The sequence below is a fragment of the Falco cherrug genome, chromosome 4, assembly GCF_023634085.1.
Source record: "Falco cherrug isolate bFalChe1 chromosome 4, bFalChe1.pri, whole genome shotgun sequence".
Taxonomy (NCBI): domain Eukaryota; kingdom Metazoa; phylum Chordata; class Aves; order Falconiformes; family Falconidae; genus Falco; species Falco cherrug.
In genome coordinates, this window is record NC_073700.1 from 8,209,322 (window position 1) to 8,761,135 (window position 551,814).

General features: G+C 39.6%; 10 protein-coding genes and 2 long non-coding RNA genes across 33 annotated transcripts; 5 read left to right on the forward strand and 7 right to left on the reverse strand.

Annotated features, from left to right (window-relative positions):
• Nucleotides 1–3,521: 3,521 nt before the first annotated feature.
• On the reverse strand, nucleotides 3,522–8,740 carry EMC3 (ER membrane protein complex subunit 3). Its single transcript, XM_055707555.1, has 8 exons — nucleotides 8,492–8,740; nucleotides 8,232–8,289; nucleotides 7,551–7,644; nucleotides 6,752–6,856; nucleotides 6,218–6,299; nucleotides 5,987–6,066; nucleotides 5,315–5,397; nucleotides 3,522–3,759 (listed from the first exon to the last, which is right to left on the reverse strand). Exons 1-8 carry the CDS (start codon nucleotides 8,644–8,646, stop codon nucleotides 3,631–3,633), a joined length of 786 nt encoding a protein of 261 aa, XP_055563530.1. The 5' UTR covers nucleotides 8,647–8,740; the 3' UTR covers nucleotides 3,522–3,630.
• A 97-nt stretch (nucleotides 8,741–8,837) lies between these two features.
• FANCD2 (FA complementation group D2) lies at nucleotides 8,838–62,270 on the forward strand. 7 transcript variants are annotated; one of them, XM_055707534.1, is made up of 44 exons: nucleotides 8,838–8,955; nucleotides 9,666–9,768; nucleotides 10,532–10,666; nucleotides 11,246–11,313; nucleotides 12,228–12,331; nucleotides 12,876–12,939; nucleotides 13,856–13,908; nucleotides 16,361–16,439; nucleotides 17,189–17,313; nucleotides 17,804–17,891; nucleotides 18,840–18,944; nucleotides 20,139–20,239; nucleotides 20,730–20,838; nucleotides 21,582–21,617; nucleotides 21,997–22,140; nucleotides 23,230–23,364; nucleotides 24,792–24,923; nucleotides 26,899–27,006; nucleotides 30,164–30,273; nucleotides 31,722–31,782; nucleotides 32,481–32,624; nucleotides 33,990–34,063; nucleotides 34,152–34,292; nucleotides 35,455–35,555; nucleotides 35,860–35,975; nucleotides 37,376–37,484; nucleotides 39,316–39,414; nucleotides 42,151–42,260; nucleotides 43,761–43,907; nucleotides 45,041–45,157; nucleotides 46,019–46,147; nucleotides 46,343–46,458; nucleotides 48,009–48,122; nucleotides 48,661–48,788; nucleotides 50,820–50,919; nucleotides 53,322–53,444; nucleotides 54,273–54,366; nucleotides 54,920–54,991; nucleotides 56,533–56,574; nucleotides 57,203–57,277; nucleotides 58,399–58,473; nucleotides 61,394–61,540; nucleotides 62,025–62,102; nucleotides 62,184–62,270. In XM_055707534.1, the coding sequence occupies exons 2-44, from the start codon at nucleotides 9,690–9,692 to the stop codon at nucleotides 62,250–62,252; spliced, it is 4,356 nt and encodes a 1,451-aa protein (XP_055563509.1). In that variant the 5' UTR covers nucleotides 8,838–8,955; nucleotides 9,666–9,689; the 3' UTR covers nucleotides 62,253–62,270. The 7 variants fall into 7 exon arrangements, with proteins under 7 accessions (XP_055563509.1, XP_055563510.1, XP_055563512.1 ...); XM_055707535.1 differs by having other exon boundaries at nucleotides 56,536–56,574; XM_055707537.1 differs by having other exon boundaries at nucleotides 32,499–32,624.
• Nucleotides 62,271–62,327: 57 nt separating this feature from the next.
• On the forward strand, nucleotides 62,328–64,863 carry BRK1 (BRICK1 subunit of SCAR/WAVE actin nucleating complex). The gene is made up of 3 exons (XM_055707556.1): nucleotides 62,328–62,500; nucleotides 62,584–62,666; nucleotides 62,752–64,863. The coding sequence occupies exons 1-3, from the start codon at nucleotides 62,383–62,385 to the stop codon at nucleotides 62,776–62,778; spliced, it is 228 nt and encodes a 75-aa protein (XP_055563531.1). The 5' UTR covers nucleotides 62,328–62,382; the 3' UTR covers nucleotides 62,779–64,863.
• A 10,322-nt stretch (nucleotides 64,864–75,185) lies between these two features.
• TMEM40 (transmembrane protein 40) lies at nucleotides 75,186–90,126 on the forward strand. Its single transcript, XM_055707554.1, has 13 exons — nucleotides 75,186–75,828; nucleotides 79,940–79,996; nucleotides 80,785–80,924; nucleotides 81,509–81,662; nucleotides 83,118–83,225; nucleotides 84,460–84,513; nucleotides 85,305–85,340; nucleotides 86,741–86,773; nucleotides 88,152–88,217; nucleotides 88,497–88,568; nucleotides 88,651–88,725; nucleotides 89,468–89,530; nucleotides 89,938–90,126. The coding sequence occupies exons 2-13, from the start codon at nucleotides 79,948–79,950 to the stop codon at nucleotides 89,955–89,957; spliced, it is 870 nt and encodes a 289-aa protein (XP_055563529.1). The 5' UTR covers nucleotides 75,186–75,828; nucleotides 79,940–79,947; the 3' UTR covers nucleotides 89,958–90,126.
• Nucleotides 90,127–92,435: 2,309 nt separating this feature from the next.
• Nucleotides 92,436–120,658, reverse strand: TKT (transketolase). The gene is made up of 14 exons (XM_055707553.1): nucleotides 120,367–120,658; nucleotides 115,208–115,325; nucleotides 113,550–113,663; nucleotides 112,779–112,876; nucleotides 110,916–111,107; nucleotides 109,975–110,093; nucleotides 108,049–108,242; nucleotides 107,289–107,453; nucleotides 105,866–106,022; nucleotides 99,372–99,502; nucleotides 97,936–98,019; nucleotides 97,663–97,756; nucleotides 95,869–95,991; nucleotides 92,436–92,741 (listed from the first exon to the last, which is right to left on the reverse strand). The coding sequence occupies exons 1-14, from the start codon at nucleotides 120,471–120,473 to the stop codon at nucleotides 92,554–92,556; spliced, it is 1,884 nt and encodes a 627-aa protein (XP_055563528.1). The 5' UTR covers nucleotides 120,474–120,658; the 3' UTR covers nucleotides 92,436–92,553.
• Nucleotides 120,659–129,477: 8,819 nt separating this feature from the next.
• Nucleotides 129,478–167,227, reverse strand: DCP1A (decapping mRNA 1A). Of its 2 annotated transcripts, none has more exons than XM_055708559.1 (10): nucleotides 167,010–167,227; nucleotides 165,950–165,990; nucleotides 164,086–164,213; nucleotides 154,351–154,417; nucleotides 148,670–148,808; nucleotides 144,325–144,444; nucleotides 139,531–140,295; nucleotides 137,002–137,067; nucleotides 135,189–135,366; nucleotides 129,478–133,597 (listed from the first exon to the last, which is right to left on the reverse strand). In XM_055708559.1, the coding sequence occupies exons 1-10, from the start codon at nucleotides 167,142–167,144 to the stop codon at nucleotides 133,566–133,568; spliced, it is 1,671 nt and encodes a 556-aa protein (XP_055564534.1). In that variant the 5' UTR covers nucleotides 167,145–167,227; the 3' UTR covers nucleotides 129,478–133,565. The 2 variants fall into 2 exon arrangements, with proteins under 2 accessions (XP_055564534.1, XP_055564533.1); XM_055708558.1 differs by having other exon boundaries at nucleotides 135,148–135,366; nucleotides 167,010–167,224.
• Nucleotides 167,228–173,136: 5,909 nt separating this feature from the next.
• Nucleotides 173,137–408,573, forward strand: CACNA1D (calcium voltage-gated channel subunit alpha1 D). Of its 10 annotated transcripts, none has more exons than XM_055710188.1 (49): nucleotides 173,137–173,246; nucleotides 213,887–214,205; nucleotides 216,653–216,758; nucleotides 279,655–279,794; nucleotides 283,612–283,754; nucleotides 285,170–285,322; nucleotides 286,282–286,478; nucleotides 299,083–299,186; nucleotides 311,211–311,380; nucleotides 320,303–320,390; nucleotides 321,124–321,150; nucleotides 327,787–327,947; nucleotides 328,542–328,767; nucleotides 328,913–329,120; nucleotides 331,007–331,127; nucleotides 332,175–332,289; nucleotides 333,015–333,084; nucleotides 333,714–333,783; nucleotides 334,441–334,585; nucleotides 336,378–336,507; nucleotides 339,305–339,364; nucleotides 343,697–343,803; nucleotides 344,914–345,001; nucleotides 345,525–345,632; nucleotides 345,801–345,853; nucleotides 346,117–346,263; nucleotides 346,965–347,166; nucleotides 348,385–348,543; nucleotides 349,822–349,932; nucleotides 355,418–355,501; nucleotides 355,831–355,914; nucleotides 366,357–366,395; nucleotides 366,812–366,940; nucleotides 367,695–367,760; nucleotides 369,515–369,606; nucleotides 370,915–371,074; nucleotides 372,340–372,467; nucleotides 372,565–372,661; nucleotides 374,259–374,361; nucleotides 375,467–375,568; nucleotides 381,217–381,347; nucleotides 394,606–394,722; nucleotides 396,204–396,571; nucleotides 396,886–396,912; nucleotides 397,746–397,895; nucleotides 400,161–400,324; nucleotides 404,183–404,304; nucleotides 405,046–405,366; nucleotides 406,353–408,573. In XM_055710188.1, exons 2-49 carry the CDS (start codon nucleotides 214,033–214,035, stop codon nucleotides 406,644–406,646), a joined length of 6,360 nt encoding a protein of 2,119 aa, XP_055566163.1. In that variant the 5' UTR covers nucleotides 173,137–173,246; nucleotides 213,887–214,032; the 3' UTR covers nucleotides 406,647–408,573. The 10 variants fall into 10 exon arrangements, with proteins under 10 accessions (XP_055566163.1, XP_055566156.1, XP_055566155.1 ...); XM_055710181.1 differs by lacking the exon at nucleotides 173,137–173,246 and adding an exon at nucleotides 211,346–211,750; XM_055710180.1 differs by lacking the exons at nucleotides 173,137–173,246; nucleotides 299,083–299,186 and adding exons at nucleotides 211,346–211,750; nucleotides 299,681–299,784.
• Nucleotides 394,423–397,806, reverse strand: LOC129736067 (uncharacterized). The gene is made up of 3 exons (XR_008732244.1): nucleotides 397,744–397,806; nucleotides 395,749–395,930; nucleotides 394,423–394,541 (listed from the first exon to the last, which is right to left on the reverse strand). It is a non-coding gene; the product is annotated as an uncharacterized LOC129736067 (long non-coding RNA).
• Nucleotides 408,574–411,891: 3,318 nt separating the features above from the next.
• CHDH (choline dehydrogenase) lies at nucleotides 411,892–431,498 on the reverse strand. 2 transcript variants are annotated; one of them, XM_055710193.1, is made up of 8 exons: nucleotides 431,480–431,498; nucleotides 425,172–425,978; nucleotides 421,442–421,593; nucleotides 417,157–417,286; nucleotides 416,346–416,480; nucleotides 415,038–415,180; nucleotides 414,106–414,208; nucleotides 411,892–413,535 (listed from the first exon to the last, which is right to left on the reverse strand). In XM_055710193.1, the coding sequence occupies exons 2-8, from the start codon at nucleotides 425,923–425,925 to the stop codon at nucleotides 413,117–413,119; spliced, it is 1,836 nt and encodes a 611-aa protein (XP_055566168.1). In that variant the 5' UTR covers nucleotides 425,926–425,978; nucleotides 431,480–431,498; the 3' UTR covers nucleotides 411,892–413,116. The 2 variants fall into 2 exon arrangements, with proteins under 2 accessions (XP_055566168.1, XP_005432553.2); XM_005432496.3 differs by lacking the exon at nucleotides 431,480–431,498 and adding an exon at nucleotides 430,721–430,907.
• Nucleotides 431,096–465,995, forward strand: LOC114015771 (uncharacterized). 4 transcript variants are annotated; one of them, XR_008732241.1, is made up of 5 exons: nucleotides 431,096–431,238; nucleotides 443,107–443,213; nucleotides 460,836–460,954; nucleotides 462,080–465,176; nucleotides 465,705–465,995. It is a non-coding gene; the product is annotated as an uncharacterized LOC114015771 (long non-coding RNA). The 4 variants fall into 4 exon arrangements; XR_008732240.1 differs by having other exon boundaries at nucleotides 462,080–465,995; XR_008732242.1 differs by lacking the exon at nucleotides 431,096–431,238 and adding an exon at nucleotides 431,430–431,529 and having other exon boundaries at nucleotides 462,080–465,995.
• On the reverse strand, nucleotides 445,525–454,415 carry ACTR8 (actin related protein 8). Of its 2 annotated transcripts, XM_055710191.1 has the most exons (13): nucleotides 454,258–454,415; nucleotides 453,924–454,094; nucleotides 452,976–453,086; nucleotides 452,602–452,706; nucleotides 451,780–451,953; nucleotides 451,113–451,206; nucleotides 449,807–449,939; nucleotides 449,323–449,476; nucleotides 448,689–448,784; nucleotides 447,961–448,101; nucleotides 447,321–447,585; nucleotides 446,850–447,013; nucleotides 445,525–446,218 (listed from the first exon to the last, which is right to left on the reverse strand). In XM_055710191.1, the coding sequence occupies exons 1-13, from the start codon at nucleotides 454,378–454,380 to the stop codon at nucleotides 446,075–446,077; spliced, it is 1,875 nt and encodes a 624-aa protein (XP_055566166.1). In that variant the 5' UTR covers nucleotides 454,381–454,415; the 3' UTR covers nucleotides 445,525–446,074. The 2 variants fall into 2 exon arrangements, with proteins under 2 accessions (XP_055566166.1, XP_055566167.1); XM_055710192.1 differs by lacking the exon at nucleotides 453,924–454,094 and having other exon boundaries at nucleotides 454,258–454,406.
• On the reverse strand, nucleotides 457,078–459,248 carry SELENOK (selenoprotein K). Its single transcript, XM_055710194.1, has 4 exons — nucleotides 459,094–459,248; nucleotides 458,593–458,683; nucleotides 457,786–457,866; nucleotides 457,078–457,174 (listed from the first exon to the last, which is right to left on the reverse strand). Exons 1-4 carry the CDS (start codon nucleotides 459,158–459,160, stop codon nucleotides 457,078–457,080), a joined length of 336 nt encoding a protein of 111 aa, XP_055566169.1. The 5' UTR covers nucleotides 459,161–459,248.
• Nucleotides 465,996–551,814: the final 85,819 nt, after the last annotated feature.

The window sequence follows — 551,814 nt, forward strand, 5'->3', positions numbered from 1 at the left end:
CTGTGTCCCCATTGCTGTCACCTCTAAGGATGACAGCCCAATGCAATGGATTGTGTGAATTTTCATCCTTTTCTCTTACAACTTTTGGGTTTTTTGGACATGTTCTTGCAGCCTTTCTCCTCCTCCCTTGAGCACTGCCCTGTAGATCCCCCACCCCATCAATCTTCTGTGAGGCTGCAGGTGTGACGGTCCTGTTTGAGGTCTCTTCGCCTTAGCTGTTCAATAGTTCTGCTTCCTCCTTTTGGTGCAACTGACAAATGCTCTTCCCTCTGTCCTCTTTTACTGTCTGTGTAAGCTGGACTTTAGTCCTTCAATTTTCTTGAGTGAGGACTCCTGTGGGCACTAGATCAGGTCAGCCCTCAGTGGAAAACCGGTCTTCCGTGTGAAAAATAAGAAAAAATCTAGAGCCTTAGTCTATGCTTTTTAGGGAAAGATCTAGCTCAAGGTGGTGAACCAAACAGGAGGGGTTTTCAGACCAAAAAGCTAAGACAAGCTACTGCGTTTTTTCCCCCCAAAATGCGTGCTTGCAGCCCCTTGGTCTTCTGTGCACAGTCCCTGTGGCTTCATTGCTGGCCAGTCATCCACTGACCTCCAAATATGCCAGTTCAGCTCCTCCGCAGCTCTTGGCCACAAGCCCCAGAGGAAACTGTTGTGTGCCCGTCCCTGCACTTCTGCTGTGCTGCAGCTGAGCAAAAGCCCGGCCAGCGACTTGATCGCTTCTGCTCTGGGCAGTGGGAAGGGAGGATGGCACCGTGCAGCCCCTTAGCCAGGGCATGGGAAAGGCGATAGAGAGGATTAGAGAGGGCTGCCTCTAGCTGGCACAGTAGTGCTGTGATCCTCTGCTGCAGAGTTTTGCTTTTAAAGCATTGAAATTTGAATTTTGAGGTCAGAATTGCTTATTTGCTTCTGCTGTGCTGGTTTTGGGGCTGTTTGGGATTTTTACAACTCTTAATACTGTATTTCTGTTTTTTCCCTCATTACTGAGGGGAGCATCCAAAAAGCATTTTTTAAGCTGTAGCACTGCACTGAATTACTCTGATCAGCATTTTTATTTTTTTTGTTCATTTTTACCTTGAAAGAAAATCATGTGGGCATTCCAAAATAGGGACAAGAGGAAGGAGAGGGGAGCAAAAGACCTTTTAAAAAGAAAATCAATCTGAAATACCCTTTGTTCTCCTCCTCGCCTCCCCACCCGTGCTGACACTGAGAAACACATCAGTGGGGCTAAATCTCCGATGCTCAGATGCTGAACAGACTGTTGTACTGCAGAAAAAGTGGCCCAGCTCTTACTTTCTCTGCCTCTGAGCTGATGGGCTTCGGCTGGTGTGTGTGTGCTGTAATACAGAGCTGTTTTTTAGACTAGCACTTTGTAAGTGGCTGGCTCTATTGTACAAACAGGAAAATTAAAGTGTGGTTTGCACTGAAACTGGGTTTTGTTGTGTTTTCGGCTTTTGTTTTATGACCTGAGGCTGCTGATGGCGGGATACCTGGTGCTCCAGGAGTCTCTCCCTGCTCTGCCATTGGGGATTTGGGAGAAAAGCAGCTGTTGCCTGCACCATGCTCTGCTTCGGAGAGTTTGTGCTCCCTCCAGGGTTGCCTTTTCTCACCTGGGGCACTGGTACCTGGTGCTGTAGCAAAGCCTGTCCTTGCCTTTCTGTGGCACTGGGCAGAGACAGCTGTGGCTTCCTCATTCCTCTTCCCCAGTGGATCAGGGGTGGTCCTGGCTGCCTTCTGTCAGTTTTTTCCAGGGGTATCCGGGCTGCCTGTGGCTGTACCACTGAGATAGTTGTCCTGTGGTCACTGCAATTTCCTCCTCAAGGCAACCTGAGCACATATACGAGACCAGGCTGGAAAAGTTAAGGCTGAGGCAGTTAAGCGCAAGAGGCTTGTGTGCATTTGGCGTTGGTGTGTGCACAGGGAGTCTGGGGGATTGTCAAAATCTTGCAGGTCAAGGCGGGCTGTGAAGCCCCAGTAAGAAGGTTTGAAGTCTTCACGTTGCAATAATAGCAGAGGGGCCTGATCTTAGCTGGAGCCTCAGAGAGGGTTAGAGGAGCCTTAATGTAGATCAGCAGGGGGTGAGCTTCGCTATGAAATGCTGACCTCCAAAGCCTGGCATGAAACATCGCAGGCAGAAGGGAAAGCAAAGTGGCAGCTTTCTTATGGGGAGGTGTTTGGGTATTCCCATCAGCGTGTGGGCTTGCAGGAAGGGCTTATGCAAGAACTCCAAGGGTAAGAAGCGAAACTCCCCACTGCACAAGGCAGGGGAAAATGACCTGAAACACAAGCTGTGTCAGTGAAGCACCGTTAATAGCCTTCAGGAAAGAGGTCTCTGAGGCAGACAAGAACATCTCTGAGCTAAGGCTCCTGTTCAGAGGGGAGATGATTTTGGTAAGAACAGAAAACAGGCTGCGTCTCAGTCCTGGCTCAGCTCCTGCTTTGAAGAGGGTGTGCAATTTCACCCCAAGAAAAAGGGTCCAGAATAAAGAAAACAACAGCCACAAAGTGTGGAAGAGCTTCTGTTTAAGAAGCGTTTCCCCAGGTTAGGACTCTGCTCCCTGGGGAAGACATCTGAGGAGCTCCTGCAGAAGGACAAACCAGGAGCAATTGCTCCCTGTTCTCTACAGGGTGAGAAGATGCTCAGGCAGGTGGCTTAAAACAGGGTATTTATTTTCAGTAAATAACTGAGTGGGGACTACAGGGAGCAGCCAGGCACCCTTGCTAGGTGTACATCCTGCTGCTAGTGGGGCAGGCAGGAGGGGTCTGGGGGCAATCTGAGGTGCTTATAAATGGACTTGGGTAGGATTAAATTAACCGGGAAACAGCGCGTGTGTTTGCTACCTCTGCATGGAAATGCCACCTCTGGCTCCCTGCTGCCCAAAGACCTCTGAGGAGCTGCTCTGCCCAGGAACGGCAGCAGCAAAGAGGGGGCCAGAAGGTGCCCCCATGACCCCTGGTGCATCCAGCAGTGGGTTGACCAGGGCAGAAGCGAGCAGATGGCATTTCGCAGCGCTGGGGAGCCTTGGTGCAGGCTTGGATACAAGAAGGCGGCGAGCTGTCCCGTGCTTTGCTATGGGCAAGTGGTGAGTATCTCCCTCTTGCTTTTGCTTCTCAGAAAGTTTCAAGCCCAAATTATTCTAACAGGAAAAAAAATAATAAAAAGAGGAAGGACAACCACTGCTTTCAGAAACAGAATCCTCATGCTGCTTTGAAGATGTGATAGATACGTTGTTGCTGTCAGTTTTGAACTACTAATGGAATGATGTTGTCTTAATTTTTCAAAAGCAAAGGATAAGAAATGGGCACTATTTGTACTTTTTTGGTCTCATGAAGTTTTAAGTTGCTTAACTCAAGCAAGCTTTCTCTGTGTGTACTACAACTATAATTTTTGAGGTCTTTTCTCCAGCATATGTTTCCTTTGAAGAGAAACACAACTCCAGCTAGAGACCCCTACCGAGAGCCTTCGGCTCAAATACAACATACTCAGTCCTGGGGCTCGAATCAAAGATAAAAAACTGCAGCTCTGAACATGGCGTTTTTCTTTTATTCTCAACCTTGCTAAAATACATTATATAGTTTTAAGTAACTTTTCAAATTACTTTTACAAGAAGAGACAAAAGCTTATTCTCAAATTCAGAAGATGGAGGTCTGAAGTTCTTCCTTAAACATGCCTTCAAAATGGAGGTCTTTTGCCATGAGCTCTTCTTCTACATCTTCTAAGGCCCACTGATGATCAGTCAATTCTAAAGCTTCCCATTCCGTCTGCATTGACAATACACAGAGGCAGAGAAAGGAGAGCAACACACTGTTAAAGTAGTTCGACAAGAGCTATCTGTAGTGCTTACCTTCAAAACTGCAACAAAAAACCACGTTCCATTAAGAATGGGGCAGTCCTGTCAACTCTCTGAAATTGGGTGGTGTACACTTGGGCATTAGATAGTTGGTCAATACTGGTACATCACAGAAATTAGAAAAACTACATCACGTACTTATTTGAAAGCCATCCAACTTTCTGGAGTAGTCCATTTCTTCTGAAACAGCTGTCTACAGAAACACAGCCAGTTCTGTTCTGGGGGGTCATGTGTGTCCTGGTTAGTTAATTTTTTTGGTTCGGAGACATTTAATAAAAACAGTTACAGGCCAAAAAGTTTGCTACTGATCACTGACTTGATATGCCTCATTAGACTGTTCTCCAACCAACAGGCTCCTTGGAGCTGCAGTTTATTAATTCATTAAGCCAGGCATTCATAGCAGTATGAGAAATATCTCCCTTGCTGCTCGTTTTCCACCACCTATGAACACAGTATCTCCTCCTCTTAGCCCTTTAAGCATTGCTCCAGTCAGCATTGTGGAATAAGCTGCATACAGTGTGCAAAACCATGTCATGTGATGCCCAGCAAGAGATTTTTACTTCTTGGCCAGAACGCTTCTCCTGCAATATGGGCTTGTTTTCTTTGTTGCTGCTGGGTTTAGGTCCCTACAGGGCTGAACAGCAAAATTGCTCTGGCTCACCAGTACCGGAAAGAAAGCGGAGGGGTGCAAGCCAGGAGAGTGCATGGTACTGGCTGAAACAGCACCTCAGTGCCAGGTTTGTGACGGAACAGTCCCTGCTGGAGCAGAGCTGCAGGCTGCAGCATCCTGCTTCCCTGGCTGAGCCTCTGGCGGGGTGATGTGGGTTGTTTTAATCAGGAATGTTATTCAATACAAGAAACTGCAGAAGCAGACCATCCTGGCTTCCCAGGTGGCAGGCTGTGTGTGGATAAATCTCTACTACAGTAAGTAAAAACAGAAAACAGGACCTTCCCTTCACTCATAAACTAGGGCTGTGAAAGGTAGAATGAGTGTAGTAGGCGCCTACAGAGACTGCTTAGGACAAGTTCAAAACATAGTCAAATCCTGGTAGATTTTCTGTTGAGTTAACTTGCTTATTGGTTTGTTGGGGTTTTTTTACCCAAGTTCCATCATGTGCCTGCAGGACTTGTACTCAGCTGCACTAGTAACAACTTTTTGGGAGCCAGCTTCTGCTTGGAACTAGATCTCAAGGGAAAGAAAAAAAATCTTCCTCTGCAAGAGCAGAAGATGGCACGTGATTTCAGCTTTTGTATCAGGAATGACTAACTAATCAGGCTTACCTCAGGGTATGAGCGCTCTGCCAGACCCAGGGCAACTTTCATACCCTTCATCAGTTGTCAGCTCTAATTTTAGGAACAGGAATCCAGAGCAATTCCCTTACTTGACACAGGGAGAGGCCAAGTTTACACAGAGCCTAAGATCCTGTAAGTTTACAGCAAACAGGAGTGCAGTGGGAATACTGTACCTTAAATGCTTTGTTAGTGTCTGCTGGCATGGCCATTGCTGCTCCTGTCATTTGTTCTTGCATCACCCTGGACTGATCTGCAGCTACAAGAGAAATGAGGGGTTGATTTTTGTGTCATTTAAACAGCACTTCCCAGAGCACAGTGCCACCAAGCTGGTTTCTACCTATAGACTAGAACGCTGCAGAAACACCCAGAATGCAATACTAATGTGCCAGAAAGTTCTGACAAGACATCTTGTTCCCAAGCCCTACATCTTAGCTAAGTTTACATAAATATGTGACAAATTGAGAAGAGTAGTCTTCTACATTCCAGTACCCCCAAAAACAGTACCTGTCCTGCATCTAGCATTAAGAAACCTTTGCAGCTTTCCTTAAAATGACACTTGCTAGAAGTAAAAGCCAACCTGAGAGCAAAATTTCTGTACAACAATTTGACGGGAAGGAAAGTTAATTACCATGGAAGTTTACTAGCAGTTGGCCAGTGGCTGGTACAGGTTTGGATTTTTGCTGCAGGTGATGTCAAACCTGGCCAGTGGAGAGTAATCTCGCAGAAGCGAGAGAGGCTTTCAAGAGCTCTTTGGCTCGAAATTTAGAAATCCTTCCCTAGCCTCCCTCAGAAGTCATCCCATGGAAGAAGCAGCCAGCTCTTTCACAGAAATGATGATGTCTTACCATTATCTTGGCCCAGGATGAGAGTATAAATGCTTCTGAGTCCAAACACATTCAAGAAGTACCAGGAAGCAGAGCTCACCCTGATAAATCAGAACAAGCATGGTTGATTTCAGTTCAAAGCTGGCTCATGATCTCATTTCAGAATCACGCACAGACCATTCAAGGGTTATTAACACATTCAAAATTTTCCAAGTGAGTATTTGACCTCTGTTGCTGAGGATACAGGCTTACCAGGATGCATCTAAAGTGAGCAGTTCAATTCCCTGCTGCAGCATTGGTTTAAAACGCAGCGTCAGAGGAAATGGGACCTTTGCTGCAGGATAAAAAAAAAAAAAAAAAGAAAAAAGCCTAGCTTCACAAAGTGACACTACGTAATCGCAAAGCAAATGGCAAAGTGAGTAGATAGTTCTATTCCACAGTAACCAACTCCCTGGACGAGTTCAGAGGAAAATCCGCTGTGTCAACCTGAAATTTAGGCAGTTTTAATAAATTTAAATATTGGTTTTGCCACTACAATTGTTCCCAAATACACAAGCTATTTTCTTTGTGACTGTGGCTGGTACTGTGAAAACAGTTTTCCCTTCTTTGCTATGGAGCAAGCAAATCAATGCAGTTCACGTAGTGAATAGTGGCAGTGCCACAAGCCAAATTCATGCTGCTTCTAATCAACTGGTTTCAAGTAGAGCAGCAAATCTCTGATGCAGCCCAGACCCTTAAGGTCATCGTCACAAACACGGCCAGACCCACGTTATTCCAGACACTTACTTGTGACAAATCCTGAAAATGTCATGTTGATCCAACCACCGATGAGGATCATAGGCAGAACGTTGGTTACATTCCCTTTCATCATATCTGTCAACATGGTAGGATCTGCAAATGATAGATTTGATGTAAAGTAGCAGTATATCACAATAAAGGGAAACAAGACATTACTTCACCAGTATCAGCTATTTTAATTAAGAAACTGCATGAGAGATAAGTCCTATCCTATTACCTAGCCCTTATCTATTTTCCGCTGTTGTAAAATACTTTGCAAAATGAGAGGAGCAGCCAGTGTGGCAGTGGCTGCTTTGTCTGTTTACAGACTGCTGTGTCTGACCTATTTCTTTGCTTCCCCTGTTTGACCCCATCCCTTGCTCCAGACTGCTGAACTTGCTTGACCCCTCTGTGAGCTGATGTAGCTAGAAAAGGGACAATGAACTATCCAGCTAATTTGCTGCTGAGGACTTTGGTTGTGTTAATATGTTAAATCAGTTTAGAGAAGGTCCTGCAGGAGCTGGTGCAAAAAAGTGAGAGCAGGAGTTCCCATTTCTGGCAACACTTGTGGTTGTGGTCTTGAGAGATGCTGCAGGCAGCTGGAGGTTGAAGTTATGCGAGATGAAGTGACCTAAGTGTTGCTACCAAATAGAGGGATCTTGCTCCTCCCCTCCTCCCCAATACCCAGCTGCACAGTCCCACCCCCTCCCTCACATTCACTGAACTCTTGGCGAGTTGATTCACCTTCCTACCTTGGCAGAAAATTACAGGTTTTCTGCCTGGCTATGAATATGGTACTTTAACATACCTGTCATGGGTGAAGGAGGCACTACCTTTCTTTTCGTTTTCTTAAAAAATCCATCCTCTGGGTTATTAAAAAAATATTTCCGGGTCAGGAAAGACTGAAAACAAAAAAAAGCCAATGCCAACACCATAAGAAATGAAAGGACAGAAGCATTACTTCTTGCTCAAACACGCAGTCATCTTACGAGCTTTCACGACACGTCCTTCTTTCTTGGCGAGGTATTTCCCCGCCTGTATGCTCTAAAGCTCCTCGCTTTTCTGTTTCCCTGGGTTCAGAGTGCCGCCTCTCCAGCTTTCTAAATTTCTTAAAATAATTCTAAGAATTCTCTGAAGAAGAAGCCAGGCTTGCTGGTTCAGTACTGATACCGGTCCATTGGACATTTTCATTCCCCCAGCTGACTTCTGGATTTTGCAATTACATATTTAGCAGCAGCTGAGCCAATATGAGCGACTGATTTTTAGCTCAGCAAACATTACAGCTGACATTGTACGACCACGCCGTTATCCCAAGTTTTTTTTAAAGCTTTGGGACCCCGTGGGCCACTAGTGTGGTATCAGATACAGCCGCCCAGCATCCGAGAGCATCTCTACCCACGGCGCTCCGCTAATACAGCTTCTCGCTTCGTGCTTCTTTCCGAGTTACCCTCTTCGTAAAGCATAAAACCATTCGCGCAGGCCCGTGTACCTGTTTTGGAATGTATTTTCCATTTTCCCGAAGGACTCTGCTCCGAATCAGGACTTGGCTGGAAAAGAGACATGTGGCGTTAGCGGCACGGCCGCAGGCGGGAGCGGGCCTGCCGCTGCCCTTCCCGGCCGGCGGGCGGCAGCCGGGCCGGGGGAACCGCGGGGAAGGCGGATGCGAGGCGGCGCCAGGTCCTCCGCGGCTGAGGGGGCCCGGGCTCGGGCGGGGCCCGGGCCGAGGCGGGCCCCGGCGGCGGCCCTGACCTGTCGGACACCTGCTCCTGCGTGAGCCTCTTGTCGCTCTGGAGGAGGATGGAGACGTAGTGCCGGATCATGCCCACGAAGAAGGTGATGAAGACGATGGGCAGCACCACCCACAGGCGGATGTTGGAGTCCAGCAGCAGCTCGGGCTCGCTCATCGTGGCGGCGCCGCTCCCGGACCCGGACCCGGACCCGGCTCCGGCCGCCCCCGGGCCGCCCCCAGGCCCCGGCTCCGCTTCCGCTTCCGGGCCCGGCCCTTCCGCCCGCCGCCGGAAGGGCAGGGCCGCGCGCCACTGGCGGGAAGCTCGAGCGCGAGCGGCGGCTGCGTCGTGTCGCGTCCTGGCGGGCGGCTCCGACCGGGGGGTGGCGGCTCCCGTAGCGCGGCTCCGGCGGGGCCCCGGCGGCCGGGTCTGCCCTGCCCTGCCTGGGGACACCGACGGCCCCGCGCCGCTCCGCGCCTTGCTGAGGTGCGGGGAGGGCAGGGAAGGGGAGGTGGGGTGCGGGAACGGGATTGCAGGCGGCTGCCGCGGGAGTCGGGGCGCTCGGGGATACGCGCAGTAAGGCGAGGGCTGCCGGGGGTGAGCGCCCTGCTTCGCCCCGTCCGTCTGCGCCTCGGGCCAGGGAAGGCTGGTGGAGGTTCCTCGCAACTTTCTTTGCTTTCAGTTGTTGCGCTCTCACGTTTTATGTGAATAATTTTAGTAGCCTTTGCCAAAGAACTGGAATTTAGCATGAGATGATCAGGCATCTTAATGACTTTTAAAGTGAGCCGAGATGTATTTTTTCTTTTTAATCTCTGCCACCCACCAAAAGCGGACAAGTCGGGTGGTGGTTTGTGCTGACAGAACTTGACCTTGTCCTGGGTTAGGAGCGTGAACGGGGTCAGCTAACACCGGTGCCTGAATGAAGAGCTAAGCCTTGCTTTATGAGGAACTGAATTTTAGAAAAAAGTGATGTTACACTATTTAAATATGACAAGCTCTAAAATTCCAACCTGTACAGCAGAAAAATGTGGCGTGATACTGGTTAACCAGCCAATCTGCCCTTCTTTGAGCAATTTCAGTTTCTGGAGCATTCCCCTTCACTATTCACTAATACATTCCAAACTTGCTTACAAAAACCCATCCGAATTAGAGTCATGTCTCCTTTGCTCACTTGTCTTTTTCCTGCATTTTAATAGGATAAAACCAAAGGTTTTGTTACCATGGTTTCAAAAAGGAAATTGTCAAAAGCTGATGCTTCTGGAGAGAGCCACAACACAGACTTGCCACGTAGGTGCTCAGGTATACTCTTACAGGGGAATGGGGACTTCTTGATAGAGGCAACATCTCCCAAGCAGGGGGAAGGCCAAAATGACAGTTTTGATAATGCTGATTGTTAATGACACTGTCGATCTTGGAACACTTTTTTTTTTTAATCACAATAAAACCGCTAAAAGCAATGCCATATCTTTTCTCAGTCCCTCCGTTCTCATACCTTTGATCAGTGTTTACCATCTTGACCTTTGCTGTCTTTAGAGTCTGCAGATGAATCACATTTGATCAAAAGTGATATCTATGAATCAAACCAAAATAACCTCTCTTCATAGCTGGAGGGAAGATAATTATTTTTGCTTTAGCCAATGAGCGGATACCTAAGAGACAGGTCTGGTGGGGGAACCTATATTAAATTTGTGCTTTTCAGACCAGAGGAAAGTATGTGCTTTAGCATTGCTCATAATCTGTTAGTGGAGGTGTCTCCCGCAGGAGTAAGCCACTGAAGGTGTATCTTAACTGTCTTTGGTTACGGATCATTAAAAGGGGTGAGCAGGAAATGTGCCTTCCTGGTGTCATGCTGCAAGGATAACTGCTTTATAGGATCTGATTGGCGTCTGAGTTGGCTAATGACTGCTATCAGATGTCAGCATGGTTTGTTGGTCTGGTCCTGTAAGTGTATTCCTGTGTTTCTCTAATTTCTTACTAGAAGGTTAATTTGAATTAGTTGTTTATGTGAAGGATGCTTGCTATTTTTATTGTATATTTGATGTAGCATGTTTTGTTTTCTCAGAGACAAAGAGGTTGCGGATTTCTGATAAAGAAAATGCCTTTGCCCATGGTGGAGTGGAGAATGAGGGAATCTTTGAAGAGCTTCTTAGGACATCAGGAATTGTACTGAAAGCTGGGGAGGGACAAAATGAAATAGGTATGAGTTTAACACTTGTGCTCTCTGCTTGTATCTGAAAACATGCAAAGATGACTGGTACAAAGTGAAGATGCATTTATCTTGCGGTCTAAAAATGCTTGAGCCAGGTTTTTCCAAAGTTCAAGCAAACCTTCATCTGGCCTCTTATTTGTTATAGACCTTTTGAATTGCACAGTGCCAGCTGAATTAAGTGTATCACCTAAACTCATTATACCAGCTTTTTGGATATATACCTGTTAAGTCAAAAGACTTCTGAAAGGTTATTGGAGATACATGGAATAAGATTGGACTGCATCTGTTATTACAGTATCAAGTGACAGAGGCAGGAGCTCTGAAACGGGAAAACAAACATGTCATAGTTGCCTTTCACTATTAGGCCTTTCTAGTGCTTTTAGCTACTCTCAGCCCAGACTGGAGAAAGCACAAGTGGTGATACCACTCAGGCTTTTGCTAACTGGACTTCTCAATAGAGCAAGTGCAGAAGTATTGGTGGATGGGCTTGAGAACTCGTACTTAGTGTAGCTGCTGTATGGATAAAATGTGTCTGGTCCTTTATTTTCTTTTAAACTTTCTCCTTAGCTGTAGATCAAATGGCTTTCCAGAAGAAGCTCTGCCTGGCCCTGGAGAAGCACCCCACTTACCCAGGTGTAAGTAATGGAGTATGCTTTGGCAGGAGCCAGCTTTAAAAGTGTTTGCTGTGTAGCAAAAGATGGAAATGCATTGCCTGTCCCTGCTAGTCCCATACAAAAGTATATAACACAGTAGCTTATCATGGATTTCTGTGGTCCAGTTTTGCCAGTTCTCTCAGTGTTGCTATTCCAACCTCTTGGTCCCATTGTCCTTCTATGTATACCAAGTCCTTCTATGTATACTAAGAGACAGTGCTACGTCTGTCTCTTCTCAGCTGTTATGTCTGAAGAGTCAGAAAAAGATGACCAGCCTGTGCCTCTGTTGAACCAGCCTTGGGGTGCATGCTCCAAGACTGGTTTCTCACAATTCCAAGCAGAAGTTCTGCACTTCCACTGCCATGTCCTGTCAAAGTAATTAGTTGGCTATATTACTCAATAGACAAAGACCCTTAAGGGAGAAAAATCACTTGCTTAACGTTCTAGTGGAAGCTGTGTTGGCTGTGTTTTGTGTTGGCTGGGGGCTGGCAGCATTAAAACTGCCACAATGTGGTGCTCCTCTCCAGTCAACAAGGCCAGGAGGAAAGTCCTGAGGCTGGTGATTTGACTGCAGATGTTTTTTGGGTGCAGCTCTCGTTGCATTAAATATTATTGTCTCAGCTGAACAGGAAGAAAGGCAAAGCCCTTGTAAATCAAAGTAAAATGTGAGACTGTTGCTTTAGAGTTACTTTGTACAACAACCAGCGTTTCCTTTTGGAAATGGTTTTGAATAGAGTTTGTTTATTATCAGGCATTCCTTCCATCATGATTTCTGTCCGTCTGCAGTTCTCTGGCTAGCTCTTCCCTGTTCTTGTCATCTGCTTACAAAGTGTCCTGAAAGACACCAGTTGATCGGGGCGCCTTTTTGGGAAGTGGATAACATCTCCGCTTTGCAGGTTGTGAAGCAATTCATCAGTGGCTTGGAATCTCACATCAAGGACAGGAACCAGTTCAAGAACTGTCTCTTGCCGTGCACTCCTGTACGGACAGAGGGGTCAAGGTCAGGTAAAATGTATTTTATCCTCCCCTTCAGTCAGAGCCAGTCTCTAGTTTAGTTAAATGTCACATAACATGGAGCAGAGTGGAGGGAAAGGCCATACCTTCAGCTGATGCATAACAAGACTTGTTTGTTATGCTGAAGTGGTTGGTGTAATATATTGCTGTTTAACAGCAGTAAGTTTAAAGTGGTACATCCAGGAATTTACTAGCTGCCTGTGGTATGTGTTGGGCTCTTGGCATTTAATGGCAAGAACCAAATACTGGGGAAAAAATATTTGATAAGACTGGTCAAGATCAACTGTTTTGAGAATTTTTCCGGGAGATACAACGTAATCACAGAGACTTCTGCATTTCCAGTTCACACCTAGTCTTGTAGAGTAAGCTCGTTCAGAGCTGAAGGGCAGTTTTAAGATTTTGTGCATCTGTGGTTACCATAAGTTGTTGTAAGTGGATTTAAAAAAAAAAAACAAACAAGAAATGGAAAGAGTTACAGCCTGTTCTAACACGTTTTTATTACAACTGTGGTGTAATCTTTCATCTTGCAGGACTCTGGTGCACTCATATTGTGAAAGCCTCATAAAACTGCTTCTCGGAATTAAGATCTTACAGGTGTGGACACCTTAGTTGCTCTGTACAGTGATGTTGATTTATTTAGGGATCCTTTTGCTTGCAGAACTAGAGGATTAATAGAACTGGTTGTGAGGCAGATGAGAGTGCATCTGAAATGTGTCCAATTTGTTGTTTCTGTAGGGACACAAAGATGCTCACAGCCTGGAGCTCATGGCATAGAGGAAGAGACAGAGGGAACTGGGTTTGATCACTTTTAAGAAGAGAAGATTTGGGGAGATTTTGTAGTCTTAAAATACCTAGTTGCATGGTGTAGAGAAAACAGAGCCAGACTCTTCTCAAAGGTGAACAGGGGCAGGATGAGACATGACAGCTCAGGTCACCCACAGGAAATTCTGATAGGATAGAACCTCTTCCACTGTGGACAATGTTTTCTTTAAGTGCTAGAACAGGTATGCTAGAGAGGTGATTGAAACTCCATTACTGGAGGAAATTGAATCTTGGAAGTGTTTAAAAATCTGTCAAGATGCTTGGGCCAGGATTAAAGTGGGGAAGAATTAGACCTGCAAAGGGAATGGCAAAAGCATGTGGGCGCTGTTTTCAAACTTACCTAAAGTTGATGCTTTAGATTCCTGTGCGGTGAAAAGCAACTCAGCCAGTCTGAGACAGAGAGCTTTGTTTGGCCCAGAGGAATTGTACATCCTGCCTATATGCTCTGATTTTATTAGATTTTGTGGATAGCTTATGCCCCTCTTGGCATTTGTGGGTTTCAGGCTGTATGCCACCTTTCTGGCATTAGGCAAGAGATTTCTTATACAGGAGATATTTTTGTTTGTCCTTTTGAGTATTTTATTATCTATGCATATTTCATCTTTTGTGAAAGATCAGTTTTGGTGGCAGTGCCACAGCACAAGCCATAAATAATCATCCTAACACTGTCTTTTTGCCTTTCTTCTAGCCTGCTGTCGTAACACTGTTGTTGGAAAAGATCCCTGAATTCTTTTTTGACATGTGAGTATAGAACATCTTCTCTCTGCCCTGAAATGAAATTTCTTCTTTTGGACAATCACCAGCTGTTTGACTTTAACTGTTACTTCAGATTTACCTGAATGGATTTTTGCACTGATGTTTTTTTCTTCATACGTGTGTAAAACTATCTGTGAGGTACCATGACTTTAAACTTTTGGATGCATAAAGCAGAAGAGATGTAGACATACCTCATGACTGATAATGCTTTTCGTAGCTAGTGGCACAAGCTTGGGAAGTTCAAGTTTCAGCAGAGGGACTACAGAGTGTCTCATTATTTAAAAAAAGATGGCAGAGTTTTAGGAGGCTACTAGATGCAAACAGTGTTCAAACAAGATAAACAAAAAGGATTGGTTGGTTTTTGAATATAGGACATCGTAGCAGAGTGAGAGATCTTGAAGTGCAACACAGGCAAGACTTGAACACTTAAGCTCTTTTTCCATTGCCTTGATGCTTGTTACAGTCAGTGGAGCAGGTCAAGCGACAGAAAGAAGCTGAGGCTGTCCCTGATACAGTATTTGTTTCAGTGCTGAATATCAAGCAGAATACAAATGCTGTACAGGGTTGAGTCTGAGAAATTGTCTCAGACTGAAATGTTGTTAGGGGTGTGCTTAACACAAAGAAGTCACAAGGACTGAATTGTTTTCACCCAAGAATTCTAAAAGATCTTGGATGTAAAAGTGATAAGCTGTTAATTGTGCTGTGAACCCTTTAGGAAGTCTTAAAAATGGATGATGTTACACTTGTCTCCTATGAAGTTGTAACAAGACTTTTTTTATGTATTAATGACCAGTTAAAAATTGTGGGGAGGTGAAAAAAAGAACTAAGTGGTCCATTTTGCAGTAAAAGGAGCAAGGTCCCACGAAGATCTGGGTTGTTCAGCATGTTTGTAAGTGAAAAGGGAATTGTAAAGTAAGGTAACAATTTATGGTAACAATTTCCAGCATATTCTAATCTAAACCTAATTGTGAAGAACAATAGAGGTTTTTTCTGCGACTGCCTGCTGGTTTTTGGTTTGTTTAATTATGGGACAAGAAACGACATTCATTATGGCTAGTCTGTAACCATAGCTGTACTGACTGACCAATTTCTCCCCTGTTGTAAAAGCATGGACGTATCAGACCTCTGCAGGTTTAGTCATTGTCTGGACAGAGGACGTTCAATTTATTGACTCGCTGTAGGAGGGGTGGGGGGAGCTTGGTTTATCCATGTGATTTGGCAACAGCCAGCTTATTAATACGTATGTGCTCACAGACCAGCGTGACCAGAAGTTACAGAAGAGGGGGGACATCTTAGACAGTACAGCTCCATAAACCTTGTTTTCTTAGAAAATTAGACTAAAAATAATCCTGATTATTTAAACACAATGACAAACTCAGTGTTTTGTTTGAGGAAAGGTATCTTGTGTGGGTGCTTCTTTTTGTTTCTTATTTTTAGTATCAGTTCCATGCTTAGCAGTAGACAAAGCAGCCAACAGAATATCAGGGAAGGAACTGGGAGCAAAATGGATAATATCATGTCACTGTAACTACATGGTACAATCACATTTTGAATGTTGCATGCGCTTCTGGTCAGGCTGTCACAAAAATATAGTAGAACAATTTTTATGGAAGAGGGGAAGAATATTTTAAATGAAATAGAATTCTGTCTGCCTTCAAAGGAGGTGACTGGCAGAGCGACAATAGATGTCTATAACAGCAAGAAAGATTTAGAGAAGGTAATTGAGGAAGCTTTAACCGTTGTTTCTAACTATGCAAGGCAGCAAACGAAAAACCCCAGAAGTACTTTTTCAGATTATGCTTAATTACCCTGTCAAATTCAGTGTTGGAGAATGTAGAGGTTAGAAGTTACACAGAGTTGTGGGTTTATTTGTTTGGGTTTCTGTTGTTTTTTTTTTCTAAAGCCTTAGGGATATTAATGGAGTATAGATGTACTGCTGGATAGCAGACATGGAGTGGGTACCGGCTTCTGCCTTGGAGATTTGATAAACTGCTTATTGTTGGAAACTGAATAGAAACTGACAAGAGTGCTCTGTGAATGCCCTGTTACCCAAAACTTGCCCCAAAGCATCTGACTACAGTTGAGGACAGGGATACTGGGCTCAAAGGAGATTTAGGCTAAGCTAGTCTAGTCACTCTTAAGGTAGGTAGCACAGGAGATCTGAAGTGTCATGTATGTTTTGCTTTTTGTACCATAACTTAGGATGTTGTTCTTGGTGGTATATTGAAACAGGCTGATAGTAACCCTGCTTTGTTTGCGTAGCAAGTAGGTTTCTTCCTAGATGCTGCTAAAATCTGTAAGGGTGTTAATGATATTTTCATAATATGGCTTTGATAGTTGGTTACTTTGAATTGCATCTCGTGGTCTCGCTGAACAGCAGCGAAGCTTTTGAGTCTGTCTGTCTGACTGATCTGTGTTTCGCTTTCTGCTGTTTTAGCGTGGGCACCTTTGGAACAAATTTTCCCCGGCTCATTGTCAATCAATTTAAATGGCTTGATGGGCTTCTTGACAGCCAGGTGGGTACTGATGGTGCAGTCACATGTATGCTTTTTCCAGTCAACTTCTGGAATGCCTCTCAGGTGGGATGAGATCAATTATTATGCTCATGAGAACTGATCTTGTCTTCATATTCACATGCTGAAGGACAGACTTAATTCTCTCTGGTTTATTACGATTGCTTTCAGTGACTTCTGAACATCCCCTTCTACTGTTTTTCTTCCCTTGCTCGAAGTCTTCTTTTTCATACATTTGTATCTACGTATGTATTCATTCACATGGGTGATCCCATGTTAAAGCTGTTGTTGGCAGGAAGTTATAATCCCCTCCTGTTAAATTTTAACAAGAGATACTACGTACTTGCAAGCATCTGGGGATGAAATCTCTGTTCCTGCTTTGGTGGTTCTTTTCCTTCTTTCACTAAGCCAGTCAGTCTCTGTGGGTTACTTTGTACTGGAGGGCTGTTACTAGAGGGTCTCAGAATTAACTAAATCACGATGTTACACTAAACACTGAGAAGCTTGCTGTTGTGTTCCCCAGTTTTCTTTGTTCACCAAGATAGTTATATCCTATCCTACCGGTAAAATACCATTGTTCCATAAAAGTCTGTGCTATGATTCATGATTTCAACAGGAAGTTAAGGGACAGTTGGCATAAATCCAGACAGATGACTTACTGAGTGACCTTACATGTGTAATATTGCCATGCTAATGAACTGCTTGCTCACAGTGAGACTCACACATCTTACAAGTGTTCCTCTTGTCTGCAGGATCTTGTCAAGAAGTTAATACAGATGGTTAGTGTCTCTCCAGTTCCAATCCAGCATGATATTATCACCAGTTTACCTGAGATCCTGGAGGATTCCCAGCAAAGTGAGGTTGCCAGAGAGCTTAGGTACAGATGATTCTGTTGGGGTTTTTGATTGGTGGCTTTTTTCACCCTTGCACTTAGCAGGAAAGGACATCATGCATTGATGCAGGTTGCACCAGGACTGACAAATAGTGGGACAACAGTCTGTTTCTGTTAACAGTAACATTCAGCGGCAGCTAGCACTTGCTTAGGACATTTCATTTGTGCTGTTACGCTCTTGGAGAGGTCTGAATGCTCCAAAAGTGCTTTTATCTAACAAATTGTTAAACGTTTGACTACCTGGAGACAGCACAGGTAGAATCTAGTTAAGTACATACTCATTACTTTTGCTGCATCAGTCTGTGATCAGTCACTTGGATATTACTATAGACAGCTAATCTAGGGATATGTTGTTGGAAGTTTCAGGGATTTTTTTGCAGTGACCACGAAAACTGCTGGAATCATACAATTTACTAAAGATCCATTCATGGTTCTGTTAAGAGGTTCTCTTATTTTTTTTTTTCTTCTGTATCAGCTGCTTACTAAAACAGGGCAGACGTCTAACAGTTCCAATCTTGGATGCGCTTTCTCGTCTGGATCTTGATGCAGGCCTTCTGGCTGAGGTAAGAGCTTTTACTGAGCAGCTGAGCAGAGCCTAGCCCCTGCTGAGCCACATGAAAGCTACAGCTGTTGGTCATTCGAAGTATTTTGCTAAATCTGACTCTTATAGGCCTTCAAAAGTCCTTAGCTCGCCAAAATTGAAAAGGATTTGGAGAAGCTAAAACTGTTTCTGGAAACATGCATGAGGGGTTCAGTGAGGAGCAGAGAGAACTTTTCTGGCTGTTACAGTATGCATTCAGAAATTTCAAACCAGCTGTTCTAGCAAATGCAAAAGCACTTTGTTGTGCTGCAGTAAATTTTTACTGTCTGTCTTAAACCTGCTTATTGTCACAATTTCTGTTTTGGAAGTATAGTGACCAGACTAGACTGCTATATTCTAAGTAAAAGCAGACTGGTGATTAAGTAAATGCATAATCATAGTTTTTCTCTGCAGAATGCTGATGAAGGAGAAGAGCCTTATGCCTTATGTCTTCTGGACATGCTGGATTGTTGCACTTCTTGCAGTTAGGCTTCTTATGGATAGAATAAAATGGGTTCATTTTAGTTCATGAACGATTTTGTGTAGTCCAGGCTACACTGTGCTTTTCCCTTTTGAAAGCCAGTTAAAAAATGATGGAACCGAGCTCTTCACAGCAATGCCAACTGAAATGATAAGGAGTGACAGCCACAAATTACAGCCTAGGAGGTTCAGGTTGGACATTTTGCAAAAATGAGTTAGGGTCTGCAGCACTGACATAAATTATCAGAGAGGTGGCGGGGCTTGGGGGTTTCCTCCATCCTTGGATATCTTCAAGACTCAGCAAAGCCAAGGCGAGTCTGATCTAATACTGACAATATTCTTGTTCTGAGCAGAAGTCTGGACTATAATCCTCCAAAGATTCCTTCCCACTTACTTAACTCTTTCTGTGAACTGTAGTCTTGCAGCTGATCCAGTATTGCTTCCTCCTCAGGTGCGGCAGTCTGCCATGACCATTGTGCCTTCTGTAAAACTGGAAGATTTGCCTGTAGTAGTAAAATTCATCCTCCATAATGTCAAGGCAGCAGACGCAGTAGAGGTACAGTATTTTTTGCTATACTAAAACCCAAGAAGTTGTCTAATCCAGTGTGTGTTTTAACAGAGAGCAATTGCTTTACACAAATGTTTTCAAGTGAAATTTCTAATATTGCCAAGAATCAAAGCACATGTAGTATATCTGTCCTTTGACATGGATTTAGTTATGCCTTCAGGCCTGAGAATTGAAACCTCCTCATTTCTGCTGGCTATTGTAGATTTTTCTCATTTGTTTTTAGAATATCTTTTTTTTTTTTTTTGGTGTAAACATCTTAAAGAACTGAAAGCAGTCGAATTGTCTTGAGCTAAACCCTTAGACTTAAAAGCTGTAGTTAGGTGGCAACTTTATGCCTCTGAATTTTATCTAAGAATCATGTGTTGTACATACCTTTTAAGGGCTTTAAGTTCCAGAAGTGTCCAACAGGCATGGGACTGCAACTTGGTAATTCTCTTCTTGTTTTCTCCACTGAGACTGAGTTCATATTTTGGAAAGATTCTTGCAAGGGTAATTCTGTTTGAGGACTGTTTTCATTCTGAGATGTAAGGTTCTTCACATCTTCCACACAATGTTTGAATTTGCTTTATCTAAGAAAAAATACTCAAAATACTTTTGAAATGAACCAGATTGTATTTTGTCAAGCCAGCCTTACTGAACTATTGAACATCGGGGTTTTTTCATACTTTGAGGAAGCCTCAGTGTAAGACATGAGGATTGTGATCTGCCCAAATCTTTCTGGGAGACCACTGTGAAAACAGCCTGCCTGTTACAGGCAAGCCGGTCTGCTGATATACTGCGATTTGGCAGTAGTCAGATTGGTAAACTCACATGCCCCAGAATTCTTGTGACTGTCATATATCTTGCTCAGCTGCTAAACAGGATAAAACTAGCTCACATCAGCATACAGCAGATACAGGTGGGAATTTCACTGAGTAACTCTTAAGAAATCCTTTCATGCTTTCTGCATGCATCTGCGATGTCATGACTTGACAGGTGAAGAGCAGTGTGTTGCTGGTTCATTTCCTAAGTTTTTTTTTAAAAAAGTTTGATCATAGTTAAATGCTTATGAATCTTTAAAAATACATGAGTTTTTGATTTGTAATTTTAGGATTATTCTGGGAGATTGTGTTTTCTTTTCCTCAGCTTTTTCTGTTCCTCCCTTGTGTCATAGTGATTTGTACAAGGATTTGTATTTTACAGGTGATTTCTGATCTTCGTAAGAACTTGGATCTGTCATCATGTGTTCTGCCTCTGCAGATCCTAGGTTCCCAGAAGAAGCTTAAAAGCCAAGTCCAGGCCAGGTACTTGAACAGATTTACATGATTCTTCAAGGGTAAGATGGGACAAGGGAATTTCAGCTTTTCTTTATCTGGTCTCTCTAGCACACAGTTGCATACATGAGCCTAATTTATCCTGCATGAAGGTGCAGACACCTTTGTTCCTTCCTGCTTGGTGTTAATATAATGTATTTGTCCATCCTTGCCCAGATGGCTTCCCCTGTCACATGTATAGTTCCTTTTGAGCCATCTGCATCCATGGCTACATGGGGGTAAGCAACTTCATTTATAATAATGTTGCTGCCAGTTCATCTCTTTTTAAGTTCCCTCCAGTACATTTTTGATTGATTCTGCAACCTTTGCTTCCACTCTCTTCTGAAACTCCCTATCCTTGCCAGAGCATTCCCTCTAGAGAACGGCTGCTTTCAGGAACTGCTGTGACTGCTAGGCTGCCTTGTTCCTTTTACTACAGCATTTACAATGACTGAGTCTCCTCCTTTCTGATCATTTGCAGTTCTTCCATGAGCCAAGTAACCACCAGCCAGAATTGTGTGAAGCTACTTTTTGATGTGATCAAGTTAGCTGTGAGATTTCAGAAAGATGTCTCTGAGTCATGGATTAAGGTAAGCTACATGCTTCAGTCCTTGTTTCCTTATTTAATTGGACTCCTAGGTTGAGCCTGAGCCTTTCTTGTAATCAACAGTGACATTGAGACAACTGTTAGCCTGTCGTTTTACCAGTACAGATTTCATTCTGTGTTCCAGATTAGCAGTGCTTTGTCAGAGTCTTTCTTCTTCAGTTACCAATTGCACAGTACTTGCTAGTGCCCACTGGCTCCTCTGTACAGTCCCCAGATCTTGAAGTGCAGGATAAACCTGGCTCTGCATGTTTTCGAGAGTGTTTTGGAAAAAATAGTCTTAGATTTCTTTTCCCATCTGCAAGAGAGCAAAAATGTATGCCTATATATTGAGACTGAGCTGTATGAAGCCTTAAGGTACTTGAAAATGTCCAGCTAGAAATCAGTATTGGCTGGTTTGGGGCTAAATTTATCTTTAAATTGTATTTCAGTGAAAACCATGAGACTGTTTCTTGTTTTCAGCCTTTCATTGCTCAGTACCTTATTTCCTTTTTCAAGCCTGATGTTATTTGAGAACATCCTTGTCAAATTTTCATGCTGTCTTTTTGAGCGCCTTCTGGGTTCCCTGCCGTTTGCAAGATGTAGTTTGCTGGCTTTGATAGCTGTCCTGTCATAAAGGAGAGAAATCTGTGAGCAATATTTCTTTTGGTGTCTACATTTTTTTGATTTGGTTTTGGCATATGGCATTGTACTCTAGCATAACAGCTTTCTTGGTGTTTTTGCTCTTAGGCTATTGAGAACAGCACGTCTGTATCTGACCATAAGGTAATACTTCTGACTCTGCGCTTGTCTCTGGGAGTGTCGTCTTCTGCTGGTGTTCTCAAGGGCTTTCTTCATGGTTGTAGATGAAGAGATTTTTCTAGCCGGAGCAGAAACTGCCAGTGATGTTGCATGGGTGTTTCTTTTGGTATTTGACTGGTTCCTAGTATAATGGCCATCCATTTTCTTTGTAACTCTTGGTGCATCCCTTCTAAATGTCAAGGGACAGAGTTATCCTGCTTTAATTCTGTCCTGTTGGACTAAGAAGGTTTTTCTACAGTTGTGGCTGTTGGGGCTTTTTGAGCTTTTGATTTCAAAGTGTGTAGTTGCCTGGATTGTTTAATGTATTGTCAGAATAATGACTGGTGGTTATTTCCTCTAAAAGGTTCTGGATCTGATAGTTTTGCTGCTAATCCATTCTACAAACACAAAGAACAGGAAGCAAACTGAGAAAGTACTGAAGAGTAAAATCCAACTGGGCTGCATGCCAGAACAGCTGATGCAGAATGCCTTCCAGAATCATTCAGTGGTCAGTACTGATTCTGCTTTGGGAATCCCTTTTCTGTTATCTCTCCAAGATCTTGTCAGATGATGATTTAGCCCTGTGCTGCATTACACATACTGTTCCAGTTATGTACATCTACTTCTGTTTTTTGATTTTTGGTTCCAGCTCAGTGTCCCAAGGCACGTGTCCTCTGTTGTGTCACATGGGGTTTTTTTAGACATGAGCTTTCCTCAGAATTAAATGGGCTTTATTTTGGTGCAGAGCCTCTCAGCTGAAGGGATGTGGTCTAGCCCAAGATCTCCATCCACTGTGTTCAGGCATGCTGTGGTCTCCCACAGTATTATTAAAAGTTCCTATGTTTACATGCACCATTTTTCAAGTGCAGTGTTTTCTAGGTCTAAATATATGTGTTGGGCATTATGTTTGGAATGTAATGTAAATTACCATTCACTATGAGAAAGCTGAAAAGATCCATGAAAAATTACATAGTGCTGCTTGTTAGAGTTAGAGGGCAGATAAACGCAGAGTTATAAATTTTAAATTAATTGAACTATAATAATGCTTTAAGTAGGCACATTTTATTCTGAGTATAAGTGGGTTTAATTCAGTTTTAGTTTAACTCCCTTTCAGAGTAAGTTAAGCTAAATTAGGCCACTTTCCATGTGAATAAGAGCTTGTTGTTCAAAGGTGCTCTGTGTGATTAAGTTAACTTGAAAAGTTAACTTTCTGAGTATCTTGAGGTAGCAGAGTCCTGTTAAAGTAAGGCCAACAGTGTGTCTGTCTTTGGGCTTGTATTTAGTGGTACATTGCTGTAATGTAACTTTCCTGGTGTCACCTATAAGAGTCATGCTGCTCTAAGCTCTGCAGCTTTGCAGGTTGGCTTCTTAACCAGACTGTAAATCCTTTGTGTGAAGACTGAAGAAACCCATTCTGGTGTGCCTTACCTGTTCTTGTTGCCCATTTGTGCAAGAGAGGACAGTCAGGAGGCAGAAAAGCACCTAGTAAACTAGACAAAGCTTTCAAGATGAGCTGTACTGCACACTTTATTTAGAGAGCTGGGTGTGTTGAAAAGAAGCAGCAATAATCTCCTCTTTTGTGATGTCTGTATTTCAGGTTATCAAAGAATTCTTCCCTTCAATCCTAGCACTTGCTCAGACGTTTCTGCACTCTGCACACCCAGCCGTAGTCTCCTTTGGCAGCTGCATGTACAAACAAGCTTTTGCAGCCTTTGACTCTTACTGCCAGCAGGTATAGTGTGATGGGTGGCATCTGTTTTGTGTTTGCACTGTGTTCTAGAATGTATGTCGTGATCCTTTCAGGGGAGAGGATTTCAGGCAGTTGGATGCCTTTGGAGAGAGGTCTGTGCTGTAGAGTAGGCCAAGCAGAAGACTGGAGCAATCACAGCAAGGCTCTGGTAGCAAATGATTTAAGCACAGAGGCTGCTGGGAGGAGCAGGGAGCAAACAGGCAGACCTCGGAAGTGACAGAACAAGAAGTACTCATGGAGCAGAGGGGACTGCTGGATTTGCTGCAATTCAGAAAGCAAACACCTTGACTCAGATCTAGCCAGGAAGTCAGGACTGGCCCCCACCGTCACAAAGGAGATTTGTTCTTCAATCCATATTCCTGTTCTGTCTTATCTAGTCGCTTAGAACATCCTCTGTTTTAAAAAGCCATTGTTATAGTTTGAATTTTCCCTTTCTTTGGATAATTTATTATGGTGGAAAAGTTTACACGGATTTCCCTTGGAGCTTTGACCGACTTGAACTCTTGCTGCATATTCTGAAGTAATAACAACAGACTAGACTTTCAGCTCTGAGTAGGAGTTTCTGCAGACACGCTGACCTCGGGAGATTTGAGGATTGAAGGCAGCTCTGCACAAGCTTTTGAATGTATTTGCACTTTTTTGGGGCACAGTATGTTTATGATTAAGACTGTTTACAGCGTTGAATCTGTATTACTTACTACAGCAAACTTAACAAACAGACAAAAAAGCAACTGAGAAAAAGCTGAGATACGAAGGCATATGATGTCATCTGCAACAAGCTAGTGAATCTAGCAATACTTTGAGATGTTAAGAATTTCAAAAGAGGATGGCTGTATTAGCAATTAGGAAGGACCCAGAGCTCAGACAGTGGATGGGATGGAGAGAGATCCCTGTCCAGAATTTGTCTGAACTAAGGCCATAAAGATAATTCTGAAACAAAAATGTCAGTTTTGAACTGTTGTTGATAAAGATCGTGAAGACACTGGAAGTGCTGAAGTTAGACGCAAAGTCTTCCCAGCTATGGTGCAGTGTTCTGTGCACCTAAGAAAACAGGACTGTGTGCCTAAGAAAACAGAATAGATTTTTATTGTTTTATGTGTTGACAGCAAAGAGCAGAAACTGCAGTAGTGTTAGCAAGCAGGCAGGAAAAATTTGGTGAAGAACAGCTTTATGGAATCATGGGAGCTTTTAGATCTGAATAAAATTGAGGCTCAAGGAGAAAGTCAATATTGTGGATATCTGGAATTAAAGAACAAACTGAGAAGGAATTTAGAATAATATGGTTAATAAAATGGTTGAGTTTTGGGGTGATTATTTGTACTTGATCAACATATTCCCTGTGAGCTGAACAGGGCAGATATTTTTCCTTTGGTATTTCACAATGGTTTCTCTGGGGGCTTCTTCCTTAGGAGGTTGTGACTGCTTTGGTGACTCATGTGTGCAGTGGAAATGAGACAGAACTGGACATTTCTCTGGATGTGCTCACTGATCTAGTGATGCTGCACACATCCCTGCTGATGCGCTATGCCACCTTTGTGAAGGTATGTATATTTCTGGGGGCATGTTGTATTTCAGGTCCCTTATACCACTTTGCCTCAGATCCAGAATGGTCAGTACTTTTCAGAAACAGAGGTGTTGGAACAGCTTGTAACTGTAAAGCTATCTGTCTTGAGAAATGCAGTGGTCGGAAGTGAAAAGGATCAGCTATGAAAACATGAGCTGTAAGACAGACTATGTGTTTTTTTTGACAGGGGAAGTTGAGATAGAGAGAAAAAAAAAAGTTACCCTTCCCTGTAGCCAGAGAATGCTTGAATTGCAGGTATGGAATGACACCTACAATGGAAGGGAAGTGCTGTCTATTAACGTCAGCTATTTCAAATGCTTGGCAAAAGCCTGCCCCCTTTGTGAACTGCCTGTTCTTACCACGTTGGAAGAGTGACAGTAGAGTATTTGAATCCTAAAACAAAACTGGCAGGGATGGGGGAGGAGACTTCTGTCCTAAAATTTAAAAGAAGAAAGTACTCAATGGGGAGAAAAAAAAAATTTTTTTGGAAGCAGGTCCAGCTGCCTGCTTCGAAAAGTAGTAAAAGTGGAGACTGAGGGAAGAGCAAAGCAGCAAGGCAAGCCTGTAACAATACTTTCCTTGAACGCTCTCCAATCTGTGGTGATTTGTAGCCTAAGGACACCCTGTATTTTAAGAGCCCTTGAAGAGTACGGGTATTCCCCCTACCCTCTGTTTTTTGGTGTCTCCTTGGTGTCAGTGATTCTGTAGTCTTAAGTACACACTGTGGGAAAGCTATATACAATTTGCTGTTTGTCTGATTGATTGTTACATGCAATTTACTTGCTTAAAATATGCTAAAGATGTTAAGATCTGCCACAAGAATTTGCAATGCAATCTGTCACACATTTGATGGGTATAACGAAGAAAACAGGACTCACTTCCCTCCTGGCAGAGGGAAGATGTGATAAGGACTCAGTGCTGAAAGTAGTCCTCAAAAGAGACAACCTAGAACCCCTACTCAAAATTAAATGTGTTGTCAGAAGTGCAGTGGGGAGTACTTGCTCACAGCAGCCCACTAAGACCTGCTGACCTTCCTCCGACCTTGTCTGCATGTTCTTGTGCTGGCAGATCACTTAGAGATTATGGTTTCTATGGGATGATCGTTGATGCATTACCAAAGCTTGTATGTGAAGCAAGTTAATCAATGCTCTGGCCACCCCTCAGGGTCTGGCAGTATACAGTGTTTGACGTGCATCTCAGGAGTGTTACCTGTAAAAAGATCTGCAGATGCCTGGCATACCTGATGCTGTGCTGGAGCCTCTCCAGCACAGAGATAACATGAAGATCTTAGCACAAATCATCTCCCGAGACAGCTATTTTTTAACCTTAAAACTGGGTGGATTTTCTTTAGGGTTGCAAAAATGGTTATCTAATCATGTCAAACTTGATGCTTCATTCCAATTCCTGCTTGAAGTTGGCCAATAGTAGGAGAAAAATACTGGAAGCAACAGTGGTAGGGAAGTTAGTGTGGCTCCGGGAAACAGCTGGATTGTTTTTCACCGAAGCACTGGAAGATGAAATATCCTGAGGATGCCAGCCAGCACAGAAAATTCAACCCCTAGATTGTTAACATCTTGACTGTTACAGGGCTTGGAATGGAAATATTAGTGAAAATCCCATAACATTCATTTTGTCAAATACTTTGAATCCTGTGACCTAACCTGTGATAGGACATAAACAGCTGTCACTAAATATAATTGGAGCACTTCCAAAATGCTTACAGTAGCCAGATTTTTCTTTCCATTCAGCCTCTGATAAAATTAACTGCCATAATTAAGGTCAGAGCTATAGTTGTGCATTTATGATTATTTAATTTGAATGTAACTTTTTCCTGCATGTACAAAAAAGATGAAGTTAATTGTCTTCCCTGTGGCTGACAAGTGATGTATTTTTGGGAATATGGAAAGGGATTCTTGATACATCTGAGCTAGTTTATGGCTTCTGTCTTGCAGACCATTTTAGACTCTACACAGAAACTGAATCCATGCCAGATCCGGAAGCTTTTCTACATTCTCAGCATGCTGGCATTCAGCCAGAGGCAAGAAGGAAGCTATATTCAGGTAAGCAGAGACACAACAGAAAGGAGTTCAGGCTGTGCCTTGGTCCTTTTTGCTAGGTTAACTTCCAGAGTTTGTGTGGTGCAAATAATGGCCTCATCTATGAACAGTGATTGATGTCAGGCTGTCCTTCAGTTTAAAATTCTCTTCTCCTTAAGTGGCTGCAAGCCATCTTGTGGCTCCAGGCTTTCCACCCGGTATAGCAAGGGCTTATCACAGTGACTGCATACCTTACATCTTCTCCAGAAAGGTCCTCTTGTCTTGCATGTCTAAGAAAGGTGGAGCTGTTAGAAATGTGGTGCCCAATGGCAGTCCCTAATCTAACCTCCCAGTTGAAGGGGGACTGTCAACAACATAATATCAGATTTACTGTGGCTTTGTCTAGCTAAGCCTTGAAAACTTGCAAAAGTGTAAATTCAGCAGCCTCTTTGTCGAGCTTTGTTTCTCCATCACTTGGAAGCATTCAGAAAGTATAATTCAACTTCTTCACCAATAACATTCATCTCTGTTCAGCTGCTTAATGTTTGTACATGAGACAACACACTCAAGTTAGAGGAATTGAACTGCACAGAACAGAGGACTCTGCTGTGAAGTGGTAGGCTTCACACCTTTTGTGCCTCTAGTTTAAACATGAGAAGCTATCGAACCTGGTCTGTCTATATTAATTTTATGCGGGATACCTTTTGTGACTCGGTTGCAGCATAATAGTGGCGTTATCAGATACCTTTGTCTGGATTTCTGACCAGTGATCAGATAAAGAAATATCTCAGACATTTATTTCACAGTGGAGATGTCTGGGTTTAAAATTTCCTGTTCATAAAGCTCAGCTCTTAGAAATTAGGACTATTTGCTAATAGACTAATTAGACTTTGAGTCTCTACATAGTTTCTAGTAGTGGTTATGTTTGCACATGCTAGCTGGAGACTATAAAGGAAAACTGCTTTCCCACTGTTACTGATTGGTCTGTGGCATGTAAAACAGCATGTCTGTAGTCATTTCAGGTCTTCTCACTCACCCTGTGAAGATGAAGCTCTTCACTGCCAAAATTTCTGGCTGCACAGCAGTTTTAGCTCCTTTCTGAACTACTTTCCTCAGTGATTTCCCTGCCTCCCACCCCAAGTCTTTCTTACATGCAACTTGTGAAAATTGCCTTGGCAACACACAGGGTGACTTTGCACCCCTGAAGGACTAACCATCAGGAAGAAGTGTTCTGCCTGTCACCCTCATAAATTGCAAAAAGAAGAGGAGGAGTGTAAGCTCTAGAATTTATTCTGAGCTGAGAGTTTGTAACTGTGGGGAACCAAGGTTGGCAGTTTGACTTTCTGCAGTGATAGCAAAGACTGCAGGGGTAGATCACCAAATAAATCAGTATCCAGGGAACCAACTTCCTCTTTGACTTCTCTTAACTGGACTTAAAAAATTGATGCCTCTTGGATACGAGAATCTCTACAGGCAGATTAGGCATTTGTCCTTGCATTGCACAGGTCATTCCAGAAGCATCTTGCCTAGTGAAGGTCAAGAAAAGGTAGTATAACCGTGTACTTGTCCTTTGCTACCAGTTTGATCTTGTTGGCACTGGTAGTTTGTGTAGCATAACTCAAGCCTTCATCTCCTCTGTCTCAAGACCTCTCTCTGGTCAGGGCTTGTGCTTTCATGCAGCTTCAATCCCTGAGGATCTCTGTATGGTTCAACCACCTCTTTTGCAGGACCAGTAGGGAGAGTTAATAAGAATCAATGTAACCAGGGCTGTTTTGATTCTGTGATGTTTTTCAGTGACCTGCAAGATCTTTGCTGCTTTTATGAAGCTGCTTTTGAGTTCTCACACATGCCCTGTTGCAGTCTGAGAATGCTGCTCCTCATAACAGGGATGCTGCTCTTCTGCCATGGTCGCTGCTTAAACTAGCCATAGGACTGTTGCTAACTGGCTAAAATAAGCGTGTTTTCTGCTTAGTGCATTCATTGTTCCATCCCTGCTTTGAAATGAATTGCTTTCTGATACCTACTTTTAGATATCAGGAAGTTGAGCTGTCCCTTAGCTTTGGTCAGGAACCTCTTGGCAGCCCTTTGCCGTGATTGTCTGCTCAGCTAAGTTTTCTGTCTTTTTTTCGCCTACAATTTATTAGTTTAAGGGATCGAGCAGAACATATTCCTTTCTCAGAGACACTGTTCTGGACAGCTTGGTGATTGCCCTGTTCTAGCTTTGGCTGTCATGTTTTAGATGTGACACTCTGGTCAGCTTGTTTTAGATGTGACACTCTGGTCAGCTGTTCCATCCTCAAAATGGCAGCTTTCTTAATTGGCATTCCTCTTGTCAGCAAGTGCAGGTGCAGCTTGGAGTCCTGTGGCTGATTTGCTCCACACTCTTCTGTGCTTTGCCTTTGATTTCTTCAGCAAGTATTAGACTTCTCATCCAGAAGACTGGTCTCCCAACTTCCCTGAAGCGTCGTGCTTCTGTGACTGAGTATGCTTATGCTGTCAGTGTCTGGAGACCTCCTAGTCTACCACTAGTGGTCCAGACTTTCAGAAGTCTACAGAACTGTGCCCATTTTGGGGCAGTGCAGCTGATGAGCTGCTGACACAGCTGTGAAGTAGAGCATGCTGCATTGAGACCTGCTGTGGGCTTACAGAGCTGCTGCAAAGAAACCTTTATAATTGTGCAGGGCATGCATGCCCACACCCGGGGGACGAGGGGGACAGCGTGAGAAATGTCTTAATCCCAGGTGTCTGGTATGGTGTTACCTACAGCTCTCTTTGGACCTTCACCAAAAACTGCTCCATCCCTCAACCTCTGAAGTTGACAGTGTTTTAGGGGGTAGCTCTGCAGCTGCTGTTTGTAGGTGAAGAGCTCCAAGACCACCTGCTATTTTTTTTAATATATTGGTCTATTAATTATAGGTGAAACCTGGACCAACTACATGTTCTGTATAGTAATTAGAGCAAAGTCAAAGCCGGTCACTTTTAATGCTGTTTGCAGCCTTACCTGGAGTTGTATTTTCGTAACAAAGGAAATTGCAGAATGTGCACGCCTTCTGCAAAGCTGTAATCCCAATAAGCTGTCCCCCTGCAGCCTTTGGAGGTGACATTAAGTGAAGACGCCAATAGAACTGTGAGTGATGCGCACAAGTACCTTTGTGATAACATGTTCTGTGTCTCTTTTTAGGATGATATGCACATGGTGATCAGGAAATGGCTCTCCAGTACAGTTCCCAACCACAAACAGATGGGGGTTATTGGTGCTGTTACCATGATAGGCAGCGTGGCATTAAAAAGGTGAGAGAAAATGTAGCAAAGACGAATTTAATATGCTTTTGGTTCAGACCAAACCTGGAGTAGAACAAAGAAAGGGGGGCACTGCCTTTGAGCCCATGCACATCTTGGTCAAATTCAAGAACTTAAAACTCTTTTTCTGCAGGCTGCAGTGTTTGGTGTTACAACCTGTTTAATACTGCTTGCCTGCTGCTGCTCTCAAAGGCATCCCAAATTTCTTGTTAACGCCTATTCATGGATGCTTTGACTAGCATCAGCAGCGCTTACTGCTCAGAAAAAAATTTGAACACTGGGGTGGACTGACTGCAGATCAGCTTCCGACACTAGGCCTTATGTGCCCCGTGTTTGAATACAGGGAAATCTAAAAGAGAAGTAAGCAGAAAAGTCGTTATGGCTGTGCTGGGCATTGGCAAGACAATTTTCAGTGTACTATATAAATGATTTATAAACAGCAGCCATAAATCAGGCAAACTCCTGATAAGAGCTGTGGCAAAGATTAAAGCACTTGGAAAATAAAGATTTGACTGATGTAGGGAAGCATTAGTTAGCTTGCTGATTTTGCACTTCTTAATAAAATGCTTTTGCTGTTTATCACATGAAGAGAAAAGCCCATCTTGGCTCCGGGCTGTAAGTCAGTGGACTGCATTGTGGTTGCTCCCATAGCACAGACTTGCTTTAGGCACTGGTTCAAGTCTAAGCAGGGTATGCTAATATATAGTTATATCAAGAGGAGATTTGGAAAATTCTAGCATAAGAATTACAGGGGGAGAAAAACACCCTCAAGAGCCTTTGGGGTCATCTGTGCATCAAGGCACCTTTGGTGGCAGAGAGTTAGCAGGGTAAAGTGCACACAGATGATCCCAGCAGGTGGAGCATGTTCCGTGCCTTGCAAAAAGAAGTAAATCCCCAGGGAATTTGTTTGACCTGTAGAGAAATTCCTTCCCATTCAAGTCTGACCCAAATGCATGGGGAAAATCTGTCTGCTGGCACTTGAGAAGTATCTTTGCATCATGGATCATTGTATATCTTACTGGCATCTTGTCTGGTTTCTTCAGAAAAAGATTGAAGGAGACAGACTTGAAAGCCAAATTATCAGAGGAAAAAGTACCTTTCTGAACCCTGCAAGTAAGCAGCAGGAATTTTGAGTAGCTGTCCTAATGTACAACTACAGATATTATGATTATGATAAGGTGAGGCTCTGTGGCTTTGGAAGAGTGGATGACTAGAGGGCTTAGGTTTCAACAGGTTAGAAAAAGCGTATCCCTGAAGAAGACATTGAGTCTTGTCCTGAAGGTCCCAAACGTCAGCAGGTCTTTTCCTAATAGTGTTCCAAACCTCATCTTTCTCATGTATAATTCTCCAATTTCTGGAGAGAGAACCTTCTGTGTATGATGGGTTTTGCCACCTCTTAAGTGTTGTGCCACAAAAGCAAGGCTATCAATCGCTTTCAGAACTGAAGGAGGCGGCAGTTCATTGGAGAGACCAGAGCTGAACAGCGAGCGTGATGGGCAGGTGAGTGCCAAGAATGGGGCAGTGTGGGAGAGAGGGAGGACATGGTCAGCAAGGAGGTGTAACTGGCAACACAGTCTTAACTGAAGTAGTATGTGTGTCTTGGAGTTATCTTTACTGAGCCTGGGATTCTTGTACATTAACCGCAGAGCCAAAGATCTATTGAAAATGGTTCTGGAGAAACAAAGTTCTGTATAAAGATAGCACCTGCTGGTCTTGCCTGCTGCTAGTCCAGGACAAGCAGTACTGCAACCATCTAGTGAAAGTCTTCTATCCAGATGTTATTTCAAACACAAAGGAAAGAAACAGAGCGATCTGATTCACTGAGCCAAAGGCAGCCTTCACCTTCCTCTCAGCTTGGCAGCAGTGCCTTTCAGGCCACCTAGAGAAAGTGCTTCTGCTGTAGAGGGCTGGCCTAGCCTGGGCAGTTTTCCTTAATTCCTGTTGAAGAACCTTCTTCTAGGCTAGCGCTCTATTTAAGGGTGGTCTTGGGCAGACTTTTTTTGTGTTATTTCATCATGGAGCTGGGCCAGGACCTTAAAAGACCCATGTTCCTCATAGAACTGGGTCTTTGCAAGAGCAGTCACTGTGGGCTGTTACCCTAGAGGTGAAGCTTTGGGTATGCCTCAGAGCAAATTAGTGTAAAAGGGACTCAAGGTGGAAGCTTGAGTTGGATCTGTTTACCTTACCTGTTCCTGTAGATTTTGCTCTCGTTTCAGCTTTCTACTTTGCTGGACCTTGTGGGCTTCTGCTGTGAGCAAACACCAGAGGTCTTGGCTCTCTACTATGATGAATTTGCCAGTTTGATTGAGAAGCAGAAGGGGAATTTGGACTTGAAGCTCCTGGTATGTTGCAGTGTAGTTTGAATTTAATCACTTAAGTGAATTCTTCAGAAACATGTTTGGTTGTTGGCAGGACAGAGTTGATGTGAGGTTTTCAGTCTAGTTTGAGAACAATTTTTCTTTTCTTTCTTTTTTTCTTTTGTTTTGTTTTTTTCCCCCTAGTCATGCTTCAGGTCCTGTAAGAGATTGATCATATACAAAATCCTCTTTCAGCCCTCTCGGCTTTCTTTGATTGCGGCAGATTCCTCATCGTGCTTTAACAACTTTCTTTATGTGAACTTTTACATGACAACAGGGAAATCTTTTAAAGAAAATTAAATGACATTTCAGAGCATGCTTTTAAGATGCATAGAAAAAAGTAGAATCTGAAAGAACTTTAAACTTAGTGTTGAATTTGGCTTCTGGTCAGACTATTAAGGCTATCTGGTGCCTAAGGACTTGGAAGAGCCACAGTCATTTATAGTAGTAAATAAATAAACAAACAAATGGTATTTATGGTAATAAGAAGAGGTTTGTGAAGGCCACTGGACAGCTTTTTCTACTTGCTGGGAGCTCTTTTTGCCTGTGGGCTGTGCCAGCCAGGAGGATAGCGAGCCATCTTGGGGCCCAGGAGAGCATTGGAGGCATTTGTGGAATTGATCACTCCTTGTGGCACAAGTGCTCTTCCCACCTGCTGGTTACAGAGCAGAGGAGGGAAGGTGACTAAGGAGCTGTGAAGTGCTGGCAGACACTCCAGACAGCTCTGTGCCTAGTGCTAGAAATGCCAGTCTCCCGAGGTCCAGCTGAGTGCTCCAAGGAGAAAAAGCAGAGGAAGGAGAATTTCTCCTTTTTCCTTGCAAGACTGAAATGTAAAAGCAAGCTAAGGTTCTTCCCGCAAATTTTGTGCAGATTTTTGGGGGTCTTTTCATTGTTTGTCCAAATGCTGTCACCTCAGTTACTTTATTTCTCCCTTAATTGTTTCTAACAATGTAAAGCATGTGAAGTATGTGGCACACGTTGTGTGAAATAAAAACTTTGCCAACACTTTGTAGCCATTTCATTCTGATTATCAGCTCTTAGAACAGAGAATCTCCCATGGCTCCTTTCCTCTTCCAGCCAGCTGCTCTACCTCTCTGCATCACTGTGGAACTTTTAGACGAGCACACACCCAAAGAGCAGGGAAGAAATTGGTTGTGCATGCTTAGCAATGCTTCCTGGCTTTGTCTCTAAAGGCAGGTCTTGGCCCTCCTTGCAGGGAATGGGCTTCATTGCTGTGACTGTTCCAGGATAATTTTTCTTGGCTTTATCTTCTGCTTTTTTGCACTGCTGCTGTTGAAACTTTCTTCACTGAGCCCCTTTGCTGAGCAGGTTTTTTTCCTTCCTTTATAGGAGGAGTTTGGGAAGAATTTGGTGGAGGATTTTCCTAGTGACTTTGTGGTTGATCTGAGCCCCACGGTGGATGGGTAGGCTAATCACAGGCTAAGTATTAGTAATGTTTCTGTCCCTGAGAACTGAGTTTGTCAGTAAGAGCTTGTCTGTCTGTCCTTGCAGTTCGTTCTTGTTCCCAGTGAAGTCCTTATATAATCTGGATGAAGATGAAAGTCAGGGAGCAATTGCTATTAACCTCTTACCATTGGTGTCGCAGAGTGAGCTTGGCAGGGTCACCGGTGGAAAGAGTAGCCAAAGTAAAAGGTAACTTTCACACTTAACTGTAGGATGACTGTGAAGGTAAAGGAATTGTTTCCATTTGGTGCGCTTCACTGCTGTCAGTCCTGCCTGCCAAAGTGCCTCATAAGGAGCTGGTCAGAGAATTTACCAGTTTCCAGTGTTCTTTTCCTTCTCTTGCTGTTAGACATACCCGGACAGGTCTAGAGGCATTAGCTGGTTGGGACCTGGTGGTCTGTTTTGGCTCAGGCTGTTTAGCTGATCTTGGGTAAATCATGCTGCATCTGCCTTGTTTCCCATCTGTCATATGAAAATCGTAGCTCTTTCTTCCAGTGTTGTGGTAATATTGAATGCCATATTGAGATAGATAGGCAGCTTTGAGGTGGCAAAATTCATATTTTGAGCAATGATTCTCAAATAGAGAGTCACTAAGGACTTAGTGTGTGTGTGAACAGTACACAATTTTTCTCACCTTCAGTTGTACTTGGACAACACAGACTGTGCAACAGAGCTAAACCTCAAACATGCTGCTGCAAGTGAAATTTGACTGAGAAATAATGGCTTTGTCTTTGGAAAATGGAACAGGAAACATGTAAGAAATAAAAAAGTCTGATTAAACAGTAAGGCATCAAAGTTACAAAGAATAAAAAGCTTTTTTTTAACTGGCACCTTCATATCCTGTGTAATTTATTGTCATAAGCTCTTGTTGATATTTTAGTTGTGCCTAAAAAAAAAGACATGATCGCTATAGAGTAAAATTCATTGTAACTACTTTACATGCATCTATAGAAAAATGTTTATTTTCCTCACTCAGAATGTGAGCAGTGGAATGCTACAAAACATTCAGGGAGGTTTCTTCACTGCTTGCAGTGGTGTTTTGCATGATTTCTTATAATTCCTTCTGAATTATTCAACTTTGATTTATACAAGAAATAAATCTTATCACATTTTTCTTCATTATGGCCATTTTTCTGCCCTTATATGCTTTTCCAGAAAACTAGTGCTCACCTATTTATTTAACCATAATGGTACATTTCTGCTCTGTGTCACTGGGACTTACAAGAAGCAAAAGAGAAAGCAGAGGCAGCATGGCATGGGGAGGACATAAGACATGATGGAAAAGTGGTGGGCATTCTGGAGGTATATAAACCATAGGACCCACTCAATTTAATTTTTCCCCTCCCTCCAGGGTAGTGTCACCGATGTGTCTGTCACCCTGTTTCCGATTGCTGAGGCTCTACACTGGAGAGCAAAACAGTGGAAGCCTGGAGGAGATTGATGCCTTGTTAGGTATGGGAAATGAACATTTTTTTTAGTCTGGCTGCCTTGTTCCTATTCCAGATCTGTGAAGGCTTCCTGCAGTTGTTGGAAGAATTGTGCAGTTTGTGAAGGAGGCTGAGGTGCTCTGTAGCCCACAAAGTAGAAGGGAGGCAGGGGAGACAGTTGCCTTGTCTGGGGATGGACTGACTGACAGGGCTTACTCCAAATAGCCATTGGAACTGATAAAGGCTTTGCTAAGAGACTTCGTCCGTGCAAAGACCAAAGGATGGGTAGCAAACACAGTCCAACATGTTCTCTTCCTGTTCTGTCCCAGGTTGCCCCCTGTACCTAACTGACCTGGAGGTTGAAGGGAAGCTGGAGACTCTATCCACGCAGGAACGGGAATTTCTATGCTCACTCCTGTTCTATGCTCTCAACTGGTTTCGTGAGGTGAGTAAAGCCTTGTCTGCAGGTTCTGGAGTGGCACTGAGGAGAAGCACTTACAAACACTAACCTTAGGCTTCAGGGGTGCAATTGTTGAAGGAGAGTCTTGCTGCTTAGAAACCTTCTCCAGTAGGGTCCTGGTGATCTCTCTCCATGTTCTTCTCTTCATTATCATTTATCCATTATACTGCTGTTAGCAGCAACTCTGCTTTCTTGGTCAGAGATTTTAAGGACTGCCTTGCTGATACGAGTTTTCCACCTCCTGCTCAGCTGTACTTTATACACACTGGCACATTTTGGTGTACAAAAATGGTTTTGCTGTTGCAGCGAGGATGCTGGGAACCCCAAATATGTGTCTAAAAACTGTGAGGTAATATGTGTCTAAACTAGGAAGGGAGCATCAGAAAGAAAGGTCAGTCTCACCGTGCTGGAGAGCAGGGGAGTCAAGGGCATTGATTGCTGCCTTCTGCTTGGCATGTCCGAGGCTCTGCCTGCAGCACTGTGCCCAGGCTGGGGCTCCCATTGTCATTCTGGGTGAGTCCAGTGGAAGCCACCAGCCTGATGAGGGGCTGGGGAACATGGTGTACGAGGGGAGGCTGGGAGAGCAGAGGTTGTTCAGCCTGGAGAGGGAAGGGCAGAGCGGAGGGGATATTGTGGTCTTCCACTATGGTCTTCTGTTACCTAACAGAAAGATTGTGTTTCCAAATCCAGAGAAGCTGTGGGATTGCTTTTCTTGGAGATGCTCAGTGCTCCACTAGAAAAGGCTTTAAGCAACCTGTTTAGTTGATACTGCTTTGAGCAGGGTGTTGGACTAGAGGCTTCCACAGGTCCCTTGCAAACTTGGTTGTGATTGTTCATTTGTTGTGTACCTCTGTGAGCTTACAGAAGGGTTAAATACAGTGCCTTCAAGCAGATTTGGACCATCTATTTGCTAACTGATGGTCAGTGGGAATGTTCCCTGCTGGGGTTATTCTGATAACATGAGCTATGTCAGAGTTGGTGCAATCCAGCTCCAGAGCTGGGAGTTGGTGTAATTCCACATCCCCAGTCCTCCTTGTTTCTGCTTTTCTCCCAGGACTGTGTCTCTTCTGACAGACCTGGGAAGTGCCAAGGAGTCTCCAGAACCATAAGCAGCACAGAACCTGACAATGTGCTGTCTGCTAACTTTTCTTCTTCAGTTAATATCTGATCTGTAGGTGTTGCTGTTGCTTTGTAAATTGCACCAATGATGTCCACGTTCTCATGGGCTTCTGAAGAACTTTGTTCATGCAGTCTGGATGTGGTCACACAGGCTACTTGTGCTGTGTTGTGTGCTTATTCAGGACTTGAGAATGTTATTCAGAAAAGAAGTCGTAGTAAAGTGGGTACAAATCTCAATAAGTCAGTGATTTGTTTTGTATTTCTAGGTCGTAAATGCCTTCTGCCAGCAACAGGATGCTGAGATGAAGGGGAAGGTTTTGACTCGATTACAGAACATCACAGAACTGCAGAATGTGCTGGGAAAATGCTTGGCAGGTGAGCATGAATCATTTGTACATTCTGGGCCTGTGCCAGCTGTGAAGCGAAAGGGATTGGCTTAAACATCAATGGAGGAGGTATATATAACATATACTGCGTTTTTACAGTGGCCTAAGAGTGCATGCACAGACAGCTATTGTTTTCTATTTGTCCGAGTCCAAACTGCCCTTCTCAGTCACCTCCTTGGGGACATCTCTTTGGCAGATTCTGTCAAGTCTGCCTGGGAACAGAGTATGGTGGATACTGGAGTAAACCAGCCCTTATCCTAAGGAAACGGTGTGTTTCTCCAGTATTCCGGTTGTAAGAAGCTGTTAAGGAATGTTGTAAGAATCGACTGCCTCCAGCTGCTCTAGGTCCATGAATTCCCCCTGCTGAGCTGCTGGAGCCCAGCATGGGTCTCTGTCCCAGGGCAGTGGACACAGCGACACAGACTGCCCCAGACAAGGTGCTGCCTTCAACAGCACCTACGTGTAGGACTCGCGTAAAACATAAGTACAGACAGCCAAGATCCCATCCTGCTTTTTAGCTGGTTAAGACTGAAGTTTGCTAGTGAAGGCACACAAACAACGCTCTAGAGTCACAAGCACGTGAACACTCAAAGAAGCCACAAGTACTGGCACAGCCCCTTTGCTCAATAGCCTGCCCAGATCCCAGGTCCTCTAATCTGCTCCACGGGTACCCTACTCACTGTCTATTCCAGCTTGCTGCTTGCTAGGAGACACGTACACTCACACGCTTATCTCACAGGTGCAGGCTCCACAGGCAAAGTCTGAGACTTGTAGAGGTTCTCCCAAGACCTATGGCACCTTTAACTACTGACACGGAGACCCTCTTGTTTACTCCAGCAGCTGACACCCCAGGCCCAGGGTGGTCCAGCTCTAGTTGCTAGCCCAGTATTTAGTCACACAGGTCTCACTGGTGTTGGCCTTTAGTCCTTGGAGCGTGTGCGTGCGCATGCACACACAGAGGTTAGTGAGACTACACTGAAATGTAGTTAAGAAAAGAGTTAATAAGGAGATGGGACAGACTGCAGTGATCAGGCACAGGGTTCAGTCAGACAAGCGTACTGATTGGACAGTTCTACTGACCTGCAATACTTTACTCATGGCCAGTCCTTTTTACACTATTTCTGCCCATTCCCCTCTTTGTTCCTCCCCACCCCACTTCCCTGCACATTCCTACATTAGTTTGCGTAGTTCTACCCTTGCCCCCATCAGATACCCCAAATCCTCAAGTTCCTTTCTTTCCTCCCAATTTATCAGTTACAAAGTCCAGGTGTCCATTCTCAAAGCTGTGCCTGGAGTTTAATGGCCCATTGGTTAGAAACTGGAGACTTCTGATCATTGACGTTGTCTCCATTGGTTTGTGTCTGTCCTTGTTCGTGGCTTCACCCTTTACTTATATCCTTTTACATTGAAAAGGTCTTTGATAAGACAAATGTGACGAAGAATACACTGTCACCTTCCACCTACCCTTACACACCAAAATAAAGTGCAGCCTCAGCCCCTTTCTGCTGCTCCAGGAGCACTACAAGGCCAGCGCAGAAAGGGCTTAGGTGTGCTAGAACAGTCCTTTAAAGCTTCACCAACACAGACAGATGTCCAAGGACAGCTGAGCACTTGTTACTCTCCCTTGCTGGGGGATTGCAAAGAGCTGTCATTCCAGTGCAGTGTGGACATACAATAAGGCTAAATTCACCTAAACATACAAGCAAAGGGACGTTCACCAGGATCGTGAAACATATGGTACTTCTAGATAATGCATCTTGCCTGTATTTTGTCATCCAGGAGCTGAACTAACCCAGTTTCTACATTTTTGGCTCTTTCAGCAACCCCTGGCTATGTCCCACCACCAGCTACTTTTGATTCTGAAGCCCGGGAGGCTGTGCCATCCATTAATGCTGCTGGCCCAGGAAGAAAAAGGAATGGTAAAGAAAGTTTAAAACATTTAAGCAGACAGATGTGATGTGGGGTTTGACTGGCATATTGCGCTGCAGCCATGGCACTTGCGTGTGCATAAAGCACAGAATTCCTGGCAAGGTCTATCTAGTTTGAAATCTTATCCAACCAACTCCTGTTGCACCTGAAGTACAAGTAAAAATATTCTACTCCAAGCAGGCATTGGATAGTCTGTCTCCATGGGTGTGCTGATGCTTAGCATTTAACAGTGAAAATCCAGGGATTTCATTTACTGTTTTTACCTGTCAAAACTATCTTCTGCAGCAGTAAGTTGTTCTGCCTTTGATGGATTTGTGCAATTGCCTGGTACTGAATCTGTGGCTTGAGCTGCCTTGCAAATTCCTGACCTCTAGGCTGTACCTAACTGATGTCTTAGGAACCTTGTCATGACTGCTGCACACGGAAATGCTTCCTTCATCCTTTCCCACTGCTAGCTCCCACAGAGAAGAAACAGAACTTGCCTTTTAGTTTTTCAGGCTGAAGTAGATTTACTTTGTTATCTCTGCCTCTACTTCTTTTTCTAGTTTAGATTAACATTTCCTGGGAACATGACTGCCTTCGAGCCAAACGGGACAAAAATTGACATTCCATTCAATGAGAACAACTGGAGGAGGCCACAGATTAGAGAGCCCTTTTCTCCTGTGCCAGACCCATTCTGCAGGGACTGGACCTGTCACGTGAGAGTGATAAAGGCGGAAGGAAAGCTATGACTGTGTTCTGCAGACAAGAGGAGGATCCATCGCTTTAGATACTTTATTTTGAAGGAGCAGAAGTGCTCAGTGTAGTAAGCGTAGCCCAGATGAAGATTCCTGAGCTTAGCTTGTCTTGCCTACAAAAAAATCAGTGAGTGCTGTGACCATAGTTCGCAGCCTTGAGAACACACGGTTTTGATGCTGAACTTGCTCCTCCTTTGAGCGTGCAGCATCTTGTAGCTGAGCTAAATTAAATAGTTTACTGCTAACAAAGAGGGGAAGCCTTCATTCTCCCACTCACATCTGTACTCTTTTAAGTTGCCTGATTTCTTGCCCCATGTTATTACGTGGTAGTTATTTTGGCTATTTACTTTTTGCTGGGTTAGTTTTTTTGCTGTTTTAACAAGTTGACTGCTTAACCAGTGGTCAGTCTTCCTGAGTCAGTGCAAGGCAAGTTTCAGGTGTGTGTGGCTGGGAACATGAGAAAAAGGTAGGAGGAGGAACAGGACTACCCCTGAGCAATTAGATCAGCTCAAGCACTGTCATAAAATCTAGCCTAAGACTATTCCTCAAAGGAAAGGGAACAAGGAGCTCCTCAGGAGAGACATAACATACCAAATTCACTTTCCAGTCTGACTCAGAGGGTTTATTTATTATGACATGGAAGACCTCCTCCTGCCTGACTCTGTTCTTCCAAAGATAATGCAGTGAAAGATGCAGCTTCATTGGTACTGTCTCACTTCATCTATGGCTGGGCCCTGGAAAGGATCACAGAGAAACAAAAGCAGAAGTCTCTGATGCTCATCAGCATAGCAGTTATAAAATGGCAGATGAAATTGTATGCCAAATGTTGCACTTGTTGGGGATTTCCCCGAGCATTCCCTTCTCCAGGTTGTTTATGAAGTTGAATAAAACTAGTTCCTGGAGGTTTAAATGGCTGATTCCATCTGAAAAGTCCACGTTAAGTATTACCCTTTGCTGCTTCTCCTATAGCAAGCTGTCAGTCCAAGAAAGCACTATTCCACTTCAGTTCCTTAATAGTTTCTGGTGTAAAACCTTTTCACAGTCTTTTTGGAAATATAAATCTCTTCTGGCTAATAGGTCCCTTTTATTCCAGCGATACCAACATGCTGGCAGGCTGGTGATGCAAGGTTTTCCTTTGCAGAAGCCCTGCTGGCTTCTCCCCAACAGACTGTATGTCCATATGCTCAGTGATCTTATTTTTCTATCGTAGACAGCTCTGCCATTTTCCTAGTGATGGAGGATAGACTCACCAGTCTTTAATTCTCTGGACTCTTATTCGTTCCCTTTTTATTAAGAGGAATTATGTTCACAAGCTATTGGCCCTCTGGCACCGTGGCCAGCAGTTCTGAAATGTTGTATCTGAATTCTGCTGGGGACCTTTTGTGAATGTCACCTGGCCTTGGTGGCCTGTTAGCTGTCTGTTTGGTCTAATACATCATGTGCAGTTACTTGAAATCAATGTAGTTTCTTTGATCTCTCTGCTAGGTAGCGTGTCAAGTATGAGAATTTCCCTACCATTGTCAGCAGTGAAGACTCTTGCAAGGCATTCATTGAGTTACTCTGCTGTTGGCTTGGCATCCCTAGAAGTCCTTTCTGTAGTTGTGTCTTACCTTCCTTTTCCAGGTCCTCTTCCTTTCTCAATACTGTGTCTGAGGAGGAAACATTGCATTTTGGTTCAAGAATTTTTTAAGATGACGTCCCACTCATTTTTGCAATCACTTCATAATGTTTAAACTACAGCAAGAACAGTGACGCTCACTTTAATTCCTTACTGTGATTTTATAAAAGAGAAGCTGGTTGTGGGGGAGCCCCAAATGCATTTGACTCTTTTGGACTGTGATCCTGGCTATGGATGGCACACAACCTGTGCATGCTCCATGCTTTCTTAGGACTGATCAAAGTACAGCCTGTGCCATTTCCCTGGCTGCAAATGCTGTCTATTGTTAAGTGCAGTGCAGCCTTTTTTCTGAAGTTGCTTTTATCTTTAAGGAAAGAAAAAAAAGACTGATGGCAGCAAAGCCGGCTCTGCAGATCGTTCTCCAGCAGATGACAGTTCTGAGGGAAATCAACCTGATGCTGAACTCTCTGAGCTGGAGAAGGTAGGTGTATAACCCTGAGGACTTGCAGGAAAGACAGACTATGGAAGATGGTATAGAAGCATAAACAAAAGCTTTGAGAGAGGGATTGTTAATTTCAACTTAATAGAAAGTGGTTCAGTTCTGCTTTCTGACACCTGGCTCCCACCTGAAATCTCAAAATTGCTGGACAGGCCAGCCACTCTCCAGAAGGCACTGTGGCTCAGGGCAGTGTGAATGTGCAGGATTATCAATAATACTATTAGTTACTCTCTGGTTAAGACTATGGAAAGTTTCTATCTTAAGCCAGTGTCTCATCTCAAATTACTGCAATAACATGCCATTCCTACACTCAGGTCAGAAATTGTGAGATGTATCTGGAAAATACAAACCTTAGTAAGGATCATGTATCTCCCACTGATTCTACTCTGCTTCAATCACGGGTGCTCATTTTGCAATTTTCCTTGAGGTATTTAATCAATGTGTTGTGTTCATGGTAAGGCCTGTTTAAAATTATCCATTTTCATCACATGCTAAGAACCATTTCCCAAACCTATAACTAATGAATTATTGGGTTTTATTTCTTGTTCATCTGAATAACCTCTTATGGTATTGTCATCATGCCTGGAACGCAAGATGTGTGGTAGCTGAAAGAGAAATCAGGGAAGTGTGCCTAAGCTTTGGTCTCAGCATCCTGGGGGCTGGGATCTCATAAGCATCCCACAAGGCTTCACTTCTGCCACTGCTGCTAATAAATGTTATTCAGAGTCCATTTTATCCATTTTAGCCAGGCAAATATGATTTTACTTCCCTGCTATTGTACAGATCTGATAACTGAGTCAGATACGGTAGCAAAGTCACTGAAGTTACAGAGAATAATCAAAGTCTCTGATGGTTCTGGGAAGGAATGTATCTAATATTTTTAACTAGTTTACTATTACACATACATACATACATATATATATATATATAAATAAACTAATTACCTAGAGTACCGGCTCCAGACTAAGCCTTAGATACTGTGCCACGCCTGGGACAGCAGAATACAGAAATCCTGTTGTGAGCCGTGTGTAACATACACCAGCTCCCACAACAAGATAGTGTGGAGTGAATCTCTAAGAACTGAGATTGTCAATCACAGGCAGCAGAGCATCCCATAGTTTGCCATCCTGGTATTTATCAAAGGTAAAAACATCTGCTGTCATCTTTCATGGTGCTTATGGTGCAATTCCAGAATGGGTTTCACAATGGCCACTGATTCACAGAAAGGAGATAGCAAAGCTTATTCCAGTTTCCCAAGTATTTTTTTTTTCTAGAAAATTATTAGTGACTTGTACGGTCCAAAATGAAAATGCTTCTGATTCTATGTGCTTGTCTCTCTGCTAGCTACCATGAGTTATTCTTAGTCTTTTTTTCAACCTGACACAAGATTTAGAAATCTGCATGAAAGAAATAGCTTTATTTGAGTTAGAAAGTCTTATAGTCTTGCAGGTTGCAACCTTAATTCTGCCATTTACTTTTTAGACTGCTGCTGAGAGAGAGGCAGGAAATCCTCTGGCATGGCTGCAGAGCTATCGACCATACTTCCGGGAGTTAGACCTTGAAGTGTTTACTGTACTCCACTGTGGGCTGCTGACAAAGTCTGTCTTGGATGCAGAGATGCATACAGAGGTGAATAGAACAGCATAAAACCATATGGATAAGGCTTTGTGTAGCTACCTCCCTCAGAGGTCTTGGCCCTTTCTGTTCCATTAAAATGGACAGAAGATTGATGTTAAGATATGTTGGTCTGGGGCTGTGAGCTAGGTGCCAAGAGAGAATTTGCCCTGAAAGACACCAAAGTACTTCAAGGCACTGAGATAAGAGGACTTTCCTGAGAACAGCAGAGGTGTAGTGTAACAATGTTAAAACCAAATATAAACGTTGCATAAAAGGAACAAAGATACAGCATAACATGTTTAGACCTAATGGAAAGAAAGGGGCTTTCGTATTGAATACTGCTGAGCCCTAGGATGTTAAATACACTAAAAGGTGGCTTGCCTTTTAGAAAGAACCTGTGACATTTAACTAAAGCCCATGTTGCAAAAAGGCAAGTGTCTCCAGGCATCAGCAGATCAGAAACTCAGCACAAGTGTGGGACTGGTGTCATGGATCTGCCTGCAGTGGGCAGGGACCTGTTCATCATCTGGGATTTTATATAAAACTACATTGCTATGGATGTGGAAAGCAGAAGTGTTTAATTTCGTTACACTCTTTGTAGACAGGCTGTGTCGATCTGGAGTCTGATTTTGTTAGGCTACAGTAAGATTCATAAAATGTGAAAAGGCCATGGCAGGCTGGAGTACAGCCTGGCCTGCTCCAAGGACAGCTGTGTGTGCAGGTCACAGGCCAACTGGAAGATTGTTTGACAAGTCTCTTGGGCTATGTGGTGTTATTTTAAATTACTTTGACTATTGCTCAGCTGGTGAATTTTGTGATTCTTTGGGCTTAAACCTGTCTTTATCCTTAGAGGCTTATTTTCAATGTCGGTGTATATAAATCGGTTCTCTCTCAGTAGTAAAGCGTTACTGACATTGCCTCAGCTATGTTCAGAGCACCAGGTTTTCTTCATGCTTTGAGTAACCAGAACCAGTGCCCCATACCTGCAATGGGGGAGGCATAAAACCCTAACATCTACTAAATAGGTCCCTGGCTGAGGTTAACTAAGCCGGGAGTCGTAACTGGAAATGGAGGGGGGCGAACATGGGCTTCAAGGCACTACAGTTATGTCTGGGACCTGGGATTCAGCATTCTTGTAATTGTAGGCTTGTGAAGTTGTGCAGCTGGGGCCTGCTGAACTCTGCCTCCTTCTGGATGACCTGTGCTGGAAGCTGGAACACGTGCTGACCCCGGGCTCCACCAGGAGAGTGCCCTTTCCAAAGGCAAGTACAGCAGCAGCCAGTGGGTCTAGACCTGGGCTGAGGCATCAGTGGTCTCCAGGCCTTTCCCGAGAGAAATGTTTTTCAGAATTATTTTCACCTAACAGTTAAATGGAAGTCTGACTGTGTGTCAGAGCAGCACTTGCTCTTTCAAAAGTCTTCTGTACCACTTCCCTCGCTGAAGTGTTTGCAGCATCTGGCTCTCTACATGTCTCAGGGAAGGGTATATAACTGAGGGAAAGCCTTGTAGCCTCAAAACTCAAGTGACCGTTTTCCCAGCCCTCCCTGGGGAGATTGGCTCTGCTGTTCAAGAAGCAGCTCAGGTTAGGCAGACCAGGTAGCTGCTGCATCCAACAGAAGTTATCGCATCTGTGTTTCTGCTTTTTCTGCAGTCCTTAGAAGAACACCCTGAGCGCAGTGACTCCTTGCATTTCTGTCTGATGCCTTCAGGAGGAAAATAAACGTGTGGCTCGTTGCATTAAACTATGAGAAATACACTACAACCTGATGGACTTTATCATATTCTGAGTTCTTTCTTGTCTTTTGAACTTAAATCCTATGTGCAGAGACTGCCTTCTTTTAGAGTAAAATATTGGACTCCATGATCTTAAAGGTCTTTTCCAACCTAAATTATTCTATGATTCCATAAAAGAGCTGCGCGTCACATCAGTTTTATTCTTTTCATTGAATGTCATCCACTTGTTGGTGCTGGTTGTTCAGCAGAAGCCAATTTTCTTACTCTGTGGCCCTTCCTGACAGAGTGTATGACTTCAGGAATTGCACTGCTCAGAAGTCTAAGAGGTGATACTTGATGTGAAGTTATTCTCGAGTAAGGCTGACCTTAATCTTTCGCATTTGCTGCAGGAAAGAAGCTACAAGGATATTGGCTTTTCCCACCTGTGTCAGAGATCCCCCAAGGAAGTTGCTATGTGTGTAGTCAAGCTACTAAAGCCATTGTGTAATCACATGGAGAACATGCACAACTACTTCCAGGTCAGCGGGCAGCAATTCTTACTCAAAAAACTGTTGAGTTTTGTCACCTCTAAAGGTATTTTTACTTTTGTTTGTGGGGAAGAGAGTCGCTTTGTTTTCTTCACGTTTTTCAATGTGGAATTTACAGAAATGAATTCTTGTGCCATTGTCTTTCCCTGGAATAGCATCTAATGCATTATTTGTTCTGTATTAAAGGCAGTTACACAAAATCGGGATGTGGGAGATGAACCAGGAGTTAACATCCAGGAGCACCAGCTGATGTCCTTTTGTTACCAACAGCTGTTACTAACTTTTCGCTCCCTATTTGCTTGGTGAGTTTAAACAAAGAAGTACTTGGTCACCTAAATGAGCAAAGTCCATTTATTGCTTCCCCTTCTTGCTTCTTTTCTTTAAAGTGTTTCTACTTAGCAAATGGCCTGCCAGCATGCAGAACAACACACTGCAGTGGCTGGAGACTTTTAAGGGCTTTATAGTTATGTCAAGCTTCATTGCCTGATCCTGAGTTGAACTAAAACTGTAGGTGATGCACTGAACTGGATAGAATTCAGTGTGCTTTTGGAGCAAGGCAAGCATAAGTGGCATGCTGGCACGCCTCGTTGTGCAGCTCCCATTCTGCCTAGGGATCTTGGAGTTTCTTACCCAGTAAGTCCCCTCATCCTTTGCTAAGTTGTCACTGCCTGAATCCCGAGCAATGAATTTCTTTTGCCGATGGGAAAGGAGGAGTGTGTACTTCATTAAAGGAAAGCCTGTGCTGCTGATGTGCTCAGACTGGATTCAGAAATGTCAAACAACAATGCTTGCGCCGCGTGGATTTGACCTCTGCATCTGCTAATATAATCCAGGATTGCACCATAGAAGTTTTTTCTGAACACTAATTTAGATCTGTGTGTGGAAAGCGTTTTATCTTTGTTGTACTTCAAACACAGTAGTAACTGTGCAAAAAGTGTTTGAGGTCTGAGGTTTGCCTCTCCCATTGGCCACTACTGGATCCTCAGGGACCCTGATCCACTTCTGACTATTCCCAGATTTGTCATTTTCTCATCAGTCAGTATGAATGTTGGTTGTTCCTGAGTCTGTCTATATTGTAAACCAAAGAACCTCATCTGCTTTGTAACCACAGGCAGCTCAAGATCAGTTTTGCTGTTCGGTTTGGATAGACTCTAACATAATTCTGTTTTGCTTGGGTCAGGCAGCTGTATATTGGGGTGAGCTGTCCAGCCACTTTAGTCCAACAACTAAAGTACAACTCTTTTCACATATGTTTAGTCAAGCCCTCTTATGCTACCAATAGTTAATTAACTTGCGTGTTAAAGGTGCACTTGAGCGTTACCATTATCAAGTTCACGTGTTCAGTCTAGAATGTGGATACATTTGAGGATTTCCAGAATGCCTGCCCTCACTGAATGATTTCGCAGACACTGGTAGTGCAAAGAATTGATGAAGATCTCTAGTTTACCTCCCTGTTAGGTTCCTTCCTACCTGTTGTTCAAGAGGTTACCAGCCACCATCACTGCACTTGCACAGCAACTGTCATTACACATCCTCTTCTTTTCAGGTCTGCATAGCATGGTTGTAGTGTATATGGACCTCCACTTATGTGAAATGGCCTGTCCCCACCAAGCAAGATGTACAGTCTGACTGAAAAGTTAATAATTGCGTGTGCACAAGGTTTTCCATTCCCATTTAGTTTTCAGGTTTTTGTGTGCCCTTGTAACATTCATATTGCGGGGGTCTTCTTGCATATCCAACCTCTTTATTTTTCTTGTTGCAAAAAATATGCCCAGATATGCTTTTGCATCTGATACCTCTCTTCCTTCTAGTCTGATGATGAACTGGATTTATCTTTTTTCCCTCCCTTCAGGAATGGCTTTTCTCGGCAGGAAAATACTGACTTGCTAAGGTCAGCTCTCCAGGTCCTTGCAGACAGGCTAAAGCCAGGAGAGACAGAGTTTCTTCTTCTTGAGGAGCTGATAAGGTAGAATCAGTATTTCCCAAGCTCTGAAAGGGATGAATTTCTAGCCATTTCCCCTGTTTTTCGTGGGCATTATGGGTTAATGTGTGTTTGGGAGCTCTCACGGAGACCACGCTAGCTTCAAACAGAGCTTTGTATTTAATTGAACAGCAGATCAGTCAAACCTAATGAAAAGGAGCTACTGGATTAAAAAATATGCATTAATCTATGGATCTCATTTGCTTGTATGCTATTTGAGATGAGAAGATGAGTAGGATTCACAGAAGGAATTAATATGTTTCAGGTGGTTAAAATGCTTAGAGGAATACTAGGCAAAAGCAGTATATAAAGACGTTGCTGGACTTAGAGTAACTGGGGCTTGAGAAAACTTTCTCAGTGACTGTATTTTTATCTACTAGTGGTTGACTACCCCTTCTTCAGAAGGGCACTGTCACAGGCAAAATAGTAGGCTAGGATCTAATACTTCCTTTTTATTGATGTGTTTCTAGGCGATTTCCCTGTCCTCATTGTTTTTACCTTTTCCCTTTCCTGTCATCCCCAGTGAGAGTTTTCACTACCTACTGAATTTCCAGCAGAGTGTTCCCAGCTTCTACTGTGCATTCATTCTCACTCAGCTCCTGATTGCTATTGCTGAGAAACCAATGGCTGGCTGGAAGAAAGAGAAAATGGGTAATGTGTGAAGAACCTCTAATTTCAGATCAGTCTTTGTGCTGTCCTTTGCCTGTAAATCTTGGGTTCTATCTCAGGAGTGCATCTTTTGAGGGAGAGATTTCCTTTGGTATCCTAGTAATCTGACTGGGTAAACAGTCCTAGCTGTTAATAAAAGGAACAGCAGTAAATATATTGGAACCTCTTTGCTGTTTTGCTGTGCCTCAGTCACATGCAGGAAGGCAGACTCCAGCTCTCTTAGCTGGTGTTTTTAAAAACAAAGCCTCACAGCTTTTAAGAGTTCTAAGAACAAGCCTGATATCAAATGGTTAATAAAATTGAATGTATTGTTAGTAGTTTAATTCTAAAACAATTAGAACAAATGGGTAGTTAATATTTAATTCCGGCTACAAGCATTTTTGTATGTCCTGTTCAGTGCTTTGTCAAGCGGTAGCAAATCCTTTTGTTTAAAAGAACTTCAAGGTTACAAGCAAAAAGGAATTTCAAAAGAAAACACTCCCACAGGATAAGATGAGCTGACTGGAGGCTCACCGTACAAAATGAGCTCAATAAAACTAGGGGAAAGATAATTTTGAACTCATCAGAAAGTCAGCAAAACTAGAGGAGAGGTAATTCCAGCAGAGGGAGATCGCAACCATGAAACCCTCTGACTCCAAAGAAAGTAAGAACTGAGCCTGGGAGCTAATTAACATAAGATGTGATAAAATTACTTAACCAATAGGGAACTGAATACTAAATAATGAAGGAATGTTGTAATAACTTGTAACTAATGAAGACTGACTTCTTTGTTTGCTAAAATGTATAAATAGTGTAAAGTTTTCTCAGTCGGAGAGCTAGTTTTTGTGGATTACCACCTAGCTCCCTACTTTGCACAAACTAGAATAACAGAAAGGAGTACCTTGACTTGGTGTGTGAACTGGTGCCGTGCAGGGAGTAATGGACCTGCTTACGGGACAACAAGGCTGCTGTTCAATTTTGGTACTAGTTAAATCACTGATTATGGAGGTGATCATAGACTGAATCCCATGTAGCTTCCTAGTGCAAGTACAGATGTCTGTGACAGCTCATTTCCAAAAACTATGGAAATGAACTGCAAATATGGCTGTTACTTCAGGGCAGAGAGAGGGAAACCTATATATTCTTAACCCCATGCAACAGGCATTTTCAATTAAGAGAGCTCTTCTCATGCATTAGGACCCATTCTGTAAGAGGAACAGCATTCAAGCAGATAAGGCGTAGACACTCTTGCAGGGAATATACAGGCAAACTAGTTGGTTTCCAGTTTGTCACACACTGGAATAAAGACTCCAGAAGGTCACCTCTCAGCCTTATCTTGTACTAAGACACCTCTAGAATTTGTCCTTCTGAGATCCCCATAGCCAGTCAGGATTTTAAGTTCCCTACTTCTAGATTATTTTGCTGTTTAAACAGTCCCACGTTGGGAGAATTGCCTTCTGAGTGTGGCTGGGGCAAAAAATTTAACTAATAATTTCCTAGTTTTAAACATTTCTGCAAGAGACAAGTAGGTTTGTTAGCAGTTTTAAGAAACTGGTAAAATATAAACTTGCCTGTTCACATTTTTTATTATTATAGCACTGTGGCCAAAAAGTCAAGTCACTTGTTATTGGAATTTCATTTCTAGAAATGCATGCCCTATGGGTTGCATATTGCCTAATTAAAAACAGACAGTGGGCACACTGTAGAAGCTACTGAACAAATAAGGCTTAACATAAGTTTGTCAGGGAGAAATGGCCAGAGATGGATCACTGTTCTGCTGTGAACAGGTATTCATCCTGTTCAGCCCATCTAGAAGCACACTGGATGTGTGCATGTATTTGTTGTCACGATGCATGTTCTTGTGGCCTTACTGCTTTTTAGGACAAACGTATTTCTGACTTACTAAAGTTCAGGCATGTGGAGAGGTAGCAATGTTGTGATCTTCAAAAAACCCATTTGGACAAACTGCCTTTATATGAAAGAAGGAATTTTCTCGGTTTCTTCCTTCAGTAAGTTATCCCTTGTCTTTTACAGCTTCACTAGCAAAGCAGTTCCTCTGCCAGTCGTGGGTGAAGCCCAGTGGAGACAGAGAGAAGGGCAGCCAGTTCAACAGTGCACTGCATACTCTGCTCTGGTAAGGCTCAAGCCATTGTCTCCAGCATGCGGAGACACTCGTGTTCTAATAATTACTGTCGCTGCGGAGGAATGACCCCTTTCAGTCATAACCCTCGTACTTACACAGTTTGGCCTAAAGCACTGTTTCTACAGCATTGAACGTGAGTGATAGGAAGAATTCTGTTAGCCATTGGCCATAGAAGCATGTTTGGACCTCATATTTGCTAGACCATAGCCTGTCAGTATACATCAACACATCTATACACATATGTGTGTGTACATACACATATAACTGTGGATATGGACCAAAGTGTCTGGTGGTTGTGTTTTGGGTTTTTTTTCATTAAACTGAAAGCAAATCAGCTCTCACTAAAGGAGAGCAGGACTGAATATTAGGTGAAATGCAGTCACAGAATCACAGGATGGTTAAGGTTGGAAGGGACCTCTGGAGGTCACCTTGTTCCAATGCTCCTGCTCTGGCAGGTGGCCTAGAGCAGGTTGCCTGGGACCATGCTGGGCACAACCCTCTAAGCTTGGCTGTTCAGCCAGTTTTCAATCCATCTCCCTGTCTGCTTATCCAGCCCCTACTTCAGCAGCTGCTCTGTGAGGATCTTACAGGAAACAGTGTTGAAAGCCTTACAAGTCAAGGTAGACAATATCCACTACTCTCCCCTCATCTACAAGCCAGTAGTTTCATTGAAGCTTACCAGGCTGCTCGGACTTGACTTCCCCTTGGTGAATCCATGCTGACTACTCCCAACCACCTTTTTGTTCTTCAGGTTCCTGGAGATGGTTTCCAGGTTAGTTGTTCTACCGCCTTCCCAATGATCAAGGTGTGGCTGACTGGCCTGTAGTTCCCTGGGTCATTTCTCCTGCCCTTCCTGAAGACAGGAGTGATGTTTGCTTTCCTCCAGCCCCCAGACACCTTTCCCAATCACCATGATCATTCAAAGATAACTGAGACTTCCCTCACAATGACATCAGCCACCTCCCTCAGCACTCAGGGCCTATGGACTTAGGTATGTCCTGTTTGCTGAGCTGTTTTCTAACCTGATCCTCTTCCACAAAGTCTTCCTTGCTCCAAACTTACCCTGCTCTGAGGCATGGGATTTCTGGAGGCCAGTTTTGCTAGTAAAGACTGAAGTGATGAAGGTGTTCAGTCCCTTAACCTTTTCCTCAGCCTTTTCCATGTCCTGTGTCTTTGGGCCCCTGCCCCGTTCACCAGTGAACCCACACTTTCCCTAGTCTTCTCTTTGCTACTCATGTAGAAAAAGAAACCCTTCTTGCTGCCCTTGACACCCCTCCCCACATTCAAGAGATTCAACTCCCCGAGGACTTTGGCTTTCCTAACCACATCTCTGCAAGTCTGGACAGTCTCTATATTCCTCTCAGGTTACCCATCTCTGCTGCCACCTTCTGTATACTCCCTTTGTGTGTTTTGCTAGGAACTGCATCTTCATCCATGCAGGCCTCCTGGCATTTTTGTTTGACTTCCTGCTCTTTGGGTTGGGCTGTTCTTGAGGTTGGACGAGGTAATCCTTAAATATCAACCAGCTTTCTTGGACCTTCCCTGTGGGCCCCTGCCCCATGGCAAGAAGATCCATGAAGAGGCCAAAGTCTGCCCTCCTTAAGTCCAGGGTTATGATCTTGCTGTTTATCCTGCCTTCTCCTCTCAAGATCCTGAGCTCCATCATCTCATGGTCACTGCAGCCAAGGCTGCCTTCAACCTTCCCATGCCCAAAGAGACCTTCCTTGTTTTTAGTTGTGAGGTCCAGCAGAGCACCTTTCCTCATCAGCTCCTCTATCACTTCTCTCAGGAAGTTGCCATTGATGCTCTCCAGGAACCTCCTGGATTGCTTACGCCCTCCAGTGTTGTCCTTCCAGCAGGTATCATGATGATTGGTCCCCCATGAGGACCAGGGCCTGCAAACATGGGGTACTTCCAGCTGTCTGTAGAAGGCTTCATTTACTTGTTGTTCCTGATCCAGATGGCCTATAGCAGACACCTGCTACGATGTCATGCTGTGATGTCACCCATACTGGTTGGCTCTTTCATCCTTACCCATAAGCTCTCAGTTGGCTTATCACCCATCCTCAGGCAGAGCTCCATGCATGCCAGCTGTTCTCTCACATAAAAGGGCAACTCCGGCTCCTCTTCTTCCCAGCCTGTCCTTCCTAAATACAAGAATGAGGAAATATTAAATCCAGGTATGTTTCAGGTCATGGTAGCTTTTAATGACGTTACTGTGACAGTTCTAAGTATTGCTTTGGATTTCCTAATCATAATCCTATGACTGCCTTTGGCATAAGAATGAGCTTGACAGTTCTAGGCCACATGTTGCAGGTAGGGCAGTGTTTCAAGAACTTGATGTGTTACTCTGCATAACATTTTCTGATGAGCTAAGCTGGTTTTGGATTTAGTGTCTACCTGGAGCATGCAGATAACATCTTGAAAGCTATAGAAGAAATCTCCAGTGTTGGTGTTCCTGAACTGATCAACTCTGCCAAAGATGGATGTTCTTCTACTTATCCTACACTAAGCAGGTAATTATATCAATAGAAACTTTGAATTTCATGAGATGCATAATGGCAATTTCTGCTTTTTAGTATTCAATTTTCTTATTTTGTGGCCTATGGTTTCATGTTAGTACTGCTGTGGACTGCTCTGGGCATTGGTAAACACTTTTTTGGAAGTACACAACGGGTTAGTAAATGGCTAGCTTTACGTCAGGGTGGAATGTCCTTGTGCATTAACACGATGTTGAGTTTATTATTTATAAGCCATTTTAATTGGAGAACAAACTGCTGTCCATCGTCAGGTATGTTACCTCTTTCTGTGCTGCTGTGGTGGTATAAAGCGCTCCAAAAGTCAGCCTCGGAGGCCTGGGGTGGCTGTAGGCAGTCCTGGCTGGTATGCAGTGTGCAAAAGCACACTTAGGGCGTTTCTGCTCCTAGCACAGGAGTTTTGGAGGCATGGATTCAAGATGTTGCTGCTGCTACCAAGGGAATTTGGAAGAACGGTTTATGCAGGGATGGCCAAAGTTTCTGCACTTTGGAACTACCAAAATCGTCCTGAAAGCTGCAAACCTTTCACTGTGCATCCCCAGAGCTACAAAGAAGTTGGTGGTGTCTTATGTGTGGTTCATACTGGGGAAGTGGCAGTGACTTCCCAGGATTCTCCATCTGTCTGAGCGATGGGGCTGGGCTATACATGCTTGTGAGTCCTAGGGTCGATCTCCTGTGATTTCCTGTTGAGAAAGATGCCCAGCAGGGTAACCTTCAAGCTGTCCACATTGTTCTGGGGACAAGAAGCAAGAAGCCTATCTGGATGCTCAGAGTCAGCTTTTAGTTTTACTCTCACTTTCTCCACAGGCAGACGTTCCCGGTTTTTTTCAGAGTAATGATGGCTCAGCTAGAGAGTTCAGTGAAAAGCATCCCAGCTGGGAAACCATCAGACTCAAGTGAGGTAGGAAAATAGATGCACTGGACTCTGAGGGGAGGAAGACATAAGTTAAACTGTACAGTACAGTAAAGATGTATAAATTGGAAAGGAAATCTACTTCTGAACTTTGTATAGGAAATGCAGTCAGACAGCTTCATTCATCAGCTAATACTGCTATACATATATGTGTATGGTAACGTATAAGTGGCATCCTTTTTTTCGTGTTTGTACCATAACAAAAATCCAGTAAATCTAGCAGAAACTATAACCAGAAAATGGGTAGTAATTGGCAAAATGCTAAGCTGTGCAGTTGGCCTGCACACCTGTGTGGGAGCACAAAATTATTTTGCAATCAAGAGCTGCTCTGAGAGCAAGGAACGGTGTTAACTCTTAGCGTTTTAAGCCATGCGGGCACTGATCAGGCTGGAATTGCCATTAAGTGGTTTGCTGTGATAAATCTGCCTGTGGGGAAGTTTTGTTCCAAACAATTCTTTGGGTACAGCAAACACTGAGAGAGCATCCAGCAAGGTGAGAGGAGATAAACCATCCTGAGTTATTGTCCCCTTGCATCCGTTAGGTGCAACTGGAGAAGCTGCTGCAGTGGAACATTGCTGTGCGGAATTTCCATATCCTCATTAACTTGGTTAAGGTGAGGTTCTGGTGGTTTTTCTGGCTTTACCTTCAGATTCCCAGCAAAGCCCAGTGTACCCACGTTCATGAGCATAAGGGAAAAACATGAAGTATGGCTGGCTGGTGGAACAACCTGGAGGTGGTAAATAAAGCCAGTTATGACCTGTGTGCAAGGGCTTCCATTTACCTTTCACTTCAATACTACTTAATGCTTAGAGCCTGCACATCTTAATAATGTAGTTCCCTCACAAATAATAAGTCTTCACAAAGACAGGATGACGTTAGCAAGTGCAGAAAAAAGGACTGAATGAACACCCTAGTTTCCTGGTGCAGTGTTTTGTGTCTGACAGAGTCCACTGCCAGCTGTGGAAGAAAACAGATGGGAGAAACCCTTCAGATAGATCTGGAATAACGTCTGACAGAAGGAAATGTTCTGATGTACTTAGCTGAAGGCAGGCAATCCAAGAAGCCTTGGATTTCTGTCTGTAGCTTGCATTCAGAGCTTATCTGATAGCCCTCAGATTTACTTACTCTTTATGGTAACATACCGTCTTCCTTTGAATCCTGCTGACAATTCATGTCATCCTGTGGTGATGAACTCCAGAGGCCAGCCCCACTGGATGAGATATTCACTTTCTTCAGTTTTTGGAGCTGGTACATTCAGTGTCACCGATTGTAGTGATGTTTTGGGCAAAAGGCAAGAGGTACAGCTGCATTTTTCTCTTTGCTTAGGTTGATCATTACTGTTTGCTTTTGTCATATCTGAAGTAATGATCAGTAAGTTCAGCTTTTTCAAGTTCAGCTTATGAACTCTGGTGACTCGAGCTGGATTCTTCTATACAGCAGCATTCACTGGAGCCCTACCTGTGCTCCAGGCACCTTTTGAGAGCATAAAGGGTAGAGCTGGACCAGCTAGTTCTGTTTTGCAGTCTATAGCAGCACGAGGTTACCGTCACAGCTCTCACTCAAATCTGTGTGCTATGCTAGTTAAAACATTCAGTAATTAGTTATAGAATTGGTCACTGGCAAAAATATGTACACAAATGTCTATCAGAAGAAAGCCTTCAAGACAGCTGAGACTATCTGTTCCATTTCTTTTTTTGCTGTTGGATCACAGCTGTGTGTCACCTGTGCAGTGACACCTTGTGTCTTTTGACAGCTGGCACCATTAACGTAGTAGTTTCATTATTTCCTCCAAAATATATTATTTTGCACATCTCAGTTTTGCTTCATCCATTATGTGGTTACTTGCCTATCAGCTGGACTTGGGTCTCAGGTCCCAAACTATTAAGAACTTCAGACTCATTGAGATAATTCTGTGCCATCTGCAAAAGCTGCATCTTAGATCACCAGATAGCCATCCTGCCAAGTACTTCCACCTGACAGCCACTATATTTCACACGCTGATGTGGTGTTCTCTGTTGAAATATGAAAATGGATGTTGCCTTAGAACAGATTTCATGCTTTAATGAAGGGCTGGTTTTAATTGGCTGCTGTTCTCACATTATTTCCTTTAGACTTGTGGATTGATCTGGCTCTCTTTTTTTCCTCTTGCCCAAGCAGGTGTTTGACAGCAGGCCTGTACTCGGCATTTGCCTGAAGGTAAGCAAGAATTCAAAATAATTGAAGAGAGCAGTGTAAGTACCAGTTTTCTTGGATCGCTGCCTCCAGCAGAGTAGAGTGTTTACTGAATTCTCTGGAAGAAGCAGATACTGTTTCTCATACTTTTGACTGTCTTCGACTAATCGTATGGTTCGACCACAACAAACTTGCTGCAGTTGGCATTACTGATTTTAGACCCTTTCCCCTCTCTCCTTTTCCATGGTACTCCAAATGAGATGAAACATCACAGCAGACAGGCCTCCCTTGGAGCCCGGAAAGATTATATGTCCCTCTGCAACTCTGTCTTTTCTGGCTAGGATTCATATATATGTGCAGTGATTCTAACGTTTTGTGTTTAGTTCAGTTTTATTCCCAATTTGCTAGTAAATAAAACCAGGGATGTGTACAGTGATGAGACCTTGCTCTTCTAGCCGCTTTGCAGTGATTAAAGTGGGACCCTTTACTCATCCTGTATATTCCACTACAGCCTTCACATGAATTTGGTGACTATTGAGAACAGTCGCTAGGTTATTCTCGAAAGAATTATCGTTATCTTATCTGACTTTGTGATGCTTCTTTGAAAAGGAATTTAAATCTGCCTTCTGATATATTTATCATTCTTTTATAGTACGGCCGTCTCTTTGTAGAAGCGTTTCTGAAGCTTGCCATGCCTCTCCTGGACTACAGCTTTAAAAAGCACAGGGTAAGCCTTTTGGAGACAGAACTGTCTGGAATCAGTTGGGAAGCATGACTGATGCTTGTTAGAAGGAGATTCCTGTCTCTGGTCACACATTGGCATGACACTTCATCACAAACACACATAATGTCTCCAGCTGCGCTCTGCCCTGTTTACTTGCCTGTCCCATGTGCTCTCAGCAAACAGATCGCTCGTTTCCCAACTTGCCATCACTCTTGTGGTTAGATGGCTTCACTGTTAGCAAAGGAAGCCCTTTCAACCTCCATCTCCTTTGAAAGTTATTACCGCAAAGGTGTCACTCATAGAGTAGGAAGCTCATGTGAGCAGTCAGATTGCTGACAGCTTGTGGTCCAGATGGACAGTGACATTGGTGCCTTTGCAATAATTCATGGAGCTTTGAGCAGGACAACACACATGAGTGCAGATGGACAGGCCAACCTTGCTGTGCTATATGACAAGCAAGAACAGTTCACTTATTCCCCCTGCTTCGTTGTGAGGCAATCCAGCTTTGCCAGTGAGACTCATGCTTTGGCTTAGTCTTCACAACTTGTTTCTCTAATAGAGAACTCGTTTCTACTGCAAATGTAAGATCTGCTCTCACGGATGTTTGAGGGAATGAGGTTGTCAGATATCTAGTCGTTGCCACTGGACAATAGAAAGTGCTATGTAATTTGCTCAATAGAGAGGACTGATACCCAGAGTTCATGCTGGATGCATTTCAAATACCAGGTCTAGCAGTATGTTTTACGCTTTTCCTCGATTCAGGAGGTTTCCTCTATTCCTCTATTTATACTTTTCCCCCTAGTTCAGAAGGTTATACTCAAGGCCAGGTGTGACAAGATTGTCTTGCTTTTAATCGTGCCACTTCCACTGATAATCATTAAACTGATTCAAAGTCAGTTTCAGTTCAGAGTGCTTGGCCTTGTGACATGTGGTTATGCTTTACCAGTAACTTTACAAGTTACTTAGATGCACAGTGCAAGTCTCCTATGGCTTAATCCTGTTTGTCTGATGTTTCCTGCATATGTGCATCATAACTCTATCCCATAGCCCTTTGAAAGGACTGCTAAGACTAATACTGTTTCCTTATGGAAAAATCCTTTGATTTGCTGGTCTACTTATTGCAGGATGATGTGCAGAGTTTGCTGAAAAACTTGCAGCTGAGTACCAGACAACTTCATCACATGTGTGGTCATTCCAAGGTAAGATAAGTTCTAATTGCAGCACAAACTCCTGTCCTAAGAATGATTTATTTCCCTTCCACTCCTTTTCTAGGGCATAGGCAGGTTCTACCTGCAGGCTTCCAGCAGTGTCTGTACAAGCAAAAACTCTGAGAGGAGGAGAAATAGCCTTGGTTAATGGCCCAGAGTTGAAATCTTTGATCTGGAATTGGCTTATTTGGATGTCAGATCAGGTTAGCATACCTGGTTTTTTAGGACAGAGGTTTATTGAACATCTTTGGTTGTTGGCATCTGTAAGAGGGTGTTTCTGAGGACACAAGCTAAGACCTTGGAGACCTCTTGCATAAGGTGCAGATGCCAGACTGATGATACGGGAGAGAAGTTTTGGCAAAGATCAGCAGCCTTGCAAGTGAGAAGAATCAGCAACAGGAGGCAGACAAGGGGAAAACCTTACTCAAAGTGCTCTTGCGGTGCCTTTTTGGTATTATGTTGATAGGGAAGAGGCTAAAGAGAGGGAGGAAGGTGGTAACGTGCAACCAGTCTGCCAGTCTCTCTGTAGCAGACTTAGGTCAGGAAGGAAGGAAGGAGAGGATTAACGCTGCTTACAGCCTGGGGAGCCAGTGCTTGTTGTAAGAGAGTCACATGGAAGAAGACGGAAAGAACTTCATGTGTGCTGCTTTGTTCCTGACTCCTAAGAGGTTCAAGAACACCTGTCTGAGAAGGGAGCTTTGCCAAAGTAGTTGAAGGGAGAAAGCCAGCTGTTAGCATGGCTCCCTAAGCTGGATTTGCTACCAGTTTAGTCCAGAGTTGGGATCAGGACATAAAAGTCTAGCTAGAGATCAGAAGATGCCATTGCTGCTATCAGCATAGGAGAGAATTGGAAGTTGGCACAAACCCTGGAGGTGCTAAAAAGTCCTTCTCGTGTTTGAAATTGAAATCCTCGTGCGCTTTAAAGTCACAATTCACCTTGTAAATGGGATAACATCACTGCAGCTTGTGATGTCTTGTTTGTCTTTGCACTTGACTAGTATTTTCAAGTGCTGTGTCCCATGGTCCCTATTAGAGCCTGTAACTGCTATTAGCCAACACCTGTGTTTTACCACTGCTCTTGTATCTGTTGCAGTCTGGTTAGGTCTCTGTGCCAAATCATTTTTGCAAGAATGAGAAGGCAGCAGGTGAATCTAGGCAAATAAATGTATACGATGAATGCTCCATACCTGTTTGGAGTTGACAACAATTGTTAAATCAGTCTTGATTTTACTTTAATATAAAACTGACGTACCATGCAGTATTACCTAAGATTTGCTACTCTCCCTCAATATAAGTGTCTTTAAAGAGCATCATGCAGCAGACGATAGTGATCAGCTTTGCCTATAATTTCCTAAGTATTTGTCATTTACTCTTTCACACCAAGCCTCTCTTCTGTTTACATATCTAATGCTGGACATAAGGGCGGTTTCTGGAGACCTTTGCAAATGTCACAGTACTTAGTTGAGTCCAAATTGCCTGCAGACAGTTGGGCAGGTTCCAAGACCCAGGGAGTACTGTGATTGTTGACTGTGTCATTAGTGAGGTTTCCCTGATTTGGTTCTGGTTCATGCTGATAATTGCTGGGTCCTGCCTGTTACATGGGCTAGAGAACAGATTGCTGTTAGTATTCAGTTCCCTGTTCCCCTGTCCCTCTTCCCAGGTATGCTGAACTCTTCCAAGAAATGAAGCTGATTTGATTTCAGAGTATAGCTAATGAGAGCATCTTAATGAAAGAAGGTTATAAAGTATCCTCATGAAAGAGGAAAATACTTACGCACAGAATAATTGTTTATGGCTCTTGGCAGGTTTTCTGGTTTAGCAATGACTCTGTTCTGTACAGCAGATCCAAGCCTAGCAGGAAGAGATGCTTACCTTGAGCTAAATCTCATATAATACCTGGCATAGCTGCCCTTCCTCAGTTGGTTTTTGCTTACAGCAACTCCATCTGTTCCCTCCTGTCCCAGTTCACCAAAAGCCATTGCTGATTTGTCTGGACAAGTAGCTTTGAAGTTTATAGTGCAGACACATTCCATGTAGCTAGTGTAAAGGAATTGCATCAGACACTGAGCAAGAAAGGATTGTCATTGCAGTGGCTTCTTCAATACCTTTCTCATTCTTTCTTCTCCGTGCTTGGTAATTCAGCAATTTCCTGGCATGAAACTCCCTGCAGCATTCATTCACAGGTTGTGGCTATCAGCAAGTGGGCGTCTCCCTTCCTAGGTAGGTAGCTTGGCATTCTGGCCACTTGTAGCATTGCTTTTTGCTTTGGACTGGAATGGTGTGATTATCCATTGCTGACCTCTACAGACAACTCCGCTTTTTCACCAGCACTAGCTTGTAGGTGAGTCAGACTTACTCAGACATTATCAGCTGCACACACCACCAGCACCAGCAGCAATGCAGCTTCCAGAAAGTCCTGTGCGAGCAGGCTGCGTGGCTGCCATGAGCAAGATGGCAGCAGCGCAAGATCTGTGTGTGAAGAGCTGCGTCATATTCTTGGAGAACAGAGCAAGTGACACTAGTCTGTTGCTGAGATGAAGGAGCAAAGGAAAAGCAGATTCTCAAAATCATTTCCCAGGGGTCAGCAGAATTCATGTGACTTGAGGAGTTACTAGCCTCTCTCTACTGTTCACAGGAAAAGATGAGGCTCCTGCTTTTATCCAGAGTAGATATGGCTGTTTGGATTGTTGCAAGGGATCATTTTGCTGCCTTAGACAAAATGCTTATCTGAATATCACTTTTTTTAACAAAAGCTGCAAGAGAATTTGGCCATGAAATGACATAATCTGGGCAAGCTTTGTGGGAATCGTGTCCCATCCCTCCCACCTGTGTAGCCAATGGCTTTTTAAATAGCCAGAGTGCTCAGGCAAGAACCTGTCTATGTTGTCGTGTTGTCTTGTTTCATATTTAGATTCACCAGGACATTGGACTGACCAACCACGTGCCTCTGCTGAAGAAGTCACTGGAGCAATTTGTGTACCGAGTGAAGGCGATGCTGGCGTTCAACCACTGCCAGGAGGCCTTCTGGGTGGGCATCCTTAAAAACCGGGATCTTCAGGTGAGTATCGCTGTCCTGCCTGGGGCAATTAAAATCTGGGCAAGATGAGCATCGTCCTTTCCAGGACAACTGTAACCGCCCCGGTGCGCGAGTAGAGCTAAAAGGCCGGATTCAATATGCCTGTATTGCAGTGACGTCCAGTGCAGCAGAGCGCTTCATTTCAGGGTTAAGGGCCTGTGGCTCCGAGGGCTTCCTTGCAGCGAGGCTCTCTCCCCAGCCTCGGCTTTTATTGTTTGTAACGGGCTGGGGGCTGGGCGCAGGGGCAAGGTGGCCCGAGCACCCCTTCACGCGCTCTCTGTGTGTGGCTTTAGCAGAAGCCAGGTCCGGCCGTTTTCTTCGCCTGCTGTTAGCAGTAGGCCAGTTAAAACCTGCCTTGTACCCAAAAGCTCTCCGAGATGGGCAGGACGCGCTGCTTCCTGGCGTTCTGCCCCAGCCGCTCTGCCCGCTCCGCGTACACTCAGCGCCGCTCTCGCGTTCGGCTCAGGGAGAAGAAATCCTGTCCCAGGCCTCCGAGGGGCGGCACTCGGGGGAGGAGGAGGACTCCGCAGACAGCGCTGCCGAGGTACCCGCCGGGCGGGGGCGGGGCGGGGGGAGCCCCGGCTGGGGCGGGGGGAGCCCTGCCCTGACGGCCGCGTCCCCGCAGGAGCCGAGCGGCAGCGGCGCGGACGGCAGCGGCGCGGGCAGCAGCGAGGAGGACGCGGCGGCGCCCTGAGGGGCCGGGCGGCGGCGGCGGCGGGAGGGGCCTGAGGCGGCGGCGGGCCGGCCCCGCCCCGCAGCGCGCGGAGGGGGCGTGGCCACGCGCAGGCGCGGTGCGCGCCGGGGCGGCGGCGGCGGGGGCGGCCATGTCGGTGCAGGAAGACCCGGTGCAGCGGGAGATCCACCAGGACTGGGCCAATCGCGAGTACATCGAGGTGATCACCAGCTCCATCAAGAAGATCGCGGACTTCCTCAATTCCTTCGGTGAGGGCGGCGGGGGAGGCGGGGGGGCGTTAGCGGCGGGCCGGGGCGGCGGGCCGCGGTCTCTCACTGCCGCCTCCCCGCAGACATGTCGTGCCGGTCGCGGCTGGCCACGCTGAACGAGAAGCTGACGGCGCTGGAGCGCAGGATCGAGTACATCGAGGCCCGGGTGAGCAGCGGGGCGGCGGCGGCGGGGGGCGGGCGGGGGCGGGCCCGGGGCCGGCCCTGCCTGAGGCCTTTCCTCTTCCCGGCAGGTCACCAAGGGCGAGACGCTGACGTAGGCCAGGGCCGGCCCCGGGCCCCGCCGCCCCGCCGGAGCACCGCCGCCCCGCACCCTGCTCGGGGCCTGCCGCCGCCGCCGCCGCCACCGCCGCCTCTGCTTGTGTTGCCAATAAACCGCTGTGCTCCTGCCCTGCTTGCTCTCTGCCTGCCTGCCTGGGGCTGCGCCGCGGGATGCCCGGCTCCCCGCCACCGGCTTGGATGTCAGAGCCTGCCCTTCCACCCGCCTGAGCCGCAGCGGCCGGGCCCTCGCTCCTCCCCACACATGGGGGTTATGATGGGAGGGGGCGCACTCCAGGGGCTGCAGGCCTGGCTGCTGTCGGCACCGGGAGGCACCTGACCAGCCTTCAAGGTGCTTTGTGCTCCTGCTGGGGTCACAGCAGAAAATCCGATGATCCCGATGGTTTGGAGGGTGTCTCAGCCTTCACGTGTGCATGCTGTCCGGGCTACGTGGGGACAGCAGGCTCGCCTGATGTGGTGCACCTGCCACAGGAGGGTGCCCTTTGCTGGCACCTGGGAAGAGGTGCTTATCCTCCTCTCTGGGGAGGCAAGGAGAAGGCAGTCTCTCTTCCCTTCTCACCCCTCCTCCATCTCAGTGGGCATCTAGAGCCGCAGACTCACTGCTCATATTTAGTGTTTGTTGGGGAGTCCATGGAGCTCGTGTCAGTAAAGGTCTTGCTTCCCAGCAGGCTTTAAATGACTTTGTATGTTACTCTTAACTGAAAGCTCTCTTTTTTTCACGATGGCAGCGTAACGTCTGCAGTGTTTGTTGGGCACCTGGGTAACCTGATGTTCTTCTTTATATTTTTGAGGCTGGCTGGTTGGTCCTCAGCGTAGGTCCTCAAAGCTCACAGTTTTGTTCTCCATAAAAAGCTCTGTGTTTTCCATTGTTTGAATAAGTGTTCCTCCAGCCTTTCCCTCAGCTCACCTAGCCAGTTATGCTTTACTGTCGGGTTGGACTGCACATCTGGGAGGCTTGGCTGCTGCTGGCGTATAGTCTCAGCAGAAATAAGTGCTGTAGCAACCTTGCAGAACTTAGAGTGGAGCAGCCAGGGATCATTGTACTTTTGCTCAGGGACGATATTAAATTATGAGAAATAGTGCTGGTGTACAAGATTGGTAGGTAGAGGGAAAGCACCTATCTCTACTCGGAGAAAGTTGCTCTGTGGCCCAGGAATGTCAAAAGTACACCCATAGCCCATACACTGCTTATTCTGGGTGTGCTAGAATGGAGTCCTGACATCTCCATCCTTGGAGATAACTCGGTACTTGTCTGGACAAGGCCCTGAACAACTTGGTCTGACTTTGAAGTTAGCCCTGCTTTGGGGGGGAGTGGGGCTGAGGTAGAGACCACCAGAAGTCCCAGCCTAAATTATCCTAAGGTTCTTCACCCAAAGACTGAATGGGAGGCAGAGGGTACCACAGACATGTTTGTGACTGGGGCTGTACCAGGCTGACCTATTCACTTGAGATCATTTCCTTGATCCCGTTCCCAGCTAGCAGTGTGGTGTGCCTCTTCTGATCCCTTCTTGGATCTCCTCACACACCGTTACAACAGTTACCCATTTGCCCTCTGTCTCCAGGGTTTCTTACAGGAGCAGGTGTTGCCCCACAGTCTGTGTGGCCAAAGCAGTTTCAGTGTAGGAATCTGTCTTCTGGAGGGTACCGCTCCTCCCGGCACACGTGCTGGCACAGAGCTTGGGCACTGTGGGATCAGCCTGTCTGGTTCATCTCCCAGCAGGGATGCCAGGTAGCTCGCTCCGGTACGGAGTTCTGCCCTTTGTGTTTCCCTTTCAGGAAGTCTCAGTAGTTCCCTAGGCTCTGTAGTACTAGGCTCTCTGGTTTGGGTGCCGCCGATCCAGGATAAACCACACCACCATCTCTGGGAGGTGGAGAAACCTTCTGGTCCTCAGGCTGATGCTGCTTCTTCCAGCAGTGCTGTGGTCTGCAGCCCTGTGGTAGATGGATCTTTGATATTTTTGATTGTTTTAAAAGACTGAGGAATTCTGCTTGCCTTTTTTTGTTGTACTGTGTCTTTTTAAGAATATGATGCCCCAGGAACCCACATTAAACTTTTCTGGAGTGGATTTGTGTATTCTAAATCAGGAGACTGATATAAATGCCGCGTTAGCAGTGCTGTTCCACCCCCCACCCCCCCCCCACCCCCCGCACATTTAATGTAGCAGGAGATGACAATGTACTGAGTTATGCATTCCCCTTGTCCCGGGAGAGCTGGGTGCTCAGGCACCCTTGCAGCTCTGAGATCTTTTGGTGATCTGAGACCTGTTCCCAGAGCCTGAGCTAGAAAGCAAGCTGTTTGAGGCCTCCTATGAAGGTGCCAGAATGGAGCAGATTCATTAGAGCCTGAATCACATCTGTAGGTTGAAAAAGGTTTGCCCTCACAAGTGGTAAACGGTGGCCTTTTACTGCTCCCTGCCTGCTGGACACAGCCAGGCCTCATGGAGTGGCCAGAGCAATTTTGCAGTTGCCATGTAACAGTTCCAAGGTTTGGGAATGAGTGGTAGTACTGAGTTTTGATCTCGGGCGGGAGGCGAGGTGGTAACTGTATTGGCATCTCTATTTTTCTGGTGTCAGCATGAGAAAGAGAGAGCTTGAATTCAAGCTTTGCGTACCCCATAAAGGTGGTCGTGTCTTGTCCAAAGCACATGTTTTAAGATGAATGGATTGGACTACTCAAATAATTCTAGCTTCTAGTAAATAACCTTTGGGCTCTCTAGGTGCCTACTACTTGCAGAGCCTTGACTTTAGGAAACTGCTTTAAAGTCGAATCTGCCTTCATCCCCTTTATGTTGCAGGTGATTGAACGTGATAATAAATTAGTGACCCGAGGTGATGCTGAGAGAGGAATGTGTCAGGACACAGCTGAGTTACTGAGAGCTGTGCTTTGTCTCTAATAACTTTGCAAAGCTGGAATCTTCCTTAAAGATCCCAGAAGATGGTGTCTGTTTGCATCCTGGTGCCAAGGCATGGACAGCAGTGGAAGTCACCTGAGTAGTTGTCTCACCAAGAGAAGGCCGGCCCTGCCTGCCTGTCGTGGCCTGCTGCTCACACCAGGTCAGCGAGCTGGGAAAGCCACAGGGCTTTGAACGGTCTCCAGATTCACTGAGATTTTTGCGTCCAATTTCAAAAAAGCTGCTTAGTAGTGTTGCTCTGAACCCTGCAGAGCATGGGGACCGGGGACCTGGGACTTGTTCCTAGTGCACGTAGAAGCTTTAGGGTGGATATGCTGGCAGCTTTCCTGTCCCCTCACCATCCCTCTCCCCCCCGCGGTCTGCCACAGCCGTGTGTGTTTTCACTGCATCACAGAAACATGAAGCCAGTATTTGATGGAGCTGCTTTTTGAGGAGGGGAGGATTCTTGATGGGTATATCCTGGAACAAAAGTTGAAGAATAATATCCTGAGGAAACAATGGATAGATCAAACTCGGAGTCCTACTGACTTCCAGGATCACACCTGCGGCAGATTTGTAGGTACGCCTTAGCGGGGGGGTGCACTGTGCTGCCCTCGGGGCAGGTTTGTCAGCGCCTCTGAGCTGCTGGCCCAGCCCTGCTGTGTAGCTGGCCCTGTGTTGCCCCCTCTGTCAATAGGTAACCCCCCGTCTCGTGCCTCGTTACCCCACAGGCTTTTCTGCTTCCTGGCTTTGCCATCTCCCAGCAGGGCTGTTGCTGAGAAAGCGGTGGGAGGCCAGGTCGTGGCTTGCCTCGCTTGGCAGGGTTACGAAAGGGGTTCTAGGACCAAACCCATTCCATAGAAAGGATTAAATGTTGAAATCCTTGGTGTTGCCTGTTTGCTCGAATGTACTGAGGAAAGGGACTGTATCAAGAGGGAGTGTCGGCTGGAGCAGGGAACGTCGCCTCGGGCTCCCTGTGCTTCTTGGGAAGTGTGTGCTTTCCCCTTCCTGCAGCTCTGCCTCCCCCAGGCTGCTTCCGGCCCTACTGAATGGAGGTGGGAGGGGACCCCAGGAAACTGGGAGGACGAGGAAGAGGAGAAGTGGTGATTTTCATCAGATTTTGTTGCAGGTTGCTCCTGGAAGGTGGTCAGGGTGGTGGGTGGGGAGAGTGCCCTTATCCCCCATGCCAGTCCCCTGCGCTTGCTGCAGAGCTCATGTACCCAGCCAGGCCAATGACTGGGTGCAGTCACTGTTCCCCACTGCTCTAGCAGCCGGCAGCCCCTTCCCCAGCTTCCTGGCACCCCAAGCCTTCCCTTTGCTCCTTTGCAGCCATTTGGGAGCAGGGCAAATATTTTTGTGTTAATAATGATGGGATTGCACTAGTGGCATGAGTAGAGATGTGATGAAACACATATTCTTCAGATTTACCATCAGGAATGTAATAAACTGAACAGAAATTGGCACATTTCTGGTCAGGATTTGGAAAATGTTCTCACCACGCTGTTACCTTCAGTATCTGCAACGATCGTGAGGTTCCCCCTCAGTAGGAGGCTTTGCTTTTAGATATAGATGATGGGTTGATTCCCAAAGTGCTTTCCCCCAGTTTTCCCTGTGGGAGCCCTCCTTGCCTTGGCTCGGGAACGGAGCTGGGCCCAGAGCAGCAGAGCTCCCCCAGGGATGGGACACAGGGCCTGTCCTGTGCAGCATTATGTCAGCTGTGGCTGGTTAAGGCCCCGGGGGGTGTGTGTGTGTGTGGCCTTGCTGTGACCAATACATGGTTCTTGAACTGCCCCTCTGGGACAAGCTGGGGCCAGGCCACAGAGGCACGCAGGAGGCTGTCATTGCTTGTGGTGATGCTCAGGACTGCCCCATCATCTCCTCCCAGCCCCTCTCCTGCCCTGGGCGGGCTGTGGCCAGGCCCTGAGGGTGTTACAGTACCATTTGCTTCTGCCTGTATTTCCCGCACCCTGGCTCAGGGTGTAGTAGGTGCGTGGCTGGGACTGATTTTCAGTCTTTGATTTTTGCCTCCTCCAAGGAGTATGAGAAGGCCAAAGCGCTGGCTGCACTGTGGGAAAGGGAGTCTTTGCAGGGTGAGGCGTCTCATCTGGAAAGTGCAGGAGCAGCCAGTGAGACAGGAGAAAATGGTGTTGAGGGAGAGGGGAGAGGAAAAGGGGCCAGGTCCACCTTGCTCCAGCTGGAGCTCGGTCATTAGCTTGAGGTCCGGGAATATCATCAGGTACCGCAGGACCAAATACTGCCTGTCCCTTATGGACTTGTGCTTTGTGCTGGGGACCCACTATCCATCCTACTGATGGCGGCAGGGAAGGTGCATGGCCCTGGCCTTCGGTAGCCAGCCTGCAGCCCCCCTGCAGAAAACTGCTGCTTTAGCTAAACTGGAAGGACCAGTAGCCATTGCCCCAGGGGCTGGACAACTCCCTCCCTCCTGCAGAGCCACATCCCTCAGAGGTGATTTGTGAACCTGTATGCTTCTGACCCATAATAAAGGGGGGCTGCCATTAATGAGGGAGCATTAATGTGAGCCTAAGCCATTAAGGGGGGAATCCTGCACTTGTCTCAAGACTGAAATTGCTCAGTCTTCAGCCTCATGAGCTGTTGGTAAGTAACAGCACCTGATGAGGTCAGTAATTCTCCAGAGAGCAATACACCCTGGCCTACACCTTCAGCGATGTAGACTGCTCAAACAGAAGAATCAGGCAAAAGCCAAGGGCATGTGCCCAGGCACCTCTCCCATCCCCTGCCAGCCCCTTGGTTTTCTTTCAGTAACTGGCAAGAAAAGTGATTCTCAGGTCGCTGACTGGTGCAGGGGCAGGCCAAGACAGCTGCACCACGGGAGCGCTCCTTTGGTCTCAGGTTGTTGGGCTGTCTGCTTCTCACTGCTTCCAAAACCCCTTGGCTGTGGTTTCCTGTTGTTCTAGGAAGCTGTGAGCTCCTCGCTGCCCCTGTGACTGCCCAGAGAACAGGTCACTGCTGTGGGCTCAGCCCTGGATGGGACCGTGTCCCAGCCCTCGGACAGAGCTGCCCGATGGGACATGCTCCAGCGGCTCTGTGTGAGTGCCCCAGAGCTGTCGCCGTGCAGCTTCATCCTGGCCCTGAAGTCACAGCAGGGCTGGGAGGTCACACGGCCCCATGGTGCCACACCAGCCGTCTGAACTGACGGTGCAGCTCCTGGCCCTGACAGCAGCAGCACAGTGCCAGGGTGGGAGGCTGTGGCCCCCACCTCCTGTTGCCACCTCCTCCTGGTGGCCCTGCGTGCCAGCACTTCCTTCCCTCCAGTACTTCAGCAAGAGCTTCCTGGGTGTGAGAGCTCTGCTGAGCTCAGGGGCCGTATGCTGGTCCATCCACTCCTCCAGGGTGTTGCACATGGCCTGGAGAGAATCTGGAGAGCTGCACAGAGGCAGGAGGAGGGCAGCGGGCCCCTCTGCTGCTCGTGGAATCGGTGGCGTAGGGCACAGGTACGGGAGAGCACGCAGGGGCAGCTTGCATTGCTCTTAGGTGCCACCCTGGGCTTTGCCCGCAGGCGGGGAGCCCTAGGCTAGACGGGCCTTTGGTTTGAGGTGATTCTCTTGAGAGAACAGCAGAACTGGAACCTGGTTCCGCGCCCCCCCCCCCCCCCGTTTGTCGTGCACTTGATAGCGTTCGGGTGACCTAACTTGGACAGCCGAGGACTCAGCTGGTGTGGTGGTGCCTGCACACGCGGCGGTGGTGCCTGCACACATCTTCCTGTGAGGCAGTGCTCTTCCCCCCGACAGACAGACAAAGGAATGGGAAGCTTTGCACCCTTGGAGGGCCTCAGAGCGCGCGGGAGGGGTGAAACAACTGTGCTGAATGTAGGCGTCTGCCTTGTAGGTGTCTAATGTCAAGTTACACGAATCCTGGGCATTGTATAATCATGTCTTGGCTTCTGTTTCACTAGGAATTAAAAAAGAAATGCAAATGAAAGGAAATAAATGCACGCACACAGCGCAAGCTCTCTTCAGGCGCAAACACCCCAGCAGCCCCCATTGCTTCATTAGCCACGTGGACCTGCACTTAGAGCTCCAGTGATGGGATGTTCCTGAGACTACAGCTGCCCGGGCCTCTCAAGCGTTTCCCCACTTGAAAAGTAGGAGAGCATTATCAAAACTGGTGGCTTGTCAGTGGCAAGCCTCCAGATGCAGGGTCATCGGATGCACGGCGAGGCAGCTGGCTGGTGCCTCGCTGCCTGGTAGTGCAGCGGAGCGTGGCTCAGGTTTCCTTAGCTCCCCTCTGTTGTTTGCTAAAGCTCAGCTACAAAAGCTGTACATATGAAAAGACTTTTAAAGTATTCCACACCAGCGCGTGCGAGACATTTCACAGCCAACCCAGAAGTGCTGTATCGGTACCAGCTCTGTATTTAGTGGTGACTGCCGGAACTGGATTGGAAGAGCTCAGCTCTCCTCCTCTACCCAACCGACGATAGTGCCGTCCGCCCCTCAGCTAGGAGAAACTCTACAAGGTGTGGATCACTGCGTCTCGGTGCCCATGTCTCAGTGGGAACAAGGATTACACACCAGCAGTCTGTGAGTGTCTTTGAACCGTGTTTAATTTGTGCTCTGCTGGGGAAAACAAAGAGATAAATAGTCCGTGAATCTGCTTTGCTGCAGCAGTTACTCCTTTCCTGTACGATCACACACAAATCCTTCCGTGCCTCCATCCAGAATCCCAGCCGCACCCCAAGCTCCCAAACCAGGCCACTTTTCTTTTAGAGACTGGGCAGGGAAAGAAACAGCTCCCGTGGCAAGTGCCAGAGCCAGGTCCACTTTCCCTCCTTTCCGAACTAGAGTTTGCATTTCAGACAAATGCTTCAAGTATGAAAGAAAAAGACTCTAATGTAAGAGCAGCTGCCTTAGTCAGCTGGGGGGGGTGAGCTGCGGGGCTGTGCTGCGACAGCCAGGTTAGCGCTGCCACCTTCACATCTCTGGCCTTTAAGAGAGACGTACCGTTTAGGCTTCTGTGTTTCTGTGCTAAGAAACTCAACGCGTTTCCACGAGAAACCTGAGCTGTGAAACAACGTTTTTGCTTTGCCCTGCAGTAGTCTGAAGCGTCCTTCAGTTCCGCTTTCCTTCCCGCTGTGTACAGAAAGCCAGAGCTGCACGCCTATAGCGCAGCGGCCAGAGCCCGCCGTGCCTGGGAAGGGCTCGTCCTGCCCTGCCGCGGGCTGGGACACCCTGCGCCTGCGGAGACCTGCGGAGCTGAGCATCAGCAGAACCGAGTACAACTGGGAAGGGGTATGGAGGGCAGCGTGGGAGCAAGACTGCTGGCAAGGGCCTCCTGCAGCCTGTCCCCGTGGGCAGGGCCAGGACCACAGGATGGCAGCCTTTCTGCGCAAATGCTTCAGCACACACAGAGACCTTCAGGGAGTTCAGCGGCGCTGATGGGCTGGTGGCTTTCTCCCCGACTTCTGACCCCACGAGAAAGCAGGTTGAAATGTTGATAACTTGCAGAGGGGGGAAAGGGGAGTACCTTCTGGGGAACTGCAGAAACTTGGAGCACTTGGTCTTTGCCAAACTGGGAGTTGCAAGAGCAGCCACAGCCACCTCCTGAGCAGCACAAAATATGAAGTCATGTCCGTATGCCTGTGACACAGCTAAGCAATGTGCACTGTGGCCTGACAAAGTGCTAGTGGCTCAATAACTGCTCCACACACTTCCAGACCTGCTGTAGCAAAACCTGATGCTCATTTATTTCAGGATCTGTACACACTTGGCTTGCCCGCAAAGGCACAGGGCAGCTGCTTAATGTGTCCGTAGCACCTGGCCAAAAAAAAATGAAAAATTGTGAGACTCAAGCATCTGTACAGTAGCCTGCTATTAGCAATGTTATCATTGGTAATAAGGAGAAACAAAGAAGAACAGTTTGCTGGAGTCTGTCAACAGGGTCTGCAACATGCACTACGTTCATCTTTTGCCTCTATCGCCACTGCCTCAGTGGTGATTAGAAATCAGAGATTTTTATGTAAATAATACAATTTTTACTATAAGAATATAGCTATAGCACCCTGATCCACTTTCTACGACAAATCATATTAGAAAGCTTCTAATGAATTTGAAGAAAATGTAATTTTGACTAGAAATAAGACTTTAAGGAAGTAATAAGACTATAAAACAATAAGAAAAAAACAGGCATAGATGTGAGCATAGTGTTCTTCTTGGTTCTTGATGTGGTTTAGGAGAGATGCTAGAAGATATGTATAGAAAAAAATAATATTAGGCCTAGTTCTTAAATTTAACAAGCTTTAGCAAAAATGTTACTGTGTTATTTTTAAATATTAATACAATGAATTAGTTATTATGGCAAGTAATTCCACAGAAGGGTACAGAACAAGAAAAAAAATCCCCAAAAGATCTCAGTAAGGTACAACACAATCCACTTTCCCATACTGCAAAAACTTCCATGGCTAAACCCCAGACCCTCTCAGCTCCGCCAAAGGCAAATGGCTGATTTCTCATCATCTCCCAGCATAAGAGGGTAGTATTAGTTCAGTGGTAGTCTGGAGGGTTAGGGGAGTGGGTTGTACATACTACTTGTTGCTTTTTTCCTCTTTCTCAAGGTGTTCAGAGCTTAAAAATAAAAAGGAATCTGTAAACTGGCTGTAGCTTGCAAAATGCAGCTGACAGTGAAGCATAATCCTCCCTCAGTTACTTGTACTTCGTAGTCTCACACAATTGTTAAAGCAGACTTTATTTAAAGAAAAAAAAGCAACTAAGTAAACACACAGAAGGGACTAATTTAACCAACCCTTTGGATAAAAGTCAGGGTAGGGCAAGAGGTGTTATGGGAGTGTTTTAATCCTTCAGAAATGTGATGACTAAATGAGCAATTACAACTGGGAATATGTACCATCACTGGGCCCCTCCTACACTCACTTAGGAGTATTTCTACATTTCTCATGCACCCTGCCTGTGTGACAAATCTGCACACACACTGCACCCAATTAGTGTCAAGCATAAGAGCTGCTCAGCACGTGTCTTGTGTCTCTAAACTCCTCCGGGAAGCAATTTTCCCAGCATACAAAGAATAAATCACCATCCTCCTAACTCTCTCAGAGGACAGCTCTCAAATAGGGGCAAAAAAAAAAATAATATATGATAAAGTATTCTAATTAATTAAATAATATTGTCCCAGCAGAAGTAGATGCAGAGTATTAGCTGCTTTAAGTGTTAAACATTGCATGTAATTAAATATGTTGGGGTAGGTGAGACACAGTACTTGAATAGGCACTTGTGGAAAACCAGTCAAGCGGCGCACTTAGGAAAAACCTCCAACAACCCCAAACAAACAAACAAAAACCTTGGAAAAGAAAGGAGATAGCAATGCACACCTACTACATGAAGTATAAATCACCTTCTCTGTTTCTGTCCCAGTCTCTCCAGAAGCATCGGTACATGAAAAGGTGAGAACGGGAGGAGGGTACACAACACGCTCTGCACACTCCCTCCTCAGGCACCAGATGCCCCAGGGTGAAACCGTTAGCTTAATTTGACAAATGACATAATGTGACCACGCCTTGTATGATCAATAGACACACTGTGCTATTGGAACGTCCCTGGTGCTGTCCCACGATACCAGCTATCACTCTTCACACACATTTCCAAGTGACCAAACTTTGTGCTTAGACAGAGGCAACACTCCCTGAGAAAAAGGAAATCTTACACCGGGATGTAACACAAATCCTACTGAAACAAAGCCAAGCCCAGAACTGTATTTTAGTCCAGTAACTGAAAGGCCGGGTTACCTCTGAGCAGGCCTGGAAGTTTCTCAGAAAGCCATAGGAGCTGGAATCCTTCCTTAGGTGAGACTACTGAGGGCCAAAGGCAAGAGACTGGCGTGAGACAGGCTTAATTAATTGGTTAATTATCTATCAGGGGCAGCTGTAGTGCCAACGCCAGGGTGAAAATGCCTGTTTTGGTGTAGCTGGTGCATGTAAGGTGTTGAGCTGAGCTTCCTTTTCCTGGTGCTGACGCAGAAGAGGTCTGTTCTTTCCTACTCCCTTGTTGCCTTCTGCTAAAGGCTGGCTGGTGAGAAACCGTCACCTGCTGGCGAAGGAGCAGCTCCCCTAAACAGAAGACAGCCCTGGGGTGGCTCCAGTTTAACGCTGTGCTGCAGAAGTTACGTGCATCTGAGGTGGGCGAGAAGGCCTCGGAGGAGAGCACCGAGGAGCTTGCCACAGGTAAAGGACAAACAAAACCAGACAGATGCTTTGTTTCAGGTTATTCTAAGAGAGGCTGTGAGGATTAGAAAGAAGCCATTTGTGTCTCTTCCTCCTGCCAGAAGACAGAGCACTAAACCCGTAAGCAAAGTAAATTGGTACTCTCGGTGCCCGAGACTGTAGCAGCCTACGCAGGGCAAGAGAGCCAGAGCACGCGGGTGCTGGGCAGCGAGGGCACGCAGGCAGTTGCTAGCGTGCGGGAAATTGCCTGTGCGTAACTCAAGGATCCGAAGGACCTTTGTCTTTCAGGCAAGTCCATCCTGATCTCTCATACTTGCTATTATCAGAACCCAAGAGACCATTACTAAGAGTTAGAGAGCAAAACAGATTGCTGGAAAAGGGCAAAGAGACCTCCCCCAGTTTACCACCATTCCCTTAGGCTAATCAGGGGCTGGGGGCTGGGCCCGGCCCGGGTTGCTCCCTGTTGCTTTCTAAGAAAGAGCAAGTGCTAAGAAACACACTGCAAACAACACTTGACCTTATAACAAATGGAGGATTTGGGTTTTTACGTGTTTTTTAAAAAAAAACAACCCTATTTTTACTTTTACTCATTTACTTATTATATGTGTTGCTGTATAAGCACACCTAATTTGATAAAAATCTGACTTCCAGCTATGACATCCAGAGAACTTTTGTACCCGGCAAATGTTTGGGTGGGAATCTATCTCAGGGTGCATGATGAGAGCTGAGAAATTCATAGTCGTGGTCGTAGTGAAAGCAAATGTTAGGCTGAGGCAGCTCATTTAAGAAATACTAATACTTTCTTTGCCTTGACTGACTTAGGAATTGGAATTCCCATGTGATACTAAGTGGAAAAACGTGGGGGGAGCTCGGGGGAATTGTGCGTGTCCCAGGGGCTAGGGGCTGGCCCGTGCAGGGTGGGCTACCTGGGAGTAAATGGCCAGCACTACTCCTGGCAACCCAGCTGGATCCTGGCAGTCCGTACAGGTGGCTCCACAGGTGAACACAGCAGGAGATCCTGCTGGATTCCAGCTTATCACCTGGTCAGGGTGATGTAAAGCCCTTTTCTCCAGAGGGGCAGCTGTGCCTTTTGCCTACAGAGGAGCCCCCAGCAGCCTCACACACAGAGCAAACTGCAGAGGAAGATCTTGAATGTGGCTCAGCCCGTCGTGCCTTGGTGAGCGCAGCCATAACCGGAGGTGGCACTGGCTGTGGTGGGTTTGGCCACCTCTCTCTCTCTGGTCGCTGGAGACAGGCGTGATGGAGGGTGTCTTTCCCTTCCCTGTCACTGGCCTGGCTGCTCCGTCACAGGACGCCGCAGCCCTGGGGCCTCAGGGATGAAGAGGGGACCCTCCTGGGGGCACTGCCTGATGCCCTCTGGCAGTGTCCCGCTCCTGATGAGCCTGCGGTACAGCAACCACCCGCCGCCCTGCTCCCTGCACGGGCATTTCCCTGGCGCTTTCCCCGCCGGGCCCAGGGGCGGTCTGGGCAGGGGGGCAGCGTGCCCCGGCCCCCAGGCCGCCATCACGGTGTCCTCGCTCAGCTCCGCAGCAGCCCAGCATTTTTCCCCTCAGAGAGGGATCCCTGTGTCCCACGGCCTCATGTACCCGACAGGCCAAACAAGCAGGTCTGGGCTCCCCCGGCCAGGGCTGCGCTGGGGCAGCCACGGGCAGGGGTCCAGGCCTGGCTAGTCAGGGACCCTGGGGTCCCTCGGAGCCGGTGGGATCGGCCCTCGGCCACCTTCCCTGGTGCTCAGGGGCACGGGGAACAAACACATAGTTCCTCCCGCCCCCGCTGGAGCGTGGTGGCCGTGGGGCGACGCGGGGCTGCTCTGGCTGTGAGTCAGGGCAGGCCACGTGAGGCACAGGGCCAGCCCCGACGCCTGCCCGCCCGCCATCGCCCGCCCGGCCAGACGTCGCGCAGCCCCGCAGGTGAGTGCCGGGGAGCGGCTGCGGAGCTCCTCGGGGCTGAGGCCGAGGGTGCTCAGGGGTGCTGCCGCGGCTTTCGGTCCGCGGCCAGGTTGTTCATTGCTCCCCAAGGAGTTGTGGCCCAGCGGGGGTGAGCCGCAGGGCTTCCCTGTAACAACGGCGTCTTCTTGACTGGACTTCCCCACCTTTTAAATATCTTTTTCTTCCTATAAAGTCCTCACGGCAAATCCTGCACTTCATACGTAAAGGAAGATTTTTTTTGCTTTAACTTTACTCAGACTACAAACGTGAGCTCTTCTGGCTTCTGTTGAGCTCATTTTCTTCACTTCGGAGCTTCCCAGCCACCGCAGAGAGGAGCGCACAGCACGTAAGGAGGAACAGAAGCCAGGTAACTGGGCGTGTGACCGCCTGCAGGAGCGCTGCCATCGCGGCTGGAAAACAGGCAGCAGGCGGCCCAGGTTCGCAGGTGTGGGGCTGGCAGCAGCGTGGCCCAGTGCCCGGGCGCGCTGCGGAGCTGGCAGGGAAGGCAGTGCCAGTGCTACGGCCAGGGGCAGCCGGGCTGCACGCACTCCCTGGTCACCCCCCTGGGGACGGTCACGTTGAGCCTGGGGAGCGGCCCTCCCTGCGGTGACACGCACTCGCTGGGGCTCTCCACGTGCCTGTGTGCAAGGATGCCGTATAGAGTGAAAAGTCTTGAGTTTTGCTACTTCCCTGTCGCATTTCAACCCTATTTGACAACAGGAAGGCAAGCAGGCGGGTAGCAGAATTATCTCCCTGGTGGCACTGCCTGAGGAGGCGAGTAGGAACAGTTTCAAGCTGAGCTGGTGTGGACCGGTTCTTGTTGTCTCGGTGGAAGAAACAACCAGCTTCGACTTATAGCCACAGCCCTCCAGGACGTCGTCCCGTGGAACCAGCTGCTCGGACCAGGCTGAGACTGGCAGGTGTGCTTTATGACGTTTGCTTGCTTTGGTTTGAGAGAAGGGCACGGAGGGAGTTAGCATTCATGTTTAAAAGAAAATATAGCAAGACTTGGTGTGAGCGTACGACTTAAAATGAAAGGTAAAAGTAGTTTCAAAGGGAAAAGGTTTAGGATTGTCTGGCTTTTGTCTTGATGACAAAAACAACCTTATTTTACTTTATTTACATGTTTTAGTATTGCACTGAACAATTTCACTCATGTATTTCCCCAGCTAAGCAAAAAGTTGTTGTGGATGGCAGTTATAAGCCTCACTTCCTAAACAAATAGGAGAAGTCTGACTGCATGCAAATTTTATTCTAACATGTTAGAAAACACCTCACTGCAATTAAGTTCTGATTTACTGTGGGGAAAGCAGGGTGAGGTCTGTTGTTCATGTTATTCCTCAGTGAGCTCATGGCCGGGCTGAAATGCCAGTATATCATCATCCTTCTCTCATTGTGAGGTATAATCAACTAAATCACTTTTAAAACATACCATAATTAAATGCCTAGACTTATCCTTTGTTTAGATCTGATTCTCTTCCCAGAAGAGCCACATGGGAATTAATTGTCCATAGTCTAAGAGAAATTAGGTACCCGACTTCCTTAGTTACGTAAAGCTGGGTGACTGCCTGGGCTTAGCCGTGCTGGAGGCACACAAAGGGAGATGGGACGGGCTGCTCCGGGATCCCTTGTGGCACCCAGGTCTTATCATAGCGGGATGCATAAGTGCATTGGGCAAAGAGGTTTCTGTTGCTGCTACAGCTGAGCAGTCCAGTCATGTGGTTCAGCAGATGAACAGTTTTAAGGTAAATCAGTCTGACGGCGAATGAGGTTGACAGCATCTCCTCTGCCTTCGGTGTTGGATCTGCTCTTCCTTTGTGTGTGGTGGGACAGATCTGCTGGTGCCTCCCTGCTTGCTTTGTCTGTGGGGTGGCACAAAGCTGGCGTAAAGCTGCTGCTGTGACAGGTTTGTCAGAGGAGGAGGAATGTGCCGGTGAAGGTGGCCTTCACTAGGTATTAGGGGCCCAAACACAAACCTCCTGAATTTCACGCAGCTGTAAAATCTGTAGATATTTATAAATATTTTTATGAAACCGAGTTAATCAGTCAGAAAACAAATGTTTATATAGAAAGTAATTTTGTTCCTTTAGGCCTGGTATTTGAACCATGCAGTCCACAAAGAAGCCTAAAGGATTTAACTTGCACTAGCAAACACTGTTGCAAGGTTAAAGCTAAACGGGAAGACAAGAAGGATACAGAAAAAGCCTGAAGACCATAGCAGGAGATACATAACTGCACAGAAATTACGTACTTTATTGTGTGGCCAAGAACGAGCTCGCCCAGGGTGTGGTATGCTGGGTTCCTGTATTTCAACACCAGCTGTTGCTTACCCAGGCAGAGGACAGATGTGTTTCCTGCATTCCCTGTCGGGTACTCACAGTCTCGCATTGCCGGCGACTGTCACACAGTGCTGCCGCCACAGCTACAGCCGCAAAGGCTGTAAGTCAGGCAAGGTTTGTGGGAGAGGTGAAAACTTTCATTAGACTAATTGATAGAGTTCAGAGCTTGTCGGTCCAAAAACTTGCCAGTTTTTCCAGGTATATCAGGTGGTTAAATAAAAGTTATTATCTGCCATTGTAGACGTTTTGCATAAACTCATCATTGGGAATAATTTCAAAGTGTTCTTAAAATATTCAGTTATTTTTTTCCTCACAATACACCTAGGAGGTAGGTAAGCAGTTTTCTGGGCTTAGCCTTTAATAGTGGTTAAAGAGGTCATGTAATTTTCCCAGAGCCAAACAGCAAAGCAGTGGCTAAAAGGTTTCTAAGTAAGGACCTTGCAGCCCAGGAAAGGAGAAAGCCTCCAGAATCACCAACACACTGGAAATGTGGGAGCTTGACCCTGCTTCCAAAGGAGGGATGGTTCTGTAGCTACTTTGGAGTCTGTCTGCGTCTAATTTCTTCTATCTAAAAAGTTGTTCTGTTTCCAGAATGGAGATGGTTTTGCTTGTGCATTACACTGTCCTTCTGTAGACATTAATGGGACCTGTTTTAGATTTTGTGTTAGAATGTTTTTCTGACTGATATGAAGGTCTCTAGAGAACTGAAACTACCTGTAGGAAAAGAAGATTTTCCCTCTGGAAAATGTAAAGAAAATACTTAGTTTTCAAACTGTTGGAAAGTTGGGGTTTTTTTGTTGTTGTTGCTGTTGAATAGACCCAAAAGTCATATTGTAAAAACCAAAAAGCGTGGGTGTGTAAATGGCTTTCCTGTTGTGCCCTGCATAGTGGAAAGTGTACTTCAGGCTCCCCAAAAATCTTTTGCATCTCTCAATACAAGTGTTTTAATTGAAATGTTGCGTGAGGGGAGATGCAGTCAGTGCAGCACGCCTGGACGACAGTAGGTGGAGGCAACTGTTCAGAACCACAACCACCATAAAAAAAACCCCATCATCAGAATAAAACAGAATCAAAACAAAATTTCTGGGCCAAGTTTAGCAAAACTAAAGAAAACACTGGATTTTGGGGATGTCAGAAAGTTTTGCTTCCACGGCAAATACCAGTAAGAAATCTGGGATCTACCCTTAGAAGTTTTTAATTCTTAAACATAAATTTCCTTTTCGTGACAAGCTGGGAAGAACAGGCATTGGAGTGTCAAAGTCTTCTGTGAGACAAGGGTTCCCAATCCCGTGCGGCTTTCCTATGAACTATTGCTACTGTTCTCCCTGACTGGTACATTTTCAGTATAAGGATGTCAAAGGCAACAAAGAATAATCGTTCTGTTTTGTGAAGGGAACAGGGCCTATTAAGTTACTCACATCTGTGGTAAATAGTTAATTAGACACCTCGGTAGTTGTAAAAAACCAACGATGCGAATGATCAAGTCGGACTTCTTTTTGTTTTGCTCATGATGATCAGACTTTTGTTCCTTCTTACTAACCGGAGGCCAGCCCAGCAAGGCTCGTTCCGAGGAGTCGAGAATGGATCCCGGGCGGGTAAATGAATCATGGTGTGAAACTCCCATTGCAACAGAGAAGTCATTTCAAAACTAAAGTGTCTAGAGATAGATGCCACGTTTGCAGAAAATGAAATGTAAGACAGAGGAGGTCAGTGTGATCGGTTTCTAAACATGCTTTTTTCCCCCTTTGGAACAGGCACAGCAATGGAGAAAGGGCACATCCTATTCCCAGACCTTACAGAAGAACAGCAAGGTAAGGGCAGCACACAGAGATCAAAGCTTCAGCTCATCCACACTACACAGCAGCGTGTGCTAGAGCCGCCATGAGTCAGGGAAACTTGTTTCCTCTGCAAACACACTTCACCTTCTTGCTTGTAAAAGTGAGACCAGCGGTTAGTTCCCAGCTCTTCCACAGGCTCCTCATCAGGCCTTGGGCACGTGCTTGTGGGAAGTCAGAAGCATGAAGGAGATTTCTTCACTCCGAGGGTGACCGAGCACCGGCACAGGCTGCCCAGGGAGGCTGCGGGGTCTCCTTCTCTGAGGATATTGAAACCCCGCCTGGCCGTGACCCTGAGCGGCCGGCTCCTGGGGGAGCTGCTTTAGCAGGGCCTGGGGCTGGGTGGTCTCCAGAGGTCCCTGCCAGCCCGGACCAGTCTGATTCTGTGATTTTGCTGTGCATTAAGTGCCTAATGAGCTATCTCAGTACCTTGCTATGCAGGCTTTTGTGTCTTTGTGCCTGTCTATAAAATAGCACGGTCAGAATGAGCACCCCTTAAACAGCTAGGAAGGTTTCCTCTGCTTCTCTAACCGAGAAAATAGTGTCACAAAGACATCGGTAATTTTTATGGACTATTGACTTTTTTTTTTCTACCCGTTTCTGGCAGACTGAATTGCTTTATACAATACAGCACTGGCCCCTTTCCTTTACACTAACCTCTGGTGCTGGGCAGCGTGTTAAGGGTCTGATGTCTCCACCACAGGAACGCTACCGTGCCGCCCACCTCTGCTGGCACACGGTGATTTGCTTCTTTTTCCTCCCAGACATTTTCCAGAGAGGTTTTACTGCCGATGCCCATTACTTGGAGAACCATGAGAAAATGAACCAGTCCTTCTGGGAATCACTTGTAAAATGTTTAGCCGCCACTAACCCACCTATCCTGAATACTGAAGAAAAGAACAATGTAAGTTACCAAAGAAACATGCACCCCTGTAAGACGTTGTTATACTTCTGTACTTCTCCGATATGCTCTGGGGAGAGAAAACAGGCAGTCCAGTTCCCTGATATGCTAAAACGCATCTAAACCATGCTAAATGCTGTAAAAGGGCACTTAGATAAATGAGACTCGGGCCCCGGCTCCTCTTCGTTGTTCTCCATGTGCAAAAATCACTGGCTTTGTATAAATTCCTCAGGGTCAGCTCAGCTCACTATTTTTTAGGCAAGACCATTGTTAGTGACATTTTGCTGTAAGATGCTGCAGGGATTGCATTCCGTTTTCAGACCCTGTAACTGTACTTCTCCAGCTCTGTAAATAGTTAACTATTACACACCGTGCTTTTTTCTCAGTTGACAGCTCTGCTCTGACATGCCGATAGGAGTTGACGTTCTCTTCCCATCTTTGGCATTACTCTTTGTCCCTGATTTCCCCCTTGTACAGTGGGGGCAGGGGATCACATGTCCCACAGGTGGGGCGAGATGCATTTAGCAGTGTTCCCAGGCTACGTTCTATCGGAAGGACTATTTGCTATTTACTGATCTCTCTTGCAGCTCCTCAACAGCTGCAGTGGCTGGCCTGGGGGCTGCTCAGCCTGCCTGAAAGCCATCGAGCAGAAAGGAGCCAGGGCAATGGTGGCTCTTTACCTCTTGCTGAAGACAGCCAGCCCGTCTGGGTATAAGCAGCTGCCCAGCTCCAAGGGAAAGGGTGAGTCCTACCTGGTTGCTCATCAGCCGTTTTGTTAAAATTACTGAAGTGCCAGTGGGACCAGACACCAGTTTGAAAACTGATGCGTGCTTGGAAGTGATTATTAGTGAACAACTCAAATGTCTAGGAGCACTGCTTAGAAAGGTCAGTTAGGTATGGTGATAACGGGAGCCAAAGGTAGTATTTTACTTTAGTTTTACTTGGCTTCTTCTGGGGAAAAAATATGGTGTGTTTAGAGAGAGAGGATATTCTGGGATGATATGCCAAAGTAATTTCCCTGACTTAAAGTGGTGCCCAAGTTTCTTCTGTCTAGCTGGAGTCATGACACCCAGTATTTTTTTTTTTTTTTTTTTTTTTTTTTTTTTTTTTTGCATGGACTGTTATCCAGCCAGCCTGGACCTCTCTGAGCTCTCACAGTGGTAAGAAATCAGAGCTTGAGCACTGAAAATACTTTTCCAAACGACCCTAGCAGCACATGTTGTGGTAACTAAAAGCAGTGGATAGACGATGCCACTCAGGGTGCTGAACCCAGCAACAAGATACAAACAGATGTCGCTGCACTTCTCATTTGCCTGGTCGTGCAGTAAGAAACCAAGTGCAGTGCCACGGGGTCTGTAGAGTCATGAATTGTTGTTAATGGGTCACAGAGCTGCAGTCACTTAAGGTGGCCCTGAATTTAACTGGAGACCCTCAAGGAGAGCATGTTCCTGCCTTGATCAAACACATTCGTAAGGGGAGAGAGCTCCCAGCCCAGACAGCAGCCCAGCTGTGGTCGTCTGTCAGCGTAGGAAGGTTTGTGATAGCAGGGACCTCCCTTGCTGTTCTTGTACAGTGAGCAGCATCGAGCAGCCAGGGGAAAATCATGTCTAGCTGCGTATCTCCAAATATTACAACTAATAATGCAGAGATGCACGGACTCACCAGCCCTGGCGTGGAGCTGAATGTGAAGCTGTTAAGTAGCACCTGCAACCCCTGCCACACGAGCCAGGAGCACCTCATGCCTGGCCCAGGGGTCGGCGTCCTGCAGGTGCCTCCTGCCCGGCGGTTTGGCTCCATGAGAGGCGCTGGCACTGCTGGCAGAGACCACAGGGGCCAAGGGAGAAGGAGCCCAGGGAGGGGTGAGCAACTGCTCTTCAGCTGAAGCACCTTGCAGCTGCTGTTGCTTCGGGGAGTGGGAATTGTCTCGGGGATAGCATTGTGGGTAAATTAAAGGCCAGAATATGAAATTTTAGGCATCTACCGCAACCATTTAAGAAAGTCTAAACAGCTGTTGATAGGATCTTCCATTTGTGATACTTTGTACTACTTCTTGTCTGCAAAAACCCACAGCTGCAGTAAGACGAAGGGTCTGATTTCCTGTCAGACCTTTAATAAAGCATTTTGAAATCTGTCATTGTAAAAGAGAGCAAATGTAAATAGTTGTTTCTAATATTTTTTCCTCTATATATAAAACAGATGAAAAATTGAAAGTCCTGAAGAGATTGGAAAGGAATGTTATGCTTTCACAAGGGGGAAAAAAGGCTGAAAACTCATCCCATGAGTCCACGGATGAAGATACAAAAGGTAAAGAGGATTTATTTTATTTTTCCCTGATACGTAATTTAATCTGATTGCATATTCATAAGTCACATCAGAGACTTGCAGCAGTTCTCAGAACTCTTAAAAAAGTAAGAAATTGTGCAAAAGAGAGAAAACAGAAAATAATCAGTACCTCTAGATTCATTATTAGCCAAGTATCAGGGTGCCTCCTGCTCTTGTGGAAGTTGGAGGTTTCAGAAACATAGAAATCTGCTGCAAGATTTCTCCCCAAATAAAAGATCATAACTTCTATGATCTTCAGTGCATTTATGGTCTAACTGAAGCCTGCATTTAGCAGGAGGCAAGGAAGAGTCAGTGTACAGTAGTAGCTGGCAATGCTGTAGTACTTCTCTTAGCATTTATTTTCTTATTCGCAAACATCAACAATGTATCTGGAGAGGAGGAGGCTCGGGGGGGACCTTATTGCTCCCTACAGCTCCCTGGAAGGAGGCTGTAGGCAGGTGGGGGTCAGTCTCTTTTTTTCCCGGATAACAAGCGATAGGACAAGAGGAAATGGCCTCAGGTTGTGCCAGGAGAGGTTTAGACTGGATATTAGGAAAAACTTCTTCACTGAAAGGGTGGTCAAGCATTGAAATAGGCTGCCCAGGGAAGCGGTGGAGTCACCATCCCTGGAAATGTTCAGAAAACACCTAGATGTTGTGCTTAGGGACATGGTTTAGTGGTGGACTTGGCAGCCCTGGGTCAGTGGTTGGATTGGACTTGATGATCTTAAAGGTCTTTTCCAACCTAAATGATTCTGTGATTCTATGATGTCTCTTCGGCTGCCGTTAGACCATTTGATTCATGAAAAATGAGAGAGACTGACAGGTGACATGGAAATGATAACGCTGATACTGACTTGCTCTCTTATAGAAAGCCACTAGCTGATTACGATCAAATGAGTTGCATTTAGAAATTATTTTTTCAAACTCATTAGCAGTGCTGATGATACGTGTTTCACGTAAGAACTTTCTCACTACACCCCTTTATACAAATTATTCCAACTTCAGATTTTGCTGGGTTTCTCCTGTTGAGCCAGGTCTGAAGCGAGCTGTGAGGCAAAAGCAGCTAATAACGATCCTTGTGTTTGAAAGCCTTGATTTTCACCTACATGTCCCATGGCCATTGTATTATAGTCAAACAACTACAGTGCTGCTGGTTTTGATACTGCTGTCCCCTTTTTTCCTTAATCTGATGAAAAAAATCACTCTCTTTCCAGACAGTGATGGGGAAGATTTAGCAAGACAGAAGACTGAAGGCCAATTACTTGGAGGTAGGAAAAAGCGACGGCGGCATTGGTTTTTGCTAGAGACAACCAATATAAACCAAAAAAGGGATAATTTCTGGCATTCTTTGGTTTGACTTTTGAATAAAGGCTTATTAACGTGTATAGATGTAGGAAAATAACCAGTCAAAATGTGGCTGTAGGAAAGGCATTTCCTACAAGATGAAGTTCAAGTAATGTGGCCACTGAAATGCAGCAGAGGAGTTTTGAAAATACCTCTCACAGCCACAGCTTAGGGGGTCTGCAGTCAGCCCTCAGCGCTGACCAGAGATCGCCAGCGAGCAGCGCACCTTTGGTCTCATTCCTGAGGTTTTTCATTTCCTTCCAAAGGAAAAATGGGAAAGTACAACGCAGATCACGAAAATGGGCTGTGACAACACACAGAAATAGCTATCAGCTTATGGTATAGAACCACGGCCGTAAAAGAGTTAAGGCTTTAATCATTTAATGAATGTCTTCAATAGATCTCAGCCCTGATGTAAGAGCAGCTCATTTAAATTGACATGAGGAGATCTGATTTGTCTCACAGGAGTCTGACACTGCCTGACTCTAGATATTGTGAAAGATGCAATGTGGGGGGTTAGTGATCCACACACGTTCCCATGTTCCAACTGTGTCGCCCACAACAGAGCTGCCCTCTCTCGTGAGTGAGTTGGTATCTACCTTGTCACTCGTACGCAACCACACTGATTTCAATAGTTGCACGGGCTGGGACTGGCAGCAAGGTGTACATACTCACAACGGGTATTAATCTACATCACCTTTGTGTAATATTTCAGGCATACCAGCAGAGGTTGTTCCCTACAGAGATTCAGGTAAGCGTTCCCAGGTAACGTCATCCTGCTGGAAGGAAGACCGTAACTGCAGTTTCTTTGTTCTGACATGCTTATATATCCCCTGCTGCAAATCCACTGGTTTCCAGTTAGCCTGGTGTTGGACTTGGGCATGGTGCAGATGTTTTGTGGCAAGCTTGTCAGAGTGGCTGGCTCACAGCCGGTGATCTGTACAAGGCGCTCGAGCAGATTAACCCACTTTTTTTCTAGGCCTGCCAGGTTCTCACAAGATCGGAGCCCAGCAGTTGTCATCATCCTTTATAGGGGAAAACCCAGCAAATCTATTGGGCAACTATTCAGTCTTTGCCAAGAAAGCCAGGCAGTTGTCAGCGTTCCCTGCAGCCCTCTATCTCCTGCTGAACAGGGATGCAGGACAGGGAGAGAGCTGGAACCTGGTTCCTGCAAAACCCGTGATGCCCAGCGCTGAGCGCCTTCCTCCCTTTGCTCTGAGCGCAGAGCATTCCCGGATGGATGATGCTGGGTTTTCACCCAGCCAGGTGACAAGTGACAGAGAAACAGTTCCAGCCGAGAGGCCCGGACAGTCAGTCTGAGCAGCAGCAGAACAGATGTCAAAAGCCTCCAGCAGGAAACTTTCAGTGGCTTGATTGCGTTACCGACCTCGTCCCTCCCAGGCCCAGCCACCGCCACACTCATCGGTTAGGGGAGGCAGACAGCCCAGCGGGCGGCCTTTGTGAGAGGACACCTGCTCAGCTGCTCTTCTTCCGTGCAGTGGGGGACGGCTGCTGCGACGTGGACTGAGTCAGCTGAGGACAGAGTTGGGAAGATACAAATTTTGGTGTAATCCCTAGGGAAGGTTTTTTGAGTCACTTCTTCCCCAGGAGCTGCATAAAATAACCAGGGTGGAGGAATACACTGCAATACAACGTTGCCCCCGCGTTGCCAGGTGCAGAAAGAGGACTGGGGTACTTTTCCTGTTGGTGTTTGGCCTCCCCACCTCTCGCGGTGCTTCAGTTCTAGGCCCCTTCAATACACCAGGTTGAGACACTGAAAATACTTCGCTAGAGCAGGACTCCGAGCCTCCTGCACCAGCCAGGTTCAGGGGATACACACATGGCACTTGTGATCCAGCTCTGCTTGCTTCTAGCTTCAGTTCTAGAAACTGAATGTTTATAAACAGAGGCCACCAATCTTCTACTGCCCAGCTATTTCAAAGAACCTGGGCTCACTGTGAATAGTCAAGTTTTATTGTTATCTGTTCTTGGGTCCTCTCAACTGCGTTTCCTGGCACTTTTAAGTGCTGTTTTGTCTACTGAGTCACCAAATAAGTGAATACTCACAGTGCTTGCTAGTGCTGATAATGGTGGGAAACAACATATTTGTATTTCTACTACCAGAACTAACAACACAATGTTGTTTTTCAGAGGTTACCAGACGAGAAGATTCAATTGCAGATGGTTAATACATACAAGCAAACAAGATTTTCTTGTGGGTGGGTGCTGTCTTTCAGGACTGAGTTTTGCTTAGTGATATACCACCTCCTGGATACCTAGATATTTCCAATCAAAAAATAGAAGTTTGAGAATAGTTATTAAAATGCACTGTAATGCTTTACTAGAAGAAATACTGTGCAACTCTTTCCACAATACAAAGTTCCAGTGGGACTGTTGGGTTCAGGAGGCAGAGTAATGCAGAGCAGACACTTGCCAAACATGAATTGATGTTCTGATAAATTCTGTGTCAACAGATCATTCATACAACTGCACAGAGGAACATTTATGAATCAGAATAGCGCAGTGCATATGCATGCTCAAATAACTGAATTTGTCTGCAAACCAGAACTTCATCAAGCCAGAATGCTCAAAAATCAAAAAAGATGTGACTCCAGTATCAGGTGACACAGAACAGAATTTGTTGGAGGTCTGGTTGCTGTGTGGTTCAAAAGCACAACAGCAGAAGCCTATAGCTTATTTGGAGTACATTTCTAGCAGCTGCCTGTTACATCTTTAGAGAAAATTAAATTCATTGCCAGGCACTGGTTGCCTGGTTGCACAGCCCAATGTAAGTGAAATCAGCATCTAAAACTTGTGATGAATCAACTCCCAAGGGCTTACATGCAGCAGACTGCCTAGGGTCTTCTCAAGCGATCAACAAACAAAAAAGGAAAAAACCTGCTTTGAACACATCATTGGGAATCTGGTAAAATGTTCAGCTCTCTCTGACAAAAAAATTGGAGAAAGAACAGAATTTGGCAACACTGCTCACAAAAATGGTATTTAAACCTCTGAAAATATCTAGCTTGTTCTTAGGTTGTTCTTTCTATGCATCGTTATAGTTAGCTATAGGAGCGTAACTGTCAGCTACAGTTCTTAATTTGGGAGATGCAGAAATACTTCATCAGCAGGCTTAAATAGATAGCTGGTACTCACGCTTAGTAATGAAGATTGTTATATTATTGTAGCTGTGATTGTGCAAAGCTCCCAAGGATCAAACTGAAGCTCCCTTGTATGACTGCTTTACTCCCCCACTGTAATCCTGAGACTGCTGATTGTCCCACAGTAGATAGAAAAGACCCAGAGTGCTTTAAAACAATTCTGTATTGTTCATGCAGCCATCTGACTATGCTGCCGTTTTTTCCCAAAGCCCTGCTCTTTTTAGGGCAATTCTAAAATTGCTAATTTGATCTTTCTGAAAGGCTCGCAGATCTTCCCTTTGAGTAAACAGTTTGGCATTTATCCTGCTCTGACAATCGATTTCAGAAACAAAAAGACAAATAAACTTGAAATGCCTTAATTTCAGAGTTCCACAGCAAAAAAAGACATTTCTTTTTTGTAGCATATAAGAACAGGAACAGTCACCTCCCTCAGTGGACAGTACGGTGGATGGGCATAAGGAAGGATGGTAAGACTTTTAATTTATTTTTTTTCAAAAATTCAACTGATGTCAACCCTATTCCACCTTAGTCTAGGAATAAGATCTCTGGTCCAGAAAGCCTCCCCACCCTGCCAACAGGAGTAGCTTGTTGAAGTGCATCAAGGCTTCTCAGTAGCAACTTGTGCACGTGTATGTTTTGCAGTTGAGTCTAGTGTATGAGCTCTCGTGGAAATAAGACTTACTTGCAGAGTGATACACTCACCATGCCTGCAGCTGTGACCTAATTTCCACCCCCCTCTATTTCAGATGAATTCTTTCATTTTGTCATTCTTTGCTTTGCAATTGGAGCTTTACTCATTTGCTACTACTACTACAAAGGTAAGGCAAGACTTCAGTAGAAGGATAAATTGTTGCACGCTAGAAAAATGAACAAAGCCTAACATTTATTTTGTTGCCTCAGACTGGACAATTTCTCTTGGAATCGGGTTAATCACCTTTGCATCCCTGGAAACCACTGGGATATACTTTGGTCTAGGTAAGTGTATCTACGGCAGCCAGGTCTGCATCCACCCCAAGGACAGAAGGTCACACAGTCATTAAATGACACAAGTCTATAAAACTGCTTGTGCTGAGACTCTGAATTGTCCCGTAACTCTCCCCTAACACCTCGTTCGCGGTTACGGAGTGTGGCTGGAAGCAAACCTGCCTTGGTGATCTGGGAGGGAGAGGCTGACTCCTGTTTGGTTCTCAATGATCAGAAGACCCTGGAGTCACCTCTTTCTGCAGCAATGGCTGGAATGCTAAGTTGCCATGACAACGTATAATTTTAGCAGCAAGGCACTCTTCCAGATGCTCTCTCTAAGGTGCTGTGTGCTCTGGCTGCCATTCAGTCCCCTGGGACTGAGGCAGCTGCACACCCTGTGGGAAGAGCTCTCAGCAGAACCTGGGCAGCAGCAGCTACTGGAAATATTTGAAAAGTGGGCATTCTTGGCAATCCCTAGGGATGCTGTAGGAAAAGTGCAGCTAGCGGCCGCTTCCCCACTGAGAGCAGAAGTCTCCTTTGTAATTGTGTGCTACTGTTTTTCATAGGCTGTCATGGGTCTCTCAGGAATCGGCTTCGTCACTACTTTGTTGTTAACGATAATGCAAAAGTGCTCGTTTAGACAGTAATCATGGGTTCATTAATATTGCAAGGGGCAGTGGCTGGGTTTTGCCATTTTTCTGTTTTATGTTGCTATCTGGCTCATCTTGAAAAAAATGTTTGTTTTCACAATTAGTGTATCGAATTCGGAGCATTCTTGACAGTTTTGTTCCTCTGATTGACAAATTCAGGCCAACAGGTAACCGTGATCTACTTATGGGCTGCACGCGTGTTCCCTAGACCTTCCCGGGTACTTCACTTTGGTCAAGTCTTAAGACCAACTTCTCCAAATTACAATTTCCAATCTTCTTAATGAAAAAAAAAAAAAAGGGACATATTTTACTACAGTTCATTACAGCTACTTGGGTTTGAAAACAAGTTATTTTTGAATCTTTCCATGTGGCAGAGCATTTTCGTATTTTATTACTCTGCCCTGTATGGGGTATTAACTATTTCCTGACAATGAATAAGAATTCTATAGCTCAATTAAAAATCTTTTGCTGGGTCTTCACAGACACAAATGATGAAGGCTGCTGGAAAGCTGTGTAGATACCTGACAATTTAAGCATGATAATCCTGACTGTCATCTTTTTCTTCATGATGCAGGTGTGAGGAAAGCTGCCTAGGTGGAGTACTTCAAGAGAGTTCAACAAAACCCTGCTGTCTGAATTTCTAGTATTAAAAGAACTGCTGTATAAGGCAAACATAAAAACCTAATGTGAAATACTGAAATGTCAAAACTGTAGAAAAGACGTTCCCTCCTCTCAAAAATAAAGCTGAAACTGTGGTGCAGGGTCCCATTTTTTCTTCTGAAGTGATGTGAGGCTCAGCAGAGCTCCTAAGACAATCCCAGTGTAGGTTTATATTTAATGCCATTAAATATAAACACATCGTCCTTCCCTTCCCCCATGCAACCACATCAGTCTGTCTATGGTGTATCAAAATCAACAAAATGACCAATTTTATCCGCCGCTGGTTCTGGATTAGGCTCTGGATGTTTCAGTAGGAATCCTGGCAACCACACTGCCACCTCCTCTTCCCCCCTTGTGATGCTGCGGACCAGGCAAACACCAGCTGCTTGCTTACACAGTTGAGCCCCAACAGTGCAACAGCACTGAAGCAGATTAATTGATTGTGGCAGAACTCAATATAGTGGGTGTATAATGATTTCACCCAGTGAAAGCGGGGTGAGATTTTACATGCAGTGACATAATGCTGCAGTAATGAGATTATTAACAGCAGCAAATTTCATCTCTTCTTCTGAAGGGAAAAATAAAGGGCTTTGATTTGACTCGCATCCCAACATTTTTCCTTCTTTGAGTAAAGGAAGCGCAACTTTGATGTTCCTTTCATTTTACAGGGACATGTTACACATTACATATGTAGGGCTAACGCAGTCATAGGCTGACTACAAAAAAAGGGGATGCATTTACATTTTTAGTAAAAATGAAAGGTCTTCATACCCATATCGGAACAAAGGCATCAAGTCAGACAGAAAGAGCCATGAAAGTGTAGGGAAATGTAGATCTAAAAAGCCATTAGCCCAAACAGCCCCGCGTTTTAAACAAGCAATTCCAAGCCTTGCTCAGAAAAGTAAAAAGCTTACTTTTTAGTTGTACCTGATTTTAAGCACCGGTGTAGATCATTCTTACGTATTGCGGCTCCATTTGCACATCCAGAAATACCAGCAGCCATACGCAGGCCTGTACCAGCGCGGCACAGCAGTTACCTAACGTGTTGGGGTTAAATTAAGCAATAAGGATGAATACAAGTTATTTTGTAATATTATCATTTACAGGTACTATTTACATGTCTTTGTAGAAATACCCTCTTATACCAAAATACTGTATATTTTGTGGTGTTAGTCTGCAAATAAAGTCTTGCTCAGACCAGTGTAGCATTGTTAATGTCAAATGGCTCTTGGGTGAACTGAAAACTATGCATAGTCACCCTGCTCTAAGGAAATCGCTTTTTTAGTTTCCTCTGCCATATGATGTCTTTCTGAAAGGTAATTTGTGGAAGTCAGGATGAGAAACATATTTTAGTACTAAACAGGTTTTCAAATTTGGTACTCTGCAGTCAACAAAATTAATTTTTAGGTTTTTTTTTTTTAAACAGAAGCTGCTTAAGGGTAAAAACAGCAGAACATATAAAAATAGCAAAACATTTAAAAATCACCCAGTGGAACCCATCATACGAGATGAACAGCTCACCCCATTCTGAGCAGCTCATGTGAGAAGCTCTTCTCAATAGAATTGACTCAAGTTCCACATTCAGCTGCATCCTCTTGGTTATTGGGAATTTCCTGCTGTCCTTTCCAATCCTTCTTCTCGAGTCCATCTCAGCATTTTAAGCATTCCTGCCTCTTGCCCAACAACAATGCTCTCATTCTGGTCTCACATAGCACCCTGGCTGCATCACTGGCCAAGCGCCCAAAAATAGGATACAAGTTCCTATGAGGAATTTCAACATCCTTAAATGAGTTTGTGCTCACTGCGCTACCATTCTCCGAGCCCAGCAAGTCCCTCCTGCGTCTGTGGCTCATCACTCGTTCCCTTCGCTCTGCTGGGCCCCAACTCCCACCGTTGGTACCCGGGACCTGGTCCATCTCCTTCTACTTCGGCACTGTCCGGAACACAGGGTACTTCCTCCTCGTCTTTGGTTTTAAATGGCTGGGGGGCAGTGCGAAGAGCAGGATCTGAAGCAAAGGCACCCGCCTCCTGCAGTATACCCTTCTGCTTCTCACTGTCCCCATGCCTAACATTTCTGTCCAGAAGAGGGGCTAGTGAACTCTTCCAGCAGTGGGGAAAGAATTCTGTTTTTGCCAAACTCCCTTCAAGGCAGGATTTTAATCTTCAGCAGAAAGTTGGACCAAACACTGAACGACAGTTACTTGATTCACTCTAGCTCTAGCTCCAATGCCCAACATCTACTTCCCCGCCATAGCACAGCCCACTCAGACCTTCAGCAAACACCCAACCGCTCCCATGCTACACCTCACAGGAGGGAAGGTTAGTTGCAAGGCAGACCAGATGTTACCCCACTACACAAAACCCCAAAGAGGGGAAGGAGTGGGGGGCAGGGAAGACATTTAAAAACCAGAAGATTTTTTAAGCTGGTATTTTTATTGGAACTCTCTACATAAAGCACCTTCGCTTGCTTTAAACTTACAGTACTTCTCTGAACACTGCTTCTCTGTAACACAGCACAAGATGCTTCAAACTACTCCGCGTTCCTTGATTTGGACACCGCCACCTTAACAGCTTGCACAATGGCATCTTTATCAATGCCAAACATCTTCAGGAGCTCAGCTGACTTCCCGCTTCGTGGTACATGAGATACAGCCAAGCGACTGACTGTGATACCAGGCTCACCCACTACTGCAGCGCACACCGCTTCTCCAATGCCACCTACAGAAAAAAAAAAGTTGAAACAGGACAAACATCTGTTACATTTCAACAGGCAACATATAGATTGCATGTATATCTGGTCCAAAGGTCCGTGCAAGTTAAATCCTCAATTCACGTGCTTGTGAGAAACATCAATCACAATACATGTCTGAGCTGCCCATTTGTGAAATGAAAACGAAAGACATGAAAATGAAATTAATTTCATTTCAAAAAAATGAAAACACTGCCTATTCCAAAGGCTTCCTGAGGAACAACCTGCCTGACACTTCCGAAGTACTTACAAATCGACAGTTAGAAACATAAAGCGCAGAACCATCATGGAGCCCTCACCACTTCAGCATCAGCCACTGAGGGCCAGGTTTAAAAATATATTTAGACTGAGGAGTATTTACAAGTGTACTTGACGTGCTGAAAGTCTCCATTACCAGCAGTCGGAACGGCATTTAAGAGCTCCGTCTCTCATGATGCGTGTACATGCCGCTAGGCACCTCTCTCAGTTATGTAACACATTCACAACCTTTGCTTAGAGCTCAGCTCAGACTGAATCACCACCAGTCACAGGGACAAAGGATGCAATGGGGAACTGCATGGCAGCAGAACAGACCCTAGAAGCAGCAGTATTAGGGAAGAAGAAAAGACCGGACAAGTGCAGAGAGCACATGCTCTCAGGCCCAGTAGGAGACACCTTTGAGCTGCACCCCAGTTAGGGCGTATCCAGGAACACAGGACTTTTCACAGCTCCGGGCATGGTGTGATTTAACCAGCCAAACTCAGCCTCCAGCCACAGGCACCTCCATGGATGCGGCTGGTCAGACCAGCCCGATGTGGGCTTGCAACGCATTCAGGCTGGCGATGCGTGTACACCTGACCTTCCTCGACTGCATCACATAGAGAAAGCTGTGCCAGCGTACATCGCATGTTCATCACCTCAGAGTGCAAAGATTTCACCATCTTGCAAATCTGCAGTAAAATATTTGTCCAGAGTTGAAAGATAAGCTAGAAAGTGATGAGGCTTAGTGATGGTATCACCATCCAGAACCTGGAACAAAAGTAACCAGCACTTACAGTAATACCAGCTCACTTCAGACACCTGGCAAGAGTGACGTTCACCTTAAAGTAGGACAATATTCTCATAAGTGTATCTGCTAATTTCTATTAGTAGATATCTATGGTATCTACTAATGCTGTAAGTCCACAGCTGCCCTTCTGCTAAATTCTCCACCTCCCCCACAAGCAGCAAGTCTGACATGCGATTCACAACAGCTGCTCTCTCTGCACATGGTCTCATCTTCGTGGGCCATGTTTGCGCAGGCAAGCCCCTGAAAACCTGTGCAAACAAGACACATCAGAGGGCAAGTGGCAGCAGATTATGGAGTTAAATCCAGTTGGCAGCCGGTCACCAGTGGTGTTCCCCAGGGCTCAGTGTTGGGGCCAGTCCTGTTTAATATCTTTATCAACAATCTGTGCAATCGAGTGCACCCTCAGTAAGTTCGCAGATGACACCAAGTTGGCCAGGAGTGTTGATCTGCTGGAGGGCAGGAGGCTCTGCAGAGGGGTCTGGGCAGGTTGGGCCCACGGGCTGAGGCAAATGGTGAGAGGTTCAGCAAGGCTGAGCACCGGGTCCTGCAGGTGGGGCACAACAACCTCACGCAGCGCTACAGGCTCAGCGGAGAGGGGCTGGGAAGCTGCCTGGCAGAGAAGGACCTGGGGGTGCTGGTCGACAGCCGGCTGAACACGAGCCAGCAGGGTGCCCAGCTGGCCAACAAGGCCAACAGCGTCCTGGCTGTATCGTATCCAATATAGTGTGGCCAGCAGGACCAGGGCAGTGACTGTCCCCCTGCACTCAGCACTGGTGAGGCTGCACCTCAAATCCTGTGTTTGCTTTTGGGCCCCTCACTACAAGAGGGACATTGAGGTGCTGGAGCGTGTCCAGAGAAGGACAACAGGGCTGGGGAAGGGTCTGGAGCACAAGGCTTGTGAGGAGCAGCTGAGGGGGATCTGGGGTTGTTTAGTCTGGAGAAAAGGAGGCTCCGAGGGTACCTTATTGCTCTTTACAACTACCTGAAAGGAGGTTGTAGGCAGGTGGGGTCAGTCTCTTCTCTCAAGAAGGAGGTGATATGACAAGAGGAAATGGCGTCAAGTTGCTCCAAGAGAGGTTTAGACTGGATATTAGGAAAAAACTATTCACTGAACAGTTTACTAAGCATTGGAACAGGCTTCCCAGGGAAGTGGTTGAGTTATGATCCCTGGAGGTATTTAAAAGACATATAGATGTGGCACGTGGGGACCATGGTTAAGTGGTGGACTTGGCAGTGTTAGGTTAACAGTTGGACTCAATCTTAATGGTCTTTTCCAACATAAACAATTCTAAACAAAATCCTGGCACAGAAGCTGGGGGAGTCTTACAGAGACTACTCTGCTTCTCCCAGAAAGCATTTTATCTTAAGATTTACTTGGGAATCATCTTAGCAATTCCTTCTTGCATGCATCGTGCACTTTTCGCCCTAGCTTAAGAACACTCACATACCCATTGACAGATTCTGCAACAGCCTGTAAGCAGGTGAAATGAACGTACACAAAGAGTCTAGTGAGGATCTGCTCTTTTATAGCAGTGGAGAAGAAAGAGAGAGGAGTTTGTCCCAGGGTGACTGCAGAAACTGCCAAAATCACGCGATTTCAAGTAACCTGGAATCCTGATTTTGGACACAGGAAAAATTTGAGGAACCTGCACAGCAACAGTCTCTCTTGCAATTTAACAAACTGCAGAGCAGCTGCTCTAAAGCCATTCTGAGAACATTCTGTACAGAATCACTGCACCGCAGCAGGAATTTACAATTTCACTCGGCACAAATGAATCAAGACTTCACTTGGACCAAGCACACAGAAGGGCATTGAAGGCCAAGTTAATCAGAAAGGCAGCCCTGATTAACCCATTGTGTCTTAGGAAACTTTCAATCCTCAGTGTCATCTTATAATTGTAACAGCAACGAAAAAGGCTACACCCTCTTTTGCTTTAGCTGAATGACAGCATCAGGTCCCATACTTCTCTCTCAGGTCAGGAGAAGCTGTGAGCTTCAAACCCCCTGGGAACAACTGTGTGGGCTGTGACCTCCTGGACCCAGCTTACCTTCATGGTAATGGTCCTCAACAGTGATGATTCTGCCCTTGGTCGCTCTTGCGTTTTCAAGTATTGTCTTCTTATCCAGGGGCTTTATAGTAAAGGGATCAATCACACGGATGAAGATTTTTTCTGCAGAAATAGAATTAAATTATTTGCAACAAGAATTTGGAGAATGCAAGACAACACAAGTGCCCCTGTGATCTTTTAAAACAGTTTAAAACAGGCAGCCCCTGTGATCTTTTAAAACAGTTATAAAACCTGCCTGCACTAAGTCCCAGCTACCTGTACCTATGGCTTGTCTACCACGGAACCCAAAACCCCCTAATTTGTGTATGTACTCTTTCTTCATGCACCTGGTGAGGTAGTGATATCCATTCCACTCCACAGACCACTACGAGTGCCTGTCAGCAAAACAGCAATATAACTGGCCTTCCCACAGGTAAGAGCAGAACCTAGTCACCAGGAAATCTTTGTCATTCAGACTGCCAATCAAGATTCTTTTCCCCGCACCTTTATTTTAGCTTTAACTTTATTGTCAAGCCAAACACAATTTCCTCCTGCTTCTTCGGTCTGTCGGCATTCTGAATTCTTCATCACAGGCTGCTCACCTATCAGGTATGCCTATTTGAACTGCCTCAGTCCTGATCGTGGTGCCCTTAAGGTTGGCATCAAAACCAGAATCATCATAAAGCACGCTCAGATGGCTTGTTAAAGCTATGTACAAATGGTGATTGTTTATAAAGAATAGCAAATTACATGAGGTTTTGTCTGATCCTGGCTAGCAGAACACTGAGTCAACTCTTACCATACATAAAGAAGCCCTATGTTATGTTGACAGTTTTTTGACTGCAGGCTCTTTAGTGCCCAATGTATTTTAGGTATTAGGCACTGCCTCTACACTAAGGGATTATTATCTCTCCATAGCTGGTTATTTATACTTCAAGATCAGCAGAGCATTGCAAAACACGGTAAATGCAGAAAAATAACAACAGTTCTGAAAATACAACTTTGAAAATGTCCTAAACCTGATGGCTCAAGGTCACGATAAAGTATGTGTCCACCCTGATACAGCATACAATGCTACCCCGTAAGTCACGGGCGGCATTAATTGTATTCTCTCTATTTGTAATCTCTTCCTGGGTGCAGGCTACTGACTCAAGAGAGATTTTTGATGATTTCTTTCTCATTTCATTGAAGGAATTTTATCTTCGCTGTGAGATGTCAGTGCATTTGAGCACTACAGAGTTATTGCCTGCCACGCTAGTTAAAAGCTGATATATCCATTCATTCATAAAAAAAAAAAAAAGACAAAAAAAAAGCAGTGAACCGTATCTACACAAAGGCACTGCGTATCAACAGCACCGTGTAAGAGCACACAGAGCCGCTGTGGCTCAGTTGGCAAGCTGTGTTTTGTTACCCGGCCCCAGCCTGATGCATTGTGTTGTGTTGGTACCCTGGCCCGCACAGACAATGTGCCAGGGAAGGGGTGTTCCTGCTTCTTACGTGCTGCTAACCTTCGGCCTGCAGCGCACCTTCAGACAGACTAGCAATTTTAAGGAGACTCTGATCTAATCAGTTTGGCAATTTTCATGGCTACTAATGCTAAGCTAAACCCTCAACAATTAGGCAAGACAGGCAGATATATACTATGTTGCACTGTATCAGCTTAGCAAGTGACTAGCTGACTGAAACATTTTAATTAATGTTTACCAGTACAAAGGGTAAACAGTTAGGCTGAGTGCTATTGATTTCTTTGCTGTGTTAAATGATAAAGGGAAAAACCACCCATAATTTGATCACCTTTTCTCAGCTGCTCTGCTGCAGCCAGAGCCTCATGCAGAGTGACTCCTGCTCCAATCACAGTCACTTGATCATCCTTACTCTTCAGAATCACCTGCAAAAAATGTTTCCACATATTTTTAATGATAAATCTTACTGATATTGCTAAAATTTCTGTAGATTTTATTAAAAAGATCAAATCTTTGGTATTGGAACGCTTTAGAGGGAAAAGGACTTTTACAAGAGGAACTTTACGTATTTTTTTTAAATTCTGTTTATCTAGTCAATATTTACCTTCGCCTGACCAATATGGAAGTCCTCATTGTTGTTGTAAATGACAGGATTTTCAGGACGACTAGTTCTTATGAAACAAATGCCCTGTTTCCGAAGTAAATGTGTTAGAAGTTACAAAACCAGAAATATGTTGACATTCTAGTTTGCAAACCCTATGAAGCAAACTGATTTTTTTTTCTATTTGTCCATCTTTCACCCATCTATGTTAACTCTGGTTCTACTGAGTAAACTCCCCACCCCTCACCCCCAATTCCCATTAGTCCTTTTTCAACAGCTGGTTGTTTCACACATTACAAGACAGTTAACCTCTTCTTAGAGCACGCTGATAACTTACTATTTTCTTTCTGATTCCAAGATCTTTATTTCTCTTTTGCTCTCTTGTGGAACTGGAGAATCCTACTTGAGTTAATTAGAATCTTAGAACTTTGCCATACACGTGCAAATTTTACTCTAGCGACTTTAAAGCAAAAGAAGAAATGCTCAGCTGAAAGCAAGGAAAAATGCTTTCCATCAGTTAGTGTTCAAATGCCCTTCCAAAAGAAGTAACAAACCAGTACTTACATCTAATCTCTCCCTCACACCATCTTACACTGCTTTCCTCCACCCCCCTCCATTTTTTCACAAACCACTCATCACATTTGTTACATACCAAAATTCCCCACACTTCCACTTAAAAGCCGTACTAGCAAGACTGAAATTTTTCAGACTGTTTGTGCCTTTCTCAAGGTAAACTCCTACGGCAGCCAAAAGAAGTACCAATCAAGGAGATGATCCGACTCAATGTTACCAGTGATGTTTGAGCATTGCTATGCCAAATTAGCTGAAGGTCAGGGAGACCAGAAACTCTGTCAGGGCTACATGCAAAGTCTTACTCATCTTCAGCCACAGTCCAATTTAACTGCAATCCATCACTGGCAACAGAGGAGCAGACGATGACCACTGAGACTGTCAGCTAGTACAAGCACCAGATCTCAGTAGCTTCAAAAGTTGCAGACTTAAGACTTACAGCGGACCTGACTCCTGAGCTTTCACATACAGGCACCTGATCAAAATACTCAAGATAAATTTATCTTTCCATATCCAGCTTCAATTTTGACCCCAGAGATATCACACTAGGCGCGTACTTTCTATAAGTTTGCTAAAGACCAATATGAGTTACACTTGCCCTTATTTCTGAGCCAATTTAGACCCAAACTGCAATTGCTGTGTAATCATTTACATCTCCCCAAATCTGGCCCACAGCATTCCAGACTTCATTCTGCACTAGACTGGACAGAATGTCTGCAACCTTCCCATGCAAAGAAAACCTCCCACTGCCAAGCTGGAGCCTTTGAAAGAATTTATGTGGGTAGGAACATGCAAGAAACATGCCAGAAGCAACAAAAGTAGTACAAAACAGAAGTTATCTTCTGGCTCAGGAATACTGCGATGCAAACCTTGGTGTTGGCAGCTATTTCCACTGCTTTCTCAGTGGCTACAGCATCGCTAGGGTAAAACACAGTGGCATTGGGAATAGCTCGGAACATGCACAGATCCTCCAGTCCCATCTGAGATGGCCCATCCTCACCTGAAAGAATTAAACCAGGGTTACAAAAGAGTATGGGCACATTTTTGACAATCACTCAATATAGCGGTGAGGTTCAATGTAAACCAGGGGGGAAAAAAAAAAAAAAAGTATATAAAACCAGGCACACACTGGACATGCAAGTCTACCTGCTTAGAGAAAAGAATCATCTTCTCCTTAAACCTGGAACCATCTAAACAGTAAATAAAGACAGAACGAGACTAAAAAGAAAGAGAACTGGGGTTAAAAAGAAAAAATAGAAAATAAATTATAGCAATAAAGCAATACAAAAGGAAGACAACCGAACTAGGAAGGGTACAGATTCAAAGAGGGTCACAAGATAACTGAGCATCTTCAGATTTACATGTACTGAGGCTGCACAAGCAAAATTTATACTTGTCAATAGTGTTCCTTGAGATTTAAACTGCTGGAAATGTGAAATGAGAATTGCATGTGTTCCGTCACAAATGGAGAGTGCACTTAGTGCAACTACTCTCAAATTCTTAGGCTCATTTCAAGATTAAATGAAGGGTATGTATATTTCAATACTATAAAAAGTCTTTAAAAGAGCAAGAGGGCATTCATGTTGTTAATTTAATAATTCAAGCACCTTATGGCATAAACAGCAGATCTATAAAAGAGAATTATTAGCCAGAACATGTGCTGGATGCCATGATTTTCCATAGTTAAAGAAACAACCACCACAACACCCCCCACCCCAATGACCTTATGTAAGGGTGCTTTGGGAATGGCACTGTTCCAAACTAACCATGCAAAGAGTTCTGAATCCAGTCATGTCACAGCCTGCAGAGCAGAAGCAGGGCAATAAGCCTTCCCACATGCACCCACTACCTGTTACTCAAGAAGGACGAGCTCATGAGGAAGGAGGAGAGTATTTTCATGAGAGCAGCACAAAACTCTGAAGAACTTTAAACATGTTAGAGAAATCAATCATTGAACTCTGCCACTATACATTACTAATAAAGTAAGCATGAACCAGGGAAAAAAGTGTCTCGGCTTTCAGTCACGACATGAAAAAAAGTTTTCTCAACATCATTTTCTAAATCTGTATGCACTCTGAATGAATGAGTGGGATCTCAATGGGCGTTTTCCTTTCCTAAAATGCACCCGCATAATGTATACATAAAAGTGAAATTATAAAGAACAAAATTAGCAGGTACCTGAATCAGAATCTTACCCAAGGTAAAGAGAGTACTCATGCTTGTCCTGCTTCTGCTAATGTGATGCCAATAACACCAGTGTTCACAGTTCGTACTAGTAATTTACAGACTAGCACTAATTTGAGTTTGGCTGAAAGTGCATCTTTTAGAAAATCCTGGTTTATGTGGTTTTAGAGTAACACAGATCAAAAGAGAGTAATTTTCAATTACATCTGCAAAACTCACATTTATAGCTTAACAAAAAAATGTGAGTGCTTAACATGAACAGTATCACATGTCTAGAGTATAAAACTGGTTGTTTTATTAACCAATATTTCTATTTTTGACACACATACACTATGATTGCTTTCCCTATATGTTCAGTTTGGAAAATATAGATTTTCCATTACTCTCTTATGACCTTGAAAACAATGTTTCATTAGACGTTTTGGTCAATCAGCAACCACTGGTCTAGAAGTGAACTTAGTACAAGTTCAGAAGGTCACTGTGATAATTATTTCTCATAAATTTAACGGATCCAAATTTCAATACAGCAGAAGCCCAGGTCTACCTAGAACTGCATACATAAAACTTTAATTTTGACCACAAATCCAGTTAGGATTCTGAATTCCATGCAGGGCCAAAGTTCTAACAGGAAGTACCCTTAATTCATACCCTTTCATTTAAAATTGAATTTTCTAACTGCTAAAGGATTTCTCTCAATTACTGTCTTTTACAACTCAGTTGCAAAACTTTGGATCCAAATTCTTTTTTGAAAATCAGGGTTGAGGCCTGAATCAGATTTATAACAACTTTATAGATCTAACTATGCACTTCACAATCATAGCTCTCAGAAGAACATTTCAAGTGCTGAAAATTGAAACTTGGAAGTGTAGTTTTAGGACACAATTCAGGTAACCCAAAGGAGTTTTATCTTCTTAAATGAGCAAAGAACAAAGCTAATTGGCTTTTGCACCAACACGCTTTGCTGCTTGCTAAAACACTTAAAACTGGATTTGACTACGATGAGATGGGAGGACTGATTTTAAAAAGAAAAGAGGCTTGTAATAGAATCCCTCCCTTAATGACATACACATGCCATAATCTGATATACTCTACTTACAGTCTCCACTACTAAAGCATACTCTATACTACTGCAAGTAAAGCCTGAAGTTCTGGATGAGACTACACACATTTATGAAGCACCTTTAAATCTTTACCAATATTACAGGTCAAATTAACTATTTTGCTTTAAACAAAAAACCCCGACCCTCTTACAAACCATACTGCTAGTCAAAACGATTAAATCAACTGAAAAATGGTCAGCTCTCCCTCTCTTTCTTTTCCCCTATAAATAACTAGTAGTTTTTCAAGCATGAATGTCTACTGGCATTTTCCTTCTCGGTATGCAAGTCTGCTCCTGTTTTTAAGAGTGCTGTCTATGCATTTCATTAAAAAAACACAATTCCCTCCCTCCCTCAAACCAAAATCAAACCCTGGTATGATCTGACATGTACCAAACAGGGTGGGAAGTAAAGACCAGAGAAGATACTGCTAGCAAGGGCCCTCAGCCTGCTGCTCCGAGACGTGCTGGCTACACCATAGCATACTTGAAGTCTTCCAGAGAGGAGCCAGGGGTTCCTGAGGTGATAGGAACCAGCAGCGAAACACCAGTGAAATGCCTCAAAGGAAGTAAAGGAACTTCTTCTGGCTGAAAGCCCAGCTGAAGTGCCTCTACACCAATGCATGCAGCATGGGCAACAAACAGGAGTAGTTGGAAGCCACTGTGCCGCTAGAAAGCTACGACCTAGTCGCCATCAGAGAAACTTGGTGGGATGAATCCCATAACTGGAGTGTGGCTACCAATGGCTCTAAGCTGTTCAGAAGGAAGGGCGGAGGCGTTGCCCTCTACATCAAGGAACGGATAGAGCGTTACGAGCTGTCTCTGAAGAACAGCCACGAGCAAGTTGAAAGCTTATGGGTAAGACCCAGACACTGAGGTAACAAAGGGAACCTTGTGGTTGGCATCTACTACAGGCTGCCCGATCGGGGGCAGGGGGGAAGGTGGCTATTGATGAAGGCTTCTTACTCCAGTTACAGGAGGCCATCATGCTCCTGTGCTGGGGGACCTCAACCACCCTGACATCTGCTGGAAAAGAAGCACAGTGAGCTACAGACAATCCATGAGACTCCTGGAATGCACTGAGGGTAACTTCTTAAGCCAGGTAATAGACAGCTCTACCAGAGGGGATGCGCTACTGCACCTGTTGGTCACCAGCACAGGTGAGCTAATCAGTGACGTCAACGTTGGAGGCAGCCTGCACTGCAGTGATCATGCACTGGCGGAGTTCACAGTCCTGAGGGATACGTGTTAGGTAAAGAGTCAAGTCAGGACCCTGAATTTTAGGAAAGCAAAATTCCAGCTCTTTAAGCAGTTAAGTCAATAAGACCCCCTGGGAAACTGCCCTCAGGGACAACAGAGCAGAACAGAGCTCCAGATCTTTAAGGATACGCTGCATAGAGCGCAAGAGCTCTCACTCCCCAGGTGTAAGAAATCAGGAAAGGAAGGCAAGAGACTAGCATGGATGAGTCAAGGCTTGCTGTTCAAACAAGGGCAAGAAAGAAATGCTCAAGCAGTGGAATCAGGGACAGGTATCCTGGGAAGAGAACAGGGACACTGCCTAGTTGTGTAGGGATGGGGTCAGGAAGGTCAAGGCACAGCTGGAGCTAACTCGGCAAGGGATATAGGGAAGAATTAAAGGGCTTCTACAGGTATGTCAGCCAGAAAAGGAAGGACAAAGAAAGCATAGGCCTCCTCAATGAGCAAGGCTGGAAAACTGGTAACAACAGAAGAGGAGAAGGCTGAAGTAACCAAGTGTTTTGCCTCAGTCTTCACTGCCAACCTCTCTTCCCACACCTCTTGAGTGGATGGACTGCAAGACGGGGGCTGGGGGAGCAAAGTCCTTCCCACTGTAAAAGCATATCAGGTTTGCAACCACCTGAGGAACCTAAACATACGTAAGTCTAAAAGACCTGACGAGATGCATCCCAGAGTCCTGAGGGAATTGGCTGATGTAGTTGCCAAGCCACTCTACACGATATTTGAAAAGTCATGGCAGTCAGGTGAAGTCCCCAATGACTGGAAAAAGGAAAAACCGCACCCATTTTTAAAAAGGGTAGAAAGGAGGACCCTGGGAACTACCAACTTTTCAGCCTCATCTCTGTGCCTAGGAAGATCACGGAACAGATCCTTCTAGATGCTATGCTAAAGCACATGGAGGACAGGGAGGTGATCAGAGACAGCCAGCATGGCTTTACCAAGGGCAAGTCCTGCCTGACCAACTTACTGGCCTTCTACGACGGAGTGATTACACCAGTGGACAAGAGAAGAGCTACAGGTGTTGTCTGTCTGGACTTCTGTAAGGCCTTTGACACAGTTCCCCACAACTTTTTTCTCTCTAAGTTGGAGAGAGATGGATTGGATGGGTGATTGTTTGGTGGATGAGGAATTGGTTGGATGGTCACACACAGAGGGTAGTGGTGGTCAGTGGCTCAATGTCCAGACAGAGATCAGTGACAAGTGCTGTCCTCCAGGGGTCTGCACTGTTTAATATCTTCTTCAATGACATAGCGGGATTGAGTGCACCCTTAGCATGTTTGCAGACATCATCAGGCTGAGTTGTATGGTTGACAGGCCTGTGGATGAGAAGCCATCCAGACAGACCTGGCCAAGCTTAGGAAGTGGGACCATGTAACCTAATGAGGTTCCAGAAGGCCAACTGCAAGGTCCGGCACCCGGGCTGGGGCAACCCCTGGTATCAATACAGGCTGGGGGATAAAGGGATTGACAGCAGCCCTGCAGAGAAGGACTTGGAGGTACCGGTGGATGAAAAGCTGGACATGAGCCAATAATGTGCGCCTGCAGCCCAGAAGGCCAACTGTATCCTGGGCTGCATCAAAAGAAGCACAGCCAGCAGGTGTTGAGGGAAATGATTTTCCCCCTCTACTCCACTCTGGTGAGACCCCATCTGGAGTGCTGCATTCAGCTCTAGAGCCCCCAACATAAGGACGTGGAGCTGTCAGAGCAAGTCCAGAGGAGGACCACAAAGATGATCAGAGGGCTGGAGGACCTCTCCTACAAAGGCAGCCTGAGAGACTTGGGATTGTTCAGCCCGGAGAAGAGAAGGCTCCAGGAAGACCTTATAGCAGCCTTCCAGTACCTGAAGGGGCCTTTTAAGAAAGATGGGGACAAACTTTTTAGAAGGACCTGTTGTGATAAGACAAGGGGTAATGGTTTTAAATTGAAAGAGGGTAGTTTTAGACCAGATATGAGGAAGACATTTTTTACAATGAGGGTGGTAAGACAATGGAACAGGTTGCCCAGAGAGGTGGTAGATGCCCCATCTCTAGAAACATTCAAGGTCAAGTTGGATGGGGCTCTGGGCAACCTGATCTAGTTAAAGGTGTCCCTGCTCACTGCAGGGGGGTTGGACTAGATGGCCTTTAAAGGTCCCTTCCAATCCAAAATGTCCGATGATTCAGTTTCCTGAATTACGTAACAGTCTCACAATTCCTGTTCCATTAGTATTTCTAAGGCTTCAGGTTTTTTTAGTCAACACATCAACTGCTCCAGTAGTAAGAAATACTGAGATAAGTAGATGCAATTTTTTCAAATTGGTGATCTTCAAAGGCATAATAAAACAAAAATATTTATCTCTTGTAAAGTGTTTTTGAGATTGGTCAACAAGAGCATCTGCAAGAATAAGTATCATTAGTTTCTCATTTTAAGGACTGGGAAATAAAGGTACAGTAAGCACATGACTACTCTCATCACAGAGAATGTCAATTGCAAACACGGAAAGGAACCTAAGCTCCTCACTTTCAATCCAATCCCTTCATATTGCTTTACTTGTAGAGCAGAAAAGCTTGCAGGGTAAAGTCCTACTTTTATCAGGCCAAACTGATAAAAAGAAAAAAAAAAATAAGCAGATGAGCTCCTGAAGGCATGAAACCTTTCTCATTCTTTCTAAATACAACAATGTATCTGATGGAAGTGAACTGCAAATGTGACTTCTCCCTCTAAATGGTGCCACTGTTATACAGCTATATCACTGATTGTCTCCACAAAGCATTATCGGTTTGGCTGCTAGACACTTATCACTAAATGGATGAGAACCGCTGAAAAATAAGCCCAGGCTGCCCTTACCAATAGAAACACCGCAGTGCGACCCACAGAGATTGATGTTACTCTCGGAGATGGCAGCCATACGGATCTGGTCAAATGCCCGTGTGAAGAAGGTAGCAAAGGTACTGGCAAAAGCAACGGTTCTGTCACGAGTAGCACAACCAACTGCAATGCTCACCTGAAAAGAGGGAGATTGTACAAAACCAGTGAATTCCTTGTTTATCGATTACTTCCAAAAGATCATCTGTGGGACTTCCTACTGCAGAACTTTAGGAAGAAGCTCTCAATGCAGATTAAAAATCACTCTGTCCAGTCCTGCTTGTAATTATTGGCCTTTCCAAAAAGGAAAGGCAGCGCCTTTCTCTCCCAGTATCTACCCTCTACCATCTCTCTGCTCCTTGCCTCAACTGATAGCTCTTATTGTTGATCCTTACTGGCAGCTTCTTTTCTTTATCTGCTCTGAGCAGCTACTCACAGAGTTTTAAGATTTATCCCCCTCCTCCTTTTCCTGGATCAAAGGCCTACACTTTCAGTCCAAAGACATGGTTTTTCTATCCCCAACAGACAAAAATTACCATTACTAAGTGGGAATGGATTTACCTGTGTGATTTGGACTGGTATTTATTAAAAGGGCCCTTCTTCAGCAAGATGGAAATTAGAACAAGTCGTAAAGTTGTTTATTGCTACAATTACCCTGTACATTTATTTTACACAGAAATTGTTCTGCTCTTCATTCGTGCAAATTTCTCCTAAGCTTATATAAATCCAAAATGCCTGACTCAAGCTCCTAAAACTGCCCTAGTATAAAATTTGCAAGAGACAGTTCATGGGTTCTTTGGTTATAAATTGTTAAAGACAACAGCAAATTTCTGCCTGAATTTGTGTCTTTAATTTCATTTGCTTCAGTGAATCCATATGGGCGGCAACTGAAGACTTAGTCAAACAGATGAGTTACCAAATTATTTCAGTTCTGTACAAATGTCATCAGGCTACATTTATTAACTGTTTCTCTGTCCTCATCTTCATACCCCAGTCTAGCATAGAACTCACTGTCACATTGTGACATTCCATTTTTGTGAAGCAAAAGAAACCAAACCTAAAGTCTTTTCAGAGTTAAATTTCTACAAATCAGACTGTGGAAGGTATTACTGTTGTTTACATGTTGCCTTCTCTTTGTGTACTGCTGAAATACAGACAATATGACCGCAAAACTAAAAAGAAAAAGAGGGGGGATTTAGGAAAGTATTACTAGAAGCACTCCTGTCATATTACATTTGTAAGCTTTTGTCATAGCCTAGTTTTTCCCCAAGAAATAAGTAAGTCTACATATCCACAAATATACATATGAACAGCAAATTAAAACCCCACCCTGTGAAGACTCAGAGTGAATGGTCTGATATTGCTGTGTAATATCAGTATTTCATAAAGCCAAGAGACCAGTTACCATGTTCTGTTCAGCAATGTAGCATTCAATGTAGCGACTGGGATGTTCTTTCTTAAAAAGCTCTGAGAAGGTGGAGTTCTTTGTGTCTCCATCCAAAGCAATCACTCGATCATTAGCATGGCCCAGTTTTGCAAGTGCAACACCATAAGCTTTGCGGGTAGCCCACTAGGAAAAGAAAAATACAGCAGAACTGTTGTAACTTCCTGTTCCTAGAAGCTTTTTGTTTGTTTCTTTGTTTTTTCCATGAGTGCATGCACACACAACTAAAAAACCCCACAACACGCAAGACAACTGAAAAAAAATTTATGTTAGCAGTATCAAAAGTACATATAAGAACAGTGACATTCCTAAGTGTAAACAAAAAAAGAAAAACACAGTGAAGCATCAGGACACACATCTGTGCTGAAATTAGCAACTCCCTACCAATCCAGCTATGGAATTTTTAAAACCTTGGTTTCCAATCATGGAAAATCACTGAACCTCGTGGAGTTTAACTTTAAATACACATAAAATAGTTTGAATGATTGGTAACGATCATGAAATGGAGTTATGTGAGTCTTTGTATTTTAATATCCTTCCAATACGCAGTGAGCTTAATGTCTGTGTGTCACACAACAGATGTACCAGGATTCTCAAACTAGGAGAGAAGAGGTGGGTAGTTGAAATCGTGGCAAAGGAAAAACACGGAACTTCCGGCCATCCATTAAACAGCCTCATACTTTGAAGTTATCTGACAAACAGTGAAAAAGGAAGGGAATACCTTTTCTCCCACTTTGTAAGTTGGTGGAGATGGCATCTTAATGTTTCTAATATTTACTATAGGTGCATCTTCTTCCGGGAGGGCTGGAGAAAGCTTTTTCTTATTTTGGATTTTGTCATCTATTTCCTGAATGACTTGTTCAGCCATGTTTTTTGGAAGGGGCTTTCCATGCCAGCTTTCCTTATCTTCAACACCTGTGTATTTAAAATTATATTACAAATCACAAAAATATAAAAACTGTTTAAGATCTTAGCTGCAGATTTTACTCGGATAAAAGTGCAGTGGAGCATGACAGTCTAGCATAGTCTTCCAAGAAAAGAACTTCTTTATTATTCCCACTGTAAACAATTACCATTAATTTAAATTGCATTAAGACAAACATGTTTAAATACTTAACACAAATAGTCAAATTCCATATAGTCCAAACTAGTGATGAAATTCCAGTATCTTCTACTGAAATTGATTATGATTTGGCAACTAAAAGACGTGGTCCATAAGTGTGGCAAGAAGTAAACAGTAATCAATCTGAACAGTTAACATGAATTTTCAATAGTCGGGCCTAATTAAACAAACTCAGATGAATTTCGAACAACAGTTAAGCAAGCTAATTCAAACAAGACCTGACATTTTACAGCTTTATTTTAATAGCTTGTGATGACTCTCATCTTTGTGCACCTGGCACTAACAGCAAAATCACCTCTCTGGCTGATATGCTGTTTTTCACTGAGTAAGTCACTAAGAAGAATGAATCTTGCTTGCTTACTCAATGAAAAGGAATGAAGATATTCACTCCTGTTATTAATATTTATGTGGTCAGAAAGATAAATTAGCAGAGTGCCTCTAATAAACTGGAGCTGAACAGAATCATGGCAACCCTGGACACGCTGAATATGCACTGTATCCACAGAATAGATACACAGAATGTAATCCATAGAACGCTCAGTAGCTAGCACACATCTCACTTGCAAGAACCAAAATAATTTTCTTAGCACTAATGCTGCTGGGAAGTATAAAGAGTTTGAAAGACTTTCTGCATGCTATTGCATGTGTTGGTGCACATCTGTCCCCTAGACAACTAGGTAAGTTTCACACCATGTGAAAACTTCAAAAGGATCTTAAAGAGGCATCATGAACTCCAAAATTCAAACAGCTGCTAACCTATGAAATCATTTCTATGGATTACTGTATCCTGTATCTCAGTGACTTCCACATCAGATCATATGAAATAACCTGTAGTGTTACCAGGTAGCTTATGTACCACACCTCATGCAGCTTCGTCAAAACTGTAAATGCAGTAATTCCTCGTTTTCTGTGTGTGCATACTGCCTGGCTGGTAATAAGCAGACCCAGTTATTTGCAACTCAAGGAGCAGGGAGTTTTTATGACAAAGTCACTCCCTTCTCAGCATAGTCTCTGTGAGTCTAGGGATCAACAGCAAGCCAACAAGGTGGCCCTCTTTTGCTAGGGCAATTTTCAAGACAAAGCCATATGGTCCAATACCCCACCCCGCCACCCCCCCCACCCCCCGGCCATCTTCCAGGCTGGAAAAGACTTTTAAAAGAGTAACAACTCAAGCACAGCTGACAGCAGAGGAAATTCTACTCTACAAGTGGGGATCTGTAAAAGCCCAGTCAACACAGAACCGCACATGGCTGGATAATGTGAAGAACCGAGAGCCACATCTTTGCCTGCTTCCTATGAAGCATCAATTTAACATCCGCCATAAGAAAAGGCCACAAAGGAAAAAAATATAGGGTGAAACTGAGTTTTCAGACTGTGTGGTAGTACGATCAAGGCAAAAAGCTGACAGGATGCCAAATGAAATGTTAAACTTCTGTATTTTTTAATGACTGCACCTTTATTGCAGCACTATGTACATACTATTTATATACATATGTGTATGCAAAGGAATAGATGTTTTATTACCTGATATGCCTTTGCCTTTAAAAGTCTTTGCAATGATAGCTGTTGGCTGATGTTTGGCCTGGCCAAAGGCTTTGCAAAGTTCCTCCACACTGTGTCCATCAACGATGATAGCATGCCAGCTAAGAACACAAACAGATCAACTGTTTCCAAAGGGTTTTAGCATGTGACACTCTCTGGTAGTTAGCAATAACAATAACGAATACTAACTTCATTCCAATGCAGTGTCTTTTTAAAAGACCCAAAGTATGCCAGAAACATGAACTAGCATTCATTTGATATACTAAAATATCAGTCCCTTTTTTATAATGCAAAATGACTCACAGAGGAATTAACAACTGCTAGCAAAATTCTCAGCCTACAGATAACCGAGTTATCCTACATTTCTTCAGATTAATAGCCTTTTCTAATTACAAGAGGAAATCAGACATCCAGAAATCAGTTAAAAAATTGACAATCACAGCTGATTAAAACATAAAAATGCTCCAGCACAATTTGCATGGCTGCTATTGTATCTGTCAGTTCTTTATCAAGGATTTCTGCATCTACATAGAAATATACATTTCTAAACTAACTGAAAGCCAATACATAATTCTTGTACAAGTAGCCGTTTCCATGCCTTTTTTTCTGATCTGCTTGCTATGACAGTACATTTGGTCACACAGTTAAAAATCTGTATTTAATGTGATAAAAACTGCTTTAAGATCCTCTAAGAAATTTATCTGAGTAAGCAGTCCTTTTATTTTTCCTTTAAACAAAAAATTCTGCCACTTTAAATCTTCCTGCTGTACCAACAAAGACGACCAATATCAGGCATTATGAAAGACCATCTTTCTTGGTGATGGTATCCTTTAGAGCTAAAAGTTCATTTGAAAAATTCTGAAAAGCAAATAAAACATACAGTTTCAAATGAGAGACTAGAATGAACTTGTCCAATCACGTACCCAAAGGCTTCACAGCGTTTCTGGTAAATTTCAACATGATGCTGCAGAGGGGCAGGGTCACTTTGTCCAAGACGGTTAACATCAAATATAGCAACAAGATTATCTAGCTTGTAAAACCCAGCAAAGGCCATTGCCTCCCAAACAGAGCCTTCAGATAGCTCTCCATCTCCTAGCAGACAATACACTCGATAGCTACAAGAAGAAATCAATAAAGTAAAATAAAATTAATGTGTAAACACAATTAAATCAAGAACAAACTCCCCCCAACAATTCACAGTTAGAATTCACTGCTTTTCCTATCCCAAACTCAACCCCCATTGCTGAATGCATTCACCTCAGATAACTGTATGTGACATGAGACAAATTAAAATACTTTTGAGCTGTTACACATAAAAAAAAAAAAAAAAACCAGATGAGAAATACTGTACTCCTTTTCAAACCTTTGTCTCAAAAAAATCAGACCTTAAGCCTCCTATTGCAAGGCTTGAATGAACAGGCCCATTAAACACTGTCACTGTGACTCAGCAAGATCACTAACAATACATGAAAGGTTACCGTCTGCTTCCTCATTCCTACCATATACTCTCTGGAAGGATGAACAATAATTTAATTTCAGGAAACTATAAATTGTGGATGAACTCAAGTATGGATTAAAACATGTTACATAACCAAATCCAGAATTCAGGAAAAAGGATAACCAGCACGATAGGACTTTGTAGACTATTTCTCCAAATACTGAAGCTTTGTATTTAGGTAAAATTCAGATAGCAGGAGTACTGCCTGACCTCTGTAGAACTCAGCTGCTGTATTTTTCTTTTATTACCATTCTCTTTTTTTTTTGGATGACAAAGCTTTGTAAATGTTCATTATGTATTAAAATTTTAAAATAACTGTATATTAGCCTTCAAATAATAATTTTAAAAGAAAATAATCAAGATGGCTGTTAGTGATTTTTTTTTACTAGACATTAAGCTATAAGAGACTTCTGATCTGAATCCCACCTGCCTACAGCTAAATCTGAACTCCTTCCACATAAGCTGCTCCCCAGTATTGCATGCAAGACCACCTTTTTCTTCCGTCATGTAAGCACTGGTTAGATTTTTTCCACACGTAGCATCTGCTAAACTCAATTAAAATCACCAAGTCATCTTTTACAGAAATGATTTCAAGTTAGTGAAGTGTAGGACACATTAACTGGGCAGCCTATGCTCGAATGTACTAGAACTGTCACATAAAATATATCAACTACATCAGGCTATTTTTCCTCCTCATACAGATTTGCCTTCAGACATCTACTTTTCCTGTGCACAAAACAAATGGCAGAAGCAGTCATTTTTGTCTCTATGGAGTTGAGTGCCTTTCTGATAACAATTTGAAACCCTACTTTATGATTCAATGGCTCTATTATTGACCATAATAGTTCCTTATCTAGATACATGTTCTCCATCATTTGTCATCTGACTTTGAACAGACACATCTCTAGTTTGCATCTTTCTTCCGAGTGGATACATACCAGTCTCACACTGGCTATTACTCTCTGGAAGTTAAGAAGCTGCTCTAACGACTTACTGTTTTCTCTGTTCAGGAACATCACCTTGCAATGCTGTCAGTTACAAAAGGAACATGCATATGCACTAATTCTTGCTAATCTTTAAACCATCGGTAGTTTCACTAGCAATGACTTTGTAATTATCAGGCTAGTAATCTATCATGAAAAACCTGAATTTGAAATTAGACTTGGGAATGGAGACCAGAATAAAAGAGGTTTGGGTTTTTTTTCCTGATTGAGATAACAATACAATTTCTTTTCACAGAATATTCCTATTGAATGCCTATAATCATGAAATATGAAGATGGAATTACCTGGCTCTGTCAAAGAACTTGCCAGTGTATGCCATTCCACATGCAGCACCAAGACCCTGACCAAGGGATCCAGTAGCCACATCAGTGAATGCTTGCCTCTGAGAACAAAAGAGCAACAATTATTTTACAGTTAAGAAATAGAGGAACCACATTCCAGTGCTAGAAAATGGTTCAACATACATCAAAATTCAGCTTGTCGGCTATAACAATATAGTGCAAGTCCCTCCAAATCTTGCCCTGTTCTCCTCCTTTCCCTGCAATGTGTGTACCTTGACGATCCATGTCACAAGCTAACTAGGCTCTCTGAAGGCAATGATACCTATGGCCCAGGAATTTCTCAGCTATGCCTTGGATGGCAACTGTTAAGAACTGATGATTTTGTGTAAAAAAGAATCAACTGAAACAACTGCCTGGGAACGGAAAGACCAATGAGGTGACCAAACTGGATATAAACTTATGAAATACCTCAAAGCTTCTTAACGATGAGAAAAGCCATGCTGGAACTTTATATAAAGCTTTTTTTTAAATTAAAAACATTGACATACAGGACTGTAGGGGAACTTTACAACAGCTATAAAGTTAATTTTTACATGCTCAAACACAGAGACTGATCCAGTTGTGAAGCCTTATATATAATGTAAGTGTCATCAACCTTCTTATAAGTCTGTATCTTTCCTGTACTGTAGCTGGCAAACACAAATTGCTGCAAAATACATACACTTCCTGTTTTACAGAAAACAACATTTTATATCAAAGGTTATGAACACTCACTGGTACTGGGTGTCCTTCTAGGACAGAATCAATTTTCCTCAAGTTCAGTAATTCTGCTTCTTGTAGAAAACCAGCTTCTGCCCAAACAGAATATAAAATTGGTGCTGCATGACCCTAGAGAGAAACATAAATCTTAAGCAAAGCACAGGTTTCACAATATGCTAGTATCAAGACAAAATTCTACAAAGCTGACAAACCCTGGAATCAGGTTCTTATGTCCTCTAAGCAGGCCCCGAACATGCAACATTCACATTGACGCTTGTTTCCAAGTCCCCCGTGCCCCTGCTTATAGTACCCCAGACAGCTGAGTACAGTTAAGACAGAAAGAATGCAGCACTCTGGAGGGCTATTTAGGATGTCCTTGAGAAAATCAACACCGAAGAGCAAGAAGGTCTCTCTCAGCCATGCAGGTCCAATTCCAAAAAGTAGTTTTGGTATCCAAATAAACGATTCAATTTGTTTAGGTACCAGTTTCAAGAACAGAGCACTGTTCACTAAACCAGTAAACGGATGAGCAAGTGTTACCCCATTCAATACATATGTATTCAAGGTAAGATGCAGTGAGTGACAACAGGCAAAATTTTAAGCTTTATACACTCAGATTCTTGCAGCCACGTCCAAGTGGACAACTGCAACGTAGTAGCCATCATTCACCCACGGAGTCATTAGGAGTCAAAAAAGCATGCAGAGATTTGAAGCCATTTAGCAACTCCAGACAGAAACCCTGATTAATTAGAGTGCACCAAAGCAAACACGAAGAAGTGACTCTCTCGTTACTTTACCACCTCAGCATTAGCTCCTTGCTTCTCATCCAATCACTTATTTCAGAACGGCAGTCAGAGGTGCCAACAGTTATAATAACCGATGCAAGGATATACACCATCAGCTATGCAGCACTACTGTAAGCAACCACGTGAGGAACTCAGACTCAAAGATGGAACGCCTCACTGGAGTACTTCATCTGCCATTTTTTACATGATTAAGTTTTCTGAAGGCCCCTCAACTGCCTTTATGTCATATGATTGAAATGTCCCTGTGATTTGCAAGGGCATAATGCAAAAGGGGATAGAAACGCTAATGGCCAGTCCAGACTGTGGTTTTATGTGTTTTTTGAACCACAACAGTTTCAGAAGTAGCATTGACTTTAATATCATACTGGCACAGTAGGAATGCAAATTGCTCACTAACCTACCATAACTATTTCATATAATGCTCCCTGAAAAGCTGACAGTAATTAGTGCACATTGTGACATGACTGCAGGCGTAACAGCATGGCTGCATTTAACAAGTAGAGCACAAAAGCTAACCGCAACTCACTCAGTAGAAAGTCGGTTATGCCAAAATAAAACAGATGTTAATATTTCTTGATAAATTTTATAGACAATATATTTATTATTTAATATTAAAACAATTTAACAAAGTGAAGTTAAGACTTACCAAGACACATTATACTGAGTGTGTATTTTTGAGTTATGCTACAACTTAACCCAGTATTTATTTGTCTTTCTGAAGTAGACAAATTCCAAGCTCTCAAATATTTCCAATAGACTTCTGTGTAGTTGCAAGCACAAGTAAGTATGAAGACAAGTCTATATAATTTACAGACAGACAACTCTTTACCAGCAGACTGCAACAGTATAGCGTAAAAGTTATTTTACCTTTGAAAGAACAAACCGGTCGTTGCTGGCGTTTCTGGGATCTTGCACTTTGTACCTCATGGTATGGAAAAACAGCACAGACATAATCTCTGCTGCACTGCAACATGATGTAGGGTGGCTACAAGTCAAGACAGACCCAAGATTATCACTTCTCATCATTGTTTGCTCAGGACTGCATCTTTAAAATATCACTTTACCAGCCTGCTACTCCTCAGCATTAAAATACACTCTTAAAGTGTTTTTGATAACCCATCCCATCTACCATTACCCCAGTGCCAATCAGTTGTACTTTGAGACAAAGGAAGCCTTCTTATCTAGTTGAAGTGGACCTTAAAAAATAGACCCTGGTGACAGCTTAAGGACACATCTTTTAGAGCTCTCTGTTCTTCATGTGAAGGAACACCACCCTAATCGGTGACTATGAAGCACTGGAAGGAGTACGATCCGTACCTGAAATCATACTCTACTAATTTAGCTGACAGTGGAAATTCACACTGATGCAGAGGAAGCGAAGACAGCCTTCCACAGTACTTTAGCCACGCACTGAGTGAAGGAATTAAAAGCATGGCATCATAACTTGTTCAGGCCCCACTGCACAGGCAGGGATTGGTAATGCAAGATTAACTTCTGCAGAAAGTTCTGGAATGTTTACAATTGTATAACATAGGTACCATTTTATTCTACTATGCTAGAACAGACAGAACTAGAATTCTGATTTCTAAAGAGGGCATTAAATAGTACAATTTTTGTATTTCATCTTCTACTGAAACTAGACAAGCAAATATAAATTTGCACAAAAAGGGTTATTTACAAGTGGCAAATACTGAGTTATTCCAAGACAAGGTACATAATTTGTTTGAAGTGTAATAGAATGGCATAAAATTACTTTTATTCATCTATATTACTGTCATTTAAATAACAATCACTGTAGTTCTTATGCATCTTGAAGGGATGGCACCACCTGACCACTTGAGTATATCAGCCTTGGCTTTTCACTTGTGATAAAGCTTAAAAGGGGTAAGGAGGCTCTTTAAAAACCTTTACTGAGTGTGGAAAGTAGCATTTTCCAGAGTTACTGGTATAAACAGGATAATTCTTGGTATCAGTGGTTGCTACTGAAGTATAGGAAAGTGAATAATGAACGGTAAAAAGGTTATGGCTACAGAAATCTTCACCAGCTTTGAAAATAACCTGCAGTCTCATCTCACCTTCTCTTCTACAAATGTTTATTTTTCATCTTTAAAACAATACTCTTATAAAATATTTGACCCTACTTGTAAAACAGGACAAACTTACTATGAAAGTGTCACATTTCGTCTCCCACATGTACATTTACCATGCATGTTAGGATTAGACACCACCTTCACTAGAACTAATCAAAATATTCTCTTCTGGTAGTAATAAACCTTCCCTCCCAACATCCCCAACAGTGCTGCAATAAGAGAATAAAAACATGCAAAACACTAGCAAAATATCAATTACGGTTAGTGTCCATCCCTTTGTAAGTACTCACACACAGGGAACCAAAAGAATTAGCTTTAAACCATGGTTCAAACATATTAGTAAATATTTATAAATCTGAGTTAATCAATAAGCCTTACATGCTTGTTTAAAGCTTTCATTCCTTTAATTTCATTAACTTTATACTTAACCATACTTCTATGAACTCCTGGTCTTGGTAAAAAAAGTTTAAAACAACCTAAAATGGTAGCATGTGGAAATAAAAAAAAAGGTAGAAAAATTTAATAAATTACTTGAAAATTAGGGAAAAAAATATTTTTATTAAAACTGCAGGTTAATTGAATGATCTCCTACTAACATAACCAAAATTTAACTACATATCAGATACCAGAAATCACTGAAAAATCAACTACACAATTTTCTTTAAATACAGTCATCTTATTAAGGCTACAACTACTGGTCTTCTATCAGCTCACACTTTTCTATTAAGTTCTGTTGAAAGAATTCCTTGTTAATCCTAGGAAAGTGTATTTGGATTACTCGTAGAAGGAAAGTCACTGCCACTACTTGCACACAATCTTCCATGCTGAGCTCCTGATTGACAAACAACCTAGAACTTTGCAGTGGTGGTCCATTAACATGCTTCTCTGCCAGATAGCTTCTACCGATGAACTGCCTTAACCTTCAAATATAGCCTTTTAGTAAGAAAAGGCAAAACAAAGTATATTAGAATACTCTAACCCTGGATCCACACAAATCAAGAGTAAAATAATTACTCCAATGTAGTTAAGAGTTTTCTTTTAACTACTCTGCATCATTTTATGTTAGCTCCATCTACACATATCTACACATTTCAGCTAAAAAGAATAGTGGTGAAATGTTAAAATGGAATACTGAATGAAAGAAAAGAGCTAAAAAAATTGAAGGAAAACAAAAATGTGCAAAATGTGATCATACCACACGTTATGAAACTGCCTCTTAAGAAACTCTTGCAAGTTCCACTTTTAAGAATTTAACCATCTAATTCTAGGAAGCCTGGCACTGTTTCAAAACTGCAGAAATTTATCATTAGCTACAAAACAGACTACCAGTTTTGATTAAAACGTCTGCACTACTTATCTAGAAGAAAAACTTCTTCCACGTCCAAAAGCAAGTATGTTCAATCTTGACAACTAACTTTTTTTTCCCTCCCCTAAGGCATTTTAAGCACAAAATCTTGTTCCAATTCACTGAATTTTTCCACTACAGCTGGTAAAGTACTCAAAGCGATATGTTTGAGCATCGAGGATCAGACTGCCTGCTCTTTTAGCTCTTGTCCAGAAAAAGGCCGTAGCTTTCTTCAACAAAAGTTAGTACAAGTAAAGACTGCAAGAACTGATGTATCAGATCTGTCATGAAACCACTTGTGTTGCAATATATGCAAGTTTACAGAAATTACTTCATTGAAAGTAGCTGGCAGGTCCTCTTTTGTCTGAAGTGCTTTTATTGCAAGTATTTCCTTCAGTTTTACATACTACACCTTTAACAACCCCAAATTTCCTTAACATCAGTGCAAGCATGACAAATTTTTTAACTAACTGTAAGCTTCTATTTAAATTTAACTTGCATTCAAACATCCTTCTACATTCTTGGTGGATACCAGCAATTCAGGCAAAGCTTACTGTCTCATTCAGGCTTTGGAAAACACATTCATAAAGCGTAGCTGTGTTAGAAATGTATGTGATTTGCCTAACACCGCGAAAGACTGTGAACGTCTTTTTCTTTTAGGCACATTACTACAACATCATCTTAGCAACCGAATCTTATTAAGAAAGAAAATGTATGGCTTCTCAACAGAATCTTCCCTCCAGAGCGCATCTTTCATAATCTGCTCATTATCATGTTGTGTAATAATTTCAGACTACACAACTCTAGTGCTAGGTTAAGCTGGAGTGATTAATGAAACACCTTTGTGCAAGAAGTACTCAGTATTGTAGCACAGATGAGCCAGGAATAAAAAGCTTGAGTAAAACTGTTTTTACTGTTTCTTCATCGGCATGGGGAGAATGACTTTACTATTGAACTTCATGGACCACAGAAAATAAGCAAAGGCTGCAGCAAGATCCTTGCTCTTTAACAGCACATCAGACAAAACAGAGACATAGTTTTATCTGTAGATAAAACAACCAATACTATACATCTGTGTGCCCTGCTTAAAATGCACCCTAGAAGCTCAAGACCGAAGATCAAGCTCTGCTAAGAAGGTTTAGCACAATTTTTCTTACAATTTCACACAGGCTTGGCTTGTGTAATACTGCCTGTATATTATGGCTTTGAAACAGATGAAGAATTAAAAGAGCAGTTGTTAGGTAACCTGTACTTCGCTCTCCAGACTGGACCAAACAAGCCATGGCTTTGTAAAAACCACTCCTATGGCTAGCTGAGAAATTCCCTGTGTCCCAACGCTCCATTTTACAGGAAGAACCAAGGCAGCATTTTCATTTGCTGTATGCAAAAGGTATGAGTAAAGTTCAGTTTCTGTATGCTTTGAGAAAGAGCCATGTGAGGCAGCCCATGCCAGACACAGCGTGGAAAGCCTAAGGCAAGTCAGAGAAGCAGCTTTAAAATATTTTACACACCACTCTTCTCCACACAAACCCCAGCATCCAAAGGATTCCTTCAAGGTTGGTTTGTTCGGTTGATTTTTTTTTTGAAAACCATGGCCAGTTTCAAAGAGGTCCAAAGGAGGAAATTGAAACAAGATGGGTATTAAAAAAAAAAAAAAGAAAGAAAAAAAAGGCAGTACTCTATGGAAACACAGAAATACATTATACAAGCAGAAAAAATAGCTTTAATTTTACGTGAATAAAAGTGGATTGTCTGCAGAGATTTTTTTCCATAGGTAAAGCACGATCAAAGGAAGGATAACCCTGGAATCTGCACACATCAGAGCCTACGCTAAATCCTGTCCAGAGGCCTGAATAAACTGCCCATTTGAGACCGCGGGCATTTCACAGATAATCCCGCTTGGGCTCACTTGAAATTCTGTGCAGAATTAGTTCCAACTGACGGGCACGAAATGAAAAAGAAACGGCTTGCGCCTCGGGCACAAATTCTTTGGTTCTCAGTCCTGCATCAACTTAGCATTCCCGGCCGCTCTCCGCAGTCACAACACCCGCCGGGCCGGCCAGAAGGCTGCAGCCCCCGGGCTGGGCTGGGCTGGGCCGGGCCGGGCCGCGGGAGCCCCGCACCTCGCCCGCGGCCGCCATTTCCCGACGGAGCACCTGCACATCGCTCGGCCTCACCCCGAGCCCCCGACGTGCCGGGCGGGGGGGGGGGGGTGGTGTCCCGGGGATGCGGCCGTGACCGCTGCGGTGTCCCCTCCCCGCCCGGACTCCCCATCCCCGCGGCCGCACGTCCCGCCCCGCGGCCGCCTCAGCCCCCGGGCACAGCCGCGGGGGACACGGGCGGGCCCCGGCACCGCCGCCCGCTCGGGGTCCCGCACATGGCTGCGGCGGGGGGGGTGCTCTGCCTTCGGGAGCCGCCGGTGTGCCCCCGGGCAGCCAGTAACGGGGCGGCCCGGCCCTACCCCTCCCAGCGCCACCGCGCCTCGGCCCCGCCGCCCAACAGATGCGGGGTGCGGGCGCGCGGCTGGCCGGAGGGGCGGGCGCACGGCGGCGCCGGTGCGCGGCCGCGGCGCAGCCCACCGCCTCACTCACCCGGAGCCGGCCGCGGTCGTGGCTTTGATGGAGCTGATGCGGAGCCGGTTGGCCGTGTCCTTCAGGGCCTGCAGCGTCTGCTGGTCAGGCTTGTGGTAGTCTTCCATGTGTGCGAAACAGGAGGGCCGCGGCGGCAGCGGGGCTAGGGCGGCAGCACCCGGGGCTGGGCACGGACGGCGGCGCTCCGCGAGGTCTGTGGGCAGCGCGCCTCAGCCGGGCCGTGCGGCGGGGGCGGAGAGAGCGGGCGGGCGGGCGCCCCTCCTCCCGCCTGCGCCCGGCCTGCCCACGCCGCCGCCGCCGCCGCCGCCGGGAGTTGGGGCGGGGCGGGGCCGGGGGCCAGCGCGGCGCGGCCTGGCGGGGCCGCCGGCTCCCCCTGCCGGCGCCAGGAGGCGTCTCGGGGCTGCCGCGCGCCGGCGGTCTTGGCGCCATTTCCCTCCCCCGGCCGGCAGCCGGCGTGAGGGAGGCGGCGCGGCAGCCCCAGCAGCCGAGCGCGGTGAGCGGGGGCGGCCTGGGGCCGGGGGGGCTGGAAGCCGCCGGGCTGAGGGGAAGGGGCGAACTCCCGTTTTCCCGCCCTTCAAGCCCTGAAGCGCGATGAAGCGGTCTCAGCGGGTGCCCACCTCCAGCCTGTCCCCGTCTGTAACGATGTCACTGTGCGCGGTGCCTCTTAACAGGCACCTTGTTTCTTTGGAGAAATAGTAACAGAATGACCTGGTGTGGCTTCCTTTCAAGAAATAATGCATATTTCTATAATGCAAGTTTAGAAATTTGACAAATACAGAGGCTAGCGTGTAGAAGACTGATTTCACCAGCCATTAATCAGGAAATATATTTTCTCTAGCAATTCTGAACTGACATTAAAGCAAGTTAAATATTTCCTATTTGTTCTAGAAAGCTCAAGCAGCACTAGAAGTCACGATGTGAACAAAAAAAAGTTTAAACAGACAACAATAACAAACCCAAAATCAAATAATTGGCATCTTGCTCATGAAACCTGGTATTCCTGCACTGCACTCTCCCTTGTACTTCAGTGTTCTGTCCACTGGCAGTTTGTCCTGAAAGCTCCATTATATGATTTTAGAAAATACTGGTATTTTAAAATCTCTTTTACATGTAAACTCTTATATCTAGTGAACTAGGGCTATCATCATCTAATTTCAGAAGACACTAGTGACACCTTTGTCTTCCAGACTGAAGACTGGGTTTCAGAAACAAAGGCAGCCACCTCTATTTACAGAGCATGGATCCATGCTTGCTTGGCAAATCGCAGCTAAAAAGTAACATGTGAAACTCTTAGCAAGGTAAGATACAACTTTCTCCATAAACTAACTAGTTTCTTCGAAGAAATAAAAGCAGACACCATTCTCTTAGCTTAACTGTTTTCTAAAACTGCTACATCAGTTGTCTTTTCACAAATCCTTTTAATAAAAAAAACAACCTCAGAAGAAAAACTAGACTGGAAATAGGCTGTATGTCAGGAAGAAGGAAAAAACAGAGCCAACCAACCAAACCTGGCAGTAGCAAAGTGCAGAGTTCATTTTAGAGAGCACTATACAAAGGTTAGTTGTTGCATCTGCCATTTGCTATGCTATGATCTATATTCTATTTAAAAGTCCTCAGCTCTCAAGCTCATGAACTGGATTCCTTTCAAATGAAGATGAGGCGGAAGAAAGTAAGTCTGAGAAAGTAGCTAATATGCCCCAGCCATTAATAAGTATTTAGTCCGACAGGACAGACAAGAGCTAGTCTGGAGAACAATTCAAACACACACACAGCGTGGATGTTGAGTTTTCAGCACTGTCTCATGTGCTCTGTAGACCTGCTATACTGGAAGCCCTACCTGCTGATGTAGATGAAGCCACAGAACCATGTTACTAGCACAGAAGCATTTGTTAGCCTGAGCTCTACTACGTGCTTACTGATTAACAGTGCTGGGGAAATTAATGGCACTGCTGTTTAAACACTGTTCTTTAGACAGTTGACGTGCAGTGACATGGATAACTTCGCATCAGTTGAATAATATTAGGCAGGACACCTTGGTCTACCCTAATTTATGGTTTAGAAGAGATGCATAAAATAAATTCATAAAGTAAATTCTTCAACTGAGACCAAGCATAAGTGGAATAATGGCTATGATGCCAAACTCCACAGTATTTAGCGTTAACTGATGTTACATTAAGAAAACATGCCTGTATGCCCTTGCCATTTCATCTGCAGACAATATGTTTCCAAAAACTTTGAAAATACATTTGCATCAGGAAACAAAAACCTTATTTTAGAGATAAGAGTACTTCATCTTTCTGGATGGCTAGCAGTATCTATAAACACACTAGAAAAATCATAATGGGAGCAGGTATCATGAGAACAATCGAGTAATTTCTACGCTAAGTTTTTGCTTCTAATAGAGTCATTTACTCCATGATTTTTATATATACGGTGCAATTAAGATGTAAGCATTGCCAAGCTGTTACTGTTTCTCTCTGCATACATCATGGGTAGTGGCAAATTGAGATAAGTCAACTAAAATAGAGTTCAGTCACTTCTTGCTCCTTAGTCAACCTCCTTTGTTTTTCCTCACAATTATTTTAAATGTACACTTGACTAGATCATAGCCTTAATTTTGGCTTTAATGGTCCAGGCTGTTTTCATTCTTTGGCTGAAGAGTAAGGCCTGTGATCAAGTCTTCTTACAATGAAGATTCACCCTTTAACCTTCATTGTAAGGATGGCTCCCTAACAAACCATGTCCCAAGTGTAGCAATAGCAATCTTATCAACTGCTTTCTCAGGTTGGAGACACAGTGCTTTCTTATTTCCCTCCTGTAAGAAAATAAGGGGGACGATCTGGATAAGACCAGTATTACTATGGCTCACAACCTACTTTGTTTCCTCCATTGTTATTTGGATGGTAGAAAGGTTTTAAGATAGACTTAGATTAGATAATGTCATTGAGAGAGTACTGCCAGCAACTCATCCTCCTTTCCCTGAATCCTTATGCTGCATCACTGAGTGCTTATTTATGGTATTGTGTTGTTAAAACAGCAGCTCAAGCATACACAAGATGAAATTCCACCTTGTGTCAGTCCCTCCGCTTTGATCAACTGAAGTGGCATGTTATTTCTGCAATTTTGACCAAGTGTGATGGACTGTAAAGCAATAAAGTCACAGTATACGCTGTGTACAACAGTCAACATTTCTTCCTTATTCTTGGTATTTGCCTCTGAAACCACGTACAGTATGAGTAAAACAAGGATGCAAATATATGGACAGTCTTGCTTCAGTATATACAATCACATCTCATTAGCTTCAGTATTAACCACTAGACTAAATAGCGTCTTAAAAACATACACAGAGGACAACTGGATTTTTCCATCCCCTCCTCCACAGATTTTAGTCAGGGCATTATGTGCTGTAGAAGCATGGAAGCTGAGCTATGGCTGTCATTTGCTGAGATACTGCAAAAATGCATTGCTGACATAAGTACATGCAACCCTGTTTACCAGAGCAAGAACTGCATGCACTCAGTGCTGCTGAGATTCAGGGCATTTAGCTACCACTGAGCTACGTGCCCAATTTTGCCTTAAAAACTGTTCTCAGAAGAAACTCCAAAATCAAAGTCTAGTAAGAACACCACGTGGTTAGGTAGCTCATCACCTACAAAATTCAAACATCAGTGAGCAAAGAAAATGAGTGGAGGCACGGAAAGAGACCAATGGGCTGTGCAATTGAATCAGTTAAGTACTGTACGGATTCCAAACTGAACTGCAATGTGCCAGTTGCTGCTGGTGTGGATTGTAACCCTGCTGGTCCTGAACATTGTACAGGGTTCATGAAAACAGGGTTTTCATTTCATTTGCAGGGTACCTTAAAAAAGACAAGTTAAGCAGTGGAATTCCAGTCATTGTAGTCTGGTGTACGGGAATGCAGTATATTCTCAGAACATATCTGGTGCTGAATCCAGAGATTCAGTCCATACTGTCACATCTTACTCAAATTCTGTTCTTTTGTCAGCGCTAGCAAGTGGTTTTAGTTAAGCACAAGTGCACACTCAAGTAAACACCCTGTGAAAAGAATATTCAGCAGGCTGTGAAATGATGATCAGCTCTGCAGTTCCCATTGGAGCATGAAAAACACTTTAAACATCCTTTAGTTTCCATAGAACAGCAGTTGTCTCTGCTACACAGGCTACAGCCAGCTATAACCAGCAACCTGGAAAATGCAAGGTTCTCATGCAGCACCTGATCCAGAAATATCCAGACAGGGAAATCAATTCACCTTTGAAGTCCATAAAAGCAAGATAGAAGAAAAAAATATACATACAAACATATTCATAGTTCAACTCAACTATAACCTTCTCCTCAGATACAGCTGACACAGTGATCTACAAAAAGAAAAATGTTTATGGAAAGCTTGATAACAGAACAGACTTTTTTAGCTACAGGCAGCCAAATGTTGGATAAAAATAATTTTAAAATCATAGTAATTTTTATATTGCTTCTAAATAAAATCTCATTTAGTAAGAGTGGAAAACAAACCAAAATTTGCAAAGTTTCCAAATATTATGACAATTTTATGCTACATGAAAAATGCTCACATAAACCAAAGAGGCCAAATAATGCGAGACAAGTTTTATACAAAAAAGATTTTTAATCTCTAACATGTAGCCTATTAGAGAAAAATCAAATAATTGCATGTCTTACACAGTTAAAAGGGATTCACCATGACTGGTTTTGGTAATTGCTCTGCTGTTTGATGATATTTAGGGAAGTATTTCTGCTAGCAATGCAACAAAATCACAACATTTACATTGAAGTTTGTAACATCAATACAGCAATATTTGGTTAAACTAAACTAATCCAAATACCCTCAATTGCTAATTAGCATTATTTACAAATTTTTTGTAAATTTATAAATTGAAGTTTCTCTTGTTGCAATCTCTTCACATTATCTGTTAACATAAATAGGAAATACTCATGTAATAGGACTTTGAGGCATTACCTGGACCTATGCTTGAAAGACCTACTGAATACATAAATGTTCCACGGTCACTTCATCACGTTTGCTTCCTCTATTTGGTTCTTAGTAATCCAGCTTCCATAACACTACACTTCAAATAAGCTGGGAAGTTATCAGTCACTTTAGACTCTGTTTAAATGTCAGTCTGTATTCAAATAACTGAATTTGGTAAAATTAAAATGATAATAAAGTTATCATCAGTAACTTATGCCAAGAGAAATCTCTCAAACAGCAATGCTTTCATCAGCTGTGTGAATTTAGAAAGAAGGTAGGAGAGACAGCTATAATGACCAAATGAAACAGAATTTATTTGTGCTGTAACGTGTATGGAAATAAAGAAGCTGAAGGAAATTTTCTTCAGCTTGTCCTCTTGCAACATGACAGGCTTGACTATCCTTGCACTTTGAAAGAACTGCATTAGAAGCCCTTCAAGAAGGGAACTGTTCAGGAATGGATGAGATGGATTTATGCCAAAGCATTCTCTAATTATGCAGACCATTACACATCACCAGTAAATCCTTCCACATGTGCAAAAATACAGTGACTTCAGTTATGCATGGACAGGTTGTTCAGCTAGTCTTCAGTAATAACATTATTTACCTGCTAATGAATTTAAATTGAAAAAAATTAACAAAATCTCCAATTTCTGTGCAACATAGCGTCAAGGATTGCAGGAATAATGATAATTTATGAAATATATAATAATGTACTGCATGGAAACAGGTAGATGCAGAGTAGTAAGATCAAGCTGTCTATTTTAATCTAAAATGAAGTTGCAGATAGAATTACATCACGGGCCCAGGCTCAGACACTATATAGTATGCAACCTACATTACTTTCCCATACATCTCTTAGCAGTTTCCTTCAGATGGCTATCCTCAGATCTGCAGAATACTAGTATATGTTTATTTTCAATCCCTTACTAGAAGTACTGCATGTGTTTCTTCTAACCAAGCCTTTGGGTTTTCTGTAAGGGCTTCTGTTGTGGCAGGATTTTCCTATTCAATCATTGGAAAGCAGAGATCCCTCCTAATGAGATGGGTGCCCTGTATCTTCCATCTTGAGGATTACACCAGGAGCAGGGCTTGCTGTAAACCACAACAGATGCTGTACACATCCTGAATCCTGTAGGCTTTAATTTCAGCCTTGTATCTCAATTCTTGTGGTGAGTTTAAGATGGCAGAAGCTTGCTTTACAGCAATTTTGTTACATGGGAGAACTGTGCCCCCAGAGAATGTAAGTTAATTTATTTGCTGCTTAAAAGGTAAACTAGAGAAGGCACTTGGTATTATGCATAAGACTCAACTCTACATCAGAAAGTCAGATGGATAACCTGCTAAGCCTTTCCCATCCCTCTTACGAACCACAAGTAGTAAAGCAGGATGTGCAAGCCGTACACTCTCTAAATTAAGAATTAAGACCACATAGTTTTGCATATAGGAGACAGGAGATCTTTGCTCTAGATACATTTAAAGCTTCTTGACTTACTTATGAGGAGAAAAGAAACACCACTTGTGCATTTACATCACATACCTGCACATTTTCAAGTAAGGCCCAAGGGCAAGTGCTTTCATTTCAGCCAGTGTACAAAGAAAGCTTATTCTTTTGTGGTTGTATTTCCCAAGAATGACTTTGTAAAATGGAGACCTTCCTGAATTGTAAAGAATGGATTACGGTAGAAATATTTTTAAAGGTCTACTTAAAATGAAAGATAAAGGGCAACTAGGTATGAGCAGCCTTGTTCCATGTAGCAGATTTTAAGCTTTAATTTGAGGCCATCAAGCAAAGATAACAACTCCATACTGCTATGAATTTCATTATGCTGCTTCATAACTGGAAGTTAAAAAAAACCCCATAGCAGACCTGGTAAATTATGTATTGCTACCTCAAGAATTAGAGCAGGGAAATCATGCCTAACCAGTCTATTTCTGAATTCACCCTGAAATATTCTGGATTCTTACAGGCAAACTGCATTTGAGCTTTGGGAATACCTGAAGATGACATACACCAGTACAGAAACAAAACTGTAACTTGAATTCTTCCGTGCTTCAGGAAATACTTCCACAGGCTGTACTTGTGTCTCTACAATATTCCTTTTCACATTTACTTACACTCTTTTGCTATTCCTTCCCTTGTTCACTTCTCAGGAATCTTCTATTCATTGGTCCTTTCCCTTTCATTTTATTGCGAGTGCTATTTCAAACATGCAGCAACTGATAATAATACTTTTCACTGCCCTCTTTCTCCAATGCCCAATTATGAACCTAATTAGGAATCTCCTAAGAAGAAGGGTTCTAAGAAGTGAAAAAGTGTTGCATAACTGACAAGGACAAGCTTTACAGTTAACGGCCATATTTCTGTTACAGATCTATCGCTTAAGTTTAACCCTCCTAAATTAGTAGGTCAGTTCAAAAGTAAATCCCTCAGTCATAAAATCTGGAAGAAATAAAAATGCCGATCACACTTGAAGTTGTGTGAAAATAGGAGAAAAAAATTTCTGCTATTAGGCACTGAAAATAAATTCCAGAATTGTTTAACACACAATTTTTAACCTTTTGAATTTCAGATTAGGTCACTAAACAAAGAAATTTACCTCAGCTATACCAAAGCCTGTATTTAGTGATTTGACTGCATTCTGTTCATAAACAAAGAACAGTTGTATGAATGACAGGTTTCTTATCCTCTACTGTTAACACCCCAAGTATCTTGTATATCAAGGACGAAGTACCGTTGAATCCTTACCAAATACATGAGTCCACCGACTTTAATTCTGCCCATGAACACAAGCTACAGCTTTGTTTAAAAAGCCAGTTATGTTATTTAATTCTGCAAGCCTGTAAATAAAATTTGAGTTTTAGTGGATGAGTTTTTGGAAGCCTAAGGCTTACTCCTTGATTCTACCTAGAACTGTATCACCACTGTAGTAGGGACTGACTTTATGCTGTCACGCACTCTCAGGAAATACAACTGTAGAGCACACAGTAGCAAGTGAGGAAAAGCCAAAAGGATTTTGGCCTACCTAAATTTTTTGGACAGGGCCTAGTTTAGCTGCAGCTATACATAGTAAATCTGACTTATTATCTTATTTCTAAACCAAAGGAAAGCACTTCATAGGCATAACAGTAACCAGGAATACCTGAATCCAGAGAAGACAAAAAGGTTAACAGCACCAACAAAGAAAAAATGCTTCCTCAGTATTGACCAAACAGGCAACGTATCTAACATAGAATTGAAAGTTAGATTCTAGGCCTTAGCCATTTCCACTTTTTCTCAGTTATCTTACAGTAAATCCATGACTTCTGTACTTGTTTTGTGTGGTAGTTTTCTATTAGAATAATCTGCTTTCATATACAGTACAGGAGCCAGTTAAATATTAACTACTACAGCAGCAAGCACCATTCATTCTTCTGTGGCCTCTCCTGATGCCTGGTATGCCTTGCAAGGCTTATCTCCTATGGGTAGTTAGAATGGGAATAAGCATCTAGCTAAGATTAAGGGACTTTGGCATAAGGATTTTAATTTAAAGATTATTCCAACAGAACTTCTGATATGGTTTTCCCTCCTCATCAGCTTCCCTATTTTACTTTGTGAAAGTAAATCACAATCAAGTTGCATGACACCAGATATGGCAAGACAAAAACTGCAGTTTCCAACACCTATGATCAAAGACCAACACTGGATTGAGTATCAAATGCCACATCTAGACAGATGAGAGGGGATACCATAAAAAGAAGTGATAAGGCCCTAACAGCAGTTACGGCTGCGCTTACAAAACAGTGACCTTGCAGCTGCATTTCTTAACGTGAAAGGAAATTGGTCTGTTTATCAAATTCAAAATGCAAGCCTACTTACAGCAATACAGAGGTTAGCCAGAAACTGTTAAAAGTGATAGATGATATTCTCAACTGTCCTTCAAGCAGGCACGCTGTGTTTTCTTTAGTGAACAAATGCAATTTTGCCGCCAGTATGAAGTAAGGAGTTGGGAGTTTCTTCTCTGGAAAATATTAACCCTAAATAAAATAGGAACTTACCCTTCTAGCACCTGCTAGAGCTCTAGAAATAAAAGGAAACATTGGAAGATTTTAGGAGGTGCTGAAACATTTGTTTTGAAGTTTTATTACAAAAATATATTTGCAAACATACAAAATTTTGGATGAAAAAATGCTCATTCTTAAACATTTATGCAATAACTTAATAACTGCAAACATACATAGGTACTATAAAATCCATACCATACCAAAAACGTTAATGATGCAGTATCTACATTTATTGACTTACAATTATTCTCATTCCGGTTTCCAGAAGTCTTTCCTGAAGCTCCCCTTCCCCAAAGCTTTCATATTGAAGAACATGCAAATGGGTACAACTGATGCATCCACAAAAGTAATGAAACTCAGAAATTACTAAAAGCACATAATGTACATAAAAAGCCCTAAATAACCATATGCCCATACACTGAACAGATAAAAATAAATACACCACCAAATCAGAGATACTGCAATTTTTCTAACTTGAAGTGAAAGGAAGATATTGCATCTTAACATTTTCAAAAAGTTGCCAGACAAAACTGAGGTGGTAATATATTGCACACATTCCTCCTGTTAAGATATGCTGTACAAAGCAACCCAAATACCTGACAAAAAGGCTGATTTGTTTAGAATACTTTTAAAAACAAGAAGTCTCAAATTAAAGTTTGTTTTCAAAAATATTTCAGAAATTATATCAGTGACTACATATGGCATAATGGGTTTCACAAATATACCAAAATGAAGCAATTAGAAATGCAAGCAAAAATGAGATATCTCCAGTAGCAAGTTAAATATTATATTGAGTATTTATACATGGAATTAAACATTTCATATGAAATCAAGATAAATCACTTAATTTTTTTTTAAACTTCATTCAGTCATTCTGCAAATCTTGTTTAATTTGGAAAGATATACTGCTTCTAAGTTAGTAGCTGTTAGGCACCTTTCATATAAACTCTGCATTATTAAATAACAGCAGAAAAAGTCTAACTACAAAACTGAACAATTTTGATTTTCCTGAATAATTCAGCAGCTGTAGGTTTTAAAACTGTTTTTGATTAGGTTTGAGGGTTTGGGTTTTTTTGTTTTTGTTTGGTTGTGTTTGTTGTTGTTGGTTTGGTTGGGTTTTTTTTTTAAGTGACTTAATGCTAGCCACAATATGCATCCTTAGATAGTACAATTTGTTTGGGGAGTATAGTCTAAACTAATCAAATTTTAATTCTCAGAACTAATAGGTAAAATCCCATTAAGCCAGTAGTTAAAAAAAACCCAAAAACCCACCAAAACCCAGCACTTGAAAATAGTCACAATAATTTCCTGTGATGACCCATGGTAATTTGCTACACACTAGTCATCCCTACATGTGGATAATATGAATCAAGCACTTCAACAAGGTAGCAATTTTAGATTTATATAAAAAAGTTAAAATAACCAGGAAAAAAGTTCTTAAATAACACAGTCCACATTTTTTAAAAGTTTCAACTGTCGTTGAACTTGGTGTTTTACAATGCAACTTTTCATTAAAGAGGTCTACCTGTTAAATCCGCTACCCTGGCACTTGCCTTAAATCTCTGCAGTGTACTGGATGACACCTAGGCTGGTTCCAGTGTCTGTTGGCTACACGTAGAGAGGTTAGAACAAACATGTGCAGGCATTCAAGATGAACAGGTTTGCTTGTTGTAAAAATGCCTGCCTAATAACTATGATTTCAACTCCGTTTCCCTTCCAATTAATTCTGAAAGTTGGGGATGGGGTGGGGAGTAAATAACGTATTGCTACTAAATAAGGATCTGCCAGCTGCTTGTGGGGGTTCTTGGACAGCTGGAAACAAGTTAAGGATATCCAAAGGAGAGTCAAACTCTCATAACAGCACTGCTACTCTAAATAACATCACTTCTGTCAACTGTGTATGACTGAAGAACTCAAAATACAACTCCTTCCTATAATTTCTATAGATCTTTGGATATGACTGTATTTAGTAAACAGTACAGACATGCACTATCAGCTTCCAGTATTTCTGTTTTTACTAACTTTTAGCAAATCTTCCTTCAAAGAAACCAGAAGCTGTCCTTAAGAATGAGAAGTTATGGACTTCACCTTTGCTAAATCCAGATAAAAAGCAACTCTCTATTTGGTTTAGGCTATCCATTTTCATTCAGAGGAATTGCTCATCGGTTTGTCTCTTCTAGTGAAACTTTTCCTTAAAAATACAACAAAACAAATTAGTTTAGACCTTAGATCCAATTTGAGTATCATTGTTTAATGTGCATACACAGTATTCTAACTCCAGAATCTAAGTAGGAAGTGCCCATCTTCCTTAACAAGGCTGAGATTATATTGCTGAATTCAAAAGCTAAATTCAAAAGCTACCATTAAAGCCAATATATTTCTTGATGAATGTGCATGACATTAGCATCTTTCCCTGAATCTTGCACATTTTTCTAACAAAATACTATATATTTTAACTGGAATCACTGAACTCAAAGGCTGAGAAGACCTTTTCAGAAGGCAGGTAGTACTAAACAAAATATATTTTCCACTAAAAAGCTATGAAAAAAACTAAAATAGATCCAATACAACAGATATTTACATTTTTATGTATCTAAACCATACTGATTTGTGAACGTGTCACAATTAAAGCTCAATTACTAGTTTCCAATGAAATGACCATGCACCTTGACTATGTCAACATTAACTAATCCTTAGGATATATATACACACACATATGTTGTAAGGAGCCAAACAATTTTTTTCTTCATATTTCAATAGTGATTGAGGGAAAAGAAAGAAGCAGTGCATCATAACTCACTACAGATTATCTTTTACTCAATAAACCAAAACTTTTCTACTGGAAAATCATCCTTTAAAACTTCTATTGCTGGAGAAAGTTCAGACCTGAAGTCTTATTAATTACCTTTGCATGCTTTTAAGAAATAAATACAAGCCATGGGTAAACCAACACAGCAGCATAAGAAACTATAACTGGAAATTTTCTGATTTCAAATGGGAAAGTATCCAGTTAAATTCTTACATTACTTAATTACTAGATCACATAAGAAGTGATAACATCTTAATTAGATAAACTTCTGACTATGAATTGTGCACTAACAATCTGGGGAGAGGGCAACAGAAGAAAAGCATGCATTTGCTCCCCATCTGCATAGTTTTCAACACTGCAGTTCCAACACAACTGAGGAATGAAAGCCACCTATGACATGGTCCATCCTGAAGCTAAAAGGGAAACTAAGCATTTAAATTATACCAAACACTGCTGAACAGAAAGGTTTTCCAGTAGTGGTCTCCTAACTATAAATTTAAAACGAGAGAGCTTCAACATGCAACAGAACTATTCTGTTGCTTTTTTTTTTTTTTTTTTTTTAAAAAAGATACAATCACAGAGGATTTTGCATATTTCAGATTTTGCCTTTTTAGAGAAAATGGCCTTACTCACTTGGATACCTGTTTAATGTCAGCAACACAGAAGCAAGTAAGATTAATGGAATATTTAAAAGATGAATTTATGTGCATTAGCTAGAGACTGTCAATGTATTGAGCAAATCACATTTTTAAACCTTTTGTTAAAGATTTAGCTCCAAAGGCCTGGGTTCCAGATCTGTTCCTTCCCCACACCTGCCAGCTTAATCACATGGCATTTTGCTTTACTTTTCCTCAGTCCTTCAAACTGGAATTAGGTTCCCACAAGTGAATTTTGTTCTGGTGTGGTGTAGCATACTGTAATATGTATTTGCTGGTTTACTTAGTATTGCATCTGTAATCCTTGAACAGTGAACACAGTTAGGAATGAAAGCCAGAGCAAAGAAAGTCAGAGCAAACATCTGCACATTCTCTTAATGCTAATGAGAGCTCAAATGCAACTTAAGTCCCCTCCCCAATTAAAAAAAAAAAAAAAAAGTTTGCTGGTGATGATCACAGTGAAAACTTAGATCACTTCTGAGAACACAACTTTCCTAAGTATTTAAGGAATAGTCTTTCCTAACAGGTTCAAATTCAAGACACTGAAAACTAAATATTCTTTTACAAAAATATTAGTTTTATAGACGAGGCATAATTGTTTCTAAAATGGTTATATTTTAAGTAGATTAAGCTCCAATTATAGCTTAATGTTGTCTGTGTTCTTGGTTAGGACTTGCAAGTAGACTTCATGAATAGTGCTGAGAAAACGGGAATCGTTCTGCAGGAAAAAAACACACATTAGAATCATTAGTAAAAAATGAAAAAAAAAAGTTTAAATTAATGCCATTTAAGTTGTGCATGAGGACTCCTTATAGTCTTAGCTGTCAGAGTTAAGAGAACTAGCTGTATACTTGTACCAAAGGCCATGCTTTTTGGACAACATACAGCCTTTGACCCATGAAGCTGGTAAGACAGCTAAAGAGATCACTAAGCACACTGGATGCTCAAACAAACCAACCAGGGGTCACTAGGTCAGCCTTGGCCACATAATTTCACTTCTCTCCAGCTTCCAAACCTTAGCCTTGGACACAAAGATTCCATCCTGCCTACAGGCTCCTAAACAAAGCCTGCAAAGTGTCAGAAGTAATGTTACTTCTGTTAGACCAACCTGAAAGGGACTGCAGTGTGTTAATACAAGAATTCTCATGTGTGAGAAGTGAATTAGAGATATTTCTTGAGTCCATTTCCTTCATGTAACAAGTTTACAAAACTGGTACCTAATCAGCCAGCTTGAAGATGTAATATTCTTTTTACAAGATCTGCACGGAAAATTTGGTATCCTGCTTGGAGTACTGTGCAAGTACTCCCATGCTGCAGGGTATGCCTGTTTTGGTCTTAATTCAGCTTTCTATAGAAAAAAGAAGACTGGAGACAAGTATTCCAATTAGCTCTAAAGACACCACAATTATGCTCTTCGGACTACTGGGTGAGAATCCGTGTGCTGTGTCTCTAATGAGAATAAAACTTCTGGCAGTTGAGCTCAGTTGCAAGACTTAGAAGTAAGCTAGTTTAAGTCTTTAAAGGGAAAAAAGTACGTACACACCCATACATAAAAAGGTTATGCAAAAAGGAACAACATAGATAAACCAGGCAACCTAGCTAATGGTGGGATCTGGTAATGGCCCTTTTTGGTCCTAACAACTTTATCACGAGGAAATCTTGTTATTTTTAGACTTGCATCTAATGTCAGCATGGCGGGGGCAAGAGAATCCTGAGTTAACAAAGAACGGTTTGTCATTCATGGCAACTTCATGACATTAGAAGTCAAAATGACCTTAATGCATGGCTTCTCCCAACATCACAGATGTTATTCAACTGAACCTTTTAGTCCCTAGAGATAGTAGAACTAGAATTATGCATTTTTCATTTTAAAGACAGGTAAAGATCAAGAACAGTTCTAGGGAACAGGAAAGCTTTCCTTGGAAAAGCAGGAACATTGACAAAGACAACAAAACCAACCAGCCCCTCCCCATACCAAGGCTTCTACTAGTGCAACTTTTTCCTCACTGATCCACAAATTCATACGGATGTGAAAGGACACATCTTATGTACAGCTCTAACCTTCCAAGTCCTCCATCCCACAGCCAAAAGGCACAAGCTGTGCCATACTACGTGTACAGTGTGGAATAATCTACCCTTTCCAATAGAAAGGAGCAACTTTTGTAGCGTTTCAGGGCAAAAAGAGTCATGCGGGTACAGAATTTCTCAGTACTGGCTACCACACTTGGAACCCCATCCCTCAGGAATCGAGCTCTGTAAAGACAGGACCTTTATTAGATGTATCAGTGCTTCTTGAAGCTGAGACCTACTGAGAACAGTAGGAGGTATAGTCTGAATTTCTGTTGTTCCAAGTGTTAAAGGTGAAGAAGAACTGGCTTTATTCTCCACTTCAGTAGCTTTTGCAGCTGATTGCTGAAAAACACTAGGAGACAAGAGGATTGAAGGCGTAACTGTGGTTGTGGCTGTAACAAACTGCGGAGGTGCAACCTGTAAAAGAATAGAAAGTTAATAAGCACTGTGTCCAGTAAGAATGAATGCTGTTATAGAGGCTGGAGAGACAAGCACAAAAAAAAAAAAAAAAAAAAAAGAAGAAAAAAGAAAAAAGAAAAAAGAATTGTAGCCACTATTATTCAGTCTGATATTACAGAATAGCTGCCCTTAATGAAGAAATAGCTACCTATGAAGATTAGTATCAGCAGTAATTCTCATTTTAAAAGCTGAAGAAAGTTAACAGTCGTCAGTATTCTTGTATGCAGGCTCCTTCCTCCTCATGTGGTTGCTACCTTCCAGAATTTTTGAAACATAACACATAGAATAAAAGATGAGCTTTTCACCTAGGTCAAAGGAGCCTGTAGTTGTTTTGCAAATTATTATTTTCCTTAGGAGTTGACAGAAAGGCTAGTCCTGCTTTCCGCCCCCCTGCCTCATTGGTCTCCAACAAGTACACTTGTAATTTGAAGTATCTCAAAAGTATTTAAAATTACTGATGAACTATAATTAAAGCATCGGAGTACACTGAAATACTCTCATTATAAGTAGATTTTCCCTTGAGGAGAGTAGGACAGGAATATTTTGAGGACTATCTTCCCACCTCATTCTTCCACAGGTCTGTGTCTATTTCATTACAGAAACCCACCCACTGCTTTTACTACTACTTTCAGACATAAATTGCAAATGTATAGAAATACTACATTTGCATAAAGTGCACATGAATAAGCATCAGCTTTGAGCAAATCTGGCATCTCCTGATAACTGTAATTATTATTCAGTATGATAAATGCATCTTGCTCAGGCTTCCAGAATGGCCAACATGGGAGGGGGAGAAAACAAACATGCCCGTCTCACTCAAAAGAAAGCAAGACTAAATGTGATATATAAATATGTTTGATGTATCAGCAGAAAGAGTTCCCCATGGATAATCAAAAATCCAGAAGAAAAAAAAACAACCTGCAAACCCATCTAAACTTAAAGCATGTGCAACAACAATAATGGCAGAACCAGCAAATTGATTTTGGTTTAGTCAAAACTGTGAAGACTTAACAGTGTGGTACTTCAGCTGAAAACATGTTTAAACCAACAAATGCGGTTTCATACATGTTTCCTAAAATTCCAAAATCCATGTAAAATGCTTTTATTTAGGCAATTATTTACTAGCCATCATGAACAGACTGTACAGCTTATCTTATAGCAGGCCAATAGCTAAAACAGCATTTTACTTAAAGTAGGACCATTTCTACTGCCTTCACAATCAGATCTGGGTATGCTACTAAACCATCTTTTACATAGTGCAAGTTGGGCAAGAATGAGGCAATTTAACAGATTTGAAAAAAGAGGGGATGGGTAAAAGGAAACAAGAATTACAGATGGTCTCCTGAAAAGAGCACATGACAAAAGGTAATTAAAAACAACTCTTGAAGACTTGACTATTACCAGTTATTTTAACTGAACTTGAAAATTCGTATCATCTTTATTTTGAACTGTTATTCAAAGGCAGTTCTAATAATGTTAGATCTGTGTTTAGATCATTAAAACTTCCTCTTAGAAAGTTCTGAAGTAACAAATACCTTTTTTCTTAATTTAAGAAAACCAATAAACAATTAGCAGAGATACTTATTCACTTACTTGACTTGCTTTACACAAAGTCTTTGGCTGTGGAAATACTTCTGATTCCTTGTTTTGTTGTACAGTCTAAGTTAAAAAGAAAGCATGATTCGTAAGTTAACATCTACAGCTCAATTTCCAGTGGTGGTTCTCTGTTTTTATGAAAGCACAAAAATGCAAATTTCAACAGATTTTGGATGTAATTCAATCAATTTTGTAAAACTGATATAATCAATGGGAAGCTGAAAAAAAGAGTAAAGAATTGAATGTATGTTTTGTGCTTTCAATATTACAGTAAACCTTTTAACCATAACAAAACACTTCTGAAGACAGACAACTACTGTTAAAAAAAAAAAATCCAAACACCACCTCAACACACTGAAACTGGCATCAAAACAAATGCTACCAAGTGAACAGTTCAGTATTTTGTAATCAGTCTGGTAAGTTGCCAGGAAGGCTAATTCAGTATTTCTTTTCTAGGAGTTTTATTTAAATCAGCTTCAGAAAAATTAAATGCTGTTTTCTCCTAGGATTTCAGAAGTATTTTATACCTTTACAAACTGCATCCAGCTATTTCTTTAGTCAGATTTCAAGAGCATAATATAATAAAATTCAAATATTAGAAAATATTAGAAAAAAAGAGGCATATAGATAAGGTACTTTACTAAATTCCTGTGGCATTCTTTGAAAGGCTTGTTATAGCCATTTGGAATACCTCTTGGCAGCACAGAACAGGAAAACGCTGCTTGCAACAGACAGTACTTGGCTTACTTGAATTGCCATGAAAAACACTCAGGGAATTGATAGTCCTTAACAAAAAAATAAGATTAGCTTTATGAAGTGGTAACAAGTACAACATCATATTCTTAAAGTCTAATTATACAAGAGTTAAGAAGTCTTTTGCTACTTTGAGAGTATATGTGGGCCATGGAAAATTTTGTCTCATGAAAATATGTACACTCAGTGGACATAGAAGGAAAAAAGGGTATGACTGGCATATGAAGAGCTAATTCCCAGGCTATCAAGCAGACAAGGGCAGTTATGGATAAAGCCAGCTTTTTCTAAATGCTCAAAGATGTCACAATCTTCAGTCAAATCTGTACCAAGGTTAATTAGTACATGAAAGGAAAATACTGCTCAAAATGTACAGTTCTTCAATACTGTATCAAGATAGCTGCTCAATGCTGTACTTGGACCTCCTCCTCCTTCTGCAAAACAAATCAGTCCAAACATCTCAAAAAGGCGCTGGCTAGTAAAATAATCCTAGCATGTAGTAGTCACAGCCGCCTTGAAAATTTTCAACAGCAGCAGATTAGAAACAATCTAATTAGACAGCACAATGAAAACACACCCATTTCTTAAACATTAAGGCAGGGATAATTATTCTGAGGACAGAAAAGCAACACTTGAAAAATACGTGAAATTCTAACATAATACTTAGGCTGAATAGTTGAGCTTTTGATTAGATCACTGTTATGAGTAAGTCATCACCATATCCAGAACGGAGAGCAGTAACTGACCCAGACAGGGCTACCAAAGAACTTGTTAAAACCCAGTGGCAAGCACTGGATATTAATAAACATTAGGAAATTCATGCAGATGGAGCTGTAAGTAGCTTTGGTGTTTTTCATTCTTGCATTATGGTTGCACTCAAGATGCAAGAAGACATAATCAAACACTGGCTTAGTTTGCATGAACATAAATAAGTCATTGGATAACTTCAGAGATGGGCACTACAGGAACTTTGAAGAAAAACAGAAATCCAATAATGTCTTTAAAACTGAGGTAGCCAATTATACAACAGAGCAATAATAACTGATAAAAAATAATTTATAACATAAAGCCACATGCATTAATCTTACAGACTATGAGTGACATTTTCACCTGGTCTCTCAAAGCAATTTTACTACTTTGGCTTATGTTAAGACATAGTCAATAGATTCTTCTCCAAGAAATAAAAACTTTAAGAGGTCATTTATAAGCAGTACTAGGATAAAATAAACCAAGGTGGTCAATTACACAAAATAAACCAGTTTACCATCCATTTTACTAAATAACTAACAGTACCTCAATGCAGCCCACAGGTATCCCCAGCAGAAGGGGGTCAAAATTGAAGGAGTATAAAACATCCAAAACAAAGTAACTAGAAGCAGGAAACTCTTAATTTTGTACCTTCAGAGAAGGTGCAGGTTAAGACTTCCACAGTATTAACTCTTGTAACACTGTAACCTTCTGCCCCCTTTCAGATCATCAGTTCTCAGTAATTTTCTGACAAGTACCAATGAATTCTTCAGGATGTCCTCATCCCCTAACAGCACCAGCTTAAAAAACCCTCCTCCTCTACAAACAGGTCTGTCACTGATAGCAGATGCTAATGATATAAAACTAATGGAATTGGATTTTTAAGTCAGCAATTAAATTAATATCACACAGTTGAAGTCCCTAATTATTTTTAAAAGGCTCATATATAATAGCAGATTTTCCAAGAGAAAAATACATGTAGCCTAAACACAGTCTAAAGCTTCATGGATATAAAAACCCATAGAATACCTGAAGGGGAGAGATTATCTTGCTGTTCAAGGCTGATGGCTTACTGTGAGATTCTTTGAAGCTTTCTGGTGTTGCAAGTTGGCCAACCGAGGCAGAGATGTTTGGTGTTAAGGAAGTCTTAGTGAGAGACTGCTGTTGCATTTGGTCATGCTGTGGGGTCAACCTGAGTTTCTGGAGAAGATCAACACTTGTATGGGATGTATTTGAGACAGTTCCTGTATTTGTTGATGTCAAGGGTGCTATAAGCTGGCTTTGGCCAGCCATTAGATTTTGTGGAGCGTGGTTCACTTCAGATGGCAGTTGATTCACTAGTGGGGATATCTGCTTGGCAGCTTGCTGCATAACTTGCATTATACTGTTGTTTTGTTTTAGGCCAGGAAGCATCTGAGCAGGGGCAGCTTCCATTGTTGAGGCTGAATTAAGAATAGGGCTTAAACAAACTGAATAGCTTGAAACATTTTTTATATCAGGCTGGGAAACTGAAGCTGGAGGTATTAGCATAGGTGTTGAACATTCTTGCTGATTGAAAGGATTGGCACTGCTTTTAATGCTTGGACTTTCAGATTTCCCTAGAGATTGTTGCATTACTGTTGACTGGTCAAAGGAAAAAGGCAAGAGCACACTGTGCTGCTCTCTGGCAGAGGTGTCAGTCTGCAACTTCTCCGTGCCCTCTGGATTGGGATACGGAGCTGTGGGCTGTTCCTTTGGTACAGAGGTTCCAAACAGTTCCTCCAAAGTCAGATGCTTCTGTCTTGACTGAAATGGCTAAAAAGAAGGGAAAAGGAAATTTTCAGTTTAGAAATATACACACCACTGTGTACCTCACATAGCCTATTATAATTTCAATGAAACGATGAAAGACAACTAGGTCAAATGTACCTAAAATACAGTTTGGATATCAAGCATGCTCTATTTACAGGAATTGTGAAGTCAATTTCATTTACAAGCAACATCCTATCTAAGCTTTTTCTCTACAGCCTTTGACAGACAGACTGTGCACTAGTAGTACAGGAGGGGCAAGGCTATGGATTCTGTCATTGAGATGGCACCTGCCATCATTGATCACAATGACTACACAAAAGACTTCGGGGGCTGGTGGGGGGGAGTGCATAACATCCATGTTTCCATGTTGAGCAAAATCCACACAGAATTTAGAGTTGCAAATAATTAAATAGCCAAAAGTTCTTGCCCTTTTTCATTAACAATGCAACAGATGTTGCAATAGATGAAAGAATCTGAATAAACCTAAACATATGTACGTACATCTCCTTGAAAAGCGTGTACATATACACACACACAGTTACATCTACCAGCCCTTTAGCCTCTCCCAAAAATACACATCTAGCCTACACCACTGCCACTGACATTACTAAATATCCTTAAAATCAGATGTTTCACCTTCTTAATATTTTGCTGAAAATATTTAAAAATGTGTTTCATGAGAGAAAAACCCCAGCTATTAATACCCTTAATCTCACAATTTTCCCTTCCCCCCCCCCCCCCCCCAAAGGTTGTACAGGACCAGAAGTTATGTAAAACAGCTGGACTAAAATACAACATTCTGTTCAGAAGACTGAATGGCCTGCAGCACAATTCCAGTATATTCTGATGGTATGTCTAAACAAAGATGCTATTTTACAATGACAACTACCGTACCATGACATTGCTAGGCTAGATGTAATTTTACCAGCACAAAAAACAATAGTGAAGGTACAGCAGTACAAGTAGCATGCAAATAGCCTAACAAAACCCCCTTGAGCTTGAAATCATATTGACTTCTGCCTGGGTTACTAATATCTACTGCCATTGACGTTACTCATTTTTACGTAGTTTAAAGTCAGGCACACTTTTTTTGCAGCCGAGACATTCTATAGTTTATAAATCTTGCAAATTATGTTAGGAATTCTTCCAAGAAAGTTGTTCTTACTTTTCTCCACTGATCTTACTGTTCCAGAGACCTGCCCCTCAACTGTAAAGATTCCATTAAGAGAAAAATCACTATTCCATCTCATTTCAAACGCAGCTTTTCACTTAGTATAATAAATCACCTCTCTTTCCTTTATTGGCATATTACAATATTCAAGTAATAAACAGAAATCTCTACCATGCTCTGATCCAAGCCAGACTAGCCCCTTACATGTACACAGTCTCAAATATGAAGTTAATTTCCAGCCCGAAGTATGAAACACATCTTTTGACTGTCCCATCTCTGGCTGAGGTATATTTTGAGTGTATCATCAACTCAGTATGTTATGAAGACCCTTATCAGCAGGGGCTGCAAAAAGGCAATGTGATCACTTTGCTTCACAGGAACAGAGTGCTGCTCAATGGGTTTCTCCAGAAATCTTTTCAGATTACTTTGAAACATGAATTTGCAGTCAGAGCTGGCACTATAAAGTTTAATTTCAGTGTTCTGGTTCAGTTTTGCTGATCACTGGCACAAAAGTATTTAATGATACAACTGAACTTCACTTTGAACTGCCAAGATAAAAAATTTGAACTTCAGAATTTCACAGAAGATATATTTTTATTCCCACATCTGCGATATCTTTAGCATGAAATTAAGTTAGTCAATCAACATACAAGTGTGACATTTCGGAGAGGATTCAGGAATCTTACCCTACTTACCATATGTACACTGTTTTTTAATTTCACTGGTCACTTGTTTTATTTAGATTAAAAAAATACATTTTTACAATTGAAATGGAATGCTCTTCCAGTAGTCTTCCAGCTGTCCACATTATTAAAAATGTGATTAACACACATTTGTGATATATTTGAACCCAGTTAACTAGCTTTACAGAATTATAACTCATGTTACCCTATTAATTTTTTCCAGTATCTCTGCAGCTATTATTTTAAATGGCTCAACAGAATTAAAAATATGCCATTTCACCCGTTCTATAAATCAACTGTTTCCCTTCAATTACTTCAAAGCAACTTGTTAGAATCTCATCTTTCCAATTTTTCCTTTACTCGTTACTGGCTTTCTGTTCTACAATTCCATGTGCTGTCAGGTGGGGTACTTCAGCTGATTGTGTACAGTCTACCTGGAGTGACCCAAAAGAAAGTATCTTCTTTTAAAACAAAGCCTCAGGCAACCCTGCTGCCAGGTCTCAGTCTGGCAGAGCTGGCTGCCAGGGGTCAGTCTAACACTTAGCTGACCCAAAAGCAGAGGTGCTGCTGAGGGGATAGAGGGGGCTAAAATAGCAAATAATCCCAGTGAACTCCCCACTCCTCATTTTAGTTCATGAACTGTTACTACACCATCCCCTAAAAGATTCCTGCTGCCCATACCCTAGCCCTAAGTACTATAGTAATATTACTACAAAGTACTTTGTTTACAAGTACTAAGTGCAAGGTTGCAAACATCTTCATAGAGCATTTCATTTTTCAGACACTGTGGTTTATTGTATCAGAAACGCAACAATAACCTATGGCAAGGACGGGAGGCAGGCCTTGTGGCTTACCTCAGCGGATATTTTGCGAGAACCACTGCTGACCCTTCTGTTTCCACCGGGTGGCACTGTAAGCAGTGGTATTACCAAGGTAATACCTTGGGTGTTACAGGGAATTTAGTTATTGCAGAATTTTTTTTTTTTTCTAAATTTATTTCTGAAAAGTCTTGCACAAGGCTACAGCTTCCTTGTGCAGAAATGCTTACTAGAAAATGGAGTCAAATATTGAGCTATTGCTACCTATTCCAGCCACTGCAGTGACGATACTAAGCATTTTGACTTAAGTTTCCTGTGGTTTAAAGACAACATTTACATGAAACAGAGGTTATTTTCACTAGAATTTTTACTGTGGTTTGCACCTTAATTCAGTAGTAACACCAAGCTTTAGAATTTTTAGGTTTCTGGGTACATGCTGATTCAACATGTTGCATCTAATACCTGAAACAGGTCTGAACACTGGTATTACTACAATTCGAGCAACATCCCTCCCCAACAACACTAAATTTTTATTGATTTTTTTTTTCAGTATGTCCCTTCCTGCAGAGGAAGGAATATACTGTCAAAAAGTGCTTAACTTAGGAAAAAAAGCCCCAAACAGCGCTACTCTTCTGCTCCCAACTAAACAAAAAGCCTCAATGCAAACCAAAACAAAACCACACAGTTTTTCCACAGTCTAAGTATAAAGGGATTGGCCAAGCAGACTGATATTATTACCAGTCAAACAAGCAGAGGTTCAATGCAAGCTATAGAAGTGTGGAAGAAGATAGGTAAACACACCTTCAATTATGTTACAGAGAATTCTATACTGCCATGACTGAAGCACTTTCTTTTTCTTGGCTGGCAATGCACTGTTGACCTAAGTTAGCAGGACTGTGGCTGTAGCTTTGAAGGCAGCACAGACAAACCTTAAGTAAATGTCTTGGAAATGAGAAAACTGGGCTTGAGTTCACAGCTGAAAGACTGCAACAATGTGTAGAGCTAACTGAGGCCACACTCAGTCCAATGTGGCAGAGGTATCTTTTTGCTTCTTGGCTCTGCAAGCCACCCTGCACATTGTCATAGACTCGCTTCTTCCAGAATCCAAGTTAGCCCATATAAACATATCTGGATTTTCACAGTAGTGTGGACAAAGCCTCATATTTTAAATAAGTCAAAAGACAGAATTTAGGACTCTAAAAGTCTTTAAACTCATTATTTTATTTAAAGCAGTAATACATTCAGACAACACTGCAGGCATTGTAAAAAAAAAAATAAAAGGAAAATTTTCGTATCAAAACAAATGAAAAAGTAAATGAAAAAAAACCCCGCACCTTATTTAGGGTTGGATGAAACATACCTGCTCTTGCAATTGTAATGAAGTTTTTTGTTCTGAAGGCTCTGTGCTCTCTGGCTTTGGAGGATTTGCATTTTGTTGCATTCCAGAACTTGATATAATACTTAAGTCACTGATCTGACTCTGGAGTGGAGAGTGAAAAAGAAAAAAAAAATTAACACAAATACGTGAGTGTAAGTCTACATTTACACACTCCTACAATCCTGTTTATATGGCACTTTGACAGAAATACAATGTACAGAGTACTGATTTTTTTAAGACACTGTGGAATTCACAAATTTTAGGAAATAAAAATCACACCATGACATCCACCATCTGGTATACAGTTATAAAGCTTTTACTCTTTGTATTGGAGGGGAAAAAAAAAAAAAAAAAAAAAAAAAAAAAGAGACAACTGGCTTCATACTTTTTTCACCAAGAAAGAAAATTATTAAAAAAAAACCCAAAACCCAGGCTTTTCACATCCTTTATCTGCATTAGCTGCTAGCAAGTAAGTTTGCTATACTTCACTAAATCAAGAACCCAAACTAGAAACAGCTTAGAAAAAAAATCCTGTCAGAAATCATTTGTAAGTGGCTGGAAAGAGAACTTGTCACTGATTTACTTCCACCAGATCTAATTAACCATGTACATATATTTTTCAGAAGGTGTTAATTTGATCTTCTGTGAACAAGGCAAAAACAGACAAGAGAATTACAACAGTAGTTTACACAGAGTTGACTTACACCTTTAACAAATACATACATAAACGAATATAGAACTTGTATTACAGTTTAAAACACCAGTAAAAAACCCCAAACTGTAGAACAGTCTAGCTTTCAAAAGGTAAACTACACCTTATGCTTATGATACAGCTGAACATTAGCACAACACGTGATGATTGCTCTGGTCACTTACCCACAGCAGCAAAATAGGGGTTAAACATTTTAGCAGCAAGATAAAAAGAAATCTGAGCTTTATTATTCTTTTGTTTTCAATTTCTAATTGAACGTAATAAATGCAAAATCAAGATTATATATTGTGATTTAGGGACAGAGGCGAGAAGCAACTTCTCCCATCTTTCTGACTTTTAGCCACTAACTTGAAGGTCAAAACTGTGCTTGAAATGCTGAATGCCTTGTGGTTACAAAATCAGACAAAGCGTAGTTTTCTTTTCACTAGAGGATGAGGTGCAGTATGTTTCCCTGCTCATACTGAAACACACACAAAACACCACACTATAAAAAACATCCGTTCATTAAAAAAAAAATAATCTCAGAATTCATTCATTTTCACATATGGACTTGATGTAGTGAGTACTTGAAGGATTAAGCTGATTTGGAATCCTAGATTAAATCACTCAGACCTTCATAAATCTCTTTTTCACTCTCTCTGCCCCCTTCTCATGCTGACACTCTGCCAATCTCATGTGGGCTGCACACAAGGATTACTGTATGATCCATCTGGAATGTACCAGGCAGATAAGTACTTTCTGCTCCTAAATACAAAGTCATGTGTAATTACCAAGTGCCATAAAATAATTAAAAAAAAATTAAGACAGGAAAGGTCTCTCAAGAAACCACCTTCAAAACAAGCTGGTTACCTAATTATGTTAACATTGACACACCTTGGCTACAAGGAGTTCCAAAGTTAGCACGCCAGAGGTTTGTTGCTAGAGTTGAGGGGAGTCATCAGAACATTCTCCAAAAAAGTTTGCTTGAAACGTGACCAACATTGCTCAACTCTGTTTATCTGGCAAATTCTACAGCACTACAATCATAGTACCCTATGGGACTATGTTGAACAGCTTCAGTTTACGGTTCACATACACAGAGGACATTAAGTAATTATTCTAGTTTCACTAGCATTCTAAAAGCATCAAGAAACACACACACGCCACCAACAAATCAAGATCAAGGCAGAAAAACCTCAATGCCATAGTAGCTCTGCTGTAGCCCATGCTCTGCATATTTCCCTAATGTGTTTACAGGCACCACTGATGTCAACTGGCCACCACAAAATCTGCATACCATTGCCTGTTTACCACTTTTGCACTTGTCTGCAGAACTTCATCCATGATGCTCAGGAACTTTGTTTCTACCAAAAGCTTTTCAGTACTTTCACACAAAAAACATCTGAAAATCAGGAGAGAAGCTTGAATATTCCAAGTAATTTTTAAGAGCCATCTGTTGGAAAGGTATATTATCTAATACTGCAAGGTCAAAGAGGGAGAAAGTCTTGATTGCACCCTAAGAGGGCACAACCAAAACAGTGAGTTCTTGTGGTGTGCCTTTTGGATTTTTTTTTTTTTTTTCCAGAAAAACCCCTTCCGTTCCCTCAAATCCATCTTAAATGATACAATATTGAAAGATGAGTCATTCAGGCGTTCAGGTTTTGATGCTTCCTTCTGTGGTCTCACAAAAGCAGCTACTTCCACAATGCTGGCCTTCATACAAAAGACACCTCCCCAAACAACACTCAGAGAATCTGAAGCAATTTATCTCCGGATTTAAAGCATTGAAAAAACAAATTACTGATTTTCAGAAACTAGTTTCTAGCCTGGGTCAAATATATTGTATTGTTTGTCACATTCACCTGCCCTCGATCTACGTCGGAAAGTGACAAATTCAGCTGGCTCTTACAAGGTTTAATCCACATGTTCATGCTTTTCTCCTTGTCCCACACTGCACTGTAACAATCTAGAATCCTACAAAGACTCAAATTGCAAGTACTCAAAGGAACCCCGCTACATAGGCAACTTCTGGAAGGAATTAAGCACTGTATTAATGTGCTAACTCTTCTCCCACAGCCACAAAAAACAGACCCCATCTCTGCAATGTTATACTCACACATTACTATTGCACATCCCTGTATTACTATACTTGGTGAGAGGTGCGTTCTTTTTTTGGATCTCTCACATATTTGTCCTGCGAGTATGAATTTGGTCCTCAGGACTATGTAAAGTAACTTTCCTAGAAAAACTAATGCTCTCCATTATGTAAACCTGCGAATTTAGCACTGGCAAAAGATACCAGACTCATCCTTCTGAAATCAATTTATTGAAATGATAGACAAACAGTAGACAGGACCATAGTAGTAAACTGGGGAACAGAAAGATAGGGGAACAGTATTGTTATAGTTAGTCTACAGCTATTAAAAATATGCTTCATAGTCGACAATTGTACTGAATGACTAAATCTCTAATATCACAAGATGCCTTCTGAGACTTAAGAAGAAACAGATGCTGCTGTGTACAACTTATTTGCTATTCCCAGAGACAAAGTTTTCTCACAGCAGGAAAAATCACTGTAAAATGGGTCTCTATCAAGCTACGTTCCAAATTGGATCACATGATCAGTATTCAACCTATCTTGCCTGAAATCAGAGACTGTTCCCAAGTCTAGTGAGTGTATTTGAAGGAGAGAACAAGACATCAGCCTGAAAACAAGGCTACTGAAACAACGGCAGAGAATGCCTGTACTTTAAACAAAACAGCTAATGTGTTAAAAATACTCTCCAGACAGGCTTTCGTAAAGATGAAAACTAACAAAAAAGTACGCAAAAAGTTGTCCACTGAAGTATTAATCACAGAAATAAAACTTATGAATTCATGCAACACGCAGACCTCACACTGTTTTAAAACAAGAAGCATTTTCCCCACATTACCCCTTCTCTCCAAGTCATTGTACATCTGTGCTTGGATCATAGACACAGGGTAGTTCAAAGTTTCTGGGCTTCTGTTATATTATTCAATTATTTAGTGCACAGCTCAGTGAATGTTCTTGATTATGGCAAATCTCCTCCACTGACTTTCAGTACACAGGAAAAAACTGAAAAGCCAAAATGTCAGCCACTATAAGGAATATTTACAATACAGGAACTTCAGAATCACAAAACCAGCCATGTTTAGTAGTAAGCTCTTCTACAGTGTTAAATATATACCTATTTGTTTGCATTTCCTTTGGGAGTGATCTCACAAAGCAAGACAGTAGGTGAATACTGAGATAAAGCAGCCCATGCAGCTGTTTTAGGAAAATATTTTGCTGTGTCTGCATTTCCAGCTATCTGTTTCTAAAGCTGTATTTCCCACCCCCCAGAAGGTAGCAATTCAAACATAAGAACATACAGGCCCATTAAATGATGGATTAGGTGCACTACTTCACAATCTTGAGTTAGAATATATTGCACAGGATGATTCAGTGTGTAAGAATTATTCTCTATCATCTTTCTCTCAGAAATAACAGGGCATGCTATTTCAGTGGACTCTATATGATATTCTAAGCCACTTATTCAGAAACAGAAGTAGTTGGTTTATTTATTCATAAGGTTAGGAAAAAAGAAAAGGGGGGAAAAAAAATTATTTCCTTACTCGTTCATATTCATCCTTGGCTTTACTAAGCATTTCCAAGATGTCAATGGGCCTGTTTTCATTGCAGCCATTGGTTCTGCTGGGACTTTTTCTGTCCTGGGAAACATGCTGTGATCTCTGAGCTTCTTGTTCTACCACTCTGTAACAGCAATGGAGAAACAGGATTTTATCTAGAGTTAACATCTTGCAAAAAACAGTAAGGAAAAATGTACTCCCAGCATATTAACATGTTTTGTTCTGCCTGAATAAAACCCTCACACATAGTTGACCAAAGTTACACAAATTTTCATTTGCCACAAGGTTTACACAAGTCAAATTGTCAAATGGTCTGTACGACTTCTCTCCAACCCAGACAGCACTGGTCTGTCTCTCACAAAGTTTGCCTACAGTAAACACTACTTCTGTAAACCTGTCATTTTTAGACATTTTTACAATAAAATACATGGACATCCAAGCATACGATATACAAAGAGCACATGTATTATACCATAGATTGAGGAAAATGTTATTTACTCTTTATTTCCTAACTTGCATTTTTTTCATATTTAGCCAAATCAAGCCATGTTATTCAACAAAATCAATTAAAACCAGTTATAACTTAGGATGAGGCCTACCATTATCTAAGAAAACGAAACCAGTATGAAAGAAGAGAGCTGGCTCACACCAGATGTTTCTGGAGTCAGTCTACAAGGAGGCTTAGAGCAAGTTACCCCTTACTCCTCCACTTAAGGCTCTGGAAAGAACAGCAAACCATTTCCTTCTCTAGCTGCCCTGTAGTCATTCCAGTTACCTGCAGGTCTACAACATGTCTTTTCCTCTGGCCTTTGGTGCCTATGGTTCATTCACCAGTTCTACTCCACCCCTGCCTACCTCAAGTATAAAAAACCTTCCATTTAAAAGACTGCAAGAAGATGATGTGTACCTGGTCCGTTTCATTAATGAAAGTAAAGGCAGCATATACTTCTACTCCTAATCCATACGCAGTTCACAAGATATACATGGCTGTGCAATGCGCTAAAGCTTATCCTCTTGAAATAAACACACACCAGCCTGTAATCCTTTCTTTTTTAAGCCTGCATTAATCAAATATGTTAAGAAAAAACAAGCACTGTAAACAGAGCAGAGCTCTGGAGCTAGCACATCACTTGAGAACTCTCATGCTGTGGTACTGATGGCTGGTGGGGGAGCCAAGAGGTGCCATCACAACAATCACAGGACATGTCAATCATTCCAGCCTCCAGTTTTTTTAGGTCAGTTTGGATTCAGGACAAACTGGATTTTATAGACTGTATTTATATGCACATCTATGTTGCCTTTTCTGAGGAGAAAAGTAGTTCAACTCCTGGAATTTTCTTCCCAGTTTTCTAGCAACCAAGGCTCTTTACTTCGCTAGAGTTTAGCTGCATTCATTTGAATAAAGGTTAGATTTGGCTTTTAAAAATTCAATGTTGCTTTCAGAATTACTTTGAATATTTTTAATCATACAAGCTGCTTATTAAGCCAGCTTCTCATTATTAGTACAACTTTGTCTGTAAGGAAGCATTCACCTGCGAACCTAATTTGGAATAGGTAGGCCAATCTACAGTGTGACAATTTCCAAGAACTGCAGCGTGTGCTCCTTTGGATGAAGCAGCTCAATACCGTACCAACGTTTCTATGGTGACACCCTGAAAGAACATTTTGTTCTAGCACCCCACGCGGTCATACAGTCCTGACTTAGGACCTGTCTAAACTCAACTCCAAAACTAGGGATGAGAAAGGGCAAGGTAAAAGAACCAGAACACTTTGCTGAGATTTTAAGTGTTAGCATAATCATATCAGAAAAAAAAGAAATACTTCAGATAAAAGGAAAACTCTGGACAGCTGAAGTCACGCCTGAGCTGCGTGATAGGTGAAGCAAAGGTTTCAGTCTTGAGACATTCCTCCTGCTCTTAGCTAACTGGTCCAGAAGGTTTCAATAAAACATCTTCCCATTAAACAGTCCTAACTGGTGTCATAGCAAAGTATCTTCAAGGAGTACATCCATCTCACAGATATGTTTCGCAAAGATTTCTGAAAAACATTTTGTGATATTTTCCTGTTGTCCATTATGAAGTGTTTGTTACCTTTTTAAAGTTTACTTTTTTTTTCCCCCCAAGAATAATAAATCATCTTCTCATGTAGATGTTTAACAGCTCTTCCTCCATCCCCTGTCTCATGCAGGTTACATTCAGATGGTGTTACCAATATACCCCCAAAACTATCTGAGATACTCTCCCACCTCTGTTGCCTGTATCTCAGCAGTCAGTTTGGGTCTGACTGTTGAAACAGGGTAAAAACAAGTTTAAAGACTAACCTAAAACTAAAAACCCCATACAAATTTACATGTCAGAATGCAATAGTTTCACAAAGATTTGAAAAACCCCATTTTCTATCCTACTAGAAAGCTCATCCCTCATAAACAACCATCTTGGCTTGACCCAAATTCATTCCTTCTAAAGTCAGGAGTCTGATGACTCCCACAACATTTTTTAGTTTCAGAAAAACCTAATACATATATTAAAAAAAAGAAAAGAAAAGAAAAGAAAAGAAAAAGAAAAGAGTTCTGTAAATCAAATAGCTTTGCTGGGGAAAAGAGTCAACTATGGCAAATCTGTACACTGAGCATGCTCTGTATGCAATCCAGGATTAAATCTTTTTTAAGCAAGGCCTGCTGTTTCCTTCCATTATATCAGATAGTAGAAGATGCACACATTCCTTTAGGGACACAGTAGCTGCTGTGACAGTTTAAGAATATCTGCAGTTATAACATCGTGAAAATATACCTGGCACAGCCTCACAAAAGTGGGGGTGGGGTGGGGGAGACACAGAGAAAGAGAATATAAGAAGTGAAATCTGTGATTACGAAGCCTACAAACACTAATTTACTTTTCTTTTGCAAGATAAGCCACCAAAATATAAATGGATGGCCTGCAATCCTGTTAACTCAGTCTGGCACAATAAGGTCAAGTCAACCAGCAGGAAAGAGAATGCAAATCTCCTTGAAACCTTTTATGGTAATGTTTCTGAAGCTCTGAGGTACTATAAAGTCCGTACCCTTTCCTATCAGTGGTAAAAGAACCCACCTAAACAAGAGGGTGCAAAGCCCAATTTCCACCCAAGACAAGAACCTACGGAACAAAATTAAATATTTATTTCCAAATATACTGAACTAAGCCTGGTGGAGCCTGCCTGCTGCCATGTGCTGAAATGCAGCTTTCCTTCTCCAATATTCAATTTTATTTTATGTTTTTTAATTATAGTGCATTTTTACTTTCTTAAATACATCTTTCACCCAGGATGAAATAACTCCTGCAGTTTCAGCCTCCATATAGAGAAGCACAGAAGTATCAGCATTTTTACTTTTCTTCTGACTGCCTTCTACCCATTTTGGAGGAGAAAAAACTTGATGTTTGTGGAAACAGATGTCAGCAAGACAGTGGCAATCCGCTTCTCATCAAGTTTTTAACAATAGCCTCGGAAGTGCAGCTTTTCCATCCTACAGTAATGTGCAACTAGAATGCCTTCATTTCATTTTTCCTAATACAAATCTTTAGATGCTCAGAAGCTATAAGACATGTGGTACCAAATTTAGTGTGATTTCATTCTACAGTGCTTTTTCAACAAAAACAAGTAAATACACTTACACTAAATACTTTTATAAGTATAGAAATGGCTTCTGCCAATACCTTTCGTACCCCCAACACAATACACAATCTCAAGGGAAAAAAAGGACTATAAGGATTCTGACATTCCATAATCTAATAATGAAGAAAGACCTTATGAAAAGAAGCGCTCAGATAACGGAAGACTTATTACTAGTAGCACTGAGGCTAGCAAAGATCACATACCTTTTTTTGACCAAGTTAACAGTAGCAAAGACTAAAAATCATAATGAAGTCCTAGCCAGCTCAGCAAAATTTAAGTCTTTATTCTACCAATATCCAATGAATAAATCTTTTTATTTACACATTTGATTTCTCTAAAGCTCAATATATGTTTCCCAAAGTCTGCTTGATGCATTAACTCTAATTTCAAAGGTATTTTAAAACCACAGTCATTCTAACACCCACCATAAAATAAAATCCAACATTTAAAAAATACATTTCAGCTTTCTGGCCTTCCAAAATAATCTGTAATCTCTGAAACTTTCTAGGCTGCTGAGATGCTACAATCACAACAGCATGTGAGTATCCACACCATAAACAGGGGTGAAGCAATAACGTCAACTTTGGCACTTCTGCCTGTGTGTGTTAACAAAGCTGCTTTACAGGCATCAGAGACCCAAGAAAAGGCAGACTATGGTAGTTTAGAAAGGAGATGACAACAGAGCTTAGATTATTCCCTGACTGACTTTAAACAAACCTGCTGGGTCTACACTATGACTAGTTTCCATATAATTAAATTTTGCCAGTCTCCAAGAAATCCCGACTTGCAAGACCCAACATGCTGATAAAGGCATGCAATAGAAAAGAAAGTTCAGGAAAGTAGTGTGATAGCAAAGAAAAGTAAAGCAGAAAACAAGGGATGAATATCCTGTGCAGTCATCTGTATTTTGCAATTTTGCATTTTTGCTAGCGTAACTACTCTGTCACACAATTCAAGCTCTTCTCTTTTGTAAGGATGTTGAAGATTTGCTTTAAGTTAATTCTTATCCTTTTCTATTAGTAAAAAGTCCTGGCTTAATCTGCAAGGCACCTCACCTGCAGGAACAGAAAGGTGCCAGAATACCTTCCAATCACAACATGTTTTAAAGACTGCACCACACTGCCAACTCAACCAGTTCCAGCCTTCTTTGACCTCTGTTCACTCAAACTTCTGTCCTCCAATCTGAAGCGCTCAGCTGTGGCAGTGCAACCATCACAGATCTGCCAACTGCATTGCTACAGCGTCAGCAGCTTAAACTAACACTGCCATGTTATTGCAAAGACAGTCTTTTAAGGTTTCTTTAAATTCAGATTATGTCAGAAATACTGCTGCTGCATGACATCTCTAGGAGCCCCTGGAACTATAAAATAATGCCAAGAGACAAGGCAGCTTTATAAACCAACTTCATCTCCAAAGGGGTTAAAAAAAGAAAGAAAAATGTAAACAAACAATGCAGAAATTAGCAACAGGCAGCTCTTCTTATTTCAGAGTTTTACTTTCTTAACATCACTAACCTGTTCCACCTACTTTTCCCACTATTCCCCAAACTCTTCGCTTTATACCGGAATATAACTAAGCCTTTAGAAAAAACAAACAAATAAAAAACCAAAAAAACCCACAAACCCAAACAAAAAAACCCAGCCCACCACCAAACAAACCACAAAACCAACCAAAAAAACATCACCATTGTTTTTTTGATCACACTTTCTGCATCAGAGGATATTAGCCAGCATCTCTATACAAAATAAAATACAAAATAATAAACAGTGTTCATACTTGCTTTCTTGGGAGAATGCCAACTAACTTCAACTGATTTTTTTAACTGAAAAATTTAATGTTATCATTTTTTAAAAACCAAAACCAACATTTTGATTAGTACAAAAACTGGTACCAGCCAAGAATGCTGTATTTTTCTATCTAAGGAAAGTGAGAAAAACCCCAAAATGTTTAATAGGTTCAATTTTTTTTCTGTATTGCATAAAAGAATTGCAGAATAGTAAGACCACAGTACTTACTTAGCCATGAGTTTTGCTATTCGATGACAGTCATTCTTGTCGTAAAACCAGATACTGTAAATTGACACTTGAAAATGAGAAAAAAAAGTATAAGAAAAATTTTTTAAAAAGTAATCAAATCAACAGGAAAAAACACAAAAAGCAGCAGTCCATTAGATCTGCAATATATGAATTACCATCAATTTTCACTCAAATACTCTGTGTGACTGACTACTATTTATAAAGTAAACAAATAGCATATGTGCAAACACAAATACAACTTCAGTCATTAAATGCAAGAACTACAAAAAGTTGATACTGTTTGTAAATAAAAGTGGCAGGAAAACGAAGCTTTAACTACCCCATGCCTTTTAACTACAGCTGCAACCTTCCTGTTTTGAATTACTGACTTTACCATTTAAACTAGGCTAAAGAACATGATCTTTTTTTTTTAAACACTCATTTTTAAATTTGTCAATTTTTGAAGCTCAACAAAAATATTCCAGTTTGAATTACAATATGACAGTTCACTCAGAGGCTTTCCAGAAGCCTCCCTGCTCAAATTCTTTTTGTAAGGAAGGAAGCAGTACTAAAGCTCCAATCATGCTGTTACATTTATGGTGCAACTTAAAACTAGATTTATCTTGAACCCTGCTCTTTGAAGGTATCAAGGACAAAGCAATGAGGGCAAAAGGGTCTCAGCCCTGCAAGACACTAAGCCCCATTCTGGCTTTCAGAATAAGTACAAGTCCACTGAAAGTTGGCGGTTAGAACCTGGTCACTGAGTTGAAAGATACTTCATCAGAGGCAGAAATACTGTCAGTAGTACTAGGTACTATTTCTTCATCAGCAATCCCACTTCAGAGGCCATTCTTACCCACACCCATGGTCATCTATTTCCTCACTGTCCCCACAGCTGTGCAAACACAACAAATCTGCAGAATTCTTTCCAAATTTGTATTTAATTCAACCCACAAAGCAGGTTATTTCAAATCTTGATTCACCTATGAAGTGTACCAATGCATAGTGTGGAAGTACATCAAAGGCACCTGGACTCTCTACATACGCTACCATTAAAGTATTTTAATTTCTGAAAATAACAGTTTTAAAAGTCATCTTTAGACTACTGTTCATACCAAAGTTTTTATGAAGTTGACATCACTGATTACAAAGATATGATTTAAAGTGGAGGAAAGGAATGTTTAAAAAACAAAACTAAACTACGTTTTCAGCCAGATGTCATTTTTTTAATTTCAAAGTGAAATCATTTGACCCCTGCCTTTTTTTTTTTTTTCCCCTCCTCAAAACACTCAATCTCAACCAAAGCCCACTCAAAATTATTCAAGCAATGACAAAGACGGCAATTACTTACCAAACTTTTTTCCTAAGCCTTCCAGTTATCCTAGGGTTACTGTGTTGAACCAAAACCCTCAAAAAGTCATGCCCACACCTCACTTCTGTAACAATATCCTAAGGCAAACTTAAATTCTACTTTGCTTTTTATTTTTCAAGTTTATTTTATTAAACAGTAATTAACTTCTGTGTTTGTTTCTTTAGAAGTTACAGCTTAAGTTAGACAACAAAGCTTTTCAAGTAAGAAACAAAGAAATCAATACAGCGTAATTTAAGGAACCTTTTTCTTACAAGAAGACATATGCCAATTTTAAAGAAGCATTTCATACATATATCCAATGCTTATGAAATATTCATTAATATTTACAGTTTAATGTAGCTGGATTGTCTACTGCATAGAAACCCAAAAAAGTTTCCAGTTTGAGGTACTTCTTTAGTCATGTAGCATATCTTAACACTGAAGAAAAGCTCTTTCCCTTCCCTGACTTCATTATCAGACAAACTGCCAAGAGAAGAAAGCTTCTTCAAAAGCATACTTGCTGAAGAAATGAAGATAAGGAACCTATAATGATATCTTAATGGGACAAATGATAAAAGTCACACTCAATTCTGCCAGAAACAGGCCTACACAAGACCAGAAGTAGATCCAAATCTCAGTTTGGTGTACAGACTTATCAGGCTTTTTTTTCCACTTTGTACTGCTGGCAAGCAATCACAGGGAGTCACTACAAAACATTAACAGTATTACAAAGACGTAAAGCAGATTATGAACACATGAACTCAAGCATTAACTTAGATATGGTCCAACAGGCTGGAATGTTTACTTTTGTCTTTTCAAAAGGGGACTCATTTGTACTATCAGTTCAGTCCCCTTGCTCCAGAAGTATGTGTGTGTGTCCCAACTGCATTACTATATTTGATATATATCTTACACGCATGTAACTTTAGCTATGAACATTTGTTTATTTAAAACAGAGTTGGTACATACCAGTTCTTTTCAAATCTGTGACCTTTTTATTGCACTCAGCATAAACAATAGCTGAATGGTCATATTTATAATGGCATATCTTTCTATTACAGCTCTTTTAAGAGTTTCATGCAGCAGAAGCCACTAAATTAAGCGACTTATTTTTCCATCTAGTTCAACACTTTCCACTCAGCTCTTCTACACTGAATGTTGGGCAGCATCTTTAGCAATCGAGTAGAAGCAGTTTGTAATTATCATCAGCAGTATCTTTCAGCTGGATTCACACTACATTTTGACACACAAAGTAATAAGTAACCCATATCACAGAGAAATCAGATTTTATGAAAATTAAAACAAGTCATCACTTCATCGACATTCTTCTCTGACATATGTCATTTTTATTAGGTATCTGTGGCCTAGTGTTTCTATCTAAAACATGTAACATTCAACTTCTGTCCAAATTTGACTGGATCAATCATTAAAACTTGATTGAAATTGCTATTGGGAAATCAAAGAGATTTTGAGATAATAAAAGCATTATGAAAGCCTTCCTGCTCAAGCCTAACAGTTGGATGACACCAAAAAGGTCTTGGTCTCTTCCATGTTGTGCTCCCATTGCTTCACGAGGCTGTCAGCTTACTGTTCCAATGCTGCCCATTTAGCAGATCCGAATTAAGAGTAGGGATAGCAAAGTGCCACACAGAGGCCTGACTCTTCAGAAACATAAAATGAAGTTGCATCCCAGAGCTGTAGTTTCACTTCAGTTTTCATTTTAAGTGAGCAGAAACAAGCAGTGTCACCACCCCTATAACTTTGCTGTTAACTCATGCTACCTCAATTCAATCCTCTCCCTTAAGTCCACCAGACACATTTTAGTCCACAGAAGTTCCTTGATACTGTTTGTGCATCAGCTTAACATACCATCTAGCACAAGAGAGAGGGGAGAAGCAAGAAGCTGGGGGCATCACAGTAAAGGCAAAACTGGTAAAACATTTATGAACCTGTAGCCTGAAAATGCTATGCCAGGAAAAGTGTACGTGGGACCTATCAGCACTGACAGTTTCAGAGAATCCAGACACCACCGCTCTTGCCTTAGGCAGTTCAGCTACTTGTGCAGGTACAGCTTCATCTCATTCAAAAAGATAAAGTTTAAAAGTTACCTTAACTAGTTGGAAGAACTGACAGAGGAAAGAAGAAAGTTTTACTTTACAGTTCTGATTTAGATGATGCTACAACTGGAAGTGGAGGACAGTAACCTTTCAAACCCTCCCTGGAAAGAAAGGGCTCTTATTTTGAAGCACATCAACTTAAGCAGATCTCACTCCCATAAAGAAAAGCACATATACGCATCATTTGCATATGGTTTTTTTTATCTATGTATTTTTTTACACTTCAAATAGAGTTTAAGGCAAAAGCACGTACCTCTCAAAACTCTTACTTCTTCCAGTAGCAAGGTTAGCTGAATCGCCACCTCTCCTCAGCATGTTCTAATATCTTCTTCACTGAGATTCCTCATTCACTATTCATATTTTCCTCAATTTAGATATTAGCCTACCACATACATTTATAAACCATTAAGATTAATAAAAACGTCCCTCCCTTTCTTATTGTTTTGACTATCTAAGGCCATTTCACAAATACAGTTCACAGCACAATCCCACAAGCAGTTGCACTGGAGTAATTCAGCAGGTGACAAACAGCATCCAAGACCAGGAACACCTTAACAAACTGCCACCTGACAAAATACAGTGTGGAATGAGAAGGATTACTTCTTTGCAACACTGAACCAGAGCAGAAAACCCCTTCCAGTTAGAGTGCCATCTTTCAGGTCACACAGAATATTTTTAGAACTTCTTAACAGCTTTCAATGGTTTCTCCCCTCCCCCTAGCTTGCATTGCTGCTTCTGCTATAAAGGTATCAAGAACAGGCTCCTTTCTTATCTCAGGCTAAACCACTGGGTTAATGCGCTTGCTGGAGAGTCATTCAGCTTTGGCAATCACAGAGATATGTTATACTTAATGCATTGCCAGCAGGCAACAAAGGTGAAAATGAGAGACTTTCCTTACCAGTAAAGATGCCTTATTTTGAAAACAGCCAGGAGCTCTTTCAAAGAATTTTAATCGAAATAATGCCGCTATTTTGCTTTTGCTGTTCTGAATACAAGTTGGTTTGATTAATGATAACAAGCCCAGAAGACAGCACTTTGTAACTGAGTCTTTCACTTAAATGTATAAACCTCTCCAAAATCCGTTATTTTTGTTTTACTAACTCTAACCCTTGGACAGGTATAAGAAGCAAGAAAGAAACAAAACAAAACAAAAAACCCACACTAAACAAGGACCATCTATTTTAATACCCAAGTTTTATGCTTAGCATCTGTCTTTTCAGCACCATGGAAATCAATCTGCCTGACCTCCCAAGTGAACTAGCCTGGATTAAAAAGCCTTTTAATCAAGACCAACACCACCGATACAGAGGGAAAGTTATAAATGAGAAAGACTTAGAAGAATACTTCTTGCAGACTTTAAAAGGTAAGTTGGCCATTGCTTAAAACTTTTGACTTATTTTCCTCTATTATTAAGCAAACTATCAACTATTAGCTTGAAATTCTCACATTACAGATTAATAATAGTCCAACCTGAAAGTTTAGTACTTTCTTTCAATGTTACTGGCAGAACTGTATGCATTTTTTTAAACAGAGTTTAATGTACTTTTCACAAAATATAGATAAGAGGAAACAAGCTTAATTTTTAAAAAAAGTCAATGGGATTCAGTGCTTATTGAACAAATACCCTGAGTACTCTAAAGAATGTGCATTCATCTAGAGGGGAAGTTAGACAAGGATCAAAAGTATCCAGCAACACAGATTGCAGATTAAAAAATTATAAATAGCACATGAAATCTGAGGTTTAATTTCAAAAATTCTACTTTTTAAGAGGAATTCAAAATTAAAAATGTTACATTAAGGCAAACAGTTTCTTTTTATTTTGGTAATTTCTTGATTTGTTCACTTTGGGAGATACTTGCTTTTTTTATTTCTCTCTCACAATGAAAAGTAGAATACCTTTTCCTGTTTACCACTGTAACTGGTATAATGTCTCACAGCTTTAGTCACACACCTTATCATTTTTTGCTTTTGATCTGATGATGCCTCATGAATAAATAGTGTAAGTTTTCAGGGAGCATTATATACAGCTTTTAAAATAGACATAAACCCAAAATTTTGAGAAAGGCTAAGTATTCTTTTGGGGCCTGAACTGTATTACATAGCCAGAATGATTTTGAGAAAAAGAATTTCTGAAGTTGGGAAAGACTTCCCCATTAACACCTAAAATATTAAAGGTGTTATTTTCTGGAAACAAAGAAAACCCCAACCCCCCTAAAACAAACAAAGAGGCTTCTACATGTCTTACCTCTAACTAGAATAATGAGTAACAAATTGACCCAAACATCTTCCATTTCACTCAGTGAACAAAACAAAAGGTAGACATAAGAAAGATACTGTATCACTCGATCTATTCTTCCAGAACACCCACCAAAGACTCCTTCACATCCCACCCTGTAAAAACAGGGGGGGAACTCCCCCACCCTCAACAACTATGAAAGATAAGTCAGGCCTCCTTTCCCATGGGAATAAAATAGCAATTACCTAGTCTTTTTCTAAGAGTATGAAAAAGCCTTTGTGCAATTGGATAAAGGATCTCGTGTCTACAGCTTAAGAGAAATTAAGTTCTGATACACAGCAAACTAAAAATTCTATTGTATATTAAAAAGAAATATTTCAACAAATCAAATTATAAAAGAATGGTAAAACCCACCAAAAATATTATGATCTCGCATGACAGGGAAATCACTCTTAAAGCCTCCAGCCAACCAAGAATAATATTTATATACTGCTTGCAAAGTTCTTCACATAACTTGTGTTCTCTGCGCAGAGTGGAGTATGTCACTTCCTATACTCGGTACAGCTCTCATGCCATTTAAGACAGAAATGCCAGAGCTTGGATCTGGTATACATAAGAGACTGCCCTTATTACCTTAAGACAGAATCCCAGAACAAAGTGAAAATGTGAAGTTTATAAAACAGTAGTATCATAGTCAATTATAAAAATTGTTGACATGGAACCTTCCTGGAGTATGTGGTGGCATAATTTTGCTTTGTTCATTTTCTGCTATTTTATCATGCCCTGGGGAGGTGTAAACCATGATTTGTCATTGATCCTTTTACAACATAAATACACAGGCATAAAACACATTTGTCTCTGCCAAACAGTACTATTAATAAATATGATTTTAGGGTTTTATCAGGTACTTTAAACCATTCCCCACCTGTAAACTAAGGAAACAGAATCATCAGTTCAATCATTCAGCAATCTTTGCAGGACAACTTATTCTTAAAGTGTTTCTAACAATCACAGATTTCCTCAAGCAGGACTCAAAAATACACTACAAGAAACAGGGCTGTTGCTACACTCTGTTTAAGAGGTAGGAGAGGTAGTTTTTCTTGCATAACCTAGCAGTCCACAGTCTTTCAGTCATTAAAGACTATGAGAAGAACTTCACATTACATTACGCCCTTCAAGGCACACATTACATTAATCACTGGCTTAAAACTCTGATTTGACTTAGTCCCAAAAATGCAAAGGTTTTTCACTCCAGCAGGCGGCTGAGCAGAGGTGGACACCTTTCTGCATGAAAAGAACTTGGACAAGAATCCCCTAATCTACCCATACAAATAAAACATGTACATGTTGAAATTTGTCTGCAAACTCAAACCAATCCTGAAGGATTTTGTTTTGTTTTGTTTTTTTGGGTTTTTTTGTGTGCGTGGGTTTTTTGTTTTTTAGTTTCACAAATACTATGCAGATAGAGGCAAGCAGCTTTAACACCGAACATTTCAATCACATAATTTGTTTCTTTCTAACTAATTCAGGGGACAGAGGTCAGAAAATTTGGGAAACTGCATAAAGAAGAAAATCCAAACCACAACTAAATGCAAAATTATAAGGGAGCTAGTGGTGCTGAAACTGTAAGGAATACAAAGCTTAGAGACTGTTTTCTAAGCTTTTAAGCTTGTATTTGAACAAAGGGAACACTAGTGGCTAGAGCACACAAAAACTGATCTACTGCTTATTTACGGCACTTGGGGAAATAACTAATGACATATTAACTACACTGAATATTTTTAGTTTGCAATCAGTATAGACTGTTCCTGGACATGCTACCACCCTCTTCGAGGGGACAGGACAGAGTGAGGAAATAAAGGACAGTTTCTGACCAAAGTCTTTTAAAATGACAACAGGGATAATAACAGGAAAAAGCCCCAAACGCTTGATTACTTTAGAATGCAATTATTTCCTATATTCAGTCTATATTTTGCTTGCTCACCTTTGTATGAATTTCTTCCTTCCTCACACTTTTCTGTCATCTCCATCCTATCTCACATGAGCCTCCCACAGATCTTACATAATAGTGTCCCATAGGAAAAGGAAAGCTTTTATCAATGAAAGGCAGATAATTAGCTTTAGGAGCTTCTAATAAACTCACACACAGCCACCTCGTCCGATTACAACTACCTGAAGGGAGGTTGTAGCGAGGTGGCAGTAGGTCTCTTTCCCCAAGTAAGAAGTGACAGGACAAGAATTAACTGCCTGAAGTTGTGCCAGAAGAGGTTTACATTGGGTTTTAGGAAAAATTTCTTCACCAAAAGGTTTATCAAGCATTGGAACAGGCTGCCCTGGAAAGTGATTGAGTCACTGTCCCTGGAGGTATTTAAAAGACACGTACACGGTTTAGTGGTAGACTTGGCAATGTTTGGTTAATAGTTAGACTCTGTGATTTTAAAGGCCTTTTCTAACCTAAACAATTTATGATTTTGTGATTGTTTCCTTTAAGTGATCCTATAGTCACTCCCACTAGCATATACCATAGTAATTCCACTGCAGCTCCTGCTTCCTGATACCATCAGAAGTTCCAGAAAAGAAATGAATGAACTTTCTGCTTCCCTTATGCTGCCTATCTCACAACCACAATTCTTTCCTCTAATGCCACCTCATCGGCCATCCTTCCCCTAGCACCACCACCTACAGCTCCTCTTCCTTCCAAACCAAGCAACATCATTAAACATCCAACTCAATGCAATATTCCTCCCCTCCCAATTTCTTGCCAGTCATTTACTTCCCTAATCTCCTAGACTTCTCAACTTCCTGGCAAGTTTTGACTTTTTCCTCTCAATGATCCTTACAGAAGGATGATTGCTAAGACTGTTAAACAAAGAAGACCACCTACTTTAAGCTGCTCTTTGTCACCATGATGGAATCTATTCTACTCCCCACAGATTCTAGAGGCTTTCCAAGGGGGAAACAGGAAGGGATTAACATTTGACTGTTCTTTTAAGTACACTGAAGCGTAGTCAAAGCAGTGTTGCTATCAGTAACTGGGACATTCTGACAGAAAGACAACATGGTGTTGAGGAAGTACTGTATCCAGACAACATCCAGGTTCTCCGAGTAATTCAGTAACAGGAACCTGTCACTAGACAGCATGCAGCAAACTTGTTTCAAGACCCCTGCCCAGTAAAGAGGACATGAAATGATAGCTTCGTATCAGCAGGACTCTCTGCTCTGTGGGGTGCCTTTTATTTTTTACCTACTTAACGTATAGGTGATTTTCATATACAAATATACTCCCTCTTGCTCTCTTTAAGGGCTGCATAACTTATACTTTGAGCTCTTTGGAGTAACAGGACTTTTTAGCATGTACCTAATTGGAACACAGTACACCAGGACTCTGAAGCTCAACCAACGACCCCAAACACTACTAGAATTCAGAAAGCAGCAAGAAGATACTGACTACTATTTTATTGCTCATCTGTAAAATGGCTATCCCAACACCCAAACTTGCTGGAGTCTACACTCCAGTAGTAGTAGAAATTCAGTACAGACACCTATCTCCTGAGCCCAAAATCTACAGTAGAGAAAGAAACATTCAACCTAGAGTAATTTTTCAACTTCTTCAAACAGCTACTGCTTAATATTAAATTTTTCATTTTAAAGAAGGGGAAGCCCTTAGAAACCATTTTTGGTGTTAAATACTTTTAAAATCTATCAATCTTCATTATTCTTTCACAGTTTTTTATTGATGCTATAGCACTGTGTATAAGTTTAGATTAAGCTTATCAGATTAATTAAAAAGTAATAATAGTAATATTGAAATGTTAGTATATCCTCTTTTTATTGAAAGCAGGCGGTCATCATAATATAATAGCACATCTATTTAGGCAAGTCTAGCACTGTAGACAGAAAACATCATCAGACATTTCATTGGAATCTGCTCTATTACGTTCTACTTGAAACAGACATCACAGCAACCAGAAATGGTCTAGGTTAAAAAACAGAACATGAAGTTTATATGGCTTAAAGAAAACTATACTCACAGCTAGCATTTCTGTAGAGAAGAAAAGGTTCATGGAGCTGAAACTCCAAATCTTTATTTACTGGTTCGACCAGGTTGTGCATGTTCAGTCGATTCACTATCGTAAAACCATGATAAGGAGACGCTGACCTATTGTTTCAATTAAAACAAAACCAAGGATTAACACCTTGATCAACATATATAACTTTCTGAAATAGCGTTATGAGTTTATCTTCAGATATCCGCTACTTATTAGTTGAAGCTTTAGCACTCCTGAAGCTCTAATAGTTGTTCTTCCACATCATTTCTTGGCATGCTGACTAATTTAAATTTAAAAACACACTTACTAAACTGCTGAATCAAGGATATGCCTCAAAAAAACATCTATTAAAAAAAAACCTAGGCCAGGTCCAGGATTAAAATGCAAGTGTATTCAATATTTCACATAAGATCGTTTTGAGGTATTGTAGAATCTCTTCTTAGAAGAGAGGAGAAAAAAACAACCACTTACAGATCAACATTTACCTTACTGTAAATAGGTCTGACAATAAAAAACGCTGTTAGCTTAAATAACATGAAATACACTTAGAGGGAAACCATAAACAGTAATTTTTCCCTAAAGAGACTCTTAAAATAAAGACTTGACCCAGTGTCCTCAAAGCAGATAGTGCATTATTCAGAATTGTATTGCTTAGTGAAACAACTTTATTATCATCTAGATTTTTGCTAGATACCAGGTAGAAAAAGAAAACATCAGGCAAGCAAGCAAGCACTGGAAATTCAGGGTAGTTTTACATCTGTTCTCTCTTGCTGCATGAATGTCATGTCAGCATACTCAACTGTGCTTCTAAGCAGCCATAATCAACTCTACGGTAACAATCAGATAAAATTAGCTAGCAGATGTTAACATTTCCATAACAATGTGGCCACCTTTACTGAATGAGCAACAAGAAAATCTGTCAAGAGCTTCTAAGCATGGAGCAAACAGTCCTTATCATCACGAGTTAAGTCTTTTAATGCACCTGACAGAACTATTCTGAAATAATCTGCTAGTCACAGGGAATTTTCCTTAGTTTTTTTGGTTTTAGTTTGGTTGGCTTTTCTTACACTAAATATTTCCAAGCTTAGAGATAAAGTAAAGTGGACAGGAACTGTTTGGTTACTAGTATCCCTTCACAGTGCCAGGATAAAATATTGTAATAACCTAGTCCAGGAGAGTGTGTTTCAGGATGGGTTAAGTCTGCGCTATTTATATTTCTTACATTCAACACAGTGTTATTTCATTGTCAGATCTTTGATTTGCCTGTAATTTAAAACCTATATCCATGATTGGTTTTACATGCCAGTTCCCCTGCCACTGCCTTTCCTCATCCCATATAATTGGAAATTTCTTTCCTGGTTTTTACGAGATCAAGTTGCCCCAAACCTATACACTAACAGATCTCCAGCTTGCTTTTAGTGTCTGCCATTTCCTGATGGTAAGTTAGGACAGATCGGTTTGTTGTCTTTATTGTTTTCATGATCAGCTTTATGGATTTTATTTGACAAAGAAAGACTCAGCATTTAACACACTCAATACATTAACAAAAGCTATTGGATTAACAAAATGAGCTCAACAGGCTGGGTTTCTGTGTGGATACATACGCAGCATTCATAAAGTTTTGTGATTTTTCAGCAATACTTTTTAAGTGCTTTTGACAGAGTTATTCACCTATGTGCAGTTTATTCTTTTTGAATTAGTATACCGACATTAACAGCTGGTCAAATAGCTAATTCTGAGTTTACTGGATTCAGTAAATACAGTATGAAGGCTAACACATGGAGCCACCTAAGGTTTGTTTTCTTAAGGAAGGGAAGTAAACACCCCTTGCAAAAAAGACCCTTACCTTTTGTACACAAATAAGGTCCCTTCAATGTCGGTTTTCTCCTACAAGAGAGAGCAATTGCATTTAAGGGATATGCTTGTTCACACAATCACATAGCTTTTGTATAGCATTTTAATTACAGAGATTTACAATCTCCTTATCTTTTCATGAGGTTTGACGTCACAGGACTGTAATTATAATCTATTATTTTCAGAAAGTACCTTATTTTTCTTCATAAGATTAGGAAATTAAACCCATTTCCAGAAGATTTTGCTTATGCTAGCCATCTGATGATGTGCTATACTGTATTCCTCAACCTTCCTATGCCAAGCCTGACAGGTCAAAGTCGAACAGCTTTCTCATAACCCCATATTTTACTTATGGACTACAGCCCATTAGCCTGCAAATACCAGACAGGTTGTCTTCCACAGCATTACTCAAAGGACAGCAATGCCAGCACAGCCAACAACAAAACAATGTAACTATGGCCCACGGCTCTGTTCCATACTTGTTTTCAAAGCTGCCTTTACCCTGTGCTTGTGACCCACACACAGAGAAAGCTGTGAGCATTTCCACACGCTTCCATTTTTGTAGTTTTGTGATCAAAGTGGCAGTGAAAGAAAATACTTTTCAGTGCAGTGACGAATGCGAATGCCCACACCCCTCAAACCCCCACTCTTCCTGAATCAGGGCTCTGGTCAACACGCATGAGCAACAACAAGTTACAATTTAAAAAAAAAAAAGTCAGTTCAGCAACGGCCACCAGGAGCAAAAGAAACCCCCAGCCCCACAGCCGCTCCGGTGGCGGCTGCCGCGAGTGGGCGAGCGGCCCCCGGGGACGGGCACTGTTGCCCTCCCCCTTCCGAGCGCCCTCCGGGGCCCGCACGGCGGCGGGGGAAGGCAGGCAGCTCCCCGGGGCGGCTGCAGCCCCCGCCGCGACCCCTGCGCAGCTGCGGCCAGGGCACGGGCGACCGGAGCCCCGGCCCCGCACGGCCGGCGGCCGCGAACGCCCTGCCCGGGGCTGCGCCGCCGCCTCACGGGCCGGCCGCGGGGACAGCCCGGGCCGCTCCCCCGCACTTACCCACTCGTTGGCCTTCGGGCTGAAGCTGTACAGCGCTACCTGGCCGGTCACGTCGGCGATGCTGGTGATGTACGGGTCGTGCTGCTTCAGGGCCGCCAGGCTGATCTCCTGCCCCGCTCTGCTCACCGACTCCATCTTGGCTCCCGGCAGCCACTCGCGGGGGAGGGCAAGAAGCAGCCGCGCGGTGTTACCGGCGCGCCCGTCCCCGCCGCCGGCCGGAACGCCAAGCCCCGCGCCTGCCGTTCCGCCCGGCGGTGAGGCCTCTCCTGCGGCCACGCCGCGGCAGCCGCCGGCCACCGCAGCCCGGAGCAGCGAGGGCCTTCCCGGCGGTCTCCCAACCCCGGGCCCGCGGGCTCCCTTCTCCCCAGCCTCGCAGCTCGCTTGCTGTGGGGACTGGGCACCAGCCATGTCTGAGGCAGCCCCCGGGCCCAGCCGACACGCACGGCCTGGGGGTGAGGGCTGCGGTCTGCACACCGCCGCCGCGGCGGGGACAGTGGCCTTGAGGCACAGGCCGGTGAGGCGCAGGGCAGCAGCCGGGCGGAGACGCGGCTTCATGGTGCTCCCGCGGAGGGCTGCGGCGCATCCCCCGGTGCTGCCGGGCACGGGCGGAGCGGTCGGCGGGCAGCAGGTGGAGGCACAGGCACCGGGGCTGGCAGAGCCGAGCCGCGGCCGCCGCCCCCCCGCCGTGCTGCCCGGTGCCCAGGTCGCTGCCCGGTGCCGTGCCCCGCCGAGCGCGGAGCTGTGCTCCCCGCGCCGTCTACCCCCGTCTCGGCCCGGGTTCGGCTCACAGTGCGGTGAGGAAGGGGCTGGAAGCCCCCGGGGTGGGAGCGATGGGGTTATCAGCCAGGCTCCCCAGCTCCTTCCCCGCACTTGGTGCCTCGAGCTCGGCCTGTGAGGTGCTCAGCTGGCCTCGAGTTGTCTGTCCACAGCTGGACATGTCAAGAAGAGAAATAGCTGGTTTGTTTCAACGGTGCCGATTAAGCTAAAGATCTGTTTATTGTTTACACTGTAATCAGCCATTATTTTTATAGTTACGATTTATTTACTGACATGGGCAATGGCTTCTGAGTTCACTGCAGGCTGCGCTCTGAAGTGTGATGAGATGGGCCAGAGGCCGGAGGAAGGACCATCCAGGACTTTGGGGGTGGCACCGTTCGTTTACGTGTTCGTCATCATCTGGTATCTGAATATCCACACTGGGATATGGAATTTTCAGTATTTTTAAAGAATTTTAGAATTAAGTAATTTTCTCAGGCATAGTAAACATTCCGGCTGTTCTGTGTAGTACATGTACAATTTTGCTGGAAGAAGAACAAGGTAATGTGCAGTGCACTGAGTCTTGTTCCTGTGATTTTTTTAATCATTAGTGGATTTTAGGAACAAGAAAGTATAGAATACTTCTTAGCACCAAGGCATGAATGACTTCCAAGATAAGATCACTGCCTTTGTAGCATTTTGTGCAATCTGACAGGAAAAAAAAAAAATTAATTTGTAAACAAAACCATGTTTATGGGGAGGTTCTGACCCTTCTGAGAACGTGAACAGTTTCTACTGAGCTCTGTGTTACCACAGGTCATGTTCTTCTCCATTGCAGGTGGACATCTGATTTTAATACAGCTTTACAGTATAATCCTCTCCCACAGTGGCAGATATTTAATGCACAAGCTATAAGCAAGAATCCAGCAGTTGTGTGGTTCCTTAAAAAGTCTTTCTGACAAGCAGTGGAAATAACAAGTTCCAGTATAATATATTTTTTAAAAACTCTAAAAATGAAGTTTTTTTTGAGAGAACATTAATTTACCTGTTTTGATGTCAAATATTCAGCTATAAAGTAAAAAGACATTTCTTAGGAAAAAATTTAGGGTGGACACAAAACTCCTGTGTACTTCATCCCAGTAACACACTCCTAAATCCCAAGACCTAAACTTCAGTAAAAAAAGAAAACCCAAGCAAAACATACAGAATGTCTTAGAGCTCCATAAATCTTCCATCCTTTTCTAACATTTTTACCACAGGAGCACCCAACCTTATCCATAAAGTTTGGGTGTTCACTGGTTCTGTTAGTAAAGTGCATAAAACCGTTTCCATCAAGGGCAAACAATGACACCTAAGATGTCAAAAATACTTTGATGTAAAATGTCTAGTTATTATTCAGTAACACTCTGTACTAGGAAAAAGATAGTATGAGGAAGTTTAAGTTTGAAAACAATCTTTTATAAAGAGGCAATCAACATTCTAAGGGCTCAAATGAAACAAAGAAAATGACAAAAACTTTTTAAAGAACTGGTTTTAAATGGCATCTTAAACATCTGCACCAAACCGCTTCTTTCTGCAAGATCACTGTAAAGCAAAGGTATCTTTCAAAGTAAAAACTTATTGGCAAAGGATAGCCTTCTGCTGTGTGAGATCTTTTTGGGTGTGAAAACTCCTTGGCTTCATCTTGAATTAAAAGTAAAACATAAGGAGCATCAATAAAGAAAGAGAAATGGTGGTTTCTGGTTATGGATGGTTTTTCACCTTCATCTGCAAATTCCAGTTCCACATTCTAATGAATTTGTTCTCCCTGCCCTTCGTCACTCGTTTCCTTGGAATAAAGTATTTTAGATCAGAAATTAGTCGTATGTCCTGCCATCTGCTTCCTCAACCTTGAAGTACACCAAAGTATAGTATACTTAAAATCAAGCTCTGACCTCAGTGTAAACTGAAATGTTAGTTGTATCCATTCAGGCTTGTTCTGTGATTATTGTATATTGCAAATCTCTTTGTTCTCCCTTGAAGCTGTGCAGCAGTTATTGCTGTGGAAATGTTCATCCATTGCTCTCTGTTCCTGATTCTCACACCAAACCAGGCAGAAATGGGATGATGTACATAATGCCTTTTTGATGCTCTCTCTGTGAGCGGGACAGATTCAATTTGTGTTTCAACAAGTGAAGAAAACATTATGTTCTATATTTCAGTTATTCAGCTGAGGTTTTATAGGACAGGATATGATGATTTATTACCCTAACTACTATTATATACTTGACATATTAATAAAGGTAGGTGAAATAATAAAGACCCTCTTTTATGTCTTCGGTTGCTTTGTCACATCACGGCTAGTTCTCTCCATTGATGTCTGCTCTACTGTTTGCAGTTATGTTACCCAAACTATTTTTCTGGCTCCTGTTTTTCACACAGCAGATTACTTAGGTATTCCCAAAGCTTATTTGGACTGCAGTCACTCCTTTCAGACTTCATACTGAAAAAATCTTCTTGAGTCTGCAGTCCCGTTATTTTTCCCTTGTTAGATGAATATCATCAGGAAAAAATATATTGCTGCTGTTAAGATGATGGAGACACACAGTAAGCATTCCCAGTCAGTGCATTTTCTGTTATTACTACAAGTTGAATTAGGATCCAGTGGAGTCCAGCAAACCTGAGTGACTCATAGAGCTCATATTCTATCTTTACTGTTTTCTACTTGAAACAATTGTCAGAACTTTCTGATTTTGTGAGATACTTTGGAAATGACACACTTTTTATTGGTTTGCTTACAGATATTTTTCCTTGTATTGTAATAGCCGGCTTGGGCTATTGATTAATAATTGCATTGTTATCTATACCTTAAAATTAAGAGATAATAGCTGTAATTCTGGAGATTATTTGGGCTTAGTCCTATCTAGAGAAAATAGTCCTTATGGTAACTTGTTTATCAATAACTTAATGAACTTTTGTATTTCATTTTAATTCTCTGAGCAAGCCTGAAAATCTTCACCCTCTCTTTTTTTAGGAGAAACACAAATTTCTCTAATTTTAAAGCAGTTAAAACAACAGGGGGAGGGAATGCTAGAATGTTGCAAGAGTTGCTTGTTTGAAAAATCATTTAATTTCACAGGAGGCATTACTTGAGCATTTTTATTTGCTTATTATTTATTACAGTGTTTACTTTAGTTGTATTCTTTGCTCTACTGTGAATGCACATTTGATCTTTGCTATTGGTGAGGCTGACAGGTCCTTATATCCAGTCTCCTTACTGTACCTCACTGTACAAATAGTTCTTCCTGTGGTGATTCTCCAAGCTGATAAAGGACAACTGAAGACTGCTACAGTTAGAGATTATGAGCCATGTCTTTGTAAAAATCTCACCTTTTGAGGATTAGCACAGAAATGGCCTTGCATCTACTCAACTCATTTTGTCTCAGTTTGTACCATATTTATGTACATAAAAGAAAGTTACCTTTCTTAGCAATTATTCTGCTCTTAGGAGTGCCGAGTGAATCATAACCCTTTCATAGGTCTTCCAGCTTGCAGTATGCTCTTTCTATGCTAATGCTGCATCCACAGGTACCTTATTGCACATTCGTGGTGACAGATATTTATTTTTAGCTGTGAAAAATATTTTTCTACTTTTAGAGGAAAGTTTTCTAAATTGTTACACATGACAGTGGTATAGGGAAGCAAATTTTTTCCTTTTTACCTGAGAATCTTAAAAATCTGGATATTCTGCAGTATCTGCAGTTGGTCACCAAGTCAGTTTCCTTTTTTCCTCCTTCTTCTGACTAGAAAATTAAAATTGGTAAAACACTTGCTGATTGTCATCAGGATAAAGTACCAACAGATGTACAATTAGTATCTTTTCCTTGAATTTTTAGTAATTAATTCCATGATAAATTTGTCAATTTATTATGCCCTGCTTGAGTGATACACTAAATAGGAATTGTAGATAAACTGAAGAGACTCTGGAAAAAGCTAGAAGAATGGCAAAAGACTTAAAAGTACATGTCTTGCAAGAGAAAAATTATTAGGTTGCTGGGACAAAAGAAAGAAAATTTAAAAAGTAACATGGCAGTTTACACATTTGATGTGTAAAAGGTTGTTACAGAAATTGGTTCTCTACACTTACTGGCAAAGGCCTAAATGAAATCAGGTTAATGTGCAGCAAAAAGAATTAGGCTGGATCCTAATAATCCTGAACAGTAGGAATTGTTAAGCAATATAACAAGTTACTGAGGGATGTCATGTGGTCTCCTTCACTGTTGTTTTTTAGGATCAGATGATACAGTATTTGTCAGGGATGATTACATACTTGTTCTTACCTCTGCAGAGCCTTTTAGTTAAGGTAATGATTCCATTTTGCTATTCTGTCATTTCTCTCCCACCTTTTTCAGGAAAGCAGTACCCCTTCACTTCTGCCAAGTTAATTGTTTAAGTCAGAATTACAAAATAAGCCAGTCATGTGTTTCTACAGTTCTTCATGGCGAAGATGACGGTTTCTGGTCTGAGTTTTATTGACAGGGTTGGGTGGGGGTTTTTTTGAGTGTGTGGCTACATTTGCAAATACATTCTGGAGGGATGCAGAGCAGTGGTAATCTAAACAATTAAAATCTGTGGGATAGAATGGTGTGTAAAGTGACTCCTGGTTTTGGAGGGTCATCACACTGAAGTGACAAGGTACAGGAAAATAGTTCTGGCAGTGCTGACTTACCCAGCTGTAGGTATGGGATTTTTTCCTATTTCTGTGCTGTACATAAAATGGAGATAATACATAGCTACTTTGTAGAGTGTCTGAGTTTCTCAGATGTTGCAATACTGAAATCTGAATTTAACTATAAATTACGTTGGTCTCATTTTGTCATGTAATATTTGCAGTGATGACTTTCTCTTTTCTTTCCTTTTTCTTTTCCTCCTTATACAACTGGCAAAATGTTCTAGCAAATATGAAGCAGAAAGCATTAAAAACAACACTGAATTACTGAAACAATGTAATTTAATGAAGTATGAGGAAAATGACACAAAAAAAACATTTAGTCATCTATGTGTTTGTGGCCATTTTGGACACGAGTATTGCTAACAGTTATGGTCCTTCCAAGAGATGCTAAAAAAAACATTGAACAAAGAAAAGACGTTAAATTACACTTACAATTCAATACAACCAAGAGAATGAAAATACTCAATTTGATTTATACAGTAAAGCTGTTCCCACAACAACAGTGCAAGAGGTTGAAATAGGTCACAGGCAGCCCTCCTTACATTGCTCAATAACATTAGAAGGATTAATCATTTATGGATTATCTCCTAGAAACAATGATCTGGCGCAGACAGGTAATCCAATCTCCTCTATCTTTCTAACCTGGTTTGCCGTTTCACAGGGGATTGTGGAAGGGTGGCAGTTTTTTCTAGGAAGATATTGCCTGCCAGCTTGAAACATATAAATTGCTGGAATTTGCATCAAAATATGACAGTTCTTCTCTGATGAAGGTAGGTAATGAAATTAGATAGGTAAAGCTAACTTTTTTTAACTAGAGCACCGAGGTTTGGCTCAGAAATTGTATGAAATTCACCCTTAGTTATAGTCTGGCACTGAACAGAGTAAAGAGAGTTTATCATTGACATAAATCTGAACTAGAGAGAAAATGTAATTCCTGGGAGTCTGTATTTTACATAAATATCCAGTAATGTGTTCTTCCTGACTAAATTTGTCCAAAAATTTAAATGTAACATATTTTTTTAATGTAAACCTTTCAGTGATCGCAGCCTCGGTAAGTACACTAGATGTAGGTGTACAGCCTGACTATTATTGATTTATATACTTAGTGTAGTATATAGGGCTTTGAACATACATCTTTAGCTAGTTTTGTCATATTTTATCGAACAGTAGGTACAAGGCCTGCTGCTGAATATATCAGAACTGTACTAATTTCATGACTGAAAATGAACTCTATTGCAAATCTCCATTGTGGCAAATTAGCAATTGGACAAAATATTGCAGTAGCAAAGGAGCTCTGTCAGGGATTCGCTATTGCTTATTTCATTTTGCGTGTAGTTTTTGTTTTATTGGTATAATAGCATTAGGAAAAACAATATGCAATTATTATCACTATTATCACAAAGCAGAGTAGCCTGTTCTCCTGAGTTGTCTTGTATGGATTATAGACAGCGCAGATCAAAAAAATTACAATTAGATTAGCAAGGTTCTGCTCTGTACAGAATTAAGAAATACATCAGGAATAATTGTGCATCATAGTAGATACCTTAAGCCTTGAGAAAGCTACTTTAGGACTCTGTCAGTTTTTAACTTGGGCAATTTTTAATTATTTAGTTACCTACCTTAAATATACTGTGTCAGTTTTATGGCACTGCTGTGTGCTTATGTTTTTGTTTTCTTGTAAGCATCCTTTTGTATCCTTTCAGGCTCCTGAGCCACTTTTGATGCCTCTGTGTATCCAGCCCTTTAAATATTGAGACTATCACATACATTTTAAAATGTAGCTTTATATGCTGCTTTATCTCTGAGGCCTTACTGTAAAATAGCATTTCAGAATTCCTTTTTAATATCTTTAGCTGATCTTCTTGCAAAATATGTACATATCAGAGCAATCATCTTTAGAATAGGTTAGATAAATTTTTTATGACCAAATGTGAATTTTTCAGTAGGTTTTTCTAGATGTGGTACAGTAGTAATAAAGAAAATGCAACACAATTCTGAGAGTAAATAGCTTCTAGAGCTTTTCAGACATGACTGGAAACAAATATAATGTAAGATAGTCGGGTGATTTTGGCTGCTTTTGATGATGCTTAAGTTGTCCAGTGACAGAGGAATGGGAATCAAGAAACCTGCATTCATTTCATAGGTTATTAAACCATTCTGGCTCTCTGTACCTTAGTTTTCCCAGACATAAAATGAGTACTACGTGTTTACTGATCATTATAAATTTCATTGAAATATTTTTTTGAAGAGACATATAAACAGTAATTGTTATGACAATATTTCACTCATCCAGGGAAGTGGATTGCTGATGTATCACAAGACCTAATTTCAAGGTGAGGGCAGAGCTGCATTGACTGCTGTCATCCTAACGCTGCAGTCATGTCAAAGGAGCAGGTTCAGGAGCACAGCTGTGCTCTGGCAGGGTGGGTTTCCTCAGGCCCCACCTGCCACCTAGCATGTTCTGTGGGTGCTCATCTGCCTACTGTGGCTGGGCTGCAAACTGAAAGGTGCACATGTGCAGCCAGGGACCTAAGACACAGCGCTGGTTGATTCTTAGTGTAAGCACGTGTATCTCTTGCTCTTTGCTTTGTTAGCTTTCTCCAGGATGTAGCGTGTCCAAGAGTATTCAGTGACATAACCACACGGATTTAACGTGTGCTGTGTGCTAAGTTCTGCCCCTAACAGTTGCAGTCAAGAATCCATAACGTGGTTTTGCTTTGAAATGAAACTCTGAGGCAGACCCATCTGGTTTGGGATGGGACGAACTTCCTCTGGGGGTTAAGGAAGGCAGGCTAAGAAGGTGGGAAGGAGTCACCATACTGGCAAAAAGGGAAGCTCGGTTACATCATGACTAAGTAAATAAACTGGATGAGATCCTAACCTCTTACTTGGCTTCTTTTCACCAATTAAATTCTGGCTGATGGAGAATTCCTTTGCTGTAGTCACTTAGAAGAGAGCCATAAAGCTGTCCGCTGAAGATCCTCTGAGGAGCCCTGTGGTTAAGATGTGCAAGGAATGGCATAGGAAGGGCATTTCAAGGGGAAGGCATTAGCACACAGCATTGTGGAAATTTGCAACCAGACTAGCACAGAGTTTAGTGTAAGAAACTGGTGTAGTTCAGGCAGGCCTTAAGGGCTGTGATGGAGGTGCAGTTGCAGCCTTTAATTTTCGGACCTCATATCCCTTGTCTCTGATGTTAGACAATGAGTAATCTGATAGTAATAAGTTCTTTAAGAAGAAAAGCAGTAACATCTTATTTAATTAATTTCAGATGGGCTGTGTGCAGTTATGTGCGTAAAGCAAAATGGCAGTCAGCTAGTAAAATGTTTTCCACAAAACTCTGTGTACAGATTTACTGAATTTTCTTTTGAAAATCAATGTAACTTTAGAGATTATTCTGCCAATTAGATTGCTTGCTTTGGCACGTTTTCAAAGGAAGTTGAACTAACTAATATCTTGTGTGTTGAAATCATCCACTGCATTCATACAGTAATTTTTCCCCAGTGGTATTTTGCAATAAGATTACTTTTGCATGTGGAATTAGTGCACTGAAAGGATGAATCCAAAGAGCTTGTGTAGGGGTGACACATTTTGTCAGGTAAGGATTGGAGAGCTGATGAGCATCTCTCTAATAGATTGTAATAATCACAAAAAACACCTCTTGAATACCAGTTTACATTACAGGCTTTGATAGGTTCTGTCAAAACTCTTATGGTCAGCACGATAACTATTTCTTATTTTCAAAATTATTACGTCTTCTAAACTCTGTACAAGTTAGGTGATTTTCAAGACAAATGTAACAGACTTTGAGAGCTGCAATGTAAACAATGCACATATGCAGAACCAGCTGAAGGACGACATCGACCACATCTTGTCTTGCATTTTCCTTCTGGCATGATGCCTTCCAGAGCTTGCCAGTTCAGCTGAGCTCTGCATCCTGGAGGTGTAAACACACTGCCTGCCTAGCTGCCCAGCTCCTCCTCTGCCTGCGAGTGCAATCTGTGGCTGGTGACAGCTGGCATAGAAATTGGTGATGGGTCAGACTTGCCATGTGTGCCTGTCCCTGTGTGCATGTGTGCACCTGACGCTGGTCAGACAAAGATGGGGTGTTTTTAGGAGGCTGGACACTTCCATGACAAACAGACCTGCCAATCAAAAGAATGGAATTCCAGAAGTGAAGAACTCGCCTACAGGGCAGGAATGACCAGAGGCCGCTATTTAGCCCAGCAGAAAAAAAATTCAAAACCAGTTACCAAAACATAGCACAAAAAATTGCCTCTGTAAAAAGTTTTCACTGAAATAAAACTGGCATCCTTTTTGCTTTTTTTTGGATTAAGAAAAATTCTGATCAGCTCCGTTTTCATGATGGACTTGTCACCTGAATGATTCATGAGTAGCTATGTCTCAGAGGTAAGCTGGATATGGGGGGAGAGCTGGTGGCGTACTCGTGGTGTGCGGAGGGGCAGTATGGGAGCAGCGAGGGGGATGCAGGCTGCTCCTCCTGCTCCTTGTTTTAGCTTTTGGTAGAAAGACTATCTGCTCAGGAGGAGTGAGGGAGCTCAGGCTGAGGGAAGGTTTTAGCAGGCAGATGGCTGTGTCTTTGCAATGCATGTGTGTGGGAAGGGGACTGTTTGACCTTGGTAGTATCATGGGCATGTGTGTTTTGTAAGATTCTCCCGTTGTGGTCTGTTTGGGGTTTTTTTCTTGGTTTTTTTTGGGCTCAGTCTTAAATTCCAGCTGTAACAGGGAGCTGGCCAAGTGAACTGTTGAGATTTAGCACTTCAGGGCCACCATGTGATTCATGAGGTTCTGTGACATGACAGCCAGGCAATGCTGTTGGCTTATGGACAGCTGTGGGGAATGCTTAAGAGCAATAATCTGTTATTCTTGCTCCTTTAGAAAATCCCCCAAGTATTACTGTGTAATATCAGGGGTTTTACATTTATTCAACCGCAGATATTCCTTTCATAGGCCCTAACCTACTTCACAGTGCTTGTTTAATGGCCACACTTCTGCAAAGTGCTCTCCATGGCTTAGTGGCACAATGCCAACTGCTGAGAGGTTTGAAGGGTAGTAGCTATTTGTTTGTTTTTAAATAACAAGAGACTTGCTAAGTAAAAACCACTGCAAGTGAAAGCTAGTAACTGAAACACTGACTTTACCAGGTGGGCAGGGCTGCCAGTATAAAGGCACTTTGTCAAACACTTGCAGAAAGAAAAAAATAAAGGTACAATAGTTAGTAAATAAATAATTGTACAAATTTATTTTGTTTGTTACCACCATGTCAGCAGAGCAGAGAGAGAGACTTACTAACCTTACTTGAATCCCCATTAGTTCTTCATAACCTTGATAAAAAATCGGAGAGGAAGAAAAGAAATTGTCTATATTCTGTCTCTTTAAGTTGACTTTTCATTTGCATTTCTGATCAGGATTTAATGATTAATGTTTGTAAAAACATTCTAGTATATGGGCTAGCTGCAAACTGTTCACTGAGATTATTATTTAGGATACCTCTTAACTGTAGTTTTAAGTGACATTGTAGTAGCTCTTGAAAGGCCTCCAAAGCCATCATCCTCCAGAGGATACCGTAGTGAGGCATGTAATGGGACATCAAAATTAATTTATTCTTTTAATTTATACACAAAAAGGTTATTTTTGATACTTTCGTTACCTGTTTCTCATTAAATAATCTAATACTAGAAAATGTTTGCCCTGTAAATATGTCAAAAGGGTATATCTTGGTTATTTGTATGTAGCCAAAGAAATACAGTAGCATCAGGACTTGTATATATACTTCTATTACAATCAGCAAAATGGTAGAAGAGGCAAAAGGCAACTAAAATGTAGACCTGTAGCAAGATCTTCTGTTAGTTTGTGGATTTTTGAGGCTTCTACAGTCTCTTTGGGGCTGATTTTTAACTCATGTTTCAGAACTGCTTTTTTTTTTGCAGTTCCACCAAGCTTATGGAAGAGAGGAACTTTGCAAATCTCCATAACCTATTTTTCTGATAGGAAACTTTGCAAACATGTGACTGTTAGGGGCTTCACTGATCTATGTGAAGGGGGAGCTGTTACCAGCCTTAGTCTGGATCTGAATGACCCAGATTGACCTCAGCGGCTGGGCTGACCCTTTCATCAAGTCCACAGTCGTGATGACTATGGTCACCCCTGTGAATGTTCACTCGTGCTAACATCAGTGCTATTTAAGGGAGCATCTAAATTTGTTCTCTCACTAGTCAGTAGCGAGGTGTGTGGCTATTTGAAAATGCTCGTTTTGTGACCTTTGGCTTGCATCAAGAACCTATTTCAGTCCTAACCTTTGGCTTGTATCTTGGTTTCTGACTCAGGCTCTTGACCTTTAGTATTTAGCCTGAGTGCTCGTCTTTGGGTGCCAGATTACCTGTTGTCCTAGGCTTGGATTCTGGTTTCAGATACTGGCTTTAACTGCTTATTGCAGTTTGGCTCTTTAATCTTACTTGTTCTCTTCAAATTTTCTTCTTAGGGCACTAACTGTACTTTTTACATTTCCTTTTCTGCCTTTCTCTAAATTAGTCAAAACTCTTGTAATCAGAACAGTTCTATTCTAACTGCATCCTTTCTCTCATGGGTCGTTAAACTGAGGATGCAGAGCTTTTTGGACACTCCTCCAGGAATCCTTGATTCCTACTCAGCATAGGTAGTCATTTGGTTGCCTTTGTGCCTCCGGGTAGATGGGTGGGTGCCCATCAGCAGAACCTCAGCCCCAGGTGGCCAGGAAAAGTCTGCTTTATGGCTGGACGTTCCAAAAACCAAAACGAGTGCAAGCCTGAGAAATCCCAGCAGCCTGTTTGCTACAAATCTGTTGCTGAGACACCAACCTGTAAAGTAACTGATTTGACCAAATGTGTCAGAATGAAAAACTCTCCATAAATTAAAATGAAATCAGTTAATTTCCTCCTAAGACATTTTATATGAAATGACAGCAAAGTTATATTTAAGGAAAATAAACCCAACCCCCAACATCTCTGTAGTATTTTCAGTCAAAGCACCACAAAATGCTGTCAGTTTTGAAGGTCAGATGGCAAGCTTCATGTTCATGGTCGTGACTACATGCTCACATGAATTTGTTTGCCTGGCTTTACAGGAACTGTTTGCGTGAATAACTACTCCCGCAGAGTGAATAAAGGCATTTGCAATCTGGTCCCAGCTGGAAACTTATTTCTGAAGCCAGTTCACTCCCTTCATAAAGCACAGATTCTTTATTTTATCTTGTTTTGTATTTCGTTCAAATGGTTTGAGATCTTTGGCTTGACTGCTACTCCATTTCAAATCCCTTCCTACTGGAAAAGACGTATGTTTCAGAGCTGTTAATTCTTTCTGGAATAGAGATATTCTTTTTGTCTGGAAGGAGAAGGGTAATTGCTGCCTGCCTGGATATCAGTTAATTAGCAGTCTCCTCACTGGCGGATGCCTGGCTAAATTCGCTCCTTTGCTGATTTATTAAATAACTATGAGACTATTCAGGCAGCCCCAATAGTATTTTGTAACAAAGCACTGATTACTTGGTATATTTAATGGCAAAAAGGGATGTAAGGAAATACAGGGCATATAATCTCGATTGCTTATGAACCTTTCTCTCACACTTTTCCCTTGGATCGCAGAGCTCAGTGAATTAGATCCAGTTGTTCTTCAAGTGAGGATGTGGCATAATTTCAGAGGAGTTATTGACTATCCTTTTCTTCCATGGTTATTGCAGTCTTGGCCTGCTTGGGAATGCAGCATAACATTTCAAACAGGAATCATTGTCGTAGCCTTAGCAAGGCTGCCTAGATTGGGAGAATGAGCTCCGCTGAGTGCCGAGGCTTGTGTCGTGGCTTGGGAAATGCACGGAGGAAATGCATGATAAACCTTTTGCTCAGCTCCCCTGTCACATCTGCGGTGTGGCGGTCCATTAACATGCCACTGGCTCAGCAAGAGCACTGGGGTCTGCCCAGATCACTTGGTAGCTGTCAAGTGGATAAGACAAGCTTTCTTGGGAATGTACTAAGATAATTACAGGAAGGTGAAGTTAAATTGTGTACATGCACTGCTTCTAGTGCTGTGAGCAAAGGAGGCTTTATTCTGTGGTACGGAGACCAGATGGACTCGGTGACTGTTCTTTCGATTTCTGGGGGAGAATGCAGTACATATGGTCTAGAATCAACACCTCATTTTATCAGTTCAAGTCACACAACCACACTCCCTCGCCCCTGCCCCCAAACTGCCCCCCCTCCCCCATTTTTGTTGTTGTTTTATAAACAGAAAATCTACTGGTGAGTGTGAGCAGGTATGTATTAAGGCAGAATTTTGAAATTTGCCAGCTCTTTATCCCTTTTGCTGAACCCCCATGGGAGTCCAAAAGCCCAAGTTCTTGTCTTCTCTTTCCTGCAGGCTAGAGACAGCTGTTATTTTGAAAAGAGAAGCTATGTCATTCTTCTCAGGAATCTGAAAAAAGCACAGGCTTTCTGTTACTTTAATGCCTGATCAGATGATTTGCTGGTTTTTTATATATTTATATTTATATTATATAAAATATTTTTTTGTTTATTATTATGGTAATATATAATATATCTATATATATAAATACTGCTGTATAAATTGTGAAAATGGAAGGTCAGTAGGTTCCATGGTTAGGCCTAACCCTGTTCTTTTAGGACCAATCCTTGCAGCATATCTAAGATATCTTAGTACACAAAAGGTATACACAGGTATTTCCTAAGTATTACTTAATGAGTAATAGCAATGGTCAGTTTTAATTAATGCTGGGGAGGAGCATTTTAATTAATGCTAACTGGGGAGGAAGCATGCTCCAGTTTTCAGGTACTCCTTTCCAATACATCGTTCCTACAAAACTGAACACAAGTGTTAAAACATTATTCTACACAGCATTGTCATTCATCTTTGCAGCCTTTCTGCAGGGAAAACAAGAATTAACTCCCTATCTTAATGTACTGAATAATTTAATGTGCTGCACGAGATTAATTTGAAGAGAGCCCTTTTTGCAAAGTAGTAGGTAGACAGGAAAATGTAATAAATTTGGGGACCTTGCTTGGTAACTCTAGTTTAAATGTATATGACTGTACTTCATGGTATGGTCATATAAAAGAATTTTAAAAACCCTGTGGTCTATGTGTCAAAATAATTTACATTTTAGGTTTATCTAGAACTTTTCTGCCACATTTTGAATTTGTGTGAAATAACAAACCTTTGTTTTTAACAAAATGAGTATGGTAGAAAGGAAGAAACTATCATTTTAGATATTCATATATAGTAGGCAGAGACCTAAATGTAAGTTTTGATGTCTGTTAGTTCTTCCTTGAGTAAACACCTGCCCTGAGAGGTGTTTGTGGTAGGGCAGTTTTGCTGTTGTTTCATCCCACAGTTTAAGAACATTAAAGCAGTAAATAGCACAGAAAATAAATTTTTGTTTAATGGAGGCAACTAACTCACAGCGGGACAAAAATGTGTTAAGGAACCAGGCTGAAACATTGCACTGTCCTCTTGTTACAGATCAGAAATCATGGGTGGAGACAACACAGGCCAGGTAATCTTTGAGTTTAGGTGGGCTGGACCTTGTGTCAGCTTAGAACACTTTTCATATGAATACTAAAACTGAACTAGTCTTAGTAAAGGAGAAGCAGGATCTCATGGTTCTCTAAATACCTTTTTTTTTTTGCATTTAAAGCAATAGTTAGTTTTGAAGGCAGAAGTGGTTACTAATGATCCTTTAAAGCAACGATGATTCCTTTCTTATTTAAAAAAAATCTCCTTACTGAAATGTTATTAAAGGCTGTTTAGAATGCTTTTATTTTAATTAAATGATTATGTGGAATTAGGTAAAGAATTACATTGACTTCAGAAAACTTTCAGGTGGTGGTGCCAGTTTGCTCTTTACGAAGATGTGAAGGATGATCATCAGAGGGTTACTATTGCCGCACTTGTATCTCACTTACAGCTGGGGCTGCTGTCTTTGGTTTTTGCAAAACTAGCTGACGTTTTTTTCATCCTGGCTAGTGTACACTGACCTGATGCACACTTTCAAGTGTTTCAACAGTATATGTGAAGATCACTGGTTTGAGAGAAGCAATTTTCATGGATTCCTTATATTTGATGTCACAGAAGACTTGCATCTTGCATTGTGGGCTCTGTAACTCAGTTTTATTTCTGATATTTTAGAAAGCACACCTACAAGTATCTAACATAATTGTAGATAAAAAGTCATCAATGTTACATTCAGGCTTTGGCTCTTCCTTTGTATTTCCCATTATTCATTAAAAATAACATGCTGACTGATCTCATTTTGTGATGCACAGGCACGCCATATGTATGAGAAAGACCTCCCAAAGCCTAGGAGGCTATTTTTTTTTTCCTCCAGTGAACTGTTTTTCTTCCAAGTCCTGCTCCATATCTATTTTTTTTTCAAATAAATTTTTTTTTCAACAAGATCTTTCTATGTGACAGGGAATCAAAGATGCCTTAAAATTTCCTTGTTTCCTCAACTGAGGGATCAGCCTTAAGCTGGTGTTGGTTTAGGATGTGCTGGAAGGTTGGATGTTTTACAACTGCACAACCTCCACACCGATGGTAGAGGTTAAATTGCCTTTTAACCTTCTCCAAGTATACACTAGGAAAGGATCACAGACACACAGAACAATTGGGGTTGAAAGGGACCTCTGGAGATCTGGAGTCCAACCCCTTGTTAAAGCAGGCTCACCTAGATTGTTCTGGCTGCTGTTTTTTCACTGTAATTCCTATCTACTTCATGGATCTCTCATTAGATCTAAAATCTAATGTCCTTCAGGAAGTAATTAATACAACTTTCTACTGGGAAAACAGTTGCAAAACTATTGAGAAAAATTTCTTTTCTGACTTACCCATTCATGGACAGGTATTTGTATTTCACCCTGCATCAGAGGCACTTCCTCTGCTCCGTCACCCTCTGTAGGAGCAGGTGTGATGGGGCTGTTCCTGCATTCTGCATGAAATTGGCTCCTTTTCCTCTTGCCACTAGTGGGCTTGGACAGTAATGAAACGGTGGATGATGCATGCACCATGAGGTCATGTCGCTGTTGTTACATATCCCTGTGTCAGGCTTTCCATGATAGAAGTCTGGATGCTCTGCAGGAAAAGCTAATAATGCTCCCAACAGGAGAGTTCCCGGCTTGCAGAGCTATGGAGGAGTGCATGTCCTCTGTGGCCTGCACCCCCTCAAATCCCTTTTGCACTGTTTTGAAACTGCACTGAGACCAACTAAGTGGATGTTCCCACAAAATTTCCAGCCCAGGCAGAGACATTTGCAGAGCATACTTGCACCTTGCCCAGACTTAATTCTTGAACTTCTTCTATATACTCAGAATTCCAATAAAAAATCTGGGGGTTGGGTTTGGAGATACTGAATAATTTGACACAAATTTCTGACTGGCTGGTAGGTCATTTAAGGCTTTGAAACTAACTATGTAAAAAAAGGTGATGTGGAAGCTATTATTTGGAATAAAAGCAACTTTTAGGTGTCTTTAGCAGTTCACAGGGAAGAAGCTTGTAAAAAAAAAAAGAGTATTTGCTCATATCTTTTCAAGAGTGATAGCATAATTGCTTTTTCTGTTAATATTGACTTAATAAAATGCCCAGTGCCTTAGCTTTTAAACACCTTTACACTTCATAGTCTCTGAATTTGATATAGGCATTAAATTAGTAGCAGCTATTACTCTTCTCTTTTTGTCCTCCCTCCCTGAATATGCATCACAGACACAGGTTGTACAATTTATAAAATGTGGACAAGTGCAGACACATTCCGAAAAGTCACAGCAGCTTCAGGTAGTTCTTTTCAATTTTAAAGTTTCTTTGAAAGCTTGTAAAATTAAAATTTTCCAATAAGCTGTAGAAAGAAGGATCTTTACTATTAAAAAATACCTAATTCAAAATGTCTTCTAGTAATATGGAAGAAGAACTTGATATGGAAAATGTTCAAAATATTTTAGAAATAAAATTGACTACTCTATTTCAACATTTCCATTTTTCATTTGGATCTTTTTTCATGTTCAAACTTTTACACGTACAGACTAAAATATTTCAATATTATTATAAAAATATTTCAACAGGGCCTGGCTGTTATTTCCAAATTAAAAGACAGTGCAATCCACATTTTGCTAAACATTTTTTAGTTTCAATGTTTTTTATCCACTTCAGATGAAAATAAGTTTTGAAATGCCTGAATTTCCCAACGGATAGACAACCCATTACCCTAACTAAGAGAGTTTTTGCCATAGAGCTCCGTAAAGTAGGATCCGTGTCCTTATTACACAAAGCAGTGTGCTTCCTCTTAAATCTTGACTATCAAAGCATTAACAGCTGCCAGATGAGAAAAAATGTGTAGCACGTCAGAACTATGTATCAGTAACACATTGTTTAAAATCAAAGGAAATTAAGACCCCCAAAAATTGTGTTTCTTTTCACCTTAAAACTAAATCAAACCAATGTTAATTAACCTTCAGAGACAGCAGTAACTTCAGAAAATAATGGCTTTTCCAGGATTTTTATCAGTGGAAAGCCCTTGGTCTCTAAATACATAGCACAGGACTGTTTTTACAGTTGCAAGGGATTATTTAAAGAAAAAAAGAAGTTGCATCAAGATTTTTAGTCTCACTGAAGTCCGTGAGCGTTGGATTAGGTCCTTAGATCCGGTTACGTAAACATTTCTGTAACATTTTTAGACTGCAATGTTTGGACTGTTACTATAGAACGCTGTGGTGCTTTTCATAGCTTGATGTTTTAATACCTACACTTGAAGAGCTTATAATTTATTTTCCACCTGATACATGCTCTTCCCATGTTACCAATACAGTGGTATTTAAGGGTATCACTCTTTCCCTTCTGTACTCATTGAAATATGTGAAACAGCTGCCTGAGATCTGACCAAATGGAAGAACGTTGCTAAGCCTCAGTGATCCTTAACTTGTAGGGGAGGAGAGGTTATCCTTTGCGTTTTATGTTGCAGCTATTTCTTGTTTACCTGTGGGTAGGAATAGTTTTTTTTTAATCCACTGTCTTTGCTCCTCATGCCTAGTGAATGGATAAATATGGCCACCCATCTGGATGCTGCCTTGAAGACTTCCAATGTATTTTCTCTTTTTCTTACTGTTTATGAGCTTTATCCTTGTATAGCTTTATCCCTGTAGGAAGTCAGTGCAAAGTCTAAGGTCCTTGCCCAGGAATGCTTAGTCCCACTTAAAAACCTTGCTTCAGGTGTCGTCTGGGGCTTCAGAGACACAGAAGGTTTGTGGTAGACTTTGCAGAGGAGGCCTGGAAGCAGGCAACTAGTTTTTGATTCAGGGTGCTGTATGGCCAGTTATAAGATGAAGACAATACTCATAATTCTGGGGTCCTGTTAGAAGGAAATGAGGACCTGAGGTTCAAAAAGACCAGATTCTTCTCCCGTTAATTCTGCATACTGCACTCACTTTCTACCTGTTTTTTTCTTTTAAATGGTCTCTCTATTAACTGGGTAGTGTTAAACAAGGGGATCAGATTGGTCTAAAAAGAGCGAATAATAGATGCCTTGTATCAGAACTGCTGAAAGGTCACATGCTGACAAAAGTGATATGTGGTCCCTCGTTTGCTGTTCATTCTTTCTACACTCCTGCTCTATCTGTTACGCCAGCACAGTGACACACGAAATCACTGCATCTGAAAAGCATCAGCATTTTGCACAAAGGAAAAAGACTGAGAGTGCCAAGAAAATTGTTTTGAACGTGTGGCCTGTATCTTATGCAAACAGTGTGCCCTTCCCTGACAACACAAGCAAGAAGGGGACTGGAGTTCCACCTGCTCTCTGTGCTAAATGACAATAAATTTTATATTATAACACACATGCTTGTCCTGATAAAGTTACACACATGCTTGTCCTGATAAAGTTATGACAGAACTGTGGTTCTTAAGCAACAGCAGTGTTAATGACTACAATGAAAGTAACTCCTTTGCTACCAAACTGAACTGACGTTGCATGGACATGTGTTTGTTTTAATACTGCCTTTAATTTCCCATTTCTTACAAGCATCAGATTTCTCATATGATGAGCATAACATAGTTTTTCCATGTTTAGCACTTGCACTGCATTAAGAATGATGCATCAGACTTGCTGTTATGAAGGATGCAGTGCTGTTCTTCCTTGAGAGCTGCTGAAAGAATATCACAGTCCAAACCTGCATTCATTTATGAAATCAATGAAGATGCTACCTTAACAAAGTCAATGGGACTACGTGACCTATATAATTTTTATCTTACAGACTGTGTTCTAACCAATTCTGAGCACGGGAACTAAGCCCCTTCTTTTCTGACTTACTGGAATTCTTCAAATCCTCATAAAAATTTACTGATAATAATAGCAATCATATGTTGCACAGATACTACAGTTCATCTCTAAGTGCTTTTTAAAGGTAAGAAGCATCTTCATTCATGCTGAAACAAAATTAAATTGTTTGTGCTAAGTCCCACAGCACCTACCGACAAAGATGGGGAGTGAATAAACCATCCAGTGCACCAAGTCCGTGTAACAGTACCTGCATCTTTGTTGTTCTTACTGTTTTCTACAAAAGTAATAAAACCTGTTAATTTTTTTTAAAATATAAAAAATAATAACTAATACTATGGTTCTATACAGACTTTACCAGCATTAGCTAGCTCTGTTACTGCAAGAAGTGGTCCTAAACTTCTCTGACCTTGTCCACAAGCTGGTACATAGGAACAGATTCTCACAGGTTGGGAGGGACCTCATGAGGTCACCCAGCCCACCCTCCTGCTCAAAGCAGGCATCAGTACTGACCTCAGATGAAGTCGTTCAGGTCTTTGTCCAAGTTAAAACAGATCCACCATCACAGCTTACTTTTAATCTCAGTTCTTTACTCTGGGTCATTCTGCATCCATGTGGGTACCGGTATTTATGCTGACAAAGGACCTGAAGGGAGGAAGCAGAGGGGCAAGTGAGATAATTTCTTTCAATGACAGTACTAATTCATGCTATTCTACAATGTAAGGCTTACTATTGGAGTATAAAAGATATTTTGATGCTATGCCCAGTCCTGCTTTCTTCTTGTATTTAGATATTTGTTGGAGCAACAGTCTCAGCTTTGAATGGAGGAAGGTAGGAAGGTAATCCACACTGTTTGAGAGAAATCTGTCATATTAGCGGCACTTTCCACTCCCCAAAGCAGTCCAAGCAGACATATTTTCATGCATTCCATAAGTGAAGTCTGATATTAACTGTTCAGATGTAATATTTGTATATGGTCTGCCTCCTTTTTCTAGCTTATTTATTTCCATTGTACTGTAGCATAAATTTAACTTAAATTACCCTATTAATACTTAGCCTTCTGGATCTTTTAAACCATTCACAGTAGTTTCATAGCAATATATCTCACTAACCTTTCGATGCAATTCCCTCTCTATCACACCATCTTAATGACAGAAGGATAGTTCTCCTATCTTAACTTCTTGCATCATGCTTTGTAAGATACTGTTTGTTCCTGACATGTGAAGGCATCTTAGGATGCCGTCCTTGAAGCCTTTGCTTTCCTTTTCACTGCATTCTTCTTGTGTCTGTCTGTGCTTTAAGTTTTATGCTCTGCCAAATTTTAGCCTGGAGTGACAGCAGAGAAATGAGCATTATAATGAAAGTGCTGACAAACCCTTAGCTGTAATGACGTGAGTGGCACAGCTATCATTTGAGTTTGCTCTGTTCTTTACTTTAAATCTTTAATGCTATTTTCTCCTTTTATCCTGTGTTGAGCAGTGGGATTACTCGAGTGGTTTATGGCTTAGAAGTTGTGCAGTTAAGTGAGTTGTTCAGTGGGGTGGAAGGACTCCTCCCTGGGGGCTACCTTCTTCATTTTAGAGGTGTGGAAAAGTTTAAGGTTTGAGGAGGAAAACCACTGTTAGTAAGATGTTTGATACTGCATCACCCTTCCAACACTGCCATCCACTTTGCCCCCTGTGACCGCTCACTCTAATGACACCTTATTTTATATACCTCTGACTGAGGTAAGGTCAGCATCTTCTAAGGTGGAAAAAAAGGCATTTTGTATTGTAAAGGGGAAAAAAGTGAAGCCTTAGGAGTGAGAAAATTTAGCTCAGAGTAAAGAAGTGTTAGTTGATGATGTAGGCATTAATATTTTAGACTGTAAGTCATTTGAAGCAGGATGTCTGCAGCCCTGTGTGTATGGATGCTGTCCAAAACATTTCTGACATTACCACAGCACAAATAATGCATGGACTAGATATGAATCCATACTGAAGTGCCCACTCGCTGTCTGCATGTACCTGACATTGCAGCAATGGAAGTAATGATCCTGTGGAGTTTCCCATTGATTTCAGTGAAAGCAGAAACAAATTTTCAAGAAGCCTTTTAGATTAGATCTTTAGCTTTTCTAAAGTGGCAGAAGTCCTTTCATCTTGGATATGCCCTGCCATTTTATACTAGACAAGGATTTGGCTCTGAGAATTGCCTCTGGGCAATATCTGCCTGATTCCAGTTAGATGGAGTTACTGCGTGAATGGATGGGTGGCTCTTGCTGGTACCAGTGACTACGTAATGCTAAAGAAGAGGGGAATGATAATCCCTTTGGCTCCACCATATATCTTCCCATAGTGACTGAGATTAATACTGCTTTAATTTGAACAAAATAAATACAGTATGCATGTATTAAAAGAGATAAAACAGGATGTATGTGCAGAGGGATGTTAACAGCCTACAGACATTGACTGACATGAGCCTCGTGAAGCCCAGCCCCATTTCCCCATTGGGGAAATGAAATCGGCATCTTTGGACATGGAGAAGACTTGACGAGGCAAGGTCATGAGCAACCTGCTTTAAGTTAGCCCAGGGCATTGGACCAGGTGGCCTTCAGAGGTCCTTTCCAGCTGATGCTGTTCTATGAATCCAGTCTATTAAAAGCAAGGTTATATAGTGAAAAAAGTGTTGTTAATCTGACTAAAGTGCTGAACCAGTAGGTGCTTAGACCTGCCTAGAGGGACATTAATATATCTGGCAGGATCACTGAAGGAAGACCCTTCAAGTGTGTTGTACCAGCAATAGATTAGCTACATGCTGTCAGCAAAGTTAGGGTACAAAGTTTTATTTGATCTCCTGGGCTCCCCTGACACTGTGAGATCAGTATTTCTCTCATTCTTTATGATGATCTTCAAATCAAAATGCTTTTGCCTCGAGAATTCACCTGCTTTGTCTGTAATCATCCCCTTTTTCCTTTGCTTTACTGTATGGAATTGATGCTGATTCACAGAGATTAGTGTGCATCATACCTGCCTTTGCTCTCGTTTTCCTTCCTGCTTTTCACGAGTGACAGCATTACGTTGCAGGCCCTGCACCCACTCCTCAGGCTCTCTGGGGTGTGATGTGGAGAGTTTCTGGAACTGTGTTGCACAGATGTGGCTGGCCTGGGGAACACTGCTGCAAGCTGCTTCCCATAACAAACAGCACAAATGCTTCAGATCATTGTTTTTCTTTAAATCCTCTTGGTCTTTTAAGACTTCACTCCTAAAGAAGGCACACAGGCACACTGTCTATACAACTGGGTGTAACACTTGGTTTCTTGAGCTGACAGCTACCACCAGTTATTCATTAATAGTCTTTTGAGGGACAATGCCAATAAGAGTGAGAACAGCAGCAGTGGGGGTGATATCATGATTCTCTGAGTCAGGTTTGATTAAATAAAGTAAGGAATCATCAGAAGAAGCTTCTGAGAATCAGAATTGCAAAATAGGTGAAAACAGACTTCTCTGGATTATGTCTGACTAAAGCTAAAACAGTTTTCTGTATTTCTGTATTTCTCCATTGACAATATTCTGCTGGTCATAAAGCATATGAGCATAAGAAAATTTATGGGAAAAGATCCAAGCAACCTGCTTGCTTTCTTTTGCTTTACTATCATTATACTACAGAGCAGACACAGTAGCTGAATAAAAGTCAGAACTTCTGGGGGTTTATTCTTACCCGAGACCTGTAATTGCACCAAAACTTGTTTCATCTCTTGTTGCCTCATCTGTCTTCCACATAAAATGTCGATTTTTTATTTATATTGAAAAGGAGCTTTAGAAGCTTAATCCATTCGTCTTTGTAAAGTATTTTGAAATATTTAGAACATGACACGTGAGTCCAAATATTTGGTCGTTAGGAACCTGCTGTGCTGGATGATAATGGTAATAAAATCCAGATGTGTTTTTTGTGAATGCTTTTCTGGATTCTTGTTTTGCAGTGTGACATAAAGAGTTCCTAAAAAATCCTTGTCAGAAAATGCAGTTATACAGCACCTCTAGAACAGATACATGTTCTAGATACATGATCTCAGTAATTCCTGGACTGGGAACATAGATACAGGAGACAGACACGCATTTTTTTCTTGCGTGTACAACCAAAATTATGTAATGATTATTAATAATTAAAAAAATAGATCAGAATAATGAAAGCATTATTCTGATTTCATTATGATTGCTGTTTGAGACACAGATATAAGCTGAAAAATATTGATCTGTTGAGTGTCTAGTAATCTTTCAGAAAACTTTCAGAAACGCATAACTGTGCAATAAATTCTAGACTTTTTGTCCTCTGTACCTCTTTTCCAAATAGTTTATGGGAAGTCCAATAAGTCAAGTCAAGAAGAAAGCTTTAGAAAACCAAGTATATATATATATGTTCTGCCTAAGAAGCCACAAAATTTTTCATCCCTGAATACAGAGGCAGTATTTGACACTAGGACATTCTGGTATATGTGGCAACATGTAAACCCCTGTTGGGTCATAGTGACAATGTTTATGTGGCTTAGCCAGATAAGATCCATCCAGCCATGTAAAGAAATGCCCTGCAAAGTGACAGACAGGTATGTGGGTGTGCTCTCACCCACCTCAGCCCAGCGACTTTTTCCTGGCAGACTGCTTTTCAGTGGATGCTAAGAGAAAACAAGAATTTCATTTTAGAGGGACTAAGGAAGAGACTTGTGGGAGACAACAGTCTCTTCAGCTGTCTCCCTGTCTTGGGGCTCACTCATCAACTTGTTAAGTGCTGCTAAAACTTGCCCTAACTAGTTTAGCTTGTTTGCCTTTTCCCCACTTAAACGTATGTATTACATACATCAGCAGCAAGTCTGCATTCTATTCTGAGAGTTACTTTCCTGCAGATTTCCCTATGGAGAATTAGCATATATCTTGTGGGGAGAAAAAAGTGTGTCAATGTCTGACACATTAAATTTTCTTCTATATTTGCCCTTCATTCATGTACAGCAAGAGGCTAAAAATTTTCAAGGATATTTGTTGATTGTCACTCTTACTTGTGCTTGAACATACCCATACAGCCTTATGCAGAGGCATGGGAACTTTGAATTTTAAAAAGGTAAGGAAAGGTTTTATATCCTTGTTTATCCTCCAGGCACTGTGCTTTCACTTCTCTTTTGATGCTGATGAGAAAGAGGCTTATTAATGGGCTGGTTCAATAGACTTGTTAAAAGATTTTCTTTAAAATAAAGGAAAAAAACCACACTTTGAAATTCCATCATTGAATGAAATTACATCACTGGTTTAGTCTTTATTTTCCAAATGACTAAGCATCTCATTTTTATACAGAATAAAAATTCTTGTGAAGAAAAATTGGTCACAGTTCAGATGTTTTCTAACAAGACATCAGCTGCATCATTAGTATGGTTTTCCTCTCTAAGCTGAGCATCAGCATCTATGAGAAACAAGTGATATGCTGAGCTCCACATTCTTCCTCCCTCTTCGATCTGCATATCGTGCTCCATTGCTGTGGTACATTAATTCTCTTGTGACCCAGGCATTCATAAATTAGCTCGCTCAACATCACTCCAGAGAGCATAGAATTCCAAACTTTAGTGAGGGAAAGATCTTGCAGGTCGGCCCACTCCATTTCCTCACCAGTACAAGATTGTTCTAGGATACCGAGTCTATATATCCTCTCTGCTGATACAAAACCACGTGTGTGGTCTAGGAGCAAAGGAGAGAAGCCAGAAAGATGTGCTTGTGAAGGAGCAGGGGGAACCAGTGGCACTGAATTTCTGGATTATTCTGGTGACATGGGTGGAAACTGGGACAACCACCACTGAGACACTTATTTTCCTCTCCCTGAAGCATTTCAGACCCTTCCGTCTCTCCAGTGAAGACCTGGTATCCTTCTGTTTAGAAGTATTCCTTCCAAGGAAGAGCCATCTTGTCCCGTTCCTCACAGATTTCAGTGCAGGAGAGAAAAAGGAATCCTATTGTTCAGAACATTTTATTGCAAAAAATAATATGTATTTGATATGTGAGAAACAAGCTATATATTTTTTCTGTAGAGCTTGAGATTAAATTTATGAATGTTATCTGAAATGTTCTGGAGTTAAATACATTTGTATGGCAAATTTTGTTTTCAACATCTTTTCTGATTTATGAGAATCAGTCTCATACAAATTCTATTTGCTTTGGTTTTAAACCCAGCCTTGTTTACACTTTTTTTTTTTTTTTCTGCACAAAGCGTTGCAACACTGTGACAGCTAGTGCATTTACAGGCACATAGCCTTCCCAGACGGTATAATCAGATGAAGGTAATTTAGTAATTTTATAGAGGTAAATCTTCACACAACTAGTTGTATACTGAAATATAATCCCTCTAGTTTTTGTGTTTACAAGGTCATTCAATGAATTATTTGCTGACCTTGTCTATTCTCAACTATCAGATCCACTGCACATAGTGTGCAAAAGAGTTTGGAATGCTGTGTTGTGTTCACACACGTAATTTTTGGCTCCAGTTTAAAGGAATAAACCCACATCATTTTCCTAAGGCTGCCATACTTTAATATAAAAGGCTTAGTGCTTTATGTCTGAGAAAATGTAAAAGCTTATACTCTGGCTATATCTTTACACTTATTTCATAGTATACTGACTGAAAACCCCACAGAACATGACGGTTCAGCTTTCAAGTCAATCTCATGCTCCTGGGCTGCAAGAGTGAAAATGCATTTTGACAACGCCGTTCAGGCTATACATCCAGCTAACTTACGGATATCTGTTGACAAATATCAGTTTTGTTTCTCTGTGGAACTTTGCTTTACGATTGTGTGTTAATGGGTGGATGTACAAATATATTCTGGAAGTGGCCAGTGACAAAAAAGATTATTTTATGCATTTATTTCTTACATGCAATGCACCCTTCAGTGCCATTGTTTATAGTGATGGGTTGTGGTCACTGCTACTGAGGTGAGAGTCAGTCTCCTGGAAGACACAATTCTTTAAGAGTATAGCATTTTTTTGATTATGAAGAGTAGCTTTTTTCAGGTCAGGCAATAATTTCGTCAGCTGAGCACAAAAAACATCTCAGGGAGCATTTTGAGTCATTCCTCTAAAGCAGTGAAGAAAAGTTTCATTCTTCTGACTGCTGCACAGCTTTGCACATTGTGTTTCCATTTCAGACTAATGTGCAGGGTGAGCCCGAAGTCAAATGTCTACCGGGATTTTAAGCTTAGTTCTTAATCCAGTTCAGAATGAGGATGAATGAAAATGGCCGATTTGCAACTAGCTTCACTGGTGTCAGAGCTAATCAGAAGTTTCTGTGTGAGCTCCTAGTCAAGATGAAACCTGGTAGGGGCTGTACTAAGCAGGAACATTTGGTTTCTTCAACAGAGACTTCTCTTTATGTGCATGAAGCAATGTTCAGCGAACCAGATGGAAGAAATAATTTTCTTGTGATAACTAAGCATCAAAATCACACACACACATTGAGATGCAAAGTGCACCTGCTGTTATGAATGCAGTTCAAGGAATGACTTAACAAAGAGCCACAATGACTGGAGAGGGGTTGAGGGGCAGGAAAAATAGAAAAATAGTTATTTAATGTTTCTGAAACCATTTCATGGCTAACAAAGGTTCATTAATCTATGTGCCTTTAGCTGGGAAATTTTTCTGTTGAGGTTTGGCTACACAATAATATGGATTATTATCTCCCTCATTGTCCTTTACACTCAGTAATGTTAAATACACATAAACTCAATGAGAATCTTGTTTAGTGTGAGAATGAGTAGTAAAAGAGGAAGGAAAACACATAGACAGCATCTACTTACAAAATACTCTGAAACTATTAGATACAACAGATACTAATTAACAGCTGATGGAGAATTTAAACCCTGCAATTTTGAGTTATTTCCCAGATTTAAAGAACTGCAGTCAATGGGAAACAACTGGTGGTGTATCCAGATGACAGAGATTGCTTGGTGGGACATTCTTGTGCTTGAAAAAAGTGAAAATATGCAGCCACAACAATTCAGAAATTAAAGGCATAATGGACTGATTTTGGCATCCACTTCATCAACCCTATTCACACTGACTGACTCCCTAATATAAATGAAACTACTTTTTGGAGAGCGTTCGTTGTGTGTAAAACTGCCAGAAAGAGACTCTTAAGGAACTAAAGGAACAGTCTAGTAAAATTTTATTCTTCCTATACACATTTAGCTGCTTTCTGTCAAAGCCTATCTCAGGTTTTATTACTTCAGTTTTTCACTACTAAATAATATTTATGAAGAAATTATGGGAAGCTCAATAGTTGCTTCTTTTTCCAGATTTTTAATGAATTCGCACCGGGAAAAGTTTTTCCTAAAAGATGCCTTCAGGAGAGTTTTTTACTATATCTACCAATGTATATTGCTCTGACCACGAAAATGTAGGTTTGGTATTGAGAGTAAGCAGTAGCAGATCAGGTGCCGTTACGGCTCCTTTGGGAACTTGAAAAAGATGTGATCACAAATCAACAATTTGCTACTTTCTGGAAATCTAATCACTATATTATTCTGGCTGTTGTAGTTTCAGGAGTAAAAGGAACTAAAAGCGTGTCATAGTTATATGCAAAGAAGCTGTTTCTAGTCAGTTTTGCACTCAATGTGTAGTCATAATTTTGGTAAAAATTATGTTTGAATGTTATTTTAAGGGAAGTATAATATGTGTAATACATAGTGTGTGATCTTTTAAAAATCAGTTTAACTTAGCTCAGCATGAATGTGTACAGATGTATAAGTTTGTATCTTCAGCATTGAAGTGGCCAATTTAAGCACAATAGTAGAATGTCCCAGCTCACTGTCATGTGATATCTTTCCGTGTCTTTCAATTAATTTTTTAATTGTAAATCCTGCTGCCTCTGAATTGCTGATGCAGACAGTCTCCATCAAAGCCATTAGCCATACTTTCAGCTGCAGGCATTTGAAAAAATCCCATTCATATTCTGACTTGCAGAGCTGGGAAAAATTACTTCTGAGGCACCTGCCCCAAACGAATTAGGCAATCATCATAGTAAACTTAGAACTTTAAAGAAAATCTTTCTAAAAAAAGGAGATAAAGAGTAAAGAAAGCACAATGCAGTATAGATACTCTATAAATAAATCATGCACGACTAAAGTTCAAAACTTGCAAACCTACCAAGGTCAAACAGGATTTTACAACAGGCTGCCAACCCACTAAGAAGGAAAGCTTACCCAGCTGAGGAATCAGAGAGAAAGCTGTGAGGAAGGTCTGCACCTTCTAGATGGGGAAACCTCTCCAACAATGGTAATTCAACGTGAGAGAAATACCATCTCACAGCAAAGTTCTTATTATCTTTTCACAAATGTAAAGTTACTTTAACCTAACAGAGCATGCAGATATGTGTATTCCGTCATTGGAATTCAGGTTAGCTATGCTAACGCTGCTAATTCTTTTGCTTCTTGCTTCTTACTCTTCGTAGCTGTTCTACTTCCTAGTAGCTCAGCTGGATGGAATGACGTCTGCCTGAGGACTGTGCTTCCTGCAGTTCCTTGCACTGTGAGCTTCTAGATAAACGTTTAATCTATTTTAAATAGTTTCTTATGTTGTCCTATATGCTTGGCTTTCTTAATAGATTAGTTATTATTCCACAGTTTCACAGATGGAGACAAATATTTGATTGCTTAGCTAAAATGAAATGATTAAAGGTAAAGATGAAAAATTTTATTGCCTCTTTCTAGAAGGAGCTCTGGTCAACAGTTGACTTCCTTTTTTCCCTAGAAATTTTTGAATACTTTCCTTTAAAATCTTACAAAATCTAGGATTTGTGCTTTCTGGAAGACAAATATATCTGCTTGTAATGAAACATAAGGTTTCTGTTGAGATATTGATGCATTAATATCATGCAAAAGAAGGTCTATACATCCATCAGACTTATTGCATTTCCCATAGTGATCTCTCTGTCTATAAAAAATTCTCATTTTCCTGCTTGAATTCATGACATTACTGAGTTTATTTATTTTTTTTAAACTGAAAACACAAATCAAAGGATTCATGTTCAGTTTAAAGAAGACATTTCAGTGACATTTATAAAAAAGCCACTATCCCACCTACCCCCTAGCAGTCTCTCCTGTTTTCAGTAATACCTTTTGAATGTGTAGAGATGTATGAACCATTAATTTGTACCTTGGAAAGATGTTGAAAGAATGATATTCACTTAACAGTGATTCTACATGACAGTATGTAAAGTGTAGAGCTGTAGATTTTAAAACCATAAGAGACAATTGTGACTGTCTATTTCAGTCTATGTAATTTTATGAATGAATCATTGTAGCTTGTCCAACAGCTATCACTGAAAGAGAACTGAGCTTTTAGAAAAATATCCAACTTTGATTGGAAGTTTTTCAGTGATGCAAAGTATACACCTTCTTCATAAAGTATATCAGGCAATTTTTAATACATTGTATGCCACGCTGATGTTATCATCCTCCTTTAGTAATCAAAAGGACAGGTCAAATACCATGGAGAAATCTAAATATAATATATTAATGAAGTTATTTTATCAAAACATCTTAGTCTCAAGATAAAAAAAGTGGCAAGGTGGTCTGGAAGATGTATCTTCCATTGCCCTATGCTGACTTGCATGAATGATATTACCTTCCTTTAGTTTTTTGTTGCTTAAAAATTCTAGTGCTAGCTTTTCTATTATTTTGCCCAGGATTGCTGTCAGGCTGACAGACCTATAATTACCTTGGTCCTTCCATTTATTCTGTCCAAATTTGGCACGATTTAGCTTTTTTTCTGTCAAGCTGAATTTTAGTATTGAATTGTCCTTCCAAGTTAGGAAATTGTCCTTGGAAAATTAAAAAATAGCAACTGACACTGTGTTGTTCACATCATGAAACCACAAGCATATGTCATTGAGATCTAAAACTGTTTTCTAAACAATTAAGCTTTATATCAAAAAACCCCCACCCTGTAGCAGTGGAGGACAATTTAAAATATGTTATTTTTTTTTAAAGAATTAACTTTGCTGGAGTAAGAATCTGAATACTTACTACCTTCAAGTGTTGAATTTAGTGGTCAGTGAGCACGTGGCACTGGAATTTCTGCACACAGAAGTGCAAGTTGGGATGATAGGTTGCATTACTATTTAAAGATTTATAATAGTTTATTTAGAGGTCAAATGATGGCAAGTTAAAACAGAGAAGGACCATCTTGCTAGTTATTAAGTAATTTGCAAGAGCGTATTAATCTTCAGGAGAACTCAAACCCATCATGGGTTAATTTATTAATTCAGAATGGCCCTGCAAGAGAACATTCTGGTTTACCAAAGTACTGCACTACATTTTTAAATGTAAAAGAAGTAAAAGACACTTGAGGGCTTTTCTGGGAATAGCCACATTCATTCTTTCTTTGTTGCAGGCACACAAACAAAATCAAATATTAGTTTTAGTAGTGCTTAAAGTAACTATATCATCATGGATGCCGAGTAAATTCTTTATGTTATTAAAGCTCTGTAGATGAAAAAAGAAAAAAAAAATTTTTAGGAAACTTTTAAAATTAGTATGCTAGTCTCTTAGATTTCTCTGTAGACTTCCAGAGATTTACTACTTTAATACTTTACATCCCGTACTAAATAGTAGATGATGATTAAAACTAAGCTCTAACGTTTCTCCTGGCTGCAACTTCATTGCCAAAATACTGTGATTTGAAGGCTGTTTTTCCATTAAAAAGTATTACAGTATTCAATACAATGTACTTTCCTGAAGATTTGTTGGTTTATCTTTACAAATCTGATTCTATATATGTCTATTGTACTTCAGTGCCCATTTTAATGTCTCTAGATTATTGTAAGTTACTTCAATAGTATTACATGATTTTTCACAGTTTTATTCCAGTATAGAGGTATTTAACTTTTTCTTTCTCGTTTCCCATGAAAAATTCATATTAAAATATGCCATTTTCACCTCTTTAGATAATAATTTTTGCCATGGTTTATTTTGTTTATAACTAGTTTTAGTAGTGATTCTATTGCAAATCATAGGATCAATGTGTGTTTTACAGTGTGTAGAATCTATTATGACAAATTTCTTATTACAGGTTCTTTGATAGAAATAAGACTTAAAAATATGGATCTGAAATCTGCCTGCTTGTATGCTGCATTGTCACTGGCTTTTTAGGTAAAAAAATGACATCAATGAGTTTTCTTCTATTTAGTCTTCTTTACATTGCTGGAATAGTTTCTGCAGCAGAAAGTCTTAACACTATTGAAATTTAAGGCAGAGCTCCCTCTGGTTTCAGTAACTCCATGATTTTACCCGAAATGCATAACCTTTCCTTGTGTTGATAAAATCAATACAGAGCAATGAAGACTACTGTTTTACTGTTTTGGGGTGCCCACAAATCATCAGATTGATTGTAATTAAAATCCAGTCTGATACAGACAATCAGTGTTGTGCTTACATGGGATGCATGCTTACTGAAACCTTACTCTTTGTGTCATAAGCACATACATAAACCTTTGTGCTGGCTGTCATTGCAAGGGTGAATTCTGGCCTGATGGAATAGATGTCTTCAATGGCATTTTGCCTGCTTGCTCCAGCAAAACACTTGGCTCCAAGTTCTGCGTTGCCTGTGATTGCTCTGTAAAGCAATTAGCTAACTAGCCTTGTTCTTAAAGCTATGCTGACATCAGCAATGATGGTGGTGGCCAAAGAGTTTTGGCATGGATCTCTGTGGTGTAATGTCATCAAATAGAGCATCTGTAGTAGTTTCAGTACAGCCTGAAACACAGGATAGTGTAGGCTGTTAGGGAAAGGTCAGTAAGTAGGTAAGAAGCATATCCACAGACATTTAAATTAAGCAACATTCAATGACATAAAGGTGGAAAAAAAGACAAGGTTGTTTGAATGTGCATTTAGAAAAACAGGTATCTATGAAGAAAAAGAAATGCATATTGCATAGTGTTGAGTTTATTTATATATTTATATATACACAAAACCTGGGCAGAGGTATTCTGAATCCGTTGAAAAGATTAGCTGGATAAAATGTATTTTTCAGCCTCTTTTGGCAGATCTCAGGCTTCAGACATCATTTCAATAACTTCTTCACAGCAGAAAATATGTTAATCAAAGAAAGTAAACAGTGTTACTGGATACTCAGGTGCAGAGAAGCTAAGAAGACACTGGCTTCTTCGTTTTTCTGTGGTTGAATAAATTACTTGATGCAAAAGGTTTAATTAAACTAACTTTAAGTTACAACAAAATATCACGTCCCTTAATTTTGTCTGATAATATCTTTTAAATCTAAGAGGGTCAGTGAGTTCCTTCCTTCATGCTGCTAAATCTAAGGCCAGTGATTTGATGCAGGATGGGCCTGTTGACCTTTTATACAAAGAGCTAGTGGAATATAAGGTAAACACCCTGATGTGAAGGTCTTTCAGCTTTGGGGTTACTTTACGGTGCTGAAACAGGGCTCATGACTGATCCTGAAATACTTGCTCTTTCAGATATGCCATCGGATTTTAAGAGAATCATCTTAAGGTTTCCTTGACATTGTGAATATGGGTGCTGCTGCTCTCCAGTGGTTCTACCTAAGCAGTGAGCCACTGGTTTCTGTGAAAAAAAAAAAAAAAAAGGACAGAAACTAGGGGGAGATGGCAGACCACTGTCTCAGATTGACTTCACTTCAAAGGAATGGAAAACGGAGTTGCAAACTTACTATGTTTGTAAAGGTTATCCCATTGTGGATTGCTGTGGAATGCTTTTTATTTCTTCCTAATGTTATATACATGGTTACTGATCTCATAGTTTAATGTCAGTAGAATCACTGTGGCCACTCAGGTTATAATGAGTCATCTCTGCTTTCCTCGCTCTTTCAGATTTGATTTCTGAAAGCTGGAGTAACATTCACTTACTTATTTTTGTGTTCATCTTGAGCTGTTTTTGCAAAAGCCCTGTCAAAGGGTCACTGTTTGAAATTTTCTTTCAAGTATATTTGTCACAAATAGTCTGGCCTCACAGCTTCTCTGTGTTATTGGTTATTCTAGATGGTACAAAGGTTAGTTCTTGTTTTATTGCTCTTAATATCTTATTTTTACAGTATCCTCCTCTGGAAGTTGCGTTCTCTCTTCTGGTATTTCACTTTACTGCATGGATATTGAATAGCGTGCGTTTACATTTCTAGTTTTATCTTGTTGGGTTTTTAAGTCCTGTCATGCACAGGTTCTGTTAACAGCTGAGTAGCTAATTCCTTATTGATCTTCACATCACTTAAATATTTTGAGATCCTTTATTGTTGCTCTTCCCTTTCTGAGCAATCTTCTCAGTTCGTCAGTTCTGGCAGGCTTAAACAGTGCTGGTGTTGGGTTTGGGAGTTTTTTACTGCCTTTAAGTTTCAGTTCACAATTCTCTTAATCCTCTTCAGATTTCATGTTCTTATATATGTCATATACCCTCTATTTTTCCACAAGAGCTCTTCTGACATTCTTAGTCATCCACATCAGTCTTATCCTTCTTTTATGCCTAGAATAGCTGATCTTTCTCATGCTTTCACAATCCCTTGACCTCCCCCTCTTGCTCCAACTCCTATTTTGTTCATTATTTAGCACTGGATGTGGCTGGATTGAAAGAAATACCAGATCTCATGGAAGTCAATGATATTGAAGTGTCTGCCTATTTAGGGGAAGCATTGATGTTCAGCTTCAGTGGTTCTGAGTCAGCCTTTGCCCCCAGGCCACTGCTGCATTGCTGGCTCATTGGAACAGCAGAGAAGGTGGTGCTTGATGATGCAACAGGCACAGACTGAATAGACAGATTTTGCTTGCCAAAAGGTAAATCTGTGTGTAAGCAGGATGCTTGGGCAGAGAGAAGAAATCAACCTGTATTTCTGTGTTTGTCAGACAATGTGCTGAATTTCTAGGAAGCCACAGAAAGTCCTTCTGTAGAGTATGTCAGCCAATGCACTATGCGTACATGGCATCTGGTTTTACAGCGGGCATCTGTGCATCAGAGGCAAGAGAAAATCCATTTTCTATACACATAATCCAACCCCAAACCTTCATGTTTTAATATAATTTAAGCAGTGTTTCTGATGAAGTTATAACATTGAAATGGTGTATCTGAAAACAGAATTAGAATTGAAGGATGGAGAAAAAGAGTATTTCAAATGGGTTACAGTGTAGGCTATTTGACAAAAATCCAGCCTACTGAAGAAGCATTCCTGTCTATTTTTATATAGCTTGATATTCCATGTTTTCTAAGTAGTTTAACAGCTTATTATTCTAAAAAATAGGTTTACAACAACCCCTTTTTCAACTCCCTGTTACATTTTCCCTCTCCATTCCTGAAGCTGCACCTCCCAGGCATCTCAGCACCGCACCTCGCTGCCCTCAGTGAGGAACGTCTTCATGCCCCAATTATAATAAGCTACTCCCTCACTCGAGTGAGTGTTCATGTGTAGGCATATGTATGTTGTGTGTGTGCCTCAGCACCTGCCTGCAGTGTGCTTCCGGATGAGATCTACTGTCCAAGCATATGGGCAGCAGGAAGGTCAGCGTTGGCCGCCTTTTCCTGTATTAGATACTGGAAGTAATAAAAGCTCTCCAGTCTTTTTGTTTTTTCTTCTTGTTGTCAAAACTGCCTGAAATATCTGAGCTTTTTTTCTCTCCTTTCCACTCTGATAGAAAACATTCCACTACCATTTGTTCTTAGTTAGAGCTGCTCTGTGGAGAGGTGGCACTGATGGCAAGAGGTACTTTGCAGATGTCATTACATTCTGGCACCTCAGGACTACATCTAGGGGCTAGTCTAATATCTGACATACATTAATTTACCTGGAGACTCTTCAAGTATATGCCTGACTGCAAGATGCTAAGAAACTGTATTGTTAGCCAGGGATCTCTTTGGCAAAGGTCACAATCATTTGTATTTCCATTGAGAACACCATGTACCGAGGGAAGTAGTTCTGAGGTTCCTCTCGGGCATCAGAACTTCAAAAATAGTCATGATTGAGACAAAGGCTTTGTTAGTATTTTTTTTTTTAAATAGTGTTTGTCTCTTTTAACTTTCTTTAAACCTTGATTTTTTTATCAAAATTGTGCTGGAATTTATGAGAGGCTGTGTAACGTACAAGGTACAGCTGTAACACGTCCACATTGTGTGACTCTAGAATAGGATTTTGTATGCGTAGGGCACTCAAATGCGTTTTATATTGTTAGGTACCTACGTGAGCTATATTAGCTCTTGGGGGCATACTAAAAATCATTTCTCTCTCATCAAGTGTTGTTTTACCCACCGTATAGTACACAAAGTAGGTCAAAATGTGCTACTGTTAAGCAGAGCCCTTAAACCTAAATCAACTTAATCTAAATTGAACTTCTAAGTGAAATTCACCATTTGGTTTGTTTACAATTTTCTAAATTCAGTATGAGACAAGAGGAAGCAATTCAAACCTTTAGAAAATTAAAATATGCCCATTAAATAAACTCAATCACTCCTTTGTACAGAACAAAACAAAAAAAACACCCCTGTATATTAAATCAGCTGGAAGCTCAAAATAAATTTTGAGATTGTACTCTGTGTTGTTGTTGTGTTTTGTTTTTGGTTTTTTTTTTTTTTTAAACTATGTATTTATATGGAACAGCAAACACAGATTATGCCTTAGTAATTTTTATGGCTTCGGCATCTGTCCCCTTGCTTTTATTCACATATTTTCATAGCCATAATCTCTAGTTTCTTATTTGATGATGCAAACCTTTCAGATACAGAAATGGATAAAAATCTTGCCGAGTCTAGTGAGAGTCATTTTCAGGAATAATCCTTTTATTTGACAGGAAATAAAGACCTCAGGCAAAAGGAAAAAAAAAAGAAAAAAAAGCATCATGCATATTAAATGACTGAAGATATTAGTGTCCAATGTTTTCATAGCTAGTTTCTGCATCAAGAAATGCTTGGAGAAGTGCTCTACAATAGCAAACTGGAAAAGCCCCAAGACATAATCTACCAGAGCCTGAGTTTTATTTTGCATGCATAATAGAGCTTTATTGTCTTTGAAATTGCAAAGTATGTTGACGGGTCTGTCAGCTATCTCAAGCAGGTGTCTATAATGGGATACACCCTCCCTTCATTGGGAAATGGCACCCTACTCTGAGATACCAGCTCCATGGTCACTGAAAGGAGTTTCACACATAAGTTCAAAGCTGTAAGTGAACTGCATCAATAAGCCAACTGTGTGAGGCAGGTGATTATAAAATATTGAGATTTGGCTGCACTTGCTGATTTTCAATTAGTTTCAAGGGCGTGCAGAAGAAAGCAAAAGTGTGACAGAATTTGTTAGTTGTTTTAGAAATATTAATATGATGCAAAACTGGAATATATCCATTAAACACATCATAGCACATCCTTGTTTGACATTTTTGGGCAGTGGTGTCTGCTGAAAAAAACCCAATCCTCAAACCCTCTAAGTAACAAACTGTACTCCACAAATACCTTTTGATAATTACACCTGCTAGCTGAGAAACATAAAGAGAGAATCCGTTGTGCCCTAAAGGAATTTTGTTATTTGCAGCTATTCTATTACCGATTGAAAGCTCCTCTGTTGCCTTGTCTACCACTAGCATGATCCCTCAGCACTTTTCTATAGGGATTTGTTTCCCTAGTCTATTAAGCTGGTCTTTGTATTGTGAAGAGCTTCACAGTGAAGTCTTATGATATGAAAGGATATTTACTTTGCTTCCTTATTTATGCTTTTGTCCTTTCAAAGTCTTTGAACTCCAGTGAAAACAGAGTTGTCACAGGTTTGACCTAACTTGGTTCTGTGTTTTGTTGAGTATCGTCATAAAGCCAAGGAGAAAAAATTTTTGGTAGGGTAGCAAAACTGATATCCTACAGCATTCAGAGAGAGAAGGAAAGGAATTTTTGAACTATATTCAACTCATAGATGTGTTTAGGTATCCATAAAGACAAAGACTGGACATATACATGAGATGTTGGTGTTAAAGCCAAAGATGGGATGTTTACATGACAGTCTCTGTTTTACCTAGTGAGGCAATTTAAAAATGATTGTCGTATCGTCTAATGTTGAGATTGTACCACACGTGCTAACATATTTAATAACTGTAATCCCTTACTTCTGTAAGTAATGCAGCTCATTGGACATACTTGTAAGGATGTAGAATTTTAAAGAAAAAAAGACCTTAAAAGCTTGCTCCAGATCTGAAAATCTAGACTTGTGTTTCCCTTCAGTAGCATTTTATACTTTTTTCCCCCATTCTCTAATGTAGTTACTGCAACTCCTCCCTCATTCTATCGGCCTGTGATTTTCTTATTACCTGTGGTTCCTGTCTCAGTGTGCGGTGCCAACACCAACAAAGAGACATGACTACATTTTCTCCAGCAAGTACCAATTAGCACAGATAGAAAGCTTTCTTTTTACGGTTGTTGTTAGCTGCTACTTACTCTAAAGCTTGTTTTGCTTGCTGCTAGCCCTACTTATTCTGAAACAGGTACGGGCAAATCCTGCATGCCTTTGCTGCAGTAGAAATTTGCCTTCCAACAAAATAAATTCGAAATAAATTTTGTGTTGTATCCATTGCTGTATGCATAGATTAATTAATCAGATCAAAAGATAAATACAAATATTTACTGTCAGTTTCTTGCTGTAAGCATAGGCTGTCTCACGCTCTGCATAGTGCGTATTCCTGTAAAAGGAAGAGTGGATCATGTGAAATTGTGTCATGATACAGCCTCAGAATGAAGTAGGACATTTCTTGACCTTGGTGTGCTTAACTGTGCAGCTGTAGTCTTCCTCAAGAGCTGCTTTTGACAAGGAATGTCTCAAAGTAATTTAAAAAATCTATTTGGGAACGATTCTGCAGAAAAACTGCTAAATTCATGTTTCCTCTATCTGGCAAGAAAGAAACGTTTTTTTAACCCCAGCTAATGGGATGTATTCAGTAACTGGAGCAGAGACAGGTAGACTTGAGAATGTGAATTCACTCTGTACTCTGCTACGTGTTAAAAACCATGAATTTTTACTTATTCACGAATCTCTGCAAGTGTCAGTTTCTTAATATTTAATACAGAGCTAATGAATTTTACTTGTTCTGGCAAAAATACTTCAAGATACCACAGCAGAAAAAATTGGTTTAAAAGTGCAAGGTAAGTTTACATTTGAAAGGATGCATTTGCGCTTTCATAGGAGAAATCAAAGCGCTTGGTAGGAAGAGCAAGTGCTCTTGCCCAAAAGCGTGTTTTCGTTGGGGCTGGGCTCCACTCTGGAGTGGCACTTGGGCTGTGGTGGGAGAAGATCCCGGGGCTGGAATTCCCACTTGACGCTGGCGGCCCGGCCGCCCCCTCTCCCGCTGCCTGCCATGGCGCCTGCCAAGGGCTGGTGCTGCCTGGCTGTTGTCTCTGCGGCTGCCGTGGGAGAGCCCACACACAAACGTGTTTGCTTCTGTCTAAAATCTGTGCAGTTTTTAGCAGTTTTCCAGCCTCCAGTGTGGGGTTTTGAAACTCCATCACAAGCCACCGTCAGAATATCCTGCAGAAGCTGGAGCATGGCTTGTATTTATAAAAGTTATTTGTTTGCATGAGGCGCATGTGCTGATACTGTGAGTCATCTGTACATTTCACTGTGACATTTTCAAGCACAATTATGTGTAGTGGAATTTTTTTGGTAGCTGGCTATGTTGCCCATCTGTGAAATCATCATTCTACTGAGCACTAAAAATAGACATGAAACTCTTCAGAGAAAATTTTGAATCTACTTAAATGACAATTTGAAATGTGCTCCTGCAGTCAACAGTTTAAATATTTTCTATCCTAAATATGGATACTCTAAATTTAAGGTGATGCAGTCCTGCTGTCACCACTTCAGTTCACCTTGCTAGCACAGTGATATAGTTGGAAATAATTTCTGGCTAGGAAACCAGTGTGGTGCCCACCAAAGCCAATTCACTTGGGTCTCAAATGACTAGGACTGGCATAGGCGTGTAAGAGCTCTGTAAGGTGGGTAACACACAGGGTGGAAAGTATTTATTAATAAAAGGGGATCACTAGACAAAAATGTGAAGACAATTAATGACTGTAGATTAGAGGGGAACAGGGAGAAGATGGAAAGATGACTACCAGGAAATGAAGCTTTGAGATAAAGAACAACAGAATATCCAGTAACTTCTAAGTGACTGTATTTTCAGTCAAATAATCAAAGCAAGTTAGTGAAAAGATATGGCAAACACTGAAAATAGTGAAGAACTCTAGCGAGGAGCGGGAACTGCTGGAAGAATATAAACTGTGTTGCTGAGTAATAGCATCCTAATTGAAACCACAGAAAGCCAAAGAATCTAATTAGTCAGGAAAACACATTTCATTACATTCTTAGTAATTTGTTTTGAAAAAATCCAAGCGGATTTTAAATGTAACAGATTTTCAGTATGTTCAGAGCAGGTTATGCTGTTTATACTTGCATAGAGAGATAATGAAAAATATAGTTTCAGAGACATACGCAAGAAAGCATTTAATTCAAAATTGTGTTTGCAGTTGTCCCTTACTGTCTGGGTACCATTATATAGTTCTGCGGAGAGGATGGAAAAAATAATTAGGACTTTTGTTGAGTTGGTAAGCATTACTGGAGACCATCACCGATTTCTTTAATCCATAGGCAATTTGAGACATACTTGAAGATGTGGCTCAGCCAAACAAATTAAAAGAGGATTGTTTGTGCACCCCACTGCCTTCCCTCCTTCTCTCCCTCCTTCTCCCTCCCTCCCTCCCTGTTTCTGTACAAGTTTTCACAATGAGATTTTTTTCACAAAATGTACAGCTAGATCTCTAGCTAGACTGAAGTAGTGTTACTCACTTCATTTACATTTGGCTTTCAAAAATCTGTATTTTCGGTGAGCTTATATGCAAATGGTTATATGCTAAGACCTCAGTGTGGTAGGTTTCTGGTATCTTGAATGTTTTTGTCAAGCACTAAATAGGAGAGAAGAAAATCAAAATTGTGCTGAGTATTAGGATCCTTTGCTCATGCAAATTAATAAAAAAACAATTACGCAAAGACATAAAAGACTGCTTTTACAGAAAGCAAGTGAAAATTCAGCGTTATATCCCCTTGGAAGTTTTTTCACCTATTAAATTTCAAGTGTGGATAAGGTCAATGACATGGACAATTAAGCCTCACTGTCATCATCTTTATTCCATAGTGGATTAATGTATTCTAAAATCCATTTATGCCCATTTTTATCTATTTTTGAGACCCCAGTTAATGGGTTTTCAGAAGTATGCACTTTTTATAGTTGTCCACATAAACTACGTTCGTAATACCAAAGTGCTGTTTTAATTTCCTTAGAGAGTCACTGTTGCTTGTACTGACATCAAAAAGATTACATTCACTGATCTGACATAAACAATATACAGGCATTTAAATTTCATCATGGTCTTTTTTAGATAAAAATTCTAATATCTTCAAACTCAAACTGTAGCCCTACCTACTTCAGACAAGAATGAAAATACAAGTCTTTAGACAAAGAGAATATATATGCAAAATTAAAAGGAAATACGTAACATAGACGAGAATGAATCCTGCAAGTCCTTGTTTGCAACATAGCCACCTTTGATTAAAATGTTCCTCCCATGTAGAAGGATAGTAATAGTTTAGTATATATTAGCATACTAATAACTTCAGCTGGACTATTAAAATTAATAATGGATTAACCCACATGAGTGAGAATCCGTGCCTTGTTAAGGACTAGGCTAGTTCCATTGCTTCCCAGTTTTTATAAAATTACGTATTTGTTACGTAAATTCCTCCCACATGCATTGCAATTGGATTTAGTCTTTCTTCCTGCAGTGAACTGCTGCACGGTATTGCTGTGCCCTGCTTCATGAGTTCATCGTGGCTGAAGTTTTTGGCCAAGCAGGTTATCCTTCTGCACAACGCTCCTAAATTCTTAGTGGGCTTCTGCTCCGACGATGTCCATAAGAGGCTGCTGCTTTGGCCACCTCTTTCGCTCACACAAGGGGGAAATGATAGTAATTTAATTGCAAATCTGCAATAAATATATGATAATATTAAATGTATTTGTTCCCTGCTCTACCATTCTTTGACATATAAAGGAAGTACACTGAATATGGCACAGCACAGAGTGTATGACAGATGAGGACATCCATATTTCTTTTTTCTCTGAGCAATATTTGTTTCCATTCAAAATGCCATCGCTTATTATGGTAGCTAGTTCACATTCTAAAACATCCGTATAATGCTGGCCATTTCGTTCAGGAATGAGTAACTAATATCAAAGTGACATAGAAGTGAAGCAATTTTAGTGAGATAATTAGACGCAGGTTTCCAGAAGAAGGGAAAACAGCTGTTTGGGCAATCAATGGCTTCAGTAATTAGCACTTTTGTGACTAAACAATACCAGTGTTCTTGAATACTTTCTCGAAGGACTTCCATTTCTTTTTTAACTATAATTTTGATTTTGAAAATATAGTAGACAATTTGATCTAGCAAAAAAAAGGGCCAGGTAGCTTTTGAAATATGCAAAAAGGCTTACAGGTTTGGACCAACTGTGATTTTTTTTTCTCTCTGTTTTGTGGTAGCTTCCCTGTACGTGTTGCTATGGTCCATTGTAAGGACTAGGGGTTAGAAAACAGGCATTGGCAAGGCCGGAATCCAGGATTTCATGACAACATTTGCAAGGGAAGCAGCCCTTTTCTATAGGATGCTTTTTGTTTATGTTAGATGCAGGCCTTATTGTTTACAAATTTCTCAATTGTGTCTCAGTGCTTAATTTCATAAGCCTCATTTAAAAAAATGTTTTAGATAACTTGAGTCTAGATTTGTAAAGGTGCTAAGTGCCTAAGCAGGTTAGGCGCTAACTCCTGCTAAGCACACTAGGTGCCTACTTCCAGTGCCTGCAGTGGTTGTTAGGCAACTGGTCTTGATTTAGATACTTTTGAAAATGTACCAAGCATTTTTGACACCTAAGTATCTGACTGTTGAGAAAGCAAGTCCTAGTCACTTTCATGGACATTTAAGGCAAGTACCTAAGTACATAGTAGACTGTTTTTATCTGGAAAAACATGAGCTGTAATGATAGAAACCTGTCAAGTGGGTGTGGTACCTTCCCAATTAAACCAAACCAACAGATTGACTCAGGACTGCAACAGCTGAATCCGTCACGTCAGAAGATTATAAAAAAAGGAAGAGCTGAAACTGAGGTCAGGAAGTGGCGTTTTCTGTTTGTAAGACTTCTTGCTAAATCAGCCTTGTTGCTAATGTGTTTTTTTTTGTTTGGGTTTTTTTTTTTAATCCTTTAATTTACAGAAGTAATTGGCTCCACCTAACAGACACCTGCTTGTAAAGCTGGAGGATGGGCATTCTCCATCAGGTCCCTGGAGAATGTCAGCAGTATTAAGGTTTTATTGCTCCTCTTCTAATTACCGCCTGTATTTGCTATTTATTATTAATTGGATGGAGATAGCTGGTGGAGGAAGGATGGCTAAAAGAGTGGATGGGGACACAAATAAGGAAGTGGTAGAGGAAAGGGATAGCAGAAGTAGTTTCATTGAAATGGTTTAACAAAATACCACTTTTGTCAAAGGTTCACAACCATCAGGTTTGATGATGGCTTGTTCAAAAATACTGAAATACTCTTTAAAAATATTAGAAAATGTTCATTGCAGAAAAAATGAACTTTAATTTTGAAACGTCAATTCTGTTTGGAATGCGTGTGTCTGTAACCCTTACTTTATTTCATTAATCACTTGTAGTGATTGAGCAAGTGTCCTGCGGGACCTGGCGGCAGCTGCCCCGGGTTTCCCCGCTGTAGAACACCTCCGGGTCCCGCGGGCCACCCGGGGCTCCGGGGGTGGCTTCAAAACCGATGAAACGGAGCTAAAATATAAACCAAAGTTTTAGGGTTCTGTGGTGAAAGGTAACGCAAAAATGTGGTTTGGGTTTTTTTTTTCCCCAAAGCCTAATTTATTCAAATTATTTGGGTAAACTATGAACACCTGAGGGTTGGCTGGGGGGCGGAATAGCGGCGTTTCAACAGGCCGGTGCGGGGAGCTCGGGGTCGGAGTGTCTGGGTGTTCCCTGGGGGTGGGAGCGGGGCGGTGCGGGACCCCGCGGGGCGAGGAGCGGCACCGGGCCGGTGGGTCTGGGGTCGCTAAGGGCGAGGGACGGGCACGGCCGCCGGTGCGCGTGTGGGGGGGGAAGCACTAGGGACGCTGCAGGCGCTCGCGCCTCGGTACCCGCCCCCCCCCCCCCCCCCCCCCCAGGGCGCCACAGCCGTGCCCGCCGTGTGGGGCAGCGCCGAGCGGCCTGAGGGGACGGCGGCTCGGCCGGCGGTGTCGGGGACCGGGCGAGGCGGCGTGTGGGGCGGCAGCGAAGGGGTTAAGGCGGCGGCAGCGCTATTTGCGGCTCCCGGAGCTCCAGGCGATTAGAGCGCGGCTCCGCGCCCCCGCCCGGCCCGGCGAGCGCGGCAGCAGCAGGTGGCGGCGGCAGCAGCGAGGGAGTTAACCCGGTGGCGGCGGCGGGAGGAGGGGGCCCGGGGAGGAGCGGGCGGCGGCGGCAGGAGGGGGCCCGAGGAGCGGGCGGCGGCAGGAGGGGGCTGAGGAGCAGGCGGCGGCGGCAGCAGCCGGGTTGCTAGGGATGGAGAGATCCCGTGTCACCCGGATGTGAGTGTCATGTTGGCCCAAACTCTGAGGGATTTGGCAGCGGCGAAGCAGCAGCAGCAGGAGGAGGAGGAGGAGCAGCCCCTCGCACGTCGCTAGTCACTACCATGGGGGTCGGGTAGCGGGGAGAGCAGGGGGCAGCGCACACCTGGCTCGGGGTGGGGTGGGGGGCGTCTCTGCTCTTTTTTTGGGTCTTTTTTTTTTTTTTTCTTTTTTTTTCTCGTTTTCCTCTCACACGCTGGAGAAAGTGAGAATAATGCACCAGCAGCAGCAGCCGGAGCAGCACCCTGAAGGTAAGAGCCGGAGCGCCCACCAAGGGCAGCGGCGTGCCTGGCGCCGAGGGGAGGGAGGGGGGAGCGACGGAGGATTTATGAGGGATTTGGGAGTCGGGGATTGGGGGGGATTAGGGAAGGGGCTGAGGATGGGGTAGGTTTGGGATGGGGAGCGGATGAGCGGCTGGGTTCCGGCAGGGACCGGGAAGGGCAGGGGATGATGACGGCGGGATAAGGTGCTGCCCTCGGCGTGACCAACATGCGAGCGGTTTATGCGCGCCTGTCCCCTGCCCTGCGGCCGTCAGTACCCGCTGCCCGCGCCGGGGAGGACGCGGCTGGCTCCGCGTTTCTCTTGTTACTTGTGTAACCGTGAATAAACCTGCCTGGAGATGCGGCTGCCCGGGGTCTTCCCCGCGCCGGGGCCGGAGGGCAGCGGGGGGCGCCGTGTGCTCGACCCGTGCCCTGCCGGGGCGCGCCCGGGGCTCCTCTGCGCTCATCGCCCCCGCCGACGGCTCCGGCGCTGCCATAGCCCCCGCCGTCGTTTATAAAGAGCCCCCCCCCCCCCCCATTAGCAGTAAGTTTGTGTTTTGGCCCCTGCCGGGGGGCAGCCCCCCCCGGGAAGCGCAGGCACCTGGGCTTTGTTTCCCTTCCAAGTAGGGATTTAAGACGATGGTGGGTGGGTGGGTGGATGGGGAGGTTTAATTGCGCCGAGCCACGTTTCATGGCATCCCGAAGGGCAGGCGGAAGGCGGGGAAACGGGGTTGTGCCTTCGCTTTTTTTTTTTTTTATTTGGGGGGGGGGGGCACAGGGATGCTTTGGAAAAATGCTGGAGACGAAATTCCCACCGTTGCCCCCGGTGGCAGCCCGCCCCCGAGGCGGCGCTGCCCCCGGTGTCACCCAGCTGTTGATGCGTCGCCCGCTCGCCGCTGGCCAGCGCTTGCCGGGTGCCGGGTCCCCGCGGCAGCTCGGCCGCCTCCGCGCGCGGGCCCCGCCGTGACCCCCCCGCCATCCCGGGGAGCCATCTTAGGGCTCCCGCGTCCCCTCGCCCGGCGGGGGCGGCGGGGCTGGGGCCGGCCCGCAGCATCCAGCATGTTCGCGGCCCTCGCGTCCCCTCGCTGTGGATCCCCCGTCGGGAGAAGGGGGGAGGGGGGCGCTCTCCGTGGGCTCTGCTCGGCGAGCAGCGATCGCTGGGGAGCTGTTTTCCTCTCCTGCCTGGGTAGATCCATTTCACAGTCATCCCGCCTGCCAGCCCTAATTCCCAGCACGTATATTGTGCCGTTCCTCCATTTTTTTTCCCCACCCAGGCATCTTCAAGTTTTGAATTTCACTCGGGAGCCTCCTTCCTACAGGTGCATGTAGGAGTAGGCTCTGTTGCTCTAGTCGGGGAGCTCGTGAGGAAGGATCCTTGCGAGGAGGTGGTTTGCGCCTTGCTGTCACCTGGATAAAGAGGGCTTTAGCGTTATTTGGAAGGTGCCGTTTGTTTTTCAAATCCTTGTGAAAAAGCAAAACCCACCCCCTCTCCCTTTACAGTAGTTTCATGGTCGTAGTTCCTCGTGGGGAAGACAGCAGTGCTGTATGAAGATGTTTATCAGCAGACAGGATTGGATTTTTCGCTTGTGGGAGGCATCCATGCATTTTTCTTTGAGAATGCAGAATAGGGCAAAATCTAACTTGCTTACAGGACTCCCCCTGCCCCCGCCCCCAGCAGTATTGGTTACTCTTAATTGAACAATGCGTAAGAATTTTAAACTACTACTTTTTTGACCAAAATGAAGTGAGGGAAAAAAATAGTAAATGCTAAAGTACTACAGCAAAGTTGATCTTGAGGAGTAGCTGTGTGTTATTGGATAAACATGGTGACAGGGAAGCTGCCATCCAATTAAGAAAAAAAGATGCAGTAAGTGAAAGAATCAAAACGTGAAGTGTTTGTGGTTGATGCATGCATTAAACTGGAAGTTAAAATAATACTGCTTCCTGAGCATTTTTGGCTACTGTTCAATCACATATATGTATGTGCATACACTTGTGCTCTGTAGTATATGTAAGGGAAGCATCACATTGCCAAGAGGTCTTAAAATCACCTTTTGGTCAGAAATATTGTGATGCATTTTAGCATACAAATTTATAACCAAGTACCTTTTTTCTTTTGTCCCACAGAGGCGAACTATGCAAGTAGCACCAGAATTCCTCTCCCTGGTGACGGACCAGCTATACAGTCAAACAGTTCAGCACCATCTAAGCAAACTGTTCTATCTTGGCAAGCTGCAATCGATGCTGCTAGACAAGCAAAGGCTGCCCAAAATATGAGTACCACCACAGCCCAGCCTGTAGGATCTCTGTCCCAAAGAAAACGCCAGCAATATGCCAAGAGCAAAAAACAGGGTAATACATCCAATAGTCGGCCACCCCGTGCCCTTTTCTGTTTATCCCTCAACAACCCAATACGAAGAGCCTGCATTAGTCTAGTAGAATGGAAGTATCCTTTGATGCAGTTTCCTTTTTTACAATCTGTTTTTTGCGTTTTCTGAATGTATCAAGGGGATTGTTTTACACCATCTCTTACGGCATCACAGCTAACACATTAGTTCATTTGCACACATGGTTAACTGTCATTGATGTTGACGGTAGTCAGTCTTGTTAATTGCTGTTAAAGAGCCTCTTAACTTGTGTCATAATGACATAGAATATCACTTCACTGAAGGAAGTAGCTCAAAGTCAAGAGAAGAGCTCATAGCTGTTCCTTTTTTTTCTTGGAGCAGATAGCAGAACATTTTCAAAACTTTGCAAAGTTACAAGTTTACGTTATATTCCAGCAAATCTCTGTATCGCATTTGTTGGCCTTCCAAATACAGTTGAATGGATAGGAGTGCATCTAGCAGTGTTAATCGGGAGATGACCCAAGATGTCAAACCTGTATCTTCCATATTGCAATTTGGTGTATTGCCATTGGGGCAAATTAGTCAGATGTAGAAATCTTGTCCATAAAGATTATTTTTCCAAGTAGTAAAAGGAGGGAAGATTTTTAGTTAAGCCAAGGACTCACTCTAAGTACACACAAGTCTCTGAAACACATTAATCGTCTGAACGTTTACAACATACGTCCACCACCAAATGTATTTGGAAGCATATACATCTGTAGACAGGAGAACAGATATACTGGCCTGTACTCATGATGACTCGTACGCTGGGAAGGATTGCTCTATCTTTAGTTCAGTGGTAGCGATGTGAAAATACGTGGATTTCTTTGGCAGAACTGATAGCATGTTCATTTGGTGTATTATTTAAATGTCAAGAAAAGGTTTGAAATAGAAGATAGTTTTGTTGAGGTATGAGGAGAAAAATGTTAGCCTGTTAGCTGTGGCAACATCTCTGTAATGGGAAACAGCTGTTCAAGAGTAGGTTACTGAAGTAGAACTCTATTTTGTTACTTTAAACAGAATAGCCAGCCTGGCAATAGCAACTCATTTCTAGGGCTTGTTTCCCCCCCTAATTCTTTGAACGTAATTCAATTGCAAATTAAAGATAGTGACACAGGTTCTTCTTTCATTTAAACTGGTAGAAGTCCAACTAATTTCAGTAAATTGGCCTCTCCTTGGCTAAGGTCAGCTAAATGAAATTACTATGGATCTAGAGTGGAATAACTCAGGGCAGAATTTGTCCCAGTAGCGCTACATCATAAACCAAGGTTGTCAGTCTTGTGCGGGTATTGTTTGTCCCTTTCGGTCTGGAGAATGCCGCATGTTAAGATGCGTGTTGTAACTTTAATTTGTACAGAGCATAGCAGCTGGTGGTGTTGATAGGCTTTCTGAATGTAAACTCAGCCCTTGAGGTGACAAACATTTATAGGCCAGCAAAGAAAATTTAACCTATTTTAGGGGGCATATTGGTGTTGTAGGAGTTTTGTTGTTGTTTTTTTTTTAAAAAATATTTTAAACTGATAAAAATATGCTTTTGAGCATATTCAGTGTCTTCCCTCAGTCTTTTATGGAACTGTTATGGACACGTATCAGGAAGTTGTGCATTGAATTGAGGAAAGGATGTAAAAAATCATAGCTAAAGCCCCAAATACTCCCTTTCCAAACTTCCATGAATAGGTACCTTCGTGTTTGTAGTTAAAAGAAAATAATGAAATACTTTGCGGGAAAGGCACACTCATGGGAAACAGGAGGATAAACTTTGTAGGCATCCAGGTTTCAACTGCTGTCATCCAGATATGGTATAAAAAGTATAGCTGCAATTCATGCTGTTGTGAGTGTGAAAGCCTATAGCCTCTCAGTATGTATAGCTGCCAAGCCAGTAATGATACTCAGTTCCCCAGTTTACTCACCTAAACTTTTACCTGTCCTGGCCAAAGCAAAATTATTCAGGAGTCCAGCTTTCAGAGACATGAAGAGGGACTCAGAATCTTCTTGCATCCATTGTATAGCTTTCCAGCTCTCATACAAGAGCACAGTTGTGATTTCCTGGGAATCTTTCTCATATCCTGTTACAAACCAGATCCCAAATAATTTTACTCCTTTGGACAAACACATTTCTATTAACATGAATGAGACTGATGTGAGCATATGAGGGCAGAACAATTCAATAAGTATTCTTTACCCATCGTGATGACCCATGTATTAATTTAAGAGTGTATAATTACATTAATCTCTGGAACTTAATAAGTGCTCTTTGGCAGCAAGAGTAATATTTTTTCTTTTTTTTTTTTTTGCAAAAAGAAGAGGACATTGAAAGATCGTTGTGATGGAAAATAATATGGTATAGTGATATAACTAAAAGAGATGAAGTGTTCGTCACAGTTATCAGTCAAAAGATTGCCTTAAAAGTAAGACTTGCTTTACAAGTGTTGGTGCTGAAAGGAGAATTAGACTTAAAAGTTTGTAGATACTCATAATTCGTGAGTTCCTTAACAAGATTTTCCAGACCATTTGACATATTTATACTATTGTCTATTTTTGCCAATTGTGTGGCCTTAGCTGTTTACATCCCATTCCCAGAAGATGATTCTAATTCAACTAATCATAATTTGGTAAGTACTCTTGAGTTTTTATTTTATATTTGCTTGCTATACTTTTAGCTTGATGGTCATGATTAGCTGCTAGTATTTGAAGCTGTATTAAGTATAGGCAATTTCAGTAAAAAAAGATTGGTGTATAGTGATACTTTAAAATGTGTATGGAATTGCTTGGGTTTTTCAGTTTTGATATGTGCTCCTTTGTGTCATTGTGTTTAAGATTTTTCAGTAGTGAAATTCTTTGGAGGGAAATGTACTTTATTATTATGCTGCATGTATACATATATTTGTGTGGTATTAAAAATTTAATTTAAATTTCTATTGGTTATATCAATCAGATATATTTACTAGCTGTTACTGGTTTTGACACTTGTTTCAGTCCTGAAGTTTTACTGCCTTTCCTAGTGTACTTGTCTAGTCTGTTTTCAGTTGTTAATGGTGTTATTTAGCTGTGCAATTTACTGGATATTTTGGTTATTAATAAGAGGATGGGGAAATTTTACATTAATACATTTTAAAGTGACAGGAACATCAATGTGAATTTTAAAAGGAGTCACTGCTGGTCCAAGTGATCTTTCAAAAAAGGGCTGGTACTGCAGTAAGTGGTGTGTAGAGCTGTGTTTCTTCGAAAAGAGTATGCTGGTGTGCTTAAAGAGATCATGAAAACTAATTTTCTTTTAATTCTCCAGTAAAACTTGTAAAGGCTATCACACTCAAGGGTCATATTGAATTACACTGCAATAATACCATAGTTTATATTAAACACCATGGTGAAATAGCAGAGTTCAGTGATCCTATACACTCAAAATCTGCATGTGATGTTTTTATGGGGGAGGGAAGGCTTGGTAGTGAAATAAAAATTTGGATACCAGTAAATAGGTAATTTTGGATTAATTTACCTGGAAATTTCAGGTTGATACAAAGTCTGCTATTTATGAACATGTTAGTGTAGTTTCTGGTGTATTTTTTTGTTTATCAAGATTAAGCAAATATAAATAAAAAATGCTGGCGAAAGGCAGAATAATTCAGGCAATGTAAAGAATGATTTATGCAGCTGTGTATCTAGCCAACCAACAGTCTGTCTTTCCTTCTCCGCCTCCCTGCCCCAAGAAATCCAGGGCACAAATCTCCATAGCTGTCAATCCACCAAGAGATCCACTAATAACTAATTTCGTAAAGCATTACATGAAAAGGGTAAAGCAGTTACTTGTGTCAGAGGCTAATAATTTTGAAAGAAATGTTTTTAGCATTGGTTTTCTTAGGCTAATGCCTGGTATTTCTGACCTAATTCTCCAGTGCACTGGTATTTAGAAAGAAATTGACATTTTCACCCCTGATTGTTTTTTTTGGCTAATCTTTGTCTTTTTTAGTCTAAGCAAAAATAAATTACTTCCCTTCTCCCTCTTAGCGAGAGATCCCTATCCATCTTCAGTAGAAAGGGTCTTGAACACCCCCAATTATATGTATATAAAGCTCACTTGGCCATTTAAATTCTCTCAAATTCCCATTTAAATTTGCATCCTGTTTATACTGATGTTGAGTAATTCCACTGAGTTTGCTGGAAGAACAGAATTTATCCTGACAACGTACTTCCAGGTGCTGGGACAGATTTAAGCCCGATAAGGGAACACACAGGCACATCCTGTGTACCTGATCTAATAAAATAAATAGTTCTGGAATGAGCAGCGTTGGCTTTTCTTATGACTAAGGTTCTACATAATGAAATACACTAACCAGTGATCTGGGTTCATGTCTCTGACTGGTGTTTCAGCCTTGCTAGGGGACTGTACCCTGCTCTGGCTTTAATTAAAGTTCAAAAGTTGTAGGAAATAAGATAATATCCTCTCTCCTTCCAGCCCAGGTGTTTGGTCCTGTCAACCCCACAGCTGCTTCTCCCCATTTTCCTCTGTCTGGACACAAGTATCCACTGACACTGTAGAGATGGTAGCACTGGTATCATTTAGTGCCTCGTGGGGAGAGCCCAGGGTGAGGAAGAAGGACCTGGTCTGCCTTCAGTGCCTTTGCTTCCTTAGTAGGAAAACCCCAAAAGTTCAGCTTTATAAATTTTGGCTTGCATATGGATATTATATCTAGGGCTTGATTCTCAGGGAATAAATCAATGTTGCTTCATTGAGTTGAATAGATTAATTGCTTTCCATCAGCTAGCTGAACTGGCTCATATTTTTTTAGTTTGTAAACAGAAAAAAATAAATCTTTATGCATATGGATTTTTTCCAAATACAAAATATTACATAATTTGTAATCAGCCATGAAAAGAGGAAGCAATAGTACAAGAGGGCAAAAACCAGTGGAACCCTGGTAAATGGGAACTAGAAATGGAAAATTTTCCAGTTTTGCTTGGGCTAAGGGGAAGACTGCACGTATGAGAATTTGAGCAGTTGAAGAGTTTATTCTTTATGGCTTCAGGAAGTCTGCAATGGCAACCTGAATCCCAGGTGTATGTGCAGAACAGATATTTGTTCTTCTTTGTGATGGGATGTTAAAGACAGCTTCTGTATGATGGAATTTCCAAGACTTGTAAGAGAATCCCAAGATACAATTTCTGAGTCTGTCTTCACCTGTGACTGAGCTGGTGAAACGCTGACCACATGTCAACTACCTAACCGCTGGCTGAGCTGTGAGTGAGCGCCGTTCTTAGTTTCTCATGAATGTTTCAACATGTGGTGTCTAATCAAGACAAAGTCAGTTATATGTTGCAGTAGTAATTTGGCAAAAGAAATTTTAGCACAAATTAACCAAAAATGCAACAAACATGAAGAAATGGGTAGATGTGTCTTAAGAGAAATCACAAATCAAATGTATGCTTATTTATGTATTTTTCAAGAGTAGGATGTATCTTGGGTATCTGTTATTCTTGAATATGAGTCAATTTTTAATCTTAGACATTTTGAGTTGTCTGTCAGAAGGTTCCACAACCTTGTTTTTGGAACAGTAGACTGTTTATAGAAAACTGACAGTGCGAGCTAAGTGTAAGGATGGGACAGTTTCTGTGTTGGTCACTCCTCTTTACTGGTACACAAGTTGTCATTATTGAAGTTTTTGTGATGGGGCCAGCAGCATGCTATGAATTACTTAAAATAACTTGAGGACGCAAGAAAAGGTTTCTTTGTGAAATCGCTGACTAAATTGAGCAGATGGTAATAACCGATGTTGTAGGATAGGAGTCCCTTTCATTAGCAGTTTTTTTGTGCCTGTCTTTTCAACTTCTGAGTAGACAAGCTTAGATGTCTGTTTTGCTCTTTGGCCATGCTCCGAGAGGGTGCACTACAGCTGTCTTTTGCACAGTGGATTCACGGTCATTCTTATTCTCTCTCAAGAGTGGTGTGTTAGTACTGGGTAGTACAAACCCACGCATTTCGAACAAAGCAGGAGTGCAGACTTAAATTCAGACTGGACTGTGCTTGACCACTTGCCTGGTGTTACAGTCCTGTGTTCTGTGGGAGAGTTTCATCCTTTGTCTAAAACACCTTGATGTGTGTGTCTGGTGGGTGGCAGGAGGAAGGGATATTTTCTGTACTTGCAGTGGAGTTGTTCCCTGATGCTTTTCTAAACTGCATAGAGTGCAATACAGACTAATGAACTTTAAAAAGTTACTGAACTTGATCCTGAATTCTGTTTAATTAACTGATTAGGGGCTGATTATTAATGCTCTATCACAAGTGGGCCCAGTTCTTCTGCAAGTAGATGGGGGAAACTATTACTGAACCAGATAAGTTACATTTTTCTTACAGCAGAACAGGAGCAGTGTACTCTGGGATGAAATCTTCATAAGCTCACTACTTCATATTTTAATGTAGTCTTTTGTCTGCTTTCAGAAGTTTCAGGTGACCTGAACTTTCCATGCTTGATTCAGCTCTTTTGGCAGTGTTTCTTGACTGAGCTTGAAAAGAAGCAGTTTCTGGCAGGAAGGGTTTCCTATGTATCTTCTGTTTCTGTCTTTCCCATTTCTAACCCCCCATCTGTGGTGTGTTATTTCCCTTCATGTCTTTTGTCTTTAACTTCCCGCTCATTTCTTTCCTGTTATCCCTCTAGCTTCCCTCTGTGTTTACTTTTCTCTTCTCTTTTGCTGCATGCTTTGCTCTGTCTCACTCTCCCACCTCCACTTTTCTTTCTTGTATCATCCTGCTGTACCACGTTCTGTTCTCCTGTGCTTTGCCCATTGACATTCCCATTGGTCTGACTGGCACTGGGCAATGTGCAGGCAGGCTGGCACGATACAAATCTGGAGTTGGGCTGCAACTGAGACATTTCTTGGTTATTCTTTCTTTCCTTTTTTTTAAAAGATTTTTAAAAATAAGTAAATGTGAACAATAAGAAGGCATTTGTCCATACAGAGTCTATGAAAACTACACCCCTGAAGTTCGAGTTGAGTCTGCTTTGGGTGTACTGCAGCTCTTATGACTAGACTGGAGGTTTTGAATGGTGACACTCTTCTTGAGAAGAGACTGAAGCCTGTACATTTTGGGAGACTTACTTGCATGAATTACAGCAAATTGGCAAGTGTAGAGTCACGTGAGTAAAGGGCTTGACCCTAATGTATAAAGGGCTGGAACCTAATGATAATTAAAGACTCTCTGCCCCTGACAGCAGGATTCTCCAGCCTTGTTTCTAACTACCATTGCCAGTGGGGGACCTTCTCAAAGAGTGAGATTCTGCATTAAAAGAAGGTCTTTCCAGCCTGTGCTTACAGAGCAGGTCAGGTGATGGTCCCGGGCATCTTTTTTGCTTTCTCCCAGGCAGCTGGGACTGGGAGAGCCATAGTGGGGACACTGCTACAGAAAGGTGATGTTTGTGTCTTATCCTTCGGGCAAAGATTTCCTGTGTAAGTAGATTTAAGTGGATCTTTCAGTGCCTCCAGCAACAGGAAAGCCAGTGTTGTCCCTGAACTGTTAGTTGTGCCTTCAATCTAGGGCACAGCAGGGAAGAACCTGTTGAACTCTTGACTTAGAGGTGTCAGGCTTCCTATCCTTATCTCATTAGCGACCCTGTGACTCATTCAGTTCTAAGGCCACATGACTAATTAATCCTTCCATTGAAAAGGTGGTTGTTTTTTACCTTGCACAAAGTTTTCCTATATATATATATATATCTATCTACATGTAGCTTCTCTGAAAATGTTGTTGTAGAATGTTATTAATTGTAACCACATTTAGTAAATAATTCTAAAGATTTTTGTTTAATTGCTAAATGTTCTGTGATTTATTTTAGGAAGACTTCCACCTATGTCTGTTGTGTTTGCTGTGTTTACTTTTTTAGTTCAGGGGTCTTTGAGGCCTGGGTCTCTCTTGCCTCACATAAAACCTCTTCCAATCAAAATAACTTTTTGATACTGTGTTTCCAATCTTTTTCTGCCTTTGGATTCTTAGCTAATGCTCTCTCCTAATGTCGCTGGTAGCTGACATAGAAGTCACCCAAGTAAACCTTTGAGGAATGAAGCAAGATAATTTGGACTCTACTGAAAACACTTGATTTTGCATGTGGGAAAAAATGGTGGAGATATTACAATGTTTTGTGTGTATATAGCCAAGCACCTAACTACTGGTGTTACAGGCACTAGATTAATTATTTTTAAGGGAAATTGTCATTAAGCTTAATTTGAATAAAGATTAAAAAATACTGGGTCTAATTGTAAGTGATATACTACAGGAATTTTATGTTGCTTATTAGTTCAAGTCAGTGACGCATATTTATAGTTCTGTGTATGAGTAGTCAGGAAGGACTGTGAGAAAGTCAGTAGTTTAATTTTGAGGAAAAACCCCAAACAAACCCAAATGTTAGGAGCTGTCCTTTTTCATTTTTAAGCCTGTGTGAAAAGAGGCTTGAATTCTCTCCTCATCAGTTTTTGTGTCTATATGCATATGTGAATACTCTGAAGGGTAGTTTTGATAATTTTCCCCCCTGCTGTTTTTAATGTACATCCATTACCCTGATGTCTATTTTCTTATTTAAAAAACCCATGAAGTAACTATCTAACTAATGAAGCAGCCTGACTTATCTTCCTGAAAACTAATAGTAAAGTTGTTTGGTTATTAGGTGGGACAGTATGCATCAGTAAGTAACCTTTGCAGAGCTGCAAGAATTCCTTAATAGATGGCATTCCTGCAAGGGAGTTGTTAAACCATACTATACTACTGTATTCAGTCCTACGTTCATATTTCAATTTTTTTATATTACTGGCAGTCTAGTAATGTATGTAGTATGCTTAGTATGTTTTAATGTATGTAGTATGCTTTAGCTAAGTATTATGGATCGCTTTGACTTTCATCAGTGCAGACCACGTATTTGGAAAACACTTTTCCTTTGTGTTGCAATGCACACCTCTGCAAAATAGATGAAAATTCTGAGCTGGTAGTGTTTTACACCCACTTTGTTCTGCAGTTAATTCCTAGGCCTGTTCTGTCTACTCTGCACTATACCAGTAGCATGAAATAGCTCGTGAGTTTCCTTGGTAAACATAACTGCATGTCTCAAGTCCATCTCTAATGGTGAATGAGACGGAAATTTTATTTCACACTCAGGCTTAGGACAAGGGATATTCCTGAAAGACAGACATGACCAAGATGACTGGCAATTTCCAACTGGTAGAGAGGTCACTTGGGTTTGTAGACATTTGGAAATAACACAGACTAATCCTTATTCTTCTTTGTGTGTCCCAATACAGTTTAGGATCTAGCTACTTCAGCATGGATAAAAATGGCTGTTGGGGAGCACAAGGGTGTGGGAAGGTTCACAACTTAGTTGTACAGGTTTTAGTTAATGACACTGTAATAAATCCCTTCTCCTCACCCCCTTATTTTTTTTGAGTCAGGAGCTAGTTTATCAGTTATCCAAACTGGAAGTCCTTATGAAAAGATGTACTTAATCATTCCCATTTGAAAGGAACTTTTTTCCCACGTTGAAAGTTGCAAGCTTGTTCCTGTGCGGAATTCGTACTAAGGGCTTGTCTCTCCTTAAAAAGCTTTGCTGGTAGTGCATTACTGGCAAACTGCCTAGGGAGATACAGCGTACACCAGAAAGAGTTCTTTTTTCTATTATAGCCTGAAGTCAGTCTCCTAAACAGAGAAGTGCTGCACTGGTAGAAGACTCTTTATTTTTCTGGTTTAATTGTGCTGTGAAGAACAGTGACAACCAGCCCTTCTTTTACCTTACTCCCTGCTTGATAAAGGTATGCCTGCAAAACTTCATAGGCAGGTCACAATAAAAGTAAATCTGTGTACTTCCAAATATGCAGAATAATCTTATTAGTTACTATATCAGTTGAACAATCAGTGGGAAAGTAGTTATATTTGAAATTAATATTGTTGTACTTCAGATCTAAAATGAGCATTTAATAAAGTTTGTACTTTTCGTACAAACTCTTGGGATAGAGTAAAAGTTGATTTTTAAATGCTCTGAAAAAAGCATGAACAAACCTAGGTTACAAACCCAGTTTACTGCCTGTATGTATACCATGTGAATTGCTAATTTACTTCAATATTAAGCGTGTAGATTTAACACGCTAATCTACGGTTTTATTCCTTGACAATAGCTTCTATGCTAAAGGAAACCCTGAAAACTTGTTTTGAAGTTTTTAGTGAAAAAATAAACACATAAAATTGAGATCCTTTACATGTTGCCATGTTATCAGTGCCAAACCAGAAGCAGACTGCCATAAATATTACTTGGGTTTGCTGTATAAAACCTGTTTTAAAACTCCAGGTTATGCAAATATGGGCATTTACTATCTTTTAAAATGGTGTTTCATACAAGCAGCATGTTATGCATTGAGAAGTTGTGGGTCTTGCAATGTGGTCTGTGTGTGTGAGTGCTGTCTTGAAGTACTACAGAGTCGGGATCCAGGGCTTTTGAAAGTGCTGGTCGAGGCTTGCTGGCTTAATTGGAGCAGAAATGGAGAAGTTCTGGGTGCTTTTGAAAAGTCCTGTCCCTGGGTACTTCAGAAGACTCCTGTAGCTGTTAAGATCAACTAAAACGTATCTTCTAATCTTTAATGAGCTTTAATGACAAACTGCTTTCATTGCCAGTTGATTGGTGGTTTGATTCACCATTCATTTTGTGAGAATTGAAATTTGTGTGTCCTGCTGTCATATTCCAAAACCTTTCTTTTCCTGGACCATCTGGAAGGACAGGGCCGTGAAGAAAAGGCAGAATGAATAGTAGTGATAGCGGGAGAATGCTAATTAGGATGGATTTGCTTTTCAATGTTAGTTTTCTTCGGTTATTGTGTAATCCTCTGCAATAAAATTTTCATTTAATGAATTGCAAATAGAATATCATCCCCCCTTTCCCCTTCAGAGGAGACAGAGCCTGTGCTTAGTTCTTGCTTCTATAAAATTCATTTGGTAGCGCCGATTAGCAGCTTGCTGTTTGTGTTTTTTCATAGTCATTTTTATGAAATGCTTTTATAGTTCCATTCTTCTTGAAGAATGCCTTGATTAAACAGCGTGATTCTTCTTGGAAACCTAGGTGCTTGACTTCAGCATTTGAAACCAAACATTAAATAAAGATTTGAGATTTGTGCTCAAAATTTAACTATGAAAATAACATTCTCAATGAAATCAATGCAGCTGACCAGGATGCATCATTTGCCTGTAGTGATAACCTAATGAATTACATCAAAGCCAGGTGTCAGGTCCCACACCTGGGGGGAACAGCCCCGCGCAGCAGCACGGGCTGGGGCTGAGCTGCTGGGGGGCAGCTCTGCAGAGAAGGACCTGGGAGCTCTGGTGGGCAGCAGGTCGCCCATGGGCCAGCAGCGTGGCCTTGGGGTCAAGAAGGCCAGCTGGACCCTGGGGTGCATTGGGAGGAGCACGGCCGGCAGGTCGAGGGGGGTGGTCCTCCCCCTCTGCTCTGCCCTGTGAGGCTGCACCTGCAGCGCTGTGTCCAGTGCTGGGCTCCCCAGTTCAGGAGAGACTGGGAACTGCTGGAGAGGGGGCAGTGGAGGCTATGGAGGTGGTGAGAGGACTGGAGCATCTCCCTTGTGAGGAAAGGCTGAGAGGGCTGGGGCTGTTCAGCCTGGAGGAGAGAAGGCTGGGGGGGATCTCACCAGCACCTACAAGTGCCTCAAGGGCGAGTGTCAGGAGGACGGGGCCGGGATCCTTTCAGTGGTGCCCAGCGACAGGGCAAGGGGCAGCGGGCACAAGCTGAGACACAGGCAGTTCCTTTTGAACACGAGGGAGAACTTCTTCACTCCGAGGGTGACCGAGCACCGGCACAGGCTGCCCAGGGAGGCTGCGGGGTCTCCTTCTCTGAGGATATTGAAACCCCGCCTGGCCGTGACCCTGAGCGGCCGGCTCCTGGGGGAGCTGCTTTAGCAGGGCCTGGGGCTGGATGGTCTCCAGAGGTCCCTGCCAGCCCGGACCAGTCTGCGATTCTGTGTGATAGTAATATAAAACTTTGAAATGATGAGCAGATTGATTTGCATGGATTTATGTATGTAGTTATGAACCAAGGCTTTGCCCTCTTATTTAACATCAAAAGGCATTATGCCTGTGCATTTTCAGTTTAGTTGCATGGCTGAAAGTTTGGGCACTGTTTAACTGATGTCATTACATGACTGTTTTCACAGTGGTCACTATTAATGTGGGTGGAGAGCTGCTTACAAGTTTGAAATCTTGTAGAATTTTGCCTTCTGATGTCATTATTAAGGATCTGAACCTTGCTATTTTTTACTGTGGCAAATCATATAATACAAACTGTAATCAGTGTTGGTCTGTATAGCAGAAGGGATGATGCTAGACAATGAATTTGCAGGAGATCAGAATTTAATCTTCAAGTTTATTTTCATCGCATATTTTCTAAGAAACTTATTTTTGATGTATCTTGATTGAGGAAAGCAGCTCAGCCCAAAGATTCATTTGGCCAATTGTTTTAGTTGTCATCTTCTCATACAATACAAAACAGGTGGTATGTTGAATTTTATCACACTTGACAGCTTAAATGTGTCGTACTGAACTACCAGGTTGCATTTCAGTAAAATTTTGCGGAAGATGCAGTGGCACAAAGGAGCATACAGAGGCAGTTACATTCGTATGGCATAAAGGCTAGAAAGCTCTTTGCAGTGTAAGAACATAAACATAAGAAGTGTTCATTAATAAGGTTCAGTAGTTTAGTAATTGTACTTTTCTGGGTTGACTGATGGTGGCTGCAGCAGTGCAGCAGCCTCCAGCAAGATCACATCTTATGCCACTCAGCTAATCAGAAAAATGCAGTCCTTCCAAGGTACTGAGTAGCAAATACCCCAAAGGTGCATGATGTTTATCAGACATTTTGTTAGCGCAGTTTTCACTGTGATGGTTTTATTATGATGCCATTACTTATTTTTTTCAGATACTCATCCAGGATACTTTAAAACACATACCAATGATGTGTGGCATGAGTCAGTTAATCATCATGAAATGATATTTAAGTAATTATATGCTTATTTTCATCCCAAGAAGACTCACTAGTTCAGAGTTCATGTAGCTTTTGTTGTTCAATAATTTATTTCTTGCTATAGCAAAGGAAAAAGCTGAAGGAAAACCAACCTACTAAATTCTGTAGATCTTGTATGTTACAATAGGGTCTCAAAACCTCTTGACACCACTCACTTCAGAAAAACTAAATAAAAAAAAAAAGTTGTGACAAAAAGGAACAACGTTTAACCCCACAATACCTAAAAGTGTCATGGTATTGAGTGATGCTTACTACAGTCTGACTACTAGGGCGAAGATGAGTGTGTCCAGGGACAAAGCCTCTGGCTGGTGTGTGTTAGTGCAATGCAGCTAGCTCTGTCCTCTCTTGAGGTGCCTCAGCTGCCATAATTCTCGAGGCATAGTACAGAATAGAAAGTTTCTTTACATCCAAGTACCAAATTGAACAGTATTTAAAAATTTTTACATTTTGTCTTAATGTAATGAAACTATCATATTTAACTGAAATTCCCTAAAACATAGATTTGGCAGAGGCCATGTTATTTTACTGGCTGATGATTCAGTTTTGTTTGCATTGTCATGGTTGTGTTGGTGCAAGCCCATCTTAAGACCAGACACGCATGCCATCTGTATTCTTAATACAATAAGAAGACCTTACCCTGAACTCTGAAATTTGCTGGAGGCTTTGCAAGCTTAACACCCATAGTTAATGCAGATTGAGCACAGGTAGACTGAGCATGCACAGACCTAGCCTGTCAGCATAGGTTAGATTTGTGACTTTTTTAAAGGGCTTAGCCTTTTATTTCAGGAGACAATCAGCTGCTTTGCACATCTATGTGTTCCCTGAATACTGTATGGCTGAGAGCATTTATCAATGTGGATGAAAAATACACGGGTTGCAATTTGTGATGTAGCTCTGTAACTTCTGAGAGCATCTGATTTCAGTCAAATACAGCAGAAACAGACATTTCAAAGTTATTTTTACATGTATTTTGAGACCAGGAAGAGAGAAACTTTGTGTTCCCTCTTCCCCCCAAAGGCAGGCTGCAGCAGGAGCCTACATGTCATACCAAAACTCATCAACCAATGCAAGACTGTAGGGATGAGACTTTATTAAATTTTCATGCTTACAGAACTGCTTGTCTCCTCTAAGATGAACACTGAATTATGCGGATTCAGGAAATAAAATGGTTTGGTGCCACAGCAGAAAGGGTAAGAGAAGCTAAGGTAAGATGCTAGTCAGGAACTTCAGGAATGAGCATTGAATTTTTTTAGTTTGCCCCAATTTGGACAGGCTATTTATCTTTTTAAGTGTTTTAGTTTCCTCCCTATAAAATAGTTTTCTGGTCTAAAAGGATATCAAATGGAAATATAAGTCTGAGGCTGTGAAACATCCAGATATGGTGAGTAGGGTTCATATGAGCAGTAGAATGAGATCTAGGGAGTTCTCTTAAGAGTTCCTTATTTTGTCTTTATTTGGAAATGGTTTGGCTGGCTTTCTGGTGAATTTTGTTGTCAGAGGCTATATTTTAAGTCTGGGAACGCAGAATGTTTTGGCAGCACATTTTGGCGAAGGAAAAGTGATTGGTAGGGCAATATAGGAACAGAAGGAACAGCCCCTGTTCCCATAGTGATAGAGCAAAAGCAGTGACATTTAGGTAAACAGCAGTAGGAAAGGAAATTTGGGGGAGTTAATGTTAGATGTCTCAGAAGATACAGTAAGCTTCCATACGGTGTTTCATGTGTATCTGAAAATGCTAATGTTAAGCTTATATTTGTTACATTAGTTGCACAAGCACCCTTCGGTGTTTGGTTGGTTGGGAAGTTCAGTGACTTCCTTGAACAGGTGATGTGTGAATGAAACAAAGGCAGGCAACATCCCATCCAGCAGAACTCGCACCTAGCAAAAGGTAGTGTGATAGTTTGAGTTCACAAATATGCTCATGTGGACTGTCCAGCTGGTGGGAATGGTACCACTGAAGGTGTTTTTAGTATGATTGTGACACATGGATGATAAGGGTATTTTTAGAAACCCTTGTAGCAATGTTATTGATCCAAATATTACATACTTCTTAGCCTCAAACAATTATTTAAAAGACAGGTATGATAATTTTGTTCAATGAGTGCCAGGGTTGAGGTGTTGCATGACGTTGTGTGTACCTCTGTGTACTGGTCAGTGCAAATTCTGGAATCGTAGAAGGACTTCAGCTTGAGGACTAAGCAAATAACTAAGTGGGTAAAAGTTTCATTTTTATAATGGTAATATAGGTCAATAAGTGCAGGGTAGGAAATGAATTTCAGGCAAAAGCTGTGGGAGAAATAGTATTTTGGAGACTTTTTACATTGAGACTTTCCGGAAAGTTAGCTAATTGGTTAAAGCATGGATTAGACAAAGTGTCTGCTAAAGCGTTGCACAGTAAGGGATGTGGGGGTGAAGCACACTGGCTATTGGAATCAGTGTCCGTGCAAGCACTCTGTGTGCAGGGGTTTATCTAGTGCCTTTTGTTCATATTTGGGAACGAGACTGCTTCAGAAAGTATCAGAAGAAAAACAACTGGAAAGGCTAATGAAAAGAAAGCGAACTTAAAAGAGCAGCTGCACAAAGCTGGTATATTTTAGTGAGGTATGACATAGCACATTTTAATAAAACAATCTGAATGAGCTTGATCCATTGTTTGAACAAAGATAAGGCTATGCTAGGTTGTCTTGCGTGTCCTTTGTGTTCTGTTCCAGTCAAAACAGGGTGAAGATTTACATATGATTTTGAGGCCTTGACACAAGTGGGTGTTCAGTGAGTAGAGGGTTTCCAGTGAACGGTTAACACAGATTGTAATGTACTTTTTATCTTGGCAGTTAGTGGAAGGTCATCTGTTCTTCTGGGAGCTAAATCTTGAAGGATATGAACTGATAGGTAACCTCATTAGCTATCAATGAACTTACAGGATTTGGGTGTCTTTTTATAGTCATTGTCTGCACACTCACAGTCTGTGTAATCACATAGTGCTGATGCCTGCAATTTATTGAACTATTAGAGAGGTTACTGAGAACAGAGATACTTCAGCTTCCTGGGCAAGGGGCAGATATGTGGGCTCACATTTGTTTGGAGGAGGCATTTCCTCAACTGACAAGCGGTATTCAGTGTGCCACACACCCCAACGCAAGGTCAGCACTCGGCACTAAGGTGGTGGTGAAACGTCAGCTGTTTCTGCGTTGTACAATTTGTAACCCCTTCTCAGTATGTGAAGACAAGACAGGGAAATCTTAGGCCGTAAGAGCACAAGTTTTCCTATCCTTCCTCCTCTAAAGCTCTGGAGGAGTAACCATGAGTAAAAAGTCCATGATTTAAGAGTGCATGGGTTTACTGTGTACAAGGGGGCATTTCAGGACGCACCCTACAAAGCTGTGATCATGTATTTTAGCAAAGACTTGCAAAGTTGCAAATGCTTCCTCGCTTTTACTCGCTGTTACTCCAATCATGAATAGTGCGTATTAAAGTCCTAGTGGAATGAAAGAAAATCCCTGAATTTGAATGTTACAGTATTAATAAGTTTGGGGTAGAATATTTGTTTCTCTAAAAATGAAAAAAGGGTAACTATAGGTGTTTATCTTGACTTAGAAAGGGAAATTAAATGGGCTTGTTCTGTTTTGAGATGTAAATCTCTTTTGAAGTCAAAGGTTCTGGACTTGTGTGCAGTTGAAGCAGCGTTGCTTGAAGGTTTGATTCTCCTGCATTGTAACAATCTGACAGCACAGTAGCAACAGTGGTAGAATGCTTCACTAGAATTGGATTTTATAGCTTTGGTTTGTAGGTGAAAAAAGAAATTTCATGAAGTGTATTAACATTTACAGAATAATTTTATTATATCTAGAAGATAAAACAGAGACTGAAATATTTATTTTAAAATTATTGTTTACCCTGCAACTAAATATGAATCAGTCTTTGTATCTCTTTGTGTATTGACTTGATTAGAAATGATGGGGTGGTGCTCTTGGCAACCCCAGTTGCAGAGTGAATCATCTTATGCCACCTTTTTGATGGCTGCTCATGTTTAAAATTGATGCATTTTACTTGCAGTTAAGACGTGTTAAACATGAACACAGAAAAGTGTAATGACTTAGCTAATGAGTGATAAACTGCTGTGGTCTTATGACCACATGAAAATACCTGATTTCCAGGGTGCAGACAAGATATCAGCTTCAGTTTGTAATTAAATATATGTTAGAATTCTTCTAACTCTGAGCAGGCTGTAGAGTCTCAAGGGATTGTACTTTTTTAAGCCAGGCCTACAGTGTGGCTATTGTACATAGAACTTGCTTTTCTAAGTAACCAGCTCCATAATTCAACTATTGTACTGGATTTCAAACCAGAACACTCTTACCTAAGTTTATATTTTGCCATTTGTAGTATTAACTTCATTATGGATACTTTTTTGCATCTAGTTAAGGCTTTCCTAAGGCTAAAGGCTAAATAGCAAAGGCTATGCTCCCCAGGGGAAGGTTGAAGAATTCACTCATCTTTGAAAAGCTATGTATCAGCAGATGCTGCAGCAAAATCGTTGAAAAAAAAATCAGAGTGGATTAATTTTTGATAAATGTCATGACTTCATGATGAAATTTACTCTGTCAGTAACTGTTAGGTTGATAAAAATTTGAGAATTGATTCCCAAATTTGTAAGTTAGCCATGTTGTTGCACGTATACTCACTCTACCAAAATAGTTGGATTCTGTCACATTTTTTCTATAGCTTTTCCTAATACAGTTTTTCTTCCCATACTAACAGATTTTTATAAATAGTCAGAATTCAGCGATGAAAATAATAACACTTCAAAACTGGTTAAAACTGGTGAATGGTTTCCCTCAACTTCAGTAATAGTTGGATGTTGCTATGTTTTCCACCAATACAAACAACGATTACTTGACAATTCAGTGCTATTCAAGCATGCCGTGTGTGAGTTAAAAAAAAAAAATACCACATTTTAGCGAATAGTTTCTAGCTGTGATTTTTGTATAAGCAGTAACAAGCAGTAAAATGTGTACTATGTGGTTTGCAATGACCTTCATTGCTGGAAATAACGGTAAGAAAAAAAAAATCAAAGACATGCTTAGAAATTCTTTGTTTGGAGGGCTAAATCTGGCCTGTATTCTGCTGTCCTAATTGTGCATAGTGATTGGAGACTTTTTCAGCTTGGACAGACACAGATCTTGCAAAGAGCAGAATCAACACCATCAGTTTTGGTGGCTTTTTGCAATGCTGTATATATTAGCCTAAAATAGAGCAATGTGTTTGTTCTGACCTATAGATTTCTAGTCTGTGTATGTTGTCTTTATGTAGATTTGAAAAGCATTCATGCCTCTAAAAAGGATTAGAAGGTAATTTTTATCAATAATTTAAGCACTGTAATTAGTTGGAAATTAAATGTCAAGATTTTCAGTTTGGATATGCCCCCAAATTAACTTGGTCATGCTAGAAGCATCTCTATGTTTTACTAAGATTTTCCTTAATGTAGGAACAGCACATTGTGACAGCTGTACTGGGTTACAGCATCAGCCCCTAGTCCTAGCTCCAATACTGACCAACAGGGGATATCTAGGGAACAAAAGACATGTACCATGCTGGACCTAGCAGTCCTCATCTCAAGAACTTTGAGCCGGAGGTAAGGTCTTTGTGTTTAATGATTTTAGATGAGACAGTACACATCAGTTAATTCAGTAGTTTCATGCCATACTTGAAACACTTTGAGAGTATATAATTTGGTCATTATGCTTTTTTCCTCAATTGTTCTCAGTCTTTTTCTTTTTCCTAACGATGTTGCAGTTGAGACAAATTTTCTAACCTCTCCCCTGTAAAAACCCCTTCCATTATGGAGCAATCTCCAACTCGCATTTTTTTTGTTACCCTTCCCGTTGCTCCTTTAACAAGCTTTTTATCCTTTAATGTCACAGTAGTAGATATTTTTGCTCTTTCTGTCTGCATCTGTAAAAAATTTAAGAATGCAGTGGTTGCTGCAGAGGTGTTCTTGAGAAATATTTTGAACCAGAACTGTTCATGACGTGATGACATCTGGATTCCTTGGGAAAATGATCTGATGTGCTGTCATGTGCAGTGTCTCATTCAGTATTGGATCAGGTTGGTTCTGACCCAGTATTTACCAAGGAGTGATCTGGGCTACTAGAGTATTCTCATTTTGTTTTTCCTGACTTTGAAGGCTTTCTGGTCTCATTTAGTGTGTAATAGATACTGTTTATTCAGGAACAGATACTGTTTATGGAGGAATAAAAATATTTTCTGTTAGAATAAAACAGATGTCTTTTAAAAACTGCGTTTAATAGTATCGTCTTTTGTTGTTAATCTGCTTCTTATTTTGGCAAGCACAAACACTGAAATCAAAAAGTAGTTGAAGTATTTTCTTTGTCAGATGTCAAATAGAATCCAACAGCAATGTTGACACCTGTAGGGGTCGGATTTTGCCCCTCAGTCACCCCAGCAATTTAAACATTAACTTTTTGCATACTCCAACTACCACCCAATATCTGATCTTCTGTCTTTCGGAGATTCTGAACCATAGCAGTATTTCTTGCGTAATGGAAGGGGTAGTGAGAAAAGTGCATTTTTGAGAAAGTAGCAGCTGTGATCGTAATATATGTGTTTCTATACCACAAGTAAACAGATGTGCGTGGAAGTTACTACAGAATTTAGGGCTGTGTCAGCTGTGCCTTTCAGTAGATTTCACACTGTCACAAGTTTCTCATTTTAATTGTATCATTTTACTGTTTTGAGTAATTTTTATTTGTAGAAGGCAAAGCTGGTAGGCCTTGGACAAATTCTAGTAACTACTTTATCTAAATCGGATTATCTACAGATGTTGGAATATAGTTTCTGCCCATTGTTGGTAATGGTACCGCACTACATAGACCTGCATATAATGATGGTTCAGAACACTGTGGGTATGCTGTGCTTGCAGTATTTATCATAAAAGTATATTGTGGTATTACAAAATAACTTCCTAGCTTGCTTGTTAGTAGATAGACATGTTCCGTATCATGCAGTCATAATTTTTTTCCACATTCTCTGGTGTTTTAGGTAAAGATGACAGCCAGTAGTTATGAAGTAAGCTGCAGAATAATGAAACATTTGCCTGTGAATCTAAGTGTGTGATGGATACAATTTAAGAAGTATTTCTTGCTTTGTTTTCTTGTCCCAAGATTTTACTCTAATTTGGTATCCTATGGTATTGATTATTGTGTAGTTTTCCTAAAAACAATTTTCTATTACTCGATTACCAAATTAACATATGTATACAGTAGGCCAAAAGCATATTCTTAGTCTTAATGAAAGAAGCTGGTGATTCCAGCTGAAGTAGTAGTAGGAAAACAGCTGGACTGAAATTGGTCAACAATAGGCAGCAGCTGTTAGAAGATACACCTCTGCCGTTTTTTCTGTCCGTTTTTTCATCAATGAAACATTTTTTAAAAATAATTTTAAATTGCCTAGATTATGGAAGGTTCTCTGACTTTTAACTACCATAAACCAAATTGGAAAATCTCTAGAATAAAGTAGATGTGTTCTATCTATGTAAGGCTGTTGCATTATAATTTAGGGGAATTGATAAGTCTTAATACTGCATAAAACATAAAAGTAAGACATGAAGATGAGAAGCCAGGTAAAAAAGCTCAGAAAAATCCCTGTATTTTATAGGATTATTAAAGAAAAATTCCTACACTTCTAAATTCCTTATTTGCCAGGAGCATCTCTGGTTACCTGCAGATGAAATAAATAGATCCTATTTAATGTTCACTGTTTTTTTAATGGTAATTTAACGTACGGTGTAAAGGTCCTCAGTGGATAAGATCTGCAGAACTACTGCCTTGCGAGTCTGGCACTCTTATTCAGGAGATTGCGATCGCTGAAGTTGGTATTGCTTCAGTAGAGTAACTGTATGTGTGCATGCACGTGCACACAAATATATGTTTCTAAGAATGTACAGATGATACCACATCAGTCCAGAATGATTCCTCTGTATGAGAAAATAGAGCTGTGGGAAATTTTTTTTAACACAACTAGACCAATCGAAAGTGTCCTAGCTTCTTTCTGGTCTGGTACACCTGGTAGTAGAATAACCAGACTTTCTCCCCCCTCCCACCCCCATTTCTTTCTCTTGCCTTGATTGTTGAGTGTAACTCATTTTAATTGGGAGGTTGTTCCACTTCCTTGAGAAGAGCTCTCTGGCAGCTACTGCTGAATTGAAGTATGTAGTAATCAGTGCAGTAACGATGAAACTATGTTACAGAAATTCCTTCTTCCATTAACATGCTTTTGGATGACAGATAATAGCTTCTGTGAGTTCTTAAAGGAGCTTTGTCTCTAAGCGGTGCAGATTACTAAGTAAGGAGCCATCTCAAAAGCAACTGCATTGCTTATCGAAGGTCAGCAGGCTTGTGAGGAATCTTGCAGATTATTTGTCTGAGCTTTGTGCTTTTGTCTATGAATTTACATCTTTTAGAAGGCTAGAGAGCAATCACTGAGCTAACGGGGTCTCTTTGGTATACCTGCACCGTGTGGATACAGGACCTTGGTGACGTATCAGCATCCCCTGGCTTAAAAGGAAGTTTCTGTGCAGGATGCCCACAAATTCCAGTGGCACTTGCTGCATACCTTGTTGGGAGTCTATTTGGGAAAGCCCTCAGGCTGATCTGCCCACCGGGGCACATGGGAGCAGCTGGCCCCTGTTTTGCAATTGTTCTGCACTGGCCACAGGCTTGTGCTTCGAGTGGGCTGAGGGAGTGGGAGCCTGGTAGCATGTTTTTTCCCATCACCACTGTCATACGTCCTCCTGATGCAGGGATAAGACAAAGCTGGGTGCAGGTGCTCAGTGGGGCCTAAGGGAACTCTGGCCACTGTCTTGCTACACTTGTGCTGGCGGTCTGCGGTGATGATATAGTTACTGAGAACAATAAAGGTTTTGCGAAGTAACCAAGATGGCTTAGGCAGAAGGATGTGCTATTAATGATGGTGTCTTATCTTGACCAGAAACTGTGAAGTTACTAGCAAATGGGGAAGTGCATTCTTGAACACGTACATAATTTTCCAGTCTTTATAAATTAGTGTGTTATAGTACTTCTCCATTTGTGTTCTGTATTTTTGTATTTTCAATCTTCCCCAAAAATGCAGGTTAGTGCACCTTTTGAAGCTGTTACCATAATTCCGATGTCGGTTTTTTTGCCTTTTTTTTTTAAAGTAGAAAGCTATTCTGTGGTGAAGGCTGATGTTTGTAAAAGTTCTTGTACTTGTGAGAAGAGCCTTTTAATTTAGCTTGTCAGTCATCTGTAACTTTCATTTTTATCTTCAGATGTATACAGCAGCTGGGAGAGGCACGCTCTGAGTTGTGTTCATTGCTGATAAACACTTCAAAAATCATTAAAAAGAAGGCTCTTTAATGCTGAGGAAAAATCCTGCTTTGTTGTCTCCTTCCATGAAAATATAGAAGATTGTGTGTCTCATTAGCATTAACGTTATCTGTTACAAATCTGCCGAATATGTCTAGAAGAATAAGCATGCAGTTTTTTAGCATTATTCTCAGCTATCATAATGTTGTTTCATCCTTCATCAGCATCTGTTGCAAACAGCATCTCACACAGTAAGCTTGCAACTCAAACACTGTGCATTAATCCAGTTTTGTTTGCGGGGTGGAGAGGCTAAGAAATAGCCAAGTCTCTAGTGGACACTGCGTGGAATTAGTATCAAGGTCATATGCATTAAGCAATGCAGTGAATGTAAAATTCAGTAATTTGAAATCATAGTCCAGAAGCTTTTTGCTTTGACCCAGAATACTTCTAAAATTTTAGTTTGCTGACATTTCTTTACAAGCTGTCCAGGTTTCTATAGCCAGATGCCTGTTCTGCAGTGTCAAAACCTATTAAACGCCAGGTTATACAAAGTCAGGACGCTTATGTGTAATCCATGTTCCTCTCTCTTTGGGTCTTTTTATAAAATGAGAATCCTAATATCGCATTTAATCAACACTAGTATTACAGAGCTTGCTTGCTTCATCAGTTGCTTCTGGAACATTTTTAGGTGGAAATGTACTGTGATTTGCTGAAATTACACTTTATTTCTCATATTTTAAACAGTGACAACACATAGAAAATTAAGACAATAATGTGTCTTATTAACACAGTGTTTAGCAGTTAGAAAAGGGGAGCTCATGACTGGAAGTTCATAAAGCAAGTGCTTTTGTATTTCAGTCTTTATTCTAAAATTAATTCCATGACTGAGAATTAAAAAGGTCACTGGTAAATGCATATCTGAAATATAATGCCTTAGCAGTGTAGTCTTCATTCTGCAAGCTGATTTCAGATATTCAGCTGTGATAAGAACGTGGTCCATCACCTTTTAACACTTGAAGTGTCAATGACCCATAGGTTTTCCAGTGGTTTTCAATACCTGAGCTGGTAATTCTGGTGGAGGAGAGGATAGAAGGGTATTGTAATGTGGATACCTTGACAGCAGAGACCATGCACAGGAAAGATGTTTTATCATTTTTGTAGAATCATTTAGGTTGGAAAAGACCTTTGAAATCATAGAGTCCAACCATTAACCTAGCACTGCAAAGTCCACCACTAAACCATGCCCCTAAGCACCACATCTACGTGTCCAGGGATGGGTGATTCCACCACCTCCCTGGGGAGCCTGTTCCAGTGCTTGACCACCCTTTCAGCAAAGACATTTTTTCCTAACATCCAGTTTGTTCAGAATGTTGCAGGAGTTGAGGTGTGGTTGCTTTTCAGTTATATTGTTGAATTTACTTCTGGAATTTTTGGAGGGATTTCAAGAGCATGTAATTTTTTACATTTCAGGTGTCAGGCTGTGCAATGTAATATGAATTTATATGATTTTGAGTTGGGTCCTCAGTTACTGTTTTACTTAGAAATGTCTGTATTTTTTTAAAATGACAGTCTCACACTATATTTGCTTTATAATTATTCTCTTTTACTACCAATAAACTTGCATGTATAAGGAAGTTATAGGCTTCACTTCACAGGGGGTACACCACCCTCCCAAAAAAACGTTCCAAGAACAGAAACCATACAGAGAAGTTGTGGATATTATAGCCATCTGTGTGTGCTGAACTTTTTCTGCTTTAAATATAAGGGTTTGGCATATCTGAAATTGAACTGATGTTAAGCTCTTCTTAATATTTCTTGAAAATCCCAGAATTTATTCATAGCACATGCGTTGTGGTGAAACCTAAGTAGTCTTCTGAGAAAATATTTTTTTTCTGAGATTTTATCACTACTTTTTTAAAGTAGGTTATTTGTTATGAAATTTCAAGGAAAAGAAATGTTGAGAATTATAAGAATAAACAGATAAAACGTTAAATAGGAACTTTCAAAAATCACATTTGTTCAGCGTAGTTGATGCTCACTGAAACATTTAGTTCATTTTTCCTTCTCCTGTTAAGCATCAGCTTCCCATTTACTTTCCTCTGTGTTTTGAATAAACAGTGAAATTCAGGACAGTGAACTTGCTAGTTTACTTCCCATCCGTTTACTGTGAGACTTGGGCAATATACTTGAATTCTGTTAGCTAAAACCTTGGCAAATCCTTCACTGTTGCCTGAATGTATGATCTGTGCTGGCTTTTCAACGTGTTTAATAGGCAATAAACTCTCCTGTTGAACAAGAGGCCTGGTTATGAACGTACAAGCATTTAGCTGACTTAACCTATTGGTTTCAATGAACGTATTTATTCCAGTAACTGTTAACAGTGTAACTTAAGGGATCCTAATGTGTCTCAAGATGTTACATCTTCAAGTTACTGATTTTTAATTGTTTATGTACTTTCCTGTATTGTTCACTTAGCAGTGGACTCCATTTGAAAGGGATTAAATAAATACTTGAGTTTCTCTGACACTGTTGTTCTTTTATCTGATTCCTTCTTTATAAATCTTTGGTTTATCTTTTCATTTCTCTGTTTTTCTTACCCTCTTCCTTTCTATTTCCACTTCCACCTTTCTTGTGTGCTTTTTGAACTGAAATGGCTGTGTCTTATCCGGTGGGTTGTGTTAGTGATCTTGGCTGGATGCTGGGTGCCCACCAAGGTGCTATCACTCTATCACTCCCCTCCTCAGCAGAATGGGAGGGGAAAAATAAGGTGGAAAAAAACCCCCAGACTTGTGGGTCAAGATAAAGGCAGTTTAATGAAGCAACAGCAAAAGTTGTGCATGTAGAAGCAAAGGAAAACAAAAGCAGTTACTCTCTACTTCCCATCAGCAGATGATGTTCGGTCACTTCCCGGGAAGCAGGGCTTCAGTGTGGGTAGCGGTTGTTCCAGAAGACAAATGTCATAATGCGTGTCCCACCTTCCTCCTCCTATCTCTTAGCTTTTGTATCAGAGCAGACGTCATATGGTATGGAATATCCCGTTGGTCACTCTGGGTCAGCCCTCCTGGCTGTGTCCCCTCCCAAGGTCTCGTCCACCTCAAGGCTACTGGTGAGAGGGAGAGGGGGAAAGGCTGGAGAAGCAGCCTTGATGCTGTGTGAGTGCTGCTCAACAGCAGCCGAAGCACTGGTGCATTCTCACTGCCCTTCTGGCTCCCAGTACGAGGCACGGCACTGTGAGGGTGCTGTGGGCTCAGCCAGACCCCGTGCATGGGTGGGTATTGGACTGGCTTTTGGGAGTTTATTGTGCTCGCCCGCAAACTCTGAAAATATTTTTCATCCCAAGCAGTGTGACTGCTTGGGTTTTGTAGAGCACAAATAAGGAAAAATACACCTTCCCACCGCTATGTACATAGAGGATATTTAGTATTTCCTTGTTTTACATTATGCCGAAGGGAAATTATTGATACAGCTCACCAGTGTTTCCTATTGACACTTGGTGGATTGATGGTTGCTCTTCTTTTTTTTGGTTAGTATCATTGTTTATACTAATTATGGTACTCCTCTCTTAGAGCTTGAAACTGGTAATGATTGCTTGACTGAATTTGTCAGGTCTCTTGCTAATAGGACAAAGATGTGAGAATGGGAGCCCATTTGTATGGCTTTGGAGAGGGGCTGACACTTCTGACGAAGAGTTTGGAGGTTGGGATTAGGGACCACCAGCAGCAGAACTCTGGGTGTCTTAACCTGCCTGTATGGCCAGGAAATCTAATATACAGAGGCTCAAGGACGTGTATTATAGTTAAAAATGATCCACATTAGGTTTCCTTGCAGAACAGAGATCGGGGCCTATAAATGAATGATAAGGAAATTAGGGTGATACTAGAGGCAAGGCTAACACAATTATTTGGGAGTGAATTCAGAGCAAACTGAATGTATTACTTCAGACCTAATTTTCTTAATGAAATTAAATTTGTTTCAGGATAGCTGGTGAGAATTGTCTGTGTAATACTGTTGTTTGGAAGTCAAGTATTTAATAAACTTGAATATTTTGTTCAGATACTGGACAATGTCCCATTTCATGATGCTGTTGAAATGAGAAAGTTTACAATGAGTAGTGTTTCTAGAGTGTCTAAAAGCTATAGCAGAGGCCTTCATATGGATGACATATTTAAGTATTAACCTTGAAAAATGGCATGTAGTGGAAAGTAACTATGTTCTTATGTAAACTTACTTTGATATGACAAAAGGTTGTTTCCTTAAAAGTTAAAACAACTGGATTGATTCCATTTTTTAGTTACGTAAACCGGGAGCTTATTTCTAAGGTGTACACATACAAATATATTTTCCACTTGTCTAAACTAAATCTTTGGTGTTATTTGCATTATAAACCATTGTACTTCAACTTAAAATGCCCAGATTTCCTAGCATGGCGGTTGGATTATTTTGTATAAATATTGCATTTGAGCTGTTAAGTATTTATGATGACAGTGCAGTAACTCTTCTGACCTCATTTGTTGATGTGAAGTTAGTTTAATGACAAGGAGGGTGGTTACCCTTCAGGAGAGTAAATTAAATTTCTGTACCATTACAGTTTCCATACATGGACTCTTCAGAAACGCAATCTGAAGAGTTTCATGGTTGCTAATTTTTTTTTTTTTTGCATGTTTAATTATTGGTATCTAAAAGCTGAAACAGGTTATCTTTCTATAATGGGATATAGTGCTGTTGAATATCAGAATTTTTTATCTTGGTTTCCTTTATTTTATCAATACCTGCTGAGCAACTGTTACCAACAAAATATTCTTTGAAGTCTGGTTTACCTAAGCAGAAATGACGGACATAACAGGACTGTCTTGTTTTAGTAAGAATATGGTAGATGAGTGATGTTATGTAGTCTTGGATGCTAACTTCATTCTTTTTTCCTGCTAGAACGCCCGGTAGCGTTCTCTGATAGAATGAAGGGCTTAACTCAAAAATTATTTTCAGAGTAATTGGTTTCTTTACATTTGTGCCATGGTACTTTTCATGCTGGAAAGAGGCTGAAAGTTTGCTTATGGGGTGTGTTTTACAAATCTGCTTTTTTATATGCTGATTTTTCTAGTGTAATATATTGATTGAAGGGTAAATTATGAAAAAAGTATGAAATCTTTGCACAGAAATCTAGCTTTTTAGATAAATTATGTTATAAAATGAAGTAATGAGAAACCAGACAAGTGGAAAAGGATTTTGCTTAGTAGTATAGATGAGTTATTCAGTTCCTGGCTTCCAGCAAGCTAAATGACCATTTCTTTATTCAATTATTTTAGGGGGGCTGAGGAGGAAAGAGGGAAAGAGATAGAGAAAGGAGAGAACTATTACATTTTAGAAAATTCTAAACATTTCCAAAACACTGAGAATTGTCAAAAAGGTTAGATAGGGCTTATTTGCATCATGAATATTATAAATACAGTGATTATATAAAGCATTTGAGTGCATATTCAGAAGACCTGTCTTAGGAAAAGTCTTATTTTTTTCTCTTAAATCCAAGCACTTTTAAATATAACAGGACTTTTAGCTGGAAAGGTAGAATACATTGGCAAAGGTGGGATAAATATGTTTTGTATAAACTCGTGTGGACAGGTTTTAGAAACCTGTTCATTATTATGTTAAGACTGATGTTCAAATTTGCAGTCAAGTTCAGTTATACATATAGAAGATCTTATGAGTTGTTTTAAAAATGTACTGGAATGTACTGAAATCCAGATTCAACGTTAGCTCCTGTCTCTTCTGCCAGAGGAAGCCATTGTCTCATATCTGCCAGCCAGACTCTTGCTGTGGCTATTCCTTACCCTAATGTTTCAAAGTGAGTTACCTAACCAGTGTAAACAGTAAGCTTGACTTCCCCCGCCCCCCCCCCCCCCCCCCCCCCCCCCCCAAGCAGTGATGAGCAGCTAAGAATAGACTGAATGGGGTTCTCCTTTCTTCTGAATCCAGCTGTAGAGCAGATGTTTGCCCACAGTTTCATTTCCAAATTTGACACAGTCTTGGTTTCCCCTTATGTGAGGGATTCTGCAACCAGAACCTCCCTCCTTTTATTGGAAGCACAGGAGGTGACAGAAGCTGAGAGTTTCCAGGTGTTGCACAGCAGCAAGGATTGACCAAAGCAGGCAGGTACTTGGGCAAGGGGCTTGCATGAAATTGCCTATGGTGGACTGGAGTCTATAGTCTTTTCCTTCAATGAATTTACAGCATCACTTGAATGCTGTGAGGCTTCCCTCGTCTGTGGACGGATGCATTTTCAGAATCGGTGAAGAAAAAGAACTGAAATTCTTGGAACAGAAACCTAGGTTTTGGGGTTTTTTTTGTTTGTTTTGGTTTTGCCCTCTGTGGACTGCATCTGTTTTGTGGATAAATGGTACTTAAATTAGTACGTGGCTAAAATGTTAATTGTACTAGTTCAGGTAATTCAGAATTGATGTGTATCTTTTTTTTTTTTTTTTGAATGCTTCAGTGCATATGCAGTGCAGAAGCTTTAATACATACATGAGCATGCAACATTTGGTAACGAGACATTATTATCAATTTAAGCGCACAGATGGTACCTTTAATGCTATACAAGGCATGAAGAGACATGTTGCCAAGTTCTTCTTTTAGTTATACTGATGCTGACTATAATTCTGCGGTTCTGGAATTATATCTGTTCTTAGTCCTGGCTTTGGGGGGAAAAAAACAAACATAGTATCTGAAAAATTATTCGTGCTTTTTTCAGGTAGCAACGCAAACAGATGATTTAATTATTGTTAAACTTATCCTGCAGTGAGAAATTCTCCTTTGATGCATACGTGCAATGAAGTGAACTCAAGTCTACTCTTTGGAGTTTAATTTTGGTTTTGATTTCTGCATTATTAAGTATGTACAAATTTCAGTTAGCAGCAGCTTCTCTGTTTTCATATTTTGTTAGGTAAGCTGAAAAATGCCTATAACAGTCTACATACTTACATGTGAAAAGTGTGGATATAATTTAAAGCATGTTGTGTCAAGCTGCCATTATCTTAAGGAACAGCGTGCTTTGCCAGTAATAGAGCATCTGCTCTCTGTTGACATTGTCAGAAGTTGAGGTCAGTAATGGTATTATGATCTACTGTACACTTAGCAAAGAGCAGGGTAAGGCTTTTCTGGTTCTGACATGTTGTGGGTTGTGTTTGCCTCCACCACCATCGCTGCTGGGTCTGATTATAAAAAACAGTACTGTTTGTAGTTTCCTTACGTGTATTTGCACATTGATTTTACTATGCTCTCAGAGATGTAAGAAGCTGCTAGTATTTTGATCTGATTATAAAATATAAAAGATTTTTTCAGGCACACTGCTGGTGAATTTAACTTCTTTGATCATCAGGATAATATTCTCATCTATGTGGTGTGTCTTCTGAAACCTGGAAACAGAGATCTGTGCTCAGATTGCATCACACCAAAGCTGACAGGGTTGGGTATGGCTGAGGAGTGATTATGAGGGCTTAGATGGCATCAGAGAGCACTACGAAGGATGACAGGTAGGAAACGGAGGTATAACATGGGTGATGTGAGTACAGCCCCTTGTGTCAGTAGATGCAGCAGAGAAAGGGAGTGTGATCAACAGTTGCTGTTACCATATTGTTTTAGTAACATTCTGCTGATGCAGCAGAGCTGTGACCATAGCAAATCACACAGCAAAATGTGCTCTTCTCGGCACGTTTTGCTGATGCTTCTGGAGGAAGAGGAACCTAAAAGCTGTTCCTCTACCAGTGAAAGCATTGTTAGTAATACTCTACCAGGAATGAATATGCTGTATATTTTTAATGAAAAGCATAAGAAACTGAATCTCCACCCCCTACCCCACCATGTGAAATTGTCACTAGAGTCTGTTTTGGTCTAACAATATTCTAAGTCATTGACTAGTAAACCAGAAGAGCTTCTTCGTTGTCCTGGGGTATTTAATTAAACAGGTTTAGAAAAAATAGGACAAGATCTTTGCTTTTAATTAAAATGCTGATTCATAATTACAGGATGCACGTATGACCTTAAAATACTGTCTAATAATCTGTTTCTTGTCAGATCTTCTAAATGCTATAGTAGCAGTAACATTTCTTGTAAGAGTGGTTTTGGTGATCAAAAGCAGCTCTATTTCAGCACAGCACTTTCTGGTTAGTAATACTACTCAGGTACAGAGTTTGTTTTTAAACTTAATGAGTGCTCTTTGTTAGGAAGTGAAGTACAGCCTCTTTGAAGCTATCAAAATTATATATTTGTGGTCCTGCAAGCTGTTCTGGGCACACCGACCTCTACCCATGTATGAAGAGCTATTAACTTTGGCGGTGTGCTCAGCAGTACCAGAAGAATGGAGGAGTGTGTTCACACAGTCTGGTTCTAGTCTTGCTTAGATGTGTAAGGAAGGTGCTCAAAGCTGGAATGTGTTACCTGGGATATTTTAAATACGTAGTATAATTGGATCTTATTGATTACTCTTCCTGTCCCTCTGTGCTAGGTAAATATTTTATTACATTTGCAACACAGATACTGACGTAGTGTAGAAGTCCAGCTTGAGGCACCTGCCTTTGTGTTTGTACTCCTGAAACCTTTGCTCGCTGTCAATGCCGGGGCAGTTCTCTGCGACGACTGCAGAGCTAAAGCTTTTAAGGTGTTGCACGTGTGACCCAGGGGCTGTTTGATGGTTTCTTCTCTCTCATTCTAGGGTCTGCTTGGGGATCATTTTTATAAGCTTGCATGTACTTTTACAGTGTGTTCTTTCTTCACTGGTCTGCAACTTACGCCAAAATGTAGTGTATATAGCATGTCTTACACAGGTTGTGTATGTATGTGTGCTTTGTTCTCTTTATTACCCCCAACTGGTTTGCACCACTCCAAATCTGCATTTCTTCAGCGTGCCATTGGTGAGCTGTTTGCAGCCTTTGCTGCCAGCCTGCGCTTGCTCATCACCCCATGCCCATACAACTCTGCGAGGCAGCTTGTTTTTCTGCTTTTTAAGGCCTCTGCTCTCATACCAGGCCTGTATTCCTCCACACTAATCATAAAGGTTTAATTCTACACAAAATAACTACTTGTTACTGCTGTCTATATACAGCGATGGTTTTGCTACGTGAAAATAAGCAAAAGTAACCCAAATCAGGCATAGCTACATGGCTGTTAGAAAGATTTGCTGTTAAGCTATACTAGGTGGTTGGGACAAGGTCAGACAGTTTCTAGCAAGCCTTGGTCCTGAGACCCACCCAGTGAGTATGGAGCCTGTGCACTGTCGTTGGCGATGCCATATTTACAGGGCTACGGTTGTTTCTGTGATGTGACAGAAGTCAAAGTAATCCTGAAAATTTGGTATGTGAGAATGGATTGCAATCGTAAAAGTAATCTTTTAATTTTTTTTGGTTGCAAACCTGTACAGCTTCTGAGATGTCCCTCTGAAGAGCTGGTTACGAGGAAGCTGTGGAAATTATTTTGGCAGCAGGTGCATTCCCCAAACTGTTGTCTTATCAAAACCGGTTTGAGACTGTTGAGGGGTATGCATGCTTTGAGGAGCATGTACTTAGACACTTGTTGAAATTACCAGGTTTAGAAATGTATAATGTTCTATAATGTTTATGTTACATCAACTTTTTTGACTTATTCGAGTTGTACTTTTGAAATACAATGTACATATGTGAACTGCAAAGAAAAGTTTAGAACCCATCCACTGTGCTGCAGGGTTTTGCACACTGTACTGCTGAACTTTTTCTTGGGTCAGTACCTTTGGGGACAGTTAACTACAGGGGAAAAAAGGACCAGTGCTTTATACTGACACACTGATGCAGTGCCTGCATGTGGAAGTTGAATAGGGAAGGACCCTCAGCCAGTGTAGCCGGCACAAGGCAACGCCATCATTTGTTCTCTTCTTGTGTCCTCTTCCCTCAGATCTGCAGGCATACCCTCGTGGCATCATACACGCTATTAGAGCTATCTCTGAGGCAGGTATTTTCAAATAGTGCAGTGCAAATGCAACAGTAAAAGTCCTTTCTGGATAACTAATCCATTTAAATATTAACTGGGGACAAACTGCTAATGTAGTGAAACCTTACATGTCCAACCTACCTGTTCTCGCTTTCAATACAGGTTTTAGAATAGGAAGGAAATAATTGCATAGTTGATGGATAACAGGTGGTGCAGGTATCTGTCATGGTAGTTTTAAGGCAATAACCTTGAATTTTTTCCTTCAGAGAAATCCTGAGATTAATATAACCATTTAGTCTTGGATGTTCTCAGATTCCTTACTTGAATATGGAGTTAATTTTGATGCAGCAGTGTTATTCTTGAGCAACTCTATAGCTTCCCAGTGTTGCTGCAATAGTTGTCTAAATTAAAATTGGGAACAGTCATAATTGTTTAAAGTGATGACAATAAACTAAACAGATTGTCTGTTCATTTTAGAAAGGAGCTAAAATGCACATAAAATGACAGAAAAAGACAATTTCAGTGTCTGCTGCTCACACGGGATTAATTTTCAGATGTTCTCTAACAGAAGTTAGTCATTCTGTTCAGCTGGAGGGAAGGTACAGATCAATAAATGTAGATTATAGACAATACTGTGATTATTACCAAATAAATACGCTAGGCCGAGTTACACCTGTAGGTCAAGTTTGATTTTTAACGTATTCCAAAATGACTTAGAAAGTACTAGAGACCTGTAGTTGGAAGTCTGCTATTGGAATTTCTGTATCAGAAGGAATGAATCACCTTTAATAATGTGTTCAAGTCATATGAGCCATACGATTTTTGCTGACTGTGTACAAAGATATTTGTGTTAAAGTGGCCGTGGCCTGTGTGTTCTCACTTGCTGTGTCATCTCAGGAGACTGGAGTCTGTGGCCTTGAGTACCAGGTAACCGTCTACCTGTGAAGTTCTGTACTGTTACAAAAATAACATTCTCAAAAGTAAGACTGGTCACAGTGGAAAGAAGGTTGTACCAGACTGGCATGGAGATTCACTGGCAGAACACTTGTTTTCCTGAATGCTAATTTCTTTTTTAACCTTTTGGTCAGGTTAACTGCCTACGGAGGTGACATTGCATTTTGTGTAAGATTGCTAAGCCCCACAAAACTGAAATTCTCATTGTTAGGACACTAACCTTGTATGTGAATTTGTTGAGGTTTTATTTTTCCAAAACTTGGAAAAAAGAAAACCAATTTTTTTTCCTTACATAAAGCTATGAATTTAAAAAACCCAAACAACTCACCATTGTAACTTGAAAAACAATTGATATCTCTGTTTTCTCATCTTGGCTAGGTCTGCCTGCTCACCTAATGCTAGTTTTAAAACTCTGATATAGGGGGCCAAAGCAAGAAGCAGTATGACATCTTTTTTTCTTTAACTTCTCCCTGTGATTAAAAAGAAATTGTAGTAAGGAAATGGATGCGTTTCTACACAGTACATAAGCATTTCTATGGGAGATTTCAGCAGTTCAAAGACAGCAGCTGTTGCAGCACTGTAATTTGCTCTCAGTAGAATGTACCATTTTTACTGGTATTTTTTTGAGGATGGTTTTGCAAGTCAGTTATCAGAACCTCAATTATATAATCCGGGTTTAATCACAGACTAGTGTAAATTGAAAGAATATTTTACACAGAAAGCCAAACCGATCAGGCTCATCAGCAAAGACCTGATTTTGCAAGAAAACCTTCACTGTTTTGGTCAACAAAAATATGTAGTAGCATAGGTGACCACCTAAGACCTTTCTGGGAAAGGTGCTGGCTGTGCAGGTCACAAAAATGTTTGAAATTGTCATCCCTTCTGCAATAACATTTAATTATATAATATTTGGGATTGGAATCTTTTAACATGTACTGGGAGAATGTAAAGCATGAGTCTGTTAGCTGTATTCTTGTCTGAAACATAAAATTTTTGAATTCTGTTCCAAGCACATAGTTAGGAGAGAAAGCACTTTTTGTATCTTAAACAGAAACAGTAATTCCATATAGGACCTTGCAAGGTTTAAAGCCTTACCTAAGCTTCTGATAATGAAAATGCAATAAAGTGCCAACTATTAATAATAGTTAATTTGAGAGGAAGAGGTTGCTAACCTAGAAGAAAGATTCTTCATAACATATGCATGTTTCCTGTTACGGGGCAATCTTTTTCTGTTGTGTGTTTTTTGTGGTGTGTGGTGGGTTTTTTGTTGGGGTTTTTTTTTTCCCCTTCTTTCCCAATTGCACTTGGAAAGCCATGTTTTGGAATGCTCTCAGCCTAGTGTTTCTATATGTTTTAAGATGGATAGCTAAGAAACTGCAGGAATGTCAAAAACTTTTTCAAAAAGTTGCCTCTAGAAATTTACGATTAAAATTGTTTTATCTACTGGTACGGTAAAGCAAAGATAGTTTAAATATATTCTAGTCTGAATTTGCATTTCTCCTTCAGTAGTTGCTCCGTAGAGGTGTTCCTTCTGGAGGAGTAAAAGACAATGAATGCCAAAGTCACATGCTCTGGGAACTTTTCCGCGATCTTGTAATCAGAGCTCCATATAAAGAAAACTTCCTTTGTGAAGGTGCTAATCTAGGAAGTAGCCCATATTAATTACGTAATGGGAGTTGCTTTAGGTGCAATTTCTAAATGTTACTTTGTTACAGATGACTCTTTGCTCTTGAAGTGATATTATATTTAGTAATATGCTTAAGAACGCTTAATTCTTTGTTAAAAATAGGTAACGCATTTTGGTTTTTAGCAGCAGAATTACTTTAATAATGTAAAATATAATTGTTAATTTTTTCAGTCCAGCCCAAACTAGGAGAAATCTTTGAATTGATCTGCTTACTATCTCTTAGTTTTCCAAAGTTACTTTTAACCTTCCACTTGTGTAACACGTTTGGATTATAGCTAAATGAGTAGAACATCTGGACAAATTAAACTTTTTAAAGGAAAGAAGAATTCTTTCTTAATTAAAATTAATTAATTTTCTTAAAGGAAAGAATATATGGATTATGTTTAACTGTGGGATAGACATATCTTAATAATCCTTTACTAATTTAGTAATATCATGATCCATATGCAAAATAATTTTTATTCACCCCTTATTGATTCAGAATATTTGGTTAAGTTACAGCTAAGGATACCTAGGTTTGTTTACTGTTACTGTATTGATTTAAACTCAGAGGAGAAATGGTCAACAAAAGGCAGTGCCCATCTAATAATACTCTCTCAAGCATCGTGTTAACTAAATTGACTGAGATTTTTGCAAGCAAAAACCTGATTTTTAATTTCAGCCCTCAAGCATGTTCCTTTAACCTCACTTAACTGCTTAGTGCTTTATTTTGTAGGCAGCAGTGTAGGTATCTTTGCAGTAGTTGAACCAACAAAATTCTGCACCTGGGTTGACAATTTTTAGAAAGCTATCTCTGGCTTTCTTTCCTGGCATAAAATAATCTAAAGCAAGAGTATAAGTGTTCTTGCAAGAGGAGTAGTTTAAATGTTAACTATCTTATCTGTGCTATCTGTCAGGTTGAGCTGGTAGAGGAACATTATCCCAGGTTTTATCGTGACTTATTTTATGACCTGTACTGTGAATTACATCCACGTAGAATAACAAATACTCAGAATTACTGGAACTGCTTTTATTTAATAAAATGGCTTCTGTAGGAATTTACTGAAGTATCAGAGTAGCTGCTCAAATGTAAATGAGTACAAAATTACAGTTTGAGTACACATTGGCCTGAGATTGAAGTTCAGCTACTTTTATTCTAGAATACTCAGTTCTAGTGGTGCAGGGCTTTATTGCAATCAATCATCGCTTCTTCGAAGCTAATGAGCCCACAGCCTTAGTCATGACTAGCCAATTGTACAACCTTCTACTGTTCTCCTGTTTATTCTAAATCTTCATCTAAACTGGGGTTGCTGAAAACTTTTCTGATATGAATAATGAAAAAATTATGATCTGGAGAAAAAACTGTTTATCATATAGAGTTTACAACAGTGTAATTGGATCTTGAAAGCTTTTTCATTTTCATTAACGACTTTAAAAAGTCTTTTGCAGTTGGGTTACTATTGAACAAGTTTTTTAAACTTGTTTACTTGTTTATCACTTTTTAAAACAAATGATGTACAACACTGAAATTTCTGACAATTGCCTTTTTTAGTTGTTCTACAAACATTTTTATTTTCTCATCTTTTGTTTGAAGCATTATGAATATTAGAAAATGTTCAAGAAAACATATCTACTGAGCCCCATACAAATAACCCATGGGTGTTTCTTGTCTTCCAAATAAGGAAGCATTGATTATTTGAAGAAATGAAATTAAGGAAAAATAACTATTTGATTATGTAGGTTGCAGAGTGCACGTTTTGATTCAGTCTTGGAAATTTGGGGGAGACTTTTGTTACTGTTTGTTTGTTTGTTTGCTTGTTTTTCCTTAGCATGGCAGTTGTGATAGAGGAGCTTGTTGAAGGTGTGCTGGTCTGTTGTACACTTGGTTCTGGCTAGGTTGTGCAGACTCATTAAGAAGTCTTAATTCAGAATTCTCAAACTACATTTTTCTGTAGTAATGTGTTCCTTAAGGTATCAGTAATTTGTTCATTAAATAGTGTGAGCAGTGTTCCTGCAAAGAACAATTTCTTTTTTAAGGTGGTGTCTGATTTTAACTGTCTGAAATTGAGATACTCCAAATTCCATATATTCTTCTGAAAACTTGCGTGGAAATAGAAATGTTATTCATTGAAGATCAGATTGGTTGCATTGAGTTATGAAAAAAAGAGGGAGAGAAAAAACCATTTGCCTACTGGGCTTGTGCAGGAGTAAAAGTCAGAGCCACCTGTTTAATATTACCTGTGTCTGCCCTCATGGTTCCCAGAAATTATCCTTTGGTCTTATGATTCAGGTTAATCTGACAGTTTTAAAAAACCCAAACATTGATAATTTAAAGGAAGTGTCCAGTTTCAGTCACTCTTTACCTCCAATAGAGGTTCTAACTGCCCTTTAGGAGGCATGTGGTATTAACTGGAGAGGTTTATGATTTGGAATAATTGCTGGTGTGTTTTTTCACTAATCATACAAAATACCAGGCTTGTTATCTGATGGATTTGTGTAAACCAAGGTCAAAAGAATTTTTTCCCCAAACTGGTCTTTGCTTGGTCTGCTTACAAAATGGAGCAGTACTTACTTCTGCCGGTTTTTTCAGTTCATAATATATAGCAAATGACTGGTGATGAGTGGGTTCTTCAGCAAAATTCCATTAAGTTCATGTCCCACGCACATTCTAACTTACTTCCAAACGTGAGAACCAGTACTTTACCTTGCTGTCATGTGTAACCCATTGTAAGTAGTGAAATTATTTATGCACACAATGGGACCTTTTAAAACTCAGGGTATGATTCAGCTTTTCTTGCATTAAATAGTACTCAAGGTGTAATTCTGTTTGTTTTGATTATTAAATGGTTATTGTAACACTTGATCAGAATGACTCCATTTTTAAGTAACCTACAAGGACGTGGTGGTGTGACTCATCCTTATACTGAACTATTTTTAGAAAATATTTATATTCTTACGTAGTACTGAAAGGAAGTGTACTCCAGTACGTTGACAGAGGAAAGAGTAAGTCCCTGCTCTGGAGGTGTTCTAAAGGTATAGATTAGGTAGCAGTTTTTTTTCTCCAGTGACTGGCTTCTATGAAATTAGAACTTTCTAGACCATGTTATTACTGAATGTGGACAAGGATGTAAGAGTTGGACATGAGAAATGAAATGCAAAGAAACTTCAAATCACTGTCTGGTTTCAGGTACATACATTTTCCGTACTTAATACGGCCACTGCCAGTGCCCTTGAGCATGTTGGTGGTTTTGAGGGGTCCTTTAGATATGTGTGCAGAAATGAGAGAAGACTTGTTGTTCAACTTTCTATATAAGACCAAATTAGAAAGTGAATAATGTGGTAATACAGAGATGGAACTACTTTGAATATGCAGAGATTTGGGATTTTTTTTATGTGAATACTGGCTTACCAGGTGTGTTCCGGTACCAGTGGTTTGGTAGGAGCGTATTTCTCTGCAGTGCCATTATCCTGAAAGCACAAGCTTTTGGGTGCTTTTTCTCGTTTTGGTGTTGTGCTACCTTGTGCTGATGTTTTTCAGAACATTGAAGCTTTTACTTTGTCTTAGTCTGTCATTGTGCTGTAAATTAAAGATCATATCATAACAGGTAATGAAAGAATATTCAGCACTTACCTACATTCCATTCTGTACAATTTATGAGCTTTTCTGCTGTGTAAGATTTTGATCTCAGTATTCCCAAATAAGGTAGTAATATTTCAGAACTGGAAGAAAGTCATGCTGTAAAACATACTCACAGAAATAGTAAAGTTGTCAGCAGCAGCTTCTAAAATACGTCTTGTTAAATATTTTAGGATTCCATTGTGTTCTCAATCATTTCCTTAGAAGGGACTGGGATCACCGAGGAGAATGTATAACTTTTCTTTGAGCAGCGGGTCTGTAGTCAACAAGAAGTAGTTTGAGGCTGCTGACCTTCTAAAGTCCTGCTGGAATTCTGTTTAGAAAGTTATTCCGTAGCTGTAAGGAGGGAATTTAGAATCCTGATGCATGAGAATAGAGGGGCCGCTGGGAGCAGAAGGCGATTTACATGTACCACGCTTTTCCTGAGGGTGCTCTGTTAGCCTGCTGTTTTAAAGCAACAAACTTTAAAAAATGATACAAATAATTTCTAGGGACAGGTAATTTTCATAATTTTCTGCGGACTTTGCTGCTGGGCAAACCTCTGGAGATTCTTACTGTTTTTTCATCACACCAAGCTATCAGGAAGGTGCTCACATGTGAGCAGATCTTTCTGGTTATTTGTACTTGGGCGTTTAGCTAGTAACAATAAACAACATTAGAAACTCAACATTTTAATGGTGTGGACATATAAGTGAAATTGATTCTGATAATTTATAAATTTTGTATTTGTTTTTGGGTCCTTGGTAGGTAGTCACCTGTTTTACTGAAAATATCTGCATTAAAAGGTTTGTTTCAAAAAAATATATAGCTAGAAGAACTTCATTAAACTGTAGTAAAGATGAATAAAATTTAATCCACTAACCAAAGCATGTCCTGTGGTTTAAATAAAATGAACTATTGAAAAAAATAAGCAATACTTTCAGGCCATTGGACATAAATACTGATGCATTAGTATAAGTAGTTAAAACTAATTTGGCTTTGCATTCTTAAACGCCCATATCCAGTCTCCTTAGCATGAATCTAACATTTTTTAATACAGCTTTTGCTAGGTTTAAAGAAAATGTCAGTAATGTTTAACCAAGCTGCAAGTTATTTCTCAGTGCACTAGAAACATATGATTATTCATCATGCATGCAAAGAAAATTGTTTCACCAAAATACTCTGGTGCAAAATTTGTTTGGAATGAGATCATGAAGCGCGTGCCACTGGAAGGGCTTTTTTTTGTTGCTATTGTAATTCTGTTAAATATAGTGAATATAAAGCGAAGAACTCTGTTTGGATAAAGTGGACCTTTTGCTTAGCTCTACCTTGTGAGGTTAGAAGATTGAACAAGATTATCTCCGTAAACTACAGGTATACCTGTAGGAGCAAAGAGAACCTGAAAGAAAGACAACTTGAAGACAAAAATAATTTGGTCAAAATCTTAGTTTATCTAATTTTTCCTTTCTAACTGGGCTGTAAAAAATCTTTCCCATCATGTTCTCCTAAACTTACTAAAAGCTAAAAGGCTTCTGAAAAAATACTCCTCACTTTCCTCCATCAAAAAAAGGTTCTTATATTTATAACTATCGATAATTCACTTCCCCTTCAGTTACTGAAATGAGCTGTGTTAATCTCTGCAGTCCCAAAGAAAATCATAATCTGTGAAAGCAAATTGCAGTGCCTTTTTCTTCCCTGGAGTACTCCTGTATGCATTGCTATGCAACTAGTCCTAATCCAGTTTGTTCCCATTATGCATTAGATCTCATGACTTCGCCTAGTACAAATTACTGCCTGTGAAATTATGGTAGGCTTGCTCAGGTTTTCCGAACTTACTTCTGTGTAGGCTGATTTAGTTTTGACTGCTGTTAACTGTGTTCGTTCATAAAATTTTGTTTTGCTAATCATATTCTTGCTAGTCTAGCTAGAGATATTGTATCCTCTTTAACCTTAATTGCATCACGCCTTATTTTAACATGCAACTCTTTGCTAGTCTTGTAATTCATTCCGTGTCTTTTTAGACAGGTCATTGTGTGTCTGATTTAAAGTACCTAAGAACATTTTGTCAAGATATGTCAATACCTACATATAATAGGACGGAAAGAGCTCTGGATAAGCCATGAAACACTTGGTCTGTATTACTACATTTTTTCCATCCAAATCCTAAATGTCTTAATGTGGGAAGCTGAAGCTATACAAACTCTGACATGTAAGATGGAAATTTTGACCAAGTGGTATAAATAAAGTTATAACAGTTTGACAAGTATCTGACTATTTTAAAATATATTCTAAAAATCTTGATGGGGTGCCCTTTGCTGGTTGGCATGCTGCTCAAAGAGGGCAGAAGGGAATTTTATGTTTTTGGAATTGTCCAGAAGGTCTGTTTAGGGTCCTGTCAGAGCTTTTGACCCAGCTCTCTAGTGAATGACACAAGTCTTGAGTATTCACTCCTAATACTTAAACACGGTTTCGTGTGTTGTGGTTTTCTTCTGACAAGTTTACATAGGGTCTTAGCCAAGAAAGAGCTGAGGTCAGAGATAATGTTTTGACGGCAAAATGGAGTTACTAAACTTATTAAAGGACATTTCTTTATTCATAGATTAATTTTTCTTCTAGGTTGATTGAAGGGCACTGCTTTTTGGCCTGAAGGAAGGGAGAAGCTTTTATTCATTGAGCTGAATCACTCTCTTGTTTTAGTAGCTATAAAGTCAAGTCTGATTATGAAACGTTTCCCTAGGTTGCTGTGGCAGTCATCGTCTCAGGCTGGCCAGAGGAAAAACCAATCTAGGCTTTTGTCATATGGGAGATCAGATAATGATGATTTCTGGGTTTATAGCTCTGTTGCTGTTATTGGTAACTTCTGTGGTCCGATGTTCAAATTCTTGGAAGATGAAATCTGGTATCAAGCTAGCTTTGCTTTCATCTTTTTTCTTTGTGCTGAAGTTAAAGGATCCAGCTCTTGATACTTCTTCAGTCATTCCCCTCTAGATGAAAGGTCTTCAGTTATGGTTTCCTGTGTCATTTTATTTTTTTATATGGACTCTACATCTTCTGAAAACAGCTTCCCCCCCAAAGATAGAATATCTAAGACTTTACCTGGATGAACAGTTTTTAGTGTTCTGCTTGCTTGAGTATTGCCTTCGTTCTCCAGCGCGTGTTTTTGCTGCTTCATTGTGCTGGTGTAACTCTGTGTACAGCTGTGGTGTGAGACAGATGAGCAAATGTGTGTTAAAAGGCCCTTCCCCACAATTTTTAATAAACTTTTCTTAGCTAAGTGGATCCACATACACCCAGTAGTTGCTTTCATGTAGTTGAAATGGTGTTGCCTTTGTGAGGAAGAGTGGCAAGATGGAAAGAGGGGAAGAAGAATGCTTGGTTTAGTCCGGTACCGCTGCTGGGAAAAAGAGACTTCTGTGTCCTTCCCTGAGTTTCTTACCTTGTCCAGGCTGGACCTAAACCCATTAGTATTTCATTATACATAGAACTAATGTAAAACGAGGAACTGTGGAAAACCTAGCCTTTAAGTCAAAGTCCAGTAAAATACAGTTTGGTTTAGAGGCTGAAAGTACTAAACCAGGAATGCTGTATTCACGTGGTGTAGCATTCTGAACTCATGTAAATTCCTGTAGCTATTTTAAGTTTGCTATTTTTTCAGTAAATAAACTTTTCACTGATGCTTCGTGCAGTGCAGGTATTGTCGCTTTGGCCTACTACGGCTTTTTCGGGTTTAGGCATCATCTGACCTACTGTAGCTGTCAAAAATTTCTATAAGCTCCGTATTACATGCCATGAATAATTGAAGAGATACACAATTATGGGTCATGTCTGATGTGAGTCAAAGTTTTACTACTGGGTGAATTGACATGGATATACTGTGAATTTATAGCCTCAGCCTCTAGACTTGTCTGTTTTGAATTTTCAGAGCAGAATTTTAAGGGAAGAACACATTTAGCAAACCACAGGGTCTTGTGGGCTCAGACCTTCCAGCTGTGGATTTCTGAAGTTTGAATGAATACATGTGAAAAGATTGCAAAAATATTCCCCAATGCTATAGTAAAACCAATTTTTTAAGTCCTAATACTTTAAAGAAGATTTCAGAATTCTGTTTTCTCCTCTGTGTCTTTAAGTCTTATAGGCTAACGAGTTGCCATTTGGAACTGGTTGTGGTGTTGGCAGTTTGATCAGAAGTGCATTGTAACGGTTGCTTCTGTCACTGGAAGAAGTACAAGTACTGTGTGCAGTTGTATAGTTGGTACAGTACTTGGAGTCACTTGACAAATTAGCTGCAAGAGCGTACAGTATTTAGGCACTTGTAATGCTTCACTGCAGGGTGGTTATGAAAATGTTTAAGGAAAAGGTTACCAGTTTTAACAGATGTTTTTTTTTTTCCTTGTATAGTGTGATTTATAGAATGAATGAAATGACATCCATTCTAAAGAAAGTTAAGGATGTAGTCTCAGTATATGTTGTACAGTTTAGGGATGGGAAGTCTTAAACTATGTTTTTAAATGTTGGCATGGTTTCATGATTATTTTTAATGCACTTTCTGGTAAATTGTGGTAAGGTAGCATATAAACATACTAGCACAGCGAAGTCTTTGTCATATGTAGGTGTGTGATGCCATATTAGTAAATGTTTGCTTGCAAATTAAATGGTAAAAGAATTGAATTTCTTCCATAACTGATGAATAGAGTAACTACTTGCTTATATCTTCCATGTAAGGCTGGTACAGCATTCATCATGTTGGTATCTAACCATCTGCATTCTTTATGGAAAGTGAATTTATTGCTTGAAGCAAACTGAGCTGCTTTATCTACAGAAAGATACTCTCCAGACAGTCTTCATGAAAGTTGTCAGATGTTTCATTGTGACCCTCAAGTACTGTAGTTACTGTTATCTACTTAAAACTTGGTCTGGCTGGGCAAGTGATTGAAGACAGATATTAGGATGGATTCTAAAGAACTTGACCTAAACTTTATTAAATTGATATACTGACATTTTTTCAAGTTGGCAAAAATGTAAGGATTACAAGGTTTCTGCCATGTGATCTATAACGCAGGGCAGAATTCCCTCAGCATACCAAAAGGATTCAGCTCTTTCCTTGAATTCTTCTGTTTTCATGCTTGGTAGAAGAAACAAAATAGAGAAATAGTTGTTATGATTTACAATGTTATTTCCTTCTGTAAGCGTACGTATGATCCTTCATTTATATTAAAGGTCTTTTAGCTGTACTGAATATTGTCTTCAAGTTATGATAGACTGAATCTTTGCACGGCTAAATGCAGTGTCTAAATTTTAGCATATATTATATTTACATTAATATGTACTAACTAGAAAATAACTTCATCCACAGTCAAGGGTAAAGTTAGAGGGTGTTAGCTTTTTCTCTGTTCCTGCCAAACAGATTGTCCATCTCTTTGTTATGTGGACACACACGGTAGGATTTGCTGTGAGTATACTGGTTGGTTATATTATAGGCTACAGAAGAACATTCAAAGAATTCAATTTCAACCACTATGCACCTAAATTGAGTTCAAACCAATTACTGAAAGGGGAAAGGATTTATAGCCTGTTATAACCTATCTTCAGCTATCTTTTACGGTTTTAGTCTTCTGCTAATCTTTTCTTACATGAACTTTCTGTGTTTGTTTTCATCCTAAAATGAACACACACAGGATTTTCTGACTTTCTGCCCTAACCTCATTTTCCTGCCGAAAAACAAAACTTCATGTAAATCTTTATGAAAAGAGTGTCAGTGATGTAGTTTTATTGTTAACAGCATATGGAAGCTGCCATCTCACATGAGGGGGGAAACCAAGGCTTATATTTTTGCTTTTAAAGAACAAAGAAATTCAATACAGTAGTAGGCAAAAATTAAGGAAATACAATTTTATTTTTTAAAGAAACATTCATCTGCATCATATTGGTGTGGCAAGAGGAAATTCCCTGTGCTAGGGACAGGGCATATTGGGGCAGGAATAACTGGGATACAAATAAATAAAAGCTCTGCATTTACATTTTCAGTTTCATACTTCTGCTTTCTTCCTCTGCCTCTATATATAATGGCATAGCAAACATATGGGACAGCTCCTCATGGATATATATTTTAATTTTCTCCCTTACAATCCACTATAGTTGGCCAGCGTAAACATGTCAGGAAATACAACCAGGTCATACTGACCTACTTTGTGTTTGAAGGGCGGGAGAATTCTTTTCTATCCTTGTACTATGCTTTAGATGTATTCGGAAATAAGCCCAAATTGAGGGGATTGGTTTGAAATCTCACTTTCTCCCCACTTCTCAGAACGTGCTACTACAAGGAATCACTACCACTTCCAACATCTAAAAAGTGTTGCACTTTCTATTCTCTGCTGTAGCAATAGTTGGTGTTACATACATGCAAACTGTATTACAATATGTACAGACTAGTCTGTGCATACATATTGTCTGTACTATACAGGCTGTATATTATCAATATACAGACTACAGGCTGTATATTAAGCTAAGCTGCCTTTTAAAATATTAAAGAAAATGAGATGCATGTAGGATTTGTCCATAGCAGTCTTTTAGCTGGGCCAGCTCCAGCGGAGTGGTGTCAGGATGGATTCCTGGTCTCAGGTTGCAGTGCCTGGTTTCATCCCTCCATATATTCTGGTGGTAGGTGGAGAGGGTGTATTTCCGCATCGGAATCTTAGATGCTGGAACAGAGACCCTAGACAGCCAGGATGCTGTAATTTATCAGACTACTTTATTTACTAGTCAATACCAGGTTTTATGGTGCTATCAAACTGCTATGTCTAGCTGGTATACACTGAAATCAGAAATTTAATTATAGAATACAAAGGGTAGATTTAAAGCTAGCTAGCTTGGGCGTTAAGATTAGTGCAGCTGCGGTGTCAGTGACTTCACTCTACAGACTGCAGGTTACTAAGCTGTGCTGATGTCTTGCTGCTACAACTTTTAAGACTACTAGTACTCGGATTCAGTTGACACTAGTCTACTTATTTATGCTATGGCTGCTTTGCTGTTAGCACTATAGGTAAAATATATATGTTAATAAGATAAATACATCTCCACACATCTGTCTTTGATGCAATGAAGTTTACAGTATATGTGTATTAATTACTTTTGACTCAGTTCAACTAATTGAAGAAATGTGATGAAAGTCTAGTGGGAGTTTAGAAGTAAAATATCTGTTGTGATAGACAATCTAAAATAATTACACACAAAGTGATTGCAAAGTATTTTTCTTCGGCTTAGAGCAAACAGTAATGTGACAAAGGCAGGAGAATGCAGTAAATGTAAGCAAATGTGGTCTATTATTTATTACCTTTTTGCAAAGATGTTTTGCACTGAATATTTGTGGAATTTGGTGAAACTTGGAAGTAGAGGGGAAAGCAGAGAAGTAAAGAAGCCTGATATAAGTTTGTGTCTTCAATACTTTTTGTCTTCTATGTCTTTAGCATATCAAATTAATTTCATTATCCCATCACTGTAGTAATATTTTGCCGCCTGACTTCACACTTTACCTGACTTGTAGCGTCTCAGGTCCCCAAGGATGCAGTGCTCCACATGGCGAACGGCTGGGGTTTTTTGTCTGGAAAATAGCCTGGAATGTAGTTGAACTAAATTATTGTGGCCTTTTCTTGAGACCTTTTGTGCTTTTCCAGAGGGGAGAATGGATGGTGTCTCAACACATAGTTCTTCAGAAATTAAAATATGCCCTATAATTTAATCTTATTTGGTAACGCGTCTGTGCTGCCCTCTCTTACGTAATGAACCAAAACCTGAGGCATAAAATGTTGTTAGTACTCCAGTATTCTTTGTTGTTAGGTGTGTTAATAGTTGCAATAATCTATAGTTTAACTTTCAAATTACTACTTTCAGCTTGATTGGGTAGGATTGGAATGGTGCTGTCTGTAGTGTTTTTGTTAGCTTTTGGAAAAGCAAGTTCAGGTGAAAGGGTACGCTCGTTCAAGAGAGAGACAAAGAACAAATGACAGCTTTTCAGATGATCTGTGTTAGTATACACTATAGAAAACATACAAAAATGAACAGCTACATAGCATAGACCCTGATAATCATACTTCTGGGAAACTGCAAATAAAGATTAAAAACTCCCTCATTCTTCCTTTTGATATGAACTATTTTTTACAGAAATGTGGGATTTTTCAATAATCCCAAGGGCTGGTTGCCTGGCTGACTTCGCCGTGCTCTTCTTGTTGCTGTCACAGAACCTAAATGACAAGTATATAGCCTGGAGACCTAATCCAACCATATTTTGTAACAATAGTAAAAAGGCTTTGCATTTGTCCAACATCTTTCATCCAAAGAAAACATTACTACAACAAAGTATCACTGGATACTTTCCAAATTCTGGATTCAGTCCTGCGCCTTTTGACTTCAACTGTAGACATGATAAATACATAACAGCACGGACATCATCAAGGCTTATGTAACATGGGAAAGGACAACTTTATGCAAACAGGCCAGAATAATCTTTTTCTCTTCTAAGAAAATTCATGTACATTTTAAGGATCCCCACTCCCAGGAAGGACTCCCCACGTGTGAAATGTTATGAAATTCTATATGTTTATAGAAAAAGGATAAATGGTTAATGTGCCCTACTGAAATGGAAACCTGGGGTGCTTAAAAAAAAAACTAGCAAGACATTATGAGCAAAAGTGATTGGAAAAAATTACGTTGAATTTGGTGAAATAGAAGAAGTGACAATTTTGACCCTGCAGTAACGATTTGAAGGTAGGGAATTTAGAGAGAGTCACTGAGACACATATAAGAAATGAATATTTTTAAATTACATAACAGATTTATATGCATACTTTGCCACCCTGTGGAAATCGCTTTCTGACTGAGGGTAAATTAATCATCCTCTTTCGAATCAGTTCAAAAAAATAGGTGCAGAGGAAGGATAATAGGGTGAGCGTGTAAAGAAAAGTTATTTCGTAAGAGGGAACCGGAACAGCATGACATTTTTCAGCTAGGAAATCGAAGAATGAGAGAGAATCTCATGGGGGGAACATGAGGGGGAGAGAAAAGCTGCTTAAGCTAAAGGATAGTGTTGGCACAAGATCAACTTGGGTATCAACTAGCTGTGAGTAAAGTTACATTGGAGATTAGAAGAGCTTTCTAAGCATCAGAGGGGTGAGATATGGGAACAGACTTCCAGCAGGAGTGAACAGGACATTAATGTTTGTGGGATTGGGTCCCCCAACTTCAAATATTCTCTACATGCTCTCAACTCTGCTGCAAAAGAGTACAGCCAAGAGTCAAGAAATAAAATAAGAAAGAGATGCAAATCTGAATCTACTGACATAATAATAAAATGTCTCTTGATCTACCCCTAAACCTAATAAAGTGCTAGACTGTTTATTTTTTTGGTGAAATTACTGTACATAAATAAGCCTTAGAACATCTGCAAAAACATGAAATACCCAGAGTTTATTCAGAGCAGTTAGTTGGCACTGCTGGTGCTTCTCATCAAAAACTTTGAAATTAGGGATTGATGGATTATTGAAGTACATTGAGAGTCCTAAGGAACTCACCCGCTTCAAATAGCTGTAGTCTCTAAACGATTCATTAGTAGTGCGTGTTTTATTATCTAAATGTATTTTTACTTTCTGGCTTGTTCTTTATAGAACAAGAAAAATAGTATTTGTAAAGCAAAAGGCACTTTCTTGAAAGGCCTGTAGGTATTTCATTATGTATCTACTTCTTGTAATGACAAGGGATCAATGGCAATGATGATACTGGAATGTAATTTTATTATGATTTTTGAGCTCCTTTCTGAAATGATAAAATTTTTGAAATATATAGATTATTGATAACCTGTGAAATTAGGAATAAATGATGTACTTGGGCAGAAGTGCTGAAATGTCTTACACAGAGAAGGAAACTGATGGAATTACTGTGCAGATAAGACTGAGATGGAGAACTGTTTTAAATGTATTTCATGTTTTCATTCCTTTTGATCATATGTTTGGTACAAGAAGAACCATCAAGAGTGTCATAGATACTGGCATAGGACAAATATTATATAGTAGTGTGGAAATATTAAAATGTGAAGTGTGTACCTGTTTTGAAGAAAAAACTAGATTTATTTCTGAAAAGCCTTGAGTAATGTTGAAAATGTAACAACAGTAAAGTTTAATCATAAATAAGAGGAGTAAGAGGAATATGGCCTTTTTATTTCAGTGAAATCATGCATTTTTTGGGGTTTTGAAATCCCTTTTCTGTTGAAGAGTAGGACTAAGTCTTTCAGCACACTTTTTCTGCAGGGATCATAGGAATGTTTTATGTAGCTCTACACCATATACTGCTGTAGGAAATTACACAATTGCAGGATGCCTCACCAAAACTAAGTAACATTTTTAGACAACAGAAAAATAGATCTTTAAAAGAATCGCTTCTATTTATGCCTGAAGAGTTGTTTTCTGATGGTGAATCTGGAGTCTTTCGGTGTTTATTCTCCCAAAATTCACATACTCATCTAATTTATTTAATTTCAGTGGCTTTACTACTGACTTACGTGAGAGGAGAGTCAAGGAACTGATTTTGTTGTGGAGCAGTGTTCTGTTTCAAATAATTGTAACTTTCAGGCTGATCTGCCTTTCAAAAAGCAACAAATTATTCTAATTATTGTAGAATTGAAGCTGTCTTTGCGTTCCTGTTTTTGTCATCTTCAATGGTTTAATATTCAATTCTGAGAGTCATCAGTGAACCTTTGTATCATAAATGTTACCATTTGTTGCTATGAATAAATGAAAATTTGTATTTTGTATTCCCATAAGTATCTGTTAGAAAAAACCTTAAGCTTTTAAATCTCAGCTAAATTGCCACTTGTTAATTGTGGCTCAGGTACTTAACTTTTGAATGAGAGAAGTCAGATTCTTGGTCAACCCAACAAAAATAAAACTAAGGAATTAAGGTTATTCTCTGGTCAACAAGAACTTCGTACTCTCCCCAGTGTTTTTCGTGCCACTTTTTCTTGTTTGAAATCTTTCACCTTTTAACTACATTTCCAGGATAAACTAAGGATGCAGATTAAAAGCTTGTCATTTTCTGTAAACTATATTAATTATACATGGAGAACACATGCATTCAGTGCTTTGAAGAGCTTTTTTCAAGTGTGTAGCTCTGCCAAATGTGTGTGTGTGTGTGTGAGGTTTAGTCTTATACTCTGCAAAAAGCCAAATGACTAGCTAATATTTAAAAAGGAAATGGTATCACGGTTTAAATATCAGGTGTGAAATATATGATCATGTTAAGAATAGATGCTTATTCCCTGGCATGGTCAGTACAGATTTTAACATTCTGAAATAAATAAATTGTTTACTATGTGACGTTGTGATTCTTAAATTGTCATATTTAAGTACTAGTGAGAAAATTAATACATGCAGGCCAGTTGGTCATTATGTAGTATGTTGCACTCTGGATTACTGCTTTTGAATATGGCCTACATATTTATATAATTTCAGGACTCTTTCTGCTTCCGGAGTAGGCAGATTTTAGGTCATAATTTTTAGTAGTCTGTGGGATTTTTGGAGATCATTGTAATGGTAATTATTGCTGCATACTTCTGTGAGATGGCTTTATTATAATGTATAAGGCAGAATTTGTTGCTAATATTTTTGCCTATTTTCTTTTTTAAAAAAAACCCAAAACCCCAACCCCAAACAAACAACAAAAATCTCCAAACATAAAGAAGTTCAGATGCTTAAAAAGGATGTGAACTAAGCCATGTAATACGGCTGAATTTCCCTGAAGGAGGAGGAAGGTGTCAGTTACGATTAATGTGAACAACATTTATGGCCCTTGAGATGTGACCTCTCGTTACAGTAAATGTGACAGCATGAATTACTTTCAATTACAGTGAACCACATTCAGCTACATTAGTTCTGACACACCTCACTAAGAGACTGCTGCTTCGATAGCTTTAACCGAAGGAAAAAGAGGCAAAACTTTTGAGTGCAAATGTGTATGTCACTTGAGCAAAACCACTGGATTCTGACTACGACGTATTACTGCCTCAGGTTTTACGCATTTCTATTACATCATTTGTTATTTCCACTGGCACTTTCAGGTTTACGCCTTGGGCACTGGAGAATATGAAAACCACCTTTTTAATATGCCATGTATAATAAATGTAAACGCTGATTATTTTTTTTTAAAGATTAGATGATTTATCAGATTTTTTTTTTAATCAGATAGTGACCTGCACCTTTACTTGGAACTATAAGTGGGTTTACTAGCTATCAGCATGTCCTACTTGGTGTGGCATAACTCCCTTTAATGTTTATTAACTCTATCAATTTATTCTTACAAATGAAATATATTGCAACATGGGGTATTTATCACTTGGCAGAAACCGTTTTTATAATGTCACTACTTTTTCCTTCAAGGTTCAATTATCATGCTTCAGTTTCTACCTCTAAGCTTTCATAGAAAATAAAAGATGCCCAGGGCAGAAGTCAACCTTTCACTTTTGCTACAGAGGAGATGCCATGTATTTCACGCTGTGCTAAGTATTCTGTCGAAACATGAGTAAAACAATGCCTTTGGCAAATCATAAGTTAGAAATAGCACTAAGCAAAAGAAATAGCTTTAATTAAAGCATTTTGTTTCTCTTTGAGGACTTGATTTGCAGAGTATTGGGCATTTTTTCTGCAAAGATGAAGATTCTCTTTTCAAATTGAAGGGATTGGTGTTGGGGAATCACATTAGAAAACTTGCCATGTAAAACTGCCACTTAGCAAAAGAGAACAAAAAATGGTGGCTGCTTAGTCCAAAGTGATTCTGAATGAAGGCAGTATAGGGTAAATTACATGTAGTCTTCATCCCATGTTAAGGGCTAATTTTCAAACCTTGTTTTTTCTGGTATTTTCAGCAGCTGTGCAAATTGTGAAAATTGTGCAATATTTGCAAATGTTTCAATAGCTATTTTAAAACCCAATATGCAGTATAAACATATTTCCATATGTCAGCAGATTCCAGGCTATTAAGGTACAAAGATTTGTATTTTAGTTGATATACTTACTAAAACTTAAAAGAAAATAAGAAAATTCTTAGAGCTTTCCTCAAATCACTGAAATAGTGGGAGTCTAATAGAATTTTCAATTTAGCTATTCTGGTTGTGAAGTGTCCTCACTTAGGCAATCAGATTCCCTCGAAGTGATAAAGATTCTTCTTTTTTCCTTTGTGCAACAGTGAATATTTAGGGGCTAATCTGAGTATCTCCATTGTAAGCAGTAAATTTGATACCAGAGAGATAACACAAATGGTTTAGAATAGGTCAAATCAAAACAGGAGTTGGTGGCCCAATCCTGATGTGCTACCCGCATGGACAAAGCGGGAGGGGTTAACAGATAACACCTTAGGTTGGTAACAGTAGGTTTTCTCCTGCATCTGGAGGTGACGCCTGCTATTAATTCAGTAATTTTCTTCATGTATTTAACAAATGGTGGTAGTTCATGCCATCAAACCTCTTGGAAAAGCTTCACAACTAACTCCATGGAATTTATTTTCTGCTGTTCATGCATTTAAGTCCTCACTCATATGTACTAATGGTACCTGACTCATTTTAGTTGCAAGACATAAAATTTGACTTTTTGGCTTTATACGCCACCTGAGAACTCTTCCTCTATCCTCAGCAAAATGGGAAAGTCTGGATGGACTGTCCATGTGGGCCAGGTAGGCTGAGGGTCGTTAGTAGAATAGTCAAGTTGTGTTGTGTATATATGTAAAAGCATAGGAGTGTCAAATATGAATTCTTGAGCACATTTATGTGGAATACATGTGAGATGAAATTAGCCTAGCTTCGGGGGAATTCCTAATGATCACTGTTTCATTTTTACAGGTATTGAAGTACCCAAAAGTTGGAAGAATATAGGGCTGACCATACACAAACATCTTCAGCACCTTTTTTTTAAATTTCTATGCATATAATTGAAGGAGAAAAAACTTTGTTTTTGGCTTTTGGTTTCTGTGAATTGTATCTCATGAAAATAATAGGGGTTTTTTTCTTGCCTACTTGGAATTAGTAGAGGCTCCTATTCTCTTGGGGTAAAAGCCTCATTTTGTCAAAAGGGAACTAGCAACTCTTGTTCCATGTAATTACTTCCAAGAACACCATTTGTAAATATGCTCTAGGGACTATCTCACTGAATAGGTGGGAGAAAGTCACAGAGACTGTGACATTTTACATCAGCTGGAGAGCAGTTTTGTAGGTGGAGAAAAAGCAGATGTTGTTATACTCACTGTCTTACAGTGATGATGGAAGTGAACTTGAAACAGTGACAGAGCGCTTATAAATATATTGTTGTGGACAGGGAGTTCTCTGGAAATCAAAACTGATATCCCAGATAGGGGAATAAATAAAAAAAAGACTTAGATGCAGTTCAGATGGGAATAATAAGAAAATAATCTTCCTGATAAATAGTGTTCTGTGTGGAGAAGTGGAAAATGAAATAAGAAATTCAAAACCTAAATACATCTCCTGGGCTGCCAAATGGTATAGGAATGAAAGGAAGCAAATTATCTTGCATTGTAACTTTGAAATTACAAAGATGCATTTAGGAGCGTTTGGGACTTTAAAGTACTGCTTACTGCCTTTAATATTATGCTGGCTATGTGATTTAAAAAAACCCACATGCATAGTTGTTTGCAGAATCTGGAACTGTAATTGTAGCAGGCACTGGAGGGGCACTAACTAATGTTAGTAACATTCTGAAAGATAGCAGGAGAACTGATTCATCCGTAGAGAAGAAAGAAATTTGGCTTCGGGGCAGGCAGGCTCATATTTTCCTTTCTATCAGAAGTTGAAGATTTTTATCAGTAGGGTTTGATCTGTACATCACAGGAAGTGAACAGAAAATATTTTTTCAACTTTATTCAGTTACTTCTTTTTTGTTTTTACTGTGGCCAGTTTTCCTAATAGCTTAGCATTGACTATTGGCAGTATTCCATGTGTCTGTTTCTATCAAAATTAGTACATATATTGTTACTTTGTTGAATGCTTTTCTGTCGTGGTTAGAATGAAGATAAGAGTAAGGCTTCATGATGGCGCTGTTAGTAGAACCCAGCTAAATGTGTTTTCATTTTTTAATGAATTTCCAGAAGAGTGAACTAGTATTGTACCTGAGCGCAGCTGAAATCAAAACAGGTATGTCGCTGATCTTGTTTGGACTGGGTACAAACTGGTGTTTAGCTGTACTATTTTATTATTTTCCTTAGAGCCTCTTTATATTTACAGGGAGCCATTCCACTGCCTAATATTTCTCCTTGTTGTACTCAGTTTGCAATGCCTGTCCACGCTACTATCCTTTTACTTTAGGCAGCGAAAGGCTTTCATTGAACAGTCTTATGACAAAAGTACGTTTCTCCTTGCACTGGTATTTTCCCTACAGATCTGTATTTTCTTGATTATGGAACAGCCAGAGCAACCTGGCCCTCAGACGTGTAATGTAAATGTTCTGGTGTTCACTGAGCCTTCTGTTTGAGTTGAAAGAATTCTGGAGGGTCTTCCCTGTCATAGTTATACAAATACCTACTAGGCACACAGAATGGGAATCTGCCTGCATTTTATTGCTGTAGGGAAATACCAATTTCTGCAGCCAATTTAACTTTTGCATATCTGGAATTTACTGAAAGGTACTATTTTATAACAAAGTATTTTATTAGTGGACGAGTTTTGATTCTTTTTATTGATTGAGGCATTACATTTTTATTAGACAGTTCAACATTTGATTCAAAAACAACCACAGGAGAAAAGTACTAGGAAGAGCTTGTTCAGCAAAGTGAGACAACCAAGGGTAAAGTTGTGCTTTAACATTTTCGTGGATATTGCAGACCATTTTCCTGTCATTTCGGGATAAAAGCAATTTTTTTTTTTTGTTCTTCACATTGTTGTTCTGAACAGTGTCTATAAAGAGTATTCTATCCTGCCCTCTCCTATAGTTGAAAATTTATTGCATTAACATCACTGCTCTTAATGTTTTTATGGTCTATGACTTCTAGTGTTCTGGCAAGTTGTCTGCTCATAAGTAATGCAGTCTTCTAGGCTAAATTTGAGTGTTATCTTTTATAGTGCAGTACTGCATATTACCTACTAACAAATATAAAGTAAATTAATGTGTATCTAAGTAAGTAAGAAACCCTTTCTAGAAGAAAAAAAAATCCAAGGAGATGGTAGAGCATGTAGCATGTCATTACCATAAAGGCATTGTATCTTTCACGGCGAAACACGTTACTTACCAGTCATGCCTTTTCCCCCATATTAGCAGTATCATATCACATCACGTACTGCGTTCAGTACCTTCTGTAGGAAATTCTAGTGATGGTCTGATGTTAGCAAATATTAAACAAGGAACTAAGGAAATACATATTTCTCTGATCAAATTTCTTAACGTCCTTATCCAAATATAAGGAGTTCGCATCCTCTAGTACTCTTTAAAGAACTTGTTGATTACTTTTTTTTTTATAGTACTTTAATTCTGTAGCTGGTCCTGCTACAGCAGACCCAGTCCTGGTCATAGAAGTAGACTGACTGCTCAACAGAAGCAGACGATTTGAAGAAAATGTTCAGTTCTTGATCTTGCTGGTTCGCAGGAGACAGAAGACCACAGGTGTAGGACATCACTCTCTGGTTGATAACTGGTCTGGGGTTCTGCCACTTAAAACTTGTGAAGGATGACTGGAAAAATTCCAATAAAGCGATAGCCTAACCGTGTCCTCCTTTCATATTCTGAGACTTCAGAGTCAGACCCAGACACATGGTAGGTACAGAGCTTGTTTGTGTGTTTGAGTTTTTGAAAGCTTTATTCGTGAGGATTTCTGTAACTTTCTCCACTGTAGTGTCAATTAATAATAATAATATTAATAGAAACCCAAACCCACATAAAAGAACAAAACCCAAATACACCCCCACCCCCACCCACCCACCTCTCCTAAGAAACACCAAGTTATTAAGCCTTACATGATGGAAGTTTCTATCCTGATAAAGGTATTTAGAAAAACAGACTGTCACATTGGGTAGGTTTTTAACAAATCGTTCTGTAGTTTTTAAACTGACAAAGGCAAAAGAGCTGCTGTAGTTATCTATCTGGGAGATTAATGAGTAAAGTTCTGTAATAAAACTATTCCATTGGTTTTACCCAGTTCTTTTGTAGTGAAAATGGAAATTAGATTTGCAATCAAATGGATAAATCTAGGGCAAAAAACACCTACTCAATGAATATGTCATTGTTCTGTTTTCCAGCTGACACCATCAGTGCAGAACATAACACCAAACCAATCTGTTCTCAATATTGTTTTGTTACTTGTATTTTTTTTTATTTAACAGTAAGTCCTTGGCATTCTTAAAACACTGCACTGGAACAGTATAAAGCTGTGAATTAATAGTTAAGCCAAAAAAGTTACCTTTTTGGTCTTCTCCCTTCCTTTTCATTTGGGGTGCTCTATTCCTTCAAAGCAACTCGAAAGGTTGCATGAAGTATCTCCTGGAAAATAATCTAGCTGTAGGAACAGACTTCTTTGGAAAACTCACCTACTGAGTAAAAGCTGAGCACAAAGTGATCATTAACTGGTATGTGAGAGTGACTCTCTTGTATGTTTCAGAACTGTATTAGTCAAAGAACAAAATAAACAGGTTGGAAAGTGGTGAAGCACTCAGAAAATGGACATGGGAAAAAGCACATAGGCTTCAATCCAGGCTATTGCAGTATCACCTGAGTAGGTTAACTACATTTGCATGACAGGTTTTTTTTTTTAAGAAATGTGTATATATTATCAATATATATATATTTTTAAACTAGTTAGCAAGAAAATGCATATGTGCTCACAGAAAACGTGGGGAACGCTCACACAGGAGTATTTTTAGAGCAGATTTTTTTTTGTATGTTTCATGCTGAAATGCATTAGAGTTTGATTTAATTGGTGAGATTTTGGTCTGGAATTTTTCTGTGTTAAGAAAAAGTAATTTATTTTGGCTTTTGGAGATTTTTTGATTATTTTTTTTTTTTACCCACCTCGCCCCTGTTTTTTAGTTTATTTTGGAATGTTCTGGGAAGTCTGTATCTAAGAAACACTTGTTGAACACAAAAAGTGGACTTGTTACTAGTCTTGTAACTTGAAAGTTTTCCAAGTTCCAGCATGTATGAAAAGAATTCAATAGAGCATTTAGTGCTATCAGTGCTCCTGTCTTTTCTGCTTGTGAGTTTCTGCATGGTCAGAGGTGGATTTATACAGATTAGAAAATTCTCTTTGTTTATGAATTCTCAGAAATTTGAAGAGGTTCTCTAGGTATCTTGACACTTGGTAACATTCTCACCCCCCAGTTTCTAGCCAAAACCTACTCTCTTCTGTAAATAAGTATATAAATATATATATTATATAAATAAACCTGCTAGCAAGTAACAAGTTGTATTTAACATTAATGTTGGTTTATGACTAGATGCAGGTTTAATTCATCACTTTACACTGACTCTAGTCAACTATTAAGGTAAAATTATGTGACGGTGTGGCAATATACATAAATATTGTCTCTTCTGCTTCCCTTACTTTGCTGACCTTATTTTCCTGAGTATCATCAATTAGAGCAGCAGAAAGACACCCAAAAAATTTGGATTCTATTCCAGTTATATTCTTTATTGCTTATTTGGCCTGCTTTCTGTTGTGCAATTCAGATTCTTTGGCATGTTGTTCTCAGTCTTCAATAGGAGTTGTAGGGATTTAGGATTGAAACTCACATGTTACTACTGCCTATTAGCATTTTTACAACTTGCCTTTCACACCTTGCAAGTATACAGCCATTGCAGAGTGATTGGTTCGTTGTGCCTTTCTTGATAATTTTTCAGTAGGTGGTAAATTGGTGGGGGGTCTGTTACAGTTCATTATTTATGAGCAAATTTCCAAAATCATGCCACTTACCTTATTCCTTCAGAACAACATGAAACAGAGTCTGTGCCTGTGTAAGGGTATGTAAGAGAGTGCAAACGGTGTATTTAATAATGTACATAGTGAATTGGATATGTCTGTTGTTTGCACCTAGCTGTTATTCAGCAAAGCTCTGTGTTGCCTGTCAGAGAGCGGAGAGAGGTCCATCTAAATGTAGTAGAGAAAAAAAACTAGACAAAGAACTTGGATTTTTCCTATTTAATGTTACGAATGTAGAATATGTATTTAGCATATGTACTAAGCAGAGCATTTACATGAAGAAAACCAGCATGGATCCACACCGATCCTGTAACTGGTATGAAAATTTGTCATTGAGATGCAACATTTTCCTGTCAGTACAAATGCTTATTGACAGAAGTGAGGTGTTTCACTGTATCTCCATTATTGTGTTCTTTAGAACGTAGAGTGGAAGATACACGATTAAAATTTGAGAGGCAATCACATTCAAAGATGAAATGCAGGTCTGCAGTGCATTTAGAGGAAAATGATTACAGGAAGTAATGAAAAAAGTAATCAAAGTGTAAAACATGATCTGCTTATCTATCTCTGGCTGCCAGGATCTGTCAGATGAAAGTATAGGCATTACTGCTACCTAAAACTCTCTTTGAAGGTTGAGATACTATTTCAGTGCTCTAAGTTATTCAAATGCTACTTCAGACTACATTGATAAAAAGGGACCTTTAAACACGCTTAATCTTAATTACACTTCAGCGTATAGCTTGCACATCCATTTTGTTCATTTGCTGCGCTCAGTATTTGAGATGTCCTATTGCATATCATTTTCTTGCAAACAGAAATGCCTGCTTGAGATCTAGAGGGTGCAACTGCTACTAATTGGGGCTATACCGAGCTGTGAATTCACAGTTCAAATGAGATTAAAAGATTTTGTGTCCTCTGGAAAGAATAAATATTCTGTGAGTGGGATTTCTTGGTTTGCAGTGGTACTGGGAATGTGAAATCCCTTCAGTTTTATATAAAACTCGTTTAAGAATGTTTATTATGTTGTAGCATCTACTTATTTCTTCTCCTAAATACAGAGTTTGCATTTGGTATTGACTTAAGTATCAGCTTTGCTGTCAGAGGTACCAGTGCTAACTGCCAAAGCATCTGAAGCTGTGATAGTATGATGGTGTCCTATAAAGAGCCTCAGAAGATTGGAGATGTTTCTGGGCCTGATGCCAATTTTCTGCCCAGAGTTACCCCGGATTTTACATGTGAGCCAATGCATTCATTTCAGTTTTATTATTCCAGACTTTTGTAACTAAAGCTGAATTTCTTACAGTTTTTGTGGTAGTTGCACATTCTTGAATTTACAAAAGTTTGAACTGTGACTGCTGGGTAGTATCATGAAGGTTAGGAAATGTATTCTCAAAGCTTCCCAAAGCGGGCTTCTGAATGCATAAAAACATAAGTTAATATGTGAAAGTGGCTTAGCCACATCGATACTTTTTCCACTAAACCTTTCCAGTTCTGAATTTTGGAAAGAACCACTCAGATCTTTGTCTACACTTTTATAGAACTTTTTTTTTTTTAAAGCATATATACCTCGATGGGCTGCCTTTTTGATAGAGTTATTCAGCAGTTACTCTTTAAGGAGGAATGCTACTACTCAACTAGAAACACAGAGGTAATTTAGTCAACAGAAGTGGAGTCCATATGAACAGTTTAATGATTCTTTAAAATCAGGACACAGTCTGTGTCCTTTTCCTTACTGGTTTACTAGTCCTTGGGAATTCTGAGGTCTGTTCAACTCTCGGTACTCAAAGATGTGGGGGTGAGGGTGTTCTGGGAGTGATTTAAGGTCAGGGGACATTGCTGGTCAAACATAAACCGGTCTGATTTACACGGAATGTCATGTGCACTTGAAGTATGGAAACAATATCTGTTGGCCCACGTCTGTATTGAAGTAGTATAAATATGGGTATGGTAATGATACTTTCTAAAGTTGCTGCAGAACTGCTCTGTCAAAAAGCAAAGCTGTACATACAGGAACATCAGTGCGGACATCTGACATAGTCTGGAGCAGCAGTTGTATTCCCTCAGGTGGATCAGGATTGATCAGGAAGGCACAACGTAATTTACTTGGATTCATCAGAACACAAATCCTTAAAACAATGTTTTTCAGAGTCTCCCTCTCTTCTTTGCTGTTATGTATCTAAAGCCATAGTTACCCAATAGTTATCACTGAATTATTGAGTGATAAATAATTCTAATTCTTCTAATAAAGAGGACAGTAATTTCCAAGCCTAATCTAGGAGGTAAATTATTTCATCATCTTTAAAAGCAGAAACAAAGCAAAGCTTTAGTACTGTTTTCTTTTTGCCAGGTATATGGATTTTACATTTGTTTCTTTTTCTATATTGGAAATCTGCTATAACTGGGAATAAATAGGTTTACTTTTTTTTTTTTTTTTTTTTTTTTAGTATTACTGTGGTGCCGCTCACAAATGATTTTCAGGGTAGTACAGATATATGATGTGAAAATTATATTATATTTTGAAATGCAGAATGCAGTTACTTTTCTGTCTTATATATGCTGCATTTTCCCAGTGGCAGAATTTGAAAGAATGGCTGTTTGTCAAAAAGATAAATGGTTTTGTATGTTGTCAAGGCATCAGTCACACATTGTATTTAATAGCACATGACTGATTATTAGTCCCCAAGTCACGAATGTCAAAGTGTATGGTGCTGCCTATGTGTAAACTGCAGAAAGTTGATCTGTTTGGTTACTTCACTTAATTTGAGTCACTTTATCTGCTAAGCAGTTTTCACGCTCATACGTTTATGTTACTCTGGATGCAAAAATGTGTTTCTCCAGTTAAGATACAATTCTGATCTCTGATGCCCAGTGAGTAGAAATTAATATGAGAAGGCTTAATTATATAGCATAATAGATTAGTTTTTGCAAATTAATGACTTTTTATTTTGAAACAATTATCTTGTGAGACATCTTAAGTCAAATGCAGAGTTTTGGTGCATCACATTACGACATGTAACAGTATCTTTGCATATTTTTCAGAGACTGAAAACATGAAGATAATAAATGATGACTAATGTACACCATCTGGCTGGGGGGGGAAGATTTCTTCCTGAGCATCAGGGTTTCTGCTAAGCTGATTTACTTAAAATAAGCAAGAAAATGCATTTTTTTCTGAGAAACTGAAGTTCTGATGACTTCACTGAAACTCAGTGGGTTTTGTACTCTATGATCAATACCAAAGTCAGCCTCCCTGGTCTCTACCACAAAGGCAATGTATCTTGTCAGTCCTGTTTTTGCATCATATATTCAGAAAAATATATTTTTCAGCAAAAGATTGCTGAGACTTGAAGATTTGAAGCAATGTTAACGAAAGTGTTAGCCTTGCAGGAATCAGCTGCCTGTAAAGAGAGATGACCCAGCTCTGCATGACATCAAATGAGTGAAAAAACTAGTTAGTCTAATGCAGCCATAGGATTAGATCCTTAGCAACACAGACATATTTTTATGCCTCATATCTTCTTTAGATTTATGGCTGTCAGTCTTTTCTCTGCTACTTTTGTGATGCAATATAGATCTAAATGCAATAATAGATATTAAAAATTATTACATGCAGTTTCTAATTAGCGCGATTTCTGAAGACCTGACATTGTCTTCTTAGTTTCTTTTAATATGGATTTTGTTTTTCAGGCAGTCCCTCAGTCTTATGTATTTCCTTATTTGTGGTTTGGTTGTCTTAATTATTAGTGTTCCTACTTTGATTTTTAATGAAACGAAGTATTCATTTAAAGATTTCAACTAATTTGGACAAAAATAAGATGTGCAGGGGTAGTTTCCCAAACTATAGAGAAAAAGAAAGCAGGTAAATGTGCACATCATAAACTGTTAGAACTGCAGTCTTCAGTCTGTATTTTTAATTTATCACTTGCTGCCTTAGATTTATTTTTAGTCAGCAACCCTACCTCTACAACTCTTCTGATAATACTGAAAATGGCATGATATATTAAACTTTATTTACTCTTGAGTAATGGTTGCTTAAGCTCTGGACATGCTAGGTGATGTATGGCCTACAGATGTGTCTCAGTTGCAGAGGCAAAAATTGATGTACATAGTGACTGGCAAGAAGTTAACAAAGTGCAAGAAGGGACTGCCAGTACCTTCCTGAGGGTGAGCAGGTTGTTAGCTTTGCAGTTTGTGTTAGAACATCTGTTGGCTGCCTACTTGAAAAAAACCAGTCTGTAAAGAAAGCACAGCCTGTACTTTGAATATTGTTAACTACTGGGCCAAATCATTCATCTGGCTTCTGTGGAAGGCACAAGTTTAAAAAATAATAAAAAAAAAGAAATTGAGTGTGTGAGAACATGGAAGTAAAAGAAAGCAAGGAGAGGAGGAAGGGAGGAAAAATGAAACACTGGGGAATAATTGGCCCTTGGTTGTAGCTGTATAGAAATATCTGTGGTGGTGTTCTCAAGGTTTTAAAGAAATCATGGCTCTTGGATAGCCCAGTGGCTATTGTTACAAAGCATCTTTCCCTTGTGCCATTGGCTCTGTTAATAGCATCATCCCTGATTCTATCTTGTATCTATTATGAATATATGTTTCTAGGGGTAAATTCTGGAGCCAGGCATGTATATGCTTTACAACATTGAACAACGATGGAAGGAAACATATTTCCATCCTTCCACGGAAAGTAAGGAAAACAGTGTTACGTAGAATGGAGGAGCTTTTATGTGTTGAATGTGTTGTGGGTGTAGGTAGTTGTACAGGCTCTTAATCTGCTTTTACCTATGGTCATGTAAGAATTATCAGAATAATAGAAATTACAGAGCTGTTAACTGAGAGGCCTCTGGAGGTTACCTAGTCCTTCAGCTCCTAGCAGGACTGTTGCCAAAACTAGATCGGGTCGGCTGTACGTGCCTAACTGCATCTTCAAACCTCCTGCACTGAAGCTGCATGTTCCCATTCTGCACTACCCTGCTGATAGAGTTATTTCTTAACATCCTGTAAACCTCCAAACCTGCAGCTTGTGGCTGTTCCCTCTTATTTTAGCATGTGCTGCTACTTAGCATTTGGCTTCAAAGTCTTTTTAACCCCCCTTCAAGCCGTTGTAGCCTGCTGTTAGACCTTCTCGTAGCCTCCTCTTTGATGGAGAAGAGATCTTGCTGGACAGGAGATGTTCCCTTCACTCGGGTTTACACTTTCTCAACACCCTTTTTGAACTAAGAGACCCTGAGCTGTAGCAGTGTTGCAGCCTCAAAGCTCTGAGTAGAGGTGGATAATAATTTCCCTCTACCTACTCGCCATACTGTTCCTAATACAGCCCAGTATGGGGCTTGTCTGATTGACAACGAGCACAGATTTGATTTGGTGCCCACTGCGGCTTCCATGTCCTTTCTCAGCCCATATCGGTATGGGATTATTTAACCTGAGGTGAAGAACTTAACATTTTTGCTCGCTGAGATTTATGTGGGTTCTGTTGGTCCAGCTGTCAAGCTTTCCTGTGGTCCATCTGTTAAGTGACACACACTGACCTTAAGCCCACCACTGGGTTTAAAAAAGGAGCTTGTCTTACATTGCATATTATTTTAATAGACTGTTTGCAGTACTCCTTAGGAAATAAGAAGCAGTCCTGATTCCATAAAGAGAAATAAACAGGAACAAGACCAATATTTTAAAAGATGGAAGCTAAGTGATAGGGTGTCAGATTTGAAGTGATTAAAATGTGCAAGGGTGTGTGGCCATTAAGCAAGTTACACTCGTGCTAGGGTTGGTGCCTAGCCCAAGTAACAGGAGAGCATTAGAACATTGTTTGAAGGAGAGCAGTGAACGGCAAAGATGCTGTTTAGGATGGAGTCTGGTAGGTGGATGGGGTGGAATTAAGTTACATATTTGCCTGTAATAACAGGACGCTGAACATGATGACCCAGGAGGTCATCTTGGCCCAGGAGGTCCCATCCAGTTCTGTGTCCTGTGTTCCCTTTACATAAAAGAAGCTGTTGACATTTTGCATATATGAAACTTACCTTCTTTTGTCTTACCTTTTCTTTTACTACTAGGATTTCAGTATATATTTTGCCCATAGCTAATGCCAACCGTAATATTTTTGTCTTCCTTATGTTGTCTTACATTATTTATCTTTCTATATCTAAGCTGCAGACTTGGTTATATGTAGGGAGACAGAAATAGCTGTTATTGTGAAATGTGTACATGGTAGGATTTACTTGAATTTAAGCATTTTTGCAGTATGTTTCTCGGGAATGCTGATAATTTGTATTATTGTAGTCTCTGTGGTGCTCTAACCAAAGAAATCTGGTGGCTTTTGATGCATAAACCATTCACGGTTTTCTTCTGCGAGGCTACTTCACTCTTGTTATCCAGTAATTGTTCCAGTTTATTGATGATAAATGAACAGGTAAGTGGAAGGGACAATTTTGAAAGAAACGTTAGGAAGTATGAGGAGAAGGAGGATGTCCATCGGCTTCACTGGGCCAGAAGATCACATGAAAAATACAACACAGCTGAAGAGAAGCTGTCTTGGCTGAATCTCTGCAGTGTTTATGAAGTGTTCTCAAAGCAGAGGAAAAAGGCAGGAGCATGGGATTGAGCTGAGCAGGAGATGAGATCCAAGAATCCTTGCTTTGTGCTAAAGAAAGCCTTACCTCTCATAGCCATCCGAGGGTGCTGCTTGTTGGGGATGAAGACCTGGAAAGGACCATGTAGTTTACTGATAAGCCTCTACATTTATGAAGTTGCCAGTGTCACATTTATAAATACATTTATCACATCCTATACATAACCAGCCCTAAATGGCCTTTCCACAAGGAAAAGAAACCAAAGCTTCCCAAACTGAAGACTTTGCACATGAGAATGTAAAGAACTTTGTTTAAATTGCAAATGATTATGGTTTGACTTTTATTTGGTTGTATGTGGAAGTGCCAAGCTGTGTAACAAATAGTGAACACATAGTTTTGTGTGTAATGTCTGTGCTATATTTGAGTATGTGGAAGTAGAAGATTGCAATCCTTACTGAGCAGTTACAGTCCATGTAATTAACTTTGTGTGGATGATTTCTGAGGGTAAAAAGAATAAATGTGTTAAGTGATCTGTTTTGATAGTAGTGACTTGTACAATTTATCCAAACCAAATATGTTTTTACTTTAGAAAGAAGCAGCCACAAAAAGCATTATCCAATTAGCTAGGAAAAAAAGATTCAATGTATAGCTCTATTTAAAATAAGAATCTTGGTAAAATGAAGAAACCAATAATGTTTAAAAACAGCACTGAAACAAATCCGAAGTTGGAGCTTCAGTGATACAAGGTGGTGATATATTAACTTAAAATTTCTTCAAGCTTTTTAGGGTGATTTAAAGAGGTTGATGATGTGGAGGGAAAAATAAGTCAATGTAAACTTCCACATCAAGATGAAAAAGTTGCAAGAGTGTAGAATTAAATGAAGAACCTTTTAAAGAGCTTAGAATTTTTTGAATCCCCTTAGTATGGGATGACAGTGTCTCAGACTCCATTATTGGGTGGAATTCTCTGGGTCCTAATTAAATAGAACGAGTGGTGAAAGTAAGTATACCACTGCATACATTTCAAGGATATTGCCAGGGCCCTGTTCTGCAGTATTTTCTGGTTTCAATGAATGCAAAGGATCCTGTTGACCTGGATGGGACTATTTGCTTAAGCAAAGGTACAGCATACATCTGTGTTTGCAGAAACAGAGCCTTTTTCTCTCACAGAATGTGAAAACAGGAACATCTCATGTAATTATGTAATTATAACCATGTCAGTACAGCTATCATTAAGTGCTATGCAATTAAAACCTGCAAAATAAACTGCCATAAAGTATTGTAATTCCTTAGTCCTGAGCAGTACAACTTACCCACTTAGTGCAAATTCTAACTAGTAAATGAGTTGTTAAATTACGTTGTCTTTCATTGTATTTTTTTTTGTCTTTTACAGGAAAAAGTAGAATATGCCTTCCTGATAATTTTTACAGTTGAAACCTTTTTGAAGATTATAGCATATGGATTATTATTACACCCCAACGCGTATGTTAGAAATGGATGGAATTTATTGGATTTTGTAATAGTAGTAGTAGGGTAAGTAACTTATCCTTTATTTATAAAGTCTGTTTGCCTTTGAGTAGTGGCCTACGCATGATTTCTGTTCCTTTGGAGTACAAGAATGAACTGATATGAGTGAAAAATGAAAAGGAAAAGTCCTAAAATTTTCAGCGCTATCTGTGACTGCAGGCTGTGTTGTGCAGTCAGCTTTACAGTAAAAGTTCCCAGGGAATTCTGAGTTCTGCCAAAAAATTTCCTTGGTTGTCGTGCAGGATGTTTTCCATCTGATTTTTCCAAGGTGAACTCCCGATGATTTCCTTACGATAAAGGCTGATCTGTTTAGGTCCATACATTGTTGTTTCATTTATCCCTATACTGTGGTTATGTGGACTTCACCTTGTCTACAGAGACCTCTGGGAGATCCCACGTGTTTCAGAGTGGTGAAGAGTGGTCAGGGGAGGCAGAGTTACCTTAGCGATTCATTGACCTTCCCAAAATCTGGGCATTATTGAACTTTGGTTTTGGGTGCTGCACGTCAGGCCCCAGATATATACGTCTTTGCTTGCTTGGGGGAGCATGTATGCTAAAAATGCCTTTTTTTACCCCATGTACCTTGCTATGCCAGGAAACCCTGGAGAGTTTGTTCTGCTCCTTGGGAGAGGGACTGCTCGGGCCTTATGCAGCTTGCGGAAGAGTGGGGAGTGGAACATCCCATATATACATTCCTTATATATGTTACACAACTGCTTATGACAAATAACATTTTGTCAGCAACTTTGTGTCAGTGGTTGAACTAGATCCTTAGATCCTGCGTTTGGCTATCTAAGGAATTAATCTTGAGGCATATATTCCCCAATTCCCTAATTATTGTGGAGATTATATTGAAAAAAAAGGAATTTCCAGTACTATAAATTTTGTTTACTGAAAATATTTATTATATATAACATGGAGAACATTACCGATATAAAACTTTCTATGCTGTGGCTGGCTTGCAAAGACTACCTTGGCATGTAGTATGCAATTCTGATTTCATTGTTCGGTTCATGCTATATCAGATGTCGCCTGTAATTGAAACGACCCAGAAATCAGTGTGTGCTGCTCTTAACTCATGTTACTACATTAAGGGGAAAGAAAAAGATGCAAAGTAAAGGAATTTGTCATAAAGCATTATTAAACTTGAGCAAGTATTATGCATGTATGAATGCCTGATTTGTAGCTATTTGATTCTGAGATAATAAATGTTATTGAGAAGACTGTATTTGGGCCAGTTGCTTGGCATTCAGGCCATTTTGGTCCAGGACTAAAATTTCTGTATAAATAGATCCTTCATCAGGTCAGGTCATTCTCAACAGATTGGCCTCTGTGCCTGAAGGGGAAGCTTGGTGGGCAGGTGGGGGGACTATCACACGTAAGAGCTCTATTCTCTTGCCAGGCAGTCACTTGAATAGACCTCTTCCCTTTTGTCAAGTGACCATGGAGTTACAGCAACCCTGGAGCAGTCTAATTAACATGACCTCTATCTTTGGCTGTGTCCTAAATACATGATAACTAAAAAATTTTCCATTAACTCATAAAACACTCATTATTGGGAGGCTAAATCTAGTTAGGTCAAATGCTCACACTGAATCCATGGAAAATAGGAGGAAAAAAGGACTACTTGTTATCAAATACCTAAAGTATTGCACTAAGATTTAAATTCTAGCTCAAACCCAAAAGTTTTGGAATATAAACGGCTGTGTAGGTTGTCATCAGTCTACCTGGAAGACAAGGTAGACCTTTCATAACATGTCAACACTGACAGAACTGCAAGCAGTATTTTTGTTCTTGCACTCTGTGAGCAGTATCTTTTGTTCTTCTTTTAAGAACACAATGCACATAAGCAAGTAAGGCAAGTATGAGTCCATTTATTTAATTAATACTTAAAAGCCCTGTGAAAAATTGATTTTCATATATAACCCATGGTGCATATGGAATCACTTTTGGATCTGATTTTGTTTGACTAGTTTCATTGTGAAATTCCATTAGGTATTTTAATAGCTTTGAAAGAGCTGCCATGATGTCCTGTATTGAATGTATTAGATGAAATTTGCTTCATGTGCTTTCTCAGCAGAAACTATAGCAGTCCAAGTGCATAAATCTTAATTATATCAAAATAAATCTCTACTAGCAAAAGGGAAGCATGTATAGAGACTTTTTTCCATGGCATCAAATTTGGCATTTAAACTTTGGTAAACTGTACAGGAAAATAAATGTCAGTTTTAATAAAGAAGATCAGTGGTTCTATACCTTAATGGCTTTATAGGACAGACATAAAATGACAGAGCTGTAGACAAGCTGTGATGTTTGTGATGTGGTGTTTTCTCCTGTCTTTGTCAGTTCTCTCTGATACAAGAGTGTGAGCTACTTTCAGAGCAGTCTACTACTTGTCTGCATGCTATACCACATAATTTCCGTTGATTTCTGTGAAAGAATAAGGTCCTGGTAGAGAAAGCTTTCATAGCACCTTCCTGTGCCTGTAGCCCTTCAATTTTCTGAATGATGTGTGAACTGACAGGCTGAAAGCAGCTTCTTTTAATTCAGGACTTGATTCAGAAGTCTGTTTAATCATGTCTGCCTTTAGAGCATGAATAGTTACTCTGAAATCATTGAGGTGGCCCGTTTTCTTAGAATTATGCATCTATGAAATTATAGGGTGAATTAGGAACCGAACATTAAATGTCTGGATTTCTGTGGTTATAGTAGCATGTAGATTGCTGGTGTTCATTCTAAGATCTGTGTTCTCCCTTGCTGGGTTTCGCTCTGGGGGAGAATGAAGCAGAATAGGGATGGCTATTGACTGATACAGGTCAGTTGCTTACTGGGGGAAGAGAAAGTCTTCAATATCCTATTTTGGGCAACCTATTAAATATTACTTGATTTCTAGCAACTATGCAGCGTGACAGAGCTGTGAAACCAGCATTGTAAAAACTTCTCTTGGCAAAACCAAAAACCTGCATATTTCTAGAGTCCTTTACAAGTGTGAAAGATTTTTCAGGGTTACAGAACTCTTATTGACTTGACAACCCTTTCAGGAGAAGTTCAGTTTTGCAACAACTGACCTAAAGACTGTGCAAAGGCTAACATGGTTTGTGAAGTCTAGCTGCAGCTGAAGAAACCATGCATCTGAAATGCAGGTCCAAACTAAAATGAACCTAAGGTTACTTTGCACTTCAGCCACTTGCATCACTTTGAATTGCTGCTAGAAGTGGGAAAGAAAAAGAAAACTCTTGTCTTCCAAACTGTTCTAATGAAGGACTAGCTCATTTCTGCAGTGAAGAAATACAATATAATAAATGAGTCATCTGGGAATATTTTTATCCTCAAAGATATTATGTGTAAGAAACAAATCTTTTTGGTTTTATTAAATGTTGGACTCTCTAATATATTCAGTTTTTGCTGACTGTATTTAGAATATCAAACTGCAGTGTCACTTGGAGTTCATATATTCCACCAAAATTAAAACAGATGGTTTCTAATGATTATCTGTTTCATGTTCTAAAGAGGAGACTAATTTTTCAAATGTTAGAGCTAAAATGTTTGAAAAAAGAAGTGGCAAAGTATCTTCATTTGTAGCAGATTGTGTATACAGTCAGAAAGCTAATTTATTGGATACTGCATGATTGTCGCTCTCAGGAGGGATTAGAAACTCTCGCACTTCATAACTTTTCCTGTCATGATTTAATGTGTAAATATACCTCTGATTTTGACAGTTGAACAGCTTTTCGGAATTATCTGCAGTTCAAGTAATTTCCTAATACCTTTGATTGCATGGTAAATGGATGGTGATGACCTTACCCTTCGTTTCATTTTCTAGATTATTTAGTGTAATATTGGAACAATTAACCAAAGAAACAGAAGGTGGCAGCCACTCAGGTGGCAAACCTGGTGGCTTTGATGTCAAAGCCCTAAGAGCCTTTCGTGTATTGCGACCTCTCCGGCTTGTATCAGGAGTGCCCAGTAAGCTCTTTACTATTTAATTCCATTGGAACGAATACTGTAACTCATCTGATTAGTTAATGTGATTGTTCCAGACACTATCAGAAATGCATAATATAAAGTTGATCTTTTGTTTTCTGGTTGTGTACATGAAGTGAGATTCAAGATGAATGATACCCTATTTTAAGTTGAACAAAGGATTGTGAATTCATTCGGTGTATGATATTCTTAAATGGTCCGATAAGCAGACAAGGGAATACACTTCATTTTTTTAGGAGCTTTATATAAAAGTAAATTACATGTTAAAATGCAAATAAACCAGAAAATAAAATTGACACTTTTTTTATTCTAAAACCCTGTACATCTAAAAGTGTAGGTGGTCCTAAAATAGTTTATATGTTGGTAAGAATATGCCAAAGCACATTACACATTTCATGTTTCCTGCCCCCTCCAATGCACATGAATGCCTTCTGTTTATCTCAGCTAACAGATAAATTAGGAAATTTAAGCAGCAGAACAATATCAGGAAATTCAATTGCTTTCTTTAAATAATAATCCTTCTGTTTTCTTTTAATATGTTATTAATTACTGTAGCTATTTGGGCTGAATAAGAGGTTCATGGCTTACAGTTCAGCTCTTTTCCAGACATTCAAAAGAAGAAACCTAATGCTGTGTTTATTATATCATAGTCTGTTACATGGAAGTGATCGTGATGGTATATATTTAGCAAAAGAAGTTCAGTGAAGAAAGCAGCAGCCTTATGAAATGTCAGAAAGGAAGTCTATTAAAATAAAAATGAGCCATATTTTGTTCTCATTGGTACTGTGGCAGCTTCATTAGTCTGGGATCTACTTCTTCTGGTAAAAGCAAAATTTGGCTAAATATTTAATTAGGGTGAAAAGAAAAATGGAGTAGTTCTGAAAGTGATGCGAGGGATAAACGATAAAAACAAGTTTTTTCAGAGTAAAAATGTGTTTTCTCAGGTAACTATACTCTTATTTATCTCTGCTGACCAAAAATGCAGTTCTGCAGTTGGCTGAGCGTACATTTTCTCAGGATTTACCACAAAGTTGCGGTTGTAGCACAGAAGTTTTTAAAGGTCATATAAAATGAACCACAGCCACAACTGATGACTACATCCCCTTTCTTTTTAGAAAGCCGTGAATTCTCGTGACACATTTCAAGCATTGACTTCTATGACATCACCTCTGTTAACTGAGGAAATAATTAGACTTTGACACATGGTTTTAGATTCTTAACAAGTATGTTATGTTACAGGAACATTTTGTAGTTCTGGGCAGTAGAATTTTTTTTTAAAACTCATTGAGTCTGCATGTCTGTATCATTAATCTCTAATAATGTGTAATTATAGAAGTTTTGGTAAGACAAGACATAGAAGTCTGGTTCATAGCTTGTGTCTTCTTTTTTTCTTTTAGGTTTACAAGTTGTCCTGAACTCCATTATAAAAGCCATGGTCCCCCTCCTCCATATTGCCCTTTTGGTATTGTTTGTAATCATAATCTATGCTATTATAGGATTGGAACTTTTTATTGGAAAAATGCACAAATCTTGTTTTCTTATTGATTCAGGTAAGTCACGAAACTGTTGACTGAAGGAAGGGATTAATTCTGTTCTCTTTCAAGTCTGTGGCATATTAGTTTGAAATACAACAGCCGAAGCACTAAGATTGTTGTAACCCCAGTTCCTACTGTGGTTCGTAATTTCAGGAAAAGTGCATTAAATTTAGAAAACAACAGCAAAAATGCAAACCAGTTAGAGACTAGAACATGCTTTGAATAGGTTTTATTTTCTGAAACGTCTAACTAAAATGTCAGTAGCGAAAATGGTAAGGGTGACTATCCACAAGGAACAACTCGGTACTGGTTTTTCTGATCTCTGCTTACTGAAAAGCTAGCTAGCCCTGTTCCAGGGAGGATTTACTGCAGTTCACAGGCTGCGTGGTCTCACCAAGATTGTGGCCGTGTACTAAGAAGCAGAGTTCTGAAATGAGTAGTGAAAGAGAAGGGTTTCTCCATCCAGGTGAAATGATGAAGTGAAAGTGTTTGTTGTGGGAGAGTTTTGGAGTGAAATGCCATGAGAGAGACATCTTACCTGATAGCTAAGGGTACATTTTTGTCAGCTAAGTTCTGAAGTAGACTGTATGTAGAAATCAGTCCGGATCTGTTTCCCTTGGTTGTGCCTATGTTATAGTGTGAAGTGGCATGAAATGAAGAAAAAGCAATGAAGAGGGAAAAAAAACCCAATAGCATAAGGAGATTCTAAACGTTGTATGATTACATGTTTCTTTCCACTGCTCAATTACTTGAGCTCTTTTGTACATTCAGATTTGATTAACTTCTTTTAAGGTAGTAAGGCCCAGATGTGAGGAGACTTAAAGCTCTGAAGCTCGCATGGGTTGCCTTCCTCACCTTTTCTCAGGCTGATCTCTGGATTTACTTTGCAACAGGGTTGATACTTCTTTGTGTGAAGATTTAACTCACAAAAGTATAAGAAGTGAAAGTTCTGATTTTTTTGGGTCACTTTTCAGATATACTAGTTGAAGAAGATCCAGCACCTTGTGCATTCTCAGGGAATGGACGTCAGTGTGTCATGAATGGCACTGAATGTAAGGGTGGATGGGTTGGACCAAACGGAGGCATAACCAACTTTGATAATTTTGCGTTTGCAATGTTGACTGTGTTCCAGTGTATAACCATGGAAGGATGGACTGATGTGTTATACTGGGTAAGTTCATAAATCTCTGAGCTTTTTTAACTTTCAAACCAGCAAGCTTCTGTGTTCAAGTGAGAAATAAGCAGTGTTTTACATTACTGTCAGCAGGAGACCTTGGTGAGTTTTGCAGGAGATGAGCTCAGCTGCATACTTTTTCCAGTCACAGCATCTTACTGGACTCCTCAGGCTAAAAAGACATTTTAGAAACAAATTTATTCATTTCTTATTTGAGGGGTTTTTTTGCCTATTCCATTTGGATAAATGTGATACTACATTTATATCCTTTGGACTATCATTTTTTCATGCAAGCCTACAGTTCTTAAGTACGTCTTTTCTGATTAAGCTTAAGAGCTCTCTGTTTGCAGTATTTCTGCAAAATATTTCACAATATTTACGTAAATTAGAACAAAGCAAGCTCTCAACTGTCAGTACTTGCCGTGGGGACTGCAAACCATTTGTTAACCATTCAGAAACAACGAATCACAAGAGCTGTGAGCCCGACATTGGCTCTGTAGAAGCAGCAAAAGGTACTCATATTCAAAAACCTAACTGTGTAAGTCCCCACCTCTAAATGCTACTCTAGTGTCAGGTCTGGAACCTCCACAATCTTACAACATAAACAGCTGGACACAGACTGGGAAACTGAAGATGTATTTAGTCCTGATTTTACAAATGAGAAAAGGACACAGATTTTTTTTTAAGGAAAAGGGTGACCTGAATATACAGGTGGACAATTCTCTGCCTAACCCCATTCCAAGCTAAGGACATTACGTTCTTTTGTGAATCTTTAAGCACCTAAATATCTGATGCAAGTGATTTGGCTGATGTTGTTCAAGAAGCTGTGATGGAACCTACCTACCACAGGTGCTGAAATTAAATGAGTTTTCTGTACTACTTGGTACTCAGCAGTAAGTCTTTGCAGCAGTTGGGACCTTACAACAAATATAATTCTAACAATTCAAATGTGGGAAGTATTTATGAAAGAAAACTGATTACTAGTAAGGATGACTATTAGCAAGCTGACAAAAATGGATGAGCTATCTCAAGATGTATCTTGCTACAACTATAGATTATGTTGCTCACAGCAGCTCATGTTTTGAATTTCTTTGTCTGGCCGAGTGGGACTGTTTACTAATAGCACATCTGTTGTGGAGTATTGGATGCAAGTAAGGATGTAGTATTACCTGGTGAACGAACACTTAATTTTATATGGTCACTTGTTGCAAATCAAGGTGAAATATGCTCTTGCTAAAAAATACAATACCAGAGCCTAGTCTCAGATAAAATCTGTGATACTAGAATATAGAATATGGAGATGTTTTTAAGATAATGTCACTGTTAAAGATAATTAAAGTAAACTGGCATTCTTTTAGGATAGAATGACAAAAGTTGGCAAAGTGTGAATCTCTGCTTCCACTGCCTGTTACCAGAGATACAAAATTGGCTATAAACATGCTAACCTTTAATACTAAAGAGTCTACGATAATGCATAGCTACATATAGGCTAATGTATTTCTCATGGTGTAGGTTTATCAACTCTGGGATTTGTAGACTGTGTGAATGTAGAATTAGTATGTGCTTTATATGACTTGTGTTCATGATAATAGTTATTTTTATCCCTCCTGAAAGAAAAAGGAAGGTTTGCCATGATTGTCTAGAAATAAAAAATACACATTTAACAGCTTTCAAGGCAAAAATATGGCCACATTTCAGTACCTGATAATTCCTCCATCACCAAATTTTTTCAAAGAAAATTAATGTAAAAACTTTGAGGAGTTACTGCATTGAGAATATGATTTACAGAAGATATAGAAACAATTGAAGCTGAGTGGCTCAATATGAAACATTTTTTCCCCTAAGAATTAATGAGCTAATTGGTCTGATGCACCTTAAGAAATATTTGTAGAGTCTCCACTGACAGCACAAATAGTAAACCCATTAAAATAGAATGCTGAATATTGTCACGATCAGACAAAATGCAAGGCTTAAGAAAACTAAAAATTCAAAAAAATCAAAACTGCACATGAGTTATTTATTTCTCTGAGTTCCCTATGTAGAAGTTATTTACAGGTACATGGATGTCAGTTTTCACGTTATTTTAAGTGATACTGGGATTATTAGATAGAGAACCAAACACTTATTGACCTAGTGAAATACAATAAAAGTCAGCTATTCAAGTGGCTTTGGAATCTGTCTTAACTGATGTTTATGTAATTATAGATCTGGAATCTTTCTGTCTGTAGACCAACAAACTGCCTATTGTCAAGCTGAAATGACTCACTGAGGACAAGAGGAATGATGATTTATATGTTTTAATTTTACCCCTGAATTAAGCTGAGGTAGATTTAGCTATTGCTAGCCAAAAATTGGAAAATACTTTGTTGTAATTATAAATTGCGAAACCACTAGGGATATACCAGATTGTAATAAAAATGTCCAAAGAATCTAAGGACACCATTTTAACTAGACATGCATGGGTTTTGAGTGTTGCTTTTTATTTAGAAATCTGTTGATGATACACAGACTTAATGAATTTTATACAAAACAAAAATAAAACCAAACCCACGATTATTAGAAAGTGCACAGAATTCTGATTTCCATTTGGTCACTGTGTGAACAGTAAAATTAACTCTGTAGGCTTATCTTGCTAGCAGGTGTAATCTGAGTGGGTGAAATATGTGCAATATTTTGCATCGTGTTGTGTGGCATTCTGTTAGCACGAATGACAGCTGAAAATGACAGCTTCCAACAACACTCAATAGCACAGCTCGTTGTCACCTGGTTAACAACAGTAAACTTGGCTTAAAAATTCTCCAAGCATCAGTAATGATTTTTCTCTCATGCATATCTATTATAGATGGAGGGCTTGATCCTGCTACTGCTAGGCACCCTTCAGATCCTGGTGACTCACACGGACATCCTGCTGCTCACCAGTTTGCATCTGAATCCCATATGTCCTGTCATTTTTTAGAGTGTCTTCATCTGGCTTCTTTTCTCTCTAACTGAGGTGTAACTCACCGGATAGCACATATTACATGTTTCATGCACAAAAAAATGCGACTCCTCGGGGCCAAATGCTAGACTTAGCTGTAGAGGTCAAGGGCTGGTGTCCTTGTTTCCACCAGCCAGTGCAGCACAGTGTGTTCCCAAACTGTGTAATGTTTGTGGCTGCACATCTGTATATCTTCTCCGTTTATATCAGGACTGGGTTTATTCCCAGTCTCAGTCTTTTCTGTTTGCTCTCTAGCCCTAACCGGAGGTTTATGCTATTAGTTTTGGATCCCAGTGCAGTCCTTGTCGTTGGCAAAGTGGCAGTTTCTGTGTGCCCAAGTTTTTAATGCTCTGGCTCACATTCTCAAGCTGAGAGCATAGTATTCTTTGCCTCATTTTCAATTTAAGCTAGCAAGCACTCAAGAATTAAAAAATCTGAGTCTACATTTGCATATCTGGCTCTAGATTTTTTTCGTGTCTTTCAGACATCTAGATTTATAGTCTATTAATGGCAAACATTTATTTTGTAAATCACTCTTTATTTTTAGCTATTTCATTTGATATGTAGGAACATACATAATGAGCAGCAGTACTTGCCAGTAAAACCCCCAATTTTCCAGCGTACCAAAATTATCGTGTTTAATTCTTCTTGTTTTCACCATAGTGAAGTTATCTTCAGTTCCTACACTTGAATAATCTACACTGACACTGCTGTGACTTCAATGAAAGATGGGCAGGGCCTCTGTGAAACAAACTAATTGCCGTGATGGCTTGCCAGCACAGTTGATTCAATAATGGAGCTACTGTATTGGTGGCTACTGAATTTTACTAAGTCAATTTTATGGACAGACTTTGCATTACTAGCTCAAATACAAACAGCTCCTCAGTTCTCTGACACCTAGCTAGCACTAGGTTTTATTGATCTGGAGACTTTTGAGACTGAAGCGCTCAAGTTGAAATTGCTGAGTAATGGTACGTTGATGTCGTATATGGTTTTGCCTATTAATATACTTACTGATATGTTAACAAGATACTCTATCAAGGATTCATGTTTAAAATACACGATTCATTCCTTGAGATGTCTAAGCGATCTATAATATGTCTAAATCTTGCATAAGGTTTAAGGAAAGGGGTGTCAGTTTCTTTTTTTTTAAATGTCACCTTCTTAAAACTAGTGTCCCTTACTACTGTTTGGTAGTAACGTATGTTATCATCAAAGAAATACTTAATTCATAACTCCTCTGCTTTTATTACAAAAAAAAGTGTGCACTTAGAAATCTGTTTCTTGCTTTAGAAATCAGGCTTTATATACCCCAATATACTTCTTGCAGCAGCTTAGAACATTTGAAGAAAATCAATATTTTCTGTAACACAGCCTGTTCAGTATATCTTTACTATTAAAGATATTATTTTTTTAAAAAATAGAATTAAGATTGATTATTAAAGAAATAATCAGTATTTCTTTAAATGTATTTTCATAACCAAGTACAAGAGCTGTGGCTTCCTTCCTAGCTTTCTAATAGCATGAGATGACTTTATTGTGCATAAATTAAAAGGTAGAAAATCACTATGTGTTTGTTTCTAACTGGATGAGAATTTGAAAAATGCTTATAACTCACACATAAACCTATGTTTTGAAAAGAAAATAGTTACACTAATAAAACAAAGCAGTCGATTTTTTCAGAATGTCAGTCAAATGATCAGAAACTCAGACAATCTTCTAATCATGTCACTTTTTAGAATGCTCCTAGTTCAAGAATCTTAAAGGACAGCCTACTCAGAAGTATTATAAGGTGACATAATATACTTGAAACCAGCTGATGTTCAGCCAAAGATCTTTCCTAAACACAAGCAAATATTTTACAAATACATCTCATAAGAAAATCCCTTGGCCCAGGCACAAAATGTATTATTAGTCCATAAACAAAAAGTTGCAAAGTATGTTTGAAGTCTTATCAAAACTGTCATCAGAGTGTTGAGCAGGAATTGCTAAAAAATATGTCTCAAAAAATATGACCAACAGTCAAATAAGCAATAATACTTGAGAACTTCGAATGATTTAATAAGCCAATTGGAAACAAATACTTGGAGTGATTTAAATCATATTAGTCCCATTACAGTGGCAGAAATGGAAGGCATGTTATTGTATCCAAACAATACTTGTCAGCAATGAATTTCAGCTTACAGTCTGAGAGAAGTCAAAGAATGCTCGACAGATTTTTTTCCCGGTTGGAAATACTCAGCAAACGATGTTGAAAATTGTGAGAAAATATGCTAGAAAAATCTTTACAAAATACTTATTTCTGCCTTTGTCTGCTCTGTACTGAGGATAGCTTAGTGCTATTCTCTTAGCATCACTCAGCACCACTCACAGGTCATGTAAGGGAGACTTCAGTGAAACAAGTCAGCTCATCCCCAAAGGCATTGACGTGCTGGATGCACAGTGCTCCCAGCCTTTGATGACTATATAGCCAGAAATTTAACACATGATATCCAGCTGGAGAAAGTGTGATAGAAATTTTGGATGACAGTATTAATATACTGCATAAATCACGCTTAAGAGCCAGGGATTGCAGGCAGGATTTTTAGAATCTGTGTGTTAATTACTTGAATCCAATGTAATGTTAAAATCTAGTTTAACCCCCCTGCCTTTTAGGTAATTACTTGGACTAATTACTTTTTATGTTCTCTAGACATAAAAAGCTCCAAATCAACCAATTTTAGATGGCAAGGAGACAAGATTTAAATTACTAATAAATTACAAACCTCAGAAAGAGAGAAAAGGGAGTGATCAAATTCAGACATGGAAACGGATCTACCAAGCCAAGGAATACACATATTAAAAATTTGAATTAGCATCGAAAAGGATGTTTGTATAATATAGCTTTTTTCAAATGAGCATCTTAACAAAAAGACCCCACCTGAGGAGGATTTTAAACTACCTCACAGCAAATGTCTGCTGTGCAGTAAGTTTGATTTACTTTGACAAGATACCTGGTATCTCAGTATTAGCTGCCTGCTGACCTGTACTGCAGTCAAAGCACAGAACTAATTTCTTGTCATAGATGATTGCAAATACTCCAGAGAACATACTGTTTCTCCCCAACAAGTTTAAATAAAATGGATAGAAACTGGATTAGAAGTAGGCTAGACTTTAGGTAGTGCTAAGAACTCCAGTAGTTGAATAGCTAGAATTTCTTCCAAAACCTTTGCCAGAAGCAGCAAACAAGCCTTTTCAAACCATTCCAGTTCCCAGGCTGTCCCAGGATAACAGTTTAGTAAGTAAATTCAGATCTACCTTGAGTATTGGGGGTTTGTTTATTGTTTCTACATAAACTAAGGTAACAGTTTTACATCATCGATCCTAATAGTGTGTGCTATTATGCTCGTGGGTGTTGTATTCAGTATATGGGAAATATTAAATATATCCAGTGACATAATGATGCTGTATGGTACATATATAGGTGGCATAGCAGATATGTACTAAATACCATTTTCTTTTCCTATCTCCAAACTGGATACTATTACTCTGTTCATTTTAACACACTATAGCTAAATATTTAAAAATAAAATAGCTAAACATTTAAAAATAAACACACTGTTTATTCAGTAGTTCTTTGAGCCCTTAGATTCAACAACCCAAATCCCTACATAGCTTTTATAAATTTCTTATGTGAAATTAGTTTGGACAATATAAATAAATGGGTAGAAGCACTAACAAATTGCTACTCCTTAATTAACATGCTGCAACCAATGAAGGAATCTAAACACTTCCATTTTGTTATACCTGGAATATAGATTTTTCTTAAACCTGGTAGGGTCCTCCCCTAATCCAACAGAAAACGTTCTCTGGGTTACCATTTTGTAGAGGCAGTACTCTTCATTTTGTTATGCTAGTGTCCATCTGCTCTGCAGATTCAACCTAGGATAGTTACTTGAAAAAGGGAAAATAATTTCTTAGCAGTTGCATTTGACATGTAAGCTTTCCTTGAAACAATTATCTGATCCCCCCCCCCCCCGCTGCCCCCAGTTAAAGACAGTAAGCTGATTAATGAAATGCCACTAGTAGTAATTAGCTAAAATAGCATTAGATGCAAAATAAAGTATCTGAATGAAAAAAAAGACCTGCATCTAAACTTATTTCTAACCAATATTAAAAAAAATAATAAAGCAGTCAGCTTTCGCAGAATAAATGCTTTATGTGAGTACCTAAGTTATGTACTTCATTAGCTAACAGCTGGGTAAAAATAACAGCAGGAAGAAATTGACTGTCAGATCAAAGGAAATTAGTAAAACTGAAGCAGTGTCCTACAAGTTGAAGTTTAATTTGAGAGGGTGGCTTATATGTGTCCTGGATGTAAACTGTGCTACAAAGTTGCATACAGAAGACTGGGCTACATTTATAGGTGATTAAGTAATTATGAGGCTCTCGAAGTACTGTAACAATTTTTCATTTCTCCAAGGAATATATTTCTCTTTGGGCATACCTTAACACCTGAGCCATGGAATTCTGAAATTCCAGTTGTTGATGAGCTGAAATGCTTAACAAAGCAGGGTTCTCCACGTTCACATCCCACCAGTCTGGGCTTGTTTCTGTGTCACCAGTATGACAAAGTCAAGTCTGGCCAGCCAGGAGAAGGTCAGGGAAATCTGTGCTTTAACTCCAGAACCCATACAAGATTGAATATAAAATCACATGCTTTTACAAACCAACCTGGAGGCTGCTGCGCTTCAAGCACAGCCTGTTTTAAGTCAGCTTTAAGTTAACTCCACTTTAGCCAAGAATATCCCAGGACACAACCTTTGAAGCTAGAAGGCTTTGACAAGCTGTCTGGTGTGCTCTCACATGAATAGAATAAACAGCCTGTGATCCAAGGTTTTGTGAGCCTGCATTGTATGATTCAAAGAGTGCAGGATTAGTCCCGTTTCATAAAATACTGATTTCTGAATCATTTTAACACCTGTCGAGAGATTGTTTGTCAGTCTTAATAAATTTTAAGATGGTTGAGTATATTATAGGTGACAATAAATAAACCCACCAGTTATATGTCTACTGGAATGTTATAAAAACAGAAAGGTAAAATTGAGGAAACTAAGGAATAAGAAATTAAGCGAGTTTGAATCATCATGGAAGATAATTTGAAATAAGTTCATGCATCAGCACATTATGTCTGTAATAGTACAAATGCAGAATTAGAGGCGTTACTGCATTGCTTTATCATTATCCCCAGTTAGGGCTTAGATGAATTGATACATACAAAGAGCTTGCAATAATTTCAGTAGAACAGTATCAGGTGTACAGAAAAGACCTTTATCTGCGTGCAATTGCATTTGGGGATTTTACTAACAGTTACTGCAGATAGGGATAAATGAGACATTTTAATGATTTCTAATTGATGTTTTAGATTGGAGTGTGCCATCTGCTGCTGTGTAATACTAATGGTTATGTCTGCTGTAAATTTGGCTTTCTTCCTGTTTCCCTTCAGAGTCTCGGTCTCAGAATGCTGCATTGTAATGATCGTTGACTCCAACTGGAGAGCAGCTAACAGGATAATTCACTCCACATGCCAGATGAGGCAGTTTCAGACTGTACCGAGTTTGTCCTATCGGCTCAAGATAATTCTTCTGCACTTTGCTGACATACACTCACAAACATATAGATGTAAATATAAAGAGCCAAATATACAATGAGAATTAATTACTCTCCACCAATTTAACTTGTGTAGCATAACTTGTCTCCAGATCTGGTAGCATGAACAAATGGGCCCTTTTACAGGGACTTTTGAACTGTTAGTTACTGCATCCCTTATGAAAGGGATAGGAAGATTTTCAGAGATCAGTTGAAAATTATTCTCAAAGCTATTTAAACGTACAAATTTACTTTAACATCCGTATGAAAGAAGTGCAAATGCCAGAGCGTGGCCAAAAATGGTATCTGAGTAGTACACATCTACTGTTATGGTGAAACAGATTTAAGTGGTATGAAAAATACTTTGTCCTTCCTATCATTCATCGTCTCATCTGTCCTCTGGTTGATGTGACGGACAAACTAATTAGAAGTGAAATCCAAACAGTGAGACTAGATCTTGAAAAAGACACAAAGAAGGGCAAGAAGGATGGTACTTGGGGGTGTCTTTGCAATATGTGTTATGGATGATAAAAGCTTAATGGACTCAAAAAGAGATGGGACAAGTGCGTTTTTAGAGCCATTAAATACGACACCTCCTTTGGTATAGTATATCCAGGAGCCACAGTGTGTGGGAGTCTTGCAAGGCTTTTTGCTGAGGATTTGAGATGTGGCATCTCCTAGATTTGCTGGTGTAACTTTAGCATGGTTTAGGGGCTTTTATTGTTTATGTTTTCTTAGTTGCAACTTCCCATGCATCTGCAATTTGTGTCTTCCTAACTCCTCATTCTGCACTTTGGGTGAGAAGTCAACATTAATCCTTTCAACTGAAAATACCTTGTTTCTGCGGATGGAGATTTTCCTGGGCTCATATATTAACCAAAATCTGCCTCAGTTTTTAATCAGAAGGCAAATTGACTCCTTTCATCTTTCTTTAATTGAAAGTTATGGAAAATGCCACTTGACATGCATGAAATGAGCTGCAAAGTTTTCCAAAAGGAAAGGACTTCTTATACTTTCATCTCTGGTATTAATGCAATCAGAAATATTACTTCATGAATAGAAATTACAATGCATTACTTGAACAGAGTTTAATTGTCTCTAGAATGAAATGGTGAAAATCTTGAGTAGATGCAGTTTCAGTCGGTTGCTTTTAGGAATTCAGTCTTAGATTAGTGCCAAGGTGTTCTACTAGATTAAGGGTTCCTGAGTTAGGAATGATTTTGATTTAGTTCAGCATCTGCCCAAACCATAGTATTCTTCTAGCACTGCTTAGCTGCCGTTTCCAATTTTTACATCACAGGACATTAGTCCTTGATAGATTAGCCTAAAACATTGGGCTTAAAATCAAACTGCATAAAAGAGAAGGAAATTTTTTATATGCTATGCACTATGAAGTGAATGAAGGAAATGCAAATCACAGTTGCCTGTGTTAATAGAACCTCCATGACAGAGCATGGAAATTTCAGCTTTGTTCCTGGGTTACTAAGTCAACACAATGCTTGGCTTCTTGAATATGTTCTTTTTGTGAGCAAAAAGAGTGCATCAAGTTGGATTGCAGTGATTCCCAGAGCGTTCTCGAAGTAAAATTGTGAATGTTAATATTTCATTTTTTTCAAAAAGATTTATAGCAGGAAAATGTTGGCGTCAACACCAGATGAATTTATGCCTTCACTCTGACTTACAAACAACTGTTTGCTAATAGTCCAGTTCAGTTAGATGCAAAATGCATTCACATGTATTTGAAATGTGAGCGAACTTTTTTTTATCAGCTATTGTTAGAAAAACATTTTGCTTGTATCATACGAATAATTTCTCTAAAGCAAACTCAGTTCTAAAGTAATTACATAATTATGAATGTATGTTTTTAAAAAAAGTTAAGTAAATTTTATTCCTAAACCTTAAGGCTAGATGCCTACAATTGAAAGAAGATGCAAAGGGAAACATACACTGGGACAAACCAGAAATTCAGTCTGGGCAATAGGGTTTTTTACTAAATACCTGAGCTGCTTTATGGTTAAGAATTCTCAAATGTAGGGGACTTGCTCTGAGGGAATGGGCATGGATGATAAAAATCAAAACAGCACAACTGATCTCCTTAGGCACCTGACATGCCAAATATTGCTAAAAGTGTTGCACAGGAGGCTAAGTGTAAGGAGGTAAGTATAATGGCAGCGTTATGAATGATTTTATTTCCATATGAATATGCTGTTGCCGAACTGGACTGTGGAAACGTGGGATCTTTTAAAATTGAAGGTAGTGATCCAGCCTCTCTGAATGGTTATAACCCTTCTCCGTTTTAATTTCCCCAAAGTGTAGTTTTATTTTTAGGAAATTAAAAAAAAAAAAAGGAAAATATCCAAATCACATATATATGTTACACAGTTTTCTTTTTTTTTTCTAGGAAGTCTAAATAATTTTAAGTTACTTTCCAGTGCATCAGTTCAATTATTAAAGCACTGTAAAAGATGATACATAGAGAGATTATTTTGAAGGATGAAGAAGTTGTGTAAAATAATCTTCTTTGGTTATATAAGAAGTTTGTTTACTTTAGTTGGTATAAAGTGGCATTATTACAGATCACCATTGAAGAGAAGCGCCTAGGGGTCTTAACCTGCAAAGACTTAATGCGTGTGCTTGTATTTCACCACCCACAGGGCCACCTTGCGGAACCTGAGATTTTGATACATTTTTAAAGATAGAGGAAAAAAAAAAAAAGTAGTACAGTTTGAAAAACATTTGTTCGCATGTTTAATATGTCTATTCCAACAGAGATGTTAAGGGCAGGAGTCACATTTGACTATCGGTAGAGCTCAAAGCCTAATCACAAATTTCAGGTACAACAGATAAACAGCATTCGCAGAAGAGGAAAAAGGTTTACCCAAAGATTGTTCCACAATACCATATCCAGTCCTGAATGCTCAAGCAATTTTTATTGTCTGCTGAATTTTCATGGCTAAAAAGCATCTTAAGACAAATCTAATGCAAACTGGTCAGCATAAACAAAAAAGCCAGAATAATTCCTCTTGCATAAGATACGTTTCCGAGAAGTTCCAAGTCAGAATTTTTTTTGTAACTTACCAAAATGTCTTTTTGCACCTGAATGCTGCACACAAAAATAAATTCCCTGGGGTTTTAAAATATCTGTTTTTCTGAATAGGCCTTTTTAGATTTCCATGGGTATGTTTAAGTCCATCGCCTGATAGGTATAATGAGCTTGCTAGGAATACACTGTGCAAATGGTCTTTTATAGAAGAGTTTGTGTGAGTCTATGAAGTGTATTTAAAGCTCAGTTACGTCAACCTTACTTTAAAAAATCAACAAACCAATAACAATAACATTGTTCTTTATTTAATTTTTGTTCAGAAGTGTTTCTAGAATATTTCCATGTTTCTAAAAATGTCTGTGTTTCTAAAATTTGATTTCAGTTTTTCATTTTCCTAAAATTGTGTTCACATTTTTTATGGTAATTCATTTTCATTTATTTCCTTTTGAATTAATTTAAAATGACTGCATCCAACTGTAGTATTTCAGGAAAAAATAATACTGAAATACCATAGTACAGCAAAATATTGCTTGTACTGTTGAGAATATATATTACTGTTTCTTATCTCAAAGGATCATTTGCAGAGCTAGGATATATATGAATTAAAATCCTAATACTTCGATATACTTTTAAAGCATCATTTTAATCAGTGAAATCTGAAATTCATTTCATGTTCTAGATGTTAAAGAACAGAACTGTTCCAGTGCTCCATTTGTGTTTTCTAATACTTTTTGATCTGAATGTTAGGTTCACTCAGTATTTTGTTTTAGGGTATGTATTAAAAATGCAAAGTGAATGTGGCCAGTGCCTTCTTTCCCATATTGTTCCTCTTTGAATACTGAAAGAATGCATAGAGTGCTATCTCACCTGAATGATTAAATTCTCTTTTTCTCTGACTCTTCATTGCTATTACTATAGTGATCTACTCTATAAGATCATCTTATTTCTTGCAGATGAATGATGCTATGGGATTTGAATTGCCATGGGTGTATTTTGTCAGTCTCGTCATCTTTGGGTCATTTTTCGTACTAAATCTTGTTCTTGGTGTATTGAGCGGGTAAGCATACACCTTTTTCATCATGAAGGCAGAGTCCTGAATTCAGTTGCCATGAACACACAGGTTATCTTATACAGGTGAGACTTCAGTTGTTGTGACATCTCTGAATACACCTTTATTTCTTTCTCCTCCAATTAGAACAGAAACAGCTTTCTGTAGCTATCATATAAATAACATATAAACACCAAAATCAGAGTTTAGATGTACCAGTGTATATTCTTCGTGTCCATACTTGTGGCAAAATTATAAGAAGGACTAATAATTCTCCGGCACTTATTTAAATGTTACTGTAATTAATCTTCTAAAGCATCACACCTACAACATAATTTGGGTAAGTAAAGAAATTAAACAAGTGCTCATTGATTAATTTTTTAAAAGAATGAAATAAGCCATAAACTTCCAGTGTTGAAACCTACGTGATCTGGCAGCTGCAAAAAGGACTCTGCTGTTTAATGAATGACTGAATCATAACTTATTTCCTTACATTTTTACAGGTAAATGATGCAATAGGATGTGAGTGGCCATGGATCTATTTTGTTAGTCTTATCATCCTTGGCTCATTTTTCGTACTTAACCTGGTTCTTGGTGTACTTAGTGGGTAAGCAGTTGAGTTAACATTGTATATGCTACTGCTACTTGTAAGATGGCCTCTGCATTGACTCAAGCTTCTCAGCAATGGCTTTTTGCATGCACCTGAGACTCTTATGTCATCCTACCAGTGTTTGCCCTTTTGACTGAACTGTGTGATTCTAGTGCCTGTATCTGTCTGACATCACGTTCACCATGCTTGCCAAAAATATTCATTAAATGAGGCACTAATCTCTTTATTCTATAATATTCCGGCGGGGAGAAACATTATTTTGCACACAGAGATGGGTGGTGCACCTGTACAAATATTCTCCCCTATAGGACAAGTGTCCTTTTCTGAAAGCCCAACTTTTGCTTTTGTTCAAATATCCATAAAATAATTGAAATGTTATTTGTGTTTACCAGTCAGATTGCAAAATATTTTTATTGGGTGCTTCAAGATCTGCCTTATGGCAAGAGTACGGCTAGATTACCTTGGCACAAAGTGTTTAGTGCTTCCTGTGTTGTCCAGCTGTGTACTCCTGTGATAGCCTGCACCAGCAAGCTGATGTATTTATCAGTAATCAAGTATCAATTTAATATACTTCTGAGTGGGAGGCTGTCACAGCTTTTTGTTGGTTTGTGCATTCCAGGCTCCAGCCAAGAACTGAAGCGGTGTCAGTTGTAGCTGTATAATGTGGTTTAAAGCTGTAGGTTATGGCAATAGTTTGCAAGGCTTTCTTCTTACAGAGCCCCCTCACTGAGGTTCAGCTCCACTTCCTTTGCCATTTCCTGGTTTCTAACATATTTGAGTTTGGCAAAACTCCAGTTCATGGTAAAGATATTTTCCAATAAGTACATAAAAGGTCCGGCTAGCATTGGAACGCCAAAAGAAAATTATTATTATTATATGCATTAGCATTTAGTTATATAAGACACGATATTGTTCTGGCAATCTTAGGCAAGCCGTGCCCTCTTTGTTAGCCAACAGAAAAGTTTCTCTTGCATAGAAAAGCAGCCTGACGTGATAGCTGATGGTGCCGTCAGACTGCTGATGGTGTGTGTACAGGCTCTGCCAGGCTGTGTGTTACGTTTGAAAGCAATTAAAAGGCATGATTATATTCCTGGAAATCAGGCATTCAAACAAAAGTTCCAGTTGCTGATATAACTGTGTTACAAGAGCGTTTTTATCTGATGAGTGGTTTTACAGTTTGTTTATTTAAGTCCTAAGTCATTTATCCATGATAGATCACTGTTGCACCCAGGAAACGAGGGGAAGAATAGTTTTACCTTACTGTCAGAATCACTGTACAAAGCAGATGTTTAAAAGCAAAGAGGTAGTGCTAAAAACACATTGCTGATTTTTAGATTTAATCTCTTCCTTCCAAGACCTACCCTGTAAAGTCTGATTTATACAGTTGTATTGACTGTGATTTATTCAGGGACAAATGTGTAAGTTGCTGCAAAGCGAAGGGCCTGGCTTTCACGTCACAGCCACAATGGACAAACAAAATGAAGAAGAGAAGGACAGTAAAGGAGGGTAGCTGCAGTGTGATTTATTTCTTCTTTTGATACTGTTACCAGGAGCTGTGTGACTAGACTTCCAGTTGAAGTCATTAGAGGATAAGGCTTTCACAGTTCCTTTCTCTGGCCCTTAAGAAGGTCATAAGCAACAATTAGTTTTCCTCCTGTTGCATGAAAGTATTCTATGGTAACAGTTAACTAAATATTTCCCTTTTCCCTTTCATGACTTAAATTGTTACTTGTTTCAGATTTTTATGTTTTTAAAAATAAGTTGTGAGGAGAGTAATGCCAGGTTTGGCATTTTGTTACACGTTCGTCTGCTGAAGCCTTAGAAATTTAGAAAGACCCTCATAGCTAAGCTTTACATTTGATGTAATACCTTTAAAATACTTTATAACGTTTGCAACATTATGATACTTGTTGGAATATGGAGCTGTTCTTTCGCTGCTGTTACAACACAAGGGAAGAGGTGTCCCGTTGCCCTTGTTTTCCATTCTGCAGACAAGAAATCTCCACTGATTTCTAGGTATTGCTTGACCTCTAGAGCTTTAATGCTGTTTAGAACCCTTGCTGGCTTGCTTTTGATTTCCAGTGAACAGAAATAGCAGTATGAAGCGTGATGTGAACTCTCCTTAATTCGTACATTCATTCCTGACTTTTCTGCCATAGTGTTATTTAACTGCAGTGTCACTGGAGTGCCCAGGGTGCTTCATGAATTGTTTGCATCCATGTTTACCCTAAATACATGAAAGAGCCTTCCTAACACTCCAGTTTTTTGTTTTCTGTGCTGAAGAGAATTATACTAGTGAAAGGGAGACGTGATACTTATATATCACCAATGATAGATGTTGATAGCAGAATGGGAAAGGAGAAGGGAGTATTCCTATCTACCTATGTTTGGGATGTAAGTGAAGTAAATACCCTGGCATATTTGTTTGAAACTCTGACAAGGGCCAGTGGAATAGCAGTATACTGATTTATTTTGGTCGCTAAATGCCATTAGCATATAAATAATAAATATTTTTACATATTTTTCTGTTTAGACCTACCCATCTAAATTTTATGGGCAAAAGTGATGTATTAGTGAAATCCTATGGATGTGATTCTATTCCTTAGTGGAAAGCTAGTATTTTTCAGAGTCAGGCATTGAATATGTAACACATGCACCCTTTGCTTTTTATTTAGGAGTTACTAGCTTTTAGGTTTTATTCTCTTCAAACCATAGCATGAAGCTTAGTTTATGATAAATCTATAAAGTTAAATTTTTCTAAACCAGTCAAACTTCAAGGTTGCAAAAATTATGCCAATTTACATGAAAAGCATGGCTTTGCATACAGATTTTTGGAAGTGGAATCTGAATGCCTAATACACCTTTTCTGTATGGAAGCGTTGCTTCCTGTAAGCCCAAGTTATGCTGTGTACATTTAAATCTGTCTGCTGTTTTGATCTGTTTGTGGTTTTAAAGTACTCGTTCATTCTCTTTGCACTCCTTTGTTACTCTGTGACCATCTGCCCCTTTGTATTTCTGTAATGCCTCTTGTGCACTGCATGTTTGATGTGTTTAGATACTGTACAAATGGATGAGAATGATGATTTGGGAGATCTTTTGTTTTACACCTAGCCGTTTCTGAAGGTGAGTATTGCCTGGTGATCCATGTCAGTTTTGCCTGCTAAAGGTGGCGTTCTTAAAAACAGAATTCATACTTTTAATAGCAGATGTGTAAAATAATATAAATAATGTGTGTGTGTGTAATTTGCATGTGGTAAGTATTTTAATTTCTGTGTGGAAGCTGACTGTGGAGGTATTTTTTCTAAATACTGCTTTGAGTAATAAGGACAGAGAATTCACAGGCTTGAGGTAATTCAGCTTTTTCAAAATACTCTATTTTTTACTCTGCATTAGACACTGGTATTATTTGCATTATTCTCAAGGTGGATTCTCAGTTGTAAAGCTATTTCAGTTTGCAGGACTTGCAGGAAAAAGCATTCTAGAAGACTCCAGGTCAGGTTTTAGAAATGGCTTCAGATCCAGCTCAGGCTCTAGTTCATCTCACAAATTACAGAGCCAGCTTTAAACAAAGACACCAGAAATGGTTCCAGCAAGGACCTGCACACATTGTTCTAGACCCAGCTCTAGAGATGCTCTCCAGAAATGGTCTCTAGCTTCAGCTCTAGAAAGGGATTAAGGGAAAACCACCTCTGGAGCAGCTCTAGTACAGGCCTCTGGAAAGCTATGGGAAAGGGCTCCAGAATGTGGTCTAAACCCATGTCCAGTAAATGGCCGGGCAACTCAACCTAGATCCAGCTCTGGAAAAGACCTCAAGAAACGGCCCTAGTCCCGCTTTAGGAAACGACACTACAATTGGCCTACGGTCTGTTTCTGGGAAGCGCTCTACGGCCAGCTGTATACGTAGCTGTAGGAGGGGGGTCAGGTCATGGTCTTGGTCCAGCTTCAGCAGAGGGCTCTGAAGAGAGCTGCAGCTCTAGAGAGAGAGCTCTTGTAGGCTTGAGAGCAGACTTGAGAAACAGCTCCTCCCTGAACAGCTTCTCCCTTTATAATAAGAAAAAAATGGCTCTAGATCCAGCTCCAGAAATGTCTCTGGAAATACATTTGGAAGCGTGGTTCAAAACATGTGCCTGCTGGTAATTTCTTTCATTGCAGTGAATTTAAGAATCTAGCCGGACACCTGGAACCGCCAGCTGTCTTTCACACTGAGGCTGCATTTCTGCATGCTTGCAATATTTGGTAGAACAGAGCAAAATTCTTGCAGCTCTGTATTCAGCTGTCTCTGCATTTTCATTATCTTGGGCTTGTATACATTTTGTTCATTCACGTTACAAATTTAAAATTGTATGTGGCTCAGAAGAATTGTTTTACCTCCTAGCAATGGCAGGGTGATCATGACGTGGTCACAGCCTGTTTTGATTGCTGTCTCTTTTGAGGCAGCAGCAGGGAGTGGGTTCAGCCTGTAAGAGATACCAGAGCACTTTTTCTGCCCTTGTAAAAATTCCTGTGGTTGTGATGCAAGGGTTAGGCACTGCAGCTTTGGGGCTGCTTCACACTTGATGGAATGGCACCGAAATTGCAACTGAAGAGCTGTGTTCTCCAAAGTCATGAAGTACCAGACACAGAATTTGGGAGCTGAGGACGGGCCTTCTCCAAATATTTCAGGATAAAAGACCAGAGCATATAGTGACTATTGGTGCAAGAGACAGTGAGCTGAAATTAGAAAGTTAATTTAGAAATTATAAAGTTAAGGTTATTAGAAAGATAACAAATAAAGCTAAACCTTAAAAAAAGGGAATTGAGAGACACTCCTCTGCCCTGAAAGTACCTTTAAAAGTATGTTGAAAGTTAAAATAAATGTGCCAGTAACTCAGCATACATTAAACTATTTTACTATGAACAGAGAAAATAATACATTACAAAACTTCACAACTTATTTATCAAGAGGCATGGCTTTTAATGATGCATGGTAATCTATTCCTGAAGATAGTCATCGTTAGGGGATGGCTTCTGCTGACAGTGTTTTCTGCTCAAAGCATTAGTATTTCTTTGGGTAGCCATGGGAACAAGTAAGACCTTTTAAACACACTTAAATAAATCTCTGTAAATTGATTTTATTGCCTTGCTAAAGGATAGCAAAGCATAAGCTTTGACATGTCCTTACATATATCCTCCTACATGCAAGTCTTGCAGGTTAGTAAGAGAATGTTAATCTTTTCCATTTCTTTCCCACAGTATTATTTGCAATCTATGTACATAATGATTCTAAAAGCTCACAGTGTGTACTCATCCATGCTAATCTCACAGCAATATCTGTCAATTAATGTCATATAGAATGTAAGCTTATACACCTAAGAACTGTTGTCTACACTATATATGGACAAAATTGTAGAGAAAGACGTTTTAGTAATGATGCACCAAATAGAAAACAGCAGTGAACTGTCATCCATAGTCCTTCAGCAAAAGGGAAATTAACTGGGTTTGGCAGTGTTCGTTTTCACAGCAGAGGGAAGGCTCAGTAAAAACCCAACAACTTATGGATAAAATTTTAACTGCCTCACGTAGATAAACAGAATATACATTCGAAAAGAGGAGAGGGACTTCAGTTTTAGATCTCAGCAAATTATGAGTTAAAGCAGGTTTTTTTGATTGCTCTGTGGCTGGTAAAAATAAAACTCAAACACAAAGAGGTACAAACTAAGGAAATACTATCCTTGATTGATATACTAACAAAAATAACATAAATAACCCTAACTGCAAATACTTCCAGCTGTAAGCAGCAGTAACTCCAACCAACTGCTTTAGACAGAGACCACTGAAGTCAATAGGGGTAGTTCAGTTCTCTTGAATAAGAGCTCGAAGGGAACTGATTTTATTTCAGTCCTGTCTGAAGTTACCACACCAAGGGATCAGTCCTGTGAGATGCTTGCTGCTGAGCTCCTGACAGGTAAAAAACCACATCAGTTTCAGAAACTATGTTGGCAGTGCACATCGCCGTGGTGGGATGGCTCCGCTCTGGGGTATGGTCCTGTGCTCGGTGCTGCCAGTTCCTCCTCTAAGAAATCCAGTGTGTCCTGAGCCAAACGGGTCTCTGCTCAGGACAGAAGGAGTGCAGCTTAATACATAGATAGAGTAACAGTCTGAAACATCAGATCTCAGTTTTGTTGCTCTATCAGATTGTTCCCTGTCTTGAAATTCCCACAGATGATCCCATTGTATTGGCGTGCACTCTGGCACAGTAATTCTACACAGGCCCTCTGCTACGCAGAGGTGGTGCTGGAGCTGTTGAACATACATTTTGTTAATTGCTAATGAACTACATGGAAATAACTATGGTAGGTTATACCAGTTTGCATTACCCCATCAAGAACATGATGCTCCTTGCTCAAGGAAAATTCCTGCTAGAATCTTTTTTTGTGCTGCAGAAATAATTCTACAGTACTCAGCCTGTGCATTTTTATTTCTAAAAGAAGAGGTAACAATGATGTATACAAGTCTCCGGTAATTAAAGATATGATGTTCCTTAACCTTTTTTATGTCTCTCTACATCTGTTGCACATTACATCCAGCTGTGTGCTGTTGTCCATGGTTATTTGTGCAGTTCGAGTTCTCTGATTTGATTCAGCTCATTTGTTGGTTGGTATGGTTACCACTGTTTGAAACCTTTTCTGTGAGTCTGGTGGCCAACACTGTACTCCTGTGAGTACATTTTTGTTATTATGTGACTTCCCTGTGAATAAATGAGAGTCTAGGATGTCTGGGTGACAGTTCTACATATAGCATTAGCATCACACTTTCCACATACCAGACCCTGCGTGCAGTAAGTTGCAAACTGCAGGAGATGAATTCTCTCTTCTGTTGCATTTGCAGTGACACACAAGGACAGTAATACGGCCAGCAAAGAGTTAGTGTCCTGGTTTATGTTTAGACATCAAAGGCAACTGTTTATTTCCTATCGTCAGTGCCTAGTGATGCATGGGAGATACAGCAACACTAATGTTTCTGTACAAGCAATGAAAAATGTCTAGCCTTTAGAACTTCCAGCTAACAGGAGGCCAGTATAGGTTTCTTTTTAATTATTATGTCCATGAATTACAGAGAGAAGGACGAGTATACCAGATACTCACACATTTAAGCAAATTGTTGTATTAGGATTTTTGGTTACTACGTCCCTGCCTCAAATTAAGGTGTGAGAACCAGAAAGTTGTGAGTCTCAGTAGGTACTCCCTGCTGCCACCTCCACCTTGTTGCATCAAACCATTCCCAGCTGATGCATACCAGCAGGACTTATTTCACTCAGCTGAAGAAAGAAAAACCTGGCATGAAAATAATTGCCCCAGACAATCAAAGTGTGAACTCAAAACCTGCATTTTATATGCTTCTGCCTCAACAACAATTGATGATGATGGTGTCATGCCTAAACAGAGAACTGAGATCATCCTTCTGAAAGGAGACAAGGAATTTTTGGGCAATAAAAATAAAAGTTGTGTTTTGTATAGTAGCTTAGTTATCACTAAAAATAAGTTAGATTATATAAAGGTGAGTCTCCATATAATGATTTATTTTGCAAGCCATGTCTCCTTTCTGCTGCAAGTGCAGTTGAGAGTTATTTACACCAGCTGCAATTCAAAGCTTTGTCCAGTTCACAGGATATTGTCACATACTGCAATTTTAAGTAATTTAACTAGATCAAAATTAGGCTGGCTAGGTCTAGGTTGTCTGATATATTTGCATTTGCAATGAAATCAAAACCTGAATTGCTTCTAGGTAGCAATAGAGTGTTTTGAAGAAAAGATTTTTTTGAAGGCAAACGGGTAATTATACAAGGTGTCATTATACAAGTTACTCAGATCTGCTTTATAAGATTCTTTAGAAGTAGCGATTTGCAAAAAGCTCTTTCTAGCCCTGCTAGCCTAAAGTTTTAATTTTGAACCATATTATCCTGTAAAATAAGAGACAGTAGTAAGCTTGGCTTTTCTAGTTGTTGAAATTAGAACAAAAACATGTTCACTGAGCCCTATGCTTTATGAAAACAACTTAAATCCCTTTTACTATTAAACTGAAATTTTGCAGGCAATCATTTCACATATGCTGGTGTCAAATCAGAGTGGTTCCTAAGGATCTGACAGTTTGCAACTTGGGTGGAGACTGATTTAAATCACATTTTAGTGGAGAGATGCTTATGAACGCTACCATAGTCACAAGAGCCCTTTGAATACATTTTTTGTCAGTTTAGTCAATGAACAACACCCCCCTCCCCCCCCCCCCCCCCCCCAAATGCCAGATCCAGGTAATCTTATAAAAGCAGAATGAAATATATATATTGAAGTTGGCTCAGTCATTTGTGAAACCAAGTATTTACAGAGCTTAAATACACTTACCACAATTGATGTGCCGCTTCCTAAGCTTGTCTCGACTTTGTAGGCTTCTGGACTGAGTGCTGGGCTGGTGACAGTCAGGGAGACCAGTTCAGGCTCTTGGTCTGACCACCTATCTGCTTACATATACATATACATATGCAGTACCTATGCTGCTTACATAGCCAAAGGCTTTTTCTTTCTGCCCTGGACCCAGTCTATGCCCTCTATGGCCACCAAGTGCTGCGCAAGCAGCTGTCTTACTCCTCCTTCCAGGACATCAGCCAGTGTCTACATATCTTTGTCTAAATGTCCAAATATCTTGCGGTGAGAATATCTTGTCTGTCAGAAGCTTTAAAGAGCCAATGTCTCTCCTTCATCTCATGCCCATCATCTTTCTCAAATAACTTCTTGTTTCTTGGAAAAAAATACTTTTGTTCTGCATTTTTCCTCTGTAACAGGAAACTCATTACATTCCAATTCTATTTATTCTTATTCATGGTATTTTGATAAAAGGAATACTTACATATGTGTGTCTGAGGTTTGTAACTTCATTGTTACTGTGATAGAAAAAAATACCATAGCGCTAGATTACTCCCTTCCCTAAAGAAAATGCAGTCTTCTCAGGTGTTAATCTTCCTTGTAAATGCTTGGCTTTTAAAAAGAAAAGTAAAATTTTTAAATATCATTGAAATCAAGCACCATTGCATCAACCCCCACTGATAAATTGCAGTAGCATTTTACAAAACAATGTCTGACTTCTGTGCTGCCTTAAAGGGAAAGGTCATAGTTAGCTGTGTGCATAAAAAACTTTAATTCTCTGCATGCAGCCATTTTAATGTAAAGTCAGAGTTAAAAGGCAGTTCAGTCATGGGTGAAGTGCTGTTGAAAATATCAGCCTTGCCAACTGTTTCCTTTTTAAATGGTTTCTTTCATTCTATATAATAACAGCAGCTTTCATGTTACTTTACCCACACACATCACATAGCCTTCACCCTAATGAAAAACAGCCAAAGGACTGAGCTGAACAGAACACAAATAGTTAGGAAAAGCTAGCACAACTTGTTACTTCTGATTTTGGGCTGTGCCATGATAGGGTTTTTTTTTCCCCAAAGATACTGCCTACGGCATGAGAGTTGTGGGTATGTGGCCTCAATCAGATGTAAGGGATGGTCTCTTTGACACTGTCTCCGGGAGAAGCTTAAACCCGGTGTTCCACAAACTAAACGGTTTCTTATAGGCTTATGACGTCTTCTGCCAAAACAACAAAGCTTTTAGTTTTGTTTATTTAAAAAGCAATTACACCTCAGAGAGATCTGTTGAGCTTTCTCTTTGATGAGCGTTTTTGCGAAGAGCTGGCCCTCTGCAGGACCTCGTCCCTGGGTGCTGGGTGAAGGGTTGCAAATGCAAAGCAAGCGCTGGCATTCTTCAGCTCCATTACAGTGCTGTCAGCTGGAACAGGATCATCTCCACATGCCAAACCACATTTTTGTTGAATTAAGTCCTCAGCTGTGTAAGGTGTAGTGCCCGCTTCTTAGTTTTTGCCACAGAAAGCTTTTTAGCTTCTGTAACATAACATTAAAAAAAATATAAGATCTGCGTGGTTGCATGTAAAGAGTTTAACTCTTAAATTTACTCATGTCAAAACAGAAAATTAGAGTTTACATGTGTTTGAAGGCTGCAAATGAAATAATAACAATAATAAAAAAAAAAGAACAAAAAACAACCATGGAGGGATGATACCTTTGCAATTCTAAATAAGTAATGTCTGTCACCAAACTGGAATACTATGTTGAAAAATCATGAGATTTTCTATTATTCTGCTATATTTTGTTATCAGGGCAACTTCATGTTGATAATTGTTTTCACCGTGTTAAAATATTTTCAAGTCTTACACTAATTTCCTAATATTTTTCCACTTGAAAAAGGATATTATTGAGTGCTTTAATAAATTTCCCTTTCCGAGCATATTAAGTAGGGAATATTTTCAAGTGAAAGTTCTTAATAAATAAAAGGGTTGTAAGTTCATAGTAAATGAAATTACTATGGCCATTTTTTAGTTTTAATTTCAGCCTTAACAAAAGATTAATAGGTTAGTCAGAACAGGCTTAATTTTAAATTTTGAATCAGTGCACACTTACACTACTGTGTGAAAGATGGTCGCCTACTCTGATCATGCACGTTGATACTTGGGCGAAAGGGCAGTCTGATCTTTCTGTTGGAGGGAGTTACACTATTTGGAGCTGTGTGTCACACCAATTTTTTTAATGATGTTGGTATATGGAATGTTGTGGTGCAATAATTTAGTTGATAATTATCTTGAGTTATATTATCATTAAGGGGGATCGTAGATCCAATTCAGGTTGGAAGAGACCTCAGTAGTCTATTTTATCCAACCTCCTTCTCAAAAAGCATTTTTCATTCCTTCATAATTTAGGGATTGACCCAAATCATGAACTGAAATAGAGCAATGAGACAGAGGGTTCAAGTTATGTAAAGGGATGCATTTCTGGTCTGTGAGCAAACGGATTTCTAGGTTCTGTTACAGAGGGCAAGAGGGCAAAACATCCAGATCTCAAACAGAATGGGAGTTTATTAGTGGAATTCTGTGAACCACACACTGAAGCAAGAATAGAGTTGGCTAATAAACTCTGGCTGGAAGGGGAAGGAGCTTAGAACTGGCTGCCAGAATTTCACTGAAACTAATACTCAGCTCTCTGTAATTACTTCATTATTGCAAGTCATTTTCTCTTTGTAGCTGTTAGATAAAACTGATTTTAAAATCTGTATAGAAGAGCACATAACTAACACATATGGAAAGAGTCAAGGATACTGCTTGATTTTCAATTAAATCATAAAAGCTGTGAAAGTTTTGGTGTATTGCTGTAGGGATGTGGCATGATTTCTTTGCACCACTATCTTGTTTCCAAAGAAGCTCTCAAATCTTCAGTATAATTTATTCCATTCATTTTCTATGTCAGTACGTTATTCTTCAGTGTTAAGACCTAGATCGAAACGCCTGGGAGTTCGATAGTTAGTATTTTTTTCTGCTTTATCTGAATTTGATAGGGAATTTTCCAAGGAAAGAGAAAAAGCCAAGGCCCGAGGTGACTTTCAGAAGCTACGTGAAAAACAGCAGCTTGAAGAAGATCTGAAGGGCTATTTAGATTGGATTACCCAGGCAGAAGACATTGACCCTGAGAATGATGAAGAGGTTGATGAAGAAGGCAAGCGGAACAGTACGTATTCTTTACCCTGTACTGCTGTGTGTGACTGCCTTTGTGTTAGCGGGGGGGAGGGCAGCCTCAATGATGTCACTTTTTGATTTCCAGCTTGCAAAAGTTTCGTTAGCAGAGCCACCGTGTCTGGTAGTGTGCTGATACTTGGTCATGAGAGATAATTCAGGATCTTGCAACAAAATTCTGCTCTGAGCTGTCCATGTACAAATCGTCTGCGCTCAGTCACACTGAGACTTAAACCCTGCTTTATTTGTGTTCTGTAACAAGTTAGTGCGTGCAAGCTATGTGCCACTAAGTATCGTTGTAAATCCTTAGTCAAGACGACTGTGTGTTTAGCGTGCAATAGAAATAACAATAATAATATAAAAAGTTTAAAAAATATTGTCAAAACTACAGCAAAGAAATAGCCGTGTGCCAACAGTGAGGATTTTTTTAAAGTTTTGAAGTGTGGAAATGATATTCTGGATCTTGGTGTTCAAGAAAGCTGTGTAAAATCTTTTTTACTAGATGAATGTGAAATAAATAAAATGGGATTTTTGTTCACACTGAGAAATAGAACTATCCCTTACTTAAAATGTATTTATTTGGCAGTAGCATATAGTATATTTATGGGTAAGGTAATATATGCTGTAGAGACCTTCTAGTGCTTCTGACCCAAGTCCTAATGTAAAGGAACAATCTAGTTTCATGATATTGCAACAACTGTAAAAGTTGTAATTGATTTTTCTATGTCATAAATTTTGAGTAACAGCAGTATTTTAATGTCATAATTCAGTAGAGGTTGTTTTAGCCTCTTAGCTGTGTTTACATAGTAGCAGTCAAAATTTTTATGAGAGCTTTTAGTGCTGTACATAAATAAGGACATGGATTCAGGATGTGGTTTATCATTTAATAAACAGTTTATATATATAAAAATAAATAATATAAAATTTAAATAGTTAAATCAATAAAAATACCATTTAATAAAAATTAAATATAATTTAATAAATAAAAAAGTCCAAATTTCAATATATATACTAACGCTAAATACCACCTTATTATTCAGCTGATACTCTGGAAAGTCATGATATTTATTTAGTTAGTTACTGTTGAGTATGTATTAAAAAATGCATCTGCAAGTGGTTTGTTGAAGGCAACTCAGAATATTATTTTCTGTGTTGAAATAATACGTTATTACTGTTCTTTTTCTTCTAGTGCTGCTAATTTATTGAGAACTGTTCTTTTAAACCATAGCACTTTTCAGAAGCAGTAGAATAGTTACAATTGTGTGGTTTGATATTGAAGTATCTGTTTTTAAACTTATCTGTATATTGCATGTAGTTAAGTTTTTAAAAATCTTTATGTTTTTGAGTTTCAGAATTTTATTAGTCCTGTAGTTCACATAAAAGCACGGTGTAAATCCGTGTTACTGGAAGGATATGATGGTTTTATGGGAGGCTGGAAGGCAGCTTGTGGGTTGATGTCAATGTCAGCATCACCCAGAAAGGAATAGTTTATGCCTATATGAAAATCTGTAGCACAGAGTTTTTATCTAGAGCAGAGCAAAAAAGCCAGAGTTCACTATACTTTGTTATTGCTACTAATGTTGTGTGGAAGGAATATAGAAACTGTGGGTTTGAGTGTCAGTATAAAATCCTGAAGTAAAAGATTGCCCATTTTATGGAGTAAATATGTTTTATACAAGATTGTCATGCAGAATTGTGGATGATGCTGAATTTGCATAGAATTTTGGACAGCGATACTGTCAGCGATGGTGCTGATGGATTTGGTCTTCACATCTGCCGGTGAAATCCCAGGAACTTTTTGCATCCTGTTCAAACTGGATGTTTGTTAATATGCTGTAAAAGAGCCATTTGCTCCAACATTCCTTAAACAGCTTCTAGGTCATATAGATCTTTCATAAATCCAAAAATACTTGTTTGGTAATTGAGTTTGAGAGAGATTTTGGCTCTGAACTGTTAACTTCGACATAATTTTAGGGTAATTTAAGAGTTGGAGAAGACTTACAGAGTAAAAATAGGAGGAAAGTAATTGAAAGAACTTTTAAACAAATCCCAATAATGTAATTTCAGACATGCATATGTATTTTGAGTGGAAATTTCCAGCAAATTGGCAGTGTCCTAGGCAGTGCTCTGGGTCTATGCACATGTGCTTAAATATGTGGCTTGGAATTTCATTTTTAGTATCAGTTGCAACAGGGTGTAAAGGAGGAGGGGTTACTGAATTGTTCCACCTCCTTGCATTCAGTACAAACTGCTGCATATCACATTGCGTGGGGCAGTGTGATGAGAGACAGCATGAGCCGTCTGTGCAGCCACAATGTGGGAAGCTCTTGGGTCGGGAGCATAGTTATGATAATGAGCTAACTGTTTGGGAGTCAGGTGCAATTTAGGTAGTTATCACCAGGTTAATAATCTAGAGTAGTAAGCTTAGGAAATAAATTTAGTCCAAATATACCGGTGATGTGTTTCTAGAACTGTCTTTGAAGCATAAGGTAGGGCTGGGTCCCAAGATGGGCAGAGGAGTAATTTGCAGGCTTCTAGGCAGCTACATCCTTGAACACCTAAACCTCTGGATGATCAAGTTTACTACTGATTGACGGTGATGGAAGATCACCATAATGCTATTCAATGATGTGGAAGAGCTCTGGGTTTAGGATACAAAAGGTCTCTTCTCTCCATGGTAGGAAAAGGTACACATTTCAAAGGTAGTTAACTCGGTGATTAATAGCTTCTAACATAATGCTTTAAAAATGTAGTTTAGGTTTCGGCAACCCCAGCATTTAAAAATGTCTAACCAGAGGAGCCGTTCAGTCACTTAGATGTGATCCCCCTGTATTGGTACGTCTCTGTGGCTGCTCGCAGGCAGCGTTCAGCGCTGCTGGACGATGGAATGCCTCTGGACGACTGGCATTATACATACACCTTTAGTAAATATAAGTAAATATAGTAAAACCAGTAGCCAGTTACCCTGAATTTAATGAAAAAAAAATTGCCAAAGCTTCAAAGCACTGAAAATTTAGCTCAGAATGCAAAAACCAGAGAGAAGTGAGGGATGAAGCGCTGCTCGGTGGCGCTGCCGGTACTGTCGGTGTTTGCCTAACGTCGCTCGTGTTGTGTGTGTGTCTGTGGACACGTGTTTATTCTTTGCGTTGCAACTGCTGCCCTCTACTGTGCGAATGCTGGAATTACACGTGCGTAACGCGAAGGGGTTACACTGGCTGACCTGATGGAAGAAAAGAAGAGAAGCAGGCTCAGGTGCTTTGGCCGTTCTTCCAATAAACATGGTAAAACGCGCTTCTGGTTTGCAGTTGAAGTTTCTCTTGTGCCAGTGCTGCATTCGATGTGTTGGCTTGCGAAAGCAGACATTGTATGCAGTTTCTGTAACGGAGGCACACACATCTCTAGCATGGAGGGACTCGTGCATGCGGTTCTGCTCGTGTAAGTGCATGTTCACACCAGACTGGTGCTGCCGTGCTTGCCCTTCCTACAGCAGCTTCTTTAATCTGTTTACATTTCTGCTGAAGTGTCTTTGTCTGGGACTGCTCTTGCTGAAGCATAGGTTTTCTTTCCCAAAAGTGAGGTAAACCAGATAAAAAAAATCATTTTAAATTCAGCTATGAATAAATTAATCAAAGTATTCTATGAGCTCGATAATGGATCATAGTGTAAGCTTAGAACAGTATGATAACATTTACTATTTATTTATAATACCGTCATCATACTTCGAATGTAGACTCTACCAAAACATGACAAACTCTTACTGTATCTCTTTGATGTTTTTGTTTCTGTAATTTGTATTTTATTCCATTTCTTCCCTACCCACAATGGGGATGGACAGGGGTATTCGAGTACGATAGTTGTTTTAAAATCCGCGCTCTTTTAATACTGGCAAATATATTGATTTGACATTATCACTATTGTAGTTAATTAGGAGATCTAGCTTTAATCCTACATACAACAAAGTTATTGGAGCAACTGACTTCCTTGTTGTCCTAAGAATCACTGTTGTGTCTCAGACTAGGCTGACAAATTTGATTCAGTTACTTTAGAGAATGCAGAGTATTAAGTCAGTAATTGTCAGGACCCAATGGACTAATTTTTTACAATACTGACTCTGCATGAAATTATGTTTTTTTAATGGTTACATGTATAATAGCTTGCACAGCTTTACAGGCTGGAATAATTTTTCCATAAAACTTGCTAAAAGGCAGTGGTTGCCGTTTTGCTTTGGAAATGTGTTTTGACATAGTCTTTAAACTGGCAGGTTCAGGTTCTGATGTCAGTCGTGAGGCAGCATGGAACTGGCTGAAAACTTGCTGTCATCTACCGCCTGCAAATGCTGCCTTGCTACTAGTATCTGCTCTTGCTAGTCGGAAACGTTCTCAAGCATGTGTCCACTGACTCAGTTTCATCTGTCTTGCAATACCTTTTGTGAATAGGATTTTTCCAAAGTACAAATTGGTGCCCTAAGTCTATTGTTTCTGTATTTGTGAGACTATTCTGCTGATCTGAGTACCTCACACTTAGACTTCCACTGGATTAGAAATTCCACCCTAAATATTTTGCTTTGCATTACCTCTACCTCTATTTCTATTAAAAGCACCACATCTGCAGAGTATGCATCATTCCCAAGATTCACGGTATCGTCCTTCATGCTGGAAGTGGTTTGTTGAGTGATGCTTCTGTAATGAAGACTGATTATTTTGCTCTACTTCCACTGCTCTGCAACCATTCAACCTTATATTGTGTTTCCATGGGCTGCCTATAAAAAATAAAACAGCCTATAACAATGATTATTGATAATACCAACATTAAATCTGCACTGTGAAAACAGATACCTTGCTATGGTATCATGTAGAACATCTTCCAGGCAGCCCCTCCTTAAACTCTGTTTACCCTGAGGAGTTTCACAGTCAGAATCGGTAGTACCCGCTTCTTCCTGATGTGTTTGATGGGTGTACAGCAGGCTTAGGAAAATTTGAGATGAATTTGCAATGATAATGTTGCCTCTTCAGGGATTTTTTTTTTCTTGGTTCTGTTTTTCTGTTTGGCTACTTGAAAGATTTGGTGTCAGGGATTCAGAAAAATCCATGTGCTGCTTTGAGAAAGAATTAGGAGAATTTTGGATTTTGGAGCTCATGGATTTGGTCGGATGTTACTAGCAAACAGAGGATGACCATGTTGCAAGGTTGATCTAATATTTTGCCAGTATAGTACCTTTTTTATTAATTTTAAGATTCTCTCCAGTAGTTATTACTGATTATCTGACAAGCTGTGCAGATCACTCCACTTCTGCCACAATTTTCCTTCAGCACGTGTCACCAGAAAGCTACCCAGAACTCATCAATGCGGAAATGAGATCAAAATGTGGATCAAAAATGCATAGCTGAAGTTGAACCAGATTAAAATATTAAGTATATAATTTCTAGAGGGAAACATTTGGAACAATAATGCTTGCCACTGCAATTCAATAATTCAGGGTGTAATTTAGCCTGCAGTGACACTAAATTGTCATATCGCAGGATTACAGAATTTATTTCTTCTGACTCCAGCTGGCTAGGACATCCCAATGCTGATGGACACTGACTTGCTCTTAGCTGTGCCTTACTGATGTTATGTCCTGGAGTGAAGTCTGAAATCCCTGCTCCAAAATCTGAAAACTGTTTAGAGTAAATAGTGAACATTATAACATGAGAAAATCTATTTTCTTATCTGCAGAAATAAAATGTAGTAGTTGATATATTTGACGTATTTTCTGTAGGCTTAGGGAAGTGTTAAGCTGCATGCTATATGGGTGGTTTATATTGCCTAATGCAAGTATTCTTTTATTTGAAGCCAGTTACCATAATTGAAGAGAGCTGATACGATCTAGAAATCTAGATAATCTTTCCAGAAGAATGCTAGTAAAATAAGGGCAAGAGGTGAATAAAGAGTAGAGAAAACTTGGTATCTTCCTTTGAATACTGGAGTACCAGTTTAAAGATCTCAGAGCTGGCCTTACTGAAATCAGATGGTCTTTCCAAAGTGCATTCCATGTGCTGCACTTTTCCCAGGGAACACCGCCCTCAAAAAGCTGTGGCCATGAAACTGAGTCTTTGCAAGACTTGCCAGGCTGCTTGCATTAGCGCGAGTGGATGTGGTCATGCAGTGAGTGCCGTTGCTGTTCTCTTCTGGCTAAAGGTTTAATGACTTGCTAGCATTGCTGGAGCTAGACTTCCACGTGGTGCCTTTCCTCAGGACTTCTGTCAAGTTTTGCTTTTGGCATATAAATTACACTATAATGGTAGCTGGGTTTCTAATGTAAACTGACCTGTCAGTGGTTCTTTTCTTCCTTTTCTACTTTTGTAACACAGCACCTGCAAGTCACTAATAAAGCTAGAGCAATAACCCTGCCTGAAAGAGCGAGTAACATTCTGGCTGTATTTAAGAATTAGCAGAACTGACATTGGCTTCAATGGGGACAAAGATTTTTGTTTTTCTTTGGTATTTTGTTTTTCTTTGTGCAGTCACGTTCAAAAAGGGCTGGTATTTCTTACTGTGGGTTAACAAACGCATCACGTCTGGGTAGACTTGAATTAAAATTATGTTACTTTACACTTTTCTAAAAATTATTTGGCATATATTAAAGCAATTAGCATTTCTGTGACACTGAGTGACACTTTGAGGAACTGGATTCTAAGTACTGCTTTTAGATGAGGGAAGGGTTGATAAATTTGAAAGACAAGTGTGAGACACATTGCACATGTAATACTTGCAAAAGTGGGACTATGTTTTCATGGCGGCTCTTAATAACAGTGTGAAAAAAAGACTTCAACACTCTTATTTTGCAGTTGCCCATCACAAGTGCTAAAATGTTCATCATGTGGTGGTCGCAACAGTGTGCAAGTCACCCAGGACAAGACAACCATTTCCATTCTTTAACAGACAGGGGAACTCCCTGCATTTATTGCAAAAGACCCTGGCATTTTAAAATAAAAACTATTAGTTCTGAAGATCTGCAACTATGTCTGAAATAATTTTGGGGGGGTTTTTTTGCCTATCTTAAACCCTTGGAAATGTTAATACTTGAATTTGGATATCGTCAAACATTGTTTGCTTTACTTTTGAATTAAATTCCTTTTGAACTCTGTGAAGCTATGAAGTTCACACAAGACTAGCAATATCCTCTTTTTTTTAAACTAATTTGTAAGGAGCAGCACGATATTAGAATCGAGGCGCTTGCAGGTGCTAACCAGGAATTTTTCATATATAAAGCAATTATGGTAATATTTTAAAAGAATTATCTAAACAGAATAACCTTGTGAAAGAAGGTTTTGCTGTGCTTACTGTCTGAAGTGCCTTGTTTATTCAAACACCTGCATGGACGTTTTGGACCGTCCTTTGTTATGCCAGCTCCGTGTTTAACATTTCATATAAGGATGGGGATGTTTATGGGGACAGATTCTCAGCTTTTGCAAATAGTAGCTGAGTATCTAGCCTCATGGACCTGTCAGTCTCTCAACTTGGATGGAATTGATGGGCATGGAAACCAAACTGTGTCAGTGTTGAGGCAACACAGGGGCTGTGCAGAGAAACTGTGATTAACGGTTCTCATTTTGTACCCGATCTATAGACAAATCAGAAAATTCAGGGCCTGATTCTTGAATCTCACTTACATTAATGTTATTTTTTTATTATTATTATTTATTATTATTATTATAATTATTAAATTAAGGCTGCTTTAGGCTACCAGAACAGTGAGACATACCTAAAAGAAATAGGCGTTGTAGCCCTTCTGCCCTCAGTACTCTCAGCCCACAGGCTTTGGCTTAAACCCTCCCCAACAGAACAAACCAACCAAACAAAAAAACAACCAAGCAAATCATCCAAACGGCAGAGGGCAGACCCCAGAATACCTTTACGATACACTGTTTTTCTTTTATTCTTGCTGTTCTACAGTAATTTCAGCACATCTTCCACCTCTCTTCTTTTTTCCTACTTTGTGGTATTTCTACTGTATAAACTAGCAACATTAACTTTACATTTTTCTTGTTCCTGAGGTTTTCCTTTCATGCTTGCTTTGCAGACATGGAAGTAGTGTTCTCCCGTAGAAAGTACTGAGAACTTTGGCTGTTCATAATTTCCTAACACCTTCGGACATGTGTTGTCCTCCCTCTATATTTCAGTTGAAGTTAAATGGTGATGACCAATCTGCAAATGAGTTTTGTCTGAAAAACCGTTAGCTACAATTGCTAACTATTCAGTAACAATCGGCTGTATGTACAGTAATTCACTGCGTAACAAATACAGTAATCCTCTTTTTATTAGTAGTAATTCCCACCGTCCTTTGTAGTAGCCTTGCTGCCATTCCCAGTGCTCCTTGCTGCCAGCTCACGCAGTGTTTGCAGGCACAATTACTTTCTGGCATCTTGCCTTGATAATTTGTAATGGAAGCGAAAGCACAGAGTGGTCAGTATGATCACAGTGTGATAGTTCCTATTTTCAGAAGAACATTGGTGCTAGTTCTTGGAACTAGTGAGCACGTTAACAAAACTTAAACTGATAAGCACTTCCAGAGTGTTAACGGAACACTTAAAATGGAAGGTCACAAAACCTAGCTCGGGTTTATTTCTTTACTAGGGGTAGCATGTGCTTTGTTACAAAACTCTACCTTGTATTCTGTAGTGCATTCTCAACAGTTTTGTTGAATCACTGAAAAGAAACAAGAAAAAAGCTACAAATACACTCTGGAATTCCCTGTGCTTTCTGCTGTTAGAGGAGGAGGACTGGTGAAGTGTCTGACTTCATCTGCTGTTCCTCAGATCTTCCCGGCTCTCTTTAGACCTGCGAAAAGTGGAGGCATTCTTGCAAAGGAACAGATCGCATTGTGTGTAATGCCGTGCTTAGCCAGCAGCCTAAAGCGATTTCTGTCTCCTAACAGCAAGCATGCCCACCAGCGAAACGGAATCGGTGAACACAGAGAACGTGAGCGGAGAAGGAGAGAGCCCAGCATGCTGCGGCAGTCTGTGGTGAGTACATGGGCGGCTTTCAAGCACCCACCCTCATCGTCTCAAGATTTGAAAGAAACATTTGGTCCCTGTTGTTTATTTAGCCCAAACTGCTTTCAGACAGCCCAGCTTTGTATGACACGTGGGGTTTTTTGCCTTTCAGTAGTTTAATATTAGATGAATTATTATAGCATTAAAGCATTCCTGAAATTCTCAAGTTAAGAAGGTTTAACAATTCAGTTAAACTTCCAGTGGAGTCATCTTTTCCTGAAAGCTTTTATAAAATATAATTACTGTCCAAAATAATAAGAAAAGAACAGAAGTCCCCTATGACATGAAAAAAGAAATGTTTTCAGTTAAATTGTGCATGGTCTGGAGAATATGTATTTTTTTAGGCAATAACTGAATGTATGGGAGTATTTCTGTGTCCCGTGGTGTTTGCTATTTATTTGCTCAGATTTTCATGACTTCCAAGCAGCTTCTACATAAGCAGTTTATTTACTTAGTTTTAAAAGAGATTTCCTTTCTTTCACTTAAAAAATTTGTAAAGCTTTAAGAATGGTATTTCAGAAAATAAATAACAGGCAATAGAATTTCAGCATTTGTGATGCATTTTGTTAAAAACTTGTTTTTCTGTATATGTAATTCAAATCTATTACTTTGCAAAATTCTAAAGAGAAGGAATTTATGTTAATTTCCTCCCCCCCCTCCCCCCCCCCCCCATTCTTAAAAATGTGTTTGCCTTTTCTTCTAGTCAAACCATCTCAAAATCCAAGTTCAGGTCAGTATTTTCTTATTTCTTCATCATTTTTTTTCCTTGTGACTGTTTACATATCATGATGATCTCACATAATTATTCTTTATTTAGTATACTTTAAATTTTACTGTGTGAAAATTATTTCTAACAGTTACTGATGAGTACAAAAGTAAAATATCCATGAACGCTTTTGGAGATTGAAGTCTCTGATTTGCTTTGCTGATATTTGTGCCTCTCTTTTCACTTACTAGGAGCATTTGGGAGTATACGCTTCTGTTTTCAAGTATGATTGCAGAAGGAAAGTGTTGTAAGCAAAATTAAGAATTAATAGTCCTGATATTGTAAGCACTGGATGTGCCAGTACAAAACTAATAGGTTTCTTTATTTTGATTTTATGTTCCAGTCTTATGAGACATATGTTTAGTAATTAGAAAGGATAATTGCAAGAATTGCAAACACAGAAGAGATACCTCTTTCTCTTTAAAAAGGTTAGGTTGCTCCATGAAGGAACAACACCCACCCCCCCCCACCCCCCCCTAAAACCTATGCAATTTAAGATAAATAATCAAGTGGTAGACTTAGTGAATCACAAAGGGCAAAGACACTTCTACACTTGCAGACAACCCTACAAACAAATTCTGTTGCAAACAACAGAATAAATATTTTTCACAGAAAATTTTTGGTGAAAAAGAGGGACAGTCAAGAAGATTTGGCAACATCTGGCATCAGCAGTTTTGGCAGCATCTGGAATCATTCCAGTTTTTTAACCCCAGTTAAACTGATTTCAGTGTTGGATGTATAGCGAGTAATTAGTTGGTAACAGCAGTGTATTCTCCTTGCAGCAATGAAGAGGAATAGCATACCCAGGTTTATTCTACTAGCCTTACTAGCTGTAATGAACTACCAGCACTGACCAGTTGCAAGCAGTTGGAGTGGACTTGTGTTCCTTCTGAATAGTCTTCTTTCTTTTTTGAAGAAGAGCAACAGTTTTTGAAGGCAACAGTTAACTGGTGCTTTTCTACACTGAGAGTTTTTTCGTGTGACGCTGTGATCAAGGTTTATTTTGTCATCCCTTTCAGACAGCAAAGTGGTGACAGCATATAAATGTGCCTCACTGCTGAAGACTGTGGCCAGTGGAGATCTGGCCATTTAGGATGGTAGTGAATACACAGCTAACTTTTCAAAGTTTCACCTTTAGTTATAAAAGCTGTATCATTTCTTGTATGCCTTCTGCTACAGAAACTGGCCTTAGCTACACCAAGTGGCCCAGTTATGTCCATGTGGACCTTTGAGCTTAATCCTTCATGAGAATTATGAGAGATGAGACTGGTTTTAGCTCAATAGAGAAGGGATTCCATGTGCTAATGGTCTGTAATTTCTCTTGCCATTCCTGCCAGTTACTGTGAAAATAGAACAAATGGAATGAGTTATTTAGTACTTTGTTAGCTGAGAATCCCAAACAAGCATGATTATTTTGAATCATGAGATTGTCTCACATCAACCTTTCAGCATGCTATTTATGGCTATGAAGCCTATTCTTGCTGGTTTTACAGGAGAAACTCAATTTTCTTATTTAAGTGGTCACATGAAACTTCAGACACCAGGCAGTGCAATAGATGGCCGTTATACTGCATTCTCCAAGTTTGGGCTGTTTGCACAGTGCACTCACAGAAGCATTACAGAGGAGGCAAAGTAACGACGATGTTCTGAACATGCCCATTATTCATACTTGCAGGGAAAAGAGAACTCTAGCTCTGTTAAATGCAAGCTGCTATGTCATCTTTGAGAAAGGAAAATTTCTACCCAAACCTGATGTTTTTAATAGTCCAAGCAGCGAATAAGAAGCAGTGTTATCCATCTCTACAATCAATGTTCATAACCAACACATCGATTTGAAAGAAAACTTATTTGCAAACCAGAAAGTCACCCAAATATTTCCACCTGTCTAGGTTCTGCCAGTGTCCTGAAAGTCTTTTGCGTGAGCTCTTTGATCAGAATCTATTCTTGTGACATTAAAAACTGCAGGTCACGCAGTTCATTCATACATGTATTGCTGCATCTGTTCACAGAAGTTGTGGAAATTGGTAACAGGATGCTGGTGTCTGTCATTTGGAAGTGTTGCAGGGGTCTGCAGCTGCTTGAGGTCTTCAATCGTACTTAAACTTTTTTAAGCTGAATTTGGTACCGGGAATTCTCCCTTCAACTTTCATGTCTTTATTTGGAGCATTGGAGAAAGATCTATCACTTTTAACTTAATGAATCTATGAGAGGAGTAGTTTTGAGCCAACATAGCTTGAAATTATAGTTGTGCCATTGTCTTCCAAACAGATGTGGTTTGCACCACATCCCAGATCCCTAAAACCAGCTGACAACATCTGTTATCAGAGAGAAAAAGCACTTTGCAGAGCTGCTGCCTTTGCGAGGCCACTAAGAGCTCTTCTATCTCTGCAGGGATCTGCAAACTCAGTTTTCATCCCACTGCTTTTGGATACCTAGCATCTTATAATTGCAAAATGCATTTTTCCTATATGTCTGAAGAATGTAATTTTGGTGGTTTTCATTGGAATCACTAATTTCTAAAAAGCTCTGTTTACCTAAAGTACAGAAACTCTCAGTTCTGCAGCGAAGCCTTAGATTACACGTTCAGCTGTCAGGGATGTCCTAGCACATACAAACCCAAGTGTTACATCTTGGTCTAATTCTCACTCTTCTGGCCTGATCGCAGAATCAGACTGGTCTGGGCTGGCAGGGACCTCTGGAGACCACCCAGCCCCAGGCCCTGCTAAAGCAGCTCCCCCAGGAGCCAGCCGCTCAGGGTCACGGCCAGGCGGGGTTTGAATGGCTCCAGAAGAGGAGACCCCGCAGCCTCCCTGGGCAGCCTGTGCCGGTGCTGTGACAACCTCAAAGTAAAGAAGTTCTTCCTTGTATTCAGATGGAACTGCCTGTGCTGCAGTTTGTGCCCACTGCCCTGTGTCCTGTCACTGGGCATCACTAAAAAGAGCCCGGCTCCGTCCTCCTGACACGCTGCTCTTGAATCTCGCTCCAGCTTTTGGAATGTTGTTCTGCAGTGGCAGGACTCTGTTTCAGGGCAAAGTAAATCAGGACACAGCTCATCAAGAACATTGGTCTAACCATAAACGTCTTTGCCTTTGGATCAAAACAGAAAATGCTTTTTATTGCAAGCTAGCCTACCTGCTGTACCACAAGTGAAAACAGAAGTTAATCCTTGGAAATATGTTTCTATACAGTCAGACTGGTACTTGGTTAGGGGAATCGCATCCTAGCAAGATACCAGTTTATTAAGGGAGGGTGTATATTAACCACACATTATGCTAGGATACACATTATGCTAGAATATATATAAGAGTAAATGTGATCTGTGCTGTGTATCTGTAATCTTCTAGGTGGGATTTGAAATGTTCTGATACTAGAACAACTGTTTTTTCTACACACATGGAAGTGACAGTGCTATGATTAGAGGAAGATGGGGATCTGCTAGTTCAGGAGATTTGTGCATGTTATCCTCTGTGAAGATCCCTCTTTTTAAGAATTCACTTCCTCATCTGTCAGTATGATTATATAATCACATTAACCTTCAAGTCCCGCTACCAAGCTGGTACTATGTCCCAAATCATGTAACTACAAAAATGAGGAATGGAAGAATAATCTCCAAGGCTTCTAGTTTTTTCATAATGGGTGAGCGCTCTGGTGCAATTCTTCTTTCCCATATTTTATAAATAAGAGTAGTGAAGTCTAGAGTCTCTGCGCAGATGTTGGCACCTACAATTACAGAAGAATTAATCTTGGAAATTAATATTTACTTCTCTGTGAGCTTACTGGTGAAACACAAGGCATGCCAGTTTTGCAGATAGAGGGGTTATGCATGTGGTTCTAAACAGAAAGTCCAGTTTAGAAAATACCATGTTATAAGGAAAGGCTGCTGATACAAAAATAATCTGAAAATGACTGTTTCTATGTTTGCGTAGGTGTAGCAGCAATACACAAACACATGTGAATAGCAAGTAAACAAACTAAACTTCATAGATTCTGCGTGACTTAGGGACTGATGCTGAGTTCAGTCAGACTCACTGCAAGGCTGGATTTCTCATGTGTGGATTCAGATTTAAGTCTGGGGCATAAAGGACCACCTGAACATGAATACCTGCATGAATGAAAGTGAAATTTGGAACATGTTTATAAGAATAACGATTTGCTTATAAATAGCTATGAAGAGAAAATGATAAGTTATTTAATGAGAACAAAAGTGGTGAATAATTTTGTTAGTTTTAACAAACTGTCAACTGTAAGGTCCTCTGTGATTTTAAAATCTATTCAACCACTGTATTTTGTGAAAAATGGTCGATAATTTCTTGAAAGCAGTATTATATCATTGCAAATTTATGAAAGTGAAATTTCTCTTTAAAACAAAGGGGTATATTTTGTTCTTCCAGAAAAAAAAATATGCTATTTGGTTAAAACTAAGAGGAGTGGTTACTAAAACCCAGGAAACCGTCAAGTGAAAAGTAGTGTAATTTGTTTTCCTATTTTATACAGCCACGGGTTTTCCTGGCACAACAGACCACCTACTACAGTCTGCTACTTACTGTTTATTTCTTTACTTGTACCAATTTAATGAAGGTAGAAAATTGCTTCTATTCTCCTTTTTGAATTTTTGCTTCATTTCTGCAGGCTTTTTATGTATGCTTATATTATTCTTACATTTCTACATGTGAGTGCCATTGTGTACCCTGTGGCAGCATTTTCATATATGCACCACTCGTCTGTCAAATCAGTGGCAAAGCAGTTATAGCTGTTTGGGGGATAAAAGAATAAGAGCCCCGCTGACTTCAGAGAGCTGTGAGTTATAAACTTTAAGACTGCTTTTGGCTCCTATGAGTGGAAATATCCAAACAATATTATTCTTGTCTCATTGGCTTTAATGATGGCCTGTTCTGGAAGTGTAAAGAAGGGCTGTTTTCCCTACCCAGGGAGTGAGCCGTCCTGGTGATGGCCACGGACGTAGCCCTGTGTAGCAGGGGACTGGCAAGATAAGGATGCTCTTGAATGCTGTGTTGGTGTAGGTCAGGACAGGGCATTTTGCTTTTATATGGTTAGAATACTGCAAAGGCTTGAGGCATCTTCGTACTGATATCTGAAACTACTACTAATTTCCATTACTACAAGTTCAAGGTGCATAAGGAAAACTCAGTTAATGCTTGAATGTGGTGCCAAACTCAGTTATTTTCATGGTGGTTTTATTGCATATTGGTTCTATTTTCTGAGGCAGATTTAAAAGCGTTTATGATTTTATGCATAGTAAACAGTACCTGCTAATTCAGACACTAGAAGTATTAAGAAATTCACCTAGTTATTTGTAATAATTTTCAAAAGCGATGGTTCCATGTTTTGGCTGCAGTGCTCTTTCCCGTCTCAGCCCCTCATTCCTCCTGCTCTTTCTGTGATGCGGCAGCACAACGCATTGGATCAGACACTGACCAGCTAAAATCAACCCAGAAAAAATAAGAAATTGGTTTCCACCGGTCAGTTCTCAGGTCTGGCTCACTTCTTTCGGGCTGGTTTTGGCCAAAGGGAAAGGAGAAGGAAGAAGGCGGCAAGCAGACCACCCCTTTCCATCACAGCAGATTCATGCCGGACTGGCTTGGTAGTGAACCTGTATGGGCAGAAGCTTATACATGCACACTCTTCTCAGGGCTTTGCTGTTTTCAGGCTAGGTCAAGCTTCTATTGGAGTCTGTGCCCACTTAATCCCTTGAATATTGGATGAAGCAGTTGTTGTTTCCTAAAATGTTCCTAAAATCTTGAGTTCGCGGCTGTAGTTCTGGGTGTGTGAATTTGGCATGCGTCCCTTTTAGGTAATGTGAAGTGCTTCCTAATCCTTCTCTTCCTATGACCCAGCAATATATTTTCTTCCTGTTTCACCGATGGAAATGCAACCCAGGGAGACTAATTGGTTTACTAAAGTTCCCAGAAGTGAAGCAGAGAAATTAAATCTAGTTTTGTGAGTCTATAGCTAAGCTAATACCCTCACTTGTGAATCCAGCTCGTGTTAGATAGGGCCTGTCACTCTTGTTCACGTCACACACATTTGCCCCCTGACACAATTTCAAGGCACATCAGTACAAATCTTGAGGAGCTGCTGAGATTTCTAACATTATAGGATAGATTTCTAAAAGCCGACCCTGAGATTCCTGCCTTGTTTAATCCTGCCAGCACTGTGCCTGTGGTTTAACTAAAAGCCTACAATTTCGGACTAAATGTCATTTGAGTTCTAAGTTGCTTCACTGGCTTTTCTTTACTGCAATTACGTGTATGGGGCCTGGGAAGACAGATGTATCTTGTTACTCAATGAAATGTTAAATGCAGCTTGATCTAATTATGTCACAGGCAATTAGAGTCTCCAAAAGTTGAGGTTTCCGTTTAAAATGTCTGATGAAAACTATAAAAGGAATAACAAATTAGTACGCCCTAACAATGCAACTGGTAATAACTTACACAACTATCTGAAGTGTTATGCATGTGCTTATGAAAATAACCTGCTCACACGTACGTACTTGCACTATGTTTTCTACACAGGAGAAGCGCTCCTTAAATTCATATGTTTTCTGTATCATAACAAATTTGTTTTTATTTGAACTTTCAGTCGACGCTGGCGTCGCTGGAATCGATTTAATCGAAGAAAATGCAGAGCTGCCGTAAAATCTGTCACGTTTTATTGGCTTGTTATTGTCTTGGTCTTTCTGAACACATTAACTATCTCATCGGAACATTATAATCAGCCTGACTGGCTGACCCAGATCCAAGGTACAATCAAAAATTATTTGTCCTGTTTTTGACTGTGGATACTTGGCATTCTATCAGTGGCTACTGCTGTACTTTGCCATTTTGTTGTTGTTTACTGTCCTGAAGGATTTTCAGCCCAGCCAAAGGGAGATACAAGAAATGACTGAATGTATTTGATTTCCACAACCGTAACACGGCTTAATGGTGTACCAGCAAAAACCTGTCAATGCCAAGTTGTAAATACCTGTACATTTATGGTTAAACTGTGCTTGAAAGATGTGGAAGCAAATGGTAACTGGCACAGCAGAGTGAGCTGTGGGCTGTGTTGCTTAAGTTACAGTGTGGACTTGAGCTTGGAGCTGAGCAGCCATGAGCTGCACGATGGATTGGAAAGATTCATAGTTTGTAGGTGGCAGGAAGCTTTACGTCCTTGTGTAACTTTTGCCACTTAGGTATCAAATACAGTCCAACATAAAAAAAACAATAGTTCCTTCTTAAGCAAAGGGCTGCGAACTAGTATAGAAAGTATAGTACTCATATGTTAAAATAAAAATGGAATCTATGAGACAATTCAGGAATGTCTTTTTTTTTTTTTTTTTTAATATTTTGTTCCAGATATCGCAAATAAAGTTCTTCTGGCTTTATTCACCTGTGAAATGTTAGTAAAGATGTACAGCTTGGGCCTACAGGCTTATTTTGTTTCTCTTTTTAACCGCTTTGATTGCTTCGTTGTTTGTGGTGGCATTGTTGAAACCATTTTGGTGGAGTTGGAAATTATGTCACCGCTTGGAATTTCAGTGTTTCGCTGTGTTCGTCTCCTGCGTATTTTTAAAGTGACAAGGTAAGATTAACTAATACTGCTAACTCTAGGGATAGCTGAAGGGTGATCAGCAATTCTTTTGTAATACTTCATCATGCGCTGCTCTTTTACTGTTTTGTTTGGGGTTTTTTTTGGTGTGTGTTAACACACGCATTTTAATTTATAGGCACTGGGCATCCCTGAGCAACTTGGTAGCATCCTTGTTAAACTCAATGAAGTCCATTGCTTCACTGTTGCTTCTGCTTTTCCTCTTCATCATAATCTTCTCGTTGCTTGGAATGCAGCTGTTTGGAGGCAAATTTAATTTTGATGAAACTCAAACAAAACGGAGCACCTTCGATAATTTTCCACAAGCTCTTTTAACTGTATTCCAGGTAACTTTCTTTCATCCTGTATGAAACATTTAACTTTTGATGATCAACAAAACTGTTTAAGTGGTCATGTTGCCTGAAAATAAATTCACGAATACTCTTTATTCAGTTTACTTTTAAGTAGCATTCTGCTCATTAAACTCAGTACCCCGGTAAATCTGCACCATTTGTACCATTTGTTTCATGTCTTATTTGATCTATCTATGCAACATAGCTGTCATATTACTTCACAAAATTAAGTCTCCTTTGTCCATCAAATACATGACTAGAAAAAGAGGTGGAATGTTATTTTTATTTTAATCAGATTGTTTTCTTTAACTTCATTAGCTATATTAAAGTTTAGCTCTTCTCAAGCAGGAAAAAAAATGAGAAGCGTTATTAGACTATGTATTTGCATATGGGTCTTATTGCTTACTGTACTATAAAAATAAGTATGAATTTCTTTAAAGAGACACCGTTAGGTTTATTAAAACGTTAAAGCAACTTGTCTGTTACTTGTGGAAAGATAGGGCCATACTTACAGTTTATTTTTCACTATTTTATGATTTTTTTAATTATTATTTCCAATTTGCATACTGGAGTTGGGCTAATTGGTTTCATCTTTCTAGCCATTTTCATATTCAGTTTTGCACATTGCCACAATGTTTGGTTTCAGACATTGTAGGTGAGTGTTTAAAGCTGAGCCTGCAAGACTCAACTTTCTGCCAACTTCCTCTCTGGTAGAAGTTTCATCTGGTGGCTGCCCAGAGCAAGTGAAAAATCTTTCCATGTCATTTTAACATAAGGAAATCTTAACGAGAAATTCCCTTAAGAGGAAAAGTGTCCACATTTGACATGATATTGCCCCTTAAAAAAATTAATGCTGTACATTCAAACTCAGCGGAGCTGGATTTTACTCGGATTTTAGGCTGTTTCGTTTTCAAACAGATGCGTCTTCCTCCAGTTTCAGAATACACTCAGGAGCAGCCGACCTGCTGAGTGCTCACAGCTATGAAAGTCAGCTTGATCTCCAAAAATGAATTTCAGAAACTGGCATGCATATGGTTTTCTTGAACGACCACTTGATTACTTGGAAGGAGAGTCAGTATTACATGTTTTCCCAGGACAGAACTGATTAACTTTAAGAAGTTGCTTAGAAATGTATAAAGTGCCCCTATAACCTGCGTTGTAATACTCAGAATTCTTGTCATAGTACAGAAAAAGTGGAGTTGCCACCTTATAAACGAACCTTTTAACTAATCAACAGATTTCTGTAAAATTCTTTTAGACTTCGGTGAAATTTCTTGAAACAATAGCCAATTAGAAAATCCTGTAATTCTCCCACAGCACTGAGCTCCATTCAGTTTAAAATAGCTGCCATTTCAAAAGCTGTATCAGTAGCCTATGTGGGTCGTATGTGTATCACATAATTGACGATAAGGTGGCCAGTCCCTGTTAAAACTGAAACCAGGTAGACCAATTTGCAGGACTAAGTAGATCCTATACGCTAGAAAAGATTTACGGCCTCTATTTCAAAAAAGGAGAACCTTAAAAGATATACTAATGTGATTTTTGAGAGTGTTGAACATTGGTGGGCATTATTATGTATGTGGTCTTACTGAAGATCAGGGTTCTTACTTTTGCATGCCAAAATCAATAAAATTCTAGGCTTCTCTTTTTATTTTTTTTTTCCATTGAAATTCAGCGTTGTAAATGCGTAGCATAAAATAAAAGCTAGTAGAGTTAAACCCAAGCTTTCCGGAGGTGCTTATTTAAATGGCAATTTTAGAGCAATGCATGAAAAGATTATGGTGTTGCTTGATGTATACAGGAGGTTAGCCTTGTTGTCTGTTGTGGTCTCTATTGCTCTTTTTGATGCTGAGCTTACTAACAACATATCTGCGTCTTAGATTCTAACAGGTGAAGACTGGAATGCTGTTATGTATGACGGCATAATGGCATATGGTGGCCCATCATCGTCTGGCATGATAGTCTGTATATACTTCATTATCCTCTTCATCTGTGGTAACTGTATCCTTTGCAGTCACTGGAAATGTCTCCAAATGAGGCTGCGTGCCAGGGACGTACGCGAAATTTCTCTGGGAGGGAGTAAATTGCAGTGGACAGCAAGCGCTTTCTGCACATGCTGAGTCCTTTAAATAGACTTTTCTTCGTACGCCCATTCCCTAATGAAGGACACTCCAGTGCTCTCCGAGTCCATCTGCAGCCACCATGATAGCAGAAAGCAGAGAATTTTTTCTTTCTTCCTTTCTTCAGTGGGAAAACAGCCTTGTTCTGTCTGCTTGTCTCTATTTGACATCTCCCCCTCTGAAAATGCAAGGATGTACCCTGATCTCTATAGCAATAATTTCCGTTCATCCCTTTGAGCCCTGCTTGGGGAGACTGACATGGAGACAGTGATCCACTGTACAGTGCAGGGACCAGATGAGAGAAATCTGCTTGGAGAAATGGCGAGTCAGTTAGGATTAAGTCTGCTGCAGCATTCCCCTTCCCTGCCTTCAGTGTACTGGAAATACTTCCTTGGCCCCATGGAGCAACAGAAACTAGCGTCATTCCCAGAAGTTCTTAAAAGGTCAGGAGATGATAAAAGGGCAAAAACATTCTATGTTCTGTACTGTGTGGTGCTTTTACCAGTATTTGTACTTAACTGGTAAGGACTGAAGTACAGAATTTGATATAGATTGGTGTAGACACAGAAGATAGTGCATTATAAAAATGAATTTTTCAAAACACCTGAACAGTCTTCACTTTTAATAGACAGTGTTTCATATTTGAAACTTGCTCAGGCTAGCATAAAGTTGAATTCCGTTCATTTAAAAAAAATCAAGTATTCTGCTATTTTAAAATCAGTGACCCTAATGGATCTCTGCTCATTTTACACCCAGTATTAATCTAGTCCATCAAATGAGTGTTACTTACACTACATCCAGCATCGCAAATCTCTACCCTGTAGGTCGGGAACATGCATTTTATATCTCTCACATTGTCAGTGTTTATGCTGATAATAAACCAAACAAGTATAGTGAGGCATTATGTCCTTAAAATCATTTGAAATAGATATCTTGCTAAATGTCTTCTTGGCCATTGCTGTGGATAACTTGGCAGATGCTGAAAGTCTAAATACAGCTCAGAAAGAAGAAGCTGAAGAAAAGGAAAGGAAAAAGAATGCGAGGTAAGATAGCATGGGCATGTTGAACAAGCAGGAGAGGGAAGAAGAAGGCTGCACTGAATTCTTTCGTAAGGATTTATCTTTATTTAAATGTCTTTACCTTCTTCAAAAGTTATTTAACTCGGGGAAAAGAATGAACGATTTTACCTAGACACATTAAAACAAAACCTTATTAGTGTGATTTTAGATAAAAGTTGGGTAGTAATTGGGAAAAAGGGGTGAATTAAGGACATAATGATAAGCCAGCTGATATTTAAACATTGCAATGGTAGGATTTATTGCACAATTAGATCAAGAATGTATCTGTTGTTGCCAGTACACAACTCCCTGTGGAATCAGTTCTCCAAGCCTTATATAGACAAGAAGGAAACCTTCCTTTGAAATCAGTGCAGGCCCACTGCAGTCAGTGCAAGTTGTTTGTATGAGTCCAAGGGCACAGTTTATCCCTCTAGAAAGGAGTAATGATCACGCATTGAATTTTTTAGGGATTAGCTTCTGGAATTATGTTCAAAATTGTAATCTCTTAAATGGATCATTGCATTCAAATGCAATAGATTTTATAGCTCTAACACCTGCAGCTGTGCAAATAATTTACAATATTTTACTACGTGGTTTTAGGTATGTTTGCTTAACTTTTCATAGGATGGATATAGATAATTTAAAAACTAACTTAAAATATTCTGTCTTTACATGATGTGTTTTGTAATTGTTATTGTATTGTTTTGCAGAAAGGAGAGTCTGGAAAATAAAAAAAGTGAGAAGTCAGAAGGTGACCAAAAGAAGCCCAAGGATAGCAAGGTGTTTATTCTAAAAATTGTGTCTTTTCTAAGAAGCAGTTTTACTTATTTTGCTAGGGAGTCCTTTTCAAGACTACTGTGCATTGTACAATTTCTTCTGTGAACCCTATCGCTACATTTTTTTCTAGGCAAAAGAAACATAATTCTGACGCTCTGCATCCTCACAGAGTCTCTTTATTCAGAAAACCCTTTTGATTTCAGGATATTATGAGAAGGGAAACTCTTAGGGCATGAAATAATTGATGTTAGGAATATTTGACATTATTTTAGGATCCCTGTAGGTATTTTGCCCGTTAAATCCGATGGAAGAGATCAGTGAATGCTAAACTCTTAGTTGAATGTTCAGACATTCATGGTTATTTTTACCAAAGCCTGTTGGTTATATTCTCATTGTGATCTATACAGCCAGAAGAATATGGATACTATAGAAAAATCACATGTTAAATATATGTGTTAAACTGCCAGCTCTTCTCTGGTTTCAAAATTAACCTGTTTCAGAAAACTCATACTAACATAGGGATCACTTCCCTGACTTCAGAGTGTTATTTGGTTTGCTTTCTGTTGAACTTTATATTCCAGGCTATATTTAAATTTATTTATTTTTCTTGTGCATCCCTTTCATTGCTGTAGGTGACAATTACTGAATACGGAGAAGGAGAGGATGAGGATAAAGATCCTTATCCACCCTGTGATGTACCAGGTATGTAGCCAAACACATTTATCTTCTCCTGCAGCTTCCTAGACAGCACAAACAGCGTACGAGTGTTAATACTGCGAGCCTGAAGACTGCGATGGTAATGCTGTATGGATGTGAGAGCAAATTCTAAACTTTTCCGAAATGTTTGGCAAAAAAGGGCGTTCCAGGGCTGATGATGTTCAGTCGTTTTTTGTCTTGGCTTCTACCAGTCCAGTGAGCATACTTATCCAAAAATCAGGTCTGTCTGATTGTCTGGATGGCTTTCACAGAAACGTGCCCTACCCTTTGAGCACTGGGTGCTCAGCCAGTGTGCAGAGCTCAGCACCCCTACGTCGCAGCTCAGGCACGGACTGACAGCCAGGGGCTGAGCTCAAGGGGCTCCAGAGCCTGTGTCCTAAGATGAGCTTGGCCAGGCTGGTAAAGCCCATTAGTGCACTCAGGGCACTTGTGCACACACCCATATATGCACATAAACATGTATATAAGCTCCTGACAGCGATATGGATGTTCATATACTGATCCATAGATTTTTAAAGCCATGCTATGAACATGTGTTTCCTATAAGCCATATCTATTTTCATACAAGCCATGTTTTTATATTGTTATGAACAAAACATAATTCTATTTTATTGTATAATAAAAAAAGTGTTTTATTTAAAGTAGGTGAAGATGAAGAAGAGGAGGAGGATGAACCAGAGGTACCAGCAGGCCCACGTCCCCGCAGAATATCGGAACTAAATATGAAGGAGAAGATAACACCGATCCCTGAAGGGAGTGCCTTCTTCATTTTCAGCAGCACCAATCCGTAAATATGATTTTGAAAAATACTGGTTTAGTCTGTCAAGGGTTAGCAGTGAAGGAACGGGCCTCCTTCCAGTGGGGTTAGGAACAGAACTCCATTATCATCAACAGGAGAGAGATTGACTTCTCTCCTAAAATTTCCTGAATGGCTTGGTAGATTAGAAGAAGTTGAAAATATATTAATTTGCTTTCCACTGTTGAAGGTAATAGCGTTTTGTTCATATAGTCTGTCAAGTCTGAACATGTCCGAAAAGTACCCTTTAATGTATATTAACTATTTAGTACGTTAGTCACTGGATATAAAAACTATGATGCCAGACCTGAGCATCGTCTATATGAGACAGGATTCCTAGTGACCTTAGGGGCCAATACAGGTGAGGAGGAGGAAAAGAAAATCAGAGTGAGAAAAAGAAGAAAGGATGTATATGTTCCTCATGGGGTAACAGCATTTTCCGAGTTTCAAGCAAACACTGAAGATAAAGACAAATTATTTCAAAAATTAAGAAAAATAATAGTTAGATTTTAGGGGGAATTGGAATCTTTCACTGCTCAGTCTTAACTCCAGAGCATTTGAAGTTCTATACTAATGAAGAAAGCAAGCTTCAGTAGTCAGTAAAAGTTGTTACTGATTATTGGATGGAAGTGAACAAGTGAACTAAATTCAGTTCTTACGGACTGAACATATATATGGCAATTTCATGAGCAGTCATAGAAGGGAGCTCAGGAGTCCTTTGGCACGGGAGAATGCTGTCTTCTCAGTGGTAGAGATCATCGCAGCTGAGTTTAAAAGATGGTGTGATCATCAAGGTACAATGTTTTGGGCTTGTGTCTTATTCATTGCATAGGTTGTCTAAAGCTCTTCAGTATTTTCAAACAAACTGGAAAGGGAGCTATTTGAACCAGCAGTTTTAAGAACACATATGCTGAGTGCAAAACCATTATATTTGTCGAACGTGTCAAGCTGCTTTTGGCCTCAACTAATGCTACGTATTCTCACACCAAAATGACCATCTTACTTAAGTACGATACACTATAGTCAAATCATCTCCTTAATAACAGGAGAACAGATTTTCCCCCAAGCACCTTCTGATTCTTCAGCAGAATTTAGACAACTCCAGTGTTAGCCAGTTAAGAACCTGATCCTGCCTTTTTGCCAATTCAGTCCTGGACATGCTTTCCCAAGGTGCTCCATAGCATTTGTACTAACCTTGGGTTCAGTGACTCTAAGCATAGGTACAGTTCTACTTCATGTTATGTGGCTGAAACTTAGCAGCTCTGTAACCTTCAACACCCACTGGTCCTGTAAAGCTGTAAGAAACTCTTCACGGGAGATTCTGATTTGGGTTGAGTCTCTAAGTAGCACGATGAGGTCTGCAGCCTAAGCCACATCTCCCCAGACGATTATTTTTGACAGCTTTAATAAGAATCAAATCAAACTGGGGATGTGCAATGACTTGCTATCGGGTGCTGGTCCTTTTGACGTTGGCCTTGGTATGCGCCCAGTGGTACGAGCACTGGAACTCGTCGTGGCGTTCATAACCCATTGAAAACCAATATGAGCTTGGAAATCTCTCAGATTCTTTCCATAAGTGCATTTTCACTACAGGTGGATTGGATTTTGAATTTATTTACATTTATAGAAGTCAGAGCAATAGCTTCAGCATTTGCATTGCTGTTAGCTGCTTATGGTTGCTGTGTTCTGTCACTATTGGCAAAGTAATAGAAAACATGTTGTATATTAGCCATCTGCTGAATTCTATTTGCACACACGGTATATTTTTGTATCTCTTCTTCAGAATTCGAGTGGGATGCCACAGACTCATCAATCACCACATATTTACCAATCTCATCCTTGTCTTCATCATGCTGAGCAGTGTTTCCCTAGCAGCAGAAGATCCAATTCGCAGCCACTCTTTTCGAAATAATGTAAGCCCTTCATTTTTATGTCTGAAGATAAATATATCCTCACAGGATAACAATCCTTTGGGACTAGTGTCTGGTTTTTAATTTTAAAAATTAAGAAATTTTCCTTTTCCTTTTTCAAGTCATACTTTATTTTTTCTTTAAAAAACATAAATCTTTAAAGACAAGTAACTTTATTGATGGAACATCATAGGTATTAGAACCATATATTATGTACATAATGTTTTTCCTTTGTGGCTATAAATATATCAGAATGAAATATGCTCAAGCTGAGCATAATCTTGATAATTTTCATATTTTTTCGTAATTTTCAGCTGTGTAGCTGGTACTCATTTCCTGAATCACTCTTAGTGCCTCGCAGTGTTTGACAGTGATTTAAAAATGACAGTTAAAATCGTCACTGTTTATACCATGTTGGGAATAGACTCTGACCTGTCCTGTCTTCTCCTTCATTGACTGTACTATATGGTCTTGGGGAGCTCAGAGTGTCGTTCCGTTAGTGAGTGTATGGATTCATAAGGGTATTACCTCCTCTTTCAAGGAAGCTAGTGTGGCCACACTAAGGAGTTTGAGTACCACCAGTTCGGATGCAAAGATCCCTGGATTCTGACTGGACGTATCAGAAACTAAACAAGTTTTACTTTTTCCTAAACTCACGTGTAAGATGAGGATCAGAGCATGCCCAGGTCTTGCCTTGACTCAGAGTCAAATGCCATTTCAGCCTATATACAAACCTGAAAATGTGCAAGTGTTTCTGCATCCTTTTTTAGATATGCTTTTAGAAACAAAATATTTGTAAGAATATTAATTTCAGAAATGTCTCTGATATTCAATAGAATTGTAGTTTACCTGGTGAGTAAACATCTCTATTCTCCTAAAACAAGTTCCTGAATCCCCCATTTTAATTCTTAATATAGTAGGCTTGCCTGTTACTCAAATGCACAATTATTAGACAGAGGAACAAAAATAAATCCACTCTCATAACCATTAATGTTTGTCCTACATTTGTTGCGCTTGTATTAGCGGTGAAGCAAGCCTCTCATGTTACTGCAAGTTGTCCATGCTTTAGATTAGATCTGAAATAGCTGAGATGATGCAACTGTGGGGACTTTTGGGATACTTTGACAAAACGTCCAGGCCTCGCCTCTCTGAGATATAAATAGATCTGTAGAGATTGCCATGGAGTTAACAAAACTGTTCCACTTCTTACAGGAAAGGTGGGCCCACTAGGTCAGTAAAAGTTGCATCCCTCTAGTTCTTGCTAGTGTCGATGCAGCCTCTGAAAGTCCTCTTTTGGCTGCTGACATTCTCTGAACAATTTTTTAGTAACATTAGTGGAAACCACAAAGCTAGAACTTTCTTCAAAGGTAAAAAGAGGTCAAAGCACAAAGACACTCTTCATGTACTATTCAGTAGAGCTGTACCTATAGAACTGGACAAGTGCGATCTTATGAATAAATCACACTAATGGATAAGAAAAAGCCAGCTGGTGGGGAATACTGAAATTGTAATTGTAGAAATGGCTCAAAGGGCTGATAATTGCTTTTGTAGCTAGGGGAATGCTAGGAAGGTGTAACTGGAGAGTGGTGGTAACTGGAAGGACTATTCCTGTTTGGGACACAGGTACAATGTGTGAGTGATTTCAAGAAGATATTGCCCTCTTGTAAATATTCAAAAATGCACAAGACCTACATATTTTTCTTGTTACTGCCTTCAGCGATCATGTTGCTTCAACCAGCCAGCTCAGCAAGGGAATTAAAGTTTACAAACTGGAATGCCTTTAAATAGTTTCCTTTAATGCTGGAATTAATTCCTTACTGCTTAATCTCTGTTGAATGGCTTTAATATTTGCCTATTTTTTCAGCCACAGCAAGGGCCAGAAGGATGTGATCATCAACTGAACGTGGGGGAAAAAAAATATTTAATTTTATATGATCTAACAGGAATACTGTGTGTGTTGTCTCTATTTCTCCTTCCCGTTTTATTAGCTGCTGAACCAGAGGCAACATGTTTCTGTGCACAGCTGTTTGCTAGTTGAATTGCTGGATCTTTGATGCTAAACTAGTACCCTACCGCAGTGCATGTTGATCGCTAAATTTGGTGCAAGTGATAGGGCCACCCTGAAAGGGTGAAATCTGGGCTGTACTGACACACGTGGCAGTGTTCCTGCTGGCAGCAGCCAGGCCAGTACCATGTCCACGGGCTTTTTAAAAGTTTGCATATCATTATGCAGCTGTTGTGGGTTCTTTTAAATTTCCTACAAATAGATCGCTGCTGTGTCTTCCAAGTTCAAGAAAAAAGAGTTGTAGTGCTCATTTTAAGTAATTTAGTTATTGGTTCATTTTGCTTTGTGATGCTCTAGCCCGGTCTATGCAGGAACAATATAATGTGGCAGAATGCAGAATGATGTGCAATCCAGAAGCATCCACTGAAGTTTTATTTTTTCATGTAATACTTCGGTAAAAAAAAATAAAATTAAAAAAATAATACTTATTAATAAGTATTTATTCTTAGTGTAAGTTTCTGTATCTCTTCTAAAGGCTGAAGAAAGTACAAAAGTGTTGGGTTTTGCGTCCTGTTGACTCTTTAGGGCTGAAATCTAATACCTGGGCACAGTGGCATCTGATAAATCTTTAAATAAATAAAAATGGTTGCATAATAGCTGGAATTCTAAACTACTTTGTCTAAATTCCCCATCTACCTACTTAGATTAATTCAGGTGGTGTTGTGTATGTGGTCTAAACTGTAAAAATTTATTAATAGATTGATTTCTTACTGTGGCACGTATTATACCTTGCAGATACTTGGTTACTTTGACTATGCTTTCACAGCCATCTTTACTGTTGAAATCCTGTTAAAGGTAATGCATTGTTAATTGATCCTTGTTAGCTCAAAAGCAGCTTTAGCAATAATGTTTGTAACTTTTTGTTTACCTTCCAGATCCTAGGGTATGCAGATTATGTCTTCACTAGTATGTTTACATTTGAGATCATTTTGAAGGTAACAGGTTTTTAAAGGAAGTTTGTTTAAAAGGATTTTCCTTGTGTGTCACCTGCCAAGAAAAGGCACTTGAAGTGTTCTTCGCCTTTTCTCTAAGCGATCAAAGCTAAACTTTTTTAAACCAGAGGATTTTTTAATTTGACAGTTCCTCATAGTTTTGATTGGTTATTTTTTACCATTGGGTGCATGAAGAAGCTGTTTTTTTATCATTACATCAATTTAATGATTCGTTTTTTACCCTTTTTAATCTTACAGTTATCAGAAAAGGGAAAAAGAATTCGCTGCGCATGAGCTTTTCCTTCTCCTTGCTCTGGCATTTCCAAAAGACATAATCAGTCTTTTAAGGAGGGAGCATGTAATTTCTCATTTCTTTTTCTGAACTATATTCACAGAGCTAAAATAGTAGATAACTATTTTCTTGCAATAGGACTTGCAAGTTATCTTGCATTTGTCTATCTTTATATAAGATACTTTGCATTTATCTTGGGCATACATTTAAATACAAAGAAAGGCATAAATATGCTTGCTTAAATGTATTGCCCATGCATGAGTCAAAAAATGGCATTTTAATGTATAGTTTGTGTACTGATTGTTAAGAACATCCATTGGGGTTACTCAGATTTTAAATGTGTGAGGCTTACTCTGGCAATGAAGCCCCATAAATGAGAATTAGGTTCACATGTAAGAAAATGCTGAATAAAGAAATCAAAATTTTTTGATGGAAATCTGTGAAATATTTTTTCAGATATTTACAAGCAACACCTAAAAGTTTCATGCTGTGCATATTCACCATGAGCTTTTGGTTGAGTAACCCTGATCTATACACTTAAAAATTTCTGGTACACTAAGAATCTGTACATAAACTTTGCATTTCCAGTTGAGGATTAAGCTTAACAAAATCTCTTCTCCCAGCTTTTGCTCATATTGCTGTGCATACTCTTCACAATGCGATGTAATACTAATTGGTGCAATATTTGGGCTGTTTACAAGATAAGCTGTACTGTAATTAGTAGACTATTTTTATGCTTGCAAATAAATATTCTCCCAGACTTATATTTATCCCCTTATTTCTCATTTTCAGCAGTGAGGAGCTTGCTATAGACTTGATTAATTGTATAACATTTGTGGCATTCTACAGTAACATCCTTTTTTTTTCACTGCAAGAGAAAGGCCAAGCTAAAGGAAAGAAAGAAAGAAGCCCTGAGAAGATTAGCATTAGATCAAGCTAGTTCCCAACGCTGAATTTGAGAAGCCATACAAAACACGTAACCACCATTTCTGTGGCAGAAGAGGGCTGGTGAACTTCCATGTGCTCTGAGCAGCAGGCGGTGCAGCTCGTGCAGTTCCAGTTGTGCTCCTCTGGCAGAGGAATTACAAAGCATAGCATAAAGAGGCACAACTGGATGTGGTGGGAAAAGCGGTATTCCTACAAACTGCAAAAGATTCTGACGCTGAGCGACTCAAGACTTGCCCAAGGGAAGCAGGAAGCTCTAGAACTTGGGCTGCCAAAATCTGGCATTGTAAAATACTATAACGAGACGAGAAGCCCCATCATAGCCAAAAAGGTCGATGCTCCTGACTTCACTTTCTCTAGGAAGCTCTGTCCTGCAGTGCACTCACATGTATTTATACAGAAAAATAAATTGTGCCATAAAAAATGCAATGGACAGCCAGAACGTGACAGATGTACGTATACAGCGCCTGCTTTACTAACACATCTCAGACGCTGGCTTTGCTTGCTTATGGCTGGAGTCCTCCATGTCTCCCGTGCTGGGTTTTGTGCTGTGCTTTCCACAGTGTCTTAAGTTGTACAGAAGCTGCGTGTTTTGCAAGAAGTAAAATCAAGACTAGACCTGCAGGAACAATAGCATTCCTTAATTTCCAGGCAAAAAGTGTATGAAACTGAAATTAAGATAACCAGAGGCAATATTATCAGCTGCAGTGAAGAAACTCGTAAATGTCCAAAACCCCAGGCATTAACACAGAATAACGCTCAGCGTGTGGAGAGTCTCCTTGTACTCTGTCTGATTGAGTGCTCTGCAGACAGGAGGATTTCCACATTATGTAGTGGTGAGGATATGAGTAACAGAAGAGGGGCAACATCAGTTTAAAGCATTTAAGAATTCTCTTACGTAATCCCTACATGGCGCTGAAATGCACTTTACAATTCCTATTTGCTGTACTTGGGATACATGAAAACATCACAGCAAAGGTCAGGTTAGGGCCTTGTGCTTTTAACGTTGCCCCAACTGTGCTAATCCAACACCATTTAAACCAGTCCCCACTGATGTGGAAGTACAGGCAGGAGGGAAGAAGCAGCACTGGTGGTGCCCCAGGTGCCTGGCTCAGCGTCCTGGAGCATCTGCTCTGCTGGGATTTGTAGTGACTGAAATACAAGCCTCCAGATAAAGATGGGAGATAGGTACTTCACCTGTATTTTTAGGGCAATATATCTTTACTTTTGTGGGAGTTTTTAGAGGAAACTTTGTGTGCTGCATATACTAATAATGTAGGATAATATACTGCAGTGTAAATGACTGTAGATATATGTAACTTTAATATGCAGGGTTATTTTAGTATTCAACTCCCACTGATTTTAATGAGTTTAGCCATACTCTGTACAGCTGCAGGAGAAAAGAGCTAGGAATTTATTGGAAATTTTATAAGTATATTATATATCTTACGTTACGGCATAGGTTAAACCTCCAGGGTTTTTATTCCTCTAGTTTTGAGGAACGCTTACAAGTTTAACAGGAGAAGGAGGGCTTCCAAGAAAAATGCATCTTTTGTAGTTTGCATTCCTTTGCAGATAGATGGCTTTACTGATGGGGTTTTGTGCTAAAGGCCTACGAGTTTGTGCACACGAGTAGTGACGCAGTAGGTGGAGATGCCCACTGGCGGTAGCGCGGTTCTACATTGTGGTAGACAAAAGTCTTGGAAGATGTAATAGTCTGCTGCAAGAGGAAGGGAAATAGAGTCTTTTTGCTTCATCTTGAGGAATAGAACGGAACAGAAAATAATGGGTTTAAAATGCACAGGTAATATTAGATGTTCTCCAGGTGGCATTGAGTTTTCTTACCTGTGGAAAACAGTGAGTAGCTGAGAGCACTCAGGTCTTTTTAAGAGAACCTTAAGGCTGAAGAAATTAGAATCCATGTGACTGAACTGACTACAAGGTATTTTTCAAAGGTATCCTTATTTTAATTTCAAGTTTTTAGTTTCAGTGTTTTTCTTAATCCATAAACATTGAAAAACCCATGCAAAATTCTATTGAAGTGCAGATTCTGTGCTTCTGATGGCTTGACTGGATTTCTCTGTGCACTTATTTAACTGTACTTACTTGAAGTTGTGGGAAAGGTCTAATTAATAGATTTAAAAGCCAAATTCAGCCTTGCGATACCTGAGAACATCTGCCCAGAATCTGTCTGCAGCCATAATTAATAGAGTCTCTCTCACTGGCTCCTAATGAAACCTGAAATGACGCATGCAGGTTCCTTTACCAAGTACCCTTTATGTGCTTTTCATCTTAATCTAGGCACAGAAAGTGAAAAGAAAGTCCAATAGGGACAGCAATGTTTGATGTTCCCCACAGACCTGCGTACCTTGGGGACCCTTTTCCGCATGTAATACAAAACAACCTGGTGGTTGTTTCAGGTTATTCCTAGATACCCACTTGTGATCTTAACGTGTCCCTGTGACCCAAAGGCAAACAGCACTGTGGTGCTGCCTTATGCAGCCTTGCGATGGCTCTGCACCAGATTTGACTCTCAGGTTTTTGCAATACGTTTTCGGCTCCTTCAGTTCTCAAGATAGTATGAATGATTAGGAGTCAGAATCTGGACCTGACCATTTAGTAAACAGAGAGATTTTATAGTTCGTGTAGTAATTTTTCTAACAAAGGCCAAATCATTTCAGTGTAATCACATCAGCGTAATCAGTTCTTACACAAAATGTAACATTTGTTAACATCAGAAGCAATTAACACACTTGCTGGTGTTGCTTGAGCGGAATTGTTATGATTTAAATGGAATAATTAATGTACATAGTGGGATTGTTTTATATCTCAGTTGCTTTGGGGAAGTCAGGTAATGCTCTATGCATTCATACTCTAGGCAAGTGTCTTGTAAACAGCCTAAATGTGAATTTGTATAAATTGAAATATAGACTAAACGTGTAACAATTCTATTTTTAGATGACAGCTTTTGGAGCGTTCCTTCATAAAGGGTCCTTCTGCAGGAATTATTTTAACTTGCTGGATTTGCTGGTTGTGGGTGTTTCTCTGGTATCGTTTGGTATTCAGTAAGTAATGTACTGATAGTGTGAATGATTTATTTTTGCGTTGGGGTTTTATACTGAAATCAGTGTTTCAGCTCCTTTTGTTCCCTGGTTGTGTGTGGGTGTGCAGTGTCGGTGTTCAGGGCTGGGACTGGCAAGAGGTAGCGCTTTGTATGGAGGGTGTTGTAACTCCTTGCTAATGCGGGTTGGAAACAAATTGCTGCTTCCCACTATCACCAAGAGAGCGGAGAAGAGCGTCATGACACTGTACCTTAGAGCAAGTAATTTCTGGAGCTTCAGGAGGTTTATATACCCTCTTTTGTGCTGTTGCCACATCTACAATCTAGTTTTACGAGCTTGCTCTTTCAGCATTGACCTGCTGGGGTATTTAATGGCAGTATTTGAAGGGGAGAGAAGTTGTACCTTAATCAGAACTGTAAGTGATAGTGAGGAGATTTTTTTTTTTTTTTGCATTGTTTGAATCAGGCTAAACGTGATAAAAGGTCTGAAGTTGCTTACTGACCAGTTGTCCTCATTTAAAGTCATCTGTAAATCCCTTAGTGACTTAGAAAAGAGCAAGGGCTGGATGTCAATCAGCTGCTTCCCACTTGGTGTTCTGCTTGTACCAGATACCTATTGCACAAGCTTTCAGCTTCACAATGTGTTCTGTAAAGGGCTGCCTGATATTATTTCCTCAAAATGTAGCCCTAGCTACTTAAGCAGAGAGAATGTGAGTCATTTGAGATCTTTTCATCTCCAGCTGGCTGGAAATTAAGGCATTCATTGATTTACAGGTCTTGCACAGTGTCTTTGAAAGAGCTTATCAACACTGAAAAATACTTTGGGGACTGTTTTGCTCCTGACCAAACTTAATTGCGTTACAGTGTCAGACACTGAGCTGTTAATTCCCAAGCTGCTCCAGAAATCAAAATCATCCTTATAGTATTTATGAGATTGGTGCTATTTTCTAATATTAATAAAGGCTCAATAAAGAAATACTTTAAAAAATCTTGTTTATATATTTTGTAGCTTTTTTGAAATTTCACTTATAAGGAAGTTGCAAGAACACTGTTATTCTTTGTAATGAAATCAGCTACTATAAAAATAACAGAATAACTCTTTTTTCCCCCCTAGATCAAGTGCTATCTCAGTTGTGAAGATCCTCAGAGTTTTAAGAGTCTTGAGGCCTCTAAGGGCAATAAACAGAGCAAAAGGACTTAAGGTGTCTATTTTATTTTTTTAAGTTCTATTTCTGTTGGCCTGATTCTTCAGTCCTACCTCAGGTTAAAAATGCTTGCGCAAGAAAAATTGCCTAGAGAAGTTCACAGGGCAAGGACATAAATCCATTCCTGATTCTTAAACATACAAGGCCAGATTCTGCCCACACTCACAGCAGCTTGTATGTGGAGGAACACCAGTGCCACGGGAGCAGATTTTGACCATAACACTTGCTGTGAACCGACACGTCAGAGTGATATTTTAATTGTTTTTCTGTAGTACTTGTGTAATTTTCAGTCAGTTGTTGTTCAGGCCCATGTTGATGGGTCTGTGTCAACAGACTTACAGACAAATTTAGAAAACAAGTTTAATCATGGTAGTAGGTATAATACTGACAATATGAAAATAGTAATTTAAAAAAAATGATCTGAGGAGGGTGATAAAATAGACTTTTTTGGTATGTATTCTGTGATACTAAGTAACAAGTTGTATTAAAATATTTTTTTCCTTTCTTTCTTTCTTTCCAGCATGTTGTTCAATGTGTCTTTGTGGCTATTAGAACTATCGGTAATATCATGATTGTTACAACTCTGCTGCAGTTCATGTTTGCTTGTATCGGAGTGCAGCTCTTCAAGGTAAGTAGGTGCAAAATTTACACTGCAACAAGAAAAGTGAAGCTGAGTTGAATTCTCCGTGGGTTGCTGCTGGAACTGGGTTGGTCCCATTCTGAACCCATCATAGTATAAACTTGTTTTTCTTTTGCATATTCTACATTTTGTCATTGCTTTTTGTTTTATATGTAGGGAAAATTCTACAGGTGCACCGATGAGGCAAAACAGAATCCTGAGGAATGCCGGTGAGAACATCTTTGATCTAGAGAATGTGACGCATTATATGCTGACTAATTTAAACTGTAGCAGATATGGGCAGGGATGTGTCAGGCCATTTAGGTTTGTATCAATTGGAACTGTTGTCTTAAATCCACCAGAAAGCACAGGTTAGCAAGAAAATAAAGCAAGCTTAGGGAGGGAGTGAAATAAAACTGTTTTGAATAGAGCATTCAGTAACTCTGAGACTAGTTTAATATTTCACTAATGGCCGTTTGTTTCTTACCCACAGAGGGATATACATCGTTTATAAAGACGGAGATGTTGATAATCCAATGGTTAAAGAGAGGGTCTGGCAAAACAGTGATTTCAACTTTGATAATGTCCTGTCTGCTATGATGGCCCTTTTTACAGTATCCACTTTTGAAGGCTGGCCAGCGTGAGTGCATTCTCCGTGTTTTCCCAGCAATGTTAGGATGGTTACATTTTCCAGGACAGTTCCCTATCATTTACCGAGCATTTTTGGGCAACAAAGAAGTCTTAAATGGTGGTATAAAAACTGACTAATGGAGGAAGGAAAAAAAATCTACTGTCCTTCTGAATCTGTGCACTTTTCACGTATTTCTTGATTCACCTCTATTTCTAAAGGGAGAACTTTTAAATATTGTTTGATTTCTAGTCTTTCAGCTACTTTTGCTATAATGCAGTATTGCTTAGCTCTAATGGAAGTAATCTTTTCAAATGTTTATCAATCGATGCCCTTTAAATGATACTAACATGAAAATTTTAGGCCTTTGAGTAAAACTTCTACTAAAAAATCAGGCAATAGTACACTGCATAGAGAAACCCAGGCAGAGCAAACTGCCACTTGCTATTTCCCTAAATGAGAAAAGTCTAAGAGGATAGCTTAATGTGAGGAAGAAAATAAATAATACAACCATCTGGTCATTACCTTGTTTTTTTTGGAAAAAAGCACATAACGTTGTGCAGTGTGGTTCTTCTGGGTAAGCACTGTCTGTAGCTAGGAAAAGATACCAGTAAACAGCAGACTGTTTCTGGAACCTGTCCTCTGAGTCTGCATATTTTACTCTCTTTTGTAATTTTAATGCTAATAAAGATAAAATTTTGTTTGTTTTTCAGGCTGCTCTACAAAGCCATTGATTCAAATGGCGAGAACGTGGGCCCTGTGTACAACTACAGAGTGGAGATCTCCATTTTTTTCATCATCTATATCATCATTATTGCTTTCTTTATGATGAACATATTTGTTGGTTTTGTGATTGTTACATTCCAAGAACAGGGAGAGCAAGAGTATAAGAACTGTGAGCTGGACAAAAATCAGGTTAAAATAAATAATGAACTCTTTAACTTTTGAAAGTTTCCTTGTTATTTATGCTTGAAGAGCTTCCTTTCTGCTTTGGGTCAGAAGAGGGCACCAAACACATATTTTAGGAAAATAATGGACTTGGTAAATACTCTCAGCTGGTGTTCAGGTCACTGTATGTTCCTCTTCCCAAGCCCAACACATCAGTCTTTTTGTTGTGAAAGGTGTTACATTAAGCTTGTTAGCTTCTTAGTGTCTCACTTGTTGGTGTCACATTAAGAACAGTACAGCAGAGGTAGGTTTTACAATAGGAACAGGAAAATAAATTTTGTGTTCTGTGGTCTGAAAGTGTTCAAAGCCAAAGTGTTCAAAATGTTCTACTCCTTTTTTTTTTTTTCTTTTTCTTTTCTTTTTTTCCCCTCCTTTATTTAGAATTTCACAGGGGATATTTAGATTCAAATTAAAAAAAAAAAAATCTGTCCCCTTTTACTGTTTAATCCTTTGACTGAGAAACTCATCAGTCATGATTTTTCAGGTACTCTTGTCCAACTGTAACACACTTCATTTAAGTGAAGTTGAGCATGAAACTTCAGGCAGCATTCATTCTGCATTCTGTGCCGTCGGTTACAAACGTCATTTTGTAAGCATTTGTCAAATGAGAAGTAGAAGGCCCTGCCTACATGCAGATTTCAGGCACTAACAGAGTAGGAAATGAATCCATGATGTTCCTACATATGGGACATGATTTTGCTGGGCAATTTAACTGATCTATTAGGAATAACACTTCCTCAGTATTTAATTTGCTGACCCTAGGGGTTTATGCTATGCGGTTCCATTAGTGGTTGAAAACTTAGTAAGGGCAAAACATGACTTACAGATGAATTAATAGTCATGTTATTAATAGTCATACCATATACTATACATTTACATAGGTATAGTCCATGGTATACTACTGTATACTACTACATGTATAAAGGTGAAACACTGCAGAATTTCCATGACCGTTATTTGATTCTTTGTATGTGGCTGAGTAACGTACGTGATTAGGAACAGTTGTAAATAACCAAGTGAGGATTGGTAAGCTACTTGATTATTAACATTTAAGAACCCTACATCAAGTGTATAGACTGCCTGTTTTTAAGACTTATATTTAACAATTTTAACTTAATAATTATTTTACCAGTTGATTAACTGTTAGGTACAGGCTGACATTTTTTGATGTATTTGCTTTTACAGCGTCAGTGTGTAGAATATGCCTTGAAGGCACGTCCTCTTCGTAGATATATTCCAAAAAATCCTTACCAGTACAAGTTCTGGTATGTGGTGAATTCTACTGGATTTGAATACATCATGTTTGTCCTCATCATGCTGAACACACTTTGCTTGGCTATGCAGGTAGGAAAACCAGCTCTTTTGAAGCTGTTGGCATAAATTGCAAGGAAGGATATGGGGGATATAATGCCTTTAATTTATGACAACCTGTATTATTTTATGAAGTGAAACTTGAGAAAAGCACTTTTGGTAATAGTACTCTTCTGTGATGTGTTCCAGTGTGTTTGTCAGTTCTCTGAAGTAAAATTATTCAAAGCAGCTTGATGTTGATAAAGATCTTCCTAACCTAATCAAGCTCTGAGCTTTATTTTGTACCTCCAGTATAATTTAATTTATATTATATGTATGTATGCCCAAGATTATCCATGTACAAGAAAATCTGAAGTTGATTTTGTTTGCAAACATTTCTCTCAACCCCTTAGATTCTTTTATGTAATATATTCTTTTATGTAGTGCCTTTAAGCTTTACTTCACCTCTGTGTAGTTTTTGTACTTGTTCTGTGCCCATTTGTGTATGTACTACTCCACATTTGGTTGGATCAGACTAGCTAATCTTTAAGGGTCCCTTCCAGCCCAAACCATTCTATGATATTTCTATCATCTGGGTCTGTATCTTTTTCACAAGTTTAAAAATTTCATTATATGGAGCGACTCTAGTTTTGTGTTAATGCAAACCTTCATGCAAACATGATTTCATATATTAGCTGTATATCTATATATACCCGTGTGTATTTTTGCATGTTTTTATGTTTTCTACATTATGCATGCAGCTCTTCACCACCTAATTCTCTTATCTACTTTTCCAAGTTGTCTCTTTCTTTACTCTAGTATTTCAGATTTTCTTAAGAAAAAGAATGGTTCAAATTCAGTTTACAAAACTGTTCTACTTTTTTCAAGAAACTCTTTAAAAGTATCCTACGTGATATATGTTACTCTGTGACTAACATACTGCAGGCTTTCTAAGCAGGTGTGGCACAAGGTTAGGTATTTTTAAAACCTAGCATATAAAACTTGGGAGACTGCTGTTGTCTAATATTCCTTTTCTGAGGAACAGTCTTTCTCTCAAAGCCGTCTCTCTGAAGATTCCCTTAGGATGTAGAGGAATGACAACTTTGTTCCACTCAGTGCCTAAACAAAATAGAATTCTGTAAATAGAATTTAAATGACTCCATTCCTGACCCAAGATATCCAGTTAGTCTTTATGTATATAGATGACATCATAAATACTACTAGAAAATATTTTCCTGTGCTCAGTTTTGCCGGCTTTGTCTTAGACTGCCTTACTTTCACTGGATATTTTAAAGCCTCTACTTTTAAAAGTACTGTATTTTTCATTCACAGCACTATGGACAGTCTAAACTCTTTAATGACGCAATGGACATTATGAACATGGTTTTCACAGGAGTGTTCACTGTTGAAATGGTTTTGAAAGTGATTGCATTCAAACCCAAGGTAAGTTTTAGATATGCTTTAATTAGGTCATCACTACAAGAATTAAGTATAATATAAGTTTCACACTAGCTACGTATTATTCAAAGATCAAAAAGAACCTAGATTTCCCACTTCTATCTGTCAGTGAAGTCATAATAGGACTGTTAGTCTAATAATATGTATATATGTAACTCCAGAAAAAGAAATGCAGGTATCAGAAAAAATATTACAAGGTGCTTGATGAGATCTGGAGTAGTTTGAGGTAGTTAAAATGTCCCTTTATAAATCAGATAAATAATTTCCTGTTACAAGGATTACCATTTCTCCTATTCATGGTACTACATTCCTAACTTTACACTAAGTTAATCTTCAGTAAAGACCTGTATATTATATTTCCTAGTTAAAAATTCAAACTTGTTTCCCTACTTTATAAAATATAACCAAGTACTTCAAACATACACATAAATAATTTGCATATGCAATAGCCTTTTTAGATTTTTATGTTTTCAGCTATGCATACACAATATTTGGTAGAGGGCCCCACACCAAGTGGTTGATTCCTTGCCTTAAAGGGACACTGTCAAAATGAATAATGCAGACACACATTTTCAAAAGTAGATTTGCAAAAGAAAAACTGTTAGCTATAATTAATTGAAAATAAAGTTGAAAATCGGACTGTGGCAGTTAATGCACTCTTTTTGTTCAGTTCCCATACTGCATTTATGACAGTGCAAAAGTTAATAATGAAAAACTGGACCAAATTTTATTTTCACTACAATGAAATCAATGTTTGTTCTGGGCTTATATCTATGTAAATAAGTGGAGTGTGGTCACCTGCTGTGCATGGAATTTGAAAAAAGCCAGACACGCCGTTTGAGACACGCTGATCTCACCATCTAAGGCTGGTACTTTTCATTTTCCATTGCTGCTCTTTTAAAGTAATCAGGATATCTGCATCTGTAATCGGCTGTGAACTGCGCCCTTTCTTGCTGTTCAGTCACAAACTGGACGACTGTGGGCTCTGTGGGCAACCTGATTTTTGCTTTTGAACGAGCTAGCTCTCATAGCTGCCCAGAGCTCCGCGTGGAGCAGGTGTATAACTGCTTTCCAGCTTTTCAAAACTATTTATTCAGCTTGCATTTAGTCGTGAGCTTGGGAGCGGAGCCTGAGCTCCCTGATTTACAGCTAGCTTGTACTTGCCTGCAGACGTGAAGAAATTATACATCAGTTGAGGTCTGGTGTTGAGATGTGAAGTGTGGAGTTCGGGGTGAATGCTTACATATATACATTACATACAGAGTAGTCTCACTCTGCACTGTCCAGTCCATCATACATTCCTAATGAATTTATTTGTATTTTTGTGTCACCTATCTTACTTAAATGCTAAGGATTTACTGTTCAAAATAACACAGTATGAGGCCCCAGAGGAGCTAGTTCAGACACGTGGACCACGGTGTGATGAGTACACTGGTTGTCTTTCCTGATCTGTATTTGCTGTTCTATATCCTTGTTTCACACTGAAGTTTCGGAAGAGTTTGCTGCATTTTATCATCTGCGCTTTGAAAGAAGATCGTGAATCCTTGTATGGTTCTCCGTGCACTTGTGACTGTAGTCAGGAGTAGCAGCTAATGCAAAATATAGTGGTCTGATCATGACTGTGTAGATCACAGTGCTCCATTTGTATTATGGTCTTCCTACTCGTCATCAAATGCAATGGCTTAATACTGGTCTCTAAGACTTTGTACAAGTTGAGTTTTAGCTCTGTTGCAACATGCTTTCTGTCTGATTGGATGCTTTTACTGTGAGGCATCCCTGGATCAGAACCCTGAGAGTTTGAAGGGCAGGCGCTGTGAATGGTCCTCGTCTCCTGAGTTTCATTTCCCCATAGGTGAAGAAAGAACACCTTAAACTTGTTAATTAGCAGGACAAGGTTAAAAGGCCACAGTAATAATAAGAATTTTGGCAGAGGTTAATTAGCAGGAAGGGAAGGGACGTAGATATCTTTAAGGTTGTTCCTGTTATTCTTTGAAGATGGTAACTTTTTAAATTGTGGGATGCTCTTTAACAAAACACCTATCGGCAACATATGTTAAATAGTTCATTAATAATTGCAAATCAGCTAGCCGTCTTAAGCAGAATGCAAATGTCTTCCAGTAATCTAAATTTTAAACTAGATAAATGCTTAAAACAGCAATGAATTGCTTTAACTCATCTTAAGATTTAATAATAGTAGGAACAATCTGAAACCCAATGTAATGTTTTGCTCTAGGGTCCGTGAGGAAAGGCTGATTCATTCCCTCTACATTTGTGTCACTGGTGGGTTTCTTAGTCTAGTCTGGCAGAAAGGACAGTTTTATTTATGAATTTTGTGCATTAAAAAAATTATTTCAAAGATGCTCAAAGTATCAAATTAAAACTCCATTACTCACTCTGTAAAAATAAGGATAGATAAAAAAACATGTTAGTTTTTATCTCAACTGCTTGACAGTGTCCCCTTAATATGTTGACAAAAATCCCGTGAAAACTGTGTTCTTTTGGTTTTGCTGGTCATGCAAACTTAAGGCTACTATAAATTATTGATACTCTTTACTATGATATTGTGTTGTTTGAAACCAAGGTACTGCAGAATGCCTCCCAGCTCTGAGATATATAAAACTTGGATAAGTGATAGTTATTAAAGGTGATGCTGAGTAGCTGGCACACTTCTTGCCTGAGAGTAGTATTTTGCAGAATGAGGCCCTAAACTTTTCAGCAGAGTACTAAATGGGCTAAAATACTTATATGGCAGATGTTTAGAAACATATTCTGGTGTTAATTCTCTGTGCCTACACATTCCCCAGGATTTGTGATTTTATCCTTCAGCATTTCTCAATGAACAAATTTTTCACAACATGAGTTAAAAGAGCAGGCATTATTTCTTCACATTGTTCTTCATATTTTCTAAAACCTGTTACTTAGCATGGTTTAATACAGTACAAAACCAAATACAGCTATGAAATCTAAAATAATACATCAACACATACCATATGTACGGCTTCACGATAGCTAGCTGTTACTTAAACTTGTAATGATTTTCATGTCATTTTACATCAGATTTTTGTAAGAAAAAAGGAGAGATGGCTAGTAAGTGAATTGATCTTGGGTCATTGCAGTGGTGAAAACAACTTCTTTGCATGATGTTTATTTGCTGTGACTTGTCCATTCCTCCCTTTTCCAAAACCATCTTTATTTTCTCTTAGTTTTTTTGTTTATTTGTATGCTTTTGCTTTACATATTACTTTGAACAATATTTGTCTATACTGATGGAAAAGGTTTCATAAAAGAAATTAATGTGTAAAGTATTTCAGCGGTATTGAATCAAAATGTGAATTTGTTATTTCAGTCACTTGTGGCATGTCTAGTAAAGTAAGTTTTTCTGTAGCTGAAATTAACCTTTATTTAGAGGACCTTTTTTGGTTCCCGTTGTTGTAGAGGAAGATGGATAGCACACCTCAGGATGGTGCTGATTATCTGTTTGCTGTTCACCAACAGTCTCTTATCTTATGTATATATATATAAAAATACCTCTGTTTTAAAAGCAGGAAAGATACTACTTTTAAATAAGACAAATAAGGAATATGAATGATCAGGAAGAATATTATGAGAGTAGCTCTCCTTCTTTAGTTGGCAGCTGCTAATCTCTTTAGAATTTTAAATTTCAGTGTTGTTGAGGTGGTTCAGTGTGATGTTCAGTACAAACTTTGAGAATGGCTTATTCTCGTGAAGCAGGATGAGTAAGGAAGGAGTGACAGGGAATTATGCAGGAGCTCTCAGAAATGGAGTGGTTGTTCAGGAGGCCAAATTCATGAACACTGGCTTTTGCCCCAGTCAAAGGGCTGTAGTGATTATCATGCTCTGATCTGTTTTCCTCTGACAGCCCCTTCCTTAAATGAGGGAACGATTATAGCAATTTGTGTTTTAAAAGAGCTAAAAGAGAGTAGCATTAGCGACATAATGAGGCTTTCCTGACTCTGCACAGTACTTACTCTCTAGAACAGCTGTAGGGCTGTCTTCTATAGCAGCTCTCATAATCTCAAAGAGCAAATTTCCACATGAAATTAGCTTTTTTTTCAAAGGTTACACTCATGTGTGACCTTTAAACTATGAAGTTACTAGAAATTCTGTTTAAAATCTTGAGAAGAATACTGTCCAGTTCTAAAAAAATTGTGTAGGTGATTTTGCTTTTCTATGCTAACAACACAAGTAACAAACTACTCAGCTAAAACATTATCTTATACTAAACAGTGTAGTAAGTTTAACTAGACATAAGGTTAGACTGGCACACCTGTCATTTTAAACTTTTTGCTAAATTTATCTTTTAGAGCTTCAACAGTGGCTGACAAGTTAATATTTTAAAATTAATTACCAGGAAAGCAGAATGCACGTGTATAAAATGTACATACCTTAGTTATGGTTGGCTGATAAATTCAGAAATTTTTGCAGTTCTAAATTTCTGTAGTAACTAGGCAAAATCCAGATATTGCAGAAAACCTACATACTTTGTCTCCATAGAGTTGCCTTCAACAGAGTAATACATGTTGATTTGTTCCCAGTGACAGACTTGAGTCTGGAACCTACCTCAGGGTTTCTCCTGAAATCTTTTTTTTTGCTCAAATGTGCAGGTTTGATGCCAGTGGACATCTAATTGTATGACAGCACTTTATAACCCTTTGCAGCAGTGTGCCAATAACATGGACAAAGGGGATAAATTTAAAGCCATAAAATGTCAGAAGGATGACTAAGCAATTTATGAAAATGAATTTTTCAGGCATTGGACTGGCTGCATTAGAAACATTATGAAATTGTTCAAGTTGGTGTGGTTCCTAGCACTGGCTGCACTGGTTACAGAATCAGGCCCTGATTGCAAATGCAGTGTGAGTGCCTGTATTACACTGAGTCTGAGAATGAAAGATTAAGTCAGTTCTCTAATATTTATGCACAGTTCCATGTTAGTAGTTGTGCATGATTAACCAGTGATGAGCTTTGACCCTCTGAATATTTTTACCAGTCACTTAGGACTATCACAAAGTCATTCATGTTGAGGAGGTTTCCGTTGGCTTGGTCTTGTAGAAATATTATTCAAGGGATTTTGTCGTGCTTGTTAGGGTATGTATGTCAGAGTTTTTCAGCCTTGCTAGGAGTCCAAAACCAGTTTTGGATGATGGCTCGCTTGCCAACGTTGTGCTTATATGACGGTGTATTCTGCATGTGTACTGCGTGTGTGTGCGTGCGTGTGTCTCTCTGTGTGTCTGTACATGTATATATATAAAGTATATATATACACACACATGCACATATATGTTGCTTTTCCTTCAGTAGGCAATATTGTTTGTTTTGTTTTGTTTTCTCATTAGACCACAGGTTTTGTTTAACTAATTTCTGTTTATGCAAAACTAAACAGAAGTATGCAAATATTTGACATTTCATGTGTAATCACAAACGTTTGCACCCTGCCTGCTCTGTTCAGGGCTATTTTAGTGATGCCTGGAATACGTTTGACTCCCTCATCGTTATTGGCAGCATAGTAGACGTCGTTCTCAGTGAAGCTGATGTGAGTATACCCCAGCTTACTTTCCCCAGTCCCTACTTCTCTTTCTCTGTCTCCCCACTATTTCCATCATCTGGACAAGTCACAGATTTTGATCTGATGTTTCTAAAGTTTGAGTACAGACCAGTCATAGGTCAATTATGTTGATATGGGAAATAAATAGCCTTTTTTTTTCTACCAATTTTTTTTAGCTATGAAAGGGAAAGATTAGATTGTATAGTGGTACATCAGAGAAGCCTAGAGTGTTTCTGTGTTTAACACTGTCCTTTTCTTCTCTTTTTCTGTTTGTGTTTTTCTCTTGCTCTCTTTCTGCTGAATGCTTGTCCTAACAGCACTATTTCACTGATGCATGGAACACTTTTGATGCCTTAATTGTTGTTGGTAGCGTCGTTGATATTGCTATAACAGAAGTTAATGTAAGTAGCAACTGTTCATGCACTAAAAAAGTAATTGCTGTCACCAAGAAATACAGAAAATGTAAACTTTATCCCCCCAAATAATTTTTAAGAAAAGTATGTTTTATCCTGAAATCAAAGACCAAAACATTGATGTAGATGTTTATACAAGCTGTTGTTATAAACCTGTATACCCATATAGTTGCACATGCACAAAGCATAGTGAGACAATGAGAATTATGTTTTTCTATGTGTGTACAGAAAATAATTAAAACATTTTATGCATTAAAAAAGGAATTAAACCTCTTTTACTATTTTACTTGAAGCCCAGTGATTTTTGTAGGTAGCTTGACCAAGGTAATTAAAGATTCTGTAAATTGTTTCAGTGGCTCAGTTTAACAAATAATGTGGGTTTTTTTCCTGTGGGAGCTTCAGGTTTTAGAATGATGTTAGAATTCGTATCTCATGAGGTAGCAGAAGAAGGGTACATAGAGAAACTAAGACTTTCCACACTGTGGGAAATAGAATATTTTTTTTTTCCTATTCCTTTTGCTATTCCCATCCTGCAGTAAATATTTTGAAATTTGAATTACTCTTAAAGTACTTGGAAAACTCCCATCTTTTCACCAAAATTTTGACTGATCGTCTTTACACATATAGGTGTTTGGACAAGAGAAAGGTCCCTTTCCAAGAAAAAAAAAAAAAAAAAGGGAAATACTGATTTTAGCCTGTTTTGTGACTTGCTGGTTTTAGCAAGGAAAGCTGTATCACCAAAATGATAAGTGAGAGATAATGAAGTACATACCAGTTCTGTAGCAGGCATGCAAGTGCTTCCCATACTTAGATGTTTCTCTGTTTAACTAGTCAAAATAGAATTTGAGAGGAAAGTGCCTCTTCCCTCTAGTGCTTCTTGATACCTCAAAAAGGGAGACTTGGATCCAACCCGTCCACTGAAAATGCTCAGGGAGCTGACAGGCGCAGTAGGTGAGGTTAGCGTGTTCCACCTGCTGAAGATCTTACCCGCCTACCATTCGGAGAACTAGGTTATCCAGAAATACCCATGACACAGGAGATCCCACACATGCACACATTTTCCCTGTATCAAAGAACAGATTAATCGGAGAAAGCTGTAGATGTAAATGGTTGCTTGGTGTTCCTTGAGGATATTCCGCTTGTGTGTTTCTCTACGGCAGTCACAGTTTTGGGACTGGCTGGTCTCATTGCTTTTCTCTTTAAATTTGTTTTAGTAAGCTATTTTCTAGATACCTTTTTTTTTTTTTTTTTCCCCAGTGGGCTTTATTACTTACCAAAATGCTTTCTTTTCAGTAGGGACATTTAATATGTGTAATCTTTCAAAATACTTCCAAATTTGAATAAATACTCTTCAGTGAGCGAATATTTAAGTTGCAATATCTCTGTCATATTTTGGGGAAGCAAATCCATCCTGTGGCTACCGTTGCCATTTAACTGAAACAGTTTTTCAGAGAAAACACATTTTAAAATTTATTTTCCAGAGTGGTTCATGCCAGGAACCCAATTTTGAGGATCACATTCCTTCAGTCAATAGCAGAAATGATACCCTTTATTCCATGTAGATAGTACCTTGATTTTGCAACTGTGAAGACCATGATAATAAAGTTGCCCAGGAACATGGAATAGAAATTGTATTTGAAAAAGCTGTGGTCTGTTCCAGGCATTCCAGGATGAGAAGGAAAGAAAGAAAATGCGTAACACTCAAGTAAGGTCTGTTTAGAAGATAGTCTCGGGTTTCAGTGCATTGTTCAGATCAGCAGACCACCTGCTAGGAGCTTGGATTTCTCCCGCTGGTCTGGGCTGAGGCCGTGGTTTGATGGGGATCTCTTCTGGCATCTTTGTGACCTTAGGCAGCCTTTGCCCGCAGCGTTCTTACCCCATAGCTGTGAGCTGCGCTTCTGCAAGAGTTTGAGGACCTGACAGTTGGCTGGATGAGGTGCTGAGCACAAAGTATCGGCAGAAGTGTGGGCCGTGGTAGGGCAGAAATGAGTGGATAAGGCGGCTGCCAAGGGAAATACCTCTTATACTGTGCCCATCCTGGTCTCCCTTCAGAGCACATTAGCTTTGGCACAGGCAGCATCAATTAGTGGCAATTGCTGCTGTTGAGCAACGGTGATGTACGTAGTTTTGAATCTTCTTTGGTTCTAGTATATTAGGTAAGCATAGTAATGACCTACTGTAAACTGATTTCAACCAAATATAGAAACCAAATGTATTCTTTTATCTTTTTTTTTTTTAAGATGGCAGAATGTCTTCAAGCATGCACTATCAACCCTCATTAAAGACTTCAGATTTTTTTATAAAGCTGCAATGTCTACACTGCCGTCTCAAAGAGTAAACACAATCAAAATAATTTAAGGCTGACTCACCTTAAAATTCCTCCCTGATGTTATGTTAAAATATGAGACTGTCACAACTGCACACCTGGAAGGAGCAGCAGAGGAGTGATGTGATAATGTGGGAACAGGAGGATTAGCTAACCCCTAGATCTTAGACTTGTTTTGCTGGGTTCTTGGTGGGCAACGGGTCTTTCTACCTGTGAACTGAAGGAACCTGAGCGCACAGGGAGGGCCAGTCAGCACAGGACTGCGTTGTCCTGTTGAGAAGTTTTTCAAAGTGTAATCATGTTTCATAGAGCAGATCTTAAAAGCTGCTTGTAGTTTGGTTTTGGTTGGTTTTTTTGGATGTTTTGTTGGGTTTTTTTCCCCGAAAAGTTTGGATTTAGACTTGCAGCTCAAGTATTTACAATTTTGTACTGTTTCCATTCACGGTAGTACTGGTGTAGATGAGCATAGTATCAGAGGAGCATCAAAAGACCAGTCATTTAGAATAGCTTTCCCTAAAAACTGCATAATGTACTCGATTGTGAAGAAACTGAAAAATAGCTCAAGGTGTACTTCCATAACCATGGGAGATGTCCCTGTATTTAACCCTGTATGGGGAGTGTTAATGGGACAGCATTGCTTGTAACTGATCACCGCTGAGCTTTCAGCTCTGAAGAACGCTGTCACTTTAGTAATGCACACAGTTGTCTTGAAAATATCCTGGAGATCAAGTAGTGATCTTCAGAAAAAATTACACACCACAGTCAGTAACTACCACTGTCATTTCTCCGTTCTTCATGCTATACTCATGAGAGACAAAAAGGCTCAGCTCTGATGTCTTCTAGTACTGCACAGCAGACTGTTTGTCTACTAAGTATTGTCTGTTTCTGGTCTTTTCCACTTTTATGTGCTTTGTTTGTGCAAGTCAATAACGTATTACAGTTTCAGTATATTTCTGGGCTTGATTTCCCATTTTCAACATGAAACAGTGAAAACCACAGAGTGTCCGGGGAAATTTCTAGGTTGTTCTTTTTTTTTTTTTTTTTTTAATTGTTTTGAATCTACTGAACTATTCCTACTTCATTAGTTTTCTGTAAACTTCTATGATCCAAATTCAGTATTATAGAATGTTAATATTTTTGGGGCATCCTGAATTGTGCCATTCCACCTGTACTTTTTATCTAACATAGACAGTGATCCTGGGAAATCTACAGCTCTGCTGAGAGGCGAACAAGACTTTGCTTTTGATGGGATTCCAAGTGTGATTGAAATGGCACCTGTGAAAATTCCCATTGTAGAAACTTTTTAAACTGAGGCAGCTCAGCCTTGTTTGAAGGGTGATCTGAAACAGTGTAAACAGCTAGCACTGGTGTAAAATCGGATCTTGTGGCAGTTGTAACTGCATAAGTACAGCCGTCTTCATTAAGCAATGTAAAAGAAGACTTGAAAGAATGTGAATACCTAAAATAATGTACTCAAGACGAACTAAATGTTCTTATAGGTTTGCATATATAATTGCCTCATGCTGTGGAAAAAACTCAGCATCGTTCTGACGGTCTGGCTGTGCACGCTTAAATTAATTCCAAAGGCCAGCAAGTTCTATCAGATAACACGTTTGTATCTAACCCATGTTTTTCAAGAGAGTGGGTTGGACTTTCTAGTTACATACCACATTGATTTCAGTATTAAATTCTGGAAATTAAAGGTCATATTTTTATTTTGTTATTCCTTTTCTTGTTCTTTTTAAATGTTTTATTATAATTTATATGGTGCCCTGAGGCTGATTCTTCTGATCCAGTAACCTCCCGTTCATGTATAATTCAGGAAATTACTGTTTTGAATATTTTTGAGCCCTTGTAAATTGGTGTTTAATATGTTCAGCAATTTATAGGACTGCTTAGCATCCTCAAGGACTGATCAGTGACCAACTCCAGAAATGAACCACCTCAGAGCAACATATATTTTGGCAATACACTATTTTCTATGATTGTTTTGTTAGTTTACTCTGTCATTTAATATCCCTCCCTTTAACCAGTTCTTCTTTTATGAATCTAATTGATTTTCATGTTCATTTTATTTTTAGAAATTTTTAGAGGCAAGTATGTATAAGTAAATATATATATATGGTATAACGATAAAAAAAATAAAAATAAACCACTACTAAACCCTATATAATTACTTTTTAGTTTTGTGACCTTTTGTTTTCAAAAAGTTTCACATGACACACAAGATCTTGTGTGGTCATAAAAATGGTTCCTCTTCAATTAAAAGAGCAGCGAGACACAAGATGTGGTCAGTCCATTCTGGGAGATGGTCATATATAACTTAAACCAATGAGAGATAAATTGGAAGTAAATTCTGAATAAAAGAGTAATCACAGACGAGTTTCAATCTGGTCTGGCTCTATAGAAATTATCTTATTTGTCAGCTCAGAAACCATTTGGATGACCAGCACGGGATGACTTAGAGGCATGATCACATTGTTACGGTAGTAGTTAGAAAAGTTCTAATTCACATTTCTTATTTAAGTTTCTTTTACCATTCATGTGCTGCCAAAATGTCGAGAAAATAATGGAGCATTCACTTTTCTTTTTTGTGCAAATGTTTAGTGCAGTCCCTATGGGACTAATTTTATGCTTGAGGTTAAGTAAAATTCAAGTTTTTTGTTGAAATACAGCTTAGAGGAACAGCATTGGTATCTTCCCTCGGGAAAACCTATTTGTCTTGGATCACCACTGTAAATGCATGAGGCTTATTCAGTGCTTGTGCGACCGTAACAACTGACAGAGGTTAATAGTGATGCCATACATAAAAAAAAAATAGATCTCAGAAAACCAGAATTGAATGTTCTGCCTTTTGGCAAGAAGGAGCACCGTTATTACCGTTTCAGCACTATGCAGCGCATAATGTTGACTTATAACCAGTGGGATACTCTTTTTGTTAGCTAGATTGCTACTGGAGGGTGTGCCTGGAGGGCTGGTGCTTATTTTTATATATTTGCCCACTCACCCAGTAAGTGGTGGGACAGCTGACCTGGCTTGGGTGGAGGAGTGGATTAAAAACCTCATGTCCAGCTCCTGTAGAGATTCTGGATTCCAGTTTTGAACAAAAGCACTACAATTCAGTTTGAATCCTACTTTACGCACCAGTATGGTATGTTAGAACTTAACTTGGCATATTTTGTTGCTAGTAATTGATATTTTTTAATACTGTTAATACATTTTGTAGACTTCTGCAAATGTCTCTCCTTAGGGCTTAAGGATAGGTCAGAAAGACACGCTGGTATGGTTTTGCTTTCATTAGTATGAAGTCATTGCAATACAAAATCTATACTGTGTTGCAATAACTAATTTGGAAATAGAAGTAAATTTCTGATCTGATTTTATGAAGGTGTTAATCCTAAAAATTTATTTTACTTCATTGCACAGCTGAACATTTATGAGTTATTATAATAGTACCCTGTACCACAAACATGTTAGTTATGAACTTAGAGTTTTAAATACATATTTTACAAGGGAAAAAAATATTATTTTTTTTAATCCACTGTGGGGTTCTTCACATTGATTCGAAATTTTAACTAAATTATATATATGGGTGTTTGGTTCATGTGGAACAGGAGATATAGAGAACACTGATAAGACTATGAAGAAAACTACTTGCTAGCGCATGTAAATTCCAGTAATTATTCTCCGAATGAGTCGTATATGTATATATGTACATGTATATAGACAGACATATACTGCACATTTCTGAAGATATTTTGGCAACCTGAATGCTTTCCTATGTATGTTATTGTCATCATATGTGTTTATCATGCAGATGTTTCCTTCTATATTTGTAATGATGATTACATCATCACTATGTGTTCATTTGTGTTGGCATACTTTCATAGCCTTTGGCACAGCCTGTAGAAAAGAAGCATTTGATGAACACAGTATACTAATACCCACTGGTTTTCACCATGTTTATTTTTTCTTAAACACAGAGCTACAGTTTGCTTCCAATGCATGATGCAATCTGTTTCACACTGTTCACAGTTTTGACATTGCAGCCTTTTTCAGTTAGGAAGTTTATTTCAAACTTTTGTTGCAATATGCAGAGTGTAATGTGGAGTTACTGTTTAGGAAATGTGCTAAATTTTTCATAAGCAGCAATAAATACTTGACCAAAATTGGTAGCAAACATTTTAATCAGCGAGTCAGAAATTTAGGCTGATCATTGATTAATCTTTTTTGAGGACTGGGATTGTTTAGGGAAGAAAGCTGCTGTGCTCAACTTTGATTAAGAAAAAAGAAAAATCCTGTTACTGGCTATTTGAAGTATTTTAGAATTGGCTTGAGCTTACATAGGTATCAAGTGCTTCGCTGAACGAGGCTGTCAGTGTAGCTGGCACGTGGCTGACAGAAAAGGTGGAATAATTAACTCAGTCTGTGTTCTTGTTTACCTCGTTGCAGTGCATCTGTTAGCCAAGCAGTGAAAACAGAAGCCATTCATTTATTCTAGCTGTGCCCATTACCAGACTCCTAGCAGTGATCCCAGAAGCACTCCTGTTGTCCTAGGAATCACAGAGTCCCATGGGGGACAAAGAAATCATGATGCTGAGCAGCCGGTCCCAAGAAGTTTGGGACACAAGTAGTGTTGGAATGACTGGTGGGAGGTGAGGGGAAAGAGGAGGTTGTAGGTGAACTGCCTGACGCCAGGAAATACTTTTTTTTCCTTTCTGGTCAGCAGCCGCCATCCAAAGAGACACTCTCTGCTCAGCGTGCCCCCCCCAGGCTCAAGTCTCTTCTAATACTTCCCCCACACATACATAATGTGCCGCCTGCTGACGTGTGCGCATGTCAAGTGATATTACTGAAGCTGCAAGTAAGATGCTGTGTTTGGGTAGTACATGGCTTTCCCTTATCTGCAGGAAGCAGGCGTTCTGTTACCGTCTGTCTGTTACTGTCCGTGAAGATGGCGGTACCAGTTTTCTAGATCTTAATATTGCTTCATGCTGGATGGACACACATAAATGCTAACTAACTTCGTCTCTAGGATGAGCGTTTCCTTTATAAATAAGTATGAATAATGTTTTCTTTGTGGTGTATAACTATATTAGCTTCATTATAATTAGTATTAGTCATGTAAACCAAGCTGCTGTATGATCAGAGGGAAATGCCAGAGAGAGTGAAAAAATTAGAAACACTCACCTCAAAATGTCAGTATCCAAAACACTTGGCCAGTGATGGGCCGAAGCTGAATATATTTTCAGCTCCAGTTGAAAAAGATCCTCTGGATTCAGGAGTTGGTTTTCATTGTTTGTTTCTAGCACCTGTCTCCACCTCGGCGTTTTTGTACAATTTAATTTTTGTGAACAAAGTATTTTGCTTTTTCCTTCCTGGCCTGCTCTTTCCACTGTCCATGATTTATAATCTCTTGGATATGACATCCTAATGGTTCCCAGCAGTGGCAGCTCAGCCGTCAGGAGCAGGCAGTTAGGACGGCTGCGGCTGGAGGAGCTGAGGATGAGCGATGTACGGGAGGCGTGTGTGTTACGCAGTCCCACGCATGCACAAATGCGTTCAGTGCCCTTCGGACAAAATAAAAAGTGTGAGGGGTTTTGCACTCATCATTCCTGAGCACCTGCAGTAGAACTGTGCACATCGTTTTGGGAATCTGGTTTTCTGGCTGCGTTTTCAAAAGTGAGAATTAAGTAGTCATTAAGATAGTTAGATATAAATACGTTTTTTTACTGACTTTTCCTTCAGTGAGTTTTTTTTCATAACCAAATCATAATGCATACCTCTCATTATTTTTTTCTTTTGGGAAGGAATTAAGTAAAAGTCTGTAGGACTAAAGTATCCTTTTCCTGTTCTTATGCTGTCCTAATACTGTTCCTAGCTTATCTGGAGCCCAATCCTTCTCCGGTAAAAGCTAGCAGGAAAAACTCCCAAGCCCAGCATTTTTACTTCATTTTTTTTAGTGTTCATTTCTGATGATACTGTAATTTAAGCTGCTCTGTATCTGTCAAATACTTAATTTAATTTTTGATGATACAAAATATTGAATGCTAATTAAGTAATTTGCTCACTGTTTAAGACTGTATCAAGCTCAGCATAAGTCAGTCACTGGAGATTAACACGAAATTTCAGGCTTCATTTGAAGAAGGTGTAATGAAATCCTTTTTCTTTAGAAGTTTCAGGTAAAAAGGAATTTTTTTTGTGTACCAAAAAGTTAACAGCAGTGTGGGTCTGTGCACATAGTACAGGTTTGTGATTGATGTAGGTAGATAGCTTTGCAAGGTTGTTTCCATGTTTTGTGATATTTTGGTATTTACAATGTTTGTGATTATGAATTTCTCCTCAAGCTATATTTTGATGAGTTTATTTCAAATTGTTGACATATGCAGGGAGTTTCTAGTGCAGCAACTGTCTTTCATTGGCAGCATATTTTTGCCTATTTTATGTAAGTGCTTACGAAGTTTAGATGTTACAGCTGATTTACAAATACTCTGCCTACTGAAGTCTAGTGAGGAGATCTGGGGTTTTCCAATATTAATGCATCAATTTAGCAATAATCCCTTGAACAGCTTTAAAACTCTTATTTCAGAAAATACTGGTATCCTGGCAGGGCACTAATGCATAAATACATAGTTGAACAACAGTTATTTTTACCTCATTTTCCCCTTGTGATACCATTATGTTATGCATGTTTTGCAAAAAAGTAATAGGCAAAATGTATTTTAATAAATACCACTGATTATCTGACTGTAACAAGGTATTACGTACTCTTGGGTTTTTACCATAGTACTTTTTTTATAATATAATGCTAGTATTTTCAGCACTGAGCTCCTCTTTTCCCTTCCTTCTCCCCAAGTTTTATCTTGGGTAACAGCAATACTGGAGATGTTACTGGGTGAAGTACATGGGGAGCGAGTGATGCACACACAGTGCGCTGGAAGCAGCACTGAGGAAGCATCACAGTTGTTGCTGCTATACGTGATGATAATTTTTTGAAAGGTGCCCCTTTAAAAGGAGGACATTTTAGGCAAAGAGTAAGAGCCATCACTGGGATCTAACGTCGCGAATCCCATTTATTCTAGTGCTATAAATGTTTTTAAAGACTCTGCCATTCAGTTTTGGAAGAGGCTGCTGTGAATCTGGAAAGCATGGACAGTTGGTCCTTTAGCTTTGCTAGTGTCTGACCATTTAGGATATCGAGACAGTTTCTCCAAAGACAGACACAGAGATGTTACAAAGAGCAAAGTAAGTTTCTTCCGCACAGGGCACAGAGTTTGGCCCTGTGAACAAGAAGCTGGTGTGTGCCCCTCTCCTCCCTGTAGCTCCCGAGGGTTGTGCAGATCTGTGCCAAGAGGGTCGAGCAGATCCCGAAGCCTTTTCCCCGTGCCCGATCCCGTTACGCCAGCTCAGGTGTGTGAGCACTTCGTAGGTGCGGAGAGAGTGCAAGTATTTCCTTCTCATTTGCACCTCCATGGGAGGGTTAGCCTTTGTGTCACGGGCTAAAAAATGTTTATCCCTTTGGCAGAGTGAAAATCTGCCCTCGTTAAGCACTGCAAAGCCCAGAGTTCATCACTGACTTAACTCAAGCAAGTTACTTCCCTTTAAGGGGGCTCCTGATGTGATATAAAGCACAATTTCTTGAATGTGGTGAGATTCCAGTGATGAAGTAATTAATCTTCAAAAAGAGCACAGCGGAACAGGGACCTTGAAAGGCTAGTCTGACGCCCAGACTTTGTTCCTGAGTTTTACTTAGGCTTACCGCTACAGTTTCATACAACCTGTGGAAGTCGATGGCCAGTTTCGTTTGGCTTACAGAGGAGCAGATATTTTATTTTGTATTAACTTTCCATTGAGTCTTTTAAACATGTTTTATGCTAGCAGATTTTGGGATGAGTCAGCCAATGATGTTTTTGATGTGAGTCAGCCAACATGAAATGCTCAAGGGAAGGTTTTAATAAGGATATTAATGTTTTATTTCGGAAGTGTATTGAGTTGAAAGATGTTCATTTAGAAATAAAAAAATGTCCTTCCTTCTGTTTATGGTTAAGCTGATTTTTTTACCTTTTATTTGATTTTAATATTTAATGTTTTTAATTTCTTAAAGCCAAAGCCAACTGAAACAGTCACAACTGATGAGTCTGGGGTAAGATTAGTAAACTGACCCCAGTGGTTTTACCTTTACTTGAGTTTATTCTTTTTACCATGTCTTTTCCACCGATTTTTTCTGTATTTTTCATAACTGTCTTACTACAAAGGTGTTATGCAGTGGTTTGCATTCATTGTCAATGTATTATTGAAGTCTACTGCAAACAAACCCAATATGATCCTTATTAACAAACCAGAAAACTTGGAAATGCATGTGATGTGTGAAGCATTTCTACAGGTCCTGTGTTTTTAGCATGTATTTTTTCCTTTCATGTCATGCTTATCAAGATGAAAAGGCTCTCAAGATACATTTTCAAATCTTACCTCTTCCACCTTTGCATTTGATGTTGTTTTTCTGGAAGTGTTGCATGTTTGAGTTTGTATTTGGTTTGACTTCTCCATGATGCTCTTCAGAACTCTGAGGACAGCGCTAGAATCTCCATCACTTTTTTCCGTCTCTTCCGGGTGATGAGGTTGGTGAAGCTGCTTAGCAGAGGAGAAGGAATCAGAACTTTACTATGGACATTTATTAAGTCATTTCAGGTTAGCAAAATTTATTGAAATTTGCTTTATGATTACAACGATTCATACACCAAATTTTACGAAGCAATACCTGTAGAGTGCAAAAAACTTTTCTTTGGAAATTCATGCTATCAGTAATGAAATATTTAAATATATTTGCCTACTAATGCCAAGATAAACTTCACCAATTACTTCAGTGAGTCCCAAGGTCACTCTTTATTGTTTAATATTAGCTGTTACCATCAGATTTCTACGGTACTTCAAAAAAAAATAATATTTGGTATATCTAGAAGGGATAGGATAGGTTTGACACACACAGGTCTCATACTTCCATACATTTTATCAGATGACTACAAAAGAGGAATTTAATCTATTTTTGTATATAAAACTGATTTCATAAGTGTAGTAAATAGATATTTGAATCCTTGCTCCTGAAAACTCTGATGAACATGAAGTTAATGGAACTCTTTTAATTGTATAGAAGGAATATCTTTGTGTTGTGTTGTCAGAATCAGTAATGAAAATAAAATTAAAAACTTCTAAACATGATCCTTTCCCCTGGATTGCTGGCAGAAATAATTCAAAGTATAATGAAGCTTGTGTTCATTGTATGTGGCAGAATATTAAGAGCAACAGGTAATAACATTTTAAGCACTTGCATAGGAAGAAAAACCTTGGAAAAGCCTGTGTTGCACAAAGAAATTTATTTTTTTAAATGGAAATTGAAATAATTGTGTGAAATTATTAAAATACAATGCATCTGTCCCATTTCTAGGCTCTGCCTTACGTGGCTCTTCTGATAGCCATGCTGTTCTTCATCTATGCTGTCATTGGAATGCAGGTAAATACAGAATTTTTTTAGCATTAAACAGAAGTACAGTGTTGGCTACTCTCAGACTTGTTTCCTAAGGTGCTTATTGAAACATTCCTTTGATATCAGTGTATCTAGGGGAGAGTTTTCAGAGTGCATAAAAATATTTTTTTGGTTATGAATCTGGTAGTTAGAAAATCCAAAAAGATGCAGGAGAAGAGCTTGGTGTGAGCTTATAGTATCTTGGTTTGCTGAAAGGAGCCACTCCTCTTCCATGTATTCCTATGCATGAATGTATAGAAAGAATGCATGGCTTTTTTTTTTTTTACTATAGACTTGCTTTGGGAATCAGGCATTAAAACTCCAGCTTTTTAATTATTTTTTTAAAAAATCTTTCCCATATGAGAAGAATAAAACTAGGAAGAGAATCCAGGTAAAGATTTAGGCAGAGCTGAACCTGTGGTTAACCAAGAGTAGGAGATGCGTACAAGATGTACAAGGAAAGGATTTTGGTAATGTAAATGTAAATTAAATGTAAATTATGTAAAAATGTAAATTAAAATGTAAAAATGTGCTGTTGGGATGAGGGTGCTACTGCTCACACCAGCAGCAGTGCAGACAGGGCAGACCAGGTTCTCCAGGCTTAATTACTGGAGACAGCTAGATAGGAGAAACCTGTGGGGAAACTGTTCCTAAAATTCATACTCCAGGGCCATTTCTAGTGGGAGTATGGGATAGCGGCTGGAGAGGGGCCTGCCCAGCCTGCAGGAAAGCAGCAGACGAAGGCAGCGAGCGTGGAGCTGTGGTTGGCAGTGTGGTTTGAGTTGTGTGGTAGTCTCCGTGTCACACGTGAGATGTGGTGTCTGAGGAGCATGGCTGGATGACTGTCAGCACTTGGGCAAAAGTCCCTGTTAGAAATCCTGAATGTGGGCTGCAGTTCTGGCTCTTTTTTTCTATTCTTTCTGTTGTCCCCCCTCCTGATAACAGCAGTTTTCCTGTCAGAAGGCCTTAGGATAGCTCTGTGTTCCATGAAACTTTAGAGTTGTTTCTGTTCTCAGAGTTGTAAAGGTTCTTCACATCAGCACCAAGGGAGGTCCTAACTGAGTGGGTTGAGAAGAAACATGCTACAGAGAGTGGTTTTTCCTCCTGATTCTTTCTCTTAATCATTTATCCAAAAGCAACTTAATGTCCTTACAGTCCAGCAGCACGTATACAGAGCATCATGGTGTTAATCTCTAAATGCAGTAACAGCCTTCACTGTATTGTAAGAGGATGTAAATGTATTATATTTGGGAAAAAGAACAGTCCCATGGCCAAGGAATCACCATTTAATTTTGAAGAACTGAACACATGTCCATCTCTGGCTGGGGCAGGATGCTCAGACTCTCTGTGCTTTGGTTTCCATCTTTGCATCTCTTTTTCATTATTTAGAGTCAAGGTTTTCAGGACAGCAAATATTTCTTACTACAAGTATGTACAATATTTACATAGTAGGGCTTTAATAGCAATAAAAGACTCTAGGTGCTAGTTTAAACCAGTATTTTCTCACTGAAAGACTGGAATATGTATTAGTATTATAATGTCTTATTGATGCCAAAATAAATTACTAAGAATTGTCTTGTACATGTGATAAATTTACTGCAATTACATCATTATTAGGAAAAATGTAAAAAGGGTAAAGCAAGCGCTTTTCATACATACTGAAGCAAGTTTAGACTTTAAGGCCTACAGCTTCTGACAGTACAGGTTGCTAGGGTGAAAGTCAAAATCCTGTTTTATTGTAGGTATTTGGAAAAGTGGCCATGAGGGACAACAACCAAATAAACAGAAACAACAATTTTCAGACTTTCCCCCAAGCTGTGCTGCTTCTCTTCAGGTGAGCAAACCTTAACTCTTACTTAATGCCTCCCATTTCACTGATCTATGAAAAATGTTAGTAGCTCTCGTACCATGCATTTGTTCAAAATGTGTTTGCAAGTGAGAAGCAATTTAGCGTAACAAGCACATACTCTCTGTGGCTGCGTGCTGGGTTCCATCCAGGTGATCCAGACCTAAACTCATTGCAGCTGTTGTGAAACACCTCAGTGTTGTGAAACATCACTCATGCAGAGTGATGTCTGCATGTAGACCCCAAATACACTGAGCCCTGGTGTCCACTGTGGGGGTGTTGGGAAAGGTGAAAGAGACTGTGCCCTTACTGTAATCTTTAGAAGCACAGCTAGGATGACAGTTTGAGAAAATGAGAGGTTGTTGCAAAGATAAAGAAATAAACTCTTCTTTACATCTGCTGAAGAGATGACAAGAAGCAGCGGGTGTAATTTGCAGACCCGATAAGCAGTAGGCAGAACTTTCTGATGCAAGGGTAGCTAGATTTTGATGCAGGGGGATTATGGAATCTCTACTAGAGAGCTTAAGAAAAGGGTAAACATTTGCTAGGGGTGCTTCAAAATGTCCCGGAGCAAGGAGAGGGAATGATGTGGAACAGGGATGCCTCTAAAGGTGGCAATGTTGAGAGCTCTCTCCCTGTGATTCCGTAACTCCGCTTGGCTCCTATGCATTGCTACTAACCTGCTTGGCAAGACCGGCAGGTCGCTCCTTATCTGAGACCCAGGGCATCACCCACGGAGATCTAAGTCACTTTAAGTATGTAAGGACATTCATACCTTTCAAACTAGGTAATGAACATAGCCAGAAATGTCGCAGGTGTGTAGTTGTCTTTTAAGTATTTAAAATCGTGGGTCTGTACACAGGCATTACCCAACTATGCAAAAAATGCAATAGCGGAAGTTAGAGGCAAGAATTTCTTCAACCATGCTGAGAAGGCAATTAATCTTTTACAAATAGATGCTTTGAGCTTTTATGACAGGTTTTTGTACACAGCAGCTGCACTGTAATAAGTATTTACCTTGTAAATCACAGGTTTGGGTTCAAATTTTTACATGTGAGCCTTTATGGGGCATTAGTCTACCTTATGAAACGTGTCTACAAAGTCAGGTCTGTGTTTGTAATTTCTGAAACATGCTCTGTATTTTTTTTAAGTAGTTCCTGCTCTGAAAAGTTCACAATCTGTATTCACATTTGTCTTTGTACAGCTCCAAGAATTTTGTCAGAACTTAACAAATTAATATATCTTTAATCTGTTTTGGTCAAATAATGCTTCATTTATCTTTGTGACCTTATAAAGGTGTGCAACTGGAGAAGCCTGGCAGGAAATCATGCTGGCATGTTTGCCTGGAAAACGCTGTGATCCAGAATCCGATTATAATCCCGGGGAAGAATACACTTGTGGAAGCAATTTTGCTATAATTTATTTCATCAGTTTTTACATGCTTTGTGCATTTTTGGTGAGTCCGGCTTGTGCTTATTAACAGAAATGAGCTTTGGCATTTTGACTTTTTTCTGAACTAAAAGAGTAGTGGGTTCAGAGAATAATTGAAGATCCCATATCCAAAATATTTTTGCAAGATTGTTTTCCCATACACAGGCCTAAATCCTGGATTTTATACTGATTTTTACAATGAGAGTGGTGACACAGTGGAACAGGTTGCCCAGAGAGGCTGTAGATTCCCCATCCCTGGAACATTCAAGGTCAGGTTGGACGGGGCTTTGAGCAACCAAAGCAAAAGTGGAAGATGTCCCTGCTCGCTGCAGGGGGGTTGGACTAGATGACCTTTAAAGGTCCCTTCCAGCCTAAACTGTGCTGTGGTTCTAAATTCCCACGTACAAGCTGTTCTCCTGACTATATGTATGCTGGAGTGGTTGGTTGCATATTTGAAAGCTAAGTTAACAGTCATTTCATCACCTATTATTTCATACATTTCTCAACAGTATCATTAAATATTCCTGAATAATAAGGCTGCAGTTCCGTTGACTTACTAGTAATGCTTTTTTGTATTGTTTAAACTTGGCAGAATTTGGATTCGTGTCTCTACAAGTGTGCTCAAACTGTGGCACATGAGATGTGAATGGTAACCTTTCTCCCTAATCCGTGGCATAATGGATTCTTCGCTCTAATATAATATTTGAAATACGTTTTTCCTCATTGAAGGTGTTTGGTCTAAGCCGGCTGATTTTTTTTAATTTTTTTTTCTATTCACAGTACTGTTCTTGCAAAAGGAGAGTGGTCAGACAGAATTCTGTGAACTAATGTGTAAACATACACGTTCTGCTGTTCTGTATCATCTTCGTTGTTAACAAGATGTATGCAGAAGTCTTCTTGTCATGACTTTGAATCCTATTAATACGAAAGCTGTTTCCTGAGATCTACACTATGTCAAATACATGTATTGGTTCCGTTCTTTAGCTCAATGCAGTGACACCTGGCAAACCAAGGAAGAGAAAAAAAGTGTTACAGGCTGTGTCAAAGACTGAGTGCTCTAAGATAGAATCACACTCTTGTCAGCACCATCACCTGATAGAGTTCCAGTTAGTCAGTTAAATGATTAGCATGTATTTTCTGTGACATTTGATTATATTTGCCAGAAATCATCATTTAAGAGATGAATTTGTTTGAATTCTTAACCTGCTACCTACCTGCTATTTTATTTATTGAATATATTTTTTTAATTTCAAAATAATTAAGGCAGATTGTTCTTAATTACTTTTTTAGATTATAAACTTATTTGTGGCAGTCATTATGGATAATTTTGATTATTTGACACGTGACTGGTCTATCCTGGGTCCCCATCATTTGGATGAGTTCAAAAGGATATGGTCAGAATATGACCCTGAAGCAAAGTAAGTTAGATCATTTCTCTGATAAGATTTAACGCAGAGCATAGTATATTGTGGGGCAATGGATGTGTGTTTGGTAACTGGTGTGTGTTCGTTCTAGGGGAAGGATAAAGCATCTTGATGTGGTTACATTACTGAGACGTATTCAGCCACCTCTTGGTTTTGGCAAGCTGTGCCCCCACCGCGTGGCCTGCAAGGTAGGTGTTGCCTGGTTTCTTTCTAGCTTTCTCTCCCGGTTTGTTCATTCACTTCTGCCTTGTTATGCATCACGCGTGCACCGTGATCCTGTCTGTTCGCCAGGTCTCTCTCACTCTCAAGTTTCCCTGTTTTTTTGCAGGCATAACTGAAAGCAGGAAAATTAGTGTAATTTCTTTCGGTACTCATTTGAGTAGTTAACAGCAATGTAAAATTCTTAACAGAGTATCAAAATGAAAGGTGTCAGTCTGGAAATGCATCACTAGCCTGTTACTGTCCCATATGTGAACTACCTCATCCCAGCATTTCTGGTGACCCAGTGTCACATATAAGAGTACTTCAACCCAGTGACATTTCTGATTTCTCTTCAGTTCCACAGAGAAGAGGGTGGTAGTTTAATGGAGAATTAATTTTGATACAGTGTTTTTACAGGCAGGTTCGTGAGGAGTTTGCTGCATGTGCAATGTAGAAATGAGATTGAAAGGTGGGGACTGCAAGGTGATAAAACAAGCTGAAGTGAATAACGATACATAGCTGTGAGTGAGAAGACTGAAAATTAAAGGGAATTTAAAATGATGTAGAATTTGTCAGGCATGGTGTGTAATTTAATGAGGATTAATTGCATTTTAATATAGTTGGAAAGCAACACAAAGGAGATGAATAATTATTAGAGTATCTGAGGACTTCAGAACTATGGATATTGTAGTTTTAGCAGTTTCAGTAGGAATAAGATCAAGCCTTTTAATTGAAGGATTGTTACAACAGACCTGTCATTTGGATTTCTTTTGTATCTGTTTTATAAACAGGTAAGTTGACATACAAAACACTGGGTTCAAGTGGGATGCCACAAGGCGTACTTAAAGCAAACCTATATCTATACATTAAGATAAGTTATCCAATTGAGTAATGCTTTTAAACTAACAGAAAAAAAATCCAAGTTAGACATTAGGAAAGGATTTTGGTAGATTAAGTAGTGTTCTGACAGGGTCACAGCGATACTTCTCTAAAATACGAACACTAATGCAGAGATGAACTAATTGAAAGAGGGAAGCCCCGTTTGCACTAGTTCAGTGTAGACAGTGTAAGAGATGCACAGCATCACTGAAGAGTTACCTAAGAAATGAATCAGTTTATACAAATGGGCTTAGTGCTATGTTTCTTCATGGAGTGTGAGGCTGGAGGGAACCTGTGGGAAACCTGGAACGTGACTGCAACTGAAGTGCGTGCTCTTCCGTAACTGCATTTGTCCTTAATACTTGGTTAGTGTGACTTACAGTCAGAGCCCAGGGCTGGGCTTCAGGGTTTGCAAATTAACTCAGTAAATAGCGCATGAAAACTACTGAACAGTTTTAGCTTTTGTATAAGCATGCATGTGATAAATATCAGAAAGAAGCGATATTGGGTGGTTATTATAGGCAGCTAGGGTAGAAGACTCAACTGTTTTTGGAGATGTAATTTTTATGCCTCTTGTGGATATTACTTTTTTTTAATACATCAGTTTTTCAGAAATGAACATTGCAGGATTTTGTTGTCGGTTTGTTTTTTTTTTTTTTTCAAACAAAACTCCATCAAAATTTGTTTTCCTTTTCTCATTTACAGAGGTTAGTAGCCATGAATATGCCACTAAACAGCGATGGAACCGTCATGTTTAATGCTACATTGTTTGCTTTGGTTAGGACTGCTCTAAAGATAAAAACAGAAGGTAAGGTTCTTGGCTGTAAAGCCTTTGCTGCATTTGTCAGAAGGCACGATAAGGAAAAGTTACAGTTTACTTTATTCATTTTGTTGGACATGAGTAGGGCTGCCTTAGTCTCGCTGGACTGGGTTTGCTTTTGGATCATGGGTTGGAGTCACTGTTGCTAGGAGTGATTTGCTAGAAAATGAAACGAAAAGGATGGTGAGGCCAGAGCCCAGGAAATCTCAGAAATTATTAGGTGCCTTTATCTGGTCAGATAAACCCATGTAGCAGCAGCACAGTAGCAGAAGCTCTGCTGCAGGGCCTGAATGAGTTCCCCTTTCTGTCCAGCCAAGAGGCTCCTTCCTCACTGCTCCTTAACTTGGTGCCTTGGATCCCATGTTGGTGCAACTGCAGCTTTTGCACACTTGAAAGTAACATCCCCATCTGGTCGAGGCCAGTTCTGGCAGTTGAATGCATTTCTGTCATTTGCGCCAGAGGGAAAGGTTTTAAAAAATAGTGGTATATTTCAAAGACTTTTCTTTCTATTTTCCTACATTTTTTCATTATTTTACCATCTTTTCCTACTTTCTGTTCCATGTCTATTGCTATTCTCAGCAGAATTTGAGTTTCAGTGCCAATAATAAAACAATTAGATTAAGCCCCCTCAGCCATTGTTGTGGTTCAGGTGAGCACTGCAAGAGATGAAAAATTGTTCAGTAGTCAGTTGCCTGAACTTTCAAGCCTGTTCAACTGAGTAATTACTATGATTAAAAAAATAGAGGCTCGGCTGTGGATCAAGAAAGTTGCTTGTAAAAAGCAAGTCATCACTTTCCGCAGAGTTTAAGCAGACAGTATTAAGCAGTGACAGAGTAGAGCTGGGATGTGTAAATTATGGTTGACCTCTGCAGTGCAGAGACTGATTTGAAAGCCCCAGGAACTCGCTGCCTTACACCCTTTCTTCTCTTTAGTTGTAGTATTTTCTCCTACCACACGTAGCTTAGGCTTGCTGCAAAGGATCCCTGTCGCAGTCTTAGTATTTGTCTACAGCTAATTAATATCTAAAGGATTGTTCACTGCAGCTGATTGAAATGTAATTGCCATCCTCCATTTTTGTATTTTATTGCCACAGGTAACCTAGAGCAAGCAAACGAAGAACTTAGAGCAGTTATAAAGAAAATATGGAAGAAAACGAGCATGAAATTACTTGACCAAGTCGTCCCTCCAGCTGGCGGTCAGTCCGATAAACTTTGCAATATGCCGTTCTCTGTGCATGTTGGTCTTTCTGGATTGTTAGGAACCAAAGAAATAGAATTACTAAATTTTGTAATCATAGTGTCATTAAAGGACAATAAACAATAATAACAAAATAAATATAGAAAAAACTACATCCTGTTCCACTAGATAATACGTACAGGACTGATAAGTACAACTTCCTTAGATCAAAAAGAAAGAGAGGACAATGTTATGCTTATTTTCTTTCTTGGAAAAAATACCTTATTAGACCAAAATCTAGCCTTAATTTCAAATCATTCAGCAAAATAAACTAAACTTAGTTTGATTTCAATGCATTGAGCAAAATAACATGTTTTGTACTAATGAAGCTTGGCAATGTACACTACATAATAGCTTGTATCCCTGTGTGTCTTGAATACTTCTGGGAGAAAACTAAACAAATTTAATTGCCAGCTTAATAATATTTTGTTTGCTAAATTAATGAAGCAAGAGGCTAAATTATCTCAGTTACACTAGTTTAAACCAGAGCAATTTCATAGTCAACAGATAATGGAAATGGTTTGGGTTTATGCCAGTATGACTGAGATGTGAATATGGCCCATGTGAAGAGATATTTAAATTCTAATGGCACCAATATGTTTGTGAGAACTACAAGGCGCGTATATTAAATGTTCCTACGTGCTGTAAAAATGCCATGTCAAATATTTGTTATATCTCTCTTTTTAAATATATATATTCTAATATATATATTTAGCCTTTTTAAATATATACATTTTTATTACTAAGCTGTAGTGCAGGTCTAGGAGACTGGTTTTTAATTGCTTTTTCAAGTTTTAAAGGTGCAGGATCTGTTGCACTGTCGCCCACGCCCAGGATATATTTACCTAGCCATCCAATACGCAGATCCATTGTAATCATCTGGTATTTCTTGTAGTTCATTGTACTTTCGTAGCGTTACGGCCACTTTCGAGACTGATCAGACTCAGGTTTGGAAGCAGACTCAAGATCCCAGGCACGGTGGTGGAGCTGGTCCCTTGCCGAAGGTGATGCTCTCGGTCCTGGGGGAGCAGGAGCATGCTGGCTGCACTGCTGTTCAGCATGACCCGAGGAGCAGCATCAGCTTTGTGGCTGGAGGGAGCCACGTGCTATTGGTGCAGTGGCTGCCGCCGGAGAAGCGTGGGGTTGAAGGCAAAAATTAGCAAATTTGACTACCCAAAGGGGAACTGATACTGCACATTTAAAACAACTTTTTGTGTTTTACTCTGTTGTTTTTAGCCTTACATCTAAGTGCTTGCATGGCATAGATGAATTGCTTTGTTATTGTTGTAACTATGTGCTTGAGCTTTTTCTGCAGCCTCTGTTCCTTTCAACTATGAGTCTTTCCGAATATTCTGAAGCAATTCTGTTTTAGGGTGGTGGCATGGAATTAGTGTTGCCTCTTGCCGACTTTATTCCCCTACATTTTTTTATTGAAATAGAGATGCATGCTTCAGAATAGTGAGCTGTGCCTGCCTAAATCAATCTGACAAAGAATCTGTAAAGATTACATTCCTAGAACTAATCTTACATAGTAACTCACTGTTCACTTCAGCTTCATTTCATTGCTGAATATAAGCTGTATATTTATTTTCAGCTATACTAAAATTCATTGCTAATATTTATTCTGCAAATGTAGCTCTTCAGCATAGCTAGAAGGCTGAAAGCCTGGATCGCTGCTCAATTGATAGGGAACAGTGTGGCTTCTAGAAGCCAGTTATGAATAAGAACATGTTGGGAAAGCCTGAAGATTTATGAATTTTTGGTTGCAGTTTGGTTTATTTCTCTGCAGACCTTGTTATGATTACTTGAACACCGAAAATATTGAAACTCAACTAGAAAAGAGAGGAATACAGCTATTTTGCATTCATATGCCGTAGGAGTGTAAAATAGCTTAATATATAGTAGAAATCAATTTCTGCCGATGCTTAATACTCAACAGAAAATTGTATATGAAATAACACCAGTGACAGCTGATAGTAACAGTCTGCTAGGAGACAGAAAATTCTCTTCAATATAAATCAACAAAGCATTCAGATTCAATAGGTTAAAATCACTTGCATTTAAAAGCATAGAGCAGTCTAGTTTATGATGTTTTTCTCCAGTGTTACTTTTGCTGGTATTAACTGAATGCCAGATCCTTCGTGTGCTCCTGAGCATGCCTCCAGAACATAAACAGAGCAGCTGTTTGCAGAGCAGAATGTAAAATAAACAACATAGCTTTCCCCTCCCCGAATTATAAATAGATGCACTAGAAATGGACAGTTAGTTAATTTGTGGTACCGGTTAAATAACTCATTACTATAACTTCATTAAACCGTTAGTAGTTAGCAACACCTTTTCAATACAATTGAAAAGCTGCTTTGCAAAAGCATAGAATGTCAGTTAAATGCCTGAATGTATGAATGAGTTAACATTCTTAGGAGACTAGAGAATAAGAAAAATACATATAAATCACCAAAGATTCACCTGTATTCTCTAAACTCCCCAGTCCCCACCTGCAAACCCATTTAATCCTGCCTCGTACTTTTTGCCCTCTTCCAAAAACCTCCTACTGAAGTGATTCCTTTTGCTCTCACTGATTGTAATTACAGATTTGTCTATTCTGTGGTCAGTTACGCTTAGCTGCCTCCCTATGCCTGTCCGTATCTGGCTATATGTGTGTTACTCGGGAAAAAAAAGTCAAGGATGGCCCCCCTTGGCCAGGCTTCAGTTCTTGTGTGCACATGTCTGTGCTACGACTGACTGTGCCCGTGATGTACACGCGCATCTTGTTTGTACGTACAGGCTTTGGCATGCACAATTCAGCAAACTGGTAATGCATTCATCTAATATGCTCATAAAAAGTGGGTGCATATCCAGAGCGATCAATAAGGGCCCGTACTGAGATTTCACAGGTTTTGTCATCTCAGGTACAGTCAGTAGTTGTGCAATGTCATAGCCTGACTTGAGACATGCTCTCAGTGCAACACGTAGCGGTATGTGTTATATCGAGTCTGTCACTTCAATGTGCTTGCTTTTTCTAGGAGCCGTTTGCTGTCTCACTTCCTTAAAAGTTCTGTTCAAATACTTGAGACAAAGTAGTATAAAGGATGGGGAAAGCCTTATCTGGGGAGTTTGACTAGGGCTACGTTGAAGATCAATGGATTCAGCAAAACTAAGGCAGGCAAGTTTAGATTAGGTGCTTGATAAGAGATCTCTTCCTAATATAGAACACCATTAGTCTGCTGAGGAGCTGTCAAGGGAGATTACAGATGAACATCAAAGCAAATGTGCACAAAAAATACAGGAATTGGATTTTTTGAGTCGATTAAAAAGCTTTTTACTGCTGAGACGGAATCTGAGAAGGGTGAGCTTTTCTTGTGAGCTGTGGAGTTCCTGCTGTTCCTTAGCAGGAACTGGGGGCACCTGGACCTTTGAAGAGATGTCAGTATTTGGCAGAGCAGGCTCTTAAATGTGCTGAGATACTTCCTACAACAGGCTAGTCTCCCAACCAAGGTGTTTTGAAGTGATTATTGTGATTATTTTTGCTTTCATATATTTAAGAACAAATAAAATGCTGGGAAAACACATCCCTGGTGCATTTTTACTGAAGGTAAAGCCTGTCGTACTTTCTCACTTGCATACAGCCCGCTTCAGACATAATGCGAGGAGCTTGTTTTGCATGGTAGAGGATTGATTTTGAGACTAATGTTGTCACAGAGGTAAAAATGAGTTTAAACACTATTGTACATGGATTGGATTTCCCCATCCTTTTTATTGATGTAAAAGCAAGTCACAAAAAGAAGGTTAATTCAATCTAAATTAGCAAAATCTGCCATAGCACAGGTAAAAGACACTATTAGAAGTGCTATCATTAGTGAGATACATCGGGGCATATTGTTGATAAAATGAAGACACGAGGAGACTCTGTGTTAATCCAATGTTCATGTATGGCATTACAGTATATGACAATTGATTAGAGAATTTGCTTGACAATCAATTAGAGAAAAAGCTTGCTTAACAGAATGTGTTCATACATAAAAAAAACCCACCACAAAACGATATGAAAAACCAAACTCAAGTCTATCCCAAAGCTCCATTAGGGACTTAAAATGTAGAGAAATGACATAAAACTAAAAAAATCCGTATTTTCTAACAAAGGTGTGTTTAAAATGTGTCTGGGCATGTTAGATTTTCAGTGTTTAGTCGAGTTGCAACTGCACAGAGTAACCCAGATCCTGCGATGTGATGTGCACCTGCCTGTTCCAGCCAGGGCAGCTGGAATGTCGGGATACTGCCCATCAGGGTGTGGGCTGTACCGCTGGAGAGAACTTTGATGCCTAAAACGCACCATCCCTCCTTTCTGTACGGCAGTAGCCAGCTAGCAGCCGTGTTGCAAACCTCAAGATACTGAAAAAAACGGAGATTTTAGGCAGCACAGCAGGGAGGGAAGTAGCTAACTTCATGCCAGATAACTCTGGAGGGAAAAAAAATATGTGTGAAAGCAAAAGCAATGTTTTTGAATAGAAAACTATTCCCAGTTTTCTGGCAAGCGTTACTCATCAAGAGAGCAAACCTGCACAGCTGAATCGTTCAGCGGGGCTCGTAAAACGGGCAGATACGTTCTTAGCAGGCTGTGAACCAGGCAGTGTTGATATCTCATAAGGTACCTGCCTCTGAACTCTGAAGACTTTGAAATTTCATTTGGTTCACAAAAGTGACTGTAAAAATGCTAGGTTGGATGGCCCTTGCTGCCCACCTATCTCTTGAGTTGTACTAAATTAACTGACAGAAGTTGTTTTCGTTTCTGTCGGCGTTGCAGAGCTGATGCAATACAGTAATGTGGGACAGCACTGTGTTCTTTCACATTTACTGTCATCATCATCGCCTAGCCAGAAGGTGGCTAAGGACCACATCTTCACTGAAATAATGAGAATATGTGAAATTGAAACCTCTGTGGGATTTTCTCGGTCTAGAATCTATCTTACTGGATGACGATAAGACAGCAGAAGATACAGTCCAGCATGAGCATCTGGGACACAAAATTCCGACAGGAGGGTGCTTGGCAATGACAGTGAGGGCACGACACCAATAAAGAGCTATGCATAGTGAAGCAGGCTGTAAAGATGTCAAAGTCCTTATACAATCAGGACAATGCTACACTGGTACACTGACCAAGCAAATTTGGCTCAGCAATGAAAAAAAGAGAGATGTTGTAAGGAGGACTTTTTTTTACTAGAGTCACTCTTACAAACATAACTGTATGTAAGTCACAGTAGCTTTTATTTTAATCCATTTATTCCAAGTAACTAAAGCCTGTCTTTCAGCTTCTATGCATATACAGAAATGTTTATGCTTTTGTTAGAAACTTATACAAACTTACTTAGAAATACATGAAACTTGGCGAAGTGTGGTATTTTCTTCTTCATTAAGGATGAGTTCACTTAACTGATGGGACTTAAACTGCTTGCTAAAACATTGCTTTTAAACTAGTTACAGGGTCCATGGTTGTAAGCTGAAAGCATAGTATTGCACCCATCACGTTTCCCCCCCAAAATCAGATATGAGTGTACAGGCTATTGATAAATGTGCTGACTTGGGAGAGATCTGTCTGGTCTGTTCATTTAGATGATGAGGTAACCGTGGGGAAGTTCTATGCCACCTTCCTGATACAGGACTACTTTAGGAAATTCAAGAAACGCAAAGAACAAGGACTGGTGGGGAAATATCCTGCGAAGAATACCACGATTGCTCTGCAGGTGATTTTGTTTTTACATTTTTAACTAACCATTTTGTGAGCTTACTTGAAATAGCAGGTAGATGAATATTGATGATTGTGCAGTGCTGCCAGGATTTTATTTAACTGGGACACTTTTGGCCCTTATTCATCAGAAAAGTAAAGCATAAACCTGCTATTCTGTCTATACCAAGGTAAGTGCAAACAGTTATTCTCTGTGGATTACTCAAACAGTGGCAACAGTTATAAAATTTCTTAGCAAGTCTCGTTACATCACAATCTAAAGTTGTTGATGTAAAAGCAGATGAATGAAGTTCTTGGCTATCATTTCTGGTCTTTGTTTTGCTTTAATTGTTTATTTTGTGTTCCTACAACACTGTAAGCCAGTTCTTGGAAAACTTCCTAATATACATTACCCCATAGTAAAGGTGGTTTTATATGGTATAATTTTTCTTCTTTAATTCTCATTGTTGTTTATCTTTTCCACTTATGATTACTGTTGAAATACCTTCCTATTAGTATTTTTGAATATTTGCAAACTTTGAACTTCACATTCATCAGTTTCTTTCATAGGAAGTAATATCAGCATACTACGTTAATGTCATATACTTCTGTCTGTCTCTTAAAACAAGCTACCAAATGGAAACCAGGACAATCGATTTGGCTGTCTGTCTCTCAGCAGGCCTGCAGCAAGCAGTCCATAGTGTATATGTGATCTAAAGAGTATATTCTGAAAACTTCTGTTCAATGATACCCTTTGTATTATGAACTTTGAAACAGGCAAATGGAAAGCTGTTCTCAAATAATTCCAGACATCATACACTGCACCATTTTTATTGGATTGGGACTTTATGAATTTCAGTTAATGCTGAGTAGATTCCTATAAGCTATAAAGATCTTTAATGTTTCTGATAGCTTTGATCTAGCAGAACGATCTTTGCTGTCCTAAGTGGGTAATTTGTTTCATTGCTCTTTCTTAAGAATGTCTCTGCTGGCAGCTCTGACACACATTCTGCTCCAAGTCACCATAAGCAAAAGAGATGCAACAGGCAGAGGAGGTTTCATCACAATTCTTGCTATTGATGTGTGAGCACGGGGCATGCCAGGACTGTATGAACTATATTTGCATAGAAGAGAAAAATATGGGGAATGGAAGAGATAAAAAGACTGGAAACAGCTGAGAGGGAAATGAGAGACTCAGATTTTTAGGAAGGACTTTGCAGGCTTCTTCATTGCAGGAGCATTTGAGCATAAGGAGCTCCAGGTTAGATTTAAGCCACAGTATTAACGTTTTTCCACTTGTGTTGCACACACAACAATATAAAAACAAACACTGAGTTTCCAAAGATGAGTGTGCTCTGTTGTTTATTATCAGATCGTGCTTCCTGTTCAATAAGAGGCAGAGGGCAAGAGGAAAGTGGAAAGAATAAGCTCTTCCTCTGTCTTAAGACAAATATTTTTCAATTCAAAACAGCTAAAAAAATGACCATGAATCTCTGCTAGGAATTTAAAAGGGCTTATGGGATTTGAGGCATGGCATTAATTTTTTGCTCATTAAAGTAATTCTCCTGTGGTAATAAAATGAGCCAGACTGGTAGATGGGAAGGTTATTTCTTTCTTTCTCCCCATTCTTCTCTGTTTTACTTTTGTCTTTCCAACAAATCGGTAGTAACTCAACTTGCTTTACCAAATGAAAGTGGAAATGCCATTTCAACAAAACCTGAAACCGGTGTTGGGGAAAAGCCCAGTCTTACAGGTTTTCAGTCCAGCATATAATGGAGTAATATAATTCAAAACTGGGAGCTACAGCAAGTCAAACTCAAAGTCAAAAATGCCATGTTTGGTAAAATAATTAATTATATGAGGACACAGCTCTAAAACACACTTGGATATCTTTCTGAAAGAGATATTCTACCTCAACAAGGAATTTATTTCTTCTGATCAATGCTCCCAAGAACAGTCCTGTGGGATGTACTATAGGGAAGTTAGTATAAATGATCACAGAGGATCCTTTTGACCTTATAGTGTATAAAAATCTGATGTCTCTCCATTTTCAGCCTCTTCATTCCAGGCTTGCTTTGTCCAAAGCTTAAATGCATATAAACCTCTCATGTTTTCAAAAACCTGTGTTCTTAACAGCCATTTTTGGCAGCATAGTTGAAAGGCATACCATCAACTTGTGCCTCAATTAGAGAAATTTTGTTGAATGATCTGTGAAAGGCTTGTAACTATGAAGATGTTCCTTCTGTTCTTGTAGAGTTAATAGTGGGTATTTTTCCATTTATTCTCTCAAATCCTCTAAGTAAACTAATGTTTGCAGATCTCTGTGGTAAGCAGTATACTAAGAAAAGCAGAAACATGCAGTATCGCTGTATCTCCCATCCATTTTCTTAGGGAAATTGTGATGACTTATGTCAACATACACCACACTTTCGTTGTAAATGCTGAAGGAACTTCATATAGCAATCACAGTAGATTTATATCTTTATTACCCAGTTCATCCAGATGAATTTACTGTTTATATATCTATGCATAAATTGTACAAACGGCACATACGGTATTGCAGCAGCTGACTTTGCTTATGAAGATATGGGTGGAACGGGTTGTGAACAAGAGAAAGTACTAAATTAGCCAGCCTTCTCTCTTCTCTGGAGGGGAAAAATACCCTCAGCTGCATCAGAGTTCCTGACGCTGAAATCTGCCAGTAAATATGGGACCTTTCTTTGTGTTCTTGGCTGTATTTACCTTATCTTTTTGTTGTTTAAATAATTTTCCTTTTGAAATTAGAAACTTCCTATAACAAGGGTAGGCACATGACTTCAGCAGCAGCTTTTCTTTAGCCTCTCTAAACTAGTTAAGATTTCACAGTATCTAGTAGTCATGATAACGCTACTGTGCACAGCTTCTGCTTTCTGGACTGCTCGAAGAATGAGAGCAGCAGAAGCTGGGCTAGGTCTGTCGTGAATTTTTCAAGCTCTGTCATTCAGAACCTTCCTATACTAGGAATTGTTTGCTTAAAACTTTTACTAAGATCAGGAAAATACTTCTATTAGGGTACAATTAGAAAAGGCTTTCCAGCTATCTGATTCTTCTATTTGTAAAGAACAAGACCAACTATATTTTCATGTTCTTGTCTACATCTCACCCTATTGCAGACCAGTTGTCATGTTGTAAATTCCTTAAGGAAGCCAGCAGATAAAAAGCAATGTCACCTGTTCCACTTTGTGTCAAAGCTATATGAGCAGTGAATGCTCTTGTACTTTTGCTGATATGTGTAACTTTCTCTTGGGGTAGTTGGAGTTAGCAGCAGAACTAATTCATTAGTTAAGAACGTGCTTCCTGAGGATGTTTTAAACCCTGAAATTGCTGTGTTACCTAGCCTGGCCTTCCTTATTGCCTTTCTCCTGCAAGAAAGGGAGAAAACAACACGCAGTCAAGCTTTACCATCCATTCCTAATCGCTGAATGAAGCAAGAGGTGAGTTACAGTTTTATAATCCTGCTGACTCTTAGCAGTTGGCCATGTCACGCTTTTCCTGGCTTCAGGGAGCAAACACCCACTTTTGAGAGAAAAGCCATATCCTTCTTGTGACGAACCCCAATCTGTGTTTTAGTTGTCAGGACAATTGCTGAGGTAAGAAATTAATGGATGTTGTCATTTTCCCTGTTTTATAAGAATGTAACAGAATTCTTTAAAATGTAGATCACTCCTTTTTGTCTGTCTTTATTTTTGATGTTCTCAGTGGTATTTTGGGGGTAGTGGTGGTGGTTTGTTTACAATTTTGTTCAGTACTTTTAAAGGTAAGGGAAAACCATGTAGCTGTCTGGTGGCCTAAGGCACTGCTTCTTCCAAGAAAGCTACACCAACTTTTTTTTTTTTTTTTCCTAGTCCTTTAATTGTATTCTATGATATTAAGTTGGAAGCCTTACTTTTAGCTAAAATTGTTTAAAACATTTACTACTTGTGTTTCTGGTGAATGATTAACATTAACGTAGGCAGAAAAATAATGCACCATAATTTAAGCAATTTGACATACGAGGTAAAAGGCTTTTTAGAACTGCAAAGCAAAATATTCACATTACAGCTAGAATTCAAGGTCATAAACCCTAACGTTTTTGGCATGAAAAGCACTTCCAAATAATCTGTTATAGAGAGAGTCATCTACACCATCTTTAGTTAGTTGAAGGGAATTGCATAACACAGGGCAAAATTCTGTGAGGTCGGGAAAGTCCAACAAGGCTTTCTGGTGGCCTCTGTTCGACATGTTAATACGTCCTGTTTCAACAAGTGGGGGAATAAATCTTCCCTTGGAAACCACATTATTAAGCTAAAGATTCAATCTGCAGACCCAGGAAGGCAGATGGACTAAGGAGTGTGTGTAAAAATACTGTTCTTAGAAGATGTTATCTTTAGGGAGACACAAAAAGGATTTAATTTCAAGGCTAAGTAAAAAGATACAGAATTTTTTGGTAGATCAAGAAGTTTTGGCAGTAGATGTAATAACTACAGTCACTAGGACCTTAATTTTACCCTCGTCCCAAATGTATTTTCTATCATTTGCAATTCACTAGATTAAAACATTCTATGTGTGCAATTATATTGGCATCAAAATATTTTTCCAGCACCTTACAGCCAAATACTACAGCAAAATTTACTTTTATCAAGCCTCTTATCCCTGCTGAACCAGTTATTAGTGTATATTTGGCTATAAAATAGTCCTAAATTTCAAGAAACTTTTATAATCCTTCAACATTTGAAGGATGTGAAGGATGTACCTTTTCTTGTAAAGAATTTTTTTTTCATGTATAGTCACAGGGGAGGTTCAGTAGATGGAGAAAATGATTAATAGGGTTCTTAGGCTTTCTGAATTAACTGTTTTACTTAACCCTGTTTTCTTACATACACATCTCTTCCATCCATAATTACTTCTAGTTAAAGTTACAATGCTAACACTCTCAAATTTAATTTCAGATAATGTTTCAAAAATTAGAAGTAGTGATAAAAGTTTTCTATTGCTTTAGGTTCTTCTTTACTGTATTGCTCTATAAAACAAAACAAAAATAATCGTAACTTGCAGTATACATCAACTACCTCGCTCTGATGATACTTACGTATGTGACATCAGAGATAAAGATGTACACAGAGAATTACACTAAGGTAGTCCTCTTACATGCTGCTTCTCTGATGTCCAAGATGTCAAGAGATGCAAAACATCAAGAAAAAACTAGGAAAATAAGATGTGGTTCATCCCCTCCAAGGTTCTGAGAGTTTTGTAGGTAACAGGGAGTTAGCCTGCCTTTCTGCCAACAAAGTCAAAGCAGTTCTTTTAAGGTGCTGCACTTGATTCTGTTTTCACTTTGAAATGAGCGGCTCGTTTTGTGTGGTTCTGTTAAAGCTGCTGCCTCTGCCCTTTTGAAACTGTTCTGTGAGAGGATGTTATAGGTGACCTTGATCAGTGACGAGTATTTAACAAGACTGGATACATTTGGAATTGATACTGAATTCTCACAGGAAAACGAACAGAGCTTAAAAACACCTGTAGCAAAAATTATTTTTTTTCTTCCCCTTCCATTTCTCTTTAGCCTACTTGAAGTTCTCTCTCTGCCAGGTAGCGATACTTGGTCCTTAATTTGTGAAAATGTTTCTTAGCGATGCCTCTTTAACTATGCAGGTGGCTCCTTCACAGGGTAATGGTAGTGTAACCAGCTAAAATAGACAAAACCCTATAGTTTTATAGGATAGTGGTGGGTGGGCCAACATTTACTTCCGTAGGGGATTTTATTCAGCCGTGCCCACCATTTGCTCAGGCGCTTCCAGGCACTGCAGCGTGAGGGGTGGCGGTGTCCTCCTCCTAGGGGACAGCGAGGAAGCTGTAAAATCAGCAGCCTCTGAATTAACACTAGAATAAGTACAGAATACTTTTTTTTTTTTTTTGTCATTAAGACTTCATTAGACATTTTAGCATATGAAACTGTGAAACTCATGTCCTTTGATTTTTATTTGATTGCATGAGACCAACGCCTGCCTGCTGTGTTAAGATAATGTCGCTGGCAGCCCCCTCATCGTTTTGGAGCCAGAACCTCAACCCAGCTGGAATAAAGAAGACAGTTTATTCTGATGCTGGGTTTGAGAAATGTTTGGTGGGTAGAAGAAACAAAAGTTTGGGCTGAGTCAGGAAATTAAAACAGAGCTCCCTGCAAAACTAGATTTGCTTTGTGGATACCGGAGCATGCAGTAGTCAGGAATTCCCCTTCTTACTCTACAATAATTGCATTCAGGATGATTTTTATTCTGTAGAGCTGAGGTTTTCCTTAAGGATGCAGCATTTGCTGTTAGCCTAACAAGGGCTGCTGTTTGGGTACATGCAGTCGGAGAAGAAGCAGCAGCCTAGGAAGTGAAGTGCGTCTTGGGACCATCTGCTCAGGCTATTGAGTAAGTCTTTTTGCTGTGAAGTTTCAAATTCCCCCTCACTCAGAAAAGGACACATCAGATTATTGTCAACAGCAGTTTGTCTGAACTTGCATATTGTCACCAAAAAATCTTCAGAAATGAAATAACAATATTCCTTGGAACTACAACAGTCTGTCTTCTGCAGACCCAGGGGTTTCACTCCTTGTGAAGGGAAGAAGAGTGAGTGGTTCTGAAATGACAGGTACCCAGTTCAGGTTAGCTACATACTGTCGTTTTTGTGTGTTATACATGCACCTAGGACATGAGGAAAAGTATTCCTTCGGGCTCCTGGTGCCTTTCTTATGCTATCGACTGATACTTATGCAGTGAGAACAAATATATTTTCCGGATGAAATCATAACAAAGTTACATTTGTAGCCCTAGTTTGGGAGATGTCTTTTTGTAGTGATGGAAATTTGTATTGAGCCAAACAGTAGTTACATTGCTAGTAAAACAAATGTTAAGTGAAGCATGAACAAGTCTAATTACATTCATCTAGTGCTTGAGGTGACTGATTTAATTCTACACTGGTTTTCCTATGGAAAATATTTACTGTAAACTATGTAATATTTGCACTATATTTCACATTTATTCACATGTGAATAAATGAATAATGAATAACCCTCTTTGCTAATACATACAAATAAAAGTTGGATATTTCCCTCCACATCACAAGTAGACAAAAGCACTGATTTATTGAGCTGAACCTGATTTTGGGAATGTATTTCAGATTAAACTAATTATGCTGTTTTCTCTCTGCAAATTTTGTAAGTAACATCAACGCTGCAGTAAACAGTGAAAAAAACCCAAACAAACCCTCTAGCAGGTATCAGCTGAGGGGTTAATATGTTGCTCAAGGTTGATTTAATTGTGCTCCCATGTTCATGTTGTGTTCGCAGAAAGGCTTGGCGTGAGGGGAGCCTGGCTTTGACCGAAAGCACGGAGCTTTCGTGTAGTTGTAGAGCAGTGCGCTCGGCTCCGGCGTTAGAAGATGGGCTCTAGGAAGATGAGTGACACTGGGGAACCAGGACTTGACTACTATGTCTCTTATGTTCACTGCTATAGCGTAGGTCTATTCAGCTGGTTTTCTGCATGCTTGTTTTCTTATTTTAGTGGTTCTTGCGTTGTATTCTGTTCATACTAACCTCTGTTTATTTTTATGTTGAAGTGTCTGTGTAGCTTTGGGGGTTTTCATTCTTTTTTGTTCTCTTTGCTATAAAATAACCAAGTAGTGAAAACAAGTTAATTATCTACAAATGTAGTGGTTTATATGAACATTTTTAGTCATGGGTTTTCAGTATTCTGAAGCTCTGAAGACCTAAGCATTTAGAATTCATATTTATGCTTTATTTCAGATATAATGAAGTTTTATAGCAAGATACATAAATATAAAACATTCTTCTAAAAATCTGTGAAGCAGATTACAAGTGTCTCTTCCATTTCCTGGTATCACTATAAGATGCCTTAAAAGAGGGATCACTGTGTATTTGCCTTGTCTAGAAATAGTGGAGGTGATAGTGGGTTTTACTATTTAAATAAGGGTATTGTGCTTGCACTTCTTAAACTAAGCCTAAAGTGCACCTAGATGTAGGTTGCACCATACCTCAGAATGGATGTGGGCTGAGTTTAGATACAGGGAAAATTATCTTTTCGTAATTTGAGTATTGTGTAAGCATTTAGATGTTTTTTATAAAAGTCATGACTCTGGATTCTTGCTTTATACACAAATTTATTAATATAGGGCATATCTAAAATGGTGTACTGTTTTGTGCATACTGTAGATGTGGAAAGTTGATTTAAAATCTAGTTGGCATTTGTTAAGTCTTTTCAAATGTTTAACTGTTCAATGTTTTAATGTTTAACCTAACTTTTAAATGTTTTGATGTTTCCACATAAGGTGCTTTTCAAGCATCTCTCAGCTTAGTTCTAACTGACCAAATCAGAAATAAAGTTATTAGGCATACGAGATTTTTTTTTCTCACCGAGGGACTCCTACATTTCTATTATTTCAGCATTTGAAAGCACATGTGTGTCATCTCGGTGCTGTGTCAGAGACAAGGGGCATCATTAATTGTCTCTCGAGATGCTATTTAGGACCCAGCACTGGTGTATTAGTGCCTGGTGCCATCTTGGAAACATTGCAGGTGCTGCTGTGCCTCACAAAGCACAGCTGCACAGAATTATCATGTTAATTTGAAGTCATCTTGTGTATTTATGGGAAAGCCTATTTAAAGACATGCTTGGGTTTGTTGTGTAATTATGTTGTTCAGTGCACTGTGTATCACTGGTTTGCTAACTTAGCCATTGGACTGACATGTCTCATCTTTATGAGAAAGAATGCCTACAAAGAAAAAATTAAGCAAGGAATATATCAAAAGTTAAATTTTGGAGAGTAAGTATCTGAATAAAAATAACTTATTTTGCAAATTTCTAATGAAAGCTCTAGAATAGAATTGGAGGCAATCAAACACAGTAGCATTAATCTCTTTCTTCTGCTGCTTCAAAGAAACAACAGAAAAATAGAAAAACCTGAGTGGAAACAACAGATGTCCGTTTGCAGAACAGCATGAAAAATTCAATGATGCAGTTTTGATCAATGTTATCCCTGTAGAACTGGTGCCTAAACACATCTCTTGCATGTTTTATCTGTTCTGTTATAGACCTTTTCACCTTCAAATGCTGAAAACAAAGTGTGCTGAAAGGTATAGGGTGAATGCACATAAAGTTTAACACCCATGTGAGAAAACTCCATTTTTTCCAGTTACAGGTACATTAAGCAAACACGTTTCTGTATAGCAAATAGTAATACTCTGTATTGGAAAGTTGGAGATGAACAGAATTGGAAAATTTTGCGTTTTGCAATATACTGAGATTATTAAACACATTTTGTCAGAAATGTGATCCACCTGACTGATTCAACAGCCTTGTCAACCAGGCAGGATTTCAGCCTGGTGAGCTGAGATGGGTATTAGATGTATATATATATGACAGAAGAAGGTGGCCCCTTGCTTCTTGAAATGATGTGCATTGTATTTTGGTCTTCAATAAATAGGAAATAAATCAATATTTATTTATTCACATTTCCACTTATTTAGGGAAAAATTTTAAAGGTGGTTTATACTGCTGAAATGGCATAAAATAATCTTGAAGCTTCCTTTAAGGTAAGGTGGGAATTCTCTAGACACGAGACAATCTTCAGGAATTAAGACTCTGCCATAAAAACTTACAGATATAGGGGAGACTAGAGAGAGTGTGACCCTTCCAGTAGTCTTTACCAACCAAAGGAAATATTATGAAAGTTTTTGTATCAGTCTTTAGCATCTACTCATCCTGTTTGGGGAAAGGACAGTGGATTTAGCTGCAGTTTCCTTTCCTCTGCAGCTCTGATAAGCCATGCTCAAGGACTGTGAGGAAGTAATTTCTGTATAACACTCAGATTTGACTCTTTTTCTTGAAAGTCGTTATAGCATGATGCTTCAGGAACGTGGCTAGTCTCAAATAGTTATATGTGATAGCAACAAAAGGTCTTATAAGTTTCTCCTTAGAGAAATAGTTGCATCTGAAGAACTTAAGCAATCATAGTGAAAAGGAAACAAGCATGCCTCTGGCAAATGGAGACAAATCACTATCCAGGCTCTCTTTTTGAAAAGTCCCATCTACTCAGTTTTTTTTCTGAGAAAAAAAACGATCTCAAGTTTAAATCTAGCAGTTTTTAGAACCTCACAAATGGAGGCCAATGTATACTCCTATTGCCCTCTTGTGTGTTACGATGCCTCTAGGGTTCTTGCTGGGTAGACTGAAATGGGCAACGTTATGTAAGGAAATGCATCAGAAGGACCCTTCTTCCCTGCAAACTAATGATGAGATGTGGGGGAGGTTGGTTTGATTTTTGTGTATGTTCTTTTATTTAAGAGATCTTTGATTTGCTTCTGAAGTGCTTGAAGGTAAAGTCCAATGTTTTATCAGTCCACGCTACCTCTATGATCTTCACAGAAGACATTAGATGTGGTTCAGAGGAAGAATTTTCCTACTGAGAAGTAAAAACCAGTTCCTGCATTTTCACATCAGCCCCACGTCAGCGGTAGCTGGCTGAACTAGCAAAGGATTGACTTAATCAGCAAGAGCTCCGTGTGAGAATTTGTCTTTCTATGCAGCACTCTCCTGTAATAAAAATTGTTCTTGGGTTACTCAGAATACTGTAAGATCACAGCAGGTAAAATGAGACAGTACGTGAGACGAGTCATTTTAATGATAGAGTTCACAAGACTGTTGTAGGTAGTTCTACTACAGCAAATCAGCTGAGGAATGTTCTAATTCTGCAGGCAGGTGTTGCTTGGAGAACCTGTGGCTTCAAAACTGGCTGTGAGTGAATACAGCTGATTGGTTTGGTTCAACATATACTTTTACGTCCAGCGATCCAGGTTTTAGTCTTCCACTGCTGCCTGTGTCGTTGCAAGAGGTCTGTTAGATGAAAATGAGTATTACTGAGGAGAGATGAGATGATAAGAGCTGCCTGCTTTTTCTTTAGTAAAGAACGATTAATTCACCAAGAAGCAAACCAGAAGGCAATTGGAAATGTAATCAAAGTTAAATTACTATTCAGTACATTGCTGCCAAACACATGGCTTTTCTCAGCTTTTAGGCATATATTTGTGGGACTTGGTCACAATTTGGCAGACAGGAATGTAAGCTAGTTTTTGTCAGGATTAAAATTTATAATACTGCTGTCTGAGAGTGCTGTGTTCGCAGAAAGGCTTGGCGTGAGGGGAGCCTGGCTTTGACCGAAAGCACGGAGCTTTCGTGTAGTTGTAGAGCAGTGCGCTCGGCTCCGGCGTTAGAAGATGGGCTCTAGGAAGATGAGTGACACTGGGGAACCAGGACTTGACTACTATGTCTCTTATGTTCACTGCTATAGCGTAGGTCTATTCAGCTGGTTTTCTGCATGCTTGTTTTCTTATTTTAGTGGTTCTTGCATTGTATTCCGTTCATACTAACCTCTGTTTATTTTTATGTTGAAGTGTCTGTGTAGCTTTGGGGGTTTTCATTCTTTTTGTTTTTCTTTGCTATAAAATAAGCAGGTAATGAGTGTGAAATGGAAGTGGCTATTCTTGCTGATGACTGAACAACTGAAATATAATAGTAATCCTCTGCTAAAGAAATACTGCCTTTGCCTCTGCTAAGTAAATTGAAGCCTTTGGTCTTCTACTTTGAAATCTGTACCATAAAGTGTTAATTTTACTTCCCTTTTAACACCTTATAAAATTATGATGTTAGCAACCTTGCTAAGGTCTCAACTATGCAATTAGCATAAGAGGTGGGAGAAAGCACAGTGTATTCATGAAATGTCTGTTGTATTTTGATTCACTAGTAAATGATCTTTAGAGCCTGATTCCATAGCATAACTCTCCAAGTTCATCCCTGAGGAAGAAAATATAATTGTGAAATAGATGTAGCTAATATGATTAGTCAAGTGCTGTTTTCAGGAAGTGAAATACTGCTGGGAGTGAAGCCTGAGGAGGAGCCTGTAGCAAATGGACACTGTTAGATACAGAGCTGCTGGATTCATCCCTTTCCAGGTTCTGGTTGCCCACGCTGCATAAATGCCATTTTGCTCCCCATCAAACCAGCTCTTTCTGTTTTGAGCTGGAACCTGACCGCAATGCTGTGGTGTACTCCAGGGAATGTGTGTCATAGGCAGTGTGACTGGAACCAGGCCATGCCTGGTGCCCTTCAAGGTCCTTCAGCTCCGTCTGGAGCTCTGAAACAACACAAAATTCTCTACACATCTTCATGTCACCCCATGGCAAGTAACATGTAATGTCACTGTTGTGCCGTAGAAGTACAGCTCGGATGGGCTGGGACAGCCCTCACATCTGTATCAAAAAATATGAAAAAAAAAACCAATTTTAACAAATCAGGTTTTTAAATGATAATTAAGAATTAAGCCAAGTGCTGTGCATGATTTTTAGTATAAGTGTGGTGTTACTAAAGGGCTAAACAAACAAATTTGTGATTTCTTCTGAACCTGAGGAGATAAAAATAAGATGGGAAGAACAAGATTGCTTTTTTTGCTTCAGACCATGACAGCCAGACTTAAAACAGGAAAAATACCTCCTTTTTGAAGTAAGGCCTATACAAAAGCACTGCATTCTTGGCCCTGAGTGTGATGTCTGTTTTCTGTATAACGTGCAGGTCTGTCCTTGGCAGTTTCGGCCTTAGTCCTTTCCCTAAAGTTTGCCTGTGGTAGCAGGGTTGAGAGGAATATGAACTGATGCACGCTGAGGTGCATTCTGCTGTAGCTAGATGGGGTTTCTGTCCTAAAGTAAAGCTTTAAGTCAAATCTCTGCATATCACAGTGCAGTGCAGATGAGCTGGAATTATTTCACTGCTTTCTTTTCCATCTGAGCTCTGCTAAAACTGCTGTTGCTATAGCAAAGAACTCCTTGCATTTACTTTGTGGACACAGGCTGCAAACACGTTCTTAACATTAAATATACATCTCATTGAAATGCATTTTATTATAGTTCTTGCTGATTACTTATACTTTATTATAAGATGAATTTTATTTTCGTAGAGTTCCATACACAACAGTGGTCCTTTAGTCAGGATCTGAGTGGTGATAATAAAGACATGATCACCTCAAGAGGGTTGTACTGGAACATAAGCCTTTTATTAATAACAGTCAAGAGACATATAGTAGGATGTGTCCTCTGTGGATGTCAGGATATGAAAACTTGTTAACTGTCCTTTGAAATAAATTTACACACCTGTAATTAAAGAACGAAAAAGAACTTGCATTCCTAATGTATTATGATATTGTCATTGATTTAGGCAGGACTAAGGACACTTCATGATATCGGCCCTGAAATACGCCGAGCTATATCCTGTGACTTGCAAGATGATGAACCAGAGGAAAACAATCCAGAGGAGGAGGAAGATGTTTATAAAGTAATGTCAGAACACAGCTATGTGAATTGTTTTGTCATATAATACGAGATTAAAGAATGAGCTTATCCCTGAATATGGAATAATAATAATATAAAACCCCTCAAATCAGCACAATATAAATACATTCTAAATAAGTCTTTTATATATATATAAAAAAATGGTATTACCAGGACAATTGCATCTCACTGTAAATTTAAGAAACACTTCCTGCCCCTAATTCTTTCTCATTAATTCTTCTTTTTTTCTTAAGCAAATGCTAAGAAAAGGTATGAACCTTGCCATCTTAAATTTTGATAGTGGCAAGGTTTAAACTGGAAGTGTCTTAACTTCTGCAGTGGTAGATAGAAAGAAGAGAAGGAAATCCTGTGCAGCCAAACCACAGCAGACACAGAGCTGGGTATTTGAAAATGAATGCCTGGAATTACATAGAAGTCAACAAAATATAAATGCCATTTCCAGTTTCCTGTGGGGGATATCAATAAGAATCAATCAGAAAGAAAGATTAGTTTTCCTCTTTTACACTATAGATATTCAGTCTAATGGTGAGCACGTAAAGTTGGTGTTATAATCAGGAGTGATCTGCAAACCATTTTTCAGACAGCAAGAAAACTTATTTTTTCACAAGCATTTCAGAAGAAGCAGATGTAAAAGCATGCTTCTGCAGTACTTATGTCAGAAGCCACATAGCTTGCTGTTCTTTGCCAAAAAGGAGGATGTGGCACTGAAGACAGTGCCGCAGCTACCATCAATAGATGCATTTCTCTGCCAACCATCATTACCTCCTGTCTTCCCTAGATTGAGCTTCAAGATAAACTGCTGTCATCCAAGACCCACACCTGGCTAGACAGGGAGGCTACATAATCTGGGTCAGATGTAAAAGAGAGCTGCATGTCAAGAGTCATAATTTAGCACTTCATCCTCTTTTTCACCATCCATTACACTCTCAGGGCTGACAAAGAGTTACTACTCTTTCTCATACCTCTGCAAGAAGAAAGTATGGAAGCACTGAAATGTAATGTTACCTACTTGCGATACGCTTGCAAGCTGTTGCATGGCACTCCATCCTGTCTGAGCGACTGATGCCTGTTGCAAACTGATGCTCTGGGAGAATAGGAGAGAATTCCACTAAAGTGTTCTCAAAAATGAAGCAGACACGTGCCTTTCTGAGGAAGGTGGTGCATGTTCATGTATGGGAAACTAGTTTTCTCCTGCATAATAAGATGTGGAGAAAGCTGGATGTCACATTTAGCTTTATGGAAAAAGAATAATGATCACAGCATAACAATGTTGATTTGACTCATATACAAATGTTTCATTATCACTTTCACATCACTTCAGGAAATAAAATTAGAAAGAAAAGTCACAGTTTATTTGAATTGATACTTTTGTATGCATGTAGGCGAGAAAAAAGTTGTCACTGTCAAAAATATGTTCTGTTAAGGTATGTGATCTAACTTTTTCTTTCTCTTCCCCTAAAACAGAGGAATGGTGCCCTCTTTGGCAACCACATAAACCATATTAGCAGTGACAGACGAGATTCGTTTCAACAGATCAACACCACACACCGTCCCTTACATGTTCAGCGGCCTTCAATTCCATCCGCAAGCGATACCGAGAAAAATATATATACTCAGGCAGGAAATTCTGTATACCACAATCATCATAATCACAATTCAGTAGGCAAGCAAGTTCCAAACTCAACGAATGCCAATCTCAATAATGCCAACATCTCCAAAGTGTTTCATGGAAAACACACAAATTTTGGAAATCACGAGCATAGATCCGAAAACGGTTACCATTCATACTCCAGAACTGATCATGAGAAGCGTAGAAGGCCAAGCAGTAGGAGGTAAACTTAGAAATATGTTTTTGCTTCTAAATAAATTTATCTATTTTAAAAACTCTATAAGAAAACTTATGCTATGTGATACTAATTTATGTATTCAAGCTTCATTTCTGTTGCCTACTTCTGTATGAAATGTATTTAAAATATAGGTCTGATGTATGGGAAATGTACTTAACTTTAATAAGGTTTGAAAGTAGTGGTTTTCTTTAAAGTGAAATTGTTAGTTACAACACAGACATTATAATCACCAATTAATTTCTTTAAACTACCTGATTTTAAGATATCTTTCTCCTTATTTTCATGGTTTACCTGGATAGAACCCGCTACTATGAAACATATATTAGGTGAGTTGATATTGCTCTGACATAATTGAAGAGGACAGAGTAGTTTCTCTTTTTTCTCTTTTCTTTTTCTCTTTAGAACAATTTTCAAAATGAACTGTATGACAATGTATATGCTCAGTAACTTGAGTGATAATTTCTGAATCTAAAAATCTAAATTCTAAATTTTCTAAATTGCCCTTCTGTTCTGAAACAATAAACTTCTGGTAAAGTTCAAAATTATTCAAGCCCTTTTAAAAGTTCAGGCAGGTTTATGCAGTTTTCAACAGGCAAAAGATGCTAGCCCTTGTTTAAAATTTGCTTGCAAAAACTGGAAAAAACACTGGCTTTAGCTTTGTTAAATATTAATATATAGAGCTCCATTTATAGGGGACCCAAAATCTTTCCTAGTCTTATGTCTCTGAATATATTCCAAGACAAATTTTAAAAATAGGATACACTGTGTTATTTCAAGTGCATTACTAAATTCAGTGTTAGTTTTTCATGTCTAGATTTGCATACCCGTTTCAGATTTTTCTTGGAATACTTCAGTGAGTGCTCCTTAATATTTTACCCATTCCAAAAAATTCAGGCATTTGATAGAGGCTGTGTTTCTTCAAAGTACTCTGAATTTATGTTTTGTAAAAACATCTTAAATGTATTTGACTTCACCGAGCATCCCTGTTTTAATTAGTTTCCTATTTGTACCATAAGGAAATAAAGGGAGATCATCTTTAAGAGAGAGGTAGTATATTCATGTTGTGAACTGCAGTTCTGTGCAATCATGTGTATAAAACATACAATATATAATTTATATAAATAAAATATTTAAAAAAATAATTGTTTGCTACTTACAGATCCGACTCTGGTGATGGGCGTCGACCTACTATTTGCTGTGAAGAACGTGAAGTTCAAGACCATTGCAATGATGATCATTATTTGGGAGAGCAGGAATATTTCAGCGGAGAAGAATATTATGAGGAAGACAGTATGTTGTCAGGAAGCAGGTGAGGATGTTAAACGGGAAAAAATATTTCAGTTAATTAGGTACGTATCTGTAAAGGCTTCACTAAGCACGCTTATACTGAAAATTCTGTAATGACATTAATATTCCATAACTGCTGGCAAGTGAAATGGTGAACAGGAATAGTGTGTGGACCAAAGATCTTTAGTATTTGGCATCGTGCGCTGACTTCAGCAAAACTTCTGTACCAGATTCAAAGGAAAGCACAAAGTTCCTTTGAACTGAGTATAAACTAGGTAGTACATAACCAAAGAAGTATTTAATTTATAAATAAAATTTCACATACAATGGAAGACAGACCAAACTCAGGTAGAAGAACTTTTAGAAGTGATTTTCTTCTTTTAATTTAACTTAACTAGAAAGGTGAAACTAATGGACTGACATCATAAGGTAGTACTAGCTGGACCAATAAAGAATTGGATTACTTCCTTTTGAAAATTCTCATTATACCTCTTTATTAATAATTCTTCTCTTGGCACCATTTTTTTTTTCTCCTTAATACAAACACTGTCATAGTTGTCCTGGACTTTACGTGTTTGGAATAGATTTTTTTTTTTAAAGTTTTATTCATAGGTTTTATGGAAACACCATCAATGGAATTTTAGTCAACAACTAGCATTTCTTAGAAATTTGTATCACTGCATAATATCCAAATTTGTATTAATCTGAGGCTCCTTGCTGTAATTGCAGAGTTCTAGTTTTGCAACCTGGTTTCTCTCAGTTTTCTATCTCATTTCTGTTTTCTCTGCCCAAAACTTGGAATAGTATCAAGTTAATTACATTATTTCTGTCCAGTGGGGTTTTTCCAAGGGCTGGTACTGGTTTTTAACAACTTTTGCCTGATCCTGGGTATTTAACTTGCATGATCTTTGCATTCAATATCTTAATTTCAGGTTGATGAAGAAAAGGCCTTGATTTAATTCTGGTAAATTTAAGCTTTTCTCTGAAATTTTACTTCACACAGTTTCTTCAGAAACGAACTAGAGTGGATTTTTCTTACTTTAGAACAGTAGCTCTCAAGGTCGTTTGACTTTGAGCATTACCAGGTTGGTCTGACGTGAGCACCGCACCGTGCTGTTGGCTTCAGGCAGCGATGGCTTCAGCGACAGGGCAGGTCCGAACTTTGCACTGGGACAACTCCTGTTCATAAACAGTATGTTTCCAGTTGTTCAGGCAATGTTTGGGTGCAGCTTTGGGAAGAAGTCCTGATATTCCTGACTTAGTCTTCAAAATGTGAGATTGTTCTGGTGTTTTCTGAGTATCACCCTGTCATGGAACATAAGCTATATTTAGTTATACTGAAAAGCTTCCTATTTAAAAAAAAAAATTAAATGCACCTTTTTCCCAAATATATTGTGATCTATTTAACTTCCATAATATTCACCTTCTCATTATGATGTGGAAAGACATATGCATTTTTTAAGATCTCAAGTGCATTGTGTTCATCTTCCTTACAATAGCTATGTTTCTCTTCTGCTGAGTGAATTCAATACCTTCTCAAAAATATCCTCCAATTCTGTCAAAAAATTTTATTTTCAAGTCCAGCCCTGAAGCAGAGGAATTTATTGTCATTTTATCTCTAGACCCATAAGTGCATATGCACAAGTGCCAGACATGTTTAATTCTCCTCCTCCTCCTCTACTGTCTTGCTTCACCATCTGAATTCTGGAAAGATTGGCACCCTAATCTCTATCTTGTTCGTTTGCATAAAAGTTAAGATTTGCATGACAGCTAAATTTTACAGAATGCTTAGGCTGCTAATTTTTTTGATATGATAATTACAGTCAAATAACACCCTTCCAAGATTTAATTTTCAGCAAGGAAGTATCCAGAATTTAAAAGGCTTAAATACATTCTCTGAGTTTCTGTGCTCCCACGCATCACCCAGGGTTCACAAGAGAGCATGGCAGGAGTAGAACACAGTATTTTTTTGATTTTTTATTTTTAAGCAGTGTACAACTGAGATCCTGCATTTTAGTCTGTACTGATAAGAATAACTTCATTGAAAATGTAATTTGATTTTACCTGAGAACTTACATTGTAACTATACTAGTAAAAAAGGGTATGCTTGCTGTCTCAAAATCAGTTTGCATACAGAAACTGGATTTTAAAATTGAGTCATGTAATTATATAATATAATGCTTGGTTATTGTGCTGGAGAAAGATTTGAAAATCTAGAAGAAATCTAATTGATCAATTTATAAAAACTCACTGAAATAACATTTTCTTTATTGTATTTTAAATACAGGCATATATACGATCACCACTGTAGATATCACTGCCATGACTCAGATTTTGAGAGACCGAAAGGTTACCATCACCCACATGGTTTTTTTGAGGAAGATGATTCACAGATCTGTTATGATGCAAAAAGATCTCCTAGGAGACGGCTGCTACCTCCAACACCAACACGTAAGTATACTAAGAACAATTTGTTTGCAAATCTAGAATGACTTCAATGCATTCAGGCACATTACAATTTAAAAAGGTTTCTTTTGAACTTGGATTTCAAAGATGGTGTTTCTTGATTACTGATGCTAGTGGATAATTGTGTGTAGCAGAAATATCTATCCACCCTGAGGTGAATGGTCAGAGAATCTATGGGCCCTGGCTTACAAGTCAGTCTTTCTCATATCCCTTGCCTCACTCATCCAGTAATATACAAATTTAATTGCCAGTTTTGATTTGATGTGACACATGAAGAAAGAGCAAGCTAGAACGCAGCCGTGGTTTGCTTTGAAGGTTTGCTCAGTGGGTTGCAATCCGTGTGCCCTGTGTTCACACCCGCAGGGGTGCAGTGCTGCCCTGAGTCAGGGCATTGCCTCTCCAGTGATGCACCTGGGGGCGCCTCCCCTGTCCCTTACCAGTCGTGCTGCTTAATGACATTTTAATGAGTGCCATTTACAGCTTTGCCTCGTCCTGTTCTAGTAAATATTACAGACTGAAGTAGGATAATTTTCAGGAAAAAGAGAACCAAGAGTGAGCTTAATGGTGCTCTGGTTTTGGGTTTTTTCCCCTTACTTTTGAAGTGCCTTTAGCTTTTTAATGTGAGTTTCTCAAGTCCCTGTGAAAAATAAGTGTTATCCTGAGCTAAGCAACTTACTTCAGATTCTCATTGGTACTTTATTCTGCCACTCAGGACCAACGCTTAATATTCTGTTTTTCTTCTGAGGGAGAAAATGTTCCCATGTATAGAATTAGTATTTCCATGTATAGAATTAGATTGAATTAGTGTTGTCAACTAATTTTTTTCTACCCATTTCTTTAATTCCCATTTATTCTTCTTTTTAGATCTTTCTCTTTATTTGTCCTTAACTCAAGCACAATATTGCTTTATCTGCATTTCTCAAAGCTCTCATGCTTCTTATCTTCTGCTTTTAGGTTTGTATGTTCTAGGCCATACTGCAGATATCAGCAGGGCTAATTCTGTGGTGAAACTGGGCACAGACTCAAAGCTCTTGGATCTTTGGTCTTTGACCTCTGACACTTCACAGAGTGGAAACACATGAGATTGTGAAGTGCAAAATAAACCTCTTTCAAAGGCTCTTTCTTGTTGGTGCACAAGAAACAACACTCAGCTCCATGCAGCCGCGGAGTGTCCCTAAGGGTACTGGCATAGTGTAGCCAGCCCAGCCGGGTCTGTTACATGCACCTCTGGCTGATGCCGTCTAACCCGTGCCATCCAGACAAGACAATACAGCATCATTTCTAGAAGGGTCTCCACGTTTTGGCTGCTATAAGGTGGATTGGCTTTCTAGCAAAACCAGAGTTCTTTTGCTAGCAGCCAGAGCCACAGCCTATGTATCTCTGGAAGCATGACTGTAAGGACCCTGTGGGTAGGAAAATGAGTTTCAGTCCTTTTCTGTCTCAGACACCCTAGAGAAAATGCAGGTATAGATTTAAAAAATAAAAGTGTTTCAGAGACAAGTGTAGTGGGATCATATACAGTGTCTGAGGTACAGTCTCAGACTTGTTTAAACCTGCAGAAAGCTGTATAAAGGGCAGCAGCAAAATACGTTAGCATTTGATAAAGGAAGCATTCTTCAGTGATACCATCAGTGCTGGTTCCTCGCTCTCGGCACTCGGCTCCTTACAACAAGACTAGTAATGGTCTCTGCTGTTTGGCTTTCTGACCTTATGGGGCCCAGATGGAAAAAGCAGAAATAGGAGTCTTGCACTATCGAGAGTAAATAACTCAGATGAATGATGGTGACATGTACAGAAAGCTGCTAGCCCTCTTCCAGTAGCAGAAGGAAAAGACATCAAAGGGGAGAGTGTGAAAGGAGACTCCTGTACATCTTCCTACAAGCTTTTCTGATAGCAGAGGAATTTTAAGGCAAAGAAACAGATGGATGTTTTGTATATCCGTTCCATACATTGCAGGAGAACAACCTTCTTATAAAAAACTTTCTGGGGTTTTCCCATGGAAGCGTTGCAAGGGGACGGTTGAAGTCTTCCTGTGACTCAGCCTTTGGGATTCATTTAACCTTTCTGATAAAGTTTTGATGACAGTATTTCTTCAGAGGAAGCTTACGCTTTTTATCTCATGTACAAGAGACTAGATAAATGTACTAAATAAGAAATTATTTGATATCCTAGGATATCCCAAGATAAGAGGACCTAGTTCTGATCTAAGTTGCCTGAGGGTAATGCAGGAAGTCCTTGGACGACAGTATAATGTCACGAGAGCACAGTCAGACCACCTGTCATAACCATTTACTTAATGTTCAGGGACACAGTTGAGAAATTTTAAAGGCTCAGTATCTCAGCAGATTCTAAAAGCAGCTCAAGCCTTTTATTTGTAACTAGTGTATGGGCTGTTTGGCCTGGGGAGGAAGCCTTGATGTTCTCATGTAAAGAAAGAAAAAAGAAGAAGAAAAAAAGTAAAACCTGCGACACTGCACTGAAGTTTCTGCTAGCATCTGGATTCAGCCCAAGTTAATGTAACACACGGTGCCTTGGCTAAGTACTGGAGTTAGTAAATTGAGCTCTGTGTCACACATTCTAGAGGTTTTTATACCGAACTCATCACCACAGTATTTTAGCAATTTCCAGAAGTGTACTGAGAAATGATTAAGATGTTCTTTCAGACTCTTTCCTGGGCAGAAGCATGTGCAAAGAAGTGTCTTGTTTTGGATGAGGGGACTTTTTGGTTTGCTTTTTATTCATTTTGGTATTGGGACATTTAGCATTTGTTAGGGTCAGGAGCTAAGGCTTACATTCCTGTATTTGGATTTACCATAGAGACAATGGAAAGAGACACAAAGGCTGTATTAAGTGAACTGAATCACCTCCTGGAAGTGCTTATTTTAGTCTACTGGCTCTTTAAGGAACATCTTGAGGAACGGCATTAAGTGTCTGGTGATAGCTATGAAGAATCCTCAGTTTGTGGCACTTCATGCTTCAATTCTGTTCACAAAATTCTTGGTATTGCGGAAAAAAGATACCAAGAATAGTTGCAATCAGTTCCAAGAGAGCACAGTTTGGTATCATTGCTTTGTACAGTCAGGCTCTTTCCAGATTTCCACGATGATGCTCGCAGCTGTGAGGACATATCTGGATTCCAGCTGCTGTTCAGCGCCCAGGCTTGCTTCACACTGAAGCTAACACAGAGGAATGATACCCATGCACTGCTTCCCCTTGTGCTGCAGGCTTTCAACAAGACCCGCTGGAACACTTCCACATCAGCCAAACGTCTTGATCCAGTTTAGATTTCTACTTTTTCCTTTCCAGTATTTACATGAGTAACAACAGCATAGAAAACAGCAGAGACCATGGCTTATCATTGTCATAAGTAACAAAAAAAACCATCAGGAATTGACACAAGTCAACTTTGACATGGATATGTTTTTTTGTATTGCACATTTCTTCCAAGGAACTGGAGATTTGGTATTTCCTTTGGGAAGTCTGGTTCATTAGAGTTTAAACCCACGGGGAAGAAAGAAAAACTTCTTTGTAACTGCTCATAGCAGTTTACAGTAAAACTCTGAAGTGTCTGAACCAGTCTGCTGCACAACACAAGCCTGTGCCGTGAAACAGCTGCTTCAAGCTCTGTCACGTTAGGCTGCTCATATGGTTTCTACCTAGGACTGCGTTTGCTCATATGATGAATCTATCTTTATCCTATAACCAGCTGCTTGCTTCTGTTAGCACAACTTTCTTACTGGGGGATGTGTTTTTATTTGTGTGATAGTTGAATCACACTGGAATTCTGGAAATTATAGACTTTGAGGGCAAGTATTTTCCTAATGAATTATGCTTTCCCTGTAGCAAATAGACGATCTTCCTTTAACTTTGAATGCCTCCGACGACAAAGTAGTCAAGATGACATACCACTGTCTCCTAATTTCCACCATCGCACTGCTTTACCACTTCACTTAATGCAACAGCAGGTAAACACAAAATCTTAAATTTAACTAACAAAGAATTAAATCTTTCCAGCTTCTATATTGTACTTCTGACTTTCATTGTTGTTTGAAATAGTACTGGTGTATTATGTAGTTTGCCTGTGCACAACTTCTAGGCCAAGTGTAGGCTTCTCAAACATTGACCTTCTACACAACATTGAAAATAAGTAGTTTGCCCCTGTGACATTTTAAGCATCCACAAAGGGCTGGGGTGCCCTAAGGAATTTTGACCAGAACTGCATAATCTTTGCCAGTGCAGTTACTCAGCTCCGTTTGTGAGAATGTGCAAGTAGAACATACACATCTTCTGAGGCCCGATACCCAGCTCTGTGTAGCTCTGAGAAGGTGGCAGTTTCCATAATCTAGAGACACCATCCGGAATGCTTGGAAAATGCCAACAGCTTCCTATCCTGTCCCTACAGGACAGAAGCATTGTTTCTGTACTTCCCTTTCTCTGTTTAATATATTGTATAAGCAATTATTTTTCTTTATTAATGCTAGTCCCAAGATTTTGTGATCTGAGTAATAATAGGAAAAAACATATTTTATCCTCTTGATTTACCAGTTTCAGTCCTGTTCCTCCTCTACATGACTATTAAACATCAGAAAATGTTAACTTTTCATAGCTGCTGCCTGAACAATTGCTTTGAACTAACTGCTGAAATTAGAAAAGAGTGTGACTGAGCATTTGAAATCACTGATTTTGAAAATTCTTCCCCTTACTAGGTCATGGCTGTTGCGGGTCTGGATTCCAGCAAAGCTCATAAACATTCACCGAGTCGTTCAACGCGTTCCTGGGCTACTCCACCTGCAACCCCTCCCAACCGGGACCGTACTCCATATTACACACCTCTAATCCAGGTTGATAGGGCTGAATCTACAGAGCATATGAATGGTAGCCTGCCTTCCTTGCACAGGAGCTCTTGGTACACAGATGACCCTGATATTTCCTACCGAACATTTACACCAGCCAATTTAACTGTTCCTAATGACTTTAGGCATAAACACAGTGACAAACAGAGGAGCGCAGACAGTTTGGTAGAAGCGGTAAGTATTACAGAAACCTCTGATGTAGCCAAGAGCATGTATCTGTTCAGGTTTTGTGTGAACTTTAAAAAGCATATGATTGAATTCACATTATCTCCCTGAAAATGTATTTTCAGTTTTAAAACCCAAAATTATTTTTAGGGAAAGACAGGGCAACTTATTTGTAGTTGTCCTGTAGTAAATGGTTTCTGCTAAATCCCAATCTAGCATGTCAGAGAACTAAACAGATTTCTAAGGGGTTTGAAATTTAAGTTTTCTAGGTAAGGATTAGTTATAAAGTGTCCTTCCACAACAGCTGATAGGGAAGAGATGATGCCATATGCCTGTTCTCTCTGTTGTTTCTATAGAAATACATCACCATTTTTGCAGTAATCTGAATAAAAGATCAAGAACTCTAAATGCCAATAACAGCTACAAGGATTGATTTGCAGGTGTACTAACGAATGTTAAGAATTCCCGTTTATATTAAAAAAATAGAAGAGATATAGCATTTCTGAATCATAGTTACTGTTCTTGCTTCCACCTATTGCTTCCTTTCCATTGCTACGAGCAAAAAAATACACTTTGTTATGTTTTATTTGCAAGTGGGACTTTAGCATCTTTCCTCCATGTACTCTAAGGTATAGAGGAGAACGTGTTTAAAATTGTGTGTTTCAGACAATTGTTCTAATTGCACCCTCTGAGATATATTAACTGTTGTCTTTAGTATATCAGCCGGATGATTGATGTTTATCAAAAACTACTCCCAAATTTCTGAAAAGTCAGATGTATTGGATTATCAGTTACATTATCACATGACACAGTGTGGTTTGGAGCCATGTGATTGTTGATTTGGTTGTTCTTTACACATACGGTTTTGCTGTGTGTTGCTGTAATGATTCAGCATGGGGTTTCTACTATTTTCCAGAAGTGAGGAATGTGGTTACAATCTGTCTGTTCTTCTGTAATTCCACTTTTTATCTCATTCTCTCTCCTCCATCTGCCAGGTACTTATATCTGAAGGCCTAGGAAGGTATGCAAAGGACCCTAAATTTGTTTCAGCTACAAAGCATGAGATTGCTGATGCATGTGACATGACTATTGATGAGATGGAAAGTGCAGCAAGTAATCTTCTCAATGGAAATATTAGCAATGGGACCAATGGGGATATGTTTCCCATTTTAAGCAGACAAGATTATGAACTTCAAGATTTTGGTCCTGGCTACAGTGATGAAGAACCAGAAACGGGACGATATGAAGAAGACTTAGCTGATGAAATGATATGCATCACAAGCTTATAGTATTTAGCAAGGAAAATGATTCTAATAACAGAAAAAGTGCCTCATAATGTAAAGATGCTAGGCACTAGCTGGAGTGAATAACGAATCAAGTGATGTCACACCTCAAGGAAGCCATAACTAATAAATGTATTATCTCCAGGTTGCCGAAATGTGATCAGAGCTGCAGTACGTCAAGTCTCCTCCCACAGATTCTTCAGTTCCTCTGTAGGAATAAGGTTATTTTGAAACCAAGCAGATTGTGACAATCAGTTTTTTGAGGGCTAGAGCAGGATTCTGAGGTGTAATATCTTGCCTGTCTTTCAACCTTGTGCTGCTGTCCTTTATAGTAGAGCAGGATTTTGTCAATGAAAATGTCTTGTATAATTCCGGCACAAAATTGTGTGGGAAATAGCAACATGAGATGAGTGATGACAACCAGTAATGTCATTACCTCAGTACTCGATAATGCATATCAGCTACCCGTTGCATATCCATTCTAACATTGTTTTCAAAACTTGCCTCCTGATTTCTTTTCTTAATGCTCTTCTAAAATACAGTTTGTCATGCTCTACGTGTTAGAGATTGTTGGAAAAAGAAGTTATATAAAGAATAATCTCTCATATGTAACACCAGTTTACATAGGAAAATATCATTCAGATAGTCTGTTTTATGACTATCATGTTAAGGGCAAAACATACTGGAATAATTGCATTCTTACTAATGCACTTGCAACCAGGTTATAGTAAAATTAGATAAGATAGTTTGCTAAAAATTATATAGTAGAAATTATTGTAAATGAATTGTAATATACAATGATTTGTATTTGTAAAGAGATGTTCTATATTTTGTAATTATTGTACCGTAATTGAACTGCAGCAATATTTATGGACCCTAATTATTGTAACTCTCCACAGAATTCTAGATAGAAGTATTTTTACTTGGAATATATAGATCTATAGCATAAATATTTAAATAGACCCACCTCTCAGTGTAAATCTCTTTTTGGGATAAAGTGTCAAGTCTGAACTTGGCAACAGAAGAGATGATTTTTTTTTTTTTTTAATAATGGAGTCAAATTAATCTCTCTGCATAAGGGATGCACAGCTGACTATTTACAGTCTTATACTTGGAAAGGTAAAAGGTTTAAAGTTATTTTAACTTTTTTGATTGAAAAAGAAGCTCTAATTTTATTTTTGTATTAATCCCATGCTAAAAATAAGTGTTAAAGTAATTTAAAAATTGGCAAGTTCATGCCAGGGTGTTACTAATTGTCATGAGATAATTAGTTTCAATAAAGTATATTACCTACTACATCCTACTTTGACAGGAAACATCTTGGGCAGAAAATACTTCACAGGTAAATGAAAATGCTTTATATCAGTACCACTTACTCTGCTTGGAAGGAAAAGAAATATGATAAAATGATTCTTCACAGAACCAAAAACCTGGATATAAGTAGTATACTATTTTATTGCCTCTACCTTTCTGTTGTTCTATGTGTACTATTTCAAAGATTTATTTTTATGCAATCAAGAGAGGGCTTAGATATTGTTCACAATGCAGTAAAACCCTGAAATGACTTTGAGGCTGAAATTACCTTAGAGGAAAATCAAAAAACACTGAAAGCTACTGTCTATTTCGTTAGCACTGGATAACAATGACTTGTTCTAACAAGTTATCTTATCAGGTTTTACCTGTAGTTCATATGCTAGATAGCAATCCAGTTCACATTTTTACAAATGTGATGTTTAAAACATGTCAATAAACATTTTGTACATAATGACAGTTTCCTATGAATAGCTTACAGACTTCCTCTGAAATCATTCTTATTTCAAATGCCAGGATAAGAACTTAAAGGTTTGTAAATTATTTCTTGACCTACATCATTTTGTATTAAAACAAATGCAAAATGTTCTTCAAAATAAAACTGTGTAATAATTTTATTATACTTGGGACTCCTTTTACTAACAGTTTTTCACCTAGAAACTCCAGAAGTTAAATTCTGTTTGCACTGTTTGATGAATGGGAGGGAACATAGGAGTATAATCATCAGTCTACATCATTTTAGTTTGCAAGTCTTTTATGAATGATTGCTATTAACCAGAAGGAAATAGTTATTAGAGTATTCATATGGAAAGGGGTACTATTGCTCCACTATTATCTAGGGGATTATTACTTCCCTAGATACAGTCTATGGAAACAATCAGAAAAAACCTGACTAAAATGCCATGAAACGACATAACAAATCTTTCATTCTGTCTGCCAGAACACACTTGGGTAGGTTACCCGGCAAGTAGGCACTTTGTTCCACTTTGCTAGCTTACAGAAACAAACTTTAGGAGACCAAAATAGAGCTTTCTGAATCACTGTGAAATAACGAGTAGTTTTTTAAGTTCCACCTACTATGCTATACATACTTCTGAAGACTGCCCTTAAGGCAACTGAAGTTGAACATTAAAAAAGAGGACGAAAAAATTCCAGACCAGGTTCCTTAACTTCATGGACTTCTGATAGCACACCAAATTTGGCAGACTGAGCTGAATGACAGTTTTTTAAATTAATCGTTTGTCTAAGGAGACAGAAAAAATATGCTGACTTCACTGATTTTCTTGCTAGTATGGTTAGGCCTTAGCTTTCCATAATCTGATGAGAGACTCTTTAGGGCAGATACGCTATTTTATGAAAAAGTAGTTCTTACAAAAAGAAATACTGACAGAAATTTAGTTACACACCATGTTTTATATATAGTTAATGGTTTAAGGGAGAACAAATATATGGATACATAGAATACCTGTTCAATTTTATTACAGAAGTACATGGAAAAATGTAATCAATGTATGCACAATTACATGGTAATTGGCACCCTTAAAATATGCTAATCATGGTAATTACTCAATACAGAAAAATTAGAGGTTATCTCAATAACTAAAGTATATTTCCTGAGTTTCCAGGTTTGTTTATATATGTATACAATGACAGAAAATATTAGTAAAGGATTAAACATTGCAAGGTCTTTTACAGTAAATTCACTGAAAAAGTGAATATATAGAATATATTCATATTTGAATAGTGTCTTACTTTTGGAGCTTGGATGACAGAAGAACAGAGACTAAAAATTAAAATACTGCAATAAGATATGTTTATGTTCTCTACAATAACTCATCTTTTTAACTATAATTTCTCTAAAAATGCATAAATGATTTTTTTATTCCTCAAAATATATTGCTGTGTTTATTTTATAGAAAAATAGTTGTTCCAAGCCCACTTGCCGGTTTTCCAGTGTTTATAGAGCTTCCTTATTTAGTTGCAGACTAATTGAAATCAGACACTTGGAAGGGATTTTAAGCCGAAGAAACATCAAAAGTTCTTATATTCAAAACCTTGAGTGGCCTTACATGAATTAAATATAATGCAGTTTCACAAGTACTGCTATTTTCTGCCGCTTTTAAAAACACTTCTCACGCTAAAGCAACCTGTGTATGTGTACAAAAGAAATATTTTTGGTCACTTTTCTTTCTCAATCTCATTGTCCCCAGCCAGAGACTTCCAACTGTGTTTGAAGCATCTGCAGCAAGCTATTACTGTGGAAATGCTGGTGTTTTTACTTGCAGTACCATTCCTGGTTCAAGCCGTGTTGGCAGGTCTAGTAACTGCCTAATTCTTACATCAAACAGCTTTTATAGTTAACTGGTTTTTAATACATAATGTAGTATCATCTGCACATTTATAGAAAAATTTGTATCTGGGTAGAACTTGGAATAATATTCAGTTATACACTGCATTATTTTCTTAAATAAGTAAACCCCTGTAATTAATAGCCTGTGTTCTGCAATGCAGTAAGGTGTAAAAGATGGTTAATTTTAGCTAGCAGCCTGCCAGTGCCCCACAGAGCGTGTTAGAATCCCTTGTAGCTGTTCCAAGTATCCCTTAGCAGACCTGACCCTGCTAGAAGTAAGAACAATTTTAGCAGGACTTCAATATCAGCAACCACATATACTGCAGGGGAAGCTACTGGGAGCTTGATGCTACCTGAAGATTTCCCCAGGGCAGCAAAACTTTCAAATACCTGAGCCATTTCTTTGGCACTGCATCAAAGGAATGTCATGAAGGAGCCTCAACATTCTGTAGCAGTGAGGCCTAAATTAATAAAGCAATAAGGAAATTGCAGTTCGCAGCAATGAAAATATTTAAGTGTTTAGAAGGGGAGGAGTCTGCAAGGTGTCTGTGTATGTTTAGAACAACAAGAAAAGATGATGATGTTTCAGAAGAAATGCCTGACTATCTGATTGCACAATGCAGCAATGTGTGCCTGAACATAAGACACACATGCAGTTCGGCATGTGTATCTAACCTTGCTGTTTTCTCTTTAGAGCTTGATATAACGGCAGAGGATAGCTCTGTGTGTGGGCAGTGGTAAGTTATGTAAGACGGTGGCTAGTTAATCCTCTGCAGTTGCATAATAACAATTCCCATCTTGCATGCCTAGAGTGGAAATCCATGTTGTAAATCTGCAAATGCAGGAACTTCAGTATTTTGTCTTTCTAAATTGCTTCCCCTCTCAACTGCACAGGACTGTGGTAAGTCTCACTAGTATATATTACTCTGAGTATCTTAATATTTTGTATTCCAAATGACACTAAGATACCTACTGAATATCTTTAAATGAAAATCTTAAAAGCACAGGTGCTGAATAAAAATTATTTGCCATAAAAAGGTACACCATACACAGTTCATACTTTCCTCAAATGCACATTTGCATCACATGACTTGTTGTATTAACACAGCTAATCAATCACCTCTGACTAAAATATTCTTGCCCTTAGCCTCATTTTAAGAGAATGCATCACATACATAGAAAGGGTTTACCTGTCTCCTTTTGGAGCAGAGTGTACTGCTATCGTCTTCTTTCTTCAGTATTTTTGTTTGTCTTTATGCAGGTACTCTAATGAATTAAGTCCTTTCCCTCAGTTAGCAGCAGGGCTTCCAACTACTGCCTTACAGCAAGCAGCACCAGGTAGAAGTATCTGCCTTAAACATCTGCAGTTGTCTCTCTAGCCAGCATCTGAGTCAGCAAGTTTTTTTACACAGCTCAAATAGTGTAAAATTCCATTTTTCTGCAAAAAAAGTTTATTCTGTTTACCACAAGTCCTGAGCAATCTTAGGCTACAGGAAGCTTTTACTTTATAATTTGACAGCTGCTTAGTCAGCAAGTTATTTTGGAATACTTAATAAATCCAAACAATTCAATGGATTCAACTTCATTCAATGAGTTCAGTTTCTTTAGATTTATTTTCTTTAAATCATTATCTGAAAATTAGATTGACAGAAAAGAGCCATGAAAGATCATGTATTTTGTTTTACACATCTGAAGATAATAAAACAAAGACTTAAGTTCTAACTAAAATATAGCATTGGTTCACTGATTAAGTTACTTGCCTTCTAATTTAAAAACACCTGTTCCTGTATCATCAATATCTGGCCTTACGCAGTTGAGTAACTTTTCATTTTAAATCTAGCTTGGCTGTAATTTTTTTTAGTAAAATTTGAGTGATAGCAAGGCACTATTCAGAATGTTTGCTGAGAAATATCTTTTGCAAACATTTATCTTAGAACAAAGACCAGTAACTTTAAGGATGTTATAGAAAGTGCAGAACTCTTACTGGGCTAAATGATGAAGTGGTACAATTAATGAGCTTAATTTGTGAACTGAATTCTGCTAAGCTCCTTGCAAAAAAAACCCAAGGAGGAGTTCCAGTTTTCCAATATATTTTTACAAATATCAGCTCCTGTTCTGCATTTTTTAGAAAAGTAATTTTCTGATAAATACATTTGTCTTATTTTTGAATACTATAGAGTTAAGACTGCTAAGCATGCTGAAGTCTAACTTTCAAGTGAGGATCTCTAAACTGTGCATTCCTCTCATAAAAAAATCACATTTGAGAAATACTGAACATGTGCAGGTTCTGCTCCCTCCTGTGAATTCTGATATGAACTAATTTGGCCTGCAAATAAGAAATTACATAAATGCTTAAGTTTGCTTAACCATTCTTTGCAGGATGTGAGGATTACTGCTAGCTGCTATCCTGGGTAACACTCTCGCAGCAGTTAAAATCTTTCCTTTAAATAACAAGGTATACCATAATGATTTTCAAAATAGCACATATAATCTCTTCCTTTCTTCATAAAACTGCACTGTATTTCTGGCTTATGTGCACAACGGTCTTGTCATTTAGAAATAGCTTCTCTTCAACAAAAAAATCTGAGTTGTGCCACAAAAGGTTATATTTAACTAAAATAAGCAGCTTAAGCTAACTGATTAAAAAAAAGTGAATAGGTAGTCTAATATAAGAGAATGGTTCAAATTAATAGTTATTTTAATAGGATATGTTGTTTTGCATGTTTGGGGTTTTTTTTGGCATGTTCAGTAAGAGATAGCAACATGCTCTTGAAAGCCTAAGTAGCTAAAGATGTGAAAGGATGAGAACATTTGTTTATCTCTGTGTTTTCAAGGTCTTGGGCTTATATACAGGAACATTTTTCTCCTGAAGTGATGGGAGGCCCTTAATTATATCTGCAGCTTTCTCTGCTATCATAATAGTTGGGGCATTCAAATTTCCACTGACAACACTGGGCATTATTGAAGCATCTACTACTCGCAAGTTTTCAACACCAATTACTTTTGTTTGGGGATCAACTACAGCAGTGCTATCTGAAAGCTGACCCATTTTACAGGTGCAGGAAGGATGATAAGCGCTGTCAGCTCTCTGTCTTATGAAAGCATCTATTTCTTTGTCAGACTGAACATTGTTTCCTGGTTGAATTTCAGGCCCACGAAATTTTTCAAAAGCTTTCTGAGCAAAGATCTCTCTGGTCAACTTGACGCACTGGCGGAATTCCCCAATATCTCTTTCTGTATGGAGAGAAAATAAGAAAACTGTAAGTACATCCTTAATTTAGTAATACATACGGAATGCATAACAGAAAAAAACAGCATCAAAGAAAAAGGGTTGGAGGCAAACTCTCTCAAAGCCATAGTAAAATAGGATGTTTTTCAAAGTCACAGATATTTACATTCACTGTGAACAAAACTGTCATTTATATTGCCAATTCCCAAAAAGGAACAAGTGAGATATGAAGAATTGCTCTGTATTTCTCTATACCCACTATCTAGCCAAGGACACTAGTGTCAGCACAAAGAAGCAAACAAGATCCATTCTTTCATGAGAGAGGGGAGGGGGTGAAATGAACAGCGTGATGCAGCAAACACCAAGAACCCTGACTGCATTACCAGCAGGGAATTCTGTTTGGTTTACACAGTGCTTTGCACAACGGCCTCTTTTGATACTGACTTTTATAGATGAGAAATAAGTAGCAATGCACCAACCAGCACTTCTGAATAGGTGTTGAGTAGATATGAAAATCTGCTACTGAAACAGGCAGGAAACAGGCTGACACCAGAGCAAGGAGAGGTTGCATTTACCTGTTGACAAGTAGTTTGGCTCAATGATAGGATGGTCGTTTGGGTCTGTGCTCTTCAGCTTTAGCCAGCCCACACTTGTGCTCCTCATGGGTCCCACGTGGACCTGCAACACGCATGCTATACTCGTGACACAATCCCACCAGATATTTTCCCAAATTTGGTATGATTTTTTTTTTTTTTTTTCAATTTGGACAGTCTTTACAAATTCAGCAAATGTAAGTGTTAAAGGGAGATAATGGAAAATGCCATTGAACATTTTTGCATTTTACATAAGTTTGTTGTAATTTATGATATTCCGTAAGGGGAAGGGAATATACCTGTCTTAGCAACTTACAGCTGTTCTTTTAATTTAAAATACAACCATTCCAATTTAGCAGTAGCAGAGCATTCTAATACAATCAGCAATCAAAACAAATTACTATCATCGCTGAAGAAAAGAGATTAGCAAGAAGAAACAGGTATATTCAGTAACAGTTCCCCAGCATTAGCATAGACTTTTGGATCAAGATCATAGTCTAAAATGGGGTTTGGATTTATGCCAATGAATAGATGAGTGGCCTCAGACATTCACACTTAAATCTCTGTCTAAACTGCAGTGGAACAGACAACACCTTGTTTTAGTTCTGTACAGCATCTAGCACAATGGTGTCCTAATCAGTAACACTATGGTACTTCAGTAGTGCAAATTCTTAAACAGCAGTTCAATACTCGCCTGCTTTCCCAGAGATGAAAAGTAACATAATTTTGGTAGCAATAGCAAATAAAAAGCTGCTGGTTTTCCCCCAATGTAGGAAGTCAAGCTGGCAATTTTGTATTATACTGAAATAAGTCTTTTTCAGTATATAGCCAAATTACCAATCTTTAAAATAAAGTGCAAGCCTCCTTGCTTATTGCTACAGAACATTACTGGAATATGTTCTTCAACAATTCACCTGGTAAGCTTCCATTGTAGAAGCAACACGACCATGATCAATAACCTGGGAAGGGAGAAAGTGGAACTGAATGTCGGGGTGAGGAACCCCTGGTTCACTTCGGATAAAACCACCAGATTCCAAGTGGGCAGTGGCTCCCTCACCTAGAGAGTGTAAATGAGAGAGAAAATGCCATTAAAAGACCTCAAAAAAGCAAGAATTTCCTTCTTAACCCTTGGTTTCACTACTATGAATAATTTATATATATACGGTGGCAATGGCAAGGAATGCAAATCCATTATGAGCAGCTTGTAATTTAAGCAATATGCATCACTTTCATCTGCTTTTTAATCACTAGATAAATATAAATATGCATAGCTTTGGAAATCCCACTTATTTGAAAGTGGGATGTTACAGTTATCTCACTGTAACTGGCAGGCCTAGGGTCTAACTCCATAGGCAGATTTGGTCCCAGGATCCTAACAGGTGTGGAGGGAATTGACTGCAGCATCCTGATATTACTGCACTGCACACTCAATGGCATGCGGTACAGTTATCCCATCAGTCACATGTAACAGGCAGATCCATCCACAGTACCTAGCCTGAAGGGGAAAGATGAAGAGCCTGCAATGCACCTCATTATGTTATTTTCACATCCATTTAAAACCATAAATTAGCCCTCAATGTTTACTTGCACAGTAATAAGCCACATATACCCAGTAAGAGTTGTCAAATACTAACACAGTAATTCAGCAAGTGATGAAGATCTCAACTTTGTCCAAACTATTTTACTGATTTCAAGGATTACTTTTACAGATTCTTTTTAAGGTACAATTTACAGCTGGGTTACTGAAAATAAGTGTTTCATTTTAACAAAAGTCACTTCTGATTTACTTACAAGGGTTCTGAATGGAGAAACAAACTAATTTTGGGGAGGCAATTACACAGAAAACTTAATTCAGTTCAACAATATGTTTTTATTGACATGGTATTTATTTTAAATACAATTTTTCCTTTATTTTTTTACAACAGGTTTTCTCAATAGCACTGATTTTTAAATCTAGAATTTTTCTTAAATAAGAAAGACATAAAAAAGTTTTTAAAGTGTACAAAGCTCTGTCTTATTACCTAAGGTATAATAACTGTTTTAAAATATTCTGATTTAGAAGAAAATAAATAGCTCAAGTCCATTTGTGAGCTCCGGTTATTTCCCAGAACATGAAAAAAAATCATCTATGAAGGCTCCCAGACTTTGAAATTCATGGATAAAAAGGCTGTACTAATTCTAAAATAATCAATGGTAGAATGATAGCATACTTTGATTCATACCTGTAAACTTCCAAAGCCATTCTAGACCAATCCTCACCATGTTAACTGGCTTCTGTGCGTTATATAGAGTAATAGGTTTGGTGCACTTTTGCTGGACGTACACTTCTAAATGATCCTGAAGGTTCTGGCCTACCCCTGAAGGGGAGGAGAAAGGGTGAGGAAGGAGTAGAAGGGGGGGAAAAAAAAAAAAGTTATTTCACACAGAACAATTATACACAACATTTGCAACTAGAAAACAGCATAAATGGGAACTAAACTAACCTCTTACAATGGCAGTGATGACTAAGACCAAGACCATGAGTCATATCAGCCTTTTGCTCATGTCAGAATAAGGTTTTACATAAACATAGCATAACTAGAATGAAAATAGAAAGTTAAATGGCAGACATGTCACTTGTTCTAAAATTGCCAGATATGACTTCTAAATACAGTACTAGCTTTTCTAGTTTTAAGGAAAAGTTCATGTTATTCCTTCTGCCTTTGATAATATAGGACAGTGGGAATGTATATAATCTGTTGTGGATCAAAACTCATTCAAAATTCTAAATAATAAGTAGGCTGCTTTAATTTAGAAGTACTCAGTGGCATTTTTCAGAAAGATGGATTTCACTATCAAATGTAGTGAAGAAAGTGTAGGAGGTTATTGCTCAGTTCTAAAAATCAATGCATGTTTCCACTGATTTGTAACACTTAAGTTTCTGTCCACACAACCTGACACAAAGACAACTGATTTTCATGGATTCTTTTCATTTAATGGTCTTTGAATTTTATCCATAGGAAGATGTAAGGTTAAAATAAATAATAAAATTACCAGGAAGATGGCAAACAACAGGAATCCCCAGTTTTTTTAGATCATCTGCATTGCCAATCCCAGACAACATAAGCAGCTGTGGAGAATTTATGGCACCTCCACTTAAAATAACTTCTTTACTGGCAAAAGCCTAAAAGGAAATGAGCACAAAAGTCCTAACATTATTAAGTCTGATCTCAATGCAAGCAACACGTCAAGAGCTTCTGTTCAAATGTGCTATTCTGATCCACATTAGACACCCTTCCCTCACACATTTCTCATTCTACATGTATTGCTATCTTGCCAGAAGTTTCTGCAGAGAAATGATCAAGCTTTCACTTTGATCATTTCTGTATTTATTCCCATGTTTACAATCTGTTCAAGCTGAATGGCACACAACATTCAGCTCAGCCAGTACCATGGCTGCAAATAAACGCCTGTGCTACTTACCAGGAAAAAAAAGTACCTATGACACTTGGATCAGTCAGCTAAGCATGTCTTTTGTTTTCAGTAACGGTTTGTAAATTAAAACTGAAACTCCTAAGGAAGACTTTGAATTCAGAGACATGCTAGCTTAAAATTTCTCAAGAGCTTATCTTCTTAGTTCAGCCAAGACTAATGTTTGGTTTCTTAGCTCATTGTAGTCCTCAGAAGCCCGTCAACCACTAAAGTACTACTGAGAAAACTCTGACTGCAGGCATAGATACAATACTGTTTTGCTGACAGAGTTTTCATCAAACAGTTTGAGTCTGAGCCCTAAGCTGGTCATGATATAGGCTGCTGAACCAGTCCTCTGCCTTTGACTGTTTTCTGTGCTAGACAGTTCTTTTTCTAGAACCTTCTCTGCAAGTGGTTTTGGCACACCTTTCCAAGGATTTCTGCCCCAAAATATTCTTATTTAGCAGTACCAAAATCCTTCTGTGTCATTTGTGTCTGGGTCCTACCTCTTCCCTGTTGCCACATCTCTTAAATGTAGGATCAGAACTACTCCTCTCAGTGCTTTTCACTATTAAAAGAGAAAACTGTGTGGAGTGAGAAGTATCGATACCCTCCTCCTTTTCCTTTTACTCTTTGAAAGACAATGATGTGGGTTAATCCAACCTTGTTCAGACTATTCCCTAGTATTCCAGTGCGATGGCTCATGAACTCACACACAAAGGATGCGCTCCGTCCTCCTAGGTGCACAGATACTGCCTGTTGAAATACGGGTATCCTTTGTATACACTGAGTTAAAGAGTTGATTACAAACTGAAGAGTAACTCTTGCATGTTAGAAAAAGATTCAAGATTCACCTGTCCTTAGGAAAGAACAACGGCACCACAGAAGAAACACAAAGTAAGCAATAATTTATATTGAATGCAAATTATAATGCTATCTAAGCTGGTTCAATGTTTTAAAGTGATACGCATTTGCAAAAGTAATACCATAACATTTATCTGAATTCTAATATATCAGTGTGGCCACAGTGAGGAGAAAATAGACGAGGTGTGCAATTATGCCCCTGAATTTCCTCTCATTAGCAAGCAAAATTCACAAAAGTTCAAGGAAACCTATCCTGTATTGCTCATCTGCATTCTCCACTTTTGTAGAATGTAAGGTGCTATCGTGAGTAGCTGCTTGTTTTTATTTCAGAAGAGACATTTACCTTCTAAAGGAACATTAAAAAGTGCTAATTTTTCCCTGCAGTATGGTGAAGGATTAACAAATTAGCATTGAGTGTGTATTAACTTGTAGTAATCCTGTCCTTTTTGAATGACATCTCAGCTATAAAGAATAATGGCGAATGAGACTGGTGCTAGTCATAAAATAAAAATGTAGCACGGAGATAACTTCTGATAAATTGTTTCCACACTATTTAGCTGATATTGTCAATAGATAGCCATTGCTGATACTTTGTGTTCATTTTTTTTGTTCATGTTTTGCTCCAGGCAATCATTAGTATGTTAAGACTAATACACAGAGTATCTGTGACTGCTGAATCAATACTAGATCTGTATTTTGCATGTTATACAAATGTAACTTATATTTTCTGTGGTACACAGAGAACTGGTGCCAATTTGTTCCAGGTATATTCAAATGATGCTCATTTGGTCTACGCTCATTGCAAAGTCACCACTGTAGTTATTCCTAGCCAATATACAGTCTTTCATTGTGCTTAAAGCTAACATGCAGAGAGGAAAAACTGACCTTGAAATATTTTTGCATGGGTTATTTTGTCTACGATACATTAAAAATATTTTTCCCCTCTAAATACACTTTTCTGCTTGACTCTGAACTCAGAAACTCCAGCAATGTTCAGTCTACTTTCCCTGCTTTTGTCAGAGGGCTTACTGGGAGCAGTCTGGGACCCCAGTGTCCACTGAAATAACATTTAAGTCACAGCCTTGATGAACAGGTTTTGAATCATGCTTGAATCAGGTTTTGATCATCTTTTAACTTTACTGATGACTGATGTAAAGGAGATCCTACCTAAAACAGACTGTAAAAACAAAAATGCCTTAATGTAATCATTTCATCTTGACATTAGTAATGTAAAAAAATTATTAGCTCTTCCATTCTTTCAGATATAAAATTTTCCAGAAAGTACAAGCAGACAAGTCCTACAATTTTGATGTTGGGAGAAAAAAAAACAGGAAGGGAAATACTTTGAAGGTGTACATTTTATGATACGTGCTATAAATATATATCATACAATCATAGAATGGTCTGGGTTGGAAGGGACCTTAAAGATCATCTAGTTCCAAGACCCCTGCCATGGTTGCTCCAGGCCCCATCCAGCCTGGCCTTGAGCACTGCCAGGGATGGGGCATCCACGGCTGCCCTGGGCAAACTGTGCCAGTGTCTCACCACCCCCACAGTAAAGAATTCCTTCCTAATATCTAATCTAAATCCACCCTCTTTCAGTTTAAAGCCATTACCCCATGTCATACCACTACGTGCCCTTGTAAAAAAGTCCCCCAGCTTTCTTGTAGGCCCCCTTTAGGTATTGGGAGGCTGCTGTAAGGTCCCCCCGGAGCCTTTTCTTTGCCAGGTTGAACAACCCCAATATATCATTCATTATGTATAATTCATACATGTATTAATATGTATGAAAATTCATAGCACTTAAAGAATTTTGCAGTTAAAGCAGTCCAGTATTCAGAAAGTCTTTGATCATATGTAATTAGCTTTCCAAGACTTTCTTCAACAAAATTAATCTTGATAATAGCACAGGAACAGCAAGTATAGACACTGGTTTTGTAGCCATTTAATAGCTCATGAAATCAATTAAATTTTCTGCAACTTTTGTTCTACATTGTTAAAATGATTATCATTACCAATTCACTTAGAAAACAACAGATTTGGTTTGTGCATTAGAAAATATGCATAAGCTTATTTATACTGCATTTTAACTTTTAGCAGGTGTTCAGTCACAGAACACTTGTCTGTTGAGTCCTGTAAGCCTTACTGAACTCAAAATGTTAAAATGTATACTCCCCTCTCTTTAGGATATTACTATTTCACTTTTAAATTGGTTTATAATTGTTTGTGACTGAAGTTATTAACATACAAATCCCTTTTAGGCAATTTTGTAATGACATACTCCATAATCAGCTGTAATTTTAAAGAGTTAAGGGAAATTAGAATGTTTTAGGTTTTATAGAAGTCCATGGATTGAAAGCTGCACAAAATTAACTGTTTATCCTGAGTTAAGTTATAATGGCAATTCAAGCTTCCTTCCACATGATCACATGTTCAATGAAAGGTTGACTGAGACTGAAAAATACTCATTCCACAAACCATAAGGCCCATTTCATCATTATGTTTAATCATTACTATCCCAAAACACAATACATGATGGCAAAGTAGGAGTGAACGACTCATTTTTTATCCCTTGAGCCATTCAGATTTCAGTATCTAGCTTTTACAGATTTTCCTATTCCAGAACAAAATTTTCAGAAACATCAGCGTTTCAGCACACTAGTCAATATGCTGAGACAGTGCATGATTGCACCATAGGTTCCAGCCAGAAACCTTACACAACACTTGCATAACATCAAGTTATGGCTTGCCCCCTCCGTACTGAGAGACTGAAATATAATGGAGATGTTAATCTCTAAATCAATACAGCTGAAATATCACCTACTGTAAAATAAGGACATGTAAAAAAGTAAAGACAAGGAATCATGTACTGGAAGAGACAACATAGCCTCTGAAAGCAGACTTTTGCGTAGCAAAGTGCCACTTACAATAAGAGTTCTTTTAAAAAAATATTTAATTTTGCTTTGACTCATACCTTTCATACTGCAAAATAAAAATCTCTTACCTTTTTCCTTTGTCCTTTTCTCACATACTCAACACCAATAGATTTTGTTCCTTCAAACAAGATTTTTGTTACAAGTGTCTTCTCTTCAACTGACAAATTTGGGCGTGACATGGCTGGGCGAAGGTAAGCACTAGCTGTGCTCCATCTTTGACCTACAATATGTATTTACATTAAACATCAAAGTAGTCATGCTCAGTATTCCTCAAGATTTTGGCCAATAACCATCAAGTTGTTTACAGAGGGAAAACCTTCATAGAGTTTATAGACTTCAAAGCAAATATGATTTGATACAAACAACTAAATGTTTTATTATAACATAACAAATTTCACAATCACATTCTGAAAATCTACTCTGCATCACAAATTGAACTATGAATCAAGACTTGGCATGCCAATGCAGTTTTCAGTGAAATACACTAGACTGAGAGCAAGCTACCGTGAAATGAACAGAGTGTTAACATAGTGTTCTAGAGTAATCTAAACAACCATAGAATCGTAGAATCACTTAGGTTGGAAAAGATCTTTGAGATCATCAAGTCCAACTGTTTACCCAGGACTGCCAAGTCCGCCACTAAACCATGTCTCTAAGCACCGCATCTATGTGTTTTTTGAACACTTCCAGATACAGTGATTCCACCACCTCCCTGGGCAGCCTGTGCCTTCAGGTGCCTTCACCACCCTCTCACTGAAGTATTTTTTCATAATATCCAATCTAAAACCTCCCCTGACACAGCTTAAGGGCATTTCCTCTTGTTCTGTCCCTTGTTATCAGGAAGAAAAGACTTATACCCCACCTGCCTACAGCCTTTCAGGTAGTTGTAAAGAGCAATAAGGTCCCCCCCCAAGCCTCCTTTTCTCCAGACTAAACAACCCCAGTTCCCTCAGCTGCTCCTCACAAGCCTTGTGCTCCAGACCCTTCCCCAGCTCCGTTGCCCGTCTCTGGACACGCTCCAGCACCTCAATGTCCCTCTTGTAGTGAGGGGCCCAAAACTGAACACAGGATTTGAGGTGCAGCCTCACCAGTGCTGAGTGCAGGGGGACAGTCACTGCCCTGGTCCTGCTGGCCGCACTGTTTTGGATACAGGCCAGGATGCTGCTGGCCATCTTGGCCACCTGGGCATGCTGCCAGCTCATGTTCAGCTGTCCCATTCACCATCCCTCCTTAGGCTCAGCCACCCAGCCAGCTTTTTACCCAGCAAACACTATACCCATCCAAGCCATGAGCAGCCAGTTTCTCCAGGAGAATGCTGTGGAAGGCAGTGTCAAAAGCTTTACTAAAGTCTAGGTAGGCATCATCCACAGCCTTTCCCTCATCCACTAGGTGGGTCATCTTGCTGTAGAAGGAGATCAGGTTTCTCAAGCAGGATCTGCCTTTCATAAATCCACATTGGCTGGGCCTGATTCCCTGGTTGTCCTGCATGTGCCATATGATGGCATTCAGGATGATCTGCTCCATAACCTTCCCTGGCACCAAGGTCAGGCTGACAGGCTTTTAGTTCCCCAGATCCTCCTTTCAGCCCTTCTTGTAGATGGGCATCACACTGGCTGACCTCCAGTCTTTTGGGACCTCCCCAGTTAGCCAGGACTGTTGATAAATGATGGAGAGTGGCTTGGTGAGTTCTTTTGCCAGCTCCCTTGGTACCCTTGGGTAGATCTCATCTGGCCCCATAGATTTATGCATGTCCAAGTGCAGTGGCAGGTCACTAACTATTTCCTCCTGGATATGGAACTTCATTCTGCTCATCCTTGTCCCTGTCTTCCAGTTCAGGAGGCTGAGTACCCAGAGGGTAACTAGTCTTGCTATTAGAGACCAAGGCAAAGAAAGCATTGAGTACCTCAGCCTTTTCCTCGTCCCTTGTGGCAATGTTCCCTGCTGCATCCAGTAAAGGATGGAGATTACCCTTGGCCCTCCTTTTGTTTCTAATGTATTTGTAAAAACATTTTTTATTATCTTTTATGGCAGTGGCCAGCTTGAGTTCTAGCTGGGCTTTTGCCTTTGTAATCTTCTCCCTGCATAACCTTGCAACATCCTTATAGTCCTCCAGAGTTGCCTGCCCCTTCTCCCAAAGGATGTAAATTCTTTTTTCCCTGAGTTCCAGCCAAAGCTCTCTGTTCAGCCAGGTCAGTCTTCTTCCCCACTGGCTCATGGGGATGGCCTGTTCCTGCACCTTTAGGACTTCCTTCCTGAAGAGTGCCCAGCCTTCCTGGACCTCTTGGCCCTTCAGGACTGTCTCCCAAGGGACTCTGCTGACCAGACTCCTAAACAGGCCAAAGTCTTCCCCCCAGAAGTCCAAGGTAGCAGTTCTGCTGACCTCCCTCCTTACTTCTCTAAGAATCAAAAACTCTATCACCTCATGATCACTATGCCCAAGATGTCCTCCAGTCACCACATCACCTACCAGTCCTTCTCTGTTTGTAAACAGCAGGTCCAGCAGGGCATCTCTCCTGGTTGGCTCACTCACCAGCTGTGTCAGGAAGTTATTTTCCACACACTCCAGGAACCTCCTAGACTGTTTCCCCTCTGCTGTGTTGTATTTCCAGTGGACATCCAGTAAGTTGAATTCCCCCATGAGAACAAGGGCTAGCGATCATGACACTTCTCCCAGCTGTCTGTAGAATATTTAATCTGCCTCTTCATCCTGGTTGGGTGGTCTATAATGTAGTTCCACCAGGATATCCACCTTGTTGGCCTTCCCCTCATTCTTGCCCATAAACATTCAACCTTGTTATTACCATCATTAAGCTCTGGGCAATCAAAACACTCCCTGACACACCTCTCCTTCCTTGCTTATCCCTTCTGAAAAGTTTGTAGTTTTTCCATTGCAGCACTGCAGGCACGCAAGTCAACCCACCATGTTTCCATGATGGTGACTATATCATAGTCTTCCTGCTGCATGACGGCTCCCAGCTCCTCCTGTTTGTTGCACACGCTTCAGGCATTAGCAGAGATGCACTTTACTTGTGGTATTGATCTCGCTTTCAACACTGGCATGCCACCTCTGCGCTCATCTCTAGCGAGCCTGGTTTTATTCCCTTCCCCCTTCAAATCTGGTTTAAAGCTCTCCCAATGAGTCCTACTAACTCCAGACCTAGAATCCTTTTCCCCCTTTGAGACAGGTGAACCCTGTCTGTTGCCAGCAGGCCTGGTGACGTGTAAACTGACCCATGATCAAAAAACCCAAAATTCAGCCAGGCCTGGCTCCAGGTATTGATCTGTGTGATCTCCCAATTACATGTACTATCACTCCCCATGACTGGCAGGACTTGTGCTCGTGATCCCTCAACCAGTCACCCCAAGGCCCTGAGTCCTCTCTTGATTGCCCTCGGACTTCTTGCTGTTTGGACTGCACCATTGCCCACTTGGAAAACCAGTAATGGATAATAATCAGAAGGCTGTACCAGACAAGGGAATTTTCTAATAACATCCCTTACCCGGGACCCCAGGGAGGCAACAGACTTCCCTGTGGGTTGGGTCCAGTCAATGTATCAGGCACTCTGTTCCTCTCAGAGTGGAGTCACCCATGGCAACCACCTTTTTTTGTGTTAGCAGAGCTGGTCATGATGTGTGGGGTTGACTGACTCTCCCTAGACAACTCCTCCAACCTGGACAAAACCTCCTCCAACCAAATGGCATTCAGTGCAGATTAGATGTCCATATTCCAAAATGCTTTCAGAAGTACCACTGGTGAGTCAGAAATACAAATTACTTAAGGACCCCTCTGTGATTTACCTTGGTATATAGTCATGTCCATCCAGCCAAATCCTTCTTGCTGATAGCCATTCATATCATCTGTGAAGGGATACCCAGCTTGTTGGGTTGCCTCCAGGAATGCATGATGAAGAGGATGGTTTGTTTTCCCTCTTGACACATACAGGGGTCCATTTCCACCTCTGTACTGATCTGGCCCCAGTTCATGTGTCTGTGCCTTCTTAAAATAGGGCAAGCAATGTTCATAGTCCCATCCTATAGCCCCTTCCCTGCTCCATCGGTTATAATCTTCTGCATGCCCACGAATGTATACCATAGCATTGAGAGAAGAGGAACCACCCCACACTCTTCCACGGGGCCAGTACATAACTCGGTTATCCATATGCTTTTGTGATGTTGTGTGGTAATACCAGTTATATTTCTCATCACAGAGGTTGTATGTTAATGCAGCAGGCATATGAATCTTCCACATCAGTCTTTTACTACCTAGAAGGGTATCTTTAGGGCCTGCTTCCAAAAGTAGTACTGTACTGAGAGGGTCTTCAGTCAGCCTGTTGGCTAATACACACCCTGCTGATCCAGCTCCAACAATGACATAATTATAAGAGTTTGCCTTTTCAGAACTAAGTTGAGATAATGCACGTGAAATTTTGAATTGTTGTTCATTGATGCCCAATATGTTCTTTAATATGTGTGCTTTAAACAGATTTCCTGTTATTTTGTGCATCTGATTCACAGGACTGCAACATTTAACTCCTTTAATTAAGTATGACATCTTCACTGATAGTATCACTCTTGTAGAATTTCTAATAAAAATCCAGTTTTACCCTAGAAAAACAAACAAACAAAAATCCTAATTAAGATGTAAGCATTAACACAGTGCGCAAACTCTAAAATGTCAGTCATTTTCAGGTAAACCTGGTACACTTTACCCATTCTCACTGTCCAAAAGGTTAACAAGAATGCCAATAAACAAATAAACATCTGCTTTCAAACTTGCTCTCTTATTATTCTTTTAATGCAGTCTATGCACCAGTCAAGTGGCATACTGTTTTGTATTACATGCAATCTGATTTTGATTTGCTTCTAGTTCCTGATACATGAAGCTCATTTTCAAGTATTTGCCCAAACCATGAATCTTACTTACCTTGTAGTCTCTCTTCAACTGCCTCTAGTAGGTAAGAATTTAAGAAAAACAACAAATGCACAAACTTCTAAGCCAATTCACAGCAATGGAAATGAGGAGTATGCACACTGTACCTTCTGCCAGACCAAATCTAGGACAATGTCTCTCCAAAACAAACGTGTAACATTGAAATTAATTTTCAGCTATCCCAAAGGTGAAAAACTGCTAGGTTTTGAGGCCTGTCTCTTAAAATAGGCAAAGGCAAAATCTGTTTATTTGTGACTTCGTACCTTATTACTAGACCCAGATCCTCCAGGAGTGCTCTGACTACAGTTGCGGTCTAACACCACCAGATCCTTAGGCTGAGTAGGAATGGCAATTTTTTTACCTTCAGAAAAGCCAGTGAGCCTTGCAAGCAGCATAGTTTTAGCTGTGTTGCACAGGTTCAGGTGCTAAATGCAGGACCTCAGTTTGAAATGCGTTTCTCTTGCTCTTTCCTCTTGAAACCATTCCTCTTGGTATAAACAATTAGTGAAAACAGATATCCTTGGGCTGTAAATAGTATTTCTCCCTGGTCCATGGCTTCTGTCTAAGCTGTTGCCCTGGGTTCTAGAGATGGCAACCTATCCAGAGGCTGTTACACTGTAACGCACTGCCCATCTGAAAGACATTAAGAAAGCTTTTTCCTGGAAATATATTGAATACTGTATTGTGTTTGTGAAATCTAATTTTTCAGAAATTAATTACATTGTTAAAGTTGATTTTCACACATTCAAGTTTCATATGCCTGTTTTTTTCACTAAAATAAAACATGCCTTAATGAGTCACTGAAATAACCAGCTTTTTTCTTACTACAAGGTGGAACAGAACTGTACTGATTGTCTTGGGTGAAACTCTGCAATGTAAAGTTTGTGAGAGCATACACAAACCCTTAAGGCCCAACTCTGTAACAAAATTAGGTGCAGGATGCTGATAAACATTAAAATTCTTCCACATACAACTATATTTATTTACAATTTGATGTACAATCTCATATGCAAAAGTGTTTTGGGGTTTTTTTCCTCTCTGGAAAAGCACGGGAAGAAGGATACATTTCTTTCTCTTTTTAGGAAAACTTGTAATAGGCTGTATAAACCCTCAAACTTCTGGAAAACAAACAACAAACCATGGAGAACAGTTTGTTAAAAAAATAATAAAAAAAAGATGCCAGGGATGGGTCTGACCCCAGAGTTCACACAGCTGATTCTCACACGGCTAATTCAAAACTGATCCCAGGTGAAAGTTGGAGGGTTGTCTTTTACAGGTGGAGACTATTAAAGGATTCTTTCCTGGAAGAGAAGGTTTGGCAATTTCATGCAACACGGCAGAGAAAGATGCAAAGGTAGAGATATTTTTGTCTGTTTTCTGTTTTGTTTGGGATGAAGAGGGCTACCATTCCGAAGCACTTATGTTTATTCTGCAGGACTGGTGGGTAACAGGACTTTTATTGTTTCAGGAACAACAGATTGCTGATGGGGTTAATAGAATATGGGCCTGGGCCTTAATAATCTGGGAAAGATACTTTGTCCCTATGTGTGTTGTTTCTGTTTTTCTGGTAGAGATGCACCATAATGAGGTGAAGTGATTAGCTTTACACCTGAGGTAGTAAACCCTCAGACTTGGTTCTGACAGATGGTCAACATTAATTATTTAAATAGGTAGGGGTCACACACTCTGGAACGAGTATTGGCTGGCTTATTTTGGCATGGGATCTGCAATGCCATCAAGTATCACTGTACCTCCTCACCAGGGTGCTGGTTGTTAAGCTTACAACCTACCTAGCTCTTGGTGTAGAGGGTAGGTTCTGCAGAATCCCTGGAATCATGTTCAGTCAGGGACTGACTGACTCTGATAACGCTGGAGGCTGTAGTTCTACAGTTTGCTACAGCATAAGTAGTGGCTACTGGGCTCCTGAAAATACTATCGCAAGTGACACTCCAAAGGCAGTATTGATATTATAGTACTAAGTGTTTTTGTCTTGCTCTGTGATAGAATCCTAACACTGCAGTCTAAACCCTTTAAAAAGCTGATTTGTTAAGAGCCTCTCACATGTGCAGGCTTTGAGACTCGCAGAACACAGTTCAACCTTGTATCAAGAACTGAGATCATGAAGTCCTGAAATTAGAACATGATGATACTTCTCTCTAAAATAATCTGCGTAGTTCTATGAGCATGTATGGGTTTATCACAGTTCAAGTTCTCCTACAGAAGTCTTGTGGAATTTTGCAGGAATCCCTCTTTGAACAAGAGAGCATCAATCTAATGCATCTTTTGTGTTCAGCTTATCCCTTAGTTTTATCTGGGTTTTTTGCGAGAGAGTATTTAGAACTTGTGCAGTGTTCCTAAGAACTGAAAACGACAAGAATGTACTTTTTCCAGTAAATGGAAAAAATAAAATTGTTATCCTCATAGGTAGTTATCTGAGGCTCTGAGATGTGCTGGGGAAACTGACCCAGTTTACCTAGTAGGGAATTATAGTTTTATGATCAGCTCTATTAAATATTGTAGTGGCTATGTTAAAACAAAGTATGTAGAAATAGGGAGGTTTCCACAACACGGTTCTATTGGAATGCTCTTTACTTACCAACAAGAAAAAATTGTCTTTAGGGCCTTACTGGATATTACTGCATGTCTTTATTTGCATTCTCACATACCATGACTTCTATATGAACATGTAGTAAGATGCTCTTCAGGAATCAGTGAACCAACTTGCAGAAATGAATATAGCAACATAAACCACATTCATTGTATTGCACTAAAGCTTCAAAATTGGGTGCTCATTTTAAAGATGTATGTGTTTACAGATACTATTACTAGTAACCAGGGCCTATAGACAGGGGTCTTACAAGAGCGAGGAGAGCAGGAGCATCTCGGCAGGAAAATTCTGTTCCTACAATATAATAATACATCTAATGGTACACCAGGTAGCTAGAAGTGTGCAGTGGAGTTCTGAAGTTAGGTGTTTGGGACTCTGCATCATTGTAACACATTTCTGAATGCAGTATCAGGCTTGTATGAAAAATAAACCCTGACATAACCCATGGGTACTTAACATTGCAACTCTGCAGAGGTTGATTTGGATTCACAAGTGAAAGCAGATTTCTGTAAAGGACAGTGAAGCTGTGAAAGGTGGAAAATGTGTTACTTGACTACTTTTTTTTTTTTTTTTAAGGAAGGGGGAGGCAAAAAGGAGAGAAAGATATGCAAGAGGCTGTGTAGGGCATCTAAGGAATAAATTGTCTTGCACTCTCTGTAAGAAAGCTAAGCAAAAGTGCTAGGATTCAGCCCAGGGACCTTACTTCTAGACTTCTGGAACTAAAGGGCTCACAGTCCACAACAAACAGAGGAATGCAGGTATCCTGCATGTGTAGCAGGGGACATATTGAAAAATGGACGGTAATGAAATGGTTCTGTATGTAGATGAGGTGGCTAATCTATAAAAGTTACAGGGCATTGTGCATCATTTCTGTTAACCTGTCAGAGTTGTCCTGTTCTTTGATAAAACTGGAAATAAGTCATCAAAAATCAAAAAGCCTAGAAGGCTGAATTACCAGCCAAGAGAGCTAAATCTAATGCTCCTTTTAAGTAACTGTAGTAATATTTTGAATCTACTCCACCAGATTTCTCAGATTTGTGATTAGATGTGAACTCATGTTTTTCTTTGCGCTTTTTTTTTTGTTTGTTTACATCAAATGGAACATGACTGGTTAACTTTTGAGACAATTTTTATCTTGCAATGAGAGAGTTGGGAGCAAAGTCAGTCAACAGTGTCTGGTCATAATATCCAGGTGACTTTTGAGAATCAGTGTGCAGGTGATTCACAAATTTCTGTGCTTTTAACCTTTTGACCTCTGAAGTGCAGAGGTCAAAACCCAAGCCAGTCCGATTTAATTTAAATCCCACATAAACAGTTGGATTGGATGGATTAAAACACTAGTTTCAAAGCACCATTCCTTTTGTCGTATTGGTCCACACCCACTCCCATACGGTCCTCCTGCACAAGCGCTATCCTACTCCTCTAACCGATCCTGAAACAAAGAGGAGAGGGTCACTGTGGCTGAAGCTTTACTCCCGGTCCTATTTTGCCAGGGGCAAAACAAGATGCTCTCTGGCAGTTGTCAATAGCCCCTCTCCCCGGGGTGTCCGGCAGCAGGGACAGTGCACGGCGCAGCGGGGCGCGGGGGCCTTGGCCGCACACCTGCCCGCGCCGGCAGATCCTGTCAGGCCCAGGTATGAGGCAGAAGGAACGGCTCAGGTAAAACCTGCTCTTGTCGCCCCTGCAGACTGTACACAAGTTTATTTGGACTCATTTTCTCCTCGGCCTTGCTAGTAAGGAAGTTCATTCCCTCACAGCAGCTTTGTGGTAAGTTAATTTCCACGGCTGAAGTTGTCCGAGCCTACTTACCTCAGCGTTCCTCCCTTCCAGAACGAACAGCTGTGCCGGCCTAGAGCATCAGGCACCCCCGCTCTGGCGTTGCCCGCAGCGGCTCTAGCACCGCACAACGGCCGGGAGCGGGGCCGGTTCCCGCCCAGCCGCCCCGGACCGGCCCCTCCGCAGCACGGGGCGCCCGCCTCCCGCGCCTCTTCCCTCCCGGCCGCGGGCCCGCTGCCCCTGAGCGGGAAGGGCCGGCCCCGGCGGGGGGAGAGGTCCGCGGGGGAGGCAGGGAGGGGGGCGGGTGGAACTTCCTGCAGGAACGCAGCCTTTGGCCTCTCTGACGGGTGTCTCGGGGCGACTTCGTGCCGTTTCGAAACGGGCCGGGGTGGCGGCGGGCCGAAGTCCGCTGCCCGCCCGCTCCCGCACGGCGGCCGGGACGGGGCCCGCGGGCTGCCAGAGCGGGGCAAGCGGCGCCGCAGGCCCAGCCCCGGCGCTGAGCCGCCCCTTCCTGGGGGCGCCCTAACTTTTCCACCCAGCCTTCGAGTGGGGTAGGCAAAAGACTTTTTTTTTTTTTTTTTTTTTTTTTCTCCTTAAAGCAAACGCGTTCCACAGCGCTGCCGCCCCGGCTGAGCCAGCGGCAGAAGCGCGGGGCTCTGACGCGGCCCCAGGCCGTGAGGGGGCGCCGGGGCCCGCCGCTGCCCCCCGGTCACCGTATGGCGCCGTGCCCGAGCGCTGCCTTCCGAAGCCGAGCTGGAATTCGCAGTTCAAGGCGTTCGTTGCGGTCCTTACCTGCGTGTTTCCAGGGGCACGCGTTGGTCTGGAAGTGAGCAAACAGCGAAGTGATTTGTCCCACCGCGTCAGTCTGCCTGAACTCGCTCATTGCCTCAGCAATGGGGACTAGTCGCTTTTAGTAGTCATGAATAAGTCTGCATCCAACAGTAATTCTAAACAGCATCCCACCGGCTAGCTAAAAGTGCTAAAAATAATACAGGTCCTTTGTCACGTAACTTACTTTTTGTATTGGCTTTGTTCTCTAAGCATCCTCTGTATATCCTATTTCACTGCACGTTCGTTATAGGCTAAACTGTATTAAAGAGCGGTGGTGGGAGGAGATCCCTTAAAATTCCTTGGGAAATGGCCAAGGATCAGTGTTGTGTGAGGAGTCGGTGCTGCTGCTCTTATGGGCTGCTGGGGGATGGACCCAAGAGCCTTGTTTTCCCTTTCAGAATGCCCAAGGTAGGATAACGATGATATAATGAAGCCTCATCTATTGTTGTGAGAGCTTACGCTTTCTCCATGCATCTTGTAATGACAATAGCCTCTGCTACAATGTCTTTGATATTGCTTGTAGATGCTGATTATTTTCTCCAGTCCTTCCCTTTCACTCTGCTTGGACTGTGTTTGATGATTAATAATTTGCTGGGATAATTACTTGTTGCTGTTTTTGTTCTTAGTTAGATAAGCAGAAAATAATTGACAGTCTCTGGATGGTTGGTTATTCATACTTGGGCACCAAACTGAACTTGTGAATAATTATTCACTAATGGAAAAGGGTAATTGTCCTCTGTGGAACTATGAGTAAATGTGTAGTGGATATAAGTGGTCTTTAATCTTCATGGTGATTAGGAATGCTTGAAACCAAGCTGATGGGTCTTTGCAGTGTTTCAATAATTTTGTCCAACTTTGATGCTTTTATTCAGTAAGCAAATAAGAAGTCTAAAGAAAACATGCATTCAGTGTGTATAAAAATATACAAAATACTTAAATGTATATATTGCATGCCTATTAATATAAGATCTATTTCTTCTCAGTGAATAGTGGGGTTTTGATCTCTTGATTGTATAGCACCAGCTGCTGTGGAGTCCTAGTCCTGGTCCCTGGCAAGGCCTCTTAAGCACTCTGACAATGCTAATAAGAATCAATAATTATGTTTTGTTTCCTACAGAAAAAAAGTATGTTAATCTATTGATTCCTTCAATCTCAGTGATTTCTGTTCATAAAATGTAGCTGAAGCGAGACCTAAATATGTAGGCTGAATTACTTGTGTGCAAGAAAGAAAAACCTGAGGTGAACTTCTGTGTAGTCTAGTACAGTAATCATAATTACAAGTATTAAATATCAGTTATAATATTCAAAACACTTTAGTTTCACTAATTATAACTATAGTTTCACTATACACCAGCCATATAATTAAAAGTATCCAGCAGTTACAGTAAGGGTGGTTAGAAATAGTTGTTAGTATCACCTGCTTAAATAGCCATTCTCTCATGGAGGAATTATCTGCTGGGACTGTAGGATTTTGCCCCCCACCCCATCCCAGCTCTTCAGTGTTCCTTCTTCCTGGTGCCCAATGACTTCTCTTTTGATGATGTTAGCTTAAAAAAAAAAAAAAAAAAAGTTTTACAAAGCAGCAGAGTAATTTCCACGCTTAAGCAGGGGCAGACCTGTAGCACAAAATTCTGCCTATGTTCTCTGTTTTGAACATGAAAAAAGGGAGGAGTTTCCCACTTCCTTGCAAGGGCTTCTCCTGCAGGTGTCCAGTATTTCATGGGTTTGTTGTCAATTTCTACAAATATGTGATGCTACCTTGTCCTTAGCTACTCAGAGGATTGCCCCTGCTGTCCTTGGCTCAGGGAACTAACTTCTGAACTTTTCTAGCACTTTGTCCCATCATTATGATCTGAATCTTTTTAGTTGTCTTCTGTTGCTTTTCTCCAGTACTGTCATCACCCATTTCCTGTCATGCAGTGCTCTGTGGCACGCTGACTCTTTTTTATTATTTATTTTTTAACAGGGTCTTCATCATTCCTTTCAGTTTCATTTTTCTAGAACTGCCCTGTTTGGATCTTCCAAACTAGCATGGAGACAGGGCTTCTGTCTTGTTGAGTCAATCAAAATTGTAAGCATACCTCAGAAGATATATACCATCCTCCTTCAGCCATATTTACAGTAGAAGAAAAATATATCCATTTTTAGTCAGGTTATTTGGTAAGAAATTTCCATGAGACATGCTAAAAAAATGCCCCTGTATGACCAGAGTAAGTATAAGGAAGGCTACAAATAGATGCATGTGTCCGCATGCAAGGCCTATATGTGGTTGATGTGGTCTTGACCCGATTGTACAAAATTTAAGGCTCTGTGCCTAATTGTTTGAATCATGTCACTTGGCACGCTGACCACATATGGCATGGACCTATATGTTACTGGTCACTCATAGGTATATCCTACTACTCAATGGCACAAGTAGGGACACAGCGCAAGACTTGAGCTTTAGGGTTTGTGTCTACTTGCATTTGAACAGTTTGACTTGAGCAAGTCTCTGAGAAAGTTGCTCAATGTCTCTCCCTCAATTCTTCATTTGTACTTGGGGCTTAAATATTAACAAATATGTTCCCTAAGCTGTTCTTGGTGAACTGCTCAAATACGGTTGCAGCGATAATGTAAACTTAAAAATAAATAGGATCCTTCTATAGCAGTTAATACTGTTTTTCTCCATTGTTCTCACAAAATAGGTAATAATCGCTTTCACAAAGTACAGTTAATAGTGGCGTTTTTGTCATCTGTTAAACCTCGAAAAGTGACTGTAGTACCTAAATATTTCTATAAAGCACTTTAACATCCCTTACAATGAAAAGTACATATAAACATAAAATACAATAGTATTCTTACATTGATTTTTGTAATGTAGTCTTTTAAAGAGACACTTAAAATTTCATTTCATTAAATGCATTATGTATAACTACTGTTAGGAGTACAGCTGCATCCTTGAATTTGCATTTCAGTTGAGAGCAGGAGTTGATGTTTAACACTTTTTGCTAAATATTTGTAGGAATAGCTATGTAAAACCAAGTGTCACTGGCAGTCACTGTGCAATTCAAGATATGCATTACAATAGAGGGAAGTGATTTTTGTAAGCAGTAATAGCTGCTGCCTTTCTAACATTAGTCCTAACTACTTTTAAAGAGTCGGACTGCTATGTTTAGACAGTATTAATAAACTTACATTTATATCCTGAAAAAGCTGCACTGTTTGTTATCTAGGAAGCCATTAATATTCCTGCTTTAATGGTTGGATTACAGAATTCTGAAGGATACTTTATTACACTGTTGTAGCAGAAGGTAGAGGTTTATAGCACATATTTGGCTGTAAAACTGAAAACAGTATCGAAGGAAATTAAACTGTAAGTTGTCTTTCTCTGCCTTATTCAACAAACTGGCTGTCGTGTGAACTATATGAATTCTTATTTCTCAGTTCTGATAACAGGGCGTGGATTTTTCTCTTACATCTTTTCTTACACTGGATTAATTTAGTTTACTTCAGTGGAATCAATACCTCATTTCATCAACATGAGAATCAAAATACTGCTGGAGATAATAGAAAGCCTTAATGGAAAGCTTTATTTACAGAGATAAAAAAAAGCAATCTAAAATGTGCTTAGTTCCTGTAACTGTATTAATAGGAACATAGGTGATTACTGTGAAGTGAACAATCCTTAAAAGAAAAATGTTTAAAATAACACATGCAAACTCAGTAAAGCTAACCACGTACGATAAGAGATGCTAATAAGCATCTGATATGGTGGTCTTTCTGTTCAGTTTTAGTCAAAAAGATGCATGGCCTGGTTTTGCTTTAGAAGGTCATTGATAAACACTGTTGCAGAAGCCAAGCATATAAGTAGTGGTGAGGTGAAAGAAGCGTTTGTTGTGTTGTATATTGTCTTCTGCTCAAAAACCTGGAGAGCAAACCTAAAATGCTGAAGTAAAAGCTGTGATAAATATTTAGGAAGTGATAAAGATTCAAGAAGTGATAAAGATTCCAGCCTCCAGCTGAGGACTGGAAATACTTTCTTTACAGCTTCCTAATTCACTAAGGGATTCATTGAGGATCGGGGCAAGAGTTTAGACTTGTTAATCTGATAAAAATATGAACAGGGAGAGAACAATCTGTAAGGGGTTTTAATACCTCATAAAAAAACAGATCTCGCCATTTTCTTTCCCAAGTCTCCTTCAACAGTAGGTTTTGGTGTGTAATAAAATCAGATCAAGCAGTCTCACTGCAGAGAAGGCTCCTGTGTGGATTTATAGAAGTAGTGGATATTCCTTGAGATTTAGGAAGGACTGCTGTTTTACTTGCACATAATTTTGCTCACAGCAAAAGTTCTTTCATTTTAATTTGAATACACAGTCAGGTTGAGCAATTATTTTGCAAGCCTTTAATGTTCACATAATTCAGCAAGGAAGTCCTTGAAGACCTAACAAAGGTGGCCTCAGGCTAGTTTTTCTAATCCCCAAAAGCCACAGAACAGCAGTTGTCCCCTGGACAAGGTTTCAGTTTTCTTCAAGCTTTTTATTTTCCGGTAACTTGTGGGTACTTGTTCTTGGTCCAAATGCCTTATAATCATGCAGCAGTTTTTTTAGTTCTGTTCAGACAGCCAGTGTCTGGAGAACTGAGATTCATGTGCAGATAAAATACAGTATTCAACTTTTATAGTCCATGGAGCTGAGTAATTTTTGTTTGTCCTTCAATGAAAAGAGCAGATTCAAACCTCAAAAATCTAACAATTGAAGTTAGCTTTACTAAATTGTAAGCAATGTAAAACTTTTAAAAAATATTTGGTTTACATTTATCAAATGGGTTTACAATTTTTTACTTACCATAATAATACCAATATAAATAACTAAGCACAACATTTAAATTAATTCTCTAATTGAATAAAATTTCTTGTTTGAAATGAAAAAATATTTTTGCTTTTTTTGGAACTACCAGTAAGTTAAAATACTGTTCCATAGGTCTACAGCTTATGCAAATATCTAAACTTACAGTTTTTTTGCAGTAATTTCTGAAATGGTGCTCATCAGCTTGACCTTGTCTATTGTTTCAGTTTAACATGAAAGCTTGTTCTGTTGGTGATGGAATTTTCTCCAGTTTCATTTTATTTTCTTTTCTTCTGTATTCCTTTATGTAAGAAATGTAAGGAATATCAAGTCATATCTTTTGCAAGTCTTCTAAATGGCAAAATGCAAGATCTACATGCTTAAAAAGAAATAGTGAAAAAGAGGGCTTAAACTGTAGCAATATTAACTCCAAAACATTAATTTGTTGTCATTGTTAAAGAGAGTGGGAAATACAGAGGTTTTAACCATTAGGCTAAGATGACTCTCAACCCCTTGACGTAACGTTTTTTTCTGTTAATGTTCTGTAATTGCACCATTTGCCTGGTATACAGACACGATATTTTAACGTAGAGATCAGAGTTAAAAACCAACAATCCACATCTGTATTCGTTCAAGAAAGGAAATATATGTAAAGATCAGACTTTCCAGGAAGCAGGCTGATTATCAGCCCATTATTTTCATGATTAATGTTGAAAAAAAATGTTGGGATTAAAAATGGATACCTGTAATTGCCAGCTGTACTCCACTGCTTTCTGCATCAGCACTATTAGCTTTCAGAGAAGGCGACAAAATGGTAAAAATTTTAAATTATTCCATTTTTTCTATCCAATCCCCTGTTCACCAAGGCTTAAGCAGTTATAGCAGCATTAAGCATATCAGGGAGTTCTGTATTTTGCTGTCACCTGTGTGTTTCGCTCCACATTGGAAGTTACTTCTGTATTTACTTTCAGCCCAGATGCATTAGGTTTTTCTTGTGGTGCTTTGAAAATTTGCTGATGGGGAGAAGCACTGAGATATAAATTGCCTGGGAAGAAAAAAAAGGATAATCAAAAAGTCTTGGCAAACAGCTTAGGCTAGGAGTGATTCGTAGTGGAGTTGGGTTTGGGAAGTAAAAGTAATTCTACTTAGACTGTAGAGATTGTATTCTTTCTGTCAGTAGAGATGAGTCTGCTGGATTTGGTACTGAGCAGCTGTCATGGTGAGTGACAAGCTAAACTGGCAAGTTATAAGAAGGGGAAATCATCTTCCTCTTCTTCCTGTCTGTTCTTCATCAAAAGCAAATGAACAGTTTCTTATGCTGACTTGAAGACATCAAAGAAACTGATTCTTCATGCACTAGAAGAAAAACGGGTGCTGCTCTAGCTACAGTTGGGTGACTTCTATTCCTGTAATGGGCTTGGATCCATAGCTGCTATGCTCAGCTTTACTAATCAGATTTCTTTCCTTTAAAATTGTAGGAGAAGCCACTCACCTTAGCAAGAGTGCATTTGTCCTAAAGGATTTATTGTGAAGAAGGAAACTTGCTGAGTTCAAAGTCAGTACTTGGTATTATCGGGTTAGCCTCTCGCTCAATGGTGTTTGACTCCAAGACAAACAAGTCTCAAATGTTGGTAGCAATCCATGTTTTAAACATGATAATCCATCTTTTTATATGAAGGGTGTCAGCTTTTTTTCTGAAGAATAGGATGATAGTGTAGAGCCAAAGCAATAACTCCTACATGTTACAGGAGAAGATCCCTTAGCACATAAAATGTCCAGTTTTGATACAGTCTTCCTCTCTTTTATGATCTGTCCTTGTGGTCCAGATACATTTTTTTTTATAAGTACTACACAAATATAAAATAATAGTCTGTTTTCAAAGATGTGCACCTTATTTGCAGTCTCAAGGGTTTGAAGAAGCACCTAGATCTACCTTTATTCTTTTAAGTTCTGTGCTGGAGCCTAAGCCCCATTAAAAAAAAAACAAAAACCCCAAACTAAAAAACAAGCTATCCAGAAGCTATGGTGTAACTGCTGAGCGGTGACTGTGGCTTGTCATGCTATTTACCGTGATCTTGTTATTTTGTTCTCCCTTTGTCCATTTGTTACCTGTGAGCACACTCACATAATTCTGGCTCAGGAATTTGCTATAAATTAATTTAATAACTTAATGTCACTTTCTGAGAGAAAACTAAGTTATTGTGCCTTTAGCTAGAAAACCCCCATCATAAACAACTCCCTCTCCCCACAACAAAACAACCCAAACATCAAACAATATGGATTTTTCTTTTTTGTTGGTATGTGTATGTTTGCTGCAAGAAGAAATTGGCCATATAAGAAGATAGAAAATCTAATTAGACACAAAAATCCCACCAGATGTGCAAAACACATGAAAAAATAAATTCTCCTTTTATGTTTTAATAGCTTAAGGGGATACCTGTAACTAGAGGAAATGGAAAATGTGATTTCTGTCTTCAAATTAATGTTATTTCTCTAAAGCTGGGATTTTGACTATACTAAAAATCACAGAGAATACTGTCTTTATGCAGGTATGACTGCTCAGCCTGTGCATTTAAAAAAATAACATTATTTCTGTGTGTGGCTTAGAAACAGGTATGTACAAATAGAAAGTTTTTTTTTTTAAATCCAATTTCCAGTCTGATTGCTAAAATAATCTAAAAGTAGTGTACTTTGTTTACATACATAGAACTTGTGTTGCACTGTCCTTTAAATTTTCTCTCTCTTTCTTGCTGTTTCCCTGATAAAATGGATTCCAGTTAAATTTGTCTTTCGTATCTCAGTGCTCCCAGGAACCTACCTCCCTTCTCAGATGGATTTCTAGTTGCCTCCCAACTTCTTCCTGACAAACTCCCAGGATAAAGGGCATTGCTCAGTTCTGCAGGAGAAGAGTTCCATGTTTGTTGCTATCTTCTGGTCCATCCAAAGGAATGGTGGAATTCTGACAGTTTCAGCTCATTGCCTTGCCAGAAACCCAGGATTAGTTTGTGAGTCCCAGGAACTGCAAAATTCCATTTTGCAAAGTATGCATTTTGCATACTTTTTGAAAGTATGGCTTAGTTTCTTTGACAAGAAAAGTGTTCAGCTTATGATAATGAAAGAGGTATGTGTATACTGGTACGGAAAATGTCACGCAAACATGTGATCTACAAACTTATGCTAGTATTATTTATCTGTTTTATATCTTTCAATTTTTATCAGTCACTACAACTTGAAACAATTTTAATCTAGCTAATCAAGAAATGGAATAAACATCAGGTAGTTTATTCTGTGATTTCCAGAGAGATTTTTCTGGGTGCAGGGGAGAATGGCTTTGTTCATAAATTAATATTGAAATTCAAAATTCAAAGTGTGATCCTGCCCCAGCACCAGGTAAACATGCAATGCAGAGACTGATGGACAGATGGGGATGTTAGCTATGATCAACCTATTTTAATTCCAGGCTGTATTTCTTCACACAGTTCTGCTCCTGAGTTGAGAAAGTGGTTGCAGTCATAAATGCACGAGATACTGCCATTGGGAGTAGGGCTTGTAGGCAAAAAGACTATGTTGAGAAAAAATAGCCAAGCTTTTGGGCATCAAATCTTTGTTAGAAACAAAAGCAGTGGATGTCAAAGCTAAGTACAAGTTGGGTAAAGTTTAGAGCCTAGGGAGGAGAGTGTCTTACTGGTACACTCACAAAAGATAAGGTAGGTGTTACTTGTGGAGTGCAGGGGACATAAAGGTAGCTTTATAGCCTGTGGACATGTAAGGAGCGAGAAATTATAATATTCTATAAAATTTTAGAGTCCCCTCTTCCCCAGCAGAATTATGAATTCTGGTTCCCAGATCTGGAACCACACTTGTTAGAATGTGAGATATACGGGATTTTCTGCCTTCGGTGGGCTTTTTTAAGGTCGGCAATGAAAAGATTAAAAATCACTTTTAGAGCTGCAAGGACAGACACGGTTTCAAAGACACAATGTAAGTGTACCTCTGAGTGGAGGGCAGAAAAGCAGAGAGTATTACTTGGATGTTTTGAGCTTTAATAACATGGAAGTTTTTTGCTTTAGAGTGACGAGCATGGCACAAACTGGATTAAAGAAACTGAGAAAGGTATTACAGTCCCTGGTGTTCTGTAAACAGGCCAAAGGATCAAGTACATGGCAAATTTAAAAATAGCTAAATTTTATTCAGAGAAATTGTCACAGAAACTTTCAGTGTTTAATACTCTATGAGGTGAAACAACTTTTATTTTCTATTGATCAGCAAATGTCATCTTTCCTTCTAGCCAGCATCAAAGACCTGACAGCCACAAAGATTTGTGTAACCTGCAAAGGAATTGTTGAATGTTTTCTGTATAATTGCATCAAATACACTGAAAAGTTTCAAAGACAAACTGCACTCAGTAATCAAAGAGTAAGAATATTTTTAAGTAGTTGTTTTCTTCACTTCTTTTAGTTTGGGAAGAAAAAGGTGGAGAATACAGAAGTGACATTTAAAAGTATGGAGTAAAAATTTCCCCTCTGCTGAAGTTAGTAAAGAGGGACCTAAGAAAGAAAAAAATAGTAATTTTATACTTCCTTCAGATCTTTAATGAAAGAGGGATTTGAGCCCTGTGTTTTGGGAGGCTGAGAACAAATCTATCTGAGAATTAGCTTGTTTCTTTTCCATAACTTCATCTCTCCTGTTCTCAAATGTTCTTAGAGCCAGGGTAACACAAGCCAGAAATACATGATCTGTTACTGGATTAACTGGGACAGAGGATGGTGTGATGGCAGACAACCGTCCTTCACTGTGGGCTAAAATGTTAATTATTTCATACAGGCTGCAAGCTATAGATGTGCATACACATAATAAGGAAACTGGCATTTGGTATCTTGTTCCTGTCTCTGAGTATGGATTTCTCTTTTCCTAAAAATCTATTTTTGTCCTTTCTAAGTGCACTTTCAAAGTAACTGTTAGCAGTTACTAATCTATATAAATTCTCCTCTGTTAAATCTGGTCCCATCAGGATTGTATATATATCTCTCTTTGTATTAAAAGCTTGAATTGAACTTTTCTTCATTTTTAGTTTAGTGGCAGATCCATTATATTGGATTCCCTGTAGAACTGAAAGAAAATATCTCATTCATGCTTATAAATCTACCCCCAACAAATATAAAGGAGGATTTTCTATCAAAATTATTTTTGCTAACTGCACCAGGTAATTTATCAAGCACTCTCTGCTAAATGATACTATTTTTTTTTTTAATCCAGGTTATTGCACAGATTTTCAGAAATGGGGTTTTCAATATCTTTTCAAATCTGTCTAGCACCCTATAGACACACAGTCATCAAAGCTGAGATAATAAGCAGAGCAGCCTGATAAACAGGACTTTTTGTTTCTTTTAATCTGCAGTAAGGTAATCACTGGTAAAGAAGCATTTGTTGCCATGTGAAAAACGACTAGGATTTTTTTACTTAATGCCTACTAATCACGAACACATTTTAAGCAGCTAGTGGAGTGTGTTTTGTGTTTTGAGGAGGTGGTGGTGAAAGTAAGGATGGTGTTAGAAAATAAGACAAAAACACTCTTCATAGAGCAGGAGCTAAACAAGCTAGTGCCTAATTTGAATTGTTCTTTCTAAAATATATTGTACTTGGGGATTAATTTATGCCTATTTTAATTTACTTTAGTGAAAATGCACACAGATCATACATTTGCTAAAATGTTAAATATCCATGTAAATTCACAGGCTGTAAAGATAATGAAATACAGCAAAAGCTGTATTGAAATGGGTAAGTTCTATCTACATATACAGACATCATACTGAAGGGGAAAAAATGACTTTCATTTTCATTTGTGAAAAGCATTTTGCAATGTAGTCTTTGCCCGAATATTGAATAGGGTCTAGGACCTACTTCTGAATCTTTCCCTATATCACACTTGTAGCCTTAAAATGGGAATTTAGAGAATTCTGTATCGGTTAATTTAGATAATACCACAGTTTAATCCGTGAATATGGCATTGAAAAATTTTCTTGGCTTCTCTGAGATGATGAATTTAGTCTAGGTACTGGTTGGTGCAGTATGACATGAACCCTCAGTGGATGAAACAAATTCCTTGCAGATTTGAGCATGCAGATGTGTCATTAATACAAAGTACTACTGTTGAAGTTTTAATGGGCTAGATGCTTTTACCATATACATGTATCATGTATATTCAGCAAATTTTCCCCTGTATGTTTGCAGAAGTCCTGGAAAATAAATGTTATACAGATATTTGAGTGTCAAAATGCTGTTAAGAAGCAGATGACTTTGGTCTTAATGACTTTATGTACACTGGCCTTGGCAAATTTTCCCTTTCATCTTCCTCCTCTTAAAAGTTGAATTTTTTTATGCTTAGTATACAGTAATGCTGCAGTTCAGGAGTTAAGTTATTTTGTAACTATTGCTCATGGTAAAACTCTAAACAAAAGGGAAGAGAGAACTGATGAGATGTCAGGCTGCAGGAGGAGGTGCATTCCAGAAACATGGGAGGAACTTGGAAGGAGCAGGTTCAGACTGATGTATCTGGTTTCTTTCAGAGTAGGGAAGACAAGTAAATTAGTCAACAGCTCTGTAGTTCTCAATGTGGTTATTATCCATTTTGCATTACGTTTTAGCCCAATTTCTCTTCCACATACAGACATTGGAAATGCTCATTTCAATAATTCATTAACTGAAGACAGCTTTTTCAGTTGTGCAAGACTTGTTGTAAAGTGATTGCTCTTTTTCTTTTAGAGATCCTCACAATCAATTCAGTTGGAAGATTTGTGTTTTCTTCTTGCTGCTCTACTTGTGATATTATGTATTAATTGCTGCGGTACCTTGCATCCTCACAGACTGAGGTAAGAGTTCTCACCTTTTTGAACTTTAGTTCTTGCTCTTTGTATTTTGCTGCAAGCATCCTTTTAGGTAAGATCACGTGAAAGAGACTACTTTTTAGGTATTATTGTAGTAGGACCCCTCTCAATTTTGTTTAGGAAACTCCAGATGTGGCTACATTAATGTTTTAGTTTAAATCAGTACCGCACCTTTGAAAGGAATTGCTCACTGGCCTCACTGTGGTTTGGTTCATATTGCAGGGTGGTTGAGGAGTGCAGCCTTGACTCTCTCAGATGAAATTAAACTGAAGATGTGCTCTAATGAATCTAACATAGGGGAGGAGAATTGGAAAAAGGTATAACTCGTGGTTTGAGATAAGAACAGTTTAATAATTGAAATTAAGTAAAATAGAATACCAGTAATAATAACAATTGTAATGGAAAGGGGAGGAAGGGAGAGAGGGAGGAATAAAACCCAAGGCAGACAAGTGATGCACGATACAATTGCTCACCACCCGCTGACCAATGCCCAGCCACTCCTTGAGCAGTGATCAGTGGTCCCCAGCCAACTCCCCCAGTTTATATGCCCAGCATGATGTTCTATGGTATGGAATATCACTTTGGCTTGTTCAGGTCAGCTGTCCTGGCTCTGCTCCCTGCCGGCTTCTTGCACACTTGCTCACTGGCAGAGCACGGGAAACTGAGAAATCCTTGACTTATCGAGTAAGCACTACTTAGCAACAACTAAAACATCAGTGTATTACCAAATTCTCATACTAAATCCAAACCAGCACTGTACCAGCTGCTAAGAACAAAATTAACTCCATCCCAGCTGAAACCAGGACACATGGAAAATATGTTCACTCTTGCAGTTAACTACTTCTGCAGTGACATGACAGATCAGTCCTCTGTACACAAATATATCATTTTTCATTCAATGAATTGGGTTCAGAAGACACTTTACCAAGCACTCTGAACTTCTACCCAGAATACCTGTCTTACGAAGGACATTGAGAACTTCTGCAGAGGCCTTTCTGTTCCATGCAATGAGATGCATGGAATTATGGCAAGGAATAGGAAATCAACAGGTGTCTGGATATTGAAACTGGTCTTACAAAACTGAGTACAATAGTATCAATAGCTGAACACAAGTAGGGCATTATAGCTACTGGGCCATATTTAATACAAGCTTACTTATTTCGAAAGAAATCCTGAACAAAACCTTTCTAAGTTGTGGTAAACTAAGAAGTGACTTTCATAAAGAAATTTGTGCTCAAATAAAACTATCAGTGAGAAGTAACTGGTTGTGTAAATACTAGAACACAGTTCACCAAGTAACTTAGAAGTACTGCCCTCCTCTGTGTGGAGTTTGTGAAGTTAACTGATGGGAGCCTCATATGCAGTTAAGCAGCACAGGTTTTGCAATATGACTTAAAGGCTGGTTTTGTGATGCTGTTACGTTGCTGAGTTACAGTGTGCTTGATATGGTGTTGTAAGAACAATGTAGCTTTTAAAATGGAGTAGTTTATCTCACCCTTCAGTGTGTCCAAGTGTCAGCACCCACTGACGTGAAGCTGTGAAATATTTGCTGTGGAGAACCATTTGTAGATCAACAAATCCAAACAAGATCTTTGTACATATGTACTTTTTTTCCTGTATCACAATCATGTGACTTTTAAAAGAATACATTTATTCTAGAACAGGAATTCTGGACCCTTTTATTGAAGAGATATGCCCCCTTCTCCCCGCAAAAAAACAAATCCAGCAATGATATCTAAACTTGTTGGACTACAATTTGAAGTATTGTATGCAGTCTTCAATAAATGAGCCCAAAGCTCCTAGTCTTAAATAAAATACAAGAATGTAACCACAGCCTGCAGTAAAATACTTTCAGCTAAGATTACAGCCTAATTTAGATGGAAATATCCTTTCTCTTTAGAACTTCTAATGAGAGCAGATTAAAAGGAAGTCAGTTCTTCCCTGTGTGCCTTGTAGAAACTACATTCATTATCTTTGCTATTTTTTATACTGTTAGATGTGGTTGAATAGTTTTATTCTAGATTGTAATTGCAGATATGGATTTGAGGGTGACAGGAGTCTTCATTACAGAATAAAAACCCCAACAAATAACACTTCTGTAACCAAGGATGATTTGTTGGGAGCAGAAGCCCATGTACCTGTACCACATGATTTAGGTTGGTACTGGCTATATAGAAATGCATCTAGTCCTTTGAGGTAATTACATTGGATAACTACAATGGATAATGAGAAGCGAGGAAGAGCCTCTGATGATGAAAACAGCCAAGAAAAAATACTTCACTTCTGAATTCTTAAGTCTTTCCACTGAATAATTTATTATATAAGCAAAATACCACCAACGACTCTAGTTTTGTTCTCCATTTCACTTTTTCCATAACGATCACTTATAAAATAATTTCATCTCCTGGTAACATTATAGTAGGAATCAGAATAAGGCATTAAACCCACAGCCTGCACTCTTCAGCTATTGCTTCTGTGCGCATGTATCTGGAATGAATCTTGGCTTAACATCTGCCATATCAATATTTTATATCTCAAAAGCTCACATTGTGAATTTTAATATTCATAACCTGTATAATACATATGTAGTTAATTTGGAGATGACTGTGATCCTTTGTACACAGAATTCAATGCATACCATTCAAAAGATGAAGTACAGCAATGCTGAGGTGATGTGCATTCACCAAGATTTGTTTTGCAACACTTGGCAATATCTCAGTTGAAGTTAATTTTAATAAAATACAAAAATATCTATCAGCAGAAGATCAATATATCTGCACTGGGAAAAAAGGGGCATTTGGGGAAAGGAATCCTCAGTTAAGCAGGTTCCACTGTAAACTTAACTGTTACCATACAAATGCAGCTCGCTCTCGTAACATTCTGACACCAAACCGCTGCCATTCTCGCTGATATATCCATAGCTCCTGAGTTGTATCAAGACAGGCTAAAACTGCACCTCCTTTCCATGCAATTAAGCGGGGATCCATATCCTAAATTCAAAACACATAACAATCACTGGTCTCATTTTGCATAGTTCTCAGAAGCTGTATCCTAATTTTTCTAATAGTATTCACCACTTAGAATCTTGAGGTGGAGGGGAGGAGAAAAAAAGTTTTTCAAAATTATTCAGGAAAAAACAGTGAGACAAAAATATGGAAAGAATATGTAAGATGTTTTGAGAAGTCACTTTTTTTTTTTTAAGATGGCCCCTAGACATGTCATGAAAATTCTGCCTTCAGCAACGGAGGCTCTAAAACTTACTCACGTTTTGTTTTTACAAGTTTTTCTTGATTAATGCCAAATGACAATTTCTCTTTTAATGCTATACTTTCTTTCATCTTAATAATAATAAAAAGCCCTAACAATTTCTTGCTAAGCAGACAGGTTAACTTCGTGCTTTTCAAGAATATGGCCTCTAGCTCTTAAAATTTCAGTGATCAATACTGGTAACACTCTTACTATACCTCTAACTTCCTGCCTGTAATTGGAGAGTGCTATGTAAGCTCTCCTAAATCTCCTCAGATACTCAACTAATCTGTGGTTTTGAAAGAATGTTTTTAATCTGTCAGATTTCAACCAATCATAGTTTATTAACTATTTAGCTATTAGTTAACAGTATACCTTAGGTCTTGTGATGACTTCAACATTTTCAACAACTCTTCTGAAAGAAGGTGGCATTTTGTTGAGAATACGGTGTTGAAGAAACTCTTGAGCTTTATGAAACATAAGGCCTCCTCCCACCACTAAGATGGAGCTGTACATCTTCTTTTTTGTATCGTCAGATGCTGGAATGAAAGGATATATAGAAATATATGTGTTTTAAAGTTAATATGGCCTGTGTTTGTATTACAAAGAATTTAGTGCAAGTCAAACCAGACAGAAAGCAGTTAAGTGTTTGCTTTTAAAATTCTTTCTATTCCTTGGAGATTCAAAATGTCTACTTCAACAAAGATGCAAGTATAAAGAACGGTATTGCTACTTGAAAGATGATAAAACTTGGGGACATACATCTTTCTTTGGTAAAATACAGGAGTTGCCATAAATCCACGCTGACATGCATATTTTACAGAATTGTACAAATGTAACTCTTACCACAGCAGTCAATACTATGAAGAATGGCTTTGTCAAGGCCCAAGGCTTTGCCTTCAAACTGAGAAATAGCTGTTTTCCTGGACATGTGTGCAGTTAGAGGTTCCTCTGAATCATTTCCAGATATCACACAATCACTCTGGGAAGATCCCAGTTCCACTTCTTGTGGGTAGATCCTCTCTGAAATGTCTGAGGCTTGGCCTCTCAAGTCTCCCTCAAATGCACCAGGCTTAGACATAGATTTTTTATCAGCTGTAGCTTTTGCAGACTTGAAATTGAGAAAACAAGTTGAATTATGAAAAATGCAAGAAGGTCTTCGGTAGGTTAGAGAACAATACAAAGACTTAACTAAGCACCATTGTACTTCACCTTTTTGCACAGAAAGGTTAATTAAGCATGCATTATTATCTCATATAATTTTCATTTTAATCCCCACTTTCAAAGCAAGAGGTTTACTTTGAAGCCCTCAGACTCTGAAAATACACAGTTCTAATTAAAGACTTGTCTAGACATCCATAATTCCCTACTGTATTCCTTAATGCTTCTGACTCGGGTAACAAACTTTGGTTTCTGAGATGAGATAATGAGTCCCGATTTTATTCCCAAATTAAATAATCTCAATGAAAAATGAGAATTCACACACCTGCTCCTGCTTACTTTGTGTGGCTAGCAGATAATGTTCATCATGAGGATCCTCAGGGTCACCTTGTGACCTGTGTTGCAAAGTTGTCATTTTTTGTCCAACAATTCCAAAAGTTGCTGGATAAAACAGAGCCATTGGAGCCTGAAGAATGAGAGATTTGGCATGGCTTTCCTACATAGTTTTTCTTTTTTTGGCATTTACTATAAAAAAAGAAAAACCTTGTTCTATTTTTCTCACAATTCAATATTAAATATACAGTTTTTTCCAAACAGTTTTGTAAAAAGCTAACGTGTCTTCAGTTTTGTGTAATAACCCCCCAAATACAATTGTATACATAAGTTTCTTTACAGATTCTAGCATAAATAAATAAAATATAAATAAATACTCAAATGCAGTTTGTTACAAATTTAGAAAATTCAATGGTGAGCTGAAAAACTTACAAAATTAGCATTCATTCTTTGCACTTGAAGGATATATATCATAGTTAGTGGAAACTACAACCATTCTGGCTAAAGCTAGTTAGGAAGTCTTGTGCATCCACTAGTGCTGCATTAAGCCCACTCATACCTACAGTAATTAATTTTAAAACTATAAACAATTTGTTAACTGTTAACAATATGTTAAGAACAATCAATAAATCATGTGGGCTTAGTAGCACTGGGCCAGTACAATGTGAGGTGCTGAGCCTGAATGCTGAATATAATTCTTGTAATTTTAAAACAAATCACCTGTAATTTTTCATCCCCTAATCGGAACTGGTATAACAGAGCTGGAGAATCCGGATGCCGAATTTGGAACTCATGATCTTGCAATCCAGAAATATCCTAAAGTAAAAAAACAAACAAAAACAACCGCCCCAAAACTATCTTTTATATCTATCAAGCTGTGTAATGTATTTGAACTGTAGGAAACAAAAAGTAACAAAACTCTTCAGACTATGAATTTCATTTAGCTATTCTTTAATTATTTTTTTTTTGTCTTTTCCCTGTAGTATGACAGCTCTCTACATGCCTAAGCCTCTAAAATGAGAGTTTGTGCAGAAAGGAGAGACCTGGTGGCAGATCTTACAAAACTGAAGTTGAAAACCAGCAAATATGCAGCTATGTGCTTCTTTCAGTAATAAGAGTAAAGAAACTGCCTTTCTAAGAGTTGGGATTCCTTTCGACTAGAAGAAAAACAAAACAAGTTACAAATACTTCAAGTCTAAAGCTTTTCAAACTTTTGCCAGTATTCTATTGAGTAAAATATTACATTTTATTCCATTTACAAGCAATTGTAGACTCTCAAAAAGGTTACCCAGAGTAGCATTCTGTAAAGAGAAAAGAAAATTACTTGGAGAATACACTATTTTCCCATTCTCACCTGGTCTAGATGACAAAATGTTTCCTTTAGGTGCTGAAGCAGCAGGCAATCCAGCTTATTAGTTAACTGACAGTCTCTATATGGGAATCCTGCTCGTTGCATAAGCCAATAAAAACACCTTGACACATCAGATCCTCCATATGCAAGGCACAGCCTAACACACAGAGAAGAAAAAGATTATTTTATTTATTTGCTGACATACTGGCCTTCTACAGTAGCATGCACAGGAGTACAAGGAACATTTTAGATGTGCTGCAATCATGACTTCCATGTAGTTTCCAGAGCACAGTATCAGTTCTGCCTGTTTTCTTCTTTTGAAGACAGAGAGAATTCTTTAAGGTTCATATTGTAACATGATGACCCTGTTAGATGGCTCACAGAAAGAAAACCCTGTATTTATAGAACATTTGTCTCATTTTTAAAGCTAAGTCTTTGGTAAGTAACTAAGTACGTGCTTATAATAATTCTGCGTACTAAAAGATACCTGGTGTTGCGATGGGAAACACCATCTTCTACACAGCAAACGCTTGTCTTCTGATCTCCCACATCTACTATACATGCACTGCTTAACCCGCTTCCAAAGGTAGCGCAGACAGACTCTTGGTGTACAACAATTCCTAGCAATATGAGAAAAAATTATATCCAATTTATGCCAAGCTCCAGAGCTGTGTTGGTGACATTTAAAGGCCATCTTAATGTCTTGTAAAATCTACTAATAGCTGAATCTGCACTGAAAATCTGTATATTTAGCAAAGATGGGGTGGGGATACTTCCAGATTTTTTGTTAGGTAAGCCCTTAAAAGTCCTGAGAAAAGCTAAGAGTACAGTGGATGCCTGTATTCAAATGTTCTTATTTTTTGCAAGATTAAAGATACTGCTTCAAGACTTTATTATTTTAACCGGTATTGCAGGTTCTTCATTATCAGATGCACATGAAGTGTCTTCCTAATTTTTTCCTAGTTTTAATCAAGTATTACTACCACTAGCATTTTAGATATGCTTTTTAAGTAGTTATAAAACAAGGTCCACTTTCACCCTCTGCTTTCCTTTCAGTCCAACTTTAACTCTGTAAAAGAGTGCCTTTGTATTTGTATCGCAAACCTGTACTTAAACCTGCATAGTACTGGAGCACCACTACTCTGATGTATTTCACATGAAGTATGGTTGGGTTACTGTGCCTTCCTTAATGACTTTCCGTGTTTTCTCTAAATGTGAAATCAGAGAAAGATGGTTAAAGACTACAGCAGTTCAGTCCAGAAGAGCAGCTAGAAACTTCCAGCAGTTTAACTGAAAAGAAACTGTGTTGCTTTTTTCATCAGAGGGCTTTGCAGTCTAAAACAAATATGCAGAAGCAGCTAACAATTACTTGGGGTTTTTTTTTAATTCACTTTATTACTCTTCTATCTTTAGCGCATGCACTTAAACCAACTCTGAAAACTTGTATTATGTCATTCTGTAAAGACAATAGCAGCATCTGACATCACATACTTTCGTTTTGAAGTCTAAGAATCTTAATACTCTGTAACAGAGTTAACGTTGTCCACTTCAGAAATACTTGAAAAGTCACTGATACTACTTTTATCTCAGCTGAAGGGAGAAGCTCATGGTTGGAATACATAATAGCAAACCAAGAAACTTGTTTCAGTGCTAGCCCACCCTTCTGCCCCATTAAAAGAGGCAACAGTCACCGGACAGCACAAGATTGAAAGGTGCTAGTTCCAGCCAAACTGGGATTTTATACAAATCTTTACACTATTGATCATTAAGTGCTTACTTATGTATGGTTTTACCTGAGAAGCCCATCTTCATTAGGATCATATTTACCAGTTCCTTCACGTGTTGTTTATTATAGATGTCTGGAATTAGTAAAATGCATCTGTAGTACTGAAGATAACAGTAAATTAAAGTCAGCTCTCAAACTAAGTTTCTCTACATTCTTGAATACCTGATGCTAAGGAAGAAAGCACAATATACAAGTTATTAAAAGAAGCAAAATTATCAAAAGGGGGAAGGTTTCTAATCCTTTAAAAATGATTACAAAAAAAAAGTTAACAAAAAAAAAACAAGTTAAGAATTTATAGGCTACCAAAGTGTTTAAAAGTACATCAGACATGAGAAAAACACCTACTCAACAAGGACAAGAAATTATGCAAGTATTAGGGAACCTTTCCTCGTTGCCTCCTTTAGTCAACAACCCCCCCGACCAAACAGACTAAAACTGTAGAATTTCTATAATGGGATTTCCAAACCGCCTTGTTAAAAGTTCTATTAACAATGTTTGTCTTAAAGACACAGAAAAAAATCCAAATGAGGTCAGGAATGATGCTCACCAGCAGAAAGAATTTATTTGTTAAGAAAGCCACTAGTAAGAGGCTACCAATAACAGCAGGTTGCTTTGCTTTCAGAGTAACATTTACAGAAGTGGATGCAGGCCACATTAATGTGTTCACAGCTCACCTTTAGGTCTTTCAACGGTATTTCCAGATATTTTTGTATTGCATGTGACCATATAACTTCAAGGTCTGCTAATACTGCAGTGAGGGAGCCACCAGGTCCCGTGTGGAGATTCAACTGCCCTCTTCTAATAGGCCAATGTATATTATAAGAATCTAGTGGATTAACATACAGTGCCTGAAAACAAGAGACAATGTTCTATGCAGTTTTTCCCAAAAGATTAGCAAAAAATACCAGAAAAAGATTTCAGAAGCAGATCCTAGACATACAGCAGCACCCAGACTGATGTGTCAGCAATATGGGGAATTTCTTTTTAACAGGGCTTGATTATACATGTTAAAATAAAGAAGACATTAAATAAGTGGATTAAATTCTTTGAATTTTCATATCCACAGATGGACATCTACTGAACAGAACGGTATATTTTTCCATTATCTCAAATTAGTAACTAAAATAATTTAAAGACTCTTTGAAACTCATGAATACCTAATTACCCAGCAGTAATTCCACATGCTGATCCTTTTATCAGTTTTTTGCCTTTTTTTTTTTATGAATTATGGGCAAAGTTCTCACCTAGTCCCTTCAGAAACACTGATTTATAGCAGCAAAGGATCCAGGATACTTGTTAGGCAGATGAGGGAAACTGTCTGGTCTTGCTGAATGATAATAAATATTCAGTTAGTCCACAGTAAAGCTTCTTACATATTGCTTGACTAAATTCACATGTCTTTCAATACATCCTAATATATAGCAAACCGCTATATATAACATAGCCTCATTAAAATGTAATACAAAGCCTCATTTCAGTAGGAAAATGAATCTTACCTCTTCTCCTACCAAAAATTCAGGATGATTTGAAGTGTTTGTCCACTTGGTCCCAGAGCTGTGATCCAAAATAGCTGGCCGCATCTGTCTGTTGTATGACCTGGCCTGAAATGCAATTGAAATAAATACCATTGATAAATATTTTACCAGTCACTTTTCATACATGAAAGAAAAAACAAACACACCCCCAACTGACCCCAGCCCTCAAAGAACCATTTTAAATCTTCATTTTCTCAGATCTTCAGTTAGGTCACACAATAGCACTACCTGTATTTTCCATAAAGAGAATATCTGTTCTTCTCCACTACAACACAGCATCACACCAAATGACTATATGAATGAAAAATTTAATAAAAATCTTAAGAATGAGTTACCTGATCAGGTGACACTGGTATTCGCCTTGCACCATTTGACATCTTTTTGGACCATATCGCTTGGTCCACCATTTTAAGGCCATTTTGTCTCTGCTCAGTACTTTCAGGTTTCTAAATAAAACCCACAAATACGCAAAGTAAATACTTTCTAGCTACATGCCTGTCTATTTGTAATACTGAAACTATTATTAACAATGAAATAATTACTATAGTTGATAGACTGTGGAAAGGACAGAGGTTTGTACAACGTAAAACCAACACACGCTTATTTTAAAAGAAACTCTTTTATATTAGCATTCCGAATACCTATTTGTCTAAGTCAACTTGAGTCTTTTAACTGATTTCAGTGGCTGCTGGACTTCATCTCCAGAGTGATGAGCTCTGAACATTACCTCTTTACCTTCAGAAATACTAAGTAGGAGCAAAATTGTTGAAAAAGATATCACTTATTTAAAGGTGAGGTTTAATATCGGAGGCATTAATTTGATCAACAATTTTTTGTACAGATACAAATTATGAATCAGATCACTATGTATATTTATCGAGCATGCTGGACTAGAATTACTTGCTATGTTACCCAGGTTACAAACCAACTTGTACCCAATGCATTTACGAACAAAGCAGTCCAATTCTAGTGCCACAGTGGCACTCTATAATCAGAAATACTGTGCGTGATACCAGACCACAGAGCAGAGGAGGCAGGATGGACAAACCCTCCACCTATCAATTCATTAAATTTAGTTTACTTCGAACAAATCGGACAAAATGCAAGGGTAGCCTGGGGCAAATTACTGACTTGAGTAAGGCGGCACCTCCAGCACATCGAAAAGGAAAATGTTTTGCCGCGAGATGTATTCTTCTCTGGGAAATACAGACGTTACACGAGCAAGAACGCAGCAGAAACAGGTAATTAAAACCCGCTGCGGCACGGTGCGCGGCGCGGCTTACGTTGAGGCCGTCGCGCAGGAGCCAGCTGTCCCAGTAGGCCGCCTGTCCCGGCTGCTTGTGCCGCCGCGCGATGACGTGCGGGATGCCCACGGGCAGCGTGTCCGTGGCCCTGCCGAGCCGCAGGGTCGTCGAGCCGGGGTGTATCACCACGATGAAGTTGCTCTGTATTTGCTGAAAGCACCGCAAGGCGCGGGGCCGTGAGTAGCGGCCCCGCGGCCACACCCCGCGCCCAGGCCTTTAAAAGGGCCGGCCCGGCCCGGCCCGCCCCAGCGCGGCCGGAGGGAGCGGCTCCTTGAGGAGCCGCGGCCCCACCCCCCCGCCGGCTGGGCCTCACCTCCTGCAGGGACTCGGGCACGGCGGCGGGGACGATGGGCCGCTTGACGCCGCGCTGCTCGCGCTCCCGGTCGCGCTCCTTGTCCTTCCCGTTCTCCGCCTCGCCCTTCTCCGCCTGGGTCATGCTCCCCGCCGGGCCGGCGCCGCCCGGAAGCTGCTGCTGAACGGACCGGAAGTGGCGGACAGGAAGTGGGTGGCCCGCGCCCAGCCCCGCCCCTCGGGCAGGTATGGCGAGGGCTTGGCCGGGGGCTGCGGGGGGGGCAGCGGCTGCCCCGGGGAGCTGCCCCGGCCGCGGCGCGGAGCGGGGGAGCGGCGCTGCGCGGAGGGCCGGGTGGCACCGCCGCCGCGGCAGGTCGGCTGGGCCGTTGGTGGGGCGGGAGAAGGGGCCGCACCGGCCTCCCGGCGGCCTCAGAACCACTGCACAGATGGCCTCCTCCGCACGGCTCCTGCGCGGGGCTGGCCTGCGGCTGGGCCTGCCTCGATACAGACGTGGTGCCTGAGGGAGCTGAGGAGGGTGTTTGCTAGAGCAAAGGCCCAGGTTAACGGGAAGTAATGTGCTGGGTACGTGGCGCGGGCCCGGCCGAGGGGGCGGTGTCACCGTGAGGAGCCGGCTTTTGCCGGCAGATGCTTGGGTTAACCGAGGGGCGTTGCTGAATGCTGCAACTTCCTGATAAAGAGATGGTTAGAGAGGTTTAAGGAAACAACTTGCAGTGGTACCTTGTAGAAGGTAATGTAATCTGGATTCTTGGCAGCTAATCTTATCTCAGATAGATGCAGCCCTCTCCAACTGATTAAAAAACCCCAAACAATCCAGAAACAATGAAGAAGAAACTCCCATCCTCAAATGGCATGATTAGTTAACTTTAAGGTTAAAGTTAGTTACTAAGTTAAATGGTAGTTAACTGTTTGAAAGTAACTCTTCTGTGTTAGCACTCAGTACTTGAGTTCAATACCTTTTTCTTCATGTAATAAAACCAAAGCCTAATTTAAGGAAGGGCTTACCCAAATCTGTACAGCAGATAGGCTTTATACATTTGAGTACATTTATAACGGAAAAAAAAGCGGTTTCAAGAGATGCTTATAAAACAGGCATGTTAAATAACCTGTTATGGGCCTTAAGGAAGAGATTTTGTAAAAGGCAATGATGTAAAAAAAAAATAAAATTTGTAAACTGCATTTTAAAAGTGTGTTAAGAGTATCATTAATACCATGTAAATATAGCAAAGTACAGAATGTTAGTACTGACAAAAACAGAGTAAGTACAAAACCTATTAGGAAGCACTACTTTAAGTGTGATTCTTGAGGGATCTTCTGTGTCAAATATAAGTATGTATTCTTCCTTATTTGCATAGAAAAGGGCTTACTGTACTTCACACGACTTTTTTTTCTAAAAATGATGAGAAAGTCAGCCTTGTGACAAGCCAAATATAATTTACTTATTACTTTGCAACTACAGTAAAATGTTCAGAAACTATACAAAGACTTTAGACAGTAAACATGTATTTAATAAAACTGTAGTTCAGTTACACTGGATCCTTGAAGGAGTTCCCAGTACAACTTCATTAATCTGCTTATATCACAGAACAGTTTCCAGTTAGACATACACATTCACAACATTCAAACTCATTTGGTCCACCTCTAAACATTCCTTCCCTTTCATCTTGCAGATGTGTATGCTTTTGCCTGCCTCTTCAGCAGGCATTTACCTAAAAAATAAAGTAGTAATTACAGTACATCGAAAGACAACAAGGCCTTTCTCTACAAGATAAAAATTATGCAAGTAACAATTTTATAACAAAACAGTTTTTAATTTAACTAAATGAGACATGTGAAAGGCAACTTCTATTCCTAAAGCAGGTTACACATTACCATTATTGGCCAAAAGCCCTCCCCACTGCCTTTGCTGGCCTGATGTCTAGTCAAAAGAAAAAAAAAAATCCAAATGAAAACAAAAAAAATAATGGGGAGAAGCTTATCCTTTTTCTAGGGAACTGAAATACCGATGTATGTGGGGTTTGGAATATAAACTATTTCCTATAAGATTTACAGTTATTAACCACCTGCATGTTTTTTTTTTTTTCTTGTAACTTGTTACGGTAGCAATAGGGAATGATTCATGAAGAAGAAGGAATATTTACTTAAGTCTTAAAAGTAAATCAAGTCATACTATGCATATATTCAATGTTAGAAGAAACTCCCACCAGCCAAGCTAATTAATAAAACAATTAAAGTTCAGGCAACTGTAAGAAATTTAAAGAACAAGGCTTTTAAAATGGCTTTTGCCCCCCTTTTTAAGCATTTCTGATTTTTATGCTATACTAGAATTCAAGATTTGGATAGCTATTTCACTGTAACAGGAAAAAAAGATTTTTACAAGTCTTTTAAAAACTTAATTAGTTTTCCTACTTTTCTATTGAGAAGTATCTACTTTAAACAAAAAACCCTTCACGTGTCATAACTATTAGAAACGCAAAGTGTTTCACAACTGATCTGGACAGGACTTCAAATTAGCAGCCAAAAAAGAACAGAAGTTATAAAAAAGTACATATCAGCTGTGTTCAAAAATCGTTGCTACACTTTCTATATCCACTCCTATGCAATTAAAAATAGAGGCTCACCACTTCCGAGCCAAAACCTTTTAACCCCTGCATCCTCCTTTTTTTTCTCCTTTACTGAAAGTATCTAGTCACTTTGATTCTCTTCCTGTTTTGGTAACTCTCACTAAAGGAGGACAAAACATTCTGTTCTACCTTAACTTTCAATTATTATTGTTATTTAAAAAAACCCCAACACCTCAAAGCAGGATACAGCAGACTTGGAATTACCTTCCTCATCCACCTCCAGCCATTGGTGGTGGACTGGGGCCTCCACCCCAGTGATTTATTCGACCCATCCTCCGGCGAGGATGTGCTGGAGGCCTGAAAAGAAAGCAAGGGAAACAACATCTTCTCAACTGGCATTAAATTGTTACACTAAAAATATAGTAACATTGTCTCTAAATTATAGTAACTACAAAGTTAGAACCTCTGGAAAAAGTTGTTTGGGTTTCATGTGAAAAGCTGTAAAAAAAACCCCAACCCCATTTTCACCTAAAGTTCTCTTTGAGGCTTTTACACAGTCCTACAAAAAATTTAGGCAAACCCTTAAAAACAAATAAACAAGTAACTAGCATTTACAGAAATGATACCTCTATAACAAAGTATAAATCAAATGCTGAGCATAAGCAAGTCTAACAAAAGAAGACATTCAACAGATGTCTAACTGTTGAATACTAATATTTTATTAGTTGAAACTAATATTTTCTATTAGTCCGGTTTGAAAAATCGTTTCAGTGAGAGTTAGCCTGTACTGTTATTACAGGTAGCCAAAGCCATGTGTTATCAACGATTTCAGACCAAGTACTGCAGATTAAGATCTTGTTTATCTTTTTACGTGACCTGATTCAATACAAATCAGAGCTGAAATCTGAATACATTATGTCATTTTGCTAAGATAGGAAAAAAGAAATTAGTGTGAATATGAAAAATACCCTCTTCCATCATTGTATCCGGAATAGGAGGAAGACGTATAGCCTCTTCTTCTCAAATCTGGTTGAATAATACTCTGGAAACTGAAAAATAAAACAGGAGTTAGGTAAACTGATTTCTAGATACAGTTTCTGAATATATGGATTGCAAGATAAGAAATGGCCTAAAAACCAGCAAGCAGTGTTCAGGAATAACAGTGTATCTTCTCAAGATCACTGTTGTTTAATAAATCTTGGCAATTTTTCTCCTATATATGAAGACAAAATCTGAAGTTATTCCAAAATTACAGTGAGGCTGAAACTAAAATCTCATTTTCTGGTAAACATCCAAGAAATGCATAAAGTCTAAACCTATAACTAAAATAATGAAGGACTGTTGAATACATCGTTTGTTTCTTAACTGGCTTTGATCTGGGGCCATACATCTGTGATTACTGCTGTGTGGTTATTTTTACACAGCCAGAATCTACTGTCACCAGTAGAAATTCTCCTCAGGTATTAGAAATTAGCTGTTTGACAAAAGTATATGCTTTTTCTTTTTGCAGTATTTAAATGGAAGAAATGTAAGAAAATGCATTTGAACTGCCAGTAAGTTAGCATCAATTTTCATATGCTTTTTGTTAAATAGATACTATAGCGCTTAATAACCAAGGCCACGTAGTCCTAGTAAAGCATTCATGTATGTTTTGGGGACAGCAGATAGGGAATGCTAAAAAGCAAATTAACATTTTTATTGCTGGATAGCACGGCATACCTTCTGCCTATGGTAAATCTAAAATAAAGCTCACCTAAAGATTTAATTCTACTTACAATAGGACCACAAAATCTGCTATGGACCAGAAGAAATCTGTTATCGTTGACAAGCGCCAAGGAGCCCGGCTCTGGTTATCCAAAACTTGTCCTGTAACACATCACGATACAAAACACCCCGCGATGATGGCACGTGGCGCCGGCCCGTGTGTGACACACAAACACACCCGCCGGGCGGGGGGAAGGGGGGGGGGGGGAGGGGAGGGGAGCGAGTTTCATCCCATAGGGGCAACGAGAACACTTGTAGCAACCGGGTCACCCCCCGCGCACAGGGACCGTGTCCCACGCAGCCCCCGCTGCCCTGCGCGGTGCCAGCGCCTCTGGTGACGCTCCCGGAGGCGCAGGACGCGCCCGGGCCGGTCACAGTCCTTCCGAGCTGCGGAGGGGCGCGCCAGGCTCCGCCACAGGCCGCAGGAGCGCGCCGCACCCGGGGCTGCTCTGGCAGCGCTCTGCCCGCGCCCCCCGCCGGCCGCCCCCCGGCCGCCCCCCGCGGCCCCTCACCGTTGGAGATGTACACCATGGCGGCGGCCGCGGGCGCGCCCCGGGACTGCCCCTCCCCGCTGCGCATGCCCGGGGGGGCGTGCGCGCGCTGGGGGCGGTGCCTCGCCGCGGGCCGGCCCCTCACTTCCGGCTGGCGGGGCTGAGGGGAGCGGGCGGCCGTAGAGCCGTCGGGCCCTCCAGCCCTTCGTGCTCGGGGGGGTCCTCAGCCCTTTCGCAGCGGCCGGGCCCGGTTTCTCCTGCAGCCCGGTGGTGCCGCTGGTTCCGCCGCTGGTGGTGCCGCTGGTTCCGCCGCTGGTTCCGCCGCTGTGCCGTGCACCAAGCCTGGGGCCCTGCTGGCAGTGGCAGGGAACGCCGGCCGCAGTTTGCAGCGTGCCAGTGCAGCTTCCATAAAAATTAAACGTTCTTAGCAGTCTTCCGTAGTTAACACTTGATGGGTCTCGCCAAAGCTAGGGCTTTTGTCCTTTGTCACTGACCCAGTTTTCTGTAGTAGCTGTTGAGGGGGTCCTTGTCCGTTCCTGTGATTTTCTCTACTAAAAGTGCTAAGTCACTGTAGTAACGTTAGAAATATAACCAAATGCAGATAACTTATTTAAAACTTCTCCCCAGAGGGAACTTCTGTTCCTCTATGTAATGACAGGTATGTGGCTGTGTATATTCCCATTATATTGGTGGGAATGTTCAGCCTGCAGGCAGACATTTGTTTTAATTTATTTTTATAAAAACTTTGCCCTGCCAATAGTGGCTAGCATTTCTTCTCATGGAGAATCCATGCGTGTAAAATTGAAGGTAACTATATAGCTATATGAGTGCATTTAATATAACGCCTTCTGTCTTTTTAAAACTAAACTAGTACGGGAATGATGTGTGATTCTTCTGGGAAACAGCAGTAAGAAAAAATAATTTGAAAGCATTTATTATTGCCTTTGCGAGACCTGTCTTTTCCTGATAATGATCAAGTAAAGTCTTGTCTGAAGTCGAAATTGTAATGTATCTGACAAAGTGGTTGTCTCCTAGTAAAGTAATTGTTTACAACCGGCAGCTGTTTATAAATGTTTGATATTCCAGAAATGAACTCTTACAAACAACTGAAAACAACAGTGAAAGAAAAGTATCTGTAACAACATACATAAATATTTATCATTAACGTAGGGGCTAGGTAATCTACCACTCAATAAACGGGGAAGTACAAAAGAGTTTAGAAAATAGTGGGTGCTACATAGTGAATAATGGGCATAAATGCAGGCAATGTGTTAAAATTGTTCAGGGACACCACAGATCCTTTTTGCTAGTTAGCTATGTTTATGGTGATTTTTTTTCAAACAACAGTAGGGTGTAGTCAGATCAGTTTCAGTTTGCAAAACTGCAAAACACAGGCTGCGGAAGTATAGAAGAAAACCTAGAGATTCAGTCAGTAAGTCATTTGAACATTGTTTTTAGGTTCTCAGTGAAATCGGAGAAATGGAACAATAAACTGGAAGAAAGATGCATTGGTGTACTTTTAATTTATGGGATGCATAGTAGACCTGGAATCATGTGTTAAGTGATACTGTTACATAAATACTCTTTATACGGAAGTGAGAACGCTACTGTGAAAATGTATTGTCAAATAATAGGAAAATAACAGTACTCAAGGAAAGTAAATGACAAAATCACACCTTTGTATTGGTATGCTAACTTGTGAAAATAATATAGTCTTGTTTTTAAATGATTTTCATAAATACACTTTGTTTTCTTTTCATTAGGCTTTGAGACAAAACGAGAAATTACCTTATGTTTAAAGAGCTATTGCGCAAGCTGTAGATAAAACATTTACCAAGAAGAAAACAAAAGGAGGGAGGATGGCAATGGGAAGATAATGTTGGTAAGCAGAGATAAAGGAGGTATTGTAAATTTTGTGTTATATTGAAAATGCACACTGACTGATGCTCGCTAGTATAAAAACAAATGTTATGGTCCAAACATTTCATTGTACTTTAGACAGAAACATAATAGTGAACCTGAACACGAACAGGTAATTATTCCACCTGATCTCATGCTCTGTATGTAGTTGATGTTGTCCTGCATGAATCAATGTAGTAAGAATTTGAACAATTCATTCCTTTTTTTAATGTATTATATTTCAGAGGAAATCTGTTAATCGTGCAGAAAGGAAGATGTATTTTTTGGTTTCCAAATGAAAAAAAAAAACCAAAATCCAAACAACGATGATGATGATTAGTGGGTTTTTCAGTTATTGGTGTGGTGTTGTTCTTTTTTTAAAAAAGTAAAATCTTATGTGAGATAGTCTTGGTTTATTTAATAATAGAGTAATAATAAGTATTGTCTCAGTGTCCTAAAATTATGTAATTACAATGCAGATTTTCTCTGTGAAATGTGATTTTGATGAATGAAATTAAAGAAATATACTTTTTAAATTGAGAGTACCAGAGTGTGTGTGTATATTCCTAACACAGTTTTATTTTTCCAAGAAAGCATGTCCAGATACTTAACAGTGGCAAAATACCCAACCATTGCATGAAATGATACATGAAAATTTTAGGATTTATAACTATTTTTAAAGAACTTACATATGCATTATTTTTTCATTTCATATTTAAGTTTTAGACACAAAAATGTGAGATTTAAAAGGTGTGGTTAAAAATCAGTGGCAGCATTGCGTTATCAAGCTTGACATATATCATATCATAGAATCATAGAATTACTTAGATTGGAAAAGGCCTCTGAGATCATGAAGTCCAACTGTTAACCTGGGACTGTCAAAGTACATCACTAAACCGTGTCCCTAAGCACAGCATCAACACGTTTTTTTAAATATCTCCACGGATGGTGATTCCACTACCTTCCTGAGCAGCCTGTTCCAATGCTTCACCACCCTTTCAGTGAAAAAAATTGTCCTAATATCCAGTCTAAACCTCTCCTGTGCCCTTGGGTCAGGAATAGAGTAGAGAAGAGCGATAGGAAAATGGTTATTCATTTGCATTTGTAGATTATGGTACAGTTGGGACAGCAGGTGTGGACACAGGCTCTGGTGGGAGTTCACTTCAGGTAGCACCACAGCCCTGGCATCCCACTCTGAGCAGCTACTCCTTCACAAAGGGCAAGGCACGTGTCTCTCTAGCTGTGTTGCTAGCTAGAGTCCTTCAGTGACCTGCACCTTTGCTTTCGGTCTGTGTGCCTGATGCTGGGAAGTTCAGAGGACCACAGCAGCAGTCCACTTGCATTTAATGAAAACCAGTAGACAAAGGCATGTTGAAAATCAGCAACAGAAATACAGAACAGCTGGATTGCCCTTCTGAAGGTGGTGGGTACCATGAGGAATAGAGCCGGGCAGTCATTAGTGCATGAGAGCTAAAATTTAACATAGATGCAATTTGGAAACTGGGGACGTGATCGTTTGATGGTAGGCAAAGTAAATATCTACAATGCCGTGAGGAGTAGTATAGACTGTATATTAAGGTTAAGTATATAAGTAATTGAAAAAGACCAATGCTAAATGAGCTTTTCATTTTTTTTAATGCAATCTGAACTCTCAGTGGGATATCTTCTGATTTGAGGTGGTTTGTTTTTTTAGGCTCTATTCCAGATATAGATTTGTATAGTTTGATTCCTTGTGAATTGTGTTTTTGCATACTGATACCTAAGTACTGATGTCTAGGCCACATACAACTATGCTTTAGTAACTTTTCCTATTTTTTCATCAAAAGTGGAAAATTGCAGGTCAGCTATTTTTATAGCATTTTGTATACTAAGGGGTGACCTTTTAGTTGTGATGTGAGAGAATTAAAAAAATACTGTGTGCATAGAGAAGTGGTGATACAGCATGAACAGGTCTTGTACTCTCTAAAATTTACGCTACATTTTTAATATGAATATAAACTTTTTAAAAGAAAATAATTTTGAACTAAAAGCTCACCATGGGAAATGTGACCCTGCCCTGAAGAGGATTTGCAAACTATTGACCACATTTGAATAGCAGAAATAGAAAAAGCATCTTTTTTTTTTTTTTTTTTTTTTTTTGCTGGCCTGCGGGTTTTTTTGGCATAGCGATTATTGTGTTACACCATCACGTAACTTAAATGGAAACATTCAAAATTTAATTTGGACTTGAACTATTCATAGAAGAGCTGATTGTCATGTAGTATTTAACTTATACACCCACAATTAATACTGTATTAGACTGAGAAGGTGTTCTAAACTCCAAATTATAAATATAGAATGTTCATTGCAATATAAACAAAATTCAGAGGGTATTTCATAGGATTCTGTTTTTAAACACCTTTTATAAGAAAAAAAAATCTGTGTGTGGAAGAGTTGAAACTCAGTTTTTGGAACTAAATTATGTTGATTTAATGTCAGAATTTTAAACAGAACTTTCCTGTTTAAGTTCTGACATTCTGAATAATTGATCGAAGACCTAACTTTTTTTTATTCTTTGGTGCCCCAGACAAGGTTATACTCATGTACTGTGGGGTTTAAGTTAAAGATAATTTTGTGCAGATTTCAACTGGAAGATAGATTTTGCAGAATCGGTAGCTCTGATCTCAGCATAAAATCAGGTCAAGAAAATAAGCACATAAACTGTGAACTATTTTTTCACCCTAGGTGGGACAGAGACCAGATACTCTATTAACAGAATTTGTCTGCAAATTGTTTTTCTTTATGCCATTTGTTCATATCTGAATAGCAAAGATGGAGAGGCTTTAGTGCAGTATGACTGCAGTTAACAGTTTGAAAGCAAATATGTGCTGGAGGAATGCCAAAGGTGGGTCTCGTGCTTTTATATTTCCTTAGTTAACAGCGTATCCTTATATACAGAGAGCCCTATCTGTAAATGTTACGTATCTTCTTATTAACAAAGACTTCAGCCCTCAGTAGAATGAAGTCGTTCCTCAATGTAAAGTTGTATGAGAATCTAGAAAGAAACTTCCACACTCTGTGAAAAGTGTGAATACTGTGCTGAGTTTTCTGTCCAGCCAGAAAAATACCAGGGTCAGTAGTTGGTGAAGTGCCCGACCCCAGTGCACGCCCGTTCCGCGCGTGGTTACTGAGTCGTGCTGATACTTTGAACAGCCACCAGGTGGCAGCATAAGTGTGAAATAACGCTCGTTTAATCACATTGCAAACTTTCTAGCAAGTTAGTCCGAACATGTCTGGATTCTCCTTTATACAAAAATCCTTAGTTCACTGCCACTAGACACTCAGGTAACGCGTAAATGGCAAATTCTTACTGGATTAAGGACCAGGGTTGAATACACAGATATATACTGTTTGGGGAATCTGTCGGAAGTCTCGTATTGTTGGGTGAAGCTGGGGAAATGTATGTTGACATGTGATTATTATGTAATGGTAAAGATTGCAGGGTTTGTTAGTTGGTTGGGTTTTTTTGGCTTCCTCCCTGCGGTTAGTTTGGGGAGGAGCTGAGAACGCTGCTGTGGAATAGCAGACTTCCAGTTTTGTTAGTGGTGCCATTGGCAGATTTTTGAAATAAGTGAAAAAAGGTGACATAAATAAGCGTAGTAATGACCTTTTGAAGTACAGTAGGTAGGAAAAATAATGATCATCAGATGAGTCAACTGGAAATAAAAATCACATCTTTAAACCTATGCAGCAAGTTAATGGCAAAGCCTGAAACAGAACTGACTAGCTTATTCTCATACCTGTGTCAATTTCTTGAGGATATGCTTGCATCTGTTGGGTAGAAGAGACAAAAGCAGTCTTAGACTCTGTTAATATTTTGATTTAAGGCAAATATCCTTTGTCTTGTGCTTTCTATTAATGAATGAGAATTTGATTTGTCATGTATCTGATGAAACTGGATTGTGAATATATGTTGTGGTGGCACTTCTCCCCCTTTTCTGGGCTGTTCTACGACCTCAGGAGCTGCCAGCCAGGCCTTGGCACCTTGAGTAACAAGCTGGTTGGTCACACATCCCTTGACTGTATAAGTAACTCCTACTCAGCTAAGGCAGAAAATGGCACGTACTGGAACTCCTGTGGACTGGTCAAAGTGGGGAAGAGGAATGGAAACTATCAGTTACTCCCTGACAACCCTGCAATGCGCCTGCCAGATCACAGCCTGAGCGGTAACTGGGTGAAATAATATATTGTTCCTAGGATTGTAGAGAAAAATACCAATTTAGGTTGCGGTTGTGATGGAAATTTGCTGATGATTGAAGCCAGTTGTCTCACAGCCTTATAAACGGTGGTCCTAGACCCTTTTAAGCTCTCCTGGGCTGCAGCAGCCTGTGACCAGCATCCCCCTCTGAGTGGGATGCCGCTCAGAGCTCACAAACCACTAAGTTTGCAATGCTACAGGGACTGTTGTGGAAAATTGGTGATGGGGCCTGGGCTGATACCCCTGCTTCTCGGGGCTTAACCCTTTGCCTGTTGAGGAATGCAGAAGCATAAGACATGAGTATTTTACTGAACTCAAGGCCAAAGTTCGAAGTTTTAGTGGGTATACCTTTGTTGTAACATATATTGAAGGCTTGAGGTAGTTAGGTTAATTATGTAATTTTTGTGACTTCAAACAAATTTTATTGATTTGCTGCTAAAATCTTATGAATAATCTTGAATTGTGAACAAACTTTCTTTCTCTCTCTCCCCTTTAGATCTAATCCGTTGTCCAAGTCTAAGACTAGGAATAGGTCCAGCCGCACCTAAACTCCGTGAAAGTTTAGAAAACAAGGGGGTCTACTCTAAACCTTGTGACTCAATGGGAAGATCTTCTTTACCCTTTTATACCTTTGATCTCTGTAAACGGTTTCCAACTCTGTTCTGACTTATTTCGGCTTGATTTATCTCTGTGCTTTTACTCTGTGTAATAAGTAATAGTGTGAACCTTGCCATTGGATCTTGTGCAGTTGCATTTCCACAAATTTATATTAAACCTATTTCACTCAAACTCCTTGGGTGGTAATTCTTTAAGGGACTTGACCTAAGCACTCCTTTCACTACATATGCACATACACAATGCCCGCTTTTGCATGGTTTTCTTCCTACTCTTCCTCTGAACTCTTTTAAAAATAATGGGCTCTCTGTTTAGTGAAAAGTGAAGTTTAATGCAATGAAATATGAAGAATAAATTCAAGTTAGGGATTATCCTTTTTCATTACTGTTCTTACATTTTTTAATCCTATTTGTAAGGTTAGCTTGTAAGCACACCTACAGATTTCACACGGCTATTTCCACTTCCCAGATTTTAATCTGATACTGAAAATGACATTGTTATACCGTTGTGGTATTTTTAGAAATTAAAAGGAGTCATTAACCAGAGGAATGGATTTGTTAAGACAGGTGGTGTGATGTAGATGTTGGCTTTTCTGCCAGACTATTTCAGCCCACAGACCAAGGCACTATTATCAGCTGCAGGTGACAATGTGGTTGAGCTGACCTTGTAGTCTTCTACTGTGATTTTGGTCTTATCTGCATGCAAAAATTTGCTTGTTCCGATTTGTTTAGCATTGTGGTACTAGCAAAGCAGGGAGGGGTTTTTTAAAGGCTGGGAAAATATAAACATGTTGAAGAAAAAAAAATGGCATCTGAGTGCTGAAGAATGGTTTAAATGCCAGACATTATCATATCTAAGGAAACCTGGTTCCATTCAAAAGGTTTTACAATCAATGTGTTCTCTGGGGCCTGTTGAGGCATATAGCTCATTTCTGTTATCTGTAAAAGCTCTATTAAAAGTTTGGCATACATTAGACTGTCTGTTTTAAGTGATAGCTTGGTTATGAATACACTCCAAGGAGGAAAAAAGGCTTTAGCCCACTGACGCTGTGGAGCTGCTCGTAGATTGCTGGAACTTTCTTATCAGCCACCTGGTGAGCAAAGTATATGCTAGATGACTGAGAAAACTCGTATGTGAAAAGTGGGAAAGGAAGCTGGAAAGACATGCATTCAAACAAGGTGCTACTGCTCGTCATTTATCTTTATTTTTGTGTCTGTGATGACTACAACACAAAATATGTAATCACCTCACTGAAGTTCAGGTAAGCCTTGTGTGGGCAGTGCCTCATGGGATCGCTGGTGTGTGAAGCCGTAGTTGGAAAGGTATTAGATTTTACTGGGAGTGCATTTTGGGAACGTCTGTGCTGAAGGATACACGTTTTGGAAAAAAAGAAACAATGAATCGCTCCGAATATTTTTCAAGTTCTTATTTTCTCATTTGTATACGTGTTAGCTTTAGAGAGATGGCTGCTGTCACTGGGCTCCTACAGTTGGTTTGGTGTGGTTGGTTTTATCAGAAAGTGTCTGTCCCACAGCCTGATCCAGTTCTACTGAACAGTAGTACTATCTCCAGCTGTAGCTCTTGGGAGACTTGCTGAGTATTTACAGACTGAAATGTTTATATGTGAATTATATTTCTTGGTTATGCTATTCCTTTTAATATAATCACCACTCATTGATAAATTAAGATATTTTTAAAGAACAAACTCAACCAAATTGTTTCTTACTTCTCATATACTCAACTGAAATGGCACTTGTCCCTGAAAATACGTGCAGCTGGGATACAGACAGTGCTGTTTTCTGCTGGATATGCATGGGTTGCACCTACACTGATGCTTGAGTGAGCAGGCATTTTTCTTCTTGATACATATTTGATTCACTGCATATTTGGAGTTTTGCGTCTGCATTTGGAGTCTGGCGGTAGGCACTTGAACATACTACGGCTGTGCTAAGAGTGGATTCCCTCCCGATGAAGCAAGGCTTAGATGGTACAGCAGCTGGAGCACGCTTGCAGTGGGGCACAGGGTTGTTGGCTCTCTGTTCAGACGCTGCTGGCATGAACTTTGCTGCTGGTAAAGATGTAGTGTGGGTATGCAGTCCTGGAATCCTACCAGATTTCAGTGAATAAAACCTTGTTTTTTCCCCTCTTTGCAGCATAACAGCCAGAAATGTAGACTCGTGAATGGAAATTTTATATGAAAAGATTAACATAAATTTTGAGAATGACCATTACTGCGTAAGAAAGGGCAATGCAAGTGAGGTGACAGACAGGGCGCTGACTTGCTAGAGGCATCTCTGATACTTGATCTACAGCTTTAGCTGTTGAACTTTCTTTAACTGTTTCAAACTTAACACACAAGATAAAAATGGCAGTTAAGGTACTTGTCAGAAGTAGGTGGATGAAGTGAATTCCATAATCTATTTGGTGACTAAAGCAGTGATGTGATAATTGACACTGTTCTGCAGAGCTCTTATGGTTGTGTTGGAGTATTAATATCAATTTTTGTCTTCTGAAAAGTTATTTAATGGAATATGTTAATGCAATTGAAAAACCTTTAACTGGGTACAAGCAGGTAGGTCTTGAAAAAGCACTTAGCTATGATTTATTAGGGGGTGTTTGCGAAGATGTGGATGCTGTGAAGCCTGGAATGGGTGCTGACATGATGATTCTGTAGAGATTTTAAAAGCACATTGCACTGAAGTTGCATCATTCTTACTTAATTCTTACTGCTCCTGGTTGTGCTGTGTTTTCTGTATGCAGCATTGTCATGCTTGGTTTTACTGAACATAAAAGGGAAGGTACAGCCACAGCAAAACATTCATTGCAAAAACAGACCACCTACTTGGAAAGAAGTATTTAAAACAATGGTCTTCTGGTAGGGAAAATCCCCTATAAGCAATAGAAGTAATCTGGGAAGACATACCCCCCCGAAAAAAATCCACATTTTGCAGGAAGTTGGTATGCCATGCTGTACAGTGTCTTACAGGTTGCAAAAATGGTTTTAGTTACCATATGAGTTTATGCATATTTATGCCAATTTAGGCACATGTGAGACTTTCTATGGTAGAGTTAATCAAGGAAGTATTATCTAATATCTAATTGGGGAATATATACCTCATCCCCAGTTTAGCTTTATGTGAATATCATGTTTGCTTCTGTCATTATCACAAGATAGAGCACCTCAAAGAATCCGATTTTAAAATACAGCTGAAATTCTTTATTATCCTATTCAATGCATTTTCTATTTTTTCTCATTTAAGATAGTCCACAGTGTTATACCTCATAATCTAGAACATAACATACACTGGCTCAGCGCTATCAGAAGCAGAGCTAGCCCCCAGTAAGAAATAATTGCATATAAACTTATTTAATATTTTTGTCCATCTCTGTCAGACTTTGTGAATAAACCATGCTTTCAGTTCTCTACATTCATATTGTCATGACTTCTAAAAGTTCTCCCTTTTCTGCCTGGCTTAAATAAGTAGTTTTTAAATGCAGAAGCAACAAATTCAGGACATTGAGAAGAATCCCCAGTAGCTTCTTTATGTTGACAATTAATTGCAGTTGAACTGTCATGTGTTTTATTCTTAAGGAAGGAAAAAAGAATATGTAAAGAATTCATAAGTGCTAATTTAATTCACCAATAACTATGGTAAAAATGAAGGTTCTCCAGCAACCCAGTCAGCGTGAAGCTAAGCTTCAATGGTAGAGAAAATCGTGCAAGTCAGACTAAGTAATGAGACAATAAAGTTTCATGTTGAATTCTTCCATAGAGTAGTATGTTGAGTTCTAATTAATGCATCATAAAAAAAAAAAGACATTCTAGCAGTACAGAGGGTGGTAGTAAAAGTTGATTTCTTTTAGAAGCAAAGTCAGGCGTAAAACCGGATATGTAGTAATACCTAAGTATCTGAGAGGATAAATAATGAGAGAGTTGAAATATATAAAAATATAAATGGATTAACCAGTGCAAAAATTTGCATTTTCCTTGGTAAAAAAAAGTTTGATTACAATGAAAATTAGTGGGTGATAACAGGGATCGGGAAGCCCTTTATGCTGTCCTGACAGAGAGACACTTCCATGCGGAAGGATGTTGTACTTCTTCAAACAAAAAACCACCAAAACCTGCACTGTAAGGCTATTTTTCTTTAAAAAGGCTTAGGAAATCAAGTATTTTAGAATTTACGCTTTTGTAGTAGGATTCTAACATTCTAGGCTAATGTCAAAGTTTAAATTTCTTTTTGGAAGAAGCAGAGGTGAGTTTAAAAGACTTTTTTTTCCTAGGCCTGGGAGGGGGTGGCACGGAATATCAGTGAGAATCAAAAGGAATTGGATGCTTTTGACAAAGAAAAGGGCTTTGATTTATGCTTTCAAAAAAAGTCGGGGATATAAATGATCATGTCTGAGTCTCCAAGCAGTAGGAATTAAGGTAAGACTTTTGACTGAAGTAGCTTATTCCCATATTTATCTCATATGGTATCTCTTGTACTTTTCTGTGAAGTATTTGACATCAGGTATGGAAAGAGCTCTAGCAAAGCGTTTGATGCCTGGAACTCCTTTCAGAGACTTTCCAGTCTTCTTTGCTGCCTCCTGCTTACCTTGCTGCCTCAGATCTGCAGCCTTTCTCATGGATACCAGAAGCAGTCATTAGGCTTCTGGAGTATTTGCTTCTCTCATTCTGTCTGTGTTACAGCTTCAGGTTTTTTCATCACTAACAGAAGCTTCCACATGCTGTCTTGGCAGTGTTTGTGTAACTTGTTTCTGAGGCGAGGTAATAATGTGTTGCATGGTCCCGTTGTGTGACATGGTCTTGCTGAGAACCAGGAAGCGTCAGTTCAAATTAATTGTGTGAGTGAAGTCAGGCACCAGCGTGAAAATGCAAGCATTTTAAACAAAGATCCCACGGCTAGCTTTCTTGTAAAGCATATACCTCAATCAAACTAAAAGCTGCCAGAGCAGCAAGGCTACGTTATCTATTGGAGTTCTCTAAATTATGTTGGGTGTCATTTCTAGAACGCTTTAGGTGGGCGTGACTCATGGAGAAGGTGCTTCTGAACGTTCCCCACCTACGACATGACCCTGTAGACCAGCCTTTACTATTGACCCAACACACCACACACATTCCCTGATACGATACGCAACAAAGGAGCAGAGATCAGTGTCTGGCTGTTCACGCGGCCACCAGAGCACAAGGATAAGGATGCCAGACTTGAGACAGCTGCTTTTGTTCACTGTGCAGAAAGTCTCCAGCTGTGTGGCAGCAAAGTAAGTGAGAAGATGCTTCATTGGGTATTTCCTTAACTTTAAGATCCTTACTCTGCACCCTTTAAACTTTTCATATTTTTAAGTCATTAAGTAGGAGAGAGAAAGGTTAAAGAGAATTGGTTCCTCGGGGCTTATACTTCCACCCTGGATGTTTTGGCTGTCTGTTCTGCCTATTTCTCGATTTCAAAAAAGGCTCATTCACAGAGTCTTCTCCATCCTTTACATTACAAGATTGCTTCTAGGCTGTTAGCCAGGTACATGAATCACTGTAGTCCTAGTCAGAGAAATGAAAACTAAAATGGTGTGGGGAAGCTTCCAAATAATTGAACTCACAATAGATTGCAATGCTTTATTAGGCTAATAGACTTCAGAAAGTGCTTGTTTACAGATTTTCCTCTCGAAGCTGTTCGAAACATGTTCCTTAGAGCAAGTTAAAATAAATAAATAAATAAAAAAAATCAATAGAGTAGTTTTGGCCATCACTTGCTCTTCTGCAGCAATGTGACTGGTCCTGTCAGACTTGACTTGTTTAATGCTGAGAGGCAGAATCTGAGTTCTGGAACCAGTGAGCTGTGTTTGGTCAGGTTGCTTTCTTTTGTCAATTCCAGCTGTTTTGAGGAGAGAGAAATTTCTCTAATAGCTTGTTAAACTCCCTTCTGTTGCTTTGGGTTAGTAGCTTTCCATGCATAGAAAAGTTACATTGTTGCCTTCAAATGTCAGATGTTTCATTGCTTGACAACATCAGGTGTTGATTTTGTGGGTTTTTTTTTGTCCAAGTCTTACTTTCTAAAGCTGTTTTTCAGATGACACTGGACTACACTAATAGATTTTAAAAAATAAAAATTTAATAGTAGCTTATGCAATCTGCTTTTTTGTATAGAAATTGCATAATTTGATAATAATTTACCTAATTTGCATAGCCAAGAGTAGATTACTGATATACTAATGAAAAGCATGTGTGCTTTGGGCATGCAAATGTAGAGGTCTCTTCTGAGTGTTTTCCTACCACCAATATAAAAGCTGAGGGTCTTTTTCATTGGGTAAATTGCTTGTAGGGTTCCATATCTTTTTTGAACCGTAGCATCAGCAGACCCTGATACGTTTACGAAGACTAAAATGATAGTGTCTGAATATATTTGGGTACCCACAAAGGAATGTTTCTGGAAAGAGTGATTAAGCACAGAAGAGTAATTTATTATTAGACTGATGTAAAAGAAAAACTGGAAGATAGCTTGTTCCCTTCACTTTCTGAAGTCATTATATATTAGGAAGAAATTCTTTCCTGTGAGGGCGGTGAGACACTGGCCCAGGCTGCCCAGGGCAGCTGTGGGTGTTGGATGATCTTTAAGGTCCCTTCTAAGCCAAACCGTTCTATGTTTCTATGATTATATGAATCACTTGAAGTTGAATATACCTGTCTTTTCATAGCCATTCCTTTTTGATGGTCTTGAAGTAATTCAACATTTTTACAGATAGAAGCAGTGACAGTGTATGGATTACTAGTATTTAAAAATCTGAGATTTTGATCACAGCATCCTTCCCTCTCTTTCCACTATTTTTTTAATTAAGTTAATATTACATTTTTCATTATTGCTATCATTGAAATTCTTACAGTCAGCTCAAGCTACGTATAAAATAAAGATAGACTATTTAACTGTACTGCATGTTTCATTTTAAGGATGAAACTGAATAAACTTGATACTTCTGGCAAAACCAGTTTCCTTAATAAGAATAATCAATTACATTTTCCTCTCTGCCACACGGCCAGACATGCAGAGTGTATCTTTCCACCTGGGTTCCTCATGTCATTTGAAAAACCAGAATTAAAAGGGACAGAACAGGGATTGCAGTCCTCTCCATTTCATCACGTCAACTTTCCCTCTGTGCAGCTGGTACACCAGAAACTTAACTGCTTCAGAATAGGCTCAGTAGATATCACCTGTGAGAACAAAAGAAGTTTAGTTCTATAGTGTGATTTTTGTCCTAGAGAATTTGTATCAATGATATTGTAGGAATCCACGGTCATCTCAGTACTTCAACTTACAATGAGCTTCCCTATGTCTTTCTGTAAGTTTTTCTTGTGGTATTTTGTACCCCCCTCTCCTCTTGCTGGCCTTCCTAAAACTTCTGTCCTCTGACTGTGTAGATCTCCGTTGCAGTGTGTCATCTGTAGTAATAGATGCCCTGCAAATTATGCACTTATCACCTCACCAGTTAATTCCTCCAGTATTTTATGGCATCTGTATATAGCCACTGGTGAGTACAAAATACTTGGGATAAGCAGAAACTAGAGGAAGCATATATATGAGGAATAAAATACAGAGACAAGGGAGAAGAAAAGTGTTTTCTGTGCAAGTGGATGTTTATGTATGTGCTACAGCTACTTCTGTTTCCTTGCTGGTGTGATTGGTGCTGAAAACTCGGGTCATCTTCATAGTTACTCCTCTGAAGTCTGCAGACTCTCACTTTGAAGTAAATGTCTTTGTGGTGTTTTGAGCCTCCATCAGTAACTGAATTTGTTTCTATTAGACTGTGGTGTGGCTCCTGCTAGTGCAAGGCAGAAGTATCTCTCCCTTGGCTGGAGAGGTTACATGTGTTTATACAGAGGCAGCTTTTACAACCTGTATTGTGAAGTCAGTTTAATTTTTCTAATTCATAATTCTTCAGACAGGGTCTTCACAAGAGTTTTTAAGCCTGATCATTACTTCATCAGAACGTATTACTATTTTAAATCATAAGGATCTTTTTGCTCCTAGGCCTGCTGTGTCTCTGCGGAACTCCTGTAGATCGTTGCTAATAGTTTTGCAGGAGCTTTCCTACTCTTTGCATATTGATATATTGTGCTCATCTCCCATATAACTAGTGCAGCATTTTGTTGTAAAATGTTGTTGCAAATCACTTTTATGTTTTCAAATGTCTTTGCAAGGTGGTGGGATGACTTAGCAGAAAATACTGCAGTTGCTGACAGCAGATTCTTTCCCTTAAGAGATAATGCTTGCAAAAAGAAAACATAATATGATAGTGTAAGCAGAAAAAAAGATCTGGAAGACTTGTTGCCCATTTCAGTTCCATGACCTTGGATGTGATTAAGAGGCTTCCTATCTTTGTTGCTCAAACAATGTGTAGACAGTCCTATACACAAACTTGACTGGTTTTATGAAGAAGGAGGAAAAATGAGTCTAGGAGCTAAAGAAAAAAGAAAATAAAATTAGGTTTTTGGGTTTACTTTTGTTTTCTATGCAAACCTTTATCTAATTAAAAAGGCATGAGTATTGCCTTTATTCTACAAAGTTATGTGATGAATTCTATTGTCTATTTCATTAATGAGTATGTGTCCTTAGACCCTTTTAAATGAAATGAGGACATTTTAAACTGACCATGTTCATTGTATTGTGGGAAATCCTATTCCAATTATTTCCTCTTTCTCTTTTGTCAAGGATCCTATTTTAAACACGATGGCTATGATAACAGTCAGATTATGTGAAGTTTGATTCATACTCTTCTAGCACATATCCTGTTTTACATATCTTTATTATTAACTAAATCATATCTAAGTGCCATCAGCCATGATGATGTTTTTGTTTTATAGCTTTCTTAGTTCAGTGCTACCATGTTTTTCTTTCCTGTCATTGCACAGAGGTTAGCAAGACAACCTCTTGAGCTCCCACCGGGAAAGCTAGATAGTCTTGGGGGAGCCGTGTCTGATAGTCAATGAATTTATTGATATGTTTAGCCTGAGACTGGGGTGGGTGGAAGAAAAAGCTCCCAAACGAAACCATCACGGGCTTTTCATGTGGTTATGTGTAGCATGAGACTGCAGTGGTACTCAGTGATAGGTTGCTCTAGGAGCACAGTGCAGCCACTCAAAATAATCTTGAAACTTTGCATTAAAAAGGATTCTGTAAACTTCTCAGGCTGCCTTGACCATGGTGGAACTGAGGTATGTGTAGTTACTTTTGGGGGAATGGCTGCTCATGCCTTCTGACAAAGCCAGTTCCTTCATGATTTAAGTTTTTTAAAAAAGGGTACCTACAGCTGGGTGCAAGTCATCTTAGGGCAGTAGCACTAGATGACATCTCTCTCTCTCCCTTTCTCAGTAGCTTATTCTAAAATTAGTAACAGTCTTTGACCAGTATTGCTGTGATTAATGAAAGAGACAGATTGCCTTGTTAAAGGTACTTCACAGAGTATGAAAAAAATAATTTGAGGACTGCTTAGATTAATGATTCATAGTTAGCTGGTGCAGCAGGACAAACAAAGTGCACTCGAAGTTCCACTTACCTGAAGATCATGAATGTCACTGCATCCTTAAGATAATGGACAAGATGCTGCTTCAGGACTTTCAGGGACAATGTATTCATTGTTCTTCAGTTTGTCCAATGTAGCAATTAATGTGATTAAGCTAGCGCCAAATCTGTTTTAAATACTATTGCACTGGGTCATTAATTTTAATACTGTCATCATGTTCTCCCTACTGCATTTACTTTATTTAGCGAAGATACTAATGCTTTTCTATGAATGCTTTTCTAGTTCTCAAGATATTGCTCAAACTGTTCATGTATTAGGAGTCATACTGGACGAATAAGGGGAAAAAAAATCAGGCGTATGTCCCTTAGCCACTTGAAACTCCTACTGAAACAATAGCAAGCATCTCTAGAGCTGTAATTTGCAAACCTATTAGTGTTTAGCCAGTTGTATGTGTGGTTTTTATCTTGATGGATGCTCTGTTAAGTTACCTTCAAGGTTGCCTAGAATAAAAATACAGATGGAGCTGTTTGTAGGTTCTGTAAAGGATATGATGCAAGGTAGTTCAGAAAAAATCATCAGATAATTCTAAAGCAGTTCTTTTTATTCAAAAAATATGTCAAGGCATGCTGGATTTTCTAGCGAGAACTATTGGGACTGGCTGGAGGTGGCTACAAGGGGTACTTCAAGGTGAGTCAGTCAGTGAGTAGTAGGTCTAGATATGGCTGGAATGTTTTTTAGAAATAACTTAAACAGTGGCAAAACCTGCATGGATAATTGGTTTGTTTTTGAAAATATACTCTTTTTTGGAAGTGTTCAAATGATCCAAGTAACTGAAGTTCATTTCACAAAGACCTGGGGTGAGGTTCTGATGTGAGTTACAGAGCGATGAACCTACAGAAACAGTTGTCCAGGTAACAGCTGATGCAGGTGCCTTTTAGTCCTTATCATATATACCACATATACTTGAAACAAGGAAGTGAATTAATATCACATATAATAATACTTCTGTGCCAGAAACTCACTGTAAGAAAAGAAGAAAAAAGAATGCATTGATTTTAATTATTACAGACATCAGTCAGGCACCACTCTCATTTTTTGCATGTGGGAGCAAGAGTAAGAAAAATGTCTGAAATAAATTCGTAGTTTTATAATTTGCATGTATTTTATCTTAGGGGAACAAGTTCTTGAACTTAAGATGAAGAGGAAATATACTCATGTGGCTCCATATTTGAAGAAATTCCTAGAAAAACATTAAGTCAGCACGTATATCTGCTAGTGGATTTTCAGACATGATCTTCAAATGTTCATATTGCTTTACTTTTAAAACACTCCCAAGGAGAACCAGACACTAATATCTCAAGGATATTGGGTCCACCCACCATGACACGTGAAAAGTCGGTTAGGAACTAGTGTGGAAATTAATCTGTGAACTCATTTCCTCTAAGATTAGAATACATTCACAACTCTGAGATGGGAGGTGGGAGTTCTTGACCAAATGATGCAAGAGTGCAAGCTCAAAAAAAAAAAAAAAGTATCGGTCTCATCTGAAAGAAGTAGAGAAATCAAGAATAGTGTCTTGTAGATAGACAGAAGGTTGTCATGCCAGTTGTAGGGTGCCCTCGCAATGTGAAAGGGAGAGGAAAAGAGAGTAGTAGAAGACAACAGGAATATGGGAAAGGACACACAACGCTTCTTGCATATGGGGGCACAGCCAACCTAGGCAGGCTGTGCATAGGGACTTTGAGAGGGTAAAAGGAAATATGTAAGTAGGCCACCATGATGCAAGATGCAACCTGCCATGCCTGTGGAACTACAACATGGATAAACTGAGTCATTAGGGGATTGGCCAGATGTGCCTGGAATGAAAAAAGTTTTGGTTGTGAAGTTAGTCTCCTGACTTGCCTTTAAATCCTTATAAATACTTTTGCAGAAATAGGTATAGACTGTTTTGTGCATAGTGAATGGTAAAAGAGTGCCCCAAAAGAGAGTTAGGATGGACTGGTGAGTGCACTGTAAAGTTCTCCCTAGCTTACAGCGTACTGTTCCATGTGTAGAAAAGCATGTAGATGTCTCAGGGCTTGTATACACAGGAGCAGTCATCATAGTTAGGGTACCTTCACTAAAGAAAGTTAAGACCCCAGTAAGTGAGATTTTTACATTAAAGACAATGAAAGGGGCTCTCAACTAGGTGTAAAGTGATTGTGAAAACATTTATCCTTACTTCTGATCTTTTTTAAAATGTGTAAACTTCTATGAAGAGCATAAACCAATTGAATCTCTTTCTGGAACAGGCAGTGTTATATTTTTGTGTGCTAGTCTATGTGAAAATCTACATGTCAATAATCATGTTTAATTTCAGTTTCTTCCTTTTTTTTTTGTTTGTTTGTTTATTTGGTTTTTTCCCCAAGTTCTTGTAGTTTTCATATAAATTCCCTATGTTTTGCAATTTGACCTGGAGGGTCAGATTGAAATGTATACAAAACTTTTCCTGTAGAGCTGGTGAAGAATATAGTGGGTTCTATCTCCCTGGCGTAAAGCAGGAGTCATATTGCGTTAAGTAACTTTTTTCATAGCTGCATCATTCCTTAAAATATATTCTAGAGAAACAGTTGTAGTTCTAGATAGAGGTTAGCTTTTTCACTTCCAGCCCTGGTGCATACCATAAACTGAATTACCTCTAATAGTTCTTCTGTTCTGAAATTGTTGAGGCTTTTGTCTAAGGCAGCCTTTGAAAGCATATGTCTGCAGTACTTTGTATCTTGAAATAAACTGAGAGAACTTTCACAGTTCTGTAGAATCATCTGACTTGATAAGTACCAAAGAAGATGGAGTTTTTCCTGTGCACTAGCCAGATGGATTCTACATATTCCGTATTGCACAGTCTGATCTATAGTCTTGGCAATAGTTTCTATATGTACAGCTTAGCTTCAGCTTTTGATTTGTGATGACCTTCACTTCTTTAGTTTGTGATTTCAAAGTGTACAAAATCCATCAGCTGTTTGTTTGATCCAGTAGCCATATAGTTCTAGAAATTGCTTCCTAATAGATTCTCTTAGTGTTTTGTGGTTTTGGAGGGAGGGTGGGAAGATAGAGAATTTCTTACTTCTTGAACATTTCCTAACTTTACAAAATTGAGATCAAGACTATATAATGCTTAAGAAAATTTCCTTTTAATAACCTAGTTTGCTTCCTTGTGAGAAAATTTGACCTCTTCTTGGCAAAATCCTCCAGAAAATACAGTTTTGGGCAGAGAAGGTATATCTTCTCTTCTATCCTTTGCATCTTCCTCAAGTACTAACAAACTTTTCTATATTTAAAAAGATAAAACCTAGTGAATGTTCTTTGGAGATTTCCTTTTCCAGGTACTTGGGAAAATATGCATGCATTTGTTTATCAGAAATGCTAGGTGTCTATGGCTCCTGCACAATTTAATGAGAGCTGCAGATGTTTGGCCTCTTTCCCTGTAGCATTCACCATTTAATGGGCTGGGCAATCAACATTGCTGACTGTCAAAATCACAGCTTGTGTTTTAGAACTGACCCAGGTGCGTAGCAAACGGGTTGATTCAGACAATCAGTATTTTAATCTTTCTGAAGCAGTATGATGTCTTCGGAGGAAACAAAGGCTTGCCCATGCAGCAATCAACTGAAAAGACTTAGACATGCCTCACAGTTCCCCAGAGGACTTGTTTTTACTGTGAAAACTAACTGGACCCTGATTTTTTTTTTTTTTTATGGCATGTGCCTGTCATGAGTAGTGTAGAGGGCAGGTGGGAAGTGAGAAGATACTTGTCTAAATAAAGGACCCTATGAAATCCTCACCTGAGACAAGAACAGAAAGACAGACTCGTGTGAAGGTACCATGGGCTTCGTTGAATAGATGAAAAAAGGGGAATGATTTCGTGGTGTATCCCTCCAAGACAAAGTGGTAGCAGCCTGCTTTGATTTAATTCCAAAGGATCTGTGGCACATTAAAAAAAAATCAGGGAAGTAAGAAACATTGTGCAGTGATCCCAAGACCTTTAGATGTTACTTTCTGTAGGTTTAGCTACAAAATATCCAAATGTTGTGTATATATTTTTTTCATAGGTGTTGAACTCATCAGTTCCTCAGAAAACACAGAGCTATCTGAGGATAAGAAACTTTAGGTCCCAGACTGGTGAAAAAGTATTCCCAGGATCAATTTTTCAAATCTTTCAGATTGAAATAATGCAAACTGAAAAAAAATGTGCATTTCAAGGCTAAAAGATACTACTGTAATGAGATGAGTATGCAAAAAAAGTATAAATTATGTTTTCTACACACAGCCTTTTAAATTATTGTTCTTACTAGTGTTGCATTCAGTATTTACAATACAGAATCTAGGGATTCTGTCAACCTAGACATTGGAAGAACAGTTAGTGTTATTTGCAGACAAGCACTGTTATTTAATGATATTAGGGTCAGTGTGGCATAGCAAAGAGATTGTGGGCATCTCTTGGCTGATATCCTGATGCTAATTCATTACTGGTGCACTAGTTTCATTCACTGCACCAACTTTAAGAACCTCTATAATCAGCATCATAGGTCAAAGAGACTGTTCTCATTGATCAATGTATTCATCACTAATATGTAGCCATTTTATGATATATTTTCTCTAATGAATTACAGACATATCCAATTAAATTGTGACACTAAAGAAAAACGTAAGTTTTGTAAATTAAGTGACAGTGCTTTGCTTTGGTTCTTGTTTCTATAAATTGTTTTTATTGGCTTCTTGGAAAGAATGATCTGAAGCAGCTGTATTTAAATTAAGGTGGAGCAGTTTATAAGCAGAATAAAATGGTCATAATGTTTCAAATTAACAACAAGTAAAATAAAATAATTGTACCATAAAAGTGAATGAACGAGAGATAAAATCTACATTGTGTGCGTTGCCCCTTCTTTGTGAAGACCATCTCTCGGGGAATTTGCTTAGTTCACAGCTATTGCTAGCATGTTAAACTGCATTTTGACTTTGGTTCTAAATATATGGGAATGTTTGGAGCTTAGTGGCCATGTCGTGTAAAACTTGCATTCAATAAATAGCATGACAGAACAGTTTAAGTATCAGCGTATATGTACAGATAAGTAACAGATAATTACCAGTAGCTGTCCTCATGCATACAAAATTATGGTGATTCTGGGTACAGAAAATAGCCACTTTTCTGCCTCTCTTTTTAATGCTAGTACTTGTTCTCATGGGAAAACTGCAAGTTCTTTTCCAGCTCACTTCTGCATATGCTATTCCTTCCTGTGAAGAACTTGGGAAAAAGAAACCTGAAAAATGGAGACTTTTCAGACCCTCATAGACAATCCATATTTAACCTTTCCCAGCAAGTTACTCTCCTTTGCAAAGCAAATTCATTATAGATCAGATAGTTTTAGGCATAAAACCCAATAAAGCAAATGCAGCATCTGCAATAGGTTTCCAGCAAATTAGCAAGAGTGGGGTAGCATGAAATAAATCAAGTATACCTTGTGATAGTTTGTTGCCTTTCCAATTAAGAAAGAGATCTTTTTCATGTAGTAATGGAAACTTCTCCCACGGCATGGCTTGTCTAGCATGCGTTTCCAGTGGGTATCATTACACATGATGGATTTTGGTTTGCATCTTGGGATTTCGGAATTTTGCAGAGCAACAGAAATTGATTGTCATGTTCTCGCTGCATCATTGCAATGTCAGTGGCAGAAGCAATATCAAAACTGTCAAAAGACACAAGCAAACCAAACCCAGCAACAACTGTTAAAAGCATATATTCTATAAGTAATACTGAACTTTAAGAGTACGTAGATGAAAGACCCTGCTACTTGTGGGCTGCGTTGTAATATAACAATTATGGAAGAAGTGACAGAATGAATAGTCAGTAAGGGAAGGTAAAAATGTCAGCCTTCAGTGTTATTTGAAGAATCCCATTGTAATGATGCTTTTGCATGAAAGCATTTTAGATGTAATGTGAGGCACTTATAAGATGTTAGGTATACATTTCAAACATGAATATCCTCTTTCTTATCTTCACTAAAATGACCTTTCACACTGTCCTCCTCTCATCAGTCTCTTTGCTAAAAAATTTTGCAGCTTGCACATCTCTTTATTTCAGTTAATGCATATGCATTCACTGATTTGGCAGGTGCAGATGCAGTTCATTTCATAATCTCAAGGGTAGTGATCCAGTTATTCACTAAATGTGCAGATTGTCTGTGGCATCATTTATCTAACTGTATCCTGGCACATTCTGTACAACAGGTTTTCATTGCAGGGATTATCTCTAAATTACTGATCGATAATTGTGTGTAGTACATGCTGTAATAGTTCTATTCTAGCATGCACTGCAGAAGTAACTTCACTCAGTTTCATCCATTTTGGCACAGAAGAGCTGCAAGTGGCAAGTTTACGAAGAACTGTACGTGGTTCTCACTATACAATTAGGCTGTGGCACCCTTCTATCATGTTGTAGGTTTCGTGTGAATTCAAGAAGTGGCTATGCAAATTTGTGAAAGAAAAACTCTTGAAGGATGGAGAAGCACAAAGATATCAAGAAGTCTGAGCTGCAAACTGGTGGAGGTTGGGAGAGTATACTTTGGAATTACCATTCCAAGTTACTTTTCAATTTTTTCCCTTTACATCCACTCCTGGTGTCTGTTGGAGACAGGGTACTGAGCTGGCTGGCTGGCTTAATGCAGATTCTCATGCTAAATTCTTACATTGCTTTTAAGGATTTTTGCTAGAATATTTAAAAGTGTTTAGTAACAGAGTCTTTTTCAAATGTCTTATGGGTGCTTCAGCACTTAGCAGATAAGGCAGGGTTGGTGATAGCCTCCAGGTAAACATGTTCATGTCTTCTTGAATCTAAATGTCTTTGTTGCTGTCTCCTTGATTGCTGGACCTGCTGGGGTTCTACCAGCAAGCTCAGGCTACCTGATTAGAGCTGGAGTTGCCCTGTTTTTAAGATGGTGAGTGGTGGCTGAGTTGCTAACCTGGTATGGAGTGGGAAGGAATTCGAATAATTTCGTTTATCATGTGAAAAAGCCAAATAATTGTAGCACAGATGGAATTCAACTGTATCTTTCCATCTCCTTCCCTATAGGTGCTTGGACTTGTCTCAGCATATTGCCTGGTTTCATCAGTGTAAAAAATCCAAAAAACTGTCAGGTTTCCATTATCACCATCTCTTTGGCACATGAGGTAGATTTTAAGTAGATGATTCATGAGAATGCGTTGTTGGAAAAGGCTGTGCTGAAGTGTGTGTGACAGATGTCAAAGAAATATTGCTGATATATTTTAAGTGCTGCTTCCAGTCAAGGCATCCTTGAAAGTGTAAATATCCTGTAGCAACAAGGAAAAAATTCCTTCTGTGATCATCAAGAAGTGCTTTGTGTATAGTTTTCTGGAGCCAGGCTGAGCATTTGTGATACTGACAATAGACATTTTCTGATGATGGACAGACATAGAATAACATTATTAAAGTCACCCTTCTGGATAGCATTCTAAAATACATTGCGGTGCTTCTGTGCTACTTTGCAGCTTTTGTGTAAAGGTTCTAGCTTCTTCACTGCCTTTTGTTGTAACTTAGCACAATAAATGGGACACTTATTTTTCAGCTTGCAAAAAAGTTTGTGTAAAATGCACAAAAATTCACAAGTGCCTTGTAAATGACCATTAGAGTGGCAGATACGCAGGTGGAACTCCTGTTAGATCAGCTGAATATCCTTGTATATACTTGTGTGAGTGGGACCAGCTTGGAAAAGTTAGTCAGATGGAAATGCCACAGATACAAGACTCGGTTAAACCATATGAACAATTGGTTGTGTGTCTTTGCACTAAGGTGTCGCTATGGTGGAGGTTCTTAAAAACTAAAGGCAAAACAAAAACTAAAGCTCAAACCCCAAAAATATTTTAGAAATTCCAGATAGAATAATAGGACAAGGAGTAAACCCAGTTTACATAGACAGGAGTGAAGGGATATACATGCCAAGCCCAGGACGAGGACCTTTTTGTTCTTGTGGCTGTTCTGTAAGAACCATGAAAGGAAAAAGCTGAAACAAATGAGCTTAACCAGAAGGAGAAACTTGTGAATGGCTGTGAGACCACTGTGTGTTGGCAAGGATGTTGCCAGGAAGTCTAACGGTACCTGAGGATGGTGGCAATAGAAGGGAGAAAGCTACTGAAACTCTGCCAAAGCTGTGATTTAGTAGGTGACTCCATGAACTGAGTATGCTCAGTTTCTGTTCTTATTGGAAGAAATCCTTGCAAGATAGCAGATCTAAAATATCTTTATACTTAACAATGTTGAACAATTAATATGGCTGTAAATGGCACTGAAATGAAATTTTTTGTTGTTTTCTGAGCCCAATAAAATTGTTTTTTTTCACTGCAAAAGAATGAGAGAGTTTAGTGGACGAAAATGGAATACAGTGCTTACAACTGCAGTGATAGTGAAGAGAAGTATGAATAAAGATACATATTGAAGTGAAAGCAAACAAAATATCCAGATATTGAAAAAATGACTAAATATACAAATAATGCACACTTTACATTTTAAAAAATATTTTTCCTGATTAAAATCGTATTAACAGCTTGATAGCTTTAGTCCCTTGCTACAGGATCAAGTTTATTCCAGGACAATGAGCAAAAGCAAAGGCTCTGTACATGAGGTGTGTAAGTCTCCTTCCTAAAGTAAGAAGCAAATCTTTAGGATTTTTCTCTTGTGGAGGCCAGAAAGATACTAATGGTATTTTTTTCCAAACATTGACATACGGATTTTCTGCTAGTATAAAATTTGCCAGTACAAATGTGACAGAAGATTATTTGCATAAGCTGCTCAGCTTGTTTCAAATCTCTGGGTTTCAATGGGGAAAAATCACTTTGTATGATCAGTCCATAAAAATTTAAACACCATTTACATTGGTATGGAGTGTGGTCATGTGCAGACTGTATGTGGCAGAGTTGGAGACACGACTAGTCAAGGCTAGTTCTAGCAGCAGGAGAGATACCAAGTAGACCAAGCATCTAATTACTTTGGATCCGACTGATCCCTGCTGAAGGCAGTGGCAAAGCTTCCAATCAAGTCTCTTACTTCTGGCTTTAACCAGGGAAATACAATTAAAATTGTTTAGAAAATGTAAGGATTTGTATCTGTAGCTGAGCTGTACTTGTTGCCAGCTTTGCTCCGTTTTCTAGGTTGGTTACATACATCACTGTACAGGGTTTCAGTGGAAATGCCCACAGTCCTTAGCTGTAGGAAAAGAATGCACTGCTTATTTTTTGCTTTACTCTAAACTACAATCTTTCTTACTGGTCTTTGGCATGGAACACACACTTGTTGCTGCAATAGCACAATTTTCTCCTTGCAATAAACTACACATACATTAAAAAGTGAAATCTTTTAGTTTTTCTGTAAATAGCAATCAACTTTTGTAAGAATTCAGGTAAACACTGTTTCAGATTCCTCTCATTCGTCAGAATGGTCCTTAGTGCTGAACAAAATAAACCCTGATGCTTTCAAGTTTGGTGGAATATTCACTGGCAATTTTACTGAGTCAAGGGATTAATTTTTAAATGTATTTCCCCCCCCCCCCCCCCCCCCCCAGAGTCTTGTCCTATGAGCTGAAGAAATGTGTTCTGAGTAGTATACATCCCGTGATACTTTCTTTATTGTGTTTTCTTCAGGAACAGAGTTTTCAAAAATTACTTCTAATTACAGATAAGATTATCTGGTCCATCTCTGTACATAAGTAAGACAAATCTACCGGGTCCAAATGTGCTTAGGGAATTCAGAAAGGTAGCTTTTTCATCTAAACTTTCCATCTTCTGAACAGAATTAGAAATGATATAAAGAAATATATGCTAGGAATTTAAGCACGGAAGTCAGAATCAATTATTTCTGCCTAGAGAAGTGACCTTTTATATAGCAGCCAATGTTTTGTTTTATAAATGTTTGATGAAACACTTAGACGGAGCTGGTTGTTAACAAACTAGATAAATAAATACACTGTGTTTGCCTTAGGCTTGCCGAGTTGTTGTCCATACCAGCTGCTGCACCTTTTAGGAGGCTGCGAGGAGAGTTGCCATTGTGCATTTTGTGTATGCACCTTGCTGTCTGCAATAAAATGAAATTTTAGAGAAGTCAGTGTCACCATTTATGATACTATACATATATGTGTGTCTATATGTATGTTTCTATTTGAAAAGCCTAATTCTTGCTTTGTGTCTGATAATATAATGATGGAGTTAAAAATCTGTTTCTGTGTTTTTATACTGTACAGGCCATGCTCCAAGCAACGGCCACAAAAATCATCTTTCCTCTTGGTTTCTGTCTGCAAGGTAAAGTGAATTCCATGATGTGATACTGTCAGCTAGTTCTGCACTTTCATGTATTTGCTCAAAAAGAAACGCACTTTTGATGTTGTTCTACTTATGTCTCATCAAAGGTTTTGTAGCAGCTGCATTTCATGGTTCTCTGCAAAACCACCTGGAAAACATCCATCGTCTGAAAGTGATATTCTTAAGAGTGCCTTGCAGACTCAGATTTGCAGGTTGCTGAATGCTGCTAAATTGAAAACGACCTTATTTGAAAGGAAATGGATGCCGTCAATCCTTTAAGAATATCAAAAGCTACAGTACAAACAGCTCACAAAATGTAATGGGTATCTAGAGATCCAGCTGTAAAGCTGCAGTGCTAGTGTAATCTGTTGAATTCTAGTCATATGGAGTGAGATTTTGCATATCTCTCTTAAAATGATTTTATATTGAATGGTTGTTTTAAAAGTTTACTGAATATGTGATTATCTGTGCTTATTGAAAGAGACAAGGCCTATATTTAAAGGAATTGTAGTTAAATCCTCCTGTTACCTTCATGTTTTTCCCTGTCAAGTTGTCAAAGCGAAAACCATATGCATTAAGATTAAGATCTGCTTTTCCAAGTGTACATACATTTAAAGGATCATTGAAAAGGGATCATTGCTGCTGTTCAACAGTGGTTAGAAGAGTATTCAAAATACTATTTCTCTAAAGAGAGATAAGGAATAAATTTTGCATGTTCATGAGGAATTACTCATGAAGTCCCGCGATGATCTATCCATAGACCTGTGCTGTTTTATATAATTCCATACACACATACATTCTTAATAAAAAGGGTAAATAGTATGTATCAACAACAGGTTTTTTTCCTTAATTATTTTAAACAGTGAAAACCTAATTTGACTGCAGAGTTTGAGAAGGATCTTTTAGTACTGTATGATGCAGTAATATAATAACAAATTTCCCAAAAGTGCCAGGTCATATGAAGAGGAAAACCAAATATGATTCCACACAGTGATCTCTAAACTGGCTATGGTTACTCAGAGGAAAAAAAAACCCAAAAGATCTCTGAAGTATTCTGGATGGTTCTCCAAAAATATCAGCTGAAGGTTTACACTGGATTATTCCAAGCAGCTTTAGAAAATACTCATTGTGATGAAACATGCGTGCTTTTTTAACAAACTCATTTTGGAAAAAAAGCCTTTATTTAAAGAATTCCCATGTCCATCTTGAAACTTTTAAAGTAAATGCATCAAAGAAAAGTTAAATAATCCTGAATTAACAGAAAATATCAAGTAAAATGAGAAGCTCTGTTGTCTTTTTCATTTTATATTAATCTGCTATTCCTTTCCATCAATCATTTCTAGTGGCACTTAATGCTGTGATTCATGCCATTAATTTATTCAAAGAATTACATAGATAGTATGTAATAATTAACTACTACATCCTGTAGTATTGGTTTCACTAACTGCTACATGAAAGAACAGATATCTCCACAGTGATCTGACATCTTTTAGCGTTCAGGTGATATAAAGGAGCCAGATGCTGGCTGTAATTAATCAGTAGAGAATTGTTCTGTTGATGGAAAGCTCTCAGCTGGAATAAAGCACACAGAGCTGGCTTCTGCTCCAAACACTTCTGCTTCTCTGACATCAGAAGAGGGACAAAATTTTGATCCATTAATCCAGCTGATGTGTAATGTCTTATGAAAAACATGTGTTGCTAGGACATTAGGTTGGTGATGGCTTGGCCACAGAATCACAGAGCTGTAATTATTTCCTTGTTTTTCATCTGCTGCACTGGTCAGATGAAGAATGTAGGAGATAACATAATGCAAGAAGAATTTGGGCTCTACCAGTTTTGTGAGTAATGGTTGTCCAAATAAAAAAAAAAAATTCTGAAAATTGTTAGTGAGATATGAACTAAGTCTTTTAAACTATTTCTCCTTCTACATGTACAGAGATTTGTGAGGATCTCATTAGCCACAAGATGTGCAATGGATTACATGCAAAATTTCTTTATAAAAGGAAATTTATTGTTTTGATTTCTACACAGAAGAGCAGCTAGTAAGTTGCCCTTCGCTCTGTGTCACCCAAATAGCATGCAGATGTTTTCTGTTAAACTGTTTCCCCTGTTTCTGCATTACAGTATGTTTTAAGGAAAGGGATATAAAATCAGATCAGAAAATAGAATGAAAAATGAAATCTTTATTCAAAATATAAAACTAAAACATTTTGTGGAGATTGTTATAGTTGTTAAAAAAGAAAAAGCATGAGGTTTAGTTCTTCTGTAGTTTTACATCACCTTCTATTCCTTCCAAATCACAGAAAAAAAGAAATCTCAAAAATTTGCTATTGGGAAAATTAAAATGTATCGTTCATTTCTGCTCTTGATTGTTAAGATTTTGAAATATGAACTTCTCACAATTGATAGCCAAGAGGCAACAGTCAAGTTGTTGGAAATCGCAGCATAAATAAGATCTACAGACAGTTTTTCTGAACAGCAGCTCGAGTTGTGTCCTTTGATTCTGTGCTGCTGCGTGTTTCCCACTGGGTGTCTCCACACTACGTTGGAAGGATGTGCCCGATTCCCTTCCACAGCAAGTGGGAATGTGTGGATACTGAAAAGCATCTTTTGAGATACAGTTCAAGAGTAAATTAGAAATGGGCGTACCTAAATGAACCCTGTCTTCCAAATCTGAAGCCTTGAGTGGCAGCTGAATTTTTTTCCCATTCACCAAAGATTTTAGAAACGCAGGCTGATAAAATTATTCTTTTTATTTTATTAAATTTGAGGCATTCCTGTCTCAGTGTAGTATCAAAGTAGAAATGGGTGTCCAATGGAAAAAGAAATTCTAAAATCCTTCTGTATTCTATTTGTGAGGCTTTTTGTTTGTTTGTTTGTTTTGTTGGGGTTTTTTTGTTTGTTTTTTTGTTTTATTTGTTTTTGGTTTTTTGGTTTTCTTTTTGTTTGGTTTTTGTTTTTGTTGTTTTTTTGTTGTTTTTTTCCTCTGTACATTAATTACAGAACTCTGATCCAGACCCTTCTTTTGAATTAGACATTTACTAGCACTTTCTAAATTTGTTTCACCTTTGGCTACAGACTGTCATTCCTGTTTCACACTGTAATGACAATGACTGATAGCTTGGAAATTAACTAACTGCCAGATAATCCCTGGAGCCCGTTTGTCCGAGGTGTGGGTTCTCAGCCACACGTAACTGCAGTCCTACCCGCATTGCTCTTTAGTATTCTCCAGAGCACCATGACAGACTCCGCTGTGCTGGTTCCTTTCTCACAGCATCCACACCATCAGGGACTGCAGCACCCTTATGCTGGCTATGCAGATGAGCAAAAGCAACTACCAGGTTGTGCATCCACTCTTGCGTTTTGTTTAGAACTGCAAAAAGTTGGCATTGCCACTTGTTGGAAGTGTGATGAAACCAAAATGCGTCTGCGTGGTAGACAGGAGACATGTTGTAATCCAGTTTCTTTTTGGGGTGATCAATAATTCTGACAATCAGAAGAGGTACCATATCATCATAATTGCTAAACACAGTGCGATTCTTACAGACCTTGGAGGTAGATTTGATTCCAGCATCAGCTGTACCATTTGGATTACTGTTGATATAATGCATTTCATGGTGAGTGAAACGCTTCACACCTGGGAGACCCTCTGACCGTGTGACTAAGGGGGGAGGCTGTATCCTGGGGGGCTGCTTAATGCATTGTCAATCCTAAGCACACCTGCAGGACCTCACCTGTGTAGGATTTCTGGGCAAAAGAGCCCATGCGATACCCCAGCATGGCTAAGAAGGTTGCAACTAACATCTCCAAGGGAAGTAAAGCTTTCTGTGTCTTGATGTCTTCATGTTAATACTGGATGGTTTTTGGGGATTTGTTTTTAGCCTCAGCTGTACTTGACTTGGAGCTCGCTAAAGAGCTAAGTGGATTAAAATCTATGGGATGTGATACAGTAAAAGACCATTTTTGTGGTAGTCTAAGAATCCATATTCAGTCCTTGACACTCTAGATTCCTGACAGTTTTTGTGCTTTTGCTCCCACTAGCTAGAAATATGCAATGGAAAAATCTAAGCCTTAAAAATTTCCTAGCCTGCTGCTGCGATGAACTGAATGTGGCAAAGCGGGTCATAGGTGAGAGTGTAAAATGGGATCTACTGTTCCATAATCTTATTATCTTGTAGTAATACTAATGGTAAATTGCTGTAATGGTGATATTGTACATGCTGACAGCTCAACCAAGTGAGACCATTGTAAAGAAATAAAACCCTCGTAAGATCATTGAGATTAAAAAAATTATTAAATCTAGGGTTTTTTTTTCTTAAAGTGAAACATTTTTGAACTGCCTGTGTAGATCTTTTGGGTTTGTTTATATGTTTAGCTACCTCCTAAGGAGCTCATAGATGTAGGGGCACAGCTGGGTAACACTTGGTTTTATATCTGAGAGGAGTCTGTCTTAGAGCTGGTAAAGTAGTAAACCCTCGAATGGATACTGGATGTTTTGAACTTCTAACGCTGAGCAAAGGAATCTCTAAGTGGAGCAGGAACCATTAGCTTCTTCATTCATAGTTTTCCTCTGGAATTTCCTGTTTTAAAAAAATTACAATGAAATGGATGTTATTTCTAAATTCTAACATGAACTCACATAGGAAGAACACCAGATTGTTGACGTAGGTATTTTCCTCATCCCTCATTGACTGGCTTTCATCAGTTTCTTTTCCGATGAAAAGACAGTCTTGCCTATTAACTTCCCTTCAGGATCTGCCATCTCTTTCTGTGTCTATTGCAAGTGCAAACCTGATGTATAGAGATGCTGCCGCAGTTCAGTGGAAGTTGCAACAGGGTTAGTGTTAAGAATGTGGAATTCTCTCTTTTACAAGTGTATATTGTGTTTTTAAATATATATTTTTGCAAGGATAGTAAAGTACAGCTTCTAAATCACTTGCTTTGCTCAAAGTCACTTCCCTATTGATTTGGTTACCTTCTTGCTGCTTTTGCCATGCAGGCCAGCAAGCGGTTGCATTTCCTTTCGTAAAATTTATTGATTAGGAGAGAGAGAGAGAACGTGGAAGAAAATATGTTTGTTTATATCAAAACATTCCTCCATGTGTTTCAGCAATGTTCGTACGAAAACAATTTCTCTTGTGTTTCATGAATATTCCTGCAAGAAAAAGTGTGGTTATTCATTTTCCCCAGGAGATCATGGAATACATTCATTAAAAATTATAGACACAGATGCAAGTGCTGGTACTGTTGTGTACCATTGGGAAGCCTTTAATGGTTGGTTCCTGAGACATGCTTTTCTCTCCGTGCTATGAATTGACATGTGTGAGAATAATTATGAGTTTCAGTACAATCTGTACCAGCGCCCTTTTTAACAGAAAGTTCAGGCTGCAGTGTCTAATTGCTAGATAGATGGATTTATAGTGAGTTGTGGTCTACAGGGCATGACATTTTGTGGATACACCATGCCTCCTTCTACACAGTTCTGCAGCTGTGTGCTTCCAGCTTTATTTTTACAGATGACGGATGCTGTCGTTTGTGGTCTCTCCAAATGAATCAATAAGGAAACAAACTCTTGCCATTAGTACCATCATTTACTTCTAGCTTCTGACCCTTGTATTCAACTATACCCGAATTAATTGAAGCATATTTTTTTGCAAATGCTTTTCTTCCCATATTCAGTTGGGTATCCCACGAGACACATTGAATGCATAAACTGTCAGTTGTAACCTACCTTCTTATATTATTTACACTTAAGAGTTTTAATATGGCTGTATTTATTAAACTTGGTGTATAATTTTGTTATCTCACCAACAGTGTGTTGTAGGATTTCATATGCCTGGTATTTCCTAAAAAAGTGGAAATATATCTAAAGAACATTTTTTATTCCCATTTTGCAGATAGGAAAGCTGAAGCATGAAACAGAAAGGATCAGTCAGAGTCCACAAAAAGGCTGTCATATAGCTAGAAATAACCTGAAGTCTAGAGTCTCATACTCCTGCTTTAGTATTCATTGCTGATCTGTATCATCTCCTGTTTGAAATATAAAGGAATCAAGATTTTATTTTCCCCTACATGTGTTTAAACAGGAAGTTTTTCTGCTAATAGAGGACCCTGTGCTAAATACGAATGAGTGTAGGTTGCTGAATCCATGATATGAAGATTGAGTTATCTCCTTGTTTGGATTAAATTGCTCATTCTTTTGTGCCATGAAGTTACGATGAGAAAAATGTATTGTTTTTACTCACTGCTGATTTTTCTCTTGACATCACATCGTGCAAAATCTCATATTCCCATTCCCTCTGCTGAGAAACTCAGAGCACGGAGAAGAGAGAGACTGTAAGAAACTTTGTGATTTGATGGTGATTCATCACAGTATGACTACAAGTGTTTTTCTTTGTTTCCCACATATTATTAAATACATATCACTGTCCCTTTTTTATTTTTTATTTTTTTTTTTATTGGATGGAAGGCATTTTCCTGATACTTAGCACGTGGAACTGTGTCAATGAAACTAATTCAGCTACAGAAAACAATACCTGAATTCAGACCAAAAAATGCTCTTTTTTTCTTTATTTTCTTTATGTCCTTGTTACCTTATTCTGAGTACTATTTAGAGTACTAGGAAAGATGAAGAAAATGTTCCTTTTAATGTGCCCATCTCTAAATGGTGTACTTTGGGAAATGATCAAAAGGATGTAATGTATATAAGGTAAGAACCCATGGCATTGGAAGGCAGCCTCTCGGGAGCTGCTCTCTGTTACTGAAGCACATTGTTTTCAAAGGAATACATACTGCTTTACTCTGCAAGGTATCTTAGCTCATTAACATTTATTTCTGTGACTGCATCAAGGCAATCATAAATCATTCTGTCAATATACCCCTTGCCTGAGTTATTAAGATTTGAGACATTTATCCTAGGAGTCCACTTGTATAGGGAAATACCGTCCATTTCCATTCAAGAAAGGATGCTATCAAAAGTAAGTGTGGATGCACACAGACTTGTCTGCCTTTCTGCGTTTGCTCTCTTCTCAAGCCAAATAGATGATGTGGGTTTGAATTCTACAGTGCTGATGCTATTAAGCTTCTTGAATTAGTCCACTTCTGATATTCTCTGCTTTTAACTTTGTCTCTTTTTACCATAAGTACGTGACCAAAAATGAATGTATATTATGCATAGAAAAATGTCACTGTGTAGTGTGTTAAAGAAATTCATTTTAGTTTTAATTAATGTACTCAATCATTTTTACTATAAACCAGGCTATGATTTGATGCAAAGAAAGTTAAAATAAGAGGCAAGGAAAGATCCTTCGGTTGTGAAATTGGTACAGGACTAATGAGTATGCCTGGTATAGTTTTAGCATTTCAAAGGACTGCTGGTACACAGGAATGTGTTGGTATTAAGATGTGTACCTCAACACGAAATATTGCTGTGCAACGTGTGATAAAAATATGCTTCAAGGAAAATACCTGCAATTTCATTTAATCAAATTCATAATAGACATTCACACAGCTTCCTGATTGTAACTAATTAGCCGACACAGAGCTCGAGCACATTCTTACTGAAGCCAAGGATGGTTGTATCATATATATGCACACGCATAGGAAATATGTAATACAGCCATCTATACTCTGCGGTGCAGATAGCTTTGATTCAACTAAAAAAATGACCTTTCTAAAAAGGTTTTGCATTTAAATACATATATACGTTCATATACCTAGGTGGATATATACATATATATTCATAAAAAAGAATTCTGCCTAAAATAATTCCTGCTTGTATTTCAGTTTTAATTAATGTGAAATGCTTGTGTTACTACTTAAACAGATTCTTCCTCAAGACTTTTTAGTGTGCTTCCATATTTTTATGATGTTCTCATAAGGGTCGTGATGTTACAGGTGACTGTGGCATTAGATGTTGAATCTTCCATTTCTGAAAGCACTGTGAAGTCAGCTGCCACTTTCCATTCATTGCTTCCATTTACTCTTTCCTTAACGTTTCAGCTTTCTCAGCTTGTAGTTGAAACTTCTGAGAAAGGTTGCTTTGCAACTCCAGCAAGTTCTGCAACAGCTGCTGCTGGTTAGTCAGCATTATATAGATGATTGTCATTGTACAGTATGGCAGTAAAAATGCTGTACTGAATAACATCATATATATTTAATAAAAAGAGAACTTTTGCAAGCAACATAAACCTTAAAACGCTTCCTAAAATAAAGAGCTTTCTAAACAGCTTTTCATCTGTTATACCTACAAAAGTTGCACGTAATATTTTCTGAGGCTTCCTTGAGATATTTCTGCAGTCAACAGCTGTAAGCGTGTTTCCCAGTCCCGCTTTTCTGGGTATGGGAGCTGCTCTGTGTTGAGGTGAGAACGCTTTCATTTCAGCTTTTATCCCGGGAAAGGGCTTTATTTTATGAGAAGGTTATGTGTGTGGCGCTTTTGCAATGAGCTGTGAAAGTAACTCTGAAATTTCTCTATTCGAGCTTTCTCCAGCCTCAGGATCAGAACTGACACCACCTTGGCCCCAGTCCTCAGCTGCACTGCGGGCTCTTTGCGCCGTGCCAACCGAGCAAGGTGACTCTGCAGCCAGTTTAATTGGCCATGGAGGGATGTGCTCAACATAAGGATTCTCCCTGGAGGCTGTGCAGGGCGAGGTTGGGCCTTCCTTATACAACTGCCAAGCTGGCTGGCACGGGGAGCCTCTGGGAACGCTGGCAGCCAGTGTAAATCCGATTAGACTGTGGAGAGCTATGATTTATGTGAGAAGACGAGACCGATGGGTGCACAGCCAGCCCACCCCTCTTTGCGGGGAAGTGTTTACAGTGTGCTCATGTGGTACACAGATTGGTCTGCGTTTTTGTCCTATGTGCAGCCTATACTATGGTAAAGGCATGACAGTTTCAGTTAGAATCCTAGGAAAAATAATGTAATCAGTGTATTTCTGTTTTGTTGCTGCGTAATTATCATTGTGCTAGAAATGTCACAGTCTGTGAATTTAACTTCAAGGCTGTTCGTGGCTAGGGTTGTATACAACCCAGGGTAGAGAGCTCCTCATTCCACTGGAAAGGGTTAAGGAGATGAGGAACAAGGGATGTGCGGTTAAGATATTTGCATGAAATTGTTAGGGGATTTGTGGGAAGCATTTTAATTTCATAATTTTTCATAAATTATTCATTTTTTAAATAACATCAAAAATTTGAACACAGCTAAAAGGTACCAGGCTTTACAGTAGATCACAGCTTTTGCAAACACAGTGTGTATGTGCCCTTTCAGAGTCTTATGTTTTCTTCAGCCATTTCTTCAGTGAGAAAGAGAGTAAAGGGAAAAGATGTTCAAGCTTTTCTCTTTTCTTTCTCCTCCTCCTACCTAGAAAATTATGGTACTGACTCAGGTGGGTAATTCAGAATAAAAAGAATAGCATTTGTTTTTGTTCTTGTATCTAGTTTTTGGAGCTCTTTTTATATGTCAAAATTATTTTCTCTGATAGTTCTGAGTCTATATTTTACAGACTGCTCACACTGCATTTAATGATGATTCAATACCATTTGCTCCTCTCTGAGAAGGTAGTAATGATTTTTTTATGCTTTTCTTTCTCTCCTCTTTTTTTTTTTTTTTTTTTTTTTCTTTAAGGCTTAGATCCTGGCAATAATTAACTCATTCCTCCACTAAATTTTGAAAAGCATTAACATAAGGGAACTCCAGTATAGAGTCCCTTTGTGAGTCTTTGTATTAGAAGTGCACAGAACCAGTAGGACTATATACACCTGGAAAAAGCTATGTACATGCTTTACGTGCCCTAAAATTTGAATAGATGGAGTATCAGAACTGAATGGATTGTTAGCTTCCCCACTGCTGTGTCAGAATGGTGACAATGGACTCGGAGTGGCAATAGTACGCAGAGCTCGCCACTATTTCGACTGCTTTTGCTTTGGCCTGGGTGGGTCGTGGGTTCACTAGAGTGTCGCATAATCACTGGGTTGGTGGTATTGATCCACATTGGCAAACAGATCAAATCCTTTGGATTAGCAAACCCTCTTCAAATTACATATTTGTTTTAGCAGAAAGAACAAGGACTAAGTAGGCATAGAGACAGAGCGACCCTAGGGTTGGTACGTCCAGGCAGACTGAGGTATATTGGCAGGTCGGTGTTAAAGCCTCTGTAGTTATTTCCTTATGTTGGACCTGTCCTCTCAAACATAACTTTAAATTTCTGTTGCTACCCAAAGAGTACTTCTAGTAGCATTTGAATTAAGTTTATATTTTTAAAAACATATTTATGATTGAGAAAAAGAGAACTGTTATATATTGCATATTTTTTAAAAGACAAAGCCATAGTCTAGCTGAAACGTTTGTTAATCATCAAGTGGTGTCAGCATTTTACATTCCTTCTCAAATAAAGATATGAAATACTTCCAACAAGAGGTGCAAAGGCAGAGATGGGGTGGAGATGCAGGTCATATTTAAAGAAGCAATTTCATAAAGAAGAGACCAAGAATAGCCTATTTTATTTGCATAACAGGATATCTAAAGTTTCAGAGGAAAGTGGTATAGATCTTTGCTTTGTCTTTTTATGAAGTGCCCTATCAAAACATTTGGTTTGGAAATCTGTGTTTCAACTATGTTTTGTGACTGTATTTTGAAATTTTACAATTTGAAGGACAGGGCATGAAAGATTATTGCTGTAATAGCATTCCTGGTTTTACATCCCTTTGGTATTTCTGCTGTTGCTGTAGCTTTTTAAAGCAGTCTTGTTCTGTATGTTTCGTCATTTGTGTATGAAAACCTAACGTATTACTGGAAGTTTTGATAATAAGTGTTAAACCATGTATTTTGTTGATTTCTGTTTATTGAATATATAGCACATTTTGCCATTGATTTTTTTTTTTTTTGCCTTCTGCCAAGAATAGTTATGTAGAAGTTTCTACTTGTATTTACCATGCACATTCTTTGATAGTCCAATTCAGAAAAAAACATTTATCTCCTGGACTTAAAATAAATGATGGTAGCAGTGGTGCTTAGCATTATGAGAGGATAAAAAACAGTCTCCAGTTAAAGTGTACCATTAGCTTGGCTAACGTTATTTCTCCATTCTCCAATGCTAATTGTGACTTTGAATTGGAGCAAATAGTCCAGCAAAACAATGTAATGTCACCTGAAAAATATGCCCCTGCAACATTTCACAGTGGGGAACGCATCTATGCATGGCATGTGGAATTAAAGGTATGTCACATACTGGCATATCAGCTGTGTCATTTCACCCACGCTGTAGCATTGTAGACTTTAGGTGACATGCCACAGTTGAAAAGCCAGCATATGACAAGCTCTTCATTTAACTGAGTGTGCCAGATGCTAGGAAATTCTGCAGTCTCCACTCATGTTTTGTATAATCAGTTTCCCTGCCGTTGTGCTCTCTCAAACACGGTGCTTTGAAAACACCATTTAGGCAGAACAATGATTATCTGTATTTTAGGTATGCATCTGGAATAAAAAATGAAAATAACCCTCTCCCCCACTATCCTACCCCTACATCTGTAAATCATTTAAATCTAGCCATTTATTTGAGAACCCTACATTTGCCAAGGAATATCAGAAATCCACATGATGTCCCAAGTGCCAGATTTTGTATTTGGATCTCCGATTTAGATGAATAATGTGTAAAAGTTCATGAGGTGTGAAACTGCATATAGATAGCTCCTCACTGGTTTATGCACATGAGGACATTAAGGTTTCTTCCAAGGTCAGTTCAATTTATGCTCACCAAATACTATCAGAAATGTCACTTGCCTTCAGACATAGCAAATGACTAAGCATTTTGTTAATATTAATTTAGTGTCCCACCATGCTCCCTTTTGAAATCCCCATATTAAAATACAAAGGATGAGAAGTCTCGTACATTCTTAAAGATGTCATGATATGTTGTTACTGTAATTTAAAAATAAGGACTGCTAGCTATGCTGACAGTCTTAATCTTCCATATGCTTGAAAGCTACGAACTAGTTTTAGTATTACATTTCATTCTAAGACTGGTATAAAAAATAATCACAATGGCTGAAGACATACCTATGCTGTTTTTTACAGTTGTTTCAAATGTACTCATCCATTCTTTATTTGGACACATCCATCCAATTACTGTAAATCATGTTTATAAAAAAAAATATTTTATTTTCCTGTTCAAAACAATTAGTTGACCACAAAAATTGGCAAGTGAAATTTTTCGCTAAAAAAATGTATTGCAATTAATGGAGCTGTCAGTCTTTGTTAACTGTGAATAGTTGATAACTGCAGGCTATTGCAAATGCCAGAACAAAGAACTGTTTTTAAAGCATGCAGCTATATGCTAAAGAACTCACTGAATGGATTCAATGGAATTGGTTTGAATGAAAGTGTTGGCTCACCAAAGTGAAAGTTGACCAAAGGATGCAAAGAAAATGAAGGGTCATGAATAACACAAGGTAAAGGAAACTATCTGTTGGAGTAGTCCGAGGAGAAGAACTCATACCCTTTATTTAATTTTAATTTATTGTACTCAATTTTATAGTTCACTGTTTGAAATATATCCCAGAAACAAAGACTTATTGACATTTGAAAAAAACTTTGAGCTATTCAGTGCAAAATGATGTCTGTGTTCACGTGCTTTGTGTCATAATAGCTTCTGCATTTAAGTTTTAGATCCCTTGCTGGTGACTCATCAAAAAGGGTAAGGATTAGCAGAAGTAATAAAGATTTATGTCTGCCTTGATCCAGGAATGTTCTTTTCTGGAAAAGGATAAGACATGTCATGTCTTCCTTCCCAGCAAAGCTGGGTAGGGAAACTTTTCTCTGTAACCAATCAGGTGTGTGTGTCGCTGAATCTGAATACTACCAGAATTCTAAAACCATACTCTTAGTCTTTAGTCAGCATTCCTTGTGCCTGCTAATAGGTTGTGAAGGTAAATGTTGGCCTTTGCTGGTTTTCTGTTTTGTTGTCATAGTTCCGAGAAGCTGTTGATGAGAACAAACGCTTCTGAAACTGTTTACAAATTTCTGGCTACATCATATTTTGGAGAATAGGATTTGAGGATTAAATCAGGAGCTAGTATTACATAAGGAATGACCAAATGAGACATTAGTTATGTCTCATGTTATCTAGAAGATAAGCTGCTGCATACTGTACTACTTCTGCACTGGAATGCCTACAAGAATTTGCTTTCAAACCTACACTAAAATGAGTAGCCATAGAGACAGTTCTGGAGAATGTCTACTTTCAAGTTCAAACACTCTCCATGACCCTGAAACGATAACCAGGTTGAGTAGACAAATAATTTTAATTCTAGTGCTATTTGGATAGCCAGAGAGTACTAAGTTGCATAAGTTCCTAATAGTCATAAAGCAAAACTGTTTTGAAAGAACTTTCCTCCAGGTTTGGCATTTTGATGCTATACTCATTGCTGTGGCCCGTCACTTCTGGTGGTACTTTTGAGTAAGGCACGTCAGGCACACTTAAGGAAAACCAGGAGTTCTTCCATTATCAATGAGCCTGATTTTTCAGATTTACCTATCTATTTGTGTGTATATATATATATATATATATTATATTTCCTTTCACTGCACTTATTTGGTTTAGAACATTTATCTTCAGTTGCTTTGTCTTTTGCTGTAGGTATGCTCCTACCAGTGGGGACACTGACACTTACCTTTCCTTAGGCACAATGAGGCTAAATTTATAAATGCCGGGGAGCTCTGTTAAGCTCTCCATATTTTAGATGATACATTTCTGTGGTAGCTAAACCCAAAGGGAAACAGGGGGAGCGAGGTACAGCAACATAAGTACATCTCTGCAGAACTGTGTGCGGCAAAAGCAAAAAAAACCCTCTAGGTATGTAGAGCCTGAGCCAGGTGAAGGTAAAAGACCAAGTCACTGAGCTAAGCATTACGTACTCTTAAAAGAATTTTATAGTCAGGCATTGATCCTATATTATACAATCTCTGGTTTGTTTACTTACTAGTAAAATGTATGTTTTGAGAATTACATAATTTCTGAACCATTAGTGCTTGAAAATGTATGTAAGGTGTAAGAAAATTAGGGATAGTAACATGACTGTTGTTTATAACAAACAGCTTTATGTTCACTTTGGTGCTCACTATTCCATGCTCATTCACTTTCTTCTTACCATCTGTATGGTATGGATGGTTTAAGCAGAAGTACTGAAGAACTTTCCTTTTTACTGGAACGATAGAAGATCCAACATTTTTGCCCAACAACATTGTTCAGTCCAGCCTAAGTAAGGGATCAGATCTTGAAAAACAGTTTACATCCGTGATTGCGGCGGCTGCAGCGCCTTCTCAGGACACAGCTGCCTTCGTGACCTGCGGCCGTTCTTCGGCATCTTCTCCCGGTATCTTTTAGAAGGCAATCTTAATCTATATATGATTCTTGAGAAAGGTACTTATGTAATTATCATGAAATACCATGTTTATACCGTTTAAAGGCCCAGCCTATTGAAAATTTGGTCTAGATCATTTTGGTCATAAAGCTGCAATATATGTTGCATAATTTTAATAACTAGACATACGGAACTCATCTCTATCACTTAGTTTTGTTAGTTATTCAGTGTGATGTTAATGTCTTTTTTTACAGATGATGGATGATGTAATACACATATACATACTTTTCTCAGTTTTTGAAAAAGTAAAGTAATGGATCTATCTTACACTCCCAAGACACTGATTAATTTAAAATAAATGCTAATATATACTGAAATGCTTTCATGCATGGAGAATTTCACAGGAATTTCAAATTTAAGCAATCAAGATAGCTAATTCCTTCCATGCAAACACAGTAATTGGAAAACATTTATAGTCTTGTAACTACTAACGCATTTACAGTAATTTTAATATAAATACTGGTTTTGAATTAAAAATAGTAGGTGATTTGCATTGATTTGCACACCATTACTACTTTTCTGTTTGGTTTTTTTTCCTTAAAAACTCTTCACTATGATATTGATCAGGTTAAAGTATGACCCATGTTCAGCTTTTGATGGTCTCACTGATTGTAGTGAGGGTGCCGTACCACTGACCATGAGCAGAAGATGGATTCTTTCCAGGATTTCCCCCCCCTCCCCCCAAAAAAAGTGTATTTGTATTTGCTAAGCACAAAGATGCTGTATTTCTAGTCAGGGGATTAGGAATGTAAATATGTTGTTCTCTGAAATTTTCGCATCCTTTTGTAGGTTTACTGGAGGGGAGAAAAGTTGGCTAGCATTTTAAGAAAAATTTAGGTATGTAAGTTGGTATGTTGCTAACTGCACAAGGAAAGACTCTGCCTCCAGCTTACAAGAGGTATTTTTAATGCCAGCTTTAATTAAGGTTTGCAAATTATGCTACAAGACTAAGGACCATGAGGTTCCAATAGGAAGGAAGATTTTTGTAATACTGGAATTATTCTTTAAACTCTTTGTTACAACATGAGTATCAGTGTTGTTCCTTTAAAAATCACAACCCAAAATGTCTTCAAGTTCCTGCAGAAGTAAAACACATTTCTCTGGATGACAAAATACATATATGGTGACTTTGTTTAAGAATTACTACCTGAAGTCATGTTACAGAGTTGCTGTTGCTGGTGGTTTATTCATTATGTGCTAACCACAATGCATTTAAAACTATCAGAATTTTTTGCAAAAAAGAATAAATTTTCTTCACTTGCCCAGCCATCTGAATAGAATTTCAGTTACATACTGCCTGTTATAGTTGTATAGGGAGTAAACTTACTCTGTTTTGCCTTTTTAACTCAGCCAAATTATACAAGAGTGAGCTTTGCATGTCAGATGAAGAGCAGCTCAGAAGCTGAGGAACAAAGCATTTTTGTAGAACTAACATGCACTTCAGATATGTGCATGCAGAAACTGTTGCTTAGCCACAAATGGTGTCTGTCAGATTCAGCTTTTATCTTACATGCTCCTGAAGGAATCTGGATTAACGTAATGAGAATGTTCATGAACCATCTCATTATAATTTTAGAAATTTCAGTGCTGAATAATACACTGGGCTTTATTATAAAGCTTCATGACTTAGCCTTTGTAATTAATAATATATATTTGCCACATATAGTTTTGTTTGCATTCACTTTCCTGTATGTCAGCTGTTTTTTTAGTCTAGAATTTGAAAAAAAAGAGATAAAATATCAGTAACAATCTGAGCATCGTTATATCATCCAAAATATCAGACAGTTACAGGTTCTCTATATTTTCTGGTGCCCTTTGTACTGGACATGTCTAAGGGGGGATGTTCATTATATATTGCTGTGAATTCCAAGTAATCATAATTAATTCCAACTTAACCCAGACTTGGAAATATATATAATCCTTCATCTGGATTTTATGGTTGAATAAGGCATTGCATGTCACTTCTAAAACAAATCTGACATTCAAGAGAAATGAATCATAAAGAAGTAAGTATGTATAATATGCTTTATATGCTGCATTAGTCTTAGATGAAACTATCTAGATGGAAATTTTTTTGAAATATTAAGTATTTGCAGTAATATCAAAGAATTTACAAAGAGTTTTCTTAAACAGAGTTTTCTTCTTTCCCACATCATAAACATAGAGCAAATGTGATACAGTGGAAGAACTGATGAAGGGTGTTTTCTGTTTCACTCAAGTTATTGACAGCTTTTATTACAGCTTTATATCACTACATGAGCGTGTAGCATTTTTTTCTTTCTTGCTCCTGTTTGAGCTTTTAAGCTATTTTCCTTCATCTAGTGAATTATTCCAATATTCTTCTACTAAAGAGGGCAGCTCTGAAGCCGGGTTGCCAGCAGACATGACACCACAGTTTCTTTAAATGCTTCTGCCCATAATATAAAAAAAAAAAAATTTGATGTAAAAGAGTTTATTTTGGAAAAAAAGCTCTCTTGGAAGTTCAGCTGCTCTCCAATACAAATATATTACCTCCTTTTCTTATTTGTAGATGAATGATAACAAGCCTTTCTCTAGACATAACGCGAGGTGGACAAAAGTAGCATTACTTTTTGTTGCTGATGGTGTTTATTAAAAAAAAAAAACTCTGTCTGAAATCTTTATATATATATATACATATACATATATATATAAAAAATGGAGACTTTTTAACTCTTACCTTGACTTGTGTATCTCAGGCCCAATAATATATTTAATGAAGACTTGTGCCTGCTTTGCACATATGACTGAAGCGAACAAAGATTTTTCCCATTGAGAAATTGATGGCAAGTCTGTCCTCCTTGATGTACCCTGCAAATTATTGCCCATGCCTAAGCCCTTGCTTCAAGAAGTCCTCCCTGCTGTGAGCAATTTATCAGGTTAGTTACTTAATACTTCTTATTTAGTGAAATGGATAAAAGCATCCATGGAATTCGGGAGGAGATGCAGGTGAGTTGTGTCACAGACACAGCAGGGAGAGCTGGGAGCCTCTGGAAAGCAGAGCGTGCTGTAAGGCAGGTGTCTGTTGGCAGGCACGGCCTAGAATTGTCTAAAAAACATGCAAAAACCATGAGCCATGACTAGACCTATGGGAAGTTAAGTTAACTCTCAGCAATTGTACATTCCATGATGTTCTCAGTCTCTACCAGGGAGCTGCGACTCCTTTCTCTGCAGATACTCATAGATTGTGGTGGTTTCATTTTGGAGAACTGGTTAATACAGAGAATGGTATTAACTCCTCATAACATCCTTCTTGCATGATGGCAACAATATGCCATATATACATTGCCCGACAATAGCATTGCTAGCACAGCAGCACTAGCTTTTAATTTGATTCGTCCCAACTGTAGTAAAATATATTTAAACATTAATATATGAGTAGTACATCTTATACTAAGCCTACTGTGTTCATAATAGTGCATTTGTGGAAAACAATTGTTTGCTTTCTGTGCAACTTAATTTTTGGATCTATTGCGGGATCCAAAGGAAGTTGTGTCATGTTAATATTCTTATAATTCTGTATTTTGAAAAGATTACATTTGAGCTACAGTGACATGAAGGTGATTTCATGGTTTGGTGAGGTAGAGATGCATGTTTCTCTGAAGCCAGAACAAATTCTTTATTGCTTGGTTTTCTTTTGCTTTTGTTGTACACTTTTTTTATCTCTTACCATAATTTTTATTATCAAAATTACTAAATCTATATATTTCAAAACATGTGGAAAAATGAATAAAATATCTATATGGTCAGTGCTAGAGGAGAAGCCAGATCCTATTGCCTGCCTTACGTGTTTGTTATACTTTTGGCTGAAAATATGTTCTTAGGATACTGAAAGTGTATGTAGAGTGAAATTTCAAATTTCTCTAGTCATTTAATTAGTTGAAAAGAATATTGAGTGCATTTCTGTGAATACTGAGGTAAATTTTCAGTTCAAAAGTCTGAAATTGGATTCCAAGTCCATAGATTGGTGCCTAAATGTAACTGGCCTGACTTTCAGAAGGCTGAGTATCAGCGTGTCATGCTGAAGCAGTAGAAACTCTTCCCGTGGTACAGACACCAGAGGCTGGTTTTAGGTGTTAGAGTTTGGAAAACTTGGACTTTTTGCTTTAATTCTATAATATAGACAGTAACTTTTTTTTCTTTTTGGCACATCTACAGTTTACTGTTGAGCTTTGTTAAATGTTGTGAATAAAAAGATGTTAATGAACTTCTTACGCAGTTTTGAATTTTGTGACTGAAATTCATGGAGTCAGATGACCAGATGTTTAAATCCAGATGCTCCGTCAGTGCCCCTTTACTGAATATTTATGAACTTCTCAGATGTAAACTGCATGAACTGTCAGTTTGAGTTAACACAGAAGTAGACCTGGATGGGAATTATCTCATAAAATGCCGTTCTGTTGGAAACCGCTACATTGTTAAGTCTGAATGTTTAATGAAAACTTTTGCTGTGGTCAGTTCTCCTCGGATCGGTCAGATTTGTCACAGAGGTGGAGACTGAGCAGATCCAAGACTCGTCCTCATCTGTATGTTCCAGCTGTTTCCCTGCATCAGCGCTGAGGGTCCTGAGGCCGCAGGGACATGTACCATTTGTGACAATGGCACGTTGAGCTGACGTCACAGGGTTAGATAGTGTCTGATGCCTACACCAGGTAAGGAGATAGAACCATGTGGCACTGAAGAGCAGTGAGGACTGGACTTGCCCTGTGTGCTGCAATATGCTTAACCTAATAGTGAAATGATAGTTTAGACCCCATAATTTACTGCTTTATTATTTGTATTGTTACTGTGCAAACAGTTAAAATGTTAAATGATTGTTGCGGTTCCATATTTTAGTAACAGAACATTAAACACAGAGATGCTACACTAGTGTGTATCTATCGATTTGCATCTAGACTCCTCTAGATTTTTTTGCCAAGATCTGGAATCAGAGAAAAGGTGATACACAGAAAATCCTTTCTGAATTTTAAGTTAGTTCAATGGCTCTTGCAAGAAAGCTTGGAGAGGTTAGTGAGGGTTCTGTGGGTGTTCACAGAGTGATGGCTGTAGAAAGATGATGACTGATGTGGTAATTATATCTTTTTATGGAAAACATCTCTCTGCTTATCTGCTCATTACAGAACTCGTAGCGAGTTTCTGAGCTACAACTCAAAGAGGTTTTAGAAACTGAGGACCCATTACTTAGGAACAGATTGTGAATGCCTTACTCCTGGTGTTGACTGTGTAGTCCTATTGTCTCCAATGCTTACATTTTTCAATGAGTAACTGCAAAGCAATGGGAAAAGATATTATTGGTTTAGTCTTTAATAGTTATTTCTTCAGCAATTTGTGTGAGCTGGAAGGATACTAATTTGCTGTATCTTTTGGACATAAGCAGGCAGCTCTGTGTAAGTTTAGGAGGATATGGGAAAACAAATAATGAAAAAAAGATGGATTTGTAAAAATATTGTGAGCACAACACATGGAGCTTTCTACCCCCTTCCTCACCCCTCCCCCTTCAAAAGAAAAAAAATATGTTTTGCTGGACAGGTTTGAAAATACTTAAACGCATATTCTGTTAATCATCTCTTCAGTATTTGGCTGCATTTTTCTCCTTGCAGTTGTGAAACAGCCACATATACTGAAACCTTGCCAAACAGCATAGGGAAGTTGTTAGAAAATGGAGGTTCTTTACATAAGTAACATATGTAGATGAATGTATAATTAATTATAATTTATGAGAGGCAATTTCGTTTTGGTGGGAACGCCCTCTGTAGCTTTATTCATGTTTCTTTGCCTTTTCAGTTTTTAACCTATTATTGTAATTATCACTCATCTTTTGTTTCAAGCTTTTTTGATCAGAAATAATTGGTCTTAAAATAATGCACTCCCCTAAAATATTCAGATCATCTAAGATGAATTCTTTTGTGGTAATGCAACCTGATATACCTTGGTGAAAATTTGTAGATGCAGCATTTTATACATTAGGGAAAAACAGGCTGACTGCATGAGAAAAGGAGTGGTGACTCAGGAGAGGCAGAGATGAGTGACCTTTTCCTTTTTTTTTTTATTATGTTCATCTTGTAATACATAGTCATCGTTTTCAGAGCAGATAAATTCTCAGCTTATTAATTCAGTATAATGTATAAATGCTTTCTGAAGTGAATAAACAGTGTTAGATTATTTGTAAAATAATTGGGATGTAAGACCAATGATAATTGTATGCACATTATCAAAAAATAAAATCCATAAGTCACATAAACATTATTCTTAAGGTCTGTCAATCAGTCATCCCAGAGTTTTCAGCCAAAAAGTTGTCTGATGTTCTTCAACGTGAGAATTTATGTATTATCTGAACGTTAAGAACAAAACCTAAGTGAATGCAAAGTATGATCAGCATTTTCTTCTCATTTTTTTTTGTAATTATATAATTTTGTGCCCTCAACCACAAGTTAGAGTAATTATGGCATTGCAAAATGGATTTAGAACTGTAAAAGCAAATCCAGTCAAACTAATTATAACAAGGGACAGAAGACTGTATATCACTTTCTTTTGTGTTAACGGCTTCAGAAACTGGCATGTGTGAATCTGAGCCCTAGCTTGAGAGGTCAGCTTTGCAATATTCCCACCGTAATTTGTAAACAGCTGGAGTACTTGTCACAACAGAAATAGTTTACATGGAAAAATATTAGAAGGAAATTATTTTGAACCATACAGAGTGATATCTTTATGCGCGATGAATAATCCTGGTGAGCAGGGTGTCATCCAAACATCCTCTTCCATCGCTGAAGCTTCAGACAAAGGAAGGGCTGTGGCAGGGCTCACCTTAGGTGTAGCCTCCAGAAATACTCTTTAAGATTGGTTTTTAACCATGTACCCTGTGGGAGGGGATGTTGTCTAAGTCCCTCATTTACTAATTAAATGTTATGTGAGACTGTGTCAAAAAATTAAATGAATGAAGATCTATTGCATTTACAACTTTTCCTACCCAGGTCACAGTTTCCCTGCAGAGGAAGAAGCTTAGATAACCTCTGGTCTTGTTGCATCAAAGGTGCCATGAACAAGCTGATTGTCTAATTATGAGATTAATACTTTCATTATGTGTGATTGTGCTAGCTTTTATGTTCAGCCAAAAAGAAGACACTTGTCCCTTTTCAAGTTTTTCTGAAAAGATCAGCTGATAACTACTTCTGATTGCAGCTGCTGTTTAAGAATTTTAAGAATATTTTTAAGAATAGGGCAGGACGCTTCCCAAATGTCTTGCCACAGCAGCTTGCAGTCGGTTGGCCTGTGCAGACACAAATGCTGTATAAAAAGTGTAAGTAATGAATGCAAACAATGAAAATGCCTCTCTGATTTGCTTTTGTACCAGTCATTCAAAAATCAAACAACTCAATAAAAATTGTGAAGTGGCATATATTTTAAATTCCTCTGTGTGATGAATAAAATGTTAGATCAATTTCTTCAGTAGCTTCAGCGGTACTTGTCTTGGTAAATCTTGCATATTCAACATCAGGAATAACTTAGAGAAGGTATTTGGTATGAGCAAGTCATGTGGAGAAAAAAATGCAAGATATTTGAGGTATCAGACAGCTCAAGGTAAATTCATGAAGCCTTTCTTTCATCTGTCTGTGTTTCAGCAGGAATCCAGGGGGGTAGATTTTCAGTAGCGTGCATTAAACGAATTATTTGCCTTAGTGTAATTCAGGATTGTTATTCAAATCATTGTTAAAACATTTGTCCCTGCATAGCTGTAAATATTTCAGTCATGGAATCTTTTGCAATATCATCTGCTGCTTGCAATATCATCATGCTGCGTGGTTTGATGATCATGACAGAACTCCTACCTTCACTTATGCTTCTGGTCTCTGTGGCACTAGTTTGTACCCAATGTCATCATCAAATTATGGCTGTCCTGTGTCTCTCATTGACCTAATCGATCTGACTGATTTTGACCATGGAAGGCAGGTCATTTCTTCCTAATATTTGTGAGCATCTCTTTTCATGGAAGAGCTAGTAGCTCTTGGTAGTAGCGAGTAGCTACTCAGTACTAGTTTTGCTTTAAACAGATATGTGGAAAGCATAGTTCAGATGTATAGCCCCTGGACACTTTGACTTATTTTAAAATCAGATGGACTTCCAAAATGGGATTTCTTCTCATTCAGATACATCTTCCAGCATGGCAGATGGAATAAAAAACAAGGTGAGAAAGAACAAATGTTGATAGAGGGTTTGATGTACTTTGTCCTTTGCTTAGGGACAAAAAGGAAGGAAATCGTTGTCCATTCATGATGTCTCAGGAGAAGGAAGGATTTCATGTTCACCCATTGACAGACTCTTCTGCAATACTTTTTTTCAGTGTGTGAAAGGTGCTTGGAGGCCTGTTCCTATGAAGTGCACTTGCTTTTGCTACATGCTAGTGAAGAGGCAGGTAATGAGAAGAGAAGAAAGTTTGGAACAATTAAATGAACTGCATCCCCTTGTTCCCTTATCCATTAAGGAAAGAGCATTACAGGAAGCAGCAATGGTGAATAATAACTCTGGAAAACTAAAAACGGAGCTGACATTAGTGAGGGCACTTTCTGCCTCTGGAAGCTAATATGTCTGCAAAGCAAACAATTTGAAATACACTCAAAAGCGGGGAATAAATACTGAGTGAAAACGCTGGATAGCAGACTGAAGCAAAATGCAAGTTTGAAATGCAGTGATTGACAGCAGGGGCAGACATTAATTGGTGTATAAGTGCTACTGTGATTTATATATAACACTAAAAAGTTTGGGAAAATCAAATCAACGTAGCTCGTATGTCAAAATCGTTGGAAGCAATTTACAGAAGAAATCAACATAGCTATTGATTCCCCAAAATGCCTCACAGAAGTTGAGTATTGGCAATTGAATTGTAACATGATTGTGCATGCTGGCTCTTGGCTTACATTCACTTACTTGGGGTGTGTGGTCACTCCTAAGCTTACACACAGGCTAGGTTAAATCTTGTTACAGTTCTGGCATCTGCTTATGTAAAATTAGAGTTACAGGTGGGGAATGGCAGGATGACTGCATGCAAACGACCCAAATGTCACACCTGAATGGTCTACTGAAGGAAAGCGGGTTCTGCTGAATATATCTACGTTCTGATCACGAAGATTAGATGATTTTCGTCCTAACATGTTTTTTGAAGGATGCACCTTTTAGATTTTTTAGTGATTTAATACACCAGGGATACCAAGATGACTAAAACAAACCTTAGAAAATAAAACCTAGCTACTTCAAAGAAGTATTTTGCTTAATGTTGCATCCTCTAATTAATTGTAAATCTAGCTTAAAAACAATTCACGTTGATACTCTCTGCATGGTAATGTATTCATATTGATATAGTTTTTCAAAAGACTCCAAATGGAGAAAGGGAACTGCTATCACAATGTTGCCTATATTCGGTTAGTACTATTTCTCAAGTTACCATCAAGATTATATTTTTTAACAAACTTGTGGAATTCAGAATTCCTGGAGATGCTGTTGATATGTATGAGTGTGTGTGTGTTTATGTATATACCTGCAGCCAGTACACACTGAGACATCCAAAGTGGCATCTCCAATACGTCTGAATAAGTTATCAGGCCTTTCAAATAGTATAGCCACTTTATTCTGATTTAGAAAGAAGTGATGGATTTGTCATATTGATAAAGGCATTTTCCTGTTAAGTGAGTGTTTTGTGTCCATAGGGAAATACATGAAGTTGCCAGGGTAACCATGAATTTTCTTGAAGTCCTAGGATGATTAAATGCCTGCAGTTCAATACATATATGGCTCTGTATGGAGTGAAAAGGATTGTGTTTATGAGTGTTCTCATGAAGTTTGGGATAAATGGCAACCAGTATCCCATGGAAGCCTGTAACTAGATATACACTGACTATCTCATAGGATCTATTGCTGGACAGGTGAAGGCGTTACTGGGAGAGTGCTGTAACGTAGTCGTTTGATGGGATCTGCCTGGATTTGCTTTCCCTCAACTAATCTCATTTGCTCCTACTTCATTCTACCGCAGCCAGGCCAAACTGTCATCTTGGCAAGGCAGGGCAGCCCCAAGAGCTGCTGTAGTGCTTCGCCAGGGTGCAGGCTTGCTGTGACGAGCACCTTGTCGTTTCTTTTGCAAGCTTGTGTTACCCACATAGAAACCACTTTCCTGCGTTGTAGTACTCTGTTGCTTCTAGGGAAAAAGTAAAGACAACACTAAAGGTGCCTAGGTGGTGAAGATTGAAAGCCCAAACTTGTGAACCTTAAATGTGTCTTGTCATGGGAGTAGTAAGTCAGTCTCACAACTCTTCTGGACTGGGAGTTAATGGGAAGGCTGTCACTATGCAAATGTGTTTGTGAATGCAGGGACTACCTGTTACCCATAAATATAAGCTCAACAAATGCAGTAGATCTTACTAAGATACTTGATTCCACAGAGATGATGAGACTTTCCAGATTACCCAAAACCATATAAAGATTAGCCTTGCAACATTTACATATACACATATGAAGCAAGACAGTGGGCATAACTGCACTCACACTTTCAGTCTAAAAAGCGTAGACTCAGCAACTTTAAAGTTAAATGTTATGACATATCACAAAATGATCACACTATGTTCCATGGCAATGAAAATTTAGGTTAAGAATTTCAAGAATTTTGAGAAATTATCAGTAAGGAAGGTGGGCAATCTTTCTGAGACATCTAGCAAAACTATAATAAAATGATTTGTCAAGGCCAGATGCCTTTATTTAATGCTACTTGAAATATCTCTAAAACACTTTAGTGAAGCTGTGTGCAAATCTGAAAGCACTTCAACCTATAGTGAAGGTTTTACAGTGAATTGGAAGACGATAAATCAGTGGAAGAAAGCGCATCACCAAGAATATCTATAGATCCTAGCAATGGCTTTTTAAGGCTGGAACATCTAGTAAGTACTAGAAGGACTTGATAAAAAGGAACCTTGTCAGTAAACGTTCTCCATTTCCAAGCTGGTTTTGCGTGGTTAGCTCCAATGGCTAATTACCTTCAAATGATTTCAAATGTTTTGGAGAACCTGAAATACACTGATGCAGCACTTAACTGAGTTCTGTCACAGGTGTTCATGCATTGAAATGCAGACGTTTACCAAATAGCTTCCACCTGTATTCACTCCTGGGTCAGACATTCTCTTGCTGTCTTTGTTCTTGTACAAAAGCTTAATGCTGTTTATTGCATGTGTGTTTTATTCTAATATAAACATGAAATAGCAAGAATTTTGCCCTGTTGCAGGATCTTCTGCCCAAGAAACTTCATAATATATTAGTATCAGCATAAAGGTATGCCTACACCGAGCAGTGGAGTGTAACTCAGGGAACCCCAAACAAGCTGATAACTCTTCATAGAACAGGGAAGAATCAAGGTTTAGCTTCATAATAAGGTAATGATCTGAACTCTTTGTCAAGACCAATTAACCTGCAGGATGTCAACATAGCTGTGCTGCTTGAAAGACCTAGGAGAGAAGATCTTAGATGGTACTTTTGACTATGAGTTGTTTCCCTATCTGGCACTGAGGATTAGTCCCATAGGCTCTACTCCAGGTGTGCTCTGCATATGTGTGTCTCTTGAATAGTCCAGTGATTAAAGCACAGTTGTGGTGTGAGTAGACACAAGTTTCTATTTTGCCTAATTTAATGACAAGAAATTGAAATGAGGTCTTGACACCACAGTGCAGACATGGTAAACTGCAGTGTATGCATTTTTTTGCAGCATTTCTTTGCAAACAGAGGTAAGCTGTGTAACTGGAAGAGAGGTTTTGTGGCTTTGTAATCTATGTAGAGGAAGGTGTTTGTCTTTGGATACCTCCCTGTGTAAACCTCAAATGGATTCCTGTAGTTTAGGGAGCTCGCAACAATGATGGTTGTGGTCATCAGGAGCCAAGAGAAATTTCTCTGTCACTTGTTCCTGGCCAGAGAGATGCTGGATTGCTCACAGTACAAAAAACTTCCTTCCCCCAGCTGGCGCCTATTACTAATACCATGTTTGCAAACCAATTGAAGACATGTGTGCTAAATGCAGCATAGGTGCCAGGTCCTTTAAGACCATCTAAGCAATTTTATTTTGACTCATTATTTCGATGAAGACAATGCCCTATAACTTTGCTAACGTAATCTTGGTTTGCAGCAGCCTGGAAGATTAGTATGTTTTACTACTAATGTCTATTTAGCTGTGTTTTAGTACAGAGTTTGAGTGTGTACACAAGTGTGAAAAAAGACAAGTGAAATGAGTATAAAACACTTTTATTATATATCTAACAAACATTACCATTTGTTCTGTGCCACTCATCTGGAGTACCTTTGGCATATCTTAGCTTCAGAGTCTAGAGTTTGTAGAAATTATGAAATGAAAGCTGAAGTGACTCTTTAAGGTCTCGTTTACTCCATTCCCATTTATGTTATTATTTATTGCTCAAGGAGTTAGATCTTGGATCCAAATACAAATGCCCTTGCTGCTGTGTCTGCCCAGATGCAGAAGGCAAACTAAAATTAAAACTCATTTTAAAAGAATGAAGGATTTCCAGGCTCTTGCCCCCAAAAAAGATTTACTGGAGAGAAGGAGGAGAAGAAACATGGGACATTTACTTCTTTGTTAACTTCTGTCTCTGCCTTCTCTCCTATGACATTTGGTAGGTATAGGCTTCTAACACTACACACAGTCTGTGTTATCTCCTGAGGAACATAGCTTCTGTAAGAAATGGAGAATGACCTAGCGTAGTGTGTGCACCCCTTTCATCTGGCTTGGATCAATCCCTCCTCACTCATCTCAGAATGTATCGAGCTCTGCCTTGGCCAAATCTTTTACCAGTGTTGCTATCAAAGTACCTGAATATCATTATCTTTTTACAAATATTTTCTAAAGATAGGTTTAATTTACAGCCACTGATATTATAAATTGCTTGTGTTTCATGAAGTGGGTGAGGCTAGCTGTGATTTAATCAGATCTTCCTTTCCTAATGCATCAGTTTGCACAGAGATTGGTCCCATCTGTGCATCTTTTCTTTTTGCCTTGAGGAATTTAGCAGGAGACCTAGTACACATTCAAACAGCACTAGAGCTGAATAGTTTAGTGATTTCTATTCTGGTCACGTCATAAATAATCCTCTGAATGCTTGTTCCAATATATAATAAAGGCATTTGGGAAAAATACGCACGACTATGTTGAGCGGAGTTGATTTGGGATCACTAAAGTACTATTAAATCAGCATGTTTGTAGTTCCTTCTTATTCTTAAAATTTTGCCATTAGCTATAACCATGTGGCAGAGGGAGATTTCTAAAGCTGTCTGATGTATAATAATGAACACTAATATTTCTTTGCATTGAATAGACATTTCCTTTTCTAGATCTTATAGATGTAAATTAATTTTTTCTCTTACCTCTGTGCCTTGCAAGCACATGCAGGAACCATAAACAGAAACACCAAAGCAGAATTAAATGCTTGAACACTTTTAGAAAAGACAAACACCTTGTTCATAAAAAGAGCCAGAACCAAGGAGCATAACAATGAAAGTCTGGGTACCTTTCAAAAGTGAGGGAATCAACAATGAATTTAAAATGGGTTTATTTACAGGAAGGTTTTGTTGTTTTGGTTTTTTTTTTTACATCAGACACATTAGCTGTTGTTCCACGAGTTCAGCAAAGTGAGAAAAGTGAGTCAAAGACGGTAAAGTTCATAGCAAAGATTCCATACGCTGTCATAGACCCAGCCAACTAAAAGTGTCCATATCTGAATACCTCAAGAGAGACTGTAACCTCAAATTTTTTTGTGTTTTTTACATCATGCTCCAGATATAAAACTCATTCCTGTATTTCCAATACTATGTACCCATACAATGGGTCTTCCAATCTACTCACTTGTACTGGACACTGTTTTACAATTTTTTGTCTGAATATCTCAGCTGGTGAGGAACTTGCAAGGGTATGAAATCCCTGAAACGCCAAAGGTGTTTTCAATTGCTGAAGGCTGATTAGACTCTTAGAAAGTAACGTCTTACTTTATATTTAAAAAAGATGAGATACTGTCCATTAACTCAAATATACATTACAATTATTTGTGTCATATATATAATAAGTATTTTAATGCTTAATAAAAAGTACAAGATACAAGTTAATGTGTGAATAAGACTAGACAGCATTGGGCAGACAGCAAGGCAGCTGCTGGAACAAGTAGTCCTGAATTCAAATAGAGACTGCACTGTATACACAAAGCCCATTTTTTGAGTCAGAACCTTACAAAAAGTCTCATCTATAGATCTGTTCAATAAATGAACAGTATTTTTGCAAAGTCATTTTTAATATTTAAACTGCATTGGAAGTACTTCAGTGCAGATTTAAGTCTGTTGTAAAGGCCACTGCAAATTTGTTGAAAAAACCCCAAAGGATCTTTAGAGCAAATATATATTGTTCTAAACCCAGACACCCAGAGATATGTTCCATTTCTGGTTAGCTGACTTTTCATTGATGAAAATTCCTTTAGCCTCTTTGACTTTTTTTTTTTAATGTGTTTAATTATTTGTTTGCAGAATTGTTTCATTTCTTAATTATGCTACTTTAGCTTTGGTGAAAAGTTCTGAACAGACTGTCACCTATGGATTCAGAAGTCCTTTATTTTTATCCCCCTGGCAGATAATACACAACCAATACTCATGCAAGTTTCCTATAAATCGTTCCTTGAAATGTTGCAGCCTGGAGAGACACTGAGTTGGTATTGGAGTTCAGATTAGGTTTCTACTGAGAATGTAAAGATAGGAATAGTGATTTTGATGTGAAAACCTGTTTGGTAGGACTTGGATTGGGATAAACAGTCACATTACACAGAGCAATGAACAATAGCCAGGGATAACAACTGCACCGAGTCTGTGCTTGCTTAGCTGCATTTGAACTGCAAATGTCAGCCTTTTTCCAAGCAGCCCCACAGCTTCAGTTAAGGCTTTTCTGGATAGAATTGTCTGCTGATGTGGAGCAGAGTCCAAGGATGATGTTTCAGACTACATGTCCACGTAGCCTCACTAACTGACCTTATTTGCTCAGTTTGCCCCATGGTATTTTTTTTCTGGACATACTTTAAGTATGGCCAAATTAAAAAATTACTAAAGAGCTATTTCTTCTGGCATTGTTTTGAGTACATATATGATTTCTTTTTCCTCTGGGTCTTACCAAGGAGTAAGCTGCAAACAGTAATATATATTTGTTTGAAGATGGCCATTACTCCTATGAAAATTTACCTAATTTTGAATTTTATTTGGTTGGTTGGGGGAATGAAGGAAGAGCAAGAAAGAAGCAGCAAAGAATCTCAGGCCTGAATAATGCTAAATACCTCTTGGGGATGCCAGTTCAAGTATATAATAGAATCATAGAATGCTTTTGGTTGGGAGAGACCTTTAAAGATCATCTAGTCCAATGCCCCTGCCATGGGCAGGGAGGTCTTTCAGTAAATGAGGCTGATGGATGCAAGCACTTTTTGATGTTTAAGGTCTTGGTTTTAATGATTCTGGCAGTTGCATTTGAGAGACTGAGCCCTGTGTTATTAAGGGCCATAGCAGGGGCTTTGGTTAGGTGCTTGCTTGTTGACTTCTTCCTCATAGGCATGAATCTTGCTACATCTAAATAAACTGTTGAACTCCTGCATTTCTTTTACAGTAAGCCTCAGATCAAAGTAAAACATTTGTGCTGTAAGTGTATTCACTAATACAATAAGGAAAGCTTGTTTTAATGCAGTAATACTAAGGATGGAATTATGGATGATTTAGGGTAACGTACCCACGTAACCTTGTACTTAGGCAACTTGTAAAGTTGCTTGATTTCCACATGTTGCACACCAAGGTTTTTTATGCAAGTCAGGAGAGCTGAACACTGCTGAAATAGTAGGATAAGTGTACTGGGTGTCTAGACGTGATGTTCAGTCGTGTACCTGGCATACAGGAATAATGACTTCAGCTATTTTAATTAGAACACCTGCAACTGAGAAATACTTTAATTTATTCAGTTTATTTGGACTCAAATTATATCCGTTATGCATTTTTAGCACATTCTATTATCAGCAGCATGTGCTGACATAATCCACGTTCTTGTGCTCAGGTTACTCATATTCATTAAAATAGTGCCTAGGGACCAGCACAAATCAGTGATAATGGTGGAGATAATGTATTTTGGTATTTTATCACACATAACAGTTGTCTGTTTCTGCCCCTAAAGAACCTCAGCCAGCTCTTGTGTTAGAGGTAAAGATTTTTTCTGCCTGTAAAGAAATAGATATCCTCTAATTCTTCAAGGCAGTTAAACTGCACTTCACTAGAACAGTAGAATAAATTACTATTACAAAGAAAATCTTCACCTAAAGAAAACATAATTTATTTATTTTTTCAAGAATAAAAATTCTTCATTGTTGTAGATCATGGATCCAGTAATTTCTGTATGTTAATGAGTTATTTCTAAAACATTCACAATGGCATGATCACTTAACAAAGAGAAAGTTAGATTAAATTCAAGTTCACTTTACAGGATGAACTGCAGAGATTAAATTTGTAGTAAATAACTCTAGAAAGGTACAAGCTAGTAAAGATCTTTTAACAAATTCTACATGGTTGCTTTAAAAAGAAAACAACCACCACACACATGTGGACCTCATTGAGTGCCTCATTATTTTCCCCAGCTGGGACCAATCATGTATCAGATTCAAGTGCTTTACAAACAACAGCCCAGGTAGTAAGCAGTTAGGTTGGTTGTGGAGAAAGAGGTGTAGTGGAAGGAAAAGCTGGACAGTAGACAATGTAGAGTGTAATACTAAGGCGTAGTTGAAGTTCATCCTGTTCAGTTATCTAACTGTAAGAAGACTGTATTCTTGTGATGGGTGAGAGGATGTATGTGGGGTTTACGTCCTGGGTGAGTACAGGTTCCTATCCCTGCTGGGGCGGTGTACAGTCCACCTTACTTCTGTTCATCCTGGTTTTGGTGGGTCTAACTATGTTTGTGAAGTTAAGTATGCACAGTTTGCTGCCTTCTGGTAATCTGTAGTATGTGTGCGTAGTTAGCAGTTGTTCTAGAGTTAGACCTGTTTGTTGAAATATTTCTTTTTACTTAAAAAATAAAATGCAGTAAGATGATGTAGAACTAGTTTTGTAACAAAACAATAAGTGGTTGTGACTTTTCTGTTTTGGGGGGAGGGAATGACTGTGTGATGATATGTGGAGAGAGCTCTCTGGCAAGCTGTAAGCATTCTCAGTAAGTTCTCTATTCTGACTCTGAATTATCTAACTTCTCTTGTTTTCTTTTGCTAATACTTAAAGGACCTTGAAAGCTCCTGTTACAGGCTTTTATACCTATCATCCAACTGCATCCACGCCCCCTCCTCCCCCTTTTATGTTTTAAACTTCTAAATCTTTTGGGCTTATAATTTTAAACTCAAAATGGATAGATCCATTGGTCATTCTTCAAGGGATCTATATCTTGCTTCATTAAATGTCAATAATAAGTGAATAACTTTGCTGTAGAAGTAAGACTTTTTCACATAATAACTAGTGAAAAGCACAACAGCATGTCCTTTCTTCATATTTGCATTAAAGTCTCCAGTTGCCACTACATGCGAACTCGCTATATCAAACTATAGCTTTAACTTACTGTTGGGCAAAGTGTGCTTATTAAACTGAATGTTAAAGATTGTATATAGCTCACTTCCAAACATTTTCACTTGAATGCTATGGGTGTTACAGCTGTTGCATCGTCTGTCCACAGTCAGGAGGCAAGTTTTTAGTATGTCATACCTCAGCCATCAGTATAAGCATAGCTGGATAGCCAGCTTCTGGTTTCATGTTTGGACATACTACCAAGAATGAAAAGCTACTTGAATTATTAGCGTAGTTCTTTGAAATAATACTTTTCTGAAGTGGCTACTGCTGTATCAAGTTTTCTGGTAAAGCAACTTTTTTAAAGCTTTGTCTTTCTCATATGTGCCCTGATGTTTTTTATGTTCTTCGATATGTTTTGGAACACCATAGTCATGTGTTGCACCCGTCGCTTCCCCACAGTGTTGTAAAAAAAATTGTGTTTCTTATTTATACCATTTTTATTCATAACAGAAATGTCCGAGGTCCATTTGCCTCCTAAAACTTGTCTGAGTTATCATGTAGCCCTCAGTAGTTTCTGCTTGCAATGGTGCATGTGGTAGTATCACCTGCTGTTCATACTGCTCTGAATTTTAAGTCTGCTTAACATTGCCTAGTAATTAAGGAATTGAGCACTAATGTTTCAAGATGTGCTGCTTCTAGCCCATAAGTACAGTAGTATGAAAAGCAAATATGCTTTCTGTGGAGGTGAAGTGCAACTGCGTTTAAAAAAAAACAAACAACCAAAAAAACCAAAACAAAACCCACCACCCAAACCCCCAGCTGTAATCTCATGGTAGGGGAAAGTTGTGCTGTAGTGTGAGTAGGTTAGAATAATTCTGGTTATAGTTTATAAATATATAGTTGATAAATTATATAATAAAAATAGGTTAATAATCTTTGTCCACTAGTATTTCTGTTCTGGTGCAGAAATTCTTTGTAAGTTGAGCAGACTGGATGTTATTGTGTGTTCTGAGAAATCAAGGTGCTGCTTGTAATGCTTTGCATTTATGCAGAAGAGAAGTGTAAAACTGGTGACAAGATGAGGCGTGGAAGAACATTCTGAGATTTTCTAAGTCCGTAGAAATGGAGGCTTGTCGCTTCAGTCACAAGTCTGATGTTACCCCATAGACTTCTTTTCCTCCCCCCCGCCAGCGGTCCCTTGCCCTGATGTTTTTTTGGGCTGTGGCCAGCTGTCATATTCAACTTCTTCTGTGCTTGTCCCGCAGACAGTGATGTGAAAAGCACTGATTCTAAACTATCAGCCTGAGGGTAGGACTGTGCTGCATGAATGACATACAGTGCTGAGTGTCCTAATCCGCTGTTACTCAGATTTTAATAGGGAGCGATGTAGGCATATCAGTGAGAGCTAGGTCTTGGCTAACCAGTTTTGCACTCCCAAGTTGATGCTGAGATGTTGCTTGTATATGTATATGTTGCTGGTATAAAAGCCCATCCAGACAGGCACAGCAATCCTGGGAGTTTCTACGTTGCACTTGGTGCCTTATTATTCTTGAACTGTGGATGTTTCCCATCAGACTTCCTCAAAGATTACTAGAAGAGCATTAAGGCTGATGATACAACCCATCTCATTTTTCGTGTCTTTCATTAACCATACTAGATTTCCCATCAACATTACATATCTCTGTCTACCGGCACTGTGTGGGAGCTGGACCAAATTGCTTAGCTTCCCTTTACACCTCATGTCATAAAGCACTAGAGTTCTGTATAGACTAGTGATGCTGGGATTTGTGGGCTTCTTCTCAAGGGTGATTGAAAGGTAACTGAGGAAAAAAGTATCTCCTGTCAGTAGACTTATATTTGCCATATGGGGAATGTAGTTGAAAACAGCTGAAAATGACTGATCTAAACAATAATACACCTGCATGAACTTCCTTGTATTTTCTTTGTAAGTCCTCAAAAGCTGTTTGGCTTGGATCAGAATTCCCTAGGGGATGTCTTGTCCTTCCTCTCCTGCCGGTAACTTTCTTGCTGAATCATGTAAGTGCTTATTGTCTGACTTAGCAGTCAGTGTCCTTCTGGTTTCTAAAATGACCTGTGAGATCTTTTTGCTCTTCCTTTCCAAAGCTTTCATATGGTATGTTTGCTCTGAAGGTCTAAGTCCCCACCCAGGTGGTTATGTAGCTACTCTCTTGAAGTTCTGATACGAGAAGCTTGTCTTGCAACTCGTTGTAATTTCTTTTGCACAGTGGCATCTTGTTGGAGTGCATAACTGTTAAGATTTAAGAACTGAAGTTAGCCTTCTGTTGTTTGCAGGGATCTCTCTCATGTCAGTACGAGGATAAGAAACATTACAGGAGTGAGAAACACCTAAGTTTACAGTCTGACATAGGTATATCTGAATTCCAAGTGTTAGAAAATGTCAATGATATAATGTTAATTTTGACTTCATCACAAACTGTCCAATTTATTTGGTGAGATAAACCGCTTTCTTCTTCCCCCTGCCCCCCTGGTCCCCTTAAATCTCATCCTAGAATGTTCTACTCTAGGTCCTACTGAGGTGGCAAGTCAGCCTGGATTGCTGCATTATTGTTATGTTCAGTTATTATCCTCTAACTCCTTGTACTGCTGAATCATCCTGTCTCATCTACTAGTGTCTTTGCTTGTGATCAGGTGGTCTGGTGACCTTGATACCTACAAGAATTTTACTTTAGGTTGCTGTAGGAAATATGAAGTTAAAAGATAAAGCTTCTTCAGAACAGAGCTGTGATTCAATGAGCAATACAGACTGGACAAAAAGAAAGATTTGAAAACAAAGGTCTAATAATACCTTGCTTATGCCTGGCATTTCACTCCAGTCCTTAGATAAATGTGGCTTACCTTTGGCATCCCTTGCCCAGTTCTCTTGGGGACCAAATTACAGGCTGCTTGCTGCAGACTCTGATTCTGTTAGATTGCTGCAGCTGACAGCTGCAGAACTCTGGACCGGCCATCAAGCCAACAGCAGTGAGTTTGCAGACATGCTCATGCTCTGTATGTCTTATGCAATCTTAAAATAAAAATCCTTGGGCAGATGATACTGGTGGTGACTGAGTTTACATATATCTGCTTTTAGTACATCAGGTAACCTGCATATGTATGCATTTTCTTCATCTATTAAACAAACAAACAAAAAAGCGATGCTGGTTTTGTCTTGTTTTCCCTAGCTCTTGTGTTGTCACCTCTGTTTTCTGTCAAATCAAAAAATGACTTGGGGGGTGGTGAGGGGGAGGCAAATGGGAAAAGTGTGATTTCTTAAATTATGAAAATGGCCTTAAGAGTATGTGCCAACTTATGTCATTGTCTTAACATCAACAAAGGAAATGCCATGTACTGGCATTTCTGTCGGGACAGTGGTGTATGGTATGGAGAAGACTGTACCATACACTAAATTGTAAGAATAGAAATAAAAGTATGAATATTTTTAATTCACTAATGAAACTGTCCAGTTTGACAATTAGGAAGCTATTGACGAAAAATTACCTTGAAAACTTCTCGAGTACATGAACCTGCACTTAGTAGCCATGAAGTAAAGTGCTTATAAACCTCTGTGCTAGTAAAAAAAAATAATTGCGTAATACAACTTGTTCTTTTTCATAAATGTCATAATTTCATATCACTAGCAATTTGGGGAAAAAAAGCTTAAGGAAACAGTAAGGTGAAACTAGCAGTGGGACTCTAGTATGTATTTAACATAAAATCATAGAATAGTTTGGGTTGGAAGGGACATTTAAAGATCGAGTCCATTTATTTAGAACAGTTGCTTCCAGCTCCGGCTAAAACTGAGAAGGAAGCTGCTACATGAAGGATTCATAGCAACAAAAATGAGCAAGCTATTTGATGTATGGAACTTGTGGATTTGCTTTGATAACTTGGAATGTTTCAGTTAGCCTACAGGCTTTAGAGGGAATCTTCCTCCATGAAACATAGCAGCGGTAACAAATCCATATCCTGCTACCTGGAATGCTACGGTGCCGCTACTCTCTGTATGAAGAGCAGCAGTAACAGCAGCAGGTCATTTCTCACAACTGTGTTGTCATTTACTAGCTTCAGTCCCCACTTCATTAAGCAGCTGATACAATAGCAATTGAGATGCTGTCTCCAGAGTGATAACACGCTGTATGCCCATGGGGAAGGTCCTTGAAGGGTCAGGGGCAAGCTTTTGGAACAGGAGAATAGGTGCCGCTTTACAGAGTGAGGAAAAGCTAATTTCCACATGACAGAAATCAACACTCCCAACATAGCTGTAGTTAATGTGCTTCTGTATCTATTTACCTCTCCTTTTAACATGCGTGTTTCAAATCCGATTGCTTTCTTTTTTGTGAAACATCACTGTGTTTTCCTTTCTAATTTACCTTAATTGTTTTTCTTCTATGCAAATGGGAGGGACAAAATGTTTGAAGATAGTTTAAGTGAATATGTATAGATGAAATGTCATTTCTTAGACATGAAAGGTCCCTTGGAAAATAGGTTTGGCTTAAAGAGGCCTGTCAGTGTTGCTGAGATATGCATTAATCATATTTAAGTAGTGAAAGTGAAGGTTTATTTGTCTACATTTCTACCCTTCTTCATCACTGTACTATTTTCACCTAAAATGAGAAATGGATGTGTCTCTCTTGATTTGATACCTTTATAGATATTAGATAAGAAGAATACCTGTTCAAATGTGTAGTTTGATTTTTGGTGAATATGGCTGTATGTTCCTCCGTGCCTGGTTCTTTATGCTTTTAAATGACTCAATAGTGTGTTATATCCTTGTTTAGCATAGCTTATTGTAAAATGTCTATTCATTTTTATCTAGAGTTTGTATTTTGACTCTTTTTATTCTAACTTTGAAAGCTGTATTTGTTTTGAATCATTCCAACTCTTTGGTGCGCTGACTCCTGGCCTACTTGCAGCTTTTCCTTGTTGGTTAGATGAGCTGTACTGATGAATGATATCAATCTTCACTTAAAAATAAGTAATTTCCTGTCTATTACCTGGCTTTGGGTTTTTCTGGATTCTCTGTGTAATTTGTTGACATGCTTCTATTATATTGGAATCACAGACTGGCCAGGGCTGGCAGGGACCTCTGGAGACCATCCAGCCCCAGGCCCTGCTAAAGCAGCTCCCCCAGGAGCCGGCCGCTCAGGGTCACGGCCAGGCGGGGTTTCAATATCCTCAGAGAAGGAGACCCCGCAGCCTCCCTGGGCAGCCTGTGCCGGTGCTCGGTCACCCTCGGAGTGAAGAAGTTCTTCCTCGTGTTCAAAAGGAACTGCCTGTGTCTCAGCTTGTGCCCGCTGCCCCTTGCCCTGTCGCTGGGCACCACTGAAAGGATCCCGGCCCCGTCCTCCTGACACTCGCCCTTGAGGCACTTGTAGGTGCTGGTGAGATCCCCCCCAGCCTTCTCTCCTCCAGGCTGAACAGCCCCAGCCCTCTCAGCATTTCCTCACAAGGGAGGTGCCCCTGTCCTCTCACCATCTCCATAGCCTCCACTGGTCCCTCTCCAGTAGCTCCCCATCTCTCCTGAACTGGGGAGCCCAGCACTGGACACAGCACCCCAGATGTGCCTCCACCAGGGCAGAGCAGAGGGGGAGGATCACCCCCCTCACCCTGCTGGCCACTCTTCTCCTTATACACCCATTATACAACAGGATCCCGTTGGCCTTCTTGCCCCCAAGACCATGCTGCTGGCCCACGGGCAACTTGCTGTTCCCCCTCCCAGGTGTGGGACCTGACACCTGGCTTTGATAAGCTTCATTGGGTCCCTCTCTGCCAGCTCTCCAGCCTGCCCAGGTGTCTCTGAATGACAGCACAGCCTCTGGGCTATCGGCCACTCCTCCCAGTTTTGCATCCTCAGTGAACTTCAATTCTGTACTCCATTCCAACTGAGTACAGAAGTACATAAAGTATATACCAATTGAGTTAGATAAAGGAGGAACAGTCTTCTCGGTGATCAATAAAGCACGAAAGTGATGCTTATCTGTAGGAGCACCAGATGCCTGTTTAGTACTCATCACCATTCAGGATCTTTCATGCTTTTTTGAAACACCATCTCTCCTTTTTTTTTTTTTTTTTTATGTTCTGCTATTCAGGAAGGAAATTTTGAATAATTTAGCCAGAAATCGACTGTGACATAGTACATACCTAATATAGCACCTAAAAGCCCATCTAGAGCACAACCAGCTATTCCAAGAATTAGATTTAATAATATGCTTCAGACCTATGGGTTTTCTTCGATGATCGTAATGGAGAATTTATCAAGTCCCTCTTTTCCAAGGATAATCTTCAGTGCTTGTGAGTCTAGGAACTTGTAAACCAGAGGTATGACTGACTTATCACTGATGTAGTAGTAAGATATTTTTGTTCTACTTCAGGTTTGAGTAGCTGTGTGTGTGTGCTGGAAGTATGGTGAGGTGTCTTGTTGCAGGAACTTTTTGTTTGTTTGAAAAGAAAATGGAAAATATCAATAATGAGTCGTAAGTTGACAGGCTGAACCTTTATATTTAAAAATAACACAGCAAGTCCTGTAGTAGCAGAGCCATTAGCTAGCCTTTTCATGAAACCTCACACATTGTCGAGGAGAATGCTTTCCCAGGTGCAGAAATGACTTGCTAGTTTTATTCCATTGCTTCCAATTTTCTACTACCTATTAAAAAAAAAAAAAGAAAAGATTGAAGTATGTTTTATAAGTGAAGGTCTATGAACCAACACTAGCCAGAGCTGAAAAATAAGATTTATTTTTTTTCTTTTTGTGAAGTGAAAGAGGGGAAAAAGTGTTACAGGCTGTAATTTTCTTTGAAAAGAAAGTAGGTTAAAAAGGTTACAATATGCTCTTTTATTGTCACTCACAAAAGCTAAGATGTTACTGGGAGTTATGTGGAAAATTGTGTTTTAGTTTGGCAAACAGCATTATGCGTTTGTCTAGATATTGTAGGTGGGTTTATGCCTGTATCATAATTAACCTCTTAGAGACATTACACATAGCTAGCTTCCTTTTTATTTTCATGCTTGCTTCCCCGCCCCCCCCCCCCCCCCCCCCCCCCCCCAAGGAAGAAAGTCCTCTGCAATGGTTGTAGCTGCATAGCTTTAATAGATTTGGGGGGTGCACACACATCCACCCATCTTCTTGGTGGGTAGGCATCTTTGCTTGACAGTACTCATGAGAAATCTAAATAAAATTAAAACTGGGGTTTAATTCCTTAGCAAGGAGACATAAAAAAAAATAAGACAAAGAAGGTTGGGGAAAAAGAAAATTAAGGTATGTTTTTGAAAATATTCTGGGGATTTCTTCAGACTTACATGTGAAGATCAGACATAATAAACAGTAGCTGTTGTAAAGCTGTATGCTCTTGGACCTGCAAGTATCAGCAGGGGTATGTTTTCCATGTAGTGGAGCAACCTGTGTACTTGAAACCACTTTTAAAGCAAGGAAGGGAGCAATGGCCAATAACTGTAATACGTTATTTCAAAGGTCCAACAGCTGCTGGTATTAGTAACTTTCAAAAATTGTGATGTATAAAACATCAAATTGATCAACATTTAAGTCTAGTTGATATTTCTATTTGGAGTTTGCATACTGTATGGTTTGATAGCTGTGGATAACTGACTAGCTGAAAAGGGTCGCATAGACATAGTCCAGCTGGCTGGACAAAAATGCACATCGCTCTCAGCTTATCTGAAGTAAAGCAAAATACACTGTCTTTGGCTGTCCTTGTTACACAGTAACAGGAAGATTTTGGTGGGAAAAGAATGTTGCAGGTGGGAACAGAAAACTACAGAAGAGAAACAAGGGGCGGGCTTGGTATTTAGGCAACTAACCAATAATGAGCTTAACTTTTGTAATATGTATGAGCTAATTATAAGAAGGCATAAAAGGTGACTGTAAGAGACAATAAACGAAGTCTGCTGATCACTCATATTGAGTGACTGTGTCTTCCCTCCGTCGCAACAGATAGCTAACAGGGCTGTGCCTCTTCACAGAAAATGATTTATTTTTTTTTAAGAATTATTTTATTTTTGAGTTCCATATAAGTTATGTGACCAGTTAAAGTATGGAAACTATAATCTTATACCAAGTTGAGTTTGGTATAAGTTGAATTACGCAAGACCTGTGTTAATTAAAGAAGATAGTCAGAAGATCTAAACTTTAAATGGCCAGTATAAAACAAACAAAAAACCCCAAACAACAAATGTAACTGTATTTTATGTTAGCTCCTTGGGAATGCTGACAGTGAAAACGGTTTGCAGATGCTGCTGAACAAATACTGAGCAATGCAGCTAGACATGAGGAGGTTTTAGTTCCTAAGTACCATGTGTGAAGTGGACTATTCATTTGACACAAATGCAGTAGTAGATGCTGAAAATGCCTATATTATGGCATTATTACAATGAACCCATGTTTTTTGTTCTAGTTGTGTGCAAGTGTGTTGCATATTTAAAAATTGATAATAATCATAACTTCTGTCGTGGTGAGGTATTACAATACACAATACTCAAGTTCTTGTGGTACCCACAAGTTCTTAGTTTCATTAATATCAATGTATTAATACTGCTTGAACTTTCACAGCAGAGCAATAAAACCATTACTTACATTCTGAAGGATGATTCTAGTTTGCATGTATTCTGTTCTTTGGTTCCACGTGTTACTTGTTGGTACATTGAACTTGTGTTCCTCAAAACCACAAAGAAAAGAAATGATGGAACATTCTTTCAGCCAACCCTAACTTTTTTTTTTGTTTGCTTTGGTTTTAATGTAGTTAAGCAGTATAATTTGTGTTTAGGTGACTGGGGATAAGAAAATCCTTGATCAACACCAAGTATTTTCGTGTGTTATATTTCGATAGTGTTAGGGAGGTCTTCTGTTTGGTGGCTTTTTTTGTTTAACTGGCTGATATAATATACCCATTTCTAGACTAACAGCTTCTGGAGCTATCGGTTGCTCACGTTTCCCTTCTTGAAGCTTGCCTATTTTTTTGTCTTTGTCTTGCTGTGACTCTCAAATAACGACAGAACAAAATTGATCTAAGTTCAATTTTATATATACTGTCATGTTCTATATGTAAATGTTACATATACATTTTCTGTTGTTATTAGAATGCTTGTTCTATAAGTAGTATTTGCCCTTCAGAATAGGTGCTGTTCAAAATTTTGCTAGTTCATTTGCGGTATCCAGTGGATCTTTTAGGGAAACTGAATGGCATCTTGAAATATGTTACTGATTTCTATCTTAAATGTGTAGGCGATGCTAAAACAAGAGCTGAGACCTTCTGATCTCCCTCACGCAGCTGAATTAACAGTTTAAATGAAATAGATTTAACATTAGCATCAGTCTTTGTGAGCTGGAGGTGCTGGGTCATGGTAGCCTGTATCTGCCCTGAAGAAAGATAGGAAAAACATTGATATTGAAGAACTGCTTTTAAATTCCTGCTTCTTGATGGAGGTAATCTAAAAAGAAATCCAAAATAACAAGCTATGGGGCCAAGATTGCTGAAGTGATATATTTTTTCCTTTACTTATACAGAAAATGAAGCCAAGGGAATTGGATGCTTGCCTTGTTTTTCTCTTCAAATAGCAGTTTCTAGTTCCTCTTATCTCTGCCTTTGTCTTGTACTCTCTGGAGAGTCTTCCCAGATGAAATGGGCCTGAGTTTTGAATAGGGCTTGATTTTTCTCCTTTCCAAAATGAGTACAGTTCGGCAATGAATACATATGGTAATTTTTATCAGGGCTCTCTTTAATTTGAACTCAAAGGTAACTGCTCTGTAATACTGCACTACTTAAGTTTGCAGTGTAGTTACTAATTTGAAGAGACTTTCTGAAGATGTGAAAATGGGAGGAAATCAAGTGTAGGTTTGTGTTTTGAGGGAGTAGCACTAGCTGCATTTCTTGCACTCAGGTGTTCTTGATTCGATGTTTCTTCACTGGTATCGGCTGTGGGGAACAACCCAGGATAAATCTTGGCCAACTCTCCTTGATCTAGAAAGGGGTACTGAGCCACCATCTGGAGGGAGAAACAGAGACTGTCCGGTGATGCGGTGGTTCTGTAACAGCTGGAAGCATGAGCTGCTGGAGATATTATTTAGGGGTGAAGGGCTGTGGCCTGTCCGCGCCTTTCCCTGCTCAATTCTTTTGATTTGCTCCGTTGTGGGCATGTCCACCTGGCATGTGTACACTGGTTCTCAGTTTAGTGTCCTCCTGTAGCTTGTTGTTTTAATAGTCCTTTTTAAAATTAAGAAATAAAGTTTCAAAATATGGTCAGACTACAAATGGACATCAGTGATTTTTGTTTATATATCTTAATGTTTGCTGTAATGACTGTGTTGAAATATGTTAAAAAATCTTCAGTGACAAGCACATGTTAATAATAAAGCAATACGCTACGCTTTTTGTAATAGTGCAGATTGTCAGTGATTACTGAATTTTCTGGTTTCTGCTGCTTTGGGTGATTCCTTCTTTCTCTGTGTTATCAAGGGTCAGGAGAAAATTATGGTGATTTTTTTTTTTTCTTTTGTGTTGCTGAACAAAGTGCCATGTTTCTTGACTTCTGAAATTAAACCATTTTTAATTTTTTTTTTTTTGCATCTCTTTTTATTCACCTTTTACATGGTAGTTTGAATTCCCATTAGAGAAAAGAACCTTAGTAACAGGCTTTCAACTTTGCAGTGCTTGCAAGGCAATCATTAATGGAGGTATTTTGATGTGCTTCTTTCCATGACAGCCTTAAGCTGTAGCCACAAATGGCTTTTCAGATTTTTACTTGAACTCTTGTCTCTAGTTCTCATGTTTTTGATGAATGGATGCTGCCTTTAGAGTTTCTAAATATATGTTGGACATATGAAAACATATTCAAGGTCTCTTCTTAAGTGGAAAGAAAAAGTAAAGCCCATAAATAAACCATCAGAGCATTGCTTTCAGAGACGTGTCACCTGTTGTGGAATTAACATTATGAAACTTCAAATGTCAGACTGTTTTTGGAAAGATTCTTTCTAATGAAGAGGGGGAAAAAACAAGAAAGAAAGAAAAAAATCACTTCAAAGAGTTCCTTGCCTGATTGAGTTGGGGTGAAAAACTGACTTGATGCTTTGATCCTTCCATCAAATGAAACAACATAAAAAAGGGTGGTGGGGGGGATAAGTGTGACTTTGCAGACTAATGTTGTACTGCAAGTACCGCTGAAGGTGTTTATTGGCTCCAGCAGATGTATCATAATACACAAGAATTTTCAGTCACAGTAGGGCTACCCATTTTTTTTTTTTTGTACTATGGTGGTAGAATGTTAATAAATCGGTAGTAGTTACCTAACCAACACTTACTAGGCAAGTGGTGATGGATTCAGTATTGCTTTGCAAAAAATGAAGACTGCCAGCTATGCAACACTTATTTCCCAGTATAAACAAACATTATGTTAAGTGAATATAAACATATTTGCCTAAATATGCTGCAAATTTCTTATGTGTAGCTCTTATTGGGGAGGGAAAAGAATCCACCTAGCAGAACTAACTACAGCCTGTGAATTTTGTCAAAGAAAAATGCTGTCATTTCCATATCTGTCTCTACGTTTTAACTTTGCTTTATTGTGAACAAAATGGGGTGATGGAGTTTTAGATCCTCTGTCACTCATGGTGTGCATAAAAACAACTGAGGACTTTTAGGGAGGATGGGGTGAGGCAAGAACAGCGATGTATATTGGTTGACAGAGGAACCTGCTTGTGAGGAGTGGCATTAGAAGCCTGCTGCTTTTAGGGGAGCGGAGTCGGTGCAGAATGCGCAAATGCACTGAGCGGCTGGGAAAGAAGGATGGGCAATGATCAGGGAAACTGCTTCCAATTGCTCTGCTCTTGCTGTCGTCAGGAGATGGGACTTTACACCATCACGCTAAAGATGGGCAGGATTGCATCAAGAAATATTTGGCTTTGTCATCAGTTTTGCCTGAAAGCAATGATGTCCAAGATCCTGTACTTTTTTTGACCCAGGAAGAGTTATTTCTGTTCTCTGGTGTTGTGACTGTGAGTTACTTTTGAAACCAAGCTTTGCAGCTGACCTTCCAAATTTGAAGTGCTATCTTCTGTAGCAGAATACAACATTCCATTTTCCAAGTAATACTAGAGCATTCAAGGTCTGCTTTTTCTATTTTGAGACTACATTTTTCTAACCTTCTTTTAGTCTTCTGTGAAAAGGATAGAAAAGAAAGAGGAGGAATATGGTAGCAAATGCTTTTAAAGATACAAGTAGAGATGAAAAACTATTTTTAATGCTTAGTCAACTGAAAATTACTCTTTTCTCATGTTTCTTATAAGTCTGTAATAAATGAGTCTACGCAGGTTGGTGTAACATATAAGCAGCTGCTGCCTGGCATTTGGATTTGACTTATTCGCTTTAGTGGAAATGCTGACCTAGAAACTGTCATCTCTGACTGGAGCAGTGGTTCTTCTGCTCCACTACCTGCATCTGACAGTGATCAGTCACAGCTGTTTAGGAAAACAGTAGGATTAGGAAAAGTCTATAGAGGGAATATATAGAATAACTTTCATGTTTGTGGATGGTACAAAACTGGGAGGAGTGGCCGATAGCCCACAGGCTGTGCTGCTGTTCAGAGAGACCTGGGCAGGCTGGAGAGCTGGCAGAGAGGGACCCAATGAAGCTCATCAAAGCCAGGTGTCAGGTCCCACACCTGGGGGGAACAGCCCCGCGCAGCAGCACGGGCTGGGGCTGAGCTGCTGGGGGGCAGCTCTGCAGAGAAGGACCTGGGAGCTCTGGTGGGCAGCAGGTCGCCCATGGGCCAGCAGAGTGGCCTTGGGGGCAAGAGGGCCGGCGGGACCCTGGGGTGCATTGGGAGGAGCATGGCCGGCAGGTCGAGGGGGGTTATTGTCCCCCTCTGCTCTGCCCTGTGAGGCTGTGTTTGGAGTGCTGTGCCCAGTGCTGGGCTCCCCAGTTCAGGAGAGACTGGGAACTGCTGGAGAGGGGGCAGTGGAGGCTATGGAAGTGGTGAGAGGACTGGAGCATCTCCCTTGTGAGGAAAGGCTGAGAGGGCTGGGGCTGTTCAGCCTGGAGGAGAGAAGGCTGGGGGGGATCTCGCCTCAAGGGCGAGTGTCAGGAGGACGGGGCCGGGATCCTTTCAGTGGTGCCCAGCGACAGGGCAAGGGGCAGCGGGCACAAGCTGAGACACAGGCAGTTCCTTTTGAACACGAGGGAGAACTTCTTCACTCCGAGGGTGACCGAGCACCGGCACAGGCTGCCCAGGGAGGCTGCGGGGTCTCCTTCTCTGAGGATATTGAAACCCCGCCTGGCTGTGACCCTGAGCGGCCGGCTCCTGGGGGAGCTGCTTTAGCAGGGCCTGGGGCTGGGTGGTCTCCAGAGGTCCCTGCCAGCCCGGACCAGTCTGCGATTTCTAGTATATATGATGGTGTGTTAGGAAACAAAAGATGACCCTAGGAGTTTCAGTAGCAAAGATGTATTCTCTTGCCAAACAATGAAGCAATGATGAAAAAAGTGGAATAATCAAATTTATAAAATGCATGATTCTTGGATTATGATAATTTTTTTTTTAAAACCAGTTAATTTTTACCTAAAACTAATCCTGTAATCAGTAAAACTTTCATTTGAAAACGGAGTATAAAATCCAGAACCAAATCTTCAGCACTTTCTCAGAGGTAAGTCCCCTTAAAATACAAATTTGACTCTCTGTGAGGGAAGCTGGTAATTCTGTCATTATGTGCTCTGGAAACACCTCACGCACTAACTCAGAGTTACTGGTCTAAAAGACATAAAACTGAACAAACATTTTTGAGTTATATGGGTACAGATTACACAGGATGCACGTGGCTGTTTAGTGTTGGCTAGTACAGTTTGTGTTTAGTGCTATTCAGATGTGTTTTGAACATACACTGCTATTAATGAGAGTGGTTGGTATTGTCTTGGAAATGGATATTGACTTTACAGCCTGTTATTGTTTTTATGTAACACTTAAGATGAATTGAGTAAGAATTATTACTCTGGGTGGGAAATGCTGGCTGCTGGTTTTGGGTGGAAAGCAATTGTAGTCAATTCTCACCAAGTAAGGCATCTGAAGTGCTAGATGTCTTTGAAAAATCTAGCAGATGTCTAACTCTATTTTTAGGTGCTTGAACAACATTTCAGTCTGATCTGAAAAAGCTAACACCCCCCACCCCCCCCCCGTAGATACCACTGGTATTTTCATGGTAAATTACCGTAGGTACACAGATTATCTGTTTTGTTAACTTGCTTTCCATAAATGCTGTGAACATCTTGCAAAGCTTGCAGGATGTTCTACTTTCAAATGATGTAATATAGCCAGAAACTTACTGTTCACCAAAATAGTAACCAAGGTCCTTCTTCGTGATATTATCTAGGTACAAACACTCATAAAATTGATTTATGACTTTGCTTTTATTTTTACCTTTGGTGCCACCATCAACAGCTCTTGCTCCTTCTGTACACTACCTGGGTAGGCTATGTGTACCACCTTTGAGTGAGGAGTATATCTTTGTTGTGGTCAGGATAGGAGCACATACCTTAAAGCCTCAGACTATTTTGTTTCCTTGTCCTGTCTTTCCTGAAGCTTTCTTTCTGTGAGGTATTTGCATTCCTGTTTCTTCAAGAAAAAGAATTAGACAGACCTTTCTGCATGTACCCTATTTTTTAAATTTAAACACACTTGAATCTAGGTTTCCGTAATTTGCTGGAAATGTGAGATAGACTGTCCAGTACCAGACAGGACACGATCAGGTGTACTTACTCAGTGAGTGTGTCCACTCTATGTATTTTGGTTTGCAGAGATTGCGATAGAAATTCTGGAATGAGGGTAGTAGTGTCAAGCACCTATGATGTAATTAAATATAAAGTAGTGAGTATTTAAAACTGTAGTTGATGAAGATGTACCTCCTAAGTCTTTCCACTTTGTTCCTCTTTCCTCTGTTCGAAGGTTTCTGAAAATTATTTCTGTACTTTTATTCCTGTAGAGGGTATCAGTTATGTTTGGGGATTTTGAGTCAGGTGGCTGCTGTGAGATTTTGTTGTTCTGGTGCTGGGGTGTTGTGTTGTTGTGGGTTTTTTTTCCACCCTTAATACACACAGAGAGTGGTAAGGAAGAGCCAAGGGAACACTTAAATCCTAATTTGAGATGGTGGTTTGGCAGATACCTTTTCTTTGCTTCGTCTGGTTGAAACCTATTTTGGGGATGTGAAAGAAGGCTCATCAGTGAAATGGAAAATTTCTGAGCCTTGGCATGTAGTGACTCTGACCTTTATGATGAAGTTGATTGATGTTCTGGATGACACCATCCAGAACTCCCTGCCAAGCAACCTTGTCCATTGTTCCTCAGAAAAAAAGGATTTAAAAAAAGCACAGGGGTGGGGTTGAAGCAGCAAGCTTGCTAACCTAAGAGAAAATTCTGAAGCTACTGCTTACTTGACCATCGGGGGTTCAAAGCTTTGGGACCTCAGTGATGTCTGTATTACAATAAGTATTCTTTGTTTTAAGCTCTTTTGCTGAGAGAGTAACAAAATAAGCCTCTGTGTAGCTAGATGGATAAATTGGGAAGCCTTTGGGGGATGGTGCCTTCAACTGAGCTGCTGTTAAACATCTGTTACCATCTTATCAGTCCTGTGCCATTCACTTAAGTTGTTTAAATTTTACTGCAACATTTTGTTAAGCTGTTCAGACGCTACTGTGTCTGCCATCACTACTGGCAGTGCTGCCACAGCGCCTGCTTGTTCTTAGTAAGATGAGTGGTTTACCCATGAGGAATGAAGTCCATCTGATAATTTTATTCTTAATGGCTATGAATGCGTGGGAGGCAACAGTGACTTAACAGAGAAACAGAATTCTACCATGGAAGTGGTGAAAATTAGCAAAACCTGAAGGCTTTGAAGGGTGCCAGTAGTGTATCCAAGATCTACTTTGCAAGGTGAATTGCTAGAGAGAAAATTTTCTCATATCCCATTTTTACATGGCAGCAGACATCCAGAATAATTATGTATGATTTTCATCTAAACATGACATAGGAGGATGGAAATATCTCTTACCTTGTCTCTCAGAATGTACTCAAAACTTGCAGCGTTATGATGTGCTGTTGTTAGCACCACATGCTACGATAAAGAAACAGCTACTCCCAGAAGAACCTGATGGACTGAAGAAACAAATGTTTAAAACTTGCATGAACTTGCATGCCTTGAAGTATAACCGTTTTACATATTGGGCCTTCAAGAAGGAAGCCGTTAATTGCATTTATGTTCGTGGCAGCAGAAAAGAAGTGATAGACAATTAAGATTTTTCACAGATCTATTATTATATGATAACTTAGAATTATCTTTATCTGGAAGATGTTCCTCCCTTTTTTTCAAAATGTTCAACAGAGTCTGTTTCTTGTATAGAGTAGTACGTGAGGGGTCTTGGTCTTCAAATAGCACAGTGAGAGGAAAATGGAAATTGTGGAGCAATGTGTGAAGTGACCAGGTCAGAGCTGTCCAACTAGCCGGTGTTTCTGTGTATACTAAGTAAAAGAAGATCTTTTAATAAATTTATTGCTTAATCTATGAAAAGTGTATTACCAGACAGTACCTTTGAAGATTGTACTGGGATACTAGTCAAGTGACAGAAGTGCTGCTTGCCATCAGCACTTTAATGGTTTTCTTTTGAGCAAATATTACAGAATTTAATCAGTCTAAGAGTTTGTAAAGTCTAAACCTAACTGAACCATGCCATTTTCAGAGCTGAAAGCTGTAACTAATGTTTGGGGAAAGGATAGCGTCATTCTTTGCTAACCATCTGTTTGTAGATACTGTTGGACGTGGACCACAGGATTACAGCAACTCAGCCTGAACCAGAACAGCCAGACTTGTGTTGTTATGGATGCTGCCATGTATGTAGACAGGCTACAACTCTCCTCAGAATTATGTATATGTGTGAGCGATCTCAATCTCAAATGGTAGTTTGTGGTTTAGCATGGCACTGAGCTTCCCCTGGTGCTGCTGGAGGATACCAAGTACCCGTGGATCCCCTCTAGGACTGTAGCAGGCAGGGACAGTCCTAGCTCTGCAGATCTGTCTGTGGGCTTCTCTTCTCCAAAGCTGTTGATTTCCCCATCTCTCTCCCCAGTATTCAGTTTTCTTTGCCATTTGGTAGAATAGCTTGTTAGCTTGTGAGAGGGTGTGATATTTTTTTGTTGTTTTTGTTTTAAATTTCTCTCACTTCTAAGGGATAGTATTTGGCTAATTAAATATGCTGGGCTATGTCACCAGGTGCTTATATGGACACTGTAGCTAAATCTCAGTATGTGCTTTGCCTGACTGGTCGTGAATCCAGCCTTCTAACTCATTTAGCTACTTTAATGGCTTCAACTACCTTTTTTTTTTTTTTTTTTTTTTTTTTTTCCCTCATCCATATATTATAACTATGCTGCACATAAAAGCCATCACTTTTGCTACCTAGCCAGTAGGGTTTTTTTATGAGAATACTACTTTGAATGCTTGCCTAGCACCAATGCTAGCCAGATGGAATGGATTTGTCTGGCAAGTATAGGCTAACCAGACACCTTTTGATATCAGTTCTAGAACAGAGAAATCTCAAAGTTATATTTCCAGATGAACAGGGTTTGGATTGGTGCAACTTGTCTTGAAAGGGCAGGAATGGCATAAGCTGATTTGTTGCTCCTACCACATCGCCACGACACCCCCCTCCTAGGGCTGCTAGCTGCTGTTTCCCCCCAGGCCTCCTGCAAAACTGATGCACAACTGTACAGCTGTGCCTTCCTCAGAAGGAAAAGCAGAGTTAGTTTTGTGGCGTGGAAAAGGGGTAGGCAAAAATAAGGCAGATTATTTAGCTGATATTTGTTTCAGTGTTGAATTGCTGACAGATGCCAGCCTGTTGTTCTCTAGCAGAAGTGGAGTTCTGCATTACATGCAGATCTGTGCTATCAAAGCTTTAAAGATAAATCTAGAACTCTTTGTTAGGAAGATGTTTCCCTAACGGTAAAAGAGTCTTTACTAAAAGTTGCACGGGTTCTTGTTGTGTTTTGTTTTCAGTTTCTTCTGGGTTTCTCTGCAGTGTTTGAAGCACTGTCTTGTACTTCGCTGTGGAGACCGTTTAATGATTGAATTGTTTTTTGGTTCTGTGAAAATGCAGGAGGCTGGGGAAAGGAAAAGTAATTTAGTCCCAACAAAAGTGTGTTTTCAATAAATATGTACTACTTGTACAAAAGCTTACTTCATCCAGTATAAGATTGAGGCTTTCTCCTTCCTTTATTACTAATAGTGCAAGGGAAATGTTGTGGCAGGCTTCATAAATAAAAATGGATTATGTGATACAGTAGATGCAGGTCCTTTCAAGTATCCTTTGGTCAGCACCTTCTAATAACGTGGAGGGCATTCTTTATAGTTCTGTTCTGGGAGTTTTACTAGAACTTCTGTCATTATATGGTTTAATAAAGCTAAATTTGAGTCCACAAAGTGGTACGTTTTGGAATGAACGCTGTATGTAGAAATGTATGTATATAACCCCTTAAAACCCAAACTGGCTATATATCCTTAAAACCAAAACAAGCTGTTTTCAGTCTTGTGTTCCCACCCTTTTGGCTTGCTCATGATGTGGGAGGAATGTGATGAATGAGCTACACTTATATCTAGCTGATTTGTAAAGATCCTTGTTCAAGTGTAATGACTTATGCTTGTGATTGCAACTGTTTGCGAGAGTGTCCAAACTTACAGTGAATGAGATAGTCTTTACGGGGTGTTACAAGTGTATAATGGGTTTTGTAAGCATCTCGGCTTTTAGGAGGAATTTTCCCAACACAGCATGTGAAACTAACAGCTTGTTAGTTTAAAATTCTGTAAGGAACTCGGTGTGTGCTGTGTGCGGGGTTTTGTGGGGTTTCTTTGTTGCTGTAGTAAACAAAAAAGATCTGAAACAGATTGAAATGGGGAGGAGCATGCGAATGATAATAGATCAGAGCTTTTGCAAAACAGTTCCAGTTTTCAAGTGGATTCCTTGAATACATTAAGCAGAAAAAGGAAAAAAATGTATGAAGTACAGCTGAAAAGTTGAACGGGGTGGAGGTAAGGGGCAGATTGATAAAGAAGTAGTATGTACGAAAGGCACAGAAGAATCTTGGGCCAAAAGATCAATGATGGATCCAGGCATTTAAAAAACCCCACCCTGTGAAGTGGCAAATCGGGTAGGAACGATGAAGTGCCTTTAGTTCACAACAAGGCTTTGCACCTGTCTGGTGTAGTATGCTGGCCCAGCATACTAATACGGTTCTAGCTTGGCAGAAGACGTTTAAGTGAAATTTAGCTGTTGTTACGTTGATCTTCAGAACTGCTGTCACTCTGGGTATCGATAAATTTGCCTCAACGTTGTCAGCTTTGGTTCTCTGCATACTAGGAGTTGTGCTGTAGATCTTTTCCATGCCCAGTGGTGGGGGTTTTGTGCGAGCCACCAGTCTGGCAAGCGTTTCTTAAGCTGCCCTGTATACAATGGCAGGAAAAGCTCCCCCAAAAACGGGGCACACCAACCTTGTTGAAAATAAACCAGCCTGTAGCGCAGCTGGACACTTGGCATGCAGGCAGTGATCTTTAATTGCAAAATAATTTTAAAAGCAAACTCATATCTTGGAGACCTGAATGCCTTTTCTCAAAAGGTTCATATAATATAATTTTCTCTATCTTTTTTTTCTTTCTTTTTTCCCTGGCGGGTGAGGGGTGGTCAGGGACTGTGTTATTAGGCCTGCTGTGCAGTAGGATGGGTGCTTGCTTGAAGGTTCATCTGACTAGATGTGACTGCACTGTTTCTTTATCAGGATTGTCCTACTTGCATACACACTGTATAGCAGCATTTCCTTTTTCTAATCCACTTCCAGAATAGGTGTGAAAACATCAACTACAAAGCAAGCCTTTTCTTTCTCTTTTGAGTCTTCAGCCTGGAAATAATTTGAAATAAATCGCAGGCAATGTGAGGAAAGTTGCCTTTCTAGGCAAGGCTGGGATGGCTGCACAGGTATCTTGGTAATAATTACAGAACAAGTATAGCGATAGGGCACAAAATAAAAGCTGAATCGGTGAAAAGAATCAGATAACTTTTTTTAATGTGCTGTTTTGCTTGGATTGGTACCTTATAATGGCAAGTTTTTCAGAAGTAAAGATCTGTTTAGGTGGGGGCTTCAAAGCCTTGCAAGTTGTAACTAATATTTCCTTTCTATTGGTACTGTAAACTCCTGCTTAAGCAATAATACATTTACCCTACGTATCTCTGTATTGATCTGGCACTGTTACTCCTTCTAGCATAGTGGTTCACATACCTAACATTTAACTGGTAGGTTATTCTGTGGTTTCTATAGTCTCATTTTAGAATAATTCCCTCTTGAAGGGACTCAGCTGTCAGAACTAGAAAATACTGTGTATTTCCCACTAATAAGTAATAGGCTTTTCTCAGTCTGAAGGTTTACTAGCCTGTTCCTTAGAGACTGACACATTTGATTCGCCTCCTGCGGGCATATAACTATTACTAGTATCACTGTTTGCCACTTTACAATTTAATTAACGCATAGCTGCCAAGTTGTGGGGTGTTTTTTTAAGTAGCCTAAGGCTTCAGTTAAGAAGAAACACGTTAAGTACGCTCTGCTAATGCCACCTGCTGATGCTGCGAGTACATCTCTGCCTGCACTTTCACTTATGCATAGTTTTTATGTGCAATCCTGTACATGTTCAATGAATAACTTTCCACAAGCTTTGTCCTAGTGTTATTTTAGATCCATGGTAATGAATTGGTTCCAGCTCTTATTCCAGTGTACAGTAATTTCATTTTAGCTGTAGTCCAATTCTTAAAGTGTAATTCTAGTTGTTAAAAAAGATCCAACAAAAAACAACTTACGCCTTGCTCTGTACTAGTTCCATGCATTATCAAACGGTGGACTGTTTTAAAACTGAAAGGAGTTGTTTATTGTATCTTATTGTCTCAAAGTTTTCACGCTTAAAGTCCAAGAGTTTACATACTTTGTGTGTCTGTATGTGATGCAGTACAGTTAAAATGAGTTTCACTTTTGTTACCCAACATTTCACTTGCTTTCTCTGATGCAGAGGACTTATGCACAGCATGTCCCTGGTGATCAGGATCACAGGGGTAATAAAAAATTTTAATTTTTTTACTGGCAGTAGTCTTAGCTCTCCTGATTGCTATAGGCAGGTATGCCCACCATCACTGTGAGATGTGATGTAGTTGTGCTTTTTTGTTTGGTTGGGTTTTAGGATGTATTTAACAGTGGTTTGTTTTAAACTTTGTGTTTGAGTTTCTTTGCTTGCACTTTTTAATGTGATGTGGACCACCAAAATAGTCAGGTCCTAGAATTACAGTGGATCAACAGCATTTGAGTGAGTCTAAAAGAGGCTGTACAGAATGAGGGGAACACTTTGGAAGTTGGAAGTGACTGAAAGTCAGCTTTTTGCATTGGCCTCCAGTAAAGGCAGAGTTTGGGGGGTGGGAAGGGACACCAGTGATAGACTAAAACATTTCAGGCAGGAATTTAAACTGCTGAAAGTGAACTAATTCTTTTCTCTCTCTCTTTTTTTTTTTTTTTTTTGGGGGGGGGGGGGGCGTGGGGGGAGGAGTAGGGGAACTAAGCTATTAGCACCATTAGTTTACTCTCACAGTAGCATCTCCTCATTCTTGACAAACCTGCCCACTTAAGGGGTGAGGACTGTGTTTCTTTCACATCTGCTTATCTCAGCCAGGATCGTGGCCTTCGCCTATATGGTTAAGGGCATAATAGCTGAAACAAGATCTGCTTCTTAATTTTGGTGGTTTTTTAAAAAGTATTTAATTACCATTTACAACTAAGCTTTTCATTGGTCATTAGATGTGTGCTTTGCTGTTCCTCTCGTAGGATCCCTATCTTCAGTTCATCTGATTCAAACAGCTGTTGTCAAAATACTTCAGAAGCGTTATGTTTATATACCTTATAAAAATCCATGTAACTTCTTTTTCACTGTGTGTTTTTACTCTTAGTTGCAAATGTCCCAAAGTAACCGTATTTCCCTTTACTCATAAGGGAAGAACTGCTCTGTCTCCGTTCCTCGTTCCTCTTACGGAGGTCAGGGCACTTCTCTCCTGGCTGCCCTCGGGCACTGCGCTGTGCCCTGCCTGGCAGTGTGTTTGTTGTGTTTGCATCCTAGCTCCTATTTCCCACAACCGTGACAAAATTCTGTCCTTGTAGAATATAACTCTTTTTTTATTTCCTTCATTGTTCTTGCTCCATGTTAGATTTTCCACTAATTTACATTAAAAGAAAAATAAGAAACTCAGAAGTCTAAATATGATTTATCTCAGAAATACTCGTCCTGGGGTTTAAAGCACAAAACGGAGTCGGAGTCTCTGCTGACTGGCACACTACACCCCCCGTTGTCAAATGCAATAAGTCTCTTACTATGGTCATCTGCCTACATGGGAGGATGAGTTTAACAGGGATGTTGAACTTGTGAGTATCCTTTGAGCACTTATGAAAGTGAAAAATATTGCTGACAAAAAATGCATTATGAGCTTGATTATTTTTTTCCCTATCAATTTACTCTTGTGGGATTTTTTTTAGGAAAAATGATTTTTTTTTTTTTAAATGAAGCAATTAAGATGAAAAAAATAAAAGTTAACTTCTAGATAAGCAATTTTCTACCAAAAAAATGTTGAAAGTCATGTCTTAATCCCTGAAAGAGGAGTGGATGAGGGAGGGGAGAGAAGACTGACTAGTTTGATTTCCTTTAAGCACCCTGAATCTGGTTCTGTTCTGTTTGCATGTCCTGGATTTAAGACCATGATTCTGCTGTGTGTCAGGTTTTTTTGAAACCATAGGTAAAATTAGAATGGCTTTCGCTTGCCAGTTCCCAACTGTCATCCACTTTTCTGCTTGACCACATCTCTGCTGTCTAAATGTCTGCTGCTCGTCAGTACTTACAGAATGCAGAAATTTACTGTGAAGATAAACTCTCACGCTGAAAATATAGGACTGCTGGGGGAAGGAAATGTGTCAATAATTTGAAATCTTATATTGTAGTTCAGTGGATTATGGGGGCTGTGGTACAGTAAACTGACATTCCTGTTAATCTCAAGTGGAAATGATGAAGGTAATTTCAATATATTTTAGTCAATCTCTTAAATTCTCAGACTGGGGTAGCTGAAGACACAGAACCATAGAGAAAAGAGATGGGTAAAACAGAGCTGAAAGTGAAGTTTCTGCCCTTGCTGATGGGAAGGTATGTGAGAAACCTATTGCTGGGGAAAGGACCTGCTCAACATCGTGCATGCTGAGGGGAGCCAACCCACCGAATATTCTCTGCTGTGGTGGGGACCATGGAAAGGGAGACTAAAGACCACTGGAAAGAGGAAAGGAAGTTGCTGTAGTAATATTTATTTTAGTTTTGCTTTTGGCTAATCATGTGTGCATAGAACTGAAAGCGTAAATTTCTGAGTTTAAAGATCCCTGGTTACAGCTGCTTGAACTCTGCTTTGGAGAACATGTGCTTAATGGCTGTATCTGCCCCTTTTTTTTTTTTTTTTTTCCCCCTCCCTTTCATACAACAGCATGCCTATCTAGAAGTGGACTGTGCCTTAATGCTGTAATAGCAGTTGAATATAGCTGTTAAAGGAAATGAGAGGAGAAACTCTCACTTTAACAAGGTGTGAGAGTCTTGGTATTTATGAAGACCTGCTGCACCCACACAGGTCTTATGCAAAGATCATGTAATTTTGAAACACCATCATAGAAGAAAATTAGTGCTGAATGATGGACTTTGTTAATACTAAAGAACAGAATTAAGAAACGCTACAAAAGATCTTGACATAGCTGGGTCGTTTTTTTCGGTCTAACAGTGGCTTGATTATTGTTGTATCAGAACAATTAAGTGCAGTCTTATTCTGACAAGTAAAATGAAGGGGTTTCATAGTCTCCCAATATTTTCTTTTGAGAAGAAAGACTCAAAGATGCAGTACAGAGTAAACTGCCTCTGATCTGCAGGTACACCCTAACGAATGATACTTTATTTGTAAATGTACTATTAGAAGTCCAACTGCACTCTGACAATATTCTGATGCGTGCAAAAATTGATCATATTTCTTCTAATCCAGAAATCAAGGTCCAGCTTGCTGGCAGATTTTTTGTGTGCATTTTTGAACGTTGCATGCAGACCAACCGAAGGCTCACCCAACCTTACTTAGCCTGTGAACTTTGAACTGAGTAAGAAGAGCAGACTCTTTCTCTGTCAAGATTTCATAAAATTTTAATACACATATGCAGGTTTGTGGTGTCAGCAAAGAAAAGCATTTCTCCTGACACGGTTCAGATTCAGGATTTCCTGTGTCTGCATTGGTGAATTGCTACTCCAAGTATCACTTGGTGCTATTTATATAACATAATACCTATTAGCCAGCAGCTGAGAGCTCTGCTCCAATGGACACCTATTTACAGTGTGTACATAAGCTTTACAGTCTATGATGATCATTGTCACAGCACTTTGAACAGAGTGAGTTTCCCTGTCCACAACAAACAGCTTGCAAGCTCACTGCACATCTCTTCCTAACCTCTTGCTGAGCCTTGACAGTCTGGCACAACTGCAGATTCTGCAGCTGGTTTTCTTTAATGAACTGGAAATGGCATTATACGGGTGCAGGCTTAGTGTTAACTTGTGATTGATGTGTTATTTCATGAGGTAGCTTACTATGTGCGTGTATTAGTGCAGAACAGATATGTTTCACTGCACACAATAGGTTCATTCTTCACTAGATAAATATAATGTGAGTAATTGCAGTTCATTATGTAAATACCTCTGTATGAGACTTTTATGGAGTAGTAATGGATTTTGCAGAATATCTTTCTTACACAGAACACTGTTTTTTAAAGTAATCTAACAGTGTCCATCAGGAGGAGGGTTTCTAAACCTGCAACTCGGAACATTTTATTATAACTCGGTCTGGCTGAATTTGAATTGGAGAGAACAATCCTGACTATTCAAACGTCGAACCAGCTATCACTGGAGAAGGAGAGAGGAAGGGTCCTTTCATCACAGACATCCCAAGCTCTTCCAAGGAGCTCAGTGGTTCAGTAGAAAAATTCTTAGACACTGAAAGGAGATGGTGCTTTGAAATATTTGGAAATGCTGATTCAGCAGTGATGGCAGGCCAGAAGACCAAATGAAATGCTATTTGTTGTGATAGACTGTATTGGTTTTGGTTTGTTTTTTTTTTTAAATTTTCTAGATCATGGAGTGGGGGTGGAATTTAAAAGAGAAATGTTCACCCCTAAACTAAAGAGAAGTGAAAGGAAGGTTAAGAGAATGTGATGGAGAAAAGTAGAAATTAAGGTCTAAAGGCAAAATTGCTTGTGATAGTACCAGAGAAATATCTAAAACACAGGAAGCCTTCTAAATCCAAAACTTTATTTGAAGTATTTCTTTGCCTAGCTACATATATGGTAGTAGCAGTACAGAGATAACAAATATTTCAACCTAATAATAGCAGTGCCTTCTAGTTTGAAAAAGATGAGGTCTTCTGTTGGTAAAAGATCATTAAGAATGGAATATTAAAGAACGAAAAAAATATTCCTGTTAACCTGAAGCGGGGTGTGCGTTTGGTTTGTGTTTTTTTGTGGGGTTTTTTGTTCGTTTGTCTGACAATATGGCTTAAAATCCCATCTTCTCATATTTAACTGCAGCTTTCTGCCTAAGTTTTGCTTGCTGGCATGCAGAAAAACCCCAGCCAAATGAAAAAAACACCTGGTAACACGTATTCCTCAGATTGCAGCCTTTTTATGAAGCTATTCTACTTGGAATAATGTAGCATGCCCCTTGTTTCTGGACACCAAAAAAGAAATGTCTGAAAATCTACCTTTTCATTCCTGTTGGGTTATCCTGTTTTGCAAATAGGAGATATTGGACAATGGAAGGAGCAAAGACACTAACACCACGATACACAATGAAGCAGTAGCATTAGTCAGCTCTGTGAACAGGAAGGTTGCTCAAGTTTGCAAAGACAGATCTTTCTGTTGTGTCGTGGTGAATTCCAGCCAATACTGTAATGTATCTGGAGAACCCTAACAGGCTTCCACTTTAAGAAGGTCTCTAAAATATTGATGTATACAGAACGGAAACTTTTGGGTTTTTTGCTGTAGCTAAGTTCCTTGCATATTGAACAAAAAACTGTCATGAGGAAAATAGTTTCAACTGACTTAAGAAAACAGCTCAAGTCTATAAATGAATGAAAGGCAAAGCCAGATAGCACAGCTGCTTTACGTAATGGCTAGCCTGTCTTCAAACAACTCGGCTGTGAAATGATGCAAGCCTTGAGATTATTACTTTTCCCTGTTGGCAATTTGTATTCTCGAAGAGTGTGCACTACAGTATTGCAGTCCTACCATGGGGGTGGCAGTGTGCTGGTGGTGCATATTGTGCCAACTGTGGTAAATAAGGTCAATTAGGATGCTCTAATTTTTCTAAATAAAGCTCTAGTCACTTCATCTACAATTCTTAAAAATGCATGACTCTGGTTCTCTTGGTAATAGTTAAGGCAAGATGCCCAGAAAGATGACATGTGTCGTTTTCAACTACTGCAGTTCCCTGGTCTTACGTATTTCTTGAAGCAGTAACTGCTGCTCTGAGGAGTGCTGCTTGAAGTGTCTGCTGTTGTGGAGTGCTGCCTTTCCCTGACAACAGGAGTGTGTTATCAAATGTTATCTAGAGTGATATGAAAGAGTTGTTCAGCTTTGCTGAAGGGTTGTATTGACTGAATGCATCAGTAGGTTAAAGGCTGGGCATGTACGGATTATATCCAGGGTAACTGTAAACATTGTCTTAAGAAGCTTATAGAAGATTTTTGTTTACTTGGTTTTTGGAGAGCTTATCTCTTCAGAGATCTGCAGCTTCTCAGCCGTGTGCTAACAGCTACCTTTCTTTGCCTAGAAGTAGTCTGGTTGAGCAACAGAGACCAGAGGAGGTCCACTAGTTTTGTAACACATACAATACTGCAATTCCCAGTTATGATTTTGTTGATGTGAAGAACTTTTGTGTTGGACTAAAGTAAATGTCCAGAAAAGGCATTTGCTCACAACTTTTTCTCCCTGATCTCTTACACTCAGTGCTGTGTGTATATACACAGACGTGTAGATAGATGTATTTCTCTCTCCTTCTCCATAGATATTTCTATCCTTTCCTAAAAATTAGTTTTGGTCACTTCTTGGCAGGGTAGGGGCAAGAACAGGAGAGCTAGTAATTCCAGCTATTGCTCCCTCTCTCGCATGTAGGGAACCCAGTTTGGAAGAGGAAAGCTATTTTAGGCGTGCGGTGTCTGCATTGAGACAGAGTAGTTTGGAAACTCGTTACCTGGAAGCGAGAGAATGGCACCAGCTTTGTAGGACAATGGTGCAGCATCCTGATAAAGCACGCCAGCAAGAAATCAATGATTTATAATGTTCAACAATTACATAAACTTGTATAGAACATGGATGCCTTGTGCTGCTTTAATCTCCTCACAGGTTTTCTTCTCCTGAATCTAGGAAGCAATAAGCAATCATTGTTGTGGTTACAAAAGTATCTGCAATATAAATGCACTGATGTATATTGCTTAACACATTAATTGGAAAATATGTACATACGAAGCACCTCTAGAAATGCACCTGTCTTCTATGTCTGACTGCTACCACAAACCTGCTAAGAAATGCTATTGAAGTCAGTGATAATTATTTCTTTTCCTTAAAAACAAAATGCTTACCGTATTGCTTTCCTTTGGCAACTAAAAAGATCTGACTTTAGATCTGAAAGCTTGAAACAGTGAGGAGTTTCCTGGAACAGCTGCTTGGGAGGAGAATTTTAAACAGTGTAAGTAGATGATACCTCGGGTGGAGGTTCCCTGGCGAGAAATAAAGCCGAAGTGAATGAGCAGCTCACTGATGAGTGGGGTCAGTGGTCTTGCTCGGTGATGGATGATAATAGGTACTCTTATGAGCTTGCTGCTCTAACGCTTGATTACTATGCAAGTGTCACATGAGCATAGTGCATCTTATAAGGGAAGCTCTTCATGAATTTGACACCTCCTGTTCTGGAGGCTGAGCAGCTTCTGTAGTTTGGATTTATGGTAATTTTAGCTAGAACTGAGTGCAGGCTGTGGTTTAGATAGCTTTCTCTTCTCCAGCAGGCAGACTATGGGCGGTAGTCTGTATGAGTCGGAAGGGTATGTAGGATGAAATAGCCTTTACTACGTTTACAAAGAAGAATGGGAGTACTGAATTTAGGGATCAAAGAAGTCAGAAAACTGTTTAGGGAATTTTACTTGCTTTTGTGAGAGCATGGGAAGTGCCATTCTTTTACTTGGAAAAGTGGGACCTTTGCAATAGCCGAAGGTGAAAACCTAAAGTAGAAACACCTAGCGATGGGTTTGCAGGAAAAAAAGATGCTGAGGGGATAAATATATTGGAGGAAAAATAGGGAGCCTTAGTTTTCAAATACCAAATTATGTATTGGGTTGCATAATGCTCAGTAGAAGCTCTTGGGATCTGATATCTTTCATAAGCTTTTCTGTGGAACATTGACAAGTTGTTCTTTTTTTCCAGCAGCCCTCAGCTAATTCCAAAAATACCAGTTTGGGAGAAGTTAAGGAAGTCATCCTCCATTAAAATGGAGACAGTTACCTCTAGTAATGTCTGAGAGGTGAAGGGCTAAGAACAGCCCAAACTTTTTTTTTTTAAATGCTTATTTGAGAGGTCCTTGATAAATGGCACATATTATTTGTTAACAGAACATCACTTTTGGGTTAAAGGGTGCTGTCACTGGCCATTGATCAAATATCCTACTGAATCAATTATCTAAATCTAGTGTATTAGTCCCCATTTTATTAACAGATTGAAGATTAAGCAAAAGTGTTGTCATGACACACAAATCAAAACAAACAAAAGTAATACAAATCATTGGGTGGGATAGCAGCCAATACTTTGGCTCAGAATTTGGCTGCTTCTTCTTTATTTTCTATAGTATATCTTGTATTGGCCGCTTGAAAGTAAAATCATAGCGTAAACTGGCATTTTTGGGTGGGTTTGGCTTTGGTTGTTTTTTATTTGTTTGGCATGTTTTGTTTTGTTTGTTTGTGGTTGGTTTTTTTACAGTCACAGGAAGAATGGCTATATTATAGCCTGACCTTGTTACTCTTATTGTTTAAAATGGAGTGATACATTAAAAAGTAATGAGCATACCAGTCTGAGTGTGTCTCTTGCAATATTAGTGACACTATGATGGATTAACAGCTTGTAAAATAGAAATGCACGCTCTGGCAAATATTCTATCTAACACTTAGTAGTATATTTATGGGTATCAATTTTGCTTTTACTTTGCATCTTTTAAGCATAATAATGCTTTAATGTATTTAAAAAACCCACAACAACTCAATAAACTGCTATTCTTCGGCAGGTGAAGCCTGAGATTTCTATGAAACGTTATGTCAAGCTATATTATTAAAATGGAAGTAGAATTGGACCAGTATGCACAAGTCAGAATTTTAAATCCTAGTGTAAGAGACTATCTTGTGTTGTTTGTTTGTTTTTTCTGTGAGTATTAATCTACATGATGCCAGAAGTATTTGTTATGCCCGGGTCTACTCTTTCCACTGACTTAACTTATTATAGGGGTGCCCTAATAATAGGTTTTCATCTGCTTACAGGCAGCCAGGTTTCAGCTAACGTTCGCTAGAACAAGTGGCCACTTGCATCGGTGGAAAAAATGCAATTTAAATTTGGTTCTTATGCAAAGTAACAGTAACTGCTGAAGAAGCGAAGCTTCATTTGCGTAAATCAGCAAGTCTTAAATGGGTTTTATCAGGTTGCTAATGTGACCTTAAGACAATTAATTAATTGCCTACAGTGGTTTTGAAGTTAAATAAATCAATTTTAAATGGAAAAGGTAAGAAATGTATTTAGTGCCTCCCATTATTATTTTAGACTCATTGAAACCTATTTGTCTTCTGATAATTCTTGGTGGTCTTACTCTGCAGTTGTGATCAGATATTTAAGACCATCTAATATCCTTACTCTTTGAGACTTTTTCTTAAGTTGATGTATTTTATTTTTTTTTTTACCATAACAAGTTGCTGGAATTCATTACCATAATGTGCTTACTTTTTAATATATGCTATTTCTAATAACCTTTTGAGACAATTTTAATTTTCAGGATCAGTCAGTGCTCCCAATAAATGAACAAGACTCACCAAAGTGATGGAGCAGAAATAGATTGCAGGTTAGCAGCTGCTGCCATAAAATTACACAAAATTCATTTTCTGCAACATCTCATAAGCAACACTGTGTTGACTAAACTACCAGTTTCTTGATCTGATATTCAAGACTTCAGAAGAGTCACATTTCCATCTCAAAAATCATACTTGTGATGCAGGAATTAATTGGAGAGTGACAGAATTATAGGCCTCTGAAGTACCTAATGGTTTTACATAATTACTTGATATAGCACTGTTTCTTGGATCAAAAACTGTTATGTTTTCAACTTTGCAGTAAGGACAGTATGTTGAAAATAATGAGATGTTAGCCTGAAGTTTGCAGGTGGCTTTTGGCTGAGTGGTTGGAAACTTAACCTCCCTGATGACGATGGCCGGTGGGTGGGTGACACTTCCTCAGTGGATGTAGGAGGAGCACTCCTCTGGAAGAGGCTGCTCAGTACTGCTGCCCCTCTTTCTTCCCCCTCGAATACACCACTTCTGGTACCCAGTGTTCGTGTGTCACTAATCCTGCCAAGATCTGAAGTAAAAGTAATGCTTTTCCTCACCTTTGAAGTTTGTATTCTGTGCTTCAAGGAGGGTCCCTTGAAGTGGCCCTGAGGAGTTTGCAAGGCTTGGGTGAACATTTGCAAGCTGTTACAGATGCGACTAGGGGGTTCATCTCAGTATGGAGGCGGTAATAGGTTAGCACTTAAATATGTTGTGACCTTTAGTCCTCGTTTATATCATCAGAGAAAGAATGCTAGGTTGGTTTGTTTCCATAGTATTCTGTGTGTTGTGTTAGAGCTCTCAATTACACTTTCTCATTTTTAAGTCCTATCTTCGATTTTCAAGTATTTTGCATGCATTGAAAGCATTAACATTTACAGCCTAACGCTAGCCTTGAGAGTAAAAAAGGTAATTTATTTGCTTAGAGAAGAGTTCATTTCCTAGCACGACACTCGAAAGAAACCAAATGCAGACTTTGTCTTAATAGTTGAAAATTCAAAATAAATGAAGCTTATGTAAAATGGCACTAACAGACTAGAGCTACAGTGGACTGCTGAAATTGGATTTGGTTAGCTATAAACATCATTAGCTTAAAGCATTCTAGCCTACCATGCAGTGTGAGCTCTCATAGGCTGGGAAGTGATAATGCTTTGCTCTTTTACATTTTAACTCCTTGTGGAGATGCTAAAGCCAGCTGAACGTAGGCTTTGGAGCAGCTAAATTAACCACATGTTCCTTGGGGGGTTATGGCAAACAGAGAGGTTTATTTGGTGTTGAAGCGTGCTAAAGATAATGTGACAGTAACCTAAAATGCTGTACTGGCAACATGTTAATTGTGAGTGTATATTGGTATTGTTCTTAAATCTTTAGGGTTTATATTTATTCTCATGTAACTGATTTTGAGTATATGTAAACATAGGTTGCATGTACCCTTAATACTCTCATTAACTGAAATATTAGTGTTTGACTTGAACAATACGCATGAACAAGTTGATAATATTACAGAGTTGCACACAAAATTCTGACATGGTCTAGATTTTTTTTTTTAGTATTTTTATTTCTATAAGTCACTAGCTCATGCCCATTATGTGAAATTGGGTTTGTTTAATCCAGTGAGTAATGTTACTTGACCTCAGTCTTTGTTGTAAGTGGGCTGGAATTGGTCAATAACTAGGCATTCCTGTACCAATGAAACACTTAAATTTATACACGTGGGACCTTCATAACATTCTAAGAATACACGTACATATGTTAAGTCTCTACAGAATATTTCTAATGTGCAGCCTTTTGCTCATCCTCTGAGGTACAGCTCACTTCAAACAAGCCAGCCTGTGTTCTCGCAGTATGCAAACACTGCTTGATGAATCCTTCCACCATTAGGTTGTTTTCCAAATAATAAATCCTGAACATTGAGATTTTGCCTTTCATCTGACAATCCCAAAGTGCTTTGTGAAGCTGAGGTGACTTTTGTTATCCCTCTACTTCTCCTGTTTTCATTTTCCATGTGTGAGTGTATGTGAAACATTACACTTGCAGAGAAATAAGGGAGAAGTTGCATACAGTTGTTAAAGGCTGAAAGGATTTTCCGTACAGGACACTGTATTGTTTATGGCATGGGTGGCTATATCCCTTCACTTCCTTCCCCACCCCCCGCCTTTATTTAAGGGATTGCTTTTTAAGAGAAGTATTTCAGAGAAGGGAAAAGGGGGGAAAGGGACACTTAAATCTCTTGAATCAAACGAAAAATAAAAAAGCCCTGTGGAGAACACATTTGAAGATTAAAATCTCAGTATTTAGAATTGAGGAATATACTACAAAGCACCGCATCATGCAGTGTAGTTAGGATTTTGTATTCCACATATATTAGAAGATCCAGATACTGCAAAAATAGACAAACTGGCACATGTTTATTTATATTTTTTTTAAGAACATTTTCCAGCGGAAGTGGCTTGCATCTTCAGCAAGGCTTTTAGCACTTTGGCCTTCTGCATTTATTCCTCTCTGTTTAGAACTCATTGTAGATAAGCATCTGAAAAAAGAAATACAATAAACATTTGTGTTAATTATATCATTTCCTCCTACTCTTCTCCCCTGCACCATATGTTCTCTTCTCTCTATGCCTCTCAATTGATTTTTATTGGGGCTTGATACGTGTCTAATCAGGAGACCTCAAAGCATCCTCTGACGGTGCAAATGTGACCTTGTTCCTGCATCCTTTTATAAGTGTAAATCTGGAGGTAGACAGAGGAAAGAACAATGGGATTTATTTGTCAGGTAAAGTTACTATATGTGTTGTGTATAGGACTGTCCTTTAGCCTGTGTTCTCAACTTCAGCCTTTGTGTCAAATTTCATATTACCCCTTGCCCTCGTTTTTTTGTTTGTTGGCTGGTTGGTTTTGCGTTTTTTCAATTTGTTGGTGCGTTTCTTTTGTTTTTCCCCCTCAGTCCCTCTGTTATTTTCCTGAATGTGGTGCACTGCAAAAGCTTTGGGGCTTCACCAACTTTCTCTGACCATGCCTGTGACTTTCTGTTACAACACTTGATGATTCACGTGCCCACATTTTTATTTCTGCTTTCATGGGGAAAACAGCTTCTTTCATTTTCTGTGAGACACTAAAATGCACCATTGTACTTGATCATCAAAGGCACAGCAGGAGATTAGATGCCATTTTCGTCCCTTAAAAACGGGGATCTGGGGGCAGGGCGATCCAACTTCATGCAGATGTGTGGGGAGCTCTGCTTCTGAGAGCACAGGCATGTAACTAGCTTACCTGTGCTTACTGGGAAGTTGAGCTTTGGTCTTAGAATGTAAACTTGCTAAGGGCGTGAACATCTTCCTTCTCTGATCGGTTATCTGTACGTGCTTTTTCTAGTGGGGCCAGCACTTAAAAGATTCTTCCAGGTTCAGCAGTTATTGATAACTGCATAAGGACATGATAGAAATGCCACGTTGCTTCCAAAATATAAATTTATTACTATGCTTCTTTAAAACTTAGCTTTCTTCTGACTTTGCTCCCGGACATCACAAGGCTGTACCAAATAATGAAGCACGTTGCTGTATCCCTGGTGTAAAGGACTGAAACGCTTCAGCAGAATTTACCTCTTCTATTTATTTTCCTTGGTCCTTATGGAAACCCACTTAGGGAAAGTTTCTGCATCCACCTCACGAGGACAACATGGGGAAAAATGAGCCTGGTGTTTTGACTGCAGTGATCTGTGTACCAGGAATAGCCGGTAGCGATCAGGCCAGGATACAACAGCTTGACAGAAAGTGTTGTCGCTTCTAGTGTGGGTCTCTGGGATGTGTTGAGCCACCGTTACAGGATAGGTTTCCTTTCCATTCAC

What these genes read in the sequence shown, in the direction of transcription:
- BRK1 (XM_055707556.1), top strand. Translation starts at nt 62,383, where the DNA reads ATGTCGGTGCAGGAAGACCCGGTGCAGCGGGAGATCCACCAGGACTGG. An exon ending in GGACTTCCTCAATTCCTTCG is followed by an intron (nt 62,501 to 62,583) that starts GTGAGGGCGGCG and finishes GCCTCCCCGCAG; the next exon opens with ACATGTCGTGCCGGTCGCGG. An exon ending in TCGAGTACATCGAGGCCCGG is followed by an intron (nt 62,667 to 62,751) that starts GTGAGCAGCGGG and finishes TCTTCCCGGCAG; the next exon opens with GTCACCAAGGGCGAGACGCT.
- CACNA1D (XM_055710181.1), top strand. Translation starts at nt 211,714, where the DNA reads ATGCACCAGCAGCAGCAGCCGGAGCAGCACCCTGAAG. An exon ending in TCCACCCTGTGATGTACCAG is followed by an intron (nt 333,784 to 334,440) that starts GTATGTAGCCAA and finishes TTTTATTTAAAG; the next exon opens with TAGGTGAAGATGAAGAAGAG. An exon ending in TCGGAGTGCAGCTCTTCAAG is followed by an intron (nt 345,633 to 345,800) that starts GTAAGTAGGTGC and finishes TTTTATATGTAG; the next exon opens with GGAAAATTCTACAGGTGCAC.
- ACTR8 (XM_055710191.1), bottom strand. Translation starts at nt 454,380, where the DNA reads ATGACCCAGGCGGAGAAGGGCGAGGCGGAGAACGGGAAGGACAAGGAG. An exon ending in TCCTGCGCGACGGCCTCAAC is followed by an intron (nt 453,087 to 453,923) that starts GTAAGCCGCGCC and finishes GGTTTTATTTAG; the next exon opens with AAACCTGAAAGTACTGAGCA. An exon ending in TACCGTTGAAAGACCTAAAG is followed by an intron (nt 451,207 to 451,779) that starts GTGAGCTGTGAA and finishes TGTTATCTTCAG; the next exon opens with TACTACAGATGCATTTTACT.
- CHDH (XM_055710193.1), bottom strand. Translation starts at nt 425,925, where the DNA reads ATGTCATACTTAATTAAAGGAGTTAAATGTTGCAGTCCTGTGAATCAG. An exon ending in GAAAAGGACAAAGGAAAAAG is followed by an intron (nt 417,287 to 421,441) that starts GTAAGAGATTTT and finishes ATTTCCTTTTAG; the next exon opens with GCTTTTGCCAGTAAAGAAGT. An exon ending in GCCAAACTACTTGTCAACAG is followed by an intron (nt 413,536 to 414,105) that starts GTAAATGCAACC and finishes CTCTCCATACAG; the next exon opens with AAAGAGATATTGGGGAATTC.
- TMEM40 (XM_055707554.1), top strand. Translation starts at nt 79,948, where the DNA reads ATGGAGAAAGGGCACATCCTATTCCCAGACCTTACAGAAGAACAGCAA. An exon ending in CACGGATGAAGATACAAAAG is followed by an intron (nt 83,226 to 84,459) that starts GTAAAGAGGATT and finishes CTCTCTTTCCAG; the next exon opens with ACAGTGATGGGGAAGATTTA. An exon ending in TGACAAATTCAGGCCAACAG is followed by an intron (nt 89,531 to 89,937) that starts GTAACCGTGATC and finishes TTCATGATGCAG; the next exon opens with GTGTGAGGAAAGCTGCCTAG.
- TKT (XM_055707553.1), bottom strand. Translation starts at nt 120,473, where the DNA reads ATGGAAGACTACCACAAGCCTGACCAGCAGACGCTGCAGGCCCTGAAG. An exon ending in ACCGGTTTGTTCTTTCAAAG is followed by an intron (nt 113,664 to 115,207) that starts GTAAAATAACTT and finishes GTTTCTCTCTAG; the next exon opens with GGTCATGCAGCACCAATTTT. An exon ending in TGAGGACCATTACCATGAAG is followed by an intron (nt 92,742 to 95,868) that starts GTAAGCTGGGTC and finishes TTTTTTCTGTAG; the next exon opens with GTGGCATTGGAGAAGCGGTG.
- EMC3 (XM_055707555.1), bottom strand. Translation starts at nt 8,646, where the DNA reads ATGAGCGAGCCCGAGCTGCTGCTGGACTCCAACATCCGCCTGTGGGTG. An exon ending in GAAAATACATTCCAAAACAG is followed by an intron (nt 7,645 to 8,231) that starts GTACACGGGCCT and finishes TTTTGTTTTCAG; the next exon opens with TCTTTCCTGACCCGGAAATA. An exon ending in CTCACTTTAGATGCATCCTG is followed by an intron (nt 6,067 to 6,217) that starts GTAAGCCTGTAT and finishes CTGATTTATCAG; the next exon opens with GGTGAGCTCTGCTTCCTGGT.
- FANCD2 (XM_055707534.1), top strand. Translation starts at nt 9,690, where the DNA reads ATGGTTTCAAAAAGGAAATTGTCAAAAGCTGATGCTTCTGGAGAGAGC. An exon ending in CCTGAATTCTTTTTTGACAT is followed by an intron (nt 13,909 to 16,360) that starts GTGAGTATAGAA and finishes CTGCTGTTTTAG; the next exon opens with CGTGGGCACCTTTGGAACAA. An exon ending in ACAGCTTTAAAAAGCACAGG is followed by an intron (nt 57,278 to 58,398) that starts GTAAGCCTTTTG and finishes TACTTATTGCAG; the next exon opens with GATGATGTGCAGAGTTTGCT.
- DCP1A (XM_055708558.1), bottom strand. Translation starts at nt 167,144, where the DNA reads ATGGAGTCGGTGAGCAGAGCGGGGCAGGAGATCAGCCTGGCGGCCCTG. An exon ending in ATAGCAAAACTCATGGCTAA is followed by an intron (nt 148,809 to 154,350) that starts GTAAGTACTGTG and finishes TTGCTGTTACAG; the next exon opens with AGTGGTAGAACAAGAAGCTC. An exon ending in CACTGATACATCTAATAAAG is followed by an intron (nt 133,598 to 135,147) that starts GTCCTGTCTTTA and finishes TTTTTCCTGCAG; the next exon opens with AACGATTCCCGTTTTCTCAG.